The following is a 531,062-nucleotide window of genomic DNA, read 5'->3' as shown; positions in this document are numbered from 1 at the left end:
AAACACAGCAAGTGATGCGTGCGTGCAAGGGTTATCGCTACGGTCGAAGTGGAGAACAAGAGATGTTTCTGGTGATTGCAAGCATCTTTGGTCTGCATTAATAAATATCCACTGACCCCACACATGGAGATTTGCAAACCAAGTTTTCAAGAAAGTGTGACATTAGACTAATTTCATAGCTAAAATTCCTCAGCTTGAAAACTGAAATGTCATAATACCTTGATTGTGACAATCTGTCTCTGTCACTGACAAAATCCAGTCTGTTTTATTGACACCTATGTGTCTGCTGGCCTGTCTGCTAATGACAATATACAATACCCAACTTCAATCACTGACCACATGCAATTTGAACTTAACACCTATCAGGCTATACACCATAAACATTATACATTGACTAATTGCAAGTGCACCTGGGTTACGTTTCTGTAATATGCTATTACACAGACAGGTAGATAACATTCTATTACATCTGTTGGTTGCAAACAAACTACATCCATTTTGTTCAGGATGACTGTAGCGGACGGAAACCAGTGCAAACTCACATTGCAGTTTTAAGTTCTGCTTCGCACGTGGACGAACGACAGTTTCCAGTCAAGCAGTAGCTGCCCGTCTCAGTATTTGTTGATTGGATCAAACGGACATGCAGGCAGCGTGTATTTACAAAACCCAACATCTCTATTCATATTTTGTAAGGATAACAACTTCTTAAGCTGTTGTATATCATGCAACGTTTCGGTATGGATTCTCATACCGCTATCACTCTTGCTTGACAACGATATTTAAATCCATACTGAAACGTTGCATCATATACAATAAATAAGTTGTTATCCATAAAAAATCGGCAAATGAACCAAACAATGAAAAGTCTTCGTTACACTTCACTGCATAACCACCCGCTCTGACCTGGTTCGATCTCCCGGTGGTTCGTTTCGAGAAAGTTTACCCAAGTCCAAAATATTGCACTTTTGATCCGCCATTGTTCCAGTATAATTTTGTTTATTTGTTTTTTCTCAATCAGCAATGTATATTATATGTCATGAATAAGCAGTAATTGTGTTTTAATTATGTTTGTTTTTCTGGTTGCATGTGGCCTTAAACAGACCCAGAAATTTCTTATTACCGTAATAACTTCCCAGCAATTCCGTATCCGATTGGGTGGGCAGGTATTGCTGGCATCGGTATTGTTGTTTCGTTTACTTTGTATCTGTATGCTGTGTCTGGAGAATAAACATTGTGAATTCATACATTAAAACTGTTAAATATATATGGTACGGTTATATCGAACATTTCCAATGCAGACATATATGTAGATAAAGCACACAAATATTGGAATTACAGTAAAGGTATAGCAGCAGAATATTAACGTAATGTAAAAGTTAGAGTTCACTATCTTAAAGTGTCATTTTGGAAACTGCATTGCAAGTAGAGACAGATTTGATAGATTTCACCCCATTTTGCTTTCAGTGCGCCACCTGATATAGATGCCAATACTTTTGGTAGGACTTAGGTTTATGCTCGCTCTTCGATTATATTTGTTTCGATTTTGTACTATTGATAGTCATTGAAAAGTCCACCCAAGCTTGACTGTCGTCAGGACCAAAATCTATTTGGTGTAGGAGAGACGTACATCCATGAAAATTGTATGAAAATCAGTTACACCAGGTGTTCGCGACAAAGTTAAGCACATGTATGCTTCAGAACCGTCTTCTCTCCTATTCTCTTTTCTCTCACAAGCTTGATGTCATGGTTTTCTGTGATGCTTACCTATTGCAGGGTATCCTGGAGTGAGCGGGTCACCAACACCTCTGTAGATTGTCCCCCTTTGTGCTCCAGACGGAGGCAGCCACCAGGAGTCGGGGTAGACGTCACGGTCGTCACTTCCGGAAGCGTAGTCAGCTGGGTCTGAGAATATGATGACTCCAACTGCCCCCCTGTCTTCAGCATTCTTTACCTGTGAAACATGAAGGTACGACATAAACCAACAATGTTGGCGAGCCATTTAGGTGTTGCCATTGCCATTGCCCAATGCTGCTGTATTCTTTGAAAACGAAACCCGGTTTTTCATAGCTGTGTTATTCCTTGCAGCTATATATATATTTCGTCGCAGATATATATATACTATGGAGATCATAGAGAGCCTTCAAAAGCATAATGAGCATGATATAGCTACGCTCTTAGCAATATGAAAACAGAACAATGATTTCTGCGACGACTGAGCGATTAAACCACTAGACTACCCCTCCGTCCAGGTTTGATTTGGTTGCTGTTAAACTCCAGAACAGTGTGGGAATACATCGGACACGGTGTTTGTTTACACCGGACACGGCAATATTCTAGCTATATGTCAGCGGTTTGTAAATAATCGAGTCGGGACCAGATGTACTCAATTGGGATACGATGATATGTGTCAACCAACAGTATACATGTTTGGTATACATTACAACCAAGGTTCATGCCAGATGTATTCTTTGGCCGCTACATCGAGCATCGAGCTTTTCTATGTTGAAGCAGGATTTCCACAGTCTACCATTTAGATGTGAAAGATGACCTTTGTTTGACGACCTTCCTATTTGCTGATTTACTGAGTATGTGTGAAAGTAGGTAAAGTCCACAGTTATCAAGGAACATACATCAACGTACCAGACTCCCTCTGTATATTTTCCCATATCTTGCTATGACGATCTTTCCCTTCACGTTGATACCGGTGTTAGACTGCAGCCACTGGTAATCTTCCACGCGGCCATAGTTGAGGTACACGAGGTCCGCCTATAAAGTTCATTCACAGTGAGTGGAAACATGAAAACATAAATGTCTTTCTTGCTGGAAAAAAAAACAACATTACTCCGTACTACATGGAGGAATGAACCCTTAACTTGCGTACGAGTGAAAAAATACTGTTTGTTGTTTGTGTTTATTCAGTGCAAGTATGTACCTGTTATTAGTTAGTTTAGTGGCATGTTAGAAGTTGGGAAGTGCAATATAGAACTGTTACAGTTTTGGGATTTCACTTTCTTAGTAAAGTACAAATTCTAGTACTTTTTTCGGTTGAGTCCCATCCGGAATTCGAACCCGCACCCTCAGAGTCAGGCACCTAATCGCGAGCACACAGTTTTAATGAAGAGCAAGGTTTCGATACAGATTCTTGTACCTTTGTTATTCCTGGTTGACACCGGTACAAGAATCTTTCTCGAAACGTCGTACTCATGAATAAAAGAAGCTGTTATCCATAAAGCTTGTTCTATATTGCACTTGTTTTAGGAAATATAATTGACCTCCGAAACAGCAGATGTGAAAACCCATCCGAAAGCAAAGAGAGTCTTCAGCGACTTAATCCTGTCTGAGAAAGTACGAAGTTAAAAATGTTCACGCATCTAATTTCCATCCAATATCTTTGCACGCACTCACTTGTTTATGGTATTTCTGTCATATAAATGCTGTTTCAATGTCATATAATTGCAGTCGTAGGTGGCATTAAACACATCATCAACTACTGCTAAACACTTTAGTTTCATAATCTAATTTTAAATTGACAAATTCACTCCCACGTTATGTTATTCATAATTCTACCTTGACATTTCCTGGAGGGGAGTAAGCGTTATATGGGGGAAGGGCATCTGGATCACTCTCCCCAGCGAGATCTGCTTCCTTCAGTGGGGACTCGTACACAACTCCCCCGCTCTCGTCCAACAGACGCACCACATTGGGCACCTTGGGATCAGGGTAGGACAAAAGGACTTTGTATGGCGTCAGCTTGACGTCGTCGAAACCGGCGTTTTCCCAGAATTCCTTTAACATCAGAGACTGTTCCAAGTCCGCGGGGGTCCCTGCCACGTGTGGTCGTTTTGATAAAAGTCTGGAATGTCAACAAATTAGCTGTTCAAGAGTATACATCTGTAATGCATAGCTGGATCGCATACTCAAGGGCGTGATACTTTGATTTCATTAACGTCTCTTTCCGTCACCTAACAGGAGACGCATACCTGTATAGTACGTCGTTATTGCCAGTAAAATCGCGCGTACTAAAACGCATTTCAAAGCATGAAAATGGAGGCATTGTCGAACTTTGAAACGTCGCTAAGCTATGCAAAGCACACTATAAACATAAACTTTGAGCTAAAGGATCAGCAATTTTCAACACGGAAACATATTTACAAAGGGGATGAGTGTATTGTTGTTTTGGCCACGGGTCACCTGATATTCTGTGAGTAGCCATCTTTGGAAATGCGGAGTTTCCTTGGTATAGTACCAGACTATTTTCATCTCCATTCTGAAGACAAAAAAACATATCTCGGCTCCTTTTTATCATTTTTATAAAGCATAATTAACAAACCGGTTTTTTTTTCTTTAACATAGGTTAGGTTTTGTTTAGTTATTGTTTTGCGCCACTCTCAGCAATATTCCTGCTATATGGCTGGGATCTGTAAATAATCAAGTCTGGATCAGACAATCCAGTGATGAACACGAATATCGACAAACGCAACTGGGATACGAAAACATGTGTCAACAAAGTTAGCGAGCCTAACTGCCCGATCCCAAGTCTGTCTCACAGTCCCTGAAACGCATTATTTTGCCTATTGCCAAGCCTTCTCTGCAGTGCTAAAGCTTTAAAGCCATTCTAGATTTCCTCAGGTTCTGAATTTCTGGTCTCCCTGTGGCTCCTTTCCAATTAAACTGACTATGCATCAGTCTACCCGATCCGGTTACGAGAAGCATGGGCTGCTGAACACCACATCTAACCTCGGATTTTCACGTGTCGTAAAATGTGTTCATTTCAGAGACAAGATGCTGGTCTAAGGCAGTAACGGAGTCGTTGAAACAGTCAACCGTGAAGGTCACGATGTAGAATAGGTCCCGTTGAAACAGTCACCCGTGAAGGTCCCGATGTAGAATAGGCCTTCAGCAACCCATGCATGCCATGAAAGGCGACTATGCTTGTCATAAGAGGAGACTGACGGGTTCGGGTGGTCAGGTTCGATGACTTGGTTGACACATGTCATCGGTTCCCAATTGCGCAGATCGATGCTCATGTTGTTGATCACTGGATTGTCTGATCCTTACACGATTATTTACAGACCGCCGCCATATGGCTGGAATATTGTTGTACGCGGCGTAAAACTAATCTCACTCACTCACTTGATACACAATCATAACGGTTCGTATAATGCGGGACTGTGTTCTCCCCTGTGTGTCCCATCTCTCCCATTGCCTCCCGTCTCTGGGGTCTTCATCCATGTCTCTCTCCGCTCTCTGTCTGACATGTTTTACATCTATCATTTAACTCTGTCACTCACCCTCTCCCACAGAGCCCGAGGTAATTGCAGTTTCAAAAGTCATCCATCGTCCCTACTATCACTGTAGACATCCACTTTGTCAAAATAGCACCAATTGACAAATTCCACATGTCAAATTATACCTTTAATGATAACACCTCATAATAACTACATACGTGGCTTAATGGAACGGCTGTGATTCACCTACACCGACTTAAACGGCGACACACGATCTTTTATTTATAGTGCTAAAAGGACAACAGAGGTGTCCGAGGGCTATAAAGACAACAGTACAATGTACCGTTAAAACAAAATAAAAAAATGCTATACATTATGTAAATAACTACTTTTTATCTTTATAATTGACACTGGATTGATAGACACTGAATTTACATGTACACACTGACTGTGATCCTCATGCAAAAAACGAATTTTTACTCGACTTACCCGAGTCTTACCTTACTCTACGCATGCACGCACACACACAGACACACTCAAACACATACGGAAACTTCACCTACAGATGATCTTTATGTGAAACTGAACACACGGAAATCCGTCGAGTGAACTCAAATTACCAGAGCAAAATACACATTATTGTGCCCTACTTTCCGGACAGCGACCGCTTAACGATTTTGTTTTTTCAATTTGTCACAATTACACATTATCAAATCTATGACAGAACAATAATAACTCGATTTGTTGAAAGCCATGAAGTGCATGATATACCGAGGGAATAATCGTTCTCAGAATGATTTTAGCAATTGTGTCGGAGAAAAAGAAAATCTGATATTACACACACAGAGAGAGAGAGAGAGAGAGAGAGGAGAGAGAGAGAGAGAGAGAGAGAGAGAGACTTGACTGATAAAGTAACTTGCAACTGTGCGAACACGCCCCGTTGACAGTATGGGGTTGGGGGCACCATAAGTAGGCTCGACACACATGGGGAGTCGAACCCGGGTCTTCAGCGTACAGAGGTAAGGTGAAAGAAGCATAACGTCGTACTAAAGAATATTTCGCTCATGTATACATACGTGTGAATGTTTGGCTGCTTGTACTAGCCCAGACTCAAGCTGGTTTTATGGTACTAGTTCACTGAGATACCATGTAGCAGCTAAGCATGAATACCCGACTCAGATACATTTAATGACCCTGAGCCGACCAGCCTTTAATTACCCATTAATGCCGAGCGCCAGGCAGAGAACAACAAGAACCATTTTAACGTCTTTTGGTATGATTCGGCTAACATGGAAAGGTGTGGCAATACTTAAAAGACATTCTCACAGTTTGTTAAGACACTGTAGCTCACCTACTGGATACTTTAACAGGTGACGCCAAGACCTTGGGGTCTTGCTGATGGCTTTGTCATGTCTCTAACAAATATTCCCATTTTGCTTTTATACAGAGTGTATGTCATGATATTATTTTTAAGATTATAGACAAAGTATGTATGACTTAAAGTATTTAAATGTATAAAAGTGAAAAGGTGTGAAAAATACGAACAAGTTCCATTATCATATTGCATCACTTCCTGATAAGCCACATAGAGCACATTTCAGTTCTTTGATAAATGGTTAATCGTTATAATATCATTATACTTTAATAAAACATAGGTAAGTTAACAAGTAAACTGGAGGTTTCGACCTATTTAGCTGGTTTAGGTTGAGTTCACACCAAATACCCAACTGAAGGCACATCTGTTAACATTTATAACCGACCTAGCAGAGATTATGGGAAGGCATTTATTTTCAAACGGTCATGTTTTGGTTGCCGTAAATGCCAGTATGTCAACCGTCAAGCTCCTCGATTGAACAGTGGAGCTCTGCATGTTTATTGCAGTGCATTAACGAGCATGTAGAAAGTCGGACTTATATGTATTAGTATAATTAGGGCAGTGGACTTCTAAAGGTCAGACCAGACTCTCGTAGATACACACGATAAAAGATGGATATTTATAACATAGAGTAAAAGACTGAGCACAGCCAGTTGTCTAACGTAAAGTATCCTTCAAGGCTAAATCGCTAGCTGAAGTAAATGATTACATGTATTTTTAGAAACATTAAAACAGAATCTACTTTGAACAAACAACTTATTCTTGTTATTCTATAAGTTCTCGAACACCTGGCATTCGTTACTGATTCGCGCACACATGTTCATCATACAGTAAGGCTTTAAGCTTATGCTTACGAACTTGATTTTACGTCCGTTATTTCCTTCAAAAGGTTTGTATAGCATTATGAACTTGTGATTTCATAGACGTTTGCAACAAGTTTCAATCTTAGAAACTCTAAATATATAAATATAAGAACCTGTGAACGAAAATGACTCAGATTCGAAACTTCGCTGCATCACCTGTAATCTGTTATAGCGAACTCAAACCGACCACTAATTCAATAGACCTGGTCGAGACTAAAAGAATTGTTCGTTATATCGGTCAGTTCGGTGTAACCGTAGTTCGCTATATACATACAACACCTGGTCGGAGCTAAAACGATTGTTCGTTATATCTGTCAGTTCGCTATAGCCGTAGTGCGCAATACACATATTTACACCGCCTGGTCGAGACCAAAAGAATAGTTCGTTATCTCTGTTCGTTATAAAGAAACGGAGCTTATTATATTTTGCTCGGGCAATCTCAATATCGGCTAGCGATTGGAGGCAGGAAGATGACTGAAGGATGCCCAAGAGGTGGAGAGGTTCACAAATGTCAGGTTCGGGAAATACAGATGTGTCTAGATTGGTATTCCTGTCAACTAAGCCTGTTTTCTTGTTCAATTTCACATTCAATCATCGGGAAATTTCCCACTAGAGGCCCGCTTATTAGATGAAGCTTTGAAATACGTGTAGAATGTTGGCAACAATTCAGTGTCAGAAGGGGTCGTTCTCTGCAATCATCCCAGCTAAACGTGGTTTTTCATTCGTTTTACATTCAAATCATTTCCAGAAACATTTTCATTTCATGAACAAAATTAAGTTAAAATTCCACGATTCTTTTTTTATGAAACGTTAAGACTGCACAACGGTTTAGTTCATAAAGGATCGTCGAGATGAATGCATACCCTGTGCTTGAAGATAACGTCCAGGGATACGCAATTACACATAAATGTATATATGTACATGACAACAATCTTACACAAGACTTGATTGTATACCATGTAATCGTTGTGTGTAAACAAACGCAATAAATTCTGTTCACACTTGGTAGGTATCATTTCGTATTATGTAACCGCAGAGAGGTGATATGCAATTTTCATATGATACAATACACTTTATTGTACCTGTATTTTCGGTGTGTACACCCTAAACTGATTATATATTGCAACAGAAATGGCTGGATATTAAATTAACAGACAGAACCACAAATCTAAGATTTTGAAAATCAAAATATATCAATGTACTGACATAGCGTTACATCAAAGAAATAATTAGTACATACTAGTAAGTGGAATATAACAAGTGAATATTTAAACTATATTCTAAATTTCATACTCGCCATCTGTTAAATGTATTTGACTATCCACTTGTCTTCTCGAAATAAATATCTAGTTCTACGAAAAAATATGTAATCGTTAATTTACTTGAATTTCAAATTATTCGACAGAAACAGTGTGGTCAAAATACCGGTAAGAACGTTTTCACTGATACAGAGATGCCTTTCCAAACATTAGCAATTATGAGAGATTGCAACCTGGCGTGGAAACGATTGTGCATTATATCTGCTCGTTTATGTATCTGTACTACAGGTCAGATTGCCGAGATCGCAAGATATGTGAATCATGTACAATATTCACCTGATGATTAAACAGGTCTGCTTCATCACCGAATACAGTCACATACCTCAAATTATCCTCAATCTCTGTGTTACTTATAGAATCCATCAACCGTTGTCCAATATCTGGATCTCCGTCCTTATTAATAGTATCGGGCACTCCAAGTAGATACACCCCGTCTGGGGTGGCACACAGTCCATATCTCCCTACGACGATACCGACGATCAAAAACGTCAACGCGACCACTGCACACACAATATACTTTGCCTTTCCGCCCCCTTTCACGACCTTAGTGCCGTCAATGAGCGACATGTTGTTCCTCATGCTTGCAGCAGAGTCAGTCGGCGAGCCCATGACAGAGGAAGATGCGCTCCCGCCAGGGAGGGGGTGGAGGCAGGGTTAGTCAGCGAATGATGTCTGGTGGTACTCCGATAATGTTGATGGATGGCCGTGCTTGGAAGACTGTTGTTATGAGTGGTGCTTGGTTACATGTGTCCCACTTGGAGGAATTAGATCGTCGTGCTTCACCGCGTCATGCATGGAGATTCAGACGCTGTTGTAATGAGTTTGTCTGCTCGGGTCTGGGACAGTGCGGTGACAGTGTGGAGGTGCATAATGATGTAATAACATCGGGTCTGTGCAGATCGTGTTCAGGTTCTTGTACCTTTTCATACGTACCCATGAAAACATACATACATACATACATACATACATACATACATACATACATACATACATACATACATACATACATACATACATACATACATACATACATAAGAGTTATGCGCCTTCCATTCAGTGTTTTAACGAAACACGAACAAGGAATGAAAATATCTTACTGGAAAATTAACATAGAAGATGCTTACAGTCACCATTTTCTGTATGAGCCTTAATATTTTAGGAGGAATTGAAAGAAGTTTGATGACACTCAGACTCGGCAAAGTCGAAAGGCTAGGGTATGTTTGTAACGCTGTTATTAGTAATTTCAAAGACTGGCATATGAAAGGTTGTTTTTTCTATGAGAGGAAAAAACACGGAAGAATGACGAAAGGAATGATATGTCAATCGCCTGACCTTCAACAGAAATTGAAAGGGTGACCAAGCCTGTTATCCCTGATGATTTTTGCCACATGGTCTTCATTTATACTGATGAATACTAGTATATACTTTCGTCAAAATCGTACTCGGTTTCTCGTGGAAAAATAACCGTTTTGCTAATTTGATGAGTAGTACATATCTGTATTAAAAGGGTTCTGTATTCTATGGGTCCAGGTCAAGTTGAATAAGCAACTAGCCTTTGTCCTTTATGCGACCACCAGGTAACCCCCGCTCCACCTTGGTATGTACGAGTTTGGACTTCGACGTGACACACGGAAATTGCATAATGGTCAAATCTTTGGCTGTGGACATTGCATACAGGTACATCCTCTCTATCCAAACTGTTTCCTGTCACAAACGCAGGGGACTGTGACCTTTGGAGAATAGACTTGAAGCGATCAATCACCGTCCGGTGACAGCTGGGCGGATTAATTTTAAAATTAATTTGCAAACATACTGCAGTGACATACTAAATGAAAACCTTAATGTCTCCGTGTTAAGTGTTAGTCGTATATCTGAGTCTATTCTCTTCGTTTATATAGGAATCACGGTCATTTGACATTAAGCCAATCGAGCGACAGCTGCCGTCGCTATTCATTTGAATGTAGATCAACAATGTTATTGCTAAAATCTAATCAGCTTCGGAATATTAGGAACATTGCAAGATTTCCCCAAAGGCTAAGTGTCTACAGGGCAATCTGCGACAGTTTAAGCCTTCTTACCGTATTAACGTGCTACGTTGTGAAATAAATTCAATTATGTTCGAAACCTAATTATTTCCGACTCTTTAACGCAAATCAATATAATATACTAGTTTTTTTCTGATTTCAATTAGTGTGGATAATTTGTACAGCAATCGATAAGCCTGAACCAAAATATGATGTTCATCGAATGGCTTCAACAAAGTAGAATCTCCTTGTGATCAGAAAGCCAGGCTGCCTTCATTAGAGTAGGGACTAATTCGACAAAACCCTTTCCGTATTCGTTAGGAACCTCGGCAGAAAGCAAAGCTCACTGTGGGATTCAGCCTATAGTATGCGCATATCCTTTCGAGACACTATCATATAGTATAGTTTGTTCACAGAAACAGACTGTATCCTGCCCTACAGATGACATACGTCACAAACCCATGGAACGGCGAGTCAAATATCGACATGTACAAACAGGAAAGCATGTGTGAATTGTTTTTCAGGATTTGAAAGCTATGTTAAGATCCGGGTGGTAACTTGTCTTCGCCTGCCCTCGCCGATCCATGCATGTCGTATAAACAAAACGTCGACTTGACAAAAACGCCGATATTGTGTTCGCTACATTATGCGCTTCGATGCTCATGATATCGATCACTGGATTGTCTGATATCGAATCGAGTATTTGCATCCTGTTACGTTAAGCCTGGAATATTGCGAATGGGCACCCTTAGTTATTCGAAAAGAGTTCCTTCGCGAAACAATTCTCCGCTTCCGCGTACTTTCGAAACGAACCCATTCGACAGCTTTCATTTTTCTACGTATCCCACAAGGAGATTGTGCCGGATTATTCCGAGGTGGCCACGAAGTGAAACGATTTGTGTGTGTGTAGAAAAATGTAAGATACGCATAATGACAAAAAAGCTTTCGTTTTGCCATCGGGGTTAGCACGAGAAGTTCTACGTACATGGTGAAAATACAGGGTGCTTAATTACTTTCTTCGTGTATATACAGATTATGTTCATCTTGGAATGGAACCGTGTATATATATTGTTCATCGTAGCATGATACCACATAGAAACACTTATTGTAATGATTGTATATGGATAATATTCGCCTTTGAATGGTACCATATATATTATGTCCATCTTGGAGTGATACCATACAGATATTGTTTATCTTGGAATATATTAGGAATATTTCATATATTTAAAGTTCATCTTTGATTTATGTAATATGAATAATGTTCATTTTGGAATTATATAATATAATCTTGGAAATATACCATATATATACTGTCCATCTTGGAATGATGCCATATAAATACTGTCCATCTTGGAATGATGCCATATATATACTGTCCATCTTGGAATGATGCCATATAAATACTGTCCATCTTGGAATGATGCCATATATATACTGTCCATCTTGGAATGATGCCATATAAATACTGTCCATCTTGGAATGATGCCATATATATACTGTCCATCTTGGAATGATGCCATATAAATACTGTCCATCTTGGAATGATGCCATATATATACTGTCCATCTTGGAATGATGCCATATAAATACTGTCCGTCTTGGAACGATACTTGATACATAACATTCATCTTGGAATGATACCATGGATGTTGAGAAGGTCATCCGCTTTGAGAGCCGAGTGATTGTGTGATTGATTGAACGGGGAATGTGGTGATCTAATGTTTGGACATAAAGTTAGTGTTTGAAGTTATTTAAATCCTTGTCTTTGTTTATTTGCTTGTTCCTATTGGACGCTGCACAAAGGACTCTTCCAGCTCTATGACTGCGGTGTGTAAATGATCAAGTTTGGCCCAGACTATTCAACTGATCAACAGCATGAGCATCAAACAACGCATTTGGGATACGATGATATGTGTCAACCTAGTCAGCGAGCGGACGAATCGATCTCGTCAGTCGCCTCTATATGGGTTGTTGGAGTCCAGTTCTAATCTGGATCTTCATGGGTTGCTTTAGTGTTTAATGATCAAAAGTACTGGGTTTCTTTCCAGTAGAAATTGTGTTTGTTCATCTAGACATTTTTATTTAAAGAAAGAAGAAACGTTTTCATTATGGTGTAATATTTTATCAATGCAAACAGCAGTGACAAAAGCGTCGTAAAACTAATTAACCCACTCAATATACGTACTACAGCACCTTCACACATATGCACCTGGGTAACAGAATGATCAGTGCCACTATTCAACAAATACATGCCGGTACATGAACGAACAAATAACTGTGTATACCTCAACATGGGATCATAGCCATATGTTTACGCAGCACAGGACAAGAAAAGAAAATACACGAGTTACTTTTATTGACAGGGTCGTAGTTCGCGGGTCTCTACTTACAGACAGCTTTGTTGTAGCTCGACTGAATCGAGAATTTATACAAGGACTGTGGCAGAAATACATAGTACATAGCTTTGACAGTAACACTTTGAGGTAACTTTTTACTTTTTTTAACAAATTACGTATGTTAGAGTGTCTGACAAAGACACTGTATCCTTTGTTTCATTTATAAGTTTGTCTAACATGTATATGCAACTATTCTTCTGAGTTGTGTTGTAACATATATCAGCTACAATGAATATCCGTAGCTCGACGTGATTCTGCACTTTGTTACTGTCGCGCCAGGCATCAAATGCTTTAAGCTACTATTTATGCAAGCTGAGTGAATAGAGGTTCTTCTGGTGGTATGTCATTTTGAGTGTGTGTAATCACCTGCTGCTGTCGTAACTGATCTCCAGTGACAGTGATTCACTGGGGTGTAAGAATCCTCAATTTTACACACACACACACACACACACACACACACACACACACACACACACACACACACACACACACACACACACACACACACACACACACACACACACACACACACACACACACACACACACACACACACACACACACACATACATATATACATACATATATATATATATATATAGTCTGGTTCATAATTATTGAGAATTTTTCTTCTTACTTTGAGCTATCTTAACACCTCAACTGATTCACTGATACTTAAAACTAAGTAATGGTATAAGGGAGGTAACTCATCTTGGCCTACTGAGTATAGTACAATTAGAGTTACCTCCCCTGAATTTGTAGCAGACGTCATTTTCCTCAGCACTGTCAACAATGTCTGCTGAAGGTAAAAGAAGGTTGATTTTTGAGTTGTGTAATCAAGGAATTGATGATGTAAATACATTGGCAGAGAGAACAGGAACTCCTCTTTCTACTGTGTATAGGATTAGGAAGAATTTTAAAGAGGGAAAGGATTTGGGGCACCAGAAAGGAGCAGGGAGACCCAGAAAATTGGACTTCTCAGATCGCGTCCGGCTGGGAATTTTAGCGTCTAAAAAGCAAAGGGCAAGCATCTCCAACATCAGGTATGAAATGATAGAAAGGGGATCAACAGTTGTATCAAAATCTACAGTTAGAAGAAATTTGATTGATCTTGGATGGGAGAAAAAGACTGGAATTCCTTCTCCTCTCATGAAACAAGAACATAAAGACAGGCGTGTTGAGTGGTGTTTGGCACATGAAAACTTTGACTGGGAAAATGTGATTTTTACTGATGAAAGCTCAATATGGGTATATCCCAATAATGTGAAAATGTGTACAAAGTCTGCGTCAGCACCGTTGTATCGACGACCTAAATACAGCCCAAAGTTTCATGTATGGGGAGGGATATCCTTATTAGGAACGACCCCGCTGTGTGTGTTTGAGGGAAATCGGACAAGTCAACGCTACACTAACATATTAGATAATTTTCTCCTTCCAAGTGCACATGTGTTTTATGGAAATGACTGGATTTTGCAGCAAGATAATGATCCTAAACACACAGCAAAACATGCCAAGCAGTGGTTTCAGGAGAAAAATGTGACTGCTTTACCATTTCCTGCATATAGTCCTGACTTAAATCCCATTGAGAACATTTGGGGGATGATGAAGGAATGTGTGAATCAAAAGGGGTTGACAAAAATTGAAGACATGAAGAGAGAAGTGGTCCGATACTGGGACAGCATAACTCACGAGACACTAACCTCTCTGATAGGAAGTATGCCTACCCGTCTTAGACTGTGCCGTGAAGCTCAAGGAGACTTGATAAAATATTAAATTGTTACCTACACAACATGAAAAGGTCAGTTCACTTTCACAATACATTCAATTTTATCTGATTTGTTCTCGTTTAATAATATGAAATGCTTTAGCTATTCTCAATTTTGAACCATACTGTATATATATATATATATATATATATATATAGAGAGAGAGAGAGAGAGAGAGAGAGAGAGAGATAGACGGCAGACATTGATGTGAGCTGACCAGTTTGCAACCGATGCAAAGAGCCACGTTCAGTTATAGGAAAACACTAATATTTGAACATGTGGGCCACTCACAACAAAGCCTTCGTCCCTCGATTCATTTGGTATTTGTCATCAAACATGGCCACACTGACGTAGCAACATCTGTCTTCAAACATTCAGGACAGCTTATTAAAAATGAAATCCATGAAAAGGGGTTTGTCCATTTCAGATATATTATATATCAATAAAATGTAGATAAATGTAGAATGCACAAAGTCAAAGTAGTTGCTTGCAACTATACTGGACAAAAATAGTTAGGGATTTTATGTTAATTTTGATATATTTATTTATTGACACACATGTAAGATATCAATCATAACAATACCAATCCCCCTAACTTATTTTGTCCAGTATATATTACAATCACCACTGAATCATATTATAATGTTCCTTGTGTCTTTTTTAAAAGGGTTCGAGAGAAATAATAATGAAGCACTACAAGTCAGTCCACTAGCAACTCCGTCCGCTACTGTGAATAAACATCCGAAAGTACGTATTCGTGGGCAGAAGTATATGGTAAACAAATAGATATACTATAGCTGGTTTAAAACCGCACATGTTTCACTTACATGGCGTCCTCTATGTGATCTACTATACCAAGCAAACCAGTGATTGACCAGTCTTCTTTCGGTGCGGAGCGCGGTTTGAGTAGCTTTGTGGTTAAAGCGTTCGATCGCCACGCTGAAGACCGGGATTCGATTCCCCACATGGGTACAATGTGTGAAGCCAATATCTTGTGCTCCATGTCGTGATGTTATTGGAATATTGGTAAAGGCGGCATTAAACCAAACTCACTCATTCCATCCACAAACTCGATCGATTCTAATATTACGACAAGGTTGCTAGTAACCAGGGCAGTACAAATACATTCCACCAACACAGTGAAACAACACTTTTAGACATGGCATTCGGTGTCGACATTGCCGACGTGTATGCAAATCTGATATCTGACCACAAAGACAGCATCATTCAACGACTTGGAGCTACTACGGACACCATTGTTCGTAACTTTCCGCACAGAGATGAAATCAACGATGACGAGTTTACGTCCATCTCAGCAGAGACTGATAATGAAAGAAAGAGTGGGCTCTTCATCCGAATCCTGTTAAGTAAGAGAAGGGAGCACCTGTTGGAAGCATTCCTGCACTCGGTGACTGGTGGAGACTACAGTGACGTGTTGTGGATATACTTCAAGGAGAGACTGAACAAGTACCAGGAACTGCAAGGCAAGGTATCTATTCTTACGCATGCTTACTTCATCATTTAGCATCAGTCTATGTGTACGTGGAATGTGACTGATACCCATCAAGGTGAGTGAGTGAGTTTTGTTTTACGCCGCAGTCAGCAATATTCCACGGCTTGCTGAGGGCCTTTTCACTGGTCAGTGCCCATCAAGGGCCAGAAGCAATTGGTAACTCTGATGGACTGGGTCATCATACGGAAAGCTGGGGCGGTAGGGTAGCCTAATGGTAAAAGCGTTCCCTCGTCACGGCGAAGACACAGGTTCGGTTCTCCAAAAGTGTAAAGCCCATTTCTGCTGTACCCATCCGTGATATTGATGGAATATTGCTATGAGCTGCATAAAACTAAACTCAGTCACTCATATGAAAAATTCCATAAATATTACATGCTCTTATATATGATTTGATTGGGCTATTTCAATAGTACAGCGATTACAACAAAACGTATGGAGCATGGTAACACCAGTATATATGAACCAGTTATTGTTATCTGGCACCAAAGATTGTTAATACATAATAATTGTTATAAAGACATATTTACAGTGATTGTGAGTTGCAGTAAACAGTTGAAAGGTTGTAACAACGTAATGCTTTCTGCAATGACCAGACTGTACCAGGATGAGTGACTAGAGTTAACTATATATCTTAGTTACTGAAGACTATGAGAAGCTCGATCGTTCCATAAGTATCGGAACGGGACAGTTTCTAGGCGGATGGCCGTGATTTCGTTTTGTATAGTTCAAACGAGAGGACGGGATACCAATTTTTAAAAAAACTGAATTTCCAACGAGTCTTCAGGAACGAGGGGTCGATCTGTCCTATCTGTATGGCATTGAAAACAGGGGGATATGCTCTGTTTATATTTAAAACCTTGGCTAAATGGAACTTGTTGATTTTTCGTTGCACATTTACCGCTTTTACACTTTGGTTGCAGTATGTGCCCTTTTCCATGTTAAAATTTCCGTTTCAATTTGGAAATCTCCTCATTACAATATGACATATTTGATACACTAAAATTTAACATGGAACATGAAATTATGACTTAGAAGTCTTTTGTCCTTACAAACTCTTCTACAGTTCAGCACCCGTTAAAATAACTGAGCCGTATGTTAACTAAAGGACAAAATAAAGAAGACTATCGAAATGTTAAAAAGCTGGTGCTCCGTGGGTAGTCTTTGAATGAATTGATTTGTGTAAAGAAATTACTTTTTGACTCTTTCTAAATGAATTACGGTAAATACAAGACCAGCATTTACAATGAATTTCCGGTCAAATTAATGGAAAATTAACGTTTCATTAAGATAATTATCCTAAATCTCACATACGTCTTTGGTCTTCTACTTTTGGTAAAGTGAAGTCGGTGATAACTTTCCTTTGCCCGGTAGTGTGCGAGGTTGAAGATTTTCACAAACTGCCTTTCCTTCTCGAAAAATCAAATAAGTCAACTGAAGTAGGATTTAACTGTTCGGGTCTGTCTCTGCACTGAAGACACTTCATTAATAACTGTTTACAGACGGATTAGGCCTTGCGAGGGGAAGCCACAGATGATTGTTCTTTGACTACCGCCGTCGACTTTATCAACACTGACGATGACACAGCGACAGACTAGCCTGGAGACGGACACAGGCCTGGCAGTGACTCCACGGCAGTTAGATCACTATCTGGATGCGAAACAGACAGACTTCAGTCTGATAGTGATATAATGCTTCGCAAACTTCGCGAAGCGGAAGACAGATTACGCTCTTGGAAAGAAGGAACGGAAAGACGCGGTTAGGTTGCATGAAAACATGACGGAATAAAGCAGCGTAAATATTTTCAATGTGTTTTAATTGTAACTTACAGGTCACACCATTGTCAGTTAAATACAATACTTAGCATACTATGTTCTTGACTTGTGAATCACATATTTCTGAATATTTACATTGTTGTTTTAAGGAGTCCCAAAACACTACGTGATTACTGTCATGTGTACGTCTGTTTGTGGTACAGGCATGTGAATTCAGACTAACGGCTGTTTTTCAGTCAGAACAACTTTCTGAGGGCCTTGGGCAGGATAAGAGCCCGTGCTTAGTGTGTCAATGGACAACAACATTATTCACGAATATACTACATTTGATTATGAAACAACACATATACACGGCAGCCCAGTGTCTATGAAATGTGTGCTCACGTTATGTTGGCCTTAGAAATGTCCCATTATAATAGAAAGAACTTTGACCTCTCCCTGCGTTGTCTGCATCAACGGACATAATCTGAGATGAGCTTCCATTGTGTGAATACCCTGCTAACGAACAGATATCAGGGAACTCTGGCGAGATGCAGGAGAACAGGTAAAGAAGAATGTGATTGTAATCTCTAACGACTGACCGACTCTGTGGAGGGTAATCTCATTTCTGTCTCAGTTCGGTCATTGGTCTGTTGCATTTTTCATTGAATTGAAGGAGATATGGCGAAGTCGTATTTTCATCACGTTTCTACCATGACAGAAAATCCATCAGGTTCAACAGCCCTTGGTGCTGATCACGAAGTCGGCGAAGAGACAGTCGGACGTTTGCCGCATAATATAATTATGGATTTTATATATGCTATGATTAATATTTGCAGGAGGCCAAGATGCGTCCAAGCGAATGAAATGGTAGATGTGACCGACATTTTGTTTGCGAAACGCCAGTAGATATGATCATCGTGAACAGTTGTACATGTTTAATATGCGGTTATTTATTGTGAGGGTATTTTATGAATCTGGATGTCCCGTAAAATGGATTAATAAAACAAAAATGAAAACACAACAGGAATACATCAATTGTGTTCATACTAGGACTGACTGAATTTGGTTGTTTAGCAATACTCCACCAACATCACGGCGGGGGACACCAGAAATGGGCTTCGCACATTGTACCCATGTGGGGATTTGAACCCGGGTCTTCGGCGTGACGAGCCGACGCTTTAAGCACTACGCTACCCCATCAATCCCATTCAAACTTGGAAGCTATAGCAATTACAGCGACACGACAGTAGCTAATGCAAATAATTTACCAGTGCGCGTGTTCACAAAGGCATGTGATGACACAGTGTGAACATCAGAACTACCTACTGGTCATCTGGTTCCCAGTCCAGGCTACCTAGTCTCGAAATGTGCGTACCCCAACGAACTTCTTAAGCCCATTCTTAACACATTGGCTACGATCAAAGTTAAGAATCCAGTGACCAACAACATGAGCATCGATCTGCGCACTTGGGAACCGATGACAAGTGTCAACCAAGTCAGCGAGACTGACCACCTGATCCCGTTAGTCGCCTCTTACGACAAGCATAGTCACATTTTATGGCAAGCATGGGTTGCTGAAGGCCTATTCTACCCCGGGACTTTCACGGGTCTAAGGGCCCAGGACATCTGGAAGTCTGTCTCCGAATCTAACACAACCAATCACACTTTATGCATACTTAACCAGCTTCTTGAGACATTGCTCTATCCGTATCTCGACGTTGTGCCAAGATGGTAAATCAGTTTGTAAATTCATAAACAAACAGACACCCTTCTAGATCTACCACCCTTATATTTTAAGCAACACTGTCTCGAATAGCGAACACGTGATTTGCATTCAGCGTGCTGATGTGGGTTGGAGTAATGAATGTGAGTTGTATTTCACGTTGACTGTTCGCTCGTCTCTCTCTCTCTCTCTCTCTCTCTCTCTCTCTCTCTCTCTGTGTGTGTGTGTGTGTGTGTGCGTGTGTGTGTGTGTGTGTGTTTCTTAAATAGACGTGAATACGTTTGATCAAGTCATTCATATGTCGAAAAAATACCAGTTTAAGTCTAATTGGATCTTGGCAGTCATATAGGCTATTTAGATTATTTAAGGTGTCGAGACAAATCAAGCAATGCGCTATTGTGTGAGGAGACTGTATGGTCCCATCATTGTCTGGTGCAGCCATATGACCAAAACCATTCAGCTTTGAACTTTAGACATGATCGTAAACACGAGGACATGTCTATTTCTCTTCTTCACTGCATTTCAAAGCTACATAAACACATCCGTACAAAGAGAGATATATTGCCACAACATCCCTGTCTCAAAGAATTAACAATAACCCTTAAGAGTATCAAAGGACTTTCACGTTAACTCAGAGGGTTTGCTTACATTTATATAATCTCTGAAAGGGAATGAGCACATTAAAAGTGTATGTTATAAAGAATATTGAAGTATTTATTTTTTAACACTGTTCATCTGAAACCCAGGCATTTAACGAATAACTTCATCCCTTGATATACTTACATATGAATCTTCACAGGTCCAGGTCAATTGTGAAATATTGAACTTTCTCATCGTTAACATCTATGTAAATCCTATGGTAAAACATTTAGACAAGATGCACCCATGGGGCTCCATCTGTGTCAAGAAGTTTAATTCAAGCTTCATTCATATGAATGATCTAATATGGTTCAATAGCCATCAATATCCAATTCCCTTGAACTGCTTTACCCCAACGAACTTGATATACAAATTCAGATGTGATATTGCTGAATGTTGCAGTGACCATACAAAGCGACACATGCACATAACATGGTCGGAACTGTACGGTCGAATCATATACTTAATAAGGATGTTCAAAGGGTTTTGTCGTCTTTATTTATTATGAACGTGAACGTCTATTTCCTTATAAAATATTTGTCATTGTGAGCGTCAACAAAGTTACATACTGCTTTGAAGTGTGATTTAAGCGGTGTCGCGGCATAGGAAAGAAAAAGCCTAAAAGGGCATTGGTAGACAAAAAAAGCCTGTGATCTCTGATATTCAAGTCTCGAACCCACGTTTACGATATCATGGTACAACGGGAGATAATACAAACCGCAATCACAAGACGAGTTTTCCGACCTTGTCTTCTGTAGTGACAGACGATTTAGTTAAATACTTCATTGTGATATATCCTATTATTTGTCTACGTTCAGCCTTAAACGTCGAAATCTGTTGAGGAAAACACAACCTGATCGCTCAGTCTGGCTACGATACGTGGGAGGTGAATGGCTCACATTCACACAAAGATCTATAACGGTTCCAGCGTAGGGTCTTTGTGTGGCTTTTGTTGTGACGTTTTGTAAAGCCATAAAGATACCGGTAAGGGCAGCACAATGAATAAAATTAGAAGTGTCTCGTCGTACTGAATAGCGTGTTTAATGTAGCGTTTATGTGGCTGGCAGTTACCGGGACTGCGTTCAATAATGTGGAAGAATGTTTTCCAAGACGGTGTTGGCAAAATCAGCAGCGGTGTAGGTGAACTGAACGCCATGCTCCGAGACAGACTCAGCTTCTGTGGAGTGATATGATATAAAGGCCTCGGCATCATTCCATTATTACACATGGTACGTAATAACGAGATCCATTGTGGGGAATACCGGGTTATGAACGTCTGTAGATTTTAAGAGGTGTGTGTCATATTGTATATGTTAACTAAGGGGGTATGGCGATAGATATTTGATCATATTCAGCTTGTGTATGCTGTAGTTCTAATCTATAATATACCGCTGGGATTTTACACAATGATGATACTACCTTTTGAATCGCGTCGACCGAAATGCTCAAATTTGACTTGCGGAGTTATGTCCCTTAGGCCAGATGGAATACTGGTTTTTAGTGTTGAAAGAATATTACATCTGTTTTTGGCATATTGTGACAATGTTTATCTCCTGTGTTTTCTAGGGACCCACACATAACTGATCCAGCGTGTCACATCAGACGATGGCCTATGGCGAGGACAGAGCCGATGTCTTTGTTCACTTGATACGTGATCACAAGGAAGCCATTATCAGACAAATGGACATTGACACAATCTTGGATCAGTTTCCTTATAAAGAATGTATCAGTGAGTCAGAATTCAGAACTCTTACGACACAGACAGACAGTGTCGAGAAAAGCAAGCTTTTTGTGAACATCCTTCTGAACAAGAAGAAAGAGCGTGTGCTGGAAGCCTTCTTACAGTTAGTGAAACAGAGCAACCCTCGTGATGTTCTGTGGTTGTACCTGAGAGACCGTTTTTCACGATTTGAAGAGAAGAAAGAAGAGGTAGGTGTCATGTCTATATTGTTGTTTTATGCATGAATAGTCACCTGAATACATCTTTGATTAATTCGCCTTCTTAATCCTTGGCAAAATACTCAGAGTCACCTGGGAAATCGACCCCGGATCTTCATCGTGACAATCGAACGCTCCAACAAGCGCCCTTTAACTGCATGGGTTCCACAATGTAAATGATGTACAGTGTACCACGGTTTTGATGTAAATCAATACACTCACCGTCAAAAGAAACGAAATTCAACAATACCTACTGTGACTTAAATCCACAGTGTTTAATGAGTTTCTGATATGTAACTGATTCCGTTAATACTTTTTTCACGGCACAAGAAAAATGTTTACCACAAACGCAGCATACATGACGTCACACATCACTAAACTCTGAGCATAGTGGTTTTCATTTTTCATTCAGAGACAGGTTGTGAAGTTAGAATTGCATTCCTTGCATGATGGTCTTGCCCTTGCGATACTGCTTAAGGAACGGATACTGCTTAACGTCTGCGTTCTGAACATGCCACGTTTATGTACTAACGCCCGCCAGAGAGCATAAGGGAATATTAAGGCAGGTTTGAGGATCCAAAGCGTCGCCAGGCATATTATGGAACATATCAGTCTTCTTCAGACTGCTTGATCGCTATCACCAGACAAACACCGTCGCTGACCACCGTCGTAACGGACGTCCACATGTAACGTCATACCGGCAAGATCGCTATATTGTGACCTCTCATTTGGAAAATCGCTCCATACCAGCTCCCACAACGGCCAGTAACACCACAGGAAGTCACAACAGACCCTTCAGCGACAGTACTGCACGTCGCCATGTTACTCGAGGCTGTTTTACGTTGCCGTCGACCATACGCTGATTCACGTTTGACGCCTCCGCATAGACATGCTCGACTGAACTCGACTGCAGTTCATCGCAACAGGCGCAATGCAGAGTGGCAAAACATCGTCTTCTCAGAGTCGCTTTTGTGTCAATACCGCAGACAGCAGAGTGCGGAGGGAATGTGCAGCTGTTGCTGATGGCAATGGAGGTCACAACCGTTATTGACGTTTACGTTTGTTTCTATTTTGACGACAATATCATGCGTTATGTGGTTTCCATGTAGATTTACAGGAATTCATGTCGTATGCAGAATAAAACAGTAAGCGCTTTCTTTCGAGTTATCTTTTTCTCGATGTGAAAGTAAAGCTATCAGAGAGAATGTCATGATTTCACTAATTGTCAATATCTGTATTCATCATTTCACACTACTCTTCTTTGGGCGGTGAGTATAGAACAGGCCATATTGAAATAGGCCAAATAAGAGAAACGCTGTGGTTCCTATTACATCTCTTTGAAATTAAATTTAGGAGAGGCAAGTAAGATTTCTTTGTTAACTTTTTTCAGACGAAAAATACAAACTAATAACAAATTTATCAATGGTTTATTTATTCAAGCTAGCGGCCATCATGTCCAATTTTCAAAAAATATTTCGTATTTTCACAGAGCAACCCTGATGCCACCAGTGAACAATCTATCGCAAGTGCCTCAATCTACAATGAATCCAAGGTGTCGTCAGACAGTTGTCCAGTTAGAACAAAAGACGAACTGGAAGAAGAAATAAAAACAGCACGAACAGTTCTTAACCATCAGATTGAAGAGATTGAACGTCTGGAAGGCGTTAACAGTCGACTACAGGAGGAAGTCGGTCAGCTCAAAACTGAACGATATGAACTTCAAAGTGAGAATGCAGAACTGAGAAAGGATATGGACACACTGCAGAGACAAAACAACGACCTTGACCGTCAAAACTCTGAATTTAAGAATCATAATTCAGAACTCAAAGCACAGCTTGAACAAGCAAAGACTAAAATTGACGAATTTGAATGTGCCTTACATTCTAATACCGAGCAAATTGAAGATTTAAATATCAAGTTCAACACAGTGTATGATGAGCTAAAGCGACTGGAGCTTCTTAAGACACTGGTGCCGGTGCAGGAAACTAAAAGCAAAACCGCTCCATCTAAAACTAAATCCAAGATATGTTCACTTATGTAATTCTGGAAACATAACTGGTATAAGAGATCCAAGAATCCCAAGATGGACAAGGTTTTCTGGAAATCCCAGTATTCTAAATTATATTTAACATATTGACAAGATCTTAGAAAAAAAGACACCCAAAAGGTGAATGTTTAGAGCAAGGGCTATCTCAACCAACAGTGGCCATATGTAATTACTGTGTGTATCAGTATTATTATGTATTATTATGTATTATTATGGCAGGTCCCTCACACACACTGGTACGTTATTATACTCAAATGCTAGTCACACTAACCATTACACTCTCTTTATCTTGAATGCATTAAAGCATAAGGTAAAACTGTATCGTTACGAGTGTTATTTAGATAGGGTTAGCGTGGGTTATTTTCACAAATGGAGCAAAAGAGAAGAGAAACCTATTGTTTTGTTTAGAGTGACTTTACGCTCGATACTGGCACTTTTTCAAATTTGATTTTGCATATTTCGATTGATTGAATTTAAGGAAAACAACTGACTTTTTCACCATGGTTTCCAGAAGTTGTTGCATCAAAATTACAACATCCCATGGCTTAGAAAAAAAGTTTTATTTCAGACATGTATAGGAAGTGTCAAAGTTGACGCATTACTGGTAAACACATATAAGATAATACACGACCTGACAAATGACCCCAATTTGCATACTTGGGAACGCCCCACAGAACGATCCACTTGAAACAAGAGGGAGACGGGTTGTCTGATAAATATCGAAATCTGTTTAATAGCATTGAGACAGGTGTAAAACAGTAGCGAGACAGGTGTTACACAGTAGCGAGACGGATGTTAATCAGTAGCGGTGTTGATTTCATGTCACAGTTAGCATGTATTGCACGTGCATAATCGTCAAGCTACCTGTAGCAGCCAAGTGTACTCGCCCAATTCGTTGTACCGCCTCTCTTGTCACAAATGCTTTTAGTGCGCAGGATCATCTAATATGTGTCTAGCAGTAGTAATATAATGTCCAATGGATCGTCAGATGTTATCAAAGCATTACCAAATCTTCGTATTCAAACCGTACAAGTGCTCTTTCACTGAGGAAACCGAATGCATTCTTGTAATCAAATCGTTCCAAGGACTTCAGACACATAAATCTCTGCATGGGGGAACAACATAGATAAGATATAATCCGTGGCGCGGTTCACACATGAAATACACATATAGTTCCGAATAGTTTGTCAGACAGGAGAGATCGATTTGATTTATTAAACTTATGTTGACACTGGATAACGTACTTAGATTTGAATTTGATTATTACTGGTCTCACACATTGCGTTAAGTGGACTAGTTATTCCCGACGTCATTTTACGATGACTGTACACGTTTACTTGCATTCTGCGTTGTCAGTCTATCTGTGGACATATGGGTTACTGTTAACACTATGACACACCAAAATGCCAAGATTATCAGCGGTGGAGCAGATTTGGACTTCGAAGCCCATGAGGTCTGTTCGAGTTTTTTACTTCTCTCTCTCTCTCTCTCTCTCTCTCTCTATATATATATATATATATATATATATGTGTGTGTGTGTGTGTGTGTGTGTGTGTGTGTGTGTGTGTGTGTGTGTGTGTGTGTGTGTGTGTGTGTGTGTAAAATTGAGGATCCCTTACACCCCAGTGAATCAGTGGTCATTCAATTTACAACACTGTTAAAGATATAAATAGTGTATTATCCATGTGTTCATATGTCACATTCAAACCACTTTTCAAAATATTTTCCTTGGAAAATATTCGCCAATATATCAAATGTATACTTTCTATACTCAGCAAAAATAAAAACTTATTTTTCAAATATTGTTTTGAAACTTTTCTTGAAGGAAAGAGTTCTTGTGATTATGGTTAAATGCATTGTCCAGGGCATTATGTCACATTCATTCTACTGGTCTGGCCTACGTAGCACGTGCGAGAGCACTGCACGCTAAAATCACGTTTCCACATGCCACAAGTCACGTGACCTATTGATACACATGCAATTGATCTCACGGTAACAGAGTAAAGTGTCATCTCAGAAAAACACGGTTTTATGGTTTTTATTCGTTAATTTGCAATGCCACGACTGTCAAACATTCAGCGTGAACATGCCATTGGCATGCTGAATACGGGATGTTGAGAGGGTTATGGGGTGCAGTCGACAGACCATCCATAATCTCCAGACACGTGTCCTTCAAACTGGCACCACAGCTGACCGCCCCCGCCCTGGTCGACCACGTGTGGCGTCACACGCAGAAGACCGACAGATTCTCTTTCGTCATTTGCGTTATCGGTTTGTCATTGCCACATCCACTAGGAATGTATTGTTTGGAGGTCGAGTGACTGCCCAAACCATTCGAAATCGCTTGCACTCTGCTGGTCTTCATGCTCGGCGACCATATCGTGGACCACTTCTAACCCGTTTCCATCGACGCCAACGTCTTCTCTGGGCATGACGGCACCTGAGATGGACCCAGCGAGATTGGAATAGGGATGTGTTTAGTGATGAATCAAGGTTCACATTAACCTTTGCTGATGGAAGGGTTAGAGTTTGGAGAAGAACGCAATGCCCAGTGTTGCTTACAGGAAATGAATCGATTTGGGGGAGGTAGCGTTATGGTTTGGGGTGGTATCATGCCCGATCCCGACTCATTCTTATCCAGGGAAACCTTAATGCCGCAGCATACAGTGATCAGGTGCTCATTCCAGAGCTTTTGCCATTCATGACAGCTCATTGCCCAGGTCTGACTTTCCAACAGGATAACGCCAGACCTCATACGGCCAGTTTAACAACAAAATTCCTCAGGAACGCTGGCATCAATATCATGGAGTGGCCCTCAAGATCTCCCGGCCTCAACCCCATAGAGCATGTGTGGGATGTGTTAGGCAGGTGGCTCCGTCAAGTAAGAAACCCTCCACAGAACGTGCAGGAGCTTGCTGCCATGATGTTACAAATATGGCGGCGCATTCCCCAAGCTGTGTTCAGACGCATCATCCAATCCATGAGGAGACGTTGTATCGCAGTTGTGAACGAGGAGGATACGCCCATGGAGGACACGCCCGATGATTTCATTAAGTTGTGACTCACAGTTTTTGATCATAGACATTGTAGTCACATTTCCGGTGGAACCGATTCCATGACAAGCATGATCTGTATGCTATAGCATCTTTAATGACAAGAGAATTGAATGCAATCGTTATTTCAAACCCATTTTCCAAAGATTCAAATTACTGACCTTGAAACGAGTGTAAAGTTTTTATTTTTGTTATTTGCTGTCTTCTCTACTTCACTTTCTTAACTAGAAATTCATGTAGCTATCTCCAAAACATCACGAATAGGCACACATTTGTCAAATCGATAGATAGGAACTAGGTTTCTACTATTCAAATTGGGACACAAAAATGAAATGCAGCCTGTTTGTGATATTGGTTAATTTTGACCATGCCCATACAGTGTTTATTCACCGCACACTACACCCATAGAAACAGCGTACTGGAAGATCGAATAACACAGTGTGACCTGAGTAGATTATACTGCACACACAATACGCTCCAGTCAGAGCCATGTTTACCACAGCGGTTGAACGTAACAGTGTTGTGTCTGCTTTCGTGAACAGTGTCGTTGACGGAGGGTTTTAGGGAGTACGTTGAAAGTGTTAAAGGTAAGCACACATGGTATCAAACCATATCACATGCACCGACAATTCACGACTTTAGTGCTAATAGTATTACAACATGTGGGTCATAAGATCAAAATGTTCTGACGCACATTTGTGTTATTTTCAGATGGCTAGACCAAGAAAACCCAACCCTATGAGAAAGGCACACATTCACAGGCTAGAAGAAAACTGGCATTTGGTTGAGGGATTTCTGGATAAAGACGATATCCTGAGTATATTACATGACACAAGAGTTTTAAACCGAGACGACGTCATGCTCATTGAGAGAGACAGTTCGAAGCGAGGGTTCGAATACTTGTTCCGAGTTCTCACTGAATATGGAGGAGCAGATGGGCTTTATATTTTTGTTGAGGCTCTAAAATCAAAAGACAAAAAGTATGCGACAATCATAGCGGAGCTGTCGGAGGGGTTCAACGATAGAGAAACGAAAGTAAGTAATATCTCAAACAACCTTAACTGTTTGTACTTCAGGTGCATAGGCGTTGAGGAGATTAAACAAGTGCCCCGTGACGACACTTTGGCAATAACGTTCCTGACGACAACGATGGTGTTCACCCTACACGTATCACATTTGACTACCTCAAAACAGTAGCAGAATGCAATGGCTAGTAGTTACTCCTGGCCTTTCACATATTTACTGAGTATGGGACACAATCGGGAGATGTCAGTATCAAAAGCCACAATGATCATGACTTTAGCCGAACTTGGTTAGGCGCTGCAAGAGGAGTGGGCAAGACTGTCATTGCTAAATTGTTTGGGCAACATCGTACAAATGAATCAATCGAATAATCATGGGGTGTAACCCATTTTTGATTAAGTCATCTCAAACATTCATATGTTTTACTTCACGCCCTATCTTCTTGGCTTTCCATTTGATATTTCCTCTCATAGATCTGCCTAAAATGTAACCCGTCTGGTTCTCATGAATTAAACCTTTTGTTTTCAGATGCATTCTTAAGCAACTACTTCGTATTTTACGAAGAGTCTAGAATTTTCATCTTTAGAATGTTCTGCTATGAACCATGTTACGTTATGCTACCCACATACTATAATACATGTATTGTTATATTGTTGATCGCAAGCTTTCACTTTTATTTCACAGGAAGAGCTTGAAATGAAAAACTTGAAGATACTCCAACTGGAAGGTGAACTCGAAGAGGAGATGAAAAAGAACAAGGCTCTTGAAAAGAAACTAGAGAAATTAAAGCAAGAATCAGCTTCCAAGGACAAAGAAATTACCCGTTTAAAGACTGAACTGAGTAATGTCACAAATGCGAGTGAAGGACTCAAATACCGCCAAACACCCAGCAATAGAAGACAACCCACGGACGCGCTCAAACCTCTGCACAAACGAAGGCAGAGCGTGATCTGAAACGGTGAATAAGCGACTGAAATACGTACCCTCAATATGCAGAATCCGCGAAAAAACAATCTATCAGGATATTAACAAAATAAGTCAATTTGAACGAACTTATGAAAAACTGCGTGGAGTATCTGACAGGGTAGAGTATCATCTCCTTATCGTATAGTTACTGGACGATGCAAGTCCGTCCATTCAAAGTGATGCATACATTGAGCAACTTCACACATTCATACCAAAAGGAATATTTTTTTCTTGAGATTTTTGTATGAAGGTATTTGTTTGTATATGACATAATTATTGTGTTATATATCATTGTCCTTCATGGAATAGCAGGGTGGTGAAGTGTTTCTTTTTATAGAGATTATGGAACTCTATTCGATATTCGATTACACATGGAAACCTTTGCGTTATACCATTGCCAATCATAAAATATCAAGACAGTTGAGCCCAGTCTTCATTTAGCGTTTATGGAGATCTTAACAGTATTTGTAGGTATGACAGAGTTAGTGTTTCATATGTTCACAAAGTCGATCACTGGATCGCTCTTGATTATTTGCAAGTGTTGAAAATCACACCACAATGACACAGATATTTTTAAGTCAGTACTGTAACAGATTATAAATGTTCATGTGTGTACTTATTTCATTAAAAGTCTGATCACCATTAAATACTTTACTATACGTTGCCTACAATGTCCTTGTAGGCTTGGTCTTATCCACGTTCGTCTGAAACGTCCAACACATTCCCAGAGGCATGCAGCCGTTTCCGGTGTCGTCGAAGTGTTCTTCTGGATCATTACCGTATTTTGCATGTTGGTATTCAACATCGTGTTGATGAATCCAGTTAATGTTATTATTTCCTTAATCATGCACCTAAATGAGTGAGTGAGTTTAGTTTTACGCCGCTTTTTTAGCAATATTCCATCAATATCAGCGGGGGACACCAGAAAATGGGATTCACACATTGTACCCATGTGGGAAATCGAACCCGGGTTTTCGGCGTGACGAGCGAACGCTTTTAACCACTAGGCATGCGCCCCCATGCGCCTAAGTATTTCTGCGGGTTGAATGAAAGGATGTTTCGATGAGGAATGTTGCTTGATCTCCAAGGAAAAAGGCAACTTGATTTGGCTGCTTCTGTGACTAAAGGCGGCATCGTCCGAAAGAACTTTAAGTTCAAAGACTGATTTTACTATGACACAAATGAGTGTATACATGTTGTGTAAATCACTAAATTGCCATCAGTTATGTGACACCATTGTTAATCCTCCCCATAACTGCATTGTAAATTTATATAGACAAACCAGCAACGTCTCCAGCTAAGTCACTTCTCGGTATTCCCGTGAAGATCAAGGATACAATTAGCCTTGGTATTTCTATATGTATCTGTTGTTTATTGTTTATAGGATTTGTATTATACGTTTAAAGGCAGGGAAGTCGATGTTGTCCTTGATCCACGTCGACACTTCCAACCTCTGTAAAATTTTACATTATGCCTGCTGATAAATACAGATTATTGATTAAGCGAAAACACCCATCACGTTTTCAATTGTTGTAGATGGACATAACGTGTGTTATTTGAATGGGTTATTATCATGGCTGGGCACATTGCTGTAATAGTGGTATGGTGATATGGTGCATGATATCATGACTCTATAAACATTTTCGCAACTGAATATTAAAACGTCAACGCCAGAAAATATGCAAAAGCCGAAACCGATTCCATTGAGCATAGAAGACAATGCACTGAAATGCAGTGGTGACACAAAGTGTTTCCGGAAAAGTGATCACGTCTAGCCCTACCGGTAGTACCCGTTTCTGACCAAAACACTGCACAACGGTAGGCCCACTGTTACTACTGTTACTATACCATTTAAAAAGTAGGGGATGTTCAATTTTGCGAGCATACCTCTAGCCAGTGCCAGTGCACATGAGAAAAAGTAACATATGGTCATCACATTTTATCTTAATTACTAATTTCTCTCTATCATTTGTTTCCTCTTTGGCGTCATCATTTGCGATTTATCAATCTTGTAATCCAACTTCCCCTACTTTTGTTAATAGTATATGTACAACTCCTGCCATGTAAACGAGTCGGCACTATTGACAAATGAAACTGAATCTGTGATGAAACCTCCGTTAGATGCTACATCAAGTCAGTTTTAGAGTTTAGTCGACACCATATTGTAAAATACAGTTATTTCATACTTTCGACATACAACTTATAAATGGCCACAGAGAGTACTTAAAGCAAATTCTGTCTGAAGACACGGAGAGAGTTTGCGTGTCATGCTGACAATAAAAAGTGTTTGTCTGTTGCCTAACGACGCGACACGCAACGGCGGCTTGTCGGTGAATGTGGGTCTCTGGATCAGACACTAGTCTCTTCATTAGCCAAGCAAAATATTGCTGTTGAATTTCAATATGAGCGGTGATGCGACGAGAACTTTGCAAATCATAAGTGCCACCTGTTTTCGTTACATCACGAACTGCAAATGTCCATTTAAATAAAACATAACGGTTATATTATCATATGTAGTTACCCTGGCCTAGAGTTTCGAGCTCTGTAACCCCTATGATAGTCGTAAGTGCCAGACATAAGATTAACTTATGTTGTCTTCCAGAATCATGTCCAAATAGTATCGCCCCAAGCAGATACATTGACAAGTCTATATATACGACATTTGGAATGATGGAGATAGTTCATTGATTGGTTGATTGATTGGTTATTTCTTGGAATGATACGCCGGTCAATTCATCATGACAACAAGCTTCAAAGGACACTTAAGAAGAAAAGTAGCATCCTTGGAGAACAGATACTGTATGTATATAAACCTATAGAAAGAGATACTATTTCCTGATCTTAATAGTATTACGATAAAAATATTTCTGTAGTAAACTCATCCTAAATTTGAATCTTTTGCCAAGGGATTTTACATACTACACATTTATACATTTTATACATGTTTTATGTAATCAGTAATGGTACATTTTGTGGATTATCCTGGAAAATACTCTAAACAATCATATATTTGACAGTCTCACTAAATGAGTCAAGAGCTCAACCACTACTGATATAACTGTACAAGCTTATGTAAGAGATATGTCGATTTAAGAAGTATTAGAGGCAAGAGACCATGGTTCGAAGGATTCTCCAAGATATTAAAATGTATTTCCTCGGGATCGATTAACGATACATTATGTGACTCAGATATTTGAACATATTAGTAGTTAGGCAATTATATCAAAACGTCCAAATCCTTTCCTCTGTGTTCCTCGTTTGGTAATTTGTGTTAATATAAAATTCAAGAACCCAGTAGTCATCACATGAAAAACCTGATTGCAGCAATGTTTTAGGATTAAATTAAAATGACTGAATCAAGTGGTATGTGATTCCCAGTAAATACATGTTTAAAGTAAACATTGATGTGAACATTGAACTCGACATCGATATTGTTAAAATACATACGTCATGGCAAATTGCAAAATTTTCAGATCGCTATTTTTTAATCTTACGTTTCTTCTCATGAAGTAAACGCCCATTTCGTTTCTCCAGAATTTATAGTTTCAATGACAACAGACACTTCGCGTGGGGGGAAAGACTGCTGAACACGTGGGCATTTATGATATTACCTGTGGCACTATTCACCAAGCTACACACCATACAATTTGATGTTTTCTAGGCTCAAAGCTCACCAATGAGTAAGTGAAGATTTTCTGTTCACACAACCTGTCGTGATATAGTCCTTTAGATTCATGACTTCCATATAGGACATTCTTTAGAACCTGATAGAGACATTTGTTAAACAGAAAACGGTCTTTTTCTGGTTCAGACTCAATATAGAGTCCACGTCAATCCGCTGGAATACTTCTGAATGTGGTGTAAGCAAAATCAACACAGATTTTAAGCTTAATATAGTGGGGGAAAGTCTAACTTATCTGAATTAGTATTAATTTCGTTCCTGTATTATAATTATAGGGACAAAATACACATATATGTAGACTAAATATCAAGAGGGGTCTTGTTTTGACGTGGTTCCAACACATGAAATCTAGCCCTGTTCCAGTAACAGTCCTAGTGCGCAAGACACAGAAATACCCATGCTGACACAAAGCCACTCACCCCAAACCTTACCTATAGAAACTGTAAATACGACGATCCAATACCACAAGCGTCACACCTCTGATGCGTAGATTATACTGCACATATAAAACGCTTTAGAGCCACGTTTACTGTAGGGCTTGAACGTGTCAGTGTAAGTTATGTGACTAGAAGATAGGGGCACTGTGTTCTCGAGCGACGTTGGTTGTTCTACGTAAATGCTTTGAAATTGTTCTTTGGAGGTAAGCACTTTATACACTTTATTACAAACCTCCAATATCTCTTTACCCAGGAACAGCGTAGTTCTTTGTGTACAGTACTGTGATTTTATCATGACATCGATGTCGGGGGAAAGTGACAAATCCTGTTCAAAAACATATTTAATCACTTTTGAAATCCAGTCTGTGGTCAGCGTACTGTGGTATCGTCTATACATGCAATGGCGAATGAGCCTAAACAAATCCGAGAACCATTTACTCGGGACATTCTGTTTCGAAACAAAGTATGTCATATAAACGTGTTTGCACTGTGCATTATAAGCAAAATCACTTTCCATATCCATAAGACATTCCGACTGTAATACGCATGCATTTAGAGACAAACAGTAAAAATAGGGAATTGCAATGGTGAGTGAGTTTAGTTTTACGCCACATGCAGCAATATTCCAGCTGTACGACGGCGCTCCGTAAATACATGAGTCAATACACGCAACTGGGATACGATGCCATGTCTCAACCAGGTCAGTCTACACGAGTAGAATTGCAGTGGATGTCACTGTGGTCACTTAGAGGTTTGAACAATTCCTCCACATGTAAACAAACCTTTTGATAGGTTCTGCAGAGCAATGTCATATGTATGTAATATTGACCGGATTTGCAAACGTAGGAATTGTTTTTAAGTTAAGGAACATTCTGCGACAAAATCAGTTTTTAAAAAATGTGCAAAAATGTTTGAGATTTCAGGAAATACCAACAATTTCCTTTTCCTATACGAACACGGTTTCATCCACATTTCGCATGGCTGTCAGGTCTCATTGTTTTTCTACAACCTGTGAGAAAACGCATGTGACCCCTTCATTGTTGACAATACCATCCTTCGTCATGTGTTCAAATATGGCCAAATATCGCGAACTACTTCCTACCAGTTGGGATTACGCCTTTAAGATCATTTTGGATCATATGGAAGCTTCATCTGGCATAACTGACCCGAAGAACGTCTCTCTGTGTTGGTGAAGTCAGTGCGTGACATTGTCATTGGTAGAATGCAGACACTGAAAAAGAGGAAACAAAATTGTAATGTGCCCGTTCAGTTCCAGTCACACTACGCTTAATGAAACTTTTGTGGTTTTTGCCGGTTATAAGGCCTCAGGGAAAATGTCTATTATATGTGAACAACACTGCATAAATTGTTTTGATCAAAGATCTTGCTATAAGTGACGTTTCAAACAATACCACGTATAAGGCCAGTTTATTAACCGAGAATGAAATCTAAAGATCATGTGTCATTACTATGAGCTGTTGTTTTGACTATAACCTGGAGACAAGATCCTTGGGACACTTGTCAAGAAATACACAATTCCGTTCCTCTGATGTACCAGCCTGGGAGACAATATAGAACAAACTCTGTGTATAACAACTTCTTTTGTGCGACATTTAGGTACAGATTCTTGTGCCTTTGTCAAGAATAAACATTGAGAGGAGGGTAGATATATGTACTGAATGAAACAATGTAACAAAGAAAACAACATAATGGAACATGAAGAGGAGAGTAGATATAATGAAACAATGTAACGAAGAAAACAACATAATGGAACATGAAGAGATGGGTAGATATAATGAAACGATGTGACAAAGAAAACAACATAATGGAAAATGAAAAGTCATATATTCACCTAGTTTCTCGGGAACCTCACATCGTCCGACGACAAAAACATTATAAATGTCAACATATTTGGGTTAAAACAACATATCTAGGTGCCTCATGTCTTTATACCAGGAATTTATATTCAAATATAATCATACTCATCTTCACTTCGCTAAATACGCCCTAGCTCCTTCTTTAACTTCAACCTCAGTTACTATTCTCAGTCTCATCATTGATATGCACTGTTTCCTATCAAAAAAGAAAGGTGAGAATTTACTGGTATGTGATAAGGCTTTAAAAATATATATGGATAAACCAGGCTTTTTATAGTACTGCCCAAGAATGATGATACATATCTGTTGAAACTTGTTACATGGCATAATTTCACAATAGATACAGGTAAATTATAAAAATCTGTCAGCAAAGGACAGTAAACCAGCTAGTCACAGATTTCAATTTAAAACTAGGAATTAACCCAGTAAACATTTTAACTATACATGACAATAATATAAAAGTGGCTACTGATTGCCAACAACTGAAGGTAGATCACCATACGAAAGACCACGGAGACTTACAGTGGATTTACACGATTCCTTCAGTTGTTAGAAAATTAGACACATCTATTAAAAATACATTACATTAAAAATACACATATTCTAAGATTAGAAAAGTGGAAAGCTTAAATCTACTATGAATGTGTTTGGACTTTCCATTCAACAAATCATTCAACAAATCTAATTCTTCATAAAATGCTTAATGCTTAAATGACTACTGATATTACTTAAAAGATGGGTCACAGTTCGTGATTTAAAATAGTTATACCTTGTGATGGAATATTTAACACAGTGAAGCAAGACATGTCTGACTGTTATTCTGTCATCATACGGGGTGCAAAATGGAGGATCCTCACCTTTTAATAGGTATTCATTAGTATATCATGCGTGGCCAATACAACATCATCACATGATGACCTCATGCGATAGTAGGTATAACCGATATAAGATTTTATTGCATGTAATTTAGTCATACCTACTTCGGTGTTCCACTTCTGCATCAGATCACCGATATATGATGTAATGGTAGGTTGATAATCAGTCTGTCGACATCACAGATTTGTAAAGTGCTGCCTGAGCAGCAAGATCGGCTGGTCTGTTACCAGAAATGCCAGAACTTGTGGGATTGTTGGAAAAGGTGAGAGTCGTGTCTAAAGGCAGACATCATGTCTAAAGACATATCTTCTTGGTTTTCAGATGGCCGGAGAAAGAAATCCCAACCCCATGAAACAGGTACACATAGACAGACTAGAAGAAAACTGGAAGTTGGTTGCGAGATTTCTGGAATTCGAGGATATTATATATATACTAAAAGACAATGGAGTTTTAGACGAAAGAGACATCGAGTTGATTGAGGAGTACAGTAGAAAGCGAGCTTTCAAATACTTGTTTGTGGCGCTCACTGAATATGGAGGAGCAGATGCACTCTATGCTTTTGTTGAGGCTCTAAAAACAAAAGGCAAAAAGTATGCGACAATCATAGCAGAGCTGTCGGAGGGGTTCAACGACGGAGAAACGAACGTAAGTAGAAGCCGTAACCGTGTGTACCACAGGTGCATACACACTGCGGAGATTAAGCAAGTGCCCCAAGATGACACTTTGGCAATAACGTTCCTGACGACAACGGTGGTGTTCACCGTGCGTATATCAGATCTGATTACCTCAGAACACCAGCAGAAAGCAATGGCTAGTAGTAGGCCTTTCCCATATGTAGTAGGTAAGGGATATGATCGGGAGATGTCAATGGTAAAGTCCACCATGACCTTAGCCAAACGTGGTTAGGCGCTGACTGTTAATCCAAAACCCTATGTGTATGTATATGGTGCAATTCAAAAAGCGCAAATACAGCCAAACAGCATATATACTGAGGTGCAAAAATACTGACTGTATGTAGCTATCATCCATTCCTGAGACATTTTGTAAAGTGTTATGTGTGGTTGGTTAGTTTTGTACAAGAATACGTTAAAGCAATGACGACAGGAAGGTTGAATGAATTCGCAGCCACGTGTTTCTTTAGCCCTTCATGTTTGTAATACACTAAAACCTACCTTCTTTTTAAAAACAAAAGTGTTATGATTGGCTCATAATGTCTCATATATGCTTCATTTCTTCCCAATGATGAATAGGGAGAGTCTCAAATCCAATAATGTTGAAAATTTAGTTACTTTGTTATGTCTATCGTTGTAAGCGATCTTTTCCTCCTTTTTATTATTATAAATTACATGTTGTAAATGTACTTGTTCAGTCGTTCCACTCATGTGATTCAAAATCCCCCGAATGAAAGTCGAAAAACACTCTTCCTACTCCCTTAAATGATACGGAGGGCAACTGAGACGCTTACACTCAATAGCAACCGGTGCTCGTTGTAAGAAGCCATTAAAGGGATCGGGTGGTCAGGCTTGCTGACTTGACTGATCCCGTTCTAACCTGCTTACTTTGAGTAAATCACCTACGCTAGAATCACTTGTGTAATGACAGGATATATACACTTCATGCCGAAGGTATCATTTGTCGTGTTTGTACGTGTTGACTTAAGTGATTGTGACGTTAAGGCAACACAAGAGAAACTTGTGACCAAAATAGTAAATCGAAGCCGATAAGTAGTTTAGTTACAACAAACAAATGCCAATGTACCAAGGAGATAAAATATGTAAATATTGTTCGCTAAATACATTAAGGACAGATGGTTAAAGGTCACATGCAACGTAAAAACAACTTTGCAGATTCTGATACCTTTCGGTATGCACTTACCGAAACAAATCATACAAAATGCCAATTCAGCCTATAAAGTTGAAAAAAAACGCGATGAAAAAAAGCCCGCGAAATTGGAGTTCAAACGTTTCACTAAATTCCCCCCAGCGCTGGGGGGAAAACTGGTTTCAACAGCTGTGCTGCGCTGCGCCTATAACGCATGCGCAGTGAATAGGTTCGCGGCGCTTGAAACAGTATGCATGCCCAGCGTCTGAGGTCGTGAACAGTAGTCTAATCTTGGTTGTGTACACAAAGAAGTAAATAATCTACAAACTGTGGTAAGCAGTCTCTGCCACAGAGAAAGCTCAGTGTCTGGTTTATTCACACCTATATGTCTGTCTGCCTGTCTGCTAAAGACAACATGCAATACACAGCTTCAATCATTGACCACGTGCAATTTGAACTTAACACCTATCAGACAATACGACATAAAGAAAATAAGTTGATTTATGACTCGTGCACCCGAGTCCCGTCTCTGCCACATTATGTAATTAGGCACGTGTGATACACATGACGTTTTTGTGTCTGAGGGCTGCAAACAAACTACATTCATTTTTTTCGGATGACTGACGGAAACTGGTGCAAACTCTTGTCAGTTTAAAGTCCTGCTTGTACTTGGACGAATGACAGATTCCATCCACGCAGTAGTTTACCATCTCTACTGAGATGATTTGTGATTGGATCGAGCGCAAATTCAGAGAACATGTATTTTCCAAACCCAACATCTCTATATACATTTTTCATGGAAAACGACTTCTTTTAGTGTATATGATTCTGTTTGACAACAGTATATGAATCCATACTGAAACGACGCATCAAGTACACAAAAAGAAGTTGTTATCCATAAAGAATCTTACTTTCTTGTGACTGGCTATACTTCTAAAATTCCCATCAAACAGATCATCTTTCTGTACACACAATGAACCCTCAGCATATCAGCAAATGAAACAGCTAATCGGAAACCGTCGTTACACTTGAGTGCATATCCACCCGCTATGACTGGGTTCGGTCTCCCGGGGGGTTAGTTTCGGGGGAAGTAAGCCCAAGTACAAATTATTGCACTTTTGAATCGGGATTGTACGCTTATAATTTTGATTATTTGGTTTTTTTAAAGCAGCAATGTATATTATATGTCATGAATAAGTGATAAATGTGTTTTAATTATGTTTGATTTTTTGGTTGCATGTGACCTTTAACTTATTTATCCAGAGCCTTGCCTTACATTTCCCAGGTGGCGCCTGATGATAAAGATGAACATATATCTACATTACAAAGGCAGCTAAAAGAAGAGAGAAAAAAGAGAAAACGGCTTGAAGAGAAACTAAAGAAAATGAAAGCAGAATCAGCTTCGAAGGACAAAGAAATACACCGTTTGACAACTGAACTAAATGACGTATCACAACGGGTCAAGAGTTTAGAGAATACTATCCTTGAAATGGGTGCGTGGAAAGAAGAGTTGCAGGAACTTGTAGAGGGAATCAGACAGAGTGGAATACATTCACAAAGTAATACAGCGAGAAGAACAACACCCAGGTCTACTAGGTCATTATCGGGAACTGAGCAGGTGCAGAGGCAAAGGCAAAGGCAAACCAGTGCTCCGAGAGCTAGGTTCTTGCCTCATCTGCAGAGTCCAAGAAAATGAAACAGAAAATCATTCCAACAGTTTTTCCATATTACTTCGTAGGTATATGTGTACCACGGACTTGAGCAAAACACGGTGTGCGTGAACTGATGATAGATGTACGTCATTGTTATCGTACATCAATCTAACACATTTATGAGAAAACACGGGAAAAGTAACTTAAATGTGAATTAGAATTATGGCATATCGCAATATGCCTGGCCGACAGATAGTTTACACGTGGACCGCATGGGGCGGGGATGCCAGATTCGGCAGAACTGAATCTTTAGTTCAGTATGATCATGACGTATCACTTTGACGTGGAAGGAAATATCAAAGTTAAGAATATCGAGGACATGGATATACCTGATTAGAAACGTTTAAACATCTAACCAACAAAATCATTCTAAAACGCCCCAAAAGCAGATGAGTTGTGCCCCTTAGTCGAGTGAGGATGCGCTGGTCGCTTGCCATAAATCAACGGTTGTGGGCTGTAGACACTGAAACATCTTTATAAACAGAATTGGTGACTGAAGTCTCACATTGTATTACTGCATTCCGATGGCAACAAAACAAGAAATATCAGTGACGTGTCAGTTCTATAAAAAAAAAATTAAAACGTTTTCCCACACAAACGTGTCATGTATTTGTGTCATTTGGTGTAGACCCGTGTTCGATCCCCCATTTCGGCATAACGTTTGAAGCTGATTTCTGGTGTCCAATGAAGTGTTGTTTCTCAAATATTGCTGAAGGCGACGTAATACTCGATCGATCATTCATTCATTTATTCATTCATTCATTCAGATGTATATGTTTGTATATTCTGAGTTCAATACAATAGTCGTTTCAAATGTTCACTTTGGATCCCAGATGATTAGGGGAGATAACCATATATGTCTCCATCTGTCAGATTGAAAACTGAACGTTTACAGCATGAAGCATTAATTTTGCTTACATTAATTAATGCTACAAAATGTTATATTATAGGACAAAGTGACACATGTTCGACAATGATGTTTACTGCAAGTTGCTGTACCCTCAACTGGGTGTTTGCGCGTATTCGTGTGGCCACCATTTGGTCATATTTCGGATTCGGTCCGATTTGGTCGGATTCGTGGGTTTCTTTTAAGTGCACAAGGTTGTGCACTGCACACTAGAGGTTGTGAGGACACTGAAAGAGTCTGCCCACAAAGCTGACACCAAGGTTTCTTACACCCGGTCACAGGTGGGCTCGATCTCAAAGCTGTGATGATGGAAAACAAACACTGCGTATGTCAACCAGCTGTAATACACCAAAGGTGATTTCCAGACGACATGTGCTGTATATGGCTTGTATGTTGCATCTTTCTCTGCACCTTGAGCATGTAGGATCTTGCATGGTAGAAGTCGAGGGTCTGTGTTTGTCCGTTCTACTTCGTGAATGCGTACTCCAACAGTTTCCCCTTCAATGAAAGAAGTAGTTTTCAGCTTGGCATGATAATGAACTTGCTGCCTGTTGGCTGCCTTCACATAGGTATCTATTGCAGTTTTCCAAATCTTTCTGTGTGGTGTGTTAGGTTCTAGGGGAACTGCTGGGTGATATTCCAAACAATAAATAGGCCAACAGAAGCTGGTACTCCTGCCCAGAACCACTTTTAGTTGACTGAGATGTGGTATGGTTGATGTCTGCACAATTACTTGCAGTCTGATTTGTCAGTGGGCCGATGGGATCTTCAGCTTGTCTGTTCTCCAGCTTGTTAAAAAGATCTGTTAAATCGTCCTCATCTTGAATACCCTGCTCATCCAGTATTTCCAGCTCAGCACAGCCAGTTGGAGGAGGCTGGCCGTAAACGACTTCATTCGGTGAACTAGTGGAAGTGTTGATGGCATATATGACATGAATAAGATCCTGTGGATGGTTTTCCTCCATCCACTTGCCGAGTTTAAGCTGTATATCTCCATTCCCCCTCTCCACACAGCCCTGTGATTGTGGATGACGAGGACGTCAATGAAGAATGATCATACCTGTAAAAGTACCACATTAGTTTTATCAAAATGAAAAATATGGAACAATAAGAGTGGCATTATCCAATACCTGTAAACCACAAATGAAATCATTGACACTAGCCAGGCCAGTCCCTGCTGAGGTCATTGATGACAGCAGAGACAAATTCCCGCCGTTTGTTTGAATGGACAGCCAAACAATCAGGTCTGGACAAGCTTCTCTGCAACTTCAGCAGATGTCAAAGGATGGGTCCAGCTGAACCTGCTGAAGTGGTCACGCATATGTAAGATCCACTTGAAGTCACTATCTGGTCTCCTGGTCATATCGATCAAGTCGATCTGGACACGGGTCAGGAATCCAAGTGAGAGAATGTGCTTCCCCGTTGCAGGTTTCTTGGCAGATATGCGTGTGGAACATTCATGGCAAGTGCTGACGAAATGAGTAACCAAGTCATGTCTGATCCATGAGCAGTTGACCTTATTCTCATCAGCTGTTTTCGCACGTCTTGAGTGACCAACTTTTATGTGACAGCTGCAAAGACAAATCAGGATTTAATTTTCTGTTTCGTTCAAATCAACATTAAGAGGCAAATGTATAAATTGTTGATCAAATGATGGATAAATTATAATGAATACTGTGAATGTATAACATACCGTTCAACTTATGTAGTATGTATCTTCCTTGGTGATGATAAGACATGATGAGTTCTTGCAGTAGAGAATCCTCCTAGATCCTATCTTTTGGAACCTGAAGTGCTCAGCATACCACAACTTGAAATGGATGCCTGCTGAACACTTTACACCCTTATCCATCTGCAGAGCTTCCACAGCTTTGTAATATGTTTCTTGGGTGATGTATATTTGTGCTGTTTCTTCTTGTCAAGCTGTGTTGTGGTCATCCGGCAGTTTGCAAAATTCGGCCTTCTGTTCCTCCATTGTCGACTGGTGTGTGATGACAACTGGTTCATGCCCAAATCTATTCCTCTTATATACCCATAAACAATGCAACACCTCTGACATCTGACATACCTACAGCCCAGTATATCTACATTTAGTGAAAACAACAAAAGGAGTTCACCTACTTATAACAGAACAGTCCTAAAGACCAATTAATACATGAGAGTAAAGGAAGAACCAAGTAACGGTGAAAGCTGGATTACCTGGATGATCTCCTCAGCTGATAACTGGTTCATGCCCAAATCTATTCCTCTTATATACCCATAAACAATGCAACACCTCTGACATCTGACATACCTACAGCCCAGTATATCTACATTTAGTGAAAACAACAAAAGGAGTTCACCTAATTATAATAGAACAGTCCCCAATTAATACACGAGAGTAAAGGAAGAACCAAGTAACGGTGAAAGCTGGATTAACAGATGAAGATTGATTGGAGCTCAGCAAACAGTTATATTTATTAATCCAAGACTTTTTAAAACATATCATATTCCTAAAGAATTACCCACTTGGACGTTACCCACCTGAGAATATTATTGCGTGGTCATTTCCCCACATCTTTGGAAAGCAGTGGTTTTAAAACGATTACTGTTCATTAGGTGAGAATTACATCTGGATGAATTCGAGGGAGGTACGTAATTGTAGAATTGTAATCTCTATCCTGACATATTTGAGCTTCTACTGGTAGGGATTGTGATTGTATACTAGGTTATTTTATATAATCAGAGTCTCTGGTCGCTTGCAATCTCTACTAGTAGGATCGGAGATTCGCAGTCTCGACAGGTAGAGACTACAATCGCAATATCTACCGTCACATATGCATACGTGAGTAAATGCGTTCAAATGACACATTTAGATTGTAATGTAATGTTTGCTTGTTTAGTCATACGTACGTGTGCAACCAGGTGCAAGTTATATCTCCCTCTGAGTTAACAGATAAGGTATACGCAGGACGCGTGACACTACAGAGACGTGACACGAACAGTGAATGCAATCAGAAACGAGCTTCACACATTGTACCCATGTGGGCATCGAAGTTGGGTCTTCGTCGTGAGAAGCGAGCGCTTTAACCACTTGTCTATTCGTCAGGCCAACACGAACAGGGTTAGTATATCAGATAGTGTAAACACAATATGTAACATTTCATTGAACTTTGTGTTACAGACAATATTATTGAGTGTGGTTTTATGTCGCTTTTACCAATATTCCAGCAATATCAAGATGGAATCGAACCGTGGTCTTCGTCGTGGCAAACGAACGCTTTAACCACCAGACTACGCCCCAACACGAACAGGGTTAGGATATCAGATAGTGTGTAAACACAGTATGTAACATTTCATTGAACTTTGTGTTACAGACAATATTATTGAGTGTGGATTCATGTCGCTTTTACCAATATTCCAGCAATATCAAGATGGGGGAACACCACGCATTGTACCACTGTAGGGAATCGAACCCTAGTCGTCGTCGTGGCAAACAAACGCTGTAACCACTAGGCTACCCCACCGCCCCTATAGACAATATTTTTTTTTTTAAATAAATAAATAAACTTCTATTCTCAAACATGAGAAATTAACCTGATATTGAATAAAAGAGCACGTTATTATGATTTTGAGGTGCAATTGAAGTGAACTACAGTATCAGTGAAATGTATAACACACGTATATAGAGGATATAAGTGTATGAAGGTAATTGGATTTTCCAGCATGATAACGACCCTAAAACACACTGCGGACTGCACAGTGGATGTAGGAGGAGAATGTTCAAGTTTTAGACTAGCAAAACTACTGCCCAGATCTTAACCCTATTGAGAATGTGTGGGGCCAAAGGAAGGACAGAATAATTTATAGGACTCAGATTTATAGAGGATATGAAGAACGAAGTGGTCGGATATTGGAATACGCTGTAACACGATTCCCCACAGGCTTTCATCGGTAGTGTACCTAGGCGCATTCAGTCATGTATTGTAGGCAAGGAGGCCTCACAAAGTACTGAAAGGACACTTACATTTAAGCGAATCATATCTCATATTCAACAAAGCCGCTTGGTCCGAGTAAAAAATCAGTGTCTGGTATCAGTATCATGAGCATCGATAACAGCTTGGCAGAGGTGACCCACAGAAGAAGGGAGTTGCCGTATGCTTGCTGTCTTGAAGAATGATTTGATACCTTTTCTGAAGTGCTGTCTGGGGTTCTTTGGTGTCTGAGGTGGCGGATTGCGCTGGCGCAAGCGTCGATAAAAAACATCTCATAGATGTTTAATGAGGGACAAATCGTGTAATCTAGAAGGCCAGGTAAACACATGGACATTGCTTTGCTGGAAGAAGTCCCGTCAAGTTCCCGCATTCTACAAATACAGTCTAGTTTTTCTAACCCCATTACACAATTCAGCCTGACAGTATAGTTATCTGGTCACATGCTTTAAACTTTGAATCAGCACTAGTCCCGCTTTACCGACATGTATGTTTGCAGGAGATAACCCCAGGTCTTAGACGCTATATGGTTTGTGTGTGTCTCTATCAGCTGATCGATAATCAGTCATGCCACTAAAACATAGCAATAAACTACAATAAGCACATACAAGAGGCAACCTTCCTGGATAACAAGACGTTCACATTTGTTCTCTGTTTTCCTTCATTTCTGGTGAGTGTGCAACTGGTGTTAGTACATAACTTTATTCCAAATACTCTAACCTGAAAATAGTCATTTTTGTGCTCCATTGTCTGTCTATGTACTTTAGCGTCCGTCCGTCCGTCCGTCCGTCCGTGCGTATGTGGGTGCGTGTGTGCGTGTGCATGCATGTAGGTAAGTCAAAATCGACATCTTTGTGTGATTGTAAACAGCTGCAGCGCCAAAACGGGGCAATTGTAACTTTCAGGAATCGAAATGATGTGGGAAATTACGTGATGTGGGAAGTCAACCATAAATGGCTTTATGTCGAGAGACTACCTTCGGCGCAGTAGTTTGCGGTGATGTCGTGGGATCCAGAACTGGAACCTTAGGAACTGGCGGCGAATCTGCTTTATTGATGAATCACGATTTCTTCTTGCAAAGGCGAGATGGAAGACAGTGTGCTTACCGTCGGAAAAATGAAAGTTTTACCCCTAACTGCATTCGACAGGTTGGCAGATTTAGTAAAGAGATTGTCACTGTGCGGCGTGCGATATCCAGCACACAGACATCTGATTTAGTGGTGGTTCAGGAGAAGTTGACTTAAAATCGGTACATGTTGTCCTCGCACGTCAGATGCTTCCGATTAGGGACCGACCGACGGAGCATGTTCCGGCACACGCCACGGTTCGCTACATTGCCAACTCTAACGTCAATGGCTTACCATAGTCTTCGCGACCACCAGATCTAAACCCGTAGAACGCATATGAAATGAACTAGATCGACGTGTAGCGTCAACGTTAAAAACGCCTCAGACACAACAGGCCACCACACTGCAAGAATGGGGAAGAATTCCGCAAGAGTAACTTCGTCGGCTTATCCAACCTGTGTCGAGACGGTGCACTTATTTCCGCCAAAGGGTTTCTATACAAAGTATCATTCTGACACCATTTTGTGGACTGAAGTAAACAATAACACAACAATAAAGGCCGCTGGTGCGTTGGCAAACAAACGTTTTTACCATTGAAAATACAAGAAATAATTGCTCTTTAACTAACGCAATATATTCTTCTAAAATGGATCATGCGTTTTGTTTGCTTGGGTTTTCTAAGAGTGTAATATCCACAAAGAACGTTTATAAAGTTTAGTTAAGGTATTGAATTCACAGTTATTCACATATAACTTACCGCGTGACTGACTAAACAGGAATGGTAGAAGTTAAGAAATTGTGGAGAGGGGTGGTAGACGGACAAAAACAGTCTAACCCATATTTTCTTATTCCCAGATGGCTGGCGAAAGACATCCCAACCCCATGAAACAGGTACACATAGACAGACTACAAGAAAACTGGAAGTTGGTTGAGAAATGTCTGGAGTTGAAAGATATCATATATATACTAAAAGACAATGGAGTTTTAGACGAAAGAGACATCGAATTGATTGAGGAGTACAGTACAAAGCAAGCTTTCAAATACTTGTTCGGAGTTCTTACTGAATTTGGAGGAGCAGATGGACTTCATGCTTTTGTTGAGGCTCTGAAAACAAAAGGCCAAAAATATGCGTTAATCATAGCAGAGTTGTCGGAGAGGTTAACCGATGGAGAAACGAATGTAAGTAGACATTCAAGCAGCCATGTGTGTATATCTACGGTGTAATTCAGAAATGGCAAATGCGCTTGAACAGCACATATATACTGAGATACAAAATAACTATACCGAGCGTATTTAGCTATTTTGCTAAGTGTTATGTTTGGCTGGGTAGTTCTGTGCAAAAATACGTTAGTTAGTGGAACTGGCGACGGAAGTGTGAAATGAATTCGCAGTCACGTGCTTCTTTAGCCCTTCATACTTGTATTACAAGGTTATATTATTTCATATATGCTTCACTTCTCCTCATCTTCCCAGTGATGTTTAGGGCGAGTCTCAAAACCAATAATTTGGAAATTTTAATTACTTCATTGACGTCCTTCTTCAGGGTTTCATATTGTAGTAGAATTATATTTCGTAAATGTACCTGTTTAGTTGCCCGTATCCCAGCAGCACCAAGTCATCTTGTCACTGGGAATCGGCACACCCGATATTGAAACGGTTATATTGAAACGGTTAAACCGAATTCCGGATTGTCTAGCGCAACCCAGTTTCCTTGCAATATGGTTGTTGGAAGTACCCATTGTGTCATTCCTGTGGCCAGTTCTCGTTCTTCTTCATGCACTCTTCATGCATTTTCACGTGATATTTTTGTCTAGCTATTGTTCAGTCTTCATGACAAACCGGTCTTATACCCTCGGTACGAAAACTACTCGTGCATTGGACAATAGTCACAATTTTGCGAAAATTCGTGTAAAACAAGTACAAATATTTTTGGTTGCATTTTGGCAAATGGAACATTATGATTGCGTTCGAAACAATCAGTGTTCTTCAATCTTTTTTGCTGTTAGAACGCAAATTTGGAATTGCAGCAACAAATACACCTGTGTACTTTCTTTTGCCCGTCATTTTATTGGTCATTATTTAGCTCTTTGTCTTCAGTGTAAACTGTTTGGCCAAAACAAACTTCAAAATTGTTTTAAAAAATACAAGTAAGACACGTTTACACAAACAACCGCCAAGAAACATCGTTCAAACACATGAATAGAGTATCTCTGCGGGATGGCCTAATAGTTACAGCGTCCGCTCTTAACGCTTAAAACCCGGGTTCGACTCCCCACGTGTGATATTGCGGCGTAAATTCATAGCAACTACTTAAATGATACGGGCGGCTATTGGCGCTTACAAACAACACTATCCCGTGAAGATTAAGCGACCCAAGCGATTAAGGAATCGGATGGTAAAACTCGCTGATTTAGCTGCTCAAGTAATTTTGCTGTAACTAACCTTCTGACTGCTACGATTTACTCTGTATGCAACAGGTGTGTGCTGTTTTGCATTAACGTTGTCTTACATTTCACAGATTGAGTCTGATGCTAAGGATGTACAGATATTTACACTGGAAAGGCAACTAACAGAAGAGAGAAAAAAGAGAGAGAAACTTGAAAAGAAACTTATCAAAGTGAAAATGGAATCAGCTTCGAAGGACAAAGAAATACACCGTTTGACAACTGAACTGAATGAAGTGTCACAACGGGTCGAGAGTTTAGAGAATACTATCCTTGAAATGCGTATGTGGAAAGAAGAGTTGCAGGAACTTGTAGAGGGAATCAGACAGAGTGGAATACATTCACAAAGTAATACAGCGAGACGAACAACACCCAGGTCTACAAGGTCATTATCGGGAACTGAGCAGGTGCAGAGGCAAAGAAACAACAGATCTCTGAATACTAGGTTCTTGCCTCATCTGCAGAGTCCAAGAAAATGAATATCATTCAAAGAGATAATTACTTTGTATTTCCCATGCAAAAACACTTTCGCAAAAATAAGGCAGTTGCCTTTAGTTTTACAATGAACATGACTAGTCTTTAGTGGGTGGAGCTTATGCCACCACGTCACGTGCTTCCTACTTCCTGTTTTCACCTGGACACGGTAGTGTCTCAACTTCTGCTGAATCGTGCAAAGGTGAATAGCGTATGCGTGTACAATGAGAATGCTTTTTACTCTATGACATGACAGAAGTAGCATTCTCAATTTACCACCAATGAAATATACTGGGAAGTGCTCTTTAAATGCACCATCGTAAAATTTGGGCAGCTTTACAAATTTATGGCGGGTGGGGTGGTGGTGCGCGTGCGTGCTTTTGTGTATGCGCGCGTGCGTGAGTGAGAGAGAGAGAGAGAGAGAAAGAGAGGTAGGTGGATGCTCACCCTACACAATTCAGTGTACTACCACTACATTGATTATGATTAAATACATAGTGAGAGAGTGAGTTGAGCTTTACGACACTCTCATCAATATTCTAGCTACATGGCGGCGGTCTGTAAATAATCGAGTCTGCACCAAACAAGCCAGTGATCAACAACATGAGCATCGATCTGCACAATAGGGAACCGATGGTGTATGTCAACCAAGTCAGCGAACCTAACCACCTGATCCCGTTAATCGGCTCTTACGACAAGCACAGTCCCCTTTTATGGCTAGCACAGGTTGCTGAATGCCCCTTCTACCCCGGAACTTCACCAGTTGTTAAAGACATAAGTGTTAGTTGTGTATCATTGTATCAAAGATTTCGACAAGGGGAGGGAATGTTTTGTGTCACCCACAGTGTAGATGACTGTTCAGTCTATCAGGTCATAAATACACTTTAATCGACCCGTGAACAGAGTTAGAATTGATCTTCAGTAACCCATGCTTGTAAGAGGCGACTAACAGGATTGGGTGGCCAAGCTTCCTGACTTGGTTGAAACATGTCATCGTGTCAAAGTTGCGTAGGTCGATGCTCATGCTGTTGACCACTGGATCTCCTGGTCCAGACTCGATTATTTATACACCGCCACCATATAGCTGGAATATTTCTGAGTGCGGTGTAAAACTAAACTCACTCACGTTACTTTAATCAGTCAATGATTTCAGTAAAAATCAGTAAAACTGTACAAAAATGCAATACAACTTTGATAAAATACAATACAGACTCGACGTGGGAGGAAATCCCGAAGTAAAGAATATCGAAAACATAGTTACACATCTCACAAGCAAAAACATTCTGATACACTCCAAAAGCAGTTGAGTTGTGTTCCTTAGTCGTGTTAGGATGCGCTGGTCGTTTACTAAAATCAACGGTACTCGGCTGTAGATCTTTATAGTACAAACCGAATTTTAGACTGAATTTTCACATTATATGACTGTATTCCTTTTTCGATGACAAAATAATGATATGAATAACATTGACGTGTCAAATGATGTTCCGAAACATAAGATGTGTATGATTGTCTATATCTGTATATTCTGAGTTAATACAATACTCAGGTTAAGAAGAAAACCAACTTTACGTCTGAATTTGCATTAACATAATAAAAAGGATAATACAATGTTCTGCATGGACATACTAAGAGAACTGAGTAACCTTGGAGTGCAAATACAGTTAGTTTGATATTCCAGCCAGTTGCTACAAACTGTAATCCTTTACAAAATATTTATCTCCCACAGAGTTAACAGATAAAGCATACTCAAGTATGAGTGTGTGAGTGCATGAGTTATTGAGATCAGAAATGGATTTCACATATTGTACCCATGTGGAAATCGAAGCCGGGTCTTCGTCGTGGCCAGCGAATGCTTTAATCACCAGACTACGTCCTGACACGCACCGTGTTAGTATATCAGATATTGTAACCACATTATGTAACATTTCATAGAACGTTGCCTTACAGACAATATCAGTGAGAGAGTGAGTATGGTTTTATACCATACACTATAAATGGGAGTAACGTATTGTACCCATGTGTCGAATCGAACCAGGGTCCTCGGTGTGAGAAACCACTGGGCTACCCAACCGTCCCTATATACACTATTACAAAAGTTTCTTCACAAACAGAAGAATTTAACTGGCATTGACTGAAAGACATTATACTCTACTGTGTTATATGGAATAAACTACTGAAGCATCGGAATGCATTATAATATACTTAAAGTTTGTATTTCCACCTATATTTAATTCATGTTGGTTTTGGAATATATGTATTAATTGTATAAAATAGTTCAAAATGTTCTTTAAATCATAAATCGTAATGTCAGAAGTAGTTAAAACAGTGCCTAAATTTTCTTCTTCTTTTTCTTGTATGTTTCAGTAAGAACAGACGAGTGACGTCTTAATGCCAGTATTTATTACACTCAAGTGGCATGTACACAGTACAGCAATGAGTGTATCAATAGCAGATACTGAATCAAACTTGTTGAACTGATCCTCGGAGGTATGCTTTACCATGGTGCCGAATTCCTCTGTTGATTGGTACCCTCTGACCCTCCATACCATCATCAGTTGACCTCCGAGAATTTGTGCAGGAGATCCGGATTAGGGGCTGATTCATTGAAAGGGAATTAAACAGCTGTCGAGACGCCGACTGGTACAGGTATATCTATACTAACTGAGAATACATTATACATTAGCAAACCTATTCTTTCTAAACTAGTCCTTTAAAAGCGGTACACACGAAGATCGTGTGTAAGCACAGCTCACTTTCTGTACATAAACTTGTCATACATACATTTAACGTAATTGTTTAACACGACAGTGTGTTTACCAGTTCTTCATGTGAGATAGTTTGCGTGCGGGATTTGCTAATTCACTCATAGCGCGGTTTCACTGATGTTGTTGGGCCGAAATCGTAGCCTGAACTGCAACAAATGCACAAGTACTGGTTCTGTATGTTGATCACCGTCACTTTAGAGCAACCCAGATGCCAATATCGTTTATTCGTTTGCAAGTGCTGCAATCTACAAATACAATTTACACGGTGTCACTAACAATACGTAATTTAGCCTTTCTGAATAGTTATATGGTCATGTGCTTTTCACACTTTGAGCTTATCGACACAACTCCCACTTTATGCTCACGTGTATTTGCATTTGCTAATCCTAGGTCCATATAACTATAAACACTATTGGTTTGTGGGTGTCTCTATCTTATCAATAGTCAGTTTGCCATAAAACACGTAGCAATAAGCACATACAAGTAGCAATCTGCTTCCTGGACAACAAGACGTTCATATTTGTTCTCTGTCTTTTCATTCATTTCTGGTAAGTGTGCAGTTAGTGTTAGTACACAAAGTTACTCCCAGTACTCTAAACTGAAGGACTAAATCGTTAGATTGCGCATGATATTTACATATGTAAGTCTATCATTGAAGCGAGTAATATCATTTGGCCTCCGATATCATATAGTTTTTGTGAGTGTGCGTATGTATATGTGTATATGTACATTGTACATAATTGTATGTATGTATGTATGCGCAGATGATGTTTTATAATAATAAAATTACTATTTTTATGTAAGTGATCGATGATTACCTGTATGTATGTATGCGTGCGTGCGTGCGTGTGTGGAAAGATACCGCATTGATAGTTTGTTTCATGCGGATCTTATTCTGTGTTTTGGTGTTGACAGAATATATCAGTCTGGCATGTCTATCTCCTGTGTTTTCTAGACACCTACACATAACTGATTCAGCGTCTCACATCAGACGATGGCCTGTGGCGAGGACAGAGCCGATGTCTATGTTTACCTGATACGTGATCACAAGGAAGCCATTATCAGACAAATGGACATTGACACAATCTTGGATATCTTTCCTTATAAAGAATGTATCAGTGAGTCAGAATTCAGATCTCTTACGACACAGACAGACAGTATCGAGAAAAGCAAGCTTTTTGTGAACTTCCTTCTGAACAAGAAGGAAGAGAGTGTCCTGGAAGCCTTCTTACAGCTGCTGATACAGAGCAACTCTAATGATGGTCTGTGGTTCTGCCTGAGAGACCGTTTAGCACGATTTGAAGAGAAAAAAGAAGAGGTATGCGTCATGTCTGTTTTGTTGCTCTATACATGAATAGTCACCTGAATACATCTTTAAGTAATTCAGCTAATTAAACCCATCCATATTCCAATGGAAAATACTCAGATCAGACTAGGTACTTGTGAGAAAAATAAATTGTACATACAACGCTGACGTATGCCATCGTGTTACTTCCAACATTTATCGAAGATTAGGACAGTGTTGGTTTACGTGTGTAAGGATGATATAAGGTTCGAATCAATCCACTGCATGTGTGGGTGTGTGAGTGCGTTTAGTTTTACACTGCTTTTAGCAATATTCCAGCAATACCACGGCTGAGGTCTTGGTTGCCCAGTAGTGACTGAACGCCCGGAAGGCGTTAACAGTCGACTACGGTAGGACGTCATTGAGCTCAAAACTGAACGAGGTAAACTTCAAAGTGAGAATGAAGAACTGACAAAGGACATGGACACACAAAGAGACAAAACAAAGAATTTATGAATCATAATTAAAAACTGAAGAAAACAGCTTGAACATGCAAAAGTAAAAATTGACGAATTTGAAACTGCTTTAAAATCTAAAACTGGGCAAATAAAAGATTTGAAAATTAAGTTCAACAAAATGTATACTGAAACGACTGGAACATCCATCTGAAACTACATCCAAGATATGGTCACTTGTGTAATTCTTAAAACAAGTGTGCGTAGACTTGTCACTGAACCACAAAACAAACGTCATCCCCTTTTAGAAATTGGTAATCAGTTTAATTCAATCGCATGTAAGTAACATAATAAGTGTAGGAAAAATAAGTTTCAAAATTGACATGTTTGATCATCGATATTTGATGACGAATTCCAATCAATTACAAGTCAATATGACTACTGGTGGCGCGACAGTGTGGTCCGAAAGTCAGTAACGTGTATGGCTTCCTTGAGCGTTGACAACAGCGTTGCATCGTCTGTATATGGAGTGGATGAGACAGTTGACAAAGACCATATGAACTTGCCCCCAGGTTCGGTGATACGTCTTAGAGAGATCAGGTGCAGTTGTCGGACTTTGTCGCACGTCATTGAGCCTGCACTGAATCTCGTCCCACAAGTGTTCTGTCAGGTTTAAGTCTGGACTAAGGACAGGCCATTGAAGAGTTGTATGCCGTGTCGACAGAAAAAGTCTCTACCGGCAGTATGGACACGCGCGTTTTTCTGCTGGAAGACGTGGTTTCCATGACGACCAAACTATGGCACGACGTAGCGCTTGGCCAATGTAACAGACAGATGTTACACCATTTACTCTACCAGGACCAGTATTCTGGAACACCACGGGACCTAGTTTGTGATTGAGGGCAATAGCACCCCACACCACTATGCCATCAGCCGTCGAACCGGCAATGCAGTCTTTACTCGGAGAAGACTACAGCTCGCCACTCACGGTGTCGCGAATTCCGATAATGTGTGGCCCACTGGAGACGAGCTCGACGATGTCGAACAGTGAGGATCGGACCCCGGTAAGGTCTGTGACATCTGACGTTTCTCTGCCTCAGACGTCACGGCGCTGATTGGTGTCTGCTGATTGCTAATGCATGGTTGTCCGTACATGTTCAGTAGCCATAGCGAAACGATTTTGCAAGTAATGACGGACAATCTGCTGATTTTGCCTCAGCGTTGTCACAGGTGGTGGTCTTCTACTACAGCCGTGCTTCCTGTGGCTTAGACTCGTTACTGCGGGCAGTATATTGTTCGAAAAATGATTTGCAACATGTCGTGCAGTCCGGCCAGCATTCAGTCTTCTCAATACTTGGTCCCCCTGTTCCCTTGATAATCGTGGATATCGCTACTGTCGAACAATGAATGATTCGGCGCATGTTCAGTGGTTCTTGTTATAGGGATGACACCTAGTGATGCACGTGCATTGTCATTTTGAAGTAATACGCACAAAAACCCCGTCCCTTCATTACTGCCGTAACTGCGTTTTGACGACATGAGCTTTATATCAAATACAGAATCTGAACCAAAGTTGGCTACAAACCAGGTCTAGCTAACTTCTAAAAAGTGGGAAAAAATAATTAAAACTAAGATAAACATATCTAGCAAAATGTTTGGTAGGGTGATGTTTCTTTTGCGGTTCAGTATATATACTTTTAACGTAATTGTTTAACACGAAAGTGTGTCTACCAGTCCTTCATGTAAAGACAGTTTGCATTTCAACGAGTCGTTTCTGATTCATTCATAGCGTGGATTAACTGATGTTTTGGTACCGTAATTTGCATATGCTGAAATTGTAACTTGAAATAGTAACAAATTTACAAATGATGTTTCTTTATCTAGGCCTCTTGAGAACAACCAAGATGCCAGTATCGTTGATTCATTTGCAAGTGCCGCAATTTAAAAATACAATTTAGCGTTTACTTGTTATCACTAATCTCCAATATTGGATTCAGCCTTTCTAAGTAGTTATCTGGTTATAAGGTTTGCAAACTATGAACTTAACAGTCCTATTTTATCGGCCTGTGTATTTGTATTAGTTAATCGCAAGTCTCTGTAACTATAACCAGTCAACCAGTCAAAAGGAACAACTATTACTCCTTTATAAAGTCTGGCCATTTTAATAGGACTCTCTTCAATGTTTCTCAGCTGCAAAGTACAGACCCTCAAGGAACGAGGGTCTTTTATGCCTCACTGCTCGACGCAGGTTACAACAGATCATATGCACATAAAAGATGGGAAAGAATATTTCAGAAGCAGTATAACTCCGAACTGTCGGAACACACAGGTGTGCAAACAGTAGTGAGCTCATATGGTTACAAAATAATCTATGGAAAAATACCAGCTAGTGTATTCTCAAAAAAGATTGGAGGTAAGAATTTCTTCCTATATACTTCTTGTGGAAGGGAACCTTAAACTGTTATGCAGGAAAGGTGTTTTGGAGACGTCTGACTGCTTGACTGGAAATTGCTGCAGAAGGAGAAATTACATTTAATGCAGAAAAAATACTCTTAGGATTTCAAGGAAAACATAAAAACCCACTAATTGCTGTGTGCCTGATATTAAAACAAGTAATTTTAAACCATTGTATGAAAAATAAAAGTATACATTTTAACCACGCACAAAGAGAAATTGTAAAACATTAATTAAACGATATGCTCGAAAAAACCAATAGGAGCACATATGAATGTTTACGCGTCGTTGAAAATGGATCAAAATGACAATCTAACTGGTATGAAGTAATCTGCGAAAGAGCACTAGTTCGCAGTATAAACGCTTGTATTGCGTACGGTTCACATTAAGACATGTCAAGAGATTTAAGGAAGGCGCATATGGATGTTTAGGTATATTTTTTGTCGTTTATGTCGATGAGTGTTCTATCTATTACGTCTATTGGAAGTAGTACGGCGGGATTATTCAGAATAATAACCAAACCAGAACATGCTCACAGAGCAAGGTTCAAAATCTAACTGACCCGGATTGCCTCAAGTCATCTGCGAATGAACACTAATTCATAATGCAACGCTTGTTTTGCGCTTTGCTCTCGTTGCATCTATTTGATATAGAACGATTCAATTTGTATTTCTCAAAAGTAGTAACTGCAAAGCATACTCATCGAGTGTGGTAGAGGTAGTTCAAATGAAAGTCCATATGGAATAAATCACCAACTAGTTTAGAGAAAGAACATTCACCATAGCGCAACGCTTGCATTTCGTGTTGTTCTAGGTACGGCCACGTGTTACGAGCGCACGTGATTTTCATGTTCACTGTTGTCCTAATAGGATGAGCACTACTTGTATCTTTTCCACAAACATAATTTTAACAAAGCTTTTTGATACAAGGACTTAAACGATGTGCTCGGTAACTACAAAATTCGGCACGGCCTTAATGGCAGTATTTGTTATTTTGCATTTTAAGATTGGAAAGAAGAAATGATGTAACTAACGGACACTAACAGCGAATAGAACAAAATTCAGACAGACTCATTATCTGTGGTGGAGTATCAGTCACATCTTTACACTGAGAAGACTGAATATGCGGCTCCTTCGTCTCCAGTACCACCTCCACCCCCACGACTCTCACCCTCGTCCACACGTTCTGTTTTTCGCGTATTTCCGTCGCTTGTCTGTTCAGGATCGCTCGTCGCTTCTTTAACATTGGGGGTAGGTCTGTTTGTATGCTGTACCGTTCGGTCTGTTCTCGTAGTATTTTCCGTGCCCATAGTAGTTCATTCCGGTCTGTCATTTTCACGAAGGTAGCGATGATACTGGATTGTTCTGCCTCGTATTCGCTTTCTGGGAGTCAATGGGCATTTTGGATCAACATGTTGTCCACTCTGTCCTAGCTGAACTTGAGTTTCTCAATAAAGAACACTTTAAGCGTGTTTTCTATGTTTTCATTTGGCAAACCGTAGAAAAGAAGATTACTCTTCCTATCGTGTATATCTTTAAGAATGCACTGACGTTCAAGACTGCTGTGAGCTTGTTTAATGGCGGCCATTTCGGTACAAAGTTTGGTCAGTTCACCATTGTGCATCGAGACGTCGTGTTCAACACTGTCAACCCGTGTTTTCAAATCGTTTGTATCCTGCTTAATTGCTTTCATAGAGTCTTTGAGCTCGATTTTCACATCTAGGATGTGTTCACGTCGTCTTTTTTCTGATGACTTCACAATTTCCTCCATGTTCGCCGAGCTTGCTCTTATTGCCATTTTTGGAGATATTATTTTATGCGTATTTATTAAATAATGGTTTATAAATGTCTTTAATAGCTATTTGCAAATGTTGTTTTCATAGGGCCGTGTTTCACTGAGTCATTTGGCAGGATTACTTACGATAGCCTGTGGGGCGGCGGAGCGTAGCCTCTCTTTTCTCATGCACAACCGGAAGTGAATTATAAACGTATACATTTTAGCCACGCACAAAGAGAAATTATAAAACATTACCAAGCCAACAGGTATACGACTTTTTCCACTTTCTCTAATGGCAATATTTTCTTCTTTTCTTCATCTTTTCACAAATTATTTGAAACAAAATCAGATGATTATAATCTTCTACATATCACTCCGTAAGTGAACAATATTAAGTAATTAGATTTTCACGATTTTAAAACATCTATTTAATAAATATATGGTTAAGAAAGACATTATCATCATAAAGGTTCATCTGTATTTGTGTACCTAAATGATGACTATTGATTACCCATCTGAAACATATACCTCCCAACAGAAGGGGAAAACATGTACATCTTTATATGTACTTTATGACTGTATTTATTTATCTTCATACGTATGACTGTATTATGTATGTGCACGATTGACAAAACTTAACTTCTCTTCCTGCAGACATACCTTCCAAGCAAAAGGAAACACATGTACATTCTTATATACGAATGTTTACCTCAGTGTGCGATTAAATGAACTTACTACATATATCTGTAGCCCACCTTCCAATGGAGACTAAACATTTGTACACAATGTTACACGGGAATGCATTAGCCATGTGCCGAAATTGAGAATGCCTGTCTGTAGTGTAAATCGACCCACCTTTATCAGTTGAAGAGAAAAACTGTACATCTATCTACCTGTATATGTATGTGCATATATGTATGTATCGATGTATGTATATGAGTGAGTATGTGTATATAACTGTGCTATATATATACGTTGTAGAGTGGGAATAAAATTGGAAATAAAAAAATACCATAACCACATACAGGAGACATGAGACGACCTGCCTGTATGTGTACGAAAGTGATGGACCCCTGGAATACGATAAACATCTTTGACTTGACTTTGTGCGGTGGAGCATATTGATGTTTTATATGTGCGATTTCTCCATTCTTGATTGAGACACAGGCACACTGTAGCGCAAATGGGGTTGCGGGAAGCTAGCAGGTGTAATGGATGCGAAGAAGGATCTTAATACCACGCGTGGCGCATAAAATGCTGAAGAAAACATATTTCACGTGATTATTGTATGTGGGGTTGGAAATCTGAGGGCACAAGCAGTTGAGGAAGTGGGAGTGTACCTTTGATGGAGGCGATATTTTATTTTGACATGTGAAATATTTTTCGAACCGAAGCAAGTGCGTTGCCAACCTTTGCTTGCTTCGCTTTCAATTACGAAGACTGGTCATATACTCTATGTTCGCTACAAATTTGCTCTACAGATTGCCTGTGATTGAGACCCAGGTTGCGAGCACAGATTCTGCATTATTGTTCCCAACAGCATCACACTCCAGTTGTGGAAGCTTCTCAAAGCGTGTCATAGCTGACATACGAATGCTATTTCCACACATTCACGCTTCGCTGACCAAAATTGTTTCAGTTTCTAATTCTCATTTAATGTTTCATTTGACAGGGAGACATTAACTTTAATGCCTGTGCGTAGCCATCATAAGTCAGAAATATAAGACACACAATCATCTATTCCTGCCATATGTGTTGTGAAAAGGTCTTTAAGAATGTCCTTGGTGCAATCATTCAGTGGAAGTGAAAGGTTGCCTTATATATAACAGTGAGGAACCAATACTGCCTCACATACTCTGGAAACATAGGATCATAGATGAACCGAAGGAAGAGACCCAGTTTACGCAAAGTGTTGGCCGCCCCTTGATTCCAAGCGGATATTTTTAAATTTCTCGAGAAAAGATTACCAAAATATGATTCCAAAATTCGTAAAATGGACGAGTGTATGGAACTTGCATTCCAGAAGAAACTTCAGCTCGGGTTCAGAATGTTCTCTTAATTTTATGGAAAAAACATAATAGGAATCAGTGGAAATATGGAGTGGAAAGGAGGCATGGTTCTACTCATATGCTGAGAAACATTGCAAAGAGAAGAATTATATGAAAGAAAATTGAAACAACACAACCAATCCTACAGTGTCAATGAAAACCAACAAACCTGATGCTCAAAACCTAAGTTTGAGTTACGCAAAAGCATTAAATGGTGGCGTGAAGCAACTGATTTGCCAAGATCATTCAGAGGAAAGTGATCAATGCAACAAACGTAATGACGAAAACCAGAACGACTTGAATACAAGGCGACCCAGAAGTGGACGATACTTAACAATACCAGACACCTATATACAGAGGGAAAAGATTGATTATCATCATCGAGGGCAGGAATCGTATGGGAAGTTTAAGACCGTTTTGAAGAAAGCATATGGCCACAAAACAAGCAGGACAATTATCATCCCAACAATTATTATGACACCTACCTTAATTTAAACTATTACCGCCATCAAGGGTACCGAGATAGAGACAGTATCAACATCTTCAGGAAAGCCCGAGGATATACAAATTCAACCAGAAATACGCCCAGGATGTTGGTGACACCAAACGAATCTACTCGTCCCTTTGTGAGAAACAAAAGTACGACGTTTAATCTTAAGCGGAAACAAAGACAAACATCTGAATTGAAGCCAAATTGAATGATGTACTAAATAACGAAGAATTCTGTCTGGAAGATAGTGGATTATCTTATTCAGACTGGATTAAGACAGCAAACATATAGCTGGCATATAAAACAACAAACAAACCTGTTTCATGACTTGTTTCAGGCATGCCCAACTGATTCACGTATTTCACGGATGTATGTAAGAATATGATCCATAACGTGAGCAGAGCAGATGTGTATGTTCAGCTGATACGGGATTACTAGGATAGAATTATTGAAAGAAGTGACGTAAACATCCTCTTGGACAGGTTTTCAGAGTTTGGTGAAGAATGTCTCAGTCAGTCCAACAGTACATGCATTATGGCAGAAGATAGTAGTAACAAGAAAATCAAGCGTTTTCCAGAACCAAGAACGTGTTCCATATAACTTCTTACGAGTGGTGGACGATATCAACGAAAAGAATGGATTGTAAATACAACTTGAAAAACGTTTAAAACAGTTCTACGTGCATAATGAAAAGGTATGTGTAATACTGAGATGTTTCAACACCATTGCAACATCGGAAATATAAGTTTGTCCAGAGAGCTTTCTGAAGTGAGGATGGGGGATGATAATATATTAGTCAATACATCGTAAACACGTGGGCTAGTAATTTGTGTTGACGATCTGTTATTTCTAGGCTGTTATATAGAGTGAAACAATAGTATTGATATGAGTTACTGCTCATCTATTGCCATTAAAGTCCACAATTAGAGGAACTGACGTACGAATAATGTACGGAAGCACTTACACTCTTATTTGATTCATTTCACAAATGTGAAAGCTTGTGTGTACTGGCTTCTAACTGAAGTTTTCCTTGTGTTTTATGATACAGTCACAAGCATATCCAAAGGGAAACATGATAAATATACTACTGGAATAAATTAACTGTGCATTATTTTATGCTATGTCATTTTAATGCAAAAGGATAGTAAGATGATTTGTGGTGTTTTCCTTAATCACTGTTTAATTGCTGAAAGGATAATACCGAAATCGGTATGACTTGACCGTAGGCATCGTGACTTGTCCTTGAAGAGATGTGGTGTGAAAATTCAGTATCGTGTGCGTACACCAATGTTGTTCCATGTCTGAACAACGCTTGTCCCAATTCAGCTAATGTCAATGGCCTATTCTGGACTTGACGTAAACCTTTCATCCCAAGTGCGCTCAATAGATGACAGTTTCGTACAGATAGCTGGCCATGGGAATGTTCAGCAGCCGCAGAAAATCTTTCATGCACATGAGACCCACTGATCTGCGCATGAGATCTGTTACATTGCCTTTAAGAATGTCACGTCGTATCCATCCATGCTATGCGATGTCTCCCCGTACCTTAACGCGGCAGACATCAAACGTTGAACAACACACGCACACCTTTCATCTCACGTCTGTACACCCTTATCCTGCCACCTGAGCTGTCCAGATGAAATCTCGACTCGTCAGTCAACAAAACATTCCAAATTGTGTCTCGCAGATGATCAATAAAGCAGGTAAGGCGTGCCAGACGGTGATTTGGGGGCAAAACTGGACGGATTACAGATCGTGCAGGGGACGGATGTTGTGCTCCCTCCGTCGGTTCCGTAATGTCCTGGAACTGATTGGACGAAAGCCAGGAATGGTCCTAGCCGTCAAAGTGGCAGTCTAGAATGGATTCTTTAGATTCTTTAGATATCGAGTTTCAGTTGACGCCAAAATGTCTGGCTACTTCATTTGGGGCCACTCAAAGTCCCTTGTATACCCATGCTTTACTGTAGGAGCAGCATGACATACACGCAGCTCAGTTAAAAATTAAAGTGTTTTCCACAATTTTCAGAGGCTTTTCTTCAATTTTCAATATCAGGTGTGTGAACTTCTGGTGTCATAAAACATGCAAACCGTGACTAACACGGCATTCTGCACAAAATGCACGTGCCATGCACGATAAGTAACAATAAAATTCATGCAAATTCTTTGTAATATGTTTAGTTTGGGTTATCTTTATTAATGAAATGTGCTGTTATGCACAGTTGCTTTTTCCGATCGTATATGTTATAAATACCCATGTTTATGATTGATTGGTTATGAAATTGATTTGCTTTGCGTCACAAATATTTTCAAATTAGTGTCATTAATCATGGAAAACAACACTGCTTCTGTTTTTGTTTTTCAAGATTGCATGAGACCAACTAGTCTTTCTTCCAGTTATATGATACTATATTGGCATTTAGAGAAGTTTCGATTTACACATAACATTCCAATGATTTTCCAAGTGAAGTGTCATCAGTGTCAAAGAACAGTCACACAATGTATTTTCTCAGCAATAATGCACGCATGTTGCACCTGTCCCTTGTCCTTTGTCGTACACTGTGTAGTTTCACATACATAGTCAGCACCGCAATCTACTTTCATTCGAATCTTAATTTGACGATGAATGTACCAGTTCCCTTATTCTGCAGAACCAGCTGGACGTCAGCAGTGAAGCTTCAGTTGCAAGTGCCTCAATCTACAATGAATCGGAACACTCCTTAGACAATAGCCCATCCAGAACAGAAGACCAACTGAAGGACGAACTGGAAAAGGCAAAAGAAGATCTTGAAAATAAGAAAGAAGAGATTAGACGTCTGGAGGGTCGCATGGGTCGAGTAAAGAGGAAGTCAGTGAGCTCCAAACTGAACGAGATAAACTTCAAAGTGACATTACAGAACTGACGAAGGATAAGGACTCACTGCAGAGTCTAGTCATCAACCTTGATCATCAAATTGTTGAACTCAAAGCAGAGCTTAAGACAGCAAATGTGAAAATTGACAAACTTGAGCGTGTCTTACTTTCTAAAAGTGAGCAAATTCAAGGATTAGATGCCAAATACAAGAGAGTTGGCGAAGAGCAACAGCAACTGGAGCCTCTTAAAACACTGTTACCCATGCTACCAGAGATTATTAGCCAAACATCTTCAGCCAGGTCTAAATCTAAGATATGTTCAATTATGTAGCTTTTTTAACAATATATTTAAGTGTGTATAACCGGATCACAACGTGGCGAACCTTATCGGAACTAAACGAACTGAACTTCAAACGGCGATTTTTTGCAAAAAGAGTGAAGCCAATAACAGAATATTGCGGTACTCAAATCAAAACCCGAGAGTGCAGAGACGAAGCTGAAACTTCAGAACGCCTTAGATTCTTCTACTGCGTCAGTGAAAGATGTAGACAGTAATTTTAACACAGTCTGAAATCGTAGGCTGTCAGTTCTGAGGCTAAATCGAAGGCATGACACTTTATGGTGTTTTTCGTAGATACAAATATTTATGGATCATTATATTAAAAGACATTGGCAAAATCTTAACAAAAGAGAGACCAATGTGATGTGAAAATGTTTTCAAACTCAACCATGGGTGAATCATGGAAAATCGTAAATTATTTAAATGGTGGACAATGTTTATCAAACGAATGGTTTCAAATATGAAGACATAAGAATAGCATAACTATGATATAGTAAGGGTCAGTGTATGCTGTACTGTTAATATTCACATAATCACCGTGTATGTAATAATCCTGTCACATACAGATATATGGAAAGCAGATGATAGTAAGGGTCAGCGAATGAAGTATTGTTTATATTCACATAATCACCTTGTATATATACTACAAACAAAAAGAAAGGGAACACCCTAAAATTTGATAGTCGTATATACACTTAAAACGTGGTGTGGTTATTTATACCTTAAGATAAATAAACCGTTTTGTGTGCTTAATGGGCACTTTAAACGACATGTTGGAACATGCAATGAAGCAACTGTCTCAACACTGGGTAAAATTAAACACTGTCAAAAACAGCGAAAAACAATGGTGCTGAAACAACACAGCACCATGTTTGGCTCAAACGCCCAAACACAACAGACTAGCGCATGTGAAAGACTCGAGAAGCGTAAGCAGGTACTATTAATCCCCGTCACTCACAATTTGCATGAAAGGCCAACATTTATTACCTGTTTCCGTACGCTGTACTTAAACAATGAAACAGGGTGGAATGGGTGAAAACTCAGCACCCCTTTTTCTCAAAACGCTGCATCCGCCCCTTTCTATTGGACACTGAAACGATTCATTGATAACTTAATTTTGAATTACGTCAGCAAGTGAACAAGAACAGGGATTTTACTTCATATAAAGAGAAGAACGTAATAATTTTTTTTAATCTCTGGGGAGTTTTGTAATATCTCTCATACAGTTTAATTTCAGTTGGCTCGGCCTATTTGATATATACTACTAACATTATGATTTAATATTAGCCTGTATTCCTACTGTAGCAAAATAAATACATCGTGATAAGGTTCAGATCTTTTCTTGTTCCAGATACGTAATTCTGCTGATGATTGGTCCACTCTGACTTTTCATACAAGGAAGTACTCAATTCTAGGAAACAGTATAGGTATTCCGATTATAGAGTTGGTCCATTGCCAAAATTAATAACAGCCAATGACCCATCGACGGGTAACAGGAAGCTTCGCCTTCTAGGAATACCTTTGTGGTAATCTGGCAACACACAGACAAAACAGTGGGGTGTCGCAGTTAATACAAATCAGCAAACAACCATAGCACAAGATTGCTTTAAAGCATGACAAGCATCTGGTTTAATATGAAACAAACATTATGTCTGTGACACTCGTCTAGAACTAAGCTATGCAGAGTTGCGTCCCTTGGAATGCCATAACGCCATGTCCGTGTGTACGATTGCGATTGTTTGTTTTGTAAGCACCATATCGTTGCTTCTTAAGTTTGAATGAAAATGGTAAACAAGTTCCGTGCATATCACTTCAATATCGCTCCTGCTCTGAACTGGGGCGCCATTGCATAAATGGACTGTTAAAACGCATTGAACATGGTTGAATCATTCACTCAAACCCTTCTGTATTTTACCGTTGGTCATATGTCCACTCTTCAAGTCAAGGTCTTGACATGAGAGATGTGTAAAATCAAGGATACTCTAACGTGTTGCATATTTTCTCTCGTAAATTTAGATTATTTTACATCGTATTCAAACTCTGTTGTTATTAACTGCCAGACGAAGCCTCTGTCTGTCAGGATTTGTGGACTCCTCCAAAGATGACCATGTCAGAAGAGCCATAAGCCAACTTTGACTAACAAGTCGAAAGTATTATGTTCTTGAGCTAATCAGTTGTCAACTCTCTCTCGACTGAATGCGCCATCCACCTTGATTTGGAAATAACTATTTTGGGCATTAGGCAACAACGACAAAAACACAAATATGTTTCCCCTAATGTCCCTTGAGTAAGTACATAAGTCGGAGCACACAGACGATATAAAATATGGGTCTTGGTCAAAATGGCCACAAAACTTCCAACTCAAAATGGCCACAGAAAGGACAAAATGGCAACACCAAAAAGTCAAAATGGCCACACAAAAAAAGTCAAAATGGCCATGCATTATTTTATTATTTTTCAATACTCGTGACATTTGTTACACAGAGTGTAACAGTGAGAAAAGAAGTTATATCAGACAAAACCTGATGTTCATTACACATACACAAATCATTTTAAACAAATAACAAATATATGTGTGCGTTGTTTATTCGTGTACAAACACCTATTTACTGCATATTTATTCCTGTTTATCAGTTACTTCTAGTCAAATCTTGATCTTCTAATGGTCCAGTCAGCTGTTACGTCAAAAACTTGATCATTCCAATAGTCCTCCTGAAGATTGCCCATGGCTGCCTCCTTCACCTGAAAAGTATAAGAACAATAACAATAGACACTAGGATTAACAACTAATTGATCAATGGCGGCTAGTTAACGAGGCATTTCTAGATTCACATATTAATTAAGGGTACACAATGTATGTAATCATGTGTTGATAAGTATTTAACAAGCCAATTAGAGGATAAGTGGACATTACACTTTCTGACCTCTTGCAGACTAAAATGAAAATAAATTTAATAAATATAGTCTGGTTCATAATTATTGAGAATTTTTCTTCTTACTTTGAGCTATCCTAACACCTCAACTGATTCACTGATACTTAAAACTAAGTAATGGTATAAGGGAGGTAACTCATCTTGGCCTACTGAGTATAGTACAATTAGAGTTACCTCCCCTGAATTTGTACCAGACGTCATTTTCCTCAGCACTGTCAACAATGTCTGCTGAAGATAAAAGAAGGTTGATTTTTGAGTTGTGTAATCAAGGAATTGATGATGTAAATACATTGGCAGAGAGAACAGGAACCCCTCTTTCTACTGTGTATAGGATTAGGAAGAATTTTAAAGAGGGAAAGGATTTTGGGCACCAGAAAGGAGCAGGGAGACCCTGAAAACTGGACTTCTCAGATCGCGTCCGGCTGGGAATTTTAGCGTCTAAAAAGCAAAGGGCAAGCATCTCCAACATCAGGTATGAATTGATAGAAAGGGGATCAACAGTTGTATCAAAATCTACAGTTAGAAGAAATTTGATTGATCTTGGATGGGAGAAAAAGACTGGAATTCCTTCTCCTGTCATGAAACAAGAACATAAAGACAGGCGTGTTGAGTGGTATTTGGTACATGAAAACTTTGACTGGGAAAATGTGATTTTTACTGATGAAAGCTCAATATGGGTATATCCAAATAATGTGAAAATATGGACAAAGTCTGCGTCAGCACCGTTGTATCGACGACCTAAATACAGCCCAAAGTTTCATGTATGGGGAGGGATATCCTTATTAGGAACGACCCCGCTGTGTGTGTTTGAGGGAAATCTGACAAGTCAACGCTACACTAACATATTAGATAATTTTCTCGTTCCAAGTGCACATGTGTTTTATGGAAATGACTGGATTTTGCAGCAAGATAATAATCCTAAACACACCGCAAAACATGCCAAGCAGTGGTTTCAGGAGAAAAATGTGACTGCATTACCATTTCCTGCATATAGTCCTGACTTAAATCCCATTGAGAACATTTGGGGGATGATGAAGGAATGTGTGAATCAAAAGGGGTTGACAAAAATTGAAGACATGAAGAGAGAAGTGGTCCGATACTGGGACAGCATAACTCACGAGACACTAACCTCTCTGATAGGAAGTATGCCTACCCGTCTTAGACTGTGCCGTGAAGCTCAAGGAGACTTGATAAAATATTAAATTGTTACCTACACAACATGAAAAGGTCAGTTCACTTTCACAATACATTCAATTTTATCTGATTTGTTCTCGTTTAATAATATGAAATGCTTTAGCTATTCTCAATAATTTTGAACCATACTGTATAACATCACACATACAATGTTTGCATTATATTTACAACATTACATTGCAAAGTATATATACAGTAATATAGAACTACAATGATGTACGATTATTTACTAGGTGATATATATTATCATTTCATATATCTGAGAACAGGGGAAATACCTTTTGGACAAAGATTTATCCACTAGACTCCATCAGTAGAGGTTTCCCCTTCAGTGAGCTTGTCTCGAAAGGGTAAACTTCTCTTTCACCTCAGTCTCAAAGTATCAGTTAGGAAAGTACCTCAATAATAAACACCTAGTTTTGTGTGGCATAACCTCCTTTGTCAGTTTTACACTTTGATATCAAATAATACAAATGACATGAGTATTGAAAAATGATTTTTAAAAATGTATGGCCATTTCGACTTTTTTGTGTGGCCATTTTGACTTGGGTCAGTGTGGCCATTTTGACCTGTTCTGATAAAATATACACAAATATATATGAGAGAGTGAGTATGTTTCTCATAAATATCCCCCAATATCACGGCCGGGCACAAGAGAAATGAGCTTTACACATTGTACCTATATGTGTGGAATCGAACCCGGATGTTCGGCCTGACAAGCCAACGCTTTAACCAATAAGCTACCCCAATGGCCCTATCAATTATTTTCAAAACATCCCAATGGGATTTGCTTAACTTGATAATACAACCACACCAAAGATTTACGTGTTTATCTTGGTGATATCTTATCTTTCCTCTATAAGAGCGTTGATCAGCATGTTTGCCTTCTAAGGAAGAGTTTAAGAGTTAAATGTTTTTTGTTGTGGGCATTGCTGTGGTAGTGTGTTATATCCACAATCACTGGAGTCAATTTTTGTTTGGTTGGTTGGTTGGGTTTTGTTGTTGTTGTTGTTTGTTGTTGTTTTGTTGTTGTTTCGTTTTATGTAAAAATTGGACAAACACGGAGAAGGTGCATAAGGGGATGGTTATAGACGTTTACCTTTGGCAAGCAGAACACAGAAAATACTACCTCGCCAAGGAAGGACTGTCAAGTTAGCAACACCAGAAGTCATGGAAAGAATGCACGATATGCTAGGAAATGACCGTGTCATATTCTTTGTTCATCAGGGCGCACATTAATTTATCACATATCGATCGATGTGTTACGTGCATCTGAAATCTGATGTTAAAACTTTCACAACACGCACAGTAATTTTTTCTTGGTGTTGCTCTCAACATACCAATCGTATGTGTTTGTGGTGGGACCATCTGTGAGTCTGGACATTTTCATGTTTTTGAAAACACCATCACCACTCATTGAATACAAATACAGTGGAAGCTATCTAAACCAGCACTCACTGGGACTAAAGCAACAATCCGGTTTAAACAGTGAATTGGATTGTAGAGCTGATGATAAATGTAGAAGTCACGGATGGGACTGAGACTTTATGCCAGTGTTGACAGCTTTCTGGATTGGACAGATGCCGGTTTTGACTGCTTCCACTGTGCTTAAATATATACAGAAATATTACTTACTGCGTTAACATCCACCACAAAGTTTATCCCTCTCCTGTTAATGCATGATTTAATGAGTTGATGTACGCTCCTTTCAGCAATATTCCACCAATATCACCCAAGATGGGACATTGTACCCATGAAGGGAATCAAAGCCAGACTTATACTTTCAAAGTATAGTAGGTGATAATGAAATACAGACATCAATACCAAGTATGGGGACAAAGATCAGTGTTTGTGACTGTAAAATATAACATCCAAAAACTTACATTAGTTTGAAACATACTCACTAGGCAAAAGGTGACTTTCAAAGGAAGGCTGATTAATTTCTGCACACCAATGTCTTTGTCAGTTTGTATCTTGTTGGATTTTGTGGGGGATTACACTTGTGAAGTGCAAATTCTAATATGTGTTGGGGGTTGTTCCCGACCAGGATTCAAACCTACACTATGGCAGTAAGGAACCAAATCACCAGCACATGAAGTCAGGAAATTCACCCACTCCAACACGGTGGCTTCCAAATAAATGCAAATCCAGGAACTGGAAGTCTAGATGGCATATTTGTCTACCCCTCTGTTGTACACATCAGTGTGGGTCTATCTGTGAAGATTCCTTGTCACATCAGAAGCGTTGACTGCCATCTTATACTCACAAAACAAATACATGTGCATCATGAAATGAGTCCTCAGGGAACCAACCTGAGTCTAGACTACAATACATGTAATGATGTCCTGTGAACATAAATGAGTGAGTTGTTTTTTTAACTCCACCTTTATCATTATATTCCAGCAATATCATGGTGGGAACACCACAAATGGGCTTCATACAACGTATGGAGAATTGAGCGTGGGTCTTCCTCATGATGCTGTGAACACATTCTCTGTCTGGTCTAAGTCCTTCACTTTGAGCAAGTGCTTCCTGTATCATTTTGAGGGGTAAGAATAGTGTCATTTTTTAATGTTTTGTTTTGTTTTTTCGTTGTTATTGCTAAACAGTTAATATCATGCATGGCAGTATATATAAACTGTAAAAAAATGCCTTCTTTATTCCTGCTTTTGGAACATCTGCATCTAAAAACGTGTTTTCATGATATTAATACTTTACCTACATATTACAGCTGAATTTGTGTGTAAACTGCAAGACACAAAGAAAACAAACTGGACATTTTTCTTGCATATTTTTTAATCAAAATGTGACAAAATATCATAATCTCACATGGTATGTGAAAACAAAACACACCCAAATGCTTCATAAGCTACACACATCTATGTTCAATTTCACACAAATCCTTTGCTTTCAAGATGAGGGGAATATATTTTCAAGAGGACAACTTTGATACATATATTTGATTACATGCTGAATTTGATAATAATGCAACACTGCCAACTTCCAGCATCACACTTGCATATGATCCAAGCACTTTATCTATGGACATTATTACATACAAAAAATATCAAAATAGTTAATACACAACCTAGCACAGAATGTAACCATAGTAACTAATTATGAATACCAGTAGTTTTTTTCTCTTGTGGTCAATTATAATCTTAAACAATATGAATGCAAAACTAGCCACCATCCCCAATCTAAATACACATGGGGAGAGACTTCATCGGAGAATATATACTCAATACTTGCAAGCATCCTGCTATAACAAATCAACGTAACATCAACAATCCTAAAAATTAACAGCCTTGATCACCCTATCTATCTAAGCCTATGTATTATACATAGTGAAACACTGCTGTGTCAAAACTGAAAGTTTGACTTGTCTAAAAGTAAAAGTATGGTCCCTTAGTTTTGTCATCTGTACTAATCATTTTGTCATTTTGTTAAACCCTGGATAACTCACGGTACTTGCAGAGGTCCTGTCAACTCTATTTAGAAAACACTTACATCTATCATGTCCTCTTTGAATCCAGGCTGTCAACACTGATACATCATAGGGTCAAGCATACATTTGTGATTGCAACCACATCCAAAATCAAGCCTTCTTGTCATTAATGCACAAAGTCTTTTATGATACTTCTACATTTTTTTCTTGTCAAAGAATCCATGAAATCATGACAACACAAACATATAATCTCTGAGGGCTGTTTCCTATCAAAATGACATACAATTTCATTAACGATAGTTTGAGATTCCCCTGGTTTAACCTATCCAATGATCTACATGTTAATCCATTAAATAATTTCAAATACCCTGGCTTCAATCCAGTAGACGAGTTTCAGTCTACAATATTTTCTCAAATATCATAATTTTACACCAAAACAAAATTACCAGGGAAGAACAGTAGCTAATTTTGGACCAGTTCCAGATTTCTACTAGTCTTTGACTAAAGGATATGTAGCTCAGTGAACCACTAACACATACATCCAGAAGCATGCAAAACAGCAATAAATGACAGCGAACAAGATCATGGCATATCTCACCCTGTAGCCTCACTTCTGTGAACACAATGAAATGTCCCATCTATGTGTTGTAATGTCGGTAATTCATTGTCTTACATAAACACACGGTGATTATGGATTAACACTAGCAGCATATGGAATGTATTATCACTATAATGCTATTGTGATCTCCTTTGGGTAGCTTGGCACTATATGTGGACAATGAGAGTGTAGTATCTAGTATCCAGTCAAAGACTTTTCTTATAATGTGTCAATGTCATCATGTCTTGTTACATTCAGAATAAGTAATGAATCTAAACAACCGAATGCTCCAAGTACATCACACTACATCATTGGTCAATGAAAATTAAATCCATTAAATACCTGATTATTTAGACCATCCTTGTATAATGCACTAGGAACTATGTCATGGAGCCCTCATACACCACAACTGCTAAGAGTTCTAGTATTAAGATCACTATGTGAAACAGGTCTCTGTCCTTTGCGTTGAATACTGTTTGAAGTTTGAAACAAAATGGTGCCAGCAAACACAAGATCTAGTAAGGCTCTACAATTATCATGGTAGCCACTCACATACTCTAAAATACAAGCAGGCAATATAAGCGTATGTTGCATGAAATATACATATTTGCATATATAGTTTGTACAAGAGGTGACTTATAAAATGAAATTTACATTCATGAATCAAAAAAGGCATTAACATCTGATGAACGTAGAAATAATGAAACTTGTCTTGTTCCATGCTTCAGTTTATCACAATCAATAAAATAATATCTAAAATTAATATCTGTGAAACAGACTCATTGTAGAGGAGAATGACAAACAATCATAAATGAAAGACGAATAGTATGAACATGTAAATAATTGTAAGTAGGCAAATTACTTACATATGCTCCCTTTGCCATTTCCAACATTTTCGCTGAGAATTTAACATGAAAACAAATTAAAACAATGTTTCCCAAGTAACATTCTTTACAAATAAGTCCTTCTCTCAAAACCAACAAAACTATTCCATGTCAAAATAATTTCTAAACAAAACATTCTCAGTAACAATGAAAGGAATACTAAATTTTTCTCGCAAAAAAAACCCTGCACTGGGAAGAGAGGTTCTGTTTATGTCTTATGTTTCAGTAGGTAGTACTGTCAACTGTTGAGTAAATAAGGCGTAATGGGGTAGCCTAGTGGTTAAAGCGTTCATTCGCTGAAGACCCAGGTTCGAATCCACAGATGGGTACAATGTGTGAAGCCCATTTCTGGTGTCCCTTGCTGTGATATTGCTGTGATATTGCTGTAATATTGCTAAAGGTGGCATAAAACTAAACTAAACTGGTGAACGCAATACACAGATACCATATGGTTTCACAGTATTATTGAAGCAATGTCAGGTAGCTTATACCAAAGCTAATACACAATGTGTACCCATGTCAAGAATTGGACCTAGGTCTTCTGTGTGACTAACACCTTTACCTTGAAGCTACCCATTTTCCATTTTACCCAGACCACTCAAGTCCCATTCTTAGCCTTAGTGCTAACTTGAATACAGCCATACAATCATTGCGCAGCCAGTTGCTGCTACAAATAATGTCCCTTGTATGTTCCTCTTAATGGCCTGTTTGATTCAACTCTTTAAATAAAATGGCTGGGGCCCAGCATGACATGCTGTTTTCAAACCTGATTTTGATTTTGTGACACAGTTTTGATTGGGCGAGTAATCTGGAAGAATAAACTTGGTTGCTACAGGTAGACTGGTGATTAAGGACGTGCAATACACGCTGACCCTAGAGTGAAATCAATACCACTATTGTTTAACATGCGTCTCATAGAGCAATGTAGTTCAGCAAAACACCATCACAACATGATTTGCATGAGGAAATTTAACTTTTCGACATTTAGACAACCTGTTTTCCTCTTGGTTCAAATGGAATGTTCTGGAGGGTGTTCCCATATATGCAAATTGGGGGCATTTGTTAGGCCATGGCTCATCTAATACTTGTCAAACAGTAATGCTTAGTCCTTGAACATATATAATTCTGATAGAAACAAACAGACCCATTTAAATTGAAAAGTTGGCCCAGTGATCCTAGACTTGCTTTATTTAGAGCTTTTGAATTGCAAAGGGGGCTAGGCCGTGGGGAAAATAATGTGGTTCAGGGACATACCAGCTTAACACAATCAAAACCTATTTCCTATTCAGGTCCGTCATGTGATGAATTGATGAATGTAACCCAAAAGATTACCATATGTCAGATTTTCATACAATAAACAAGTCTAAGTTATGACCAACATGTCCCTACCTGACAACAATATTCATACATAAAATACCATAAATGGTTTGAGTGATGGTATGTTTAAAACACAATGCTTACAGACTCAAATCAATGATCGATTGCTGCTCTTATCCATTTAGGGCTTGCCATTTGATCAGGTGGAATGAATTTTTATTTTGATATACCTACTGCAGAAAACATAATAAACATGAGGTGAAACTACATATGCAATGTATGTTCACTTTGGTTCCTGTGTACGTTCTCAGCTGGCTGTACAGTTTGTGAAATTCCAGTGGCTGACTATAACACACAGCCTCATATATGCCGACATTTCACAGTAATACCTTAGTATTTGCTTCAACACTTACCAATCTTGGTAAAAAATCAAAGTACACCAATTACAAAAAATATAAAGTTAAAATTTTCATTTTACATTTCCTGACATAAAGGAATAAAAATCTTAAGATTATGGATCACCTCTGACAAAAGAGATCTAGGAAACTACACATACACACATATTACGGTCAGCTTTGAGACTATTTAGTAAATTATAAAAATAACATACAGAGATCATAACTTTGGATGTTTAAATAACTAATATTATGAGGATTAAGAGATTCCCAAGACTGATGCTCCTTGTGACATGGACATCTTCTGTCACTACAGATGCAGAGGCTTAAATATGGTCGAGATAAAAATAACTCTACCTAATTACTAGATAACTTGTGCCTTTCTGAACAAACTGTAATTAGGTAAATTAATTTTCTGCCATTTAAAAGAAGATTAAAGAACACAAAAATGTACTTTGCCAAATGCCTAATTCATGTATACAATAAGAAAACATTAAAAAGATGGTACATTCCTATTTCAAACACCCTAAAAATAACACATTAAAAGGCCAATTCCATGGATACAAAATAATACTGATTTCCATTATTAAAAGACAAATATCAATATGTCAAGCATGTAAAGAATATAGTCTTTATATGAAAGAAAATGTACAAAATCATTTGACTGAAGTAACAAAAATAAAGTTTTCATGGTGTGTGACTTGCACACCATCAACAACACTCACAGTCACATGTTTCATTCAAGATAACACTTTCTCAAAAGTACTAATTCTAGAATTCTTGTGGGTGGAATTCCATCCAGGAATCAAACCCTTAACCTCCACACCAATCTCCTAATCACCAGCTAACAAAATCAGGGATATATACATCCAACATGGATTTTGCCATAAAAAAACCCTGACAACAGGTCATATTCTAGGATGGGTTGAAATCTTGGTGGGGACAAAAGGAACAAAATACTAAAATTTGTACTTTACTAAGAAATTGTTATCCCACATATAACGTTGTTATATTGACCACTTTGTTGAAACAAATTGTGTATTTGAAGGTCTCAATAAATCAACCATGCATAATCTGCTTTTAAAAAAAATGTATCAAATGATAGCTTTAAGTCATTTGTTCACACTCAGTCAGGCACACTCAGGTTGTAAGAAGTGACAGATATAGTCACATGGTACATGTGTATTTCGTGAGCTTTACCATACATCGAAGACAGATTTGTGAATTTATACTCCATCTAACACTTCACATAAAACAATTTTATTTCATTGTTGTATCAGAATCTTTATCAGTATGTGATCGAAAACTCTATGTACAGAGAGTATTTTCAAAATCACACTGATTCTAAGTTTACAGGGTATCAATGTCATTAAGTCACCGAAACAGTTGCTATGAATATAAAATAATAAAGCTTACAAACAAACCAAAATCTCCAAAAGCTTACAATTCCCAGTAATCTTCCTACTCTCACTGATTTTAAAATATTTGAATAGATACAGTAGGAATTAACCCATGGCAGTGGAAGTAAAGCCAAATACATGCTACAAGTGACATACACAAACACATGAACCAATAAACACACATATGATAGCATTTACATACAGGATGCCACGATACATCCATACATCGATACCTGTTTTAAGATGAAACAATTACTGATACATTAAAAGTTGTACTGACTTACAGTTTAAGTATGTTTATGTATCATTTACATCTTGCAATTGTATCATGTTTTTTTATGTAATGAGAGTTTTAAATGATTATTTTTCATGCACAAAGATGCGAAATTAGAACTTTTAAATCTCTGAGAATAAAAAATGTTGACTTTTCATAAACAATTATAAAATATGAAACATTAAAGTTCAAAATGTAAGTACATTTATGCAATAACGCTGGGAAACTAGGTATTGTGATACAGATGGAATCACGCCAAGGGTCTCATGATACATATCAGTTCATGATACTTATGTATCTTGACATGCCTAGTTTACATATACCTCTGAAATTCACAGCATGATATCAGTTCAACTGATAATACCTCTACTATCCTGCCAACATTTACGAAAATATATTTGTGGTGTTCCTCGTAATAAGAACTCTCTCCCCGAATATGTATTTGTGTTCAACACAAACATATATTGCACTAATTACAATTTGTACTTCTCCATTGACTTCATAAAAACTATATACATAATCTTTCATATAAGAAACATGACTGCTATAGTGCATAGAATATTCAATATTATTTCTCTTGTTGATCACCTGGTATTCTGCAAGTAATGACATAGTGTTGATAATAGCAGAATGTAAAGGCACTTCTGAGCAAGGTTCTATTTGATTTCATAAGTCATGTTAAAATTGCAAACTAAAGACAATCAGGCTATATTTGGTTTGAGGTAATATGTGAAGCACATGCACTGCTATTTCTCAATATAGATCCGAGATCTTTAGACCAAGAACAGCCTTTTGTATATATTATATCTGTTTATAGAAAGCACCAATACTTAAGTACAGTGCACTGGTAAGGCAGTTGCACTAACTCAGCCAGTAGCGTGTGAAGGTGTAGATGTATATCAAAAGTAAATACTGTACCTAACAGCCAAGACAGTAAAGCAACTCCTATATTTTCACCTCCTTCTCACTTACAACCATCCAAATTCATATCATTTTATTCTCCCAATATACTGAAAAATGAAAAAATGTTTTTCAATGTCATTTCTCCACATTTAGTGTTCACAAAAGCTTTGACAAGAAGCACCTCTTATTTCACAGGTTTATAACATTTGGATGAAAGTGTAATGATTTATTCATTAAGTATAAATTCAAGCTTAACTTGTACAAACAACTGTCTTAATTTCATACATGATACACATATTAAAATCTCTGTACATGGCTGAATAAACAAACAGTAATAATGACTTTAAGCATATTCAAAACTCACAACCAGATAGCACTTTGAACACCAGTAACCACCATTATTGAACATTTCATAGTAACTACCCTGCAACAACATTGATCAGCCCTGTATAAATCCTGTCTTACTATGTAAGCACCTGGTAAGTTGAAGTGTGCAGGCAGGGTATAGAACACAATATGCTGATGCATGCACTGTCCCTATACTTCATGCTACACCGACACCTGTTGCTTGGACGGTCAAAGAACAAAACAGATCAGCATTCGCCTAGTCATAAAGAGAATGCAGGTTAATTTGGGGAATGAAATGTATGAATCTGTACTGAACCAAAGCTTCAGTTTCATCCTTGACACAGCAGCAGAGCACAGCAGCTTCAACTTTGCATACATTGGTTGACTTCTACATGGCATGAGGAACATAATGATGATTATACTACTTGATGGCTTGAGACAGGGAGGTGCTATTGTCTCATATCCCATGTCAGAGGGTAATACATAGACATATTACTAATTGCTGTAAGGAAAAAGGGGCTTGGAGCTCCTGACAGCATCATCAATCATAACCAAGCAGCTTTGAGCTGTGAGTGCTAGCATAAATGTTAACAGACTTACCATTTAAAATTAAGGGATGGGGGTTCTTGAGCTTTGTATGTTTGTTAGAGACATCTGTTAGGAGAGTTTCAAGATTTCACTACTTCAAGTAAACCAATTTTAAACATTATTCATATAGTTCATTAATGAGGCACACTACCTACTCACAGTGAACTTATTTCAGAAGATAATCCGAATCCCCATGCCCAGAATAGCAAATGGTCAGCGGTCATAGGTTGACTGACTTCATCAAGACACCAGGGACGTAAGTACAAGGTGACTTCTCAGGTATAACTTTCATATACTCCATGCACACTTGTGGTTCTATCTGTCTAAGGCCAGGCATGAATCAAGGCACTGTCTCTATGTTATAGCATTCCTCATCCCAAGCATCTCTCATCTCTCTGAGTCAGTATCATCCATGGCACAATAAGGGAGGCACACACACAGGACCCAATGGAAGTGATAAGTCCCCTTTGGATATAAGGCTTCACTGCTTCACTGTCTTTTCTGACAGTGTAAAATTGAAGCAACCAAACAAACAAAGACAATCCAAAGAAGTAACCAGGGATTCATGTCATATGATGTAAGTTTTGCACTAGAAACCAAATAATATGTTTCCATTAAGTCAGCAACAGATGTGAGAGTGCTGGAATTTCCCAATGTCACGACAATGGAAGGACACAGCCACTATGATTCTCTTGGACACAACAGTAGATGGATGTTGCAGATCCGGTCTCGGATGGTGGTCTGTCCAGAACATTTACACCTGTACTGTACCTTGTGGGGGGTGATGACGTTCGGTTCCAGGTGAGATGTCGTGCCACCCTCAACACTACACCAAGCAAACATCACAACCTTACTCTGAAAAGGTTATAACCAAAGATGTAAGCCACTTTCCTAAGAATGGTCTTGTAGCCAGTATAAAGACTGATCTACAGCATATACATAGCATGAAACTGAATGACATTTTACCACTGACACGGTGTTTACCACAGAAATATACCATTAATGTTTATAATATATGTTATTTATCCCCTGGTCCTTATGTACTATGTACCCTCATGAAAGCTTTTCCTCCTGTAATAACAATTTGCAACATAATTCCAAATATCTGACAACAGCTTTCTGATGCAAAATAATGAAACTTAAACAGCTTAAAAATGAAATAGTCCCAAATATCCAACATGTCGGAATATAGAATTAAACTTAGAAGTACAACAGACACCAGTTCACCACCAGACTGAGAGCTATCTATAGTTTGGCGAAGACATATTTAATGATTTTCATGTTCTGCTCCAAAAAAAGATGAATTTGCACTTTATAATACTGCAGGGCGTACTCCGAACTTGTTGTGAGGGATAACAAAAACCATCTCACCTCCAGCTGGTTCAAATCAGGTTGCAGGGAGGTCCTGGAGGGTGAGGAGGAGGAGACTGAAGTACTCGTCACATTTTGGTATTCACACGCTGACAGGTTCCCCACCCCTGCTGGACCCTGCATAGACAGTACGGCACTGTTCATTGATAGAAGTGAAAGCCTACTCCACATTACCTGGATTACCTCCCTTGGAGCAGCTGAGCACACTCAGACATTCCACTGACATACCAGTACAAATTAATCATTGGTCAGGAATAAAACCCCCAACTGAAAATCTTTCATCACAAGGTAAGTCAAAAAGGGCAGACATTTTCATAAATACTATCTGATCATTTTTAGAAAAGGATATACTCAATCTTATCAATTAGCAATTTTCCCCATGATGATGTCGTATAAGTTGTTTCAAAGGCATTTAGAAGTTGGTGGAATCAAACTAAAAATGCTTTATGGTTCAACTTCTTTGTTATACAAGGTCACAATGTTTCAAGACAGTTCCTAGTCTCTTCTTCAGGTGAAGTGAGGGTAAAACTAAAGGGATGTAGTATATATACACATAACAGTAGATAGATAACAATGGGTAACAAGATATACAGGTTTCTATTAATTGATGTGCAGGCTTCGACTGATTGATGTACAGGCTTAACTTATGTACAGGCTTCAGCTGACTGGCATGCAGGCTTGTATTGATTAGGTTAATGAGTTACAGGTAAAGATGTTTGGATAAAGGTTACTGAGGATAAGGTGGTTCCATGCATTGGGTAGGTAAACACCACCATCTCTGTTGATTGAGGGCTTGTTCCGCTTGATTGAAATGGCTTCCAGGAGCTTCCGTTTTTTGAAGTCATTGGCGTCCTTAACTAATGTCCTGGTGTTGTCCCAAATAATCTTGTGATTGGGGTTGTGCATGATGCAGACAGCAGACTTGATGTTTTGTGTTCTTTTAACCTGACAGCCAGTGGTCGACCAGTTTCTCCCAATATATGTCTCTTTACAACCACATTGGATCTGGTAGATGCATCCTGCTGGATTTTTGCATTTAGGTGTTGTTGGCCCACGTCCATTAGCTGATAGTAGTGTTTTCAGGTTGGTGTCGCTACGGAAGGTGACGTCTATTCCTGTTGTTTTCTTGATGAGACGGCTGATGCGATGACCTATCTGGTCATGGTATGTTAATTCTGACTGGGGAAGGTTCTGGTTTAGTTGACTTAGGAGTTTCTTTCAGGGTCTTGGTGATGGTGCTGCTGACTAGATGGGGTGGGTACTTGTCACCATCTTGGAAGGTTGATTTCAGGTGTTTCAATTCGCTGTGGAGGCTGTCAGGACTGCAGACCGCTTTTGCTCTTCGTGCCAGGGTAGCTACTATGCCTTTCTTGAACTGGGGGTGATGGTTGGACTGGTGATGCATATATTGATCCGTATGTGTTGGTTTACGGTAAACACTGGTGGCTATGGATTGCTGGCGTGGAGAAGAATGTCCAAGAAGGGAAGCTGTTGGTGTGTCTCTTCTTCCATTGTGAACTGAATTCTTGGGTGTTGGGAATTCAAGTGTTGCAGCAGGTCCTCTGGATCTTGGTTGTCGTCCAGAAGGGCTAGGACATCATCTGCTTTGCGGAACCAATGCTTTGGGGTGAATGGTGCATTTTTCAGGGCAGTTTCTTCAAAGGCAATCATGTATATTTCTGTCAGTAGTGGTGATAGAGGGGATCCCATTGGCAATCCATGGATCTGTTGGTAGAACTGGCCATTCCAGTTGAAATATGAAGTCTCGAAGCATTTACTTATGAGATCGACAATGCTTTGGGCTGTGAGTTTGGTGTCTAGGTGTGGTAGAGATCTTGTTACCCATTGTTATCTATCTACTGTTATGTGTTTATATATACTACATCCCTTTAGTTTTACCCTCACTTCACCTGAAGAAGAGACTAGGAACTGTCTCGAAACGTTGTGACCTTGTATAACAAAGAAGTTGAACCATAAAGCATTTTTAGTTAGCAATTTTCTCCTTTTGAGATGTAAAGTTAAGTTTCCAAACATCACTGTCAGCAATGAGTTGTCTTGTAGTGGTATGACAGTAAAAGCTACAGTGTGAGAAATATTCCTCATTTTTCTTGATTTCAATGGGCAACAAACACAATGAATGTGACATTTTCAGTCTGAAGTACATGTGAATATGATGCCACAACTTACAGATGATGACAATTTTCTCCAATCTATGATCAATATAAAATACTCCCTTTGCTTTCGAGTTTTTGATGATTTCAAAGTCAGTCGACTTTATGGTTGGTATCTGTGATTACACAATGCCATTTAGAAAGTGGCCAAATGCAACATATTTGGCCACATTTCGATTTCACTTTCATAGTATAGTACAAATTATAGTATAGTACTTATTTGGGTGAGTTCCATCCGATATTCGAACCTGCACCCTCAGTGTCAGGAACCTAAGCTCCAGCACACAAAGTCAGCCCCCTGGCCCGCTCATTGATGTGTTAATTGTCAAACTTTAATATACCATATTGTTCATCACAATTACACTGTAATACAATTTCACTGCATGTACAGCCTTAAAATAGGGCTATTACAAATTCTATATGTTCTCCACTCACCTGTGGTCCGGGCATCTTCTGGGTCTTCACAATACTTTCATTGAAGTAGGCCGACCAGTATTCCAACATCTGTGTAACATTCTCCTGGGTGAAGGCCATTTGTTGATCCAGGCTGTTGAGTTGCTCATTAAATGTCTGCACTGTCTGACTGGCATTAATCAGCTGAAAAGACAGTTTAGATGAGTGAAGGAATTAGGGTCCTAATCCAAAAAGCTTTCAATGCACCACATGACCCATGAAGGTCTGGGGTAGAATAGGCCTTCAGCAACCCATGCTTGCCATAAAAGGCGACTATGCTTGTTGTAAGAGGCGACTAATGGGATCAGGTGGTCAGGCTAGCTGACTTTCTTGACACGTCATCGGTTCCAAATTGTGCAGATTGATGCTCATGTTGTTGATCACTGAATTGTCTGGTCCTGACTTGATTATTTACAGACCGCCGCCATACAGGTGGAATATTGCTGATTGCGGCGTAAAAATCAACTCACTCACGCATGCACTCACTCAATGCCCCACGACATTCGTAAGGCTTTGGTGATAACATTACAGATGCTTTGTGTATCAGGACCCAGACTTTATAGTAATTTGAATCATTATTTCACCAGTATAACATTAAAGTGGATCCATCAACAAACAAGGATGTAAAGAATGAAGATAAAATGAAGAGTAAAGTTTCCCACTACTTCAAAACCTAATAAACAAAACAAACCTTTTCTTCACACTTATGTATCTCTACATTACTGTAAAGACAGCCATGACAGAAAATTCAACTTTCAACACAACGATCATTCATAAATTGTATTCATGACTTGCATTAAGTCATGTAGAAAGTTAGAGAACTAGTCAGCTTCTCAGAACTGATTACAAAGAAGACACGTGAAGGTCCTGGGGTAGAATAGGCCTCCAGCAACCCATGCTTAGCATAAAAGGCGACTATGTTTGTCATAAGAGGCGACTAACAGGATGTGGTCAGGCTAGCCTACTTGGCTGACACATGTCGTCGCTTCTCCACTGCACAGATCGATGCTCATGTTGTTGATCACTGGATTGTCTGGTCCAGACTCGATTATTAACAGACCGCTGCCACATAGCTGGAATATTGCTAAGTGCGGCGTAAAACTCAACTCACTCACTCACTCACTCACTCCAAAGAGACCTTATTCTGATGGCAACTAGAACATGAGAACAATAACATAACTTACAGTTTTAATAAGTGGTGATGAAGTCAAAGAAGTGTTGAAGCCAGCTGCTGTCACAATTACCATGAGTGCTTCATTCTGAGCACAAAACATTACGAACATGAATGAGACCTTCTACACATAAGAAATATTAGGAACATGATCTTCTATAGTTAGACCATATGATATACATAATGTGTAAATTTGTGTTTCTATTACAACCAATGTTCAGCTTTATTTATATCGTAACAAGTCACACAGCAACTAAACAATCAAGTGACAATTTTACTCATATACTTATACTGGTATGCTGTAACAAAGTCAGAAAAGAAATAGATAGTACATATATACACTGTTGGAAACATCTAGAGAAAAAACAAACAGTTTTCAAAAAAAATTCCCATCCATCCTATATACACATTAATTAGATGTTCACTTATCATTACTTTGAAAACTGTCAACCAGCATAAAATAGTCACTCATACTTAGTTCAACATGAATGAACAAACACATTGATGATGAAATTCTTCAAAGGCATCACCATGTTAGCATAGTAATACAAGACAAAGCTCATCGATAACAACTGATTGATTTATTTTTATGTTTCTAGAGGATGAAGAAGGGTGAAGAACTAACCCAGAAAGGTGAAAAGTAAATTCAGAACTTGTTATCCATAATATGCATGATAGCATTATAATGTGATGATATGGTATCTATTATCCTGTAACTAGATATAAGTATTGTGACACTTACTTCTTGTAATAGTTTCTTGTTAGTCTCTTCGAGGCTGCTGAGTCTGCTTAGAACATATTTGTTGTGATCCGTAACTAGAAAATGAAGTCAGAAAGTTGGAAAGCGCAAGCATAAAAGAAAATATAAATGACAATCAAGTTGGCACTGTTTACAATATGTTGAGAGCTGACACTTGTGTGACCCTTCAGTATTTCATTTGAACCCTTGGCATCATGCATAAATAAGTCAAAACATTAGAATAAATTACATCCTTTTGATTATGTCATCTGAAAGTTGGGGTGGATAGTGTCTCAAAAACAAGCTCTGTCAGTAAACATCATTGGTCACTTCAACAAGTGACTGTAGTTTCAAATTGCATTCTTATGCACTTTAATATCTATGTTTGATTCTAGAGAACTTCTGCTTATCTCAAACACACAAAATGTTTCTTTCAAATTTTGTTTCCTGAAGTTAGTAATACATTAATGGCTGATTTTGCATTTTTGGGGGGTAAAAAAATAAAAAGTTAAACAAAACGGGAATCGTGAGGCTGGAAGATGGCAAAAACAATTTGCTTGAGCTTGACAGATAATATGTAGAAAAATAAAACACAAACAGTTGCATTTTCATAATTGTCCAGTTGAAGCCCACCACTGAGAAAGATGGAGCTCGTACCTTGGAAGACAATTAGGTAGAGGCTGAGAGCCAGTGCTGCCAGGGCAACGATGCTGATGAGAACAAGGAAAGCACACTGGACTCGTACATGACGTTCCAGGTTGGCCTGCTGCTTTTGTTTCTTCTTGCGGGTGTATGATGTTGCTGACTCACCCCCGGGCTGGTACAGAGGGTTGTAACGCTTCCTGAACACACAGATAAAACTTATGGCATCTGTGCACGCAAGGTCATCACAGTAAATCTTGATATACAAGAATTAAGTATTCAAATATCATGCATTTGGTTATATGTTGTGGTTCATAGTTTCCTCTTAATCCAGACGATCACAGCATACCAATACCCACTAAGAAGTTCTCTTTAACAATATACCAGTACAACACAGATGTGTTAACAGCATGTGCGAAGAGACAACATTAATGGCTGAATGTACATATACATGTGTCGTTGATCTTATGTATGCTTAGTCTCTTGCTGTTACTCCCGAGAGAATTGTAAATCAGACCTGAATACCAAAACCATACCAGAACACATACAAGTACTGTCACACCAGATTTAGTGAATTATTAAGCATTTGTAACTTCATTAAACATGTCCCATATCTACATGGGATGAATGATCAAATGATGAAAATATAGAGGAAAGGTATTTCTATACATATTTCATTGATGTCATTTAACGTATGTTAGAGATATTCATCGAAGTCAAGGGAGATCTTCATTATACTTGAAGAGAAAATCCATCACTAGGATACTCACTTTTTGTCAGTCGCTGATCGGAAAATGGCAGCAGTATCGTCTGTATTCATTGTTACATCAGTCAAAGCAGACCGTGAATCTGACACAACTGACTGCCTTGTGTCATTGCCTCCATTTGGCATCTGTGAGACACTCCTGAAATCAGGCACCATGAATTTCAGTTATGTCACTGAGTTTGCTTGATGTGGATGAATGCCTAAAGTAATGTTTGCCAGAGACATTTACCACTCTACCACGTACAAGCTTTGGCAGGAGATGACAAAGTAAGAATTATTCCAAGAGGATAATGCAGAACCTCAATCATAGGTCTCTGCACTATTAAAGGACCAAACGGAATTGACAAGACTACCTTACTGGAAACAGCCACCACACGTCAGTTTGATTTAACAGTCAAGCAGGGTTCAAAATTTACATCAGTCGACTAGTTTTACACTATACTCAAATTCAGGAAGGACTCGTAATGTTTGCCTCAGCAGTATCTACCTAGAAAATGGTAACTCAGAAGACCCTTTTAGTAAAATACTGCTAAATGTCCATAGCTGTGATTACCTTGCCAGGGTCCCTCGAACATCCTCGTAGTGGGAGTCTGAGTCAATGTACTCATACATGGCCGAGGACTTCGGCCTTGAAGAGTCTGACAAACGATGCATCTCGAGGTCAGCTACACCTGGGAGAAAGTGAATGTAGAGTATAGTGTGTTTGCAGCGAAAATGTCATGATGCATTTCACTTTAAACAAAGTACATCGAATAAAGTGAAATTAAGACTGCGAATTCTCACTATTTTACATTGCCAAGTGAACATTTAAATCTCAGAATTTTATTCAACTTAGGGTAAAAGTTGTTTAACAAATGATCATAGTTTTAAATTGCTATTATTGTTTTCATAAGGGGGTATGCACATTACATGAAACACCAAGAACAAGTAGGGTTGGTCTAAGTTAACGCTCATCAAATGTGCATTTTTTCCAACTACTGCACTTACCCCCAATAATACTGATTTGAAACTATGATCGTTTGTTAAACAACTTTAATCCTAAATTAAATAAAATTCTGAGATATATATGTTCATTTGACATGTAGAATCATGAGGATTTGCATTCTAAATTTCACTATATTCGATGTACTTTTTTGTTTAAAGTGAAATTTTTTCATTGTTATGTTTTCACAGTAAACAGACTATTACTCAAAAAGCCAATAATATTTCAACTGACTACATACATATATGATCACATATGACCTGTAAACAGTGCATGATTGTCCTGTGTCTCCCTCTCTGTCAAAAATCTCTAAAAGATTTCAACAGATCTGTAATGTCACATGGAAATTTTCCTTTCTCATTAAGAATACATTAACCCTTAAATCTTACCAATGCTTACAAGACATATAAAAAGAACAGTGTCCACAACACACTTTACCAAACATTCATGTTTTGTAATACTTTTTAATTATGTGATCTATTTTCCAAGTAATGAGTGTGTTTGATGTGAAAGAATATATCCAAATTTAGTCCATCATCATCCAGTGGATATAACAACTGAAAACTGAATCAAAACCAGACAAACAAGTGATCAATAGTGTGAGCACGAAACAAAAGAGAACAATGACAAACAAGACAGTTGTGAAAAGTGTCAATTTCACACTCCCTTAAACACAATATTTTCCACCGCTCCAGCCCCATTGTAATGTTAAAGTCCTGAATAAATGTCAAAACTATATATTCACATTGACTTAACACTAGTCTAAGAATTATCTTACCAGAACTTAGATTATCTATCCACGGTCAATTTATACCTGGGTGATTTAAATACTTTATTTATTCAGCCTTGAAGAAAGGAAAAACACACACCCCAATATGAATATACATGTATCTGACATACTATACAGATATACCCAAAATGGAGTTCAACCAGAGGCAAAAAACGTTAAATCCACTAACATTACCTCACACTAAGAAGTCAACATGTGCGTGTGCATCCATGTGCAATCACTATCCACAAACTAACTACAACAGACTACCGAACATGCATTATGAACCAGTCTGCAGTTTATGAACTAAAACAGTCATATCCATGGCACCAGCTGTTGGTACAGGGATACAGTCCATCTTTGGCAGCTGTTAAAGATTTTTAAGTGTGGTTTGAACCACCATAAAAGACTTTATGTTTCAAAAAAACAACTAGCGTAAAATGAATCCTGGATAGCCGAGGGGAGGAAGGGAGACTGCAAAATACCAATCTGCATCAGTTGCACTTAAGTGAAACATTTTTTTCCTTCTAAGCCAAAGTTGGTGATATTGTTTTCACAAAGTAAGTTTTTTTCTTTAGAGACTTTTCTTAAATCAATCCTGGTTCGGGCAAATGTATGTTAAAATACCAAAAACAATAGAAGTAAATTAAAAGGGCTTTTTTATCATCAAAACAATTACCATGCAGAAAGCTTTTCTTAAGCAACAGTCAATGTGTCTCTTTGGCCTGTTCTTACTTAAGAAGGACAATTTTATTGTGTTTTAATAATTATCCAGCTCTCCTATGGCAATCTGAATCAACATCATATGCATGATGGGGAACAAAATTTGTTGTTATAATATTAAAACCTTTAATCTGTTTATACCTGCATGAAAAGAGTCTAAACATAATCTCTGAAAATGTAGAAATAATTCAGTTTTCATGGCTCTGTGTTCAGTATCCCGGTACATACACTGATCAGGTGAGAGAGAGTAAGTTATTTTATACTGATTCCAGCAATATTCTAGCATTAGTGACAGTAGGGCTTAACACATTGTGTACCCACTCATGCCAATGATACATGAGGTTTTAGTGTTGTGTACAGAGTTGTTGATAACTGCTGTATCTCACCTCCACTAATCAGTGTTCATCAATCAGATAAAGTGTATGAACATATCAAGTGTCAAACACTACCTGAGCACTGGGTATATAGGTAGATGTGCCAGAATCCCTGGAAATAACCAGCTATTGAGTTACGTGCAGCCACACATTTCTGGGAAATGACACTTGTAGTTGTCAGTGAGTGGGTGTTAGGTGAAGTCGCCAGTACTTGCTGTTATCTGGTCATGATAAACCATGGGACTATTCATTTATTCAGCTTGCTGGTAAGTCCACTCACTTCAATGACAAATCTTCGTCCTGGAATCTGTGAGAGCAACATTTCCTGCTAGACAATGGTACAAGAATCTGTTATGAAATGTCACACAATAAAAAGAAGTTGTTATCCATAGATTTGTCATTTTTGTACTTCCCACTTTCTACAATGCCATTCAAAAAAGTAAACTAATCACTTGCTTTAATGATGCTTTGAGGAAAGAAAAATGATGACAGCAGCTCCATTGTCTCTTATGAAGTAAACATTTGACCTGATCCAGTTATGTATGTTTTACTGAATTAGTTTATGATTTTTTTTCAAATTAGGACAAAAAATATATAACTTCCATTTTCTGTATATCTAAGCATTAAAGATGCTGTTCAGGAAAGCCATAGTTACAGATATTGATCTAATTGTTTGCTGTTTAACGCCACACTCAGCAATTTTCCAGCTATAAAACAGTGATCTGTAAACAATTGAGTTTGGACTGGACAATCCAGTGACTGACATCATGAACATCAATCTTCACAGATAGGATACACTGACATGCATCAACCAGCAGGCCTGACTACCTTCTGAAACAAACATGTGGTGGTAACGACCCATTAACGCCCAGATTTTCATGGGTTAATAGGAAGGTACCAGGGTTGGCAATGCAAATCTGTCATGGAAACTATTATGTCTAGTATGAGAATCAAGATCCCTTTCCCTGCTCTAATCAATAACTGCTTATAGATGCATAATAAATTCACTTCATTCAGCTCCACAAAAAAATGGGTGATAAGGTAGTCCAGTGGTTAAAGGACTCACGTGTCACACTGGAATATTGTATTATCACTGTTACTTCTGTGTTTAGTGCCATGACACAGCATTTAATTGAAGGTTAGAGATTGACTGAGTGAGTGAGTTTAGTTTTACGCTGCACTGAGCAATACTGCAGCTATATGGCAGTGGTAAGTAAATGTTTGATTCTGGACCAGACAACCCAGTGATCAGCAGCATGAGCATCCATCTACGCAATGGGATACGATGACACATTTCATCCGAGTCACTGAGCCTGACCCCCCGATCACATTAGTTGCCTCTTCCAAGCATGGGTTACTTTAGATCAATTCTACCGTGCATCTGCATGGGACGGTTAGTGGCTGAATATTAAGGGCATGATGAACTGACTTCTCATTTATTATTACAAATCATGTTCATAGTTTCATCTGTACATAGAATAAAATGACTGTCCCTGTGACTGAGGATATTTTCACTGTTTGTCATGTAACAGTTATTCATGTGAAATAAATCATTAACTCCTTTATCCTTGACCTGTGAAGGCCATGGACCCTTCAGCAACCCATGCTTGCCATAAAAGGCAACTAATTTTGTTGTAAGAGTCGACTAATGGGATTGGGTGGTCAGATTCGCTGACTTGGTTGACACATGTCATCAGTTCCCAATTGCGCAGATCGATGCTCCTGTTGTTGGCCACTGGATTGCCAGGTCCAGAATCGATTATTTACAGACCGCCGCCATATAGCTGGAATATTGCTGAATGCAGCGTAAAACTAAACTCACTCACTCACTCCGTTTATCCCTAAATGAGGTTGTTTCAAAGAGTAACAAATGACAACAGCATAGCTACAAACACAGTATTTCTTAAACCTGATTAAGCATGTTCTAACTTTAATTGAAGTGAAGTCTGAAAGGATATATACAGAATATTATTTCTATTACCCCTTTCAAAAATTGTTTATTTTCAATCAGGTTGTATGCATATCACATAAGCGCTTTCCCTTGACATCCATCACAACCGCACTGATGTCGACTTCCTGTAATAACACCACTGGCCTTTCAATCAGCATGAGCAATGTAGCTGCAAAGGCCAGGTTCTGACACAGTGACCGACATTATCCTGGTCTCAGACACAAACAATGGCCTGCGCAGTCACTTCCCTTGATTCAGTATAACCATGACACCATCAAACAATTTCCATTTCTCGTCTGCTACATGAAACAATAGAAACTCCAAATTAAATGCAAGGAAGACTTTCTATGACAAGATGGTGAAGATTTCCTAAATCATGTACGTCATTATCAACTTGGCAAATCCCAAACACTCAAGGAAGTAATTTGAAAGGTGAAATGTATTATGAGTAAATAGGTAATTCCACACTGCTATGTATAACAGCATTCTGAGTAATCACTACGTGTTGTCTTCAAATGGGCAGAAAGCTGAAGCATGTACTCAATATTTACCACTGTGGTGAAAAAAACTACCCAAAATAATTTCCTTGAAACAAAGTAAGAATACAGAAAATCTTAGATATTACTCACCCAAAACATGTTTTTCAAAGATCAATTCTATATCTGATGTTCTTCAAAGAGACTGCTCTGCAGCATGAAATTATCCTAGTGGGTACTTCAAACAATAAAATTCTCCATAAGTCTATCCAGCAAGAAAACCACTGGTCTTCCTTGGCTACAGCTGTGGCAATGTAAGTATGGTCTCAATGAACTACCACTTGTTTGTTGTCTGAAACGTGGTCCCTTCACAACAGATTAGTTAGTAACCTTTGTAACATGTAACATTCCACGTTTACAAGATCATTGTGGCTGGGGGCATCACTATAACAAAGTCATTGTATCGGGAGTGTAACATTACATGTACAGGACCAGACTCGGTTCATCCAGAAACCTACTTGTTCATAGAACTGATACTTGAAATGTCAACATATGTTACTCAAAGAACTACAGCACCAATTTTCGCTTTAATATGTGAGAATCAGGCTTACTTTGATCTCCTTTAAGTACATAGTACATATACTAAAGACACATGAAAAGTTTAAATGATTTGATAACCTGGCAATTCATTTCAATACACCACTGAAGAAAGAACTTTTTCTTTTCGTCTGTAGAAGCGTCACAAAGACATTTTTCAACTTCTACATGACACTCTAAAATGTGTTTAAAGTACACATACTTTGTAGTCTACTTGCAGGATCTTGTCTTTTGCAGGGTTAAAAATTGAAGGACCATCAAAATGGTATGAAACACCTGGACCAACATATCTCCATATGCATCTACAAATTAGAACACCTATCTTTTCTTGAAGATTTTTGGTGATAAACTGTTGGAGCCATTTCAAACCGTCAGAGTGCAAAAAATCAAACTTTTCTCTCAGCAACATTTCTGCAAACTTTGGTGTCTGAACTATAAAACAGACAAAAATATAATCAGACTTACACCAGACTGATTCAGACTATTATTAGCAAAGCTTACAAAACACAAATACAGTTTACTTGAAGTTTAAAGTGACTACATTTGTTATTGAACTTACAAACAGTAAAATATTTTACTGTGCCTGATTCAAACAAGTGACTACAGCAACATGTAAAGGAGGACCTGCTTAAAATCCTCAGCTTGTACAACATAACATGTAGGTGCAATACACTGAGGTCAACTTCAGTATGTAGATTAACTAAGTCACAGTAATGTGCAGTCGAAGTTTCCAATTATAATATCGTCACTCGCATGATAAAGTAGCACAAAAAGGATTTTACCTTTCCTCACACATAAATGTTGTTTTCTAACTGGCTGTGTGCTCTTCTATCATTTTCAGTGTACTGCGTTAACAAGCGAGCAGCATTTCTATGTACCCTACTGGGAATGCTGAACTCATTTGACACTGTGTGGCAGTAATTCTTTATTTCAAATAACATTGAAATTACTGATGTTTTGTGAATGCAAATTGACGAAAGGGAGGTTACTCTAAATCTGTTTTCTTGTCATCTGCAAAATGTAGCGATGGCTGCAAAAAGTTTTTTACCTGTGCTTCAAACAATTCAAAATTAACACTGAGGTGTTAGATAAGATAAATAGGTTCTTTACTAGTCCCTCAGGGCCAAAGTTCCTTGGGGATCAGGGTACATAAACAAACATTCAGGATACATCAATACATGTCCCCATCATGACCAGTGAACTACTTCTATTGGCTCTGAATGGCAGCAAAAACCTCATACTTACCTTTGTCACAAAATATTTCACAATCATTTTCATTGAATGATTTGAAATAGTCATTCCGCTTAAATGTTTTCATTGACTCCAATACAAAACACAACTTTCTATCTGTATATGCAAGGCAACAATCACTGTGACAACCCTAATTCCCTGTGTCCAAAATACATAAATGTTAGTCGACTCTGTATATTTCTTACAGTTCGCATTAACAGTATATCACTGCAAGCATCATCATTACTTTATGTTTTAATACTCGTCATTTCCCAGATGATCAGTAGTGCAGTTTTACGTTTCCCTTTCCCCAGAAATACCATGAAATTATGAAACAATAATTCCAACACACCCCTCACAACATAAAGCACATGAACTATGTAGCCTGTGACTCATCTGGTATACATTTAGGAGATAAACATCATGTGTTGGCCAATTTCCGGGTGTTATTGAGTATTTGAAGCACGGGAATGCATTTGGAACCGACGGCGTTTCAAATGAAATATTCCCGTGCTTCAAATACTCAATACACCTGGAAATTGGCCAACACATGATGTTTATCGACATTGTAAACACAAAAGTAAACCAAAGGGGTTTTATTGTCTGCACTCGTTTACATTGAATACGGACACAGCAGTGAAGTGTCATCAGCTGACCGTTTCAGCTGGTTCTCATGGTAGCATCTGGAGTTGCTAATTTGTGACGTCATTCTAACTTTACGTCACAATATGATTTGAATGACGTCACCACTGTTGATGACACAACAAAACAATTGTTTACGTGTCAATACGCGGAAGTCTTTCAGTTTCCGGGAATCTAATACCATTTAATCATGTTTTTCAACCAATCAGATTACAGTACACAGTAACTTTTGGTTTACAATACAGATTGACAGTCTTGTCAAATACGTACATTCCTCCTATAGTCTATAAGGCGGATATAAGCACAATAGTTGGAGCAGTGAAAAATATGCATGTGCGGTACATGATGAGCGTTAACTTAGACCAACACTAATTGTTCTTCATGTTTCATTTTATGTGAGTATCCCCTTGTAATACACACCAGTAACAGCAATTTGAAACGATGATGGTTTGATAAACAACTTTTATCCTAAGTTGAATAAAATTCTGAGAATTAAATGTGCAATTGGCAAGGTAAACTTATGAGGACCTTATTTTCACTGTATTCAAACTTACTTTTTGTTTAAAGTGAAATTCACTGATACGTTTTCACTGCAAACAGACTAAAGTTGGACAATTCAGATAGAATAAACATTCAAAATATTTTAGTGTTGAATGCATGACGAATCTGCAGGCTGCACAGACAGGCTTACAGTAAGGTGATAACGTGCAAGGTCATACCTGTGTTGATATGAGTGTTATAGGGGCTAGAGCACTGGATGAACCTGACAAACACTTCAACAAACATAGGTGTCAAAGTAACATCAGTTATAAAACACAACTCTACTTTCACTAAATCATTTCTCAACAATACACTCTAGCAACTACATAATAATACGCCATAAGAAACAACCATGCAAATATTAAAACATTTTTTAGCAAAACTTAAAATGCACAATAGTGGAAACAGTTCAGCATACACTACAACCAATATTATTCACATCTAATAACTAATATGTCCAACCCACCATACAGCTGGAAGGTTGCAGAAAATGGAGTTAAACAATAAACCTACCAACTGAACAATAAGTCCTGAGATGTTTGTAAGTATTCAACAAGTTATACCCATAAGATCATGTCTGCCACAATATCATGTTTAAATCACATTCTAACATCTAATTTAACAGCAGAATATGTGATACTCACTGAACAGCTACACAGTCCACAAGTCTGTTAACTGACGACACATCACTACTAGAAAACCTCCACTTGACACAACTGGCTCATTTCCCCTCCTCAACAAGCCTGGTCTTCCTCTCAAGCAGAGCCATCACATGAGTCGAAGTCCTCCCTCATTTGATGACCAAACCATCCAAATTCAGAAAATATATCTTCCAACAAGACACCAAGGACATTCCCCAAATGTTCGTTGTCTCCAACCCTCTAGTCTTCCGAGATCTCTGTGTTTACTTTTGCCCTCGCTTGTTAAATCAAGAAATGGTTTTTCAAATAATTTGTGGAGAACATTTTCTTAAATGCTGACTTTTTACTCTTAGACGCAAATTTTCAAACACAACCTAAATCAATCCAGTTTTAGGCCACCTCCTTGTTTACCTTTGCCTCAACCGGAAGAGCACACACTCAGTACCTTCCTAGAATGCACATTGAGCCACATGAAGTACCTGCCTTGAAAGCACATCGAGCCACACGACTGGGGGCGTCTAATAATGCGTGTTTACACATAGCCTGTCCTAACTTATCTGTGTAACCCTGCACGTTATCTCAGGTCAAATGCTCACCTCACACAGTAGTACAGCTTTACCCATGTGGATGTGGAGTAAATCCTAATCTCTTGATCTCTTCAGAAGAGATCTCAAGCTTCTTCAGAAGAATAGCTTAGATCTTTTATCAAAAGAATTAAACAATCCTATGAAGATTATCCATATTTCCCTGGTTACAGATCAAGCCGCAGGGTGAGAGTGAGTGAGTTGACATTTTTAGAATTATCATGGCAATATCCATTCAAGCTGGTAATATCATAAATAGGTTTTACTCATCCTATCAAAGTGGAAAATCAAAACTAGGATCTCAACATGAAAAGCAAACACTTTCAACACAAAGCTACCTCACTATCCATACAAAATATCTGAGGAGGATTTTATAAACCCTTCACAGCGTTTCACAGACTGATACTTGGCGAAAAGCCAATGTTCTGCAGGTCATAAATGTTTACCAAACAAGGGATTCTAACAGTTCAAATGAGAAGTATCTGAGATGGATTTGTAAGCAAAATCTTGCATCACTCTCAGTAAACACACAAAGTCAATAGAGCCACACACATCACACTTGTTTAAAGAATTGTAATCAAAGGGAACCCAATACCAGGCCTTCTTTATGTTAAATTTGGTGATGGAATATTGTACACTTTCCCTCCAGATGTGATCTGGAAACAAGAACTTCAGCCATAAGTAAGCTGAGGCTTGCTTTCTCAGAGAGGATCCGTCAAATGTTTGATATAGTAGTCATTGAATTGTTATTTCCATACAGATTGTTCCTTTGTTTAGGTTAATCCATTTCTTTAGAGATTAGCTGTGCACTCAACAGTGAATGTTGTTATAAACAGAAGTGTTATCGGGATGCAAGGGTTTTGGTAAGATACCATACTTACCCTTAAGTTACAGAAACAAAAGAGGCAATTTCCAAACAAATACACATATTCATGGAAAACTTCACGCAGGGGCTCTGGATGTAAGTGCAGATGTCAACATGATTCTTCCACAACAAATATTGTTCAAGACTACTGGATGATTTCGTCTGTTCTGTTGACCACAGCAAAGGAGAAAATATGTATGTGGTGACCCAGAAGTAGAGATTGTAATATACAAAATACAATAACGCCGTAATTACAACCATAAACTGTCATAAATACAGCAGTGACACTCAAGTTTTGAATACAAAATGTTATGGAGGACATGGTCAAATGTAACATTTGTTTTATTTGGGATTTCACTTTCTAAATGAAGATTCTAGTAACGATCAGAAGCCTGACTCAGGGTGTGGGTTCAAATTCCAGATGGGACTGAACCCAACGAAACAGCTAGAATCTGTAGTTTACCGAGAAAGTGTAATCCCAAATATAACATGTTACACTCAAGTTTTGGTCAATATTTGAATATATGATATGCTCCTGACAAGCTAACACAAGAAAAAAGATTTTGACTGAGAAAGATTCGCCAGAAACCTTTGTTTTCAAACTGAAGCCTGAAATTGTTTCCTGTACAAAGTTGCATAGTACTTACACATGATATGGTACACTGTGTAACTGATGCTTGGGGAGGCATATTCTGCATAGTACATCTATTGTGTTTCCTTCATGATACAGTCCATTTAACATGCAAAGTCATTTACCCATATCATATTTCCTTGAACAAGTTCGGGAAAATCAGCAACTGTCGTATCTGGTGTGAAATGTGGGCAGTATAGTTTATGCTGTTAGGTAACTACAAACCTTTCGAATGATACACACTTCCATCCACACAATTGTATGTTTGTTAAAATGTGAGCATTAAAGGCATGAAAATATGGTATACACTATTACCAAATGAGTATTTCTTTTTTCGAAATATTGAAAAATATACTTGTAACTACATCTTCTTCTGACAACAAACACAAGAATTACCAGAATCAAATCTTGGTTTTGGTTCCTGGTGTCCGTCCTGACGTAAATCAGGCTGTGACTGATCAGGCTGATGTTTCAGTCTAGTGTCAAGGTCATAGTCTGCAGGCCTGGGCTGGAGGTACCCATCTTCAGACATTTTGTTTTTCCTCCTGGTTCAGAACGAGTCTTTGCTTTTTACATCTACTACGAACCCATCAGTTGTTAAACCTACATCTGGAAAAGGAAAGAAACACTTTAGACTTGTTTCATTTATTAACTGACACGTTGAAATAATTAACATTCAATGAGAGGTCCTATTCTGTAATCTAATTAAATTGAATAAAAACACTGAGAGATGTAAATCAGTGCGTCCAGTGATGATTCAGGTTAGAACTGATCTATGTAGCAAGAGTGAGTGAGTTTTACACCACTAATGGCAATATTCCAGCAATAGCACCACTGGGAGACACCAGAAATGGGCTTTCACACATTGTACCCATGTGGGTGATCGAACCTGGGTCTTCAGCATGACGACCTGTCCCAAGAGGTGACAAATGTATCTTGAGGACAGACTATGATGACATTTATCTCAACTGCACTGAACACAACTGATGTCAGGCATGGGTATGTCTGGTCTAGACTACTGAAATATTGCTGAGTATGGCATTAACAAACAAACAATCTGTTAATGGCACTTTATAATGAACATCATTTGCAAAGCAGTTTGTCAGAAAATATGGTAGGGTCCAGAATGAAAGAGATATTTACTTCTTTCATGAAACATATTTACAAGCAAAGGACCTGAGTGAGGACACAGTTGGGAGTTTAGAGGACCAGAAATGGAGAAAAGGGATGCAACTCTGCAAAGCAACATTCATCACCATAAACAAATCCAGATTTGCTGTCCTTGAGGATGCTCTATGATATTAGTATAATATAGGAATGTCCAAGATTTGTCATATCTAAGGGTTTGGAAATCACTTCCATAAATAATTTCAAACTTCTGTTAGAACACTAGACCATCCATGCACGGTGTTGTCTTAATCACTGACTATCCCAGAATAAAAACATATAGTTTAGTTTCTTATCTATTATACTAACAATATATATACAACAAAACCAATCCCATATGTGAACAAATTCACTAATAGAAATCTATACCTGCGATTAAAAAGTAACATATGAGACTACACAGGACCTGATTGGCTTAGGTGTATCTTGCTTACATGTTTCGTACAACTTGTTCTCATCAAACGGAGATACTGAGGGCGTGCCTTTTTATAGAGAGAATCTTGGTGGCGGGCTATTTGTGACATCACAGGGATGTTCTCAGGGATATGATTAAATGTACAATGTTTGTTAACTGTTCTATACAATTAGAAATTTGAAATATGTAAATAAACATTAAAAGGCTTAAAATCTTCAAAATTATGATGGATATAGCGTTATAGTATGGTTAGTTCATCGACAACTTCTCGTCAGGGTCATATGCTGCACCTACTGTTTTTGAAACATATATCATATATAACATAGATATTCAGAAAATACAGCAGTATCCAATACCTATCTATATTTATATTGGCAAATAAATGAATACATGCACAAAAGCTTCATACCTATTTCAGATCTGGTTAAACTTGTGACAATTTTGTTAGGCTAAACATAGGTAAGAATGAAGATTTTTATGGATATCAACTTCTTTATATGAGAACACGACGTTTCGGAGTTAATGCTTACTCCTTCATCACCTGATGAAGGAGTAAGCAGTAACTCCGAAACGTTGTGTTCTCATATAAAGAAGTTGATATCCATAAAAATCTTCATTCTTATGTATTTCACTTCTAAATGCCCTTCAAAGACTTAAACATAGGTAGTTATATGCAAACTGGTGACCACCACTTTGTGTAAATGAAAGATTTTGTGATATTAACTTACCTTTCAAGACATTAAGTCTACCTTGCTAAAAGGAACAGGAGATACGAACATGCAATAATATATGCAAATTAATCAACAGAAACCAAGCAGGAACTTATGTTAAGTGACAAACAGATTAAACCTCTGTAAACAGGATCTAAAACTTACAAGTCATTGAATATATTATATAAATCTGCACCTAGTCACAGCTGTGTGTGAATTTTGATTTACATACTATTGGCGGACTAATTTAGATTTCTGTCAAGACCAGACTCACATTTATGATCCCTGATTTAACATGAATAACATTTCTTTCAACACTATGTTTATGTCCTATTACTTAATACCTGTTATTATCTCACCAATCTAGACCTCTGTCTAAACCAAACTACATTCCAGACCCAGATATCAGGTGTATGCCAAATGTATGTTATTTATATATGATGTATGGACTGCACAATATTTCACAGCATTTATGGCAATACATCTATCTCTGATTCAGTAATCCAAACATATTATCTTCTGCATTATTTTGCCTAAATACTATATGGAATCTGTTTCAAAGAATGGTGGTTATTCCTTAGCAGCGAATTAATGGATGCTCTTTTAGCATATTAGTTTCTACAGGCACTACAAACAGAGTTTATATTTGATATTTTATCCTCATATATGTCAATTTATTTCATTATTGCTTAGCAATGCCACACGAAGTCACAGTGTATTAAAGTTAAAGATGTAGTCCTGACATACTTTGTAAGTATCTGTAATAGCACACAACAATGCTGAACACTTCACCTGAGAACAGGACAAGAAACAGCTCTGAAATGTCTTTACAATGTTTTCATGCCATTCCAACAAAGATACAAAACTCTTTTCTCGTTTAACTTGTATCTTACACTGACATGAAACAAGTATTCTTCACATACAAATCATCTAGTCAAACCAAAAAAAATATTCCAGTGTCAAAAGTTTTTATTACTCACCCTAATCCTAATTTAGATCTAGACTTAAGAGCTAATCCACTATACCAACGTGATATTAAGATGATATTTGTAAAAGATGTGTCATCACACATTACCTATCAAACACTTTTCAACAAACATGGCAGCAGTCGTTCTGTCTAAAAATAAACTTCTAAAGAAGGCATAACAAAATCCCCCAAAGGGTAAACAGGAAAACAAAAGCCTTCTGTCCCACTTCCCACAATCAACACCACTGTAGACAGACCTGTGAGCCGTATGATGACCTGACCAACTTCCGATGTTAACACTGGCAAGGATAATGCCAGTTAGTCAAAGGGGAAAAGGTGTGGAGAGACACTATGGAATGCAATACAGGGGTCAATGTACTGACCTTTACATCTGACAGAAACATTTAACCTATGTCAGCAGGGTACACACAGCAGTCATATTGTCCTGCCACACTGTTACTCAATACTCGCTCACTGATAGCCCATTTTCAGCCACACTGGTTAAACTCTATATTCAAATGAAGCAATAATATGTACAATGATGACTTCTATGTCTCAGACCCAGTTTGAAACACCTAATAATGAGCTCTAGTAACACATGGCTTATCCTGGCACTGTGGTACGCTTCTGAAAAAGGAGTCATCTTGACTCTCTCAGTCATCATGGGAGTTATATGCCGACAATTAAGGGTCATTCCGTTAAAGCTGGTTTGCTTGCCATTGTGTTAAATTTTCTCAACAGAAAGGCATTTTCAACACAAACTATGCACAAAATACATGGGATATTTGTGTATATGAATATTTTGTTATTTTGATTTCAAGAGAGTGTATAATGGGTACTTACATAAGATTTGTAATGGTAAGTCATAATAAGCTCATAAAGGTTAAGGAATCGGGGAAGCTGAAATATACTGCAAAGGAATGCTGTTCTCAGAAAGAAACATATCAAATTACATCTATTTATATACTTGATATGTACAACAATTCATTACAGCATTACATTTGTATCATGATAGCAGGGTTTTGATAAATTGGGATTCCAAACAGTTAAAGTGCTCAAGTAAATGCTTTGCTTTGTGATTGGTGTTCTTTCATTCCTTGAGTATTCTCTTAAACCACCTGTGTGGTGTAGTGGACAGAGCATCTACCTGGATAGTGGATGGTTGCAGGTTCGATTCCCAACCAGGTCATACCAAAAGACGTTAAATATGGTACTTGTTGTTCCCTGTCTGGCATTCAGCATTAATGGGTACATCAAGGACTGGTTGGGTCAGAGTCAGTATAATGTGACTGAGTGAGGATTCCTACTTAACTGCCATACATTATGTCTCAGTGAGATAGCACTATAAAACCAGCTTGAGTCTGAATATTATAAGCAGCCACACATACACTCACATGCATGTCATCACATGAGCGAAATATTCTGAAGGATGACATTAAAACCCATATCACCTCACCTCACCTTAAGCACCTATGTTTCTATGTGCATACCTCCATATTTCATTTCAGTCCTCCAATGTCGCAGAGCTGAAACAGCTTTGTGTAAGTGAAGCCTAGCTGATTATGTGCCGTAACATTCAGAGTGCATGGGTTGTTGTTTATGTTTTTTAGCTACTGTTTTTCCTGAGGTAGTCTAAAGTATCAGCAGTCAACAGTGATAGAGCTGGAATGTCACTCACACAGGCCAATGATAACATGTACTCTCTCTTACAATAGCATATGTGTATCGCTGAGGTTATTTCCAAAACAAGAGTGTCTTTTCTTTGCCACTTTGCCAGATGCTTTAACATATACTGAAGGAAAAAGATAAAGGATCACATAAATATAAATGTGTTCCCTTATATTTTCCAGCTTTCTTCACAATTATGACATACTAAGTTTGTGAAGAAACCTGGGGAAAAAATAAAAAAGCAACACTTGTAAATATTTCATGTCAGGTCATCAGGAAATTCTGACAAAAGAAACAACAAGTTACAGTTTTGCTCCAGCTATTATATGTCGTTGCATGTCATTAACCTCTACTCTTAAGAGCCTACAGACCTGTGAAAGTTCCAGGGTAGAATGGGCCTTCAGCAACCCATGCTTGCCATAAAAGGTGACTATGCTTGTCGTAAGAGGCGACTAACAGGATCGGGTCGTCAGGCTAGCTGACTTGGTTGACATGTCATTGGTTTCCAATTGTGTAGATTGATCCTCATGTCACTGGATTGTCTGGTCCAGATTTACAGACTGCTGCCATATAGCTGAAATATTGCTGAGAGCGGCGTAAAACTTCACTCACTCACTCACGAGCCCACAAGGTCAGATACAAATCTACTGCTGATACAGTCTAAGTAAACTTCATCTCAGTGTATTTCGTTATACTCCACCACTGAGTCTAACAAAACCTAGTAGAAGGTCGCGTCAGGTAACCTTTTAGCAACCAATGACAGTCCAATCAAATGCAAGACGGTTAAATAGATTTAACCAATCAGACAACGGCTACTATTTAGGGATCGGAGGGACTTTCAAAATATTCAGGTCACCGACACAAATCTCTTCACAAACAAAAATCAGCATATAACACAGTTATTTGACCTGCAGTATATACGCTTTGGGGATTCTGATGACATGGTTACCATTAGCTAATATTTCCGCAAGATAATATCCTTGAATATTGTCAAACATACTATTTTCAGCGACTGTTCACTCAATGTTGTCATGGTTGCAACGTACGCCGTGTGCATCACCCGGAAGCGAGCGTACGCTAAATAGCATTCGGAATTCGGGCCATTCCAGACTATCAAACTATAAAGTCAAACTATGTTATCGCTTTCCTTGATACTGAGTGACATAGTCACACAGTGACATATCTACACCCTAATGGGGTTATGAATCAAGGATTATTTGTGTTCCTAGTTGGTTTCAGTTACAAATCAAAATTTTTGACTGAGATGTAAAGAAATGTTACTGAATTATTTTAGAAAGTTGACATCTGATTGGCTGAGCATCCCCTCATCCTCCACTTAAACTAGGCAGTCAAAGAGTGTTCAGGGTTTACCTGGCACTAGTCTGTTGTACAGACCATGAAACAAATACCTCATGCAGCACAAGCATGTCTAGAATATGTTGCAAGTCTAGGTATTCACGGTAAACAACTGAAAAAGGATCCTTTTTATCATATTTTATGAACAAGAAATTGCTTTTAACTCAGTAAAATATGTTCATTTCAAAGACAAGATGTTGGTCTAATCCAACATGATCTTCAATGGTGTCCTCAGATCTTAACACAGGGGAGTATATTGGAATTAAAGATGAGATATATTCATATTGGTACATTATCATTTTCTTCATGAGTGAGTGAGTAATGGATGTTAGCCTGATATAAGCAGTATTTTAGAAATGAACATCCTCAATATCTCCTGGATATACTTCCGATAAACATCCACTATACCCTGGATGCATCTACGACAGCCCGATGAATGTATTAACTCCCTTGGCTGGTTTCTATCCAGTCTGGTGCGTACGCTGGAAAGTTGAACATTCTAGTCACAACTCACTTTCACTTTTGAAATTCCTGGAGATATCAAGGATGAGAAATGAAGTGCTACGTACGTGACACAATTTCACAAAGTTACCATTGTGTTACAACTGCCGTACCTCCTATAGTGTAACATGGACTCACGACAGTCATAGCGTATGACAGCTTTGTGAAATGGGGTCCTGGTCTTTGACAAAACTATAACTTTACCACTTGGCCACACAACAGCTGACATCCTGAAGATATGTGGTTAAGTGACAGTACAAAGGTTACATAAGATTCCAATTCATGATTTCCTTTGAGAATTCACTTTAAATAGTAAGGGTCAAACATTTGATATAGACTTTTTCTCTATAACAGTCATAAATGATACAAATGAACCTGAAACTGGCCTGATTAGTAATAACACACTAGGTCCTGAAATTCTATTTGACCATGAACATCAGACAAATTAGCTTGTACCAATATTGTGTTTCTGACACTAACACTAAGTCACTGATTTACTGAAAGATAAACAACATAATGTATAAATCCATATTCAGAAATAAACAGGCATAGATTTAACAGGATCTATCATATCTTTTGGATCTAGCATGTCATTTGAGTGTTTAGACTAGTGAAGATATATGTCAGAATTAATCTTCAGTAACCAATGCTTGTCATAAGATGTGATTAACGGCATCAGATGGTCAGGCTCACTGACTTGGTTGACACGTCTCATCAGTTCCCAATTACATACATTGATGCTCATGCTGTTGATCTCTGGATTGTCCGGTCCAGACTCGATTATTTACAGGCCAACACCATATAACTGAAATACTGATGCTAAGTGAGGCGTTAAACTACACTTACTCACTCGCTCTGAATGGTCAAGGACACTATGACTTTCATTCTTTCTACCAAACCTTGAAATATTTCGATGATACAGCATCAGTATGCTATTCTCATGCAAGTTAGAGGTACACATATATGGTCAACTGAGGCACTGAAGTAAAAAATCATCAGTTGTGTAAAGAATGAGGAAACAATTCTGCATGTACATGCAGGACCTGGAAGTACAGAAAATATCATCAGCCTACAAATGGGGATACAGAAAAAAACCTAAAGCATGACAAATGCTGCAAGTATGTATTATCATAATCTAAACCTGTCTATTAATAGAAAGTATCAAAAAAGACACATGGTTAATGTGTAACTATACATGACATTAACAATAAGTGATTCTGTGGAATTTCACTCACCAACAAAGCAATGTTTTTACGCATAAATTAAATGTAAGCCATGCCTACTAGTGCACAAATGTTTCCTGGTATGCTGATAATTAAGCCTCTCAAAGAAACTGAGCTTTTGTTGGATTAGCGCTCCTTGTGTTTGTGATGAAATAAAAATTCTGAGAGGTTTTTTACTTTGTCAATTTTTATAAGAAAAAGACTTGAAAAAATTGATAGATTATTGGCAACATGGAGAAAAAGACATCTGACACTAATTGGCAAAATCACTGTAATTAAAACATTGGCTATTTTGAAATCGGTTCATATTTTTAGTTCATTACCTAATCCACCTGTTGAATTTATCACCTCCCTTGAGAGACTATTTTTCAGATTTATTTGTAATGACACAAATGACAAAATTAAACGGAGTACCTAAAAAAAAGATTTTACAGATTATGCAGACATTAAAACCGTTATTAATGCCATGAAAATATCTACTCTCAAAGCGTACTTGAGAAAAACAAATTTGTGTAATCCATGCAATTTCCCATTAAATGATATATTAAAATATGGAGTAGATCTTCAGAAAATTGTTGAAATTGATAATCCTTTCTGGAAAGATGTTTTACTTGCATGGAAGTTGTATTGTAGTAAAAACATCATTGAAGCAGACAACATTCAAGGAATTTTATCACAACCCTTAAGGTTAAATGATAATTTCAAAAACTCAAATTACCTTATTAGTCCTTGGGCTAAATCTGGAATATCAAAAAATAAGGATCTTTGTAATGAAGATGGTTTTATGTCTTTTGAAGATGTGAAGCTGAAATTCAATATTAGAGGTACATATATGGATCTCAGATATGTTTGGTATATCATACCTGATCCATGGAAAAGGACCATAAGACAATGTAGACCTATAAATAAAAATGATCTAGATATTAACTTTTTTCATAAAGAGCTTACGGATGCCAAAAAGGGTTCAAGATTATTTTATGATAAGCTCTTATCTGATGATACTAAAGCTCATATTTGCCATAAATGGGACAGTCTAAGTAAACTTATCCTCAGTAATTTTCGTTACACTCCACCACTGAGTCTAACAAAACCTTATGGGAGGTCGCATCAGGTAACCTTTGAGATTGACCAATCAGAACACAGCTTACCAAATCGTGAAAGTGCACATTCGCACATACCTTTTGAATTTTTTACCTCGAAAAGGTTCGTACCCGAACGATTCCGAACGCTATTTAGCGTACGCTCACTTCCGGGTGATGCACACAGTGTACTACAACCATGACAACGGTGAGTAAACAGTCGCTGAAAAAGGTGTTTTGGGCAATATTCAAGGATGTCAGCTTGCGGGAACATTAGCTAATGGTAACCATATCAACAGAAACCCCAAACCCTATATACTACAGATCAATTAACTGTGTTATATGCTGATTTTTGTTTATGGAGAGATCTGTGTCGGTGACCTGAATACTTTTGAAAGTTCCTCCGATCCCTAAATAGTAGCCGTTGTCTGTCTGGTTAAATCTATTTAACCGTCTCACATTTGATTGAACCGTCATTGGTTGCTCAACGGTTACCTGACGCAACCTCCTACTAGGTTTTGTTAGACTCAGTGGTGGAGTGTAACGAAATACACTGAGATGAAGTTTACTCAGACTGTAAATGGGAAGACTTATTTCATAATACTGATATGGATTGGTATATGATTTTTAAAACTTGCAGAAATAACTTGAAAGATGTCAAATGTTTAGATTTTCAATTCAAATTTTTGCACAGAATTATTCATAAAAAAAGAGCTTTTGACTATGTAACTTGTTGACAATACAATATGTAGCTTTTGTAGTATTGATAGTGAAACTTTATGTCATGTATATTGGGAATGTAATGTAACCCAAATCTTCTGGAAAGAACTTGAAAATTGATAATACAAAACATACAGAATTTTGAAATAACAAAGACTCTGGTTTGATTTGGAGTCTTTGGAAATAAACCATTGCTAAATCACATGATCTTTTCTGCAAAAAGACATACATACATTTGCACTTTACAGAAACTTATTCCAAAGGTTAATAATCTCTCAAAAGTATTGAAAGACATTTACATTGTTGAATACTTAGTTTCCAGAAGGAACAATTCTTTTGATAAATTTTCTGACAAATGGTTTCCTTTATCTTCAATTTTCAAGGTATGATGTAATCTGCAATGTAATAGGAATATATACTCCTCACAAAAAATTAAGCAACAAGTGTATTTTTGGTCAGTACATATGCCTTTACTCATGATCATTACAACTGAATCAAACATATCAAAGATAAAGCATATCCACACAATTTTCCAACAAAGAAATCAAAATGCATTGAACAATAACTGACTTGCAAGTCATCAAAAACAGTGTCACTGAAAAAGCCGTGCAAAATGTGTTGCATCAGGGTATGAAAATGTCTGAAAACACTTTTACTGTCAGTTTTGAGCACTGATCCAAAGTTTAATAACGTGTATGACCACCACTGACCTGAATACACGCTTCAAGACGTCTAGGCATTGACCAGATGAGTCTGTCTAGAGTGTTGTGGAATGTTCTGCCATTCTCTCCGCAATGCCTGTTCAAGCTGATCCAGTGTCTGAGGATACACACACCTTCCGAGGATGTCCCAAGCGTGTTCAATAGGATTCAGGTCAGGAGACCTTGCAGGCCAGTCCATATGGGTGATGTTGCTGGTCTGAAGAACATCAGTGAACTGCTCGATGTGGACGGGCATTGTCATCCATGAAGATGGAGTTAGGACCTGCTTGCTGAGCCCAAGGAATGATCACAGGTGTGACAATTTCGTCTCGGTACCTCACACCTGTCATGGTACCTCGTCTGATGACCACAAGATCAGTTCGTCGTCCAACTTGGATTCCAGCCCAGATCATCAAACTCCCACCTCCATACTGATCATGTTCACCAATTGTACAGTTGTCGTATCGTTCGTTACGGTTTCTCCACACACGAGCCCCACCATCATTGAAGTCCAGACAGAATCTTGACTCATCTGTGAAGAGAACTTTACGCCAGCGATTCACTCTCCAGTTACGTCGTTGGTTAGCCCAATTCAGTCTCTGTTGACGATGGTGTGCAGGCAGTGGGATACATTGCACTGGTTTTCGGGACCCCCAAACCTTCAGCATGGAGTCTATTCCTCACTGTCTGTGTGGAGATTCTGTTCCCAGCAACTCTCTGGGGGTCATATTGGAGAGATGTGGCTGTGGTGAACCTGTTCCGCCCGGCTAGGGTGGCCAAGTATCGGTCCTCTCTGGGAGTTGTCACCCTTGGATGACCTGAACGTGGTCTCTCAGTCATCAATCCGGTCTGTCGGTGATGAGTGATCGCTCTGGAGATGACGCTTCGATGAACATTGAAGTGGTTGGCAATAGCACTCTGGGTCTGACCCCCCTGCATAATTCCAACAATTTCAGCAACTTCAATTGGTGTCAAGTGACGCCTAGCCATATCTCAAATGTTACTGTCAACAATTTGTCCTTGCTGGCAGTTTTAACGCAATCAGAACGCATGTGCGACGTGTATGGCACATGTGTTCCATGCATTTTGCATGTGAGTTTTGAGGGTGGTTGTGTTCAGGCGGTGCTAACAATGTTCTCAGAAAAACAATATGGGAAATGCTTTAAGTTCATCAATCGTAAAGGGTTCTCCTGCATGGATTATATGCCAAGTAATAACTTCATATACCCATGAAGAAAATATGTGGAAAAAAATACTTGTTGCTTAACTTTTTGTGAGGAGTGTATATTGTTTGTTTTGATAATAATTGTTATTTAGGATACCAGCTGACGAACTTTGATCATGAATGTGTACACCTATGGCTTTCCTCTATATACTCAATCATGGGAACAAAAAAATATAAAATAAAATAACATAAAATTTTTATAAGAATTGACTTCAATATCTGGTTGATATATAATTGTAAACTACAGTGTGCACACCAATTTAAAACAATGTACATCAAAACCAACACCATCAGCTTCTGAAACTGGCAAAGTTCACAATAGTTGAGGCATATGTCAAACCTGTAGAGACTACTTACATAAGGAAGAATAATTTGTCATTAGGGTGACTGAAATTGGCCAGTTTCTAGCCTTGTAATTATTCATCTACATTTGTATACTCATATAAGCATGTCTGGTTTAGACAATGTTGGAATTACCGCGTAGGAGATCAGAGAAATATCTAAAACAATGTGACTCTTGGTTGACACATGTCATCGTATCCCTGTAATAATAAACAGCACAGGACAATGACGCTCATGACAATGATCACTGAATTGTCTGGTGTAGACTGGCTTATTTACAGACTGCTGCCATATGGCTGGAAATTGGAATATTGATGAGTGTGGCATAAAACTAAACTCACTCACTCTAAAACAATGTCTTACAATCACATAGAACAACAGTGAGTGAAAGTATATGATAATTATACTCACACAACATTAGAAATCACATTTCAACATACCAACACATAATTTGCTGACCTGTAATTCTTAAGACACTTATTTGATAATATGAGTTAATTATGATACTTTCTTTACATATCCAGATCAAAATGACTTCAAATAAAAATGTACATGACAATAGCAAAAATGTTGCAGTAATCTATTAATGTTCACAATTAAAACAAAAATTTATTTGATATGAACTTCTCTACTGTGTGTTTCTAGAACTGACTTATTAGATATTCTTGGACCTGTAGGATCAATGCAAAAACATCTCTATTTTAATGGTATTATAAATTATGTTGTCTGAAAACTTAACAGAAAACTTTGTGGCTACAATAACCGACCCATCTGGTCCCATTTCTGGTTTTACTTGTCAAAGGCGAGATTCTTCTTACCTACTTCCTGAAGACAACCATGTCTACCTGCTGCGAACACTATTCATCATTCACTGTGGAGATATACTTGGACAACTCGGGCGTGACAGCCTTGAGAGACGAGTTGATACTGATGACGCAATTCTACTAATCCCTGCACTGGTTACTTCCCTTGCGTACATTTGATAACACATTCTTTTCCCCGACCAATGAGATAACACAATATAGGCTAACTGGATTTAGTAGAACTGTCACTCGACTGTGGAAATATGATGTGGGTCACGATGCTCTCCAAACATTCTGGTTATGAATTTGCTTAAATGTTTACTGACACAGGTCACCGATACATATTATAAACTGTCTAGGCATATATTTACCTCTGGTCAATGTTGATGACAGTGGTCATCTTCGACACACGTTGACAAGCAAAGCACAACGTGAAGTACACACAGTAAGAACACTGCTTCGAGATTATATTACTCAAGGGAGACCTTATTATGTGAAATTTTATTTCACAATTTCATGGTGTAGGCCCTATTAATGATGTTGTAGGTGTGGAGTACTGACAATGATATGACCAAGAATTATGTATTTCATAGCCAGATTAATCAAATATTGTACTGTGTGGAAGTTATGTTGACAACCTCTTATCCCCTGACGGACAGTTTGCATCTCAGCGCGCACGAATTAAAACCTCCAAACAAAGTTTTAATTATGTTAAAAGCTAATATGTCACACTGATCTAGTGAAAAGAGTATAAGAATTCGGTTAGTTTGAGAATAATACATTGACACGGACACGCGTTTCCAGAAATCGGCATGTTCACACATTCTTTTCTATCCGTTCAATGAGAAGTGCATGACGTCAACAATGCTGTCGCGGAATGACGTAAACAAGAACACCGGTGCGCGAGATGCACTATGTACGCCAGTAGGGATACTTTTTGTGTGAAGTTTGTTATATATCTATCCAAGTGCGCCCGCCTGCCCCTCCCCCATAAAAAACAAAAACAAAAAAAAAAACTTTCCCTGAGTAGCAGAGAAGCATTTGTTCCTAATCTTTTGGCTTCATTATTTCTTTCTTGGACTATAACAAGGATATATTATGCTTATATTACGACCATTCTATTTGTGACCTATTTCCGACATTTTAATAAGATCATGTAATATTTCCCGGAGCGAGTGAGTTTATTTTTACAACGCAGTCAGTAATGTGCCAGCCGGAAATCTGTAAATAATCTTGTCAGTACCAGCCAATGAGGTGATCGACAATGTGAGCATAGATCTACACAATTGGGATACGATGACATTTGTCAACCAAGGCAGCCAGCCTGATCGCCCGTTAGTCTACTCTTACGACAAGGCTACTGAAGATAGATCAATTCTAACCTTGATCTTCAGGGGTTTCATCACTATAATTTCATTGTAATATGTCGTTAACAGATAAACATACTGTTACCGCGGATACATTGACGGGAGCGTGCGGCTTCGAAATAGGCAAACGTACAGGGTTCGAGTCAGCAGGTGTCGTAATCTCCAAACTGAAGAGCAGGCAATAATCGTGGATTCCCTGGTTAGATAACGGAATTCATGAGTACACCTGATTATGTGCTGAGTCCGATCGATGTTTTCAGCTGGTTGTATTGTCGAATTTATGTAAAAGTATCGGTTTTAATCTGCGTTATGTGTTTAGTGTGTTCAGTATCAGACAATCACCATGTGCATATCAGTTGAATCGGTCCTCCTCGAAGAACAATCATGCCTGACCATCCGATCCGGTTAGTCACCCCATACGACAACCATGGATTGCTGAAGACCAATTCCGACAATGGGCGTTCTAGTCCAGACTAGGTTTCTTCCACTGAGTGAGTGCGTTTAGTTTACGACGCACTCAGCAACCTTTCAGCTATATGACGACGATTTGGAAATAATCGAGTCTGGACCAGAAAATCCAGTGATCAACATCACAAGCATCGATCTTGACGATCATGTGTGTAAACCATGTCCGCGAGCCTGACAAACATCCCGTTTGTCGCCTCCTACGATAAGCATGGGTTACTGACGTCATAAAACGGGGACATTGTCAACTTCCAGTATTTTTATCCAAGAGATCTGGAAGCGAGCCGTTCACTTGACTACTGAGTTCCAAGTGACGCAAACATTCCAATGGAAAACCTGGAGAGTGAAATGGCGATATATTAGTGCACGAAATAAGCCCAAATCCCAGCCAGACATCAGGGCCCCGTTTCACGAAGCTCTCGTAAGCCTAAGATCTCGTAACTTTTCTCGTAGCATCCGAAACTCCTGTGTTACAGTATAGGAGGCACAATGGCTACGAGAAAGCTTACGAAATCTTACTATTTTACGAACGTTAGCCAACTAAAAACATGACCCGTGAAGGTCCGGATTAGAATATTGGCCTTCATTAACCCATCCTTGTTGTAAGAAGCGACTAACGGGTGGTCAGGCTGACTTGGTTGTCACGTCATTGCTTCCCGAGTGCGCAGATCGATGTTCATACTGTTGATCACTGGATGTCTATTTCATACACGATTATTTACAGACCGCCACCATATATAGTTGGATAATTGATGAGTGCGGCTTATATCTAAACTCATTCACACACTCACTAGAAACAGTATTGTGCACAGAGTGCCGAGACCTTATATATGAACGAGGAAATCGCTTGCGAGTTCGTAAGGACCGATAGAACAGGAACTTTTGCGAATGAAGGTGTCTTATAGTGGCCACATGCAACGACATTTGATAATCGGGATTAATTTCATGTCACAATTACTACATCTTAACAATGTATCTTCAAATTGTCATCGTATGTGTGGGTGTAGGTTTACGCCCTTTTCAGCAGTACACTAACAATATCACGTCGGGGACACTAGAAATGGTTTTCTTACAATGTACCCATGTGGGGAATCGATCCCGGGTCTTCGGCGCGACGAGCGAACACTTTAACCACTAAACTACCTCACCCCTCTCGAATTGCCTGTAATTATATGAAGTATAATTTTCCTCTTTCTTCGATACGTTCATAGTTACTATTAACATATATGTGTTTGCATAACTGCATAATTTGCTGAAAAGTTTATTTTTTTCTGTTTGTTTGTTACAGTTATTATTAAAGAAAGAGAGTATTGTGTTCTGGCTTTTGCCAGATCTTGTCCAGAAGCGGAGGATTGTGTAAGGTAAAATGTATCTCTCCAAACGCAAGAAATTTCGTGCAAGTCTTGCATTCAAAATGACGGCTCTCAACTCGACAGCTCGGTGTTGTGTTTGGTTTTGGGTAGAGGTACCAGATTTAGAAACAAAGGTGAACGAAAGCACCCGCGTTATGGCAAATCGACAAAGGAAATCGATCTATTGTGATTCCCCTGTGGGCAAATTTACCGATATCGACAAAAATAGGAGTTTAGGGTCTTTATGTACTTAAAACTATCCTTCGTGATATACCTTTTAAATGTTCAAAAGAGCTTCTCGTGTGCTTGGTTAAAGCAAGTTCCGCTGGCTTTGCAGCCTTCAGATAAATTGAACCGGCCATCTGTAACACATTCTGTGATGAACAGGTCCTGTGCAGTTAGTTGTTTATTGGTTAGTTTCCATTCGGCAATACGAAGGCGGTCTGTAAATAATCTAGTCTGGGCCAGACAATCCAGTGAACAGCATCATGAGCATCGATCTATGCTATGATAGGGTGACAGTTTATGTAGAGATGGCCCGAGGTTAAGTAACGTTTACGTGTGTGTATCAAACCTGAGGCTGCTTTAGTCTTAAATGTACCTGTGTGCGACGACAATCGATTGTGTGGACAGGTAATTATGGACTACATTCATCGGACATAGTATTCCCAGACTTAGAGAACGTGCCACGCATTCCTTTGACCTAACGTTTCTAGCTGAACATGGAGAACCTGTCACGCAATTCCTTTGACCTAACGTGTCTAGCTGGACTTGGAGAACCTGTCACGCATTCCTCAGGCTTAATGTTCCTAGGCTTGGAGAACCTGTCACGCAATTCCTCGGCCCCCAATGTTCCTAGCTGGACTTGGACAACCTGTCACGCATTCCTCAGACTTAATGTTCCTAGGCTTGGAGAACCTGTCACGCAATTCCTCGGCCCCCAATGTTCCTAGCTGGGCTTGGAGAACCTGTCACACATTCCTTTCACCTAACGTTTTTAGCTGGACTTGGACAACCTGTCACGCATTCCTCGGACCCAGTGTTCCTAGCTGGGCTTGGAGAACCTGTCACGCAATTCCTCGGACCCAGAGTTTCTCCCCGAGAAGCAGGGAAGCATTTGTTCCTAATCTTTGGGCTTCATTATTTCTTTCTGCGAGATGATTTAACTTCGTTACCGTCATGATTAATGGACTATAACAAGGATATATTATGCCTATATTACGACCATTCTATTTGTGACCTATTTCCGACATTTTAATAAGACATACTGTTACCACGGATACATTGACGGGAGCGTGCGGCTTCGGAATAGGCAAACGTACAGGGTTCGAGTCAGCAGGTGTAGTAATCTCCAAACTGAAGAGAAGGCAATAATCGTGGATTCCCTGGTTAGATAACGGAATTCATGAGTACACCTGATTATGTACTGAGCCCGATCGATGTTTTCAGCTGGTTGTATTGTCGAATTTATGTAAAAGTATCGGTTTTAATCTGCGTTATTTGTTTAGTGTGTTCAGTATCAGACAATAAAATCACCATGTGCATATCAGTTGAATCGGTCCTCCTCGAAGAATGTGAGCATAGATCTACACAACTGGGATACGATGACATGTGTCAACCAAGGCAGCCAGCCTGATCGCCCGTTAGTCTACTCTTATTTGGAGAACCTGTCACGCAATTCCTCGGCCCCAATGTTCCTAGCTGGGCTTGGAGAACCTGTCACACATTCCTTTGACCTAACGTTTCTAGCTGGACTTGGACAACCTATCACGCAATTCCTCCAACTTAACGTTTCTAGCTGGGCTTGGAGAACCTGTCACGCATTCCTCGGACCCAGTGTTCCTAGCTGGGCGTGGAGAACCTGTCACGCAATTCCTCGGACCCAGAGTTTCTAACTGGACTTGGGCAACCTGTCACGCATTCCTCAGACTTAATGTTCCTAGACTTGGAGAACCTGTCACGCAATTCCTCGGCCCCCAATGTTCCTAGCTGGACTTGGAGAACCTGTCACGCATTCCTCGGACCTAACGTTTCTAGCTGGGCTTGGACAACCTGTCACGCATTCCTTTGACCTAACGTTTCTAGCTGGGCTTGGAGAACCTGTCACGCATTCCTTTGACCTAACGTTTCTAGCTGGACTTGGAGAACCTGTCACGCAATTCCTCGGCCCCCAATGTTCCTAGCTGGGCTTGGACAACCTGTCACGCAATTCCTCGGACCCAGTGTTCCTAGCTGGACTTGGAGAACCTGTCACGCATTCCTCGGAACTAACGTTTCTAGCTGGGCTTGGAGAACCTGTCACGCATTCCTCGGACCCAGTGTTCCTAGCTGGGCTTGGACAACCTGTCACGCATTCCTCGGACCTAACGTTTCTAGCTGGGCTTGGAGAACCTGTCACGCATTCCTTGGACCTAATGTTCCTAGACTTGGAGAACCTGTCACGCAATACCACAGATCCAATTTTCCTATAGCTGGACTTGGAGAACCTGTCACGCATCCCTCGGTCACGTTATACGGGTAGGTTTAAATATGCAGAATAAAATATGCAGAGTGCAGAAACATCAAGAGCGCCTGTATTTGACCAGAGCTAAGCATAATTTTACTGTTAGAAAACCTAACAATCTGTATATCTTTTATTGTTATGGTAAATAAACATGGGTACCAAGACCACTATTTGTCCATGTTAGATTTATTCATGTCACCACACTGTTTGATGTGATTTTAAAAATGTTTAGTGGTATGCAGCCGATGTGTCCAGTTTGTACGAAATGCTGTGACCCCAGCCACGTCGGACGTAAAGTTCGCTAAATGAGACCTCCCTAACAATTCGGATATCCTCGAACCATCTGTTTGCGTTTTCACGGAATCCAATCACATGTTGTGATTTGGTCACGTGGCCAGTCAAGCGGGAGTTTGCAAAGCCCAGAAGCCAACGTTTTCAAAGTCATATTATTCCTGTGATTATAATGTCCAGTCTTGCAGAGTCCATTTTAGAAACTCAAAATAATTATGAACAAAGGTAATGTTACGTTTAATATCTTTCTTTTTATGCATTTGTTTGATCGTTTGCGCTGAATCTGCAGCCTCCAAAGTGGGGCGTCATGTTTACATCGACGATAACAATAGGCAGTGTGTTTTGATGTCTCGTATGCATACATGTCACTTCTGTCTAATTTGTCCACTTACCATTGTAAGAGTTGCATATCCGCGTACGTCCAGACACGTTCACCTATTTGAATACAAAATGGACCTAATGCATTAACTGTCATTCAATTTGAAGTTTCACTCCATCAGATTATGTCGACATATCTTCATGATCTTAGAATGCCCTTGTTGAGCGAGAGGGTCGGATGAAACCAACTATACCAAATGACGTATAGCCACAGTGTTCAAACCAGGGTAAGAGTTCCACCCGTAACCCCCACCCTAATCAAAAGCCAAAATTACAAACTGACATGCATACCTCACCCTTAATATACATTCAGTAAACTAAAACATAAGAAAAATACATCAGTGAACTTGTTTCAGTGTAGGAATATTACACCGGGGAAAGTGGAAATATTCTTTGTGAAAAGATGGGGGAACTCTTTCCGTTTACTGAATGTATATATAGGGCGAGGTATGCATGTCGGTTTTTAAGTTTGGTTTTTGATGGTGGCGGGTGTTGGCAGAACTCTTATCCCAATGCTGTCTGTACCTCAGTCACCGCATACAACAGAAGTGTAATCATTACTGACTACCAGCATATATTTGTAATAATGTTCAGTGTGGTGTTAGGCAGCAAGTGCCACTTCACTGACGATTTCATATTGAGGTAAAGGTTTCCAGAAAATATAGATTGGTTTAAATAGAAGGTTTAATTTTGAATGATTACATAATACTACCGCCAAATCCTACATATTGTCAAAATGAAACATTGTAAACCAAGTAGGGTTCGAGAAATCCCAACTGATTATAAGGATGGTATGTTTTTGTCAGTGATGAATTTGAAGGAGCAGTGCTTCAAGTACTTTAGTCAGGGACAGCTAATAATATGACCATGTTGAAGGTGTTCATGTTAACATGCATATTTCAGGTTCAACTGTGCTGTGTGTTTGTGTCCTAAGCTACACATGGTTTATGGGCACTGCCAACACAACTTCTGTGTTGACTGTCTCTATGATGCAGGAGGAAATATCAGAACAAGTATGATTAAATGTCCAACTTGTCAGATGGACAGAGCCTTCCCCAAAACCAGGTGAGTTTAAAATGTTTCTCAATACAAGGGGGTAGTGTGGTAGCCTACTTAATCAATGTTAATCAATTGGTTATGTCTTTTCTATTGGTTCAAAATGGCTACTAATCTTAAGGTGATAACTGAACTAACTAAAATCTTATGGGGAAAACAAGTTTGTTATTAGATAATCAGTTTGCAGAATGTTTGTATAATAAATATGTCTACTCTGCCAACAGTAATTTGACAGGGCATCCCATACCCAATTTTGATTCAAGTATTCAATGGATGAACTCGACAGTGCATAATATAGTGAATGAACATGACAGTATATGTAATGATGAGGGTGCTGTTATAATCTTGCAAATGTGATTTTAATGAAGTGCGAGGGCAAGTATGCTTTACACTGCTTTTAGCAATATTCCAGCAATATCACAGTGATGAACTTTAAAACAAAACTCAACATTATACTTTCCTTCATATTACAAGTTGTACCCTCAATGATCAATGATGGTTGTTTATGTTCCTTGACCTCAAAGGGTGAGGGACCAGTGAACAACATATGTATCTTAGTGAACACCTCAATGTCAATTTTGAACTGTTTTATTAGCATGGGTATTGGATCGTACACTTAGCAAACCTGTGTGAATAAAACAATTCAAATCTTCCATCTTGCTGTTTTAGTACAAGTATTGTCTTAGTTTTTACGATAAATGCCATTGTTAAACATAACTGTAATGTTTTGTGCCTTGCAGGCCAGATATTCCTGAGGACAACCTGGAGATGATGAGATGTCTAGGGGTACAGTCATGTGAGAACAAGGGTTGTGATGTTGAGCTGTGGCAGTGGGAGCTGGAGGACCATGTCAGGTAACTACACTGTCCTAAAAGATATGTCATGGTCTATGTCATTAACTGTTTGATTTGAATACCCGCTAACTTTTTAGTGTTTAATGTGAAACATTTATTACATGTAACTTTCCCAAGTTTTTAATGTGGTACACTGACTGACTGAGGTACCATACATGATAGTGAGTGAGTTTAGTTTTATGCCTAACTGTAGTAACTCAGCAATATTCCAGCCATTGGTGGCAGTCTGTAAATAATACACTCCAGACCTGACAGTCCAGTGATGAACGGCATCTCTCTCTCTCTCTCCTCTCCTCTCGCTCTCTCTCTCTCTCTCTCTCGCTCTCTCTCTCTCTCGCATGCACACACAGAGTCAGTCAGTCTGTTTCTCTGTGTGAAAGCTTTCTTATACCCTGCCACAGTACAGTGACATTCTTAACTAAGCTATGTTCCTGTTTTACTTGACTGCCTCTGTGGTGTGGTGATTAGACCATCCGAAATGTAATGTGTGGAATGGCATATATGTCTGTGTTAGGGATAAGGTCCCACTGTGTAATTGAAAAGAATATGAACAGTGAGTGGTACATAGATATTCTTGGGGGATTTTTACTTCCATCTGCTCATATGTTCTACAGAATTTTTTGGATTTTCCAGCAGGACAGTGACCCAAACATTGTTCAGAGCATTCACAGACTTCATTTCGGACTTGAATCTGGAATAATGTGCTAATATTCACATCAATACATGGGTAATGAGTGAAAAAAAATATGCAAAGTTACACTCTTTAAATTCTCAATAATTTATGGTCATACAACATATCTGTTTCTCATTTCAGGTCTTGTCCAAACAGAGCAACCACACCTAAGACACCATACAGCAGACCTCGCATAAAGCCAGAGAGCAGTAGTACAAAGAAGGCAAAGAAAGAATCAGTAGCATCTCCACCAACAACAAGACAGTCAGGAAATGTTGTGTTACGAAGACTGCGATCCTTCAGACGCTCTTCTTTGTTATGACATGGAGTGAGGAGTTGGCAGTGGACACTTAACTTATTCAGCATTATGTATATACAGATTTCCATCCAGTTTGCCTTGTGCAGTGTGACTTTGGTGTGTTGGCAAATAATTCACGGACCAGGACAATTCAGCAGTGCTATTGGATATGAAGAATTTTATATGCACATTATATTGTGTGTTTGAGAATATGCAAGAATAAAAAATAGAAAAAAAAGGTCATGGAAGATTAGGCGAAATCATATGATCATTTCATCTATTTCATGATGATCAAAAGAGCAAAAGTATTGATCGTGTTGGACGAAACAGATTGTCAACAAATGAAGACTGACTTATTACTTTCATGTGTGAAACGGATTATCATGATAATAAATGTTACAGTTCTGTGCTAACAAAGGTGTAACTAACAGTTTCCATATGTGTAAGGACAGTTAACATGGTAAGTGAAAATGATTGTGTGCCAGTGTACATACTAGTATACAGCGGGGTGAAGTTGTCTCCCTTTGTACAAGGATGATCCTTGTCTGTAAAGCATGATGATGGTCAAAACTTTCAGTTATCAAGTTTGATTATTGGATATGGAGACGTCCTTCAGGATATGAGGATACAACTGCTTAGTTGAACAAATCTGAACATGTGGAGAATGAAACTTGGAATATTCTGTGGCAATTTGTACTTAACAACAGTGTGTGACTCCCATGCCATGATAGCAATATTCCAGCTATATCCCAGCAGGGTACACCAAAATGGGATTCACACATTGTAGCCATGTGGGGAATCAAACTTGGGTCCTTGGCATGGTGAGTTGGTGCTTTAACCCCTGCCCTGCTAAGAAGAAAATTAATGAGATATTTATCCGCCAGTTGTTACTAATTACCTATTATTTTTTTATGTAAGTGCTTAACAAGAATCCTGAAGCATTTATTATTTTATATATTTGTAGGATTTTGAAAATCCTTTTGAATAAATATGAATAAATATTCTTGAACTACAAGCTGAGAAGTCAAAGAGTTTATCATGTATTTTTAAGTCTGCCAGTGTCAGTAGTTCAACTGGCATCAGATACCTTGGTCTATAAGAAATGATACGTTTCTTTTAAAAGACACTATTTACAATGTTGATTAGGTGTTATGATGCCTCATACAGTAAACTTAAGTTGAAAGTTTTAAGTTTGGGAGAAGATATTTTAAGCACCTTCATAGTAAGTGTACAGCTCTCAAAACTTGTATTACTCCACTTGTTGTGACGTGGATATCAAATAACCATAGTCTTCAATGACTACAGCAATGGCTGTCATTCCAAACCCATCCGCGATAATCTCCAGGGTATATGTTATTGTTTGTTAGCATTACTCTCCACTACACCCTGTATGCATCTAGGATGATGGTTTTATTACCTCCCTTTGGCTCCAGGTAGAATAGGCCTTCAGCAAGCCATGCTTGCCATAAAAGGCTACTATGAGTGTTGTAAGTGGTGACTATTGGGGTCGGGTGGTCAGGCTTGCTGACGTGTTTGACACGATGCATCCAGGGTACTTATGGAGATGTATCAGAACATATACCTGGAGATAATTAAACGCAATTCCTCACCCTGAATCTGTTTTCAATGCGGAAGTTCTGCTTTAAAATGGAACTGAATAAAACTGATTCTTGTCTTCTATATTGATAGTGAAAATGAATATATTAACATACCATAGCAATATCGAGGACTTGCTTTAGTTTTGTTAACACCTTGTCTATCGTGTCTTCACAATCTGTATAAAAGGCCACTGTGCTTGTCGTAAGCGTGACTAACGGGATTGAGTGGTCAGGCTCACTGACTTGGATGACACGTCACCGGTTCCCAATCGAGCAGATCAATGCACATGTTGTTGATCACTGGATTGTCTGGTCCAGACTCGATTGTTTACAGACCGCCGCCATATAGCTGGAATATTGCTGAGTGCAGCGTAAAACTAAACTCACTCACTCACTTCGCAAATTGTAAAATGGAAATAGAAAATGTTCATTTTTAAACATTGTAAAATTGTATTTTACAAAATGGTTAAAATGCTTCATTACTTCTTGGTCTTCTCACTTAAAGGAATTAGGATGAGGGTAAATGGTAAAGTTACAGGTGGACATGTGTAACAAAAGAGTGTCTTTGCCTATTATTTTTTAAATCACATTTAAATTTGGTCTTGTTTTTACTCTGATATGATACATCCCTGCATGAAGATCTGAGAACACCACCTCTAAAGGTGATTGGTAGAAGGTAGATGATACCTTCTGCTTTAGCCAGGAGCAATCTTGCTGATAGTAGTGATACCCAGTTTCCCATATTTAATGTTATGTTGATAGTTTTGCAGTCAACAATTTTGTTATAAGACCTGTGTATAGTAAAGCAACTAATTTTGTTGTGAGTTCACTCAATGTTAATACTTGAGTTTAAAACTTTGGTTTAAGTTACAGTGTTACATTTGGTCTGTTTATCTATTCTTTTGCTCACTTCTTACCTGTCATATAAAATGATCTGTTTGATAATTTGATGATTTAAGGCATTAATATATGTTGGCGATCGCATTTTGCATTATAACTGGTAACAAAATAATAAAAATAAGTACCAATGTGAAAGTTTTTGATGATGTAAATATGATGTAATATGTTTTGTGTGTCATATGTATATATTTGAAATACATCAACAAATACAACAAATAAATTCTGTGCAAAGCTGTAGAATTTACATTTCTCATTAGTGAGAAGCAGTTGAATATTGGAAGCAGACCAAGCATGCAGGAAAAACAACTGTAGACTGGATTACCAAAAAGAAGTTCAGTCCAAGAATTCATCCTCAGTCATTAAGTGCATGTGCTTTTGATAGATATTCACACTGTGTGAAATCAGGTCAGTAAATTTCCAGTCACTGGTCAGACTGGCTAGTCAATTTTCAAGGGATCATTTTGTAAATATATCACTCTTGCACCCCAGCGATGGCCAGGGAAATTTGGCGCTGTTTGGCGCTCTGGCTAATGATAATGGATTAGGCACCCTTATAGTCATCAACCATGCACCATGTGAAGTGATAGTTGCAAATCACTGATTTCAAGGAGTTCATGACTAGCTCCACTTATCTACGTGGCAGTGACTTTTAATGTGAATGAATTCTTTAGTGGCTGTTAGAAAAGAAAAATCATTTTGCAGAGTTCTATGTTTTATTGGTTGAATAAGTAATGAAGTACAGGTTTCTTGGAGAAAATGAAAAGGTATCTTGAGTAGAGCAACAATGACAACAGAGCCACTATTGGTTGATTGAAAAAGACATTATTATACAAGTTCTGGTACACATCACAGCTATAAGTAAGCTCGATGTTTTGTTTGGTGGATAAAATGCATTAGAATAAACATGATGTATTAATTGTATCAAATGTGTTCACAACCATTGGCATGTTCTTTGCATTGCTGCAGGTCAACAAGCATCTCCTGTTTCCCAACATTGCGACACTTGCTGACTGGCATAACAATTAAACACTGTTCTGACAAGAAGGCACCACATACAATTGATTGACTGCACAATAAGCAGGTGAAAGAAAAGGCACATTAATATTCATACTGAAACTAATGTGAACCTGAAAAGCTAAAACATTTCAAATTATATAAACATGTATGGTGAGGCCGAGTTGGAAGACAGCTAGAAACGTTATTGCCAACTTGTGTCACTTTTTAAAGAACACAATAACCAAATCAGCAGGTTCCATAAGTTACCTTTTACTGCACAACACATATGCAGACAAGTTGGTATCTGTTGAAGTTATCCACTTCTTCAAACATGTCTCCACTTCAACATAAAAATCTTCAGTAAAGCTGGAAGTGATGTAAACTGCATATGGTCTTTGATGGCATTTTTCCTGCATTGTTTCAAATGGCTTTAATAGTTGACTTTTTACCATCAGTTACTGGTATATTATCATCTTAATTTGAATGTTTCCATCAGACTTTCAAAATTGAAACATTACAAGACAGAGTTCATCAATTCTTGGAAGTGTTAAACAAACACATCCAGTAACTGAAATTATTATTCTGTATTTTTTCAAGGTAGATTTGCATAATTTCACTTTCTGATTACTGTCTGTTCAAGATCAAACAAAGAATAGTGTAAACTCTCCATGGGCATTCTGTCCCAAAAAAATGTCAAAGATTAAAATCAGTGTGTACAAAGATGAATTATACTATATAAGAAACAGGTACTGGCACATCATATCTTTATTGGTTTTTCTAGTGAGGTAAGATGGATTTTTGATAAAACATGATTAATGGATATTGCTAGACCATAATGTGATACATGAAGAAAAAAAATAACCCCTAATCAGCATTATGCACAAGGTGTAATTAAACAAAAGTGAAAAAAAATACGAAGGAAAAGGAAACATGTTCAGAAGATATTCATGTTTGAGTCAGTAAAGATTAGTTTGTGATAAGTAACGGTTGTGAGGATCAAAAGACATTTGCAAATACCATATTTATTAAGTAAAAACAAACTGGATTTAATATCAGTGATTTACGATTTAGTAAAACACTGATGTTTATTGGTTTTAATTGGTATTCCCGTGTAATGTAATGGTTTTCATTTGGATGTTAAATTAGCTTTGAAAAAATTTGAGAAATCAATAAAAAAAACATCTATGCATTGTAGACATTGATAGAAACAAACATAAATCTAGTTTTGGTACAAAAATGTTGAGTTATGACAAAATATAGGAAAAACAATCAAATGAAACAATTTGTTTTCAAATTAAAAAAACAAAACAAAAAAAAATACAGAAATAGACAAGTGTCAGACAGCGACTACAGTCAGTGTTATATGTTGTCAACATCCATCAGTTTATTAAATGTACAGCACAGACGTACATGGAATGTTCTGAAAAACAGCATTACCAGCCTTCCTAAAATATACATGTACATCCTCTAGGAACCAGTCTTCCTGTGTAATGTAATGGTGAATTATGCACAGAGGAATTAAGAGAACAAATGAGACATCAATACAAGCTTATAACAAACACATCATAACAAAATCCTATACTGAACTTAAGTGACATCATAGAACAAATGAACACACATCTACTTGAGACAATCAAATGGGATAAACAAGCAATGGGTTTAGCACTAGAGTGAGATATACTCAGGCAGTGATGTTATACGGTATGGTTATCACATACACCCGGTGTTACATTAATTAACCTGAGGGGTCAGGCATGAGGATGCAGACTCCCTCATTCAACCAGTCGCAGTATTCTAAACTGCCTTCAGCTCATTATGTTTACTAAAAATATTGATGTTCACTCAGTTGTGTCCTTTGATAATGGTTATTACAACTACTTAAGCTCAATGTATCACTAAGTAAAACATTGCTGAACAAACCATCAATAGAGAACAATCAAAGAGAACCTTTACCTTCAGCTACCAGCTGGGTTCAGTTATCATGTAAGCATCTGATGTCCCTTATAGTCTAGTGATGTCACAGCATACTGAGGTGATGTCATGTCTGAGTCACTACTGTGAGGGGTTTTATCAAAGGAGATTGCTCCTTTCATTAAGTACTTGATGAGCTGAAATTTTAAAACATTGGGAATGGCTGACTAAAGCTGTCTGTCCTAAGTAAAGTTACAATAACAACACTGTAAAAAGTATAATATGTTTTACCATGAAATTGGATGTCTAGTGTCAGAATCTCTCCTGTCAGACACAATACACTGTCTAATACTTGCCTGTAAGTAAACATTACACAAGTAATTGCTGGCAAAACAGAATGATTTGTCTAAAATATATACATATACAAAACTGTAACAATATAATACTACTTGATAAAACTGATTCTATCAAATCAACATCCAAAAACAGAGACTAGTTTGTGAATCAATCTTCAGACTTACTCATTTCTAAAGCTATGCAGTACAAAAAAAACAAAACAACACCCAACCCCACCCCCCCAAAAAAACAACAAAAAACAAAAAAACCCAGGCAATTATCCCATACAGAAAATCTCATCTAGATGAAATTCACAAATCTCTGGAGTATTTCATCACATGTTATTTCAGGAAATGATTTACTGGGAGATACACCTTATATTTGGGCTCTGTCTTCATTACAAGAGTATTGTATATAGATAGAAAATATTTATCTAAATATGAAATTTGTTTTATCTTTGCACAAGAAGGCAAAATATACCGCATGAAACACAAAACATTTACAGCTGCTGGTATATGATTATATAGCTCTAGTACCTTTCACCTCATCTATTCTAATAATCATTCTGAGACTTCCCAGCAACTGAAGTGACAAAGAACCATGTATTTTGTATAACTAAATCAGGTACAGATCTGATTGTCATACCTAGTACCAATATAAAAATTCTGCTTAACAAACACTATGACGATAACAAATAACTGGGTTATCATGGTTAGACACCTTCTCATGTGATATCCATGTATAGCCATCAACAAGGACCTAGCTAAGGCAACAATCTACCGAATATCACTTTCTATACACATCTAAAAAGACAACATGAAAAATATTAACTCTTTCTCTAAAAATGCTTTATGCTTTGTTAGCATCCCTGTCAAATGTAAAAGACTTGAACCCCAGATGATGAATGCCTCTAAACAAAAACCTAGTGTTCAGTACAGGCAAGCCAACATTGTTACCAGGGGGCCAGTCACACCACATATGGTTCATGATCTATATTCTAATATCACATCATTGTATTGTAAATTCATAAATACATCCTGTTCCAGGGACAGGTGATGAAGGATGTTGCCATGGCTGTTTCAGCAGGTGAATTAGATGTGAGCAAACTCACAAATTAACAATCTATGACTATAATACAAAATTGCTTCCTGACATTTTTGTCTCATAAAGAATTTGCAAGTAGTACAACACTGATGAATACTTTCTCTACAATTAACACAATTCTGACTATAAGCACCATGAAACATGAAAGGTGACCATATTCAGTTTCAAAATATCATAATCCTACCACCACCATTTTGATTTTTACAAATACATCTTGTATCTAGGATTTTTGAAGTATGCTAAAAGACACTGCTGTCTAATAAAATAATAACCTAGGATGTGGTTGTTTATGTTTTAAATCTTGCTGCCACTGTCACCACTGGCAGAGGGTTCCGGTCGGAACTCTTGTTTAATGTCCTCAGGGATTTTGTTGAGATACCACTCATGATTGGCTAATGTTGCTAGAACCCCCTCAGAGTTCTTCCTTGGAACATCCCGGTGGTACAAGATGGGATTTCCCAACATATCTGACAGGGTTCCTCCTATCGCATGAAGCACAGCTTCTGGGGCACATGTGTCCCACTTCTTACAGCCCTTGCTGGCGAACACATATGCATGAACTTTCCCTTCAATCAAAAGCAGCACCTGTAATCAAAAAATGTCAGTATATCACATAGTTATTCCAGAAGTTATGTTTTGATTCTTTTAGTGTGTAAAATCAACTCTTATTGGTCCTCTCATCTGACAAATACACCCTACCCCACATACTTGATCGACTCATGCTACGCCATGCCCCTCCTACTGGATCAAAACATGCTATGCCCTGCCCATTCTACTGGATCAACTCATGTTACGTTCTGCCCCTCCTACTGGATCAACTCATGCTATGGCCTGCCCCTTCTACTGGATCAACTCATGTTATGCTCTGCCCCTCCTACTGGATCAAGTCATGCTACACCCTGCCCCTCCTTCTGGATCAACTTATGCTATGCCATGCCCATCCTACTGGATCAACTCATGCTATGCCCTGTCCCTCCTACTGGATCAACAACTCTTGCTATACCCTGCCCCTCCTACTGGATCAACAACCCATGGTATGGCCTGACTTCCTACTGGATCAACTCATGCTATGCTCAGCCCCTCCTACAGGATCACCTCATGCTATGCCCAGCCCATCCTACTGGATCAACTTATGCTATGGCCTGCCCCTCCTACTGGATCAACTCATGTTATGCTATGCCCCTCCTACTGGATCAACTCATGCTATGCTCTGTCCCTCCTACTGGATCAACTCATGCTATGGCCTGCCCCTCCTACTGGATCAACTCATGTTATGCTCTGCCCCTCCTACTGGATCAACTCATGCTATGCTCTGTCCCTCCTACTGGATCAACTCATGCTATGCTCTGCCCCTCCTACTGGATCAACTTATGCTATACCCTGCCCCTTCTACTGGATCAACTCATTCTACGCCCTGCCCCTCCTACTGGATCAACTCATGCTATGCTTTGACCCTCCTACTGGATCAACAACATGCTACACCCTGCCCCTTCTACTGGATCAACAACTCATGCTACACCCTGCCCCTCCTACTGGATCAACTCATGCTATGCTCTGCCCCTCCTGCTGGATCAACTTATGATATGCTCTGCCCCTGCTAATGGATCAACAACTCATGTAATATCCTTCCCCTTCTACTGGATTAACTCATGCTACGTCCTGCCCCTCCAGCTGGATCAACAACTCATGCTACACCCTGCCCCTCCAACTGGATCAACTTATGCTACACCCTATTATTATGATAGTATAATATCACTAGCCAGGCACCTTAGCCAGTTCGCCCCACCCCTCACCATATCCCTCCTATCAACTCATGTTACTCCCTGCCCTGCCTACTTGATCAACTATTGTAATGCTCTGCCTTTCCAATTTGATAAACTCATCTTCTCCTTCCTGAGCAACTCACCTTATGCCCTGCCCCTCCTACTCGGACCACTTCTGTTGGCTCAACAGCTTCTACTGCCTCAGTCACAGTTCTAGTAGAGTGTGATCTAGTTGTAGTTATGATGTTTTGATCTTTTGGGGGCATCTGTTTTGCAAAGCCATAAGCTCCTGAAATATTTTTATTCCTGTATGATTAAAACAGTAAAAACAGAAAACAAGATTCAACAATTTTCAGTCTTCTTGTACCCCATACTTATTAAAAAGTGCATGCTTGTCAATCTGACACACACAATAAGGAAATATGAAGATATGTTGCAACATTATTTTGGAATGTTGTCTAATGCTAGTCAGTAATGCATATCCATCCTGCAATCTTTAAACCCGTAACTGATTATCAGAAACATCCTTAGGAGGGTTGGGGTACCCTTCGATCGCTCGTCATGTTGAAAACCTGGGTCCAATTCCCTACATGGGTACAATGTGTGAAGTCCATTTCTGGTGTCCTCTGCCGTAACATTGCTGGAATATTGCTAAAAGTGGCTAAAACTGAGCTCACTCACTCAATCGGCAACATCCTGTGCCATTAGATTATAACCGATGTTTAAGCAAGTTTCCAAAGACAAGCTGATTCATATTACCTGCCTCTTATCAATTCCAACCCAGGAGTGTGTTGCAGCCTATAAATAATTGTCTTGACCAGACAGTCCAGTAAGAACAACTCGCGCTACCTGGGTACATTTTGATATACCATCAACCAAGTCATCCAAATGGTCAGTCGTAGGATGCAAGGGTAACCAGATATCCTCCAATACAAGATTAGATTATAATACAGGTAGGCCTATAGTCACTCACCTAGACCAATGATTCCCCATATACACCGCCCCATGTTGTTCTCATCCCCCAGTTGGTAATTGTAATAGGGTTGAAATATAACTCCTCCAACAGCCTTGCCTTTCACTGCTACACCAATCAACACTGTCACATGATCCAGCAGACCTGCATGACAACACATGAAACAGAGCATGCTCAAATGGGGTAAAATGAATACATATTCAAAAATAATGAACACAGATCATTTCTTAACGTGTTATAGTACATTTGGAAGCAGTGTAGTTTATTTCATGTGACATCTGTACTGTATTCACCACATACAATTAGTTGTTGGTTAGCTAATACATGAGCATATGATTAGTTGTAAGGAAATTTCATCGAATCTTTAGCATGGTTATTCAACACAATTCAACATAATTTGGAGACAGAAAACTGCTTAGAAGACAAGTGAATTCAAGTGGTGCTTGATTGTCTATTAAAGGCAGATTAATGTCCAGAACCTGGAACTGTTAATTATCTCTATTTCAACTAGATTTTTGTGATGAACATAGAGCCAATGCTCCTATACTGCCTAGTCATAGTACGTTCCAAGCTGCTCATATTTCAACCCTAGTCTAGCTGTGTCCCCCTTGCTTTGGGACCTACATTTGTCATCAGCTGCAGGAAATCGTCAGCTGCAGTTATCAATGCTACAATATCAAACTAAAGTTGTCATCAGAGAAATTGGCATAGATAAACTGTTGTAAAATCTTGGTCAAAGTCTTGGTCTCAAAACAATTTTATCAACATCAGATGTTTCCTTCAGCACAATCCCTCTCCCTGCATGAATCGCTGATCACATCGCCACTGTCTTCCACTCAAAGTAACATCAGGTGAACCCGGACTGAACTTTGACTGCCAAATCTAAATGAAGGAGCTGTGGGACCTTTTACTAATAATACTCATCTTTATAAGATGGTTTGTCATCAATTCTTTTCCATCTTCTAAACGTCAACCACACAGAATGTAAATAATCCTTTCCTGTTACTTGCTTATGGGTTAAGACACAATTGTGTTCAGAAATTATGGGACATGTTAATTACTAATAACAATATGAAGCCTCAGAATTATTTACTGATGTTCAAAATTTCACCCAAGAGGAAACCTGGTAAACATTTGATTTGAGTGAGATTGGGCTGCAGAATTTCTGTGTTGATTTGAAGGATATCATTTTACAATGCAAATTTCCTCGAAAATTGTACAGTATTGCAGTTTGGTTGAGAACAATTATCATGATTACAAATGACAGTTTTAAATATACCACAAAAAATATCAAATATGGGTTTTCAACCTTGCCCAACAAGATCCATGGGTTCTGCAAAGGCTATCTGGCAATGATAGCAACTGTTCCTGCAACTGTCTGTAAAGCTTTTCAAATGGAAAATGTGTACATGTTTTGTCTAAAAAACAGTTAAAGTGATGTAATGCCTCATCCTGATGATTTGTATTTCACTCATACCATAAACAAAACTTAAGATTAACCTTTCATTAATATATTGAATGCAAGTTGCAATGCAATTTTGGAACAGATGTGAAAATAACATTAAAATTATGCCAGTTTTTAACACAATTTGCCATCACCAAGTACTGCCATTTGCACTTTGCAAGATATCTGAAAATGTTAACAGCATTAGCATGCTGTTACACACTTAATATCCACGGAAAACCACTGACAACAATAACAACAAAAAGAACAAACAGTAACCTTAACACAAAATCATGCGGAAGTTGGAATGATTTGTAACGTAAAAAACTCAAATTAGCTACAGCAGAGACTATATAATATTATATGGTCTCTGGCTACAGATAAAAACTAAGGGTTGGGTTGGTCAGGCATAAGAATAGTTGAGTGGAGCCTATCATTTGTGGGGTTAGACTTTGTAAGTGTTGGCAGAGGAATATGATGGGGCATATGAAATCTGGAGTGGGGCATTTGAACTATGCAGACAGGCATATCAGTAATCATCAATGACTGTTGAGTGGACATGTTGGACAACTGCAATGGTGGATTGGGCAAACGATCTGTGAGGGTGGGGAAATAAAGTATTCAAATCCTGACATTAATTAATGAAACCTTATCAGTTTCAATTCATTCCTACAAATCTTAAAACAACAAACAAAGAGTAGAAACAGGAGCTACAGATTGTAAAGATTTCAAAATGATTTCATAAATTTACAAGCTAGTTATACTGATTCACCAAATATACTAACAGTAATAAAACCATGTTCACACTACATTGTACTTCAACAAGCCATAAAAGATCATAAACACTTAAGCGTATTATCAACCACATGTCATCATGGTTTTACTGAGAAGTTTTTGACAGTATAATATGTATGACCCAAAGAGCACTTGTGTTTTTTAGTTTGTTTTGTTTCAGTGAAGAAATAGTTAATAGGTGGGTAAAATATACTAGAGAGATGTCAAAAAGTCTGAGTATCCTGTCCCTCATCAGCCCTTTTCAAGACAACACAGTCATAAATATTGTCAGAACATGAACATAATGTCAATGGTTCAAACAAACAAACAACAGGACAGGTCAAGTTCTGCCATTGTGATCCGAGATTTGTAGAGACTTTGTGAAAAGCAACTGTCATAAGCAACAGGGCTCCAGATAATTTTTCAAGCAACTGGATATCTACTACCATGTCTGTTTATGGACGAGTAATTGCATGTTTTGAGGAGTAACTAGCATTTTGTGTGCTCCCACTGGTTTAAAGAATTGAGTCTGTTAATGCAGAGTTTCTTATTGTTATTGGATAATTAACACTATTAAATACATAAATGAAAATGCTTCTCAATAGGCCTAAGTTTTTAGTAATTCTCATATTCCCAAATAGTTGGAAGCCATTTTCAAACACGCAATATGGAAGTCACGTGACTACTACAGTAAACTCCAGAGAGTGGCTACGGCCATAAGAGTATATGTATACATAATCATCACTTAACATTTGCTAACATTGTTGTAGAGGTTGGGCTCCACAACAAATTATCATGTGCAAACCAATTTAGTTAGTTGAGTAAAGTACGCAAAGTATTCTAGAGCTATTGGGTTTTGGGTGACCTTACAAGTTTTTTGTACTCCCGTATTTGCAAGTAATTGAGTAAATGTGATTTTTATTGAATAAAAATACGAAAATGCGTGCCTTATCTGGAGCTCTGCGTAATTAATAGCACCATAAGTCAACACCATGCATTCCATCTACTGGATAATGACTAGGGGAGGTAACTCATCCAACATACTTCCTGCGCTACTGAGATCCACTTGTGACCCAGGTCTCTGTGCTTTCATTTTAGATGCACCTGCATATTTAGGCATCTATTACAATTGTTGGAGAGCAGACTGATAACAGAAGTGGAAGTATAACTTATTACCAAAGCATTCATTTCCAAAGTAAAAGATACACTATCAAGTCAGATCAATTTTCATGTTTTACAGAAAAATCACTCTTCACTTTCTTTACTGATTGAATTCTGTAAAGGAAACAAGTGAAAATGTACAGAGTTTGTAAAAATTACCAAATCTGAATGAACATGTCATTTTTAAATGTATCTTAGTTTGTAAGAATACAAGAAAATATCCCCAAATCAAACCAGAAATCATGAGCTGTATTTGCACTGAAAATTCTGTAAAACAAGGATGGAAGTTGGTCTGACCAGATAGACCTGTTAAAATTAACTAAGTGTGGATACTTAAGGATGTCAACATAATAAAGGAGTGCTTACCTATTGTAAATTCTGATGTTCCATCCAATGGGTCTACCCATATGACAATCTGCGAACAGGATAATATAAAAAAATAATACTTTTGAGTATGAACCTAACAAAAATCAAATAAAATATTTAAAGAGATTTCAGTACCTTGAGGTTGACTTGTGTATGGTTGGAATCTGGATCCCTTAAATCTTTAACTTTTAACAAGGACGCATATAGACTTTCATGCTTTATTTCAATCATTTGGTACATGAATAAAATATAAAATGAATTTGTTAGGTTTAATCTCTCATAACAGACAACTCAATATTAATGCTGCTTTGCAGTCAAACTAGTAAGCTAGATACATGCTCCTAAGAACGACTGCAAGGATCACAGAGGCAAAGGCATTGCCACAAAAAGTACATATTCAACAGCAAAGTGAGTCATTTGCTCAACTGAGATGAAGAACACTTATTCAACAACTTACATCATCATCCTGGACACTGGACAGGTTTTCAGGACACGTCATCTTGAGGACCTCTTCATCCATGTCTGACTCAAGGAATTCATCTTCAATCTTCTCTGTTGGATCTAGTTGCTGGAAGAAACAGTTCATTAATAACCAGTCAGACCTAGTCTGCGGGGTAAACTTCAATCTTCAAAACATTACACAACAACGATACAAATTTGAGACATATGATTATCCCCAATAACCCAATGTCACATGTCAATCGAAAAAAGGCCTGTTACAGGCAATGCAATCACAAGGATCTAGAAAAAGTTCATATGGCTGTAGTTGGAGTGGGAATGTCACTTTTAAGCATACTTCTAGGACTTTCTATATCTACATGATAAATTAAATGAAAAATCTAGACAAATGGAACATCTACTTCCATTGGGATTTTGTGTTCAGCAACAGTAGAAACTCTTTTGGAGCGATATAGATGGGGAAATTGTTTGTTATCTCTATAATATGATGTATCTGATTGTATAGTGCAAGAGTTTTCATAATGCCCTACTATTTCAACATCTCTAAAAATATACAGCCAACAAAAGGATACAAAAACAAATGACATCATGTCCAGCAAGGCATTCAGACTGCTTTGACTGTGAGGGAAGGTTACTTATAGAAAATGCATGACGTGCATGAGAATGAAACAGTTCATGAAATAAACTGTCTTGTCAAAGATAGGCTAAATGATATTAACATACTGCTACTTTTACTGGATTTAATTTTTGGTCATGAGATACATTAGGCTATATGTGAGGTACATTAATATCTTTATTAGCCAGAAGTCTGTGACAATATTAGAGTGTCTACTAGGCCCTACATGAAGAAAAGTGGGCATTCATAGCAAAATTATTGGCGAGACAGGTTATTACATACACAGGTATTAACTGGTTGAGTGCAAGGGTTCCTTAAATAGTGTTGGGTATGGTCAGGTCCACCGTTCAAACTCTATCATTGCCAAATTTTCCAGCCCTAACTTCCTAGTCATGAAATCAACCATATCCTTAATCATGAAAGACTAATTTACATGCAATATCAGTCAAATTCAGATATCTAACGGTTATCTTTGAAGCAGAGTAAGAACAAAGAGGTCATATCACAGAAAGAGATAACAGAGACAGCTTGCCACTTGAATGCGTCCTGATAGAAGATAAGACTGTTTTCCTTCTCTTGAATATGAATATGAAGATATCTAAACAGTGACACTGATACAAACAGTGATGGGCATATTCAAGACAATCTATGCCCACCTTGCTGAAATAAGATTTCAACAGGTAACAGGACTTACTAGTCATTTGTTATTTAGTAGTGACAGACTATATTTATCGCCAGCCTTGGTTTTCATTCAGCAAGTTCAGAGATCATAGCCACTAGTCTGATGCCCATGACATCTGCTGGCTCTTGTAAACTCAGCTAATATTAGAACATGAAATAAGACTACAATCTATTGAAAATAAGTTTTGGCTTGTACGCTCAAAAGATTTGGGAACAGATTATTTCACGTATTTGTTACATGTATTTGTTACAAATAGAAATATACTATCCACAACATACACCTTTTGAAAAGGTCCTTCATTGTATATATGTTCTGTTCCCAGTTGTGTATCTTATCGTACTAGGCACACTTAAAATAATTACTCCAAATTCACACATACATGTATTTTATAGTGTGAGTATGGGTTTATGTAACTGTCAGCAATATTCCAGCAATAGCATGAGAGGGTATATACCAGAAATGGGCTTCACACATTGTATCCATGTGTGAATGGAACCCAAGTCTTCAGTGTGACGAGCGGATGCTTTAACCATCAGGCTACCCCACCACCCCACATACTTTAGAGACACATATGGAAGCATGTTGTATCTTATCTTGCACATTATCTAGGGAAGGGTGAAACACCTGAACCTCCTACACACCAAAGCCCAGGTGGCTGACCGCCTAATCAGTTTATAGTGGAAATCTTCCATAGTCAGCTGGCACTCTCCAGTATTCTTCCTTAGCTGAATTCACTTTGGAATTTTCATGAGCTACTCATATCAATGGTTAGGCTTCATTCCTTTCTAAGTCACACAGTTTTGCACTGATGCTACAAGACTGTTGGTTTCTTTTATTGTTCAACAAGAATGCTATTGACAAATTATTACACAAAGTCCTTATAAATAGAACAATAAGCATAACTCTACATTATCTAGAATACCTTCGTGATTGCTGTGATGATACGGTAGGTGTTAAACACACTGTTTGCTGTTTGCTTTACATATGACTCCACACAATACAGGTCCTAGACTTTTCCTATTTTCCACTCTAATTTAGGTAAGAGTTCACAGAACCGTGGCTGATGCAAGTCTATGTTAAAGTAAGGGGTTAAACTAATCTAGGGCTCAAGACACCACCCCACTGATATGGATTGTTTTGCATAAACTTTAGGACTTTCCAGTTTGCAAAGTTTGCAGTACTGTACATGTAAGTTTGACATTGCTTCATATGTCACCTTACCTCTTCTCCAAAGATAGCTACTTTAGGGAACTGTCTGTGCAGTGATGCAATGATACACCGCTGGGCGGACCTGTCTGCTTCAGTCTGCAGGTCATTTTTGCCCTGAAACAAAACAGGAAAACACTGATACAAACAAGAAACATTACATGATCCTTGATCTGTTACTGACATCAACATTAACATCATCTCTTGCTGAAAATAGAAATGTATAATACTTCATGGATAAAAACTTCTTCATTTCTCTGATGCGACATTTTCAAGCAAGAGTTAAACAAGAGTTAAACAATACAATATATATATATATAAAACAGGGATTAAGTAAGACAACATAAGGGAATGCATCAAAGGGATAAACAATAACAACAATGGGAAGGTAGTAATACAAAAACAATGGGAGGAGGCCAACTTTTCTATTATCCATCAACTTCTAAAATACCAATCAAACAGATCATCTCTTGTTACCACAGCTACCATATTTGTTGTAATAAGTGCCAAGGTCACTTAGTGCGCTGACAAGGGGCTGATTGTTAAACATGTTAAAACCACACAGAACTTTACCTCTTTCAGAGATCGAACAGAGAGGCCTAATTATTTTTTTCTATCCAGTGTATGATGTGTTTGTGTGCTTATTGAGGACAGGGCATTCAGTTAGGCAACTACAACAATCAAAGTTGCTTGTACTCTGGTTTTGGCTTATGTTATGGAGAAAGCGTCATAGGTCCACACACTTTCCACAGTATGTTCAAGTAGAGACTTGATACCTGGTCTTCAATGTTCGAAGTCATTGCATTAACAACTAGCCCACCCCTACATCCATATTTGTTCCAGTCTACTTCAAACCAACACATAGAGAATGAGTTAGAAAATATATTTGTTTTAGACCTTTTTCACTGTAAGTAGTTCCGTAAGTGAAAGTGCAATAGGAAAGTGCAGTAAGAAAGTGCAAATTCAATAGGAAGCATTCTAGTGTTTGATTAGACAGACAAACAGAGTAACTAAGGGAAACTGTTAAGCACTCACGCATAGACATATATAGTAAAGATTTCCCTGTTATTTTTTCTGTTATGGTAGGATGGTTAAATAATGTTTCCTAATTCTTATTCTGTCCAGACAGGGTGTAATGTTGTCAGTCTACAATGTCCTACTTTCTATCAACCATCATTTTGGCACCAGGTCTTTCATACTTTCCAGCCATGCATGAAAAGTAGAATATTATCAAACGATTAATCACTAACCTAATTAAAAATACTAGCATTGTAATATTACAGGTCCAAATGCACATAATTTCCTCTTTGTTATGTACTTTTGTGACTGTTTGCCTTGTCCTTCAGTGAAGACGACAGACAATTCAGCTTATCACGACTTGTGTGGTGCATGCATGACCACAGTTCACTTTGATATCCAACCTCATGATGAGGGAATGTCTCAAGGACATGTAAATCAATAAAACTGTCATCTTGCAAGGGTGCTATACTGTTAGTGTTATTCCTGTAGCGTGACCCACCGGGTCATCTTCTGCTCATAACCTAGTTTGTTCTCATGTCCATTTTGCTGAGTCACTAGAAAATGGGACACTGTGAATGAAGAGACATTTACCTATAGTACCTACAACGTTCTACATGCATTGTTGCATACTGTACAGTGGCACTGTAATTCACACAATAATGTGGATTTACTTTAGGTTACTTTTCTCTTCGGACTTAAGTAACATACTGAATGGTTAATTACAAGTCTCATCTGCATATATAAGTATTAATGTTGGGAATTGGAAACCATATTCACTATTGATTATCAGAGGACTTGTGGTGAATGATTATCATCTGTTATCAAAATATATACATTTTCAAGTTAATCATCAATTTTAAGGGTTATCTCCAATATTTTTCTAACTATTGGCTATTTTATAACTAATACTGTCACTCAATGAAATGGATGTATGCATGCAGGAAAGACACTGAATTGTAATTAAACAATAAAAGTGGTTAAAATTTTACAGTGTGCATAGCTTTACGATTTTGAGCTCATGTTTATGCGAGGATATTTGTCCAATTTAGTGGTTAGTTTACTTCACTGAAGTGTTACTATACTAAAACAACAAAATTCTGATAAATCAAAAATATGTTTTTCACAATCAATGATCATTTCTGATCCTTCTTTCAGTTATTTTCAATCATCTGAACACCACTTATAAGTGCACACACTCACATCTCCAAGTTAACACTTAACAACTGAATCACCAGATAACTAAACCACCAAATGGGCCCCAAACATATCAGTGTTTCAGTTTGCCTGACTGTAATACATATGGACTGGTCATGTTGACAGGATAACTAAACCACCAAATGGGCCCCAAACATATCAGTGTTTCAGTTTGCCTGACTGTAACACATGTGGACTGGTCATGTTGACAGGATAACTAAACCACCAAATGGGCCCCAAACATATCAGTGTTTCAGTTTGCCTGACTGTAACACATGTGGACTGGTCATGTTGACAGGATAACTAAACCACCAAATGGGCCCCAAACATATCAGTGTTTCAGTTTGCCTGACTGTAACACATGTGGACTGGTCATGTTGACAGGATAACTAAACCACTAAATGGGCCCCAAACATATCAGTGTTTCAGTTTGCCTGACTGTAACACATGTGGACTGGTCATGTTGACAGGATAACTAAACCACCAAATGGGCCCCAAACATATCAGTGTTTCAGTTTGCCTGACTGTAACACATATGGACTGGTCATGTTGACAGGATAAAATAATGTGGGTATTTGTTCAAAGTTTCAAGCTTCAGTGAGAGAGTGAGTTTATTTTTATGCCACTTTTTGCAATGTTCCAGCAATATCATGGTGAGGGACATACAATGCACCCATTTGGGCAATCGAACTCGGTTTCTCAACGTGACAAGTAAATGCTTACGCACTAGACTACCCCACTGCACCTTTCAAAGTGTTTTCATAAGAAGACATTATGGGTATATCCAGTAAGTCCACTGCTAATTTTGAGATCACAGTTTGCATAACCTAGATATGGTGAGAAGGAAGTCCCAGATTCTAACTAGGGATAAATAAGCAGGTCTATTTCAAAGCCCTGATCCTTAGTCTCTTAGGTTATCAGAAACAGTGATATTTGCATAGCCAGTCTGACAAAAACATTCTTATTACTTCAATAATGCCATGTCATCATGATTGTTAAATATGTCCACTAGTCTGCACTAAATTTTTTAAAATGATAATCATCTAGGTCACTGTCGATATGAACATGGGAGTTGCTGCACTTTCTGTTGTGCTTGGCACACTTATTAACAGAAAGCTCAGTATCATACTAAGAAACAGACGCATCTGAGGAAATGTTAACATGGTTAAGAAAAATGAGTTCAGTATGACTAAATTACTGAACTTTCGCTTTACATGTTAACCACTAATGCATAAACATTGATATAGACGATTGCTGGGAATTGTGGCAAGACTTCTGGTACAGAGTTAAAGGTCACATGCAACGTAAAACACAACTTTGCAGATTCTGGTACCTTTTGGTATGCAATTACCGAAACAAATCATAAAAAATGCCAATTCAATCTATAAAGTTGAAAAAAACGCGATGAAAAAAAAGCCCGCGAAATCGGAGTTCAAACGTTTCACTAAATTCCCCCCAACGCTGGGGGGAAAACTGGTTTCAACAGCTGTGCTGCGCTGCGTCCATAACGCATGCGCAGTGAATAGATTCGCGGAGCTTGAAACAGTATGCATACTGAGGTCGTGAGCAGTAGTCTAATCTTGGTTGTGTACACAAACAAGTAAATAATCTGCTCGTTAAAAAAAACATGTTGATTATGGTGAGCAGTCTGTCACAGAGAAAGCTCAGTGTCTGGTTTATTCACACCTATATGTCTGCCTGCCTGTCTGCTAAAGACAACATGCAATACACAGCTTCAATCATTGACCACATGCGATTTGAACTTAACACCTATCAGACTATACGACAAAAAGAAAATAAGCTGATTTATGACTCGTGCACCCGAGTCCCGTGTCTGCCACATTATGTAATTAGGCACGTGTGATACACATGACATGTTTTTTATGTCTGTGGGTTGCAAACAAACTACATCCATTTTTTTCGGATGACTGGATCTCACGGAAACTGGTGCAAACTCCTGTCAGTTTCAAGTCCTGCTTTGTACTTGGACGAATGACAGATTCCAGCCGCGCAGTACTTTACTATCTCTACTGACATGATTTTTTTATTGGATCGAGCGCAAATTCAGAGAATATGTATTTTCCAAACCCAACATCTCTATATACATTCTTCATGGATAACAACTTCTTTTAGTGTATATGATTTAGTTTGACAACAGTATATGAATCCATACTGAAACGACGGATCAAGTACACTAAAAGAAGTTGTTATCCATAAAGAATTTTACTTTCTGGTGACTGGCTATACTTCTAAAATGCCCATCAGACAGATCATCTTTCTGTACACACAATGAAACCTAGCATATCAGCAAATGAAACAGCCAATCGGAAGCCGTCGTTTCACTTGGGTGCATATCCACCCGCTATGGCTGGGTTCGGTCTCCCGAGGGCTTCGTTTCGGGGGAAGTAAGCCCAGGTACAAAATATTGCACTTTTGAATCGCGATTGTACGCTTATAATTGTGTTTATTTGTTTTTTTTAAAAGCAGCAGTGTATATCATATGTCATGAATAAGTGATAAACGTGTTTTAATTATGTTTGATTTTTTGGTTGCATGTGACCTTTAAGCATTAATCACTCATCTAACTGAATGAACCTAACAGATAAATATTACTACGTTTTCATGTGGGCCACAGTCATGTCTGTTAAATATCTGAGCACACAGAATCTAAGTGTGCCATATATATGAATCAGCTAGTTTTCCTTACTACTGAGAAAATACTATTTTAGATTATCAAATTATATTTTTGTTTGTTGCACTGTGTTTTCACTTAGTTCTCATGTATATGACTTCGTAAGATTACAGAGTGTCCTGCAGACACCAGTAGAACATCTAATAAATTAATGCAGACACTGATATCTGGCTCATCAAAAAGCATAATTTCTCCTACAATATGTCACAACTGAACACTATCTAAATGGCACTGTGTATTAATAGCATTCAGCCATGAGAGCTATGCCAATTTAGACTTGTCAGAGGAGCACACAAAGTATTTGATCAAGACTAACAGTTGTCCGACATCCATATTTTTGGAAGTTGTGGTAGCTGAGTGGGTTAGGTAGCTGACTTTGTGTGCTCATGATTAGGTGCCTGAGTCTGGATATACGAGTTTGAATCAAGGATGGAATTGTACTAGTACTAGAATCTGTATTTTACTGGAAATGTGTAATCCCAAACAAAAGATGTGGTAAGTAATAAATAGGCTGGTTACACTGACACCTTTGATTATGTGTCATTGCACTCTGATAAACTGGAACATTGACAATGCTATCAAACCCACACAGCTAGATATCTAACAGACTTTTGATGATATTAGACACTCAAGCAACACATCACAAATAATTTACAAACATTTCAACCATCATCATCATCATCATCATCATGCTAGTGCAACATTGTACTTTGACTTTTGACAGTTCTTAGGGCTTTCTGTCACACCTTCATGCACTTCTCAAATCTCAAAAATGTAAAGTCCCAAATAGCAAAGCTGACAACCACTGGCAGTATAACTTGCTTTGGTTGCTTAATTACCAGTATATTGAAGTTATATGTCTTTTCCTTACAGACTGTCCTGCAGAGAGTTAGCCATACAGTAATATTTTTGTTAAAAGCTGTATTATCAAACACCTGACTTTTACCCAATATAACTATGTAAAATAAAATAATACACAAAATTAACAGAATGGTTTGCATTAGTCCTGCCTATTCTTATTTCAACATAAGTTTATATTGTCTACAAACAAAATGAATCTCAATTATGAAATAAGCCTTCAACAACAGTGAGGTCTGTAAAGCAGAAACATACATTGCAAGTGAAAAGTGCTGAATACGCCAGATGTTGATGCTACTGTTTGCACACATTGCAAACAGTCAATGGACATGTTAACATAGTTTTGTTCATAAGAATACTTTTATCCTTAGTAAACATCTCATATGTTAATAGTTAATATACCACACCTGGTACATGCTTAGTTGCCTGATGAAAGTTTGTTAATTACATTGGGATTTAATTTTGACTTTTTAAGTGAATAACTTCACATGGAAAAGTAGAAAAAAATAGTAGAGGAATTTCCAGTTATACAAAAAGTTACTACATCTAGTACCCCTGTGTTACAGCAATCAATAAAGATATGAGCATACAAAATTTACTTACAACTAAGTAACCTAATCAACTAAACAACTGGCAAGCTAAATTAGAATTTCAGGATAATTTGATCACTAAATAGATATGTGAATCCTATTAAGTAAAAGGAACTTCAATCAATCAACGGCAGTCAATCTATACATCATTTCACGTGAAGAACGAACCTGACGCTTAGCTGAAAAAGCATTGCACTACTGTAATGTCAGCGACCATTGAGAACTTCGGACCTTCACGTAAATGCGACCTTGGTGACAGTTTAATTTATGAAGTAGTTTGATCATTTTACCTTCTCGACGATCCCCAAATCCCCTCTTCTGAGAACATTTCTAATAACTGTCCCTGCTCGCTTTGATACAGCGACTGAGGATGAAATTATCCGCATCAAAAGTGGAGCACTGGCAGCCATGATGTATCACGGGTAAACAGTCGGGTGTGAATGCTTTCAAAGTCGTGATCGACGTGGTCATGGGTCAACCCTCTATAAAGATAAGAAGTCCTCAGCTAGTGAAGGCGAATGACATTCTCAGACATCCTAGCATGATTTGTCAAAGATCACCTCAAGACATAGTTAGACGTATGACTAGTTTCTTTCTTACATATCATCACCATCTGTGTTATTCAAAACACTGGCATCTAATAAGTGCAGTCCATTTTTGTTCTTATTCTTTTTTTCAGTTTAACATCTTAGCTTCTTGAATGTTTCGAGTTTCTGTTTCATGTTGCACCGTTATAGTTTACATTTCAATCACATGAGAGTACATTTTGGCAACGTTTGCTTGACTTTTAATAAAAGCTTTGAGTGCTAAGATGCGAAACCAAATTGCGCAGTGCAGAGAAAGAACCAGTTGATAGATATTTTAGCGACATGTCGATTTCAGATGCAAAGGAAATCGAAGTCGGGCAGGTGCTCGTTTCCGCTTCCGGACACATGAGAGCTGACACGAAGTCTAAGTGATTACAAGTGAAAACACCTTTTCTGAGGGTTTAATGGGAGATTCGAGATGTGGTCCTTCTTCAGTAGGGACCCTACGAAGGACTTTAATTATGACATAGGTGAAAAAGTGCCAGGTTTAGAAGAAAAGTCTATATGGACTCTATACAGTGGAAAGAAGAGGGTGTGTAATTGTTGATGAATGGTCGATTTGACAGTTCTTTAATCTGATCATATATCCTGGATATATTGACGATGTACTCTATATGAACAAAAGAAGAATGCCTTTCTTACTCACATGCGATGTCGTCTAAATTTTCATGATAATTACGGAACATAATTGTTAGTTCTGCAAGTTGTTTTGATTTTCCATTTCAGTGAATAAATATGATGAATCAATGAATAATTTGTTTCAACACGTCAACAAACGTGGTCAGTTGTACAGATGGCTTATTTATCTTGACAAAATATGGCAATTCTTATTCAATTGCATGGGTTCAGCTTCTTTGTGACTACTGCACTTTACTGTGCACACTTTTATCAGATTAATTAGCACTTAGGATATGCCTCTCAAGCAAGTTAATTAGCACTCACTAAGATAGGAAAAAGAACCAGTCCCAACCCCAAACCCAAACCAAACCCCAAACCCTGTCCCTAAGGATCATAAAGGGTGCCTAACCCAAACCCTAACCTCTAAGGATCATAAAGGGTGGATGTGCCATAGTGAGATACTTGTTCTGTGGTGCTGGCAGGTGCTGTGCCCGGTAGACTGCATTCTAGCCTTTTATTTAGTGGCTCAGGTTCACTCTTGACACATCTCTGATGCTTCTTACTTATGATTTGTTGTGTTTGAGTATGTTACCCCTTATCTATCCTTAGGGACAGCTCCCCTTTCCTATGAAGCATGCCTTTATGGTTAGATATCCTTTTCCAATCAAATACCCCTTGACGATCCTTATTTTGGGCTATACAAATTGTACTTCAGGAGTATACCTGAGTTACTGAATTGAATAGCTATCTCGTTTTCTTCCTTTAATTCCATGTAACAGAGTATGGTATATAAATTCTACAAGTTTAAGTAAATAGAAACTTTTCTCAACCTGAGTACAACTGTCCTATATCCAGAAGAGAACAGTATTTTTGTAAATATCCCCAACACACGTCAAATTGTTGGCAAACAGATGCCTCTACTGATAATAATAAGTGACATTGTCCTGCACTGTACACTACCAAGAAATTAGGTGTAAACATCATCATGATCATGAAAGGAAAAAATGGGCCACACAATTAGGACTTTTTTTATTTAATTAATCAGAATATAACCACTACAAGAGTTCCATCTTTTTCACATGTAAATGTTTCCAAAAAAAATTACGATCATTTATGTAATTTAATTAGTTGAGGCTGTGTGAATAATTAGTCTGTATTTCAAAACTACAGTTTGTAGTTAGTATATTTATGAATGTTGTTGAAATGTCAAATGTTCCACCTGTGAGGTCACCCAACAAGTGATTTTTTTCATTAGAGCTTTAATATCCAAAAAGGCATCCATGTATCATATGTGTGCTTTTATCTTGTGTCAAATTCATCATATTGATATGGAAGACAAAAAACATTTTCCAAGCATTTCCAGCATCATTGTAGGAAATAAAGCCAGTAAGAAATACATCATCTGTCATTATATAGTAGCTGGAAGTTTTTCTTTATTGCAAGGACACATTTATATTGATTGATTTGCTATTATTATTCATGAGTGTTTTTCTGCAGACTCGCCAATTTATTTAACTTTGTATTTATGGAAATAATTAAGGCAGCAGTCGGGATGATTTGTGAGATATGTTTTGTTATTTTTTTCTTATATTAGAACTGGGTTAAAAAGGTCCTAACATCAGCAAGGTGTAAATACAGAAGAAACCAAGAATGTGCTTATTTATTTTCTAGGGAACTGGAGATCCTGTGTCAGTGTTTGCATTTGACGTCAAAAGTGCCAGTGAATCTCAGGTATGTTATCATTCATTGTCAACATCAGTGATTATCATGATTATGCAGTTTGTTACTGCAAGTGGATATTACTGTCTTTGTAAATATATAAGTATATCAGTTACTAAAGAATACTTGGCATCTAGTATGTTAAAACAGCAAAGTGCAAATAAACTTTTAACCAATAAACCAAAAATAACTTTTGATTTCACAGACTTCAACTGCTTTGTTGTTTCTGTGGAGCACATTTTAAGTGGATGCATGTGATTTTATTATGCAAAAATGTGGTATAAGAAAAACATAATCACTTGAAATCCATCTTAATTTTGTCTCCATTGTAAAACCCATATCACCGAATGGTTTTTGAATATTTTGAGCTTACAAAATTACCAGAGAAAGTGAGAAGAAAGAACAAATTTCGCATTGTATATCATGAAATATGTCCTGTCTGACCACTTGAGATGGGCTAGATTTCAGACGGACGGTCAAAATTTACAGCTAGCCAGCCCGATGGTCTGGTGCAAGTTTTAGATGTTCCATACATCTGAGTAAATTCACCATATGATATCTTGGTGCCTGGTCTGTTTAAATCCATTTTGTGCTGGTAACATTTTGAAGTTAACAGTCATACTCTGGTATCATTTGTGGCTAAACATGTCATTTTTGTCTTCTTGGCTCAAGCATGGTATCCAACTATTATTGTACGTCTGAAAACTTTATCTATCAAGCTTAGACGAAACAAAGAATTTTACCCTGACTTCATCTTGTAATACTGACAAACCATTGCTGAGTATGCTGTGGAGATCTCTATCTGAGTACATCTGTGTGAGGCATCCTAACTGTAGTTTTATTTCGCCAGGTTCAGGTTGCAAAGGGAGCATTCAAGAGGATAAAGACACTGCGGCATCCCAATTTCTTGACTTTTCTTGATGGAATTGAAGTAAGATTTGCCATTAGAACAAGTAAAGCAGAGAAAGCATAGAAAACTTGTGCTGTTTTTTTTATAGGGTTGTGCAGTTACCAGATGACTAAGATCACGATTTTAGCAAGGAGTGCTTATGATGTTAATTGGAGTTTGATGGGTTCAATATTTTTTCAGTCTCCCTGGTAAAGCTGAAATATTTTGACATTTTTGTTTCAGGATATTTACAGACAAATTTATTTGTGTACACAGTGAATATATTTTAGTTTATTATCCAGCAATGGTAAAATGAATTTGTTTAATGTAGAAAATACCAACATTTATGAAGTTTATCTCTTTACTATGTCTACTACTTGTTGGAAGTGGCCTTAGATTAGAGTGAGTGAGTTTAGATTTACGCTGCTGTCAGCAGTATTCTGTCTATATGACAGTGATCTGTAAGTAATCAAGTCTGGTCTAGACAATCCATTGATCAACATCATGAGCACCAGTTTAACCAACTGGGATATGGTGACGTGTCAACCAAGTCAGCGAGCCTGACCACTCAATCTCGTTAGTTATCTCTTATGACAAGCATGGGTTACTGAAGATCAATTCTAACTTGGATCTTCATGGGTCCCTGAGATTTCAGATAAATAATATAAGTGTTCTGCAATTAAGAAATAATCTCTTAGCTAATTATTTGTAGACTCACAAATATTTGACTGTCAAGTAAAACAGTGTGTCCGTGTAATGTCCACATGGTGAAGTCATGTCATACATACTGTTACATCTGTAATGATGCATCACACTCTCAATGAATTGCAATTGTTGAGTCTGCAATATCAATTTATTGAAGGTAGAAATGAAGAACTATCAATACATCAATAGTATATGTGACTATTGATTGTTTAGGTATTGACTTCATTTGATCAGTGCACAGCGCAATTTTTTTATTAAATATTTGGGTTCTTTTGCATTTTTTGTTGTTTTGGTGCATACTTGCAGTTTCATAGAGTTTGTTTTTATTCTATGCTTGATCAGGGTTTCAGTTTTCTTTCCGTTAGGAAAAGATACTGAAATTGCGTTAACTATATATTTCATAAACTATACATTCATTTGGGAAGTCACTTCAAGTGAGAAAATGTAGTGGAAAAAAAATACAGCAGTTGTATTGCAATAGTTAATCACAACAGACTGTCACTATTTCAATAGTTTCACCCTTTGTAGTCACCCCCACTGACAGTACAATTGTTTTTCCAGACAGATAAGGTGATATACTTTGCCACAGAGGCAGTGACCCCACTTGAGACCCATCTGAACAACAATGACGGAGATGCTAAGAATGAATTGGCCATATCATGGGGCCTACATCAGATCGTGGTGGGTAGTGGTGATAAACCTAGGCTCAAACTCTTTCTCCATAGCATTCCATAACACATGAAGTTTTAACACAGTCGAAGCCAATAAGTGCCGTAAGCTAACAATCGAGATACTATGCCCCATCATTTCATCTCTGTCTATATCTGTCTGCCATAATCTAATAATCGAGGTACTGTGCCCCATCATTCATCCCTGTCTATATCTATCTGCCATAATCTAATAATCGAGATACTGTGCCCATCATTTCATCTCTGTCTATATCTGTCTGCCATAATCTAATAATCGAGGTACTGTGCCCCATCATTTCATCTCTGTCTATATCTATCTACCATAATCTAATAATCGAGGTACTATGCCCCATCATTTCATCTCTGTCTATATCTGTCTGCCATAATCTAATAATCGAGGTACTGTGCCCCATCATTTCATCTCTGTCTATATCTGTCTACCATAATCTAATAATCGAGGTACTGTGCCCCATCATTTCATCTCTGTCTATATCTGTGTGCCATAATCTAATAATCGAGGTACTGTGCCCCATCATTTCATCCCTGTCTATATCTGTCAACCATAATCTAATAATCGAGGTACTGTGCCCCATCATTTCATCTCTGTCTATATCTATCTACCATAATCTAATAATCGAGGTACTATGCCCCATCATATCATCCCTGTCTATATCTATCTGCCATAATCTAATAATCGAGGTACTGTGCCCCATAATTTCATCCCTGTCTATATCTGTCTGCCATAATCTAATAATCGAGGTACTATGCCCCATAATTTCATCTCTGTCTATATCTATCTGCCATAATCTAATAATCGAGGTACTGTGCCCCATCATTTCATCCCTGTCTATATCTGTCTACCATAATCTAATAATCGAGGTACTGTGCCCCATCATTTCATCTCTGTCTATATCTATGTGCCATAATCTAATAATCGAGGTACTATGCCCCATAATTTCATCTCTGTCTATATCTATCTGCCATAATCTAATAATTGAGGTAGTATGCCCCATAATTTCATCCCTGTCTATATCTATCTGCCATAATCTAATAATCGATGTACTGTGCCCCATCATTTCATCTCTGTCTATATCTATCTGCCATAATCTAATAATCGAGGTACTGTGCCCCATCATTTCATCTCTGTCTATATCTGTCTGCCATAATCTAATAATCGAGGTACTATGCCCCATAATTTCATCTCTGTCTATATCTGTCTGCCATAATCTAATAATTGAGGTACTGTGCCCCATCATTTCATCTCTGTCTATATCTGTCTACCATAATCTAATAATCGAGGTACTGTGCCCCATCATTTCATCTCTGTCTATATCTGTCTACCATAATCTAATAATCGAGGTACTATGCCCCGTAATTTCATCTCTGTCTATATCTGTCTGCCATAATCTAATAATCGAGGTACTGTGCCCCATAATTTCATCCCTGTCTATATCTATCTGCCATAATCTAATAATCTAGGTACTGTGCCCCATCATTTCATCTCTGTCTATATCTATCTGCCATAATCTAATATTCGAGGTACTATGCCCCATCATTTCATCCCTGTCTATATCTATGTGCCATAATCTAATAATCGATGTACTATGCCCCATAATTTCATCTCTGTCTATATCTATCTGCCATAATCTAATAATCGAGGTACTGTGCCCCATCATTTCATCCCTGTCTATATCTATCTGCCATAATCTAATAATCGAGGTACTGTGCCCCATCATTTCATCCCTGTCTATATCTATCTGCCGTAATGTAATAATCGAGGTACTGTGCCCCATCATTTCATCCCTATCTATATCATATCCCTAACTTCATTGTTGTCCTTACCATAGATTCATCATTATTTTATGCAGTCTTGTCCATATATTCATCCAATTCTCTACCATGTCCATAGGCTCATCATTATCTTTATCATGGCAATAGATCCTTAAATCCACCATGTCCATAGGCTCCTCGTTTTCTTACATAATCATGTCCATGGATTCATCATTGTCCTCACTATGTCCTTATTTTTGTATTTATTTTGTAGTTGTCCTTATCATATCCATAGTTACATTGGTGTCAGGTTCATAGTTGTGAATGAATTAGATTTGATAACAATAAAGTGGAATGTAAATAATGTTTTAAACCATATATACGTTGCAAGTAGGTCATTCAAATTCTATGATTGTGGTCGAATACACATAATTTCTGCCTGTAGCTGTGCCATTTGCTACAGCCTTACAAACAGTATGAATAGTATGTCTGCATTGTCTTTGTTAACAGAAAGGGTTATCTTTCCTGGTGAATGACTGCAACCTGATCCACAACAATGTCTGCATGGCGTCGGTGTTCGTGGATCAGGCCGGGGAGTGGAAGCTTGGTGGAGTCGAGTACATGTACCCTGCTGTGGGGGCAGAGTCTATCCCTCCTGTCAAAATACTCCCCATCTTAGAGAAGTATGATCCTCCTGAGAAGGTTGAAATGAAGAGGGGAATCAGGGGAGATAAGTGGTGAGACTAGCACTTATACAGTGAGGCTTTCCAAACATAATTTGTCTCATGCCAGTGTGTGATGCTATGATTACTCTGTTTTAATAATCAACTTGTTTTAAGGGAATATCTGTAATGTGTTATTATTGAAGACAGCTGAAAAGGATGATGTCTGAAATCTTAACATTCTTAGCAAAATACATGTGAACAACCTCTTTGCTATGTAGAGGACTCACAAAAACATCCAACATTTCAGTGCCTCAGATATTATTGTAAAAAAATAAGGGAAAGGTACACACATGCTTCAGCGATCAACAGCACATAACATGTCCTCTTTTGAGAAATATTTTATACTATGTTGATAATTACACAACACTCAAGCCAGTGATATACATTATGGTTTCCATGTTGTCTCAGGTCATCTGACATGTGGGGACTGGGTTGTCTTATCTGGGAAGTCTTCAATGGAACACTACCAAGAACATCAGCACTTAAGTCACTTGGGAAGGTACTGTGTTTGCTCTGTTATTGGTTAATTACGAGACATTCTCGGGAGACTCTAACTGACTAGTCAAACAAAATGTTGGCAGCATTTATGGAAATGTTATCATTAAGAATGTCATTTAATTAATATGAATGTATGGAATATAATTGTGGATTTTTATGCATTGCAGGGAATGAGTTATGATTTATTAAATGTACTTTATGACCTAAACAGATATCCATACAATCCAGGGGCCCGTTTCACAAAACGCTCGTAGCCTAAGATCTCGTAAGTTTTCTCGTAGCCATTGTACCTCCTATACTGTAACACAGGAGCTATGGATGGTACGAGAAAAGTTACGAGATCTTAGGCTTACGAGAGTTTCGTGAAACGGGCTCCTGGGCATTACAAATGCAGGTACTGGAAAGGGTATTGCTGCAGGGGTTTGCATAGATGGTCTGCTGGAACATATTTTCATGTCATGTAAGAAGTAACTTGAAGTTATCGTTTCCTGATCATCTGGGTTCCAAAACTGTGACTTTGGAACACAGACATCATTTGGTGCCCTGTGTCATTAGCAGGCAATAGCTTCAGTATTTTGACTTCTGTAATCTGATTGAGCAAATTCTTTGAGTTAGGTAAACTTTGTTGAGTAATACAAAAAACTACTCTCATATTACTCAGAGGTCACTGCGTTTGTTCCCTTAAGATATAACGTCCATAAATCTTGTATGAATGAATGTTATATTTACAGATTCCGAAGAGCCTCGTACCGAACTACTGTGAACTTGTTGGGGCCAATCCCAAGTCAAGACCTAACCCTGCCAAGTTCATGGGAGCATGTCAGCGTAAAGATGGCTTCATGAACAACTCTTTTGTCAAGTCCATGCTGTTCTTAGAAGAATTTCAGGTAAAACCACAGGCTGTATATTTTTGCATTGATTTTATATGATTTGTGTAAAACATTGTATTACATCTTCTTTTTTTCTCTGAAATAAAAACACTTCATCTTGTTTCAGATAAAAGACCAGAATGAAAAGACAAAGTTTTTCACAGACCTCACTCCATCACTAGATTCATTTCCACCCCAGTTCTGTCGACATAAGATCTTACCACAACTCATGAATGCCTTCGAGTACGGCAATGCTGGGTCTTCGGTATTAGCACCTTTGTTTAAGGTACTGGATCATGTCTAATTGAAGAAACAGCTATTCATGTTCCATGAATCATTTAAGAAACATTTCAACAATGAGTGCATGTTTGATCTACACTTCAGTAGCTTAGTTGTAAACAAGATCAGCTGTGACATGGCAAGCAAGTGATGTCATATCAGACATGTCAAACAAGTGATGTCATATGAAACATGTCAAACATTACGTTGTCATAATGTTGTCTAGCTGATTTGTATGTTTGTTTGTTTTTAAAATTTGATTGACCAGGTAATCTGATTCTTTTAGTAGTAATGGGGATGTTGTTTATGGTTTGTCAAGTTCTGACATGTTTATATACAAGGACGTGTGGAGATATTTTCTAAGTATACGCATGTTAGAAATAATGAGATTGGTATGGTGTTTCTCTAGAAGAGTAAATGAAGCCTGTGCTCTAGACATAAATGTGGACATGTACATATTTTCTGATGTCATTGCATATTGTCAACTTTGCACAATCTACACATTTGTAATAATGTGAAAATCAATTTCTACTTTCAGCTTGGAAAACTGCTTGATGCTGATGAGTATCAAAAGAAAATAGTTCCCTGTGTTGTCAAACTGTTCTCCTCCCCAGATAGAGCAACCAGAGTCAAACTTCTGCAACAGGTATTTATGGGATTGATAATGGTGGTCATGGACAATAATGAGTGACTGAGTGAGTACGGTTTTACACTGCTTTTAGCAATCTTTTCCTGCAACATCACGGCATGGGACACCAGAAATGGGCTTCACACACATTACCCATGTGGAAAATCGAACCCAGGTCTTTGGTGTGAGGAATGGATGCTTAAATCACTAGGCTAACCAACTGCCAGATAATAGTGATGATACACATGGGGACAATGATGTATGATATGTTAACTGACAGTGATGTTGATGAGAATAGTTGGTTCAGGAAGATGGTGTCAGTATTGATGAATGAAAGCCATGAATGATCACAATGGTGATGATTAAGGTGATTTGGTTAATTAATTAACTTATGAGGAAAATGTTGGTGGTGATGGTAGTGACGATGCTGATGATGATTATGTTGATGATGGTTAGCAAAAAAAGATGGATGGATGATAATCATGGTGGTTAAGTGTATGATGGACAAGAAATTAGAGGATGGAGATGGCCTGCATAGTTGATAATAAAGTCAATAACAGATAACAAGCACGAACATGATGATAGGTACAGTAATGGAGATTGAATATTATGAAGGTGATAATATATCCCAAAGCGAGCTAAATTCGACGTTCTGGTGATTTCGACGATTGCATTGCTAGCGCTATATCGAGGAAGTATGTGTGCGAGCGGAGTGCACAAACAGTTTCATCGGTAGGGCGGATGTCCAGTTCCTGTCGAGAGACGTTTTATTGATAATTGAAATCATGAAATTAAGTTATGTAAAGAGCAAATAAACAACAATATTATTTACCCTCGATCGTTAATACCACTTCAGATGCAAAATCAAATGCCTGTATAACTAAAAATAGCGACCAAAATTCAACAGGATCAGTCGTCTGCTAGTGACATGTTATGTATGAAACAGGAAGCCACATGATCAAAACACTCTCTCGCAGTGCGGAGGGAAAAGTATGGCTCGCCGTCGCAAAAAACACATACAGAAATACCCAGATGTGACAAGCGACTGCAGTTTCACCGATACGATGTTTTAAACGCTATATTTGTTGGAAACACATGATACTGTTTTGTGAAATAGATGAATATACCTTTCTCAGTCAAGGTTAGCAAAATCAAAACTTAAAATGATATTAAAGATAAAAATTATGGTTTTGTCTTATACCGTCGACAACCCCTAACACTGGGATACAGTAATGACCCATGCTAATGTAAGTGATCTATGATGAGGTAGTTTGGAGTGAATGTTTCCAGGAGTCGGTGTATTTCATTCCATAATGAGACATCAGAAGCTGAATAAAACTTGTTGGGTCTCTTTGCTGGTTCAGTATCAAGTGTATATGTATTGATCTTTTCAGGTGGAGTATTTTGTGGAACACTTACAGTCAAACACAGTGAACGATCAGATCTTCCCCAACCTCATCAGTGGCTTCTCAGACACAAATCCAGTTGTCAGGGAGAGCACAATCAAGGTGAGTTCCAAAAGTAACATCAACTAAAATAATTAGATCAGGAAGTAGGGTCAAAGGAAACATTCTTCAGAGAGAGATTATGTTTCAGTTCTTCCTGGGGTTTTTGACATGATATGCTCAGTGCTGCAATACACACTATAATGTTACATTATCAAGATAAATGTGGCTCAGAAGAAGATCTGGAAGATGAAGGGGAAACAACTCCCTGTGAAGTTTGAGTGCCGATGGTTGTTTGAGTGCTTCCCCAGTCATGATCATTGTTCTAAAACTCAAAACAAAACTGTTCAAACCCCACATTTCTTAGCATGATTAGTCTAATTATAACTGACTCCAGTCTTTTATGAAAGAATGCTTTAATATTGTCAGATAATTTCTGCTTGAAATAAGACCTATCTTTTGATATTTGCTGATGTCCTTTTCTATAACTATATTGTGACCTCAAAGCTATGCCTATTTCCAATATGCACAGGTTGAAAAAAAAATGGTAATGTACCAGCTGATGTGATGTTGTCTTTTTGACAGGCTATGCTTCATTTAGCATCTAAACTCAACTATAAGAACTTGAATGAAGAACTCATGAAACATTTTGCTCGCCTGCAGGCAAAGGATGATCAGGTACTGTTTTACAATTGATTTGTAATGTATTTATATGAAAGAATTTCCTGTCTTTATTAAAGGTTTGAAGATTATTTATGTTATATATAGGTTATCACACGAGCATGTGTTTGGATGGTTAATATCCTGCATTAGGAATAAACATTGTATTTAACAAACACTATCCATTGTATGATAATTCATTTGCTCTTGCTGTGGTATGTGTGCTTAAAATCAGTAACAGCTTCCACTTCAACACTGAACACTGTTCTGATTCATGAAAATATAAATAATGGTTGACAAACACAGTGGGAAGTGACGTCACAAAAGACAGATATTTACATAATATCCTGTTTTCTAACAGGGTGGCATCAGAACAAACACCACGGTCTGTCTTGGGAAGATTGGACATTTTCTCAACCCAAGTGTAAGTATTTATGTGAAAATTGTTATGGTTCAGTAAACACTTTCTGCCATGTTTAATAAGATTGTGATTTTAAATTATTTTGGAGGTATTGACTTGATAATGTTAAAAGATGTTGATTTTGATAATTTTTCACATTATCCTTTATGATAATCCTTCAATCATTTTAAGAGTCAACACAGGAACCAAAGTCAGTTAGTATTTAATACTCCATATTGTATGATGATACCATTTACCCAAAGGTGCCAGGTGTAAGGCTAAGTAATCAAGAACCTGTCCCCTGTGTTATGAGTACCCACAGGTGCCAGGTGTAAGGATAAGTAATCACAGGTCTGTTCCTCTGTAGTATGAGTACCCACAGGTGCCAGGTATAAGTATTCATGGGTCTGTTCCTCTGTATTATGAATACTCACAGGTGCCGGGTGTAAGGCCGGTTAAGTAACCAAGGACCTGTTTCTGTCACAGATCAGGCAGAAGATTCTTTGTTCGGCATTTTTGCGAGCAACTAAGGACCCCTTCCCTCCAGCACGTCAAGCAGGAGTCCTGGGTCTGGCAGCTACGCAAAACTTGTACAGCCTGAAGGAAATCTCAGGTCGCCTTCTACCATCATTGTGTTGCATGACCATGGACCCTGAAAAGACTGTCCGAGACCAGGTAACTCATTATGTCTGCTTGTCTGGGACCTGAAGTTTCAAGGGAGAGATTCCCAGTTAGGGCATATAGGACAGATGTGCACATTGTTTCTATAATGTGTTTGTGAATTCCTCAGTGCTCAAGTTATTTTGCAGATATTTGAGGTGATGATGTAATATGAATGTTGATTCTGCAGGTATTCAAGGCCATTAAGGGTTTCTTAGGCAAACTGGAGAAGGTGTCCGAAGATCCAGAACTGGAGGAGCAGATAGGTTCGTTCTCTTCCCTTAATGTGTGACTTTGGCACACCACATACACCTCATATGCAATATCATTATATCATACATATATGCATCATGCATGCACTAAAAATGATACAAAGCTTTTGTCATTCGTATCAAATGCTATTCATGTTATATCTTCCCCATGCATTCTGTCAGTCAGACACTGGAAACTCCAAATATCAAAAAAGTTGATAAATAAGTTTTAGAAGTCACAGCTTCTTATTTACCATTGTAATTGTTGATTTCCACAACAGAGAGAGAGGTGATGACGGGCGGATCTGAAGCATCATCATCAGCAGGCTGGGCTGGCTGGGCTGTAACCGGGATGACATCAATCACGTCCAAGATCTACAACAAGGCCACTGCAAAGAAGAAGACTCCTTCCATGTCTGGTGGGTCAGGAATATCACTGGTCAAGTCTCCCACCTCACCAGACAAGGCAATACCATCATCCCAGCAGCAAACTGTTGCTGAAGAAGAAGAAGAGGAGGAAGAAGAAGAAGAGCAGGAGCAACAGACAGATGAAGGATGGGATACAGAAGACTGGGGGGACATGGACGTGAGTATCACATAGGGTGTTAATGAAAGCCAGATTTGTGTTTTCTGGTTTGACCAGTGCTAAAGAGGAGGAGTAAAGCATGGTGAAGTGAAATGGTGTTGCTCATTATATTCAAAATTTTGACATTTGTCAATGGAGGGAATAGTAATAAGTTTTGGGTTTGAAAACCATTTGAAAGGATGAACATGACTTCTTATGGCAATATGCATTACAGTATGACAACTTGTTTAACATGAATATGACATGAGGTTTTAGTTTAGGGTCTAATGTGTTTTCTGGACTAATGAAAAGTTAGCAAGGTGGTAGTTCTGGTTCAAAACTAATTGAAATGACGCAAGTGAAATTGAAAGAGCATTCATAGTCAGTGGATGGAGTTAATTTGTTGTCAATATTCAGAAATGCTTTCCATGCATACATCATCATGACTAGGGTACTTGTCCACAAAACACTTTGAGCGCCAAGCCCATCCTTACTTCCATAACATAACATTGATTATGACCGTCGCAGCCACAACTTGTTGTGTTTTCATGCCATTTCTTTCATATACAATCAGGTCCTGCTCAGCCAGTTGTTGGATTTTCCAAAATCTGTCTGTACTTTAAATATAGTCGTACACAATGTCATGAGTGATTGTAAACACTCCTAACAAATGGAAAAATGGAGAATCATGTTCTGGCTTAATCCATTTGTCCACAAGAACTTTTTGGTATGTGTACAGGAGATGGGAGTCAGTCTGGCTACAGCACCACACAGTAGCCAGCAGACCCAGGCAGTTTCGTCATCAGCGACTGATGGCTGGGACAATGATGATGATGATGACTGGGGTAGTCTGGAAGATATTGGCAAAAGTAAAACTAGTGCATTGGTAAGGACACAGGTTGACCCAAGGAAAGAGAGCAGTCAGAATGCATTATGTTTTCAAAACATAAAAATATGTGATTGTTTTTTTTTGTCACAAACCATTGCAGTGATTGAGCGGTAGTTTTCTGTGTTCATTTAGCAAGATGAAGACCAGGTTGGAATCAACTCGGTGTAACTTCTGTGCATGGCATTTTAGAAGTTACTATGAAGACTGAAGAATACATGATATGGTTTGACAATTCTTTATTGCAATGGATGCATGAGTTGATAAGTGTGATTGCCACGTCTCCATGCAGTAAACAAACCTGTGAAGATCCAATGTAGAATACGTCTTCATCAGCTATGCTTGCCATAAGAGGCAACAAATGGGATCGGGTGGTCAGGCTCACTGACTTGTGGTTGACACATGTCACCGGATCCCAGTTGGATTGTCAGGTCCAGACTCGATGATTTACAGACTGGCACCATGTAGCTGGAATATTGCTGAGTGTGGCTTAAAACTCACTCACTCATGCAGTAGAGAAGTTCATCCATGCAATGATGTTAGACTGATAACTTGTACTTGCCTTGTCTAATGTTTCTAATTTTATACAAGATGCTGCAACAGCATGGGGTAGCCCCATAGACCACATTTGTTCATGGGAGACCCAGATTTGCTTTCATGCATGGATTCAGTATGTGACTATCTGGTGTTGCCTACAGTGATTTTGCCTGAATAAAGCTGCATAAGAAAATACACTCTTAAGAGGTTACTTTCAGCTGTGATCTGTGAATGGTTAGGTATCTGTTTTCAAGGGATAAGTTGAGGACTTTGTAGATTCAGTGATAAATGGTTGACTGTTGACAGATTGGTAGTATGTGCAGATTAAGTGATGTGGGTGAATTTCTTTTGTCAGGGGGATATTTTAGGTAGATTCAGTGATGCATTGGGGAATATTTTTTGTCAGGGTGATGGTTCAGGCAGAGCCAGTGATTGATGGTTGACTATCTGTTGGCAGGATGGTAGTTAAGGCAGATCCAGTGATTCATAGCTGTCTGACTGTTGACAGGGTGGTAGTTCAAGTAGAGCCAGTGATAAGTGCTTGAGTGTCTGTTGACAGGATGGTAGTTGAGGCAGATCCAGTGATTCATGGTTGACTATCTGTTGACAGGATGGTAGTTGAGGCAGATCCAGTGATTCATAGCTAACTGACTGTTGACAGGGTGGTAGTTCAAGTAGATCCAGTGATAAGTGCTTGAGTTTCTGTTGACAGGATGGTAGTTAAGGCAGATCCAGTGATTCATAGCTGTCTGACTGTTGACAGGGTGGTAGTTCAAGTAGAGCCAGTGATAAGTGCTTGAGTGTCTGTTGACAGGATGGTAGTTGAGGCAGATCCAGTGATTCATGGTTGACTATCTGTTGACAGGATGGTAGTTGAGGCAGATCCAGTGATTCATAGCTAACTGACTGTTGACAGGGTGGTAGTTCAAGTAGATCCAGTGATAAGTGCTTGAGTGTCTGTTGACAGGATGGTAGTTAAGGCAGATCCAGTGATTCATAGCTGTCTGACTGTTGACAGGGTGGTAGTTCAAGTAGAGCCAGTGATAAGTGCTTGAGTGTCTGTTGACAGGATGGTAGTTGAGGCAGATCCAGTGATTGATGGTTGACTATCTGTTGACAGGATGGTAGTTGAGGCAGATCCAGTGATTCATAGCTAACTGACTGTTGACAGGGTGGTAGTTGAGGCAGATCCAGTGATTCATAGCTAACTGACTGTTGACAGGATGGTAGTTGAGGCAGATCCAGTGATTCATAGCTAACTGACTGTTGACAGGATGGTAGTTGAGGCAGATCCAGTGATTCATAGCTAACTGACTGTTGACAGGATGGTAGTTGAGGCAGATCCAGTGATTCATAGCTAACTGACTGTTGACAGGGTGGTAGTTCAAGTAGATCCAGTGATAAGTGCTTGAGTGTCTGTTGACAGGATGGTAGTTAAGGCAGATCCAGTGATTCATAGCTGTCTGACTGTTGACAGGGTGGTAGTTCAAGTAGAGCCAGTGATAAGTGCTTGAGTGTCTGTTGACAGGATGGTAGTTGAGGCAGATCCAGTGATTGATGGTTGACTATCTGTTGACAGGATGGTAGTTGAGGCAGATCCAGTGATTCATAGCTAACTGACTGTTGACAGGGTGGTAGTTGAGGCAGATCCAGTGATTCATAGCTAACTGACTGTTGACAGGATGGTAGTTGAGGCAGATCCAGTGATTCATAGCTAACTGACTGTTGACAGGATGGTAGTTGAGGCAGATCCAGTGATTCATAGCTAACTGACTGTTGACAGGATAGTAGTTGAGGCAGATCCAGTGATTCATAGCTAACTGACTGTTGACAGGATGGTAGTTGAGGCAGATCCAGTGATTCATGGTTGACTATCTGTTGACAGGATGGTAGTTGAGGCAGATCCAGTGATTCATAGCTAACTGACTGTTGACAGGGTGGTAGTTCAAGTAGATCCAGTGATAAGTGCTTGAGTTTCTGTTGACAGGATGGTAGTTGAGGCAGATCCAGTGATTCATGGTTGACTATCTGTTGACAGGATGGTAGTTGAGGCAGATCCAGTGATTCATAGCTAACTGACTGTTGACAGGGTGGTAGTTCAAGTAGATCCAGTGATAAGTGCTTGAGTTTCTGTTGACAGGATGGTAGTTGAGGCAGATCCAGTGATTCATGGTTGACTATCTGTTGACAGGATGGTAGTTGAGGCAGATCCAGTGATTCATAGCTAACTGACTGTTGACAGGGTGGTAGTTCAAGTAGATAAAATGTTTCATGGTTGAGTATCTGTTGACAGGATGGTAGTTGAGGTAGATCCATTGATTCGTGGTTCACTATCTGTTGACAGAGTGGTAGTTCCAATAGATCCAGTGATTCATGGTTGACAGGGTGGTAGTTCAGGTAGATCCAATGATTGACGGTTGACTATCTGTTGACAGGGTGGTAGTTCAGGTAGATCCAGTGTTGCCAAGACTGGAGCATCGGACTGGGGAAATGACTGGGGCCAGGATGACTTCACCTCCACTGCTGACAGTGGGATGATGTCCACCGGTGACTACAACTGGGGTGGCGATTCCACAAGTGATGACTTCTTTTCAACAAGCATGGGCTTAGGCAAGGTAATCATACACTCCTCAGTGAAAGTTAAGGTACACAATTTTTTGTCTCATTATATTTTCATTGATTGAAATTGCAAATCAGAGAATGATGAAATAGAAAGGTGAAGCCTGTGTACACATGATTAATAAAATGAAATGCAATATTATTGAACAATAGTTAAAAAAGAGCATTTTTGTCAATATTCAAGGGTTATCTAATGGTTACCATGTCATCAGAAAACCTTAATCGAATATACTGCAGGTCAGATGTCTGTGTTTTATGTCTATCTTTCATTTGTTGAATCAGTGTCAGTGAATTTTTAAAATCCTGCCTAATCCTAAACAGTTTCCACTGTCTCATTGGTTAAATCCATTCATCCATCTATCATTTGAATGGATGGTCATAGGTCACTCAAAGGTTAGCTGACGCGACGTTCTGCTAGGGTTTGTTAGACTCGGTGTAACAAATAATACTGAGCCTAAGTTAACTTAGTTTGCCTTTAAAGTTGCTGTTGTGGAATATTCTGCTGTTCTCTCTAAAATGCCTGCTCAAGGTCATTGAGGGTCTGGAGGTGAACATAAAGACCATAAACACGACTTCCAATAATACCCCAAGCATGTTCAGTGAAATTAAGATCAGGTGACCCTGCAGGTCAGTCCGTGTGTGTGATGTTGTTGGACTGAACAACATCATTTACAAGTCCTTCTAGGGCATTATCGTCCATTAAAATAAAGTTAGGACCCACTTGTTGTACCAGAGGAATTATTACAGGTAGGTTTATGCCGATCAGGGTGCATTTGTGAAGAGTGGAGCACATTCATGGCATACGTTTTACATGTTGTTTCCGAGATGGTTGTGTTCAGGTGATGTTTTCAATGTCATCAGATAAATCAACTTGGCAGTCACTAAAGCTTATGTATTCTTTGAATTGTTTTTCCTTCAGTAACATGAGGGCTAAAATCGCTATTGAGACTGATAAAGAAATTACACTGAAAATATGTTGCTTATTTTTTTTGTAAGGAGTATATATAATGTCAGGAATGCCATAAAATGTGTCCTTGACAAAGAAGCTTGGCAAAATTGAGTTTAGGTACGTGTAGTCATAAGTACCACTCCACTTTTATGGGGATGATTTGGTTTTATCTCTCTACACAGAGCTGCTTTTTAATGTGCCAAATGTATTTCTAAGTAGAATAACATACCTGATCAAATGATGTAAGTAATTGTTTTATTACCTATGAGGGTGAACATATTTTTCATACAATGCCCTAGGGCAAAATATCACTTTGTTATGGTAACATGACCAATACCATGACGTCACAGTTCTTCTGTGACGTTGTGTTTTACATGCGCCGGTGGCAGGTAGCCAGCCCACGTTTTAAAGTAGATTTAGGTTTATATTCCTCAATTTAACAACTTTAGTAATAAACAGAATATTATATTTGTGCCCATAACATACTATGTTTACTACACTCGTGCCTAAATATTTATATATCTCCCCTCTCGGAAAATACCAACATTTAGGCACTCGTGTCGTAAACATATATGACATGGGCACTCATATAATATCCTCTATATCACCTGGAATGAATATTTTCAGACAAATAAACCATCGCAGAGTTCAGCTAGGAGGAAAACACCGCCGAAGGAGACTCCAAAGTCTCCATCTCCAGCCCCAGCTCCAGGAGCAGCATCCACAAAAGTTACATCACCCTCCAGTAAACCTGAGGATGCTGCCTGGGCGGATTCAGGAGGAGACTGGGACAATGATGATGGGGGGTGGACAGATGACTCCTGGGGCTTAGGAGGTGGTATGTAACTTATAATGTACATTTGCATCTTGAACAGTGCCAATGATTATTATAATCTCCTTTTCTTTTAGTCATTGTAGGGTTAATTCAGGTCTGAATTCAAATCTCTTCCACATTATGATGGTGTAAACTGAAAGAAAAACAGGTAAGATGCAAAATGTGCTCTAGAAAGGAGATTGTAATAATGGTTACTTGCACTCCAGACTAGAATCATATTGGCAAAGATGGATCTTAACCTGGACCTAGATTTGCAGGGGCTCGCTTAGCGCTATGATTGTCATAAGTGCCATACATTAACATAAATTACAACTATCTTAGTGCTAAGAGAGCTAAAAATCTAGGCCCTGGTCCATATACTTGTCCATTTTGGGGTAATGTAGATATCCACAACTGGACCCACTGGATACCTAGCCTGGAATTCTAACTCTCTGAATACCTCATTAATTCTACTGACCCAGACAAATATACTGGTCTCAGGAATAAGGTTTAACAAGTTAAAGTGGTCAGTATTTGCATGATGCTAGGGCTAGAGAAGGTCAAGGTGACACTTGTGACCTGGCAGCTCTTCTCACTCAGTGGCTTCTTCATGATCAGAACAGATTCCTTTGTGATCTGGCTGCAATATTCCTAACAGTGCATAAGTTTACACATTCACCATTTTAATTGAGTGACAGGAGTATACACGATCAAAGGTTTTTCATCCAATATTTATATAGTAAACCTATTCATACTTCTAGTTTCTTTGTTTGTTAGGTATGTCTGAAGCTGAGCGCAAGAAACAAGAACGAGAGGAGAAGAAACTCCAGCGTCAGCGGGAACTCCAGGAGAAAAGAGAAGCTAGGAAAGGGGCAATGAAATTGGGTGCCAAGAGAATTGGCTAAGTCTTCTAAGGAACTCATTTTGTCTAAATGAACCCAGAACAGTAGTGTGAAGATCGTTATGATGGTGACATGATTCATATTGCTCCAGCTCATGAACATTCAAGTGGGACATGCTGTATGGTGGATGAACTTGTGCATACATATAACTGCATTGTTTTACATTGGATGATCCAAGTGTAGGTATAATTGCAAAAGTGCTGGATGTTGGAAGATCTGTGTTTGGAAGTGTTGTGGTGCCAGAACTCGACTGTACAGTATTGTGTGGACGATGAGACACCGTGTTGTATAGATATTATCACCACCCTCTGTGGATGCATGCTGTGATGGCCATATGTGATGTATAAATGAGACTTGCATTTGCTGATTAAAATCCACATAGTATGGATATTGCAAATGAAGAAACATGGAGTTGTTAAGGTTGGTTACTCATTAGTTGTTACGGAGATTTTGTTGACTTTCAGTGCTTGTGATTTTTTTCTGTGAATGTAGGGAAAGGCTATTGAATGATGTGCACCCATTGGTTCTTGAATTAATTCAGTTCTCATGGTTTTCTCAGACTGTTTCAACAGAAAGTCTTACTTCCAGGCATCATGTTTAGGCAGAAGTGTTCCTTTTATTGGTCTTTAGGATTGAGAGGCACCTTCAGTTTATTTGGATTGCAGAACAATTATCCTATTGTGAAACTTTCACTGATCGATGTGAAATAGCAAATTACATTTGAATGCTTTTGTTTCATCCATCTTTCCAGGGAGTACTCTGAGAATTGGTGGTCTCTCACCAATCCCTGCATGTATATGCTACTCTCCCACTACAAGCAACTGTCTGACATTGAGTGATATTTATTCCACCTTACATGAACATCAGCCACCTTTATGAAGTGTTTCTTATTCTTACATTTAAAGTGTATTTCCACACACACAGTATTCTGAAATAGATTCAGGCATGCATTTGCCTTTTCTCTCCAAGAAGTTTCAGTATATTGTTGAACTTGACAAATGTTCAGTGCTTTTCTTGTCAATAAGTCTGTGCCCAGATATCTTTGCCTGTTTTTGTTCACATTGATATGGGGTGATGGAGTATCCCAGTACTAAAGGCATTCACACGCCATACCGAAATACCTGGGTTTGATTCCTCACATGGGGAATACACTCACTCACAGTGGCATTTCATGAAACTTATTACTCATTCATGACTGTTTGAAGATTAGAGGAACCATTTCTGTTTAAACAGCTTCTTCTGTCAGGGTCAATACCACAAAACACACCATTTATCTGAATCATTGTTGATGATGTCATGGAACACTTCATTTTCTTTTCTACATGCAGTGCTTGACTATCAGTGAATAAAGATTATCTGTTACATCTCACCTAATGTTACACATTCTCTTGTTTATTCCATTGCTGACTTCAACATCTGAAACTGTTATCTTCATATTATTTGAAGAATAAATGATTTGGTTATGGCTCTAATATGTGCTCTGTTTTTGTGACAGATTTTCTGCTGCTGTCTGGACATTTTAAATGAAAACCTTTCACAAAATATGTGTAATGCCAGTCTCTGTGAAATATAGTCTTCCTTCATAAGCATAGAATATATTTTCTCATTTAATTTTCATTTAGGCTTATTTTGAACAACTCAAACCAAAGTCCTAACTTGTACTTAATGCTATGAACTACATCCAATGGTTTCAAAACCTGGTCACTTTTCCATAGTTACACAACTATAAACATCAGTGCTGGTCTTAAGGATTAGTTACATCAAATGGGCAAAAAGTAAAGTTACAATAAGCATGTGAAATGAGATGTGATTTAAACATGCTGAAACATGTTGTAAACTTCAAAATTATGTTGCATAATAGAAAATGAAATGATGCTTTATAGTGGTTATGTACAGGGTGATAAAGTGAGTCTGACATTGAGTTGTACTTGTCTTTCAATTAGTGATAGTTAATATACATTGTATCTGTGGGAGTAGTATTGGTATAGATCATTCTTACTGTGAATCTGTGCATTTAAGAACAATGAATGATGGAAGCAAGCGATAATGCTCTTTGCTCTACAATATTAGGGTACAATATTAGTTCTCCTGTTTTAGGAGAGATAGGACTGGTTTGGGGGAATGAACAAATGAAATTCCGGGTTATATTGTTTTGACCAAGTGTCTTGTACTAATTTGAGTAACAGTTTGACGGTCCCAGTAAGCAATAACACTACCAGATGGGTAGTACATATCAGCTATTTGTTAACTCAGCATAGACTCAGTTTTACAAGGGTTTTACTGTAGATCTAAGATGGAAGTTGGTCCCAGATATCTACTGACATCTTAAAGTATGTTATGCATATTACATAATGTCAGATGAACTACAATAATATATTTTTTTAATAGGGATATGATATTGAGTATAAGGTTTTTATATATGTTGTTTGGGATTACATGTTTTCAGTAAAGTACAGAGTCTAGTAATTTGGGGGATTCTGGGATTCGAACCCATTCTCTACAAGTGAGACGCACAGTGACCTAGCCTGTTTAGCCACCACAGCTTCCATAAAAAGGGAAGTCTGACAAAATGTAGATGAAAGGAATCTGTATATTACTGAGAAAGTGTAACACCAAACATAACATGTTACTTTTGACCACTTTCTGAAACACACTTTATTAACAGGATCAAGGTTTTGGGTCATGAAGAGATAGAAGAATGTCCCTATGAAAACTTGAGTAGTATATCATAACTGTACATCTCCATTGAGGCAGGTTTCATTGTAGAAAAATGAGCCTTTCTTGGTATTGTTTTCCCATCGCTACACATGATTCCATCCAGTTTCTGTCCCTGTGGTGGTGTTATGCAAGGGATATTGTTCATGTGTCACGATATTTATTGTAAATTATTAGAGGGGTATTGTCACCTTGCAAATAGTGAAAATGTACAAAGATATTTCTGTACTGCTATGAATGAATAAATGAATACCTGTGTACTTTGTTCCTCCCAGTATTTTACTGTTCACACCTCAGACTCAAATGGGTGTTGTCCAATGAGAATGCGATTTGTAACCTTATGATGTGTGTTTACATCAAGGTTTATGTACAACCTGATCTCTGTTGGTACAAGCAGTCTAAGTAAACTTATCCTCAGTACTTTTCGTTAAACTCCACTACTGAGTCTAACAAATCCTTATGGAAGGTCGCGTCAGGTAGCCTTTGAGATTCACCAATCAGAGCAGTGCTTACCAAATCGCGAACGTGCACATTCACACATACCTAGGGAACCTTATCTCGGAAAGGTTCATACCCGAACGATTCCAAATGCTATTTAGCGTATGATTGCTTCCGGGTGATGCACACAGAGTATGTAGAACCATGACAACGGTGAGGAAATAGTCGCTGAAAATAGTGTTTGGGGCAATATTCAGGGATGTTATCTTGAGGAAATATTAGCTAATGGTAACCCATGTCAACAGAAACCCCAAAGCATATATACTGAAGAACAAATAACCGTGTTATATGTGGATTTTTGTTTGTGGGGAGATCTGTGTCAGTGACCTGAATATTTTGAAAGTGCCTCCGATACCTAAATAGTAGCCGTTGTCTGATTGGTTAAATCCTTTTAACCGTCTCGCATTTGATAGGACAGTCATTGGTTGCTCAAAGGTTACCTGACGCGACCTTCTACTAGGTTTAGACTCAGTGGTGGAGTGTAACGAAATACACTGAGACTAAGTTTACATAGACTGCTGGTACAAGATGTCCTAAATGAATCAAATTAGAACCAGATATATGGTGTTGACAATGATTACACATTGATGAACAAACAACCTGGTAACTATAGAACTCTTCCAAAGGATAAAAATATGTTTTATGCAAACCTTTGGGAAGCATGTGTGGTTATATATTTCAGTTCTTATATTTGTGGAAACATTCAAAGGTGAATATCTCTTTAAGTCATTCTTAAAATAATTGATTTTTAGCAATACTGTTTCACTATTCAGTAACTTTAGAAAGAACAAAGCAATGTAGAGTGAAATGATTTCAATCTGTGTTAGTGTAAATGTACACTCACTTAACAGGTAAAATGTGTAAAAATTTATTGGCAATGTCAGTCAATAGTTTACTGAGAAAGCAACAACTGAACTGATGTATGCAGGGAAAAAATAGCTTTTGCTCGGTAAACACATTTTTCTGTATTGATAACACTGCCCATTATATGATAACAATCAAAACTTGTTTACAAATAAAGCTTTTAATTCATGATCTAAACATTTACATGACTTTATACACTGATCACATAAAAACATGTAAGCAGTAGGACTTGTTAAATTGAACAATAAACTAAATAACTGCTGGTTTACATTTGTTCAGAATCTGACATAAATGGACATACGAAAAATATCATAAATTTGGTTTAAGTATAACACTGGCTTCATTAAAGACAAATGTTTATAATATTGTTACCATTGTTAAAGTTCTGTAATAATGAAACATATAGATTCCAACTTACATACAACATGAAAAGTGACTAGTCTCATTCTTTTGAGCAATATTCACATTCACATTCTGGCATTAATCCTGCTCAAAACAAATCTATTTTGTGGTGAACAGGTCTAGTGTATTGATGAAATGGAGATCACTCTCAGCCCAAAAGTACTTCTGAGTGGCATGATTACATGATTACTTGATACTCAAGCAAGCTTCACAAAGACTTTTCTCACAACATTATAACTAAAGTACTTGCTACGATGGCAATCCAATAAGTTAACAGAGGCCTCTTATGGTGACAAAATAGAACATCTGCAAACGAATATGGGCACAAATTTCCATACATTCCTGAGACTTATCTTTGTAAAGTACTCAGCAGCCATTTTTTCTATGCACTAACAACCAAACTTGTGGCTCCACTTTCATATGATTTTTAATGCTGCATGTTTTTTGTGAGTTTACTATCCACAGAAACTTACACCACAACCACACAACATGTATATTACATTTTCTATGTTGGAATGATAAGAAAATGAAATACAATTCAAACAGGGAGGTATTATGTTGATGTTTGACATGGTATTTCTGGTGGGAAGTAAAACGTATCTTCACTTGAACCATTTACACAAATCACAAGACTTTTAAGCAAAATTCATGCATATTCGTGGATGTTTGTACAAAATTTCCACATATTCACAGACCAAATCAACTTTGGGGGCCAATGGGTGGGTTGGTCTAAATGCATGAAATTGCTAAAGGAGTCCTTTGTGCAGATCCTACTTGTTACATACAACTGACATTTCCCTTCCGTTAAGAAAAAAACACAACAGGTCAACTGGTCATGCTGAAATCACAACATAAGGAAGGCATTACAGCATATGCAATGATACAATTATTGAAAATAGCATCAAGTGTACCATGCCTTGGACCTCAAACCTGACTACTGTCTGGCAGTCCAGTGAAGTGAAAGGGAAGAGACAAAGGTACAAAGAAACTTATCTCAAACTCAGACAATCTGTAATTTCGCCTGCGTCCACATAGGTTCATGATCCTAGCAGAATTGTTTATTTGGTTTCTTATTCATCATTATTCAGTTCTTAAGCTTGTATGTTCTTTCAACTAATTTCTAAACATCTGTTGAAGGCATGTCTTGCTGCCATCTTCAATCAGAATATTTAGTATTAATTCACCACTGAGTTAAGAGTGCCATCTTTACGTGACATACATATCATGATTGAGTTCACAACCAACCATCTTGCTGACATTGCAGGGAAGTGCTATTGGACTGTTGGCTGAGGTAGAACAGCAATGTACTCCATTAATTTCATAAATGAACATTACTACATTGAACCCTTCCACTGATACATAAGTGACTTCAAAATAAATGTCACATTTTAATAACCCTCTACAGTTTATGTTCTTCTAAGGACTTCACTTCACAGGTTACATCGTGCATATCATATTGTGCACAATATTTAACTGAATAAATTTGACTGACCACTGGACGTAATGCTTGTCAACAAGCTGAGATTCACCTCCTGACTTAAACCCCAGAACCATGGCAGTCCCAGACAACATACAGGAATAATAATTGTGTTTGAGGCTAATTGCTGAGGGCCATCAATTTCCAATCTCAAAACCTCCCACATTCACCATCTTGATCCTGAGACTGCTCATGGAAAAGAACCATTTCTGTATCTTTTTTGAAGTAGCACTAGTGACAAAACAATATACCAATGTGGTATAGAAATACACAGCTACAAATAGTCCTGCGACTTAAGTAGGTAAATCATAGATGTGTATATGAGGGAAATCTCCTAAGTCTGTCCACAAATAAAAGGCTCGCAGACAACTTTTTCATTCTGTCATTTATATTATTATGGTGTGATGTTTCAGTATAAATTCTTAAACCATTATCTTCCATGAAAGTATCTTGCCATTACTTTACACACCAACATCTAAGTGCCAGTCAAACAGATCATTCTGCCTTAAGTATGTTGTTAAGTAGATTGCCAGTGCAAGTCTCATTTATCTGAAACACAGAGGAAAATATATTGTGTATATTGATACATACTGTATCACAACCTCTGTATCATAATGAATACATAAACCAGGTACAGTGTGAAACATGCAACTGAAGAAATGCTAACAGGGATGACTATACATGTAGTTTTAATTTGAAAAGTAGCTTGATTGCTCTTATGAATCAGTTGTTTAATTGAATTATAGTTCTACTAATTAAGTTTCATAAATGGTTTGTTTTGTCATTCAGTGTGGGACTATTTTGATTCAAGACAAAACAAAAACATGTTTCTCAAGTCAATTGCACAGAACTCTGGTGCTGTGCTTGCTTCAAAGTTTCTTCCAGCTCGGCAACTTCCATCTGCAGTGATGTTTTCTTCTGTTTTAATGCCAAGATAACCTCTGGAAACATAAAACATAACGTGAGTGAGTGAAAACAGGAGTGAGAAAGGAAGGAATGGGTTTGTATGTCATTTCTAGTAATGTTTCAAGGGACACCAAGAATGACCTTCTCAGGCTGTACCCCATCCTCGATATCTCCAGGGAATACGTTCTGACAAGTCTCTACCATACCCGGGACCCATCCACAGCTCAGCCCGATAAATTTATTACCTCCCTTGGTTGGCTTTTCATTCAATCAGGTGTCTACGCTGGGAAGTTGAGCGTACCATTCACAACTCACTTTCGCTTTTCAAATTATTTAACCGATTAAACTTGGCAAAGCAAACCATGCAGAGGTTCTCTAAAAGAGGTAGAGGGAGGTTTTGCATATACACATGTTTTTTTTTATTTTAAGTTTCGGACCTAAAAATATGTCTGTATGATCTACCCCAAATCTGAGTCGCACTGCGAGCAAACTTTCGCGACCGCTACCTTTCTTGACACTGGCAAGCTCGGTTACAACGACAGCATAGCTGACTGGCTATTGTGAAAATGCGAAGCCAGCAAAGGGAGGTAATAAAATTATTGGGCTGACCCGTAGATGTGTCCAGGGTATAGTGGAGACTTATTGGAACGTATACCCCAGAGATATCGAGGATGGCTGTAACCCAAAACTGTATCAAACTTGATCCTAGATAAAATCTGGCCCCCAGGAACTGACACATGTCTAAGCATGTGGCTTAGGCCACACTATTTGGCTCATTCACGCTGTTTTTTCTACCAATATTTTTCATAAAACTGGAAAAATGATGAGAACAGCATTAAACATGTCAATAACATATTTTGGCATAATCAATAATGATCATGACTACTAGGCTGCATATCCAGCCAATACTTCTTAATAGGTTTGTGAGTTTGAAATACTGTATGCCACACATGCAAAATGAACATCATGCAAATCTCAAAATATCATTTGGATCACGACAATATGACTGAAAAATGAATTTGATCAAACTTAAAACAAACTGATGCTCTTTGTGTTTTTGTATCCCCATTTAACGGACTATTCTGAGCTCTTACACTCATAATCACTTTAATTACTGTTAGTATTTTAAAACATATAATCACATGGAGGGTTATAGATTTTTTTGTTGTCGTTTAACACCACATGCAGCAATATTCCAACTATATGGCGGCGGCCTGTAAATAATAGAGTTTTGAGCAGACGGTCCAGTGATCAACATCATAAGCATCATTCTACATAATTGAGATACGATGTGTCAACCAAATCAGCGACCATCTGATTCTGTAGTCGCCTCCGACAACAAGTATGGATTGCTCAAGACCAAACCTAACCCTGATATTCACAGGTCCAAGGAGGGTTATAAAGTACTAAAGTACAATATAAACTGTATTGTTTACATCACAAATAAGTGTCACATGAAATATGTGAAAGAATACATTCAATTAATACCCTTGCCCTTGAAAAACAAGCATTCAGTACCATAGAATCTGTAACAATGGGAAATATGATAAGCTGTTACTAGTGTTAGTTTTCTACACTTGTTCACGGTTGAAATGGAGATGGCACAATCAAATATACTGACCATTTTCTGATTCAGGATTTTCTGCTGTTGACTGACTAATCCGCAGTGCTTCTTCTTGTGGGGTTGGTATTATTCTAATTCCACTCTCATTAAAGCACCACTTCTTTTCTAATTCTAACTTTTCAATTTCCTGTCAAAACAAAATACCAATTTTATCATCATGATACTTATTTAAAACACACATCTCGACCATACAGACCATAGAGCATTAACTTGATAAATAATTGACCAGTCAGAACTATTTCACAAGTACACTACAAACCTCAATCACCTGTGTATGTAAATGCTCAGTTCACTGAAGATACTTAAGGTGTAGTGACTAGACATTGTTGAATGTATATGACAAGGTACAGTATGAACAACAGGTGATAATAATCTCTCATTCCCTGGTACTGGGCAACCTATTGCATGATAACTAAATGATATACACAGAAACTGGTAAACCCAAACTTTTCAGTGAACATATGCTACTTAGTAATGCAACAATAGCAGATATCTGTTATTAGTTCAGCCAACGGAAAGAGTTCCACCCATATCCCCCTCTCTCTTTACATGGTGAATTTGATCCAGGAGAGCAATATTCCAACTCTACTAACACGACGAGAATAAACATGTTGATCGAAATCTGGACACCATTAATAAATGTTTACGAAAATGCAACGAATAATGTTTCACCCTAGTGAAAAGTTTGAAGAAATTAGCGTCTACCTGTTGTAGTTTGGTTACATCATCTTGAACTTTTGCAGTTATGTTCTGTATAGCATGCTGTTCATAAATTAGAGTTGATAGAGATGCAACGCTTCGTTTTATTGTTTGTGGGGAATCCATTTTTCAGAGTTATCTTTCCTTGGTTGTTCTCAATTGTGAAGATTTGTTATGAAAGACAGTTAGTCAATTAAACATACTTGCTTCATTCATATGAGCTGTTTATGTGCAAAAAATGTATATGTACATACTGATTTTATTTTACATTAATCCGAAACTACAAGTTGTTCATTTTGTTTTGGTATTTATTCTAACCTGTTACATTGTTCGTTTTGGAAATCTCATGCCACATTTATACATAACTGTTGCAGTCAGCGCACATGTTGTTTGTAAACACAAGAACTGAATGGTTTGTGTGTCTGAAACTGATATTGTTCGATGTACACGAGTTTCTGCCTTTTATTTTATGTAGTCTTCTATCTGGGAATCGTGTCTGCTCTCTGACTGTTTGTCTTAACTATTCTCATCGTAAGTCGAATGGTCGCCAATAACATGGTGGCAGTACTACGTCTGTCGTAAGTCAAGTATGAGAGTTACGGTGGCCCCGTTACGGCCACCTTGGTTCTGCGATCGTTCTCTGAAATGGGTCTTTGGAACATGTCAAAACAGGACCCTTGATTCCACCAGTCAAGACACAACTCTACACCATAACATAATTTTGGCTCGTGTCACCACAGGTAGTACAGAGAATTGCAGTGAATTCGTAGACCAGACTGGTTCGTAGATGTGGAAATCCGGTGGATTCGTAGACGTTAGTAAATGATCTTAGTAAATGTTAGTTTGGTATTATTATTAATTCTGACATTACTGCAAACGAAAAGTGTTCGAGTTTGGTGAAATAAAACAATATATTAGGTAATTATGATCGGTGTTTAAAAAAACATGATGAGAGATGTGCAAATAATGTAATAATATCTGAATTTTCTGAAATAAATACCAAACTACACAATAGGTAACTATGATCAACATTCAACAGCGGAAACAAGCTAACAAGTAGCAGTGGAGAAGACGGATAGAGTCACCAACAAATAATTAACAACACACTTGAATATACACACACTATTTCACAATCAAAACAACTCACTACTTCCTATTCCCACAGAACTGATCAACATTCAACGACACAGACACAAGCCCAGAAGTAGCACTTTAGAAGGTGGGTGGGTCACCACCAAAGTAATTAACAAAACGCAATCAAAACAACTCACTAGTTCCTAAACTGTTTAACTATTTCATTGTTTTCTTATTTGCGGAATGCAAAACAAAAAAATATTCACAGTATATAAGCCTAGTGGTTTATCAAAATTAATATGCTTGCAGAATAATATTATTCAATTATTTATACACGTCTACGAAATCACCATCTATGAAACAGTCTGGGTTATGAAATCATCGCGTCTACAAACTGGTTCAGTCTACGAAAACACCGTCTCCCACTACAGATATGTACCCCAGGAACATTTCTATATACAGATGTCTAGCCTAAACAAGAGCAAAATACAGAAGCATAGCTGGTATCCAAACGAATTCTGCAACCTAAAATCGAAACCATATGTTGTTGTTCCTGTTCAACTGATTGTTATTGTGTTTTGCAAAATATTCGTTACAATGTGTGCTTGTTCCTTAATTTCGTAACACAGTCAAATGAAGCTAATACAGTCCTGTACCCAAATCCTCAACGACCCTGCTTCAGCCTTACTTGGGCTATAATGAGGTGTTTTGCATCATCACACAGACATTGCAAAGTTTTTAATGACTTTTTTAGACTAAGGTCATTTTTTTTATCTTAATGTTTTACAATTGTTCATGTGACTAGAAAGATTACCACAAATGTTTCTCAAGTGTCCAAAACCCATAATATAATGTTACTGCAAATGAAGGCAGAAGCCGCTCAGCAGGCACTTCACTTTGTTTTGTGAAATGGATATTGGCAGTAGACATTTAAAGGTTACATGCAACTTTGAAGATTCTGATACCTTTCGGTATGCACTTACTGAAACAAAGCATAAAAAATGCCAGTTCAACCTATAAACTTGAAAAAATAATGCACTGAAAAAAAGCCTGCCAAATCAGAGTTCAAACTATTCACTAATTTTTCCCCAGTACTATGCTGCGTGCATAACGCATGGGCAGTGAGTTGGTTGGCGGCGCATGAAACAGTATGTCTGGTTTATTGACACCTATATGCCTTCCTGTCTGCCAATGGCAATATGCAGTGAACAGCTACAATTACTGACCATTTGCAATTTGAAATTAACACATATGGGGCTCATAAGCCATAAACAAAGAGCCAAATAAGCGTGTCAGCAAATGAGCCTGTGGCCAATGACAAGGCATCATTACACAAGAGTGCACACCCACCAGCCCTGACTGGGTTTGGTATCGCGGCTACTTCATTTCGAGGGAGGTGAACCCAAGTACAAAATATTGCACTTTTGATCTGCGATTACATGCTTATAATTTTGTTTCTTTGTTTTTTCACAATCACAAGTGAATTTTATGTATCACGAACAAGTGATATGTGGGTATGCTTTCATGAACAAGAAATGTGGGTATGCTTTCAAATGGTTTATTTACAGTCTGAAGATTGCTCAATCATCAAAGAGGAGCTTAGACTAGTTTTCATTACAGGACAAACAGGAGTGACTCTGAAGAACAATGTTGATATACAAAGTAGACAGAATCCGATGTTTACAGATGTTTGTATATGATAATTAAGTGCATTTCTGTCGGGACTGACACTTTGTGCCGTTGTAGACAGAATGCCTGTGTTTACAGGGGCTGATATTGCCAGAGTCCACTGTACATGTACAAGCTTTCTTTTTTTCTGAATCACATCTAGGTCATATGATAAGGCTACATGTGTTTGATAGGCCTGTTCTGTTCTGTTATAGATTGTCAACCATGAGTTCTACTGATGAGGAAATAGATGTGTTCAGACAAAATCTTTTAAGTACCAATCCCGCAAGGAGAGGAGCAGTAGAACCAGATTCAGACAGCGATGAATCAGATGAGTCTGACAGTGGTATGTCAGCTGACTTGCAATCAAGTTACTCACCACCAAAACAAAAACTAGGGAAACTGCCATCAGAATCTGAGAGTTCAGATGCAGACACTCAACAGTGTGAAAAGCCAAAGACAAAACCAGTTATATCTAAAGCTAAGGGCAAAAATAATATTAATGTTCATAAAGAAATTAAAGGAAGGAAACGGAAGTTGAAAATTAAAGAGGCTGCACCAGACCAATCAGAAGATGAACCTGAGGAAGTGTCCATGAATAAAATGGGAAAGATATCTCCAGAAGATGAAGAAGATTATGTGAGTTGAAGAATTATGAAGGAAGGACTGAGAAAGTAATAAGCTCTGGTCATCTGAAATGCTTGTATTGATGTTGTACTGAATTACCCAACCCATTTGGATCCAGGCAGGGCTTTGGGGTAGCCTAGTGGTTAAAGTGTTTGCTCATCACACTGAAGACCCGGGTTCAATTCCTCACATGGGTACAATGTGTGAAGCCCATTTCTGGTGTTAGTGCCATGATATTGCTGGAATATTGCTTGAAGAGATTTAAAACTATACTCACTCGGTCCAGTCTCTGCAACTTGTTGATTGTATGCATGGTTTGTTGCAAATTTATTACTTCGACTAATACACCTGTTCCAATATATTAGACTCTTCTATGATTCAGAAAAAGATGTATTGTCCAATACCACAATTACGTTTTCCAAACAAGACTTCTTATTAAGATAATTTAGAAATATGCATGCTATGTATTGTATGTTTAATGTTGAAGTGAATGTAATTCACTGAATGGAATTATTTTGTGAATGGTTAGAATAGTTTTTTATTATTTTTTGTTTGTTTCAGTCTGCAGTAAGAGAAGGTATGTTGATACTAATGTATGTTAGAATTCCATTGAAACTTTATGTTAAAGTATGGGAGTTTGTGACCACCATCGCACTACAATCCCTTTATCAAATGGGGCCCAGAACATCAAACATTTTGGAATAATCAGAATATCAATGATATATCCCATGAAAAGTGCTACTAAGTAAGCACTAGTCCTATATGATATACAGGTAGATAAAACTATGATCGTTCATGTCAATAATTCTTTTCCTCATATATACTGTCACAGACAATATATATATGAGTAACGGTTTTGCAATCTTTAGAAGTGATTTTAATATATACTAGTACCATAACTGTTGAAAAAGAAATTTTCCTAATTAATGATTCTGGATGATCAGTATTGACTAGTAAAATAAAATTCCTAGTATATTTACACTGTGTCTTTCAGTGAATATTCTCTAAGTTATTTTCATGATGTTAATTGACATGACATATCTTCTGGAAACGTTTTAGTCGCATCAGTACTTGAAACCATGTCCATAATCAGTTTATAGCATGTGTACTTCTTTCCAGAATTGTCACATATGTCATTTGAGGAACTTCAGAAGCTGAGAGATCGCTTGGGAGTAAAGGTGTAAGTATCTCATGTATTATACATCAAAACGTTTGTGAACATGTTGCCATGTCATGTTTGTGGCCAGTATTTGTGATACTTTAATTTGCTGGCTTTAAAATCTACAGGCCCTGAATGAAATCTGCAGGCCCATTTTGTCAAAGTCAAACCAATAAGAACAGATAGACTACACTGTACACAGTTTCACATTCTTTCTACAATAGCAATCGTCAAAACCTATGGGGCAGTGAAAAGGTTTCATTTGTTAAAGACTGGTGTTGACATTCCCTTGACTCACAAAGCCCTGAAATACCAGGACATGAATCTGTAAGTTATCATAGCATGATGGATCATGGATGATTCCCAAATGTTAAAAATGTAGGAAAAATTCCATTAAAAAAAGACAAATCTGATGGATAATTTCCTGACGGCCATGTGTGCAAATATGTAAAAACTGCTGGCCCGATACATTAACAACTGGCGCTGGGCCTCCAGGCCAGTGGTTATTTTGAACGCTGTTTGTGACTGATACAGAACATGTGGTACAGGAAAGAAATCATCAAAGATGTCACGACTTTGCAAAAAGTCGTGAATGTGATGGATGTATTTATTCAGTGTGTATATGAATGATCAAGGATTAACATACTGAAACCACTTTATTGATGATTTGAGAATGGGGCTAACTCTGCTCACCTGAATAAATAACCCAAATTGCAGCATGACCCCTTTTACCATTAAAATTGCCTACACTTTGGTTTTGCATGGGAGAAAGATGCTTACCACATTGGGGAAGTTTACATGCATGAATATGATACTGACACACCCAAAACTATAATTGTTAAACATTGCCTAAAGGCACAACAGCAAATTGGTTTTGCAACTCTGTTGTTTCACACCCTTAAAACTGATACACACCATAATCATTCTCCATATCCTTTTATCAAAGTAATTATATTTTTTGGGAATGTAATCATAGATATAATATTGTAATTATACATGTAAATTTTAATGTTCTAAATTTTATTTGATGGAAATAGGAAATATTTCTTTGTCTATTTCATTGTTTTACTTGTGGGATAAAATATTGTCGTGGATATATGTTTAGTGACCAACAGGTAAGGAGACTTGTTTTGAAGTTGTGTATATGCAAAGTATCTTGGCTTACATATGCCACTTTTTGTATTTTATTAAAATGAGTATTGCAATTTTACTTACCAGTGAAATTACACTTTCATGTCTGAGTGGATTTCCAGACAGTATCTCCCTTATGTCACTGTTATTTTGTATATTTTCCAGATACAAACAGGTAATGAAAGGCGAAGGAAAATCACATCATCTTTCCACGTCCAAGAAGAGTTTCACAAGAGAAAATAAAAATAGGTCAGTGCTGTTAAGATGCTGAACTTTGAACTGAAGCACTTTAAACATCAGTCTAAGTAAACTTTAGTCTCAGTATTATTCATTACACTCCCCTAACGAGCCTTACAAGCCTTAGTAGGAGTGACTGGAGAATTTTGTAAGTTCTTCCAAACCCTGTACAGTAGCCGTTGTCTGATTGGTTAAATCCATTTGGGGTTTGATAGGATGGTCATAGGTTGGTCAAAGGTTACGTAACGCAACCTCTTACTAGGGTTTGTTAGACTCAGTGTAGGAGTCTAACAAATAATACTGAGACTAAGTTTGCTTAGACTGTTTAAACATTGTTGTATTAATTATGAAATGACATGAGGCAGTGGAAACATCCCCATTTTTTCACATCTGATGATATATGTGTGTGCATTGCCTACTCTAATAAGAATGCATGAAGATCCAGGTTAGAATTGATCTTTGGTATCCATGCTTGGCTGACTTGGTTGACACATGTTGTTGTGTCCCAGTTGCATAGACTGATGTTCATGCTGTTGATCAATTTACTCTGATTATTTACAGACCACCGCCATATAGCTGGAATATTGCTGAATGTGGTATAAAATTCAACTTAACTCACTCACTGTCACAACAAGTAACATTAATCTGTTTTTTTAAGTAAAGGAGAATACACACCTCCAAGGTTTTGGTAGACAATGCAAAACCAGAGGGGGGGAACTGATGGTTTTGCATTGTATACCCAAACTGAGGAGAAGTGTTTTCTCTAACATATATACCGTTTGTGATGGGTAGTTACAATGTAGATAATCATTTAATGAAGCTACACAACAATAACGGAAGCGTGCGTAAAATCAACTGCAATTAGATAATTTAACCCTACCACCTTCATTGGACCATGATACTCACGTATCATTTGAATGTTGATGTTCATATAAAGTTAGAAAAAGTAAAAGCTGGGAGGGTGTCTTACTAGCAAAAAGTAAAACTTGGGAAGAGGTCTTTGTGGCGAAACGTAAAACCTGTCCCTCCAAAACAAAAACCTCAAATGCGGTTATTCTGGGAAAAGCAAGATATGACCTAATACATGTATATAGTGAGAAGCACGCTTCCGGTTTATGTGATGTTTTCAAAATCCAGGATCAATTCTTGTAGTTTATTGTATGTACTTTGTGCCCAGATTACATGATGCAGTCATCAAGATTTCATTAATTTGTGGGTCATGATGATTGTTTTCAGACGACGAGTATTGAATTTTGAAATGCATGGTTTTAATTTTGCAGACCAGCAGAAGCATCATCTAAGAAACCAGTGTCTATTTACAGAGAAGTAATTTCAGTCAAAAAGAAGGTACAAAGATATAATGTTCTTGTCTGTGTTATCTTGTGGTTTACCAGATGTTCCTGGCCACTCAAGTTCTATTTGCAGTGTTTTGCACTGTTGAAATTTAACCATTTCAGTTATGTTCCAAGGTTTGTTCAGCCGTATGACCATGAGTTTCATCAGAGCAGGAAGTCTTTAAGAACTAGTTAGACGGGGCCATCCTCCTATTGAGGCAGACATGCCATCATACAATTTCATAGACTCCAAATCTTAGAGGCAACTAATGTGATTGGATGGTCAGGCTCACTGACTTGGTTGAGACATGTTATTGTATCCCAGTTACTTAGATTGATGCTCATGCTATTTATCTCTGGATTATCTAGTCCAGACTTAATTCATTACAGACTTCCTCCATATAGTTGGAATAGCACTGACTCAAGTGTTAAAACAACAGACCAACCAACAAAATGTAGACCACTGGCAGAGGTCTGACAATAAACTAGATGTTCATCAGCCTTCCACCACTGTACAAGGCATAGCCCATTTCGTGTAGCCTGTAGGAAAAGGTCATTTGAACCATGAGCACACAGGAAATATCAGTTTAGGATCAGGACAATTCCCACCCGAACAAAAGCCACCCTGACAAATGCCACCTGGACAATTCCCATCTAGGGCAATTCCCACCTAGGACAATTCCCACCGAGGACAAATCCCCACCCTGTTATTTTCGCTATAATCCCCACCATACCACATGAAGTGTTTACTTTGTGCAATACTCACTTTGATAAAATATTAACTTGATGAAATTTTAAGATCAAATGTTTATAAAACCAGTTTATTTGAGCTTGGGTGCTACTTTAGTACAATATACATATTCTGAGATGGTGCCAAAAGAAGACCTGTTTATTAAAATAACATTGAGAAATGTGTATTGTGAGCAAGTGCATGGAAGATCAACTGTTTATAAAACCAGTTTATTTGAAACAATATCGTGACTGCCAGCAGCGCCTGCAGTCAAGCACCATAGACTACCCCAACAGACGGTGTCTAGACTTCTTACAAAGTGTTGCCCACAATATTAGAATGTAGAGAACTTGAGGTCATGCTACATGCAGACATGGCAATATCATGGCAAACATAATATCAGTTTGTCAAGAAGAAGGCAATAGTTCATGTTTGTTTGATATGGAATATTGTTATATGGTACATGTGTTAAAATAAATAAATGTTGAAACTGAACTATGTTCTTCATGCTACTTCTATTTTGGGATGGGAATTGTCTGGGTAGGAATTGTCCGGGTGGCAATTGGCTGGGTGGGAATTGTCCTAGAACCGCACAAGGCATAGCCCATTTCGTGTAGCCTGTAGGAAAAGGTCATTTAAACCATGAGCACACAGGAAATGTCAGCTTAGGATCACCTTTTAGATATTCTTAACAAATATTTAAACTCTATCATGGGGGTTGTCCATTGCTTTTAGATACACAAAGCTGTTGCTTTTAAGCATTGAAGAACTGTGATTTTCTGCAGGTTACAAGAGACCCACGGTTTGATGATTTATCAGGGAAATACAATGAAGCCATCTTCAAGAGTTCATATGCATTTCTTGATGATGTGAAGCAAAGGGAAAAGGAGGTCAGATTTATGTCAACTGCTTATTTCTACCATATCACATTAATATATCCATCTATAAGGCAATGATGATGTTGATGATGACGTCAATCTTCTATTAAAGTTTACCTGAGGAGTGGCATGTTTCATTTTATACTCTGAATCTATTTTTCTTAATAGCTCTTCATATGTGTATAAATTTTTTTCATTACTGATTTTATGTTTAAGCTGGTATTGACAACAAATGGTATATCTGATTAATCATATTCTATGCTGTGTGCATCTATACACCATTAGTTACAAATTTTATTGACAGAAACTGACAAAACAGCTTAAGAAGACAAAGAATGACCAAAAGAAAAAGGAATTAAAGTACTTGATAAACAGAATGGTATGTTTCCTGTATTGTTCCCTTCAACGGTTCCCCAAGGGAATCATCTGGTAAAGTTTGTAAACTAACTGAATTCCAGCTAGGTGTGGATCATATGAACAGGGTCTGCTGAATGAAAACAGCCATCACAAGAAGGCTAATTCTCACTGTGCATTGGTCAGATGTATAGAATTTCATATATGCCTATTGGTTCTGGATTGATTCAACCCGTGAAGGTCTGGGATAGAATAGGCCTTAAGCAACCCACGCTTGCCATAAACGGCGACTATGCTTGTTGTAAGAGGCAACTAATGGGATCAGGTGGTCAGGCTCACTGATGTGGTTGACACGTCATCGGTTCCCAATTGTGCAGATTGATGTTCATGCTGTTGATCACTGGATTGTCGAGACTTGATTATTTACAGACCACCACTATATAGCAAGGATATTGCTGGGTGCAGCGTAAAACTAAACCCACTCACTCACTCACTCTGGATTGATTCAGATTAAATTAGAGATTGGGTGGTCAGCATCAACAACATAAGTTTTGTTGACCAACAATTGATCACTCTTTCAGACTGACCATATCACTTTAAGTATGAATTTTGATTGGATTAACATTAATTTTTAGCATACAGTTCTCACTCGCATTACCTACCTGAGTAAGGCACTATTTGCTGATTCATTGTAGTAACAATATTTTCTTACTGGTGTTCCCTAGGTACCATTTCACCAAGCAGCATTAACTTTTCACTCACATTGTATTGTGTGCAGGAACAGCAGGCGTCTGCAGACAAGCAGAAGCAGAAGAGGAAAGAGCTGGAGAAGGACTGGAAGAAGAAAGAACTCAGTCGTGTGGTGGAGGGCAAGAATCCATACTTTCTTAAAAAAGGTGAGAGCATGATATGACGCTGATGTAACTCATAATGATTTCATGTTCAGTTAGGTATCTTTAATCAGGACTTCATTTTAAGTGGCAACTAACCCAATAATTCCCTAACTTATATATCATGAGTGATGGAAGTGAACACAATTTTTACATGTCTCGTTAATGCACATTTTATAAGAAATGTATGTATTCACTAAATAATGTACAGTGGAAGCTGTCTAAACCGGCACTCATCGGGACTGAATAGATAATCCAGTTTAGACAACATGCCAGATTGTAGAGCTGATGATAAATGTTTAAGCCACAGACGGGACTGAGATTTTATGCTGGTTTGCTAAGCAAAGATGGGATGATTTCAGTGGATGTTAAGAACTTTATCGTTAAGTCAGGCTTGTAAATTCTCTTTGAGTGATGAAAACATTAAGAAGGCATGTCTGATTTTTTTTTAATCTAAACTGGAACTCAGACAACCCATCATGGTTGTGAATAATGATATAACCTTGTCATATCTGAGGACCATCATGAAAACACCCAAAAACGATGTTTGTTCTTAGAAGGTTTTCTTTTCTTAAAATGGTGGTAAAAAATGGTGTTTTAGACAGCTGCCACAAGAAGCATCTTTCATTAGATCCTGTGGATAATGTTCAGGGTTCATCGCACATCTCTTCACATCATCACATAGAGAGGTAACTTATCAGTAACAGATTCAATATTTATGAGGTTGGATATTGACTTTCAGTCCATGTGACCTTCAAACTAAACCAGAATGAAAATGTGGAGAAGCATGTTATACAAGATATCACTGTTTACAGGTGACCTGCGAAAGCTGGAGTTGGCAGAGAGATTTAAGGAGTTGAAGAAAACTGGCAAACTTGACAAGTACATGGGGAAGAAAAGGAAGAAAAATGCCAGCAAGGAGAAGAAGAAACTGCCAGAATAGGCCATGGAGTTATTGCATTTCACCATGTGAAATATGTACCAGAGCTACACAACAATGTGTGGGGATAAGAAATTTGTTCTTATTCTGAAATAAAGATATGTCCTGTGATAGATGCCTGTAAATTACTTAGTCTGAACCAGACAAGTTAGTGATTGTTTTGAGCAGTTATCAACACAGTTTGGGGAGTTACACACCGTCAACTCACTTAGTCTGACCACCAGGTACCCATTTTTCATAAATATTCAACAATACTGCACAATCAAGTTCTTTTTCAAAAGAAGTCCTCCTTGTGGTATAAGAAAGCATTTTTAAAAACACCATATAAAATATGTACAAAACATGTCCTGTGTGACCACTCTTAAAGGGCCCCACCAGGGCCCCCTTCAGCCAAGATAAGGTAACTCTAGTCATCAACCTCGTACCTCACTTTTCCTGCTGTCGTTATACGAAATTGACGTGTGTGTGGTCCATTCAGAAGTTTACTTTGCCCTTTCCTACATTATGAGTGAGAAAGAGTCACAATCTGTATGTATGGTTGCTTTTTTACTGCATGGGTGCTTGATGGAATTTGTAGGTTGCTTTTTTCATTCAGTGGGAGGGGAGAGAAGACATAGGCAAATGTCCCACCCTCCCAAAAAAGCAAGTCAGTACTGGGGTAAACAGGCTAAGATGGTGAATAAAACCCCCTCTTCACCCTCCCCTCCTACTTCAGCAGTTCCCCTTACTTCTGCTCCATTAACTCTTTATGATATTTCTTTTATATTGCAGTAGCAGATCTCTTCCTCACAGTCTCTCATCTCGGACGGGATGTCCAACCTCCATTAGGAGATCGGTATCTGTCTGGGGGTTAGTGGTGGTTTTGGCTCTTCTTCTTGGGCATTAAGCTCTAGGTCAGGTATTGCCCCTTGGGGAGCGCTTAGCCTGAGCCTCGGCTCCAGTGATGGCCTCTGTGCTGGTGCAGCTGTGTCTGTCCCGGGCTTTGGCTCCAGCGCAGTCTTGCTTGCTGGCGCCAGCCCAGCTAGTGTTGCACCAGTGGCCACTGGCACCCATGCTGTGAGCGCTGGCACTGCCGGTTACCTTGCTGCTTCTTGGTGTGTTGGGGATCCCTGCTCAGGCAGGTAATTGCCTGGGATATCAGCAGTTTGACTCGACCTCGGACCTAGGGTTGGGTGGCCCCGGGAACCTAGACTCTTTTCGATCCCTTGTCCTTGTCGGTGGATACATCTGTCATTACCTTCCAAATTGACTCTTGACAACGAGATTTCTTTCTTGGAGGAGCAAGAGGAGGAGGCCATCGATGAGGTTGGGACCAGCAGGGGGAAGCTTCCAGGTTCTCACTGGGGTCATCCTTGCGGCAAGTGCGCAAAAGTATTGCCACAGTGCTGCTGCAGGGGACACCATCAGATTTTGCACAAGCCAGATGATGAGTGCAGTTGTGGGCCTCCGTCGGCTTTGGCTGTCAGTAGCCATGTACTGCCCAGCTACACAGCAGGCACTATTGTCTCTGCCCTTCTGGATGGGTTCAACAATTTTCCTGGTGGCTTTGACATCAGTTGGGAAGGCAGTTGGTTAATTCAAGGACTCTAAGCCCTTGCTTGAATAGCCCTCCACCTCTCACAACTGGCCTTCTGTCCTTGTGGCTGCATATCCTTCCCCAAAGTGGAAGTTGTTATGCCTAACTGGACTGCTCCACTCCAGGCAAGCAAAAGCAAGGGTAAAGGAAAGGGAAGGCTGCTCCTGTGCAGCAGCCTTTTCAGAGGAAGGAGAAGTCGGTCCCAATAAATCTTCCCTCGGAGCCCTTGGTGATCCTGGCACAAGCAGTTACCGGATTCACTGTCTCTTTTCCTGCAGGAGTGAGAGGCAGTCACCTCAAATCCCTGGGTCCTGTCCATGCTCAGGGATGGCCATATGTCGCAGTGGAAGCAAGATACTCCCCCTTTAAATGGGACTCATCACATTCCAGTGCTTAACTCTCAAGAAAAGGCATACTGGGCTGGGGTCCAGTCTTCAGTGGACAAGGCTGCCATCAAAATGGTTCCAGTGGGCCAGTGTTTTTTCTCCACTTATGTGGTTACCAAGAAGGATGGAGGGTTCAGACCCATAATAAATCTCTGAACAACTTGATCCGAGGTATCGTCATTTTAAGATGGAGACACTGAGTTCAGTGATTTCATCTACACAGACAGGGGATTATCAGTAGACCTCAAAGACATGTAGGTAGAGCCAGTCAAAGTATAGGCTTGATAGTATTGGTCCTCACCTTATTCACGCCCCCCTCCTTGATTGGCATCACCGGTCAGTGTCATTTCCTGTTTCCTTAAGGTTGTAGATTGTCACTTCGAATGTACTCTATGTCAGACAGTATAGCACTCCCAAATTTAGAATCTTTGGGAGTCTGTCTAATGCTTATATGTACCCCAAAGAGGGCTTCTTCTGAAAAAGAATGATACAGTCCTGTAGAGGTTATGAATTCTTTGAAGAAGTCCTCCTTGGGTATGGCCACCCGCCTCATTTCATTCTGTCTGTTTCATTCAGCATGAAAAGTGAGGACGTGATTGACAGCCAGAGTTACCTGCTCTTGGCTGTAGGAGGCCCAGGTGGGGCCCTCTAAGGGTGATCTCATAAGACTAAACAAAGTTCTGGTTTTGTCAATATTTTATTGCAAAATATGTTTAAAACTGTTGTGGTATTTATATGTACTCCAAGGAGGACTTCCTTAAAAAAAGTCAAGACTTGCTGACAGATCTTTTGATTATGCAATGCCATTTAGAAAGTGGAAGTTGTGGTGACTGGAGCTGGTTAGGCGGCTAACTTTGTGTTCCTGAGGGGCCTGACTCTAAGTGTGTGGGTTGACTTACTAAGACTACTAAGAAAGTGTAATCCCAAATGTAGCACATATCTCTGGATGTGTCATGAAGATGACACTGGCGAGAATTATGTAATGTGAACACTAAGTGAGTGAGATTAGCTTTACGCTGCTCTCAGCAAGATTCCAGCTAAATGGGGACAGTCTGTAAATACAAGTAACTGAGTCTGGACCAGACAATCCAGTGATCAACAATGAGTGCATCAATCTGCTTAACTGGGAACCGATGACATGCTAGGCGCCTCTTAAGAGTGAGTGAGTGAGTGAGTGTGAGAGAGTAAGTGAGTCGCACTTAGCAATATTCCAGCTATATGGCGACGGTCTGTAAATAATCGAGTCTGGACCAGACAATCCAGTGATCAACAACATGAGCATCGATCTGTGAAATTGGGAACCGATGACATGTGTCAACCAAGTCAGCTAGTCTGACCATCCGATCTCGTTACTTGCCTCTTACGACAAGCATAGTCAACGTTTATGGCAAGCATGGATTGCTGAAGGCCTATTCTACCCAGGGACCTTCACGGGTTTCCTCTTACGACAAACATGGATTACTGAAGGCCAGTACTGTAACCCAGATCTTCAGGATCATATTGTAAACACAGAATAAAAACAACTTTGTAGTATTTCATATTTATTGACACACATACTATTCTTTCACACAAATTTGAGTTATAATCACAAGCAGTCTGTATAGAATTCCTACCACATGTTTGCAAGACTTTCAATTTAACAATTTATTTATCATCATTATCAGTAAAAGAAAACACTTTCCCACTTGCGGGTAGTTTAATTACAATTGCAACTAATTATCATCTGTAAAAACTAAAGACAATTTAATTTTTTAAGACAAAGGATGGCATGCTATCAGGAAATGTTGAATAACAAAGAAATGATAGGTAAGAGCAACTGTTTTACCAAACCATTCTTAACAGAGGTGAATCTTTTCATAATATACTCTTCCAATAGGTAGGGGGATCTTCATTTTTCTTTTATTTATGATTAACATTATTCAGGAGATTTATCAGAGTCAATCAAGGTTGATTTGATATTATTGAATGTTTTGAGAGTGGATCATTGAATGTTTGGAAAGCATATCACCACTTGCACTTCCTTACAACCATAGTTATTTGGAATGTAGTCTCTATTGAAAGATGACAGGTTTGTGGCATGTAATTTGATGTGTACGACTTTAATTTTAATGAAAACGACTAGAAACAAACACTAACAAATGTGTGCTGCGTTTTGCACATGCATATCATGCGTTGTGTTCAGGGGTGGTAATAGAGGGAAATGGTGATGCGTTCATAAGATGTCTGGCCTTGAAATGTTTGTCAATGTTTACACTTCCTATCCAAATTGAAAGTTCATTATCCCCTACTTTATTTAAGAGTATAAAATAAAACCACATCTGTCATTCATGATTCAAGATTACATCTCATAACATCAGTTGACCAAAACTCCTTGCTCAGTATGTGCACACTATTTGACATTCTCACATACAAGAACTTAGTTCTGATGAAAACTTCTAAATGCATCTGAAAACATCCATTTCTGCAGTTTCCTTTGGAAAAAAATCAAAGAACACTAAAGACATCCTTTTCAACATGGCATAGATCCTTAACATATCTTGTTTATGAAAGGTGATATTTGTTGAAGCCAAATGAAACAAATTCTCCCTGTATCTCCAAGGAATTCAATGAAGCCAGTTTGTGGATCTGAACAGGTTAAATGGTTCCCATCTCTCACAGTCCTTGATGTCTGTTACAACCTGAGCATTTTGCTTTGCCTTGCTTCTTCCAGCTTTTGGTTCTGTTCCTCAACTTCTAATTTCCGCACTTCAAGGAACTGTGCGTAATCATCTGCTTCCAGCTTCTTCACCACCTCAATGCCCATACTGTGCGCCTGACCTATTACTGCTTTACATACTGTCTCCATATTCACATACTTAAAGGTAGGGTCCTGAGACTTGATCTGTGCAATTTCATAAACATGTTTCAAAGACACTTTCCCAGCTATTTCACGACCTGCAACAACAAAACAAATATTTATCAAGAGATGTCAACACTAACTGAATCTTTGGAGTAATTACATTAGAAAAAGAACACATGTAGATCGTAGAGACCAGTCCGCACCCCCGAGATCAACTCTACAGTGTGTATTAACATAACAATGTTTGGGTTATCTCGTCTCACAGAGTAGTGGATATACATGAATCAAAGCATAGCTCTCAGTAGTCACTAAAGAATGCTACATTTTGCCAAAGCATTAACAATTTGCTTGCAGTAATTATACATGTAAATTGTGAAACACTTGGGCAAAGACAGGCATAATAGCATAATATAAGGCTCAAAATCAGAATGGCTGGCACCTCTAAATTATGCATGATCATGATGACGATGTACACTTTTTTGACAATGCTTATGAATGAGCTTGTCATAGGCTCTACAAATCAGCAAGATTGCCTGTGTCCAAGAGTGTGGCTGTTTTTACCTAAACTTGATTATACTACACAGTGCAACATTAATATCAGTTCGGACTTTTGTCAGTGTTTCAAGGCATATGTTCTATGTCTGAATGATGTGCAACATGACCTGGGTATATGACTTACAAATGCAAGATAATATCTGGGATGTATTTGGCATTGAAACACCTGATTAGCAGATCCATGATGCAATACATTTATTGAAATCCATATCAGGGCTAACATTCTGTACTCTTGGAAGCATAACCGAAAATCCCATTACTTGGTTTCCTGGCTCCAATCTTCACCCCTGCTGCCTGCTTCAGGAAGTATGAGACTGGTGGCTGGTGGATTGTGATGTCAAATGATCTGTCAGGCTGAAAAGTGGGTTTAATTTGAAATTCATATCATATATAAGGAGTGTCCATGTGTGCACAGCTAAAAAGCATATAGTTCAACTAGTGGCAATGTTCCAAAGTGCAAACATCTTCAAAATGTTTAGTTCTTTATTAAATATTTTTCATAAAATTTTATTAAATACAGTTGTAAGAAGATCTTACATTAACTCTGACTCTAGTTGGCAGTGGTATACCAGGCCTTATATCCTTTGTTCTTTCATTAAATTCCTTGCAGAATGGCGCTATCTGGATGCCAACCTGAAATCAGAGAATACATGCTGTACAAAACAATAACAAAACAAAAAAAAGACATTTTTAGTGAATGTTGGAGGCAACCATTAAGCATGATTAGGAGTACTGCACTTTACTGGGCACACTTTTTCAGAATAAAAAGCACTCCCTAAAGATTGGAGAGGGTACCAAACACTAACCCCAAACCCTAAGGATCATAAAGAGTGCCTAACCCCAACCCCGAACCTTAACTCTAAGTATCATAAACATAAAAGGTGGAGACGCTATAGTGAGGTAATTGCTCTGTGGCTCGGTAAACTACTGCACTTAACTGGGCATACGCTTTCAGATTAACTAGCGCTTTAACCACTAGGCTACCCCACCGCCCCCTTCACCTTAGGAATCATAAAGGGTGCCTAACCCTAACCCTAATCCCAAACCATAACCCGAATGATAGTAAACGGTGAAATAATTGCTCCGTGGCATTGGCTGGTGCTGCACCTGGTAAACTGAATTTCAGCCCTGCAGTCTAGCCGAATGATTAACACGACCGAAGTGAATGGTTGAAATATTCCCATTATCATGAACATAACTCTTCCCAAAATGAACTCCTTAGTCAAAACACGGACAAGGCCCCTGTCGCGGCTAAATTCACATTAAGTTCATATTCATCCCCAAGTCACATTAAGTTCATATTCATCCCCAAGTCTTTAGTTTCACTTTGTCAGTGAGACGTTTCCAGTGAGACTATTCTGTAAAATATGTATTTACGGTTTTAATCAATCTTTACACCTGTAACTTACAGTGTAAGCTCAGTCACATTGGTTATAGCTTGATCATGTTACAATGACATAACGTAAATTGCAATTTACCTGACCAAGTTGGGGGCCTAAAGGTGGAGCAGCTGCAGCCTGACCTGCAGGGATGTCTGTTTTCAAAAATGGGGGGTGAATAACCTTTGGCCCTAATTTCTTGGCTGCTCTAGCAACCTTTCTTACTCCTTTCGAAGCCATGTGTGAGCGCTGAGTTATCTGCCCTTCACCTTGTACCCTGGTTGGAGTGACATTTTAGACTGGGCTTTTTCTAGCGTCATTTCGTAAAATCGTATGTATTTGGCGGCAGCGCTTCTGAGTAGAACAGGTCAGGATACCTCGAGATCGAGATTCTAATTAAGACTTTCATTATTTTTAACTTCCATATTATGATACAAAACGTTGTAGAATATTGTTGTTGTAATATATTGTTGTTGCAAAATATTAGATTAAAACATTTGGCCAAACATTTTACGACCACCATGAACTGAGGTAGACAAATGTAAAATGGCGTCGTAAGAAAAACGTGAAACGACTTATTGAAAAACACCTTGATTGGATATTGCAGATAAGGTTCTCATTCCTTGGTAGGTGTAATTTTTCGAAACACATTATTGCCAGATCAACGTATTAAGGTTACAGAGAATATGCTACATCAGCAATTTCATGGTCTTTAGTCGTGATTTCAGTCTCAGTTTTCGCGCACCTGCGGCATCGTGGAAGCGTATTGTTTATTTTTTATATGAGCACCAGCATCATTTATTGCCTCCTCAGTACCATGAGATTAACGCCATATTGATTGATTCAACGTGGAATTCTATTACAAATAACAAATGTTTATTTATTTAAAAAATCCTTACCACTGAGAACACTAACACTAACCCTAACCCTAAACAACATCCTTACCCTAAGACCCTAAAATCTCGAAATAATCCTAATATATCCGAAAGCGAGCTGAATTCGACGTTCTGGTGATTTCGACGATTGCATTGCTAGCGCTATATCGACGAAGTACGTGCGCGATCGGAGTGCACAATCAGTTTCATCGGTAGGGCGGATGACCGGTTCCTGTCGTGAGACGTTTTATTGACAGTTGAAATCAAGAAATTGAGTTATGAAAAGAGCAAATAAACAACAATATTATTTACCCTCGATTGTTAATACCACTTCAGATGCAAAATCAATTGTCTGTTTAACAAAAAATAGCGAGCAAAATACAACAAGGTCAGTCGTCTGCGAGTGACAGGTTATGTATGAGACTGGAAACCACGTGATCAAAACACTCTCGCGCAGTGCAGAGGGAAAAGTATGGCTCACCGTCGAAAACATACAAATATACCCGGATGTGACAAGCGACTGCAGTTTCGCTGATACGATGTTATAAAAGCTGTTTTTGTTGGAAACACACGATACTTTTTTGTGAAATAGATGAATATACCTTTCTCAGTCAAGGTTAGCAAAATCAAAACTTAAAATGATAATAAAGATAAAAATTACGGTTTCGTCTTATACCGTCGAAAACCCCTAACGATGGGATATAGGATACATTTCAAGTGGGGATAACGGGCGGAACTCTTAATCATCGCTTTTGAAAAAGTCATTTCATTGGAATTTTATGGCTAATTGTAAAAAGGTCTTGAATTATTCATCACTTCAGTAACTTCTGGAATATTTTGAAACTAGCATAACCCCTATACTGCCATTACATTTATCATGAATCAAAACTTACTTCCTCAAGAGTGATCCTGGAACAACTTGAAGGTCATTTGCATACTTTACATACTAAAAATGTAACAGGATGTGACGTATTATGCAACTTCACTCTGTGCACACCAGTAAATTGTATGGTACATTTTAACGCAGGTTATTATTACCCTGTATCGAAATAAATAGATGTTTCAGAGGTTTTTCTTTTGAAAACATAACGATAATATGAATGAAATTACTACATAATTTGTCATAATAAAACTTTAAATATAAGTTTTAATAATAGATTGGTTACTTATCTTAGAAGACATTTGACAGTGTCATTTGCTTGTATTGCCTGATATATTACGAAAATAGCAATACCATGATAATAAAGAGTTGCTTAAATTTCTGGGTCAAACAAAACAATCGAGATTGCCACGATCATGTTGAATGAGTTGTGATTATGTGGCACATTGTTTGTGACAGAAATGAAGATTAAACATCATTCAGCTGAAAAAATATATATATAATGACAAATGTCAATAGTCATTCATAATCCTGTTGGCGACAACATTAACTACCATGATAATAGAGGGTCTCATCATACCAGTTGAGTTCCACAGCAGGTTGGGGCTGTTCATTGGAGCAGAAGGAGTATTTTGCCACAGATACTCAAGATATCTGCCCTAAATAGATGTTCGTACACAAATCTATTGGTAACAATGGTTACTGAAGGTTTTATTTGAGACCAACTGGTAAGGGCCGCTAATGTGCAGCATTTAACTAGGAATTGTAATGAAATGTCATGAAATACATAGTACTGTACAAGCATACAGTATTAGAAGCTATCCTGCACACATAGATGTGCCCACCACCGTTTAGCTCTATTACGTATAAACACAAACATTTCAAAGATATTTATGAACAGTCTTATTTTTCAGCATTGAAAGTCATTGAAGAAGAATTACAAAACGAAATGGCGGTAAGTAGATTCTCTTTAACGGAACTTGATTTTTCTAGTATGGTGATGTGAAAGCTGTCAACACTTGTGTTTAAAACCACACTGAACATATTTGGATACATCCCAGTATGTGAACTTAATGTGAGATGAAAGCCTAAAGTGGTGCTGGTTTCGGATGCATTAATGTTTCATAAGGCCACATGAAAGTGAAGGGAGCTGAAAACCTAAGGTACATATTCAGAGCAAACCGACCTATCACAAGTTCCTAGCATGCCTCAAATCCTGCCAAAATTGTAAATTGCCTATGGTTGGTATTTCATGTAAATGTTCTATTCAGCACTGCATATGTTCATGATGTAACCATGATAATTAGTAAGACATAATTCTTATCACAAAGCACCCGTGAAGGTCCCGGGGTAGAATAGGCCTTCAGCAACCCATGCTTGCCATAAAAGGCGACTCAGCTTGTCGTAAGAGGCGACTAACGGGATCGGGAGGTCAGGCTCGCTGACTTGGTTGACACATGTCATCGGTTCCCAGTTACGCAGATTGATGCTTATGTTGTTGATCACTGGATTGTCTGGTTCAGACTCGATTATTTACAGACCGCCGCCATATAGCTGGAATATTGCAGAGTGCGGCGTAAAACTAAAACGCACTCACTCGCTCACTCTTATCACAAAGATCATCATTTCTAAGATTAGGTAAATTCTGATAATTAGTAAGACATAGTTCTTATCACAGATATCATCATATCTAAGGATACGAAAATGCATTAAATTTCCGCATAGAATAGAAGGTCTGGCCAACACTTTGTGTCTACATGGCATACTAGGTTGAATGTGATATGATTTTTTATTATCATGGTTACGAATACTAAGAATGATTCAGTGTATCCTTTCCACAGGGAATGGATGAAATGGATGATCTTCCAGAAGATGGTGAGTAAACATGCATCAGTTATCTGTAGACAAATACAGTCATCCCTCGCAATAACACGCTTCGTGATACCGTGGATTCGGTTAAACCGCGGGGTAATCTGTGGCTCCCATAAAAAAGTTGAACTGCGATCTCACCCCTTCGCGAAATAGAAAATAGCTCATCAACAAATCCACCATTGTGCTCTAGAAAATAACGTAAACTAGTGAAATTCAATGCGGATGGCAACTGACAGTGTTTATCGTACTTATCCATTGTTTTCAGATGCTTAAAACATACAGGGTTTTCTAATAATTATCATACCAACCGCAGAATATCATATTATATTTAACTTATAAAAGACAAGACATCCTGTCAGTCAAGTACTTGCAGTATTTGTTGTAATGAGCGCGAGTAAACACAGCCATCCAAGAACGTATGGTGTCAGAAAACACATTTTTTACATTAAATTCAAGCCCATTTTTATTCAGTAAAAGTGTTGACAGAAACAATGCAGACACCATGAGAGAATGGCATTACTTCATTCCATACACATAAAACTTCCACTTACCATGTTCGTGAGGGACCCCAAGACTCACGTTATGACGAGGGATGACTGTAATACTTTGTGAAATCATTGTGGAATTACGCTAATCTTTGGAAATCTAGGCATATCAGACTTTTCAAATGAAGGATTTCTTCAAATGCATCATAACTTTATTAGAACTTTTTAAATGCTTATCAGTTACGTAGAGTGCACTCTACAACATGTCATATTTGGGATTTCACTTTCTCAGTAAAGTACAAATTCTAGACTGAGTGGGCTAGGCGGCTGACTTTGTGTGCTGGCGATTAGGTGCCTGACTCTGAGGGTGCGGGCTCGAATCCCAGATGGGACTCAACCATAAAAAAACTAGAATTTGTACTTTACTTAGAAAGTGAAATCCTGGCATCATGTAATCAGAGTGCACTCTAGTTTGATAACTTTAAGCAAATTGTTTTCATATTTCTCTATCACCTAATTACAGTTGTAAGAGTCAAGGAGCTGTTATGTTCTTCAACAAAGCTGTGACTACTAGAAATTGTAACCATTTGTGTGCTCTGTGTATATTACACTTTGGCCTTCCATGCTGTAAGTGTGAACATGATTGATTTCAGAAATAGAGGATGAGATGAATGTGGGTCGGTTCGATGATGACCTGCAGAGAAAAGTAATGCTTCAGCAACAGATGCTTGAAGCAGAACGTCAGAAGGATGCTAGCATGATGGTGTTTGCCCCACCCCCAGGAGTCCCACAGCCCATGCAGCAGCCCATGCAGGCTGTCCCCCCAGGTATTCCCCAGGGTCTGCCGCCAGCCGGGCCTCCACCTGTACCCCAGCAGGTACAGGGAATCCCCCCACCGATGCCCCCACAGATGTCTCAAGGAGCCCCCCAAGGTCTTCCTCCAGTCCCCCAACCGATGGGTCAGAGTATTGGTCCCCCTGGGCCACCAGGAATGCCTCCACAGGTCCCACACAGTGTGCCACAAGGTGTGCCACAGTCAGTTCCTGGTGTCCCCCAGCAAGGTGTTCCACCTGGCGTTCCTCCACGTCCTCCTCAAGGAATGCCACAAGGCGTTCCTCCAAGTATCCCTAGAGCTTTACCTCCAGGTATGGAAGAAGGGATGAGTCCAGAACTGATGCATAAGGTGATGCAGCAACAGCAGATGTTGGAGATTGAGAAGATTAGAGAGCAGGTGGTAAGACTGCAAAATTATATTGCTTTTTTTACCATACGCATGAACTGAACTGATTCTCAACAGTGTAATATATTGTCAGCTCAAAATATCCATCACTGTTTTTTTTTTCTGGCCCAGTCTTAACAAAGAATTCTATGGAAGAATAAGTCTTCCTCACCTAAATTTATTGCCAAAAGAATTGTATTTTCAGTTATTGGGAAAGAGAACTTTGACAATGGGCCATTTTCAGGATTATAAGCCATTTTCTGAATTTAGAATGGGCCACTGCCCTCGTATCAATAGTAAACTTCCAAATTTTAATGGGCCATTTTTCATTCTGATGTGCAAAATGGCCCATAGCCCCTGCCTTTCCAAATCCATGGATAATTGGTGTTCATGAGTTATGTATTGATTCTATTCAGTGTTGAAAGGGAGGAAAAAGACGTATCTTTTTTGCAGGTTTAGTACATAATTATACACTATCTCAATTACAGATCCATTTTGACCGACCTCATCAGCCTATGGTGATGATGGAAAATCAACAATCAGGTGAGTGAAGAGTGTTGAATTATGTGACAATACAGATCCAAATATGCTGCAGCCTTCACTATGAATGTCAACAAAAGTAAAATGTTAGTATCTGGTATTAATTGTAATAATGACTGGCAATGCCGTAAAAGTTGACTATGCACTCATCACAGGCATATCTGGAAGACAGTTTATTACAGTTGAACAGGTAGACATGAACTATTACATGCCTATTTTTATTAAAATGGGCCCAAACTGCAATATGTTTATAAAATCCACAATGAGAAATCAGCAGTCGTCTGTAACTATATGTCTTACCAAGTTGGAATAAGTTAATGTTCCTGCTATCAACCTTTGGGTTGTCTATTTCATAGATGACTTTTTATATTGCTGATTGATTGACTGAGTGAGTGAGTTTAGTTTTATGTTGCTCTTAGCATTATTTCATCAATATCACTGCATGGGGCATCAGAAAAGAGCTTCACACATTGTATCCATGTGGGGAATTGAACCCAGGTTTGGTATGATGAGTGAATGAGTTAACCACTAGGCTACCCCACTGCCCTCCTGATCGAGGTTTCGTGAAACTATCCAGCATTATGTTGCCAGGACCCTCAGGACCTGGACCTAATCAAGGCATGCCCCATCCAAACCAGATGTCCCAGCCTGGCCCAACACCCATACAACCCCCTCCACCAGTCTCTCAACCAGGACCCCCTCCTCAGGGGCAGATGCCACCACGGCCAATGGCGATGCCTTCTTCATCTACAACTGGACCTCCAGGTGTCCCGCCCCAAGGCATTCCACCCCAGCCCAGTCAGCCTCACCCACCTCAAGGACCCCCACAGCAGATAGCGCGGCCACCACCATTGATGGGAGGCCCACCAGGAAGTCAGCAACCTCCTCCAAGACTGCCACCTCCTCAGTTGGATGACAAGCAAGCAATGACACCTGTGAGTTACAATGTTTTGTACCAGGGATATTTTATTACAAGCTTGGTTTTCGAACTCTGTCATCATAGCCTACTTAAATAGACATCTGACTTTTGTCAAAGTCAGATAATTCTCCATATGATGAATTACATTGGAGGGGGTAGATGTAGTACAATTATTCAATATCTTCAGGACTATCAACTATTCTTTTTGCCATCACAATTAGATTGTGAATTCCCATGAACAATACTTGTAATTTTTCCTTATCCTGACTCATGCTTATTTGCCTCTATGCGAAGATAGTGGATCACTTGAAATGCCTTGAAGTTCCTTTCTTTTGAAGCAAATGTACAATACACTCACCTACAGGAAGTCTCACTGTTTCCAACCACATCAGTCACATGACTAGCCTTGTTTGTCACTCTCTCCTCCATCACCCAATGAGACGGTTGTTGTCAACTTTAGTCCCTATACTGTATTTAACATCCTTTTTCATTTTGGTCCTTTGCACAAACTTTAGCAGTATACAGCTTTGGTCTGTGTTAATCATCATTACGACATGAAATTGTGGATAAATTTGCATATTTTTTATGTTGCTGAACATGTATTTCATCATGTAAGATTACGTTTTCACTGGTTATGGTTACGGCTTTCTGTGGGTGTTCCGTGTTATTATGTCCTACTTACACGATTATTTGTTGTCCCCAGCTGCAACTTGGAACGGGGGACTATGTATTCAGCATAGTCCTTACATCCGTCCTTCCGTCTGTACGTACGTTTGTCTAAATTCTTGTTAACATATCTCATGTACTATTCTACCCAGTGTCTTCAAATTTGCTGACAGCCTACACTAGGGGATTACACAGATACCAGTCAATTTGGGCAACCTTTATATTATTTTCAGGGTTACCACGACTCTTTGACCACTTTTCAAACTCTTGTTAACATGACATCTCATGAACTGTTGTACCCAAGGTCTCCAAATGTGGTGACAGCCTCCATTGGGAGATTACACAGACACCAGTTGATTTTGTGATCTTGATTTTGGACATCATCCACAGTATTTGCCAACCATTACGTACAAGACATCACCACTGAGGCCATCACTTGCATTCACAAGTTTGGTCCACTTGTTGCACAACAACAGTCGGTTCAACAAAAGTTCACTCACCTATTTTTATCAAGAGTGATGATGACCCTGTACTTCTGAGTGAGTTACGTGTACATGAAGAAGGGTCACAACTCTATGATGAGGACATCAAGAAGAAAAAATTGCAAAATTGCTATTGATAACTAGTTGGAGGAAGAAACTAGTCTATCTAAAATCTCTCTCTTTATCACGTGACTTGTTGAGACCAAGGTGCTCTGCAGAGTAAAATGGTTGAAAGTCCATGCACACATGTCAAGCAGACTAGCATTAGTGACTATGACCCGGTACTCATAATGAAGATACTTGTACTTGTGAAGGGTCGCAACTTGTCCTGATAGGAATCTGGACATACAGTTGCATTACACACTAGAAAATGCTAGCTGATCCATGTATCATGTTCCAGTCAGCGATTGCTTCAAAAGATGAGAAGTTCGACTGGATTTGATTCCCCCATTCCAGGGATGAATATTGGAAGAACAGGACCGAATTACTGCCGTTGCATTCCCCTAAGGGGGCAAAGTACTGGACGTGTTTATATGGCAGCCAACAGAATCCATCATGGTCTCCCCTACTGCCGATTCCGTCAGACTGTACGCAAGTAAGCATGAGTCAGGATAATAAGAAATATGTAATTTTCTGAATAAAATTGGTATTTTATACTTGTCCTGACTCATGACATCAAACCCTTCCTACCAACCCACTCAGACAAGTTGGATTCTCTGCAGTCCTTGTATCGGGCTTATTGAATTACGGAGAGAATGACTAATAGGACTGGTCATGTGACCAATGTGGCTGGAAATGGAGAGGCTTCCTGTGGGTGAGTGTGATTGTACGCCCGCTTCAAAAGAAGGGACATTCAAGGGACTTCGAGAGAGTCAGGATACATATAAAATACTGATTTTATTCAGAAAATTACATGATCTCACATTGTTACCAATACACATGTAAATGGTAGAAGTTGTGTTTTCTTCAGATGGAACCACGCCAACCCCAGCCACTGCCCAAAGAAATCCGCCTGCCCCAAGCCTTGGAGAAGGTTCTTGAGTTCAAGACAGTGAGAGCCCAGGAAGTTGGCGTCACCCCTGAGGAGCTAGAGCACCTTGACAAAGGAGATGGTGAGTTAGAGTGGATAGTGAGCAGATAAGGGCTGGAAGTGGAATTGAAATCATCATTAACCCATGCTGTAAGAGCTGATGGGATCAGGTGGTCAGGCTTCCTGACTGGGTTGACTGACACAAGTCATCGTATCCCAGTTGTGTAGATTGATACATATGCTGTTGAACCCTTGATTGTCTGTCCCAGGCTCGATTATTTACAGCCTAAATATAACTAAATTCATGCACTGTCTTGTACACCAAGTTGCTTTCATTGTGTCAGATGTTCTAGATGGTTACCTTCATTAAAAGACTAATGGTGTAATTATAGAAAGATTATGAGTGTGTTGAGACTGGCATGATGCAAATGTTCAGTGATGCTGAGGTCTGAATGTCATGACCATGCCTTGCATATGTTCTAGATGATGAGGATGACCAAGACTATGATGATGAAGAGGATGAGAGGCCGGATCTGGAGGGAGATGTTGATGAGGAAGAGGAGGAAGAGATCAAAGAAGCACCGGCCAAGCTTGCAAAGGAGGTATGATATTTTTACTCACTGTGTGTTGTTTGCTTATACATGGACATGACCCACAAGGTGTATCGTCTGATCACTACTATGGTTTAGCTGTGTGAAGATTTTACTCTCCTGAGATTTTTCATGACCTTGGAAACTTTCTGAGACCAGAAATTTGTGGAAGTTATTGATAATGCTTTTGTTTCGTATTTATTGTATCTTCTCCCTGCCAGTCCAAAAACAAGCGTCGAAAGAAGAAAAAGAAGAAAGCGAAGAGAAATCGCTTACAGGAGCAGAAACTGCAGAAGAAGATCGAGCAGGACTCCGAGAAGAAAGATGAAGAACATGTTCACATAGAGTAAGTGCAAACAAGAGTAAGGTGGGACCTGTTCACATAGTGTAATGAAGGATCTGTGTTCAAAACATAAGTGGGAGCTAGAGTAAGGAGTTAGCTAGACTTAAGTGTAATCTGTATATGGAGCTAGAATAAGGAATGGCCCATACACAGTATTTAAGGGTCTAGTATAGGGAAGGACCTGTACAAAGAGTAAGGAGGGAGTTAGGGTAGGGAGGTGCCTACTTCCATAGTAGACCACTAGAGTAAGGAAGGACCTGTACACAATGTGAGAGCTAGAGTAAGGAGAGCCTATACACAAAGTAATGCATGAACTATAGTAAGGAGGAATTTGTGTAAAAAGCTAGAAGAAGGAGGTGCCTATTCCCATAGTAGGGAAGTAAAGTGAGGAAGGGCCTGTGCACAAAGTAAGGGGGGAACTAGAGTAAGGAGTAAAATGCATGCAGAGTTAGGGTAAGAAGGAGCCTGTACACACAGTAAGTGGGAGCTAGGGCAATGACTAACCTGTATACAGAGCTTGTGTAAGTAGGAGCCTGTAGACACAGTAAGTAAGGCTGTAGAAGAAGGAAGGACCTGCTTGTATGTGTACCTCGTCTGTAACATGCTGTGTTCTGTGTAGGTATGTGCAGGAGCAGCTGGACCTGGACCCCATGGATCCCAACTACCACACCTTTGCCATGATATTTGATGCTTTCAAGGTGATCATTCTGACTTCCTTGTTTTTTAATGTAAAAACAGATTATAACTTAAGTAAAACTATGTTTATCACCTTCTCCTGATGATATTTTCTCATTATACTCTTCTTTGACTTTTAGTTTATGGATATCTGCTGTATCTCTGAATGTGAGATAATACTAGAAGACGGTATTAGATTACCACTGGAGGATAGAATGCCTTCATAGCTGACTCGGTCATTCACAGTAAATTTCTACATGAATAGGGACTGCATTTTTCAGATTTCTGAGCCAGAGAAGCCCAAGGAGCAGCCAAGAGCTGAGGAGAAAAAACCAGAACAGAAACTGGCTGAAAAGATGGCGCCGAAATTGGATGACAGTGACAGTGACAGTGATGATGAGGTGAGTAGATGCATGGTTCTCCCATACAAAGTTTGTTAGTGTTGGAGATGTTGCCACATTTGTCAGAAATGTCACCCTTGTAGATGTGAAATTTTGTGAACATGTTATTCAACTCATTTGTTTGTGTTCATTATCTCTGAAACTGTAGCAAAGTGACAGATGTTGGAAAATTTAAAATGACAATGTAATATTGAGAGGATTACCATGCATGGTTCTTTCATGTACCTAGTTCTTTAAAGTGTGATACTATACTGTTACACACTATTGTAAGATGACAATTTAGCTCCCAATGCCTTGAATTCAGTCTGAAAAACTCTAGTCCTTCTGAATATCACAGTTACTAGTTTAGATGACAATACAACTCATCCAAGTGACCATCTTACTCTCTGTTAGGAGCAGAATTACAAGCCCATATTTGCTCTTGATAGGTTCCAAACCCTTAGCTTATGGCCCTTTGTATATCTGTACCTAACCTATGCTCATATGACATGCTTTATTATAGAAACTATTCATAGCAGCATCCCTACTCACTAATTCTCTACTCACACAGGATGCGCCACCGGAGGAAGAAACACCAAAGTTGTCGAAGAAGAAGATGAAGAAACTAACAAGACTGAGTGTTGCACAGCTCAAACAGGTAAGTTCCATGTAGTGGTGAAGATCTGATACACTTTATCCTTCCTAGCTTTTGCCCTTCTTTATTAGCCAGGACTCCATTCCTCAAAGCATTTGTAGCGATAAGGTGATCGTAACTCTCATACTTTAACTTTGACTTACGACAATCGTAGTGCTACGATCACTTTGAGGAACTGTGCACAAAATATTGGTACATGTGTTACAGCTGGTGGCTTGTTCTGTGTCTCCCCAAGACTTGGTATAACTGTGCACAACATATTGGTACATGTGTGTTACAGCTGGTGGCTTGTTCTGTATCTCCCCAAGACTTGGTATAACTATGCACAACATATTGGTACATGTGTTACAGCTGGTGGCTTGTTCTGTATCTCCCCAAGACTTGGTATAACTATGCACAAAATATTGGTACATGTGTTACAGCTGGTGGCTTGTTCTGTATCTCCCCATGGCCTTGGTATAATTATCTACCAGAATGTATGTCATGTGTTACACATGCATACCTGTTGTTTTCTCCCATGAGCTTGGTATAACTTTGTGCAACAGTGTGTTACATGTGTTACAGCTGGTGACACGACCAGATGTAGTGGAGATGCAGGATGTTACAGCCAGAGATCCAAGACTCCTTGTCCATCTTAAGGTAAGTTGACGAAATTTATGTTGAGGCTCTCAAACACAGCTGAAAGAACATGGAAACACACAAAATGCATCCAGTTGAGAGAGATCCCTCAAAGCCCTCACAAAGTCACAGGAGATGGGTCATTTTAACACCCTCGCATACAATGTTATTAAAGGGGCACTGGGGTTGCCTAATATTAAAACTCGTGCTGACAGCACTGGTTCATTTCCCCATATGGGTACAATGCGTGAAACCTATTTCTGGTGTTCCCCACTGATATATTGCAGGAATGTTGCTAAAACCAGTATAAACTAAACTTGCTCAGCACTCAGTGTTAGTTAATACAGACATGTTACGATCTCATTCAAGAAAGGTTCTGATAAAGCCTTTACTCACTCAGTTAAGAAATATCTTGTTAATGCTCTTACCATACACCTATGCTCCTCTCTCTGCAGGCCACAAGGAACACAGTGCCAGTTCCACGCCACTGGTCTTATAAGAGGAAGTATCTACAGGGCAAAAGAGGTATTGAAAAGCCACCATTTGAACTGCCTGACTTTATCAAGGCCACCGGTATTCAAGAGATGAGAGCAGCTCTGGCAGAGAAGGTAAATCTGCTTGAGCTTTTTGAAACAATATACTAATATATATACTAAGTCTTTGGCCCTCACACTTGCTTCAGACAATCTGAGCTCTGTGGCTTGTTAGGGAATTACCTTAGTTGTTGTATTGAAGTGCTATGTATGAGCGGGACCTGGTCCTGAAGCAGTTGTGGTGTGACTTTCAACTCCATTATTCAACACTGAGTATTTTTAAAACATAAAATTCATGTACTTTGACAACCGGGCCATATTTGCCCACTGTTAGTTTACTTCCACAGGAAGCTCTGTCCCTACTAAACAATGCTAAACAAACCATATTCTGTTCTGAGTTATGTCCCTTATCCTCTGATGATGGGTTTTAGTCCCAGGTTTGGTTTGTCAGCCTGTTCTTTGGGTTTCACCAAAGTGGTAAATGTCTGAGGCCTTTGTCATTTCAGTCTTCCTCTCAGATTATTTTGAATGCTATAACTTATGTACTGTACAAAATGGCATTACACCAATCTCAGCCATTTTGTAAACACCCCATCACCTGTGTGAGACAATAGAGCTTATGTCAATGTTTTGTCCATCAGGAAGACCAAAAGACCCTAAAGGCCAAGATGCGAGAACGAGTCCGACCGAAGATGGGCAAGATTGACATTGACTACCAGAAGCTCCACGATGCCTTCTTCAGGTTCCAGACCAAACCCAAGATGACAATACATGGAGATCTGTACTATGAGGTGAGACAGCAAGTATAAAGTGCTTGTATGCTTTCCTGTCAGTGTCTTGATATTTGCTTCACTTGTTTGTAAAGTGTCCGGAGAAGGTTAGGGGTAGAAAGGCCTTCAGCAGCCCATGCTTGCCAAAAAGGGGATTATGCTTGTCGTAAGAGGCGACTAACGGGATCAGGTGCTCAGGCTCGCTGACTCATCGGTTCCCAACTGTGCAGATTGATGCTCATGCTGTTGATCACTGGATTGTCTGGTCCAGACTCAATTATTTACAGACTGCTGCCATATATCTGGAATGTTGCTGAGTGCAGCGTAAAACTAAACTCACTCACTATTTACAAACCAACCATTCACAAAGTGTGTTGTTTTTTTATATCCTGTTGTAAATCTTCAGCTTGTAAATATTCCTTTGTCTTGACTTTTCTTTTCAGTAATTAAACTCTTAAAAACAGGTTTAGAACTAGATTTTCAAAGACCCTGTACATATACACCCTTTGATAGTGGAGTTAAATGTTTTTCCAAGATTATTGATTTAGACTGCACAATGTTGGTCTTCTGTTGCAGGGCAAGGAGTTTGAGACCAGACTAAAGGAGAAGAAGCCAGGCAACCTGTCTGACGATTTAAAAGTGGCTCTTGGAATGCCAGTAGGGGCAGTAAGTATTGGAATGCACCTATGGAATCTATATTTGTGATGTGGCTGTAAATCATGCAAACTCATATCAAGCTCATCTACATCCTCCACAAGATAAATTTATGCCACAGGTTATATTTGCATGACTGTTTGTGAAGTGGATGCGTTGCAGCTCACTGATTAAGCATGTTCCGTGTAAATATCTGTAATATATGGTTTCTGTATGTTTTTTTTTTTATATGTGTTTTGTTTAGAACTCAGACAAAGTTCCCCCACCATGGCTGATTGCTATGCAGAGATATGGACCTCCTCCTTCCTACCCAAACCTTAAGATACCAGGACTCAATGCTCCTATTCCAGAGGTAGGTAAACTTCATGTTCACTCTTGGCTTGATAAACTCCAGGGTACGTACAGTGTACAGATTATTAGAGTATATGCAGTACCTATGAGAAGTATTGTGTAGACAAAAGAAACACCGACAGGGTATGCAGTGTTATTCCTCTCATTACAAAACCACCTAAATATTATTAACACAATCCAATATATGAAATAAGCCACGTCCGACTGCCCGAGACAGGTTAGATTTCTGACGGATGGTCTAATTTTATTTAGCCGGACTGATGGTCTGGTAAAACTTTCACTACATCTGAGAAAATTCACCATATCTAGGTGTCTGGTCTGGTTTAACTCCATTTTGAAGTTACCAGCCTTTATGTCTGGCTGGGTTTTGGGCTTATTTCACACACAGCATGAGGTCTTCAGCATAACTGTTTTCTTCTGGTCACTTGGTGAATATTTCACAGTCCTTTTGTCGGAATTCGACATTAAGTGTGTGATGTCATCCATCAGGGTACTCTGAACATGTGATATCTTTCACCATGCTGTTTTTACTATATGATGTTTATGCCCTGTTGCAGGGTTGTTCATTTGGATATCATGCAGGTGGCTGGGGCAAGCCCCCAGTAGATGAGAATGGAAAGCCGCTGTATGGAGATGTGTTTGGTACTCAGGGAGGAGAGTTCCCAGTAAGTCATTTACTGTCTGTCATCTTGCAATGCCTCTATTACATGCACTTTCATTTTAACCTTCTTTTTTCTTCCAAGAAGTACTGCAGTCTTTGTAAAATGTAACCTTGTTCCACCTTAACATAGATCGGAAGAGTTCCAAATGGACTTCACATTACGACCAGAACGAAAGGTTTGATGAATGTATGCTTTTAGATAAGCCAACCCCTTTCTACAAAATGTATCTTCTGGTTCTCAAAATTCAGCTTCTCCATGGTCATATGTATGTCAAAGACAACTTGAATCAGTTATTGTCTGTGTGAAAAAAATTATATGTTGTATAAGTGACCCCTCCTCCCCCCAAAAATAATGTATCTCGATGACAGTGTTTTGATTCCTGAAGTGTGATATCTACAGAGAATGTCTCCTTTGTCTTGTGGCTCATGTTACTGTTTGACAAGTATTAGATGAGACACGACAAATGCCCCCAATTTGCATGTATGGGAACAACCTCCAGAACATTCCATTTGAAACAAGAGGGAAACAAGTTGTCTAAATATTGAAATGTTTAATTTCCTCATGCGAATCATGTCGTGATGGTGTCTTGCTGAATTAAAAGGATCTACAAGACATGTGTTAAACAGTAGCAGTATTGATTTCATGCCATGGTCAGCATATATTGCACATGCTTAATCGCCAGTCAGCCTGTAGTAACCATATGTATTCGTCCAGATTATTTGCATGCTTGTCACTAACACGTTCACTGCGCTGGCTCATCTAATACTTGTCAAGCCGTAGTTTCTCAGCCTGACAACAATGTATTGGCTACCTGACCAGTGTATCTTTCATTAATGATCACTCATGAACATGATAGCACCCTTGTTGGACCTGTTCATCATGAATGGAGTTCTGTTTTAGGCACCTATAGAGGAGGAGGAGATAGACAAGAGTCACTGGGGAGAGCTAGAGTCGGAATCAGAGTCAGAAGAAGAGTCAGAGGAAGAATCTGACGAGGATGACCAGACTGGCCTTGTGACACCAGCTGAGGGGTACGTAGGGACATAATGACCAGGGCCCTTACTCTCGAAACGTTCAGTTGACTGACAGAATGTGATAAGAATGTGAATGTGATGAATAGGAAATATGTAAAAATATTGTGTAATACCATCTGTATTCTGCAGTCTGGTGACTCCAAGCGGGATGACGTCAGTACCTATTGGTGTGGAGACGCCGGAGATGATTGAGCTGAGAAAGCGGCGTATTGAGGATGCAATGGACCAGGGAGGTGACACACCTGCTCTCTACACTGTCCTGCCAGAGAAGAAGACAGCTGTGGGCGGTGCTATGATGGGCTCAGCACATGTCTATGATATGACAGGGGTGAGTTATCAGCACACGTTTAATTCAGTACCTTCTCTAGCCAACAAAGTTTCGGAGTCAAAATTGAAGCTACTCAGGCCCCATTCAACTCATATGCTGCTTACTGTTGCAAGTTAATGCCCATACTTCACAACTTCACAGAAATGGAAACTAAGTCTTCTGTGTATAAATCCTGACACAATACAACCTTAGTCTAAGATCCAATCTTGTGGCAGTTGCACGGCAAGAGATTGTGTTAGAAAACTGCACCCTTACGGGTTGTATCTTTGTCCAGGATCACCATGATTGCCAGTGTTGGAGATCAAGAATAAGTCAACAGTTCTGGCCATATTGTTTAAGGGGTCTCCCGAAGATTCAAATACCCTCCTTGCTCTACTTCTCTGTTTATATTTATGGCGTATCTGTTCTCAGGTAACGGCAAAGAAGGTGGGTGATAAGGTTCCTACTGAGGGTATTGAAGTGTCTTTGAACCCTGAGGAGCTTGACCTTGACACAGCGGCAATGCAGGCGAAGTATGACCAGACAGTGCGGGAACAGCAGTCACAGCTTGAGAAGGAGGACCTCAGTGACATGGTGGCAGAACATGCTGCCAAGCAGAAGGTGAGACAATCTGGAGAAGACAGGGTCTTAGTCCTTAGGAAAGTTTTGGAAAAGGGCTTTAAACTGGACGGTTAGTGGTTAGTTTGGAAGCATCCCATATTTGGATGCTTTTTCGTAAGGGGCTTGAATAAGATCTGTCTTACCTTGTACTTAGATATTTGTCATCCATAAATCTTTGCATTGAGATTAAATTAGGATATTGTTTTTGAAATGCATAATTTTTTTATGACTAAAATCTACTTTAAACTGCACTAAGACTTATGATTTGAAAGTACTAAAAACTGACAAAAGGTTGTCATGATATTTCTAAAAGAAAGTAACTTATTACTGTAAAATTGATTTGTTTCATGTACCTTCATAAAATAAGTTTCATTTCTTTCATGTTGCAGAAAAGGAAAAAGCAGCAGCAAGACAGTGGCAAATCAGCTAAAAAATACAAGGAATTCAAGTTTTGATACACCAGTTATATTTGTAAATGCTTTTCTGTGTATGTTTATGGGCTGCTCATGAATGATCATGTACCAACATTCATGTCCAAGCATTTCCATCTGTGGATCTTCTTCTTTTCGTGACCATGTATTTGAAATAGGAAGAAGTCATATGCATCAAGCTTGGACGTTTGTCAGAGTGTCCAGTTCAGTGTAGCCCATGATAGGGTGCTCCATTGTCATCTCTATGTCCAGTCACAGACTACAAAGTTGTCCATTCCCCTTTGCTTTTGTGAAGTTTCTTTGTTGAAAAATACATGTATTACTTTTACATTTACTTTCATATCTGATTGGTAAATATAAGAAATATAGACAATTCAGTTTTTTTCAAAAAGGAAAGAAAATTGTACCCAATTCATGCCCCTACTAGATCAAATTACTGTATGTGTTCTTTTTTATCATTTTAAGGATTGTATATATGAGGGTACCTCCAGCAGTGGAAAGCTTTTCACATGTTCTACTTGCTGAAAAGTACACAGTATATTTTTTATGATATACAGTACATGGTTTGAACATTTTGAAAAACCAACGCCTGATCATAAATGATTTCCAGTCCAAGTAAACTTATCCTTAGTATTTTTGGTTACACTCCACTACTGATTCTAACAAAACTTTATGGGATGTCAAGTCAGGTAAACTTTGACATTGAATAAACAGGACACAGCTTATGAAATCGCAAAAGTGCACATACCTTTTGAACTTTTTATCGAAAAGGTTCGTACCCGAACAATTCTGATTGCTATTTAGCGAATGCTCGCTTCCGGGTGATGCACACGGCATGCATACAACCATGACAACGGTGAGTAAACAGTCACTGAAAATAGTGTTTTGGGCAATATTCAAGGATGTTATCTTGCGGAAATATTATCTAATGGTAACCATGTCAACAGAAACCCCAAAGTGTATATACTGCAGGTCAAATAACTGTGTTATATGCAGCTTTTTGTTTGTGGAGAGGTCCGTGTCAGTGACCTGAATATTTTGAAAGTCCCTCCAATCCCTAAATAGTAGCCGTTGTCTGATCGTTAAATTTATTTGACACTCTTGCGTTTGATTGGACGCTCAAAGGTTACCTGATGCGACCTTCTACTAGGTTTTGTTAGACTCAGTGGTGGAGTGTAACGAAATACACTGAGACTAAGTTTACTTAAACGGAAATGATTTCCAAAAGAGTTCCAACCAGGACATACTGTACCCAATCATTTCTCTCTTATTTTTTGCAACTTTAAAATATGTACAGTGAACAGAATTTCAAAAATGTCATCAATTTTATTACAAAAAGTTTATTTTTTAAGATATCAAAAGCAAAAGGGAACTCTCCAGGTACTGAAGAATGTTTGTGCATGTCTCACATGTAAATATCAAGGTGAATAAATGCCTCTAAAAGGGAAAGAACGACTTGTGTCAGGATCTGTTGACGATGATTTCCATGAGTTGCTTGTAGGTTTAATTGGGTGGTCAGGCCGACTTGATTGATGCAGGTCATATCCCGAATGAGCCACTGTGTGTTCTCACAGCTCACATTAACAGCATTACTTCAATGAAACACTTCAAAAGGAAACAATAAAAATTATTTCATATTCTTTATATCAAGATTCAAACACAATGAAATCATGAGAAGTACTGTTTCTATGAATGAAGATACTTTCACTCCAATAAAATTACATAAAAAGAGACCAATCTATGAGAAGCCAATATACCTACAAAATCATCCTAGACACAGTGAGATTCTTGTATATGCTTTGAGTAATTCATTTTCACATAAAACCTTTTCGGAATGTTGTTCTGAATTTTACTAAATATTTTCATTGATATTGCAAAAGTTCCATTCAATGATATGAAGATATATTGCAAGATAAAAAAAATACATCATGTTTTTCTTGTATGTTTTATGCATCATGGTGAAAAACAAAGTGTTAAATGTATATTTTGGCAATATTAGTTCGACCACTATGCATCTAACTATGTATCTAATATTACCTGTACAACTAATGAACACCATCAGCTTCATTAAGGACAAATGTTGGTGCAACCATACCTCCTGTATTGAAAGAAATGTTGTAATACTTCTGGCAAATCAGCAGAACTTACTGTTCTAATTATGCATAAAGATAAAATAACCTCTTAATTTTTCACAAATTAATATTATGTCATATCTAACACTAATATAAGTAGTAATATCGCAAGAATTCATTTTACATGATAAAGAAACAATTCTTCTACAGCCTAAATATCCATGACTTCGGCATTGTGAATTTTGATAACAATGATCCATTTTAACTTGTGATTGTCATATTAAGTTTCCTGTTGAAAACATGGAAGGCATTCTCATCTAGTCATAATATACACAGGACATGCAGTTTGATTAAAATAAGGTATGGTTTGTGATTTCTTTTGCAGGATATATGAAGCAAAATATAGATTTAATGTTGAAACGCTATTTCATGTTTTAATAACAAGAAAATATAGTTAACAGGTTATGATTTAGCATCCTGAAAATATATATCATTTAAGGATACATTAACCTATTTTTGATTATTTTGCAACCTTTCTGATTGTGAATCCAGAAAATAACATATCCCAATATTAAACTATATTTCATCATAAAGTAAACAGTCAATAGATCTTATCTATAAAGGTGTTCTGAAAATATAATATTGTATATTCAATTAAAAGATTCTGTAACAAGATTAACAATGCTACTACCAATGAGCTACGAACATGCATCAAGAATTGTCCTGCTACAGGATAGAATATATAGTTTGATTACTCATTGTACAAAATTCATCAACTGAATATTAAGGCATGCATATTCCTGACAACAAAATATACATACAGAAATAAATGCAGAGTACCTTTTCTCTACAGACCTGGGACACTAAGGTCACAGAAAATGCACATCAATCATACTATAAATAGTGGTGCCCACTACTTAGCACTAGGGAAACAGACAGACAACTTGCAGGATCTTGCACACAGTGAATATGGAATACCAAATCTGATGTATTGAGTGCTGTCAAACATTATTTCAGAGTCCAGGTGAAGAGGGGTGAAGGTTGTATGGAGCAATATCTTGGCAATATCCTCCTAAAGACTAAATGTAACAGCTACCCAATGACTGATATGGAACCCATCGCCCCTTCCATCTAATGATGTAAAAGTTTGGACTTCCTTCCTAACGTCTATGCCCCTAAAGTAAGCTTAAGATGTCATTGATCATTTGCAGACCAGTCTGCTTCTACATTTCAGTTCTTTTAAGAGTAAGCTCTCCTTTACATTTTGAGCCTGGATGAATTTCAACACAATCAAAATCTAACAAAAACACTTCACCAATAGTAGACTTGTATCATATACAGTCTCTCACATGTGACAGCACAAAGCCAGACTACTGTGATAATTTTCAACCTGTCATAATTTCTTAGTAGCACCCTTTCTAAATCTCTCTATACAACTGTGATAAAAAACAGTCGAAGATGTATGGGTCAGAAACTTCACTATGGTATAAACCCTACCATGACACACTACACACAGACCTTGTGATAAATGATCACTTCCAAATATACCCCCAACCAGTGTAATGACTAACTACATCTTTGGAGTCAATCCAAGCAGTTATCGATTCCACATCCCCTTTAAAAACACTGTGATTGACATGTAAATAGGCCATTCAATTTTTATTTGAGCCCCCAACAAAATTGACAATGTGATATGAATCTACAGATGTATCTCACACAATTACTGCAAAAATCAGCACTTAATACATCACAATTGGTAAATGAATTTTCTTAAAAAAAAACAAAACTCGTAATTTGCAGATATATCTCATTGGGCCAGTACCTCCCTCCATGACAGTGAATAGTGGATGAAAGTTTTACATCATGACAAAACTGTATGAGGTTAAAATATGAATACACAACAATATACTATATATCTCTATATAAACTTTCAATAAATTTTTATGCAATGGGAGACCCTTGGCTAGGTCTATAAACAGCACAAACCGCTGACATAGACACATTGCAGTAGGTGGGCTATACATATATATCATTAGATTGTAGAACAGTACACATACTGGTGGTGACTCTATAGTGTCCACACCACACACAGCAGCAAGTCATTGGGCTTGTATATCGCTGTAAGCAATATTGCAACTCTATGACATGGCAATGATAGACTGAGGAGCGGTCTCCCTAAAACACTAGGTGGATAAGGCAGGCTTATGCTACACTCCTTGGAAATCCAAAAGTGTAGTGGGAACTTAATTTTTGTCAAATATACATCATAACCAATTCCATCTCAAAACATCTGATTGCTATTTGACAGTTAATCAGACTTTGGATAAGTATGAAAAAAATAAACTATCGATTCATGCAGACCTACACTTCATATCAGCAGTCTGATAAAACTATTCTTCCATATTTGTAATAAATCTTAATAAGCAGTATATGTGTGAAAATAAATTATGAATGGTCAGATTTTACTGGTAAATCATATGAAACAATCTTGACTTATCAGTCTCAGTCAGAATATAATATGACCCCCAACAAATTATATATAGTCATTTGTGGTCTGTTAGTGTTGGGAATACACCAAATAACACAAAGAAATTACCCTAGCATGATGAATCCAGGCATGCATGCATCTCACCCTAATATTGTTTCTTTGCAATAAAACTTGAGACAAAAATCCCACCAAATTACCACTCATAATGTATGTTCAAGGCATGAACAACTACATCTCAGTTGGCATATATTAGTAAAGGGTTTCCATTTGACCCCTACATGTTTGTGTCATGTCAAGACTCTGACATACCTAAAGCGTTGTTTGTATTATGACCCCTTCCCATCAATGGTGTTAACACATATCCTACCTAAAACAGCATCCCAAGCTGCAGTAACACCCTGCCAGACCACATCCCACCCTTCCATAAAACCACCAGGACTGATTTAAGAGATGTTAACCTACTTGCACCAGGTGCAACCTAAAATAAAAACCTAGTTCCACCATTCAAATTCCTGATGTACTGCTTCTATTGCAATGTGTAATGAAGGAAATATGCTTTTGAATTATTTAGATCTTTCATTCAAATGTTTACCCACTCAAAAACGTATTTGCACCTGGTACAAGTTAGAATAGTAACTGGGTTGCATTGTTTAATGTTGGATTGCACTAATGCAAGTAACGAAGCACTAAATCAAGCCCTGACCACCCAACCTTACTGCACTCTACCATAAAAATCCTCCAAACTTTACACAAAATCCCACCTTACCATAACACCACCCAACCTTATTGCACCCCTTCATAAAAATCCTCAAAGCAATCTTTCCAGAGCATCACACCCTTCTATAATACAACCCTACTGCAACACAACCCTTCACTACCACAGCCCACCCTGTCATAACAATCTGCCGGACCACAACACCCCACCTACTACAACACCACCCCATCTTATCACAGCAACCCTCAGGCCACAAAATCAGCATACCACAACACCCCACCCACCAACACCCCATACACAGTTTAATACCTGCTGTTTGTTACACTGACTTGTGTAGATATTCAGAATGTTTGGATCAATCTATCACTTCCTTCCCCACTACCTGGTACTGACACTAGACTGTGTAAATACATAGTATAAGGTGCATTTGTCAATATTTTTGGTTTCAGGGGAGCACAGATCTTGCTGAGACATGGACAATAGACATATAAAATGTGTAAACACTAAAAATCAACCATTTGTATAAAAATGTAACCAGGAACATTTCCTTGTTTCAATGTATCTAAAACATGGGTGGGATCGTTCAAATATCCATCTGATAAGGAATATGCGCTGCACACAGACTGTTCTCTACATTGGGAGCAAAGACACAGACTTAAATGATATCACAGATCTTACATTTTCACTTGCATTTCAGACTATGGACAATCTTTTGCCAAGTTAAGATGACTTTGTATCACAAGCTTCACAAAGAACAGTTTTATCATACGTAGATCTATTATTAGCGGTGTATGAAAAAAGGCCAATGTGACTGCCCTACACACGCTAGATATCTGATGGATGGTCTAAATTTACAGCTGACCTATTTGATGTACTGGTAAAATGTTGAGATGTTCCTTTCATCTGGGTAGATACACCAGATCTGGTCTAGTTAAATCCTTTTTGGGCTGGCAAGATTTTGAAGTTACCAGCACTCATGTCTGGCTGCATTTATGGCTTATTTCATATACTGTTATTAGAACATATATTCTGATAAATCTATTTGGATGCCCCCTTTTGTAAATTCATCTGCTGCCCGTGTAATGCTAATTTAGTCAAATACTGTGATGCTTAAGTACGTGAATACAAGACTGTTCTCACTGTGGTTAAAATATCAATAAATACAATTTAGTTGTAAAATGCTAAAAAAAATGTTAGTCTTAAATAAAATGGTTATTTACAAACCATTTGTGAAAGACACTGTCATGGCAAATAGCTATATCTTCTATATTTACTGAAGAAATAATAGCTGAAGTAGCATTGTGAACTTAGAATGTTGAATATAGAAACAAACTTTTCACAATGTGAATCCTTTCAGTAATATCTCACAAAAACAACTGATCAAGGTATCACTTTGAAGACATAAAAATCTTAACTGATAAAAAACTGATAAAACATATGATAAAATCATGTTATCAAATGTTTCAGTCTTTTGTGGTTAAAAAGAATAAATACAGACCAGAGACCCATTTTACAAAGCAATCATAGCTCAATGGATGTGGTAAGTCTATCAGGGATGGCAAAAGGTGAAAGTGATTTCAGCTGAAGTCATCTGGGGTCAGGGGGATCTAAGAAGATTGAGCTGCATTTAAGGTCACAGATTTCTGAAAATTGCCATCCAAGGTCAATGTTATGACACAGGAGTTGCGATAGTCCTACTACTACTAGACGAAATGGGCCCCAAGCCAAATCAAACATCATGGTTGAGTAACTGAAACTTTCACCGATTAAAAAAAATGAAAGTAACCTTTAAGGTGATAAAAATCTTGACATGTCCAGTACGTGTGATATTTCTATCCAACTGACAGTTATCGAACTCTCTTTAGCCAATGTCACAAAGCAGCCCCTATATGCTAGAAAGGGCATTCAAAGTCATGTCTTCAGCAATGAACAAGGCCCTAAACCATACAGCAATGCCAGCTCCAAGACAATCGCAGCTCTTGAACTTTGAACACAGACTTAGACAGCCGTATCGTTTCAGTCCCATTGTTTCAATCCCTTTGTGAAAGTGCCCAGGTACACTGAGGCTGAGTTTTTATTATGCAATCTTCTGGCAATATTTAGGACATATCACAGCATTGGTCAAGTTGCTATGTGCAACCGTGTGAGGAACTAAAACAGGCCTTTGACATGCTGAGCTAACACTCTACCCACCTGCTGAAACACTGACCACCAGTACAAAACTGTCTGGTTCATGTGCCACAAAATAAGCGTTCAAATCATTTGAACAGTTTTCTTACATCTCACTGACCATAAAGCAAAAAGAACTTAATGATCTGCATTAAAAAATCTTGACTAAAGTAATGAAACAGTTATCCAACTCTTGATCCTTCCTCATGCAAGAGTCAACAAAAGTCTACCGATTCTACCAGAATTTCGTGCAGACAATGATGATCAGATTATCACTAGATCAAGTTGCACTTGCATCTAATTGTCATGGATTGCTACAACATTTGGCAACAAGCCTTGGAATCATCCCTTATACATGTTTTATTCAAGATGATCCCTCCTCCACTACAGCTTAAATAGTTATCAGAAAATTTTTCCAATAGTCATATAATATGTCATTTCTACCAAAGTACAATATCAATCAAACATCACTATGTTATTTTCACTGTGGTATGAGTAATTTTCACTTAATTAAGTTTACCCATAAAATTAGATGCGCAGGCCAATATGTATATGTAAAATGACAGAACTGAGTAGAACAAAACTAGATGGACATAAACAAACCACAACATATACTTTTTCTGGGGAGGAAGCAAAAATCAAATATATACAAAAATCATAAAAATCAGGTGCTTTGAGGCTGTTTTTTCTTGAAAGAAAATTTGGATTGAAGCTGCATTTTTAACTTCTGTCTATTCTTAACTAATTCAGACTGGTCTTGTCTGTAAATCAAGACGACAATATGCATGGATTTACTCTGTGAGGAAAGTGCCACAGTTGTTTTGATATAAGAGCTGTGTCACCTCATAACCTCTCCCCTCTAAGATTTGAACACCCTTACAGTACAAGAATTCTTTAGTGGAACTATGTCCTAATTTCTGACCATTTAGGCAACTTCATCCCCAATGATTACAGTACTACAATCTCTTTTAGAAGTGAATGAGGACTATATACAATTGAGAAAAAGGTCAACCTTCAGGATCTGTACAACAATATATGGAAACATATAAGTGAACATCTCCACAAGCAGCTACACTTAACTCTCTGTCAAAATAAACTTGTTCATGTGATATGAGAACACTATGGGAAGCACCGGTACTGATTTTCCATTCCTGACAATCATCATTCTTATTAACAAGAAGTCTTTAACTGACAGTTCTCACCCATATGCAATATACACACAAACGTCAATATTTTTGTGCTCAATTCTGTTTGTGCGTGTTAATATTAAGTCCTCATTACCAATGGTTCTGCTTATTGTTATTTTTGGGTGATGTAGATTTACTGAAGTGCTTTTGTGGAAGCTTGTCTCGATGCTAGTGATACTGACTACAAATGCCCAGTTTCTGTGTCATGCCCGAGGACTCTTGACCATAGTTCTATGCTGCCAAGAAGAAAATATGGTTTAGGAGTATTCCAGGGTATGTGGCCACCAAAGATCAACAGACAGACAGACGACAGCAAGTTCGTAAAGTAGAGCAAGGCTTTGGTACAATGCAGGACTTCTGTGCATCTCAGATTTTACAATCATTCTCATGATATTGACACATACTTCAAAACATAAAAATGACTTCTAGCAGATCGTTGAACCAGATCCAATCCCCCACTTGTTCTGCATCTTTGCGCACTGCTCCCATCCTCCATCAAGGACACATTGTGAAGTCAAGGTCACAATGAGATGTCACAGTCACAATGAGATGTCAAGGTCACATAATAACAGTTTTCTTCTACACAAATAGATCTCAAGACTTGGGTTTGTCACGCAACTTGCTGAGGTTATATGTTTCATTCACACCTTTCTGTCCAACCTCATTCCAAAGTTTGAGATTCTTTTCTTTGCGGTACTGTTCCCATCTTTCATCATCTGACTCATGGGTGAGATAGCGCAAGCCCACTTTGGTCTCCAGAATACGCAGATCACACCAAGTTTGGTAATCCTGTAACAAATGAAGCAGTATTTCACACTGGATGTGAGTCAGGTTAAACAATGACTGTGTTTTGTGCTTACATTGGCTTTCAGTTGTGTTTGACACTTCATTTGAGTCGGGTGTAACATTACTTGGCCCATGAGCATCACATTAGATAATCATCTGTGAAATCTATACTCTTACCCGTGATCCCAGTGGGTGAGTTGTATTACTGACTCACAACATCAATGTGATGGTGAGGCCCATATACTAACCATGTGTCGGATATGTTTAATACAATACCTGAAGCCAGACGTGACAGAGAGACTTGTCAACGGTGAATCTCTTCCTCATTTTCACTTGCAGCAAGTTGCTGATGACATCGATAGCTGCGGAAGAATAAAAACGTGTTAGACATTTCACCCTCTGATGACGGATGCCACCATACGAGTAGTTGCATGAGACAGAAACAAGAATGACATTTCACACTGATGACAGAAGTCACCATACCGATAGCTGCATAAGACAGAAACAAGAATGACATCTCACACTCATGACGGGTGTCACCCTACGTGCAGAACAAGATGCTGTCTATAGATCTGAGGTGCTTCCCAGTTTGTGAGCTCTTTTTGTTTGGTTTTGAAGTTCTGATACTAAAAGGTAGAGTCACTTTACCAATGCAATCCACTTGCTGCATATATAACATGTATACAATTAGTAATGATGAGTTATCAGTCAGTTGATGACATTGAATTTTCATACACATTCAAATGACAATTTTCATCAGTACTGTTTTAAACAGTATCCATGACTATAGGTAATACAATTTCAGAAAAAATAAACAGTGATAAATCAAACATTACCATTTGTTATTTCAAAGCTTTGATACACTAATATCTCAGCACAATATTAAAATCTTTTCCAGCAAAAACATTTTGCACTCAAAATAGCTGTAATTACTAATCTAATCTATAAAGAAGTATTCGCTCAAAGGGCAGTGCCCATTCAATAATTGTGTCTGAACCAGACAATCCAGTGAAAGATATTCTGAAACAATCCACACCATTGGGGTATGGCAACAAGGTCAATGCCTGGTTGTTTGTTTGGTTGTTTAACACCACACTCAGCAATATTCCAGTTATATAATGACTGTCCAGACAATCCATTGATCAACATCCATGAGCATCGTTCTACTCAGTCGGGATACAATGACATGTGTCAACCAAGTCAGCGAGGCTGATTGCCCAATCCCTTTAGTAGCATCTAACAAAAAGCATGGGTTAGACCAATTCCAACCCAGATCTTCAGAGGTCACCAAAAGTTATTGCTTTCAAGACTAATATAGGATGCTGGGGACATTTTCTAACCTGGAATCTTCATAAGAGGAAAAAACTACTCACCTTCCTGAGATATTTCCTTCCAGGGACTGGGGGGATACATAAAGGCAGCATTTTGGATTTGGTCACTGATTTCTTCATCTTCATTGAATGGGAAGGTGCCACTTAAACTGAAAAACATCATTTTCATATATGATCCATATGAACAACTGACGTATAATACACTCACCCACCAGAAGCCTCCCTTTCCTGCCATTATGGTCACATGACCAGCCATGCTTGCCACTCTCTTCAAATCTCATAAGCCTGACACGAGAATTACTGGGAATTCAGTCTGAGAGGGGCATTTGGGAGGGCTTGACGTCACAAGTCTGAATAAGTATTAAATATCAATTCTATTCAGAAAATTACATAGTTTTCATTATGCTGACTCATGCTTATTATGCTTTAAGAATCCGATGGAAACAGGGATGGGTCATGCAACGCTGGATTCTGTTGACTGCCATATAAGTACATCCAGTACTTTCCCCTTTTGGGAACTATAAAGGTGATAGTTCAGCCCTGTTCTTCCAATATTCATCTGTGTTATGTGGGGATCAGATCCAGTCAAACTTGTCTTCTCTTGAAGCCTTCATTGACTGGAACATGATGATATATAGATCAGCTAGCATCCTGCTAGTGTCTAATGTGACTGTATGTCGAGATTTCCAAATGAAGACCACTCGCGAGCTTTCTTCATGTACAAGTATCTTTATTACATGTACAAGGTCAAAATTACTCATGCCAGCCTGTTCAAGATGTACACATGGACTCTCAACCATTATACTCCGCAGAGTGTCTTGGTCTCAACAAGTCATGTGATAAAAGAGTGAGTGCCATTATAGTTGTTAACGATCAGTTTCTGTGTAGAGTGTGTGTCTACACCAAGGCTTTCACTTTGGGTGGATTGGAGGCTTGCAGAGCTTTAAGTCCTACTTCTTTGTATGACCAGAGGACAGTGTTGCAGGATACTTCCATAGGTGTGTAGATAATGGGATGAATAGGCGCTTGAAATGTTGTCTCCTTTTCTTAATACAATGGAGACATATTTTCAACGCTCTAACTGGACATCATGATAAATCCTATGTATCGTGTGGCTCAAGGACTGTAGATAATGCCGAGATGTGGAATTATCTGTCCAGTTGTCCAGGCTGCTAATTTTTATGGATAAAATCTCATTTCATTCCTAGATGTACAGTCTGACAATGAATGGAGTCGAATTGCGTGTGATTGAAGTAAAGAGCATGTATTTCTGACATCAGTGCCACTGTTGCTAGGACGAACAGAAACAGCATTTTACAGTCCAGTGGCTCATAGACATCACTTGTGAGGTGTTGTAGTACGACATTCAAGTGCCAAGATGGACCCTTAAATCTGCATTGTTGGTCCTCTAGCTTGAACGAACATAGTTAGGTAAGTAGTTTTGGTAGTTTAGTCAGCTTGATCCCTGTTTTCATGGTGATAACACAGCTGAGTGCCACCAAGTATGTCGAGAATGTAAACCCTTTCAGTACTCTGAAAGTTGTCTCCTATTTTCTATCTTTCTGGCATATGTTTCAAACTGCAGCCATTTATTGTCATATAAGGTGTGGGTAAATCTAAATAGAGCTAGGATGACTGCCTTCGCTGCCCTAGCAGAATATCCTGAATGTTTCAAGTTGGCTTTGGTACGGTTCTTACGTGAAGATGGAACAATGTTGGACTGCCGTCTGCTTGTTTGGTGTGGGGATGGTCGAGTACGGTTCTTCCACTCTGGTAGTTGCAGTGTTGGTTGTCTTAGTTCCTCGATGAGTACTGGAAACCAAACTCTCGCTGTTGTATCAGCATCATCTATGTTATTTTCCTGATGACTTTCAGTAATAGTTCTGGAGGGGGCAATGGATAAGCATTCAGTTCTTCCAACAAGATGCAGAGAGCATCTGTTGCCCACACTAATATAGCAGATCCAGCACTGGAGATGCGAATGTTGGTATCTGCTTGTTGAACCTTGTGGCAAATAGGTCAATATGCAGCAATCAAAATGTCCAACAGATGAGTCGAAATGCCTCTCGATGTAGCATCCATTCCATTGGAGATGGCTGTAGAGGGTGTGACAGTGTGCCGGCCATAACATTGTGTGCACCTGGGATGTGAAAAGCCTTTATAATGGAGGTACAAGTCATCAACAATGTCGAAGAGTTGAAAGGCCAGCTGTAGCAGTCTGTGAGACCATGTTGATCCTTTGCTTGTTTGTGTAGTTTGTTCCTCAATGCTGTCAACCAATGCCGCACTGTGTTGATTATAGCTTTCACCTCCAGGTGGTTGATATACTAAATGCATTCACTGCTCGGCCAGATTCCTGCTGCCACCTCATTATTCAGGTGAGCACCCCAACCTTGTTGAGACACATCTGCGTAGAGATGGTTGTTGTAGACCGACACTAGCAAATATGTCCCTGTGCAAATATTCAATCAGTATATGGTCTTAAGTTGTCGGACACAGCTATCCGATTTAACGAGTTGAGGTGCTGAATCAGGAACTGTTGTAATGGGCGCAGTTGTATACATCCTCATATGGTCAATTTTTGTGCGGATGTGAGAAGAACGTATGTAGACATTGCCACTGTCGTAGTGGTAATGGAGGAAGTAGAGCTTGTTCATGGCTGGAATTCTGACCCACCAATTCTTTGGGACAACGATCCTGTTCAGTGGAGTGATGAATCAAATCCTGTGGAATTGAAGATCTTGCTGCGGCTCAAATTCTGACTTCAGTAGATTCACAAACCATCCGAGTTGAGTTAGCAGCCGTGCGAAATTGAAGTTCAAGCGATTCACTATTTTTCCCCCAGTGCTGGGGGAAAAACTGGTTTCAAAAGCTGCGCTGTGCCCATAACACATGCACAGTGATTAGGTTTGCAAGGGTTGGAGCGGGAAGGCGCTTAACAAAAACAAAGCAAGTGATGAGTGCAAGGATTATCGCTGCAGTCGAAGTTTGAGAACAAGAGATGTTTCTTGTGATTACAAGCATTTTGGGTCTGCAGTAATAAAAATACACTTGTCCCATACTTACAGATTTCAAGAAAGTGCAGCATTAGAAACACTAATGTCATTGGTAAAAATTGCTCAGTTTGAAAACTGAAATGTGTTAATACATGTCTTTGGAAACATACAAAATTATTTTGATTGTGACAAGCAGTCTCTGTCACAGACAAAACTCAATGTCTGTTTATTGACACCTATGTGCCTGCCTGTCTGCTAAAGATAATATGCAATACACAACTTCAATCACTGACCACATGCAATTTGAAGTTAACATGTATCAGGCTATATACCATAAACAAAATACATTGATTTATGGCTTGTTCACCAGAGTTCTGTTTCTGTCACATTATATAACTACACAGACAAGCAGGTAAACATGACATCTCATAATTATGTCTGTGGGTTGCAAACAAACAAATTATTTCCTTCGATGACTGGGTCGGACGGAAACCGGTGCAAACTCACATTGTCGGTTTCAAGTTCTGCTTTGTATTTGGACGAACAACAGTTTCCAGCCAGGCAGTACATGTAGTTCGCCATCTCAGTTATTGTTGATTGGATCGAACAGAAATGCAGAGAGCATGTACTTACAAAACCCAACTCTATGCATTCTTTATGGACAACAACTTCTTCTATTGTACATGATGCAACATTCCAGTATGAATTCTTATACCGATGTCACTCATGCCTGACAACTGTTTATAAATCCTCGCTGAAATGTCGCACCTTATACAATAAAAGAAGTTGTTATCCATATAAAGTCTTACTTTTTTATTACTCACCATACTTCTAAAATGCCAATCAAACATATCATCTCTGTATACATTGAAATACGCCCTCAGTGTATCGGCACAGGAATCAGCCAATGAAAGGACTTTGTTCCATTTGAGTGCACACCCACTCACTAGGACTGGGTTCGGTCTCCCATATGCTTCGTTTCGAGGGAAGTAAACCCAAGTACAAAATATTGATCCATTCTGATATGTGATTGGAAGCTTATAAGTTTGTGTATTTCCTTTTTCACGATCAACAATGTGTATTATATGTCATGAATAAGTGATAATTGTGTTTTCATTATGTTTGTTTTTGGGGGTGCATGTGACCTTTAAGCAAAAACTTATAGTGTTTTCGAGACCCAAAGTGTCTCCAACCGTCCTCATTGGGCGATGCAGGAGAGGGTGGCAAGCATCGCTGGTCATGTGACTGTAATGGCGGGAAAGGGAGGCTTCCGGTGGGTGAGTGTAGAGTACGTCCACTTCAATTAGAAGGACCTTCAAGGGATTTCAAGTGTTCCACTATCTTCGCATAGAGGGAGGAGACAAGCACAATAAGCATGAGTGAGTCAGGATAAGGAAAAAGGATGAGTCAGGATAAGGGAAAAGGATACTTCAATCTGAGGGAGAAAATATGATAATGGATCTAATGACCTACACAACATATGCCATGCCAGAGAATAGTGAATGAGATGGTTCTTTGCTGCTGTTAGCACTATTCCAGCAATATCATAGTGGGGAATACCAGAACAGGGCTTCACACATGGAACCTTTGTCACAGAATAGCATGAAATCAAGTAATTATGTCAGTAAGAATAAACCAAAAATCTGAAAGGTCACCTTTCCCGACATGGCTATGTCTCCTTCGACGACCTTAAGTCATAGTGATATATCTTGATTTCATGTGCATAAAGTAGGAGAGTCAATACTGAACCTATACCTAAGTCATTCTGGGCAGAAAGGAGACACATATAAAGGTGCAACAGACAGGATTTATGTTTTATTACTGTAATTTTCACAGGATGGTACCCAACATTCATTGAAAGGAAAATTTGTTTTCAGACACTGAACAAAAAGTAAAAGTCTCTTATGCGCTATGTATACTGTAGTATACATAAAGAAAAGGGCTGTCATGTCAATATTTGCACTCCCTACCTCTTAGACGTTAGAGAACAGTTTATAGGAGTTGAACTATTACCTGACATAGACGACCACACCCACTGACCACATGTCCAGTGACCGATTATAACCTTTCCTCTTCAACACCTCTGGGGCTGAAACAGTGCACACATAACATAAACCCAATGATTTAATTCTGTATCTCATGTATAAACATTATACAACACACAGTAAGCCTAAACATTCACCACTGCACATTGTATCTCATGTATAAACATTGTACAACACTGAGCAAGCCTGAGTCTGAAACAGACTGATCTACTGAAGCCCAGAGATTGTGCACCAAACTGTAAGCCTGAGAGTGAAACTTGGAAATACTTTATGGAGGCTAGGGGCTTTCAGATTGTACAATCTACTGTAAGGATAAGACCTAGGTACTGGGGCTCTCAATTTGTACAACATTCTACCACATAGCACAATATATCATGTTTAGACATTGAATAATATGGCATAAGCATGATGGTTGAACCACTGTCAACACAATGTAACCTAAACAGCTGAAATAATATTATATTGTCCAACAGAGAAAGGGGCAATGTGATGTGGAGTTAAAGGTCCCATTCGGCATTATTTCACAAGTACAGTGATTTGCAAGCCCAAGTCCTGTTTGCTGGGATACTAATCTATTCAACCCACTGATATACCGTTTTATGCAAAAAATACCCCTGGAATAGATATGGAATGGTAGGGAAACAAGAAGTACCATATTCAGCATGTTTTGGTAACATGTGGAGAGAAGGATTGGCCTGCTATCTGCACAGTGAAAACTAATGGATACAGTGACATGTGTTAACAAAGTCAGTGAATCTGACCACCCAATGTCGATAGTCACCTGTTACGACAAGTATGGCTTTGATGAAGACCACTCCCAACAAGGATCTTCATGGGTATAAACATTTTATTTTGTGTCGTGAAAATACATGTTTTCATGAAAGTATTTTCATTAGGTACAGTTTCGTGTTTAGTTTCAACAAGAAGACAAAGTCATCTGTATCCCCTGGCAATATGGAAGCAGAGTATTGAAAGGTTTATAAATTTTGCTCTAGAAAGGAGCACTAAAATGAAATTCAGTGAAAGCCAAACTTTGTTGGCATGGATACACAAAAAATGTTTATTCAGAAATCCAGAAGTATTGAGAGGCACAGTACATCACCATCTATGTAGAAAGTTTGATAAAGAAACATTGAGCGGTCTTAACATTCAGCTCCGGCAAAGAGCACTAGCATCAAATTCAGTTGAAGTCAAATGTGTTGCCATGGAAATGCCCCTTGATTTATTCAGAATTCCCACACTACCAAAGGCACCATTACACCATCAGACCTATCTATGTGCCAAGTTTGGTGAAGAAATAGTGAACAGTTTTAAAGTTCTGTTCCGGAAAAAACGAATGTGCACTGACTGACGGAGCACATTTTACACCCTCTGTAAAACGTGTTGCGAGGGATAATGATGCAGATGCAGGAGCCTTAGTTATGTGAGGAACTTGTAACAGATAGGACTCACCAAGATAGGCAGGGGTACCAACAACAGATCTACGGAAAGACTTTTCACCAATGATTCTTGCAAATCCAAAGTCACATAATTTGACCTGAAACATTAAAGCAAAACTACACTGAATGTGTAAGTTCCCCATGTTTATGCTGGCTCATATAACCATCCTGATAATGTCTGTCACTCAAACAAACAGTATCTTCCACTCAATGATATTTTAGTTAAGTAGTAAGTCTCTAAATAAAGGAAATGTGTTCTAAATTAGAATAACAGTGTAAACATCTAAAGCTATATTCTATAAGAATGTACATTTCTCTATACAGTAAACATAACATTCTTATGCATGTTATTTACACACAAATGTGTAAATTAAACGAGCCCTTATATATTATTGGAAAATAATGAGTTGTTTCAATAACGTAACTGCCATAAGAATAAGGTAATAAATTGTTGAAAATGAGGTAGTAAGCTTGCTTATTGGTATATCAGATTGGATCAATAGGTTACCAAATATAAGTTGTTACCTAATGGTCTATGAGATTACATAAATGGGTTACCTCCCTTATGTTATTGTTACCTGTGGGAATGCAGTCTCTGATGACAACAGTACATTTTCTGGCTTCAGATCACAGTGGACAATGCTCTTGTTATGTAGGTGTTTTAAGGCAACCAGGATCTGTGGAAAGTAGACACCCATTTAAAGGTCACATGCAACGTAAAACACAACTTTGCAGATTCTGGTACCTTTCGGTATGCACTTACCGAAACAAATCATCAAAAATGCCAATTCAGCCTATAAAGTTGAAAAAAACGCGATGAAAAAAAGCCCGCGAAATCGGGGTTCAAACGTTTTACTAAATTCCCCCCAGCGCTGGGGGGAAAACTGGTTTCAACAGCTGTGCTGCGCTGCGTCCATGACGCATGCGCAGTGAATAGGTTCGCGGAGCTTGAAACAGTATGCATGCCCAGCGTCTGAGTTCGTGAGCAGGAGTCTAATCATGGTTGTGTACACAAACAAGTAAATAATCTACTCGTTACGTAAAACAACTTGTTGATTGTGGTAAGCAGTCTCTGTCACAGAGAAAGCTCAGTGTCTGGTTTATTTACACCTATATGTCTGTCAGCCTGTCTGCTAAAGACAACATGCAATACACAGCTTCAATCATTGACCACGTGCAATTTAAACTTAACACCTATCAGACAATACGACATAAAGAAAATAAGTTGATTTATGACTCGTGCACCCGAGTCCCGGGTCTGCCACATTATGTAATTAGGCACGTGTGATACACATGACATGTTTTTATGTCTGTGGGTTGCAAACAAACTACATTCATTTTTTCGGATGACTGGATCTGACGGAAGCTGGTGCAAACTCTTGTCAGTTTCAAGTCCTGCTTTGTACTTGAACGAATGACAGATTCCAGCCACGCAGGATTTTTAATGGATCGAGCGCAAATTCAGAGAAAATGTATTTTCCGAACCCAACATCTCTATATACATTCTTCATGGATAACGACTTCTTTTCGTGTATATGATTTTGTTTGACAACAGTATATGAATCTATACTGAAACGACGCATCAAGTACATAAAAAGAAGTTGTTATCCATAAAGAATCTTACTTTCTTGTGACTGGCTATACTTCTAAAATGCCCATCAAAAAATCATCTTTCTGTACACACAATGAACCCTCAGCATATCAGCAAATGAAACAGCCAATCGGAAGCCGTCGTTACACTTGAGTGCATATCCACCCGCTATGACTGGGTTCGGTCTCCCGAGGGCTTCGTTTCGGGGGAAGTAAGCCCAAGTACAAAATATTGCACTTTTGAATCGCGATTATACGCTTATAATTGTGTTTATTTGCTTTTTTAAAAGCAGCAATGTATATTATATGTCATGAATAAGTGATAAATGTGTTTTAATTATGTTTGATTTTTTGGTTGCATGTGACCTTTAAGCAACTGGCAAGAAACAAAAACGATATAATAATCAATACCTAATATAATAACTGACAATAATTTTATTGACAGACTTGGGCAATTCATAAGCCTTCATAAGGTGCAGAAAAAGAAAATTATTCACTTTATTTTTCATTACAAATATGTCATTTATGGACCACTAAACTGTACTGTCTTTACCTTAGTGACCTACCACCAATCATCTTAGTGCTTTGTGAGGTCCAGTTGACAAACCGAAGAGTCACAATGAGGGTAAAATTGAGATTGAAACCTATATTATCTCTGGAACCTGACAAAAAGGGATGCAACTCTGCACACTTCCGACAATACTGCTTATTATGGAAGCATATTTTTTCACGTGACAGTTGACAGAAAAGCAAATTGACTCCAACCCAGGTCTGACCAAAAGTCATATTGATTTCAGTTACTTTTACGTCAAACTATGACGTCATTCTTTTGTATATATGTCACATCATTGTTGACATAATAAAATTACTTTTCTTGACTAAATGAACATGTTTTGGTTTTTAGGAGCATTTTTTTCGGTAACTACATACTCAAACAATTATACACTGATGAAATTCGATCAATACCTTTTTATGGGCCCGTGAAATATCTGTAATTGTATAACATATCTGGGTAAAATGTGCCAGAGATGTTATTCTTCAAATTGGACATCACATTTTTCTTACTTGTGATATGAGGTATTTGGTGACTCTTTCGCTGAGTCGACCCTTAGGGCTGGACAGTATCATCTCCAGCATATCCCCCTTCAGCTTCTCCATCACTACGAAGATCTGCAACACAAGGGAAGGACAACTGTGAAAGAAACTCTATCAAAACATCATGAAGAAGTTATCCACAAATGTGCATGTTTTCTTTTTCATTCATCATATGACAGTGTACACCACTAATATAATGTCCTTTACTGCCAGTAATCATATAGAGACTAACGCTTGGTCTCTAAATAAATATTAAGTGGAGCATTTCAAAATAGTTTTTTTAATACAAATTCAAACTGAAAATGAGCATCGGTCAGATGGGAAATTCTTATCATGGTGTATACCACTAATGCAATGTCATTTACTGCCAGTAACTATGTAGCTTAGTCTCTGAAAATATACAACTTTGAAAGTGACAAACATAACCATTTACATTGAAAACCTGAGGAAATATGGACTTCAATAAGGGATTTAGCATTGCAGGGAGGGCAAGGCAATAGGAAAAATAATGTGGTTTAGGGATTGTGAAACAGACTAGTAACTATGGTAACCCATTCATCAATGTGCTTACCCTCTCTGGTGTTTCAAACATCTGCTCCAAGTTGACAACACCCGGATGATGCAAGTTCTGTATCAAGATATACATGGCATAAATCAAACACTCGCATCAATATGTTACATCTCCAGTTTTCCTGTTTTATAACCTAAACAATATGCAAATGTCTAATCATGTCCCTCCTCCTTTGTGTTATCAATGCTTATATGCTGCTTAAATTTTCCAATTTATTATCTAAACTGTCATAATATGCATCTACTCTCTACATATTCCTGGGTGTTGCATGATGCACTACACACCCATGTATAGAATTGATGCAGGAAATAATATATAGATAAACTATCCCAAGATATTGTTCCAAACGTTTTTAGAGACATTTAAAGTAATAATGGTAATTCTTGAATTTCAGTAAACTACATCACATCATTATTTTGTAGGGCCATCATGTTTCTTGTATGGACCCTTGAAACTGCAGATCCTCTGGACCCATAGTTTTAAAGGCCAAGGTAAAACCCTGAACTACATTTGAGATCCGCCAGTCTACTTCAAGGAATTAACACGTCCACGTTTTTTGTGCCAGTTCAAGTATTTTGCAGTCTCAAGGGAGAAGTACAAGACTGCCACGGCCAATAATCAATTCTCACCTGCAGAATGGAAACTTCAGTCTTCAGCTGTGCCTCCTGCTTGGTGGGAAACCTCATCTTGTCTATGACTTTGATGGCGACATCCCGATATGTCTTCCGATGTCGCCCTGTACATTCACTTAATGTTTTATCTTGAACAACATACAACTGTCTTAATTACAACAAACTTAATAAGAGATGACAAAACTTGATCAACTTCTTTATTTTCACAATATTAACATTTTGATATAACTTCTTAAACATAGCATATGTTTGAAAATGTTATAAGAAGCGATACTGAAACATCACTATCATGAAAGCATAAAGTCTTGTCATCTCTATACCACTAACTTATACAATGCCACTCAAACAAACAAACAAAAATTAACACGTGCTAAAATTAATAACAAAATGTATCATCAGTTCATTGTTGAATTGTGAAGACTGCGGGTTCAATACCTCCATAAACTATTCCAAACTGTCCCGATCCAAGGACATCTTCTGGAAATATTTGGTACAGCTGGCTGACATCTGGCTGAAAAAGCAGATCAGCGATAAAATATGCGTAACATATTCACATGAACAGCAACATAACTAAAGCCTATAGAAATACACTTAAGCAATGTTCTTTTCAATGCATATTCTCAAAATCTAACGCTACTTCCTTGTGAACTTGCCTTTCTGAGGCTACAAAAGTGAATAAGGTGAGCAAAGTTTACAACTGGATACCTGACCTGCTCAGCAACATGAACATCATATGTCTGCATCTTAATTGCAGAAGTCTGCAATATCATCATAAACCAGACACACACTGGTCCACAATGAAAGCATTCCTCCTCTCCATCAGACAAGATGAGAAGTCAGTCATAGGGTCATCTATTTCTGATGCTTCTTATCTTAGGACAACTGCAACTCATCAATCATTACAACCACCCAATAACCAGTGAAGGAGTGAGAGAGTATTATTAGCAATATTCTCCCAATATCACTGTAGGGGACACCGGAAATGGGCTTCATACATTGTGCCCATTACAGGAATCGAAATCGTGAAGAGCATACTTCATTAACAACTTGGGTACCAATTCCAGTGAAGGATCTTATGAGTGAGTGACAGAGCTTAAAATAAGCACTGGTCTCTAAACACTGAAGTCAGGATCCGCTGACAAGATACTAACTGCATGTGCAACGATCAGCATCATTGATTAACACAGATATTCAATTAATTAACACAGATATTCAATCAACCTAGTCTCAAAGGCTGATTGCCCAGTACTCAATTACGATAACTTGTACCCATGTTTACATTCATAAAATAATCATAATTTCATTAATTAAACTTGTCAGAAATTTCTTCAGGAACTTTGCCTTAAGTACATTTTAATTAAATAGTTTCAGTATATACAATACCGGTTTCTGTGATGCGGTGCCATCAGTGCCATTGTTCTGGTTTTCACCTGGAAGACAATGGAACATTCACTTTCAAATTTGCATTTACATCCATTCCTCATAAGTCCGTTTCTTATAGTTTCTTTATTACTAGCTAAAAAACCCCATAACTACAATAATAACTTGAATCAGAATTATTTTCTTACTGCCTAGTTTGCAAATGTTTCCAGCTTTTACCTTTTCAGAAATGCATCATCTTACCAACAGAGTGACATGGTAATAATGTAAAACCTTAGCAGAAATATAAAGAAAAATAATACAATAAATTATTTACTCAACAACCAAGCAAGTTTGAAAACATGACCACTGATTTGGAATCTGGTTTTGATTGCCAAAAAAACCCACCAATTATCAAGATAAGATTTCTCATTCCTCTCTACATGTCATGATACGATAATTGGTAGTTGCCTTGTTTCCGGACTAAATGTCCCTCGGCTGTATATACACATTATTTTGTTGTAGAGAGTTTGTTACAGGTGTCTCTATAAATGTGTCTTGTGATACATAAGAAATATATTTTGGATTTTGCAACAGTTTGAGCTATCTCCTGTTCCTTTTTAATAGATATTTTTTGCTATATATGTTTGACTGTTTATCACACCAAGTCATCTTAATGTAAAACTAAAGCCCAAAGTAAAGCAGTTCTACGAGCGGCATCGGCGCACAATCCTTTAGTTATACAAGTGGAGAACTGGTCTTCAGCAGCCCATGCTTCTCATAAGAGGTGACAAACAGGTAGGGGTGGTTGAGACATCTGTAGATTGATGCTCATTAATCACTGGATTGTCTGGTCCAGACTTCATTACTTACAGATTGCTGCAATATTGCTGAGAGCAGTGTTAAACAACAAAGTAACTACTTTGGTTAAACCCACAATGCTGACAGACCTTGAAACATGATCAGGGTAAAACAGTTTTCTATCTCAAAGTCAAGCATTTCTGGCATGCCAAAGCAATTTAAACTCCACAATTTGATGTGCCTTTGACAATTGAGCTACTCAAGCCCCCACCATGGATGAGCCACTGGTGTTGGGTATAGTAATAAATCAGTTCTTAGTCCCATCTGAACCGATTAATCATCACTTAACAACAAATTATTGATCAATTTGTATTTCACACTTAATGACTGTCATACTAATAAAATTAGTCATTTAGAGTCTTTTGTTTCCTGTTGATCAATTTGTTTGTCATTCGTTTTGTGCCAAACTCAGCAAATTATTCCAGCTATATGGTAGGGGGCTGTAAATTGAGACTAGACAATCCAGTGATCACATCATGAACATAGACAATCCAGTGATCAACATCATGAACTTCAATCTATAGAAATGAGATATGATAACATGTGTCTACCAAATCAGTGAGCTTGACCATCCGATCCCATAGGTCAGCTCTTAAAATAAGAGTGGGGTGCTGATGATACACTGTATTACATTGATCAGGACACATGTGATACTTCCTCATGTATCCAAGAGGCTCACATATTATCTGCCCTTATCACAGTCAACCTTTGGTTTTGCGATAAAAAGAGAAACAATAGGTGACTTGTTAAAACAAGGTATCCAGCAACATACCCAAAGCTCTAAGTTTATCTTAAAAAACTAAAATAAAGCAGAAAAATTATACAATAGCAATATATACTATCCCTGTTAAAATAACTGCCCTTATCAAAGTCAACCTTTGGTTTCACGGTTAAAAGAGAAACAATGGCAGACTTGTTTAAACAAGGTATCCAGCAACATACCCAAAGCTCTAAGTTTATCTTAAAAAACTAAAATATAGCAGAAAAATTATACAATAGCAATATATACTATCCCTGTTAAAATAACTGCCCTTATCACAGTCAACCTTTGGTTTCACGATAAAAAGAGAAACAATGGCAGACTTGTTTAAACAAGGTATCCAGCAACATACCCAAAGCTCTAAGTTTATCTTAAAAAACTAAATAAAGCATAAAAATCATACAATAGCAATATATACTCTCCCTGTTAAAATAACGGCTTAAGATATAAACTCTTCTGATTATGGAATATAAATTCTTTGAAGTTATATTTTTTCATCATTTCACATGTATACACAGCTGATTGCTATTTCTGGCTTAGTTGAATAACAGGCAGCATAATATGAATGACAAGTGAATTATCATGTCTTGCAATGCAGTTTGATTCCAAGTTTACTATTTTATTTGCAAAGTTTGTCCACCTTCGACGATACAAGGTAATTTTGACAGGGCAGAATACACAAAATAGTTAGTCTGTGCACATGGAAAATACTCGGGGGGTCATCCATGGACCCCAAGACCCATATTATGATGAGGGATGACTGTATCTCAACTCCACCGGTTCCAGTATTAAAATGTATATCTCATGTCTCATTACATCTATATAAAAAACATATATCTCACCTCCGACCATTCCAATTTTAAAACATATGACTCATGTCCAACCATTCCTTAAACAAAACATTATATCTTACCTCCAACCATTCCAATATAAAAGCATATATCTCATGTCCCACCATTCCTTAACAAAACATATATCTTACCTCCAACCATTCCCGTATAAAAACATATATATCATGTCCCACCATTCCTATACAAAATATGTATCTTACCTCTATATACTATGTATACATCCATGCACAAAAATAAGCACCACTCTGTATTTTTACCTATTAATTTTGTCTTAAACGAAATTCTAAACTCTTTCAGAAAAAAAACCTTTATACTTTGATAGAGAAAGCAATTAACATTTCAAAAATGAAAACATCATTGAAATTACGAAGTACTTTAATCAGAATCATTGCCAATATTCAAAAGAGGTGTTTTCCTGTCCTAAAACAAATTACCTTATTTTGAAAAGTGAAAGTAATAACTATGTGGCCTATTAATTCATTATATATTGTGAATGGATGAAAGTTTGTAAACTAAGATTTAGGAAAATTGACAGTCAAACAAAAGAAATGTAAAACTTTAAAATGCAGTAACAGATGCTTTACACATAAATAAAATAGATTTTAGTTGTAATTATCAGTATTCAGCAAAGAAAAGTATTTATTCAAAACAATAAACTCAAAATCATTTCAGATTTTGTCACCTTTTCAGTTTTTGCCATTAGCAGTCTAAACAGTTGGAAAAACGTCTGAATCTTTGACATTGGGGTTCATCCTGATTTCAGCTATATGTTGAATAAATTGATGGCTGTACCCTAACGTTTCAGCAGAATCACATCTTAATTTCAAAATAGGGTGGTGTTTAATTAATACATGGGTGTGTATATTTCACCTCCAACCATACCTATATGGAAGATATCTCACCTCCCACCATGCTCATGACACTGGAGGTTGGAGTTACAGGCATCAAAGCTTGTCTGAGTGCCTGTTCCCAGTGTTTGGCCTGCTCCAGGCCGATACCACTCTCAGTCGATGATACAATGTTGTTCTCCTGATGTCCAAACGTTGGGTCTTCCCCAATGCAGTAGATAACATTCGATGTTCGGATCTCGAAGACATGTGGTGGTCGGGAAGGGTCAATATGTTTAGATTTAGCAGGTTCTACCCCTTCAATGCTGTTCAGTTGAATCTCCTGGTAATAAGATACACTCAGCATAACAGGGGTGAGCGAGTCATAATGTAGTGTTGTATATGACATCAGTGTTCAGATCTAAGTTGTAACTAATTGTGTAAGGCTAAATAAAAACAAGTGAAATGTTTCTTGGGCATCGGCGCTTCATTTTTATTTGTGCACATAACTTTTTTTTTAATTGCCATTTAAAAAAAATAATTTTGACTTTCCTGCATCCAGATCATCCATTTGTCCACTATAAGAATGAATGTCTGTAAGAACACATGTGACAGAATGTACAGAAACTCATTAATACATGCCAAACTTTCCAAGCTGTATACTGGCGTTTCCTATTCTCATGGTACTTACAGATATCAGCTGAAAGAATAATACAAACGGTTCCTATCATATGAATTATTGTTGTTTTTAAATGAACAGACTCCTTCTCTAACATCTGCATCAATCAATCGCTTGATCCATCAGCTGTATTACCACTCTTGAGCTCAATGAAAAAAGGTCGTCCACCGCTGACTTATCGTGGTGTCTCCCATTCTCGCGGCATAACGAGGATGAAATGTTATGGAGAGTAAAGAAGAGAAATCCTGTCGGAAAGTATGATAAGTATGATAAGGGTGGTTTTTGGCCCTGTCGGAAAGGGCGGGAAAAAGTTATGATTTGTCCAAGCTGGTAAAAATTCACCAATATTCATTACATTGCAAAGTTTTGATCATTCACAGACTTGGGCCACTTCCTAGTTACCGGTCAGTGATGTAAGCAACCGCTAAGTATCACACATCGGTGAGATCTCAGCAGAAAATGTGTTTACCGTGAGAATAGGAAACCCGCAAGAATAGGAGAAGGCCTTACATGTCTGAGAGAAAAAGATAAAAATGTGTTCCTCCCTCTTCACATTTTTTCTTATCAAAATGTTTTAAAAAAGTCCTGCCATCCTCGTCACTTCGGAAAAAAATGTGCCCGAGAAACATATAATTTTTTTATGCAGCCTAATGGGACTCCATATTCCAGTACACTAGAAGCTAGCATCATGCACTCCTTTAACTTAAAAATAGACTAACAGTTTTCTCTTAAGCTAAAACCAGAATCATGGGTATGGTGTTGAGAAACCAATGATCAAACTCATCAGGAATCCAAGTTTCACATTTATCAGTTCCTATAACCGCTTTAGGAAACAATGGGGAATTATAAAAGGCTTACACCACATGTTCTGTGAATAATCCTGTATTAATAAAAAAAAAGACACTTACCTTGAAGTACCTTGAAGTATTTTCATTCAGAAACATAGTGATAGCTTTTGTGTCAAGTCTCCAGTAATGTCGTTTTCTCTAAAAGAAAAAAGGTTGGGTTTCAAAACAATATTATAAAATTCCTCAATATCTCATAAAAACTTTCCATTTCAGTTAATATGAAAAATATAGGCATATCAATAGTAAAGTGAAATCCATGTTCAGTAACACTGATTTCCAAATACTAAATATCCTGGATACACTGATATCAGTATCATTATTGTAGGAAGAGGCATCAAGCCTGGGCAACAACTCTGATGTGAACCAACGTTATGAGGTGGTGTATTGTCTCTATATTTCAGTCTCCAGTTTCAGCTGCATAAAGAGCAAGCTGCATATTATTTGTTGTTGTTTAACACAGAATTCAGCAATATCCCAGCTACATGGTGGCAGTCTGTATTACTATTGTATTCATTTAAACTAGTCACTGCAAACTTTGTGGTCCTGATGAATTTTTACAAGTCACAAACCACAGGACCAGCGTAAAGGACATAGTACGATAAGGGTGGTTTTGGGCCCACTAACAGAATTGGATGAAAACATTATTATTCACAACATTCTTTGCAAATGTAATCCATGGGTCAATTTTTAGGTGTGCATTCTAATTTACTCTCTTCATATGTGGTGAAAAAATTGGGATGGGTCATGCTTTTGCTCACACTTTTTTATCACTCTGAAAATCAGAACATGTAGGTTTCTAGAAGATATTGTAAAAAATGTTAACTTTGAGGTCTTCAAGGAGCAAAAATAACAACACTAAAAACATAAAAAGCAATTGGAGGTAACTTCAACAATTAATTTAGCCCTTTTCATGCTAAAAATATCATGTTGTAAAATTTTTATAATCATAACATGTTGAGGGGCCAATAAGGGTCTCTGTCATACCTTGTCCTTTTGCCCACTGGGGCACCTGTTGGAGACTCTACTTTCTGTTGGAGATACTTGATGACAGCACAGGAGCAAATTCAGACTATTTTGTTCAACAGAATATACCTAGTCAGTTGCATGCTGAAGAAATGCTTCTTGCTCCTGATTGGTTCAAATGCAATATGTCAAGAATGGAAAGACATTCAGTCTGATAAAGGGGTACTATATACCAAAGATGGTTAGCCTCAGAACATTGCAGTCACCGCTAGTACTTACAACATGATCCCTGTTGGTGAAGTGTACCATCCACCCCTCCTTGATGATTTTGGACCCTGTCCGCTTGGTGTGTTTGACAGACTGTACCACTCTCATCAGGGGGATGTTGCTGCTCTGGGTGGGACTATACAACAGACAAACATTATGTGGCTATGATTTATCAGACACTCATATAAGAGTGAGAGTGTGAGTGAGGGAAGGTGCAATTACTAATGGTTTCATATCACTTTGATATTCCAGCAATATTAGGGCAGAGGATACCAGTACTAGAACTGACACTGTTTCCGTTTTGAGATTAAAAATGCATCTACTCCCAATAGACTACATACTTAATATTTCATTTCCTGTTGTTGGTATAACCATTCAAATACATAAGAATTCAGTTCTAATTCTTGGTCTATAAAATGACCTACCAAAAACCGCATGTGAGTGATATAACATGTTAAGAAACATGTTTCTCAATTTTTCTCAAAGTTTTCAGCGATGGAAAAATATATCATTTATGGAGCAATTACTTATCTTGTCTTTAAAATCATACAACCTTTATTTCAGAGACCACTTTAAAAACAAATGATATTTAAAGGCATAAATATTTTCATTTTTGTAATGTGGAGTTATCAGCAAGACAAGCAAAAATAAAACATATTTTTGCACACTCCAATCAATGTGATATGAGTTGACATATTCTGTTGATGAGTACCTGACACAAATGGGTTTTACAGGTAATTCAATCACCACGCATCATTCATGTAGTTCGTTTATTAACCTGCTGTCTCAGAGAGTTTTAAAAATGTCACAAATTACCTGCAATATAATATCCTTTCATAAACCCCACAACCACCTGCTGCTACAGACTTGTTACCTTGTGACAGATTGATAGACATGCTTTGAGAGTGTGGTCCTTAGTACATCATATAAAAAGGATACGATATTCCAAATGTATGGGATTAAGAGACAACATAATAATATCTGATCATATTTACATCTCATCTAAATATATATCAGTGCATTACTAATGGACAATGCAAAGAAAGCAAAACAGCACCACAAAATGCAAATCCAAACTTGACTCCAATAGCGACAGTAAAAAACTGCAAACTGTTGCATGATGGGAAAGCAAAGCAAACAAAGTTGTGCATGTCCTCAAGAGTGAAATAGTGAGTAAGTATTCATTTTAATCTACTTATCTATATTCCAGCTATATCATAGCACATCTGGCACATTGTCTAAATTGGATTATATCTTCAGTTCCGATTAGTGCCGGTTTAGACAGCTTCCACTGTATATCATAGCAGGGGATCACCAGAAACGGGTGACTTTTACCCATGTGAGAAATTGTACCCAGGGCCTCTTGTAGAGCAAAAGATAATACCTTTCCAGTTTGTTTAATGGTTGGGTTTATCATATCTGGCCATAATATATAAAGAAAACAACTGTTTGGCTATGCACGGGATTGAAACCGATTAGATGGCTTAAGTTTCCACCTTGAGAGTTACAATCTTTGGCCTTCCTTTAAGGTCACATGCAACAAAAAACAGATGCAGATGTAAAACTTCGCTGATTCTGATACCTTTTTGAAACAAATCATCAAAAATGCCAATTCAACCTATAAAAATGAAAAAAGAAACACGATGAAAAAAAGTCCACTAATTTTCTGCCAGTGGCTTCCACAGCTACACTGCATTGCGCTCATAATGCAGTATGAGTGAATAGGTTCGCAGAGCTTGAAAAAGTATGCCTGCCCGGAGTATGAGGTCATGAGCAGCAGTCTAATCCTGGTTGTGTACACAAACAAGTAAATAATCAGCTTGTTGCATAAAAATACATCATGACTGTGATAAGCAGACTATGTCACAGAGAAAACTCAAAGTTTGGTTTATTCACACCTATTTGTCTCCTAATGACAATATGCAATGCACAACTTCAATCAATGACTACACGTAATTTGAAATGAACACCTATCAGGTTATAGACCATAAACAAAATGCAATGACAAAATTGGGCTGATACACAGACAAAGAACCAGCTAAGCGTATTGGCAAATGAACCAGTGGCCAATGAAAAGGCTTCGTTATACTGTACTTGAGTGCACACCCACCGGCTTTGACTGGGTTCGTTATCGCGGCTGCTTCGCATTGAGGGAGGTAAACCCAAGTATAAAATATTGCACATATGATTTGCGATTATACGCTTATAATTCTGTTTATTTGTTTTTTCTTAAACAGCAATTCATTTTATATACCATGAATAAGTGATGACTGTGTGTTAAATTTATTCGGTTTTTTTTGTTGCATGTGACCTTTAAACTACATAAGAACTTGCTGCTACACATAGTTGTCTTCAAGAGGCAAAATATTCCACAAACTGAATTTTCAACTGAAATAAAAGTCACTTAACACCCACTACAACTATTCCTGTCCTGACATGACACGCAGTAACACCCTATCCATATTGGTTAAAATAGCAAGGGGATCTTATAATAACACAGACTCACCGACCATCTTGTGATGGATTGTTATACAAAGACATCAACAAGAATTAAGTAGGTTTGGTTATCTATGCAAAGGCACAGTGAGAAGTGCTGCAAACACCTCATTGATGCCTCTGAACAAACTGCTAACAAATTTGTTTTAGTGAACTAGATTTCAAGTGGGTCTGGTTACATGAGAAATTTTGAATGTTGTGACAGTATGGTTCAGGTAATTATTCAGGTAATTGGTTCAGGTAATTAATGTAGATCATGGGGTAGGTATACCTGACACTTTGGTAGACACACCTGATGCATTGGAGGACATACCTGACACATGGGTGGACATACCTGACACAATGGGTGCATATACCTCACACATAGGTCAGACATACCTGACACAATGGGTGAACATACCTCACACAAGAGGTACTTACACCTGACTTGATATAAAACACACATATAATGAGGTTGAGTGCACTATAGAATCTACCTCAGAGGGGGCTTCTGTTGTCCGTCTTCATTTTCCTCAAATTCTTGTTGGCAGTTTTCATCACCATGAGTTGAGAATTCATCTTGGTCACCTTCAGTAATGTCTGGCTCAATCAAGCTCTCAGTTTCTGATTGAAGCAAAGATAAAAATACACATAACAAATTAGTGGTTAATCTGTCTTCAAGTAGGAGAAACATTAAAGTATGTCTTCAACAAACAACATTAGTCGTATTCAACTTGCAACCTACTACTCCATATTAATATCTGAATACCGACTTTGTCCACTAATAAACATCTTTGATTAACGTTTGCCCTGAAAATGTAATTTGAATCTGTTAAGGTCATATGGTTCAACATAATTTCCTACTTCATATGAAGGAGATGGCTAATTTATAGTTTGTTCTGTATATAGATTGCATTCGCTTGAAAACGGGTCAAATAAAGCATCAATTATCTCAAAATGAATGTATAAAGTGGAAAAGAAACCAGTCCAGATCAGCAGTGACCAGAATCTGACTATTTCCTGAAAACTATTACTATCTCAATTCTGTCTTACCATTTCTATCTCAATATTTCAAATTATAAAGAATCTGAATTTTATTGAATTTGTATAGACATTTACACAACACAACTATTGAAAACACTGTTCAGAAGTGTGGAAATAATAATAAGGATTGATATAAGGAAAGATAACGAACAGAAGAGTAAAAAAAGGCCCATTATTTCTTTTAGTTGTTTAAGCCACACTCAGAAAACTACATGCTGGCAGTCCTTGAACAATGCAATCTGGAAAAATCCAATCCAGAAACTGACATCTCAAGCCCTGAACAAAACAACAGTGACATGATGACCCTCATGGAACAAGCCACTGAGTCTTGACTGCCATCTTGTTAGAGGCTTCTTTTGAAAAGCATGGCTTAATGAAGGACATTTCCGAGTTGTCATTCAAATCACACACCATAGAGAACAGTCCATAACAGCTGCAACACCAGGCTTTGCATAATGCAATGGACATATCCATCAACAGTACCTAACATGTAGAACATAAGTTGAATAAGATAATACTTTCCTAAAAACAAACATTATGACCCAAAATAAAATGATCTTACTCAAATTTACAAATTACGTAATTATAAACATGACAGAAGTAAGAGAAACTCATTTTAGCTTTAATATAAAAACACATTCTTCAAATAATGACAAAACTACACAGATAAAGCAGACTAGATAACAAGATTAACATAGCATATGCTGGCAATGCTAGCAGTGATCTGCACTATATGACGTGAGATACTAATGAGTTGGCAGGTAAGCTGGAGCAAGAGATGTTAGCTGGTAGTTAGTGCTTGACAAATTAGCAAAGGGTAGTGTTGAGAGTAAACAACATCGACTGCCGCATTGTGTTAATATTACCAACTGAAATATCTACTAGAAAGATGCTATGTATCAACATCATTTATTTATGAATGTAAAAGATATTTTAAAATGACTCAACAAAAGCTGGATATCTGTTAGATGCACTGTTGTTTCCTTCACTAATTAACATCATTACATCCTTTCCATATCCTGAAACATTCATAACATTCACACTGAAACCATTCATAGTATTAACATTCCCTTTACTTTCACCGCAACACGGTATATGTTTAAATCATCCTAGCACAGGGGCTTTTACTAGGAGTTGGGTCACTGCAATGTCTAATACTTTGCAATTTCCCTTCCTAAGCAGTACCAATATACACTTTACTTCCTCTGTTAGACACCCAAGTGAGACACAGTAACCTTGTGTCTATTACAGATTGTTATGCAGTTTGTATATACCTAGCTACCTCTCTACCTTACCAAATCCAAACTTTTAGTTTTACAAAGAATAGGTTGGTTGGTTTGTTGTTTAACGCCAACCTTAGTAGTACTCCACCTATGTGGCAGTGGTCTGTAAATAATGGAGTTTGGACCAGATAATCTAGTGATCAACAGCATGAGCATCAATCTATGTAATTGGGATACAATCAAGTCAGCCAGCCTGGCCAGCCTGGCTACCCAATCCCATTAGTCACCTCTTATAGCAAGCATCACCATGGTTGCTGAAGATCATTTATAACCCACATTTTTGTGGTTTTTCTTACAAATGGTATAGCTGCAGGAAATTAGGTGAAGGGAGCAATTATTACATGAGTTCGTGTCTTGTTTATTGTGAAGGCAATATGACCTAGCATCTATAAGGAACCAGCCAATAGCTTTTAATAAAGCAAACAAATGTCCTAACTATCATCCTTGATTCACTGGCATCAAACCTGTGTTCTGGGTTTTACCTGTTGCACCAAGGTATCAGAGAACCTGTGTCACTTGAGCTCCATCATCCTTTATTATGCTGACACAATGTGATACAAATGAGATCTGTTCAAAGGTGAGTAAACCCAAAATACTAGTGGAGGTGAAGTACCAATGAGGTATCCCTAAAACTCAGGTACAAGACTCTTAAACTGCAGAACGAGAAATACAGGCTATGGATTCAAGGTGATACCTGCAAACTATGTTCAAAACCTATATGCAACATACTCAGAGCAAAGGTTAAGCACCACTCCCTCCTTAATCATCATTTTTGCCAAACATCCTTTACTTTTAGGAAAGACATACATGGAAAGTGTTTTCCAGATGGTAAGGGTTGTGACTTCAGAAGCAAAGAAACTGATGTAACACCTGCACTTGTAGTCCAATGTAACACCAGCACTAGTAGTCCAATGACTGTTTCAATGGAAGAGTTTGATAGATAAGATACTTTGGTGTCTGTTGTTAAATATGAGTAAGTGGTACATGTAAAAAAATAAATGTTTTTTGAGGGAATATTGACAAGTGACAAGAAATTATATCTTATAAATCATTATTTGTTCTGTATACATGCCTTAATTTTAATCCATTAGGTATAAGAATGTTGAAATAAGTTTACTCAGGTTCCTTATATGAAAAGCATTTCACTGTCAATCAAGTAATTAAGGAAAATTTACATTATTTATGTTTGGCTTGTCATTAACCTCTGTATATTTGAAATTATCAATATATCTTGAGATGATAATATTCAATTTTCTATTGGCATTAATGTGTCAAATATTTTTTCACTTGTCCTTTACTTAATGGCAGACTGACTGTTCAAAATGACCAAAACAATGCATAATGCTGAAATTAATTCAGCTGGCTAAAGGTTAAGGTAACAGATTTGGAAAGATGGGAATAATATAAGAAATATAAAAAACAGTCATAAATATAGGAAGGTACTAACAGTTTTCAGAGCCTAAAAATGCAAACAGAAAATTTATAAGTATGAAATTTTATTCCTTGACCATCTGTTTGGTTGTATTTAATAGTCAGTGATGAACTATTGTTCATGTTATTTGGTTTAAAGTACTTGTGCAAAAGTAAATGTTGTTACAGGCCTGAGGTTAGAGTTTTTAAACGAAAATTTCTTCTTGGCAAATAATTCCTGATATAAACTTACTTTGCACTTAAATATGAGATCACAAGAAAAAGAAGGAAGTGAAGGAATATATAGAAGCCCTCAAGTCAACATGTGACATTCAAAGCTCTCCTCATTTTTTTAGGTTAGCTCTTCATTTCACAAAATAACAAACTAGTTGCTTGCATTCATTTTCTTTGTCTGTTAATGGTACCTACACATTAAGTCAATTAGGGGCAGTCTACTTTTTCATGTCATTTCAAGATAGCCTACTTCTAAGAGACAGTAGAAAATGATGTTCATTTATTGATTTTCAGATTTGATGAGAGTGAATGTGTCTACTATTTCAGGATGTATCTCTTGCTTAGTGTGTCAAGGAGACAACAAGGGTAGATACTATGTAATGTACATGGAACTACAAATCATCTGCCACTCAATGCTGACAGTGACATCTGTCATTTCCGTTGTTACGTGCAGCATAAGGAGTACTGGTGACCATTAGTTATAATTAGTCCCATCTAAGCAACGTGCTTCACATAAAGATGGAATAATCTAAGATTAAGGTTTGTATGATTTTGAAATTCAAATATACTAACTCTTATTGGAAGTTAATATTGAAACTGGGAGTGTTTGGGTTATTTTCTGGGTTTTTCATTGTTTTGATGCTTTGTTTCTTTTTTTGTGCAATCCAGCACTTTGCAAATAAAACAGTGTGGACCAGATAATCCAGAGCATGATATAATGAACAACTTTTCAGGTCAGGGTATGATGGCAAGGAATTAGCCTCACTACCCGACTAACTTGTCACATTGTATGACAAGCATAGCTTGTCCTGATAAATTGACTCTTGGTGCTATTTGAATCAGCTTGTGCTGGTCACCATGGTAACTTTTCAGGCTGGAAGATGAAGCTTTTGTGCTACTGCAAGTCAAACATCTAATCACCATTGAATCTATGCAATTGAATGTATGCAATGAATAGCATGAAAGAAATTCTACATATTACATACCAGTTTTGAGTTTTAATAACCGATTCATGTATTGTTGTTTTATGATTTAATATGAGGCATTTTAAAATATCTAATTCATTATCACTGATTACAGTAAAATAACAAATAAATGGGACTGAAATGTATTTAATTGCCATATTTTCTTGTCTAAAGAACTGTTTCCAACATAACACATCTGCCCAGGTGAGTGCATCATACATGCATTTAACTGTACCATCAAAACTGTTCCATTGGAGATAATACTTGTGTAAGAGCAAATGATATCTCCAAAGATATATCACTTTGATAGTAGATTTTGTGCAATACCCTGACATTATCATTTACAATACCAATGACATCTCATAATGCTATGACATGAAACAACTGATCACATCACAATGCTTTGATGTCTTAATATTGATGACATCACAATGCTATGATATCACTGCTCTGCATCTCTAATTATATACAACGGTGGAACTGTGTTCTGATATGTACATTTTCACTGAAATGTAATGAGCTATTTTATATGAAAAATAGAATCTCACCCTCCTTTCTTTTGATAACAATTATATCAACACAAGTTGATAAAGTTACAAATATCTGAGGCAAACTATTTGGTTAAGAAATTGTGCATTGTGTATTGTTACTTATTAAATTAATTCTATTCAAGATTCAAGTCAATATCATTTTAAAACCAAAAGTGAATTCTATTTCAAATCACACCATGTCACCTTTACTTACTTCGATGATCATTGCTGATGCCATGAAATGTAACGTCTCTCTTGTGCAGAATTCACAATTTCTTGTATTGGACATTTCTAACCTGATTGTCAGGAAATTCAGAAGGAAAATGTGTGTACAGCTATTTCCAATTTTCTGAGTTATTTCATAACACAAAAGCACTCCATATCCTTAGCCTCTGCTTATAGTCTATGGTAAATACATACAAGTGAAACTGTGCAGATGTTTCATTAAAAATTGAATATTTTCACTGACAACCTTTGCACATGTCAAGGCAAAACACGCAAACTACTGCCACATCCATAACATGACAAGAGAACAGGGAAAGTAACCATTTGTTATCCCGTCACTGCACCTTTCAGTGCACACTGATGTAATGCTAACATTTAATGCATATGGAAATGAAAAGCTTGCTATATGCTATGGCAATGCAGCATTGCCTCATAGAAAAGAGCCTCAAGCAGGGATGGAATGACGATTGGAGTTTTACTTTCCTAAACAAAAGTGTTAGGATAGAATTTGAAATCTTAAAGTTTGTTTTATTACAAATTTCTTACATTTATCTTTGTTGTGATTTATTTAAAATGAGCATGTAATTAATTCTTGAGATACGACTAAAACTACAATAAAAAAAAATTAAAATTGAATAATAATCTGTATTCAATAACCTGAGCCTAGAATGAGTGAATTGTGTGTAACTTCTTTGAACAGATAACAGTTAAACCACACAGTGTGAGATAAATGAAGAATTGATGTCTAACATGATAGAGGCCATGGCAACATTTTGGTGAAACCCACAGTCACAAATATGAAAGCAAAACCAAAGGTTATAACAGAGTCAAGTCTGTGATCCTTGCACTGCTATTGGACATAACTCTACCCAACATATTGCAATACCTTAACCACTTGGGTACCTGTAGTGTTTTATTGTGTGCAAAACTCATTTCCATAATTGTCATGAAACAAAACTGTGTAATGTAGTAGAACAGATTTAGACAGGTGTTAATCAGAAAACAATATTTTAATAGCATGACTACTAGAAGCATCTATGTTATTCTAACTACAAGTGATCAACCAACCTGGACTGCCAAATGTTTCAACATAGTCATCAATTCGGACTATTTGTTGTGTGTCTGCAGAGAAACAATGGCTATCACACCACAGGATTTTTTGCATAATTCATGTATATTCATGAACCAAAGCATCCTTCGAGACCAAATATATGCATATTCATGGACAAAACCCCTTTCAGTCTTGAAGGGTGTTCTAGCCCATGAATATGCATGAATTTTGGTAAAAAGTCCTGTGATCAAACATTCCATCAGTCAGTTGAGCACCTTCCATTTCAAGGTGTCATGTATTCATTCTGTACAATATCCCTGCATTACATCAGTGTCTATCAAAGCCCCAACCCCCTGTTTCAATGAAGATGCTTGCTTGTTCAACATTATGCTCCTGTACTCCAGTGATATGAAGGCAGCATGTAAGTTACCTACACCACTGGTTTGGTTTGAATGTTGTTAAACGCTGCACTGAACAACTCTACAGATATATGGGAGTGATCTATTAATAATCCTGTTTGGACCAGATAACATTTTCATCTATATCTGTTTATAAGCAATTCAAAATTCAATGATTTATAGAGATTTATTCAGCATTTGTATGCAAACTTATCTGGGGCTCTTATTATCCCAATATATGCATATTACCATGGAATGACCTATAGAGCTGGCAATGATATGAAGGTGACATGTTCAAAGCATACCACTCATGCAAATATCAATCAGTTTGCCACGTCACACAATGAAGTCGTCACATTGTTTGTAAGCTACACATTTCCATTCTCTCTAAATACTGAAGTAAATTATCTCTAAGTACTGAAGGTTTCATCATATTATTAACCAACACTTGTTAAAAATTTCAGAATTCTCTGACATACAGTTTTACAGAATGGTCACTAGCTATGAAATCTCTTTGTATGGTCAAGCTTTATCTAATATACAAAGTCTATAGTGAAAGTATTTGTTTTTCAGTTTCTGAAATATCTGCATTTTGGTTAATGTCAAACTTGAAATGTTTCAACTTGCTAACAAACACTGTTATCTACTGAACAGTTATTTCAAGCACTGTGGGTATCCTAATTCTAATTAAATCATATCACATTCTTGTAACCTGGGATTATATTGGTTCCTGAAATATTGTACCCACAATGACATTGATACCTTAATCATGTTTGAGTCATGAAAATGGTAACATGAGACTTGTAACAGTGATCAAATGAAAATCTTAATTCTGTATTATTGATCAAAATGGTAGAAGAAAACTTATCCAAAGAAAAAACTGTTAGCTCAAAACTAAACCAGTGATAAAGGTATCACATAAATCCTGAAAACCAAAACACTGATAAACTTATATTATAAAAAACATTGTTTTCGATACTTAAATCAATTAATTTCCCATGCACATGAAGCATTTAATATTGTAAGCAAGCATCTCATAACATGTACTATAACTCTCAAGCTGAAGTAAAATCAACAAACAAACAAACATAAATATATTGAAAATACAGTTTTGAACATTCAAGCATAAATAATGATGCAAAAGTTGAGGATTTGAAACAAAACATCTTAAAGATCAAGCAGTTTCATTTTGATAAACATTACCACAGTAAAATGATCACGTATGTAAAATACAAACATATGATTTCACTTTAATTTACTGCTTCTATTTATTTATTCTTAAACATTTAATTTTCTTTTTTCATTTTACACATTTTCCATATTTCACCATGAAACAGAATGAAACCCAGGACTTGTGAACACACAAACCACCAGGTCACCCAGTCACCCCAAACTACTGTTGCAAGTGCAGCTACCACTGTGTTGAGCTAGACTACAAGTTGTATGATAACATACATGTATATGGCTTCATGCAATCATGTTTCTATACAACAAGGTGATAATTCTCTTCATCCATTACTAAACCCAAGTCACAACTTCAAGTGCTGATACAACCTGTGATAAATGTGTAACAGTGATTCCTGCACAAAAGCAGCTTAGCACTACCTTAGCTCAGAAACAGTGTTAATATCTGGAGAATCGAACTTATGTGGCTGTGCTGAGGAAGTCCTGTTTGAACCCTGCTGTAAACCTGTCACTTCATTGTTAAAACCCTGTTATTACTAAAATCTACGTAAAATTCAGATTTACAGAATCTATTGAAATAACATATTCAGAAAATATGACCTCTAAGCAATGATTTTTTAAAATAAAAATACTGAGTGAAAAACCATTTTGGAGAACATGTTATTACAAAAGGGAAAAGAAAATATCCATCTGAAAAAATTCTTTCAGCAAATGTTGCACTATCAAGGAAAACAGTGTCCAACTAAATAATTTGTTCCACTTTGACTAGGGGGCTGTCATTGTTTCACAGTTCTGCTTTTACTTCCCAAATACTGAGCATTCCAAAGTGCTAGGACTATTATGTGGACAGCTGAGTAGGATTGTCATGGAAAACATGATACACTCCACACCTATCACTCTCACATATATCCATATTACAGCAGCACTTTCATGTATTCCGTAGACAGAGTTTTTGGTTCATTTTATCTACAAAGTATCCAGACAGAACAAAGGCAGTCTATGTGCACGTTTATTCTGTATCATTATTGTTTCATATGTTATTATTATACGAAAAAGGTCTCCCTTCTCAACAAATAGGTTTCAATTCAATACCAACAATAACTTTTAACATCGGAACATTTGTCGGTACAAAAAATTAGAGACCAACTTGTTTATTGTTAATGTACAATACATAACTAAAACATTACCGCTTATAACGAATACATAATCTTCAGTGAAACACAATTAATCTTCAATTTTCACAACCAATATATATAAATCCCAAGATTCTACTACAAAAATGTGCTACTACAATACATATATGATCTTACTGAAAATCTGTGTCATTACAAAGAAGTACAACATCAGCTTCAGTTTCTGGCAAGTATGATTCTCAATTCTTTCCTTATATCTTTACTCACTGCACATAACCAAGTAAAATATAAACATTAAGTCTTGAGAGAGTTTGAAAATTGAAATTACTTTATGTCTTTATATATTATCCACATTTAGCAGAAAACAGTCCATTAACAAACTTGAACTTTATGAATATATTGTATTTTGTATAGAATGAAGCAGGTCATTAGCAAGAAACAGAAAGGGGGCATGGTTCAGCTTACCATAGTCCATTTCTGTTTAAGATTTTAGGATAAAAAGAAAAATAAACAAATTGTGAGAAATATGTTGGTAGTTATGTTTTCATCCCCACACAAATTGCTCATGTAATGCTTCAGACTTGACAACCACTAGACAACAACATAGCATATATGCCAAATGATTGAAAAAAACATATAATAGCAAATAGATATTTCAACTGTTCGCATCTATCAACTACAAAAGTAAATGTGCATACAAAACTGAAAGAAATAACAAACAATACCCTGGAAGGTAGCACTAGCCTACATCATGTTAAAAAAACATGTTCAGACAAACACACTCAAACACAGGGATAGGTACAGAAGCTCACCTATATTACATAACCCATCATGGGTGTAGTGAGGTATTAAACTAGCTGTATTTACTTCAAACCTCAATGACATTATCATATTCTCTTGATCTTTGATTGTTTGGTTGGAATGTTTGGCCAATATTATATTTCTATGCAGCCACAGATTGTTCTTTACCAACACAAACTTTCCCCTTATGAATTGACTCCACATTATCATAAGAAAGCTGTACTACAATTTCCATGATACAATAAATACTCAACACCATATGTTTAAGGCATCCTACTGATCTGGGATAAAATTTTTTTTCATTGACAATAATCAATAAAAAGACACACTAAACATGTGTTTTCCACACATTATTGCTGTCACAACTGAAGATTTACACACATAATTCCTATTTTTGCAAATGAGGTAGCATAAACTTTGCAAACATCATCAATAATTTGTCCTGCTGACCATGACCTCCAGAAAAGTTTATTTCCCAGGAAGGCAGAGGCAATACATTAGGACTGCCTAGTAATGTGAATGTACAATCATAAGCTTACAATTGACAGGGTTCACAACCTGGAGGAGTATTTACTAACAACTGCCTTCAATACATCAATCAAATGTCACCAATTATCTTGTGCATCAAGTTAGGGTGTACAAAATGTCCCTATGTGTGTACTGTGCCTTGTATTAATATTGATTATGTTTGGGTTTATTTTGGCATGACAAGTGCATGCTTTAACACCTTAGCCACCCACTGCCCTGCCCTATTAACAACGATACAAATACAGTCGAACCCTGTTTACCCGGACCCCACATATCCGGCAACCCCGCCTTCCGGACGATTGTTATGTGAAATAATTGTACTCACTTAACCGGACCCTGCGCTTCCGGACCCGGACGGCAAATTTTCAAACCATTCCCATACATTTCTATTGAAAACTTATCCAGTTATGCGGATGGAGAGATCTGTGCAACATGCATGTGTTAGCGTCACGTCAATACGTTTACCGCACGAGTATGTGATTTCTTAATCTATCAGAAGGCATTTGGTGTGAATTGATTAATTAGCCATCAAAACACTAGTGACACGTGTCACTCGCATTGTTCATTAGGATTTGGCGCGTGTGAGAACATCACATCAGTAACGAAAACACATGTTAAGTAGGATTAAGGGAAACTACACGGTAATAGTACTGTATATAAAACTTATAAATCGAAACCTCCTATCTGTCGCGATGCAAGTTAAAAATAGTTTGCCACATGATCTAAGTCATGTGATCCTGTCCAGAAATTTACTTTCTGCAGACCGCATAAATTCGATACGATGTCGTATGTTTTTAGGGCATTTAAAATTAACGAAAGAATATGCAATTGGCAAAATAGAAACTTTGTGTCATCGATTTATGTTTTTCATCTAACTTACCATCTGAAGCTCCACACGCTACACGATTACGTCCGAGACAACTTGACAAATGGTAACCTACGTTTCACCTTCCATGTATTATCGGTACACTTATATGTTATGATGATTCACTGTTATTGCTACTGACTGTTGATTTATTGATATACGTCCATGAATATTTTTTGCTTTCACTTAATTTTCACATTTTGGATGTTTGATCCAGTTAACCGGAGTCTCGCTATCCGGACGTACATGAATATTTTTTGCTTCCATTTAATTTTCACGTTTTGGATGTTTGATCCAGTTAACTGGAGTCTCGCTATCCGGAAGATTTTCAAGTGAAACCAAAACGTCTGGTTAAACGGGGTTCGACTGTATCTGTGAAGCATAATTGTCAACCATATCTCCCGCTATTATTGTTTTGTAATTAGGTAATCATTTAGGGATAACAGTACCTGTCATATATATATGCTACCTGTTACTTCATGTGCCTGACAAGGGTTAAACACTGAAGGCTGTGGTTGGTGACATCCCTATTTAGCACATAGTTCATGGTATGAACTGAATCGTGATAAAAAGGAAAGCAATGTGTGGGTTATTAAGAGTGACTATCACATTTGGATTATTTCCTTTTTCATAGTACATTTCATGTTTCACAACATAATCAAGCTATATATTTGACTTGGATACCTGTCTACTGAAATACACTGTAAACAGCCAAATTTTCACGACCGTTTAATTTTCGTGAACTTCGTGTCAAACTTCATGACGCGAGATTATAAACATGCGATAATATAGATATATCATACACTCTATTCAGGTAAGTCAACAACACATTAACAATACAGGTGTCATTGCTCAATCACGTGTCATCACTGGGCTAATCTGGATTAACATGGCTCAATCATGTTTTTTTTTCATTTTTCTAACACCTAATTAAAAAGGAGTAATTCTGAAATCAATTACATTAATTTGTTGTTAGATCACTTCGCAAATCTGTTTATTTTATAACAGCTCAATGGTCACGCATCTGTGTGTCGTGTAAAAACATTCAGAGACGCCCCTGTAACAAGATCACCTCGCAAAAATAGGAAGGCTTAGTGACCATCACTCGCGAAAATTTAGAGGTGCGGAAATAAGACAGTTTACAGTATATAGCAAGCAGCACTACAAACAAATTACATTACATTACACTACACCATTGATCTCTCTCTCTTTTTTATGTAAGATTATGTGGGAGAATTTAGTCAAAATGCGAAAGCTGCTTTGATTCCTCCCTTCCTGACTACCCCTGAATGTTTTGGTTGTTGATTTTAGTATAATAACAGCAAAGCTGACCTTAATACTTTTGGTGTTTATGGTATATATATGTAAGCTGCTACACTGAGTAAATCCATACATCAATTAATTAGTCAGCAAAAACAACTTCACAGAATGCTTATTCAATCACTAACATAAAAATTGCTGATGATACAAGACACCAGTAAGTGACATTCATCAGCAAATAAATGAAAACATGCCCTGTTCACTCTGTTATCAGGAAAACAGATACGTTGGCTGGTTTGTTGTTTAATGCCGCACTCAGCAATATTATATCTGTAAATAATGAAGCCTGGACCAGACAATAGAGTGATCAACAGAATCGATCAATGCAACTGGCATACAGTGACATGTGTCAACCAAGTCAGCAAGTCTGACCACCTCATCTCGTTATTTTACCTCGTACGACAAGCATTGGTTAATGAAGATCAATTCTAACTCTAATCATAATGTGTCTAGAAAACAAAAGTCTGTTGTCTTTAAGGTTTGTGAAAATAAACATGCAACAGAAATATGCCATGGAATTACTTGATTTTCAATGTCTTTAGCGCACTCTTCCTGTTTCACAGCCTTCTTCACTAAAGCCACAAAGTTGCAAAAGCGATACCAAATGGATTCATAATGCTTTATTATCTAAAATAATAAAATCATACTCAACCGTAAATTTACCTAAAGAACAAAATACACATTCAACTAGAATTATTAATCCCACTGGAGTGTGTAGAAAGTGGACAACTGACAAATCTGGAAGATATAAGCTCAGATTGACAAGGTCAAATGAGCTAAGACAATTGTTCTGATTGTGGTATTGACAAAGGCAATGTATATAGACACAGTAACATCAGTGTTCTCACTGTAATACCCACCCATAGCTATCCTGTACGGCAGCTCACCAGCACAGTCATTTGGAACCAATGGCGCACATTTACGATGACAGTTGAACTTGCAATCTAAAATGAGAGACATTATATACAATCATTCAACAGGATAGAAACTGATATGATATTGCTCTTGTCCCATAAGTTTACAGGATGGTGAACTTTATAAGGCACTGAAAATCATATGACCTCCTAGGATTAAGTGGAGCCATGACATCGCTTTTTCTGAAAGTTTGATTTGCAGTGAAAATGGGATTCTAATACCGGAGACAACTACATTTTCCCTCCAATATACAAATATTGTTATTGTCTTCAAAATGGTTTTGTCTAAAAAAAAGCTGTACAAAACTGTGATTGGTATTAACACATTTTGTTGGCCTTAGGAAGATAAATTTAAAGATAAATTTACTCTTTTTAAGTTGAACACACAATATGTCTCTTGTAAGACTGGTGTTCTTAACTGTGTTTTCTTCTTTCTAGTAACTATCAGATGTTTGATCCTAAAAATTGATAAAACATGCCTTCAGAGTAATCATGAATCATGGAAACAAACAGAAAATGCTAGAAGTTCATCACTTCATGGCTAAAGCTTGCACTACATCAAAACACTGAAATATTAACTGAAACATACATCTTGAAATGGAGCATGTCCTGTCAAGATGCAGCTTCATAGTTTCAATTCGTTGGCCAAATAGTTTATACCAAAACCCATTGAAATAAATCAAGATGTCTGCCTGAAGATCAGCAGTATTCTATTACAAAATCATTAAGAGATGATGAGATTTAGGTTCCATTACCACCAAGAAATGGTTGCAAATTATTGATTTTTAAACACTGTCAAATTGAAAACACTTAAACAAAATGTTCACAGAAAAGCCTTGAGTAAATGTTCCATTAACTAACAATACTAATTTGTAGAAGCATTCATTCTGTAGTTAAATAATAAATGATAAAATGTTCTTCAGCAAGATGAAAAATAAAAAAGAGATGTAGACAAATGAGCACCCATTAAAAGTTACTTGAAACTATTGCAGTAAAATTTCTTTCAACCAGGATCTAGGATTAAAGTAATACATCATTCAGTGCAAACCAATCATACATGACTACTTTGACAAAAGTTAACACAATGGCAGCTTCCCTCTTCAGAATCATAAGAATGTCTGTTCTCTATGATCAATGAAGCCAAGTTCTAAATGTCAAGTTAGTTCAGTGCGACTATAACCTTTACATCAACAAAAATAGTGTGAAACAGGCAAGTGTGAGGAAAACAGGTTGGCAGAATTAAAGACTACCAGAGACAGGTCACTTGCTTTGTTGAAAATTAGAAGTTACATAATGCATTTCCATTTTCCTTCTTTGTCAACCTTATTCTAAAAAGACGGTACCCTAGTCACTTTGGTGCCAAATGTACTGAACTAATTATAAGCCTCTGTAATTGATGAGATAGGCTATCGACTTCCACCGCCACTGGCTTATGCTCTCGTCTGGGATTCAAAGATGCTATGTAAGAAGTATGTCTTGGAGAGAAATATCAGGAGAATCACATCTCTTTGTGGGTGAAATGTGTGAGGCAATTTGTTACATCTAATTGCAACTGATGTGTAAGCTAGAACCTGGTCTTCACAAACAATCTGAACACAAGGATTATACAGATAACTCTGAATGTGCTCTACTTCAAATACTACATGTATTATTCTAATCACTTCAGTACCTTCATTGAATTCAAGGATGTGGATGCTTAATGTTGCAAACAATAATCCAGCTGTATCATACCACCTTGGAAATACTAGAAATTCTAGAAAAATCCCTCTTTGCATGCATGCACGCTCACAAACGAGGGGTAGCCCAGTGGTTACAGCATTCACTCTCCCGCTGACACAGGTTCTATTCCATACATAGGTTTAGTGTGTGGAGATCATGGTGTCCCCCATCATGATATTGCTGGAATGTTGCTAATATCAGCATGAAAACCATAGTACAGTACACGCTTGTACTAGTCCTAACAGACTAATGTCTGCTTCGCAGTCCTAGCCCTATAAGATTTCTGCCATAGTTCAATATACAAATATATAACTCAGCAGACCAGTCCTTGTTTTATCACCTTTATGCCAAGGGCCAGGCAGGGTAACAATAAATGCCATCTCTTTACATCATTCGATGTAGAAAAATTAGCATCAGCCCTTAAGGTGACACCCAATGGTGGAAAGAAAGTAAAGTCATTAAAGTAACGAATTCTGACTATCCAGTCCATTTTAGACAACTAAATTAAACCCAGCGTGGAATTCTGGAAAGTTTGTCACTTGTCTCTCTAAAGGGCATCACACCATGTTTTCCATTATCCTGGACCCATTCACCACAAGAACTTCTTTCCAGTCACGTTTGACAACAGACATCGAATACAATGACACAATACTGGTTAAAGGAACTCTATATAGGGTAGTAACAATGTAGTAGACTGTTGGTATCATGCAACTAAAAATAGATGCCATAGATATAAAATACAACTCAAATTGTAGAGGCCAAAAGGCTTCCCACTGATCTCTACAAGAAAGCGTATCTCAAGATGTCCATTCTGCTTCATAGTCTCCTCCTCAATCTACAACACATCAGTGACTTTACTTAATGAGGGAACTATTTGTAATGTGAACCTATGCCAAACTCTCAATTTAGAACAGTAATTTGGCCGGTTGCTGTGTTCAAGCTAAACAGCAGCAGAAATTCTGTGCTTGGTTATCAAAACTGGAGAAGAAAATTGTGACATCACTTCTGCATCAAGCTTACATGAAGCATAGGTCAAGGAAAAGCTGATCCAAATGGCATCAAGACAGTATAACACGTGGATAATTGATGAGGAGACTGACCTGTACATGTATGTTTTTTTATCTTGTAACCTCATTTAAACCTTTTTATTTTATTGTCAGTATCAGTCTGCTCAGACATTTGTGCAATAAGGAGTCAATTACTATAGATGTTACAGTATTTGTTATATTGGATGGAAAGAGTTCCGCCAGTACCCCTCTCTTTTTACACAGAATATTTCAATACTGAAATAAAGTTAATTGATTGGGTTTTTTTTTATACCTGTTCTAGTCTATAGAATGTATATTTACGGTCAGGTATGCATGTCATTTTGTAATTTTGGCATTTTATTGGGGTGAGGTGTATGGGTGGAAGTCTTAGCTATTGGACTGTTAACCTTCATCTGGCATACTGTGGTGTCAGAATGTGCATGAGTAACTGATACAGTATTTTGAAGGTGCTGATTAATAAGGTCCCACTTTTTTCGGGTGGTGGATTATTCATAATGGACAGTTTACACAGGAGCTTTATCTGTTTAAAGTTTATGCAGGTACTGACGGTTGGAAGAATCAAGGTGTCAGTTAACAAGGTGATGGGAATATCATGGTTCCTGTATACTCAGGTAATGAGAATAACAAGGTGTAAGTTCCCAAATGCTTTGTATGTAGAAATGTTAGATTTATGAGCACTATGATGTCCCCAGTTGGAATAACAAGGTGTCATTATACAAATGTTCGGGCACTCTTAAGAGTAAGTTTATGCATGGGTAATATAATGTCAATCTGATGTGAGGAGGGAAGTTCCAGTTTACTTAGATGGTGGATTATTCAGGTGGGTCAGTTTACACTGATGTCAGTGTAAGTTGACACACATATTGGATTACTAATGTCAGGTTACTCAGCTGTAGATTACTGAGGTGTCAGTTTGCCAAGGCAATGGATAACTAAGGTGTCAGTCTACTTGCCAATAAGTGTTTTGGAGATTCAGGGACCCATTTCTTTAGGTGTAATGAATATTGAAGTGGTAGTATAGTCAGTAAAGACAAGCATTGGTAGTGTATAGGCGTCAGTATTTGAAGGTGTCAGTACACTCTGCTAGTGTAGACATAATCAAAGAGACTGTCAAGACAGGGGTTGGGAATATATAGATGTCATAATTTTGAAGGTGTCAGTATAGTCAGGTGTTGCGAATTTCAAGGCTTGAGGAATATGAAGGTGCTAGTGTACTCAATAGCTGCATCACTACGATATAGCTCACACTAGATGCCTTGTACATTCTTCAAACTATTTGAAGTTTACAGTATTACTCCATCCCATATGAAGGTGCTGATTAATAAAGTCCCACCTTTCTCAGATGGTGGATTATTCATAATGAACAGTTTACACAGGAGCTTTTTCTGTTTTAAGTTTATGCAGGTACTGATGGTTGGAAGAATCAAGGTGTCCGTTAACAGGGTGATGGGAATATCATGGTTCCAGTATACTCAGGTAATGAGACTATCAAGGCGTAAGTTTACAAATGCATTGTGTGTAGAAATGTCATAAAATGATGTGCTACACTGCAAAGTTGTCAGTTTACAAAGATTTATGAGCACTATGGTGTCCCCTGTTGATGCATCCTTAAATAATTAAATTTCAAGAACCACTCTGTTACTCATACAACAGCATTATGTCATCATATTCTGTTACTCATACAACAGCATTATGTCATCATACTCTGTTACTCATACAACAGCATTATGTCATCATACTCTGTTCCTCATACAACAGCATTATGTCATCATACTCTGTTACTCATGTTTCTATCAATATATTCAGAACATCCTAGCCCAACTGTGCCCACAGGCACCAACATGCATCACTCGAAAGAAGCATCTACGGAAACCCAACTTAATTATTTTGTCTGCTGTTTCCTGCTTTCTGTCATAACTTACATGTCACCTCCTACATCAGACACAACTTCCAGAAATGACAGCAAGCATGCATAGGATTGTTAGCTTCAGAGTGATTTCTGATGCACTGTTTGAGTAAAAAATGACATAATTCTGATTGTTTTCTAATCTCAGCTTCAGGCTGTGCCAGTCAAAAGACATCTAGCAAGGATGATGCATTAAACAGCAGGTTTGTTCAGATTAATTGAGGACACAGTCAGGTCAGCCTGACATATATTAAGTCAGTCATAGGAGGGAGGGGAGTATGTGTTGCCATTGGTTAATCTGAACACAAAGTCATTTACACCAGTGTCCTGGTGAGTTAAAACACACAGTGACAGTGAAAACACTGGCACATAATGACAAAAAAGCCGTATGTTGCCTTGATAGAAATTTACATCCATATAATTAACTCTGATCAAAATACACAGTGACTACTTGAATATTTTTTAATTAGGCTTTTCTGTCAATCTAACAAATAGGAATGTTTACATGACTATGATCGGTGTAGATATGTAAATCTAAGTAGTTAACACCGATAAAATTTCAATTCTTAAACTACAGTGGAAGCTGTCAAAAGCAGCATCTGTCCAATCCGGCAAGTTGTCAACACCAGCATGAAATCTCAGTCCCATCCATGACTTGAACATTTATTATCTGCTCTATGATCCAGCACATCGTCTAAACTGGATTATTGATTCAGTCCCAATGTGTGCTGCTTTAGACAGCTTCCTCTGTAACTTAATTTGCATTTGCATCAATCTAAAACACAGGAAAGTCTACATATCCTTGTACAAGATATATCAACATATCTGACTGAGATTAAAACTCATTGCCTCTTCTTGAAACAATTCAAATAATACTTTGAGTGAGTGAGTACTGTTCTTACATCTGTGGCTGAGAACATGAGAATTTGTGTTTGTCATGGTATCCTGTTTAGAGTATAAATCCAATGCTGCATTTGAGCTGCATTTGAGCTGAGATTCTGCATGAAAGGGACTTCACTACAAGATAATGTTTCGGGGCTATTTGTGGCCCCTTCATCAGCATTTTTCACATAAAGAGACAGTAAATTGTCACTGATTATTTGGTGGACCCACACATTTTCCCATATTCTGCAAGCCTCAGTGAGTGAGTGAGTGAGTGAGTGAGTGAGTGAGTCAGTCAGTCAGTCTTTTCTTACACTTGTGGCTCAGAACATGAGAAATTACATATGTTGTCAGGTTTTTGGTTTAAATTATGACCTGTACACTGTGAAACCCTCTGAAATGTCAGTCTACAGCAATGATGTAGATCAAGTTATAGACCATCCAGTCCTTACCTTTACACTGCATTCCTTGTCTGAAAAGGCCTTTGAGTAGTCGCTTGCACCACTGGCATACGGTGGGGCGAGTGTAGTTGTGGACAACGAATGTGTGAGGCACCTTGATGCGTTTGGCGAACTCCCTCTCCTGCCACATAGGGCGGCCGCTCCAGGACTTGGACCGACCACTCCCTGGGGATGGGGGAGCAGTAGGACTGGGCACATTCAGGAGGTTCTGTGAGATGTAAGAAGATGACGGAGACTTAAGTTAAAAGTCAAATACTGACTATCAGAGGTAGGACTTTCAGGTGAGGTAAGGTTAAATGGGGCTTAACGTCGCACTTAAGAATATTTTGCTCATATTATGATGTGCATGTGCATGTGTGTGCATGTGTGTGCATGTGTGGCTGCTTGTACTTGCCCCGACCAGGTGTTATAGTGCTTTATAGCTAAAATGCATAGAATTATCATTAAAACGACTGCATGTTATCAGAAATGAGCGGTCCACTGTAACTTGATAATGCCCGCAAAATGCTTGACAACGGGCTATTATCAAGCCCGTTGTTAGGTGACGTCATAAGTAGCTCAGCTGTTGAAGTTCAATCACCTATGGCTCGATTGGACTTGGGTTCATTATTGACCATATATCTGGCTTACATTCGTCACATGTGCCTGTGCCATTATTCACCTTCCTGCCTGTGCCAACCATAACAATTGTACCATAAATGACAACGTACAGCAATGAAAATATCGACTTGAAGTCTACCATTGATCACTGAAAACAATGGCGGCTGGTAGTATGGGCAAAGGTCAAGGTCAAATGTCGTCACTTTCAATAGTGACGTCATCTCTGTTGTTCTATGACGTGACTACATTTGTAAAATGTGTGTCAGTGACCTCCGTCGTTTTGTTGTTGGCTGTAAATGCTTCTAAACCAACGCCGCTGTTTTTATTCTTATTTTATTAAAAATTCTATTCATTTTAGCTATAATAACGGTACGCTATTTTTCAGGGCATTATCATTTGCAACCTCGGGATTCTGCAAATGATAATGCCCTGAAAAATAGCGTTACCCTTATAATACCCCACTCAGACAGATTATACTGACCCCAAGCCAACCAGTCCTTCTTGTACCCATTAATGCCAAGTACCAGGCAGGGACCAACAAGTACAACCAACACTTTAATATCTTTTTGGTATGACACTGCCAGGGATCAAACCCATGACGCTCCACTCTCTGGGCAGACACTCTAACTACTATACTACAGAGACAATCTAACACATTCAGGGATTTCCAGAGTTGACCATAATGAAACATCATTAGTGGAAACTACTTAGCACATACAGAAAGCTCTGTGACAAATGACATTGATGAGACCTCTACAGTTGAACACTAGGAAAAATAGATAATGGAAACTATTTAGCACATTCAGGGGGGTCAATGACTAAACACAGTAATTCAGTTCTTATCACCCAGGTCATTGACTTCAGACTTCACATCTCTTTTAACAGTATATAAGACATATTCCATCATTGCTGCAGCAGCATTCACAAGGAGATGGAAGTTACTAACAATAACTATTTGGCTGAAACCAAACAGCATCAGATGCATGCACACTGATCATGCCATGGATTCCAAAATGACAATCAGCACACAGCTCACATAAACAACTAAGGCTTTCTGATCCTGGTCTATCTACATATTCTAACATAAGTAGCAATCTGGGACACGTGGTCCCCACATGTTTATGTCTTACAACAAACACATGAAGCCATGTTCCTTTTTTTCCTGACCAAAGTTGCTGACTGGAGTGCTGAAATATGTTCTTGAGATCATTGAACAATTAAACAGGTTCTCATGCAAACTGATTTCAAGTTTTAGGAGATTTCCCTTACATCTTTGTCATTGAGGGCTGGCTCCGGTAAAGGCAAGGTGAAGGACACATTGGATGACACACTCCCCGAGGACTGGCGTCGATAGCGTTGATGATTGCAGTTGTTGGGTATCTTGTAGGCACAACGCTTATGGAAATTCTGTCCACAACCTAAAATACATTCAAATAAGGCCTTGTGAATTTTCACCAGCTACTCAGATTATCAATACAGACATCTTCGTTATAAATGTAAACATCAATAGCAAAATTGATCAACAAGGGTTTCATCTCTTGGAACTGTTCAATTCTTGATTGTCATGTTTGCATCTCTTAATCAATCCTATTTCAGACCTTATTTCACCATATGACCACGTTTAGACCAACCTTCAGATTCAGGCCTACAGGGATGCAGCCAGTTTTTACATAACTGGGCTAATTCATCTGCTGATTTTGGAAAGTGTGAAAATACCTATCTGAGCAAAGGACAACATGTTTTATGTCATTGCTTTTTCATGTTTAAGCTTACCATCTTTTTTGAGTTCCTGTTTGCCAATGTTTGGACCACTCTTCACACTTGCCCACATCTGTACCTATCTTCACACTTTCCCGATGTTTATAACCTATTTTCACAATTGCCCATATCTGTACCTATCTTCACACTTTCCCGATGTTTATAACCTATTTTTCCACTTGCCTACAGATTTCAGAAAGTAGGAAAACATATCCTTAAACATACCATCATTCTTGAGTTCCTGCTTGCGATTATGTTACTTGTCTTCACATCTGCCCATGTATTGACCTATCTTCACATTTGCCCATGTATTGACCTATCTTCACATTTGCCCACGTATCGACCAATCTTCACACTTGCCCACGTATTGACCTACCTTCACATTTGCCCATGTACTGACCTATTTTCACATTTGGCCATATATTGACCTATCTTCACATTTGCCCATGTATTGACCTATCTTCACATTTGCCCATGTGATTGACCTATCTTCACACTTGCCCATGTATTGACCTATCTTCACACTTGCCCATGTACTGACCTATTTTCACATTTGGCCATATATTGACCTATCTTCACATTTGCCCATGTATTGACCTATCTTCACACTTGCCCACATATTGACCTATCTTCACACTTGCCCATGTACTGACCTATCTTCACATTTGGCCATATATTGACCTATCTTCACACTTGGCCACGTATTGACCTATCTTCACACTTGCCCATGTATTGACCTACCTTCACATTTGCCCATGTACTGACCTATTTTCACATTTGGCCATATATTGACCTATCTTCACATTTGCCCATGCATTGACCTATCTTCACACTTGCCCACATATTGACCTATCTTCACACTTGCCCATGTACTGACCTATCTTCACATTTGGCCATATATTGACCTATCTTCACACTTGGCCACGTATTGACCTATCTTCACACTTGCCCATGTTTACACCCACCTTCACACTTGAGTCCCTGTTTTACAAGTCCAAACAGCATCTCCCCACAGAAGTCGCAGAAGTGAGGTGACTTGTAGGAATGGACAAACAGCAAGTGGGGTCGAATCTGAAGCTCCTCCATCGTGGCTTGGGCTGAAACATAAAAGACAGACATGAGTATAAGGCTTGTATCTCAAGAAATACAACACCTCAGCAATGACAAAGAAGAAAAAAAAAGAAAAACAAAAGGAAACGTTGACTTCTTTTCACCATAAAACTAGTGGCAACAACAGATTTGCTGCAAAAGAAACCATCTTCACAATATTGTAAAAAATTTTGCAGATGCTCAAGTTTCACTTAAGTGAGCATCTTGTGTAAAGAAACATGGTGGAAACACCTTTCCAAACTGGTTTGGATGAGATGGAACAATTTCCCAGGTGCTGTTTGAACACTCTTTCCTGCTACCGGTGGAACACAAATAAGAAAATAAGTTCCCTGACTTTTCAGAATAGTTAAGGAGAAAATGTCACATGTTTTGAATATAAAATGGTCACTGGTTCCCTATCCCTTCAGGATGTAGTTAAGGTGGAAACGTCTTCCTGGATACAAAATTGAAAACCAATTCCTCATCTTTTCAGGATAGAGCTGAGGTGCAAACAACTTCCAGCCTCTCCTTTTCACAGAAATGGTTGGCACTTGTGCTCTGTCTATATGGTAATACAGTACTTAATTCTCTTAGATGTTTGAGCTGATCTTATCAGAAAGTGACATCTTTGAGTTAACCAATGAGAATAACTGATCCTGAGTACTTGACAGTAGGTGCATTGAAATACCCCTCTGGTTTAAGCATTCACTCATGTCACCAAAGGCCCAGGTTCTATTTTTCACAATAGTACAAAGTTTGAAAGTCATTTCTCTGCATTGACAAAAGGACTTCAATTCATGAGAAGGTTGTTTATTTATGGTACATCAATTTGTTGTCATAGACAATACTGCCTAATACCAAGACGACAGAGGAGAATGATCAGAATGTCAACATATTAGAAACAGTCTCGATTATCTACCAGAATGGGTGAAACGTAGATTTGTCTCAGCATAAATTTCTTTTGAAGTTGTGTTGAAGTCTGATAAAATATACGGACAAAACAATTTCATAGTGCTTGTAACAACTTTCCTTCTGGATACAATGTATACTGACAACAGCACCATGATGCTCTCCAGCCTTTCCCCATGATGGTTCATTCATCACACTAATGTTTGAGATCCTGTTAATGTGTCAGTGATTAGCAACAATCAAGCATAAGCTTTGGTAACATTGTCACTTAATTGTTTCTTCTGACCAGACAAGAACCTGGATGGGACTGTGAATTAGACAATGCCTGACTGCTACCTACATCCCATATCACCATCCGTATATATAACTACTAACCAAAACACAAACATATTGTATTCTGAAATTCTGAAAACAACAACACAATTTCCAGTACTTTTTCAGTGAAATAAACAAGAAACATTACAAACAATGTTTATAAAGTACAACTAATAACAATGTTATAACATCATTTTTTTCCAAAATTTATTTTTCATATCCAAAGTACATAAACATGCTGGTAGTACAATATTGTTGCAACAGAAGTAAGCAGACATCAAAATAAGGGAGAATTTTTCTGGCACAAAATTCATAACAGGTATGAAGTCATAACCTTTGACAAATTGAAATGTTTGGTAAGAGAGAAAAGTAATGTATCTGTTGAACTAAATAACAAATAAGTGCAGAGTTGCATGGTTACGCTCAAGTCAGTCATATACCTTCTAGGCAGAAACACAACTGAAACGAGCTTAATTCTGGGTCTGTTATCTCTCTGTTTGACCTGGAGAGTGTTGTTTCTTTATTCAAGACAAATCTGTCCACAAATATTGAGCTAAACACTACCTGTAATAGGGCTGATAATGCTCCTCCACAGCAAGTGGGTGGTCAGGCCTGGCTCTTGATTACAAAGTAGAAGTAGTTTGTAGATGAACACAGTGTCAACCAACTGGGCCATGTAGAGGTTACTGAGTGACCTTGTCACATTCTGCTGAGCTCAGAGTAGCAATCCCACCTGGCTGTGACAGGCTAATTACCAGAAAGTGTGAAATCTAAAGCTGAAATATTTCTTCTCACTTGTTTCATAATCCTTTGCCGTGAACTAAAAATGCATCATGGCAACCTCTGAAAAATGTTTACTAACCATTTCAAGTTTGTTGTGTTACGTTGGATGAGTACCATTCACAAAATTGATTTACCTCATAAATCAAACGAAAAGGGTGAAACTGAATTATCTTTACAAAAATTGTTGAACTACATTCAATAAGTTAGTGGTAACTGCTACAGTAATCTTAAAATTCCTATTCTTTAAATTCCTTAGTAATTCTCCATACTGGCCAGATCCAGACGAACTTAAACACTATATTGTCAGCACATAATAGACTTACTGCAAAGGTACTGGCATATATTGGTGAACCTTAAATGAACATCCAAAAGTACTGATGAAATACATACTGACTGCAACAAAACTGGTAAGATAATAGATGCACTTAAACAGTATTGGTCAGTTCATAAATAGATGATACTAAACAACTTTCAGAACTTCTGTGTAATACCATTTTTATTAAACAAATCAATGATTTGGTATGAAAGGAGAGAAAGCAAGTTTGATACTAAATCTTTCACGAGTTTAATAAAAATGGCATCACACAAAAGCAAGTTTAGTAATCTGTTTATTACTCTCCAACATAAATTAATAGAAACTGCGGATTCACTGCCTACAGTGTGAGGACTCTCAGCTTTCCATGAGTCAAGCGAGGTCTAATACCTTTGCGAAAACAGCATTAGCACTGTGACGCCATAACTGTGAAGCATTATGACTTCATACTTCTAGGGTAATACACTAGTGTAATATTGCCATAGAAATATTACACTGCAGTATCTTCCATGGGTAAGTAATAATACACTTACTGTAATGGTCAGCACAGCAAATTTAATAACAGTATAATAAATTATACTTTATGAAATGTGTATCTGGTTAACCAAAGGCTACAGAATAACATTAAGTGAGTGAGTGAGTTTAGTTTTATTCTGCACTCAGCAATATTACAGCTATATGGCGGCGGTCTGTAAATAATCGAGTCTGGACCAGACAATCCAGTGATCAACATGAGCATCGATCTGGCATGACATATGCCAACCAAGTCAGCAAGTCTGACCACCTGATCCCGTTAGTCGCCTCTTACAACAAGCATAGTCGCCTTTTATGGCAAGCATGGGTTGCTGAAGGCCTATTCTACCCCGGGACCTTCACGGGTAGAATAACATTAAGATGTCTTTCTACAAATGCAACCTTGCATCACAGTCAAACTATGGACATATGTATAGACATCAGAAGCTTGTACTCTGTAGACACACTTTATAGGTCTCTACTATCAAGCACAATTGATTTTTCTCATTGTACCATCCATTTGTTTGAGTCAGTTGACCTGAATCACCATGTTTGTTGACAAATGAAAGATGCAATAAAATCTAAATTCATCAGGGCAAACAAAGACTGTGAGTGACTGTGAAGCTGCACGGGATAGCCCAACATCATGATGATTTTCTAGCAGCCATTGCAGTCTCTGTTCAGAACAGCAGTAACTCCTAATCAGTTCTCATGTTATCAAGTTTTGAAACATAAACTGAATATTAAATTAAGGAATATTTCAAGGCTTTTCAACAATTCCAACTGTTACTTTCAAGGCTTTCAAGTTGACTGTTAACCTTCCTCTGTCATTATTGTTTTTTTCAAACCAGACAACTAAATACATGTATCTGTTGTAAGACCAAAACCACTATATGATTATAACAGATTTTTCTGCAAGATACGTTTTGTCAACCAGACTAGTAAATAATATAAAATAAATCTGTCATGAGCTCAAATGGTTATATTAACAAGCACAGAAGTGAGCACAGCTCACATACCCCCACTTCCCACTTTGGGACATGGAAATGACTGATATTGATATACAGTTTGACAAGGATCAGCAGCTTAAAAAAAAATTATTCTTGACTCTAATAAACTTTATATACATGTTAGATAATAGTTTTGCCATGTACACCTTTATTTGCATATATGAAATGAAGAAATTAACTATTTAGAATCAATCAGAGCTATATTTGTACTTATGACATAAACAAAACAACCCATGTAGATACAGAAAATATATCAAAAGTTGATAACATCAAAGAAATAACTAACATAGATACAGAGAGTAAACCACATAGTGGTGCACAGGACACAAAGAAAGACCATGAAAGGAGACAAGTTAACATCACACTTTGAATAATCACATTTTGCAATTAACAGCACATGGCATATCTGTGGGTCATGACTAACTTGTGTTACTAAGTTTGGTGAACCAAGCATGTATAATTTCAGTGCTATGCTGTGGCCAGGCAACCATCAAACATATTTGGCACTAAGTCATGTTTCCATAAACAACCACAGAACAATTTTCGAAACAAAAAAATTTAAATAGCGAAAGGCACATCAATGGCTATTTGTTAACATGTGTTAAGTTTGGTGAACCTCACATGTAAATTTGGAGAGATATGCCACGAACAAAACCACCAAACACATTTGGCACGAAGTCGTGTTTCCATGGAAACAGCCAAAAACCAAAATTTTGAAAAAAAAAATTTTAAATAACAAGAAGCACATCTATGGGAAATTATTAACATGTATGTGAAGTTGGTGAACCTAGAATATAAACTCTAAGAGATATGCTCCAGAAAAAATACATCAAACACATTTGGCACAAAATCGTATTTCCATGGGAAGAGCTAAATACAAAATTTTGAAAAGCTACAAAATAGCAAAGGGCACATCTATGAGTAATAATTAACATGTGTGTGAAGTTTGGTGAACCTAGCATGTACACTGTAAGAGACATGCTGCGGACAAAACCATCAAATACGTAAACTTTAAGAGACATGCTCAAAGCACAGTTTCAGGATGGAAGGAGAGAAGGATGGACGGAATGAACGCTATACTTCGTAGCAGTGGTATAACAAGTATATGTTATTATACAAGCAATTTAAGTAATTTCAAGGCTTTACAAGGACAATTCATGGACAATTCAAGATTGCATGAAATCTGAATATGAAAGGGACATTGGTGTTCCTGTTTGTCATAGATGTTGTGATCCACTGTGCAGAGTGGTGTCCCTTGCAATATGAATCCTGATTTGACTGACTATTTATCATGCTGTATCAGAGCCAGTTCATTGGAATTTGTCCATTTTGGTCATAGCCACACACAGTGTACTTAATGAGTGACTGAGCTTAGTTTTACATCACTTCTAGCAATCACATCAAGGGACACCAGTAATGAGCTCCACACATTGTACCCATGTTGGGAATCAAACCTTCATCATTGGCATGACAAGCAAACACTTTAACCACAAGGCTTCCCCACTGCAATGTCCTTTATGAAAGCCTGGGTGACATAAATATTTGACAAATACAAATGCATACTGATATGTACAGTCACGACAAATGAAAGTGATGTAAGTCATTACGTCATTAAAAATTATCATGCGTGTGTTTGTATCAAATCTACTGCTGTTTTTTTGGTCTTGATTTCTTAAATAGGACAAATAATTAATCCATTTCTGCCCACATCATGTTTGTTAAACTCAGCCATGATATTCATTCTACCGGTAACCATGGCAATATATCATTTCTAAATAAGAAGGTTGCAGACTTAGTAATAGTTTGTCATTTGCATTGTGATATAATCAATTTGTTCTGATATATTGTACAGGTACTGTTTTCTTTTTAAGGTGATCTTATTGTTTTGAGCTAAGCTTTATTATTCATTAAAAATGTGAAATTCCAATATTGGACCTTAAATTAATTTTTACAAATGTTATGGCTCTAAAATATGACTTAAACACACAGTAAACATCCGCTGAATCAATATTTATACATGGATGAAAATGATTCAAACTTCAAGTATATTACTAGCCAGATTGTTTCATGTTTCATGATAAGTGATAAAATGTAGGCCCTATAGAACATAAGCATTGTCAAACAACAACAATGTACCCTAGAAATAGACATAAATTAACCCATCGAAATATTTGACTCTATGACCTATGACCTTCGTATGCACCAGGAACCTTATTCAGAAAGCAAAGGTTAACATGTTTATTTATAGTCCAGAGGATAAGGTTTTAAGATCTTTCTTTCATGAAGTTCACAAGTTAACAATGGAAGACAATCAAACTGTTCTGCAACAGCTTTAGACAAAGGTTTCCCATTTTCACATGGCAAACGTCTTTGCAAGGCACACGGAAGAATGACATGATGATGAAATGCTCTGAGGACACTTTGACCTTTATGTTATTCTGACACAGAAGTAGAAAAAATCTCATAAAGTATTGTGACAACAAGTTTGTCATCACATATTTCACCACTGTTGTTTGAAGGGTAATTGCCTAATGTCAAGTTGCTTCAGAATTCTATGAAGGACATACAAATTCAAAACGATCCTAAATTTTCACTAATCACATTTAGATATAGATTTACCTAGTCATTTAAGACAGCTAGCTAGGTCACTAAGTTCAGATCAAACATAATCAAGGTTTCTTAGTTTTAGAATGCTTTTTTCAGGTTTGAGATCAACACTTCCTTGTTTGAGATAAAACCTTAAACAGCAAGTATTCTTCTTGGTTAACATGGGTAATCCACAGTTTCCGCCACTCAAATCATTTCATCAGCCAACCAGACAAATGTCTCAAGTGCATGAATCTGTTCACCTGAATTTAACTCAGTGATAATTAACTTAAAAGAAGGACACACAAAAGAAATTCACTTCTTGAGCTAATCAAACAAACATAATTTAAAAGGATTGTCAGTTCCTCAGGCAAAATAAATGACAATTTGGCATGCAACTTAGCACACACATCAACCTCGCTCAGCATTCAACTTTAATTCACTGCATGAAACAATGCTAGCAATGTCAACATATGAAGAATTAATTGTCTTCCACATTAGCTGTTTGAGTCAACTCAACTATAACAAAGGGCTGGCTCCTATGTGAAATACACTCTCTTTCCAGCGGAAACTAGTCATTTCTAACAGGAACATATATGTAGTTTGTTTTCCATGCATGGAAAAACAACAAGGCAAAATAATCATACATAAGGCAGTTATTTTCTTTTTCATTTTTTTTTTAAAATTTAAATGTTTCTATTTTTCTGAAAGTCTCTGTTACATGACTGAGGGTCACTTCCCGAGTAAGTAAATGACTCTCATTTGTAAGGTATGAATTGTTACTGGTAGACCATCTGACATTTTCTAACAAATAAAGAAACTCCTTCACACTCAAGTTCATACTCATACTGTTGCAAGTTTAAAATGAACTCTTAGCTTTTACTATGTGTCTGCTTTCATGACTTACAATGTCCTTGCTTGAGCCTTGAAAAAAAAACGTATGAATTTGTGTAGTTCAGTATACTGAATATCATCTTTGCATGAAGTTGCTGGGGCTTTCAGATAGAAATAATACCATGGATAAGCACACCATGATTAACACGCTGCTAATAATGTTAGGGATGTCCTATACTGCCATAGTCAATCTGTCATGCCAAGACCTTTAGGAGGCAATCAGGCGGATTGGGATATTTTCATATTCACAAACTTGCCAGCCTTTATCTTAACCTAAGTTTTTTACTGAGAACTTATGAACACCTGGCCCCGATTTCTCGAAACAAACTTAAGTTTTTACTCAAATTTCAAACTGAGTTTGACAAAGTGAAACAGCTGAATTTTTAACTCAATAGCATTTTTTTAAATATAAAAGCCTGTACAAAATTAAGTAATCGATATGTCAAACTCAAATTGTCTACTGTATTTGAGTTTAATGTCGATTTGAGTTCATTCTAGGATATGCGTGTTCCTGTGTTTTCTCAAATTTGAGTAAAAGCTCTCACTGACGTCAAAACTCAGACTTAAGTTTGTTTCAAGAAATCGGGGCCTGATCTATAATATTCATTAGTATGCAATGTTATGACACTGGCAACAAACAATTATGATAGGCAACAAGCTTAATCTGGCAGATCCAAATGAAGTTAAACTGCATATCCTACTTGTCAGTTTTCTTTCATTAATGTGATTATTTAGGACAACCACATTTATAAATCATTTAATTATTTGTTTCAGAGACAATAATAAAACAATGACTTGTTTGATATTTTTCTGGTTACTGGAATGAGCTTATGATATGTGGCTTCATCACATTTCGGAGGTTAAGGTACATTCATAAATTCATGAAACAATGTCTACAATAATTCACTGGGCTTAAATACATACATTCACTATTTTGAGCTAAAAAATGTTCTTAAAATCAAAAATATGTTTTAATCATCTGGCTCTTAAAATGTATATGGGACAAAATAAGCTAGAGATATTGGTTTGTAAATGAATAAATACATCATCATTTCATAATTTGAATTGTTCATATAACCCTAACCATTTTTGTCCAGCATGCATTCCATATACACAGCTCTTCAATGTAGATGAAATGTTTTGATGGAAAAGGCTGTGTTGTTGCATCAGATGGAGAAAGAATGTAAGCAAGAGGAAGAGACAAACATAATAAACAAATGTCAATGTAACCTAGTGTTTAAGTGTGGCGGGTTATAAAAACAATTAATTTCAAAATAATGGCAATATTTCATGAGTTTTTGAAAGGGAGAGTAATTCGTTTTATTTATCAATTTATGAAAACACCTCATTTTAGATTTTACAAAGTTTTTAAAAGTAACAGGACATTCACTATTGGTTATTGATAAGAATGCATTACACCTAAAATATGTGTACTTGTTTACCTTTGAACATAGGTTGATTAGACATTTGTACAGTAAATTCTTACAAACTGAATCCTTAGTTCAGATGGGTAGAGGTTCAATGGTATGAGTGAGTGAGTCAGTGAGTCAGTGAGTGAGTGAGTGAGTGAGTTTAACGCCGCTTTTAGCAATATTCAGGCAATCATGCCAGGGGACACAAGGAATGGGTTTCACAAATTGTGCCCATGTGGGGAATTGAATTCAGGCTTAAGCATGACGAGTGAAAGCTTTCATCATTAGACCAACCCACCGCCCATTGCTGTGGTATGAGGTATTACATAAACAGCAGTATGAAAAGGTCGCACAGGAGACAACTGCAAAGCACTGTAGTGGCAAGAAGTGTCTCGTAAATTATAATGAGGCAAACGGTTTTGCGGACTACAGGAGTAGATTGTTAGAAAGTAGCGACTGTGGTGTCAATACACGATGGAGTTGATTTGAGCCTCTGATTCTATATCTCGTAAGTTCATACAGCCTTGATTGACTTGACACTGGAATGGCATACCAAGAATCTGAAGGGGGTCTGGTTTGTGCAGTTTCTTAATGAAGTTGCCCAGCTGCAACAGACAGGCAGTGGTAATCTGGGGAACAGTTCTGGAGTACCCAGCTTCAACATAACCATCCATTTAGACTTACACTTACTAAAAATACATAACTTTTGAAGTAACAAATAAACACACACAAATGGAAAAGAAGCCACAGTCAGTTGGGAGATTCAGCAAAATCCCCACTTGGTTCATTTAGGGCTTTAGCAATCAGGGAGGGCTAGGTAGTGGGAAAAATAATGTGATTCAGTGACTGTGAATCATCCATTCAACAAGTCACTTGCTGAACTGGTAATGTGTCTGTTGTATCATGTTCACTTACACTCACCCATAAGATTGAAAGGCATATGTTCACGCACAATATCAAACATACATGCCACTAAGCTCAAAAGGATACAATGGTGTATAATTTAAGTCTTCACTAGTAATCGCAGCACTAGGCAATATCTCTGCAATGTAATGGAAACCTGTGACTAAAAGACTTTATATTGACACCCAACTGACCAGGTGATCAAACACACCATCTGATCCATTAAGTCATTTGTATGACAAATCCTAAACCAGAGTTCTTGCAAGGTGATACTCAAAGTCATAATCCATCACTACTACTAAAGCAGGTGCCCCAAGCACTTTCCTAGCACTGGTCAAACAATGAAACAAGCACACTTTCCTAGTATAATAGATATACTATACCATCCTGGTGTCTCAATAATAGACATACCATCCTGGAGTCTCAATAATAGACACACCATCCTGGTGTCTCAATAGTGAATGGTGTCTCAATAATAGACACACCATCCTGGTGTCACCATAATAGACACACTATCCTGGTGTCTCAATAATGAATGGTTTCTCAATAATAGACACACCATCCTGGTGTCTCAAAACTAGACCCACTATCCTGATAGTCTCAATATCCTTGTATCTAATAGTAACAATATGCAAATGTCTAACGAACAATCCCCCTATCCCTATGTTTCGGCCACAGTATACCAGTGTCTAACCATGAGTCATCCTATCCTGTGTTGCTTTTTTATGTCAAACTTACTACCCATGTTCAACATCAAGTCTACCACTCTAGTCCAAGAAAGATGCTACTGACTGTACTTACTACAGTTTTTGTTGACCTTAATTTTAATATTCCTTTCTACTTTCTAATTTACTCCAATCAATTTTCTCTAAATTGTCTAGTCAACATCAGCGAGTGCCGAAACTTGACAAAGCTAATTAATCAAGTCAGTGAACCCACATGATACATCCTACGCAAATGCCGTTGTGATTACTAATGATGTGAATTTATTCCCCACACAAACATGGTACAGACAAGAAAATCCAGCTACACTTTACAGTACACAGGTCAGTAAGGGTGCTTCCACTGACAAAAACATTCCAAAAGGTCACAAGGAATGGTAGAGCTGGTCCTGAGGTCATGTTTGAATAACTTAGGGTAAATCTACCAAGACCTGACCCCCAGGGCATGAGGAGAAACTTCCTGCTTGACAACTGCTTCTCATATACATCCTGATGATGTGATGTTTTCAATTTAACATCCTTGCAGCTAAACAATTCCGTTGAAAAATATCTGTCAATATATCATTACAAGGAGACTTACAAATACCATAATTATCACTGATCCTTAAAAAAATTCTCCCGATCTGGGGGAATGATGCAAAAATAATTTCCAAATAATACAAAAACAGATTAATTTACAAAGAGCAGGTATCATGCAAACACTTCCAAACTGATACAAATAAATGCATTCCAGGAGCTGGAATGTCATCCCTTTCTCGTTTTACAATCATATCCATTATTGACTCTTTGACAAGTGCTTGGAATGATAGTTTGGATTGCCAGTGAGGTGGTTGTGAAACCGTTCTTGTGGTCAAATAATACCATTTACAATTATTGCTATCACAAGAGTTTATCAAGGACACTTCAGTGAAGACACCATGATTGGCCAGTTCTATTAGTGGTACCGACCTGCTCATCACAATGAAGTGCCCAAACCAAATATCGTTACTGAGGCTGAATACAGGCTGGGTAAAGATCAGGCAGTGAGGATGCAGTATGAATTTACCCTGTGGTAATATACTGTTATAAGGAAAGTAGCACTAACAGACAGTCGGTTTAGGCAGCTGCAAGAAGGGAACAGCTCTGTTGGCATGGCCTTCTCCTTAGCAATCAGTTTCACTAAAACAGTTAAGTAAAACTCTTCTTTCTGCACAGTTAGTTCTGAAGAGCGATTTAAAAAGGTTTTACAGAGCTTTTAGTGACAGTATGGCTCATGAATAACACTTACTTAGACATTGCATGTAAAAGAGGAACTAATCACAGCCCTCTGCAAATAGTGTTCAGAGCACAACCTGTATACCCTGGTGCCATGTTGTCCCACATAGCATAGACTTGTACCAAAATTGTTTAAAGCCCTACCATTGAGTACTCTATCAAATACTGTTTATAACACACTCTTGTAGACTTGCTGTCCACATTTTAACAACACTGTCACAGTAGATTAGCATCTCAAAGTGTCCCCAGCATTAGTATTGTTGATTTGTATCATTTTTAGTTAATAGCAATACTAATGCTGACCTGTCCGACCACCATAGCACTAACAGCAGAGTTCAGACTTATATCACACAGTGTTTCTAGCACTACTATTGGAGACTTGTACCACAGTGTTTTCACAGCAATTGTTGTTTTGTAGATTTGGTCCACAGTCTTGAAAGCACTAACAGTGTTTATTATGTTACTACGGTAGATAGCACTGCTTATGTACTGTGTACCATACCATGTTTATGTCACCACTGTTATAAATTATCATCAAAGTTGTTGAGAGTGCTACATCGCTAAGAAGGGTCATGCTAGACTGTGGCGATAAGTATTTTGTTCAGAATAGGTTTATGTCAAATAATAGAGGCAGCAGTTCTGAAGAGGTCATAAAATCTCAGTCCTTGGTGGTGGTGTTTGACAACCAGAATACAAATTGTCACCTGTACCTCATTCAAGTTTTTCAACAAATTGTGGCCATTTCTCAGTTCATCTGCACAAAACACCACCATTATTTATAGCTGCCATATATCTGACCCACTGTACTTACTTTTTCGACTGCAAACCTTATCTTATGAATTTCAATATGGCAGTTCTACCTGATTTTTTTACTTCTGTACAGATAATCGAACTTAAACAAACATTTGAAGATGGGAAACAACACTTAATTCATCACTTTACATCCTTGTAACATAATTTACTGGTAAAATTAAAATCTGGCAACATTATCTTCTGTCAATGTTATTCACCCACATCACTTACCGTGCAATGTGCTATTTTGTGAGACAATACAATCTCAGCTACTGACCAGTTGTAAGTTCCAATAGTTATTATAATTTAGCACCCCATGAAAGTTGGGGTAGAATAGGCCATCAGCAACCCATGCTTGCCATAAAAGGCGACTATGTTCGTTGTAAAAGGTGACTAATGGGATCGGGTATTCAGGCTCGCTGACTTGGTTGATACATCATCGGTTCCCCATAACGCAGATTGATGCTCATGCTGGTGATCACTGGATTGTCTGTTCCAGACTTCATATTTACAGACCGCCACCATGTAGCTGGAATATTGCTGAGTGTGACGTAAAAATAAACTCACTCACCATAATTTTCTAAGGTTACATCACTTATTGCAAAGGAATGTTTTCCTTGTTCGGCAATCGTCTTGATGGTGCATTTAATAGTATTTCAGTTATGCCGCTGCAAATCATCTTAATGTTCTAGGAAAAGACCAAATTAATGAAGGTTTCAGACATTTACAACTTTGAATTAGACCTCATATTTGTTTAGTCAGTTACTATGCATCACTATGATCAACAGCCCACTGAAGTAAGCACTGACACCTAGGAAAGCAGACAAGATGTGAAAAGGTTGGTGCTTACTGTGTCTTTTTAACTTTTCGTTTTGGAAAAATAAAATGTGGTATCAGTGGCATTTGTGATCTTGGGATATTTATCTCAATGCTGTAAAATTAGACTGTAGTATTTACTTGTAATGCGTGTGATGCACAGGTTTGGAACATTTATGTCAGCGAGGTGCGACACTGTGCATATCAAAAGTACCGCTTTGTGATGTCATAAGAGGCATAATTTACAAGATAGCATGATGATTATTGCAATCCATGAATCAAGGTTATCCATAAATTTAGGTTACAGTTCTGTAACCCTGAGAGATAACATAGTCACTTACTCCAAAATCACACCAATACACACGAAGTCTTTCTTGTTACTGACAAATCACTGAAAATCAGTTCTTTCCTGGATCAGCAGTCTGCATCACGGTCAGCGAGACATATTAATTTTGTCTCTGGTCAGTCATTGATGTACTACTATACCTCACACGAAGTCTTGATTTTACACAGGTTCTGAATCTCATATCTCACTGGGGCTGGAATTTTCATAAAGTAAGCATTAGTCTACTGTACTGATCAGTCATGGCATGTCATGCATATGCTTCATACAACTTAACAGATTAATATCAAACACAGCCGTTGTCTTCAAAGGGTTCATCACTCAGGTCAAATTTACTTCAAAATATCAAAGTTGAAATCTGAATGATTTTACAGATACTGGAACATCAATCATTTCACTTGCAGGTTGAGTGAGGCTTGTAAAGTGACCCTAAAATACAGTCAACAGTGCATTATATGTTCAATCTAAATAAATCTAAAGATCTTTACACATAGTGTCTATCGTCATTCCTTTAACTGCCAGTAATGAAGTAATCAGTCTTGTTCTGATAGAATGCCTCCCAGGTAAACTGTATAAACACTGCACATACATTTCATGACATTCATCAACCTGTGCCTTGCAACACTTGCCTGAAGCCCTGTTCAGGGAAGATCCCATCCAAACCGGTACAGTGATGCAACTAGAGTTCATGCTAGCATACAGACTAGTGATTGGGGAACGAGTTAGTGAAAAGGAGAGATATTGACAGTGAGCAGGTTCTGCTTAGAGGGGAAAGTTCTGGTCAGAGGGGAAAGTTTGTGGATAGTTCAAGGCTAACCCTGGTTAGTGGAAAAGAAAGTTAGAGCTTATTTAAGTATCTTCTTGTGTGTGGAGAGGAAGGTAATAGTAGTAGTAAGATAGTAGTAAGTGAATATTCCCGGTATATGGCGGTGGTCTGTAAATAATCGAGTCTGGACCAAACAATCCAGTGATCAATAACAGGAGCATTGATCTGCATGACTGGGAACCAATGGCATGCCAACCAAGTCAGCAAACCTGACCATCCAATCCCGTTATTCGCCTCTTAACTTGAGAGTAAGTGATCATCTCTGAACCAGACAATCCAGTGATCAACATCATGTGCATTGATCTCCACAATAGTATACAGTGACAAAATCGTTAATATATCTGATACATATTGATAATTATACTGCATTCTACAATCTTATTTCCCATTATGCAGACTCTGCATTAACAGACCAGAAAGTAGAGGTTGGTAAAAATTAATGACTCCCAAACAGCCATGCTCTGACCGACAACCAATCTTGATGAGTCTGAAATCTGAACTGAACAATTTTAATCCATAACCTACTTTATACAATAAAACAGTAAAATCATGTTGACAAACCTACCTATTGATTTACACCTCTTGGATAAACCCATTTTTAACTATATCATAACCTCGTGTGTGTGTATCTATCTGCCCACAAGGATACCATGCAACAGCTTGACATGGATGTCCCACACGGTACTTCAAGCTGACCACTGATTCTTTTAACCCCTAGAGGCAAAGCACCAGGCAGGGAAACAAGTATCTTCCAACATCTTTTACAATGCCTCAGCTAGGTATTGGTCAATTCACCATGTGTTCGTAAGGCAGAAGCACTATCCACTATCCCAATCTATCAGCCTGCAGTCATGACATAGTCTAATAACCATGGTAGGGTTTGAACTAAATCAGAGGCCAAAGGGAAAGTTGTTAGAACCTGCCAAGGATAGGGATGATTCGTTGCAAACTGGCTATTCAGGTGATTGATTGGGATAGGGGTGTTCATCACACTGATTAAGGTATCTATTGTTGCGAATGCTAATATTGAAACCACAAGATCAGCTTAGAAAGTTGATGCAGAGTGCATGGCCAGAGGTTTCATAAATAATTAGCAAGCTAAGATTAACAGCAGCCTTTCAAAGAACATATATGTCTGTGCTGCGAAAAGATCTCCGCAGAGCAAAAATACTCAAACGTCATATAATCAGGGTTATTAGCTCTTTAGCTGCCACCAGCCAGTCAGCCAGCCTCGGTGGTCTGTGTAAAGGAAGAAAATTGGTTCACAGAAAACTCTTGTAAAATTCAATTGACACAAATACCCAGACAGGCACACAAAGATATCAAGGACATATAGATACAATTTCAACGAACAGTTTCTGATATTACGCAATATCTGCTGAAACAAGAACTACATTCAGTAACATACACTGAGAGTATTCTGGACAAAATTAGATTGGTTTTTGTCTGCTTTTACAGTGACAGCACTGAGATTCACATAGAGTGCATTTGATACTGACAATAATTATAGTGTTGCTACTGAGAATGTAATAATATCAGAAGAATAGTTTGGGTTTGGTCTTCGCAGAACCAAGTAATATTATTCATTGTATCAACATGCCATTTACGTTTTGGGTGATATCTTGTCATTTTGTTTAAATCTAAGCTGAGAAAGTTTACAAATGCAGACAGGGAATGATTCAGAAACTTTCTGATAACTTTAGTCACTTACGGTGTAGGATTATATTACATATTTTCATATTTAATTATGCCATTTTGAATATCCAATACCATTTGAAGCATCAGGTGAAGCATAACTTCCAGGCACAGAATATTTAATATAACACATAAGGCTTACCTCCTGAACAGATGAATATGACAGGGGAAGCAACTCTGTAAGTTGAGGCTGTTGCCAGGTGACCACACATTCTATATGTGATGGAGCAATAATACAGCGGAGGACACCAGAAATAACTTGAGACATTGTACTCATGTTGGGAACTGAACCCTCATCTTCAGCATGACTAATGAATCCTCTGATCCCTAGGCTACCCCACCCCCTACTATATGATAAACATCATGGATCACTGACAACTGCAACACTGCTATACCAACTGATAACAGCCTAAACCATGTTCATATTCACAAAAAAGTCCCACATGCTTCTTAATGTGTAAAATAACAGGTACAAAAGAACTGAAGCAGAACATCAAAGGCTACTTTTAATACATCAATCACATAAGGATTCACATCATGAATTAAACACAGTACTTATAATATCAAGCACATGAATACACATCCCATGTTATACTATCCACAATACTTTGAAGAACTGTACACAGAGAGGCATGCTAACTCCTTGAATAATTCACACAATTTAAAGTAGTACTGCTTCATGCATTTAGTGATTCTGATAAACAGAGTAGGAAATGACAGGGATGCGTCAAGATAGTGACAGTTGACTAAACATTATTGTCCATTACTTTCATCCCTGGAGTATCTGCACATTCTTTCAAGCACTGATCTATTGTTTCCTAAAATTCTAAATTTGTTCCACTTTTTCCTTGTTGGTATTAGAAAGTTAATGCATAGCACATGAAGTTCAGTTGCAAAACTGTTAGCAAATATCACTGAATTTGTATACAAACATGTCCATCTTCTCTACTGGCTCACCAACCTACTGAATCCAGCATACCACCTATGTTATCAACATCTTCTACTGTGTAAACAAGTCATTTCCATGCAATCCCTCATCTACTGTCCAAACATCACATGGACATATACATATGACCCAAAATTTACTTCTCATGTATCACTTGCTTCACGACATTAGAATCCATGTCAAAACAACAATTATACAGAAAAAAGAAGTTGTATATCCACAGAAATATTCCTTATTCTCAATATCATGTAGTCATGTCTTCCTAAATTTAAAAAAATATTTCAAAGTGGTAAAATAGTATATGTATGATCATACCTGTTTTGCAATTATCTCAACAAAAACAAGGGTTATGCTGGCAATTAACTGGAACTTCAATGAATGTCTTTTACATACAAAATGACAAATTGATGATGCTCTTAATGTGGTTTACAATTTGCCAGATGATTGAAATGAAAATAGTATAAACTAATAATTATTGTGAAAAAAAAGGTGCAAGATATAAACAGAAATCGTCTGTTTAATACAACAGCAACTGCCTAGTAACACCAACTGACATATTCCCGAAGAATCAACAGTCAAATATTACACTGACAAGACATTTTCAGCAGCTTAATGCAAAATCAAAGGTCATTACCCAAATGAAACATAAATATTCAGAGAACATACTGCTTTATGACAACTACTTTTTAACATATCACACAAAATCCTCAACTACACAACCATTTCAAGCATATCAAACATATACCAAGACACCAGATGGGATTCAGTTTTAAACGTTAAAGGCAACAGCAATATCAATACTAAGATTACTGTTCAAGTGACCAAAGCATCTATAGCTCAATGCTACAGGCAAGCAATCATCTCGGCAACTCAATGGGCCTCCTTAGAGGGACTTCTAGGTAGTTTGCCTTGAAGCAGTTGTTAGAGAGTCCAACTGTCAAGGTGACACCATTTACTTAGGCAGGTATAGGCTGCTTCATGATGTAATGCATGACATGCAACTTCCTATGTTGTAATCTGGGGCCAGTATACAAATTCTGACAAATGTAACAGACATTCCTTAGAAGTTGACACATGACTAAGTAAAGAAACGTATGGATAACAACAACTTAAATTTGTTTTTAATATTTTTTTTAATCCTTCTGGCATAAGCTATCAACTATGAGTTAATTTAAGAGGGTTGTATAGAAAGTACTTTGTATTATTGTGAATTCTTGCATGACAATTAATAGTCATTATGTTGTCCATATGTGTACACCCTTTCCATATGGAGAATTTTGAATATTCCACCCATCAACATTCTGATGCTTAAGATATGACTGACTATGAATTCTGATCTATCCAAGTAGCCTCAAAACCTCTTTAGCATCTCACATCTCAACCCTCCTTTAGCATCTTAGTATGTCTTAAAAGAGCAAATACATTGCACTTCAAAAATATCTATATCACATACATGTGGTGCTAAAATTTCAAAAACTAAAACTCAAACATAAAATATACATGAAGCATTAAACATCCATGATACAATGTAAACACTGCTTTTTGCCTCTGACAGAAGTATTTTGGCAGCCCAAAATATACACTGATTCAGGTCAAAGGGGAATGGTAATAGCTAAAATAAGGCGAAACATCAGGCTGAAACACAAAATCATCATAAGGTGGCACTTACAATGAGATACAGAGGATCTAATTTTCCCTTAAAGCAGAAACAGTCCTCAGAGCCCCTTTGCCTGTCCAGAGAAGTGGTTAAATTGGGACCCTGGGAGTCTGTTCTGTTTGTAAGAGGTAACTAATGGATTGGACAGTCAGAGTGAGTTACTTCGTTTGATGGCATGTTTTGTTCCATATAATATGACTGACACACACCATAAGGGAGTCTGCCATAAGACTAGCTGTTAATCAATCTCTCCAATGACAGTTACAAACACAAGAACACAATAAGGAATAGGTTAATAAATAAGTGTCTTCCAAATGGAGTATTATTCAGAATGTACTGACCCTGTGACCCTGGTCATGGGACCTTGAGGACAATGAGCGAGTCATTAGGTTGTGTGTTCATATTGGTCTTCAGGGCAACGTTATCACCACAGCAATACTGACTTATGCCCACTCTTGGGTCTCTTCAATGTTCATAGAGATAGTGACACATCTGTTGTAATCAGTTGTGATCGAAACCAGAGCCAATCTGGACTTGTGCTTAAATGGGTACTTATTTTGTCACAATTTTTTAAAAATGATCATGCAAACATTTCAACACAATTGGCTTAGTGGTATCTGAGAAGAATCAGTTATTTTTCATCTTTTGATCTGATGCACAAGTTTTGATTTTGATTGATTTAACCCATCCAGAAAAGCTCTCCATACAAGATCTGCTTAGACAGAAATCCTCATTATAAGCTTTCCATACTCATAACTGTTCCCATGTGGTGGGGTAGCCCAGTGTTAAAGCATTTGCTCAGCAGAGGACAAGTTTTGATCCCCGTCATGGGTACAATGTATGAAGCCCATTTCTGGTGTCCGTTACAACAATGTTGCTGGGGTAGGCAAAAATGGTGTAGTATCCAACTCATTCATGTACAACTGCTCCCTACATAACTCTTGTCACAACACTTCCATACAAGCCGTGCTCACAAAAACAATGCTTCCATACAAGCCTTATGCACTCACAACTGCTCAGTACATGCTCTCTTCACTAAAGAGGAGCACAGGGGGTCCAGGGCAAAAGAAACATATGATGGGTCCACAACAGTTTCTATATGCCACCTTCATACAACACAGCACACGTACAACACCATGATACAAGCTCAGCTCACACAACCCTTTAATGATGGCTCTGCGTGAACACATACTTGCATGTACACACACTCACACACGCTGAACCTCTCTTCACAACTCCTCCATACCATCCTGCAGACATAACACGGACACAAAAAACATGCTTGAATATCACTTGTCGAGACTAAATTGTTTGTAAACATACATGCATATTTTCAAAAGCTATGTTGGAAGTCAACAGGATTTACACATAGCTTAGCATTATTATAAAGACATTTGAGGAGAAAAGAATAATTTGGTTTGATGAAGTTGACCATGGCAACGCGTTTGCTGGGTTCTGTCTTTACATGTAGCAAGTTGTCGCAGCGCACTTTGAGTCGGGAACCAGACCGCAAGCGACAAGTTGAACCGTCGGTTATATCATCTCATTTGTAAAGGAGAGTTATCTCCCCTCGCAACAAAAAGATCGCCCATTTGGTTTGAAGACAGTGCGCAAAGCCAAGACTGAGCAATGTCAATCTTGGCTCAGTGGTTTTCTAGCCTCTAAGATCACATTCAAAATGTCACTCTGTTCCCTACAGTCTGCACACTCAACTCTTACATATATTGATCTTAAAGTTGCATACTGGAGTACAAAAAGGTTGTAGGTGAGTGAATGCATCTAATACTGCATTAAACAGTGTGTCAGTTCCAATAGATTCAAGGAATGTGATGCAGGTCTCAGACTCGTACCACTGTGGTGAAACCCACAAGCAAAATGAATGTGAACATGGATCCAAACATTTAATGACAAAGCTTGTCAAGTTTATCACATGTACCTCAGCATAGGAAATCGCTTTGCTTAAAACTGCTGGCCAATGCCTATTGTATACAAGATTCTCCCAGAGTGTCACTGGAGATCTTATGTGGCTGTCACATGCCAACAAGTCTCATGAAAATAGATGTAAAACTTGACAGCACATTTCCTTTTTCAATGTTATCTTCACCTTGTTTCCTACAACATACTATAGCAATGTTACTGTAATGTTTCTTGTTGCAAACCCGGTTCGTGGTCATCTTCTTTTATTTTCAGTGAGTGAGTGAGTGAGTTTAGTTTTACGCCACACTCGGCAATATTACAGCTATATGGCGGCGGTCTGTAAATAATCGAGTCTGGACCAGACAATCCAGTGATCAACAACATGAGCATCGATCTGTGCAATTGGGAATCGGTGACATGTGTCAACCAAGTCAGCAAGCCTGACCACCCGATCCCCTTAGTCGCCTCTTACGACAAGCTGAGTCGCCTTTTATGGCAAGCATGGGTTGCTGAAGGCCTCCTCTACCCCGGGACCTTCACGGGTCCTTTTATTTTCAAGTCACAGTGAAATACATAAATATCACTGGCTGTCACATAACTGTCAACATTCACTCGTATACAGGCTTGTTAATATGGTTACTTATTTGCATGTTACAAAATAATGCAATTAAGACACAAGAAAGAATTTTTTAAATAAATAAGACGTTCACACATAAAAAGTGTTTTGAATAATCAGAATAAGACAAGGCTTATGGAAGTATACGGTTCCAATGAGGAACCATGATTTGGCCACTGTAATAAGTTTCTGTATTAATGAGGTTTCAACAGGTTTTAAGGATAATAACAACATTCCATAATATGAATTGTCTAAATTAAAGAGGTTTCAACAAAGAATGTAAAATCAGTACTTAATTTCAGTTTCATGGGTTACTGAGGTCTGAAGAATATAAAATCGTCTCATAATGAAGATTTCTGGACTAATGGGGTTCCAACACCAAAGGCACAAATCATTCCATAATATATGGAATTGCTGGATTAATGGGGTTTCAATAAAGAATGTAAAATCAGTCCTTAATTTTAATTTTCCAGATTACTGAGGTTCCAACAAAGAATATAAAATCATCTCATAATAATAATTCTTGGATGAATGGGGTTCCAACACCAAATGTAAAAATGATTCCATAAAATGAAATTTATAGATTAATGGGGTTCTAACAAAGAATGTAAACTCAGTCTATAACATAACAAATACAAGTTCCGAAATGCACACACAAGCCATGCTGCTCTAAATCTTTAGTATACCATGATTTCACAGTTAGAATCAATCATTAAGCAACTAGTGCTATACAATTTGATTGAGATTGAGAAAGTTCTCTTTTTCTGGCTCCAATAAATATTGCTTCCTTATCCAAACATTTACCTCTTCAGAAAGTAAATACTAGAGCTGTTATATCTCCTGTTATGTGATGCTACAAGTGTAATGGAAGTATTGCACAACTTTCCATACATTTCACTACACACGTACAAGATGTTTTTCCATCATCCTTAATTCATTCAATGTTCACAACAATTCAAATATCAACTCATTACCAAGAAAAGTTGAACGAAGAGCAAAGGGAATCCAATGACTACTGCACACACATTAAATTCATAATAGGAAGTCTTTATTTAGCTTTCCTTTAATTTGAGTACAATGTACTCTTGACTGAATTTATCGGGATGAAAATAGCTGCCTGTATTTAAGGGGTGAGCAAAATGCACAATGCATAAGGGAAATTCCAGTTACATACATATGTGAGCTGCACTTTCACTTGGTTGTAAGAGAGAGTTTAGGTACAGACTAGGAGTTTGGGAATTTTAGTTCTGTTGGGTATTTTAGTTCAGCCAAAGGTGAGATTAGTTGCAATTACCTACCATTACATATACATACTGACTGAAAACATGACTGAAAAAAATGACCAAAAAAAAAAAGGTCTGCCCAAACACAACTACTTCAACTAGCTCTATAAACATTACTGCTAAAATTGCAACACGTAGTTGGGGCAAAAACTTTCATCATATCTGTCAGTTCACTATAAGCATGTTCATAAGAGTTTAATGAATGGTCCATTCATACAAAATCCCAACACAAAAATTTCACACACTTCCAATCCCAGAATACAATCCGCAACCCCTCCTTAAAAGATCTGAGATTGATCAATAAATGAATGAATAAATTCACTGTCATTACAACTAACCGACAAACTGCATGACCAATAAATTTTCATCTCGTTCCCATAATATGGTCCGTGGGCCATCAACCCAATCAAAGTTCCTGTCAGTATTAAAGCTGAAACTAACTGCTTCATGTCAAAGCTGGTCTCTTCATAACCAAACCAAATAGAGACTTCACAGTAACAACACAACACCCACTTTATTTACTAATCACACCCATGAAAGAAATTCTAGGTTGCAATAAAAATAAATATTGCAGTTTTTGTAACACTTAACAGTCCATTGGGTGTGTGAGGATAGATTTTACCTGATATTTCCTGGTAAATACAGCCACCATCTGTCTAGACAAGTGAGGGAGGTATCCATGTATGATATGATCAGTCACAAGCCACAGTAACTCAGTTTGTGCCTACAGCAGGGAAAGGTCGCATGCTAATTTATTATTTACGGTTGACTACACCCGAGGTAACAAACCAACCATCACAATCTGATCCCTGAGGTGCTACTTGTCAATGATCAGTTTCATCAACAATGGTGCTCTTCAACTTTCAACCAGAGGAGTATGTGTGACCAGGAAATTCAGTTGACTTCACATTTCTCACTTCCTTGAAATTCTTCCCATGCTATTTTTTTACAAATGTACTGGGTATGGTCTGGATTATTTGCAGCATAAATGAAGACACTTTTAAACCAACAAAAACATATTTGATACACACTCTGGGTTATTATTGGTCTTCAGCAACCCATGTTTTGTGAGGGAGTCAATAACAAGGATCACAAGGTTAGACTTTCTCACTTGCTGATACATGTCATGATAGATAAATACCTACGCTGTCTATCAGGCTCATACTCAATTATTTACAGGCCATGATCAACAAAATTATTATGAAATATATGAGCTGTCAAAAAACATAGTGAATTCATTACCAATATGTTTAATCCAAGATTGGTTGCTCGGATACCATCTCAAGAAGATATGCCATCTGTGCTGAAGATCTGCACCACATGGCATGGAAGCCTATTTGATGGTATAAGCAAGGGAGGTAATTGCTGTCAAATCTCAACTCTGCTTCTGTTGAACTCTGTGATAATTGGAGTCAGGTAAAGTGACAGTGGAGACTCCTAACATCCAACTTCTCAACAACCTTGAACCTTGGATCTTACGGTCTGACCAAAACTGTCAGAGTACTAATGACATGTTCACAATTAGCACCATGTGAAAGGCACCAACACTGATGATTAATCAGTGATGTGTTACCTCTGACATAGCTGTCATATCAATTTCACCCTCGCAGTGACCATTGTTTTCTCCATCCAATTACTGCAGTTACTGACAATATTGTATACTTGAATTGTTCATGTTGTCTGACAACAAATCAATCATTACAATCACAGATAGAAGAAAAGAAGTTATCCTGTCTAGTGTTCCAAGTCCATCACAACCACTGGAGCAACTACATTATTACCGTAACATATACACCGCATTGCCAAATCACAGCAAGGGGGCAAAACCAGAGAGACTGGTTATTGGTTTGTCAGTGCTTTCCCTTAAAGTGTCAGTGCCACTGTCAAAATATTACACAAAGTGGAAACAAAACTGTTCTAAATGAGGTTGAGGTTTATGTTTGGATTTGTCTGCATATATTCTTTATATGCAATGTTTTGGAACAGATGAAGTTACCTTGTGTAGAACATGGTGATATTGCTAATGATTAAAATCTACATAAGGACTTTGTTCACCTTGTTTGTTGTTTTAGTTAATATTTGTGACCCTCATTTATATAGCCATATCCCCTGTGTCATAAATTAGATATGGCCGCGTTTAATATCAGTGAGTCAGTTTAGTTTTATGTTGCTTTCAGCAATATTCCAGGAATATCACAGCAGGGGACACCAGAAATGGGCTTGACAATGTACCCATGTGGGGGATCGAACCCAGGTTTTCAGGATGATGAGCAAACCAAGAGACAACCCCACCATCCTGTTTAACATCAGACAAAAACCCTGTAACAGAATTTTCAGACTCAAGACGGCTATGATCAGTCATACAATGTTTAGTTTGTCAGGCCTTGTAGGTTCAGAGCAGATGTTGAAAATGAGGTATGTTAAAGTTAAAGCTGTCAAAAAAACATGCTTATTGCACGTCAAACATAACAGAAATAACTGAGTCATGCCAAAAATCACAATCACTATGGCAACAGAGGCCACCATGTTTAAAATTTCTTAATTCATGTTAAGTTCCATTTCTATAATACTGACACTACTGACAAAAGGGCAATGCACCATTGGCTCCTTTTTTTTAAATTTGGGGTCATGGGGTACCCTGCTTGTTAAAGTGTTTTCTCGTCATGATGAAGACACAGGTTTGATCCCTCACATGGGTACAATATGTGAAGCCCATTTCTGGTGTTCCTCGCTGTGGTATTGCTGGAATATTGCAAAAAGTGGCAGAATGCATATTGTCATATGCATTTTCATCAGTGTGTTCATTTAACAAAGTAACATACTTATAATAAACTTTAAATATTTCATTTACAAACTAATCAAGTAAATAGGAAATATTTCTGCATAACCCTCAATTTACAAAACAATTTTCTACAAAAACATGCCAAACATTTTTCTATGTGTCAGAACCAAGAAAGAGAATTTAAGATGTGTCCCAAGAGTAAGACACATCAACAAGATCTAAATGCCAGCATGAATAAGATCCTTAAGATGATTGGTTGATCAAACAAAGTGTCAATTCAAACTCAGTGCAAGTCCGAAAGATGCTCATTAAGCCTGGTCTGCTTCTGAGTTGGGAATGCTGTACATGTCCACATTCAATGTTCACTGCCTACAAATGAGCACACCACGAGACACAAGCACTCACCACCTTGTCACATTCCTCTTGCCTTCAATGTTAAATCATTGTGCCAAGAAGTTAATGGTTCAGTTTAATCTCTTTCACCAGCTACGAAAAATCATTTTCGATCATCTGTAGTCTTTATGATTAGTAAACACTTAGGAATGGTGGCAGCTTTAATAAATATCACCTCAGCTAAGTGAGGATGTGTAAAGAAAGTAACAAGAAAGAGAGGAATACTGTTTGACGTGGCGTTCCCAACACTTATGATACTGACTGATACCATGGTTATTTTTCCACATTGGGTGGGCAAGTATGCTTATGAAATTTAGTTCAATCATTAGTCCTTCTCATATATATAATTAAAAACCAACAAGTTACAAAACTGATAAAAAGAATGTGATGAAGCCATTCTTTGGATATGTTTCATCTGTATGGCAAAATATTACTTTTTCTCATATCCACTGGCATTGACTAGTGGTATGCTCGTAAAATGGACTATCCCCTCCCTTTTCTCAAATAGTATATTTTACATATATATATATGTAAACTGTTCAGTGCTAATGCTATTGGTTAGAAACTGATTTTCCTGGCTTCACAGTCTCAATCAACCAATCAATCAATCAATTTCAAATAACAAATCTGAAAAAACATAAGGTTTTGATCCCAGACATGCCATAGTGGCACAGCAGATAAAAATGGGCTCTGTATATTAAATGTTTGATACATTGATTAATTTCGATATACTGACAGTTGCAAATATTCAATGTGATGTCTCATATGTGTACCATTATTTGAGTTGATAAGTATAGTTTGAAATTCAAACTTTTCTACTTATTGAAATCGTTGAAACAAATTGATAAAAAGAATACTAAACAGAAATAACACAGGAAGATTTTACATTATCAAATGACACATTTGTATATTGAATAACAGCAGAATGTTATTGTCCTATAAAGCTTCCTGTTATTCTGACAAACACAGCAATGACGATCAGTTCGTCTATATAAATATATATCAATCGCCCTAGATTCTAGCATATGCCACATTTCATGTCTTGCGGCCATCTAAAGGTCGAGATGTTATATGTACTATTGCTGACTGAATCACACTTTGTCGTCAAAAGATTCCTATTCTCATCAGCGGTCTGTGGACATGACATCTCTTGTTCATAACATGTCCTTCTACAAAGGTCAGGCAACTTACATTTTTAATTTGTTTTAGAAAAAATACCTAAAGAGAGGATTATCACTATTTTCAGTAAAAAAAACCTACCACATTCGTTTTGAAATCTTATGAAAATATACATTTATCTTTTACTAGGTAGATGCTAGGCTTCACAATAAAAGGAAGTGCTTCTGAAACATCCATGAGGTCAAATATATCCCACAAAATATTTATGATACCTAACATTTTTGTTCAATATATAAACTGCTTCAAATATTTCCCTTCTTTTCTTGCACCAACAATAACTGATTCTGTCTGTTATCCAGCTTTCATCGATCAGTGAAAACGCTTCTGGATATGATAACCTCTTTAGCTAATTAAATGTGAGAAGAATTGCCATGTAAATAGAGTTGGAGACCACAGGAGATATTAGCCTAATTATCACCAAATTATCACCAATAAGATTTAAGTACAGTTGAATGGAGTTTAAAATCCCATGCTCTGGAGACAAAGTCACATTTAGAAAGATCTGACACATCAATAGGATCAAAACCACACTAAAACACTGCCAGTTTTAACTGAACACCACAAGGCCAATATTGTTAGCAAGCCATGTTCAAAGATAATACTCTTCATGAACAGTACCATGTCTGCTTGTATTAAAATCTGCTTGAGTCATTTACCATCTGGTCATTCTACTGTTTCCTCAGCTGGGCTGATATACCATAAATATACCATTCACTCAAGTTACAATTCTGACATTCAGATATAAACTGCAACACTGTATGCCTTGTGTTTACGGCAATATTGTGAGCTCTTCTCATGGCATCAGATTCCATGTCATTATATCATGCATCATGACCAGAGTATTACCTCATGGAGAGGTCTGCAAAACCTACAACTTACAACACCACTAAACATTGCTTTCAGTTATTCTTTTCTTCACCAGTTTTTGTATTATAGTTTTTCTTGATAATAGGAAGCAACAAAACATCTTGGAAATCAGATTAAGGCACCAAGCAAACTCTTTCCAAGATGAGGTCTTCAAAAAAGCAAGCTACATTACGTATTCAGTGGAACACGCTACATGCCAAATTCATGACATGATGCCTTCTAGAGAATACTTTCATGAGACTTTCAGCACAACACAGATGACATCTTCAAAAGAAAATACTCCAAAACAAGAGATCTCCTGTTCAAATTACACCTTTGGGTGTAATAACACCTACATCTTACAGAATCAACACCTGCCAGAGAGCTACATAACCCCTTTCAAGAAGTCTTCAGAAGACCCTACAATATCACACCCTGCCAGACATCTCCATAACACCTTTCAAGAAGTCTTCAGAAGACCCTACAATATCACACCCTGCCAGACATCTCCATGACACCTTTCATGAAATCTTCAGAAGACCCTACAATATCACACCCTGCCAGACATCTCCATAACCCCTTTCATGAAGTCTTCAGAAGACCCTACAATATCACACCCTGCCAGACATCTCCGTAACACCTTTCATGAAGTCTTCAGAAGACCCTACAATATCACACCCTGCCAGACATCTCCATAACACCTTTCAAGAAGTCTTCAAAAGACCCTACAATATCACACCCTGCCAGACATCTCCATAACACCTTTCAAGAAGTCTTCAGAAGACCCTACAATATCACACCCTGCCAGACATCTCCGTAACACCTTTCATGAAGTCTTCAGAAGACCCTACAATATCACACCCTGCCAGACATCTCCATAAAACCTTTCAAGAAGTCTTCAGAAGACCCTACAATATCACACCCTGCCAGACATCTCCATAACACCTTTTATGAAGTCTTCAGAAGACCCTACAATATCACACCATGCCAGACATCTCCATAACACCTTTCATGAAGTCTTCAGAAGACCCTACAATATCACACCCTGCCAGACATCTCCATAACACCTTTCAAGAAGTCTTCAGAAGACCCTACAATATCACACTCTGCCAGACATCTCCATAACACCTTTCATGAAGTCTTCAGAAGACCCTACAATATCACACCCTGCCAGACATCTCCATAACACCTTTCATGAAGTCTTCAGAAGATCCTACAATATCACACTCTGCCAGACATCTCCATAACACCTTTCATGAAGTCTTCAGAAGACTCTACAATATCAAACCCTATAAAAATCTCCAGAACACATCATACACCTAGATATCTCCTGAGATCCAACAACACGAAGCCCCCTCGAGAACACCCTACAACATTATCCAGTAAATGGCAACTACAAGATGGACAACCCAACTGTATAACTATCAACAGCTTTAGAACACTGTACAATATGAAAACATCAGGCAATAGGTCGACAGTGCCTTCACTTCCAACATCTGCAGGTAATTGTTGATCAGATAGTCCCCTGTCATCAGCATTACAGCTGCCCTGCTTCAGATAGCCAGGGGCTGGTCGTTACCCTGCAGGAAACAAATTAACTCAACTTTGGCCCTATATAGCTGACACATCAGTGTCACCACTGGACACTTGACATATGTGCATCAATCAATCAGTATGTCTTTTTGATACGATAGTGAGAAAGTGAAGTTTTACTCTGATTTTAGCGATATTCCAGCAATATCACAGGAGGGGACACCAGAAATGGACTTCACGTATTGTCCCCATGTAGTGAATTGAATCCGAGCCTTTGGTGTGACGAGCAAACGCCTTTACCACTAGGCTATCCCACCGCCCCTGATATGATAGTGAGATAGTAAAGTGTTACGCCTCTTTAAGCAATATTCCAGCAATGTCATGGCAGAAGACACCAGAAATGAGCTTTACGCATTGTACCTGTGTTGGGAATCAAATTCGAATCTTAGACGTGACAAGCGAATGCTTTCACCTCTAATTGATATAATACAAGATGCCATGCATAATGATTCCTGCATGGACTGTGCAAAAAAAACCAGACAAGTCTTGCTTCATGCTGTTGTTTCCAACAAGTAACCTGAACCATGTTACAAAACACATTGTCCCTGTTAACGACAGGTGGATCCTGCAACAGTGACAGATGCATAAGTAGGAACAGTGCTTTATACATGAAACCTTATCATAGTGCTATGTATTTTCTACAGATCATATTCCATTACTCATTTCCATATAGGTCAAACCGGAAAAAATACTGTGGTTCTGATCACACTCAACTTGAAATTAGGGGAAGGACAACTTTTTTCTTCCATAAGGCCAAACCAATCTTATTTCCTGTTGATCATATTTTTTTCAAATATAAGAAGAAAAAAATTACCTCAAAAATTAAATCGTAATGCTAATTTGAAAGTGAAATACTCTCGAAACCAGAGTCAAACCTGACCTCTCACCCAACTCAATTTTACTTGAAATACACAAACTAAAAGGGATAAGTTGGAAACTCATATGGGGTTTTCTTTGACTGATTTGTTTATTTAAAACAAGAAGCAAGTCATCAATATCTATCACAATGACAAAATATTCTTCATGAATGCGTCTACTTATTATGGTGATGTCAAATGTTTTGGTGTGTATATGGCAAAGGAGAGTATTGAAAGATTTTTAAGTTCTGCTCCAGAAAGTAGCACTACCACCAAATCCAGTTGAAGTCAAACAAGTTACCGTGGAAACATAGAAATACATTTTATTCAGAATTCCAAAACTAACAAAAGGCACCAGTAGACTATTACACCTCTATGCACCAAGTTTGGTGACAAAAGGGTGAACAGTTTTTAAGTTCTGCTCCACCAAAAAGCACACCCACCAAATTCAGTCAAATTCAAATTTGTTCCATTGGAAACGCAGAAATATATTTTATTCAGAAATCCAAACTGCCAAAGGCAATAGTGCACCACCAGATCTATCTATGTGCCAAGTTTGTTGAAGAAATAGTGAATGGTTTTGAAGTTCTGGTCCTGAAAAGACACATAGATGGATGGACAGAGCGCATTTTAATGAAAAAATAATAATAAACTTCCCTCTTGCCTTAAGGTTTTCTGAGGGCAAAAATCTGTAAAACAAGAAATACAATTTGTCTGCCCTAATTATTTTCAAAATCCTTCAAACTGTGTAGAAAGTTCTGTATAGGTGATATATTTTCGTTTTCGCTTTGTCGTTAAAAGTAAATAATTCTTATCTGCCTCTTTACCTTGAATTATTGAGATATTCAGAACCACATCATGTTTACTACAATCCTGATGACTTCATATGATCCTCAATGTGTGAACTTGAGAAGCAAATGAAACCCTATATTGCAATGGAACAATACCTTCCACATACTTCCTGCCTTGTGAGTATAGTGATTGTGGGTATAGGAATATCATGACAGTCTCCTAGGCCACTGGCCTCCAGCAGCTGTCAGTATATGAGTGAGCTGAGTTTAATCTATCTTATCTGGGCAAGGAGGTAAATGGTTGTTGTTTTATGCCGCACTCAGTTGTATTCCAGTTACATGGCTGCAGTCTATAATCAAATCTGGAGCAGACAATCCAGTGATCAAAAACATGAGCAACAATCTATGCAACTGGGATACTATGACATGTGTCAACCAAGTGAGCTTGATCATCCAATCACGTGACCTGAATCTTGACCCGAGGCAAGTTTCCACCAAAGTTGAACAAGTCTGCTATTATGGAGTTATAGTTTGCCTGGACTACTCAGTCGATGCATAGTTCAATCCAAAATATACAGCAAAATTGACATACTGTTCATGGTGACTGCCATGCAGATTGCAGTCAGAGGCAGGAATTACAGAGCATGTCAGCTTGAAATGGGTGTTGACAAAAAACTTCCAAATCTTTTCATGTTTCTTATCAAGCATTTTTTGTGTAATTTTATGCATGCCATGACGTACCAAGCCTTTTACTTAAACTGATATCTTGATTATCGACCATTCACTCATCATTTGGAATCTGTTTCCCTTGAAGCAAATGCTAGCAATATGAGATATGGAATCTGATTGGTCAACAGGAGGGTCAATACAGGTGTGGGTGTGGGTGTGGGTGTGGGTGTGGGTGTGGGTGTGGGTGTGGGTGTGGGTGTGGGTGTGGGTGTGAGTATGTTGTGTGGGCATAGGCGTTGCCATGTTGTGGGAGTGTGAAACTCCAAAGACCAGCTGAGCTGGATGGCTTCTTCAAAATTCACTCTACCTGACAGCACAACTTCCACAAGACTGGCCTCTCCGATCGTGCTGGGGTCATCAATGAGTTGTAGGACATTGGCACAGTTCTGGCTATGTTGGAACAACAGAATCTTGTCCACAAGGTTGTAGAAGCCATGTTCAGGGAACTGGAACACAGAAGAGACATGCACTATTCAATATCACTGTACTGGATATTACACAAGAAGTATCTGGGGTAGGGAAACAGCCATATTTAAAGTAGCACCATAAGCCTGTGAAAAGGCATTACTGCCAAGACAGTTCTTGTTTCCAGCTGCAAGTCTTTTTTTTTTTTTTATGGAGGAGACATTGATTCATGTATGTGAATATTTACAATTGATGGTTACACAGATGGAGAAACACATGTCAAAACAAGAAAACAAGTACCTAATCAGACAGTTTATTTGAGCTCAAAGATAATTTAAACTTGCAAAAAAGTATTCTTTCCACTTTACTTAAATGCTACTCAAGCTATCACTAAGATTATTGTCCTTTAACATGTGAGAGGAATCTTTACATCATTTGACCTTAATAGTTTTAACACAATGACAATACAGCATCAGTCATTTGTTCACATGATAAAAACATATTTTAAATGAAATAATAAGAGAACATTAACACTATTACAACCTCTCCAACATATAAACAACTGACAATGCAAAAAAGTTTGGTGGCATTTCCACTGAACACCAACATTAAACTTGGTTCTAGTGTCAAGAAAAACTTGTAATGTCATTTTTAGGGCCAAAATACTAGCCATTGTTTACCCTTTGATCTCCCATCTTCAGAAATTTACTTGCCTAACAAAAGAAAACTCAAAACATACCTCAATTTCCCAGGTTGGTTATCATGGACAATATACATAAGGTTTTATTTGCACAGTATATCGACATTGCAATACCTTGCTACAATACTAAATGCCAATATGGCATTTGTCATAACTTTCGAATAATATATAACCTTTAAATCCTGAAGCAGACATGCATAATCTGTGTGACATGTAACAGCTGACATGGATTTGTGACATAAATTCCCTTTTGGGGCTTGTGACCATCAGTGTGAGGCCCCAAATCTGGATTCCACTTTACTGCCAACAGGGGAATTGAATGGCAATCAATCATAAAGTCTGATCTACTTGCCACACATGCTTTACAACATCTTTGAAAAAGTTTGCAATAAATTTTGAGTTTTCACTCTATTTCAAACCAAAATATAGATGTGATACACTTTTGAAAACCAAACATGCATGAAAGGTATTATTAGCATATATTTATCATGTTTGTTTAATCTTCTGTTAATTTTTAACCGACACTTCTGTCATAACATGCAACCTTCAAGGTCACTCAACCAGAAATTACAGGCTCTCAACACCAAACTCTCTTGTAGGCAAAAGTGAAAATGCAGTAACTCTGGATAATTTATGAATATGGGTAACTGTAAAACGATGCATGCTGACAAGACTGTTGCGACTCCACAATGAAGCCCATTGGTCTGTACTAATTAGCACCCATTAACACAAGTGTTAGGGACCAATGAATATGGCAATGATTCAATGAAAACATATCAGCCCATCTGACACTTTTTCCCTATCTGAGCAACTGACTGACTGATTTTCACCTTATTTAAACACGGGGCCAGAAGTAAACTGATTTAAAGATTAGCTGAAGATTAGCATATTTTCCTGGTTGAACAAAGTCTGTGGTGCACATATGATTCCCTTAATACAGAAGTACATAGTTCTGAGTACAGGCATGCTGCAGGGTTAGAGAAAGACATGCTGCTGAATACAATTACTAGCATGTGCATATTCCAATATACACGGAACCTGTGTACAGTGGAGTACAGTGGATATATAGTGCACATATCCATGTAACTGGTACCTGCTCAAGATGCTGGTATTTTTTCACTAATCTTTGGATGTCAATCTCAATGGCACCTTGTATTATCAATCTGAACTCCCTGGGATCATATCTACTGTCAAACACACGTGTCAAAGTTTGATGTCAAATTTGTTGTTTTATGCCTGATTTCTCTTACTTTGGTCATCATTCTGCTGTTATGTCCCACCGGTCATTACCTGAAATGTTTAGACAGTTCCCTAAATCGAAAAGATACAAGAAGGACATTTCATATCTGGAATTATGCTTTCTTCTCAGGGAACCCTTTATAATTATGGCAAGGGTCCCCTAAATAGTATCTACAGAGTAAGTGACACCTTCTGCACGTCATGTACAAAATCAATGACCAGCCCTTCCCTCTGCATATAATCTTTAAGCAAATTTTTAAAATAATTTATGTCCAATAGTGCTGACCCTCTACTTCCCTTGCACAAAATGGGTGACCCATCCTAAAAATCATAAAAAAATGTGAACGATCCCTAAAGTACAGATTCCAGTACATTTGTATTACATTTGTTTGTTGTTTAACAGAGAACTTAATGGTCGAAAATAGATCAACCAGCTAGGTGGAAAGCTGCAAGTAAAGTTGGAAAGTAATCTTGACATCTACTGCTTGAGGAACCTTCTACACTGTCAAGGTACACACAGATTACAGAATTAACCATGCCATCAAGCCTCATCATCTCATCAAATTTAGTCACCTCTTAGAAATAGCAATAAAGCACTGGCGGCACTTACCAACCCAAGTCCCAACAGGATTCAAACAACAAAACTTTTTATAAAGGTTGTTCACATTACAATTACCACTGCCAAAAGAAAATCATCCTTGAAAGGCATTCTTGTTCCTTCAGATAATTCACGATTATCAATAATGTTCATGTTGAGAATAACTGACTTTCATTCTCAGTGCCAAACTAGAATGTACATTTATAGATAATTACATTTTGTTACCAATACACTGAAGAAACAAAACAATATGATGATTATTTTTACTGACAAATATCAGGTTTTCATTTTGTTGTGTTCAAAGTTTTTACTTCTATTTCCTCTGAGCCATATTTTCGGAATGTGAACTGTGCAATAGAGGCAAATGAAAACCCTTAGTCAGCAAAATATACACTCTTAGCTGTTTGTATGCAGGAATGTATGTGCTTGTGACACTGAAGTTTATATATAAAAGCCAAAGCAATATGTCACAAGGATTTAATTTATCAGTAAATAAAAAATGAAAACAGTGTAGTTTGTTTACGATCTACTGAAGACTGCTGTATACTTACTCAAATATTCATAAGATTAGAAGCTTTTTTAAAACAAATAAAAAGTAGATTTTTCCATAAAAAGTTATTTAAGAAATACTAATGCCACTTACGATTGGAAATGTGCTGCAGTTCGAAGCTCATGAAGGCAATCACTAGATTCTCTGGTATCGAGTGAACTATTTACAGACAACAATAGGAAAAAGAACACAAAAAAACAGCAGTTTGAAAGGAAGGAGTGTAAACAAATTCCTTTTTGTCATAAGAATCTTGACTACTTTTTTTTTTTAAATTTATGCAAAAAATATAGAACTAAGAACAGGGACAATTTTTTTTCATCCCAGATCACAGAAACTGATTTTATACAGAAAGTGTGATTGGCTGGAGCAGATAGAAGGGCAGAGAATTGTTTCAAGCCTGATTATCTGTAATCCGCACATATGAATTTCCTTATATGCCAGTAGAATCTTTGATATTGGGACTTGTTATTATTGGTGCTGATGTATTTATTTTTCCCCACTAATTATAGCCTTGAGCAACCAATCAGAAGAAACTGTATACTCTTTACAATTTAATAAAAACATTGCACATCATCAAATGATGACAAAAGAGGTATCAACAAGTATAAAAGTATAACAGGATCATACATTACACCTATCTTGCAAAAACACCATTACAACAATAAGTGTATTATGAAACACTATCATTCTGCATTACATGACCAAATGTTAATTTGTCGTTTTTACATCAAGGTGACTATAAACAGATTAAAATGCTGATTCTTTAAAGATGGAAAGACAAGCATTAAAACTGAAAATGTTTGAAAATAATCACATATTATTAAACTTCAAATAGCTGAACAAAGTATGGACAAGTATCAGTGAAACAAAATGTCTGTATGGAAACATTTTAAGTTAAAATATTACATCAACATGCCACATGTTTTGATAGACTCATGACGTATGGGGTTTGACACTGCACACATCATTATTACAAGGTGCATGCATATGTGTGTGTGTCTGGCTGAGCTTTTAATGAAGACTTCAGTCAGCATCATTGGGTTTGCAGATTGAGATCATATGCAGTAGTTTAACTTGTAACACCATGCTCTGACATAGCACACTCACTCCGAAACATCATATACACCACCAGTGATGTAGACACATTGGAAAATTACTGATGAATACTGAAAAATCGCTAAGGCAGGTCCTTAAATCTGCCTTCTAGCATTTACATTAAGGTGAGTGGGTGATACAGTCAGCCAGTCAGTCAGTCAGTCAGTCAGTCAGTCAGTCAGTCAGTCCGTTTAGTTTTACACTGCACTAGCAATATTCCAAATATATGATGGCAGTCTGTAAATATTTGAACTAGGACCAGACAATTCACTGATCAACAGCATGTGTATGGATCTACGCAACTGGGATATGTGACATAAGATGATGATGATGATGATGATGATGATGATGATGATGAAGAAGAAGAAGAAGCTAACATGTGCATGCTTTAAGTGCACATACTATACTTGTAAAACAGAAGGGCTTCATCAGAGATTTGACCATGTCCAAAATTGTCCAGTAGGTTGACCAAACAAGGAGGCCTATCATCAAATTTACCAAAGTGGTAAGTGTCTACAAACTGAATTAGTCAGGGCAAGCCTCACACATTAACCTTGCCCAAAACAGTGTGCGAGCCAACTAACACTACTTCAGAGAGTCAGTACTGTGACCTCCATATCTGCTCATGAAGAAGTAAGCAGGTTTTCCGCAGCAATGAAAACTGTTTCCAATAAATGTGAAGGGATGCAGATTTTGGATGTTTACCACTTGAGTAGAAGCCATTAACCAAGAACTGGGGCATATCTGAGATCCAAACTCACCATCTAGCATGGGAATGTCAAAGGGTCTAGCGGGGTAGTCTCATAGTTAAAGAGTTCTCTCGTCATGTCAGAGACCAAGGTTAAAGAGTTCTCTCGTCATGTCGGAGACCAAGGTTAAAGAGTTCTCTCGTCATGTCAGAGACCAAGGTTAAAGAGTTCTCTCGTCATGTCAGAGACCAAGGTTAAAGAGTTCTCTCGTCATGTCAGAGACCTCCTGTGCATATATGGTTTCTCTTTCATGGTCTGGGGGCTGTAGGGTAGCCCAGTGGTTAAAGCGTTCGCTCGTCACATTGAAGACCCGGGTTTGATTCCACACACAGGTACAATTTGTAAAGCCCATATCTGGTGTTTCTCGCTGTGATATTGCACTCCTAAGAACACAAAACTATTTATAAGATGGTTTAAATGACTATTCAGAAAACCAGGAAATAAAATACACATTTACACAGAAGCATGCATATCTTGCTTCCCATAGTACAACATACATTAAAAATCAAAGTTATAACCATAAAGATCTCAAAGGAGAAATGAAAGAAAAGGAAAGGAAATACACTACACAGCAAACAATGAACAAGTGTAAAACATTTGCAAATATTTTGACAAAATTCCTTTCATGTCAAATAAATCAAGTTACTGCTTACTTCAACTTTGACTTCGTGCAACTGTATTGCAATAATGTTCACCCAAATAAGATAGCACAGAAGTCTCACTGCAGTCCACATCCGCCTAATCATTCTACACCGTATTTACCTTAATTAATACCCACTTCCCAAAAGGGCTTCAACAAATTGCAGTGGCTCCTTCCCACTAATAAATTGAACGTATATCATCTCCAAGAAAAATCCATAGCCAACCCTCATTAGTGACTCTGTCCTCAGCACTTGGGGATGAGACTTAACAGCCAGGGGCATATTGAACCCATACAACTTATACAGCCAGTAATCCCAGTAGATCATCTTGATGTCATCATATAATCATAGACACAAGGATAAGCCTGAGACTATTCTTCAGCAAAATGTGTCTGGTGCCAGCAGTGCCAGTTTACCTTACTGGTTCAAAATGGGCTTTGATTTTGGTCAGTGTTCTCAAACATTAAAGAGGCACTTCTTGTTTTTGAAGAAGATGAAACTGGTGAAACTGGTTTTGGAAATTACTGTTTGTTATCATGTGCCAGCATTGGTTATTTACCCTGTGGTGTGTAAGACATAGTGGTCACACATGAAACTCATTCACTAAAGTCACACTTCTCACATCTGAAGAAGACCATGTGGTAGCTAAAACCATAGTTTTTATGGAAATATGGTAATTCCTAATTCAGTTGTGGAAGGATTATTATGATTGACATACACATCTAAGCAAAAGTATATCACCACCCATTTTTATTTCACTAAACTGAAATTCAAAAAGTGATTAATTGAAAACATGCTTGTGTAACAACATGTTTACAGAAAGACAAGAGCGTTGCTGTGCTATTGCAAATGGCATTTTGAATATATTGATCAATATTCAAGGTTTTAATATTCTTCAATGAGTGTGTGTGGTGGGCAAGTTTTTAGTTTTTAGCAATATTCTAGTAACATCATAACAGGGACACCAGAGATGGGCTTCACTCATTGTACCTACATGGGGAACTGAAGCTGGATATTCTGTGTGATGAATGAATGCTTCAACCACTATGCTTCTCAAGTGCAACAACTTTAATGAAATCCAACACTTCTGAACGTAAACCCAGGCCGTAAGTAAGGGCATGGAAACAGCAAGATGTGTAAATCATGTCTCTGTCACAAAGAAAGAGGTAAACTTACATGGAAAGTTGAGTTATCAACCACTATCATCATGTGTGAACCAGGCATTCTGATGACGCTTTCAACTCTCCTGCCATCGAAACATACATACATACATAAGTGCCTAATCCAATTCCTGTATGGTTTGAACAGTAAATGTTCAGTGGATGTTCAGTGGATGGACAGTGGATGTCAGTTGGATTGACTTTTAGCAGGCCAGTTCAAAGTGTCAATAACATATTTGTGCAGATGGCTACTCAAAGCTGGACACAAGCACTGTCGTCCACAAAGACTGTATGAGAACATGGTGGGTGGTTGTAAAGGTGGGAAATTGCTGATGGTTAAAGGATATATGTCAGATACCATTCCCCGTTGAGATTATCTGAATTTTATCAGGTCCAGGTTACAATCACATGATCAACATCCACAAATGATGTTCCAAGTTGGATTTCATCTAGCAATTCATATCAGTAACTTCCTTCATTTGTTGATTTGCTGATTACCATATTGCTAACAAAGTCTCATCAAATGTCAGAAGATGACATATCAGTTCTATGCAAACCTATGATTTGCCACTTAATATTTTCTGACAACTGGTGCCTTGCCATATCAGAAGTATAAACGTTACACATGTAAGACTGAAACATGCTACTCAGAACAGACTGAGATAAATGCCACAATTGTGAATACACATGTAGGAAAGGAGAGCAAGTGGTACATGGACTGCACATGCAAATCATGAGTGAGTGAGTGAGTTAGTTAGTTGGGTTTAATCTGCTTTTAGCAATATCCCAGCATATCATGGTGGAAGACACCAGACATGGGCTTCACACATTGTACCCATGTGGGGAATCTAACCCAGGAAGTCCACATGACAAGCAAACACTTTAACCAGTAGACCACCTCACAGCCCCCTACATGAAAATAAGAGACAATTATTCTACCATGACTTCAGTAAATACTGGATTGTGATTGGTTAATCAAAGTCATTCAGAGGTATATAATCACGTTTTGCCCCATTCATTCATTCATTTTTGCCACATATACATTTCATAAATTGCCCAAAGTAAAATACTTTTAGTATTTAAAAGGAATATTACTTTGACTAGACATTTTTTCTTTCTCCCACCTCTCTTTACGTTTTCTAAGGAAATAAATACATAAAACCAGAAATACACGTTGTAAAATACTTTTAGTATTTGAAAGGAATATTACTTATGAGTTTTAATCTTCCCTCTACCACACCCCACCCCCACCCACCCACCTTCCGGCTTTATGTTTTATGAGGACATAAATACGTAAAACTTTATTTCAAGAGTTACCAGGCCTGAATCAAGTAAGTGAGGAACTGATGTCCGATAAATTATTCAGTAAAATCCCTATATCCTTGTTTAATGTTACTACATCGCTAGGTAGCCAAATTTGGGCAAGGCAACTTAGTGGGAGATACTACAACCATCAATCATATTGTCCGGGTATTGTCTAGGTTTACGATGACAATAAAAACAAAAATCTGTCAATTTAGCCTCATCGACTAGGAGGTTTGTACTGCTTTAACTTATTCAAGGCTGGCTAATGGTCAAATAATTTGGAACTCATGTTTAATCAAAGCAATAAAGTTTTTTCCAAAATCAAAAACTCTTACCAATGATATTTATATGTTTCCAAAAATATCATAAGCAAGTGATTATAAATCATTGTAACATAGTGATGTTACATGATGTTCTTAAGGTGAGATTATTTGGCTCAAGTAGTGGCTTCCATAACAACATGCAATACAATCTGCTAGGGCAGACAAAAAAAAAAGTTAATCCTAAACAGCAGAAAGTTAGAATAAAAAAATAAAACTGAAGTATAGAAATCATATGAAACTCCCCTTAATCTGGCACTAAAAGCAAATAAGAAGTAATATAACATAAAACATTTGGCTTTGTTAATGTGGCTGACAGCACTGGAATTGGATTTGCCCAAGAAATTAAACTGGGATACATTGCAACATGAGATGGCATATTGTGAAACATATTGCAATATACTTTGAAATGTGCAAAACTGTATGTCAACACCTGAAGAAATGGTTTTTTTTACAAATTATGTCTCTGACCTAGAGATGTAATTGTTCAGATAATAGGCAAAAATAAAAGAATGTGTTGAGAATAAAATGTTGCATTTTGGTGTTTTTTGTGCATCACATTTTGGTTGTCAGCAGTCAACACGTCATATTATTTATGCTTAACTCAAAGTCAAAAACCTGAAACAACACTGAAACAGCTACAGAATATATAATCCTTATCTTTTCAAAATGTCTTAGCATCTCAAAACATCTCCCTGTGTGGGTCCATGGGGAAAGGGGAAATGTGAAATTAATGGAAGATGAAAAATTTAGGTTGAACCACAATCAGAAACTAAAATATCATTGCACGTCACATACCAACATTATTTTGAAATATCTTAGGTTTGAAATGTTCAAAACACCTTCACATTTCTATGGCTTGTTTGAAGGAAAAAAAAGAAACTGGAAACATTTTTACCTAATAGCTTAAAAGTTGCATAAAAACTAAGCGTAGTGGCAGTCCAAAGTGCTTCACTTCTCTCTCTTAGAAGTGAAAGTGTTAAAATCACAGACACACAGTGTTGTCTCATGTGAGTCAGTTTGTTAATCCAACAAATTATCTCACAAGAACCAGAGCATAAAACATGTCACATATATTGTATCGTGAAATTTGTATGGTGATTTACCAGTTTACCAGTAATGTTGCAAACCCACTGACAGGATTAAGTTATATTTCTGACCATGTCCAATTGTACACAATTATAAACTATACATCTAAAGGGAAACTCATGAGTAGGTTTGGAATGACCACTGTAACTGCATTAACAGTTATCCTGAAAGATGTCAGATCAGGTTTAGTCTATGGCAATCTATGCTGATTGTATATAGAAAATTTTCTTGGTTTCATCTTCTTTCTGTTAGTTGGAAAAAAAAGAAAATTCTTTAGTATGTTCATCAAATAACATCTTCTAAAATGTCAATCAAGCATCTAATGCTATTTGTATGTTGCAACTGAACTGTCCTGTTGTTCCAAGAGGAATTGTTGCTCATTACATCAACCACTCAATTAGCTGGGCTTTTCGTGATTACTTACAACCTGTGAGTGAGTGAGTGAGTGCGTTTTATTTTACACCTCTTCAAGCAATATTTCAGTAAGGTCACAGAGAAGGACACCAGAAATGGGCTTGACACATTGGTTCTCCAACTCTTTTACCATGAGGCTACCACACAGCCCCCTATGGCTGATAATGCCAAGCATAACTATAAACAACAAACAAGCAACTATGATTAGATGAACTCATTGTCCTACCCGTCTGCTTGAATCTTTACTGAAAGGTAACCCTTTAAACATTGTATTTACATGTCTAATGTGTTAATCAAACTTCACTAAGAAATGAAAATATATGACAGTTGCATTTTTCATCAGAATAATCTTATGGACATGCTAATTTTCTTAATTCAGTCATTTCAAGATCTTTACTCTGCTGCATCCAATGAAGATTTCACTACTGTCAGTAATAAGATTTGTGTCCGTTCCTGATCTTTATGGGTATTCAATCTGATATTCTGCCTTATTATGGTATGGTCAAACACCTTTCACATATGGTTTACAGATTTCGTAAACAACCAACTCAGGTAACAATTAAAATTAATATGTGTACATGGTATAGCTTCACATTTTCATATTTAACCTGGCATCAATTCAAAGGTTCAGTAGGAAAGAAATATATGCTTATTCTGTTTAATGTACATAATGCTAAATATTTTCACTATAACATGTACTTGCACCGGAATATTTCTGGTTTAATGACCTAACTGAATTGAACTTTACACAGTATCTATAATCAATATTTCAGCAATACCAGCTTTAACTGTCGTAATTCGATGTTTTGGGGAAAATGTTTGGACAAATAATGACTTGGTGATGACTAGTACACTCTTTATGAAGAGACTAGACAAAGGTAATAGCACCTCTGCTGAAATGTAACACTTAAAAAATGTAGCTGAAGTCCATATCTCAATATTAGTGCTATGGCTTCTGAATGCCATGTAGATATGGTAGCTGTTCAGACATGATACTGTAAGCAAAAATGATCTGAAAGACAATCTCTAAATACTATGAACTACTCTTTGACTCTTTATCTCATCTTGTCATGGATTGAGTCAACCTTCTTCAACTGTTTAGACTACTTGACAGAAGATACAAGTTCACATTCCAACGAGGGTAAAGCTACAGTAACAATAATTTCAAATCATCTATTTAAGTGTTCGAACAACAGTTTTGTTTGTGCAATACTGCAAGGTCTGAGTGTTGTAGAAAAGTTCAATGTCCTCATAAGTTCAACTAACTCAGAAGAATGAAAATTGAAAAATGAAACTAGAAGACCAGGAACACTCACTTATAGGTTTTAATAAACAACAAAGCCAGCCTTTGACTAGTTTGAAACATACATTAATTCACTAGCCTGAATTGAGATGCATGGCGGTCTTCATGGACTCATAGCATTTCAGGGCTAAATGCTATAGTTCTAAATGATTCAGTTTTGGTTCAAATTGAGACTGCATGAACCTGACAACATGTACTGCTAACTCTGATGATTAGGAAAATACAGCTGGCATTATTCCTCTGGACTAGGGATACCATGGACTAAACAAGGACATGGGACACATGGGTCAGAAGAGGAGGGAATGTGTACTGAGATCCCTAACAGGGCATGGGGAACTGCATGGCAATGGTGTACAGGGGCTAAAATAGTGTATGCCAGAAAAGGGGTCAAAACAGGTCAAGGTCTACAGAAGGCAAATGAGAATGGTGTATAGGGGGCCAAAACAGGGTATGGTGTGCAGACGGCAAACACAGGACACGGTCTACAAAGGCCAAAGCAGGGAATGGTGTACAGGGAACCAGGGTGTGTCAAGGTGTACTAGGGACCAAGGCAGGTCATGGTGTACTAGGGACCAAGGCAAGGCATGGTATACAGAGGATCAAGAAAATGCAAATCACTGACAACCAAAATACAGAAAGCTTTTTACTGTACGTGTGATTTATTACAAATAGCAGAGAACTATGGCACACAATACCTCACATCTCCCAAACTCAGATCCTGTGGCTCTACAGGTTCAAATTGATTACCTGGTTTCTGTCTTACCCTGAGATGTCAAGATGGATATATAGGATGAAGCAGACGCACAGCATCACAGCTGGAAATGCAACAACATCTAAGATGGAAGACACTTGCAGTTATTTGTTGTTGGAAAATAGTAACAAAGAAAGTAACCGGTCACTCTACCACAGACATTAGAGAGCTATCCAGAAACCAGCATGCTTATTGAACTTGTCAGGTCCAATGAAGACAGTTTCAGGTGAACCCAGCTGAATTAAGCACCCAGAAATGGAACTTGCCATGGGCATGAGATACAGATACATGTTAAGCCCCCCCACATTCCCTTATAACAAGGCTGAAATCTGATAAACTAATCAAACTCTAAAAATAAGCTCAAAACCAAATTTAATCATCTTGCTTAAACTGCATGTTTTGAAATAACACACTTTTTGCACATATATAATCTTCTAAAAGTGATGCTGGCAAAATTATTGTAATTGCAATTGATATTTGTAACTGTTTCTTCATATAACTTACTCCCATAAATCACCCTGCATCAGCTGAGATACCAAAAGTGAGTGAGTCAGTATATATGATTACCAGTTGACACAACAATTGGATATAAGGTCAGATTAAGGAAGACTGCAAACATCATGACTGGGACTGGTCTTCAACACCAGTAGTATCCAGTAGTAATAATGGAGAAATCCCAAAGTAATAGAGGGCTGGGACATTTCACCACTTTGTTGAAACCCATGGCCAGAGATATGGTTCTGACAGATTTAAAAACAAAACAGGGAGAGCCAGGGCCTAGATTTTCAAAGCTCTCTTGGCACTAAGATAGTCATAAATTAATGTTAATGTATGGCACTTATGACTATCTTAGCACTAAGTTTCGAAAATCTCTTTCAAAAGTCAGGACTTGAAGCCAAGATTCTGAAGTACCCAATGGACACAACTCTGCACAGGCATTGCTGCACCTTAGATAACTGGGCCACACATGCACCATGTAAATGCCTAAAACTGTTATGACACATCCACTGAGTCATCAAATAACTTTTGGCTGACAATGTCAACTGAACCAATCACGCAGTCAAGTCACTGAAAAGTGTAAATATATCTGTCATGCAGGAATGTGAGGGACAGTGGGACGAACAGCAACTGATGCATCTTACCCTATAGTATGCCAGCACTGCACAAACATTATCACCATAGTTACTGATACTAAAAAGTTACAGCAAAGAAATGCAATTAACCCAATGGCAATGCATCTCTCTCTCTCTATATATATACAGCTGTACCTGTACTTTACCAATATTACACAGGTTTAGTGTCAGTCCAGCATAGTTCTGACACTGTACAAGTGCCAGCACAACACAACTGTCACTGCTGAACAGGTGTCATTTCTGCAGGTGTCTATCAGCACAGCAGATATTCATGCAGCACAGGTGGCAGCACTGCACAGGTATCAATGCAGCAATAAACAGTGTTGTCCAGCACTGCAGGTGTTAATATTGCACAGGTGTCAATGCTTAGGGGACAACACTGCAACAGAACTGAAATTACACAGGTAACACAGGTGTACTACTACAAATACATATTGAAGGGGCTGAAAGGGCATTGTTGGTGTGATACTCGCTCAACATTAAGGCTGCAACAAATCATCTCTAATGAAAATGATACATATCACAAACATTGGATTATGAATAAAAATATTAAGTATTGATTTGAATGCTCATGAGTAACGAACTGAATGCATGATGGTATAACTTTTGACTCAGCAAATATATGACTGAACAGTAACTGTCCTATTCAACACCTAATTCAACATTGTTCTACTTAAGTCGTATCAAGTCTGCTTTAACATGTTTAAGTAGGAGGAAAACAAAATGATGCAGTGACGCTTGTGTGTCAACCATGAGATAGAGGCACTTGCCAGATGGCATATCTGTGATGAAACTATTCTGTGATGGTATGGATAACACTGTTATCCATAAATATTCTGCATGTATTCATATTCACTATATTCTGTATGTATTCATACAATCTCGGTTTCATTTGGAAGGTTGGAAGGTATCAACCATGATACATTCTGTCTACACATTGGCCTTTATATTAATGGTTCATGGGTAGCCAAGTGGGTAAAATGTTTGCTGTAGGCCACGTTCAGTTTTCTACATGGGTGCAATGTCAGATCAGTGTTTGCCCTAGACATGAAAATTTCATCATGATTCCCTGGTATGACACAACATGGGGAGTCATGGACATGTTTTTGGGTGTCAGTTTTAATATGGAGCTTTCATCAAGACATCAACTGTAATTGTTTAATAATGACAAAAATAGGTCTGGTATTTAATCAACACTGAGCAGTTAACTGGCAAACAATAAACTAAGAAGTTTTAATTAACAGCAAATTACAAGCATAGATTATCTGAACTCGGGGCCCAGTAGCATCGCATGAACAAGATTTTATATTTACTGCATATTTGACTTTGAGATAATTTGTGCATCAAATCTTTTCAATACCTTTGTGGAAACATGCAAGCTTTAATTCAGGTTCACAGACACTCTACGTGAACTAACAGATTCTGGTGACAGCTCTAACATATACCTACTGATGTGGGTACATTGAATGTCTGGGACATCACTGATGGGGATGCATAGAGCATAGCGATATCATAGATATGGGTACATTGAGTGCTCATGATATCACTGATATGGATGTATAGTGTTAAGTGATACCACCGATGTGGATAAATTGAATGACTGTGATATCACTGATAAGGATGTTTGAAGTGTCTGGTGTTCATGATATTACAGTGGAAGCTGTCAAAACCGGCTTTTGTCTAATCCAGCAAATTGTCAACACCGGCATAAAATCTCAGTCCCTTACATGGCTTGTACTTTTATCTTCAGCTCTACAATGTGGCATGTTGTCTAAAGTGCCAGTTTAGATAGCTCCCACTGTACGGATAAGGGTACATTGAATATCTGTGATATCAGCGATGTGGATGCACTGAATGTCTGGTGATATCAGTGATATGCATACACTGAATGTCTGGTGATACCAGTGACATGGGTACTTCAAATGTCTGGTGATATCAGTTATATGCATACATTGAATGTCTGGTGATATCAGTAATATGCATACATTGAATGTCTGGTGATGCCAGTGATATGCATACACTGAATGTTTGGTGATATCAGTGATTTGCATAAATTGAATGTCTGGTGATACCAGTGATATGGGTATATTGAATCTCAGGTGATATCAGTGATATGGGCACATCAAATGTCAGGTGATATCAGTGATATGGTACATTGAATGTCTGGTGATATCAGGGATATGCATACATTGAATGTCTGGTGATACAAGTGATGTGCACACATTGAATGTCAGGTGATATCAGTGATATGCATACATTGAATGTCTGGTGATACAAGTGATGTGCACACATTGAATGTCAGGTGATATCAGTAATATTGTTATACTGAATGTTAGGTGATATCATTGATGTGCATATTCCTTTCCAATGGTACATTCAGTATATCCATCTGAAAGTTTCCAAACGTACATGAACTTTACACAGGAATATTTCAATTATTTTTCAATAATTCCCTTAGGTTTGCTTCAATCAAGTATCCCTTCAATGAGATTCACAATAAAACAATGGAACTGACTTGAGAACTACCAACTTCAAAGGATATTATGCCCCATATATAGGTTGTGCAGAATAGTACACACTAGTAAATACATTCGTCTTTAAATATTTTAGCCAGATATACTTCACTAACAATGCCTTCTTAATTGAGTAACAAAAACTGATTTTAATTAACTTTTGCCTGTGGACTCTGAAAGATCTGGGTTAGAACTGATCTTCAGAAAACCTGTGTGTGTCGTAACAGGAGATTAACAGGATCAGGTGCTCAGGCTCACTGACTTGACTGATACTCATCATCATATCCCAATTGCATAGATCAATGCTCATGATGTTGATCACTGGATTGTCTGTTCTACACTTATTTTCACTTTATACACTTTATACACTTTATTTTCAGACTGAAGTATGATTTAGCGGGAATATTGTTGAGTGCACTACTTTTGCCTTTCACCAATGTGGACAGTCTCTTTTCATTTGTGTCTATCGCCCCAAGATAGCATCAACTATCAATGTTATAGTACCGATTACCATTACAGCTATTGGTAGTATGATCTACACACTGAGGCATAATGTTGTCAAGAAAAGAGGAACAGTCAATGAATGTCTGTTTCATAAAGGTCACATGCGATGAAAAAATCAAATATAATTAAAACACAGTTATCACTTGTTCATGATATATAAAATGGATTGGTGATTGTGAAAATACAAATAAACAAAATTATAAGCGTATAATTGCAGATCAAAAGGGCAATATATTGCACTTGGGTTTACCTCCCTTGAAATGAAGCAGCCATAATACCGAACCCAGTCATGGCCAGTGGGTGTACACTCGTGTGCAACGACTCCTTGTCACTGGCCCCTGGTTCATTTGCCGATACGCTTAGCCAGCTCTTTGTTTATGGCTTATAAGCCCAATAGGTGTTAATTTCAAATAGCAAATGGTCAGTAATTGAAGTTGTGCACTGCATATTGTCAGAAGACAGGCAAGCTGACATATAGGTGTCAATAAACCAGACATTGAGTTCCCTCTGTGACAGAGTCTGCTTATCACAATCAACAGTGTTTTTGTTTAAGTAACGAGTAGCTTTTTTTCATCACGTTTTTTTTTCAACTTTACAGGTTGAATTGTCATTTTTGATGATTTGTTTCGATTAGGGCATACCGAAAGGTATCAGAATCTGAAAAGTTGTGTTTTGCGTTGCATGTGACCTGTAAGCTAGATACAATGTTTAGAAATATTTAGAGTGACAGAATCCTAACATCACTGCATGGACATATCTACATGTTCACTGACGATAACTATGGTCATACAAGTTTTGTTACAGATATGAACTGACTAAATTACAAGGCAATGAGAAACACAAATAAACACAAAACATTTCAGGGTTAGTCGGGTTCGAACAACAGTCTTTTTCAGGCATCATTAACTTTAAGCATTTTTGTGAACTACAATATCTGGTTTAAAATACATAGCGGGAACCTTGTATCATACACTCATGCTCAAGTTTCCATTCTACATTTTTCACTTTTCGAGAAGAATTGTTTGTAAAATCAGCGATTGCCGCCTGGGAGCCATATTGAATTTCAAAATTTGACGCATTGAACAAACTTGAACTACCTTATGAGCTATGAAAATAGCAGTGATTAGCATGGTTAGCCCTTTCTGTAAATCCTTACAACAATAAAACTGTGTGAGGCCCATTCTTGCTGTCTCCTAAACAAACTTTGCTGCAAAATTTCTTACACCAGCATACTACTGATGACATTTGAAGAACTGAAAAATTCATACCATCTACATTGAAGATGTTGTTTCAATATTCAGCTCTTTGTACTTTACATATCAGAAGATCATAACTTATACACCTGAAACTAAATCATTTCCTCAACAAATGAAAAGAATAATACTAGTATGCAACAAAGTCAGGGCTGTGATAATCTCAGCTGCATTCATTGTGACCTAAGTGGGTTGTAAAACTGCACACATTGAAGAGCTCCTTACACCAGTGTTGTTGTAGTTAACGCATTTACTACATCGCCAGGGATCACAAGCCCTGTCTGGAGCTGGAATGACAGTTCACTCAAGCTTGGCATTCGGTTTACTTTCTCTACTTTGCTAGAAATGAGTTAAATGTTTTCAATTTCACTTGACAAAAATGATATTTTCACACTGTTCTCCAAGCCAAGGATACGTTAACGCAGGAACCGGAAACATCGTTAAGTCTCCAACAATACTTTTTCCACTTCCATGATTGCTATCACATTTTCCTGTCCAGGACAAGTTAGCAGAGGCACAGTTCCTGTAACTGGTGTACAGCAATGACAATAGGCATAAAAATCAGCTGTGAACTTAAGCTTTACACAGGCTTTTCAAAAGAACGGATTCATGTGACTCAGGGGAACGTTATTTGGCAGACAAGTTTGTTTAACTTTAAGACAAAACCTAAAATTGCATCAAGGAAAATGGGTGACTTAACTTTTTCAAATGAATGATGTTATGGTTTCCATTACAGAACATTTATTGAAAATTACAATAACAAGTGGCTTTTCAAAAGAACGGATTCATTTGACTCAGGAGAACCTATTTGGCAGACATGTTTGATGGTTTACATTACAGCATATTTAGTTCCAATTACAATAACAAGAGTGGTTTGTATTTTTTACATGGTATTTTAACTGATGGCACAGCTCATTTTATGTTCAAATAGTCATGAGACAATGACAAGATGCCCATCCCTGACACTCAGAACCATGTCCCCAATATTAGTTGTGTCCCTCAAAAGACACTAATGATACTAGGCCTCTGATCATATTATGTTAATTTCTAGAATTGATAAGGAACATTATTTTTGCTTAACCTGCAAGATTGTGTTGGATCAACCAATTCTTAAAGTGCATTATCAATAAGGGGTGGTGGGGTTGCCAAGTGGCTTAAGCGTCAAAGACCCTGTTTTGACTCCATACATGGGTACGAGTGAAGCCCATTTCTGGTAATATTGCTGGAATACTGCTAAAAGTGGCATAAATCCATACTCACTCATTAATGAAAATTGCCTTGGTAAGTTATTCCAAAATATATTAAGATTCATCCAATCCTACATATCAAAGTACAAAAAGAAATACTTTCGAAGGTAAATGATTTATTCAATATGAACAATAATGAGTTATTGATCACCACAGGCTTAAACACCATCTGAATCAAGATCAGTGAAATGTTGGAAGAAAGCAAAACTTTACTCTTGTCAATGGCCATTACCTAGTGGTTGAAGCCTTCGCTCATCAATTAAAGACGCAGGTTTGAACCCCTACTGGCTAGTGACCAGCTATCGCTGCATACCAATTATTGCCAACACCTGGCTGTAGCACTTGCGAAGACATTTTTACTTGTACTTTCGTAGCATTTCACACATTGACACATCCAAAAAACAATAGGTTACAAGAGTAATGAGTATTTTACGTTGTAAGCATTACAAATATGAATCCCTTGGAAGGCGAGATCCAAACACGTCGGGGGGATGTCACGTGACCATTAGTGTGTTGACATGTAATTTCATAAACGATGAGAACTGAATGAAAATCCATCCAGGCTGTGTTATGAATCTATGACTTGACAATTCAGTACATAAAAAGTGCAGATTTTAATTTGTCTGAACATACCGCAGATGCAAACATTCAATCACTTAACTTTGAATCTACCCAATATTCCATCTCCATTTCATGGACTCTACAGATACCATGCAGATGATACCAACAAAATATAACTGTCAATTTTCACTTTCATTTTTCCCCTGAGAAAACAAACATTGCGAAAACTGCAAACTACTATTCGAAATCTCAGCTATCATAAGTTCAACCCCGCGGTGACATCTCCATTTTCCTATCAGCATATATCAGAACCCATCAACATTCACAGTGAGAGCGAGTTTTGTTCTTTTAAATTTCATTTTTTTTAAACAAATTCCAATTGTGAAATTTCTTCAATATGTCCAGGTTTGAAACGCAATAGTTTTATTACCAAGTTTATGTCAAATTAGGTGAATAGCATAAAAAATTCAGAAATGGCAATAACTGGTGTTGTTAGTTGTTGGGAAAGCACAAAATACACTACTGCCCTTCCTGTTGACCGCGTTTCGGAGAAACACGATCGGCAACTGGAAACAAGCAGAAAACATCAGTGAATACCTGATCTTTCATCAAGATAAATTTTACTTCATTCTGTTAAGTAATTATGGAGCAAATCATTAAAACCGTTTAAAAATGGCGATAAATGGTCGCTAGCCAGTACCTGGGGTTCAAAATTTTTTTAAAAGCCGCTTGCCACTGGGCACTTGACTTTAAGTTTAAGGAAGTAACTTGTCCTGACTAATTTTCCACTTGCCCTGATTCTTCAGCATGTGATTTGATGATAATGTTCACTGGACTATTTATCGACACACCTTGACTCCTATATCTAATGCAAATAGGTGATCAATTTTTCAGTATCATGAAATCACTGTCATTCCTTTATAATATGACAACTACATACAATCATATTTTCCACGTTTGCAAATGAACATTGCAACACGATGCTTTGATACAATTTTAACAACTACAAAGTGTATTTTCATCAGCAAATGGAAAAAAATCAAAGATGTACTTGTGAAAGTAAAGCCAATGACATCATATTGACTTAAAAAAACAGAAGTGATCCATATATAAACATGGCTGTCATTTCATCATCAATTCACACAAAATTGGAAACAAGACAGTTCAGTGAGACTATGAAATATGCCTACTAAGTCATACTACTAATGTTTAAGTCACAACTGGAACACCAAATAAGTGACAGCAACCTCCCTGTATACATCTTTGTTGTAAAGACTTAAACTTAATCGGATAAGGGATGTTCATTTACTTTTTTGATAGGACAGAGAGAAAATCGGGAACTAAGAAGGAAATTGTTTCACATATGAAAATACTTCATGATCTACAGTTGATATATGTTGTCTTTCGTAAAGATCACAGGATACAAGTTGCAAGGAAAATGTTTTGCGACTGAACACGTTTTAATGTTTTGACCTATGAATTCAGCAATTCCATGTTATCTAATGAAATACTGTGTTGTGTCGTGTGTTGAGAAGTGACACAGGGAGTTAGAATGAGCATCCACCTCACGGAACGTGTTTAGTTCTCACGAAATGATGACTATTGTTGTCAAAATATAGTAACGCACAGGGCGTGCCCAAGTGTAAACGAAAATGTCACAGAGTGACTTGACCTACCTTTCGGTCCACGAAGGAGCACGCTGCTTCCTTCAAGCCAGCCAAAGACAATTCACCTTCCACATTAATCTGTTCTCGAGTAAGTCCAATTTGCATCCAAAATGAAAACTTCTTAGGTAAATCATTTGAGAGCAACTCGGACATGATGCCATATGCGAGAGTGTCCCTCGTATCACCTGTTACAGAGAAATGGACCTGCTCAATGGCACAGCTAAGCTCCTCTACACCGCTTGCTCGAGAGCGGTGACGATTCGGTGTCACTGGCACTCTACGGCTTGTTCCTCTTGTAACATCCGTGAATTTAAATTAATTAAGTCCGGCGTGCCTCTGGTGTTGTCGAAGTTTGAAGAAGCAATGGTGAACTACTCCAGTCCGAGCCGACCTCGCTCAGGCGTAATATGGTCGAGACCAATACAAGTGACAGGTGATTTACTTTCCCTAACCTTACCACCAGACTGCCTTACGACGATGTTGTCAAAGTCCCCGCCCACGCTCCAGAACAGACGGCCAATAAAAAGTGTCTGTATATTTTCAACATGTGGCCATGGAGTACTCTTGGAAGTATAAGATCGTTACCAAATCGGCTGGGACGGCAACTCCCTTTTTACGACAAACAACAGAACCATTTTCGGTATAGTCATATGCCATTAGTAAGACAACTAGTTGCATTTGACCTTTTCGAAGGTGCCTTGTTGACGTTCGCCGGTGACTTCACTGGGCGAAAGTTTATGTCAACGCATAATGAGGGTGAGAAATGACTACACACGATTGAGCTTCAGGGCACTGTGGATAGATGACAGTAGTATTTTTCAATTAAAGTCGTCTTTAATTCTATTTAAAGACACATTGTGTAATTGTGCCATTACTGGTGACGTTTGAAATCCGTGTTTAGCATATGCGTTACTGAACTGGGGATTCTCTTCCGGATCAGATTAAGTACACAGCGACCAATGCAAGTCTTAATGAGTCAGTCAGTCGGGTAGTCGTCGTACTCCGACGGCGGGGATCGTTGTTTGTTATACCAATCACTGGTTTGTCGGGTGCAACCAGGAATAATTATAGGCAGTGTTCTTTAGCTCGATACCTGAATGCTCCGGTAAGCAACAGAGAAAACTAAACGTTCTGTACAGGAAACAGGAAATACGATGTTTTTCGATATTTTTGCGAGTAATCGCATGCTCTCTCTCTCTCTCTCTCTCTCTCTCTCTCTCTCTCTCTCTCTCTCTCTCTCTCTCTCTCTCTCTCTCTCTCTCTCTCTCTCTCTCTCTCTCTCTCTCTCTCTCTCTCTCTCTCTCTCTCTGCATCTAGTTCCAGGTTTTACCAGAGTGGGTGAGTGAGTTTACTTTTACGCCGCATTCAGCAATGTTCCAGCTATATGGCGGGGGTCTGTAAATAAAAGAGTCTGGACCAGACAATCTAGTGATCAACAGCATGAGCATCGATCTGCGAACTAGGAACCGATGACACGTGTCGCTTTTTATTGCAAGCATGGGTTGCTGAAGGCATATATTAACCCGGACCCTCATGGCTATTTACCAGAGACCTAATAATAATAATAATCTATTATATGGTCTTGGATTTACAAAAAAAAGTGTTAAACGTCAAAGACCCGCATCTCCTCGGAGTTTACCCTCACAAAAGTATTATAGAACTGGAATACTGATAAAAGCGGCGGCAGAATCAACTCGTTCAGTAAAGAAGATGATCTTATCAGTCACTGCTAAAAAGAAAGAAGTTTAAACGGAACAAGCCTACCAGTGCATGCATCAGTGAGTGAGATGTGTTGAACTAATGCATGACAATGATGACTTACACGCATATTTTCCGAGATTCAAAGCGCTTTTCACAAAGCGATGTGACAGCGATACATCGATCGGAGTCAATGCTAAAGGAAGGAGGGATCCTCTCTACAGAATAAACCGGACTTCATCTGTACTGCAAAGATCGACTTTTTCATAGACTTGCTTATTTTGCGTTTCCAGTGACTAAAAGACGCGTTTAGCAAAATTCCACGAACAGTCTGTAAGATTCAAACGAAAACAAAACACTTTTGAGTACCATCCCCTAGATACATTTAAAGTGTATGAGTGTGGGCTTTTCCATATTGAAATAATTTGCAATTATTAATCATGGGTGGATTCAAGAATTTTCAAGGGGGGTAGGTGTGAGGGTGGGGTAGGTGTGGTTGAAAACACACACACACACACACACACACACACACACACACATCACCTCCCACCTCCACCTTCCCACCCTTCCCCCAGGGCTCGACAAAGACAACAAAAATCTTCAAATTGGTCATAAGTCATTTTCAAAAGGAGGGGGAGTCGATCCCCCTGAACACCCCAACCCAGAACACTCTTGGATCCGCTGACGAATTTATTTATATTTCAAAGTTGCTTCCTCCGTAACATAATAAGGAATGAGATGTACTATACCATAGAGAATGTGTATACAATGACAATGATGATAACAACGCCATCGAATCAATGTATACAATACTATTTCGAACAGCATCAGTGTTTCAAGCCTTCGCCTTAATGTTTAAGACAAGAAGTAATGGCGTTCCCGGAAGAGTTAGTCCCCTTCGTCAGTCCCGACTCACTGACACTTCAATAATATGCATGTCTGTATCTGCGACATTCTGAACTTACAAACTCGATCGCAAAGCCAGTCGATGCCTAATCCAATAGAAGGAGACTAATATCCTAGGATTCACCTTGATTATGTTTAAAAGGTTATTTATCAGCACCATGTCGGTTAATTAGGTTAATTAAGGCTTTGGGAGGGACACGAACCCGTACTATCATTGTGTATACTACTCATCACTTCTGGCTGCATGTCGTCCCCATCCACCCCATATGCTGTGATGCAATTGTGGCAATAATTTACGCACTCCCATCTACTCACTCACTGAATCACTAAATCGTTAACTCAGTTTTGTACCCTAACATGAAGTGCGAACTGTTCCCGATATAGATAAAAAAAACTACAAGTTGTATTGTTTCGATTCTTCATTAACCTACTTAGATCCACTGTCAAAGGTTTGTGTTAGTTATAAATATGCACGTGAAGAATCTGCCTACATGTGCGCAGGAGATTTCAGACAGGCTAACTCCTGTAATGGTAGGCCATGTGAGTGAGCTAAGTTAACGCAGCTTTTAGCGGTATTCCAGAAATATCAAGGCGGGGGAGACCTGAAATGGGCTTCATACATTATATCCGTGCGGGGACTCAAACCCGGGTCTTCAACGTGGCGTGCGAACGCTTTAACCACTGGGCTACCCCACCGCCCCCAGGCCATGAAAGAGAAACCGTACATGCACAGGTCTCAAACACGTAAAATCCTAAAACGGCAGGCCATGAATGAGAAACCGTATATGCACAGGATATTCCAGACAGGTAAAATCCTACAGCGACCTGCCATTAAAGAGAAACCATATGTGAATACAATCCTACAAAATCTCCTTTGTTTTCATCCGAAACTAACAAGCAAGTAGACAGCACGGACAGGTAACTTTTCAGTGCATCTCAAAACTTTTCAGGATCAGCTATGTTGTTGATGTCCCGTTAACTGGTGCGTAACTGCTGCCATAATATTGACTTGTGTGTTTATACTACAGAGAAGAGGAACATATATTTTATTAAGATGTCACATAATGTATCGAATAACAGTATAACATGTTCAAACCACCTGTTATCCAATACTGAAATTGTACATACGGCATTGATCAAACAGGCTCCTTATCTGAAGGAACATTTGTGATAAGGTTTTACCACGTGGCATTATGTTATATGTATAATGAAGAATAAACATTACTGGGATGTTCTGTAGAAAGTTTGAGAAAACATTTCTTTTGATTGCGTGATGTTTAGTAGCAATGCTTTATCTGAGTCATTGGGTTTCATGAGGACGTCAGAAATATTTCTGTATTCAACAAAATGATGTTATGAGCACATGCCCTCATCGGTTAAATATAATGTGGTCCTCATACCCATACACATTTGTTTCTTTTCTTTCTTTCTTTCTTTATTTATGTATTTGTGTGTGTGTGAGAGAGAGAGAGATAGAGAGAGAGAGAATGTCATACTGAATGTATTAGGCTTGCAAATAGGCTGAAGGAAGATGCATATGTGTAGGGAGAAATGTTTTGGTTGAGTGTAGGGAGTATTTACCAAATTTAACGCCAAAAAGAATGTGGAATCCAGGAAATTAAAGGGAACCGAGGGTTATTTTATTCTACAAATTTAAGTGTTAATGGCTTAACAGTAAAAATAAACCATGTGTAATTCAGTATATAAGGAACAGGTAAATAAAAATAGAATCACTACTGCTCTTGATCGGAGTACCATTAACATAAAGAAGGCTTTACCCCTCTCAACGTTATATTATTAATCCTCTGTGACCCTTCCCCGTCCCCATTTGCACAAAGTGATCCTAGCAATAAGACAGCCAGACTCCTATATGCCCATGACATAGTATAAGACAGCTGTAATGCTAGCGGGGGTTTCCGAAAGAAAGACCAGGGCCTCTGTACTGAAAATACGGTGCATGACAAGTGAACTTTTACACCAGATAAAAGCCGGGGCTTACATTTAGAAACATGGGCATTTATTCGGAAAGTGACCATCATGAGGAATTAAAAAAAATCATAAGGCAATAAGTGAAGGAATTTTTAAAAATATTACTTCCACGAACATTGCAATTACTATGCAATGAAACGGAACGCATACAAAACCCTAATACATGTGTAAGTGTTGAAACTTTGAAATGTTTAAACATTGGTCATGAAAACTATGGGGTTCCATCGAGTCAATCTATTGCACAAAGGATCATCGCAGTCGACACCGCTCAACAGCGCCAACAGATATGTTCGTAATGCTAAATACATGTATAGGAAGAAATGACACGGACTATTTGTATTGTAGAAAGGGGATACATGTACCTTCTTATTTGACACACTTTGGAGTTAAACAGAAGCCCATGGGTTTCTATTTGGAAACATTTTCCGAACAGTAGTGCACGGGCTTATAAACCAGAGGGTTCGCTTTCGGAACACCCTGGTAAGGTCGCTTTGTGCAAAGGGTCATTTCCTGAAAGGTGACTATGATGTCATTTTAGTTGCTTTGAAACAAGATCAAAAGACCTCTTGTTTGCAAGCTGTAAAGGAGAAGAACATCTTATAACTGATTTGAAAAAAGACCCAAAAACATCAACAGTATGGGGACCACGTGCGACACTGAAATGGTTTAGTCCACAATTCTCCACAGGATTACTTCACCTAAGCATTATTTATTTCACTGGTCATCGGACAGCGATTCATGCTCTCTGGCAAAGTGAATCTGAAACGACATACCATAAGGCTAAATAATGGCGTGTCCGACTATCCACAGTTTGAACTTTGAACCACCGGCTTTTTGTGCTTGGTTTGAACGTCCATACATACTACTATACTTATGTGTTTTACATTTAGAAGGTCTTGACTCCATTCTTTCTTATTGGGTGTAAAGTCGAAAACTATTTGAAATTGCTCTCAGTTTAGTCAGAACAGGTATACCATTGAAAGAAATATCTCTTGCAACAAATGCCAACCAACATGCATTACAACTTGATGTTGTATTGTTAATTATTTAATGTAAATGTATCTACTTAATTAAGTATGTACATTGTTCCTGCTTATTTAAATCTATGTTTTAATATCGTGGTGTATGTGCGCGCACAAGCACGCACGCACGCTCGCATGCACCCAGGTGTCCTTCCGGTACTATCAGTCATGATGTTCCCCGTTGTGATATTGATGGAATATTGCTAGAAGCGGCAATATTGCTACCAGCGACAAAACTAAACTCACTCACGCAGTGTCAACCTTGTTAGTACAGTCAAGTCTCGTTAATCCGACCTCTGTATTTCCTTAAAATTATCCGTGACTCCTGTAGTACATGGTCAGGCACTATATTGGTGTACATATACATATGAATATGATATAACATCCAGATCAAATAGGTATCAACATTGTGGTTACTATATATAAAATGTTATTCTACCATGACTTCAGTAAATACTGGATCGTGATTGGTTAATCAAAGTCATCCAGACGTATATAATCACGTTATATACCTCTGATTTTCCAACACGTTAAGTATTTGTTTAAAATCTGAATAGCACGGTAATGGTAGAATGGAGATAAACGTACTGTGTTGGAAAATCAGCGGTATATAACAAAATTGTAGTAGCTCTAAATTTGATTTAAAACCGAACGCGATCCAGTATTTACTGAAGTCATGGTAGAATTAGGAGATAAACATACTGTGTTGGGAAATCAGAGGTATATAACAAAACTATAATAGCTCTAAATTTTGTATTTAAAACCTCACGCTACGCGTTCGGTTTTAAATCAAATTTAGAGCTATTATAAGTTCGTTATATACCTGTGATTTCCCAACACAGTATGTTTATCTCCTAAATAAACTCGAGTGGCATTGTGTATGCAATGTCGGCAGTAACCACGCACAGGTGCGGCTGTGATAATTGTGTATCTCTCTGGAGAATAAATAGGATACGATTCATCTACGATGCATATCCGCTGAATGGGATGTATAGATATTGCCACATCACAATTCACGAATACCTAAATTGTTTTCACATTTGAAATCGACAAAAGTATACAGATTGTTTTAAAAGCATAAACAATAATCTGTTGCTACATCTGATGTACAGATAAGCAAAAGATCACCCCGAAAATACCCCTTAGTTTTGAAAATCCAGGCCGCTATTCTGTCCTACAAAACAATTACTACCATATCGCTACTTTAAAGCACTGAAATATAAAACGAACAACGTACATTCAAATGTCTTAATTTTTGGTGCTCGTTTGTTCGTATGGTCCTGGTGGCTCAGATCCGTGACCATTTGTGTTTAAACTGTTGAATTATTCAAAACGTGTCATCCCATGCTATAAAACAAAACTACGGACGTGTCACAGCGTTTGGTGAAATCATCAGGACGAGACCTGCAGAGTCGTGACGTGCTAGATTCAACAGACGGTTTAAAAGTGCAGTTTGACTTAGGTTAGCTGTCGTTAGGAGAATACTACTTGTCAATGTCAAGTGCGTCATCCATTGCGATGGCCTCCAACTCGGATACTGTGTCTGATAGTCACACGAATAGTTTATCAAATAGATCTGAAAGTCAGCCTGACAATGACTTTACTCACAATGAACTCAAAGGCTGGCTTTTGAAGAGGGGTCGGTTGTCCCGCAAATGGAAAAAACAGTGGTTCCAGCTTAAAAACTGTGACCTATATTATGGCAACACATCCGAGGTAAAGTTCATTTTTGATTCGTTCTAGACTATAATATGTTTCGCAATATTTACCGGAGACTTTACATGGTATGTCGACAGAAATTGGTGAATCATGAGTGGTGAGACCAAGTTGTTGTTACGTAAGTTTGTAAAGGGTGAACGTTTTTGACAGTTTGACAGCAGAACTTAGCCAACCGTGAAGCTATGTCAACGTTGTCATGGTTGTCCATGAAACGCTGCTGGTTGGTTCTCGCGACTACACCGTAATCGGGTAAATCATATATTTTCACTTGATCGTAATATCTCTTACATACCGAAATGAGATGTTACTTTGGTTTGTGGTATTTAAAATCAATCACTGAAGATCGTAATAAAATTAATTGACTCGTTGCCACTGCCTACATGCATATTTGATATCATAACCGCTTGTTTGTCAACAGATGTTGTGTTTGTGTCAGACAACTCATCTTTTAAGAAAAAACACTCACAATAAAATGTAAACACAAAGCAAGAGGTAATTGTGTCAGTCTGTAGGATAGCATGTATCAGGTTCACTGTGTAAGTCAAAAATACACAGTTTAAACTGTTATTAAATGTCCCATGTAGAACTGAGTCAGAATTACTCTCCAGCAACCAATGCTTATCATAAGAAACAATTAACAAGAAAGGGTTTCAGACATACTCACAAGGTTAATGCCTGTCTTCATATCCCAGTTGGTGCTCACAATGAGTGTCACTGGTTTGTCTGGTCCAGATTTGATTAGACTGCCAACGTGAAGCTGGAACATGGCCGAATACAGAGTTAGATAACAAGCAAACAAATGATTCAACAGTTTGTAAGTCTCAAGTCATTACTGTTGTTCCATCAGATTTTCAGTTCAAACGCACCGAGTGATGTTATGGCTGAAATATTGTGATGTGATGCTAAATATTAACTCACTCATTCAAACCACTGTTACATGGTTTGGGAGGGAGGACCATTTAGTGTTAGGGGTCCTTACAAGTGATGTGAGGGAACTCAAAAGTAGTGACACGGTGCAGCTTACTGAATGGTTTGATAAGTACTCCAGAATATTGAATGAATCTGTAACCATGTGGACAAAGGCCATGACTGACTGTTTAAATGATAGACTCTTATTATATCTGATCTTGATCTGCTGTGTGTGCAGTGGATTTTATTGTCCATCAATACAGGTATTCTGTTTTGTCTACTCCCTTCATTTGTGAATACTGGATGCACATTTGTGTACTGCAGAAAACCTAGACAGCACAATTCAAGTAGCCACAGTTTTGTGTACAGTGTTTATATGGCTAACATTGACATCACAGATGTGAGGAATTTTCTCAAAATTGATAAATACAGTCAGATATAGGTGATTTGTCATAGTGATAGTTGATAATCTCTATAACAGCATTTCTGTTCTCAGGTACATAACTGAAAATCGTAAGTCATGTTTTTTGGGGGGCAGTAAATTGAAAGCCAGGTTGACACTATGTCCGGTAAATAATCATGGTTCAAAATAAAAAAAGTCATGGGTCAGCAAAATGACAATCTTGGCCATGTTGGCTGTGCTTTCATGGTTGCAAAAATTGTTATGTTTTGGAAATGCCCTGGCTAAAAATAACTTTTGAATGAAAGCTTATCCGACACCTGGTGATTAGTCAACGTAATCAGTCATTCAGAATTTTCAGTTCAATTGTTATTACCTCGAATTAAAACTTAGCAGGTAATGCACTGGAGAAAGCCGAATTATTTTCCGATTATCTAACCACATGTAAAAATGGCTTGAAGGCAGATGGCATTGTCTAATTTCTGATAGTCATCCCTTGTCATAACGCGGGTCTTGGAGTCCATGGATGACCAACTATATTATGGTAATTATTACATAATACAAAATCTGATTTTCCATGGTCATAACAGAACTGCTACTGTTTCGTGTTCTGTGCCCAGTCACAACTACATTGCATAGTAGCAATTGAAGAAACAAACTTTGTAAATGAAAATAGAAGTATGTATGGGAAATGTGCAATCAAGCATCACAATTGTTGTTCCTGTTATGCGTATTATTCAACTAGGCCGGAAATAGCAATCAGCTGTGTACCAATGTTTTGGTCCTGTATATGTACTGGTGATTCAATTAAATATGATTTGATAATATAACACAGAAGAATTTCCATTCAGTTATCAAAAAATTTATAGCTTATTTGGTTATTTTTAGTAATTTTACAGAGATATTATATATTGCTGTTGTTTAAGAAATATAGTTCATTCTACCACCATGTATAGTGTAATAAAGCCCACTTTCGCCCTGAACTATTATAGTTAAAGTTTAAGTTATAGTTTAACGATATAATAGTTCAGGGCGACTTTAACATTATAATAGTTCAGGACGAAAGTGTGCTTTATTGCACTATACATGGTGGTAGAACAAACCGTATTTCTTGTCTAAGATGCCGTATTTAATAATTTCTAAGCCTAATTTCGATTAATCTATGGCAGAAAACAAACAACGGTGTCTGTGACCTAAATTTAGAATCCTCGCGCAGGGCTAACTGACGCGTTGTTCTTTTGACGTGTCAGCCCCCTACGTTAAGACAAATGTTATTAGAAAAAACAAATGATGAACAGTTTGGTGAAGGTTTATGTTCAGGTTAAATATCTTCTCTAGATCATTTTAATTACATCTGTGATTCTCTTAAACCACACAAGGCAAAATCATTTCTCATTTCTACTACCAATGAAAGTTTAGATCAGTACATTCAGCTGAAGCTGACTAGTCATGCAACATTCCACGATTGCATTGTGGGAATGTAAACATTGCACACATTACCGTGTCTCTGTAAAATTTTGAGTCGAACTATGAGGCATTTTATCCTTCGGAAAACATAAACGTAATGTTTCCACCGGTGATGTTAGCTGTGTGATGCAACTGCAAACCAAGAAACAGGATTCGAGAAAGCAGTTTACTGTGGGAGGCTGTACGAGGCGATGGCAACTGACCACCATCATGACGTCGGTTACATTGTGACGTAATGCTAAAAATTTCGATTACAAGGGGGCAGACTGGTATGGCGCAGTGATGTCAGCACATTGTGACATAATGCAAAAAGTGCACATTATTGTCTGATAAAATATTGTCAGCGCCTTTGATCTTTCACCGAAGCGTCTTAGGAATTAGTACAATGCATGTTTTCTACTAACATATTTAACATGATAAATAACATACTAGGCTGCACACGTAATGTTACTTGGCTGGATACATTTTACATAGGAAAAATGTCTTATGAATTGACATGTTCTATGCAGTCAAGCCACAGTGTGTGTCATCCTGATAAACCATTAGTTTCATCTATAACAACAAGCTAAGTTACCAATGCCTAAGGCAGCCAATCAGATAGCAGTAATGGATACTGTCCTTGTAAAAGAAAACTTGTTGATTCAGATGAGGTTTGAGTAGATTTATGCCTATCTGAATATGTTACACAAAAAATCACCACCTGTATGTATATTATGGAACTTAGTGCACATATCGTGCTGGCTTATGACTAGTGACAAAAATGCTTCATGCATGTGTTTGAGCATTAAATATTGTGTCTGTGCTTCAAGCTCGAGACTACGAAAGGCGAGATGCCACTTGAATTATATTACATGATCGCTCAAAAAAGATGGGAATAGCAAGCTTACTTCTTTTACCAGCACTTCTATTGATTTATTCTTCAGGTGTCAATAGGATATACTCATTATGATTTGTCTGGTCCTGAAGATCCATAGTTTGATCTGTACATGAAAGATTACACTGTAAATGCCATTTGTCTTAAGAAATATCACAGTAAAACTTCAAACACCACTTACTGATCCACAATCATATTGTTAAATATGTGCTTCCTTTTTTTTCAGCAGTCCAGTTTGAAAAAGAAAATTCCTTTAACCAATGCTGACTTATCAGAAGCAAATGTGGATAAAAAGCAATATGCTTTTCGCATTAAAAGCAAGGAAAATGGACGCACATATTACATGCAAGCAGAAAATGAAAGTGAACAAAATGATTGGATGCAGGCAATATGCTTTGCTAAAGCTGCCGGTAGTCATGGATCGAACTCACAAGCATGTGTAATACAGTGACTCCTGTACAACTGATAAATGTTGAAACACTGGGATCAAGTTGGATGGGGACAATTCTGTTGAAAATGGCATAAAATGCTGCAAAAACATTTCAGAATGTCATTTATGGTGGTCAGCCAAGTATTCACTGCCCATGGACTAGATGGACACTGTTGAGAGCTGAAGTGAAGAAGAAGGTGGTGATTGTGGGATGATGTAAGGCAGTATTCACCACTAGGCCTAGATTCTCAATGGAAATATGGCTAAATGCTATTCCTCCTTCATGTCATGCCTGTTGTCCTGAGACTCATGGATGTGTGGTTCATTTTTCAAAAAACACAAATTGGTCATCTCCCCATTTGTTTCCATAAAACTTTAAGTGTGTGTTTCAAGAAAATACTTTTGTAAAACAGAATTATTCATTTGCTAGTGGTTGTTTTTTCACTTCTACATAAATCTGAAATATTGCCAAAATGGATCACCATATTTATATATCGGTGATTTTATTATTTTTAATTTGGACTTAGATTTAAAAAATGTCTTTTTGTCATGTTTGTTAGGATAATGTTTTGCATCTGATTGTTCATGATAAAAAGTAGTAAACAATCTAATTTTATTTCAGCACTGATCACAAAAGGACACAACTATTACAGATGACATTCTTATATTTGTTGTGTATTTTCATTTGATTTGATTATTGCACTGAGAGAGAGAATTAGAACTCGATGAAGACTATCAACATGATTTTATCTGTAGCATCTATTGCACTCTTGTTATATTGTTGTTTAGATAATCAATATTTTGCAGTGGCTGCAGAAGAGTAGGGATTTTGTGCAATTAGATGATTAAGTGTGGATTATGTTGTTTGACATTCAGTAACATGCTGGATGTCCTGTTATGTGCTTGTTGTGATTTTGTGATGACCTTATCTATACTGTTTACATTTGATATGGTCTCCCTACAGGTAAATATTTAGATATGTCAGATGATATTCTGTGTCAGTCTCTCATGTTATCTCTACTAACAACTGTCAACACAACTGAAAGTTCATTTGAAAAGGAGACAGGATTTGGCATGTCAACTCTGTCTCAGTGTATACTGCCTGTTGGAAAAACTACGAATTATTTAAAGAATAAGATTTTCAACTCTAATGGTAATATTTTTTTTCATCTATCACTGCTCTATCAATGTAAAATGTGTAAGCATGTGTAAGATTTGATTAACATCACACTGGTTTCAAATTATACAGGTGTAGATAAGGCCAGATCAGTATCGTTTTAGATTTTATTCTCACTGCTCAAGTAGATTTAGAAGTACTCAGTATTTGTATATGTGCTGTATTTGAAAGTAAGATCAATGGTGAGTTCTCCTTCAGAATCCAAGGACCCCACACAGGGCTCGATTTGGTGCTCTGTTACTTACACTGGTGCAACCCCATATTACAACGTGCAGCCAACTAGTTAGCCTAAGATCAGGTGCAAATTAATTTTTGAGTGGGTAAACTTCTTAATATAACATCTAAATAACTACATCTATACATTGCAATAAAAGAAGAGGAACTGGAATTTGACTGACACAACTATGTTTTTATCTTGGGTTGCACCTTGTGCAACTAAGTTAAAATCTAGCCCTGTCCTACATGTTTGTTTTTTTAACTTAAACTCCATCCATAATTTCAACCATTACACACACTGTTGGAAACTAAGAGTAGGTGTGGTGTTCTTGTTTAGTTTGAATCTACCCTAAATTATAACATTAAAGTTAGACAAAACCTTCCCGTTTGCTGTCTGGCTTCATTTCAAATGCATCATAGAATGTGGTTTGGTGTATAATCAGATAATCAAGATTTATTGATTTTGTCTACCCATGATGAGCTTGGCTTGAGAAATACAGCTGAACCATCTTTGCTGTGAATCTGTGTATTATGCTCTGGAACTGTCTACATGATCTAAATGAAACCTATCACATATTAACCAGATGGTTAAGCAGAGGTTATGGACATCAGTGATCTTCATATTTCATAAGATCATTTTACATAGGTTTTGTCATACAGACTCTGAAACATACTCTGAAACAAATATGTCCAGGAAAGCCCATGCAAGGCTATAGCCTGTAACAAGGTCAGATTGCCAGTTTCAGGTTTCTGAAAATGGAGAAAGCCATACTCTCCTTTTCATTATATTTTATGGTTATAAATTATTAATGTTTTATTTCTGTGAAATATGTTCATTTTAAGCCTAATTTTACATTGGCAGACCCATTGTTACTGAAATTAGGGTTGTGCTGAAGTAAGTAATTCTTTGCTTCATTTATTTTACAACTTGAAAGGTGAGGTTGAGCCCAACTTCAAAACCTTTAGAAGACACCTCTGTAAAATAACACACAACAACTAAATTGCCTCATGGTATCTTTGATGTTTAAATTTTTTTTGTGTGAAAAGTTTTCTATTGAAGCAAGATCAAATCAGCGTCTCAAGTTATGGCTAGGGGTCCATGAGATTTGCACTATTTGTTTTTGAATTTACCTTCTCCAGTTTTTGACATGAAGGCTTTGAGAAGGTATTCTTTGATTTTGATGATTAATTGTGAACAAAATCGAATATATTGGTTCTTGAGTGATTTCCAATATTGATAACATATATTCATATAGATACATTTTTTTCATTCAACTTGATTTGAAAAATTTTCAATATTTGTTTGCTGTTTTTCTATTCATCCATAGTGCATGTGAGACTATGCTTTTGTTCGTTACAGTATAATTACATGGCCATAAGAATGACATGGGATATGGAGAATTTGTTATATGTTATACTTGCAAACACATATTGCTTATGATATGTCATTCTGTGTGGGTCAGTTCTTCAGTATAGACCATCATCGTCAAATAGTAGAACCAGTAGAGAATGGAAAACTTACATTACATTTCATTGTTTTTTAAAGCTTTGTTATGAAAGTTTTCTCCTGATTACTACATCAGATTCTTTATATTATTGCCCTGTAGTAATACAGTTTGTGTACATGTTGGAGTCACTAATGTTTCAATGTTGCTAAAATGTGATGAAAGGAAATGCGTACTAGTAACCATAGTAACTGAAGTATGTGTTGGATGAGAAACATTGAATGTATTATGCCCAGGAAACATATAAGTGTATTCTGAATTATAACCAAGCAGGATCTGATATTCAACAGAGAAATCGGAGAGAAGCACACAGTGTATATATGTTTTATGTCAACAACTCCCACTGAACCAGATAGGATTTTGAGATAGTTCTTTGCTGCATGTTTAACATTTTACCATTTGAAGTTGTGGTTGTTTTGTTGTGGAAAGGAAATTGTTTCCTACTGCATGGACTGTTTGTGAAAAAACATTTTGGAGGGATGTGATTGGGTATGATTTGTTTGGAATGAATGTGTCTTTTCCCTGCATGAGTGCATATATTTCTGGATAGCCATCTAAAGTATTGTTTCGCAGGGTATCAGTGAAATGACAAAGGGTCTTCTAGTCATGCATGGATGTTGCTGAGGTACTGGAATCCAGAGCCCCATCAACTTTGGACTTTTACAGGGATTTATCTTGACTTGCTCAAAAGATGATATTTAGCCCTAAGTCTGCACTCAGAAGATGTTCTGAAATTTGTATTTCCCAGTTCATGTGTTTTTTGGGTTTTTTTTCAACTGATAACAGGACCAGGAAAGCGAGGAAAAGGCTGTAGTACTCGGTGTTACTTCGAAGGCAGTGTTAAAATGGCTCCTTTGCTCAGAAAATATGAATGGAAACAGGAATCAAACTGTTGAAAGACTGGCTGATAAGGGTTGATAGCTGTGAATAATTCACCCTGTAATCACCACTCACCAATGAAACCAAGACACATGAGCTTTGTTGTATTTAATATAGCTTACTTTTCAAGTAGATTGGTCACAAATAATAATTTTTAACATCTCAGAATTAACCCTGGTCATATTTGTTGGTTATCAGCACTGCTGCAAGTAGTAATGGTCAGATCCATGACCTTTCCTACCACATGAAGAGGACATGTGGTGATATGACTGACATGTTTTGAAAACTGTAAAACGAAACTCACTGACTCAAAATAATGAATATATGCAGCCAAGATTCATATAAGGTATGACATTTCACCCCTAGATCAGTGTCCTTGGTGACTTTCACCATTCCGTCCTTGCCATCGTCATGGCAGCAATACTAGCAATCTCATCAGCATCCCAGGGGAAGAGCTCCTGAGAGATAACGTTTATTTGATGAAGTAGTCAGGTGGGTCACAGGTAAAAGAACAGCTGAAGTGGCAGGACACTAAGCTTCTGTTACTTTCTCCATGTACCTTGGCTTTCCCTGTGGAATGTATCACCTGGGATGGCTGTGGTTTACATTTTATCACTTTACTGTTTTAAAGTGCTTAAGACATGGCCTATATAGTGGCATTAGAATGTAGTATTTAAGACTGTCTCATATGTACAAAATACATTAAAGACACATATGTGACATTAAGGAATTAGTTAAAGGAGCAGTTCATGCTTTGGGTGATAAAAGAATGAGGGAAAGTAATCACAAAATATCATACCTTGAAAGAAACATAAGACGGGAATGTTTTGGAAATTGTAGACACATGAGGGATAGTTTAACTCAGATGAGAATTCCAGTACAACTGATATGGCAGTAATCACATCTTTCGTTTCAGTTGCTCTAACTTTCTTAAAGTACCTATGATAATGGCATCAATCAGTTTTCCAAGCCTGAAGTAGAAATTGCTGCATGTCATAAATGACCATGGTATAGATCATTATGCTTTTGTCACTGGCTTCAGGAAAAAGTGAAACTGGATCTACTACAGGTTTTGGTGTTTTTTGGTGTTTTGGTGTTCAGTAGAGAGTGGTTTTGTTTTATAGCTACTGAATAATTTTAGAACACAATGGCTCTTTATTACACTGATGACTTATACTAGGGAGAAGGGGTTAAATATGGGTGTGTCGTTTCAGGAGTTTTAACTGTATCCATATTAAATAACCAGTTTCTCTTTCCTAGCATTTGCTGTTAGTGAAAGATGATGCTTGATTTGAACTCAGTGATAGGATTCTTTACTACATCTAACCAGGATATGGATAAACAATGCCAATTTGAAATTATGTCTGTTCAAGGCAGAAATGTTATTACCTCAAATACATTTGTTATGTGAGCATGTTCCTGTTGGTTATTTGGCCCAGTTACCTAAGGTACCAACTTAGTGGTGTGGAAGTTAGGCATGCCAGAAACCGATGAATGTAATCTTGAATCCTGATTTGTCTTGATCATGTTTCAAAGATGGTCAGCACCTTGCCCATGATTTTCAAGCGTCCCCAGTTTACCCAAAGTGGTGAAAGCCTGACACTAGGCTGTCCTCCAACACCACGCTATGATATTGCTAGAATACTGTAACAAATCACTCTCTCATTTATACTCAAGCTTTCAGATCAGTTGGCTAAAATGCAAACCAGGTAAGTTTATGTACAAGGATTAATTTTTGTTTGTACTATTTAGGTTTTTGTTGCTATGATCAGCAACCATGATATTATGTTTCTATTCTGGTATTCTGTGTCATAAATTTGAAATCAGCTACATAGTGAGGCAAGAAAGGAAACAAGGAAAGTCAAATATGTTGAAAACAAGGATATAAATTTCACCTATAACTAAATTGTCTGCAAGCTGGTTGTTATGACAACAGTTGCAAAGAATGTTGTATTATTAATTAAGTTCCATGTCATGGGACACACAGTAATGTCATTGTTGGGATAATACAAAGAAAAAACATATTTTGAAATTTACTTGTCATAATATGATTATTAAGATCTTATTTGTGAAAATTCTGACTTAATATAGATTTGATACTTGAAAGAGCATACATGATGGTTGAACAAAGTGTTTGTTATTTTATAGTTTGAATTAAATTTAAGAGGAGACATTCAAAATTATTAATCCTGGAAAACATTTAAGACATAAGCTCTAGTTTCCTTAAGGGTAATGCTTTTACAACATATGAATGGTGTAGGTTGACTTACTGGTAGATTACTGTAGTATATATTTTTTGGTTACAGGTGAGCACCACCAAAGTTACATGTATTTAGATAGACAATTTGTAAATGCTCTCTCCATACATATGGGAAAGATGTTTTGACGAGGGGAAGATAAGCCTAATGCAAGGTTTTTTACTTGTAACTGTGTTTAGATTAAGTTGTTACAAAATATTTGTGTGAGCTCAGAGTTCATTACAGCAGTCCACAATTCACAATTGTGTAATGGTGATATTTCAATACCCAGTTAGTGTTGCTAACCATGATTATATCAGTGGTATATGAGTATCATACATTGAGATAAAGTGATGCAAGCAAACATTTAATTTGCACTTTTGTTATCATACGTCTTCACTTTATGCTAGGAAATGCAACGAAATTCTGACATGTTAATTTCCTTTTGACTTCTTTTAACTTTTAATTTCGATGCTAGCTGAAACAGTAGCCAGACTGCTAAAGAAAACAAAAAACAATTTATAATTTGTTATGACAAGTAGGTTAAGGGAAGAAAAAAATGTATGAGCCTTACTTCAAAATCTGCAGTTGCTCAGATATTTTTGTTGTATTTTCTGCACATTGAGTGGTTTCATTATACACATCAAAGTGTGAAATTGGAAAAAAATCACTGACTTAAGTTCCCTTACAAGATTCTTCCGTTATCTTTTCTTTTGATTTTCCCATTAAAGATGTGACAGATAGATTTTGTCAACATGTAACTCATTCTCTTCCCACAGAGGTTAATTGTCATATCTTCCTACGAACCTCTGTTCTAATACGGCCATATTTCGCGGTTCTCATAAAACCCCATAACGGCAAAAAATGGCAGCAGATTATCTTCCTTTTCTTCTGTCCAATCAGTATAGGTGTTACATTGACTTAGATTCAACTTGACAAAGGCAAGGAATGTAGAGAAACAAAAATGACATGACTGAGTTCTGTCTAGAAGAAACATTTGAGTGTCGCACTCGGGAAGAGGTTCTAGTTTTCACGATGCATCCGGAAATTGCCGAGATCTTTCGAATGATCACTTTTGAAACAAGGTCGCTGATTGCACTACTAAATCTGATTGCCTCCAATCATGAGTCTTGAACACTCGCACCATGAAAGGGTCGTATTAGAACAGAGGTTACGTAGGAAGATGTGACAAGTAACCACTGTGGGAAGAGAATGCATGTAACTGTACTGGACACACAATCAACTCACAGTTTAAGCAGAAATGTTCCTATGGAAAATATTGACTCCAGTCACTGTACACCTTACACTTTACTCACAACTGTAGTTAGATCTGTAAATATATTGTGTGATGGTTCAATCTTATGGCTTTATGTGATATATCAGTGCATGTTGTAACAAGACACAAGATCATAATTTCTCAAGAGTACTGTGAGTTTTGTTTACGTACTTGCAGAATGTTGTAACTCTCGAAGATGTCATCTGGTCATTGTTCATCATTTCTGATCTCATTAAAGGCACATATGTTCTGCAGTCCCCAGCCTTGCCGAAAAGGTCAAAATGAGGATCTGTTGGTCACAATGTCTGCTATGTATGCATGGTAATAGGATGGTTGACGAGCATTTCTCTTTTGTTCATAAGGAGTTTTAGATCATCAGTTTATTATCCTTCCACATTCTGAAGAATGTAATTAACAGCATGTCTTTTTAGAGTGATTGAGTGTGTGAGTATTTAACGTCACATCGGCAATATTGCAGCCATATCGTGACGAGAACGATTAATTATAAAAATACAAATGAATTACTAGCATGTACATTGTAAAACCCTGTCAACGAAGGACAGTAAAACTGACTAGAATATCACAGAATAGAATAGAAAACTAGTGAATAGACCTAAAACAATGTGTCTGTAGAGGACAGTACAATATAAAAATGAGCTATAGGTTGCCAACAACTGAAGGTAGATCACCATACTAAAGACCATGGGGACCTACAGTACATTTGCTTCCTGCATGGACCCTAGCTCGATTTACATCATCCCTTCAGCTGTTAGCAATTTAGACAAATCTAGCCACAAAGTGAAAACACACCTATTCTACGATTAAAAAGCTGGAAAACTTAAATTTACTTCAAATGTTTTTGGACTTACGTACCCTCTCAGGAGGACAATGTCTTTTTAGAATGATTTACACATTTAGTGAAGCAGTACTCAAAATTCATCTCCACGAATGCTTTACCTCCAAGTCATACTTTTATCTGTTTACTCGTCACGATATGGCTGGGATATTGCCGATGTCACGTTATATATTAACTCACTCATTTATCTGTTTGCCCTCTGTTTCATTTTTTCATACAATATCAGGATGGACATAGACTTGATATATGTTCAGGTGCATTTCAGAAGTATTCAGTATTTATGAGAATGCTTCATTTGATCACTTTTGGTGCTGGTGCCAACAGTGTGAATTGTCATTTCCAGTCATTAAAGAGTTCCACTTTGTATCAACTTTGAACATGGAGGCTATGACTATTTCTTTACAAAATTATATGGAGCCAGATTGAAGTGGGTCCTACCTGAATTAAACTAAGCTTTGCAGGGTGACTGCGGTAGTATGTGTGAGAAGTTTAGTGAAATGACAGACTGTGTTATGTGTAAGGTTACAGTGTTAAACTCATTTTTTGAATGTATGTTTCATCATGCACTCTGGACAACCTGCCATCTTTGAAATAGTGAGTCACTGAATCACTGAACAGTATTACACTAAATGAATGAACATTGTTATACAAAGTCAAATGATAGAATAATTTACCTCAACCTAGTTCCAAAGAATGCACCCTGTTTATGTGGGCACAGACTTGTTGCTCTTGTTGAAATACCAAAGCCTTTGGGCAAAATTATCAGGAGTGTCGCAAACGCTAAAGCTCTGAGATCTCAGTGTTGTTAACCAACTAATAACCCTTATATTCCTTTCTGTTTTTTTTTTGTGTTTAAAATGAAAAATGAATGTTTACATTTAATTACTTTTGGTTGCATGGATGGCCCAGTTGTGAGGGGAACTTCCTCTCAATTTACAGGGTTGCTTCCCTCTGCACTTCCCGGATATTTATTGTGGCTCTTCATTTCTCAGCAAGACATAGGATGGGTAGTTTTCAACTGAGGCAAACTGAGGATTTTGTAAAATGGATGTGCACACACCAAACCCAAGTCACCATAGTGATGTGTCTGAAAAATGATGTGTGTGGGCACCCCTTAAATTTCAGGATACACAGTGATCAATGCTTCTCCACCACTGTCTGTTTTCCTTTCTCATTTACCTAGCTTGCTGCAGTGTACCTGAATTACAGTCCAATGCAGCAATAAATCTTGCTCACTCATTCCTTCAAACTAACCATACTGTAGGATGTTTTAGATTGTCAAGGAATTTTTATGTCTGTTATGCGAAAAATGTAAATATTATTACATGTATATATATCATAACTAACTCTGATTATATTGGTTGTTAAAATAAGCATCAAAAGCTGTAATGTTTTCTTTGTTTTTCTTGTATGTTTTAATGTTTGAGGTCTATCAGAATAACACTAACTTTAATATTTTAGGTTGCCTGACTAGAACATCTACAACAGAAACTGCCAAAGAATAGTTGACTGTAAACAAATTGAAAACAGTTCCTAACTGTGTTATTCACAAGATCAATAGCTATCATTCCAGTCTTTTCCAACACATGTAGGTCTGGGATGGCAGTATTGTGTTTACGATTGTTCTCTCTCCAGGGATTCAGTTCAGTCTGCCCAGTAAAGGTATGTCAGACAGACCATGGATACACCCTTGGTCATCTTGAACAAATGCTGAATGATGGTACTAAAGGTAAATGAAAGACTGGGATTTCACCAGAGGAAACTTGTTTGTGGGTGTTTACATGGTAAGTTGAAAGAAAATGGAGAAAATTGATTTTGGAATTGCTTAAAGATCAATGAGTAATGTAAGGTCTTTTATGGTTCTTGAAGGCTGCTTTGGTTGCACTTGGAAGGGTCATGGAGTGTTGCAACACCTTAGGGAATTGGTGAAAATCATTTGGGGAAAGAGGTTTTTAATGTGCTGCATAGATCTTTCTGGAATTGAAAACAGTGAGAAGTACAAAGGGAAAGAATAATTGTTGTAGCAACTGAATTTTATTTTCCATCAAGTTTTACATGTTATAATTGATTCTGTGTGGAAAGAAACTTTTGATATGTGTACCATATCAAATTGTTATCGTCATCCCCAGCCTAAATCTTTCAAAAATTATAAATTATTAATGTGATTTTTTTTGTTCTTTTTTATCAAACATACATTTGGGTGTTTTTTCTTGACTCAGTTAATTGAGCTGCTCTGGTCTCACATACCAGGATGGGCGACTGTACTGTACCTAGGACATATTCTCTAACATCTAGACATCCTGCAGTTGTGTTGGCAATCTTGATTGAAGCCACGAATCTGCTGTACCCTTGTATCCACTGCTGTTGCTATCATTGTTTCTCCCGTTTCTAAATACATTGAAACTTTCCTTGTATCTGTAATGTCTAGAGCAGGGATCTTAATTTTGCCATGTCAGTTACGTAACAACCATTATTACTTGTCCTTGGAAGATACTGTAGTGTAATATGTTTGCGGCAAACATATTACACTAGAGTAATACCGCTAGATGTATGACGTCATAAGGGTTCAGAGTTATGACGTCACAATGCTAATGATGATGTCGCGATTTTACTAGACCCTGCTTGTTTTGAAAGCTGAGAGTCCTCACACTGTAGGCAATTTCGCCGCAGTTTCTGTCAATTTATGTTGGCGAGTAATAAACAGAATACTAAACTCGCTTCCGTGAAATACCATTTTCATTAAACTTGTTAAAGATTTAGTATCAAACTCACTTTCGCTCGTCTGATACCAAATCATTAGCTCGTTTAATAAAAATGGTATTACACGAAAGGTCGTTTAGTATCCTCTATTTTTCTAGCAGGGCCACACCACTAAAGTTTGAAACATTTTTCAGTCACTTTGGTTTTTTTTCAAATGCTGAGAGATTTGTCATGATTTTATTTTTTCTGATATTTTCATGTACGTTTTGTTTCCCTGCCTATTGAGACTCACCTAATGGATTTGCCTTGTGTATTTGAGTAATGTTTTAGTGTAGTTGCATTTGTGCCTGCTTTTAGTTTCTAATAATCTGGCATATTTTTTACTTTTCACTCCCAAGGCTTAATAATGCATGTACTTCATTTTTTATCCAAACAGGAACTGTAGATACTAAGCAGTAGTTACGGTGTACATGATCTATCACAGAATGTATAAGATGAAGATAATCAAACCAAGACTGTAGAACATGTATATAAACAATTGTTGAAACTTAGCACCATGAACAAGAAAACATGGACTGTATGTTGTGTCCCCAAGACTGAGTCACTTTAACTCCATCAATGGTATTGGGTAATTTGTTTGGGTTCGTGTGATGTGTATGTTTTGTTTGACCTTGTCAGTGAAATCAACTCTATAGGATGTTGGTCATAGCTATCAAGGCATCCGTTACAAAGTCTGGTTCCTTTGTATTTAATGCTACATCAACACCTTTCACCAGCAATTATGATTGTGAGTGATAAGAAATTTTGTGTCTTGTTTTCAAATAATGTATAATTCTTCATTTAATGCTGGCATTTAAAACAAGACTTGTTTGGGGTATATATTTATATGGCTTAAGATAATGTATTAATTATAAATGTTGGTATCTACATGTGAGTATTTTTTTTCTTTTTTTGGCTGAATGAACAGGTTTGGTGGCAGGAATAAATGACAAGCCGAGGAAGGCATCTTTTCATTCCACTGAGTTAACAAGATCTGTCAGTTGGTATTAATAAAAACCATAGGCTGAAAATTATAATGGACCCAACACATAGTTTGGTGAAAATGAAAGGTTAGTGTGCAGATGTTTTCAGTCAGTGCTTCTCATCAACAAACTAGAAATACATCACTTCATGAAATGAAAGTATGTTATGCTACTCCAAAATAATATTCTGTGCATTTGCAACACTTTTCATGCTTCTTTCTCTATACATTCCCTTATTTATTGCCATCAGTATATTTATGTTGTAGAATTTTACTAACAGATTGACATTTTCAAAACCCAATTTATTTTCATGTACCTTAATAATTAACTATATGTATTTTTCAGTGCACTTTTCATGCAGAATGCATGTTCCCATTTGAGCCACTTTCAGATTCCTTTTCCATGAATATTTATGTTACAGTGTCTTTTAACTTTTCTTAACTAATGTTGTTATCATGAAACTTTGTAGTTTTCCTTGAGATAAACTTACACATTAGTGAGCAAATTAAAGTTTGACATCAGATTGAAAAAAAACCACTTACTGCCAGATATTTGGAATGAGGGGTGTGCATGTTTTCTAACAAAATTATCTTTTTAGGAGTTTGCAGTTAAGTAACGTTTTGTGTTGGAATATGCTCAAAAAGACGAACAGCAAAACCATAGTGGGTAAGATATACAAGACTACAAGAATGATCTTCCCAGTTCAGATATCTGTCACAGTTTGTTGATCTTGGTGTTTCGCTTTAACTTTTCCAGGGTATTTATGGCATGGATACATGTATTTGCTTTTCTGAAATTTACATTTGGCTGGTAAATCTTTTCACAATTATTTGTTTGCTTTTCATTGATTGGATTAGATCTTTTTTATCTGATGTTAAACATTTTAACTTTTCCCTAGTATTGGCATAGAGCTTGGGTAGAGATAGTAAATAGATGCTGTTTTGTCTCTGCGGTCTGGTCATACAAGTGAGACTAGAGCTAGTAATGGATTAGTTGACAGACAAACGCCTGTAACCGTTATGCTTTAACAATTGGCTTGAAGTATATGTAGTGAAAATCCGCTATGTTCCTCTAGACCCTGCTATGATGCATCTAGATTGTTGAATTTGATTTTATAAAATACAGTGTTATAGTAATGTATTATGGCATTGCTAGTGTTAGTTATTTATTGCTAGGGGCCAAATGTTAGGCTTCTTGTTGCTTGAATGTCCTGGAATCTTTGTATGTACATGGCAGTTGTTGCTCAGTGATGAGGCAGATGAATATCATGTGTAGTGGACAAAATGCTTCTGAGTGAAGTCTTGTGTATAAGCAAAATACAGTAGTCTTGTTGAAGAATTATTCTCTAAGGAGGCTGAAGGTCCCAATGTTTAGTGCCAGTTCCATCAAGAGTTGACATGATGTAAGATAGAATCAGAATTATACCCCTAGTGGTGAATATCAAATCTGTTACACCCAACAATACTCAATGCCAGACCTGTACTGTATTGTAGGTTGGACATAACAAGGGTGAATCCTCACTCCACCCCTGGTATCACACTTGTTTCAGAAGGATGGACTCAACACCAAATTGTCAGCTTAACTGGTAGTAAAGAAGTTGTGTACTAACATGTCCTTGTGCATCAGTTCAACTTGTAATGCCAGAAATAAAACAATTTAGTTAAGAAGACCTTCTTAGAGTGACTGAAATCAAACCTGCAGTGACAACCATTTCCCCTAGCCCTGCTTTAACTATAGCATCAAGCAGTCCTACATTTACCACCATCCCTCTATTACTCAGTATAGATGGGTTGATTATTAAAGCATCTGCTATCACTTTATATTTTGCTTTGCTGGTTTGCTGCAGTTATTTCAATTTGGGCAATTCATGTGTAGTCATAACCATATGTAATCATACATTTCGGTGACTGTTGCATTTCCAATGATTCTTCACACGATCACAGTCTGTGACTATTGTAATTCCTATGTTATTGATTGCAATATCCCTAGAGGGGTTTGGGAATAAGGCCTGGTCTGCAAATGTTCGAATAACCTTCAGCCCACCATTTCTGCAGATTGGTTCATTTCAAGCATTGCAAGAGCTGTAATAGATATGGGATGATGACCGTATGAAACTGGGATGCAGGGATTTGGCCATGAAACATTAACTGCTAACATACATTGTCTGGCATTCTGGTTATAATTTCTCAAAGGAGTTATGAGATGGCTGGCTGGAAATTTTATTTTTGTCATCATCTTCAATGCATGTATGACCTTAGTATATTTCTACATGCTAAGCATCTTTTTTTTATATTTACTTTTCTTTGATTGTGATGTACAAGATGTTTGTATATAATGGACCATTGTATTTAGCTGTGATTGTTGACACTACACTTGCATGTTTTATACAATTCCTTTCTGACATGTCAGTGGTACTCTGACAAACTTGAACGTGTCTGTGGTGCATTGTGGGGATTTTTAACATAGTGGCAATTCAGCTTTTAGAACTCTGTGCTATAGTACTGTTCTGTACTCCATTATGGATTCTGCCCCACAGGCTATAGTACCAGAGGTGCATATTCAGTGACTGCTGCTTGACGCCAAGGTGCTAGGTGCTGTGGGCTTACAGGTGGTGTAGTTGAACGTTCTGCAGTTCCCTCTGTAGAGGTTTGTCCCATAGGCATATCAGAATCGTGTGATTGAGGGTGTGAATCCAAGATTTGCGCTAATCATGTACTTGGTTTTTTAACGTTTGTTAAGACAGTACTGACCTTACATTGAGGAACTGGGTTCTTGTCTTGTATCCTGGAACGTTAAGTGGCACTAGTTGGCAGTGCTAAGGCCTCACTGTTGTACATGGTTTACAGTTTACTAACACATAAGGTTTGACCTGAATTTGGATTAAAAGACATGTATTCTCTTCTTTTTCTTGGGTTAGTTGGGGATGTGGTTCTTAGGGGTTTTTTTTATGTTAAATTTTGATTGTCATTGATTTCTTTGATGAAAGATTTTTAGAAGTGTTTGCAGTGACCAGATATTATATACATGTATTTATATATCTTAGATACATTTGAATGAACATCATTAATACAAATATTTTAAAATTTGGGTTATTGAAATTTTTGTACTTGCATCTTTCTTTAACTCAAGATAGGGTGTTTGGCAAATGAAACTAACTAGTTTCTGTAATTTATGCTTTGCCATTGTGGGTCTTTCTTCTGCAGGTCAAATCTGTAAACCACAAAATTGTTGTTTTACCATTACAGACGTTGATGAACTTTAACTACAGTGTTATGTCAGCCATAGGGCATCATATTTCTTTGTTTCCAGTCATAATGATGGCATCTACTACATTTGCACAGTCACAGGACAGATCTACAACACCTCAAACCATGCTAACTGGTGACCATGACCTTTTCTACCCTTTGTGAAGGAGTCTTCATTTAGCAATACCTGCTATTTAATCCAGCCAGAAGTGTCATTAGTTGTCACAGTAAAAAATATGTGCATATTGCAAGGACAATGTCTAGTCTGAGCTCAACATATTATATTTGGGATATTCATAGTCCGAGCTCAACTGGAATCAGCTTTTTATTACTCAGAAATAGTAAAATATCAAAATATTTTTATCATTTATCAGTGTTTTGGATTTCTACCGAATACTTTTAAAATATATTGTTTAGTACTATGTGTTGTAAGATTATATGCAAGACAGTAATATCATTGATTATAATAAACTGATCCAGCAGAGTCAAACACTGATTATTGTGTACTGCAGCACTAATGCAAATATGAGTGTGATGCAAGAGTCCAACAAAACAATGCACCTGCATTAGTTTAATGTGGGACACTTGAACCCTGTGATGTGGGGTCACCTGTCATTGGGCAGTTAATTAATGTAGTCTCTTTATTGACTTGTCCATACCAAGCAGTATCCATGGTAACTGCCACAGGAGAGGCATTGAGGTAGTGTGCTGAGGCTACTATTCTGATGTCATTAAAAGGCAATTGCATCATAAACTTTGGTGATAAACAATTGGGTGATTTTCAGTTTCTATCAGAAAAAAGACTCTTTAGACTAACTGAATTGTCTGTTGTAAAATACCATAGATATTTTAAAATATGAACAGAAATTATATTCTGTAATATATTTTTCGAGGTCCATATTATATGCATACAAAAAGTCTTTGTGAAAAGCAGAGTTCATGAAGAAACAGATTTGGCAGCCAAATGTCATATTTTTGAATATTTGTGGTATATACAAGGTGAGATACAATAGTGGGTCTAGATTATGTATATGAACACATGTCTTCAGTGTGAAAGCCTTATCAGTTACAGGGACAAAGCCTTTAAGTGCCATGAAATGTACACATTATTACCTGTCACCTGTACAGTATGTTGTGTATATATATATTTTACAGAAGGTAATTAACCTACTTATATTGCTGTGTATTTGTATACTCAGTATATGCACAGAGTCTTGAGCCACTGATATTTGCAGATGTACAAACTTGGCTTCTATTTAAATAAATCAAGATAATCTCTACTAAGATATTTTTGTTGATGTTTTGATGTTAGACATTAATTGACCATGAGCTGTATGCCATGTTAGGCTCATGGTGTCCTGTATAAGCAACGTGTGAGATACATGGTGTCCTGAGTGGGCAACAGGTTAGGCACACGGGTTTCCTGTGTGATTGACAGGTGAGGCACATGGTGTCCTGTGAGAGTGACATGTGAGGCATATGGTTTCTTGTGTGGGCGATGTGTGAGGCTTATAGTTTCCTGTGTGAGCCACATGTGAGGCACATGGTATCCTATGTGGATAACAGATGAGGTACACATTGTCCTATGTGGGCAACAGGTGAGGCAAATGGTGTCCTGTGTGGTACATGGTTTCTTGTGTGGGCGACATGTGAGGCACATGGTGTCCTGTGTATACGACAGGTGAGGCACTTGATGTCCTGTGTGGACAACAAGTAAGGCACTTGGTATCCTGTATGGGTGACAGGTTAGGCAAATGGTGTCCTGTGTGGGGGACAGGTGAGGGTGAGGTACATGGTTTCCTGTGTGGGCAACAGGTGAGACATATGGTGTCCTGTATGGGCGACAGGTGAGGCATATGGTGTCCTGTGTGGGCATCTCATGAAACACTTGTTCAGTGGGTGTCCCACTGATCACATGAGTTTCTGTTGGGGTGTTATCACATGGAACAAATGGTGATGGTGCTGCTGCTGCTCAAAACATATCTTCTTTGGCTACATTGTCAATACCATGGAAACAGAGAGTGAGTGTTGGTCTGTAACAGTTTAAAACTGATAAACTGATGACTGAGTACATGAGCATAATTTGCACCTCAGAAATAGGACAAAGCAATATGCCAAGTTAACGACCACCTCAGCCTCAAGCCAGGTGAAGGTCTCGGGGTAGAATAGGCCTTCGGCAACCCAATGCTTGCCATAAAAGGCGACTATGCTTGTTATAAGAGGCGACTAACGGGATCGGGTGGTCAGGCTTGCTGACTTGGTTGAATCATGTAATCGGTTCCCATTTGTGCAGATCGATGCTCATGTTTTTGATCACTGGATTGCCTGATCCAGACAGGATTATTTACAGACCGCCGCCATATAGCTGGAATATTGCTGAGTGCGGCGTAAAACTAAACTCTCTCAAGCCAGGTGTTTTGTGCGTTCAGGAATAGCCCTTTCTGATAATAATAAGCCAGGACAAGACAGTCCAGAGACATTGTGTGTAACCTCCTTTTTTGTCAGTGTATGAAGGTCATCAAATCTTACCCGCCTATCTGTCTCATTCGACCTTGGTAGGTTGCGGGAGACAGTATCAACCTGTCTCACATTTCACAAAGTTGTCTTGACGTCAAGATGATCATTACTCGCATTCGTTGATACAGGCTAACGACAGTTGTGGGACTGAGATCGCTGGAATCGCAACACGGCCAGGCTCAACAATACGCAGGAAATACTTAGCACACATTCTGAGCGAGAATCCATCCTGTATCAGCAGCAGTACTGAGATCACTTTGTGGAATATATCACACCAACAACCCGTGTGCGAAATAGTCACTGAACTGCTAGTTAAAAGCCCAACCAGTGACTGGAATGGCTGAATTTCATGGGCTCATTTTGTAAATATATCACTCCCTCAAACTTGATAAGTTTTGATACTCGTGTAACTCCTGCAAGATTATAGCCTGGAAAAACATTTACATCACATGGGCAGAGAAATGTTGAAACCGGTATCTGCATTAAATTTCGGACTTCTGATTAATCTTGTGGACTAGTCACTTTCAGGCATGGCTTGCCCCACTGACTAGCAAAATCTGGAAATTCTCTCGCATACAGCCAACAACCCATGAATATTTAGTATATCACTAACAGGAGATTAATCATCAAGTGTTCAGTTGATAATGATAAAGATACAACATTGTACATTTACTCGCACTGTACAATTTTAGTGTCAGTTTATAGAATGGAAAGGCATCCTCGTCGGAACTATCAAATAATCGATGACTGGGGAAAGATCGTGAAATGAATCCTTGGCTTCATATCATAAAGCTGTCCCGGGGCATAGTTCCAGACACGAGCCCTTTGCTCACCTTAGGGTAAACTTTACCATTGTGTGAACCTTGGGGAATGAACCGTACACAAACCTCGATATTAAATAACATTCTTTGGAGTCCTAGAAGTATGTCCTCATGGGAAATTTAATCTTGTTTGCACTCTTTTGATCAAACATGAGTTTAAAACACCTGCCGAGGTCACCTAGAATGTTGTCCTAGTAGCTGGAAAACATTTATATTTAAATGGTTGTTAAAACTGCTAGATCTGCTTTATAATGAGGGACCATCCAGACATCTGTTCAGCGAGATCGTTCTCAGACAGCAGCAAGCACCAAGCCTTGTGGACATAAAGTGGTTTACGACTACCAGTGATCAATCAGTGGCTGATATATTTCTCCTAATAACCTTCAACACTGAATAGTCCTTTTAAAATGTCCACTAGTAGCAAGTTGCTTTGAAAAGTGACCAGCACATGGTGTCCAGGGTGGGCATATGTCTATGGGTTCCACACTCCTTTGAATATTGGTCCGTATATATCCACGAGAGGGGAACCGGGTCAAGGAACACAAGGGACAAAACTGGAACCGTAGAGAGGAACACCTCCGTCTATGTGAGAGCGAAGTGGGATTATAAAACTACTTATGAATGATTGATCACACCTGAATGTATGAACATCACGATATCTACTATTATTCGTTGTATTAGTCCATATTGATACAAACATATGCCACTCTGACTTTCCTTTGACCCTTTCGAGTTATCATTGGTCCATTTGACTGTTCAGGTTTTGTTCTTTTTTGTCCTTTTGGCTATTTAGCCTACAACCTATGAGAAGCAGCATCGAATTACCCCCATTATACATATCTAGTTACCCATTATATTGCGCAGTGTCCACTATGCGCATGCACTCAACAGTGGCTAGTCTATATTCACTGGTAACAAGCAACAACGGATAGCAGATTGTATGTGTGAACCAGTATCAAGGAACAGTGTCTTTAGACTGCAGTGGGACTCGGCACCAACTGAGGCAGAAACGACAACAGTCATTTGTCGTCACTGAACTGGCTGAGTTATCGCGTATCTCTTGACCGAAATCCATCAATCGATGGTCTACCAGTTAGTGCGAAACCAATACAAAACAACGGTTCAATGTGCATCGTGACTATATGAACACGCACGAGACATTTTTAAGCACACCCAACTGTAATCGTTCGTTTTGAGGTTAAGGTGAGTGAGTGAATTCAGTTTTACACCACACTCAGCAATATTCCAGCTATATAGCGTCGGTCTGTAAATAATCGAGTCTGGATCAGACAATTCAGTGATCAACATGAGCATCGATCTGTGCAGTGGGAAAGCGATGACATGTGTCAACCATGTCAGCAAGCCTGGCCACCCGATCACGTTAGTCGCCCGATCCCTCTTATAACTAGCATAGTCGCCTTTTATGGCAAGCCTAGGTTGCTGAAGGCCTATTCTACCCCGGGACCGTCACGAGTCTTTGAGGTTAAAGGTTTTCGGTTTACGCTGCGAGTCCTGGCAATGTTGAAGTTTGTTTGGCTGGGCTTCTGCCAGGTAAACCAATTATTAACAATCTACTCAGTCGAGATACGATCATACAAAAAGAAGCAATTAAGCACTTTTGCAAAACAATTGTGGTGTTTACCTTTTATTTCTAGACAAGCACATTTAAGTAGTAAATGTATTTCTGGGTCTGAAGATGGTGTTGCAAAGAACGATGATAAAGCATAGTGAGATTATCTCTGTTACATAGTGATCATTCATCACTATTACTGAGGACGTTTCTCTAGGGACCATCATTCTGGGAAGGACAACGTCTCTGTATGCTCAGCATTACCGTAATATTACCGATCTCCTCTTGGAGAGTTCATCGACATGAAGCTACTTGGAACCCGATTTACAAGGCGTCCGAGCGATATGGATTGTCGCTAATCTATGCTGGGCGTATCCACAGACATAATCAAAGGTAACAGCTGAGGGATACCCTTTTCCACACCACTATAATCCATATCAGTTCTTTTTCGTAGCCTTTTGATCTGAAATGTGTTGTGGTGTTTTGTATAGAAAGCTTCTTTCAACCTTGTTCGTTGTGTGCCTCGTTCAATTTCTACTCATATTGGCCTTGAGAAGCCTTAAAAGACCAGACGTAGTTAGGGGGGTGTTTGGACATATATGACTGTATGTCCTTGATGCCTAGTAACGCCATTTCTTGGTATCAAGAGCCTGATTATTGTGTATGTATTGTTTGTCGTCTCCCTCTCAACAGGTCTTCAAGACAAGTTTACTGCCATTTTCATCACCAAAGAGAATGTCTAGTCAGTTTGTTGCTGTCTTGTGTATTTGCTTAAAACTCAGCCCCTAAACATAGAATGTTAGTTTGGTAAGGCAGTGCTGTTCATCCCTTAGATCAGTTAAATTTAAAAACCAAGCAGTATTTATTAACATAAAATTTGTATAGCTTCTAATATCACATTGCTCATCTCTAATACATTTTATTATGGTGCATACATACATGGATGAGTTTGTAATGGACCAGTTTATTACATTTCCACATGGTTACCCTGGATACCATGTTAGAATTATGGGAGCAGCGGTCAAGGACAGCACAGCTGGAATCGTCCATGGAACATTTCAACAGCATCAAGCTCTCTGATTTGTGGTATATTGAAAATGTGAACATTCACAGCAGAAGAATAGACCTGGCCTCGATTTCACGAAACAAACTTAAGTCTGAGTTTTTAGAAATCGGGCCCTGACCTGAATAGATTTACCTGACTGACAAACACGTGCCACGACATGCGAGTAGTAAAAAGAACTCCAAATTACCAACAATAGAATTAGGAGATAAACATACTGTGTTGGGAAATCAGAGGTATATAACGAAATTATAATAGCTCTAAATTTGATTTAAAACCGAACCGATTAACCAATCACAATCCAGTATTCACTGAAGTCATGGTAGAATTCTCAATTGATCCTCTTTTAGTGAGTGAGATTAGTTATACGCCACTTTTAGCAATATTCCAGCAATATCACGGCGAGGGATACCAAAAATGGACTTCACATTTTGTATCCATGTGGAAAGTCGAGCTCGGGGCTTTAACCAATAGGCTACCCAGCTGCCCTGGATAAGGGCAGTGTTATTGATATGATCTTGTCAATAATGAATCTTTTCGCGAGCATTACTACGGAAAGTATACACTTATTGTCAGGTATTAGTTGGAGAATATACACTTTCCACCCAAAAGAAGAGGTTATCCAAACATATATATGATTATAAAGTCTACTTTTTAACGCTGCACCCAGCAATAGTCCAGGTTTCTGGCCGTGTCTGAACCATTAACAGACGTTAGGACCGTCGATCTACGCATTTGGGATATCATGTCATACATTAACAAAGTCAGCGAGTCTGACCACCCGATCCCGTTAGTCACCTTTCACGAAGCAATGGACGTTGAAGAGCAATTTAAACTCAGATTATCACCAGTAGAAATACAAAGGTGTATCGAGTGATGGCATTGCACAGATGTGGACAAAAGCACAAGGTCTAACTCGGTTCGCCATTGCATTCTAGTGACAGTTGTATGTGGACTTTCTACGATACGTGCCTCTTGACACGTCCATAACTGTCCCGGAAGTCCAGAATGAGTCTGGTCTTTGAACAGATTACGCGACACATCGGCAGTTCTCCCAGTTTTACGCCCTAACCACCATTGGCATGATGCGGGAAAGTGGTCTCGAACACTGACGCTGACGATAATCGTCTTGTCGGCAACCTGACTTCTAGTTTGGTGAACATCGATTCGACTGACTGTTTAGGCATGAGAAATTACATATTCCCAACTGAGGCAAGGCTATTGGTTCATGCCAAAGCCTCGAGAAGCTGACGTTCTACAATTTGCACAGTGTGTGTGTAAGTAGTGAGTATATGTGGTTTAACGGCACTTTTGACAATATTCTAGTAATATTACAGGAGGGCACACCGGGGCCCCTATTCTCGAAAGGATCCTAGCCCTAAGATATCCTAACTTTGATCCTAGGGTCTAGGATAGGTGTCCTACCGTATTCTCAAAAAGTATCCTAGCGCTAGGATATCCCAACTTAGGACAAATACTACGATATGTTCTGACTAAATCCTAAATCCATCTCAGTGGTGTGGTACTTGTTTGTTCACCAATTTTGACGTGAAAACGTAATTACAGCTGAATTTACTACAGCACGCAGTTTTTTTTATGAGTTATGAAGATTTTTTGAGTTTATATCATCAATTTATCAGTTGTGAATAAGACTTACTTGTTGCAATATACATATTATTCATTAGATCTACAACCGATATGTATTCTTACCTATTCTATCCCTTTTTATTCACAACATCGCTCTTTTCTGTCACATTCCTCTGAAATGTCAATGTCAATGTCAACTCGATAAGGGAAATAGCTTCTGTTTACATTTCCTATGTAAATTTTCACTGTGTGAGATGACGCATAATGATAGTTCAAGTCATGTTAATCTTTAATTCAAATGAAACTATTTTTTTGCACGTCTTAATTCTCTTTTTGGCAGACTTTAAAAATCTGACGACAAATGTTTTATATCCTAGTTTAATAAATGAATTTCATGTGATAAAATATTGAATATGTTAACAATACGTATATCTGATAAAATAGTTTAGATCTATTCGAGTACATGTTCACTCTATTTTTCTGTATACATGGTATGAATTTTTATTATAAATATATTTAATTACAATTTCTTCTGATCAAGTAAGTCCACCAAAAGCTGAATTTCACCACTTTCAAACCTTTTACTTCGATTTCTAGTCTCACCATTTGTCTTGTAAACGAGATCGTAGCTGCCCTTACATATGTGTTTTTCATGCAATGAAGTATAGATAATATTTAGGTGAACTTGATGAAGGTTTTTTTCTATCTCACCTACTGTAGAGCTCGCTATCCTAGCTAGGATCTGTTACTCATCTTAGGACAAGGATAAGATCGTTTCGAGAATGGGTCTTATCTTAACAGTGGGATGTCATAACTCCTGTCCTAACTAGTCAGGATCTGTCTTAGCTGGGACACTTTCGGGAATAGGCACCCAGATATGGGCTTCACCTGTTGTATTCATGTGGAAAATAGAACCTGGGTCAAGTCACGATCGCGTCACGCGTCACGATCGATCTATAACCACTAGTCTATCCCACCGCCCTGTTTACCAATAGAAACGCAACACGCATAATACATAAGTAAAGGAGCACAGTTCCACTATAAGAATTTCGTAAATGTAACATTTATCAGGAGTACATATTTTTATAAAGTACACATTCTAGTACTGTGGAATGGCGCCCCCTCAGAGGTTTGAACCCACGATTACCTAGTTCAGTATACAATCGTTAACACACAACATCAGCAGCCTTACGTACTCAGGGACTGATCCACAAGTCCTGACAGCAGATGCTAGTCGTTAGGTGATATAGACCTTTATCGCCCAAAACAAGCACTAGTAGGCATTCAAGGTAAAAACAAGCCACCCAACCGTGTCCGATTACCCTAAGTTCACTTGTGAATGGAATTACCCTAGTGCCTGGCCATGCTTTGTGAATATATTGATTACTTGGTACATGGCTCCTACTATCAATCACTGGTTTGCCTGAACGAAACTGGGGCAGTGGGGTAGCTTAGTAATTAAAGCGTTCACTCGTCACGCCGAAAATCCAGGTTCGATTTCCCCACGCGGATATAGTGTGTGAAATCCAATTCGAGTGTCCACCGCCACATGTTCCGGGAAGATTGCGAGAAGCGGCGTGAAACCATACTCACTCAGTGTGGTCAAAACACAATTATTTACACGTGACCCTTATACTGAAATGTTAATATTTGTGGAGGGGATAGTCTCTACATCATTCAAAACACGGATAAATAACATGCACGTGCATTAGATTTATGACCTGTACGACCTGACAGTCTACTCTGCGTTATTCAGCTAATTCAGATCCGACAATAATACATCCAGCCAAATGTCACGCACGTTTTTCACCACCTACATATACTAACGCACGTACGTGAACATACTTAACAGAGATTGTATGATTCATGAGTGTGTGAATTTGTATTTTGTATCTACTGCTATAGCTAAAACACAGTCCCTTACCATGCACATTTGTTGTGTAATAGGCAAAAATAGATTTGACTAAAAAATTATAACAAATGTCATCAAAACGTTACTGTAACATATGATATATCTGATATTACACTTTCCCACTAAAGTACAGATTCTAGTACTTTTGTTGGGTTGAGTCCCATCCGGGATTCGAACCCACGCCCTCAAGCCGTCTGTTTAAGCCAAGGTGGCTGAGCGGGTTAGGTAGCAGACTTTGCGTACTGGCGATTATATAGGTGCCTGACTCAGGATGGGATTTCGAATCACGAAACACTCCAAACGTAGATCCCCCATATGTCATTTCAGTCACAATAAAAAACACTGCATGGAGTAATTTTCTTTTGCCCCGCAGTGTATTTTGTCACGAAGAATCAATCAAGTTGAACTGAGGAGGGTACGGACGACTATTGTGTGAGAAAGGTGATGTACAGGCCATCCCTTTAACGCCACACAGCGTGCACGGTAATGTCTGTTTCGCTGGAGCTGACTGATCTCGTCCAGCCATGATTGAAACAATGCAGCAAATATGTAATATGACAGATATTTGATGAGAAGCTCCACTTGAACTGTACTGTGGATTGTTTTCAGATGTGGGGTTTGGCGCCCAGATTAATTGTTTTCTGTTTAAAGAGTGCAGACAGCAGATGCACTCGTCGCAACTGTTGAACCAATCTCCACGGTATTGATAAGACTGAGTGAATACAATTTTACTCCTGTTTAAGCACCTTCCATCACCATGTTGCAACATCACATAAGGGAGTGAATACAATTTTACTCCTGTTTAAGCACCTTCCATCACCATGTTGCAACATCACATAAGTGAGTGAATACACTTTTACGCCTGTTTAAGCACCTTCCATCACCATGTTGCAACATCACATAAGTGAGTGAATACACTTTTACGCCTGTTTAAGCACCTTCCATCACCATGTTGCAACATCACATAAGTGAGTGAATACACTTTTACGCCCGTTTAAGCACCTTCCATCACCATGTTGCAACATCACATAAGTGAGTGAATACACTTTTACACCACATTAAACACTATCAGTCATCTTATTACATCAACATGACGTCAGAGGACACCCAAAACGGGCTTCACACATTGAGTTCGGGTGTGCAGTTTGAGAATCAAACCCCGGCTTTAGCCTGACAAATTACCACTTTAATCTTTTCTCCCCAATTTAAATGAGCATATAAAAATATATATGTAAAACGTTCATAGGATTTCTTCTCTCCTATACAGCTCATGAGAACCCGAGGGCAACATACCCATTAACAGCACCGACTAAAAGGCGGGAGTGCCTTTTATTATGAGGAACCATACAAAAATGAATATTGATTCAACACACACCCTTACATCCCCCTCCGTCTAAAACTCAAACAATTATACTAACACAATAACCATAAAAACACGCCAAAGACAGTTGTAACGCAAACAACACATTCTATTGCGTTCGTTACTTAAAAGAGTTTTTAAAGAAGTTGGCTTATATCTGAAAATATCTGCGAAAGCTAATTTTACACCAATATCCAAGATGGTCTCAGTAATTTAAAAAAGCTTCATTTTAGTTTCAAATTAAAAGCACAAATCAGTCGCTAATGTATACAAAACCTACTTCTGCTAATAACATAGACAAAATATTTTGAATAGAACTAGTAAAAATATATTGTAATGCGCTTGTCCTGTTCATTATCCGTAGAAGAGGTCTTTGTATTAAGTGCAGTGATTTACTTCACTTTGTGATCAAGATTCAGTGCCTGACTCGCTGAACTGAATAGTATAGACATGGTCACAAGAATCAGTCTTTGAGTAATCATGGCACACATTTCATACAAAGCAAGACTTCACTACAGGACCTGGAGGAAGTGTTGTGGTGAAACACAAAGTGTGGAACATACTGACTTGTGATGATGTCTGTCAGATGTTTGATTAAACGAGGACTTACAGAACCATGTAGCTGTCGTCTTTGCAGATCAGCATTAGGATGGCATTGCCATAACCAGGGATAATCTACGACAATCTCTATAAAGGCTCTCTGCCATAACAGTAACACTTGATGTGCGCTTTTCATCTAGCGTACATTTGCAAAATTTACGTCAACCGCATCTAAGAATGTGTCAGCCGTGGCCATTATTGGACGACACGTATACTTACTCCTGTTCCTTTCGGGCAAAACTGATGATCAAAAGCTTCTTTCGCGAAGCAATCGTTACTAGGGTTAACTCTAACACCTATCCTTTACATTGCACCAAGGTTACTTTAGTGATTCACGATCACCTTTGTGCTTTATATTTGTGAAAGGAGCCCAGAAAAGCAGAGTCGTAACTGTCTTCACAGGAATCTAAACATGTCGTCATAATACGCTTGTCAGCGGGTTCATATATGGTTGGTGTGTCGTCTGGGGATCGGCTCATGGATAGGATGAACATTACGCTGACGAAGGCAAATGAATACGTTGGTGAAGACGAGGGCATAGTTTAGTTGTTCAAACATCTTTAGTTAGTTTCACAAGACATGACAAACAAGTATACATGAATGAGGTGAGCGGACTTCCAGCTCAACCCCAGGGCCTTTCCTGCGAGCGGGCATAATCCTGCTCGCGGTTGTCCCTACAAAGACAGTCGGAATGCCGGTCTCCACACACACATCTCAAGTACAGTGTAGATGTGAGCATACATATATATAACAACAATAGACAGGCAAAGATTCAACAATGGACAGATAGAGAAACAATAGCACTTCCTTCTACAGCTGATGTGATGACAGACACAGCCAAGGGGGGGTGACCAACAGAGGCCATAAAAGTCATATACAATAATTAATGGAAGTGACAAAGAGGAACAAGGTAGCTGACAAAACAATGTACTCTGCCGTAGTGATAAAGATCAAGATTGCAGATTAAATAATAATAACTAAATATATAGCCTGGCTACATAGGTTTTGGTCTGTTGAAATATTTGGACATGGCTGTCCTGAAGTAGACACTATAACATGCTCAACAGATTATTTGCCCATGGTGATACTGCGACATTCGGCCCTTCCTGCAACCACCAAAAGAACATTTAGAATTCTCTCTGGTACGTCTGCATCAGTTAGCAGACCTGGGAAAGTTCCTCTGTCCACTGTCATTGTTTTTCGGATAATCCAAGCAGTATTTAATATTGTAGTACATATGACTAGCCCATCTCAGGTGGCGCCAACAATGGCCACTGTTCAGGCCATTCAACGACGTACGCGTATTCACCTCGGGACAGTCCGGTACCGCTTAAGTCAGTAGGAAAGATACCTAAGATACGAAAAAAGATAAGAAAATGTTAAAATGCAGGGGAGAAAACGGTTTGGTTTTCTGGACGACGTTGTCTCCAAGGTATGGTAACAGCGCCATTAACTGCCAGGCAGATGACGTTTACCTGGCAGGATCCCGCACCTGGGATGGCGTGTCCTTACCCGAACTACGGTATACCCCCGTACTTCGGTCATGACGAAAGGGGATGTGCGAGAGGTACAGTGTCAGTACCCGGGGGCCCTGGAGCTTTACCGTAGTTCCTCCAGCAACCACAAGACGATGATCTTCGTTTAATAGTTTATTAAGACTGTGTTGCTGATCAATCCACTCTATAAGACTTCAGCCGCAAAGCTTCCGTCTGAAGCCAAATACTTGTGCATTTTAAGATATTTTTTCAGACGATTCCCTGTGACCAAACACCAAGAGTGCGAGCGCACCAGACTCCCGACCCTGGGCCCTGCTACCGCTTAAATCTGGGTCCCTACGTCACAGCCAGCACCCTCTTCCTTTTGCCCATCGGTCAACAATCCCTACCTAACCTTTTCACACCCCCCCCCCCCCCTTCTATTTCGTACCCCTAATACCATATTTGTAAGAATGTGAGGTGAATTCCAAGAAACTCAAAGTTTCTATCTCCTAACCATATCTCGTGGAATACTACGAACTGCTACCGAGGTTCCCGGACAAGCTGCTCCATAGTACCGTCATTTTCCCTTTACCTAATCTATGAATCATCTCAACTTGCCTCCAACAAACACTAACGACCTACTTTTGTGCTCATTTCCTCTGCAACCGAATACTTACCTATTTATCATTTCCTACTTTAAATGTATCATTAAAACGCCTTAGCCACCTGTTATTAATAATATCATTCTTAGATCTAAATATTATCACAATAATTATAATTCTTCGGCCATGATAGCTATTATTATCACAATAATCATAATTCCATGCCTATGATAGTTGTGTCTAAGCTGATGCCGAACTCATATCCGTCCATTTCGGTTGTGGTATAGGACCAGTGGAAGTGTTTTCTTCAAACTGGCATGATGGGCAAGTAGTGCTTTGACCTGCAGATTTGCAGGATCTCACCATTATATAACTGTGTGGGGTGAAATGTAAATTTCATGCTGAAATGACGTCTAGGCCAAAGAGCAATCTTAATATAGGTGGTTTGCGGAGAATGTTCCACAAGCAGTTCCACAAGGCTCACATGCCAATCTGATAAAACTTTATGTATCTGAGATCAACGGCTGTTCTCACGGGTCAGGGTGGATATAGCCATTATTGAGTTTATACCATATTTGCTCAACCATTACCCAACGTTTGGGCCCCTAACGCTAATGTCAACTGAGGCAGTTTTAACCAGGAAAGAGTGTTTTCTACTTCATTCTAATATATTCGTTTCTATTTTCAAGATATCTTAATCTCGCGTTCAAAGTTTAACAAATAATAAAACAATGTCATAAAACATCAGTTTGATATTGTCGAAGCACATTTTGAAGTAAGGACTGGTCGCTTTGTGACATAATCAAACTCTCTGGCGACTGTTAAGTAAGAAACATCGACTTTCAGTTAATTAATTCACATAATTGTTTGGGCTGAAAAACAAACATGCATCTGGCTATTTCTTCTGTCGCTTATGTTAATAACTTTCATCACGTTACGTTTACAAATCCAAGCTTATAAAATGCCACCTTTATAGGTGAGAGAAATCCTTTGGAAAAAAAACCCCAAAACAAACAAACCAACCAAACAACAACTCATTTTTTGTAAGTTAAAATACTTACCCAACTAACACCCATACTGGCTCCTTTTTCATTAGTACTTTGTAAATGCTACATGTAATTTACGAAGAATTTCAGTCTGGACCCAAACTTAATATTCAGCCAGGTTCTCTGTTGAATATAGAAACACAATGTCTTGCTTTCATAAAACATCCACATGACTCGAGTACTATGCCTATCCCACCACCAATACATGTAGCTTTGCTCAGTGACTTGTAGAGTTTGATATTATATGTCAGCTTCATGGGGAAAAATCGTATTGGTTTCCTACATTTGAAAACTTTCATAACAGTTTACTTGAAAATGTACCACTGAAATAAATTATGCAGATCAAGTGGACCAAAGGCTCTTTTTCTGCATCTCATCTTTTCACGATTACGCATACTAAAGACATAAATATTGAACAAAAAGGTCTAAGAGAAATGAATGTAATACCTTCGTCATAGATATATATTTACGATAGTTTGGAGCAGTAAGTTATAGTTACGCTATTTGCTCTATATAGAACCCCCAGCATTCACTAACGTCAGACCAGTGAAGGTCCGGGGTAGAATATGCCCTCAGCAACCCATGCTTGCCATAAAAGGTGACTGCTTGTTGAAAGAGACGACTAACGGGACTGGATGGTCAGGCTCGTTGACTTGGTTGACACGTCATCGGTTCCCAGTTGCGCATATCGATGATCATGCTGTTGATCACTGGATTGTCTGGTCCAGACTCGATTATTTACAGACCGCCGTCATATAGCTGGAGTATTGCTGATTGCGGCGTAAAACTAAACTCACTCACACTAACGTCAGTTACCCATGAAGATCCGGTTAGAAATCAGCTACTAATATACTTGTCGTAAGAGGCAGGATCAGGTGGTCAAGCTCGGTGATTTGGCTGACAGACATGTAATCGTATTCCAACAGTGTAGACCATTCCTCATAATTTTTATCACGGAACTGTCTAGTCCCGACTGGATTACATACAGTTGAATACTCTTCACTGCCCTTGATGCGTATGTGTTTAAATACCGTATGTGACGAGTGATGCGATGAAGTTAATATAATAAGCTTGATGATATTTAAATGAACTGTTAAGAAATCGCGTACTCTAGGTCACTCGACTTTCATTAAAGGCCATCTACTATTTCAAAACCGTAACCTTCGACCCGCCCCACGTGGATGTCGTGCCCTCGCGGGTAGTCAGGGTGTTAAGACGTTCGCTTGTTCTGCGCTCGAAAAAATCCAATTCGATTTCCAATATCGGCTCAACATGTAAAACTCATTTCTACCTGTCGCAATATTAATGAAGTGCATAAAACTATACTCATTCACTTAGTAGAAATCGGTTTCTAAGAAGAGATGAGATCCAGGTTGTCTGAGAACATACATTTTAGTCAGTTTCCCTTCTGACTCTTTTCTTAATGTCAGACTTACTCGGTGAGTACATATTAAACGACTTTTTATGATATCGATTTCCCAGCTTCCTGGTTTCTCAGTAAGTAACTTGCACTGCAGTAACAAGCACGTGCCAGTAGACAATTGAAGAACTGAGCGAGTAGGGCGTATCTGCAGTTGAGGAGCCACGAATGAAACGAAATTAGAATGCCCCAAGGGCGAGGAGTTTGTCCTCCATAATTTAGGAATCTGTACCCGAAACAAAAAGCCGTACAAGTAACGGCTCCGATTTGACATCAAAGGCGTGAAGAATTTGCTGATCTCATTACATCGTGTTCTTTTCCTTGTATTGCTACCATAAGAGGACGCAGAAAATATGTCACGAAAGAATCAAGATGCCTATGACAAATGTTTGACTGAGAGTATAGGCTGACCACAATGACCAGACACCTTCTTCACAACAAGTTGAGTATCTTTCCATAAAGCATGGTTTACTGGGTGTTGTGGGATAACCATGTTGAAATACTATTTTATGACAATGATTATTCGTGTTCCCTTCCAAGATTTGCTTCCTCTGCTTCCTTATATGATATATGGACGATGGGGTAGCCTAGCGTTTGTTCGTCACGCTGTAAATACTGGTTTCGATTTTTTCCTTATTTTCTTCCTTATTTTCTTCCTGGTTGTGATATGACTGGAATATGGCTCAAAGCGGCGTAAATCCAAGCATTACTAGTCACTCACTCAAAGTTTTCCTTGACTAATGTGTTCAGAAACCTTATCATTCTCATCATATGAGCAAGACGTTTCGCGCCAGTATTCAAAAGTAATAGGCACTAGTTCCAAGGAGTGTTAGGGTAACTTTGCGACCGCGAAGTCCGCGCGTAGCTACGCAGGTGTCTTACGACACGTATATGCAGATAATTCATACAACCTACATGTGGAGTCAACGCGTAGCTACGATGGTATTTTACTACGAACTTGACCAAACATTCTTTCAAAACTATGCAGGTGTTCTTTCAAAACCAACCTCTTTCACATTGCCTTTCAATAGACTCAAAGGATTTTGCTGTCCTTGACCTTTTCCGATTTTGTCAAACGCCAGTGAACACCTATTGATGTATCCATTATTATCTAGTAAGTTATATCAAAACGTATGTGCTGTGTCGCTGCATGCGCAGCAAAGAAGTCTGAAAACATCCCCGCGTAGTTTCTGAAAAACACTTTGCTTGATAAGGGGCCGTTCATTATTTATGGCTTAAAGGGTGTGTGTGTGTGTGTGTGTGTGCGTGCGTGCGTGCGTGCGTGCGTGCGTGCGTGCGTGCGTGCGTGCGTGCGTGCGTGCGTGTTTTGTTCACCCATTTTGTTCTGGGGAGGTACGGGGGTTATCAGTTTTGTTTGTGTAATATGGGGGTCATGTAAAGGGGAGGTGGAAGGGTGATTGTTATAGTACATGGCATGCAGGGGGTGGGGTGGGGGGATGGGGAGGGCGGTCACTCACTTCGAGTCAGTTTGTTTAATCCGTATGTGTGGCCTCCTGCCCAAATACAGATGATACAGCAGGTTGTTATTTGTATGATACAAACTTTCATATCAAAGACGTTGTGCACAGTGAAAATAAAGTTGTAGTTTAGTATTAACGTTTGCATCATTAGGTACCATTAGATTGGTGAAAGTAGGTTTTATATTGCAGTACAGACAGTATTGGATGTACAGACAAACAGTAGATATTTAGACCTTTAGCCTTATTATACCGGACATACCATCACAAACTGAAATTCATCTACAATCATGTCTAGCTTAAACACTTTACACAGTCACAGTAATCTTACTTCGCTATAATAATATCATCCATACACAGCAGATCTCACTAACATTGTACATGCTTCTCCATAAAAGTCATTATCACCTCCACTAGCCATAAATTATGAACGGTCCCAAAAGTGAAAGAAGCTTGCGTTGTTCCGTATATTATGTAATATTATCTTGCAGCAGTTATTGGACATGTGCTGTGATATATTTCCTCTCTGTGAGTGTATTCATGTGAATAACGGTTTACCACTTTAATGACCCACAGCTGCAGGTTAATTCTGAAAACACACAAGCCTTAATAATCAGGACGAATCGTTAACTCGAACTCAACAATATGGTGATCAATAGTGGCATGTAAGAGGTTGGTTGGTCAGTTTGGATTTCATTCTCTACTTCCCGCCAATTCTGCTTTTGGAACGGTATGTGCAGTCTTATATAGCTTTGAATTGTATTCAGCGTCACGATATGGCTGAAATATTGCCGATGTGATGTGAAATATTATCTCACTCACTTGAATATTGTATTCAGAGGTTGCAACTAAAACATAGATGGAGTTTACGAGATCCTTAACATAAATCTCACCCTTCTGATCCGGGTCAGAATTGGTTTCAAACAATCCATTACGTGCTCTGCGGATAACAACATTTGAACGAGTAAGAATTAGATCTGAAAGGTCGTGATGAAGAATATTTAAAATAGTTGTTAAAGGGGCACTGATGCGGAGCATTTTCCGTGGACTGGTGTAAACTTTTGTTATTGTTTTTCTCCCGTGAGTACCCGGATGATATCCCAGAATTCGTGACTGGTTCGTGACCTCTGCTGCGCAGTCCGTAAGCGCAATTGATAGTTTAATTATAGACAGATCAACTGAGGTGAAGTCAATTGTACTTCATTACAAATGTATTATGAAAACAAATGAAACACTTTGAAGGTTAATCATCTGCCAGTGGTAGAAATGGTAAAAAACTATTAGGACGGAAAATAACGAAGCCAATGTACGTCTCTATATTTTGCCTCATAACCCTAATTAGTTTATTGTCATATTTGTATGATTCTGAAAATTAATAAAAGAACACACGATTTGCTTATACTCATAATAAATTTCTAACATAACAGCAACATTTATACATTGTATAGATTGCCAATGTGGATCCTATTTCACATACATACGCGATCTAGTGTGTGTTTTCTGTCATACAGATTCTGCTGAATGCTACAACAAATAAATTAAAACAAAATGCAAACAATGAACGTAAAACAGACTAATTTTATAGCAACAGTGTCAGGCTACTACCTTGTTCAGGAATGTATCCATCAATATCCACGTAAAAGAAATCGTATTCCATTCATCTGCAGCTGGTAAAATAATCCTGCTCTGTGTCGCGTGTCTTACAACTGTCTCATTTGCGAAAAAGTAACACATCGTTTCACGTCTTTCGTTGGTGAAAACTAGATAAACCTCTCATTGGTCTCCCAAGATAGCACACCTGGCAACTAATTGTATGATGTCCACTATTCTAAGTAATTTAGTTGACCAATATTGAGCAATCAATCAACGCAAGGGTGGTTAATTCTTTGAAGGGAGGATGTTGTTTTTGCACTCACACTTTACGACAGGGTGTAGTCATCTACACACACTGCCTTTTGACAAATCCGCTAGAAGAACAAAAGTAATTAATCAATCAGTGTGTTATCGGTTAATCCTTTGATCGATGTTTGTTTTTGTAACTCAGGTGATAAACCCTCTTGCATCACTTACATGCACATATTACATAACATACAATACATTTGCCTTTACAGACCTTAATTTATAATGTTGAGTATTTACTCCAGACAGGAGAAATGCCAAATGGGAACCTTTGTTGAGTAACCGAAGTGGTGTTGCTACTAATTATACCTGTTATAAATTCATGAATTGACCATCAAGAGAATGATGACAAATAACACGTGTAGGTTTACACCATCAAACGCGAGTTACAGCAAGGAAGATGTAATCTCTGTGTCGCATGCAGCCTGAAAACACTTATGGGCCGAAACTGTTTTGAGGATACCAACGGAATTTCGTTACATAAGGAATACACACAGACATTTGCTGTGTACTTTGGTAAATAAGTGAAATAAGTTTTTTTTACGTAAGACAATTTTCAGATTTCTCTACCAAAGCCAAGGTCATCGTTTTTTTTTTGTTTACGAATTCAAATAAATCAACTGTGTGTTTTATTATCATAAATAATAAACCATTGTAGCTACCATAGCTACCAAAATTTACGTATGCTATTTGCTATCACAGCTCAACCAACACTCAAAACTACCTAAATATAAAGCTTTGCAATCTTCCGTACTGAAACAAATGGGTTGCTACGTGCCTGTAGACATCATATTTTCATGTAACATGATTAAATATAGAGGTTAAAACACAGAAATAGGATCAAATTGGATCAGTAAGTATACCATCCAAGCATCCGAAAAGAACTACACTGCTGGGATATATGGTTACGATCAGACAAGGAATACATGGATATTTTTAAACAAATGGCATGTGATGGACATCCGGCCTCCTGACTATTTAAGTGAAGAAATTTTGCTAATATGGACAGGAGCCCAGTTCCTTTGTCCGTCACGGTCGAAGGAGTGGGCGCTGACCAATTTGCGGTCTGCTTTCGTAATTAGACCGTTGGCGAGAAGCATTATTCGCTCCGCATCAGTGCCCCTTTAACATGAAAACGTGTCATGCTTGTTCGATCGTCCAACTTCTAAATGCCTTTGAAGAAGTTCATGCAGGTAAATGTTCAAACCCTAGAGTGAAAGAGTAAATCACAATGATCATATTGAATCCGAGTCATCGTTCGCTGATTGCGGTTACATTACAGAGAACAATAACAGACCCCAAAATTATACTGCATGGTTTTCTAAACCAAATCAACCTTGTCCATAGGTCAAAGGGAGATAACCACAACCACCACTAGATGTCACAGTCTGCTTCCGTGTTCTAAATGCAGACGACATGACGTGTTTAAATTTCTTTGTTTTGAGTGGGTCACAAGTCAGCAAAGTTTAAGGAACGTGAAAGAATAACATTCCCTGCCCAAAGGAGAGTTCTTCTCTTGACGTCTGCTTCACAGAATGTTTATAATCTAGTCAGCTACAGTCAAACGGGGATTTCAGAACGTGCCGATTTTTCTTCAGGCGCACTTGCCAGTGTCTCATCGAGACGTGACTTGTCGTTTGACAGCACGGGGATTACGACAGATTACGTAAAGATGCGAGGATAATCAGTCCTTATCAAGTGACCTAGGCGTCTCCCAATGACAGATATATGAACGATTAAGGTTGTCACATATATCTGAGGTTTGGTTCTGAAACGTATTGATAGTGTTCATAATGACCACTCCAATCAGTCATCATTGACCACCGCCAGCCGGGCACGACATTCCGGACTGTTGAGTTGTGTTCATATCGGAAATGACTCCTCTGTAGCCTGGTGATATGGAAGGCCTCGGTAACTCAACCTTTCAAGGGAATAGCACAGACAAGTTGGAGCGGTGACGGTGTCTCAAGATATGTTAAAGAGGCTTTGCAATGGTGGTCGGAGTGTTGACACAGCGTCCATGTCCTGATCCGATACTGTGCTTGGATCTCTGTATCTGATCTTGTCTCGTGTCCAAATTTTGGCTCTCTTGCATAATGCACACATAGTACAGTGTTTGTAATGTAAACATTGGATTACTCAGCTCGGATATTTTTACTCACAAGCACTGCTTACAACAAAGATGGCAAAAAGATATGACCATTTATTACGTCTTCTCCTAGTGGGGGACACTGGAGTAGGGAAGACCTGCCTTATTTGCCAGTACACTAAACATGAGTACTGCAACACTCACATATCAACTATTGGTAAGATTCTACATTTGTTTTCACTAGCATTTCTGCAAATCTTCAGTTTACAGAAGATTCTGCTAAAATTGTTGACCTGACACTATGACATTTAACTTATTTAGCCCCAGGGCATCATAAAACTGAATTGTTGGGATGCTTTCCAGATGGAAAAAAACAAGTTGAGGATTTGTAAAAACAATTATGTCATGGCTGTGTATATATATCGTATATGCTCTTGTATAAGTTACAACTGAAAAAATAAGTACATACCTTATTTTCTCTGTTAAGTGACACTTTCTGTTAAGGCAGGGTCAGTGCCTCCTAATGAACTGATTGAACTTGAGTTACAGCCCATTTCTAGCCATTACATTTCAATATATGGGAAGACTGAACATGTAAGGTAATGTCCCAATGCTACATGAAATGGCAAGGACTTTTGCTTTAGTGGATGCACTTTGACTGTCTGGATCCTTCTGCACAAAGCAGTTTCAGAGCTATGACAGTTGTAACTCCAATGTTCTAACTTAGGTTAATTGTGTTAAGATCATTTTCAAAGTGGATCCTGCTGGTCTAAACTAAGGTCAAGTTAATGCGGCACTTTGATGTCTCACATCCCCATATTATACCATGTTTTATTGTCAATAACAGTTTTGCAGGGTAGCATGGTTATTATGCACACAATAAAGCTGTGAATTAATTAAACTCTATGAGTGAATTAATGTTTCGTTATGAAAGAGCTCTAGATACTCTGTTTTTGTATATATAAGTTAGATCAACATAAGCAAAATACTTTCTGATTACTTTAATACAAATACATATGAATGGATCAAAACATCAATAGTACTATGAAAAAAACAAATATCTGAAGCCTTGATATGTGATTGCTCCAAAGCTGGAGCTGAAATTCCTGCATTTAACAATATTCATTTCTCACTTTTAATCTTGCGAGGAAACAAAATCAATTACCTGTTACTGCATGTTTATAGTCAGATAAGATTGTATTTACATTTCTTGCTATAAATAGACTAGTGATTATGTGTGTCTCAGTAAAGTGTATTCAAAATGGTGTACAGTTAAGTCTTGTTAATCCGACATTTTTCAGCAGATTAACGAGGATGTTGGATTAAATAAATGAGACTAAGTTATGTTTATTGAATTTCTTACGAACAAAAGTGTTGGATTAAGCTGATTGTTGGATTAAAGGAATTAACGAGACTTGACATTATATTGGATCGTGTATATTGGATGTATGTTACGTGTCTTCAAGATGATATCATTGATAGTAATGTAACTGTAATACCTTTTAAATCTTTTGGAGGGTAACCTAGTATTCACATCAAAGACTCAGGTGTGATTCTCCACATGGATACAATGTGTGAATGCATTTCTGGTGTCCCCCACCATGATATTGCTGGAATATTGATTAAAGCGGTGCAAAACCATATTCACTCACTCACTAAATGTTATTGCCTCAAGTGTAAGCAATACATGAATCAATGTTCAGTAACGACTGTTTTTGTTCATGTTTATTAAATTTGTACCATATGTACAGAAGAGTTAAAGTGATATATGATGTCAGAAGTGAACGATATATTATTAGCATGTTGGTTTCAACATGTTTATTCTTTATCAGTGATCATTAATAGTAAAAATGTTTCAGGTATAAGTGACAAGATGGCACTCGTAAGAGTTCAGGTTTTATAGTGGTGGTGGGGTAGCCTTGTTGTTAAGGTGTTCACTCATCATGCCAAATCCCCAGGTTTGATTCCCCACATGAGTACAATGTCACAACCCCATTTCTGGTGTCCCCTATAGTTATATTGCTTTATGTTGCTAAAAGCAGTGTAAAACACAACAAACTCACATATATTGCTAGAATATTGCAATAAAACTAAACTCACTCATTCACTCAAGTTTCGTATGTAATTGTAATTTATTTTATTTGTATTCCAAATCATGCACCAAAATGCAATTCACTATGTATTACTTCAGCTGTGGGCATGACCTTATCCTCAATCCTTTGTGAAATATGTGAAATGAGAGGATGCAGTGTGAGTCATTGGCTGACAGGATGTGTTGACAATTACCTCTAATATACTGTCTCCTCAATATGATCTCTTACATTGAAACCATGAATACAAGATATGACACTTTAACTCTATGATGACATTAAATGAAGTATATGATTAGGCATTATGGGTGAAAATAAAGTATTAAGATGGAAGGGAGTGGCAAGATTTATGATATCAAGTCAGGGTTTGTATGAATTGTCCATGCTGGAAAAAGTCCCTATATTCAATTAGTAAGTGGGGTATCATACTATTGAGGCAAATAAAAGTACTATTTAACCATATCCAGGCAAATGTCACCAGGAATCTCATACTGACCCAAGTAGGGAATGGAACCCAAGCTGACATGATGCGAGAAAACATTAAACGGCTACTCAGTTGTCTCATTAGCTCAGGAACTTACAAAATGTCAGGTAGTGAGGTATTTGAATAGACTTTAGAAATGATACTCATGAAAAGACGAATTAATGGATTTCACAGTATGTAATATAAGAAACATGATGTTCCAGAGCATATTCTTACTATTATCCTAAACCTTCATCAGGTGAATGGAAGCTTGGAGGCAGATAGCTGATGACAGGACTTAGAGTATACTCTGAAACGTGTTCCTATTACAGGAGATGACATCCTTAAATTTCCAGCTCAGTTAATGGGTTTAGGAAGACAGGAATGTAACACCATTGGGGGATGTTGCAATCTATAGGACATGGTATCTGTTGTCTTTCTGATCAGAGAGATGGTGAGTGAGTGAGTCTTTAGATGTCCACTGCTTTTAGCAATATTCCAGTCTAAGTAAACTTATCCTCAGTACTTTTGGTTACACCCCACTACTGAGTCTAACAATACCTTATGGCTGGTCGCGTCAGGTAACCTTTGAGATTGACCAATCAGAACACAGCTTACCAAATTGCGGAAGTGCACATATGCACATACCTTTTGAACTTTTTATCTTGAAAAGGTTCGAAATACACTGAGACTAAGTTTACTTAGACTGAGCAATATTCCCACAATATTATGGTGGGGGTCACCAGAAATGGGAAATACAACTTGAGTCTTCAGCTTGGTAAGCATATGCCTTCACCACTGGGCTAGCCTAGCTCCCATATTAGGAGGTGGAGTTAACAATAATGGACTTATATAATGTGCCTGTATCCACACATTGGTGCATGCTCAAGACGAGTTGTCAGGTATGCCCACATGGTATCTTAGTGTGTTCAGCAATAAACTGTTAACTGGAGATCTTTGCAAGGTTAAATATTGAATTGTGTGCTTTGTTTGTTCTGTCATCTGTGACAGCCACTGTAAACAGTTCTGTGTTAGATCCAATTAAATGCAGGAAGGATTCAATTAATGATAATATTTACGCTTTGTTAATAAATACCTAGATGGAAGGTTGTGTTTATTGCTTTGCCAATAATAAAATAATCATAAAATGGCAGTATGGTAGACATAATGTTCAGTCAAACGTTTAGTATGTTCAGTAGTTTAATGTAATTTGTATTTGTTTGTTTTATCTTATTTTTTATGACTAATGTTCAGGCTGCTCTTTTCTTGCCAACCATGCTAACTGAAGTTTACTTGTACGTGCTACCGTTATAGGTCTGACAAGCAGGTTTATTGTGAGAATTCATAGGTAGGTGAGACATCTTTCATAGAAAACTTATCCTAAGTGTTAAACGTTTTGATAAACATCAGATTTGGGTGAAATTTTGAGTGGGTCCAAATTGATGAAAATAATGTTTCTGGACCCCCTCCAATGTTAAACAGATGGGCAGATGTGAAATAGAGGGGGTCCTCACTGAATTTGATGAGTCAAAACACTCCAAAACCCTCTCTTGAGCCAACACTGACATGATGAAGATAATGAAAAGCTGTTTGTCTACAGAACTACAAAATTTATATGATAATTTGTCATAATTATTGGAAGCAATTTGATGAAAATGTAACTGATAAAACCTACAACTATGTGGAATGTAAAATAGTTAAAAGAAATATATTATTTCAAGGTCTTATTCTGGGCTCACTTGCACAAAGCGATCTTAGCACTGCAACTATTGTAATTCTTTATCCTGGGCGTAAGATAGCTGTAGCGCTAAGATCGCTTTGTGCATGTGGGCCCTGATTGTCCTCTTTATGCAACTTAAGGGTATTTTCTGGTGTGTTTACAGGACATTTATATTATGTAATTCTGTTAACAGCTGTGGTCACATGCGTGACTGAAGAAAAGCAATAACAAACCAATATTCCTTAATGTGTTGAATCACATTTTGTTTTAATTATGTAACAACATTGTGTCTAATCCATATATGGGCAAGGGTTGCTGTCACATACAGTCTTGAAACATCATTTCAGGGTCTGTTGATTACACAATGATCAACTACTATCACCCTATGATATAAAAGTGGACTCTTCTAGTTGATGTAGCTGATGGACAAAAATGTCTCATTAAAAGAGAATGGGGATGCATTTTTTTATCGCAGTTAGCCTACATTGTAAGCAAATAGAGACTACCATGGGTGATGTTGTGAGCCTAGCTGAGAAGAATGCCAACAGCATAACCTTTCTAGAACAACCCAATGACAGAAACATCTATTGATGTGGTACCATGTATACAGCATGTTAATATATTTATGTAACGCCACACTGACTTTGTATGGCCAATATATGGATGTCTATTATCTAGAAATGAAGGAACCATAAATCAGATTACCATGGATGAATGAATGATGATTTGGACTATACTTGTTGATGTAGAGATAAGGAATTGGGATAACTTAAAGGGGTTCTTCGACATTTGCAGTATTATCTGTTTTTTTCCTCTTGTAGAATTCATCTACAACAACAGAGAATTGGTATCAGAGGACAGATGTTTCAATTGCATATCTGTGAAAATAACAGTCTGTGAATCATGTTCTTACACTTTTATGATTACAATGTATTGCAGTACAGTCATGCTGTCTTTCATGATATCCTTGTTTTACACATTGTATGAAAGTGAATATAAGTTAATGACAAGTGTGGGATGCTTGTGTGGCCTAGTGGTTAAAGTGTTCACTCATCACGCTGAACACCTAGGTTCAATTTCCCACATGGGTACATTGTGTGAAGCCCATTTCTGGTGGCCCCTGCTGTGATGTCATTATAAAGTGGTGTAAAACCCAACTAACTCTCTCACATAATGACAAGACCAGAATAGTTTACCTGTATGGCAATTGGTTGGTAATGAGGAAGACATGTCTTTGGAATTTGTTTTTAATGCATAGATGAGATTTTAATATAGCTCTATGTGGCAAATGACAAAAACTTCTGCTCCGTTTGTGTTAATATCAAAATCTTTTCAAGATCCAATAATAAGAAATGTCCTGCTTGTCAAATTTCAGAAAAGCAAAGCACTGGCATTCACAACTATTGATAAATGAAACGCGGTAGCCCATTGTTAGACCGGACAACAATGAATCTACTGGGAACATTGTATAATTAGCGTCAGTGTATCTTTGCTTCTGATCTGCTAACATTTATAACAAACAACTGAAAATGATAGTTCAGGTAAAATACCCATTTTTAGATAATAATGTAAAGGGTAAATATAAGGCTGCTTTAACTCAGACTTGACGTAGCCATTTCCTTATAAAACTCGATGGTTCTAGCAGACTGGATAAGTGTATTAACTGTAGCAAAACAGTGCCGCCTGTAGACATTTGTCACCGAGGGTACAGGTGAAGGTGATGTTTACACAAGGATGTTGTAGACCAGATTCTTGTCTTGGATAGCGCTGACAGGCAGTTTGACCTGAGTTATGCACCATGACACACAGGGATGACCTGACTTTGTCAAGGCTACTGGGTCAGGTGTGTTGGTTTGGGCAAATATGTCCTGTCCCAGGTGGAGCCCACAAATACCCCGGAGGCTAAACCCATGCCCTTAGGCACAGGGGAGTGACGGGCTGGGATGGATCTATTTACCTGACACAGCAGTAGCTTTGGTGCTTATATTTATATTGATCTTCTCAATAATTATGTTTGACAGCTGTATGGAAATAATTAACCATGAGTATGGATGTGATCACAAATAATTGTATACCAGGATCATTTTGTATGGGTAATGGATTTCCTGACCTGCAATGTGTTACAAAATGTATGTTTCTTTTTTTCTAATTCATGAGGGGTTATTGGCATGGAAGTAATTTTGGTGATGTATCATTTTCAGGAAAATCAACTGATTTAAATGTTATTTTGAGTTAACACCTCCCAAAATGTGTTATTTTGTTGTGATGTTTATTGATAGAAGACCATTAAATCCTGTTGGCTTACTATCCAGGTTGCACATGGAAATGTGTTCGGTGAAAAGTTAGATTAACAACAGGCCTCTGAAATGAACAAATTTTCAGAAAAAAAGTGCATAGTAAAAAAAAATTATAATGACAAGGAACCCTGATACTTTCTTCATTGTCAACTGCCAGAACAGGGGACCATGTATTATTCAGCAGTGTCTGTACATATGTATGTCTCAATTCTTGTTAACGTGATAACTCATGTACTGTTGCACCCAGTGTCTTCAAATCTGGTGACAGCATATGTTAAGGGATTACGCAGAACCCAGTCAATTTGAGTGACCTTGACCTTATTTTCAATGTCACCACGACACTTTGACCACTGTTCAAACTCTTGCTAACACAATACCTCATGGACCGTCGTACTCAATGTCTTCAAATTTGTTGACAGCCTACATGAGGAGATTACGCAGACACCAGCTGATTTTGGTGACCTTGACCTTATTTTCAAGGTTACCACGGCACTTTGACCACTTTTCAAGCTCTTGTTAACATGTGAATTGTTGTATCTTCAAATTTGGTGACAGCCTGTATTTGGGGATGACACAAGACCCCAGCTGATTTCGGTGACCCAAACCTTATCTTCCAGATCACCATGACACTTTGAATTCTTTTCAAACTTCTGTTAACATGATATCTCATGGATGGTTGTACCAAATGTCATCAAATTTGGTGACAGCTTACATTGGGGCATTACACAGACTCCAGTCAATTTTGGTGACCTTGACCTTACTTTCAGTGTCACCACTACACTTTGACCACTTTTCAAACCCTTGTTAACACAAGATCTCATGGATTGCATATTTTGGCAGCCTACTTTGGTTGATTATGCAGACAACAGTCATGTGACAAAAACGTAATAAATATATTATAAATATTGTGTTCTTCTTCAGTGGTAAGGGGCACTGCCATATTAATGGCAAACACTTCTTCACTGGAAATCTAGATGGTCCACATTTTCTAGACTTGCATGGGCGTTCATGGAGATATTTGCTTAACTAACTGTATGACAGACTACATTGATACGAGGCGTTTAGTATATGATGGTCCCAAACTCCTTGTGTTGGAGTGTCACTGGCAAAGTATATCACCTGTACATCCTTGTGAGTGTCCTTTGGCACTTTTGAAAAAAAGACCCAACAATATTAGCCTGCAGATAGACAAAATGACTTATTTTGAGAGTTGGGTAAGATGATGATTGTCACAATTATTGCTACCTGTCAGATATTATAGACAGTATTGCACTTCATAGTCCATGCTACAACATAATCTGTTTTTGAGGATTTGATCCATGTATTTTTAATGTGCTTATTCTCATAAAGTGTCATGTATATGTAAATGATGGATGTTTTTCAGATGTACTCCAGACACAGAAACTGATAAGTAATATTGCATTTTAGAAAATGCAGGTTGTAATTTACAACTGTAAACGTTTTAAAAGTGTACGTTCAAGATGAACAGTGTTCTTTAATTCCTATTAAAATTTGTTTTTGTAGAGGATTTGGAGACAGATATGTTATTCAGTTTTGACTTTGTTAGTGTTGTTTTCCCACCCATGTTTATGACAGTTTATGTTTTTTTTACAGGAGTTGACTTTAAAGTCAAAACCATAGAAGTGAATGGGCAAATGGTGAAGATGCAGATATGGTATGCTTTTCTTTGTCTTGGTTTTCTATTGAATGGCAAGAATTACTGTAAGAATATGAACAGCGAAAAGTAAAGTGTTGATTTGTATTTTTTTTACTTGGAATGATACAAAAGTACAAGGAAACTATAAGTATGATTTATGTGACCCATGTTCAGGCCCCCCTAAGTAATGGAAGGAATTACAGCAAATTTGAAGGAATTGCATCTCAAATGTAAGCAAATGCAGCCCACTTGCGAAACAATTGCAGCGATATCGATAGTTTAGCGGTAATAACATAAACACAACGCCCCTTTCGGAAACAATGTAAGTAATACTTGAAACAAGATCAGCCATCTTCAGAGATTTCTCGGCTCTGTTGTGTGATTTGTCGGTGGCGTCCTAAAACTCACACATCAAAACATGGCATCACTGGAAGGAGCACTCATCTCCGTGAGCTTTGTTTTTAGTTTCTACTGTTTTCATTTTCATAATTATCCATCTTTGACCACCGGTGTACAATGCGTTAAGGTATGCGGTGTTGTCGGAGCTATAAATTATTTTTTTAGGAAAAGATTGTCACTGCAAAAAAGCATCATAAGTCATGCCCATGGAAGTTGTTTATGTCTGAACATCGGAAGCATCCTGGGGGCATTTGCCGTAATTCCTTCCATTACTTAGGGGGACCTGGCGTTGAAGAGAACATTATGGGTTTCAGTAATGTTATGGTAGTCCTCACATACAAGTTGCATTCTTTCAGGGATACGGCTGGCCAGGAAAGATTTGAAGCCATCACCAAGCAGTTTTATAGGAGGGCTCAGGTGTAGTAAAAAACTGGATTTACTGTCGTCTTGTCATACAGACCCTGGAATGCATATACATAGTGGAGTAGTCATAGAAACCATCAAACATGTATATCCAGTGGAGTAGTCTGTTATGTAGACTGTCAAACATGTATATCCAGTGGAGTAATCTGTCATGTAGACTGTCAAACATGTATATCCAGTGGAGTAGTCTGTCATGTAGACTGTCAAACATGTATGTCCAGTGGAGTAGTCTGTCATGTAGACTGTCAAACACGTATACCCAGTGGAGTAGTCTGTCATAGAGACTGTCGAACACGTATATCCAGTGGAGTAATCTGCCATGTAGACTGTCAAACATGTATATCCAGTGGAGAAGTCTGTTATGTAGACTGTCAAACACGTATATCCAGTGGAGTAGTCTGTTATGTAGACTGTCAAACACGTATATCCAGTGGAGTAGTCTGTCATGTAGACTGTCAAACATGTATATCCAGTGGAGTAATCTGTCATGTAGACTGTCAAACATGTATACCCAGTGGAGTAGTCTGTCATAGAGACTGTCAAACATGTATATCCAGTGGAGTAATCTGCCATGTAGACTGTCAAACATGTATATCCAGTGGAGTAATCTGCCATGTAGACTGTCAAACATGTATATCCAGTGGAGTAGTCTGTTATGTAGACTGTCAAACATGTATATCCAGTGGAGTAGTCTGTTATGTAGACTGTCAAACACATATATCCAGTGGAGTAGTCTGTCATGTAGACTGTCAAACATGTATACCCAGTGGAGTAATCTGCCATGTAGACTGTCAAACATGTATATCCAGTGGAGTAGTCTGTTATGTAGACTGTCAAACACGTATACCCAAGTGGAGTAGTCTGTTATGTAGACTGTCAAACATGTATATCCAGTGGAGTAATCTGCCATGTAGACTGTCAAACATGTACTGTAAAATCATTTATTTTCGTGCGGCTTAATTTTCGCGGAAACAGAAAATTTGACTAATTCGTGCGGTTTAATTTTCGCGCATCATCAAAGTACAGAAATCACGAGAGTATAACACAGGTAACTGTAAACTGTAAAGAAAACACTGACCCTAGCTGTCGTCCTGTCACCTGCCTAATTAGCTGGGGAAACATGGGCCTTCCGCTACATTGAGACACGCAATGGAGCACTGAAGAATCCATGTTGAGATTTGCGTAAGAAATCATTGACCTATGTGACCTCGACCCGTGACGCGCTCGGCCAATCAGGTACTCAGAAAGCTCTGTGCACGTGTACCAGTATTGTCAAACCACTACATGCGCAATGGATTATCCAGACCTACGACAACATATCCAAGAGGAAGGATTTAATCCAAAGCGGATTTCGCCAAGGTGGACTTTCAGACTAATTCACTAGTAGCAGGTGACCTGACATTTTTAATTTAGTAAAGTCGTGTGTATCGTGTCAATCAGAGACACTGAAAATGACGTGTTGAATCAACTATTTAATTTGTTTTTATGTATCTTTTTGTTTCACTGAGTCATGAATGAATGACGTGTACTTGTAGTCAAATTACTAGCAATACAAAACTAAAACTCAAAGCTCTTTGTTTGTTTTTATTTCCACAATTTATCATAATTATTCGCGGAGGTTTTATTTTTGCGGATAATTTTTGTGTGCGAAAAGCGCGAAAATTAACCCCCCGCGAATAGTAATGATTTTACAGTATATCCAGTGGAGTAGTCTGTTATGTAGACTGTCAAACACGTATACCCAGTGGAGTAGTCTGTTATGTAGACAGTCAAACACGTATATCCAGTGGAGTAGTCTGTTATGTAGACTGTCAAACATGTATATCCAGTGGAGTAGTCTGTTATGTAGACTGTCAAACACGTATACCCTGTGGAGTAGTCTGTTATGTAGACTGTCAAACATGTATATCCAGTGGAGTAGTCTGTTATGTAGACAGTCAAACACGTATATCCAGTGGAGTAGTCTGTTATGTAGACTGTCAAACACGTATACCCTGTGGAGTAGTCTGTTATGTAGACTGTCAAACACGTATATCCAGTGGAGTAGTCTGTTATGTAGACAGTCAAACACGTATACCCTGTGGAGTAGTCTGTTATGTAGACTGTCAAACATGTATATCCAGTGGAGTAGTCTGTTATGTAGACAGTCAAACACGTATACCCTGTGGAGTAGTCTGTTATGTAGACTGTCAAACACGTATACCCAGTGGAGTAGTCTGTTATGTAGACAGTCAAACATGTATATCCAGTGGAGTAGTCTGTTATGTAGACTGTCAAACATGTATATCCAGTGGAGTAGTCTGTTATGTAGACTGTCAAACACGTATACCCAAGTGGAGTAGTCTGTTATGTAGACTGTCAAACACGTATATCCAGTGGAGTAGTCTGTTATGTAGACTGTCAAACATGTATATCCAGTGGAGTAGTCTGTTATGTAGACTGTCAAACACGTATACCCTGTGGAGTAGTCTGTTATGTAGACTGTCAAACATGTATATCCAGTGGAGTAGTCTGTTATGTAGACTGTCAAACATGTATATCCAGTGGAGTAGTTTGTTATGTAGACTGTCAAACACGTATACCCAGTTGAGTAGTCTGTTATGTAGACCGTCAAACACATATATCCAGTGGAGTAGTCTGTCATACAGACCGTCAAAGACATATATCCAGTGCAGGCAATGCAAGTCAAGAATGTGTGGCAAGTTTAGATTGCAACAGTTTCTGAAAATGAAGAAAGTCTTTGGGCTTCTTGTTATTATGTTCTATGGAAATAATATATGAAGTGCTTTTTTTTATATAAACTATGTTTGGTTCAGAGAATAGATGACTACCTTTATTGTGGCAGTTAACATTTCGTTGGTTATTTACCTGATTTACCATCCTATGCAGTATGTTTCCATAATAATATTTTCAGAATAACTGGTCAGGCTGCGTCACAGAGTGTTCATAAATACTGCTGATAATCTATAGCATTGACCAGTTCTCTTGAAGTGTTGGATGGTGAGGTGGCCTAGTGGTTAAAGCATTCACTCGTCATGCTGAAGGCTCGGGTTCAATTCCTCACATGGGTACAATGTGTTTTGAATGTGTTTAAACAGCGTAAAACCAAACTCACTCACTTGAAGTGTGGCTGATGTGTATACTGATATGATTTTTATCCCTTGTCTCTTCAGGGTGTGATGGTTGTGTATGATATATGCAGCCGGAGTTCCTACGAGTCACTACCAAAGTGGATTTCCTATGTCAGACAGGTCAGTAATATAGCTACCACTTCATACTGAGTTGTGTTTATGCAGCCCTGAACAAAAGTTATAGCATGATACATGAGCTTAATGTAAAACGAAAGCTCAAAGAGGCAGGTCATAAGCATGTACCAACCTTGAACCCTACCCACAATGCCTGCTTTTCTTCAGGATTCAACTTAACAAAAATACTTCAATCTGTACTTCAGTGAAAAAGTGTAATCCCCAATATAACATATGTTACTGTAGTTGCCAGATTGAAGTTAGGTAAGAATACATATATTCACATTGTAATGAGATTTTAAAACCTCATCCTTGGGATAAGACATATCCTTTGGATTCAGGTGTTAAAAAACTGATATGTTATATGGTTGAATACATAAAGATATGATATCATACATGTAAAATCTAACTAGTATCTGTATGTTAATTTACACAATGGGTATAAGGCTTGTTGGAATTCTTTTGCATATTCAGTGAATCGAACTATAACGTTTAATGAATATATTTGTCATTAATGATCACACAAATCAAATATTCATTAATTTCTTATGAAGGAGTGGGGTTATTTTTCTGAATTTGATTGTTATTTCTCCAAACCGAAAATAATAACTGTCAGTTCTTTGAAGTTATGGCCAAGCAGAAAGAAAATTTTGAATTTGTAAATGTTCTTAACTATAAAGAATCATTAGTTCCTTAAAAGTTGGGAGGTGGGATAGCCTGGTGGTTAAAGCATTGGCTCGTCATGCAGGAGACCAAGATTCGATTCCCCACAATGTGTGAAGTCCATATGTGGTCTGCCCCATCATGATATTGCTGGAATATTCCTTAAAGCAGCATTAAACCATACTCACTCGCTCATTCATGCACAGTAAATTTTCATATGAAGGTGGAAGATATCCAGGCCAGGCAGATAATCGCCAACAGTGTTTCATTTATATATTTAACTGGATAGCAGCATGATCAGTTGCCATGATTGTCAAGACGTGTCAAACCATGTATTTTGTAATTGTTTCACTGATATAATGAAAGACACATCAGTTGCTGACTTGTTATTGTATTTGCTACCAATAGCCAGTGGTATCCAATATTTGTTTCATTGCCGAATACCTGTATATGTGATATGTGTTGTATTTGCCTCATAGTGGATTTTTACTGCTACCAGTTAGAACTGGTCTATAATCTATCATACAACTTGTTGGGTAACAACTTCTTGTTTATTTGATAGAGTGACATTTCAGTGTACTCTCTTAAAGCAACCCAGGCCTGTTCATATAGGTTAACTAACAGTATCATGTGATCTGGCTCATTGACATTGTAGACACATGTCATTGTATCTCTGTGTAGATCGATGTTGATCACTAGATTGTCTGGTAAAGACTGAAATATTTTTCGACTGCTGCCAAATAGCAGAAGAATATTGTGTGGCATTATCTAACAAACAAACACAAAATTGCTTGATAAGCCATTCCAATTCCACAGAACTACTAATTTATTGACAAATTAAAAAATATGTTGGCATGTGTGATGAAGGATATTTGCTTGAAACTATTTTCCAGTTTGCAAAGGAAGACACCGTGATAATGGTGATGGGCAATAAAAAGGATGAAGAAGACTCTAGAAGAGTTGATACTGAAGAGGCAGAAACGGTTTGTGAAAATGAGACATACTGTATATAATCCCCTGCATCTTAGAGATGTTTTCTTGTCATTCAACAGCTTCATTATCACTCAAATATTTACATATAAATGTAGCTGAAATATTGCTGAATGCAGTGTCACTAATTCCATGAACTTTTGACAAGCCCTGGTTCCTTTCTATTTTGAAAGATCATATTTGGGTCATGGCTATTTTTTTTAGTGCAGTTCCTTAACAGTAGCATTAGCATTTCTACTGAGATAAGAACTGCTAAGGAAAGATTCACAAACACAGATTTCACAACAAAATACAACAATTATGGAAAATATTTATGGTTTGCTGTGATGATAAAACTTGTGGCAGATAACATCCTACATATATGCATGCTTTCCTCCATAAGGTGATGATTACTTGTATTTTGTTGCAGTTTGCCGAGAACAATAACTGTCAGTTCTTTGAAGTTAGCGCCAAACGGAGAGAAAATTTGGAAGTTGTAAGTTTTCTTTAAAAGTCATCATTGTCTTTTTCATCAGGGAATTCTATTTGGGGAAATATAGGGATAAAATATTGTAATGTGTTCTCATATATTTTACTGTCACTATAGATCTTGACTTTCAGTTGGAGAATTGTAACCAGAATGTGTTAGATGGATATAGAAGCCCAGTTTGCCCTGAAGTCATCCCTGTGTTGTCAAACAAATAACTTTGTTTTCAGTAGACACTCTGTATGCAATTCAGAGCAAGTATTCTTTATCAAAATATTGTGTGTTTCAGCCGTTCTATGAAATGTGCAGGCAGATATTAAGCACACAGGATCAGAAGAACTCCAGCTATTCAATCCATGAGGATGATAACTCAGCGATTGTGATAGACAAGTCCATGACTGGCCGGAACAACTCGGACACATCACAACTGATCACGTCAGAGGAGGATGACGATGATGAAGACAAGGTGGTACGACCAATCTACAGCAAGTGGGCATGTTGTAGTATATTGTAAACAGTCTACAGTGTTCTTGTTATACCATATAGTAAATAAAACAAAAAATGGCATACAGTAATAGGTATGGCTGGAAAATGAAAACAATGAAATAATGCCATGCCAGGTTGAATTTGAAAATTTTATCTTATTCCTCTACAGAAATTTTGCTTTGTGTTTTCTCTGTGACATTACGTACGTCCTCAATTATTCAGTGAATCCATTTTCCCCTGTACCTTGATAAATATAGGAATCTGCCAGCATGGTATACACATTTTGTATCTGGTTGACGTTACATGACACTATGGGACGAGGCTATTAGAAAAGAATAGAACAGTCTTGATAACTGAGGATTTGTTCCATCCAGGATGATGGTAGTAAAACAGTCTCATGTTTTCTCCATGTATCAAGGTATTAAAGGTATATTAAAGGTAAACCTCTGATGCACTATATGCTTAGCTGTGCATCTGAGTCACTTTACTTTAATGTCATGAAACCAAAAGCAAAATCTTATTGCATAATATTAGAACAAGCTGAAATTAACTAGTCATGACAGTTGAGTGTAAACTAGTTGATAAAAACAACTTTATCAGACAGAAAGACAGGCAGACTGACAGACTGTCTAACTTAGTGGTAGCAGTGCCTCAAAGAGCCTCTCTTAAAGACGCAAGTATTGATACTTCATACAGCAAAGCATGTGTGTTTTTGAACCCCAGAACCCTTGAAATCTTGAATCTGCTGGTGTTGATGCCATGTTCTGTCTTCTAGTCTCTAGTCTTGCAAAGGCTTACAGAATGATGTATTACTAACTAAAGTACTGTCGGAAATAGAAAAGTTTTTTGGCTGTTTTTCTGTATCCCACAAATTTGCACAACTGCAAATAGGATATGTTGAAATAACTCACTTCGGCCTAACTGGGCATTCAGAGGGATGCATAAGAGGATATCCAGAAAAGCATGTTTACATGTGAAATCAGGCAATACTTTGGAAAAATACGAAAAGCTGCTGAAAACAATAGATCAGGCTGTAGACAGTTAGATTGCTCAGCCAGGTATGATGACGGACTGTCGACTCACATGGTATGAAATGCATGCACTGCTGACTGGCGCAAGGGGTCATCTCAAAGATATTTTGTGCTGTTTCATGTGTTTTGAATATGTCTCATCTGTTGATTAACATTTTATATGTCTTTCTGTAATGAACTTTATGTTAAGAGATGTGAAAGAGTATGATACCTGATACCCATAGAAAAGCTTCATGGACTGGACTGGATATTTTTTGTACATTGTTATAATATGCCGTCTATTCCCCAGTTTAATTCCCCTGAAGGATTATCATATCATAGCTGATATCTCTATCCCCAAGCCCGGCCGAAATCATCGTCTGCGACACCTGTCCTGGTTTTGCTTTTGAGAGGAGCCCTCCTACCTGTTTCTTGTTATACATAGTGATCGTGAGACTCTGTGGTAGCTACACAGTTAATAGTTTCACCATGAAAGTTATTTTTTTTTTTATGACAGCTATTGTTCATAATAAGCTAAGTCTAATTTAAGAATGCACATTTAAACAGGGCCCTCCATAATACAATATCATCATACACTAATTTGCAAAAAAGCCATAGTCTGTTCCAAATAATTTGGACTTTGAAAATATTTGCATTGCTCGTTTCTGTGTTTTTCTATTTCCGACATTACTTTAGTTATTTCATAAGTGCACTAACACAAAGCCTGAGTGAACTGCCCTATGAAATAGTGCCAAATGATTTTCTGCCATGTTTGTTTGCATGAGCAGTCACATATGGAGAAACCACTGTCCGATTATTTGAAGAACCTGGTGTATGAGACATGCTTTAGGATACTGGATTGCAATACCAAGTTTATGCATTAGTAGAAACGTCCATTATATGATGAAATTATGTCTCTTCCAGTTACAGGTTGCTTCCAGTTGTGTCAGATATGTCTGAATCTTAACAAACTGAACTGTGAGACACTAAATGTGGTGTCTCATAACATGCTTGTGCAGGATGGTGTTTGCTGCATCCAAGTAGACATGATTGTAGTTAGTCATCTTGGGGGAAACTCTGCAGTTAGTGGACCACATATGTTTGTGGGAGATGATTAAAACATGACAGTCCTTGAGCATGTTGTTATGGTAAAATGAAAACAAGCGGTATAGGCTTGAACTGAGACTGAATTTGAGTCTGATTTGGTTTGGGTGTAAAGTGTCCCGATGTGCTGGTGATGAGTTAAGGTACACAAACTGTATTTCCCAATGTTTCTTGCAGCCATTATTTAGCTTCAGTCTATGTTGTAGAGCATATTCAAAACAAGGTTTATCTGAAACCAGGAAGAAAAGAATAGTGTTAGACAAATGAATTTATTGTATATATAAAATATTTCGTTAACTGGTGCTGAAATAATTATTATTATGAGTTTGTAAATTACACTGTAGAGATTATGTCTCTCTTTTCACTTCGGACTCTCAAGAACTGTTCACAGTTTGTAAGACTTACAGGGTTGGTCTTTACCAAAGGGTCACTAGTCTGAAAGTGGTAAAACAGTTGTATGAATGTCCAATTTCACGAGTAAAACATAAATTGAATGACAGGTTGTATTTTACTTTATCCCAGACAATATTCTCTGTAGACATGGTTAAAGGAGGCTTATGATATTAAAATGCATTGAAGTTTGATGTTCGATGAAGAAAGTTGGAGTATAATTTAATTAGGTACTGATCAGATACCAAACCTTGTGCTTTCCATTATTTACCGGTAATTGATTACAGAGATAAAACTGAAACATTGAACTTTTCGTGATCATGTGACCATCAGATTTAGCGTTTTTTTAGCTTTGGTTGTTAATATTGAATATGTGCCATAGCAATGTTTGAGCTGATGTCAACAAGAATGAATATGGTATGTTTGTATGGTGTATAATGTACCAGTAATGTGAATGTGATCACATATCAAGATATCTATTGTGTGTTGAAGATTTTGTATTCATGTTTTTAAATGGGACAGAACTAAGTGAGACTCTCATTCCATTCCACATATGAATATTGTCATACAGATGAAATATCAAGTAATGTTTTAACAGATTGTACAGACTAAACTCACCTGGCTCTTGGTGGAAGGCAGGGCTTGTAATGTGAAAGCTGTCAGCCTACCACCTCAATAGATATATTGTCATCTGTTTAGCTCATCTGAACTTTGCATGTCGTAGTATTGTGTCTAAACCATTTACAATTGTGGCATCTCATCTGAAACCACAAAGCCTTTGAACCTTTTAACTGTTCCAGAATGATCCCAGTGTAAGGTGATGCAGTCTTGCCAATTAGTAGACTTGATACTTTCCCACAGTAGTCACTATACTGCTTCATCCATTCTGTATGTTCATGGATGCATATTCCTGTGAAACCCTTGCACCTGTGTTTGAAAATAAGGTTGTTCTTTGAGTCTTTTAGATGTTGGTATCTGCATCTATAGACACATCACTTGCTCTAGGAAAAAAGGACCCCTTGACTTTCAAGCTTAATTTGTAACACTGAGGAGACATTGATGAAAAAGTGGTTAAGTGGTAAAGAGCAGATAGCAACTTCTGGAAGAAATCCTGGAACTGGTTATGGAAAATGAGCCAAGTTTTACATACATGTGTATGTTTGCACGACAGTGCAATCTGATGTTCACAGTTGTAGATATTTATTTTTGCATGGATACTTTACATCCATTATCTTGCTATGCAATTCTCAGTGTTTGCCTTGAAATGCTTGCCTTACTTTTCCTATGAATTTTAAAGTCTCTTTATTGGTCAGTTAGTGTAGACATTTAGTGCCTCCTTAAAGTCATTTCATGTTTACTTGAATGGCTGCTGCAGATATGAACAAATATATAGAGAAGTTAAACTGTGTGTCTTCTTTGTTAAGGAGAGTAACTCTTAGTGAAATAACTGTCTGTTATGATAATTCCCTAAACTCATATTTACTATTTTGGTCTTGGACCACCATGCTTTAAGCTGAGAGGCTTCACGTGACCATGAGTTTAAAGCTGCATCACATCGAAATGTATTTTGTGGCTCTAGCTTTGATTACAACCAATGGCCACTACTGTGTGAGAGAAATGAAGATTGATGCATCTGGTTTATCCAGTCTTGTCTTGGAATCTTACCCATGGTTTTAGCCAAAAGCACATTTAACCTTCCCATTGGCCTGTTTACATTTAGTATAATAATTGTCAGGTCTGTAGGTTCCAGTGAGGCTCTACTGCTGAGTGAACCTTCTGTTATTCATGCCCAACTACTGCACTGTTATCAGCCACATTGTTGCTGTACACAACAAACTTAGGATTCGTTCCCACCCATGGTTGCTCCTATTATTGAGTCTCAGGTCCATGGCTGTTTGATGTCGGTATTTTTAAATCTGCATTGAGTACTTCATAGTTACTCTTCAGACTCCAATATGTGACGACCAACTTTTCACTTCAATATCTGACCACCAGCCTTTGCATTCTAATACCTGACTTTCACTTTTACATGACAATACTTTGCACTCAGTTATACATTCCAGTGCTAGACACTCACTTTATACTTGATGCTTGACATTCAATTCAAACACTCCAATACCTGACACTCACTTTAATTATTCATTTCCACCTTTATCTTAATCAAAACCATATAACAAATCGTGTTATATGTCTATGTATCAAACTATTTTTACATTTTGAATATAACTATATGACAGCTTTATACTCACTAAATTTTGATTATGTTTTACTGTTTAAGAATTGATTAATAATAATTGGTTAATAATATTTCAGTTGTAAAGTTGATGGTCAGTCAGTTAATGACATATCTGTGTCCAAAGAAATCACAAAGTGATCATAAATATCAGTGGTAAGATGTAGACTCCTGAACTAGACTAAAACAATAGCTGTTGAGGACTGGCCATTATTGAAAACTGATCAAAAGTTGATCATTAGTTCTTCGCCTCTAAATAAACGCTTATCGAAATGATGATCATCAAGTGACTACCTCTGAATGAACACCGATCATGGTTTTTCAAATGATTCCAAACAAGTGTATTGACAAATGAACCAGTGGTCATTGACAAGGGACACAAGTTCACACCCACCTGCCCTGACTGGGTTTGTTATCGTGGCTGCTTCATTTTGAAGCAGGTAAACCCAAGTACAAAATACTGGACTTTTGATTTGTGATTGTATACTTATAATTTTGTTTATTTGTATTTTCACAATCACCAATGCATTTTATATATCATGCACAAGTGATAACTGTGTTTTAATTATGTTTGACTTTTTGGTTGCATATGACCTTTAAGCAAAACTATTCATATAAGAAGTTGAAATTCTTGAAATATACGAGTTAGCTGATTCACTAAATGGTACCATGGTCAAAATTAGAATTTGTATATCAGCTACCAGGATAGTGACTCATTTATTGAATTCACATCGTAGATCTAAGCTAGTTGGTCTGACTGCTGCTTGTTTAGTGTATATTATGTTCAGACACATTTCCACAGTCTATAGAGGAGGAAGTATTTTGACTATAACAAAGATCTTTTAGAGATCCATTGTTTCAGTAAGTAGTTAATGCAGTCTTTAATCCAGCATTGTAGGATGAATGTGTGAATGTTGGATGCAAAACTGAGCATTTATTTGTCAGATAAAAGTCAGTGTAGTATATTAAGACCAATCAGACTAACCTGACCTTATCAAAAAAATAGAAGCATTGTCACACAAAGGTTCATTATTACTTTATGTACATGTCTATTGTTTAGATTGTATTTATTTATGAATTTTTATATTTATACAAAATTCAGTCTTTTCCCCAGAACATGAATTCATTTTTGTCAGATGATTCTTTTTAATGTTTATTTATTAAGCCATTCAGACAATCTATTCATTATACTTTCAAATATTTTGTCCCATCAGAAGAGTCCTCATATATGTACATTTCACATTCCTTGTTTCCTGAATTCTGTATTCCACCAAAAAATTATAGTGTTAAAGTAATGATATAAATAATGTTACATAGCCGCTTTACTTTAATGATTGGAAGGAAGGTACATTGTACCTGCGAGAGAGAAAAATGGCAGTGTTAATATTTATATCTATAACGTTGGCATTTTAGCAGTTGGTGAGTAATAATAAAGACAACAGTCTGCCACTGGTTCTGTTATGATGCAACATTGATTTAAAAAGGTGACATCTGACACTTTTGCTTGACAGCAGTATGAGGATCTATACTGAAATGTGGCATCTAAGCAGAATATGAAAATTTGTCATGGATAAAGTATCTTGTCTTTGTTATTGTTATCAGGACTATTCATGGAAGTTAAGCAGTCATATGTTAACACAAATACATTCTCAGGTAACAAAACTATTTCAATATATGAACAAGACAGAAGATCCAGGACACCTATGATATATTTGGGCAGTATATTTATGTCTATATAGAGGCAAATGTCTTTTTTTCACTGGGATTGTAACTGAATTGTAACTGTGTATCGTCATGTTCTATCTACAATTTGTGTTCTGTAAAACATTTATTTCCTGGTAAAAACATTGATGTAACAGCTCAATGTGACTGTACTGGTAAAGGTACACAGTATGATATGTCACAAAAGCAGAACTTCACTATGTCTGATTTTATTCCTGAGCACTATTATATTCAATATTCAAAATGAAGTCAACATATATTCACAGTATACAGTGAAACCAACCTATGATCCTAGTCGTCCTCCCACCCTGCTCTCTGGAATAACCTCATAAGAATTTGATTTTAAAGTATTTCCATACTTCTTTAATACTTCTTTTTTGTTAGTCTGATGGTAACAGTAAGATGAGCCAGGTTTCACTGTATGTCTGCGTTTAAGTCCCGATGATGAATCTCTAGTGATATGTCCAGGATGCTGACACTATGTTATTCCCACACGAAGTCATGCTGTGTTGTCTCATTGCTTCATAAGGTGCTGCCAAAGATGTTTTATCCATGTATAATTGGTGGGTGTGTACTTTATTGAAAACACTTTTCAGTCACACAGATACAATCAAAATAAACTTTGTTTAAGGGATTGAGTTGTGTGGTTTATGATTCTTTGATTCTTTTACATTTAATGTTGTATTGCGTATGATTGCACAGAATATGACATTGTGTGAGTGAGGGTTATGCTGCACACAGCAATATTCCAGCTATATGGTGGTGATCTGTAAGTAATGAAGTGTGGACCATACAATCAAGTGATCAACAGCATGAGCATTGGTATACACTATTGGGATACAAAGTGATGTTGTTTGTATCCTTGTTGGGATTCTCATCAAGAATATGTCCCGCCCTGTCCTTGTATAGATAGCCATCTTTGCATGCTTAAAGAAAATAGTGAAGAAGAGCTTTATTGAATTAGAAACAATGTGAGGAGGACATGGAAGACAGACAGACCGGTTGTGGTACTACTCAGTGTTGATCTTAAGGTAATGAAGTGTGTTCTTGTTGTGTTACCCTGTGGTGATGACAGTTGTAGACAATGGGGATAAAATGAATGAATCGGAAACAGTGCATTGTCAGTTTGTTATCAGCCTGTTCTAAGCTAATTATAACTTTAAAACTGATTTAGACATCTATTCGCTTTTTTAGTTACAACAATGCCGTTTTTATGCACACAGTAAATTTTGCAAAATAAAATTTAAAAAATACGAAAAGATCCTTCACGTAGGTATTACTGTTGAAAGGTGAGTGAGGGCAGGATTTAATGGTTATATTATTAGTGTTTGTGTCTCCATGGCAACACGTAACGTCGTAAGATATATGTTAAAATAATGGTAGGTTTTCCCACCCAGCAACCAAAATATTACATTATCTTTGTACAACATTTTACAAAATCAACTTGAACCCCTTGCTATGCATACTTTGTTTTGATAATTTGCGTTTCTTTTCGGATATTTTCCACCTTAATTTCAATTTCACGTTGATCTGAGCAGGGATACCCTAACTCGGATGTAATTATCCCTGATCTGATAATAAGGCGGTGCTATAGAAATAACGTAAACTTACACTGTTCCCAAATATCGCCACTACTTGGCACAATGTGCTCATGGCACAGCAATTACAACCAGACTGTCTTCCTCAGCACAGGAACTTCCCTCCGCGGAGTGATGGTTGTCCAAAACTGAGAACACTGGATTAATGGTAACTTATATAGGTGGAAAGACTAACGGCTTTAGCGTGATCTTGGAGTGCATGTAATATCATATACACCTGGGCATTAATCACATACCTCACTTTTAATTTTAAAAAAGAAAACATTACATCTTGTATTTCCTTTGAAAACCAAGTTCCGCGTATTAAAAACAGTAACTGTAACGTGTTTTAATCAAAACAAAACTGAATTAAAATTTGGTCGTAATATACTTGTAATCTTTGGGGGAAGTCTCCTTCCCACACCGCCAATGCAGTGTCGAATTCTCAGCATCGGGATTATCTGTTCATGGAGTGAGTGAGTCAGTCTGTTCCTGCAGATTTCGAACATTTGTTTCTCTTGCCTCCTTGAGAGGCCCAAAGGTGTTTGATGTGGTACGTGACAGGGCTGTTTGCGGGTCGCGGTAATGTTTCGGTGGCGTTGCAAATGGGGGGTGTCGGCTGGAGAACGGCGAGGCATAGCGTTGTCATCCACGATTAACGGACGATTTCCTAGGGGGTCAAAATATGACACGGAGGTGATACCTGGTACTTACTGGTGATAACGTTGCCCAGTGAGTGTGCCAGGTACTGTAATGAAACCCACCTTGCAGTTTTACAAAACACAACCTCACACCATCACTGAGCCACCACCAAAGGATTCAGCTGCACGGTTCAGCGCCAGGTGATATGCCGCGTTACGACGACGACTGTAGGTAACGAGTAGAAGATAATAGCTTTCATCTGACCAATGCATCCAAACCCATGACCTCTCAAGTTTCGGTTTCTCTCGGAGCTTTAACCACACCATATATTCCTGCTAATGTCTGTCTGTGAGGAAGAGACCTCTTCTGGATGACGTCGCCTTCCGACCAGCAGCCCGCAGCTTCCTTCTGATGGCATTGTTGGAGAGACTTCATTGCCAGTCCTCACTGCCGGGGTTCCTGGTACTAAGTCATTTGATTACGTCGCACCAATCGAATCAGACTCAGTCATCACGGCCATTAGTCTTACTCAGTCATCCAGGTCTTGGGCAATCCTTTTCTTCAATGGTAATAACATGCGTCCTCACAAGTCGACAAACAACTGTGTGGTTAATGTTTACGTTAGCACCGAGGTTGTGACAGGGCATCCCTGCGTCATGCATGCTAATGCATTGTTATCGTGTGTTTTCAAAATTAGTATTTTAAAACAGTTCCAAAACATTCAAATCTCCAATTTATATGTCAATACGCTCGGCTCCCTTGCAGCACTTATCAGGCGACCCAGAAATTTTGAAACAATGTTTGACACACGTGCTTTACATGTGCATTCCGGTATAGTAGGATATGACCGCCTAACTGGACCCAACTTGAAAACTGCCCTCGGATACAGGTGGTGACCATTCCTTTGAATGATATTGATAATCAATACAACATCTACCACAAAAAGCCATCTGGCACTTCAGTCCGGCGTGTTTTGCTCCAAATGCAATTTAGACATGCAACTGGAGATTATTTGTTCGCTGGACGTCTTATGTTCGTGTACCTATACATACATTGTAACATTGTTCTCTAAAACAACGTTCTCTCAAGCGCAGCAGTAGAACCCTGAAAGTCGGAGACCAGGTTCCGGTATATACAGTCTCTTGCTGCCTGTGCTGTCCTGCCTCCCATAACCTGTCAGTCATAAAAGACCCGACTGAACTCCCATTTCTGTGATGACATACATATCACAGCTACATCTTCAAACCGTTTCTTTACTTTTTGTAAGATTAATATTTTATCTGATTATGTTATTGGTATAACCAGAGAGACTCTAATGGTCAAAGGCAGATAACCGTGTGTGTATCAGAGTTCACTCCCTTGTCTTAACTCCTCGCAGAGTCTCTCCGGAAACCTTCACACACAGCGTGTATCACCAAAGGGAAGTATTCTCTCAGAAAACTGAATTTACGCCCCTTGGTGCAAAGGGGAATAAGTCTTGAGCCATTTGGTAAATAAGGCATGGTTACTTCCCTTTTCCCATCGACGGCATTACTTGTCATAGCTGATAGACATGCCTGCTTGAACGTTCATATCGTTGTTCCATTAACAGAAAAGAGAAAGTGTAGATCTACTCAGAGACCATATACCGGTATATAGTCTCTGATGTACGTAGCGCCCACATATTCCCGCGAGCGATAATTTAGCATAATACCAGACCCCATTCTCCGATGTAGTAAGTTGGTAGCGTAATAACAATAATCATGAACCAGATACGTAGCTCATCGTCAGTTCTCATTAAAAAAAGGCAATGTCGTCAATGGTCAAATGGAAGTAACCATACCTGATTTACCAAAGATTTATTTCCCTTTGAACCAAGGGGCATAACTCCTGCTTTCTGAGAGATTACCTCCCTTTGATGGTACACCCTGTGTGAAGTTTTCAGGGAGACACTGTGAGGAGTTAAGACAAGGGAGTGAACCCTAAAACACATATGGTTATCTCCCTTTGACCACAAACGTCTCTGGTATTTTGTTCGGGAAAAAATATTGCGAAACAACTTAATAACTGCATATACAGACATTAACGTGTTTCGGAGTTTGTTGAATATACGCTGAGTTCGGTTACGGTTACATAGGCCGAACTTAAGTTGCTTCATGCTACATCAATGCGACTGGATGGATTTGCTCTGTCGTACAAATTTACTAAAGACTGATACGGCTGCTTGAAACTGTTAATTGGGTTGTCTCCCTTTGACCAAAAACCTTTTCGCACAACGCTGAAGAACACCTTGCCACTTTCCAAGACGGAAAAGCAAAACTGTCAAAGTGACTGACGCCTTTCGGGCATAAAACGTATTTTCAATGATTAACACGCTTATAATATCACGATCGACAAGGAAGTCGTAGTTTCGAACAAAATTGTTTAATATGCTTTCACTTGCAGAAAATCGGTGACGACATGGCTATACTTACTGTGTGGTTAATTATTCATCTAATCTACATTATCCTTGAAATGACACGTGTAATGCTTGAATAAGGGGAACGTAAGTACGGAGTCATTTGTCCTGAAAGGAGAAGCAGAGTATTGAGGTGATTTTACTATGTTGAAGTATGAAACGGAAAGTCTCGTCGTACAACATCGTAAATGTCTTTTCCCCGAAAATGTATATCTGTTTCGTTTTTTTTTTCAAGTTTTACTATTCTATTTTGAGCATGGATGGAACATACTCAATAAAATATTTACCTTACTTTCAGACAATATATACTTATAACACATTTAAATGTATACACCTGTGTATTAATTGTGTACGATTACCTTTTCTGACGACAAAGACACTAAAAGAAGGACTTTCTATAAGTCTGCACAAATAACAATAAAGACGCTACGTTGGTATATTACAAGGCGGGATTCCATAATTGGGCTTCACCCATTGTCCCTATGTAGGAACTCGAACCCGAGACTCTAAACAACGTGGTGTCCTCTTACCTGATCTTAAATGCACTAAGGTGGAAAGTATCATCAAGAAGCTTATGTTTCCACTGGCTGTTCTGTTTTTGTTTGTTTCTATGCTATTGATAGAATCTCGGGACCTTTAACAGTGCTGTATTATCATGGAAACCGTATGCAACTCTGATCCCAAAAATCATTCAGTGTTTTGTATTTGCAAAACACGTATTACACGTAAGAAACCAGGAAACGTAGAACCGGGAATCGAAATACTGTTTCACAACCATCGGCTTTTCATATAGATGATTTCGCATTTCGTGCCACTCCGTTATTCGCGATTACGCCGGAAAATACGGACTACTGACTATCGAGCGTCAACAATTGTTTGCCAAAATGAAATATAATTACTCCTGAAGACCGCTTCCGCGGTTATAGCGTCACCAGGAGATGGGAGGGTCGGGGATTTAATCCCAGACATACCAAAAGACATTAAAATATGGTACTTTTGCAGTCCAAGTTAACTTAGTCACAGTGTTATCTGTTACACTTCCTACACTCTACTTAAATTAACTGAGACTGATATTTTTTATCCCTGCATGGCGCTCGGCATCAGTGTGTACAATGACAATGAGTTAGCACTATAACACCAGCTTAAGTCCGGGTTAGTACAAGCACCCACACATACACACGCCGTCACGTGAGCCAAGTAAGACATCGTTTCACCTCACTTTACCTATCCCTTAACGCCTTCACTAACTTTATCAAACTATGTTTTACCCATACCTGGTGCCGGTCTTATTTTGCTCTCATTCTTATGTACATTGGAAGTCATATTGGATATACGATTTGTCCATGTTCACCGAGATCATTTATGTTATATCTTCTTTAAAAGTCGTCATATCTGAAAATGTCGGATAGAGGCCGCCCCTCCCTCCCAGGCAACGCTGAAAACACCAACTGTTAACAATACAATACAACCAGTGGCAGACAGAATCCTTGTTTAGTATTTCAACTATAAAAGCATACATACCCAGTTACCTACATGATGTCGTTCTGTTTGCAGTGAACATGGACCGATCAATTTCACTTAAAACAAATAGTAAATGAATTGAAGTGAAATGAACATTACGAATCATAATAATTCTACCTTGCGAATTCAACATCTAAATTTTAGAATTTTATTCCACTTAGGATAAAAGTTGTTTAACAAACGATCAAGTTTCAAATCGGTTTGTATTGCAAGGGGGTATTCACATTAAAAGAAACACCGTGAACAAGTAGGGTTGGTCGAAGTTAACGCTCAACACGTACCACACGTGCTTTTGTTTCACTGTTCCAAATACTGCGCGTACCCCTATGTAATACAATCCAAAAATAGCGATGTGAATCTATGCTCGTTTGTTAAAGACCTTTTATCCTATACTAAATACAATTATGAGGTTTAAATGTTCAGTTGGCAAGGTAAAACCATGAGGATCTGCAAATCTAAATTTCACTTTTTGTATGTACTTTTATGTTTAAAGTGAAAACCATCCCTACGTTTTCACTGCAGACTATAGAGTTGACAGAGTTGATCTTCACTAACCCATGCTTTTGGTGAGAGGCAACTAACAGGACACGCTGCCAGACCTGTTGACCTCGAGACTTTGAAAAAGCGACCTTTACTAAGGTTAAAATTAAGTCTCATTCTTTAACACTGCACTAAGCTTACCTTAGTGACTTACCATCACCTTGGTGCTTTGTGAAAGGAGACCTTGGTTCACTCATGGCATCAGAACCCAGTTGCGTAGATTGTTGCTCATGCTGTTGATCGCTGGATTGTCTGTTCTAGACTCGATTATTTACAGACGAGCACTACATACATGGAATGTTGTGAGATTCCACAAACACATTAAACTCATTTACCATCTGTGGACCAAAACGAGATTTTCAGCTGAAGAGTCTTGTATTTTCACCCAAATGCGACTCAGAATCCAGTGGTCTAATTTTGACTGGTGGTTCTCAGTATAGGTTAAGTGAAGATCTAATAAGGATAAACAGAATATACGAAATGATATCGTTGCAAGTATATACCAGGGACTGTCCTCTATCTTGCATGCAAATAATGTGTACTAGAATTATCATGCTGAGCATTCTAGTACCTAACTCAAATTATGGGAATGTGTAAATTAGTGTCTTACTAAAATATCTATAAATGTAAATGTCAGGGATGGCCACAGGAAAATCGTTTTTCAGCTGAATACTTAATACAGTGTCATTGAATAGGGGTTCAGATCATTCACAAAACTTATCAGTTTGAAATGAGTGAATGTTTTTAGTTTTATGCTGCACTCAGCAATATTTCAGCTATATGGCAGCGGTCGGTAAATAATGAAGTCTGGACCAGACAATCCTGTGATCAACAGCATGAGCATCCATCTGCGCAACTGGGAACTGTTAACGTGCCAATCAAGTCAGCGAGCCTGATCACCCGATCCCGATAGTTGCCTCTTACATTAAGCACAGTTGCCTTTCATAGCAAGCATGGGTTGCTGAAGGCCTATTCTACCCCAGGACCTTCACTGGTCCAGTTTGAAATAAACTTGAAATCTGAGGATCTGCAGAAAATTGCCATCCCTGATATGTTTGTGTTGCCAAGTGATAAAGCCATAACTGGCCATAGGTTTGAGCTGCAACTCAGAGCCAGTTTGGTTTTATGTTGCTTTTAGCAACACCACAAATGGGTTTCACACAATGTACACATGCAGGGAATCAAACCCGGGTCTTCATTTGTTATTTTTTAGTTAAATCACTTGGCTACCCTATCAGACTGGTAATCAGGCACCTAAAGTCACCTAGGGTTTGCATTTTTTCGCAAACTAAATATTCAGATACTCAACAATTGTTAACACATTATCTTTGAACTATATATACAAATGCCATTTTTGTGTCCAAAAAGGTAGAAAAATGTTCCCTAAAAGACCTCTCTTCATTGATGTTGGAAGGACAGACACCCTGATCATGGCAAGGGATATAATGTGTCATCATGAAAAGTAATCTCCATCCATGTAAACATTAAATAATAAAACAACTCATGTGCCCCTGTCACATTTATTTTTTTCTTTGTGGGAACAGAGACTTTCTATACACAGGAAATGTTCATGATCTAAGAGCGAGCATTGGGTCCCTTCTTCCTGCCAAAGGTGGCAACAACATTGACGAAACGTCGGTTGTACTGCATCCTCCTCTTGGCACGGCCTGTCTTGGACTTCTTCTTCTCCTGCTTCTCAACCTGGAACAAAGAAGGGCAAATCTTGAGTCAAGATGTAGTGAGTTGGGTTTTACATCTCTCTTGACAATATTCCAGCAATATCACACCAGGGGACACCAGAAATGGGTTTCACATGTTGCAGCTCTAAATGTCACAGTTAAGACTGTACAGCTGTATCATTCAGTTTCCAAACTGGCCTCACATTCTTGAAACTGACATGGTACTATCGCCACTTGGCACAGATCCTTCACCAGATGACTCTAAGATGGTAACCAGTCAACCATGCAATTCAGTAAAATGGAGCCTCAAAGATGTCAACTATACATTAAGATGAATGTCATGGCAAGCCAACCAGAGTGAGTGAGTATGGTTTTACGCCACTTTTAGCAACATAACAGTAATATCATGATGGGGGGCACACACAGAAATGGGCTTCACACGTAACCATATGAGGAGTTGGACCTGGGTCTTTCACGTGACAAGCTAACGCTTTAAGCACTAGGCTATTCCACCATCCCTCAAGCTAAACAGAATTCTCATAAGGAAGAAAAATGTAATCTTGTCCATTACTTCGAAGGTAAATTTAATAACAATAATAATTAGTTTGTATATAGCCTATTTTCCAACTTTGAGCTGCTCTGAAATGGCGTTAGACAAGGTATAGGATATAAATATCATATGCTTGTTGAACAAGAAAGATTCAAGACAGTTCAGGAAGGATTTGTGAGAACTTGCTCTTCTAAGTTCAAAAGGTAGGTTGTTCCACAAGGTGGGTGCAATTTGGGAGAAGGCACAATCAGCAAGTTTAGTGGATGTTGAGGGAAAGAGACTCTTCAGGTTCCATATAAAACATGTTAAGCTTGGGTGAAGTTGTCATCAAGAATTTACCTTAGGGGTCTGTCCACGGACTTTTCCAGCACGGGCCAGGGAACCGTGAACTTTACCTGAAGAAAAACAAGCACACTTAGCATTGATAGTATGTTAGGCACAAGAGTGAGCGAGTGAGTTTAGTTTTAAGCTGCTCTCAGAAACAGTCTAAGTAAACTTAGTCTCAGCGTATTCCGTTACACTCCACCACTGAGACTAACAAAACCTAGTGGAAGATCCCGTCAGTTAACCTTTGAGCGACAAATGTCCGTCCAATCAAACGCAAGACGGTTACATAGATTTAACCAATCAGACAACGGCTACTATTTAGGGATCGGAGGGACTTTCAAACTATTCAAGTCACTGACACAGATCTCTCCACAAACAAAAATCCGCATATAACACAGTTATTTGACCTGCAGTATATACGCTTTGGGGTTTCTGTTGACATGGTTACCATTAGCTAATATTTCTGCAAGATAACATCCTTGAATGTTGTCCCAAACACTATTTTCAGCGACTGTTTACTCTCCGTTGTCATGGTTGTACATCCGCCATGTGCATCACCCAGAAGCAAGCATACGCTAAATAGCATTCGGAATCATTCGGGTACGAACCTTTTCGAGACTAAAAGTTCAGAAGGTATGTGCGAATGTGCACTTTTGCGACTTGGTAAGCCGTGTTCTGATTGGTCAGTCTCAAAGGTTACGTGATGCGACCTCCCATAAGGTTTTGTTAGACTCAGAAGTGGAGTGTGACGAAAAGTACTGAGTATAAGTTTACTTAGACTGCTCTCAGCAATATTCCAGCTATATGGCGAGGGTCTGTAAACAATCGAGTCTGGACCACATTTCATTAGGCACAAGACAAATGGTAATGAGACACTCTTATCTTCCCAACTATTCATAAGGAAATAAACGAATTAGAAGCATGAATCAACATTCAAACGTACTTGACTAATGTAAATTGTAATATTTACACCGCAACTTGCCAGCGTAATATTTATACCTGTACAATGGCGACTATTGGAACTTTCCACCAAAATCAAATGGTGAGAAACACAGAGATGTACCGAAACACACTAGCAAATGATAACATTAATTATCATGTATCTGTATCAATAAAACTGATATATGTGGACTTTCATTTCAGTGCTGAATAAAATCTAGGTTGATCCATCTACTCTTGAAAAGTGGATTTAATGTCCTCTCTTTGTTCATGTTAAAGTTCTTGAAAACAATTGCAACTTTTTTGCCCACATAGTGAATCATAATCAGTTAAACACATCGGCTATTAATATGACTATTCTGATAGCCTAACACCATGAGATATAAATACTTTCCTACCTCCAAGCATGCGGACCTCCACATCAAGGGTGGACAGGTCGTTCAAGCCAGAGAGAAGCTCAGTATCCTCCATAGGACGACCAGCAGACAGCACTACAAGGTCACTGGCAGAGAAACCCTCCCTCTCGTTGATAACAGTCTGGAAACAAAACAATTATTTACATTTGATCAAACAAATCCATGTTACAGTGTGACTGATGCGAGTTAAATGCTTTGGACGTTTTCAGCAATGCAACAAGGTGTAACCATTAAATTATTAATGTGGTTTCTTAAAGGATGCAGACCATGACAAGTTGTGCAAGGAAAGAAAGTGAGTTTAGTTTTATGCTGCACTGAGCAACATTCCAGCTATATGGCGGCAGTCTGTAAATAATCCGAGTCTGGACCAAACAATCCTGTGATCAACAGCATGAGCAAAGATCTCCGCAACTAGGAAGCTATGAGCCTGACACGTGCCAACCAAGTCAGTGAGCGTGACCACCCGATCCCGTTAGTTGCCTCTCACGACAAGCTGAGTCACTTTTTAAGGCAAGCATGGGTTGCTGAAGGCCTATTCTACCCCGGGACCTTCACGGGTCTGGAAGATATGTGTATGCATGCGAACAAATTGGGGACTCATACCCAGAACCAACAGATCAAAGCACTACTTCAGCACTCAACAATGCAAAGTGAAAATGTACTTGCAGTATCTTGTATCAATATCACTGGACCATTTGAAACTCCTGACATATGTAAGTTTCTGATTCAAAATGCAGTGGAAGTAATTGAAACATACACAAAAGCAACATTGTTTTCTACCAACCTTGACATCATGAACAGTCTCAGTTCCTGACACCTCAATGGTGTGGGTCAATGAGCAACGTACAAAAATCTGCATCTTTAAGAATTTCTGAAATTAAAGAAATGGTGGAATTTTAAAATTTAACCACAAAGTGCTGAAAGTAAAGTAAACATACATTCAATAGCAAGAGCTTAGAAAATAAAAACACCTTGGGCACTTTTTGTCTTAAATGACCTCCATTCTGAGAGTTATTCAAGGATACTGACGACTTCTTGATACCTCTCACATAGCACAGATTGGCTTGGACTAGAACAGCGAGCCTTACCACCAGATTCCTCTTACAAGCATGGGTTCTGATGACCAATTCTACCCATGATATTCAGGGGTCAGTTGTCAGTTAGCTGTGAGATCTCAGGACAGACTATTTAACTGGCAACTTCACCAAATAACCTGACGCCTATGAAGCATCCGATTTAATAACATATTTACGAAACGTCAACATTTCATTGCAATCTTATCTGCTTCGAGTTGACATTCAAATTATCGATTTAACATGTACTCGGAGTAACTTCAGTCGGTTTTAGATGATCAGTATCTGCTAAACGAAAACCACGCAGTGCCAAGAAGCAGATATGAAGACTATTCGATAACATCACGGCGATAATGAGAAATGGACATTTCTTGTTGCGCATGCAATATTCTGTGAACACAACACAGCATCCCGCTCTTCAAATGCACAGACTAACAACATTCTGCGTTACCTGACTGAATTCGTGGGTACCAGTTTGAGCATCAAGCGTATCACAATAGCTCTGACTTATTGTTGGTCGGGTATACCCTAAATAACTATGATAACAGTCAATTTATAACGCTGATTATACTTACACGTGCTTATGAAATGCCAAGATGGCTGAAAAGACCGGAAGTTGCTCAAACAGTTGTAGCCTGGGATTAAGGAGCACATGATTTCGTGACGTATTAGGGTAGGAAATGCTTCGTTGAGAGGTTGCCAATATAGACCGGTTCCCAAGCTCCTCTGCATGATGTCGCTACTCTTTTTTCAGCCTTCGAAGGCAAACATTTGGCAGAAACGAACAGAAACCGTCATCAGTGTGTTCTCGTAATTTTACACACTTTTCGAAACAATGTTGGATGAACGCTTGTTATCGAGTGGTACAACTTTTCGTATCGCGCGTGTAATACTGACTGTTTTCAATCTCTGACTGTTCAGTTAATCTCGCTGTGCCTCGGGCAACTGGGCATTGAATGTCAAGTTATAAACTTACATTTAGTGTGTGTGTGTGCGTGCGTAGTCTGTGTCTCCCTCTGTCTGCCAGAGAGAGAAACACTTGCACGTGTTTGCTATTTCATTCTTTTTTTATGGGGTAAATTATTTAACAATTAACCTAAAAAATCCATAGCAACTACATATAAATATAGTGTTTTAATCCTCTATTCGTAAAACTTTTTTTCTGAAATTTTATCCCATTACAATCAATTCGGGACTGCCAACTCTGTCATGAAAAGATAAGGCGCAAGTCTTTCTCAACTAACTTGTTCGAAATTACTTTGTTAGAACTTCCCAATATCTTCTCTCTCATGCTGAGTCTATGTTACATCACAGGCAAACTGTAGCGCAAATGGGTTGCGCAGTATAGAAAATATGACAAGTGTTCTTATATGCGAGCGAAACGAGCAAAGGTTGGCAACGAACTTCCCTCGCTTCGGATCGTAAAAATTTTTCATGTCAAAATAAACTGTCGCCACCATCAAAAGTACACTCTTATTTCCTCACTTGTTTGTGCTCTCAGATTTCCTGTTTCACGTGAAATATGTTTTATTCAACATTTTAAGCACCACTCATGGTATTCAGATCGTTCTTCGCCTCCATTACCCCTGCCAGCTTCCATTACCCCTGCCTGCCCACGGAGTGACGAAACAAGAATAAACAAATACCACAATGCCTAATTTTGCCATGAACCTGTTGGATTTTATTTGTCTTATTTGTCGTCGCTATTGTTAGAATTTTCGTAACATCTATTGTACATAAAATCACTTCAGGCGTACGAACCTGGGGAGGTAACAAAATATTCCACATGGAATAATACTCTCCTGTTCCTTCACTCCGATGAACTGGAAGCTGGAAGGGGGAATGGAGGCGAAGAACGGCCTGACATGCCACGAATTGCGTTTAAAATGTTGAATTAAAAATATTTCACTTGAGTAATTGTTCAATATGGGGATGGAACAGTTCTGGAGAGCACAGTTCTTTCAACGGGGAGAAACCACCTTCAAATTTGCGACACTGCATAGATGAAATACTACCAATAGTGGAATAAATTCCACATTGACAGTTTCAATGAGTTTACTCTTAAGATATACATGAATTTATTGATGCCTTCAGAATTTAATTAATACATATAGCAGCTGGATACAACTGTCATTCAGTATCCTCTGATTATTGGTGCATTGAACATTCTAAGATCTTGAACACTCCCTGTCACATACACCCCGAACTGTTCATACCAGCACTTCCACCACCACCACCACCACCACCAGCCATCAGTGTTATATTTTATCACATTGGTTTTATTTACGGACTGACCAGGGAGACCCCAGAACACACGGCGATAACACGTTTATACCCTGTCAGTGTCAGGAAGCGTCGCATCAGGCGCCATATGACACTTTCGGCCTAGACTGGTTTATGGTCTTCACTCGACAACCGTCACCTGGGCCCAATTAGCAGTTTGTTCTCTTGTCATTGTTATTACAATGAAAGACTTCACTGGAATTCAGAATACATTTCCTAATTTACCTGTGCGTACTTTATTTTTCTCACACCATCACATGTCCGAATGTTCATATTCAAGTTTACTTTATACACTTTAATATCTACCAAGGAAACAGACAATATAATGATAACAGGTGTGCGAAAAAAGAAATTAGAAAAGTGCCAACTGCTCAGTAAGTTTCACTATCACTTTGTATGCTGTCTCTTAAGTCGATCATTCTCTCAGCGCCTAGGAAACGTCTGTTGTCTCAACACACGCACGCACACGCATGCACAGTTTTATCATCATGTTGCGAAGCGATGCCTTTCCTTGATGTAATATATGGTCTACAAAGATTTGGCTAGAAGTGAGTGTAAAAGAGAGATTCAAACAATTGAAACAACAGTAGGAAAGGCGACAGAGCACATGTTTGTTTTATAGATATATTTCACTTCATCCATACCTCGATGGGTCCTTTTCAGTTTATTTGAAGAGGTGTTCTTCTATATTAAAGTAATGCAAATTTCGTAGACTAGCGCTTTATTTCTGGATACACTGACCCTCGGTCTCATGAGCACACGCACGCACCCCCCCCCCCCCCACACACACACACACCACCCCCACCCCCACCACCCCACACACAAACACACATATACATTTTGGATCGATTTTGACAGACCTATCAGTATATTTTTCGATAGAAACAAGTAATTCCATTTGAATTAAGGTAGCCAAGTGAGATGAGAGGCAATCGTAGAAAATCTGGTTTGCTTCATGAGCTTAAAGGAGTCCGCATGGAACCCAAGCCCCCAAACTCTTGTTTCCAACTAAACGTAATGAAACGTGATAGCCCACAGGACATACTGCGATTCGTGTTCGGAGCCACACTATCACCCTTGGTATGACTCAATAAGGATGATATAAGCGAGACTGTGACGCGTTTATCCGGCGGGACAGTTCCATTTGAGACACATACGTTTTAACAAGGCTTATGTGTACAGTATATTTTGAGAATGGAACACAAGTAAGTCAGTCGAGCTAAAGAGTTCTGAAAGGTCGATGTATGAATAGTTTTGAACTTTATCGAATTTCACTGTTTCAGATCATAGGAATCATCAATGAATATACACATTTAGTTTTCTGCTTCCGTGATATTATGAATAAAACCTATTCAAATGAAGCATTAACATTTTTTTTCACTTTGGAATATATCCAGGAGTTTAAAAACTACGATTATGTTGTGCTTGTCAAAGAAACATTTTGTAAAGCTACAGAAGACTTCTTCAAGGACTAAAGGCATAAGCAGTTTAACCGTGACTGTGAGCATAGAAATATTCATTATGTCAGTTAGGTCAGTAAGTTTCACCGTTGGGAAACTATGTTTCTGAAATAATGTATGCAAAGAAGGCTTTTGGCATTTCTCATGTTTTAGGGGCAATGAGGTAGTTAAGTGTGTAAACAGTTCGCTCTTGACGCGTAAGACCCGATTCCTCATGTGGGTACAATATGCGAATCATTTCTGGCAGGTAAGAGAGGTCTTTCTTATTGATGTCAGCCCCTTTATCGCCAGGAACGCAACGATTCTGAGTATATCCTTACTCCATCTTCAGGTGAATGTTCTGATATTCTCCTCCGTGAAATTGTTGAAATATTTCTAATGAGTGGAGTAAAACCACTCTCATTCACTTCAAGCATGTAGATGCTCATGTTTAATTTCATATGTATGTCAACATAGAGTTTTAATAAAATGATCCTTTCCTCAATGCCCCCAAAGATATCCCGAAGGCATCAAATCGGCCGCGGTTCCTGACTTATCAACCTCTGATGCCAACAGGTGACTGCCTGTTTGTCAATGTATTGTCGCTGTTGTGGTATTGCAAGCACGCCAAGCCATGTACGGAAGAGAAAGTAATCCCTCTGTCTTTATAACTGAGCGCTTTTCATAACATGGGAAAAAGGCGGTAGTAATAACTTACACTGATGAGGTCTTTGTCGACAGAGGTACTAAAGATGTGTACAAAGTAAAAAAAGTGGAAACACATTTGAAGGATGGACGTTTAAAGGGACATTGTGTCATTAATCACTGAAATACATGGGAATAAAACAATGTTGTCGGGAAGGGTGTTTGATATTGTGAGAGATATAATAAGGTGGCCTAAAATACATGATTGTTGATCTCAAGTAGCTGGTAATATAGATTCGACGTTTAATCTAATCGTATCAATGCAAATTGATTTATGTTGTAAACATGTCGTTTCGCGTTGTTTTAAGGATAGGTGTTATTAGGTTACAAATAATTATTACAGTAAGAAGAACCCTATGCAGAACCGTCTGTCAGGAAAACACAAAACCTGTACTGTGGAGCCAGGATACGAATCAAAGAGATCCCGTATTTTCCATATGAAAAAGTGATATTGTGGACTAACGCCTGGGCGTTTGACGTGCTTATAAACTGGTTGATTCGGATAATTACACACACAAAGGTACATTTAGGCACACCTCATTAATTAATGGGAGATTTATTCGAAGCAGAAAGCATGACCTTAAGGATCATGATGAAAGTAGTCATGGCACCTGGTGTTCTGGTCTCTTGTATAGACCCTGAAGCAAATATAACCAAGAAAGCCCACGCACGTCTAGAAAATGTTGCGAGTCTACATCTCCACAGCTTCAGGGATGAAGAAAGTCTTTGGGCTTCTTTTCATTTCATTTTTGTTTCTTTCACTTTGATTTTTTTTCAGTACAGTATGTTCATTTCAGAGTGTAGTTGTTAGTCAGCAGGTGTTCGTGAAAGTGTTGTCTCATCTGTGTGATCCGTCGGAGAGGAAAATCATGAGAGAATATATTTCAAGCGATTGATTAATTGATTGTTGTTTAACGCCGCACTCAGGAATATCCCAGTTATATTGCTTCGGTGTATAAGTAATCGAGTTTGGACTAGACAATCCAGTGAACAACATCACAAGCATCGTTCTACACAATCTGGGATGTGATGACACGTGCCAACCAAGTCAGCGAGCCTGACCACCCGATCCCTCTTACAAGCACCGATTACCAAAATCCAATCTGACCCGGATTTTCACCTGGGGAACAGATCAAAATGGCAACACGAAGAAAAACTAAAACTAAATATGAGGTTTTCTGATAAATGGTAACTTAAATCGAATTTCAACGTTTCGAGTGCATTGTCTCCAAATTAGGTTTAAGTGACACAGAACACTCTGTTTTTCAGGCAACTATGTGCCTTGTTACTTGTTGAAAACAGGATTTGTTGATGAGTAATAAACATCAAGTTTTGTCTGATATAACTTCTTTGGTCGTTCTTACAACCTGATATCAAGTAATATAACATGGGAACATGTTATGAATATTTAAAATTAATAATAATGTATGGCCTTTTTCACAAGGGCTTTGTGGCCATTTTGACTTTTTGGTATGGCCAATTTGACAAGGGATTTGTGGCCATTTTGATTTTTTTGTGGCCACTGAATGAAGGACGTTTGTCTTATTTTTCTTAAGGTTTTTATTTTACACTGGCCAAGAAAGATGAAGGAAGGAAAAGGCGGAAACATATAGCTAATTCAAATAAAGCACTGTGTGAGGGAAGACTAACCGATCTCTTATAACGACGCTTTATTGTTTTCTTTCCGAGGCCCGAAGACCATTCATATCACACCACAGACAGTTTTAAGGTGGGGTGAAGTGTTATTTGGAAGTTATGAACCCATAATTAAAAACTGACAAGTTACTGACAGGAATGTGAAGAATCGAGAGACTATAGAGCTAAGAATCGAAATATCAGACAAAATCAAGATATCATTACTGAGTAATTCAATTGTTGCTTGTTATTGTGGTCTCTGGATTGAAATGAAAATCTTTGTGAAATACCAAAAACATCCCAAAGATCCAACTGCATGACCTGAAGCCACTATCAGAACTAAATGATATAATATAAAAACTTTAAAACACACCAAACAACGGTATGGCCAGAAAGCTTCAGAACAAAAGAGAAACAAACTTGATTCACTCCTGGATGACGTATCAGTGAAAATGTGAGACTAATGTCAAATTTATAGAAAGGTCTGGCCGAGCTTTGCAAAATTACTAAATTACCGTTGTTTTTGACATATACCACCACGCCACATCTGATAAACGAGATCACTCAGTTGATGATATTACGATGTTTTAAGTTTGAAAACCGATGCCATGTCACTGCATGAAGCGTCGTTAGCAGTGTGTGTGTGTGTTTCTTAACTAGCTGACTGGTTGACTTAAAACAGTTTTGTATTGTTATACGCGGATCGGACATTTGCTGTGAATTATCTCCCTTGATAGAGGCCGTAGTCGATAAAAGAACACAAGGGCGCTGTCTTTGTCAGCTGGGCACCGTCTCGCAGATCGAAAGTTAGCCCGCGCAAAGGGAGCCGGGAACCTGTCTCTGGGATTATAGAGCACATGATTTGATGACGTAGTATGGAAGGAAATGAATGTTCGGATAACTTGAGCGGGGTCGCTAAGTTGCATGTTGTTGCTTTTATGCAATCAGTCTACAAGCCTTGCTGATGATTAAAGTCTAGTTAACAATGGCACAACACTTCCCATGTTTAGTGAGACATGGAGACAACATTAAGAAATACAAATACTTGCTGTTAGAGAAAGACCAGGTATTTTTGCAAACGCTTTACCAGTTCTGATGTTTATATTCATCAATCTAAGACCTCAAACGTGTAAACTACTGCACATTGCATTCCTGATGTTTTTGAACGATTGTCATTCAATATGGCCCGGAATATATGAAATTACTAAGCAACAGGGACATATTTCGCAAACTAAAATAATTGACCAAGAGTACATTCAGCACTTGCAGTAAGTGGAGTAAGTTTCTCGTTATGTGTCAGTCATTGAGAATGGGTGTCTTCCCAGGGGTACAGACAATTTCCCCATCCCCATAGCAAGTGAAGACACATAATGCACAAAGTGGTTCATCCCACCTATTGTACTACAATTTTATTATGAGTTTGGAATTGCTTGTTTGGGCCAAAGAGTTGTGTTACATAGGTATTTCTCTCATACAAAACGGACACACTGGTACATAACTGAAAAACTGTTTCAGCATTGATTACCACCCCAACCACTCCCTCTGCCTTCTCCGGGGAAGTCACACTACATCATCTAAGACAAGAATAGATTCTTAGTTCACATAGGTTTTTCTGTGACTTAACTTACAGGTTGCCTTTAGTGACATGTTATAGACCCTCTATCAATGTAGATATCTATTATCTACTTTTTCATATGAAGCAACTGGTATCATTGTTTATGTTCCTAGGTTACTATTGGCCGTTCTCCTGAAGTGACACATTGTCTGTTGTCGGTAATGGTATCAAGATGTCATGCAGTGTTAAAGAAACTGGCTGACGGTTCATGGAGTATCACAGACAACAAGGTACAAAAGTTATATTATCATATGAGTAAGTGAGTTTATTTTTATGCCACACTCAGCAATATTCTAGCTATATAGTGGTGAATTGTAAATAATGAAGTCTGGATCAGACAGTCCAGTGATCAACAGCATGAGCATCAATCTGCACAATTGGAAACCAATAACATGTGAACCAAGTCAGCGAACCTGACCACCTGATCCTGTTAGTGGCCTCTTAAGACAAGCAAAGTCGCCTTTCTCTAAAGCCCTATTTTGTCCTGGATCTTTAGAGGTATATTATTGTATGAAGAGATACAAGTACTGGCACTGTGGAAAGACTGATAGGCTTGTGTTAAACTGTGTGATATTAGTGTTATTCTTGTGCATTGTGATGTGTTCTTATTGTAGAATTGTACATTAAGGTTGACAGTTAAGCCTATCATTTCATATCGTGATGAAACTAGGATATCTGTGCAATAATCTGAGATATATGTAAATTTCAACATTAGAGTTATGTCAAAGACTGACTTTCATCGTTGATTTTAACACTCCATCTGGTGTGAGCTCAGAAAAGTCATATTTATTCATATTCGTCCAACTTCTAAAGACCTTTCAAAAACTCTATGTTTACTTATGATAATGGTTTCCAGAGTTTGAATAGTGGTTACGTAAATGATAGGAAGTTGACTGGACATATTTGTCCAACTTCAAAATGCCTTTCAAAAACTCCATGTTACTTATGATAATGGTTTCCAGAGCCTGAATGGTGTGTACGTAAATGATAGGAAGTTGACGGCTCAAATCCCACACGTGTTGAAGGATGGGGACCGGGTACAGCTGGGTATCCCAGTGAAGTCAGGACAGCCAGCGGAGTTCATCTTCCAGTTTCATGCTTCATTAAAAGTCAAGAGAACCAGAAAAGATTCTGCAGACGACAATAATCCAGCCAAGAAGAGACTTAAGGTGCATGCAACAACCAATAAAGATGAAAACTGTCCACAAGACAATAGAGGTGAAAGAATATCCAACACACAAGGATGTATGCCAGGTTTGTCACTGATAAGTTAGAACATTTCATTGACTAAATGATCTTAGGGAAAGTTTTGCATTTTGAGTATTTTTGATAGAGATAAAAGAAAAAAAAATGTAGGCAGGATTGGACATGGGAATCCTCAGAAACCAAAATGCCTAAGTTTTGAAAGGGCCTGTCAAGATGATGTGTTTTTAGTCTCTCCTGAATATACTTATACAGTCTAGCAGACATATAGCACATATTTATGTTTTGTTGCAAGAGTATGCTATGCTTTATGGAGGCTGTTGGGTCTGAGTGAGTTAGATGGCTGACTTGTGTGTGGGCTGCAAATCCTGGATGGCACTCAACCAAGTGAAAGTACTGGAATTTTACTTTATTGGGAAAGAGGGATCTCAAAGATTACAGTGTAACTGAAAGAGTAATGATTTAGGTATCCATTTCCCTTGAGCTCTTCCTTTCTGTATTGTTTGTATTATGTATTTTTGTGTCCATTGTTTGTCCTTTTCAAAAGCTCATTAAAGTGAGTTATGTAACATCACGTTTGCAATGCTCATAACAAGATTACAGATCATGTTATGATTGATTTAAATATGTGGTGTATCAAACCATATCCTTCATGAATTCATTTAGATAATTAAATAATAATATTTTTTTTCAAAAGGAGTGTCTTTACTAAATTTTGAGTGGTATTTAACAAATGATGTAGGCAAAGTCAAATGTATCCTAGCTAGGCAGGAAAGTAAACAACATTCTAATGTATGTAATTTGGCCGTGATGTAGTCATTGGTCTTTGATGTGATAGATAAGCGCAGTAAGCATGGTCAAAAAGTGTCAAAGAATGTTTTGTTATTGTTTCATTAAATATCAAGAATGATACATCAACTGCTGGCTTGTTGTGTAATATTCATGACGTTACCCATTGCTCTTGATATGTATCATCTTCACCTCATAGTGGATCATTTTGACCTCAGGTTATGAGGTAGTTTCATTGCTTGTACAGTTCCAGGATCAGTGGGTCATCATTAGGGGTGAAACAGTATATTAAAGTATTAGTAGAAGTATGTTTATATCCCCTGCAACATGTTTTGCAGGGGATATTAAAATGCACTCTGTCCGTCCGTGCGTCGGTGCACATTTGTCTTTTCCGGACCAGAACTTTCAAGCCATCCACTATTTCTTCACCAAACCTGGCACATAGATGGATCTGGTTGTGTACTACCTTTTGTTGGTTTTGGAATTTAGAAAAAAAATGCTTTTTTACATTTCCATGGCAACAAGTTTGACTTTGACTGAATTTGGCGGGTGTGCTCTTTTCCTGAGGAAAACAACTTTAAAACTGTTCACTATATTATTATTATACCAGATATATCTGGTGGTGTACTGATGCCTTTTGGTAGTTTTGGAATTGTGAATAAAATATATTTCTGTGTTTCCATGGCAACAAGTTTGACTGCGACTGAATTTGGTGTTTGTGTTATTTTCCAAAAAAACCCCACCCTTTCAATATTTCTTCACCAAACCTGGCACATAGATTAGTCTGGTGGTGTACTGGTACATATTAATGAAGAGTATTTTGCCATTGTGGGGGATATTGATGACACTGTCTTCTTGTTAGCTTTTGGTTTGGCATGCTGTAATGCAAACCAAAAATTCGGGTTTTCTTACTTTCTAAAATGGCTACATATCAAATCATTTTGTCAAAATCCATGCATTTTATTGCTAGATAACCGATATGTTCTTGAAAGCAAGTTCTCAAATACTGAACCTAAACTTGTGGAACAGAAGGCCTTGTACTGTAATACATAACGTACCATAGTAAGAGCATACCGTTTCACCCCTAGTCATCTTCTGGTGGTGTTGACTACATGTGTTTGGTTGTCAGATTCTCCTTATAAGGCATACAGGATAAAGCTGGATGCTCACCAGAAGGAGAAGGATGCTGCTGTGGACATGTTCAAGGCGCAGCTGGAGGAGATGCAGCGGAAGCTGAAGGCCAAGGAACAAGAACAGGAACTCATGCGAGAACAGCTGGAACAGGAGAAGCAGGAACGTGTCTCTCAGGCAGCAGCCCTGGATCAGCTCAAGTTCAAGGAGGAGAAGATGAGGGAGGAACTACTCAGTAAACAAGTAGGTTGTGTTAGTTAAGTAGGGACTTGTCAGTAAACTGTACTAAACAACAGTATACATTGTGTTGAAATGACATAAGGAACTCAGTAAACTGAGGCTCAGTATCACACTGCTATACTGAATGTAACAAACCCAGGTAGAAGGTCGTGTTGGCTGACCTTTTGAATTGACCAATCAGAGCACAGCTTACCAAATTATGAAAGATGACATTCGAGCATTTGAACTTTTACCTCAAAAACGTTTGTACTCAAATGATTCTGAATGCTATTTTGTCTCATCTGAGTGATACACATGCAGAATGCCAGTGAGCAGACGGTCGCAGAAAATTGTACATTGTACAATATTCCAGAATGCCATCTTGCGGAAATATAAGCTAATAATAATGATGTCATCAGAAACTCCAAAGCGTAGATACTGCAGGTAAAAAATATCTGTGTCTTACGCTGTGAGTACGCTGTCAATTTCATCATCAGTCCTACCAAACCCTGAATGGTAGCCGTTGTCTGATTGGTTAAATCTGTTTGGCCATGTCCTGTTTGATTAGATGTTTATAGGTCACTCAAAGGTTAGCTGACATGACCTACAAAGGTTTGTTAGAAGTACTTTTTAAACAGCAGAACATATTCAGAATACCGTAAGGAAGCACTCATAAAATAGGTAGGAGAACACAAAGTGTTGGAATGATACAAGTATCTAACACATTGCGTGTTAGTGAAATAGGCACAACTCAGTAAACAATGGTATGCATCATGTCAGAATGACACAAGGAGCTACAGAGTAAACAGGAAGCTTAACACATCGTGTCAGTATGAACTTAAACATTATAAACCCAGTAAACAGGGACCTGAAAAACATGTTGAGTAAACAATTTGGATACTGTGCTGTAACTTGGTCAAGCTCATATATAAATGACACTCATTAAAGCCATGTTTAGTGCTGTATGTTGTGAAGCATATTGGTGTTTGGTGTAGGAAGCTTTGGAGAGAGAGAAGCAGGCGATTGAGAAGAAGATGAAGGCTGAGCTGGAGGCCCAGTTGAAGGAGCGAGAGGCACGGTTGACGGAGTACCTGACAAATCAGCGAAACGCTCTCCTTGAGGAGAAGGGGCGAGTTCAGGAAAAACTGCAGCTGGAGATGGATAAAGCTTTGGAGGAGAAGGATAAGCTTCTTGAGGAGCAACTCATCAAGCAGAAGGTACGAACTTTGTCCCTGGACATTAGCTAGATGGTTTGTAGGGCCCTGTACAATGTTGTGTGTTGTCTTCAATTGAACAGCTGAATGTGGTCGTGGCTCCTGTGATCAACAGCATAAGCGTCCATCTACACAACTTGGATTCAATGGCATGTGTCAACATGTCAGCGAGCCTGACCACCTGATCCTGTTAGGCACCCCTCTAACAACAAGCATGTGTTACGGAAGACCAATTCTGATCCGCATTTTCATGGAATTCAGTCATGGGCTCTGACTGATGAGTAGTGGTGAGTCAGTACAGTCATGGTTTCTGACTGTGTAGTGATGAGTGAATTCAGTCGTGGATTCTGACTGATGAGTAATGGTGAGTGAATTCAGTCATGGGCTCTAATTGATGAGTAGTGGTGAGTGAATTCAGTCATGGATTCTGACTGTGTAGTGATTAGTGAATTCAGTCACAGGCTCTGACTGATGAGTAGTTGTGAGTCAATACAGTCATGGATTCTGACTGTGTAGTGGTGAGTGAATTCAGTCACAGGCTCTGACTGATGAGTAGTTGTGAGTGAATTCAGTCATGGGCTCTGACTGATGAGTAGTGGTGAGTGAATACAGTCATGGGTTCTGACTGATGAGTAGTGGTGAGTGAATTCAGTCATGGGTTCTGACTGATGAGTGGTGGTGAGTGAATTCAGTCATGGGCTCTGACTGATGAGTAGTGGTGAGTGAATACAGTCATGGGCTCTGACTGATGAGTAGTGGTGAGTGAATACAGTCATGGGCTCTGACTGATGAGTAGTGGTGAGTGAATACAGTCATGGGCTCTGACTGATGAGTAGTGGTGAGTGAAATCAGTCATGGGCTCTGACTGATGAGTAGTGGTGAGTGAATACAGTCATGGGCTCTGACTGATGAGTAGTGGTGAGTGAATACAGTCATGGATTCTGACTGTGTAGTGATGAGTGAATTCAGTCGTGGATTCTGACTGATGAGTAATGGTGAGTGAATTCAGTCATGGGCTCTGATTGATGAGTAGTGGTGAGTGAATTCAGTCATGGATTCTGACTGTGTAGTGATTAGTGAATTCAGTCACAGGCTCTGACTGATGAGTAGTGGTGAGTGAATACAGTCATGGATTCTGACTGTGTAGTGATTAGTGAATTCAGTCACAGGCTCTGACTGATGAGTAGTTGTGAGTCAATACAGTCATGGGCTCTGACTGATGAGTAGTGGTGAGTGAATTCAGTCACAGGCTCTGACTGATGAGTAGTTGTGAGTCAATACAGTCATGGACTCTGACTGTGTAGTGATGAGTGAATTCAGTCATAGGCTCTGACTGATGAGTGGTGGTGAGTGAATTCAGTCATAGGCTCTGACTGATGAGTAGTGGTGAGTGAATTCAGTCATGGATTCTGACTGTGTAGTGGTGCGTGAATTCAGTTATTGGTCCTGTGTGATGTGTATTGATGCCATGTCCCCAGGAGCAGCTGGAGAGAGTCATTGAGGAAAAGGAGCTAAAGCAAAAGATGCTGGAGAGTCAGCTGAAGGATACAGTGGCAGAGAATGAAAAGCAGAAGGAGTCGACATACCAAACTAGGGAGGATATCCTTTCCAACCTCACTGACGTCATGGAGTCTGAGCTGCAGTGCAGCATCTGTAATGAGCTCTTTGTCCAGGTAATCCACAGTCGATCATGTCATACACAAGACCAGATTTTAATATTAGAATATCTGCAATCGTTTTTATTTTGTCATCATTATATTTTGAATGTTTTATGTTTTGCCTGTATTAGTTGTACTGAAGATATTACAGTGAATCAGTGTGAAAATTGGCAATGATTGGGATGTAATACCTCCTGGTGAATTCATAGTTATAGCTGGATGGTTGGGTAGTCCAGTGGTTAATGTGTTCACTCATCACACTGAAGACCCTGGTTCAATTCCCTACATGGTTACAATGTGTGAAGCCCATTTCTGGTGTCCCCTGCCATGATATTGATGGTAAGTGATGTAAAACCCAACTCACTCACCAACTCATAGTGTCAGTTTTCTGTTTTCTTAATAATATCTCCGTTTACTACACAAGGCAACATCTCTGAACTGTTCCCATGGATTCTGTGCACTGTGCATCAACCAGTGGATGGAGAGGAAAAAGGACTGTCCTGTGTGTCGAGCCCCTGTCACAGGACAACATCGATCCATTGTCCTGGACAGCTACATTGACAAGATGGTGGACCATCTCACTGATGAGCTGAAGGAGAGGAGGAAGGAGCTTGTGGAGACTCGCAAAGGTGGGTGAGCAGTAGCTGGTGATATCATCTTTAATTGACCTTTTAGACACTGTGTCAAGGAAGACAAAGTTGACTTACATTTTATCTTTTTTTTTCATTAAATGTCAATCTATTTTTGTAATGGTAGTAGAGTCTGTAATGAAACATTGCATGGACAAAATAATGAAATCATGGGCCAGCTCCCTGTTTTTAGTGACGTACATAGTAGGATCTGTCAGCTTGTATGAAACAGACCAGTCCTCGGGACCATTCTGGAGTTCGGAAAGGATGTTCAGTCACAGGGTTACACCTGTTTTAGGAATATTTGTTCAAGAAAGTTTTCAGTATGTCATTTCAAGTTAATGTCTGGTCATCTGTTCAGATATTCATGTTGGCTATCCTTGATATTCATGTTGATTGTCCCTGATATTCATGTTGGCTATCCTTGATATTCATGTTTACTGTCCTTGATATTCATGTTGGCTATCCTTGATATTCATGTTGGCTGACCCTGATATTCATGTTGGCTATCCTTGATATTCATGTTGATTGTCCTCGATATTCATGTTGGCTATCCTTGATATTCATGTTGGCTGACCCTGATATTCATGTTAGCTATCTTTGATATTTATGTTGATTGTCCATGATATTCATGTTGGCTATCCTTGATATTCATGTTGATTGACACTGATATTCATGTTGGCTATCCTTGATATTCATGTTGGCTGACCCTGATATTCATTTTGGCTATCCTTGATATTCATGTTGGCTGACCCTGATATTCATGTTGGCTATCGTTGATATTTATGTGGATTGACCCCCTGATATTCACGTTGGCTATCCTTGATATTCATGTTGATTGTCCCTGATATTCATGTTGGCTCTCCTTGATATTTATGTTGATTGACCCCCTGATATTCATGTTGGCTATCCTTGATATTTATGTTGATTGACCCTGATATTCATGTTGGCTATCCTTGATATTCATGTTGATTGTCCGTGATATTCATGTTGGCTATCCTTGATATTTATGTTCACTGAGCCTGATATTCACGTTGGTATTTCAGCTGAACAAGCCAAGTGGGATGCCGACCACCCGACTGACTCAGCTGGTCCATCAGGGGGACGGAAGAGAGCAAGACCAATAGTTATAGATAGTGACAGCTACAGTGACAGCTCTGCTGAGGAGTCCATTGATTCCAGTGAATCTGACGATGGATTGCCAGGAGCCTACTATGGGGGATATGGAAGATGTTACAACTGTGGTAAGTCTCACTCTGAGTGTTGGCAAGCTCCCCTCAGTGACATAACATCACCACAACAAGTTGACTTTTCTGTAGTTGATCAGAAGAGATTGGCATGAGAAGATTTCTGGTGGGTGCTTCAGGCGAATTAGTACACCTGTTATAGTGAGGTGTATGACAAGATATAATTATACACAAAGTGACAGCCTCTAGCTTTGCATAGGATTTTGATTGCAGCATGTGGAGCTATACTACCAATGTAAATACAGGATATGTTGGCTGATGAAAAATGAAGCAGTTGGAAAACATGTACAGTGTTTTAAATGGACTGAGTAAAATGTGGTGCATTGTCACATGATTGCTGTTTATGCCAGAGGAACTAGGCTGGCTACATGGAACACTTGCTTCATACTATCCCCACCACCAATTCCCCACTTTTCATGGATACAGTGTTTGAATCCCATTTCTAGTGTCTCCCCTGCAGTGATATTGCTGGAAGAGTGCCAAAAGCTGCATACAACTAAACTCACTCACACCCAGCTTTTCAAGGCAGTTTTCACTTGTCTGAACATGAAGTTACATTTATGCTTAGAAATATTTGATGACTGTCATGACGGCAGATCCTCAGCATTCTTTTCTTTGTCAGTTTCAAATTCTGTTTCATTTGGACCATCAAGTAATTAGCACAGAATGTCATGACAATTGTTGGGAAAGTTGGATGCTTTCCTAGAAATCTGCAGCTTGAAACCAATCTAATGTAAGTTATAAATTACTTAATGCAATAAATAAGAAGTTGTTATCCACAAAGTGGTATGGTATGATAATACTGAAGGGAAAACTTTAAACTAACTTACAGATTGCTTATTACAATGATATGTATAAATTTTCAAAATTTGAATTGGGGTGGTGGGGTAGCCTAGTGGTTAAAGCATTCACTCGTCACGCCAAAGACCCGGGTTCGATTCCCCACATGGGTTCAATGTGTGAGGTCCATTTTCTGGTGTCCCCAGCCCCGATATTGTTGGAATATTGCTAAAAGCGGCGTAAAACCAAACTCACTCACTCACTCAAAATTTGAATTAAAGCTGAAAAGGTAATCAATCAGTCTGTGTGTAACATATAAGATCATATTATACAAACTTGTAGAGTCTAGTGTAAGTCTTTTGAAGCTGAAAGTTGGAGAGTGAGTCAAAGCTTTGAATAAAGAAATTGTGTATAGTCAGACATATTTCATTGTTAGTAGATGTAGGATTATTTGTTGGCCAGTTCAGTTGACAGATATATTCTTCATTCACAGGAAGAAGAGGTCACTGGGCCAGTGGATGTCCAGAGGGCTAATATCCAGATCAATCAACTACAAGTACCCCAAACCATGAACTTCACTTCTCCAAGATGGACTACTGCTCCACCACAACATCCTTGTTTATTCAGCAGCCTTCACTGAAGTCACGAAAACATTCACCTGTGTGGACTCATTTCAAGGACATTGGTCTAAATTATTTTGAAATGGTTTCATAAAGATGGGCATGTATGGTCAAGAAAATACTTGATGAAAGTACTCTTGGTCTTGAGTTGATTCAGCTGAGGTGACATGTCATCTGGAATAAAGTGCTACTGACTGTATTCACTTCAAGAGAGGCATCTGGTTTAGATGACTCGCCCATTGAGAGGAACAGCTACCGATCTATCTAAGCTGAATGATACTCACTTCAAGACTGATGTTCAGTTCAGATGACTTGAATGGTAATACTGTGGCACTAGTTGTATTTACAGCATCGTCCATCCATTAAGTGGTGATCAGACTACAGTTTGTTTTGTGTTTGCCCTTGGATAAGTGATGTATTTACTTTGACAGTGTACTTACTGAAAATGCTGTGTGACCTAATGTTTGCATATATTTGCATATATTTGCATTGAAGCCGAATAAGAAATTGCACATAGACGTGTCTTAAGACATTTACTAACGGTACATATTGTTCTATCTGATCACATAGATATATTTTTGAGGGTTCAATTATTTGATTTGTCAAATCACATTCTGTGATTATGTAATTGTGTGGTATGCTACTCAGCTTTGATAGGGATAATCACTTTCATTTTTAAATTAAAATATACACTTGATATACTATGAAAATATGCTTTGCCTATTATTAAAACATAAATGTATACTAATGAAAAGTTGGGTATTATATTGCAATTAAAGATTACTTATGTTACAAGTTGGTATTTATTTTCTGATTAGTGTGTGTAGCTGTTTCATCGATTGTCTGAGAGTTAATATAACCAGATCTTAATTACATCATCCTTTCAACATTTCCAGATAGGTGTCCAAAAGTATGACTTCAGCTTTGATGTTATGCTTGTAAAAGTTTAGATTCAGCCATCTGTTATCTTTATGAATGGATGCTGGATGCCATGATTAAAGGATAAATTAAACACTCCTTACTGAACAGATCGAAAAGATCATTACATAATGAATAGCTTATCGCCAAGTTTAGGAAATGTAGGACAGTGAAGCATGATTGCAAGATATCTACACTTGGAAAGTAATCAGGGACTGGTAACTATATAGTTCCAAATAATACATTTGATGAAAATTGTATTCTATATTTATTTGCTGATGAAACTGGAATAAAATGACCTAGTATGACAATGTTTGTAACTACTCAGTGGCAGTAACTACCCTGTTGTATTGTTTACTCTACTTCCTTGCATCATCTGCAAAATGATACATTTTGTACACCAGAAACTTGACTATCCATTTGTACAGTTGTTATCCCAGGCATTTATCAGCATGAGGTGAATGCTACAAATTAAAGATATGAGGATGTTCAGGATGATAAGACTGTTGAGAAGAAATGAGTCCTTCATGTCAGACAAGTATTAAAGTGTCTTTCAAATGCATATTTTTGTATGCAGGTTTATTGCAGCTTAAGCAAGAACCATTAGTTGGAAAAGGTTCCCAAGCTTGAACTTTTGTTGTGCTAAAAGGCATTACTATCCTTAAATGCAGAATTGTCATTGCTAATGACATTTAGGTTTGTTTGACAGTGTTGAGGTGAAAGATGTTACTGATTGGGAAGTAATTTAGTTTGCAGAGTTGCATCCCTTTGTCATGCAGGGATATCGGTTCTAATCTACTATTTGGTGTGAATGTGGTAAATGCAGAACAGTTAATATGTCATGGATATTAATGTATTTACACTGAGTCCAATTGAGGGTTTGAGAGCAATTTAGAATGAGCTTGCAAGTACATGTGTGTGAATATTGTTCATCGACCCTGCAATTACTTCCATTTGATGCCATTGCATTAACTTATGTGTTCTTTGTACAGATGACATCAGGAATAGATTCTACCATTTATTATTTGTCTTAGAACAATATTTTCATAGAATTTATCGTTAGATTAGCTGATCTTTACTTTAAGTTTCTTATTGATAAGAAATAGTGAGTGATAATGATGATTTTGTTGACTTCAAAATGGGTTGTAATGATTACTGTTTTTTAGTGAACAACTGTTCCTTCAGTTTTTATGATTATAATATTTGTGTTTCTTTTCTTGTAAAAGTTAAAAAGCCAAATGGGTTTCTCAGAACTTTTTCTTTCATTTTTCCCTTTCTTTTGTAAGAAAAAAAATCCTATTTTAACATTGAGAACCAGTTGACATCTTGTTTACACTATTAGAGAATAAACAATTTTTATTTACAGATTTGTTGGTATTGGGAAGAATTTCATCACTTGAAAGTGTCAGGGTTTCAAGACAGGCATCATATATTAAGAATCTGAGAACCACAAGACTTTTAAAGGTTTTGTGTCACTCTAAATGTTATGAGTACTCTCCGTTCGTGTAAGGCATCACTGAAGAATCAGCTGAAGAGAATGTTCTCTGTCTGTAAATGTCTGTTGTGTTTTGGAGGATTCTCAGTGTATTATTTTAATATATGAAATCCCAGGTTTAATTGACCTGTCTTTATTGTCCAGTTAATATAGACATGGACAGTGGCAGGTCAGTGGCATAAATCGCCGTCCATGTCATACCAAAAGACATTAGAAGATGGTGCTAACAGCAACTCTATCATTTTCAGTTGATTTTAGTGCTGTGATATAGAAAATTCTTAGCAAATATTAGTTGACCAAACAGAATTTTTCTGGACTTTGTGAGGAGTGGCTAAAGTTATGGACTGCTTCTTGTTATCCTGCTTTGGGATAAAACATGGACTGGTCTGGGTCAGTGTAATTTGTCTGAGTGGAATATCTCAGTAGGTTAGCTCTTTTGCTTTAGTCTGGACTAGTACAAGTAATCACTCACTCAATGCGTAACTTTGCATTATATTAGTGCAACAATCTTCATTGAGATCTCATAACTCAATTTCAATCGAAGATTTTTGCACCTCTGCAGTCTAAGTAAACTTAGTCTCAGTGTATTTTGTTACACTCCACCACTGAGTCTCAGTAGTGGAGTGTAGCGAAAAGTACTGAGGATAAGTTTACTTAGACTGGCACCTCTGAAGATCTGGGTTAAAACTGATGTTCAGTAATCCATGCTTGTTGCAAGAGGGGACTAATGGATTGGTTGGTCAGACTCGTTGACTTGTGAGACAGGTGTCATTGTATCACATTTGCATATCGAAGCTCATGCTGTTGATCACTGGATTGTCTGGTCCAGAGTCAATTATTTACAAACTGCCACCATATTGTGCTGCATAAAACTAAACTCATTCACTTACCCAAGTTTTTTGACTGAGAAAAGGAAATTAGCAGGAAAAATACCATTATGTTCGTTCAGTATTAGCCAGACACTTGCATCACCATCCTCAATGTCCCCAGTGTATATGTTCCACCATGGTGGAGATTTATAGGAACGTATCCCCAGGAGATATTGAGGATGCTGCAGCACATAATTTGGTAATTGCTGCTGCATTTAGTCAGGTCGGGATCCGATTAGTTGCATTTTCTGCTTAGGTAATTATTGTATCTTTGCCTCAAACATGACGTACATATACATGCATTGCAATGTACAGATGGGTTTGTTTTTGTGTTTCACACAGTGTTACCCAGTTTCATTTAATAAAATCAACCACTGGGTACGTGTTTTGCATGAAAGTAAAGTTCTGCTCAGGAAAGATCCCTTTGGCACAGACCCTCGTGTCATTGCGAGGATTAATGATTTTTTTGTAAGAAAAACATAAACATTTTGAGATATATTGAAGCGTTTCAAGTCGGAGGTCATCTCAAAATGTTTACATTTAAAAAGAAAATCTTTGATCCTTGCAATGACAATATCACTACTGGGAACACCAGAAATAGGCTTCACATTGTATGTTGAGAACCGAACCAGTCATGATGTGATGAGTGCACACTTTGACCGTGAGCCTACCCCACTACCCCTCAATTTTCTGTGTGGGGTGGGTAGACATGCTGAAAAGCAGCAGTTATATCATTATAATCTAGTGTTTATGACACACACTCATGAGACACATTCAGAAACATCGTTGCAGAAGTGCATAAATCTTTAGCCCCATATTACACCTGATGTCATTAGCACTAAGCACTATATTAGCACTAAGATCATATATCTGACTCCTAGTGACACGTGAACTCTCTGACCACTATGCTCCACGGCAGGTAGCACTGTACTGCTTATACACATAAATTAGGACTTGAGGCAAAGGTATTGTCTCATGAACAGGCCTTCAGCAACCCATGCTTGCCATAAAAGGCGACTATGCTTGACGTAAGAGGCGACTAACGGGATCGGGTGTCAGGCACGCTGACTTGGTTGACACATGTCATCGGTTCCAAGTTGCGCAAATCGATGCTCATGCTGTTGATCACTGGATTGTCTGGTCCAGACTCGATTATTTACAGACCGCCGCCATATACCTGGAATATTGCTGAGTGCAGTGTAAAACTAAACTCACTCACACGACAGTGTCATCACACCCCAGTCTAAGTAAACTTACCCTCAGTACTTTTCGTTACACTCCACCACTGAGTCTAACAAAACCTTATGGGAGGTCGCGTCAGGTAACCTTTGAGATTGACCAATCAGAAAACATCTTACCAAATCGCGAAAGTGGACATTCGCACATACCTTTTGAACTTTTTTATCTCGAAAAGGTTCGTACCCGAATGATTCCGAATGCTATTTAGCGTACGCTCGCTTCCGGGTGATGCACACGGCGTACGTACAACCATGACAACGGTGAGTAAAACAGTCGTTGAAAATGTTGTTTTGGGCAATATTCAAGGATGTCATCTTGCAGAAATATTAGCTAATGGTAACCATGTCAACAGAAACCCCAAAGCGTATATACTGCAGGTCAAATAGTTGTGTTATATGTGGATATTTGTTTGTGGAGCGATCGGTGTCAGTGATATGAATATTTTGAAAGTCCCTCCGATCCCTAAATAGTAGCCGTTGTCTGATTGGTTAAACCTATTTAACCGTCTCGCGTTTGATTGGACTGTCATTGGTCGCTCAAAGGTTACCTGACGCGACCTTCTAGTAGGTTTTGTTAGACTCAGTGGTGGAGTGTAACGAAATACACTGAGACTAAGTTTACTTAGACTGCATCACACCCCGACAATGGGAGATATTGCTCACAATATCAATCTCAGGTTTGTCTGGTCCAGACTGAAATATTTACTAGCGGCCAGGGTGCAGCTGGATTATTGCTGATTTTGACTTTCGTTCATAAGCAGCAAGCACACATTAAATGAAATGCCGAGATCGAGTAGGGTTGGTCTAAATTAACGCTCATCACGTTCACACACGCATTTGTTTCACTGTTCCAACTACTGCGCTTACACCCTTGTAATACAAACCAATAATAGCGATTTGAATCTATGGTCGTCTGTTAACTTATATCCTAAGTTGAATAAAATTCCGCATCTTAGTTTTTTAATTGGCAACGTAAAATTATGAAGATTCGCAATCTTAATTTCACTTTATTTGGTTTACTTTGTTGAAACTAACATTCATCCGTAGTTTTTCACTGCATTGCTCTAGAATCCTGTTCTTTAATGACGTATCAGTGTCTAACGTAACTGTTTTAAGGGAGTGCACTATTTAACCTCTAGACCACCATCGACAAAGAAGCAAGTTTTGGGCGCTCATTCTATAATAATACAATATATAGGAAAGTGTTTCATGCCATATATCGCATAAACCAAGCCTTACCTATCTTGACTAACAGTTGCTTGGGAGATTGTTATCAGATAAGTCCTGGTTTACCCTTAAAAAATCGGAAAACTTATAAACAAAATTAGCAATGTACACGGTTGTATGAAACAGGCCATAACATGATCCGAGTCACAGAGATTTTCATGCATTACAAGGTAGTTGATCATTTTACGAAAATACCGAACGCCATGCACACACAAATAATTTTAGGAGATGATAGTCTGAGTGCATTGTGAACTGCAAGAGAGCGTTATACTGCTGACAATGTCCGTTATAGATTAGTGTAGCAGAGTCGAAATGTACTGTTTGTTTAGTTTTCAATTATGTATATTTCCATTGTTTTGTGTTGTGCTGGTATTTATTAAATTTACTTCTAGATTAATGACAGGAAAAGAACTGATGTGTTCACGTATCATAGTGTACTGGTCACAATACATTATGGCGACGACTTCAGGTGTCGTGTTGACTTGGAATGCTAGGTGTCATCATTGGCACTTGTGTCATCAGCTAAATCATCCAGATGGATAATGACGGGGGCAAGTTTGTTGTAATTAACACCGTCTGACCTGCGATAGTCCCTTTCGATTTTCAGCACGTGACCTGCAGCCTTTTACCACACGTCCGGGGTATTTCTAGCAAAGGGGGCATAGACCAGGTCTTTGACGTCAGATAGTTTGAACGTCGTGTTGTTTCTAGATATGAAGCCTTTGTAGTTAGCCCAGATGAGCTCGATTCGGTTGAACTCACAGTGCCTGACTGGTGAACGGAGGACAAAGTGACCATGTCGAAAAGCCAGGTCATCGGTGAGGCACTGGACTGTTTTTTTTTTCTTTTTGCTTCATCTTCTGTAACAACTGCGCCATGGTTTCCTATTGTTTGAAAGGAACAGGAAGTAAGATGTACCTGCATATGTGCTTTAAGGCTACTCATGGTGGAAGTAATGGTATCATTACCCCGTGAACCCCGTATGAACCCCGTATGTTATGGTAAGTGGCGTTATCCATAATAATATCGCTGGGTTTGTCTTGTCAGGGCAACTGTTGGTGTTCAAACCAGTCCAAGAATGCCTCACCATTCATTTCATGATAATCCACAAGATCACACCCCTCTATCAAACACTTGAGAGGTGCCTGCGTGAAGGATGACCAGATGCTTGCACTTTCCTGACGGCAGTGCTGGCGCGTTGGCGGTAGAACGGTAGAAACATACGATCATTTGAGTGTTTTTTTGTTTACTCACGTTTCCTCATGATAAACGCACTGAAAACCTTGGTTTCGATATTCCTTGATGGACCTGAGATACGACACAATGGAAAATGTTTCTCGGAAGATATGTCAATCATCCTTGCGTTTTGTATATTTGAACCCCATTTCTACTAGTTCAACGGCTAACCTTGGACGTGAAACGTTTATGATGTCTTTTATTTCCTCTTGTATTCTGGCACAGGTTGGTGGACAACTCGTCGTACGAAACTTTTATCAAAACTATCCAGCTCGTCCCGGAATAATACGAGTTGATCACCCCGTGGAGGAACGGAATTGACCGAGAGGAGCCGAATGTTCTAAGGAAAGGTAACTCCGAATTAACTTCAAGGGAGGTAATCCATTTGTTTACGTCTTGCGTTCGTTTCATCGTTTGACACAGGTGTTCATTCAGGGAGACCCGAACAGACGTCACACAATTATGGATGACCCGTGGGGCGATGATGACGACGACATACTGGCACAAGCAGTAGACCATGCAGAACAAGAGCTCTTTGCTGAGGACGACGATGATGACTGGCTATTGTCACAAAGTCTCGCTGATGCGGAAGAACAGCTTCAGCTCCATACATCACATTCGCAGAGCTCCCAGACTGACCACCAGCATAGCAACAAAGTATGTCATTTGTGCTGTTCAACATAATTCAGAATACCCCTGACTATGCAGTAATGTGTTGTGTAGTATAAAACAACTCTACATCTTCAGACGAGTCTCGGTGTAAATGAAAATAAATATGTGACTATAGCAGACATGATCAGAACGTACCGTCGCCGAGGTGAGGTCAATACTATCGAGTCACAGCTTATGCATACAAAATGGTGTCCTGACCAAACACAGAGTATAATGATAAATCCATCAGTATAAAAACTTACAGCTGTAAGTACACCACATATTAGAGAAGACAGTACTTCAGTCAGTTATTTTCAGTATTGGCTTAGAGTTTCAGGTGGACTGGAGTAAGAGGTGAGTCCGTATCCCCTACGCCAATAAAAAGCCAAAAATTGGCAAAATTAGAAACTGACATGCATACCTCACCCGCTATGCACCTGAAATGGCCACTGGAGATTTAACCCAAACCGTCCTGCACCCAAACGGGCCCCTGGGGTAATTAATGGCATGGATGGTTATGGTATTTTTTTTTAACAGATAAAGATTATAATTTATTTCTTTTTGTACAAAACAGACTCAACTGACAACACAGACATTTAACGGTTTCAGTTCATTTGTGATATATAAACATAGACATTTGGGGGCGGGTAAACATTTATTTTCCTTTGATGACAGATCAGTCTTAACAAGGTTGTTAAATATCGGTGTTAGATTTTATATTATGAGAATCGATTTGTTTCTTGATTATATTAGATACTGATGTTGGAATAGTGACTGATCCAATTTGATCCTATTTCTGTCTTTTTTACCTCAATATTTTATTATGTCATGTGAAAATAAGATGTCTAAAGGCACATAGCAAGCCATTTGTTTCATATAAGTCTGAAAGATTGCAAAGCTTTATATTTACATAGTTTTGCGGGTAGGCCCAGCTGTCATAGCAAAAATCGTACGTAAATTTTGGTATCTGTGGTAGCTACCCTGGTTTATTATCTATGATAATAAAAACACACTGTTGATTTATTTGAATTCGTAAACTGAACACAACAGCTTTGCCACTGGTAGAGAAATCTGAAAATTTTCTTACATTAAAACACCTGATTACACCTATTTACCCAAGTACACAGCAAATGCCTATATGTATTCCTTATGTAACAACAAAGTTGGTATCCTGAAAACAGTTTTGGCCCATAAGTGTTTTCAGGCTGTATGCGACACACAGATTTGATGGTATAAACCTACACGTTATTTGTCATCATTCACTTGATGGTCAGTTAATGAATTTATAACAGGTTAAATTAGTGGTGACAGCACTCAGATTACTCGACAAAGGTTCCCATTTGGCATTTCTCCTGTATGTTGTAAATACTCAATGTGGCCAATGTGGCAAATGTATTACATGTAATATGTGCACGTAAGGGGGTAGATGCAAGAACAAAATATTCGACACTCGCATCAGAGTTTATTACATTTGTATTCAGCTACAATTTATCCTTGAAAACATTCGTTGATGTTGACTGATAGATGGATATTTGAATAACACATCAGGATAGATGTTTCACGAATCAGGGGCATGAAGAAATCTCTTCAGCTCTGGTGAGGTTAAAAAACTACAATGTAAGCAAAAACAATTCTGTAATCTTTGCTCAATGCACTTATTTACTTTAGGCATTAACAAACTTTACACTGTGTATTGAAATTGTACAAAGACATTTGGTTGAATACACATTTGAACAACATTTCATTGAACTTATCAAAAATTGTTTACCAGTAATTATGTATAATTCATTATTGCTACAACTAAAGGAATGAAGGTAGAAGTAATTTGAGTTCAAAATAACTTACATTTGTTCCTTAACATGCAGTAATTAGCAGACAGTGAGGTGAGCTACTTTCCCCGCATGGTGGTCAGGCACAGACTGAAGTGCATGCTTTTTTAGACCATGTGCCACCTTAGGGATGTCATGTGATAAATAAGTGCTGGAAACAAGGCTAATTTAAATACATTATGAATGTTAACTAAATTAGTTACAAAAGGTTTGGCTGGTGCAAGTGGGGTCTGAACCTCTAAGTTTAGGATTAGAAATCCACAGCCATAACCATTAGACCAATGAGTTAGATAATTGAATCTGAAGTTTTAGTAAACTTCAGTTTAAGATTAAGTTTAAACTTTGAACAATGTTAACACATAAAATTTAATGGAATATTGAAACATGCAATCTTGCATTTACAAAGGGTTTATCAGCTGAGTTACGAAAACAAACATCAATCAAAGGATTAACCGATAACACACTGATTGATAAATTACTTTTATCTCCTACAGCGGATATGTCAAAAGGCAGTGTGTGTAGATGGACTAATCTATACTGACTATACCCTGTCATAAAGTGTGAATAAAACAAAACATCCTGCCTTCAAATAATTAACCACCATTGCGTTGATTGATTGATTGCTCATTATTGGTTACCTAAATTACTTAGAATGGAGGACATCATACAATTAGTTGCCAGGTGTGCTATCTTGGGTGACCAATGAGAAGTTTATCAGGTTTTCACCAATGTGAAAGACCTGAAACGATGTGTCACTTTTTCGCAAATTAGACTGTTGTAAGACACAGAGCAGGATTATTTACCAGCTGTAGATGAATGGAATATCGTTCTTTTATGTGGATATTGATAGATACATTCCTGAACAAGATAGTAGCCTGACGTTGTTGCTATAACATTAGTCTCTTTTAAATTCATTATTTGCATTTTGTTTTAATTTATTTGTTGCAGCATTCAGCAGAATCTATATGACAAAAAACGCACTAGATCGCGCATAGGGCGTGTGTGAAATAGGATCCACATTGGCAGTCTATACAATGTTTAAAATCATACAAATATGATGATAAACTTATTAGGGTTATGAGACAAAATATAAAGTTGGCTCCGTCCTAATAGTTTTTTTACCATTTCTACCACTGGCAGATGATTAACCTTCAGAGTGTTTCATTTGTTTTCATAATACATTTGTAATAAGGTAAAAATGACTTCACCTTAGTTGATCTGTCTATAATTAAACTGTCAGTTGCGCATATGGGCTGTGCAGCAGAGGTCATGAACCAGTCACGAATTCTGGGATATCATCCGGGTACTCACAGGAAAAAAACAATAACAAAAGGAACAACCAGTCCACGGAAATTGCTGCACATCAGTGCCCCTTTAAATCAGCAATCAGTGAACAGAATAGTTTTGATGTCATTAGAGTTTAACATAGTATAGTTTTGCAATCGATTGTTTAGATTCTTACAAGGATTACATAAAATGTCCTCTATTACATGTAAAGACATGTGAATAATATATATTTCAGTATTTATCTTAAAGGAACTTAGATATATATGTCAGTGTAGAAATGTTTACTTCTCGAGGCTGGTTTGGGTCAAATATCAGGGGCCAGTTCAGGTCAAACATCATGGGCCGGTTTGGCTTGGGCCGGTTCGCGGGGTAATGAAACCGGGCTTGTCTCAATATGTGAACAGACACGGTGGTGTTCGCAATATGGCCATTATTTATAATCATGTAGAAAAAACCTGAAACATCATTTAGATACAACGTAAGTATATGCTGATAGATAATATCAGTCATTAACATAATCTGTGTATATATATAAAACACGTCACAATTTAATTCTGGACTCACAAAAGTCCAGAAACTCTCAGCACTGTGGCCACTCTCTCACAAGGGATTTCGCAAAATTAAACATACAGCTGTTATGTATATGTGCTAAGGATGAAAAAATGAAAAAATTTTTTTTCGAAAACTCAAAATTTAAACTCGCCAACAGTTGCCAATGGGTAGGCCCATGGGCGAAAGTGTTTAATTTCATCCAGAATAAATGTTTTGGAGGTTGTAAATGAATGAAAAAATGTTGATAAGTATCATGACACAAATTTCAGCTTGTTGTGACTTGACTCTGCTAACTGACAGCGATTTTAAAAAATCTCGCCCATGGGTAAGAAACATATTGGCCCATGGACGAGAATAATTAATTTCATTGAAACTACATGTTTTTTTCCAGGCTTTGGAGCTTTTCAATGAATGAACGTGTATTTATTATTGTCTTGACACGAAATTAAGCTTATTTTGACTTAATTCGGCCAATTTGGAGTGATTTTTCAAAACGCCTTGCCCATGGGCGAAAACCATTTGGCCCATGGGTGAGAATATTTACTTTTACTCAAAATTCACCTTTTCCCATGTTTTGGAGGTTGTGAATGGATGAAAGTATGTTCATAAGTATCATGTCACAAAATTCAACCCATTTTGAATTAATTCCGTTAATTTAGAGCTATTTAACAAAATCTCACCCATGGGCGAAAAATATTTTGGCCCATGGGCGAGAATATTTCCTTTTACCCCCAAACCCATCTTTTCCAATATTTGGAGGATGTAAATGAATGAAAGTACATTTATGAGTATCATGACAGAAATTTCAATTCATGTTGACTTAATTCCTCTAAATGAGAGCAATTTTGAAAACTCTCGCCCATGGGAGAAAGACATTTTGGCCCATGGGCGAGAGTATTTGCCTTCACTCAAAATACATCTTTTCCTGTGGTTTGGAGGTTGTAAATGAATGAGGATATATTTATGAGTATCATGGCACAAAATCCAACTCATTAGGACTTAATTCTGCTAATTGAGACCGATTTTCAAAAACATCTCGCCCATGGGCGAAAAACATTGGGCCCATGAGCGAAAATATTTCCTTTTCACTCCAAATACATCTTTTCTAATGTTTTGGAGGATGTAAATGAATGAAAGTGCCATTATGAGTATCATGGCACAAAATTCAACTGATTTTGACTTACTTTTGCGAATTCAGGAAGATTTTTAAAAAATATGCCAGAATAATTACTTTTCCTCAAAATACATCTTTTCCTGTGTTTTGGAGGTTGTAAATGAATGACGATATATTTGTAAGTATCATGGCACAAAATTCAACTCATTTTGACTTAATTCTGCTAATTTGTAACAAGTACAAGAATCTGGACTTCCACTTAAATTTTCATAGCTTTTTTTATTGTCTTGGGAGTTGTAAATTTATGAATGAAAGTGTGTTTATAAGTATCACGACAAAAAAAATGAAATCATTCCGGTCTTAATTCGACTAATCTCGCTCGTGGACGAAAATATTTTCGTTTGCTTGTTTTCTTTATTTTGCAAACATATGGTTTAAAAATAGATGAAATTCGAATGAAAATTCAGTTTAATTTCGTGAGTTTAGTTTTATGTCGCACTCAGCAATATCCCAACAATATGGCGGCGGTTTGTAGATAATCGAGTTTGGATCAGACAATCCAGAGATCAACAGCATGAGCATCGACCTGCACAATTGGGAACTGATGACATGTGTCAGCAAACGTCAGCGAGTGTGACCACCCGATCCCGTTAGTCACCTCTTACGACAAGCATAGTCGCCTTTTATGGCAAGCATGGGTTGTTGAAGCCCTCTTCTACTCCAGATCTTCACGGGTCCCGAACACAGAGCTTTACTTCCAGCAGGGATACTCTATAACAGGGATTGGTCACTCGCTAGCTTTCCTTACCATTTGTACTAATTAACGTGTGCCTCGTCATGCCCCACTGCACACATCGACTTGGTTTGTTCTCAGCGCAAATCGGCTGCGCTTAACAGTATTTCAACCAGTTTACTGTCGGAAACTATCGGCATCTCCCGGAGTAATACTCGGTAAATTGGAGTAGGCTCCCCTGAATGTTGTCACAACAAGCTGGTTACACTTCCTGTCGCCGAATGATGCATGTGTGGATTAATGAGAGGACTTGAGAATGTGTTTACACATTGCCTTGTTCAAAGACTCTCTGTTTATGTGACAATTTTGATACAGCGTTCGAAACGATCGCCAGCCCAGAGGCCCAGCGTCGGTTGTTAATGTATCAGGCCAACAGTTTCAGTTATCTGCAGGCCCATGTGGTCTTCTGTCAATTAGATCTCATTTCTTTTCAACTAGCATCGTGCCCATAATTTGTATTAATGTTCAGGAATTATCCTTGATCCCTCATGTTGGGATAACTTCCAGTTTCACTTCATAGTATTATATATTCAGTGCCGCATAGGAATGTCAGCAGTCTATAACTAATTGTAAACTTCTCTGTGCTCCATACACTTCACTAATGGATTTTGTAGGGACTGTGAAACTCTCTACAATGAAAACTATTTTGTTTTTATTGGTTTGATTCCAACAAAATGGGTATGCAGACTTTAAAGACTGCAAGTGGCAGCAAGCCCTGATGGCCAAATGGCAAACTAAAGGTTATTATGTTATTATATGTATTTGAAATGACCTGTTACAGAATTAAAATGTCTCATTATGTTTCAGTGGTTTTCTGTTTGTGTGGAATGCTTAGGCTGCATAAAAATATGTTTCTCAGGCACATTCTTTTCAAAAGTGACGAGTAAGACTTTGATTTTTAATTTTTGATAGAAAAAATGTGACGAGGGAGGAACACATTTTTATTTCTTTTTCCTTCAGGAATACAGTTTGGAAAGTTAAGCACATGTTAATGAGTTGTAGATTCAGTCACTCTCATTCTTACAGACACTCAGTCTATAATGGACAAATGGACGGTCGTGGCAAAGTCGAAATTATTTTTTTTATGAGGGCAGTTAATGAAGATGACCAGATGTCTTCCTGCATGTGCGCAATTGCATGGATACTGACAGAATGTCAACTGACACAGTCACTCCCCCCTAAAAAAACAGAAAGTTTAAAACCATCACAAAGCGTTAAAAAGTCCTTTGCAGTTTTGTCAAATATCAACAATAGTTTCAGAACTAAAACATTCAAGCATCAAAGGCATCCATGGCAGATTAGAACAGATCAGATATGTCATACCTCACACTTTCACCAGATAGAATATTCCCCTCAATACTTAGAGGTGTATTTGAAAGAAGTGAATTTTAGGACGACTAAACACATTCAAACATTGGCTTGTAGTAATGAGTGATCAGATCAGATCAACGATATGTCATATTTTTCACACACATGAAATACTTGTGAATGTATACACCCTACCAATTATTTTTTTAATTCATAAAATCATCACTATTACTTCCAAACACCTCTCACCAGATGGAACTTTTTTCCCTAACAGAAATTAAAGGTGTGTGTGAAAGAAGTTTTTTGAGCAATAACTAGAAACACTCAAAAAATGCTGTGTAGTATTTCAGTGGCGGATCAGAACAGATCAGCGAGATTTCACACACCTCAAATAAATCCTAACAATATGTTTTGATTATCAAATTATAAATATTACCTGCAAACACCTTTCGGGTCATTTTATATTCCCCTCATAAATATTTAAGGTGCATGTGAAAGAGGTTTTGGAGCAATAACTAGAAACACTCAAAGTTATACTATTTCAATGGCGGATCAGAACAGATCCGCGAGATGGCACATTTTTCAACACCTCAAAAACACCCTACCGATTTTTTTTAAATTATAAAATTAGCACTATTACTTCCAAACACCTTTCACTAGATGGTATGTTCCCCTAATGGAAATTAAAGGTGTATGTGAATGAAGTTTTTGAAGCTGAAACAAAAGCACTCAAACAACGCCGTGCAATATTTCAATGGCAGATCGGATCAGGTCGGCGAGATGGCACATATTTCACACACCTCAAGTACGTCCTAACAATTTATTTTAGATTTTGAAACTATCACTATTACCAGCAAACACCTTTCGCCTGATGGTAAATTCCCCTCATAAAAATTAAAGGTGTATGTGAAAGACGGTGTTGAGCAATATCTAGACACACTTCAAACAACGGCGTGTAGTATTTCAATGGCGCATCAGATCAGATCGGCGATCTGCCACATTTTTCACACCCCCCAATTAAACCCCAACATGTTTTTAAGTCACAAAACTATCACTATTGCTTGCAGATACCTTTCAACTAAAGGTATAATTTCCTGCTAAAACATAAAGGAATGTGTGAAAGAAGCTTTTATTGACGAAACTCAGTCTGTCTTCGCTGTGTACCGATAATTGAAGCCAGAGAGTTACAAGATGCTGACTTGAAACTTTACTACAAACATATTTTCTTATACTGACACTAATTACAAATATGTGACTAGAACTGAAGTAACAGAACAGGTGACTTATGTTCTACGTGTAGGATCCGAGTTGTCACAACACTCAGCGAATGTAATCAGCTGTTGAAAATGAACCAAGCTCAATCTTTAATACTAAGCTGCCGCCATATTGTCTCCACTGGTCACGTGACAAAGCGAGACATACATTCAGCGGTTTTTCGAGGAGTTTCCACTCCCCTCTCTATATAGGCTCCCTGCTTCCAGCAACATATAACAGTACACTTAGAATGCTAATAGGTATTCTATAAATATAACAAAATTCAACCTATGTCTATGAAGTTGAAGTTATTTGTGAAAGCCCTAATCAAGAGTGACCAAACTGCAAAGACTATGCTGGGACACATTAATAAACGGTGTTGTGAGATCTTTAAACTGTATTAAAATATGTCTTGTCAATTCCACTGACATTCACCAAATGTACCCACCTAGTAGTTTTAAGTGTACCTACCCAGTTTAGCATGTTTCGTTTTAATAGTGTGGTCTCCATTTTTAGTAATTCCCGTTAGCCCGTCCCGGCATTTCTTCGTCCGAGGTTTTATGGGGTTTTCTCCTATTTGTCAGACCAGAAATAATCTACAACAGGGGTAGGTCACTCCCTTGTTTTCTTTACCATTTGTACTAATTAGTATGCGCCTCCTCATGCTCCAATGCACACAGTGACCTGATTCGTCTCCATCGCAACTTAGGCTGCGTTTAACAGTACTTCAAGCCAGTTTACTGTATCAGTCGAAATCTTACAATGAATGAATGAATGAATGAAGACCAAGAAGTATATGTGAATGAATGAAAGAAATGATAAAAGAAAGAAGTGCATATGTGAATGAATGAGAAAGATATAATAAAAGAAAGAAGTACATATGTGAATGAATGAAAGAATAAATGATACACCACGGTCATTCCTTCCAAAACATGCTAAAGAACGCAAAACTATCGTTAGATCACATGTGTTAACATCAGCTTGTTATTGTCTAACTGGTCAGACGTAACAATTGTCAGACAGGTTAAAACAACAAACTATCTGGTTGACTGCACAGCTGCCTGTTGACGTAGTCTACCCACATCACCTACTTTTCCTGCGTAACCTTCATCTACATCACCATCCTTAATATATTGAGCAGAGAGCACAGAAGGCCCTATAGCTGTAACCACTGAACCGTAGCGTCTCTCTGCTCCCAAGTTCCCAAGTGGGGGTGTCCTTTTCTACCTCTTCCATTAATCTTTAAAACATCTAACAAGCTCAACGCATGCATAAGAGTATTTTTTTATGTATTATTCAGTTGATAAATTATTATTTCATGATACATATATGTACAATATTTTGCTTCGATTCTGTAACTACCCACATTATGACATTGAGACCATTCTGATTTATCGAGTAAAATAAGATTGTATAGTTTTGAGTTTGAATCTTGACATATTTTACCGGTTTACCACTTTTGCACTCTACCTGTTTAAAGGGGGCGTGCATATTTTGGTGGTTTTTAGTATTCCATCTATTCATTTGGATTTATTAATTTATTTGTTTTTGTTTTGTTTTGTTTTTTACTGCTAGCGGGCCTGTTAGTCTGCTTTGATAACTGTAAATTTATTCTGACGTTTGACGAGCGGAACATGAAGTGTTGTTATCATGTGTGTTATGTAATTATGTTATTGGTATGGAGCTGCATTGATATGTATGTTTATGCTTGCCAATCCAGTCCCGATTACTTGAGGAGATTGGTTTAAACTATAGATTAACGTATCCATACTATTAATGTGTAATCATTATATCGGGCTATGAGGAATACATAATGTAATCAAGATTGAGTTTGCATTTACTTTTCTATTTTTTAAATAAATTTTCACTATTTTTGCTTCACTCGAAAAGATTTACTTTGGATTTCGTGATTGTGGTCTCTAAGTATTTTAGAAATTATGTTGTTGAGACAACTGGAACTGTTGGTCTGCAGTCTTTCAAAATTCCTTTTCACGAGATATATTCTCCCTTTTTACCAGTTCTCAAAATGAACATATAGCTGTTTACACAAAGGTATCTTCCCGTAAAATAAGTAGGACGAAATGTGAAGCATAGCAGCGCATTTGCCATAACTGAAGTTGTTAAAATGATCCTGAAAACTGTCATTTTCAACATTCACCTTGCAGGCAATTTTATCAAGAAACTAAATAACTCATTACTAATGGAAGGAGTGAACTGAAAGCCCATTTTATTAACTGAAGTCACTGATTGAACTCGCCAACATCGATTCACTTACATTCCTGTACACGTGTCTTATTTCGTTTCCTGAGGACACACATTTTACTTTTTAATAGAAAATCCGTATAATCCGTAATCTAATCCCATAAAACAACACCGTTGCCACTACACCAAACGATTTTGACCACGACCCAAAACAAAGGTTTAACTTACAGGACTACCTGTAAGATATCCCTTTCTTGATAACGAGTTTAACAGCTACGCCGAAATGCTGCTTACCTTATAAGAAGTTGTACATCCATAGAACTTCCGTGTTTTTTTCCAAATGATCATGACCTGAACAGATATTACTTTGTCAGAAACTTCATGAGTGATTTTCAAGTTCTAATCCACACACTGATTTCCACTTTTTCATCATTTTTACTTTTATCTCAGTTTGCTGAGTATCTCAGCATAACTCGCAAAGACAATGGAAACTGAGCGGAACGATGACACTTCTGTTTCTTCCGCGTTCACTTACGTAATTTCCTCAAAGCGCCTATGACAATTTGCGCCGAAAAAGTCATGTCTCGTCCGCTGGTCTTGTTTATTGGAGTAAAACAGCTGCCGCTTTCAAGTGTATTTCACTTGTCATATACAAAATTCATCCATGGATAACATTAGGTCATTAGGGGACACCAGCTTTGAAATGAACAGGTGTTCGTGAGTGTATATGGATGAAAAAGACTGATTGCGCAAGACGCGCAGCCAAATATCTCACATTCAAAGGAAATCTCGAACTGATTGTTTTATAAGACGTCAAGCTGACCAGTTGGTTTTGGTGTTGTGTATAAACCCCCTTTGCAAGAACTTTGTCAAGCATACCTGCTTTGTCCTTTTGCAAGACCTGCACATAGTAGTCTTTGAAAGACATTGACATTTATGTGCAGGTGCTCTGGAAAACCTTGTCCGGCACGATATTCCCTCCAATTTAGTTATTGTGTGCATGCTGCATTTCAATTTTGGAAATGTGCTTAAAACATATTTTGATTCTCAAAGAATGTGGTTCGTTTAGCAAGCAAAATATTGCTTTGATTAACACTTCACCAGTACCATACAATATTACAGAATACACAAAACCAGATACACAAAAACGACAAATTATAGCATTGTGATTAGGGGTATATGGAGTTATAGGAGTCCCTTTTTATCCACCGAGACAAGTCCTACACGCCCTGGTGGGGTGTGGATTCGGGGAGGGGGTAACGGAGGAGATGACCAAGACACACGTACTCCATACACTATCATGGTCTTCCTTACTGCTTGAAGATCGACCTTTTCTCACTGTGGTCTATGATGACTTCGGTGAACGGAAAAGAACTTATTCACTGTTAAAACCAGAAAATAGTTGAATCCGTCCACGATTTTATCATAAAACACAAAGCTTGATTTTTAATTTTTTAACAGGAAACAAATTAACTTGTTAAAAACTTTCTCACAAATGTTCAGTGTTTCTATAAAGAGCTAGTCAGACACAACAAACCATAACTCTATTTTTCATGTTTACCTATATGATTGTTGTATTTGATGTAATGATATGTATGCATATGTTATTATATGATAGTTCATATGGATGACGACACATGCTTCATTTATATTTTGTATTATATGCTGTATGGGTGAGGTACAGTAAAGCTTGTTCACCAGTCCCAATCAGAGTTACAAAACACACAAATATACAACAACATGGAGATGTGTGGAGAAAATAGAGACATATGGAGAACAGCAATGTCATAACCGAACAGATATCATTCCCTCTATTGGTGAAGGCCGTGTGGGATTAGTTAAACAAAGAAATCTAGTCGAGCATGCCTCCTAATCCTCTTACTCCTTAAACAAACGACTTGCCTGAGCTGTCTAAAATTGAATTGAAATTTTTGTAAATTCGATGTTTTGGGTATTACGTAAGGAGGTAATCAGGTGGCAACACTATGGCGTTCGACGCTCCGGACATGAAGGAAAACCAAATACGTTATAAAGTACAGTAATGTGGTCACTATGAGCGAGGCAGACAGTCTGATGAGCACAGCTCATTACGGAAATCTCTTGTCTTTGGAGCTGCTCGTTGAGACGCTGAAGCCTTCTGTCAAGTTCTTCTTTATTCTTTATTGTGGCCACTGTGTCACAATATGCAGTTTACATGCTCACAGACCCTCGATTCACGATGACGCCACCTTTCTCGACTACTGTTCGTGCGACGACTATCATTCAGGAATTGGTTCCACAGCTCATTATTTCACCGATGTCTTTGTGTATGTGTTTTAGCTCGTTAATTAGCGTAGAGACAGGTCCTGCTATTCTCGGGCACAAGTTCTCAAAGGTCGTCGACGCTCCGAGTGTCATTAGAACAGTGTTGAGCACTGTCACACTCCACTGCTTTTCGACAGTCCTGTTGTGTATTTGATAAAACAATCGACAATCCGGGTGTGAACCAAAAGAGGATACCACCATTCTCATCGGTGGATGAAATGGGATGAAGGAAACCCGCATACTCTTCATCACATTGCTACACCGTATTTACCATAACGGATGTTTAAATATCACTTTATGTAAATAGAGCATCAAAAGAAGCTGAAACCATGTATTATATTAACATGGTACTAACTATAGTCGATTCGAACCACTGCTTTACAGTTCACTGACTGCCGTGGATGCAGGCTTTTCCCACGTGGCGGGGTAAAACTTAATGATCTATTCTCCCTCGCAAGGCCACGTGAACCAATCAGAAATGGACATTCTTAAATGGGGTAGGAGAAATGTGCCCTGTAGTTCTTATGAACCTTGATCTTTCAGGTACATTTCATCAGTTGTGTACAAATACTGGTCTAGAATAATGTTTCAAACACTTTAACACGTATTGATGCAGGGGCTCCATATATGTTCTTGTTTACGTCCCGCTCGTCAAACGTCAGAATAAATTTACAGGTATCAAAGCAGACTCACTCGCTGGGCCACTAGCAATAAAAAAAACCAAACAAAGCAAAAACAGATAAATCAATTAATTTAAACAAATAGATGGAATACTAAAAACCACCTAAATATTAGTATGCACGCCCCATTTAAAAAGATAGAGCGCTAAAGTGGCAAGATTCAAACTCAAAACTATTCAATCGTATTTTACTCAATAAATCAAAATGGTCTCAATGTCACAATGTGGGTAGTTACAGAATCAAAGCAAAATATTTTACATGTTTATGTACGATTTATTTAGCAAAGCCAGAAAAATCCCTGACAAACACGGCCGCTTCTCCTCAATATGTGGGTTTTTGAGAGTGAGGGTACTCCCTACAAGGCTCACTCCCATTAGTTTATGTATTTTTTACTCGATAGGTACGGAAAATTAATTAGGCGATGTGGGTATGTCATGACTGGTTGATTTCTCAGGATAAGGTGAATTGCGTATGGCAGAGTCGATATACTATGATCATAGGGGATTTAGCAACCATGTTGGAGTGAAGGAATGACAAAACTCTGTGATAGATTAATGAGTGTCTTTTTTAAGCATTATGAAAATGGGAATGGTAAATTAACACAAAATGCCCTAGACCTGTCCAGCGTGTCATATATATATATATATATAATAAAATAATAATTTATCAACTGAATAATACATACAAATACTCTTATGATTATGTATAACATCACATTTTAATAAAAAGATGCATGCGTTGAGCTTTGCTAGATGTTTTAAGATTAATGGAAGAGGTAGAGAAGGACACACCCACTTGGGAACTTGGGAGCAGAGAGACGCCACGGTTCAGTGGTTACAGCTATAGGGCCTGCGCTCTCTGCTCAATATATTAAGGGTGGTGATGAATGAATGAATGAATGAATTTCTTTATTTCCTCCAGAATTTACATCCGAAGATTTACAGCATCTCTGATGTTACTCAGAGCAAACACATAATGTTAATATATAGAATATGAATGCTAGAATAGAAATATGAATGCTAACGTCATAAGCTGTGTAAATAACTATTCAATAACATACGTACACAGACTGCCGGTTATTGCTGCACAGAAAAGAGAGGACTGTCCAACACATTCTTGAGATGAAATACATATTTACAAAATAATAGTGACACATTGTCCCAAGTGGTCAAGCTAACAATTCCAGGTAATGTTTGAGCCGCTCCCCAGAATAATGCAAGCATTTCATTTTCATCCAAAAGTTCAATTTTAACATAACTGTCAACATCCAGTTGGTCAATGAGGGTGGAGAAGAATTCATTTCGTTCAGTTACATAGTACTCACAGTACAAAAGTACATGTCTGTCATAATGGAAGAGGTAGAGAAGGACACCCCCACTTGGGAACTTGGGAGCAGAGAGACGCCACGGTTCAGTGGTTACAGCTATAGGGCCTTCTGTGCTCTCTGCTCAGTATATTAAGGGTGGTGATGTAGATGAAGGTTACGCAGGAAAAGTAGGTGATGTGGGTAGACTACGTCAACAGGCAGCTGTGCAGTCAACCAGATAGTTTGTTGTTTTAACCTGTCTGACAATTGTTACGTCTGACTAGTTAGACAATAACAAGCTGATGTTAACACATGTGATCTAACGTTAGTTTTGCGTTTTTTAGCATGTTTTGGAAGGAATGGCCGTGGTGTATCATTTATTCTTTCATTCATTCACATATGTACTTCTTTCTTTTATCATTTCTTTCATTCATTCACATACTTCTTGCTCTTCATTCATTCATTCATTCATTCATTGTAAGATTTCGACTGATACAGTGTAAACTGGCTGAAGTACTGTTAAACGCAGCTTAAGTTGCGATGGAGACGAATCAGGTCACTGTGTGCATTGGAGCATGAGGAGGCGCATACTAATTAGTACAAATGGTAAAGAAAACAAGGGAGTGACCTACCCCTGTTGTAGATTATTTCTGGTCTGACAAATAGGAGAATACCCCATAAAACCTCGGACGAAGAAAAGCCGGGACGGGCTAACGGGAATTACTAAAAATGGAGACCACACTATTAAAACGAAACATGCTAAACTGGGTAGGTACACTTAAAACTACTAAGTAGATACATTTGAGGAATGTCAGTGGAATTGACAAGACATATTTCAATACAGTTTAAAGATCTCACAACACCGTTTATTAATGTATCCCAGCATAGTCTTTGCAGTTTGGTCACTCTTGATTAGGGCTTTCACAAATAACTTCAACTTCATAGACATAGGTTGAATTTTGTTATATTTATAGAATACCTAAATTCAAAAGAATCTCAAGGCTTAGCATTCTAAGTGTACTGTATATGTTGTTGGAAGTAAAGGGCTTCAACAACCCATGCTTGCCATAAAAGGTGACTATGCGTGTCGTAAGAGGCGACTAACGGGATCAGGTGGTCAGACTCGATTACTTGGTTGACACATGTCATCAGTTCCCAATTGTGCAGGTCGATGCTCATGCTGTTGATCACTGGATTGTCTGATCCAAACTCGATTATCTACAAACCGCCGCCATATTGCTGGGATATTACTGAGTGCGACATAAAACTAAACTCACGAAATTAAACTGAATTTTCATTCGAATTGCATCGCATTGAAAACAAGCAAACGAAAATATTTTCGTCCACGAGCGAGATTAGTCGAATTAAGACCGGAATGATTTCATTTTTTTGTCGTGATACTTATAAACACACTTCATTCATAAATTTACAACCCCCAAGACAATAAAAAAAGCTATGAAAATTTAAGTGGAAATCCAGATTCTTGTACTTGATACAAATTAGCAGAATTAAGTCAAAATGAAAAAGGAAAAGGAAAAGATGTATTATGAGGAAAAGTAGTTATTCTGGCATATTTTTAAAAATCTTCCTGAATTCGCAAAATTAAGTCAAAATCAGTTGAATTTTGTGCCATGATACTCATAATGGCACTTTCATTCATTTACATCCTCCAAAATATTAGAAAAGATGTATTTGGAGTGAAAAGGAAATATTTTCGCTCATGGGCCCAATGTTTTTCGCCCATGGGCGAAATGTTTTTGAAAATCGGTCTCAATTAGCAGAATTAAGTCCTAATGAGTTGGATTTTGTGCCATGATACTCATAAATATATCCTCATTCATTTACAACCTCCAAACCACAGGAAAAGATGTATTTTGAGTGAAGGCAAATACTCTCGCCCATGGGCCAAAATGTCTTTCTCCCATGGGCGAGAGTTTTCAAAATTGTTCTCATTTAGAGGAATTACGTCAACTTGAGTTGAAATTTCTGTCATGATACTCATAAATGAGCTTTCATTCATTTACATCCTCCAAATATTGGAAAAGATGGGTTTGGGGGTAAAAGGAAATATTCTCGCCCATGGGCCAAAATGTTTTTCGCCCATGGGTGAGATTTTGTTAAATAGCTCTAAATTAACGGAATTAATTCAAAATGAGTTGAATTTTGTGACATGATACTTGTGAACATACTTTCATCCATTCACAACCTCCAAAACATGGGAAAAGGTGAATTTTGAGTAAAAGTAAATATTCTCACCCATGGGCCAAATGGTTTTCGCCCATGGGCAAGACTTCTTGAAACATCACTCTAAATTAGCCGAATTAAGTCAAAATAATCTTAATTTCGTGTCAAGACAATATTCATTGAAAAGCTCATTCATTGAAAAGCTGCAAAGCCTGAAAAAAAAAACATGTAGTTTCAATGAAATTAATTATTCTCGTCCATGGGCCAATATGTTTTTTACCCATGGGCGAGATTTTTTAAAATCGCTGTCAGTTAGCAGAGTCAAGTCACAACAAGCTGAAATTTGTGTCATGATACCTATTAACATTTTTTCATTCATTTACAACCTCCAAAACATTTATTCTGGATGAAATTAAACACTTTCACCCATGGGCCTGCCCATGGGCCTACCCATTGGCCACTGTTCGCCCATGGGCGTGCCCATGGGCGAGCGAGTTTAAATTTTGAGTTTTCGAAAAAAATTTTTTTCATTTTTTCATCCTTAGCACACATGCATAACAGCTGCCTGTTTAATTTTGCGAAATCCCTTGTGAGAGAGTGGCCACAGTGCTGAGAGTTTCTGGACTTTTGTGAGTCCAGAATTAAATTGTGACGTGTTATAACCATTTACAGAATATTATCATTGCTAAGCCATTTCATACACATTGCCTCAACACTTAATTGATAGCAGATCCCATATACTAGTATACTTTAATTCATACATAGAACACAAATATGTATGTACACATCATATCACATGGAGAAACAAACACACATCATACATTTATTATCAAGTAATCATTAAATAATACATAAAATACAGTGAACCCATCAAGTGTGTGGAGCTGGGTCTGCTGACTTAAAGACACTGACAGCTGCACGAGTAATACAGCTACATCTGCACAAATAAATGAAACATTTATACACATTGTGCAGACTAATCGAACGGCAGCAACAACAATGCAAAAAAATGCATTTAGGAATTGTTCATCAAGGGGAAACACTTAAAATATATTTATTGGTAAAACCCTTCTTCATTCTTACATTCACACATTGTGCATTCATTCATTTATACATAACATACACACTCACGCATCATGCATTTACACATCACACATTTGTACAACAACTATACATTACGTACAGATTAAGTTTAAGACTGATATATAACTTACCGAATTATTTACCATTTGTAAACTTTACAGACAATTTAAAACTCATCATTCTGATAGTCAAACAATTCATGCTGCATGATCATATCATGGGGGAGTGTTTGACCACCATGCTCCCACACTGTTGCTGTTTTCCTTTTCCCCCACATTTCCAGAATTGTTACGTTAAAACATATTTTTTTATTCTACTGACACAATTCACTAATGCATGAAAAAAAACATGAACAATTAAAATAAAATAAAAGAAGCTAATGCATGAAAGGCGACAGACATAATTAACTTGGTATTCATTTTGTGAGTATACTAACAAAACTCCATGAGATATTTTGAGGTGTTCTACGTAAGCATTCCTCTTGTATATTTTATATATATAGAAAGTTGCATGTCTGATTGTGATCATGGATTCATTCCAGGTGCCGCAAACAAACTCAACTACACCAGCATGGTCAGAGAATCCTTTTTCAAAGGAATCTTTTCATATCAGTCCGAGGCATGAGAAAGGAACTTGGGGTGTAATGCATGGTCAGCAAGGATCATCTCATCAACACACAAACAAAGTGACTACACAAGTATCACCTTCAAGCACTATTACTTCATTGTCTAAAACTAGTACACCAAGCTCAAAACAACCATCTCCACCATCAACATCTGAGATGAGGACTAAATCAAGCAGTCCAAAAAATGTGCAGTGTAAACCAAGTTCGTTTCAAAGAAATGCATCAGGCAGCATAGAGCAACAACATAAGATGCAACAGAATGAAAAGACATCAGCTTCAGAGACATATACCAAAAAAAGTCAACAAAATTATGAAAAAGACATTTTTGACAAGAGCTGTGGTATACAAGGTGTAGGTTCAGGTATTACCAAAGAAGCAGACACATGTTCACAGTCTGGGGTTGGTGCAGACATTTCCGTGGATGTTGCAGGAGGTTCCGGGGTTATGTCTGGAACATCTGGGAACAGGAACTCTGACAAGGACATGGAGGCGGAGCTGCAGAAGCAAAAACAGTCCCTGGAGAGAGTGAAGAGTACCCTGGACAGTGAACTACAGTGCAGCATCTGTAATGAGCTCTTTGTACAGGTAACCAAGACAGAAAAATATGAAAATGTAAACAAGGGTCATTACTTCGATACTTGACAGATTTTATTGTCAGTGTCCAAACTGTGTCAAGGTTAAACATAAAACTGAAATAATAACACATGAGAGTATTTAATATATATAGTATTAATTATAGATTATTTATGGCTTACTTAATATTGCTTTTCATATCAAGAAATAGGGTTTATGATCTCAGTACATCTTTCAGGAACTGTTATTGCTGTTAGTATCAAAAGTTTTAGTTTCATTACATTTAAACTAATTTTGTTTTCTACTACTTGATTTTGTACAAGACATTGAACTTCTGAGTATGGTTTTGATGATCATCACCTTTTTGTCAAAATGATATGCTGCTGGAAAGTTTATTACTGCAATTACTCTAACTCTACAAGGTATGTTTTTTCTACATGGTCTGTTTTGCTTTTACTGTAGAGTTCTCGTTTTCAACAGACATATATTTGAACTGACACAATGCAACAAGGAGTTTAGAAAGTAATGTCATTGTTTTTCTGGGTAGGCAACATCTTTAAACTGTGCCCACGCCTTCTGTGCCCTCTGTATCAGTCAGTGGATGAAGACAAGCCAAAATTGCCCTATGTGTAGGACCAAGATCATATCCAAGAACAGGAGCTTAGTTCTGGATAGCTTCATTGATAAGATGTGTGAGCAGCTAGGGGAAGACATGAAGGAAGACAGGAAAGCTCTTCTAGAAGAGCGCAAAAGTAAGAATGTGCTTCTGTCTTCTCTTGAACTAGCTATTCTTATGTGATCAAATTAATATCTGATGATTAGCCCAGCCTAAGTAAACTTATCCTCAGTACTTTTTGTTACACTCCACCACTGAGTCTAACAAAACCTTATGGAAGGTCGCGTCATGTAACCTTTGAGATTGACCAATCAGAACCACAGCTTACCAAATCGCGAAAGTGCACTTTCCTTATGAACTTTTTATCTCGAAAAGGTTTGTACCCAAACGATTCCAAATGCTATTTAGCATACGCTCGCTTCTGGGTGATGCACATGGCGCATGTACTGCCATGACAACGGTGATTGAACAGTCGCTGAAAATAGTGTTTTTGACATTATTCAAGGATGTCATCTTGCGGAAATATTAGCTAATGGTAACCATGCCAGCAGAAACCCCAAAGCGTATATACTGCAGGTCAAATAACTGTGTTATATGCAGATTTTTGTTTGTGGAGAGATCTGTGTCTACACTGAGACGAAGTTTACTTAGGCTGATGATTGGCCAGTGTTGGCATGTCACTTTATCTGCATTGTACTAAAGGGATTAATAAGTGGTGTTTGATAAGGTTGGTTGGTTTAATGCAGCACTCAGCAATACTGCAGCTACATGGCCGTGGTCTCTCAATAATTAAATCTGGACCAGACAATCTAGTGATCAACAGCATGAACACAATTTATGCTATTGAGATATTATGACATGTGTCAACCAAATCAGCAAGTCTGACCAAACTGATCATGGTCTGTTAATAATTTAACGTTAATCAGACAATCCAGTGATCAACAGCATGAACATCAATTCGTTTATCACCTTTCATAACAAGCATGGGTTAGTAAAGACTGTTTAGATAGTACAGTTGAGAACCATACTATTTACTCTGTTGGTCAGTACTTGCTAGGTATGCATTACAGAGTGTGATTTTAGGCTTTGGTGCAAGGTGTGTTTGCATTAGAAAGTATATACTTCCTTGAATTATGGAGCATGGTGTCATTAGTTGTGATCACCATGTCATAATTATTTCAAAGAATAAGAAAATGTATCTTATATTCAGATGCACAAGCAAAATTTGATGAGGCAAATCGTCAACACAGCCGTACTTCACAGGGACAAACAAGAACTGCAAGTCCAACTCGTCCCCAACGTGATAATATTTCTCCTGTCTGGCAACTCAGTGATTATGCATCATCTTCCACCTCTTTCACAGATTCAGATTATTCTGATGAATATAGAACAAGAAATAGAAATTTTGAGAGAAGAGGGAGAGACAGTGATTCATTGTATTCAACAGACAGTTCAGCTACTGATTTCAGTGACCACAGTCCTCGCTCAAGGCAACGGCGTCGGGATATGAGGCATTGGGAAAGGAGGAGGAGACGTCAGCATCGTCGAGGCAGACACACTAATAGTGACAGCTCAATGAGTTCTGGGAGAAGAGAGGACTGGAGAAGGCGAAGGAGGAGTGAGGGGATGAGGATGAGGAGGAGAATGAGGTTTGAACAGGAGAGGAGAGAACAGACAACTGAACATAGTAATGAAGATAGTAGTGACTCACATGATGAAGAATCTTCACATGGGAGAGACAGAAGGCACAGGGGACAGAGAAGGAGAGCTAGAATAGAAAGTAGTAGTGAAGCTAGTGATTTTGAGGATAATAGACATGCTACAGAAAGACATACCAGAAGAAGGAATAGTCAAAGCCATCACAGGGATAGAAGCAGGAGTACAGAAAGGAGCAATATCAGAAGACAAAGTCATGACAGGAGGAGAAACATGACGTCAGATGATGAGGATGTGGACAATGGTTGGAGGGGATCCCGCCAACACAATGACCTTGATAGCAGTTTTCAGTCTACCAGTACAGGCTCTAGTCAGGGTTCCACATCATCTTCAGCATCAATCCCTGCAACAAGCAGGGCAAGACCAACCAGGAGTACAACCAGCTACGGTGTAGCCAGGTTTCCCAGAAGAACTCAACTGATCAACCCCCGTTCCCAAAGCAGACGCTCTTTCTATGGAGGGTATGGCAAATGCTTTAAGTGTGGTAAGTGTTTTAAGAACTGATATTGTGATCACCAATATCTGCGATAATGTGTGATATTAATGTTCAGTATTCATAAATGTTTCACAGCTATTGAAGAGGTAACTATTTGCTTTTTAAAATTAATGGCCTGGAGCATTTGGAGCTTTCAGATGCATCAGTTTGAAAGAACCAGTATCTACTTACCACCATAGTTAAAAATTCAGCTTTTGGCTTCTATCATATCCATGTTTCTTTAAGCTCTAATTATTGTTCAAAGGATTCACTTCACCCTGCACAAACAGAGGTGTATGTCAAGAATGATGTATGTATCAATGTAAATTGTAAAATATAAATTGAATTTTCTTTGTTAAGGGCTTTGAAACCATGGATATCTGGATAATGTTTGTTAGAATTTGGGGATTGTGTCTTATACAAATAATCATGTCAACAATATGTATTTGTAGGGAGATCCGGACACTGGGCGAACGGATGTACATACAGATAAGTGAGCAGAGTTGCAGCATCAAGTCTCCAAGTGAAGTCATGCATAAACAATTGTAAAGACGTTTGTGGTTGTTCATGACATGCTGTGTACTATCTCAATATCACTTCAGCAAAAGGTGTCTTATCCTTGTATAGCAATTTTTGTTCAGAATGTCAAGGAACAATCATGTCATGGAATGTACACTTTCAGAGAATAACAATTGCATGCAGTGCACTTTATCAAGGAGTAACTATGTCAGACAGTTAAGAATGGTGGCCAAATAACCATATTATACAGTGCACATGCCACAGGATAATTGTGGCATACAGTGGTCATATTGACAAAATAATCACATGATGTGGCGGTAATTGTGGCTGAATAATCATTTGCAGTGCACAGTTACTCAACATAATTGTGGTATGCAATCCCCATTGCGACACTATAATCAATCCGGTGCACGATGTCACAGAATAATAATGGCATTTAGAACCCATTGTGACAAGATCATCATATCCAGTGCACGATGTCACAGAATAATAATGGCATGTAGCACCCATTGTGACAGGATGATGATATCCAGTGCACGATGTCACAGAATAATAATAGCATGTAGCACCCGTTGTGACAAGATCATCATATGAAGTGTGTGTTGTCACAGTATAATTATGGCATGCATGTCCCATAGTAGTAAAATTAACATATCATGAAGTGGTGTCACTGTGACCATGTCTTGTTATATATGCAAGCATGTAGTGATCAGTATTCCAGCCCACTGCCATATACATTCTGTGATACATTAGATAAAGTGAAATCATTGTACATGCAGTTTGAAACTTTATTACTTTTTGATTACTGTATCTGAATCTAATCTTTTGAACCCGGTATTTACATGATCAGTGTCAACACTGTCAACATGTGACATCTGCATGACTAGGTGACAAGCCCTTCATTAAGGGCTTTATGGTAACACTGAGTAAAACATTTAAGGAAGCATGCATGATTGCTGTTCTCAAGAACGAATGTTAGTAGTAAGTTAAGAATGAACAATATTTAAGGCAATGCTTAATAATGTTGCTGTTGTTGTTGATATAGAGGACATACATTCAGTCAAGCTAATGTTTCTGTGCTGTGTTGGTTTCTTTCGATAAGATAAAAAAAATCTGATTTAAGAAGACGAAGAACCAAAACAATTGGATTTTTAAAGCTTGCACCTGATTGCTTCAAGAGTCCAGACCATTCTCATTTGGACAGGATGCTCAAAGTGTTTTTTGTCTTCACACAAAGAGGTATACCTACTGTGTAAATGAACATATTTTATGTGTACCTATTCATGATTCATCTTTTTTATACATAAATAATCTATTTAATACGAGCACATCGGCTAAATCAGCGGAAGCCAGGTTCTCCAATCATTGCGAAATTTCTGACATCTAAAGATAAGAGCGACATCTTCAAGGCAGCACGTGCGGACAGGACTGAGGGATCACAACACAAGCGTGTGACAGAGGACTTCCCCCAGAAAATACGAGAGGACAGACGAGCACTTTCACCTTGGTTTGTGAAGGCAAGGAATGCAGGAAACAACCCGAAGATGAGGCAAAATAAGCTTATTGTAAATGGTCAAGTGTTTGTGTATGATAGGAATTCCCAAAACATCGTGAAAGAGAAAGGATCGCACAAAGAACCGCCATACTCAAACAATAACACAACCACGTGGGCCAGTTTGTTTGGACCCGGAAATGAAATAGACAAGGAAGGTGAAGGACGGACCCAGTCGGAAGATAAACAAACCGACGAATGATGCGATGGCCATGGCCTTATTTTCAACATTCTGACGTGGAATATCGGCGGTCTACATAAACATGACAATGAATATTCCCAGGTGAAACCTTTGTGTCATAATTTCGATATAGTATGTTTTTGTGAATCATTTGTAAAGGCTCATAACGAATTTTCCGCCTTTTTGTCCGGTTTTCGAGCAGTCAACGCTGTGAGAGATAAAATGAAACAGTTAGGCCGCCACAGTGGCGGAGTCACCGTGTTGATAAAGGAGAAATGGCTACAGGATGATATAATTACAAGACTTTATGATCATTTTCAAAACACTGTTGTTTTACTTTTCTCAACTAAGTGCTTGCATTGGGATAAAGACACTCTGCTTATATTTACTTATATCTCGCCAGAGGGCTCTCCAGTGTATGATGCTAGTGACAGTGATGGAATTGCCATGCTTGAACATTACTTAAATATTATAGCTGCTGATCACCCGGACAAGCAACTATTTCTAGCTGGTGACCTAAATGCTAGGACTAAAGACTTTTTAGACTTCATTCCTAATGATAATATTGATTTTATTGTAAGAGATGTTGATGATTATCCCTCAGATGATTTTGAAATGTCCAGATCAAGTAAAGACAACATACATCATAACAACTTTGGTAAAAAACTGATGGAACTGTGCTGTGCATTTGGAATCCATATCATGAATGGTAGACTATATGAGGATAAACAAGGACAGTTTACTTGTGTTACACATAATGGTTCTAGTCTAGTAGACTACATGATTGCATCAACATCTGTGTTTCCTAGAGTTGCTAATTTTGGTGTTGGTACATGTGATGTGTCTGATCATTTTCCTATTTACTGTTCTCTGAATATCCAGCCACCCAACATTACTGGTGTGCTCGAGTCACCTGTAGCAACAGATCCTCCAACTAGCAATTGCATAGAGAGTAATTCAACAACAGTATGGACTAAATATGTGTGGAATGAAGAGCTCTGTGATATGTTTATCTCTAAGTTCCAAAGCCTGTATGGAAAACTACATAGAGAATTATATCACTATATAGACATTAATATTGAAGATTCATTAAATGTTTTTACTGAGCTGTACCAAAGAGCTGCAGAACACAATAGGAAGGTATTTTCAGGTTTCCATGACATTAATTCCAAACCTCAGCCCCCATGGTGGGACGAAGAACTTGAACAATTAAAACATTTGAAATATAAAGCACTGAGAGACCATAGAGATAATAACTTAGATATATTGATTTATAAAACCCTACGTAAATCATTCAAGAAGACTTTCAACTACAAACGAACAGCTTACTTTGATATTCAAAAAGAAAAACTTATGGCAGCGAGAAACAACCCAAGAGAATTCTGGAGAACACTAAAGCAATCAGGTTCAATATCAACACCTGACAAAACATACGATATAAGTTGTGAAAACTGGTACAATCACTTTTCAGGGCTTCTTACTGAGTGTTCTGGTAATGTGCATGACAGAGATATCAATTCAGAGGTCTACAAGGATGAAGAGCTTGTAACATTAAACTGTGACATTACCGAAAATGAAATCTTATTTCACATTGATAAACTGGCAAAAAACAAGTCCCCTGGACCAGATGGTATTGCAATTGACTTCATTAAAGCTTCTAAGACATTTATCAGTAATTACTTAACAGTGCTGTTTAATAAGATTTTCCAGGAAAGTATTTTTCCTGTGCACTGGGGCAGAAGCATTATTTGTCCTTTCTATAAATCTGGTGGCAAAAGTAACCCTAATAATTACAGAGGTATTTCTCTTATTGATTCAGTGTGTAAAATATTCACTTCCATTCTTAACAGTAGATTACAGGTTTGGTGTGAGGAGAAGAATATTATTCATGAAGCACAGGCAGGATTTAGGAGCAATTATTCTACCACTGACCACATTTTCTCACTTCAAGCTATGGTTCAGAAATACTCAGTTAAGAAAAAAGGAAGGTTCTACTGTCTGTTTATTGATTTCTCTAAGGCCTTTGATACAGTTAATCACAAAATTCTTCTGTCAAGTCTGAAAAGAGTTGGTGGTAAATTCTATAACATCTTGGTATCAATGTATGATAGGTTGTCAGCCTGTGTTAGAACATCTAAAGGTCTGTCAAGCTATTTTGATTGTAGTATAGGTACTAGGCAGGGCTGCATCCTCAGTCCCCAACTGTTTATTATCTTCATTAATCAGCTCATGCAAAGTATGGAGCAATTTGGCGGCCGTGGTGTATTTATTTCGCCTAACGTTAATAACCTATATGCTGTAATGTTTGCGGATGATGTTTCCTCAGTCTCAGATACAGCATTCCAGCTACAGAAGAAGATTCATGGCCTTGAGAATTTTTGTCGAGTCACTGGTATGAAGGTCAATATTGATAAGACTAAGGTTATTGTGTTCAGAAATAGTGGGCCCCTTAGACAGTATGAAAAGTGGTTTCTTTTAGGGCAAAAGCTGGAAGTTGTTTCATACTACAGGTATTTGGGTATCGTGTTTACTCCTAGGTTAGTGTGGACTAAAGCTCACACTACTCTTGCATCACAAGCCAATAAAGCCGTTATGGCTATCTTTAGATTCCAAAAACGTGTAGGTTTTCTGTCATGTGCAGATCTTTTTAGAATATTTGATGCTATGGTAAAACCGATTCTCTGCTACGGTTCAGAAATTTGGGGTGTTACCCACTGTAAAATCATCGAACAAATACAGATAAAAACATGTAAATATTTCTTAAAAGTTGGTAAAAATACTTGCAACAACATGGCACTAGGTGAATGTGGCAGATTCCCTCTTCAGCTTACTTATATGTCAAAGGCAGTTAAATATTGGTGTAGACTTTTAACTCTCCCAAGTTGTAGGTTGCCCCACCAGTGTTATTTAATGCTAAAGTCACTAGATGAATCTGGACGAACGACTTGGGCATCTCATATCAAGAATATATTATATAGACTTGGGTTTGGCTTTGTCTGGATTGCACAGGATATTGGTAATATTGATGTATTCATGTCTGTTTTTAAACAAAGACTATCTGATAATCTTTCACAAGACTGGTTCTCATCGCTACATAATACAACCAAGTGTTCTAATTATATACTCTTTAAGTCCACCTTGAATGTCGAATCTTATCTCTCTATAGATATTGCCCCATATTTGAGAAATTCTTTAACAAAATTTAGATGCGGCAAATATAAACTTTGTTCTGAGACTGGCAGATACAACAATATCCCTTATGATTCAAGATTCTGTCACTTTTGCTATCAAAAGAATTTGTATGTAATTGAAGATGAAATACATGTTTTACTTTATTGTAAAGCCTACCTAGACATAAGAAAAAAGTTTCTGGATAAATATTTGAAACACCCTATATCACAACACAGTTTTATAAACATTATGACCTCAAAAAATATAGATGTTATAAAAAACTTATGCCTATTTTTATATAATGTTGGGAAAATAAGAGATTCTGATGTATTTAGATAAACGCATGTAAATTCTAATTATACCTATGTTTGTATTTTGGGCCACTGGCCTATTACTGAATAAAATGTCTGTCTGTCTGTCTGTCTGTCTGTCTAATCTATTTTGGTAAACACTGTAACAAGTCTAAATGTTCCAGCCTGTCATTGTTATTCCTTAAACAACCTGTCTATTCCATGTTCACCTGATGTACCCTATATGGCATTATAATGACCACTACTTCACATACATTATGTATATGCACTAACTATTATCCATATTATATTTTGATCTATTGATCCTGTTATTGTTAATAATATATTATGTTGCTTTTACCTTTTTCCTAATAGTGACTAGAATTTTGTTCCATACAGTAGTGATACATTGACAAATGTGATAGGTTATGTTTGTATATGCATGGGTCAGATGGAGCATCAGATATGGCATAATGATTCTTTGTACAATGATATACTCCCCATCAAGAGTTTAGACTCACTAGTGTAAATGTAGCCGCTTACTTAAGTCAACTGTTCTAAACTAGTTTTTTACATATTTTCCATACTGTTTAAAAATAGTTTTCACTGATGTATTGTAAAACAAATTCATAACATCAAAAAGGTTATTGTCATGAGATCACAAATGATGAAACTTAGCGAAAGTTGGCAAATTCGTAACCAAATTTTACACCACAACACAGCTGTACACATGCACTATTTATTTACACATGCTATTCACTAATTCAGCAATTTGATGCATGATCCTCGTACAATTCATCTGTATAAACTTTACAGTTATTTCCCCAAAATTAGTGGAAAAATTCATCTTTGATGTAACCAAATATAGTGAATGTTTTAAGTGAGTCTTAAACTTTTGATGGGTAGTACATGTATATATGAACTACAATGTAGTTGTACACGTGTGGTATTTTCACACTGATAATGGTGGAGGGAAGTTGCAAGGTCTTATTTGAGTTGTTGTGGTTGATAAAAATCTAAGCATGAAATATTAAATGTTTGACGGGTAAACAAAATTGGAAGAAGACCATACTTAACAAAGCCATCATGTATCATGCCATTAGACCTTTAAGTAGGTCTCAGTGCTAAATAATATTTTCAGTATACAAATAATAACTAAATAAATTATCTTCTCACAAATTTGACATGCGTCTTGTTTATCTGTACTTTACTTACGACAAAAATGGAGGTTGAAGTGATATATCATGCACTGTAGTTCATTCTGAACAGTTGTGTGAGTTTGTGAAGCCAGAATTCTGTGTTTATGGTTTCTGGGTACAGAACTGCAGTGACCTGCATAGACTGTGCTCGTACACTGACCTGAACTTGCTTGCTCTACAAAACATTTTACAAGTATGCAATTCCTGTAGTCTGTTATACACACCCTGAAACAAATATGCCCGGGGCATAGACTGTGCTCGTACACTGACCTGAACTTGCTTGCTCTACAAAACATTTTACAAGTATGCAATTCCTGTAGTCTGTTATACACACCCTGAAACAAATATGCCCCAAAGTAGCCCATGCAGGTGTAGAATGTCTGCTTGCAAGTCTAGATTACCTCAGTTTGAGGAAAAGGAAGGGAGTAACAAGGTTCCTTTTTGTCATATTTTATTTCAATTTAAAACTTTTTTTTTCAGTAAAATATATTCATTTCAGAGACCAGTTGTTTGTCTACAGTTCCTGCTGCAGTAAATATAAATGATTTTCTTGTAAGTATTGAGGGGTGGGGTGGGGTGGGGTGGGGTGGGGTGGGATGTGTGTGTGTGTGTGTGTGTGTGTGTGCACATTATATATGTGTCTATATTGAAAGGGAGATAACTCTGATAGGTCTGTCACAATTCTCTTACATCTAATTCGGGTATTATTTAATTACCTTGCAATTTGTTGAAGCTTTTGTTGGTGCATATAAAACGCATGCAGTTAGACAAATACTAGCAATGCCACAATGCCCTGTATATAATTGAATCTGGGCTAAACCAATGAGGTGTTGGAAGAGGTGTAGTCAGTCATTTTTTAAAGTCCAGGTGATTCCTGTTTAAAAGACCTTCAGCAACGTTTCCTTGACAGAAGCTTCATGGGGCGATTAAACAGATTGGTTGATTAGACATGCTTACTTGTTGATCGCATGTCATCATCTCAGTTGCATTTCGCATGCTCATTCTGTCAATCATTGGATTGTCTGGGCGGGACTAAATGTTCCTCTTGATTACTGCTATGTACAAAATCTAACAAGCGAACCTATGGGGTACACTGACTTTTCTTTTCCTGAACCCCTACATGGTTTTAACAACTCGAAATTAATAATAAAAAAAGGCATTTTGAATACACATACACCACAATTTACAACACAGTGTGGGATTAAACATGGACCTTGTATAGTATCACTCTCGGTTTCGGTCATCAAAATCTGTTTGCAGAGAAAACGTACCGATGAATTTCACTTTAAACAAAGTTAAATCTAGTTAATTTTACCTTGCCAACACATTTACTGGTAAATATCAGATTTTTTGTTACAAGAGGGTATGTACATTAAATGAAATGCCGAGAACATGACTGCGCTTATCCCCTTGTAATGCAAACCAATAGCAGCTATTTGAATTTATGACCGTTTGTTAAACAGCCTTTATCCTAAAATGAATAAAATCCTGAGATTTAAACGCTCAACTGAGTGTGGATTTCACACTATTTAATTTGCTTTTCTTGTTTTAAGTGAAATTCATTGGTGCGTTTTAACTGAAAACAGACTGTTATATGGGTGCAACAGCCCGATATTGGGTTCGAATCCCAGAGAAGTCCTCATTTTGAATCACAGTTTGACAGTGCCATACCATTCATTGATTTCACAACACCGACTGTAAGTTAGCAAGTCCTTCACTTTGGTCTTCCCTTACATGACAGTTTGTTTTCTAACATCTAACATAATTTCTAACATAATTCCTAACATCCTATGAGCCCTGTTCCATATCAAAGACGATCGTTATTCCATCACTGGAACTTATAATAGACTTACATTGATAACAGAGTTGTGATCATATTGTGGAACGGGTCCACCACAACTGAAACTGAGATTGATATGGCCGGCTTTCCCCCAATTTATTTAGACAATTACTGCTCGCTACATGACAGGTTGAGCTCATGGAATCGTATTTCTATGTGTACACAAGAAAGTTAATCTAGATTAAAACCAGCAGGTTTTGTCTGGGACAGACCAATATACCTTGAAGTGAGATATACCATCACTGGCCCTGTGGCGTTCAATCCGCTTAAACAGTGCCACTCGGTGGTTTGAATTCATACTTACTGGGTATTAACTGCTGAATTTAACAGTTTCATGTAGTGTATTTAGCATTCCGACTCTGTAATAATGGATTCTGTGAACCCTATGACACGTAGTCCCGACATGGCTCTTTAACCACAAGGGTTGATCTCGTTTAGAATTAGGATTCAGTGTCCTGCCAGAAGACCAGGCACGATATAACAAAGGATATGTTTAGTATGCCATGAATATACAAAGAAGACGCAAGACGTAAACCTGAAACGTTGTTCAAGACATAAAACCAGTTCCAACCAGCTATCAACCTGGGATACATGTCGTAATTTTCTTTGTCAGGCTCTTTACATCGTGATTTCCAACTCAAACTGTGTCACGCAGCCTTACGTTGAATACTAGGCGGGCAGTATCTTTGTAGAGAAATCTGAAATGATCAAACTGTACACTATTCTGTTCTTTGCTCATAAGAGATACGTGTCCAAAGTTGTACGTTTATGTTCTTAAGGTGAATGTCTTAGCATGCATTTATCCTTTGAGTTCACTTTTTCATTCTTCCAGATTTACAACGTCATGTGCACAGAAAATAAAGCTACCAAACTTCGGTGGGAGAAAGATTAGTGGTGCCATTTGCTTGGCAAGAGAATAAGTGGATTTAGTTTTAAACCACATTCAGCAATATTCCAGCAATAAGACGGCGTACTGTAGATAATCGAATCTGGACCTGACAATCCAGTGATCAACGGCATTGGCATCAATCACCGCAATTTGGATATGATGACGCGTCAACCATGTTAGCGGCGAGTTTGACCATTCGATAGCATTAGTCGCCTCTTATACGACAAGCATGGGTTGCTGAATATCAATTCTAACCCGGATTTTCACAGATTGGAAAGGTTTGCACGGGAAGGGGAATTGTCTTCAAAGCACTGTGACTCAGTTTATTGTAGTGATATCCCCCAGTTCGATCTCAACCATTGCAAGCAAAAAAAGGCAGCTTGGGATAGTTAAACAACATTTGAACAGAAGCAAAATTTATTCGCATTTCAGCGTAATGGAGCAGAAAACACATGGTCAGTTTACTAAGACGTTCAGTGATTAATCAGTATATAAAGAGGTGATGAAGTGAATGTAATGAATGGGTATACACCGCTTGGTAATTCTTGTTTCATTGTGCATATACCATGGCGATAACTGTGAAAACAATAGGGTAATTAGTTTTATGTTGGCAACGTGCACACAGGTTTAAACCTTTAATGCTTCAGTTGTTATATAGCACCAGGGATACTCTACACTGTGACTCAGTTTATTGTAGTGATATGACCCAGTTCGATCTCAACCAACCAAAAAAGGACAGCTTAGGATAATAAAACAACATTTGAACAGAAACAAAATTTATTCGCATTTCTACGTAAAGAAGCAGCATAACACTCTACATAGGCTCCCCGATAGCACACATATTTTCTCCAAATAAATAAATACCAATACGTACAAATTCTGCGTAACAGAATTTTGAGAGGCATTTTAGGAGGATAAAGATGAAACAGTCTAAGTAAACTTATCCTCAGTACTTTTCGTTACACTCCACCACTGAGTCTAACAAAACCTTATGGGAGGTCGCTTCAGGTAACCTTTGAGATTGACCAATCAGAACACAGCTTACCAAATCGCGAAGGTGCACATTCGCATATCCCTTATGAACTTTTTATCTCGAAAAGGTTCGTACCCAAACGATTCCGAATGCTATTTAGCATATGCTCGCTTCCGGGTGATGCACACGCCGTACGTACAACCATGACAACGGAGAGTAAGCAGTCGCTGAAAAGAGTGTTTTGACAATATTCAAGGATGTTTTCTTGAGGAAATATTAGCTAATGGTAACCATGTCATCAGAAACCCCAAAGCGTATATACTGCAGGTCAAATAACTGTGTTGTATGCTGATTTTTGTTTGTGGAAGGATCTGTGTCGGTGACCTGAATATTTTGAAAGTCCCTCCGATCCCTATATAGTAGCCGTTGTCTGATTGGTTAAATCTATTTAACAGTCTCGCGTTTGATTGGACGGTCGTTGGTCGCTCAAAGGTTACATCAGCCTGGGGTTACATGACGTGACTCTCTACTAGGTTTTGTTAGACTCAGTGGTGGAGTGTAACGAAATACATTGAGACTAAGTTTACTTAGACTGAAGACGAAGGAAAACGAAGTTCTGCTGAGAGTAAAGCGTCTTTACTACATACATGTCACGTTTCGGTGAAAATACTAGAACCGTTATCAAGCATGTTCCACAAGAGCATATAAACCAGATTTCTCGTATCCGCTATCAACTATTCACGAACAGATGCGGCGTTAATACATACACAGTGAGGTGTATTTAAGTAGGAACACACACAAACACATACGCACGCACATACACATACATGCGCGTTGCTCATACACATCTACTATATTTTGATAACATATGTTCATAACTGAACATTTTTGTGTTGGGTTTCAGTCATGTGTGTTTGAATTGAGACTGAAACTGAGTTGCCCATTTATGAACATGGAATCAACAGATTAAACTTTGGGCACATTTATGTATTGTCCGTCTCACAGACCTCTGTATTCATTTCTGTAGCTCTTAATGAAGAAAGCTTTGAATTGAAGCTCATATTTCATTGGGACATCTTTTCAATAAAAGGTAGGTGCTTGCCTCTTTCAGCTGGACATATTTTCAGACTGTTTATCAGGCTAATATATAACTCGTACTTCCAACAACCGTACCGAACCCCAAGGCAAAGACAAACCAATACCCCCCCCCCCCCAAAAAAAAAACAACAACAAAAAAACCAAAAAAAACAAAACAAAAACAAAAAACAAACAAAAAACCCATAAAAACAAAAACAAACAAACAAACCCAAACAGACAAAAACAAACAAAAAACCTGGAAAAATCAACAACAACCCCCCACCCCCACCCCCAACACCAACAAAACCCACAAAAACAAAACAAAACAAAAAACAAAAACAAAATAAACAAAACAACCCCAAAAACCAACACGACCCATTCTAACTTTTTCTGCACCAGTGAAAAGGAAAATGACTATAACTTATCTAGGGTTTCCTATAACATTAGTGATATTGTCTCGTGCAAGGCACGAGCATATATGAACTAGTGTAAATCTTCAAGTTATAATTAGTCAACATGCTATCATTTATGTATGGTACTGATATCATCATCAAATTTTAATCTCAGTGCGGTTTTAATACATTCACTGAACCAACGGTACTTCTACCGTACATGATATCACAGAAGAGGCTCCGCCCCCTTTTACTTTCTTTGAGATACGTTGTTACGTAAGCACAACGGCCTGAACATTCCGGAAGTAAAGGGCCAAACATGAAGGAAGAAAACAATCTTTCAGGAAAGCTAATCAGGTGGAACCCCAATTAGTACATATAATGTGTAGTGATTCGTCTAACACCATGGTAAAACAATAGAGTCGGTATACACTGCAAGTGTGCGATAACTGCCTGCCATTCATGAAACTCGGTCGGTGGTATTGACCGTTACCAAGCACCAGAGAATGTAAACAACATGGCGTCGCACGCATGACCAGCCCACGCAGTTGCTTGACATTTGTTGATAGGATGCTGTAAAGTTAGGGGTGTGTTCAGTCTCCTGTTAATCGGGACAATACCTGTGCGTATTGTACATTTGAGCTCACTTGGTAAACTTGTGTGATTACGTAAACTCACGGAAAGGTGGTAAACATGCAATTTCACGATCTCTTCGACATGGACACACGTAGTTTGTCATACTGTTCAGTTTGAATATCGCTGGAGTGTATCCAGCATATTTGGAAAAAGATAGTACAATCTTTTGTTTCAAGGTAAGTGAAATCTACATGACTTTAAGATAGTTTTGTGCTGATGGTGTTGCTACGTTGTGTAGATTTTATAGTTTGAATCAATGCAACGCTAACCAGATCCATATTTATTTCCAAGGTTAAATATTAGCTAGCGCATGCATTGTTTATTTGCCTTGTAGTCATAGTTGAGTCAGTAACTCATCAAGTGACGTTAATTGTGTAAGGTTTTGTCATGGCCAGAAGTCATATTATGCACATGCATTTACATTGGTGTACAGGACTGCCATGACAGTGTTTTGTGACTTGTTTGACAAGTTATTTCACTTGTTACATACTGGCTTGTGACCAGTTATTGCCACGTACCAATTATTGCCAACACTTAGCTGTAGTGCTTGAACAGTCAGCCTGACTAGTTCTTCTGAAGTATTTCACTTATTGACACATCACAAAAGCGCTAAGTTATGAGACTTAAAATCACTGTAAGTAATTTACATTACAAATTCATTAAAATCATGAATCCCTTTGTAAGACTAGACCCAAACATGTCGGGGGGATGTCATGTGATCATAAGTGTGTTGACATGAAATTTCATAAATGATGAGAATTGAATGAAAATCATCTTGACTATGTTGTGAATCTATGACATTACAATTCAGTCCATAAAAAGTGCAGGTTTTAATTTGTCTAAACATACCCATATCGCCAACACTCAATCACTAAACTCTGAAATGGCAGACTCCGTTTTCTGGACTCAACAGATACCATGCAGGCGATACTGACAAAATATAACTGTCAGTTTTCACCTTTATCTTTATTTTTCCCCCAGAGAAAACAAACATTAGCAGAACTGCAAACAACTGCTCAAAAAATCAACTGTGAAAAGTTCAACAGCAGTGACATCTCCATATTCTCATCAGCTTATATCAGCGTCCATCAACATTCACATTTTTTAAAAACAAATTCCAATTATGAAAGCTCTTCAATATGTCAAGGTTTCAAACAAAATAGTTTTATTACCAATTTCATGTCACATTTGGTGAATAACATGTGAAAATGAGAAATGGCGATAACTGGTCTTGTTAGTTGTTGGGAAAGCACAATATACACTACCATGGTTCCTGTTCATTGTGTTTTGGAGAAACACAATCGGCAACTGTAAACAAGCAGGAAATGTGAATAGCTAATCTGTCATCAAGATAATTTCAAAATGAAAGACTGTATAAATATTCATCATTATTCAAGAAAACTTGGGTGTGGAGAATTAGCCTAGGAACTAGAAGCTTTTGAAATGCATGCTTGTCATGGTGACCAAGACTTATTTGTCTGAGGAAATTGAAAAATCCAGTGATGGTAGTTCTCTTTGGCCACATGCATTTGAGGGCTAAAATGTTTAACAAGTTCTCAAATTTGTTACAAAATGAAAACTGATCAATTCAGACCAAAGAAGTAAATTGTCAACATTATTGTATCTTTCAAGCAGGAAAAGCCTCTGAAGGTGGATGGAATAAAGTTTACAGTAGTCTTTAAAAAGCATGAATTTCATGGGCTGCCTTGTGTGTTTTGTGTAGGCTGCTTGTTATGTGTCGCACTTCACCTCACAGCTGGCTTTCTATTTTCACTTCAGTGTTCACGCCTTAGTGCAAGGACGTTGCACCCAAAATGAGCAGAGTTGCAGTTCATCCTAACTCCTCTTACAGAGACACATCTCCATCAAAACTACCTCACTACACACCAATAGGGATGAGTCGAAAACAGTTCAACAAACAACCTTCGAGACTAGAAATGCTACAAGCAGACTTCCAGTCAAAATTACTGCGTGAAAAAGAAGAGAAAATGATAAGGATGTATGAAGATCAACAGAGACGTGCATTGTCCAAAGTTGGTCAACGCCAGAATAGTGGAAATAGTTCCACAGGGGGTCCGTCTGCTCGTCAGTTCTTTCAGCAGAGACGTCAGATGGAACAACAGGGGTATAGCTCTCCTCCAATTGAGGAACACTACCGTATGATGAGGAGAGGGTACTCATCAGGGGGTTACAGCAGTGCTAGTAGTCATGCATCAAACTCCTCATCAAGACATGGCAAAAATAGTGCAGGAAAAGACAGAGCCAACCTGTTACAGCCGCTTAATGACAAGAAAACACCACCAGTGCCAACCAAAGCAAGAATTGCCAGACAAAGGCCTAATGCACACAATAATGCAAATACAGTGCAGACGCCTAATGGACAGTATGACGTGCGACAAGACAATAGCAGAACTAGTAGCAATGACAGTAGCCCACCTCCAAATTTACACACTTTGCGGAATTTTCAACGAAAACGATTAGGTGCGCCACCTCCAAAGAGGAACGAATCTGAAGGTACTCAAAAACTTACTGACTTTCAACGCTGGCAGATGGAGCAGAACAGGGCAAGAGAGCAGAGACTAGACAGATATAATCAGTCTGTGCAGGATGGGCGCAGTCCACAGGGTGGTCAGTGGGGGGAGGGAGACAGCACGGATGGAGACAAGGAGAACCAGGATGTGCAGGATGACCTGGAGGAAAAGCAGCGTGAGATCATGGAGGAGATTGAGAGACATAAACAAGAGCTGGAATCCATGAGGAGAGACAAGGAGAGGGAAGAAGAAGAGGTGAGTTCATCATTACTTGGTAAAAAATTCTTCCAACATCAGGGGAATGCAATGCTCCCGTCGTCCCAGATTTAACCTTTTGACTGTCACCATGAGTATACTCATGGTATCAATTTTGGTCCAGTTTGCCACTATGATTTATCTTTTAGTTATATCAGTGGGGTCTTTAAACCAAGTTTCACTTGTTGGCAAACAGGCACAAGAAGCAAACGTCTCCTGTTGGTAAGAAAGAACGCAAGGAGACGTTTCTTTCTTCTGCCTCTTTTGCCAACACGTGAAACTTGTTTTAAAATAACACTATGAGATAACTCAAAGTGGCATATATGATCAGAATTGATACTATGAGTATACTCATGAGAGGCAGTCAGCGTGTTTACATACATACTGAAAGTACATTTTTTATTTAATACTGAAATATTGCTTCCACCCTGAAAATACTCCACGACAATGGCAACTTAATTCCTGCAATAATTACCTTGTTTCGATGTGTTGAAATATTAAAGGCGCATGTTTTCTTATGGCCTCAGGAATAGAAATGTCTTTTTTGTATCTACACAAAGGCACCCTTTAAAGTTAAAGTGTGCCAGTAAGAATAATGATTTAATAATAGTAATTCAAACTTACTGGGAGGCCATGTGTCATAGGATATCATCAATTTTGATAGTTTACTTGAATCTTTTTACATTGAGAGATTCATAACAGGGTTCAGCAATTTTGTGCATAATATGCAATGGGGGTCACTTACTTTGTACATAAATTTTAGGGAAGCAGCCTGGGATTGGGAGGAGGGGGAGGGGAGAGGGTGGTGGGGGTGTTGGTGTGTGTGTGATGCACATTGTACATGCTTCTCCATGTAAATCATCATCACCTCATAGCCATAAATTATGATATATTAATTTTTTCTTTATGTACATTTTACTTTATGTACATTTTACTTTATCTACATTGAGGATACCATGTTCGCAAGGCAATAAATTAATCTGAGCTGAATATAAAGATTCTCAAATATTATGTGGAACCTGTTACATAGGTCAAGTGTAGAATGGGTTAATTTCCTGGACAGTATCTTGTAAAGTGACACTAGTCAGATATCCCGAGGGTTAGTGCTTGACCTGTCATGTTGGGTGTTGACATTTGGAAGCCTTTATCAGTCATTATTTCGAAGCAATTGGTGCCATATCAACATAGGCTGATATGGAGGCCCATTGAGGAGAGAAGGAGATTTTAGACAAATGTTACTTGTTGACATACTAAGTCATGCCATGGATTTTACATTTGTTTTATAGTTATACAACCCATCCTGTATCTGTCTGCATATATCCCACTATACATGGTATGTTAAATTGTAACACCAAATATTTGTATGTTTTGGGTTTAAGAATTCATTGTGAGATTTACTGGTCATAAGGTTTGAAAAGCAATAAAGAATCTTTTGAGATATGATTTCTTTTCATCAAATTCATCCTGAAGACCAGACTTTGATTCTCCACCAATGTGTAAGGCCCATTTCTGGTGTTCCCTACCATTATATTATGGGCATATTGCTAAAAGCAGAGTATAACTAAACTAACTCACTCACTCACTGTGAGTGCCAAAGCTTAAACACATTACCTCATATTTAAATGAATCATATTTATCTTTGTGACTATGATATCATATATGGAGACATAATTATCATTAACAGAGATAAAATGATCCTTTCCATAGTGAAAGTATCATCTATGTAAAATCAGGGCTCTAATGACTCCACTAAAAAGGCAGATATTATACATATCATAAGTATTGGGTCATGAATACAATAACAAGTCAGCAGTATTATTCATCTTATTCTGTGAAACAATAAGGAATATGTCCTTTGACGTAGCCATGCTGATCATGCTAATTTAGCATGACAAGGACCAGTGACCACGTTACTGTCAAATTAAGATACAATACATACACATATATATCCCAGTTTCATTATATCGTTTGATGCACCCAAATTCAAGTGAGAACATTCCATATGAAATAATCATGAATATTTGATTGTAGTGAATGCATATAACAAATTAAATTCTGAAAGGGATGATTTGCCAAATATGTGAATGAATAGCAAGAATTCTAGTAAGTAACTCCTCAACTGATGATTGCTTCATTACCAATGAACAGTCATAAAAAAAATTAGCATCATTTTTCAGATTTTCTTATCCACGTTATAATTACAGATGTGTATAACATGCTGCAACTTGCTACTTCAAAGCAATGACTAAATTACATCATTAGCATTTTTGAAGTCTTCAAGAAATATTCAATCATGACTTTTCAGTTAGTGAAGTGAACTTCCTTAAAATAAACACTCTTTCAGGCCCTGACAACTTTGAAGATATGTTTCATCATCAAGTGTTTCAAACACTAAAACAGGATTTCCAAAATCGTTTGTGTTTGACTCTGAGAAAATGTGATTGACTGCATGGTTGTTTGGTCACTGCTACCAATCTTCGATTATTTCAATTAATTGGAACACCATTAATGGTACAAAGGTTTTTCCATATTGGCACTACAGTGCCTCTGTAGGTGTCAGTTGCCTCTCACATGTAAAAAATGTCGCATGTTAGATGCACTAGAGCTACCTTTGTGTTGACAGAACTTGTGTCCTAGTTCCCACACCCAAAGACAGAACTGCTGATTTGCCAGCATTGTCTTGTAGGTGATGTGGGACACTTCATTTCTCAATGGTATAATGACGTTAATTGTTTTGCATCAGTGATTATGTACATAGAGCAGCTTAAGGGAATACTGTCATTTGTCAACATCTTGATAGTGTGCCAAATATAGATAAAAAACTGTTGTTTTTTTTGTTGTGATGTCATTGGCCTGAAAGGGTTGTAAATACTGACAGGGGCTAGAAGTGCCTTTGTCATCATGAGTATATTATTAATGAACTTCAATCACCTGATGACTTGAAGCTGGGGTCTTCAGGTATATTTGTAGGTAATGAGACTAGCTAGGTATATTTGTAGGTCATGAGACTAGCTAGGTGCATGCTTTAGCATCTTTGACAAGTCCCCAGGGAGTCCTCTAGTTAACCAAATTCAAGTTTTTTGTGGTTACCTTAGTTAGTGATTCTTAGCTTTGTATGTTTTCTTTTTGAAATGGGTAGTTGTTAGCATTCAAGATGTTGAAGATTCAGGAACATTCATTCAGTTAAACTTGACACTATTACTCTTACCTTTAGGTCAGAGGGGTTAGTTGGATAGCCTAGTGGTTACAGTGTTAGCTCTTAGTTTGACTCCCACATGGGTGCAATGTGTCATTTAAGTCCCATTTCCCAGTCAGTCAGTCAGTCACACAGGAGTCTGTGCAAGAAGTGCTGTGATAGTTTGGCTTGAATTGTTTTATGCAATGTTTCTACATACAATATAACATTTACAATGTGGTCAAATGTAACATAGCATTTTGTTGGGTTGAGTCCGGTTAACCCGATCAGCCACCTCAGCTTCCACAAAAATGGAAATCAGACAACTGATTGTCTAGACTCCAGCCTTTGTGTACCCCCGCTATTTTTGTGGAAGCCGAGGTGGCTGAGCTGGTTAGATGGTTGACTTTGTGTGCTGGTGGTTAGGTGCCTGACTCTATGGATGTAGGTTCGAAATCTCAGATGGGACTCAACCCAAATAAAGTACTACAATTAGTACTTTACTAAGAAAGTGCAATATGTTACAAATGTTTTTAAAGTATGTCAGTATGAATTTTAAAAACTGTAAAACATTCTGTTGTTCTCTATCGGTGATCTTATGGACTTTCTAATTTCATGATGAACAATTCTCAATTTAGGGCTGGGATGGGTCCATATTTTCTACCCAGGTACTCCAACCCCTATTACCCTACCCTATCCTACCCAACCCAGATACCCGTAATGTTAATACCTGACATCAAATTTGTAATAAATGACAATTTTTTTTTCAGGTCAGAAGCTAAAAGTACAAGATTTTCAATATTTTATAATACTCAAAAGAGGTGACTGTACATTATGTCTAAGTCATTCAAGGCAATAGAACCTTTCAATTGTGACAGCACCACATACTAAATTCATTAAGCTATTAGTCCCATGATCAGAAAGGGTCTCAGCACTACTCTGCTTCCTGTACATTTCCCAATGAAGTGTTCTACCTTTTTGGTTTGTTTTGTGGAACAAGTTATTTTAAGAACAAAATCTCTAATTCTCTAGTTTGTACCTGATTTAATATATGAAGTAAATATTCTGAAGTCCATGTCTTGTGAAAGTCTGTTTGGTTCAGAAAGCAAGGTTAGCTGGTAATATTGTCCTGAGGACTAACTGACAGAGTTTAGCTTTATGCCACTTTCAGCAATATTCCGGCAATATGACAACAAAGGAAATGGGCTTCAAACATTGTAGCCATGCGGGGATTCAAACCCGGATCTTAGGTGTGACAAGCTCTCCTGAGGAAATTGACTTAGTTCAAAGTATGCATCTGTTCACCTGACAGTAAAAGCTGTACCCAGAATGATGAAATGGTAATGTGACCTTCTACTGCCTGGCATGGCAGCTTGGGCTGTATGATCCCCAGGGAGCCGATAACTATGATCAAGTGCACACTAATCCTTTGACCTAGGTGGTAATGTCAGATCTTTGAGTATGTGCACAGACCTAGTCCATAGAAGTTAGTGCAACAGAGGGAATGACATTATTATTGATAACACTAATATCTACAGAAAATGATTCCAGAGGCCAAGTACAGTTTTGTATGCTAAAAAGGTTTTGACATAAGCTGATTACTTTATGCGAATTTTCATGCTTGTTAGTCAAAAGCACGGAAGAAACACATTTTTCAATTATATATTGCCAAGTGCTAGTTAGTCAGTGTTACTAAAGAGAAACATTCTGATGATAATTTTCCAAATGCAAGGTGCATCATTATATGCAGCAATTTTGCAGGTGCACAGTGCACGCAATTCCATGGGAACATTTCCTTTGTTTCTTATATCCATACAACACCATCAGTATTAATATTGTATATACAAGCTTAGGTATCAAAGCTTCAATCTAAGTCTATATTCACACCTTATATGATGAGAGTCTGCCGAATCAATTGGATGACATGTTTACCATATTAGTAGTCATGTGCTTGGCATTTCATGTAAACATAATGTGCGTATTGCCATGGGAACACACACACATTGATTCTCGTTGCTGTCCCCTATTCCCAGCCCAGCTTCATAATCTATAGACTCACGTAGTACAAGTAAACACCATTGTTAAGTTCCTCTTTGTCTGTTTCAAAGTGCTTCCACGCAATGCAGAGGGAAATGTGCCAACGCCCAAGCAGAATTGATTGGGGTTTTTGTTAAGAATTTTTGAAGCAATTTGTATTGAAACACATTAGACATAAGCTGTGTGAGAAGCTACAACAGCAAACCAGGTCTATGTGACCATGTGAAATGAAGATCCATATGTATGATTTACTGCAACCATTATCCAACACTCACAAATTAATGGCAATAAACTGTGAACAAACTGTCAAATTTTTGTTGATAAAGGTTTGAATTTCACAATTTTCTAATTACTGCAATGAGCTTTATAAATGAGACGGAATCAACATTCCACAATGTCTTTGAAGTCTATGTAACAGATGTGTATTTAACTTGCAAAAAGGGTGAAAAGGGTGAGTCACTTCAAGTCAACTCTGGTTAAACCTATGTACAGCCCCATTGTACTGACACAGAAAAACTGCTCATGGTTTTAAACGTATGGGCATAATATGTGCTTTATGAGTTCACAGCTGGCTGAATAGTTATTAGAGTGTGCAGCTTGTGACTATGTAACAACCTTGATCAGCTTCTGACCTTGCAATTGTGTCATTTATACATTATGGGAAATACTACCTGACATGTATTTTAAGAGAACATTAAACAATATTGAGTTCCTCTCATGTCTGTTCCTGTAAAGCTTGAGCTTGTGTTACATGTAAACCCGGCCATCATGCTTGGATTATGCATACATGTATATAAATTGAGGACAACAGTCAGGCTAACCTTTTTATTTTTTGTGTTCACCAGATTTCTGTTCCCAAACATTATGACATTTCAAATGAAACCATTCATTTGCAAAATTACATGTGAAAAACAATTGATTTTATACAGGAAGATTTCACTCTATGGTGAGATGACCTTTAAACATACACTGGAAAAAGTCCACATTTTCAAGCTTGGAAATGTCATGGAAAGGTGATGTTTGCAAGACATTTCCAAGTTTGGAAATATGGGATTTCCAAGATGGACGTTTTGGAAATCACCATTTTTTTCTTGTGATAGTTTTGGTATTTTTCAAGAAGAGGGTGTCTGGTTTACAACATGATTATCACTCATCAAATGTAGCTGCAGTAAATCAAATCATTTTTCTTACTGAACTCTCTTGATGTTTAATTTTGCAGATTGTTATTTATTGAAGGATTATGGAATCTTCTCAGATCTTTTCATCATGATCATACCAACCATTTCTTTTACCAACAGGCAAGGCGGGAAGCAGAACTGGAGAGGAAGAGGGAGGCAGAGAGAGAAAGGAGGCTCAAAAGGCAAATGGAAGAAGAGAAAAAGAAAAGAATGCAAGAAGAAGAAAGAGAAAGGAGGGAAGAAGAAAGACTTCAAAGAGAAGAAGAGAAAATGAGAAGAAATGCAGAGAACAGGCGTAGGCAACAACAACAACAGCAGCAGCGGGCTCCACAACCAAGACACCGCACACCATCACCTGAAGAAGATGACTACCGTGTTCCAGAGAGCAATGTAGACTTCTACATTCAGGCTGCCACTGAGAGTGAGGCACAAGGAGAACTGGGACAGCTTGTTCCATGTAAGATCTGTGGTAGGAAGTTCCTTGCTGACAGACTTGGTAAACATCAGACTGCTTGTAAGAATGCCAACAAGAAGAGGAAAACATTTGATCCCACAAAGATGCGTACAGAAGGAACTGAGATGGCCAAGTATGTTGGGAAGACCAAGACACCAAGGAAACAACCGGTAAGTTGTATCATGTGTGATTGCTTTGAAGATGCGTTTGAATCTGTGAAAGGTCCAGCCTGCCTTGACTTGACTTCTCCAGCCAACAGGTCCTGTAACTCTTTACTTACCTGAAACTTCAAGCTATGTAAGCACGTTATGAATATTTGTAATTGACTTGTTACTGTTCTGTGAAATGTGAGCGTTCTATAAGCATGGTCAACTAACTGCTGTGTACAGTTGCCCATCTCTGTGAGGCAAACAATGATTTACACAACTAGTGAGTGGGCATTCATATAAAATGTCTTTGCAGTTTGCTTTATTAGGACATTCCTCGGTATCTTTAGCAAAACGGTGGTGGTGTGTGGTCTTTTGCAAAGATCCCTGCTAAAATATCAGATGGAAATGGTCGTTGAGAGACCTTGTATCAGGACCTTAAATGTTTGGCAGCTTAACCCCTAAGAGTTCCTGGGACTAACGTCCTGGCTGTCAATGAAGCATGTGTAACACATGTGGTCTCGCCATAGGCAAGTGAGTCTGTGCCTCTGTTCACCCAGCAGTGAATGGGTACCTGGTGGGATACAGACCTTCTGTGCGGATGTTAGTGCATTATAAGTACTCTTTGTCTATTGTGAGACACATGAGTACGTAAGTCCTCAGTGATTTTAAGAATCAAATACTAGTATTGAAAAGATCAGTTAATTCCTACATTGTGTTCATTATTCTGTTGCATGCAATTGGTGTATGGCAGAAGTGTTTCATAACTGTTGAAAAAGGAATTCTTATGAATCATACATTGTCTTTTTAATTATTTACTTGTTAACTAACATAAACTCAGTTAGGTATACACAATATTGACTGTGACACATAAAAAAATTAAGATTACATGAACATCAACTGATGAACTTTATCAGACTATTTAAGAGAAAGGGCAGGCGTTTTTTCTCTCGAATCACAGATGTTGTTTATATGTTGTACAATTGTTGCTGAATAGAGTCAAGGCTACTTCTTTCTAGTCTAGTAGTTGAGGCGTTCACTTGTCATGCAGGGGGCCCAAGTAGATTCCCCACATGGATATGATGTGTGAAACCCATTTCTGGTGTTTCCCTGTTGTGATATGGCTGAAATATCGCTAAAAGCAGCGTAAAACCCAACTCACTCACTCACTCTTTCTCCAATGTCTTGTCTGGGCATGATTGCATTGGGATAGGAAATAGTCCTGAAATGTTATCAGGTGTGTAAGTGAACAGAGAACATCAGCAGGAATGAAGAGTGATAGACTCCTAAATGTTCAAAACTTCACTGGCCCTCAGGATATCTTTTCGTTAACACAGCTGGTATGGGCAAGCTGGTATGGGCAAGGTGTACATGATATTCATGTCTCATTTTAGTGGACTATGCTCAACCACTGGTCCTAGTAGAAAATAGGATAAAAGACTAGTGATCAAAGCATTCACTCATCATGCTGAAGACTTAGGTTCGATTACCCAAATGATTACAATGTGTGAAACCCATTTCTGGTGTCCCTCATTGTGATATTTTGGTGATATAGTAAAACTATACTCACACACACACTCTCTTATTTATAATACTATTCGTCTCGTCCCTCAGTCATGAATGTGAAAAGTTGTACAAGTAAAGTCCATACTGAAAATTATATTGCACATTAAGTCCTTGAATGTTTAACCACTTGTCTTTATGTCCAGGCATTATGACAAATACTCACATATAAAGCAAAATTCATAAAAATGCCAACATTAAGTATGTAGTTGTTTCCCCTCTTGCCCATCCAGTTTTATGACAGTCCTCCTCACAGAAGCGCTCGTCATTAAGCTGAATCATTGTCAACTTTAATTATGCCATAAACATGATGTTATCAAACTTATAACACATAAAGTGGATACTGGCTATATATAGGATTCCACCCTGAAAACCATTAAAAGATTGTTACGATCTTAAGTTGAAATATTGGACCACATGTTTGTATTGAAAAAGACTCTTTGTGTTGTGATAAAAGCATAAAAGTGTTGTGATAAAAGCATGAAATGAATATTCAAAACAAGACTAAAGATTATTTTGATCTCATGTATTGGGATATTGTTTGGTCGCCCAGTATTTGATCATCTGGGTTGTTACTATTTCAACCAGTCTGTTGTGACACCAGGTCGAAAATACACACTACCCTACAAAGGTTCCTGTTTCAAGATTGCTTGGCGATAAGAGACTTAGGGTCACCCCATACAAGGTCTTTAAGCCTGGTGGTTTGTGAGTGCCCCGCCACCTTTAAGAGTTGCCATGTTGCTTGTTAGTGAAAAGAAGTGTGTTGTGTATGGTATGCATATAAATAACATGAGTTCTTACACTGAAGACAAGCAAGGGGCTATTGCTGAGAATGGTAGCATACTGACTAAGGCCAGTGTGTCTAAACGTGTTGAATAACAAACAACAAGTGAGTGTAGTGGTATATATTTTGGGTTATCAGCTTACATTTTATCAAAGACCATGGTGTAATAAGCTTATTGATTTGTCACAGAAAGGAGTGCAGAGGTTATCAAGGATAAAATTAATTACCAAACACTAGGTTTATCATTAAACATGCACAATACTGGCAGTATTTTCCTCATGCATGTAATCTTCTTACATGTATAATAACTGGAAAAAGTATTTGAGAAATATTAATTTTGGGTTTTGAATAATATATATTTATGGCTGTTTTTTCTGTTAATTGATAGCTGTCAGATGTTTTGTTAAAGGTTTAGATGTTTTGACAATTATGACAGTTTTTATTAACTGACATGAATATATTAAGCTATACAGAGATAATACCCTTCCTTCTGAAACTAATGAAGAACTAGATATAGATGGACTAGGGTTCTCTGAAACTAGTTATTCCCACAGATTGAGTCTTTATTCATGCATGCTGAATCAAGGTCTGTGCATGTACAGGAACAGGAAAGTCTCTTAGTAATGTATTTCAGTCATGAATGCCTCTCTAGAATTTACTGTGACTCAGTATGTCAGCAACATTTATGACTCATTTCTTTATTTAAACATCAGTCCCATTATTAGTAGAACAACACTTTTTGTAGCAAGTGCACCTGTCACTTATTGTAATGAAGAAATTATTGACAATATCTCCAAAGAATACTAGAATTATATAAAAATATCAAATGGTACCGTATTTAAGCTAGTGTTATCAGGAACGCTGATATCCAGACAAGTATGCTTGTACAAAATATATTTTTTTTTATTACTCATGGTTTACAAGTTTTTCTTAAATGTTTACTTTTAAGCATATTGTATTTTGAACCTAATTATATGTTAAACATATTGATCAGAAGACATGAAATGAAATGAATGATATTAGATCATGTTGACTCATGATGGAATGTGAGAATATTTTGAATGGAAATATTTACATTCCATATTTTTTATTTCTACTGTGTATCCATGCACATCACAGGACTCATGCTGAAGGCTTTGCCAGAGTCAGTAACATACACTTCCCCTTGAGAGTTTTCATTCATTTAAGACACTCACCATATGTTATGTGTATACATATATGGTTACATCAAACATTGTTTACTCCAGTAACTTGGGGGAACCAACTGCAGGTGAATTGCACAAGGATCATGCATCAAATACCTGCAAAGCATGTGCTGATATTGTGCATGTGAACAGCTGCAGTTTGGTGTAAATTGTTTGGTAAAGAATTTGCCCATTTTCACAGATTTTTATCATTTATTGAACTCATGACAACCTTTTCATCATTGAGAATTTGTTTCTCAATACGTCAGTTCATATGTAAACAGTACCTTTAAACTGTATAGAATTTAGTTTAGAACAGTTGCCTGAAGGAAGTGGCTATATTTTCACTAGTTAGTCCAAACTTACAGTAGAGGGAAGGAAAGCATCCTTTGAATGAAACATGTGAATACTGAAATTGTAATGCTAGAAAGTCTCTTTAAGCTGATCACTGGACACTTGAAGTGATTATATTGTTTGAATATCTTTTTCTCTTTTCAGAAAAAGAAAGACTGGCGTGCTCAACATGAGAATTTCATTGAGACAATCCGCTATGCCAAGAAGCTCAGTGAAATGGAAGCGCAAGGTGTGAAGCCACAGAATCTGCCTCCACCCCCTAAAACTGTTAACCCAGACTATGTGCGTTGTCCGACGTGCAATCGCAACTTTAACCCCAATACAGCTGAGAGGCATATACCCAACTGCCGAGCAAGACCTCGTCGATAAGTCCATTCATTTTCTAATCAGCCACATGTGCAGGTGACTTTGTGTATATGTGACAGTAATGATTTCGGAGATATATGTTTATTTGCATATAGAGTGCCGATAATGTTGTTAGCTGAGTGCCAGTAATACATTCTGTGATAATGACGAGATTGTGTAAATTTGTACAAAGTAAATACCAGTATGTTTTTTATGCTTTGGATGTCATAAAACAGATCTTTCCTGGTTAATTCCCATAAGGGGAAGTACTTCTTTATCAAAACCCCAAGAAATCCACATTGAAAACTAATACACATAAAACTTCTATGAAGTTCTCGCAAATATTTTTTGTTGAAATGGTGATGATCTAGAACTGCTGTGATCCTTATACATATTCCAAACATCCATGCTTTATGAGGCTACCAGTACCAATACCACATTTAACCTTTGCAGTTTCATAGTCACTTTCATCATCCTATACAACCAAGACAGGGATGTTTGCATTTGTTTCAGTTAAATAGTTTGTGATACTACAGGGTGCTTTTAAGTAGGTATTTTCATGTCAGAGATGATGAAAGCATGCTGTTTGGCAATATGTTTACTATTTGCAATCTGTATTTAGGAGTGTGATTAATTAGGTAAAGGTTTATTGCAATGTATCTACCAAGATGTCTTGTTGTGAACAGTTAATACCATTTAGAATGTAGAAGGGTAAGATGCTGAATTGAATTACGCTTTCTTTGTAAATTATAGTAATTTGTTAGGTGGAGTCCCATGCAGGATTCAAAGCCAGACCGCTTGTACAACTTGTCTCATGAGACAATGTGTCTTTACACTGAAGTTTACAAACTACTGTTACCCCATCAGAAATAAGACTTCTTTTTCGTTTTAGGCCAGACCAGTTCTGTTTTTTGTCTTACAAATTTTTGTCCTCTGAAAACCTAAAGGCAGGCAAGAAAAAAAACAACAACAACAAAATTCCAATCAAAATAATATTCCTTCTAATTACACAAAGCATTTTACTTTGGACAATTTATGGAATGAATATGGGTAAAAAAACAGCAACAAAAAATATTTTCCTGTGAGTTTACATTTTTAGCCAATAAAAACATCAGGATTTAATTTTTTGACCGGGGGAAAATTCATTTTTATTTTTTTTCTTAGTCTTGAAAAAAATATGGCAGGCAGATCCGTAAAACAAGAAATATAACTGGTGTGGCCTTATAGAAAGAAATACAGAAATGTGTTTGCTTCATAATTATAAGTAACCATAAATATACTTTACTTTTAATTGAAACCTTTCTTTTCCTACCCTAAATATGTATGAAATTTTCGAGAAGTATAGCATCTAGTTTTGAAACATATTAGATTGAACATTATAATGTTAACTAAGGATACCGGACATTCATCATGAGTAGTGTTTGCCGGGTATGTAAAATAGTGACATATCTTTTAGTGGAGTTCCTTCTCCTTGTTTATTTGAACCTTGTGTTGTGGGACATATTGTCAGCTGTACATACATGATTGGGTATTTATTTATCACACAGGGTAAGGACAAATGTAAAACATTGTGATTATAAGGCAGAGCAATATATATTTATCTGTGTCTCAGGTAACCTCCCAAAACTTGTATGAAAACATTGCATGCATCTTTAAACTTTATCCCACTTGTACACTGCATATCATTTACTTCAGAGTACAAGCAGGGGACTCCAATTAGGGCTGTTCTTTTTCAACCATGGGTATTGTCTAAATTAATCACCTTCATTAGTGTCTCAGTTACAGCTGTCTCAGATGGTGGTCTAGGTTTCGGGAGATTCCGTTTTTCTTGTTTAACCTCAACCAGTGATGAGCGGATGGTTAAAAATTATTAGGGCTGTTCTTTTTCAACCATGGGTATTGTCTAAATTAATCCCCTTCATTAGTGTCTCAGTTACAGCTGTCTCAGATGGTGGTCTAGGTTTCGGGAGATTCTGTTTCTCTTGTTTAACCTCAACCAGTGATGAGCGGATGGTTAAAAATAATTAGGGCTGTTCTTTTTCAACCATGGGTATTGTCTAAATTAATAACCTTTATTAGTGTCTCAGTTACAGCTGTCTCAGATGGTGGTCTAGGTTTCGGGAGATTCCGTTTCTCTTGTTTAACCTCAACCAGTGATGAGCGGATGGTTAAAAATAATGTTTTTCACTAATTTTTACCATTTTTTATGACATGTTAAAATTCAAATCACCTGGTAATAGTCTTTGACTAAGTTTATTTATTTATGCAGGTGAAGTTGTTTTGCTTTAGAAAGCAGTATATTAAGGTATGAAAATGAAGACAGGTCAAACTGACCTGGCTTTTAATATGCATGGATGAAGGATAAAAGTATAACTTTATCACGTCAGGGCAAACTTTTAATTATTTCACGCTTAATGAAAAATGAAAAATATGGACAGCCTGACAAATGTACTAATGGAATGATGAATGATGTCTATTCTGAAAGATGGAATTACATTATATTAGTTTATCACTCAATGAAAGTCTGAAATATCATTTCATTAATCAGAAAGACATTTGATACCATGCAATTCTTCACCACAATCTGACAACAGTTTGTCAATGTATTGAGCTGATCTGTTGTATCAATGATAACCTTCCCTGTATGTATGTATGTGAATTGTTGGACTGTTGAACCCTTTTCCACCAGGAAAGCTGCAATAATAATATTTACCTTATCTAAATGAGATGAACTGAAAGAGTAATTTATAAGTTGCCTTATCTTCTATAATGACATGTAATATGGGACATGAAAGGTTTGATAGACAGTTCAATTTGTGGATGACACTATCTAACTAGTGTTGTCAGTCATATATGACATATATGCACACATTGTTGTTACTATTTACAAACTACTTTCCTTCAGCTGCTGTCCGTATCCACCTCTTGTGACTAGAATTTTACTTTACTGGTCACCACAGCAACCAGACTTATGTACCATCCATTCATGTATACAGTGGTCGTGTTTACAGTTTCTCCCAGATACAATGGCCCAGTTACTGCCCATCCTGTAGCAGTAGTTAGTGATGTTATTTCCTGGTTGAACTGCCAGTGACCAGGTGCACAATAACACAATCTATTATTTAGTATTGATGAGCAGGGGAATAACCTTGGTGATGTCTGTTGTTAATCAATGTATATGGGAAAGTCCTAATACTGCTGGATTTCTTTAACACGGCCAATTAACACCAATCTAAGCTGGTCAGCCAGAATTGGAATTGATTTGTTTATAGAACCAAGATGAAGATCTTAATATATTTTGGATATTTATGTATGTCTTTTTAAAAAATAAATATTCTGAAATCATCAGTTGCCAGTATTTTACAAGAGACTATATGGATTCATTGTCAGACATAATTGTTTCTTGGTGAATTTTCCTGTTTTTCGTGCAGTCTATTTGCATTTTGCCCAGGAAAATCAATAGACACAAGAAATTAAATGTCTGACTTAAAGATTGGTAGAAATATTCCTGTAGAAATATGTACTGCTGTTGAATGAAATAAAATATGCAGTGGTTGAACCTGTTGCTATATTTATCGTTATGTGAGACTGTCCGTCCAGACCTCATTTCAGATATATATTTGCAATAATATTTTGCTCAAATTGATTGCTTTGTTGATCGAGGTAGTCACTGAATGCATACAGGAGGAGTGTATTGACCATTGAAAGTACTTGTTGTTGGATCTACTGTATTACCTTTTTAAAGCATGCTTCTAGATAGGTATGCAAGTTTACTGTTTTACCTTTTCAGAATCCTCTGCCAAAATACTTGTTGTAGGTATTGTTTTAATGTATTGTTCACCATTGTTGTTGAAGAAGCTATTGTGATTGTTCGGGAAGGTTTGGTTGGCAGGATATGTTTCTTTTGTGTAATGTACATTTGTAAAATTGAAAGACATATATAACATGTGTCCTATTCAAGATTTGCATGTTTAAAATAGATGTTTGTTTTGAATTAGAAATTAAAAATGTTTTCATTTTTACATCAATGGATTTTGTTGAAACATTTTTACAACAAATTTACTTTGCTGAATCTGTCATCCAGTGTAATCAACCATCATTGCCTAAATCCTTCACTGCTGAAATCTTAGACTGATGTTTAATTCTGTTAGGCCATATTTCTGTCAATGTCCAAAATAGTTTTGGGGGTGAACAAAATTATAAGTAGAGAATGCTAAACTATGTCCTGTGTAATACCATATTTATGAAATGAGTGAATGGTTTGATATCTAACGAGGTACTAGCATTGGAATGTCATAACTGTAAAACACTTTGACATCATACGTAAAAATTATTAAATGATAATATCTTCAAAGGGTGAGTAATATATGAATGTCTTAGTTTACATCATAAAATGTTTCTATTAAGTTTCTATTACTTTGTGTCATTTTATGAACATTTTATTTTATATGTCCTGTGATGTTCCTTATTCATGAATTCAGTGGCCTTTTAAGCTAGTGGTCATGTGACAGGAAGTGTGAACCAAACGATATGCAGTCTGCTAGTTACTCCTATCTGTGATTCTTGTACTGACCCTGGTGTTGGATATGCCAGCTAGATTTGCTTATGCCAATTTTACTCTTTGTTGTGTTGAAATAAATCTATTGGAAGTTGACTGGTATTATCTCTATTGTTTATTATGCAACAAAATCTACCCAAATGTGTGCCATCAGTTCAGAGGGTTTTGTATTACTCTCTCATGGTTTCAATGGGTGGATTTTATACCTAACTACACTTGTTGGTCACTGGTGTACTTTGAATTGTTGGTCTCCAGCATACCTTGAGTTGTTGGTCACAGGGTACCTTGAATTGTTGGTCTCCAGCATACCTTGAACTGTTGGTCTCCAGAGTGCCTTGAATTGTTGGTCACTAGGGTACCATGAATTGTTGGTTACCAGGGTACCCTGAATGGTTGGTAACCAGAGTGCCTTGAATTGTTGGTCACTAGTATATTAGGAATTGTTGGTCACCAGGGTAACGTGAATTGTTCATCACCAGCATACTTGGAATTCTTGGTCTCTAGAGTACCTTGACTTGTAGGTCACAGGGGTACCTTGAATTGTTGGTCACCAGGATATATTGCATTGTTGATTACCTTTAAGTGGTGATCACCAGGGTACCTTGAAATGTTGGTCACCTGGATGTCTTGGAGTGCTTTGTTAATCATTCAGATACCTTCATTTTGGCTGTGAACCAAACTGTGGAAAAGCACCCATTTCTATATGCAGATACAGGGTCTATATTCTCTCCTATGTTTCAAATAGAATGCAAGCAACATTTTGCATTACCCACAGGTAAATTCATGTATCGTGTTAACCACAGAGATAATATTATGGCCCCTGTTAACCTGTATGAAATATAATGCCATACATAACAACAGGTTATAATTCACAACAGGAGAGTGGTTATAGTATTTCCAACGTCAGATATCCAAAACAAACGTGCCACATTCTATGGACCTTGCAATGGACAATGGGCTTGAGTACTCACACAGAATGCGGTACTTTCTCTGTTAGCTTTCACTAGTGCTCTCATAAAACGGCTATAAAAATGTAGGCATTATTCACTTTGGTGGTATATTTGCTTTCCACTTTGCTTCCAGTGAACCATGCAAAGAGGAGATAAACTTTATGGTTTGATCACAAGAAGATATGGTTTCACTTTGTCATACATATATGTTGGGATTCAAACGAACGTCGACAAAAATGATTTCGATTCTTCCGAAATTTCTGATCTGGTTTTTGTTTCATATATTTTTATATGACCTTTGTATTTCGGAAACATATATATTTACCTTCCTTGACAAAGGTAAACGTGGAAACGTCGAGCCCACATTCGATTATACAAGGAAATATATCTAATTTTCAGTATATCATTATAGAATGGAAAGAAAATACTAGGGCTCTGCAATATATCCAACCCAGACATGAAAACGATACGTATAGCGATACGCTAATCGAAAACCGGTATTTTGTAACACTCCTAAATCTTAGAATGTTTCTTCTGTTCACACACAGTCAAGTTAAGTTCGGTTTGCAGTTGTGTTTTTAATGTTTGCTCCAGCGTTTAGCAATGTTTTGAATCTGTCTGTTTCACACATTTACTCATAAATTATCAGTGATTTCTGTTATGTCCCGAATAAGTCAAATTTAAGCCACTGTAAAAAAAAATCCCTCGGCTTTTCTTTTGAGAGTGGAGAAACTAGTTCAAACCAGTATCTAATGTGTTGATGTTAAATTGTTCTTACCCTTGTATTATTTCTGCCAAATATCATTTACATCTTTATTTTGTCACGATTGGAGTTTTTTTAAAATCAAGTACAGTGATTTTGTTGTGTCTTTGTTTTATAAATCAAACACTAACCCTGTTTAGTGGTTTTTTGTTTAAAACATCTTGCAATGTATCGCAATACATATCGCGATACATGTATATGTTTTCGCATTGCATTTTATCGCAATATGAATATTCACAGCAATACCCTAGAAAATACCTGGGGCAATCCATGACGTTCTAGCCTCAGATTCAGCATAAAGAAGACCCCTTATCTGAAATCAGTAATATATATTCTTTGATAGTCCATTGCTGTGCATTTAGTTGCAACTAGTAAATATACTTCAGTCTTCAAACTTACGTTTTCAAAAACGTCACCACATATCACGCCTCAATTGTGAACCCACGGGAAGCACATGTGTGCAGTATTTTTTTTATCAGGTTCAGACAGGTATCTGAACACCTTGACGATCGAAAGTCGATGATAACGTAAAAGAGCTGCGACATTACTATAGGTGAAATAACTTTTAAGGACGATGCTCCGGGACGTATCAAACAGTCTACCTCTATCTTTTCATACTGAAGAACATGTACCGATATTGTTTGACGTAACTGCACTAATCTGAACCTCACTATTGTATTGTATTCGGAGTACATATGTACATATATAACTGATTTTTTTTTGTGTGTAGAAAAGGTTTTTGCGTCGTGCGTCTTATCGACCGTTACCTTTTTTGTTTTGACAATGTGTTTTGTGTTTATATTCATATTCCTTGCCTATTAGATGATGACACAGTAGTGCTACCAACACTTTGTAGATCGTGTCCAGTGGCTGAGGCATTTGCTCCAAACACCGTAGTCATGGTTCCTATTCTCACTGCTGATACAAGGAGTGAAGCCTGTAACCATCATTAATGGTAACCATTATTAATTTACTGACATGTTGTCAGCCTTTTGCAGAATTTATAACACGTGTCTGTATTTGACTTGGACAGTTGTTTTCAGGGTTCTTTATATGTGAGTGAAAATGGTTTTACGCCGTTTTATCAATATTCCAGCAATATCACGACGAGGAATATCAGAAGTGGGCTTCACACATTGTACCCATGTGGAGAATCGAACCCACATTTTCGGCGTGACTAGAGAACGCATTAGAATATCTAGGTAGTCAGAACGAAGCTATGACATTGTGGGCGATGGAATCTAGGCTATTATTATGACAGAGCGGAAATAATTTGTGACGAGAGAGGACGAATTTGTGACGGTGAGTAAAGGCTGAAGCTGAAGTCCATACGTTAATTTTGCAAAGTCATTTGAAGTTATTTTACGCTATTAGATTCTAGTAACAATTTAGAAATATCACAGCTGTTTCCGAAATTAATATGATTCACCTAACTTATATAAACAGAAACGGGGCGGTGGGATAGCCCAGTGGTTAAAGCGCGTGCTCGTCACGCTGAAGACCCGCGTTCGATTCCCCACATGGGTACTATGTGAGAAGCCCATTTAGGATGTCCCCCGCCGTGATGTTGCTAGAATATCGTTAAAAACGGCGTAAAACTAAACTCACTCACTCAGTCCAAATAGAAACACGAACCCGGACTTCGAACTTAAGCTTTACCCAGTGGACCACCAACGTAGACCGTTTACTAAACCTGTCAACACACAGACATCAACAGACCATTTATTATTCATCATATGTTCGTTGAAGGGGATAGTATTATAGTCGACCTTGATTTGATATACCATTATTCCAGGAGCGTGGTCATAGTGACCTTTAACGGTATCGGTAATGATGTTGATGTTTAGGGTGCCTGTGATGTAACTATGGATGCTGCAGGTGATTACAAACACCACTAGCGGGCGACATATTTGTTCGTTACAGAGAGCAACAGTAACAGCAAACTGTATAAGGGCGCATCCAATAGGAAGGGTTGATATTGTTCACTTCATAGCGTCTACCGTGATGTTTCTCTGATTCTGGCTTTGATTTGAAACATTTGACGTGATCATTCCTAGCAACACCACCGACTGCACTTGATGTCCTCTTCGGTTTGGTGGAAATGATTCATATAGAACTATTATAGTCTTTGTATAGCAACAGTTCATTGGTAAAATGTAGAGCATAGCCTTCGTGTGTCAGGGGATATTAGTTATATCAAAAGGAACTTACACATTACAAATTTTAAACTTTTTAAGATTATGTTTTGATATTGATGTACTATTTATTATGCAACATTATTCTTCTTATTTGTAAACAGACTAAATTGGGTTGTTTTTCACATTTTCTAGACTTCGAGTTAAATGATTTTATTTTATTATTTTGTTTTTGTTAATATCTTACAATTATTTTAATCTGTCGGACTTTATTGAATAGATTAATGCATGCGTGTACACACATTTCACATTAAAAATATATTTAACATTTAATAAGCAGTTTAATTTGCTTTCCTTAACTACAAAATTATTGGCGTTGGAAGGGGATTTAATCAAATAACTATTGCATAAATGGTCTCAAACGCCCTTAAAATCACATGGCAAATATAAGTAATTATATACAATGCGTCCGCCCACTCGCTGTTACTAGGCATACAAACAAAGTGTCAGCTGTGGGATGAATATCGGAAAGTACATAAGTAAGAAATCATGTTTACCTCGTTGGCACGTTTTAACATGTCATTCTACCAGAATCTCCGCTTACGCGTAGCTGTGCAGGTATATGTGTGTGCCCGAGGTCGGAGGAAAACTATGAAACATTTATTCTTTACATATCACTTATGTCTTCCTACATATTCAGAAAGCCATACTGCTTGGTAGTTTATGATCTCTTTACGCAATGGGAACACATCGTCTTGAAACGCTCGATAATGCAGAGACCTGCTAATGTCCATTATGTAGTCATGGATATATGAATAGGAGACAATAAGGATGTTAGCTGACGATGTATCGGCATCAAGGGTTTTAGCATAACAAGTACGTATTTCTAAGACTTTTGTTGCAGATACAATGATACAGAGTGTTTGTCAGAGACGTACTAATCGATAAACAATCACCTGTGACGTAATTATTGTAACAAACTCGACCATCGAAAATTTGTTATCATATAAATATTCAGCATGAACTATTAACAATACGTAGTGCGTTTCTGTTTCATAACCACCGTGCTACGATGGACTGTAGGCTGTGAATTATGCATGGCAAATTTTCATAACTGATTATACTTCCTCGTATGTTTAAATTATTTGAATTCCCTCCAGTGAGACGACACAGAAACACAACAACCGAGCCTGGATGTGGAGTTCTACGTGCAAGACATAAATATATAGTACAACTATCACTATCACTATCACGTCGGTATGAACGTTGTCGAGTCTGGACCACGTAGATCAATGTTTGATAGCAAGAACAGCGAAACACTCCATCGTCTTGTGCTGACAATCAGCCATCCACACCAGTCTCTGTGACCACACGACCCTCACACTGATTGGTGGTAACAAAGCCGATTTTACTGGAACTTCAGACATATCAAGTCCCAGAATCTCCACAAAGTTCGGCAGTTCTATGCTGGAGACGGTTAACTATAGGCTAATGAGCCTTGGGTGTGGAAACTGCGTACTAACAGTGCTTTGGAAATGTTGTGAGTCAGTGTGTGTGCCTATGCGTGAGCGCGTGTGTGCGTGTGTGCGTGTGTGCGTGTGTGTTAGGGACTAGGAAATATGCACCACATGTGGTGCCTAAAAATAAATAATTAAGATCTGAATTGTGATGGATTAAATACTGATATCATAACGCTTTGCAATGCGCCAGCAACGATTTGGTTACTTTCTACTTTCGCTTTGTAAAAGCCAGCTTTCATGTGATTATCATATACATTCGTCACCACTATATTATATGCACACCTTTTCAAGGTAGTTTCGGTCACTGCTGTAAAACAAATTCAAACACTTGTCTGCTGTGTAAGAGCAATATGAAATTTGTTGATAAAAACGTGGTATATCGTGACGTAGCTTCTACACGAAACTGTAGTTTTCGAGTATATAAAAAATACATTTGATTAAGGATTTCTTCGCTGCGCTTGTTCCACATCTAACGATTTTCGCAAGTTAAAAGTATATTTTACAGACGCTTTCTTCAGTATGTTTTTCTAAGACGACGCTTTGATCGCTGTTAGTAATGACATGGTCGAAGAAGCGTGCATGTTGTTGCTGTAGTATACACAGAAGTACGTGTAGTTCAGTTAAACAGGTTAACTTCGATGAAGGCTTGAAGCAAATGAGAATCATCACTAGAACTAATGTCATACGAAGCCTGTGTTGCATACACCTCTTGTGAGCTGAAAAATAAATTCACGTTTACAACTGATGCATTGACGGGTGCATGGTAAGTCTTAAGCCGCTTTATGATTCTTTATTGTAACATCTCAACGATTGTGTAGAGGGGCATAAGAGTAATCTTCCTGCCTCGAGTCTGTTCTTACCCTCATCTTAGTCAGAGGATGCTTGATTGCTGTATACATTCGCCACAACTTCAGTATTGTCAACTTCGTCACGCCCGAAAGAGTGATAAAGAAGGGATACCCAGGTGCATGTTCAGATAAGATTAGTATTTATCACAAAACAAACTTAGTCGTACCTGTACAAACTGTCTGTATTTGAGTCCCACGGTAAACTTTATACAAATAATTTTGACATCTATAGTGGACGGGGAAGAGTAAAAGGCAAAGTATTCTCCCACTGTATCTGTCACAATTTCTCACACCATGCCAAGCACTTGCCGTAATTGTCAAAATTGTTCAGGTTGCCCCTACAACCACTGTAGATGAATGTGTCACAAGATTTGGTGATCCAGTTGAAGAAATACCTCGGGATAGACTTCCTGCATGAACCTGGATCCTGGGGCAGTCGGCAGATGTGTTTCCTGTCTACAATAGCCAACAAGATAGAAACTATTATGCTTGCCTACGATTGTCAGCAAGTGAGTTATGCTTGCCTACAACAGTCAACAAGTGAGTCATGGTCATGTCTGCCTACAATAGCCAAAAAGTTGGGTATGCTTGTCTACATTATCCAACAAATGAGGTATGCTTGTCTACAACGGTAAGCAAGTGAGGCATGCTTGTCTGCAATATCCAACAAGTGAGGTATGCTTGCTTATAATAGCCAATAAGTGAGTGAGGTTTGTATTATGCCGCACTCAGCAACATTCGAGTCATATGGCGGCGGCCTGTACATAAGCGAGTCTGGACCAGACAATCCAGTGATCCACAGCATGAGCATCAATCTGCGCAATTGGGAACCGATGACATGTGTCAGCCAAGTCAGCCAGCCTGACCACCCGATCCCGTTAGTCGCCTCTTACGTAAAGCCTTGTCACCTCTTATGGCCAGCATGGGTTGCTGAAGGCCTTTTCTACCCCGGACCATTACGGCTCGCCAATAAGTGAGGTGTGCTTTTCTACAAATGCCAACAAGTGAGGTGCCCAACTGCAATAGCCAATAAGCCTATAAGTAAGGAAAGCCCACCTGCAATAGCCAACAAGTGAGGTGTACTTATCTACAATAGCCAGCAAGTGATGTATGCCTATCTACAATAGCCAGCAAGTGAGGTATGCCTATCTGCAATAACCAACAAGTGAGGTATGCCTATCTACAATGACCAACAAGTGAGGTATGCCTATCTACAATAGCCAACAAGTGATGTATGCCTATCTACAATAGCCAACAAGTGATGTATGCCTATCTGCAATAACCAACAAGTGAGGTATGCCTATATACAATAACCAACAGGTGAGGTATGCCTATCTACAATAACCAACAAGTGATGTATGCCTATCTGCAATAACCAACAAGTGAGATATGCCTATCTACAATAGCCAACAAGTGATGTATGCCTATCTGCAATAACCAACAAGTGAGGTGTGCCTATATACAATAGCCAACAAGTGATATATGCCTATATACAATAGCCAACAAGTGAGGTATGCCTATATACAATAGCCAACAAGTGAGGTGTGCCTATATACAATAGCCAACAAGTGATGTATGCCTATCTACAATAGCCAACAAGTGATGTATGCCTATCTGCAATAACCAACAAGTAAGGTATGCCTATATACAATAACCAACAGGTGAGGTATGCCTATCTACAATAACCAACAAGTGATGTATGCCTATCTACAATAACCAACAAGTGAGATATGCCTATCTACAATAGCCAACAAGTGATGTATGCCTATCTGCAATAACCAACAAGTGAGGTATGCCTATATACAATAGCCAACAAGTGAGGTATGCCTATATACAATAGCCAACAAGTGAGGTATGCCTATATACAATAGCCAACAAGTGATGTATGCCTATCTACAATAGCCAACAAGTGATGTATGCCTATATACAATAGCCAGGAAGTGAGGTATGCCTATATACAATAGCCAGCAAGTGATGTATGCCTATCTACAATAGCCGACAAGTGATGTATGCCTATCTACAATAGCCAGCACGTGAGGTGTGCCTATATACAATAGCCAACAAGTGATGTATGCCTATATACAATAGCCAACAAGTGATGTATGCCTATATACAATAGCCAACAAGTGAGGTATGCCTATATACAATAGCCAACAAGTGAGGTATGCCTATCTACAACAGCCAACAAGTGAGGTGTGCCTATATACAATAGCCAACAAGTGATGTATGCCTATCTACAATAGCCAACAAGTGATGTATGCCTATATACAATAGCCGACAAGTGATGTATGCCTATCTACAATAGCCAGCACGTGAGGTGTGCCTATCTACAATAGCCAACAAGTGATGTATGCCTATAAACAATAGCCAGCAAGTGATGTATGCCTATCTACAATAGCCAGCAAGTGAGGTATGCCTATCTGCAATAACCAACAAGTGAGGTATGCCTATCTACAATGACCAACAAGTGAGGTATGCCTATCTACAATAGCCAACAAGTGATGTATGCCTATCTGCAATAACCAACAGGTGAGGTATGCCTATATACAATAGTCAACAAGTGAGGTATACTTGCCATTACCAGTGAGCTGTTGCGTCATCTATATAATATGGTTTTAAAGCTGTTCCAGGATAACTATCACATTCATCAGTACAGCTATCCTTTAGTACTATAAAGTTGTTTCATACACGGCATGCACGCACACACGCACACACGCACACACGCACACACGCACACACGCATACACTTTATGCTAGGCTCCTCCTATTGTATCATGTCGGTATCGTATTATCATTATGGGCACAATGCTAATTAAAACTATTCTTATGGAATAGGTATGTGTTCAGTAATATAATTCTTACCTGATATATTTGGAATAAAAAACCCATGCGCGTGTTGTAGTAATACAAGAAAAAACACAAACATTCTTAAGAAGTCTGACATCTTTAGGTTGGTATTTCCACCTGCAAGATAAGAAAACTATATATATATATATGTATGTATGTATGTGTGTGTGTGTGTGTGTGTGTGTGTGTGTGTGTGTGTGTGTGTGTGTGTGTGTGTGTGTGTGTGTGTATCATGCAGATACAGAGATTTAAGGAGTCTCTTACTTCGTTGACAGCGTGGGAAAGGTTTTGTTATCGTTAAATAATCGTAAGAATATGTTGTTTCCATTAAAATTCTGTTTTAAGCCATAATTTTGAATAATATGCAATTAAATCCCTTGCAAGTCGAATTTGAGAAACGGTGTATTTTCCAAAGTAAATAAGCGCTGTAGCCTACCGTTTGTGTAGCCCACCCGTCTCATGGTGACTGCCTCCCTCACATTCTTCAAATGTCATGCACTCAAGGTTTGACCATAACAAAATACGAAGAAGTAACGGGAAAAAGTGACATGTTATGAAATATTTACAAAATACAAAATTACACGTGCTTTCTTTTCGGTTACCCATAAGGTCACATGTAATTTACCTATAACAGTCCGTGGCGATTGGTTTTCGTTGAATAATATTTAACAGAAAAATCACATTAAGCAATAAGACAGTGAGAGCATACTGTTGATGAGACAGTGAGGGCAAGATTGAAACCATTCCTTACGTCTAAACATAAGTAGGAATTTCATACACTCAAAGGTGTGGCCCAAATTACTGGTTCATGTTCATGTACATCACATCGACTCCAAACATCTGTCATCGTCTTATAACACAACGACCTTGTAATATGTACATATCACAAACACACACATCCTCATGATTTTCAAAACGGCAGCTCCTGTATATCATCATATTTCACATATGCATTGATCAATGATGTTGACAGTCAATTTGAAATATTATATGATCCTACCTTGGAGTATTGGAATTGTACATGTGTTACGAGGCAACGCATCTCAAAGAGGATCCACAGATTGTCAACATAATGTCTCCGATCATATACTGTCAAGGTGCTGGTGTTATTTGTGAATATTTGGATATGATGAAAGAAACTTGGTGGCGTGGCCACTTCCAGCCATGTTTGTATTTGACATGTCACAGATGTGTCGGTACGGCGATGTAGTGGCAGCATGTGTTCCTTTCGATTAACACTAAGGACAACGATCGAACCAATAAACTCCATTCTTGGAATGACCTCCATCTTCAAACAAAACAATAGGAAAAATCAAAGCTTGCTTCAGTTCGGGCGTTTGTACTATAGTAGAGGTTTGGAGGAGTGGACAATAATATAGGCCATCGGGCACTGCAGCATATAATATAGTCTGTTTTCGAAACTGTCGCCAACCTTGGCATTTAGGAAATGTTTTCTCTACCTGCGTTAGAGTGTAATACGGTATACTTTTCTTCTTATCTCAGGTAAAGCAGGAGGACGCTTTCGTCTCAGAGTGCACAAATTCCAGGCTAGTGATACATTTTTATTTGATGGTCGGGGACTATCCACAAACCGTTCGTAACAACATGTAAGCCTAACATAAAGTATAGAGTTGCGACAGGTCGTAACGTTATGAACGCTTTGTGGATCGGCACCCACGTGTGTACAAGGATATTAAATCACTGGTGTGACACACCAGGGCTGTCTATTTCCTCAGTGGATAATTGATAAGACAATATGATATTATTTCAGGTCGTAATTCCAAAAACGTGCAATCGTCGCCTCTGATTTTTTAGTGAAGCATGTGTGAATCACGCGCTAGAAATAAGGTGGTCCTCAGCTACACATGCTGGTCGTAAAAGTCAACTGACGGGATCGGGTGGTCAGGTTCGTTAACTTTGTTAATGCATGTAAATAGAGGCTCATGATGTCAACCACTAGATTGTTTTGTCCAGATTCAATTATTTACAGACAGCCGCTGAGAGCGGCGATAAAAAAGAAACATACAAAACATTCCTAAGTAACATTTTATCTGTGTTCTGGTGATGCCAGTGTTCTGGTGAGGTTGTTAATGCATGACAAAGTCTCACTGGTATTGTGATTCATATCTTATGTTAACAATTCCGAAAGAACAGCCGTTGTCGGAATATTGACAGTTTTTTTGCTGATAATCAGTTCTACCCAGTATTACTCAAGAGCTATGCAAGTCTATCTTTGAAAGCTGTTGCCCGATTCAGTTCTCATCTCATCTCATACTTCGGTCAGCAAAATGCGTATTTATTGGTGGACGTTTGTAAATGGAATCACAGTTTGCATGAACGATTCCACTTGACTAGATTATAGCATAAAATGCATTGTCAATCTGACAACCATTATTTACCATAACAGAAAATTTGCAAATTCAGCTGACATGTTGTACGAACTGTAAGCAACTGATCCATCTGTACATTCGAGTCGACTTCACTTATCCCTTAACCTAGGTATGCATAATGGGTGAATGTGTCTTCGGTTCACTGTAAACCGATCGATCTATTCGCCTAGAGATCGAACACAGCTGCTTTTGAACATGTGTCATACGTATTTATCAATAATTTATTGGATACTCTTTATTTACAGTTTATTGTAAATATTTGAGGTCGGCCAACCGGTAGTAGCATTTCAATGCTTTCTCAACTATTGACTTGCATTGGCATGCGTTTGTGACGTGTACCACGTGGTCCATTTAGTGTGACGTGATGATGATGATGTTGATGTTGTTGATGATGATGATACTGATTTATAAACCAACTTTTATAATATTGTGCAATAGTCTCTGCTTGTAGTAGAGCTTTCATAGTAACATCGGAATGTTTCTTGTCATTGATGAAGAATATTGTTTTGACCACTCGATGACAAAATACTTGAATTTTACAGTTTTACGTAAAATTTGGGCCATGTTACCAATAACGTCGAGTTAAAAATTAATGCACTCATATGGAGTAGTTCGGACTTACGCCTGTTCTACAGTGCTTGTCAGCTATGATATTATGCCTCAGTAGATACAGAGCACAACCCAAACATACACAGAAACTGAATTGGAGTCGAATATACAGCCATAATACCAAATGTCAGGTGCTTAACATCCGAGTGGTTTTACCTTTAGCTTTGGGGAGACTGTGTGCAATATGTTAAGTCCCACTAGTTAAGGATGTTCCAACTAAGACAGATAGTACCAATGAGCTTAAGTTTTTGTTGGCAAATTCCGTGAGCGAGTTCAGTATTACGCCGTTTTTAGCGGACATGAGAGACACATGAAACTTATCAGATAAATCATTTGCCTGTTGTTGAATTGCAAGGGTGAGGTGTGGATATTTCTGGGGGTTTTGGGTGATATGGATATACTCCATCACAGTCAAAATGTTTTGACTCAATATGTGAGAAACTGGTGTTCTCCGTTGTTTGATGAACATCTAGACTAGAGCATCCCATACCATATATGAAAATTAGCACACGCAAATAGTGACAAAGAGATCGCATTGCACGTTTGGGTGAAACGCAACCGAACCAACGGATGTTAACAATTCGCCTATCCCATTGCCCTTAACATCTGAGGAAGCAAGGTAAGGAAACGCATCTGGTCTGTTGAAAGGATAATAACAACAAGAATGTAAGATCACTGGTTATATACATTTATTTCGAATATAAATAAATGAGAATCACTCTTTCGGCATAGTAACCAAGGTATACCAACACAGGACAACGTTTAGAAGTGGTTTAGATTCCATCAAGGCATTCACTGAAGCGTTTAACGGGAGATGACATGTATGAGACCGACACATGCGGTCGAATGGCGATTATCTCCCTTGATCCCCGTACAATGACGATGTCTGCTACCACCGTGAGTTAGCCATGTCGACCATTACGTCCCCTAGTTCCGCTCCCACATGTCCGTCTGCACTGGATGAGGGTGGTGAAACGGTTGCTGTTACCGCCGCATCCACTGTAGGAGAAACTCTGACAGCTTCCAAGTTGCTCGTCGTAGTAGTAACGGGTGTACATGTTGCTTTGGCACTGACCAGGGTCCGGGTTCAGAGAGCAGACTGGAGACAGAGGTTGTTTAATACAGTTGTAACGTGTGGCATCAGCTACTTGCTTTTCACTAAACATACTTACTGAGTGTGCGGTGTGTGAAAGCGTGTGTGTTTAGTGAAACATCGTTTTGAACACTTTTTTTCAGGTATGCGATGACGAGTTTGTGTTGGAGAAAATTCCAACGTTATCCAAAGTAAAGCCACAAACGTGAAGATAGCAACAATGTTAAAGTTTCGTAAATATTTTGTGAATCTTTCCTCAGTATCTACAAATGTTTTTCACTGTACGCAAGTGAAGAGACGGGCCAAAGAAACTATTGACATTAACTTGGAAACCAAACAATAAAAAAAGCTGTGAAAGCAGTCGACGAAATATTGCGAGTTCAAAAGCACAAGTATGATTGTCAGACATATTAACCATTTATGATTGTTTCCCTACAGCCACCATCAAACGTGGGTGGTTAGATTCAAATATTAGATTACAGTTAAAAATAAATGCTTTCCAAAGAAACCAGTGTGGATCAAAACCACACAGTAACATTTCAAGCATTCTTCAAAATCTCTCTACTGCCCGTTACGATCAGGTTAGAATTGATCTTCGGTATACCATGCTGGTAACTGGGATCGGTTTGTGTGTCGCTGGCACATGTCATCGATACGCGTGATGTTGATCTTGATTATTTACGGTCCTCCATAAAGCTTGAATATTGCTGATCGTGGTGTTAAACAAACAAAATACAAACCTCTACTACGATGACAAAATTACCTACAATAAGTGAATAAGTGAGTGAGCTGCATTTTGCGCCAACAATGACTTACTTTGACTTTCAACGCCATTTCCGTTTATTCCAAACGAAGGGCTACCTCCACTCAATCCACCCGTACGACCTCCACCCAGTCCATGGACCTGTCCACCTGGTCCATGAACATGTCCATCATGTCCATTGATTCCTCTTACTCGTCCATTTAGTCCGTGAACGTGTCCACCTTGTCCATGAGCATGCCCACCTAATCCATCAACGTGTCCAGCCGGTCCATGGAGGTGTCCACTAGGGCCATGAATGTGCCCATCCATGTGTCCACCCAATCCATCAACATGACCACCCAGTCCATGGACGCGTCCATCTAGTCCACTATTTATTCCACCACCTAGCCGACCATCGATGATAGAACCACTGAGTCCGTCATGAATTCCACCATTGAAACCACCATTAATGCCACCACGAGGCACACAATAGGATGTCCATCGGTCCACATAGTCACACACAGTCTGACGGGGGCATTGCTGCAATAATATGGGTACGAAGTACAGAATTGTGATTTCCCTCTTATACTTTTGGTACTCTAACAAAAGGATGTATTTTAAAGGCATAAACTTTCTCAAACAAGTACCTGTCACGAATGACGATATATGAACATGCCCTGTTAACCAAAGTATGCAATATAATGGCATAGATACGACCGTTTTTACCAAAGCGTGTATCGGGAGAATAGCATCTTTGAGAATAATACAGTCTGTAGAATGGGAGTTATCTTTCTTGATCACCCTACAACGTCTACTGCCACCATGATTTAGTTCTTCCACAAATGACACAAGGGCCTCTCTTTTCCTGACAAGGTCTACCATTGACGCGAGTAATACCACAGATTTCGTCTTTTCATCATTTTCTGATTATTTGCAGATTTTGTATTTTTCAGCAGTTCACTTACCGTCTTTACTGGGACAGTATGAAAAGCGTCTTTGGTATGTATGTTATGTCTCCCAGATAGTGGAAAACGTGTACCATCGTCTTGTGCGGCTTACTTACCTTGTACAGGTATGATCGTGCGTGTCAAGTTTGTCATTATTACATTCATAACGGTTTTCATGTCATCAAACGACGACGTAATGGTGATTGATCATGGCACTGACGAAAGACATATCCTCGGGGTCACTGACGCATTATCTTTCTATTACATGTATTACAATTATTCTATGATGATTAATAGGATGTTCTATTGTTGAAAACAGCACCTAATATCCCGGAGGCATACGGTGGGAATCTAGGGCCAACTTCTTGAATTATTTTATCATATGTAACTCCAACGCTAGACGAACAACACCCTCGAGCATATGGTGAGTCCAGTAGGAGTTAAAAGTAAACCAGCTTGTAAAGTATATTGATCGAAAATTACAATCAATGATGATACAAGGTGCTCATAAAGTGTAATGATATGCCGCACTATCGGTACTACAGATGTGTACCGCTTACATAATTCGCATGAAAATTAGAGTTTGTATCTTGCCTAAAGCCACAAAGCAGTATGTATGGCGGCCTCTGAAGAAGTAGTGACTGACTCAATGAAGATTTAAGTCTGACTCTGGAAACAGGCAGCGACATTCCTCCTGTCCTGTATGTATTTGTCTATAGCTTGCTGTTTTTACGATGAAATGGAATATTGTATTCTAAATTATCCAAAGTATATTTCCCAAACGCGTATCAATGAAAATACTTTACTTTGCCGTAGCTCTTTGTTTAAAGGTGAAATGTAAAAAATATCCGTGAAGACATGCCAGATGATTGTTCCTAATATTTCAGTGTATACCTTCCATTTTCATTCATTTCCCAACATATATCCATGACTTATTCTATGATTAAAACAATATATAGTTTTATAACAAAAATATTTTTTCTACCGCAGAACACTAATCGCGAACTGTCTATAGCGTTTACAATAAAGATAAATACTTAATTGCTTCGGTTGCATGCTTACCCAGCAATTCCGAACTCGCGTTCTTCTGTTTGACACACCTCCCAACCCGAGGGCCGTCATAACACGCCTTACTGCAAGGGGGTTAAACTGCCCCAAGCGTCTAATCAATCTCATGAGAGTGCGTCTGATACCTCTCCTCCGTCCACTCCTGCCGCCGATGCGGTTAATGCCGCGGCTTCCACCAATGCCACCAGGGCCATATTCAGGTTCAGGAATCCCTATTCCAGTACGCAAAAAGTCATTGAAATTCATGCCATGGAAAGTGACTCAATCACGTATGTCCGAGGACATAAGACAACTCTGGCTATTTTTTACCCAAGAAAGCCAACACATGTGACAACTCTGGGACTTGAATATGATAGACGTCAAGAGAAAACAAATACTTATAAGTCTTGATATGTATCTGCCTAATAATCATTTCCTGTTTTTTCATTGTAGCCACTATCAAACATGAGGATGAATTGATATTTGCAAGTCAGTTAGTGAGTGAGTGAGTTACGTTTTACGTTACGTTACAATATTCCGTCTTGGGCAGTCGTTCTTTATCCAGCGTCAGCATTATACACATCCAAACCAAAGATGAGAAAAACTTACAGGATCCAATTCCAAGAACTGGCTTGTGAATAGCACATGTCGTGTTGACAGGGAAATAAGGAAATATATAAGAAAACTATTGAAAAATAAAATGCTTGCACGTTTTCGAGGTTCAAAATCCCCGTCTACTTATGTCATTATGGAATATACATTCAAATCTGTAATATTATTTTACCTGCCCCTATTCCTTGCTCGGGCTCAGGTACAGGCCTCACTCCAAGTTCCGGCTCCGGGAGTACACCTACAAACAAATACATCTATATCATGATTCCTGTATGTTCTCGATCACTGAAGTTCAGATATTCGGACTTGGCCATCCTGTCTGAAAATACAGGTTCTATTTTCAACGTATGATAATCAAGATATCTTTCTCTCCAAAGATATGTGAGGTCGATTATATTTTATATAAACGTAATAATATTTCCTTGCTGAAAGGTTTCTTAAAACCCGTATTTTTAAAACCATTATATCATTTATAAAATACATTTATCGTATTAATACGGAAGCCCGTCCTTTATGATTTGGAAAAACAATATATTCATTGTTATATGTAAAAACGTCTTTAAGAAAACAATCTTATCCTATGTAAGGCTTATCTCCGGAATCCAAATGGGAAAGTCTTATGAAACGATACAGAAACGAATTCAGGGGTCCCCTCGCCATAACCTTCGCAAAGGCACGTTTAGAGTAGGGGACAATGTAACCAAACTATGATTGTCTTGTTTCCAATTAACGAAAGTGGACGTTTTTAGGACTATCCTTTCTGAAATCCATGTTGGATATGAACACATGCAAAGTACGTAATTGATTTACCCAGTAAACGCCGAATGACCTTGACATAGTGACATATCGTGTCCACAACATATATGTAAATGACGAACAGTTTGAGCCACCCGGAAGAGACAATTGGTGAAGTATTGGACATTACACCGAGTAGGGGATAAACATAGCCACTGGACGTTGATTTAATTCCGCGTTTTTCTTATACTATTCATGTGCAGTGTTAATATTTTAATATATAATACATTAAGTTATTGCAATTTATCGAGACCCAACTGCAAACCACCTTTGCAAGCAAGAAAACTGCATTGTCAACAGTTTAAACAACAGGTACTCTATCAAATATTCAATACACAGATGAGAAAGAAACACTTACCTGCTACAAGTCCATGACCTGGCTCAGGAACGACACCTTAAACAAGATGATAGATGTGTAAGGAAATGAGGAATAAACCAGAACTGTTAAAAACAAACATGTTTAGCAAGTAGCAAATCAAACAGCCATTGTTTATGCCTGTGTTTTTTTCCTAAGTATAAAACTACTTTTGTTATCTTTCATGATACATAACACAAAATCCCAGTTTACTTATATCCTTATGGAATATAATGTATACAAGAAATGAAAACACATAATCTTACCTGCCCCTAGTCCTTGTTCGGGCTCAGGTAGAGGCCCTACTCCAAGTCCAGGCTCCGGGAGTACACCTATAAACAAATACACATATCATGATTCTTTTATGGTCTCGATCACCGAGATCCAAATATTGATATTTTCGAAAACATTGTCTTCACATTCAGTATACTCAAGATCTCTATTCCTCCAAATGCATGTGATGTCGACGGTATGTTGAAATATGCTTTGATACTGTCCCTGTCTTTTGACCGCAAGGGATTAATACATAGGAGACATTGGCATTTCATTTGTCCGAGATGACACAACTTTATAAGCTTGGAAAAGGTATAACAACCAATACCGAATCGTCGCCATTGTTAAAACATAGAAGCTGATCATCTATAAAATTGTATCACCTCTACACCAGCAACTTCTAAAACGCCACTCAAAGAAAGCAATTCATCTCCTGTTGGTAATATCCGAAACTGAATGTATTCAGCCTTGTAGTTGAAGAACCCGGTTGTTTTATCCTTTTGCATATTAATATAGTAAATAATCAGGCCAGTTTCATTACCTGGTCTTATTCCATGTGTGATGTGGACATCTGGAAACAAAATATGAACAAAAATGTACTACGTATACACAGAAATATATCATGTGCGTAGCATCTGGTATGTAAAAAAGCGAACAGTTTCAGGTACATGTAAAAGACACTGGGTGTATTCCACCTTGTATTTAAGTAAGGGATCAGTTTTAACCAAATCAGTTTGGCCTCTCTAACATATGAAAAAACACTAGCAGCAGTAAAATACAAACACGCACATTGTGTTTCATTAAACGATTTTTGGAACAATTCCTTATTTTCTAATATCCAAGATCTGACCGTATTTCCAAAGACAAAGTGCTACACTGTTATCATTTTCATAATGGATACTGCAGTTTCCCTTTGGAAAATCGACTTTAGGAAACAGGATTCATTTTCTCACAGTACCGGTTATACAATGAAACAGTTATGTTTGGAATATCCTTTTTTAACGCAGTCGACGATAATATGTTTTACACTACTGAAAAAGTATAGTAACTATGGTGATGCTTTGTATTGTAGTGTTCGGTTGATGTGTTTGTTAATAAATAAGTTAGTTCTTTAGTTTGCTTTTTAGCGCACCGCTGAGCAATGTACCAGCTAGTCCAGTGACTAAAGCATGGGTACAATGTGTCAAGCCGATTTCTGGTGTTCCCCGCCGTGATATTGCTGGAACTGATATTACTAAAACCTAATTCACGCACTCACTCGTAAAGTCAGTTAGTTTGCTGAACTATGGGGATTGGAAGAATTCAATTACAAGGTCAGTGAGTTCACTACAGTCACTACTGTCCTCCCGGAGCCGGGACTTGGAGAGGACCCATCAGTCGCATTATACCATGCATGGTTTGCTGTAGACCAATTCGAACCTGATCGAAACGGGAAATTGTTTTACGGAAATTAGTAAAATGCAACTTGATACTGTACCTGGTTCGGGCTCTGGAACGCCAAATCCAAAAACTGAAAGAGAACAATATTTCATTTTAAGAACCTTTAAATAAGAGAGCCTTCCATACAGTGACAATTATTTATTATTTGGTATTATTATTATGATGTCGTGTAAAGTCCAAGACAGCAATATTCCACAGCGTAGAGAGGGCAAACCGGAGATGTTATGAACAACGTCCCAAGACGAAGAAATATAAAGAAACACAATCAACAAGCTACTGAGCATAACCAACAATCTAAATAATGAGGTAGTGTTGTTAGCATATACCGCACAAAGATCAGGGAATGTTCTTTTGTAGTTCACACCAGAATGATCTGTTATCTGGCCGAACGCTTATCAAATGTAGAAAATGATATCCGAATCGCCAATCACGAAATGGTTAACACAAGGCATTCCGAACGGCATTTATGTGCTGTGCCACTGTTGGTGTCAGACTCATCGTTATCTGGTTCATTTAAAGCATCACATGGACGAAGAAACAGTGTCATAATTCCTTCCCTTCAAATGTTTAAATGGAAAATATTTGTCTGTCAAAATTTTCCGTAAAACTCGAGAATGACGCTTTCTGATATGCTAATGTCTCCGGTTAGCGTTTCATGAGTGTGTTGAAGTGGTTTGAAAAAAAGCATTTATGTCGTCTGTAAAAGGATGTCCTAAGATCTGTGAGTAAGGGTAGCGAGCACTAAAATCTTGTTAATAAGATTTATTTTTAATGACAGCAGGTGAATGTTCTTTGCTAAAAATATTTGGCAAATTCTAAATCGGAATTCCGGATTTATCAAACTCTCAATAAATAACGACTGAAATCATGAACATTTTTCCGACAAAGAGGAAATTAAGTGTGGAGAGAACAATACGTCCAGTTAGAAACACCGCTGTTCGATGAATTATATATTCTGAACAGCAAAAGACACGAAAGTTTGGCAAGAAATGAAATCTCATGAAAGTAAGCGTTCATTTATGTGTCTTCTGTTTAGAAACATGACAAAAAGAATTGCGTTTCTTTTGCTGTTAAGTGTAGTTTAAAACTAGAGAGGAATGTACGACGGTGGTAAAATAGAAACAGAATTATCAATGCATTTACTAACATTAATGAATGACTTTTCTAACATACATAACAAGTATTCATCGTTAAAAGAATGAGTAAATTAAAGACAGGGATACATTGTAGTATGAAACAATTTTGTTTGAGGAATATAGTTGAAACACAAATAAGAATATTCACCTGTGGTAAAAGAAAGAATCAGTACTGTAAATGTCCTCATGTCAACGGTCCAAGCTCAATGTTGAAGAGGGTGTATGAAGTAGCCCTATATAGAAGCTTGTATGTGGCGCTGGTGACACAGCAATATTGATGGCCATATAATGTCCCAGTCACTGTCGCCCTCCAGGCATTCACGTCTTTGTTATTGATGTCTCTGTGTACGTCAAATATGGTGTTACACAATGTAGTACTAAGTGGGTGTCCATTTTTGACACATTGCCATTTGTATTGTCTCAGATGAGACTATGAACGCTTCCGTCTGATCGGCCACGAAGTCAAGAGACCTCTTTTTTCGTATAAATTTGTCATCTTTGCATTCATCTCTTTGCTGCAGGAAAACGAGTTCTGGCTCTGAACGACGAACCGGTGGTCAGGCTGAAAGAACCATATATTTTTTAAGCATATGAGCTCGTTTACTCGGTGAGAAGATCTTTGATCTCTTCAGTAATATATTCTTATCATCCTTCTCAGTTGAGAACGTGTTTTTAACATAGCTGTTAACCCATCTAAACGGGTGTCAGTTTTCACACATTGCCCTCTGCATTGTTGTACCTGAACCCACGAGTGCGTCCTCGTGTCCAGGCTACAATGTCAACACATAAAACTAACTGTTCTTTTTGGCAAACAATTTGTCATCATTACATTTCCTGCAGACTAGATTTATCCCTGTGTTATCTGAGAGACCTGGTCTCGTACGATGTACTGCATGGACAGCACTCGTCGTCACTATATATGTTTCTATGCATTTGAACTCTCTTACTCATTGAGAAGTACTTGATTACATCTCTTCACCACTTTGTTATATCTCATCGCTCTACATTGAGCATCAGTTGTTTTCTATTTTGATTTCGACGTTTGTGTAGTTTGATCAATGTTAACTTATTAAAGCTTTTGTAAGACGATGCAATTCCCTATTTTGGTGTGTTCCGTCTGATCCCGCCATTGTTCATGTCAACACTTGACTTGCCTTTGCGTGCATTTGTGACATTACCACTATACTGGGGAGGATATGGTCAACTTTCTAAACGTATGCATATGATTTATTTATTTGTTATAATATTTGTATAACGCACATATCCACGCAACTGGTACATGCTGAAAGTAGCTGTGAATCTCAGTTGCACATCGTATTATCAATCTCAGTTGCACATCGTATTATCAATCTCAGTTGCACATCGTATTATCAGTCTCAGCTTACTGGGGATCATATAATTGTTGCAACCACTAGGGGCACCAAGTTAATGTGACTTTCTCATCGTTACGAGGATGGATCTAGTCGGAATCGTTCAATGGTTCTTTTGGTACTATTTTCATGATAATAATTATGGAATGGGTTTTGTTGGTTATATTGACCAATTCCAACACCTTTGAGAGTCCGGGTTAGTAGAGCAACTTGTACAAGACGTTATAGCCGATTATATTGACAAGGGCCGACGCGTGTCACCAAACCTAAAACCATATTATATACCCCATCCAGGCATATATATCCAATTATTGCTGGAGTATATCGGAATAAACGTTGTCGTTGTCTCCACGTAATTAAGCTAATCAATAACAGAGGGATGGATTCGAATTTCAAGTCGTCTGGCTTTGGTGTTTAGATTTACCTTCAACTATACACGCAGGCTTTGCTGAGATAAACATTATTCTTTTCGAAATAATCACTTAAGCTGAATTTGAAAGAGAAGGTTTTAATCTGCTTTCAACACTCTTCCAGTATTTAAAAAAACACCCGCAAGAACACCCCACCCACCCCGAAAAAGTTAACAAACAACGAAACAGACAAAAACAATCACAACAAAACAACAACAAAAAGAAAAACAAACCAAACGAAAATGCAACATAAAAGGTACTCTTCGGCTACAACTCATGGCTTCCTTCCACTTGGTCAAAAGTAATATATATTTAAAACCAGGGAGGTCAATCATTTTCACCGATAACGTAATTAAGGCAATATACACATCAGTTTCCACAGATTGCTATTACCTTGCCAGGTGTGACAGGTGCTAACTGAGGACTGTTGATGACGCGTTGTACCTTCAAATACCTCTTTACATCAAAGCCTTGAAACAGAACAGAAGACTACCAAGACAGTTGATATGGCGTGTAATAAATTATATTTGAGGCAGGGGCCTCGGGCAGACCAATTCTGCGAGACAATCATAATCATTTTTGAAACGGATCCTTCTGTCGTCAGTGCCTGTAATGATGCCTTGAATGCGCTCTGCTTTAGATAAATAAGGGAACTCAAAGTAAGGGTAGGTTTTTTATGGTAGACACTGACTTATCATTAGAAAATGACGTGGACAAACTGTTACAGGTACATTAATTGTCATGTGAAGGTTGCATTGTAAATCCTGGTGCCTGGAGCGGCTTGTGGCTTCACGCTCTAGTGGCTGACTTCAGTCTCTTCTGATGGTATGGTGCATGTGCCAAGGCTTTGTCTCACGGGTCAGATGTTCAAGTTTTCTTTGTGGTCTTGTCCTTGTGCACAACGTTTCTACTTGTCTGCAGCATGTGTTCAGTCACTGTCTTCCCCACATGGTGCATGTTTCCGGCTTGTGTCCTCACGATGTGCTGCAAGTGTCTAGTTTGTGTCGTTTGTACGAGCCAAAATATCTCCATGACATGGTGCATACGCCACATCTGTATTTGTTTGGTTGTACAGAGTTCTCGTTGATCATTGCATTGAATGTATTGTGTCATGACGCATATACGCAACAGTATGTTGGTGTGGGAGTCAATAGCGGGACGATATTAAGCGTGTGGTAAATCTAACAGGTTCTGCAAAATCGTAAACTCAGATAAATAACTACAAATAAACAGAAATGATATATACTGTGTTCACAACAATTCACAATCCGGTAAATGAGACCATGAAACATGCAAATCGAACATGTTTTCCGAATTTCCGCTGTGAGGTAAGGGTACTCTGAACTCTGAACCACTCAGTCATCAGCCCTGTTTAACGTACACGTGGGAATAGCGGAATTGACAATATTCAGATTCTGTTACAATTTGTGTATGAGTGACCCTAGAACCGGTGCATGGGGTAGAATAAGGCATTATAGGTTGGTGGTTATAAACTGTTGCCCATCTTACATGAGACACGTTAGGGGAACAAGATATCAAATGGTATGTAAAACTACCTCCTAAGGGTTAAACAATCTCTGAAAGGCCAGAAATATGTCACAAACATGTATGAAAGAAGCGAATGGTAACTGTAACTAGGTTGTCGCCTGATGTCATCCCCATCCAACAAGTTTGTAAATACTACACTGAAAGCAGTGACCAAAAGCACAAGGAGTGATCCAAGGCATTATTGGAATCCACCCTGAAAAAGAAAAACTCAACCCAACATGATCGGTCGATAGTTTTTGCTCGGGTTATAGCTTCGTGGTACTTCATGTCTTGTTTTGTTGGTCGGGGATCTTGATATGTTTTGTCAGGTGGACATTCCATTAATTTTGAAGGTATACATCACTTGCTGAAACACGCCACCAATTTGGGGGCTAGGGTGAATGAAGGTGCTTTCCGTATTGTATCAATTTTCAGAATCGAAACCGCTTGGTGGTTCCACATCGTCAAAATAGTAACAATGGCATTTATATTTCCTGCACGCCAGGAAGGTACGTTCTAAGCGCAACACACACTGTTACCCAGCCTCTGCTGGGCGCCAGAACGTTATAGTCATATGACTTTATCCCACGGGGTACGTATTTTCTGTTGGGAGAACAGGCAATTTTTGACAGACTCAACTCAAAAAATGAAGGAATGCACGATGCACTTATTTCTTAGGTCATGGTCAGATCATGAGGATCTAAAACTAGGACAATATGAAAATAAGGACATTGCTTTAATTTGAAAAGTGAATATTTCGAAAATATATCATAAATGAATATAGGAGGCACATCATCATGAGTCATTATTTATTCTCCATTACACTGCCTCGACTACTTCCCAATCACGTGACCGTGGTGGTTTCCATTTCCGGTGAGCGGTGGCGTCGGAGTAAGCTGAGGGGAGTGGCACAACTTCAAGCACTCTCCTTCTGTCTTGAAGTTGTTGGAGTTACCTTCGCATCCGCTGTATGGGAAGATGAGGCACTTGCCTTGGAACATGTCGAAGTAGTACCGGCTCTCGGCACCATGGCAGTGACCACTCACCGGTGGCAACAAACACACTGAAGAGTATCACAAGTTATTTTAACTGCCCGTACACACGATTTATTATTATTTCCAAAGGTTAGCGTGAATTCAGCGTGACTTTGTAAAGTTGAAAATGTAAAGTTTGTTCATTACCTTGAAACATCACATTGTATGAATGTAATGAGTGAGTAAGTAAGTTTGGATTTACTCTGCTTTCAGCAATATTCCAGCAATATCACGGTGGGGACATCAGAAATGGGTTTCACACATTGTACCCATGTAGGGAATGGAACTATGGTCTTCGGCGTGACGAGCGAACGGTTTCACCACTATGCTAGGCCCCCTGAATGTAAAGGATGAATGCCAATATTAACAGATCAACTGTCGGTACAGACCCGTGAAGGTTCCGGGTAGAATAGGCCTTCAGCAACCCATGCTTGCTATTAAAGGCGACTCAGCTTGTCGTAAGAGGCGACTAAAGGGATCGGGTGGTCAGGCTAGCTGACTTGGTTGACACATGTCATCGGTTCCCAAGTACGCAGATCGATGCTCATGTTGTTGATCACTGGATTGTCTGGTCCAGACTCGATTATTTACAGACCGCCGCCATATAGCTGGAATATTGCTGAGTGTGGCGTAAAACTAAAACTCACTCACTCACTCACTGTCGGTACAAGACTGACTGTTTTCAAACAGTAGTCCATAAGGTTAACAAAAGCGTTCATGCACGTTGGAAATAGATCCCGCCTGATATGAAGCGCGAAAGGCAGCGAGAATCATATGCATAGAAATTATTGGGAAACTGCCCTCTCAAAATTCATGGGCCTTTTCAGTGTTCAGGTGACACGTCTTTACAATACAGTTCACGACTTTTAAGAACCTAATAGCGCTAGGCAGATGAAGATACGAGTTACAGACAACAAGAAAATACAGATACATTTTCTGATCGCAGATACCTAACTACTCTGTGGAGCGAGATGGAGAACTGTCCTTGACAATTAGTTTGGCTGGTCTCTTATAGTTAGTGAAATGCCAAACAAAAACTTGTCTATGTTTCACGAAGCCACTCACTTAACTCAACTAAAATGCTAAACTGGTACAATAACTAGAAATATAAAACAAAAATGCAATTTGTTTGATATAAAATGATGTTTGATTAAAGACAGACAGACAGAATTTTATTTCAGTAATTCTGTCTGTCCGTTTCATTAAAACATATTAAAAATCCATTTCATAAAAATACTGTGTAGTGCTTCTGAACTTTACAAACAAGTATTGTTTATAAATAGACATTATCGAAAGACGAATCATACTGAAGAAGGTTCGATTCAAGTTGACTGATACCTTATATATTTCGTTCAATGCCCTATATTATGCGGTATTAATTATTTTGAGGAAATCGTGGATTTAACAGATCGGAAAGAGGCAGTTTGAATAAAACCCGTATCACAACATATTATTCTAGATGTTACAAGCGGATTTTACTTAGTCAAATAACTTCAGGAACCGTGGTAGCATTGTGTAATCATAATTGTTTACAGAACCATCCACTTAATGCAAACCACGTGCACCCGTATAGTTTCGTGGGTAGAACAACTTCCCAGCGATCAGAATATGCGCATCATGTGTGTCAACTTGTATAGAGCAAACGCTCCCATACATAGGATGGATATTCTTGGTCTAGATTCAGAAGTGCACCTGTCAATTCCCACAATGACTTACACTTAGAAAGGTGAAGGTTGTTTAACTGACGTCTTCAGTTAGAATGGCCATCTTACCTATATCTGAAGACAAAAACAAATAATAGGTTGTATTTACAGAATCATACATCGTGTAGACATTTTGATGCAAGGAACATTCTGAAAAAGACATTCATTTTGGCTTAACAGAACATAACATTTTTGATATGCCTCATTTCTGTTTCTACTCTAATGAAGAACCGAGGTTACAATGCAAAGTGGCAATTTAACACTTTCACCAAAACCATAGCGAGTAAAGATCTCATGTTTAAATACCTTGACATTTTTCTGTTACGGGTTCACGGAGATCAAAATGTTAGATGTTTAATTTCAAACTGCAAGACAAACGATTTTTTCACGTTACGAATGTCAGTTTTCAGTTTAAACACATCACGGAGCATATAAAATCTGACTCATTCAGGACCGTCAGTAGTACTTACCATAACTGTCGATTCGTGACACGCAACTGAGTATGACCAATAAGGCGACTGTTAACCCCCAGGCTCGGTTCATGATTGTTGTTGGTGTACGAGAATGGGACTGTACTCGAACAGTAGAATGCACTATTTGGCAGTCAAGTCTGGTGCGTAACAAGCAGTGTTGTGCTGCATGTCGTGATAAAGGCCAGATAAACTACAAGTTCGGCACATCCTGACATGGTGTGTCTGGCGAAGAGTGAAGAGATAACGAGCCATAGACAGACTTTGCTGAGAATGAAATAGCTGTTCTGTCCCACAATGTGCCCTGTCCCAGGACATGAATATCGTGGAACATCGTAGAATGTCATGAAAAAGTGACTTTCTATTGCGACTAACACTGTATTTCGTGTGTATCTTTTTGGCGGAATGAATCTCGAGGTATTTTTGTTGTATTGTGTGACTCCCAATATATCTAGTATTTATCCTGCACCTGGGAGTGAATCTCTTGAAACTGGGTATTTCTGTTGTATTGTGTGACTCTCAATACACTTGGTGTTTGTCCTGCAACATGGCGTGAATCTCGCGGATCTGGGTATTTCTCTTGTATCGCGTGACTCCCAATACACTTGGTGTTTGTCCTTCCCGGGGAGGTGAATCTCGCGGATCTGGGTATTTCTCTTGTATCGTGTGACTCTCAATATGCTTGTTGTTTTTCCTGCCCCAGGGTGTGAATGTCGTGGAAGCGGGTATTTTTCTTGTATTGTGTGACTCTCAATTCAACTGGTGTTTGTCCTGTCCCAAGGCGTAAATCTCGTGGAACTGGACATATCTCTTGTATTGTGCGAATCTCAGTATGCTTGGTGTTTGTCCTGCCCGAGAACATGAATCTCGCTGAAATGGGTATTTCTCTTGTATCAAATAAATCGCAATACACTTGGTGTTCGTCCTGCCCACGAACGTTAATCACGTGGAACTGGGTGTTTCTCTTGTATCAAATAAATCGCAATACACTTGGTGTTTGTCCTGCCCACGAACGTTAATCACGTGGAACTGGGTGTTTCTCTTGTATCAAATAAATCGCAATACACTTGGTGTTCGTCCTGCCCACGAACGTTAATCACGTGGAACTGGGTGTTTCTCTTGTATCAAATAAATCGCAATACACTTGGTGTTTGTCCTGCCCACGAACGTTAATCACGTGGAACTGGGTGTTTCTCTTGTATCAAATAAATCTCAATACACTGGGTGTTTGTTATGCCCGAGTGAGTGAGTGAGTTTAGTTTTACTTCGCAGCTATATGGCGGCGGTCTGTAAATAATCGAGTCTGGATCAGACAATCCAGTGATCAACAACCTGAACATCGATCTACGCAATTGGGAACCGGTGACATGTGTCAACCAAGTCAGCGAGCCTGACTACACTATCCAGTTAGTCGTCTTTTACGACAGGCATAGTCGCCTTTTATGGCAAACATGGGTTGCTGAAGGCCTATTCTACCCCGGTACCTTCACGGGTCACTGAGTCCGTGGAACTGGGTATTTTTCTTCTCGCAGAGTGATTATTATGGATTATTTCGATGCTCAGCATCACCTTTAGCATCTCCCACTTCAAAACAAACACCCATGGATGTATGGGACATTGCAAGGGAGAATTACAAAATTACCAGTCCACAGTATCCGCTTTAAATATTCTTCATCTCCATCTAAATGTAAATATTCTGAAAAAAGAAATAAGTGTTCTACAAAGCTTTTATGCGTTTAATTAGCCGTAAGAACATAAATTACATGCCCCCAACCCCCCTCAACCCCCCCCCCAAAAAAAACAAAACAAAACAAAACAAAAAAACAAAAACAAAACAAACCAAAACAAACAAACAAACCTAAAAACAACAAAGAAAACCACCAAATGCAACACACACACACACACACACACACACACACACACACACACACACACACACACACACACACACACACACACACACACACACACACACACCACCTCCCTGAAACATACATTAAGTAGATTTCTCACCGCCGTATTAAAACTATGAAGTAAACCCACTACTATAACTAACTGACCCTGTGCCTTATCCTACGTCTAGCGTGTATGTATTTCCAATAGGTTGTATTATGGGCTATTGGACTACATTACTGAAATAAAGTGTCTGTCTGCCTGTCTAAATATTCGCGATCACGATCATGATGTTTTATCCTGAATAAGACGGCATGTATTAGCTGAGTCTCGACTCTCACCGTGAGTTGCCTTACTTCAAGTCTTAAGGCCGATCAAGTATCAATTGACTTCTGTCAAGATCATGTAAGTACACATGAGCGCTATTGCACGTGTTCAAGTATTACTAGAGCTCCAATAATAAGAAACATGTGTTACCATGTGTGAAGTACCGGTCAATATTCATCGCCACTGCTGAAAGAGAAGACGTATGAACAATCAATACATCTGAACTGCTGAAACACCTGCACATGGTCAGAGCACCATTAGCTCAAGAACATTCTTTCAATGTTGATCCGGCATCATTTCACGTGTGTTTTAGTGGTCTCAGTGGTGATAATCTTCTACCTTGGTGTACAATGGACAGCGCGTAGTTATGTGAGACATAGCACCAAACGACACGGGGACATTCTTCAGTTTTCAAAGGAAGAGAAGGTTTTAACGCTGGATTTGAAACGCGAATCTAGGCGGTCATGTATTTACCCTGCTCATGCACCAAGTGATGTTCCGTGTCGGCAGAATGATCTTCGTGAGTCCTTTTTCTTATCCATAGAGGTATCTGCTTTACATCAGGTAGCGACAAGGTAGTGTAGTATTTAAGTAATATCAATACATCTCAGACTGATGTGAGATTTTTTACACCCATATCAAACTGACACAAATGTAGCAATTTTGAATGTGTTATTGAGCAGAACCTTTTTACTTCTCATGTCGAGACTATCATTAATCTCATATGTACCCGACTTCGTATCATTAAACTTGACATTCCCAGTAACCATGCATGTCAAGAGCATCCTTTGATAAATGTGATGCATGCTTCAGTACCAACATGTTGAAAACATAAATGTTATTATAAGTAGATCTGCCCATGATATTCGTCAAGACTAGCCCACACCTGAGACACTTACGGATAGGCGTAGGTGGTTGGGTTTGTTGAAGATGGGACACTTGCATGTCATATACAAAATCAATGACGATTTAGTACCTGTGTTAAAACTGTATGACCCCCATTCCCAGAATAAACTGGGCAACAACATATGCCCTCACCGTTCCACTTTCAAATAAATAAATAAATAAATAAATAAATAAATAAATAAATAAATAAATAAATAAATAAATAAATAAATAAATAAATAAATAAATAAATAAATAAATAAATAAATAAATTTTCAACCAGTTATGGACGGTCCCTAATAAGGATCCGATATAGGTGTTACTTCGTGTCCCTTGTGTGTTGACCTTGGTTTAGAAACGACGCCAAAACACATTTTAGATAAAAATATACTACAGTCAGAACGAACTTGATTGTACCATTTATCACACATACCGTAGATTGTTATGAGTATCGACTGAAATATATTAGTATCAATGACCCCAAACAGTTGTTAGTATTAGTATTAGTATTAGTATTAGATCTTTGTAAAGTAGTATTAGGTGGATAGCAATTTCTAAACGCGGTATATGTACTATATCATATTATGTAACACCAGAATATGCGTGGAAAAGGGTCATGATTTGTTGTAATTGTGGTTTAACACATAAATCAGTTGCATAAATCGGCAAACAAAGACATTTCTGTAATGTTTCCACAACTCGAAAATACAACAGAAATGTATACGATAATGAACCAAGGATTGTTCTGCATCATTGCGTTGGCACATATTTCTCCCCTTATTTGTTAATGATGTTTTTATGATTATGTAACCTTTTTGTTTTACGATTTGTATGCAAAGTACTGAAGTCATTTACTTAAACTAATCTTGCATAACGTGGTAATCAAGTGACAAATCTCTACATAAATGTTCAAGGTAGACTAAAGAAAACTTTTGAAAGACGGAATTTGTATTAGTACATCTTTGAAAATGTCATTGGCATTGTATATAGAAAATGTACATGTGATTTTCTTTAGTTGAGAAACGACGAATACTGAATGAAACGCTTAACTGGCTTGATCTTGAGAAGACCTTGAATGCGTCCAGGACGCTTGCTCCCGGGGGATACCACCGACCCGTTGGATGTGCCTCCCCACAGCGACTTGCCATAATAATTCCCTACAGAGACAGAGAGGCGAACCTGAAGATCCTCCTCAACAACCTCCACAGAGTTCTTCAGAAGCAACAGGCGGAGTATGCCATCTTTGTGGTGGAGCAGGTGTGTTGCCAGCAAAATTAAAGTATTAAGAGCTTTACGCCGTGATTGCATGTTCTCAAATCATTTCTTAAATAGGGGAATTGAGGTTACATTTCAGTCAGTGTGTTACTAGAATATATGCTTAAGTGTCTATTACTTATAAGTCGCAGAGGCAGGCCACTTTCTTTTTGTACGTGGGTAGTGAATTACGGTAGGTCGGAATAAGATTGTCGTTTTCGCCAACACATTGTGTCACGAAGAACTTTCCACTCTTATCCGCTCGAAGGATTGTATAATTTTCGATGAATGATTGAATTCTTTGGTTATGTAGCTTTGATGTAACTCGTGTGAAGGAACGTTGTACTTTGATTCGTTTATGAGCGGTGGGTTTGAGGACCTGAAAATATCACAGCATATCAACATCCTTCTTTACAAATATAAATTTTGTAGCATAGTTTTATCTCGTCGTACTTTGTTTCTGTCGGATGCCAATGTTTGGAAAGTATGGGATGACGTTTTTACCTCTAACCTGGTATTACCACTCTCTAAGGATGATGTATGATACAGACTTATGTTGCAAGAGGAAGTATGGAATTTCTTGTATCTTTCATTTATCTCCTATTTTCCCATAATGATTCACCAAAATTTGTTTAGCATCTATCGTGACTTCTGAAAACCATCTGACACATTAAGCACAAAACAAGATGGACCGTGCAAGTCGCCGTGCCAGTTTAGTTGTGAAGAAATAATGGAAAACGACACTTCCAAAACAATCCCCTCTGATCGGTAGCCTTAGCTTTCTCTGAACACTCCCCGTTCAGAGAAATGAGCCATGAAGGCGCTTGAAAGGGAGGTAACTCTGCAGTCAAGGTATTATGGTTATGGACGCTAGAGAGGACAGTTCCTCGGGACAGTTCTGTTCCGTTCATGAATGCCCTCAAGGAATATTCAGGGAATAATACAATACAATAATGCAATACATACTTCAAACCTTAGGGTGTCCGTAATCAATCAATGTCATTTGCACTTGTCATGATAAAGATGGTTGTTCACAAGATTTTTCACAACCGAAATGATTTGATAAAAAGAAAATTCATAATAAATTTACATACATTTCAGGAAAGCGGCACACCTTTCAACAGAGGATTGATTAAAAATATTGGTTTCATTGAAGCCAAGGCTCTGTGTCATTTTGACTGTTTCACCTTCCATGATGTGGACATGGTGACTGAGAGTGAGCGGAATACCTACTGGTGTGGGAAGGTGGCTGTGCATCACGCTAGACGACTCGACACGTGGAATTATAGGTAGACGCGACTCTCTACCAGCCTACCTTCAGATGATGGGGTAGCCTAGTGGTTAAAGCGTCGGTTGTCACACCGAGGACCTCGGTTCGAATTCCCACATGGGTACATTGTGTGAAGCCCCTTTCTGGTGTTTCCCGACGTGGTATTGCTGGAATATTGCTAAAAAGAGGCGTAAAACAATATACTCACTCACTACAAATCATGAAGGAAAGACTCACATACATTTGAGTGTGTAGAGGGCGGGAAAACCGTTTTGCAAGTGTATAAACACATGTGTGGTCAGAATGTTTTGTCAACCATAATTGCAATTAGTAAAAGCGACAAACATGGTTTGTAACGCATCTCAGCTAAAGGGATAGTAGGGGTAGCCTAGTGGTTAAAGAGTTCTCTCGTAACGCCTAAACCTGACGTGATATTGCTGAAATATTGATAAAAGCTTACTCACTCACTCACTCATCCCAGCTAAAATAGTCGATTGCACGATTCCGAGTGAACTGAACTTGAGAACTACTAACTCCTACCACGATGTTGAGCTACAGCATTAGTCACGGGTATAAGTCTAAAATCGTGTATATGTGAGAGAACAATTTAAGGGATGTCTGTGAAAGAGGGATCGATATATAAATTTAGATTTAAATGACAGACCTATTGTATAGGTTTGTATTGTAAATATTATTTGAAAAAGATATTTGCGTTTCAGGGTATTGTACACTTTCCTGTTTGGTGGAGTACTCACCTTCAACGAGACTTATTTCTCGATCCTCAATGGATACTCCAACTTGTACTTCATGTGGGGTGCGGAAGACGATGATCTTTTTAACAGGTGAGGCATTTCACTTGCATCGTTCCATTTCCTTCGGTCTTTTTTTAAAATGTTAACATTTTGTTCAGAAACAAAGACCAACAATGGTACCTTCGCATGAAACACTGTTTTAATGGTTGAGTGAGTGTTTCGTCATTAAAAGTGAACGAAAAATCATTCTCTTCAGTATTAGAACATGACACCTTTGTAACTTTCAAAATCCATGTGCTCTTTCGATCTTGAAATTAAAAAGTAAAATCACCTCAGAGGTTTTCTATTGCAAGGAAACACGTGACCTGGAACATCTTATTTCCTGGAGTCTTCATTTCGAGGTGATATGTTAATAAGGGCGGTGGGGTAGCCTAGTGGATAAAGCGTTCGCTCGTCATGCCGAAGACCCGGGTTCGATTCCCCACATGGGTCCAATGTGTGAAGCCCATTTCCTGGTGTTCCGAGCCGTGATGTTGCTGGAATAGTGCTAAAAGCGGCGTAAAACTAAACTCAATCACCCACTGTTAATAAAACTTGTCTATGATGCGTTAAAGTCTCTAGAAGCTCACGTAAAATATAGCTGTCCAGTAAGCTTGGATCAGCCATGATAACTTCGCTCTAATGGTTTGGAGTGAAACAACTTACATGGAAGGAGGATATCAGCTACTGCTCTTTATAATGAAAGAAATGCTGACATTCTTCTTTGTTACGTCCATTCTTCAAGTGCTACTCTATTTCGGTCTTAGCGGGAAAAAGTAAAACCTCTCAATGTTAAATATTGCGAGAGAAAAAGTTTGGTCCAAAGCAATGGCCAGTACCTGGGGTAGACTGAAACATGTTATTTACACGTATCATATAAACACGTTTTAAACGTAGTTCCGAAACTCACAGAAGCTTTGGATAGTTATAGCTTGCTATTTGTGCGTGACAAGGTTAGACACAACAAATACATGGGATCCAAAAAAACTGATACAACGACTGCTTGTAAGACTTGATGACACGATGTGCTCTCGAATCTGTTTGAACACGTCCCGGACCACAACCACATTAGCATGGATGTGACAAGACATGAAAAATTACGTGGGGGATTGTTTTGTTTTCCCGTCACTTCCTACGCAATAATATTAACAATAATGTTCTTCCATCGTACATATAGCATGTCTCACACGACGAAATGGCTGTCTTAACCATGTCTATGTTCCGCACATGGTGATGATAAGCTTCTTTTGAATATCTCATCATGCAGTTAGTGAAATAATAAATGTTAGTGATGTTTCGGTCTCAGAGCAAGGAGCTAGGGTACCTGAACTAACGATGCCAGTACGTCCAAACCTCACTCGGATGCATTATATTTTAACCTGGAAAACATAACAACCACAGTGATATTTAAAGACAAATGTTATTCTGTTTTATACTGAGGTGTAAGTAGTCACAGTGTGTACATATACTCTCGGGTACGCTGATGAAATATTTAAACGAGTGTACAACGCTGGCATGGTCGTTAAATATTGCTGAAAAATATAATATTCTGATAATTGTGCTCTTTCAAATCATACTTATGTCTGAATCAATGTGATGTCTACACTTTTCAGAATGCGGAAGAAACAACTGAAGTTTAAACCTAGCAGATATCCTCGTTACACAGCTCTGAAGCACGAACGAGAACCAAAGCATTACAAAGAAAAGTACGTTGAGTTGGAGCACACCACATCGTGATCATTATATATTTCCAGCCAGTTCATTCTTGAATACCCCTAAGGACATTGCTATGGCTGGAACGGGTCAAAATTTCCTATCCGGTACCCCCATCCCCTATTGCCCTACCCTACCCGGATACTTTGTTAATTTCTGACATCAATGGTGCAAGATGGCAATATGTTCTTCACATGGGAAGCTAAAATTTCGAATTTTACATTTTCTTAACCATGTATTATATTCAAAAAAAATGGCTGTAAATTATGCCTAAATCTTCAAAGACAATACAACCTTTTAAGAATAACATATTACAATGTTTAATCTATTAGTTGCATGATCACGCGTCCGGATATTGAGACGGGTACCTGGATCCATCTCATTACCCACTCGTCCCGGGTATCCGAGTTCCCTGTCCCAGCCCAAGATATTAATACAAGGTACACATATGTAATTGCACATATGTTCAGATTAAGATATCAATGCAAGGCACACATATGTGATTGCACATATGTTCAGATTTAAGATATTAATGCAAGGTACACATATGTAATTGCACATATGTTCCGATTTAAGATATTATAATACAAGGTACACACATGTAATTGCAGATATGTTCAGATTTAAGATATTAATGCAAGGTACACATATGTAATTGCACATATGTTCAGATTTAAGATATTATAATACAAGGTACACGTATGTAATTGCAGATAAGTTCAGATTTAAGATGTTAATACAAGGTACACATATGTAATTGCACATATGTTCAGATTTAAGATATTATAATGTAATTGCACATATGTTCAGATTTAAGATGTTAATACAAGGTACACATATGTAATTGCACATATGTTCAGATTTAAGATGTTAATACAAGGTACACATATGTAATTGCACATATGTTCAGATTTAAGATGTTAATACAAGGTACACGTATGTAATTGCACATATGTTCAGATTTAAGATATTATAATACAAGGTACACGTATGTAATTGCACATAAGTTCAGATTTAAGATATTAATTCAAGGTACACGTATGTAATTGCACATATGTTCAGATTTAAGATATTATAATACAAGGTACACATATGTAATTGCAGATATGTTCAGATTTAAGATATTAATGCAAGGTACACATATGTAATTGCACATATGTGCAGATTTAAGATATTATGATACAAGATACACATATGTAATTGCACATATGTTCAGATTTAAGATATTATAATACAAGGTACACGTATGTAATTGCACATATGTTCAGATTTAAGATATTATTATGTAATTGAACATATGTTCAGATTTCAGATATTATAACACAAGGTACACATATGTAATTGCACATATGTGCAGATTTAAGATATTATAATACAAGGTACACATATGTAATTGCACATATGTTCAGATTTAAGATATTATAATACAAGGTACACGTATGTAATTGCACATATGTTCAGATTTAAGATATTATTATGTAATTGAACATATGTTCAGATTTAAGATATTATAATACAAGGTACACATATGTAATTGCACATAAGTTCAAATTTAAGATATTAATGCAAGGTACACATATGTAATTGCGCATAAGTTCAGATTTAAGATATTATAATACAAGGTACACATGTGTAATTGCACATAAGTTCAGATTTTATTAAGATATTATAATACAAGGTACACATATGTAATTGCACATATGTTCAGATTTAAGATATTATAATACAAGGTACACGTATGTAATTGCAGATAAGTTCAGATTTAAGATGTTAATACAAGGTACACATATGTAATTGCACATATGTTCAGATTTAAGATATTATAATGTAATTGCACATATGTTCAGATTTAAGATGTTAATACAAGGTACACGTATGTAATTGCACATATGTTCAGATTTAAGATATTATAATACAAGGTACACGTATGTAATTGCACATAAGTTCAGATTTAAGATATTAATTCAAGGTACACATATGTAATTGCACATATGTTCAGATTTAAGATATTATAATACAAGGTACACATATGTAGTTGCAGATATGTTCAGATTTAAGATATTAATGCAAGGTACAGATTTAAGATATTATTATGTAATTGAACATATGTTCAGATTTAAGATATTATAACACAAGGTACACATATGTAATTGCAGATATGTTCAGATTTAAGATATTAATGCAAGGTTCAGATTTAAGATATTATTATGTAATTGAACATATGTTCAGATTTAAGATATTATAACACAAGGTACACATATGTAATTGCACATATGTGCAGATTTAAGATATTATAATACAAGGTACACATATGTAATTGCACATATGTTCAGATTTAAGATATTATAATACAAGGTACACATATGTACCTAATACAAGGTACACATATGTAATTGCACATATGTTCAGATTTAAGATATTATAATACAAGGTACACATATGTAATTGCACATATGTTCAGATTTAAGATATTATAATGTAATTGCACATATGTTCACATTTAAGATATTAATGCAAGGTACGCATATGTAATTGCACAAATGTTCAGACTTGATAAATATTTCATTAAAATAATTCCAGTATTTGTGAGGAATGCACAAACATCCTACTTAAGATATTTTCAAGTGCTGTGATTTCAAGTAGATGTGCACTGGTATTCCATGTAGATTCAACGAGAGGTCAATTAATGTAACACTAATTGACTGTATATACTGAAAACCATTAGAAACGCATCACACATTCTGATGATATACGTTTTACTGACGTGAATGGTTTGAACCCAAACTGTTGTGTAAATCAACTAACCATGTCACCTGAAAAGCATGCAAAATAAGAGCAGCATACATGCAGGTGCGGTAACGTGACACATGATAATCACATAACCACAAATGTCAAGTAGAGCATGGACAGATGACCCAAATGATCCGAAATTGAAGAAGGCTTAAAGGTTGACAAAATTCCTGTAAGAATCGCATGTTTTCGGCCTTTAGTTTGTAACGATGCCTCGATTATTAGCTGTTGAGGGAGAACGAGAGTGAGTTTGCATAATGCTGGATTATCCACCGGCACAGTGGCCGGACAGTTTAGTTGTCAGATGTTGACAACTGTAAGACACCCCGACAATCTTCAACAAACATGCATCACACGTGACTGTCAATGTCCGGGACAACCACGTGTCACAACCCCATATCAAGACCAAGACCGGTTTCGGCCAGCAGCGACGACACCTTCAGCAATTCGTGGGAGAAGGGGGAGAATCAGTTCCCGTCGACCTCATGTTGGTCCAGTTCTGACACGTAGACTTGGTCAGGCACGTTTTGCTTAGTGTAGAAATCATCGCAGGTGGACACTCAAAGAGTGGGCCCAGATCGTTTCCTTTAAATTCATTGGCCGTTTACTGACGAATCCGTGATGGACGTTTGCGTGTCTGGAGTTGACGTGGTGAGCGTTACGCCTGTTAATGTGTTTTGGAGATTAATCGCTGGGGCGGAGGGAGTTTGACGCTTTGGAACAGGATCGGTGTGTTTGACAGGACCCACTTGCAAATCTTTCGAGGCCATGTTGCCGCCCAAACGTACACGCAAGACGTTTTAAGGCCCACCGTTGTCCCTCACATTGATGACCCATCAACATCTGCACACCTTGCAACAAGATGACGCCAGACCCCAAACGGCAAGTTATAACATGGACTTCCTGCCACAGGACAACATCAATGTCATTCAATGCCCATCGATCGTCTCTGATTTGGCGCCCATCGAGCATGTCTGGAATCAGATGGAGAGGACAATTGCCAATATGGCGCCACCTCTCAACTTGCAGCCGCTGGAAGCGTCTTTCCGCAGGATATGGCAGCAGACCCTCTGGTTTTCTTCAAGAGTTTATTTGAAGGCATTTTAGAAGTTGTATAGATGAAGGAAAACCAAATTCTATGGATAGTTAAACTTCATTAATGGATTAGGTGCGACGTTTCGTTATCGAGCAAGTTCATAGAACTTGGTTTTCCTTTCTTCAAGAGGTTAATCTTTTCTCTCAGGAGGTGTGTGGCTGTTACTGACGCTGATGGTGGACACATGCGATACTGACGTTGTCTTCCTTCGTATTATTTACCAGTGTGACTGTTTGATTTAACCCCGTCTCTGTTTCACCCTTATTATACTTCATAACGCGCGCATTTCATTCTCTTCATAAATGGTTACTTTAATCAGTTCGTCCTATCAGTGATGCGTTTCCAGTGGTATATAGAATATGTATAACATATGCATTCACGTAAAACATATTCAGCTATTTAGAAGTAGTGCACTTTTACCTTCCAGGATGAAGATCTATGCAAACAATTCACAGAGGATGGACACGGATGGTCTCAACAGCATGGGAAGGCTGTACCAAGTTATATCCGTGGACTACAAGCCTCTGTTTACTCGAATATATGTTTCTGTTAATCAAACCGAAATATATACTCAGCTCAAACATTATGGGATATCACTGGTAAATCCAAAATAAAAGTGTTTCATTTGTTTGAAAATAAGTCACGTACTTTTTGATTCGGATCGATTCTTTGTTCATTGGCCTGTATGAGACACGGAAGAAACAGTCCAGTAGCATATCAAAGAAGACACTGTGTGCTTCTATCAAATCTCCTGATTTTGTCCATGTGGGCTATTCAAAAACGACATCGGCCACCTTTGTACCTCTGTACAATTAACCCCCAGATATTAAAGCGTTTGCTCGTAAACACAGGACTGGTAAAGTCAGCTCTCGTTAACCGGACACTCGTGATCCGACAATCATGTTAATCCGACAAACAATTACGGAACCGTTTAAGAACGGTAAGAACGATAAGAACTCTCGTTAAGCCGACATTATTCTTGCATTCCAAGTATAGAAACTGTCACATATTCAATATCCAGGCTATCAAATCAAGATAAGAATATTATTTTGTATAAAGTATAAAAGTATCGCTTAGCTGAAGAGAATCTTGATTTTGAGTTAAGAAACTTCTTTTCATGTGTGGTTTTGGAAATGTTTGGGTTGATTATTATATACAATTTAAGCAGAGGTGTACTGATATTGACGTGGGCTTCAGATCTTGATACATATACCAAATTAGATTTTTTTCAGACAAATAAAAATGACTGTCAGGAGAACGTTACATTAGTGCTGTAAATGTGAAGGTATTTTGTATTGACCTTTGTAGATTTCGCTGTACATAACATATGTTAATGACTGAACCTGGAAGACGTTTAAATCTTGCTTGTAACGAACGTTTGTGTCCTTGTGTGTTGTTCATGCGATCGAATTTGAATACCATTTTTGCATTCAATTACCGTTCTATGACGATCTGAGAGCATCTCTCATACCACGTTTTTTATGTATATCCTCCTGAAAAGAAGCTAGTTCTACTGTTTACTTCTCATAATAATACCGTTAAAAACAACCTTGCTAAATATAAATTTTGTACTTTGAAAAAGTATATGAAATATTTTGTATCCAGCTGATCTTGTGTTCACACCTCTGTACAATTATACCTCTGTCTTCATTCCGCCACTTGTATGGCCCTGCATGTCATGTCATGTCATGTCATTTCTTGAATCCATGTGACATGTGTGTATAAAGGGCCAGTGGCCCCCTTAACGAATAGACAAACATCACATCACATCCAGGTCATAATGACTGTTGATATGCTTTAAAAGCAAGGTGAGTTTTGTGCCTCTGTGGTTATGAAATATATAGATATGAGACTGAATGAAATATGTAGATATGAGACTGAATGATTATGTGATTATATATTATGTTATGTCATCTATGAATGTTAATAAATGATGACAAGGATGTACTGTTATTAGCTTTTATTACGATTACTATTTGTACATATGATGAAGATAACTAGATCTACCATTTCTGATATGCGCACACCAGTATGACGATCATTTAGTAAACACTGTAATAATGTTTTTTTCACACGAATGGATTAATCCGACATTCTCGTTAATCATATTTCTCTGCACCCACAAACGGTTTACCATTAACGTAAGAAATACCTATTGAGTTCACTTTACAAAGAAGACAGGATATGTCATAATCACGTGTCTTGGAATCAAATGATATTTTTTCCGAAAAGAAATAACCTAACCAAACGTCGAACTATTGTATAAATGTTGAATACAGAATTACAAACTGTCTGGTATTAGTATAAATTTAGTAATCTTGTATTTTCACTAAGCGTTCTGCCTGGTATGAATCCAGTCTGATTATCATGTAATAGAGGGTTTTTGGTAATGTTCAATCGGTTAGAGATACAGGCACTTACTATTTTGTACAGGGCATTTAATAATAATACTCACTTCAGATAGGGTTAAGTCGTGTAATCCTTGAAGAGATTACCAAAATCCACATTAGGAGAAAGGCGGCACTTAATATTTCTGTATGTCACGAAGAAAGAGTAACCATATTCCCACTTTTAGTTTCTACGAAAACAAAACATCGCCGCTGCGATTAAATCCCTACTGTTATTGGCTGGAGGCGCTATTGCCTCCAACTTTATGATCAGGCTGAATTTTTTCTCTCTCTGTATAAGAATATTGTATTATTTATAACCTTCCGATTTTGTTAATTTGTTTAAGGTCGAGAATTACAGGTAATTCGAGTTGGTAAAAATATATTTTAACAGGTTTAACGCTAATGAACATCTTTGGTGTCAGTGATGGTTAGAAGTCATATGTAAAGGTACATCTGTTGAGTGCCTGTTCTATGTCTAGCTTTTGTTATAAAGAGTTGGTCAGGAACGGCACAGGTGATCAAGCACGATCACTGAATAACTGGGTCTACTTCCTGGGTTATTTATAACCAATCCTGTTAGAACACCGAAATATCCATAAAACTGGCGGATGGTTTCAACAGCATGTCTGTCAGCCAGTCTGGCGATAATTCAGTCGAACACGTGTTTCTGTTTATAGTATGAACATTGGTGGGAATTGTTTCATGATAAATATTCCAACTATACTTTCCATCAAAAGTTTACATTCATTATATGCTATGTATATAATGTTACGTCGAAGGCAATTGCAAACCTTATACATGTGAATTGCACGAGGATCATGTATCACATTGCAGTAAAGCATGTGCAGATATAATGTGTGTGAACAGCTGCATTGTGGTGTAACGTTGTGTTAAGAATTTGCCACGTTTCACTGATTTTTATCATTTATTGACAAGAACATGACAATAGTCTAAGTATATGTAACGACCGTCTCTCTCTCTTCTCCAGCATTGTCAAGGGAATATGATCTGAGTTCAGTCAGTCTTGTCCCGGGCAATCAAAAACAACAGGAACCTCACGGATCCATCATTATATATGCATATTGTTACCAAACATTTTGCCTAATTGTTAAGCTATAGTTCATATACCATAGTACCGCACAACATCTATATCAAATACTAATATTTAATACTACTTTATGAAACATAATGTATCTTTTGGCTCTGTTGTCCAATGGAAAACAGTATCATGCTGTCATGTTACATTCATAAACTGAATTAAGCTTAACCTTCTGTTCAGAGCAGAAGTGAATAAATATCAAGATTTAGATATTTCATTTATTTTGTGCACGTTTCTTCTGCAGATATTATCACATAATGTTTATGTACGTATTTCATGCACAAATAAGTCTCTTCCCAACATGTACTCTGGCCGCAGCACAGTCCAGCACTTACTTCACCCCAGTATGAGTTGTTACCTCCCTTGTTAGTAATCCAACCAGCGAGGGTTTAAACCCAGCTTTATTACTAAATAAGTTTTGCAGATTTGTTAAGCTATGTTTCATATTCCATAGTACTATTTCCTGTTATATGACGACACAAAAAGCACATGTGGTACCGGGACCCCACGTTTCAGTGTGCTGGCAGGCTAGCAGCAGCCATAATGACAAGAGTCTCCTCTGACTATTAGATCTTCATGTAGCACACAAGAACACACGTGTGAGTCTTGCATCTTTATTATCTCACCCTTACTACTTTAGTTTGTGCAAATGTAATGCTTATTAGTCACCTTAGAAGTTTATGGCATCATAATGTTATTGTTACATGCCATATTGCAAGTGTTCAAATACTGTTCAAACGTTTTCAGTGTTGTTAAACATGATTTTAGACGATATTTTGTAAATGCTTCATAGTTTATAGTCAAATTTTATTACAGATTGTTAGTGTTACTGTAGTTTTCCAAATCATCCACACACCCACTCATCACATCCATGACAATGGCTAACGATCAACGAGGAACCCTAAAAACAAAGACAGCAACAAAAGTCTAGAAACGTTCAGAAGAGCAATTTGTGTCCCTCTGGAAATATTTCTAATCGAATGACAACTCTGTTTTAGTTCTGGTCAACTCCTACCGTAATGTACATTACTGAAGAAATCGGAAATTTTTATTTTGAACAAGGAAACTTTAAGCTGTTTTAAATCATAACAATGATGATGATTTGTTGAAAACAAATTCTAGCTTAATTTTTACCGGGATTGTTCACCACGTATTTTCAAATGCTTTTAACCAAAAATTCTTCTAACCATTATTGTTCCCATCATAACAAGGTTCAAGGATATTGAGACATGTAATAATATGTGAGTATAAAATGTTTAAACATTAAAGGTATATGTATATTGCACATTTAAGTTTAGCAGTTAACATTGGCTATTCTAACTCAAAAGTGGGAATAGAGGAGACCATTTTTATTGAGAATATTTTGAAACATTGTTTCTTTAGTAAATAAATTTTTCCATCATGAACACGTCAAGAATCTTTATTAAGTTTTCTAAGTTGGGTATTATTTTTGTCAGGATGCAAATACAGCTGTGTCTTTTAGCACAAAGTATCGTGTCATAAAGTAATGAGTACCAAACCAAACGTGAAATTTTGTCAGCTGTAGTTCCTGTATGGTTTGATTAATCCAAATTTGAAGTTCGTTCCAATAAATTTGGTTTCCTCACATTCCCAGTATATATAACAAATGCTTTCATCCGCTTATAGAAAGTACATTTACAATTGTCAACCAATTTCATCTTGAAAAGTTATCTTTTGGTTTAAATAATTCCATCCAAATGTTTATATTGAAAATCTAAAAGTTTAACATCTGTTTCATTTTTTCTACATAGATAAAAGATCAAGGGCCATTTAAAACCAATATCTTAGAATATATTTTCCCATTTATGGCACGTATGTGGTAAAACGCTATCAGATAGCAATTTATCATAAAACGTTCTTGTGCCTTTAGCTGAAGTCATAAGATCCCTTTGAAAAGAGTTTATATTGAGGTAATTTGTATACATATATCTGTAGCCTTTTAAGGTATTTTCCCGCAATTCAGGTAAAGTATATAGAATATATTCAAGATCTAAATATGTACCCCATACGCATTTCTCAGATCTTCATAAGAAACCGGAACTCGTTCATCCTACAAGTCCTTATTAGTTAAAATTCCTTTGTTGGCCAAGTATGTGATAAAGTGGTTTGGGTTTTTATAGTTATGATTGAGCCATATTGGTTGGGATAAGATTTCATTGATGTTATTATCTTCAATGGTGTTTTTAGTACAATAGCCATTCCATGCTTTCAGTACATCTCTCCAAAACATATTTTCGATTTCAACAATATTTTGAAAGGTAGGACAACATTTTAGTATATCTTTAAATGGAAAGTTGCATGGATTACTTACATTTGCTTTTCTGATATATAGTCGGAATTAGTAAAAGGTTTTGATATCATTCAAAATCAATTAGAATCAATAAACTGGTACATCTCGTTTCTTATGTTCGAGCATAATATCATATAAAATTAAGTAATCTTGTATTTTCCCTAAGCGTTCTGCCTGGTATGAATCCAGTCTGATTATCATGTAATAGAGAGTTTTAGGTAATGTTCAATCGGTTAGAGATACAGGCACTTACTATTTTGTACAGGGCATTTAATAAGGTAACTGGTCTCCAGTTCATTAATTGGTTTCTATTTTTTTATACGTTTTGGTATGCAGGTGAAACTCCTCTCTTCGTGGCAAGAAACATCTAATTTCTTATACAAACATGTTTAGTAAATCTATAAATCCAAACCTTAAGATCTTTCCAAAAGTATTTGAAGAAGTCTATCGGAATTCCATTGTGAATTTACAAAATAGTTTTGCTTTGGTGCAAAATCAAGACTGTTCAGTCTCTTGCATTGACGTTATAACCTAGGTCGCTAAAAAGACTTAATACTCACTTCAGATAGGATTAAGTCGTGTAACCCTTGAAGAGATTACCAAAATCAACATTAGCAAAAAGGCGGCAGTAAATATTTCTTTATGTCACGAAGAAAGAGTAACCATATTCTCACTTTTAGTTTCTACGAAAACAAAACATCGCCGCTGCGATTAAATCCCTACTAGTATTGCCTCCAACTTTATGATCAGGCTGAATAAAGTTTTAACTGAATAACGCATCGTCGTCTGTGCACACGTTCCACCAGCAAAACAACTCCAGCTACAACCACACCTACAAGAAGAGAGTAAAATGCAGACTGTACATCAACAAGGGTGACAGCGTGGCCTTTTGTCTTTGCAGGCTGTGAGCATGTGCTCTGTGGCCACCACGCCTGCCTGAGACGTTCAATGACACCCGCGTCGAGCAACCGCAGAATTCTGAAAATAAAACGATGAAGCTGTTTCTGAGTTGGGTATCAATGTACGTTTGTGGGATGGAATTTCAGTGTGTAAAACCACATTTCTGGGTCAGCAGCAACACATACTCGTGCTTTTAAAGTGCGAGTGATCTTGAAGGCGATTTTCAACTCCGTTTATTTACTTATTTAACCTCATTTCTCTTTCAGTGTGCCCAATGAATAATTACACTTACATGTCCGAGACAATCTTCTTGTATGGAGATCCATTTGGAAAAGCAAAGCTATATCCGACAGGGAAGAAATTATCTTTGAGCATGCGCAGCTGGCAGTAACGACTCCTCCAGTAGTTGGAGATCGGACGACCTGCTATGAAGGCATAGTCCTCTGTTAATAGTTTCTTCAGATGCACGTCTTGATTGGGACTTAGAATATCTGGATCTGATTGGCTGAATTTCTGTATACCTTCAAGAAGGAGCTTGTGAACGGTCACGTTGGACATCTAACAAAACAGACAGTATACATATTAGAGATACACACGTCCTTTTATCACCGTTTTGCGTACTCAGTGGTGACTAAAAATAAACTTAATCGAAATTTGTCACATTTTGAGAAAATAAGTTGTAAGTTAAAGAAATGCTGGTCATTCCGTATTTGAGTATAATACGTGATGATAATTGACTATATGTCTAATTATACTGTTCACTTGCATTTATTTTGTTAAAGAACAAATAGCAGCAATGTTTGCAATCTCTATGCCTCCATTGAAAGCGGCTGTAATCAAGTGTGGCTGACAGGCCAGTATTTGGCATTAAAAGCAAATACAAACAGCAAGCCTGACCACCCGATCCTTTGGGGTCGCTTGTATACATTGTACAATTGTTATTTAATCCGTTTTGTAGCTTCCCATCAACTGTTGCAGATTCGACACAGGACTGCAGGATTTTCTATTTTGGGACACAGTCACGTGTATTATGGTAACATGGAAACGGACAATGAACATTATAGATGTTTTGTCCTGTGCTACAGCCTACACAATCAGTAATCAGGTGTATTCATGTATTCCTAGAGGACTATGTACATATTATATATGTATTAGATATTATTATGCATGTACATGTGCTGAAGCCCTGTCCGTTGCACACCTTGAACTGAGTTAGAAAGCTGCCCCCACTGACGCATCCCCATTTGAAATTCGTCTGTGTCGCCATCTCCACTGCAGTCTCAAATGGTGGCGATTGTGTGTTGACGGTGAGGAAGGCGATGAGGTTACAACAGAAACAAGCCGTCACGAAGCATGTTAGTGCCCACCAGCAGCCAAGCAGTACCCGACTGCGCGCATGCCGAAACAACTCTTCATTGCCTGGAAGTACAAGCCTGGGCACATTCGCAAAAAGAATCAAGAGTTGCTGAAGTCTGAGATTGACTGTCATCCATTCTGCTTCAGAATTCCAGGTGTTTATCAGTTTAATGGGGCTATCACCCTAAGTACACTGAGACAATGTCTCATATTCAAGTGAGTCAGTAACCGCTAGGCTTAGATTTAGTGGGCATTGCATTTTAGAGCAATGACTTTCTAGATATATCCAATGTATTTTACAATATTCAATTACCCTGTGTTGAGGTGATTGATACGATAGAATAGAACAGCCACACACGTATGCACACGCACACACATAATGGTGCAGTTACATAAAGAAATATAAAGATTATGGCAATTCCGACCAAGTAGAGACACCAAATGTAATGATCGCCAGCCATTGTCAGCCAACATCGAAGAATAACTTGCATTAATCTCGCACTCACCTTGACGGAAAGGCACTCCAAACATGTACCAGAAAATATCAACTGTTTTTAACATCCTTGTTGATGCCACTGAATGCTTCCAGTCCGACAATTCCACAGCAATGACCATAAGAAATACGATGAAGAAGGCCAGCATTAAGCACACATACACCTCCCACTTAAAGGGAGATGTAAACGTCCAGATCTTCCTCGTGTCATCTGAAGACTCTCTCACTATGATGCTTGTTGTGTCCATCATGAACGGGAAAGCAAAATCTACAATTTTGTCTCGTTCGTACGTTATGCTAATGTCCGTAACTGACATCTCTACTGCCTGACAGAAAACAATCAAGAGACAAAAACATAAACTGGGAGGTAAAAGTACGTATACATTTGGAAAGTGGATTATTGACAATCTTACTAGGCTGGCAATGTAATGTTCGCACCCATGTATACATAGCTCTTCTTTGTGGATTTTTTTCCCACCACAAAACATTGATGTATACAAACCGTAATGTTTTGTTCGTGAACTCACTCCGGTTGTATTTGTTTGTTCCGATCTGAATATAATGACATAATTCAAGCTGTATCGATTGTGACAAGGAAGGATGACAAGTAAATAAACTGTCTGATACGTAAGACATAAACCTGTCCACATGTGATAGTCAAATCCACCATGAATTAAAAAAAAGTAATGCTGACAACGAACCTTATTTTGCAGCTGACCCACGAGTCCTGACCATATGCCATTGCCAATATGTGCTCCGTACTGTTTATCTTCCGGTTGAACGAATTCGTAACTACAATAATAGGGTGATACGATATGGACCCGGATCTCGTATTATGGTAAAGGTTTCACGTTCATGTTGACGTGTCCATCAGTAATTGTAGGAATTAATAACTATGCGTCAAAGTGTTTCACCGTTTGTTCCATCTAAAAAGCTTGTATTAACATTGGCACTAAGAAACATCGATCTTTGTTATTGATGACGCCTGCACCAAATATAGATCCTTCTGTTGTGTCAGTTTCCCAAATATTTGGTGTCTTTCAAATTACTTTATTCTATTGACGAGTATTATCATGTACTTACATAAAAATAACAAAACGCACACCTTTACGCCAGTAAACAGTCTGTGTGGACAATCCAATTAACGTTAAAAGGAAAATGCAAAATGAAAAGATTCTTGTCACTGTAAATCGCCATTTGCTTTAAAAGCAAACAGCGTGTGAATCAGTTTATGGTGTCTCGGTCGGTGCATTGCAGAGTAAAATCATAATCATACAAATCTAAGGCATACTCACGTAAAGTTCAATCTGTCCCTTACAATGTTGAGCAGATCCACACAGAAACCGGAATATGTTTGATTGCGATGAAAGACAAATGGAGGCCACTGAAACGAATAGATAAGCCGGGAAAGTAGATGTCGTCAGGATAACACACAGGATTTCATTGAAGTGGTCAAGTCTCATTTAAGTGGTTAAAATGGTTTGGGTTTCCTAATCTTGTTGTCGATTGCTGTATAACTTGCTTTATAACTTTGGTTCACCTCAAGAGTCCCCACAAGAAACTTCCGGCCATTGAAACCTCGTCGACTGTTTGGGTAAAGTTGCTCGTGTACGGATTTGTTTTGATTGGTAATTCTGTGAAAATGGCGTCCTTCCTTAGTCCACAGCAATGTGTAATAGGTAAGTCGTTCCTAGAATAAAGATAATAAATATATGCATGGGGTGAAACTGCTTGGTGATGTTATGTCTAGTGATTCTCACTGAGAATTGTTTGTTCAAGCCACACCAATGGCACAAAAAGAACTCAATGACAATCTACAATTTGAACTCTAGTGTCATCTGTCATAAATGATGAGCCAGCATAGTAAAGCATATAAAATGCAACCATCAGGCCTCAAGAGCCCGAGATGAGTCCTTAAAAAGAATATTACCTACCAGTAATTAAAATGCGTTTAAAATATGAAGATTGTTCTCTCTCTCTCTTTCTCTCTCTCGCTCTCTCTCTCTCTCTCACACACACACTAACACATACACTAACACACACTAACACACACACATTTGTCGTGTTCTGAGTTTGTTCCCATTTATTTGTTATGGTCATTGAACAAATCATTGAGCCACCGATCACAGTCTCACAGATTCAAGGGTTTTTTTTGTGGTAGTTGACTTCTGATTATATTTGAGCAAAACACATAAATATTTTCTTGTCCGGTCAGTTTTGTTTTGGGTTCTCTTATCGCAGGGTGAATTTTTTCTCACTGACAGTGTATGAAGAGGTGCAGTTGATGTATTCGGTTCAGCCGCCACTATTCTGTGATAATAGCGGATAACTTTAGTCTTTCTTTTCGAGTCCACCTTCTCCAGCCCAAATCATCTCTCAGGGCTACAGTAGATGTGTTTTTTAACTCCAAGGTAACATCTCCCTGATTATTCTATATTTGTCAAATTTCTTTTTATTCATTTAGTCCCCAGATACTGGCACTTGGTAAAAACATCAAGACTGAAGCCACCAAGAGAGTTGAATTTGGCCATAACAACATCCATTGCTCTATTAGCTGATTTACACGCTTCTCTTGCAGATTTCCTATAGCCACAGTGCCCAATGAGCCATAAGCGTAAATATTTATATTCAGAACAATAATCAATATTCATATCATCACATGTGAATGTGTGTAGTGATCTTGGGCTAAGGAATTTGCGGGATATTCTTTACATCAAAGACTTGGAATTTCGGTTTCCTAGAACTGTTTTCTGTATCAACATGGCTTGTGGACATGTTCAGTTTTAGATCACTCATCAAGGGGAATGGTCTGGTATGACTGTGGGTTGGGTCAGATTGATTGTCGATGAAAATTCAAGAATTCTGTACACACTGAAGAACATATTGCAGCTGTTCCATCTACAATGGACTTCCCTTGTCCGCTGACGCAAGTGAAGTCTTGTTTCCCAATTTTTCCATTTAACATGCACAACCCACTTCCTGATAAACAGTCAATGAGTGCTTCACCTTTGAGCTTTAGAACAGGACCCATTATTTCTCAGGGCTTAATATCCAGGCTTTATTTTATATTTTAGCCTTTTATTCCGTGAGTGCCGTTGTCAAGCAGCAATATACAGTGAACACGGGGGCATACATACTAGAAGTCACAAAGGCAACAGCACAGTGAAAATGATTAGGGAGTAAGCCGATAAAGCGTGTGAACAAAAGCCGGATGTGTAAAAATCAAATGGGTACTAAGAAAGGAGGTCACGTTTATGCAGTTGATTGGGCTTGGGAGAATGCACCATGGATGTAGATAAAATGAAGTACCCTTGATCAAGGGTGATGATGTTTTTTTTGCGTTTGATGTGAATGGATTCGGTGAGTTTCTGTTGGGTGAAGCCCTATTCTCATTGATTGAATGTTATTCACAAATGGCAATTGAAGTTCATATTTAAAATGATAAAACAAGAAGTTAAAACTCCATACATTTTCAAGATCTTTTGGTTATTGTACCTTCGCTATAAATCATCGCGTTTGCTACTGGCAGACAGCTGTCGATATCAACAATTGTCCTCACACTAGCGTAGGAAGAAATCAGTGACCCAACGATGAAATATGTCAGAGAATCGTCATTAAAGACAGAGAATGCCATACCTAGTTCTTACAGGTTCGACATTTCGTCACAGAACTAATGTTATTGATCAAACCAAACAATAAAGATGGAGAGATACACGTCACGGAAACAGAATACCAACACAAAGAATATAGGTATTGACCACGAGCGAACTTCTGATAATATTTCTGAAATTGTTCGTCTATGCCGCTTCCGTTATCTTTTGTCGTCTGCGATCAATAAGCGTCTTTGTTTGTCCGCAAATTCTGTTGTGCATTTAACTCCAGCAGTTAATGATTTGCCCCACGTGTACAAATGATTTGCCCCACGTGTACAAATGATTTGCCCCACGTGTACAATACTATCTCAGGTAAATGGAAATGGATGGCCTACGCTGAAGTAAACACATACTACATGGTCTGACATTGTCTTCAAATCTTGTATTGTATTGCCTCCCCATTTTCTTCTTACGACATTCTATTCAGCGAAAAGAAGAATGGTGTCCCTTAAGAAGGAGTCCACGTTGGCGTATATTCATCAGAACTACTTTATACAAGAACGGAAGGTCACTTTCTGTTTAAATACTGGGCATTACTGAAGCATGCGCCATAAACCTCTTTGATATATTATATGACACATAAACATAACACTTATTGAAATGTTTCTTGTTATTTATTCTCAGTTGTTCCTTTCTTTCCATATGTATATTCCCAGTCACGGTTTTAAAGCCACAAAGAAAGGTTGCAGTAGAAATGTGTCTTTAAAATTTCCCCAACATTAAAGAATGGGAATTGGGATTTTACTCATTTGTCAATACAAAATGAAATCTAAATGTTCACCGAGGGAAAATGAATTACCCACAAGAAATCATGATGGATGAGCACTCTGTCGTTAATTCAATAAATGCATTTTTCAGGCGTCTTTATTGATCATTGGCACACGTTAAGGATTTATGCAGATAAAGATCTATTTAGTTCAAACAGACAATAAACTGATAGGATAACATGTGAGCCGTTATGTAAACAAACGGACTTTTTGTACTAGGATGTTTTTATCAAAGTACCTCAATCCTTATGTGCAGTCTGCTTTGTTTATCGTATTTTTTTCAGATAACATTCATCGACCCGGGAACAACTATTCATGTACATTACGGAAAAGTCGGGTTTTGACGCATGTTCCGACACTGAAGAAGTCTTTACTTTCGTTCGTTTCGTTTACTTTACGTTCTGCAGGTTCAATTTATGGTCTTTTGTTCTCAGTAGTATGGGAATACACTCAGAGGAACAGGTGTCAAACTTCATCAGAAAGCGTACATGTCCTCGTGAGTGCATATACTGATCAAATAACATACCCATACATACTTGACGACATCTGAAAACCTGGCGATGACGACAAAGTAACTGTAAGGTAGCTTTTTACGAAACAGTAATATATGCCACGGACCTACAAAATAATTATTTTCAGAAGGTATATGAGGAAAGTTGGAGAAAATGATACATCATGAAAGTTATCATAATGTTAAGGACGGAAGTTGAAACAAATCTTCCTGAATTTTCTTCCTAAACAAAAACGATTCCACTGCGATCGAGTTTATCGATGGTTTGTTTGGTTTAAAGTAGTCGATCTTGTTGGACTGAAGCATAGTAAAGAACAACTTGCATCATGTGGGCTGGCGTTGTCCAACTGAAAAGTTCCTTTTCGAAGGTTAATGACGAGAAACAGGAGACGTCGAAGAATTTCTTTTAATACTTTGTGATACTGTCAAAATTCCTAGCATGTGGGTTCTACAGGTGTAAGGTATGGCCTCCCTCATCACGACAATCACTGTGAATCTTTTCACTTCAACAATGCATTTGTTGTTAAAACGATCAGATTTACTTCCTGTAGTCAAGGGTTGCCAAGAAGACTTGTCATATTCTCTATGCTGCGCAACCCCATTTGCGCTACAGTTTGCCTGTGATTCAAACATATGGGTGTATATAAATATGTAATAAATATGTAATATGGATAAATATGTGCGCGTGAATGCGCTATTGTGTATATGTGTGTACAGAATGTCATAGCGTAAAAGCGTAATAGCGTAAGCCTGTTACTGTGTGATTGCGTGTGTGAGTGCATGATTGTACGATGTGTGCGAATGCATGATTGTGTGAGTGTGTGTGTGTGTGTGTGTGTGTGTGTGTGTGCGTGCGCGCGTAATTGCGTGACTGCGTGTGAGTGTGAGTGCCTGCGCCAATATGGTTCATAGGTCTGGTTATGAGTGCATATTCAACATTTGTGTGAACAAAACATCGTATTAATATGTAATGATGTGTCTTATATGTAATCTTTTAATTTATTGTATTACTGTAATAATGCATGTGATTTTAATGTCTCGTAGGCCAAAATATGGCCTGGTGCTTTTCATGTTTAATGTGTGGTTGTCATGGACTGTATCTGTGGCAAAAGTATGTGACACTTAAATAAACAATGTCTCTCTGTATCGATCCGGATTTAAGAATTTGATGAAATTGTCCTGAGCTGCAAATTTGATAGTTGGTGTGATTAAAGATAATAGGCGATCTGTTTTATACCCATACAGTTTGTATTTGTCCCCAAAGACATGCAATTGTGCCGCAGAGCTTAAAATGGCGGCTAAGTCGTCCACTCGTGGCATGTCGTAAATTACATGCATTTCAGGTGACAGTAAACAAGTTTTCGAAAGACTACTAGCCACTCACACCACTCTCAGTTTCTCTCGATATTATCTTGCGTACATTTCGTGACAAGTTCGAAAAAGCAGTTTCAAAGGACAATAACTCACCGAACGGTTTATGTGACAGATGCAATCTAATGAGAAACCACTGTAAAGTAACACATCTGAAATAAGCAACTATAAAAACTGTTAAACTATCTATGCCTATTACATTTGATAAAGGAAATGACATTTGCGTTTCATTTTGGGCAGAGTACATTACACCTGAGTATAAAGCGCAATTCAATTTCTACACAGAATGATATATACCTGGAAAGTTGAATTTTGTGTAGGTGATGTGATGACAATTGCTGCAACGTTGTCGAGTACGACATCGAGGACGGGTAGAGATGTAGACCGACGTACGGTGAGAAGCCATCTTGACGAATGGCGCAGCATGGAGTCCACGTGATTTTCCTTGGCGTACTGACTTGCCTTGAGAAGAGTGTTTATAATCGGTAAATACTTATCTCAAAAGTATTCTTAATAACTTTAAAACCAAAAAATTAAAGATTACCGGTGATAGTTACTATTAGTGTGATGCGTAAAACAGTCTTTTCCATCTTTTGAAGTTACATTTTTCCATCTTGTATGAATTTCCATAGATCGAGTTTGCGTCAGAAGTTGTTATTATGCTACTGTTGTGAAAATACTAGCAACAGATACATACATACACATGTATAGATTATGTGTGATATATAAAAAACAGTTATATTTGATTCGGGATTAATGAAATGAGCAAATAAATGAGAAAGGATTGCGTGGTCTGTTGTAAGATCGCTCATTTCTAAAGTTACCAAGTGTTTATTTTCTGTATTTACTCGATTAGTAATAACAAAAACGTTTTCACCTGTGATATGATACGTGACAAACACCTGACCGAACACATGATCAAGATTGTGTCATCCCCCGAAAAGTTGTTGAAATCAATTGAAATGTTGCTTATGTAGGTATGAATACGCAACTGAATTCCTGTCGACGACAGTTTGTCTGCCATCCACGATGCCGACGCCTCTGCAAGTGAAAGCGACATTGTACGACTCGGGTAGGGTTTTGGGGTGGGTGTGGGGGTGGATGTGGTCCATGAATCAGTGTAATTGTATCCTGAAATTTTACAGCAAATACAAAGAATTTAATGTTTCAACAAAACCTTCATGAAAACTTGGGCGGTGTAGCCTAGTGTAAAGTATTCTCAAGTCACACCGAAGACCCGGCTTCTATTCCCCACGTGGGTTCAATGTGTGAAGCCCATTACTGGTGTCCCCGTCGTAATATTGCTGTCATACTTCTAAAAGCGGCGTAAACCTAAATTCACTCACTCATCTGGAGTAGTAAATAGGCTACGAAGTCGGTATCTAGTGGATAAATCCCATAAATGACATCTTACCTTCACTTGAGTCATGAATAATAGTTACAGTATTCCACCCAAGTGCTGCTACCAGTCTGAGAATACTACCTAGGGTCTTCATCGTGCACAGAGTGGTATGACCATCATTATATGTGTAATGACCAAACAGAACATCTCTTGCTTTGTTTTCCCCGACAGTCCTGTTTGTGTAGAGACTGTCATCAACAACACAAGGGTCAGCTGTACAGTAGATTGTTACATCACATCCACCGTTGATGTCGTTATCAAATTTACAAGGGTGGACTGTAAAACAAACAGTTCCATTATGGCCACCGTTGATGTCATCATCTGTACACCGTTGAACTGTAGAGTAGACTGTCCCATTATACCCACTGTTGATTTTGCCATCAACTGTACAAGGATGAGCTGTACAAGAGACACTTCCATTACAAAAGCCATTGTTGTTACCATCAACTATACAAGTATGAACTGTACAGCAGGTTACTCCCTTATACCCACCGTTGATTTTGCCATCAACTGTACAAGGTCGAACTGTACAAGAGACACTTCCATTATAAACGCCATTGGCATTCCCATCAACTATACAAGGATGAACTGTACAAGAGACACTTCCATTACAAACACAGTTGATGTTGATGATATTGTTATCAAGTATGCAAGGTCGAGCTGCACAGGAGACTCCTCTATCATACCCATCGTTGATGTTGTCATCAACTATACAGCAGACTGCTCCATCGTAACAACTGTCGACTTTATCATCAAATTCACAGTTTTTAACAATAAATCGATCCATGCCACCAACAAAAATGCCACTGGAAGAATAAAGTGACCACATCACAAGGAAATATTTTACAACTGATAACAGCGATGGGATATTTTGCGATACTGACATGTTCACTCTGATCCCAGGCAACGCTTTAGTGTCAGTCAGGATGTAACCTCCATAACAACTGCTGTCACATATATCGATGATTCGTTCGTCGTGCACTTGCTAAAGTTAATAGCATTGTAAACTACGTTATTGGATTACTTCCGTTATAAAAAGGTCGGTGGTAACCCTGAAAATGGGTTCGCCATTACACTCTGCATCTATCTATTGAGTATTTCGCGATGCATGTAGAGATAAAGCCAGAAATATGCTTTTGTCTCGTCACGCATAATCCAACTTCCCAATAACATTTCAGAAACCACTTTTCACGAACGTCTGGTATCATTATTAAATAAGGTAACTGAATCGTACAATGCACGACGTACTTTTGGTATTATATTTCTTAGGATTTGTTATTGCTTTTAGTTTTGTTTAAATGATGGAAAGGTGTCGGTCTCTATATGTCTAATTTCAAACGGAAGATAATTCCATATTTGAAATGGAAGTTCCGGAGCTGGTGTTTCGTGTGTTAAAGACTGTTTGACGATAATACTCTCAAAGGCATAGGCTTCACTGTTTGACGATATTACTCTCACAGGCATAGGCTTCACTGTTTGACGATAATACTCTCACAGGCATAGGCTTCACTGTTTGACGATAATACTCTCACGGGCATAGGCTTCACTGTTTGAAGATAAAACTCTCACGGGCATAGGCTTCACTGTTTGACGATAATACTCTCACGGGCATAGGCTTCACTTTTTGAAGATAAAACTCTCACGGGCATAGGCTTCACTGTTTGATGTATCATTGGTTTAATTTTAGGAATGACAGGGCGGTGGGGTAGCTTAATGGTTAAAGTGTTCGCTCGTCACGCCGAAGACCCGGGTTCGAACCCGGGTTCGATTAAATTGCCATTCCCGGTAACTATTGGATAATGCACTTAGTCATCATATTATGAGGAGATTTAATAGAATACACTAAAAGTAGGTCAGTTCAAATATACACTCCGTTTTTGTATTATTTTAGATTAAATTTCTGCATATGTTTTTCTGCTACATTTTCAACTTTGCTGTTGGCGAGTCTTCATTATTCATTCCAGTGTTTCAATTATTGTGATATTAGAACAACATATTATATTTATATCAAGGACTGGAACATCAAAACCGGATTGTTTTGAAAAACGAACATTAATGTATTTTCCACAAATATAAAGATGCTAAAAATCTGTAAATGACAACAAAGCCTCAAAAAGATATTTTCTTTGATTAATTTAATATGTTGTAATCATTATACTGCATTCTGTTAGGGGTTTTGGTTGTATATAACCGTTCCTCATCTTCAGGATTGCTTTACTGTCTAGTTCATGGTTGCTATTTTGCACGACAGACCTGTATAACACGTGTTTAAACCAATTCAATGTTATGTGAGCCCCTGATGTGTTGACACCTGTGGACATATGCTGAATAAAGCAAATAACGGAACACTACTTTGGTAAATGTGAATGGAAGACTTGGATGTTTCTGTGTTCCTTTGTTTCTCTCGGTATATGTGCGAAATAAAAATTTTGTACAAAATAAATATTAACTTCGTGTGTGGAATAATACTGGGATTATTAGGATACTCAGGGATAGCTAGCATCATTTGCTAAACGTTATCTATTCAATTCATGATATATGGTAAGTCGAAATCGTACAGTAAAGTCGGTTTCCGCCAGGTAGTTCAAAGTTGTATGCTTTATTTCTTTGCGATATAAGGCACCCAAGTTTTAAAGCTTATTCATTTAGCGTTAAACATACGTACAAATGACGGGAATGGGGATTTAGTGCAAGATATCTTTATACAGTCAACGCGAACACTTAAGAAGTTAAACGCCCATTACTCTGTGAATTGCCACTCTATTTTACGGGAAATCGAGTGTAGAGCAAACAATACTTTAACGTATAATGGCCATGTTTATACGGTTTTATCGACCGTAACTACTCCTGAGGGTTAATCCTCAGATAATCCGTGAAAATCGGTAAATTCAGACACTCACGCACCTCGGCACATTTGAAGCTTCATTGGGTGATTAATATCAGAGGAATCCTAAATAGGCTGCTATCACAACACCGGCGAGACAGCCAGTTACAATTTTACACCAAGCCAGTCAGGGTGTACAGCAAAGCACCGTCTTTGTACCTATCCCTTTCCCAGTTAGCTTACCCTGAGTATGTTTTTCTTTCAGTGAATAGATTTATCTCTGAAGCCTTTAACACCACTTCTACGTGAGCTTCTAATGCGAGTGGAAATGTAAACATGTTGATTCCACTATAAATACGGTCCTCTTTTCATTCTGGGTAACATTGAGAACCAGACATTGAAGGCAGAACATCCTAGGGATATCGCACAACGTTGCCAGTTGTACTAAATGGACATGAGACAATCCCGTAATATACGCAGTCGCCGAAGACTTGTTGTAAGTTATGCATAATATTCTCATATCAACTGTGGATCACAATAATTGTGAATTATTCGTATGATACATGCATGATTAACATGCTGTCGTACATACCTAGAATCTTGGCATTCTCGATATCTTGATGTTACGGGTGGTATGATATCAACAGATTCCAAAATTTTGGTGACACTTACCCCCTCCTCGTCTTTCTATTGCCATAAATCTAAACCTTATTCAATATCATTTTTGGCCAAATTACCCTTGCGTTGTTTTTTCTTTCGTTAAAACTCCAACCGGAGATACTGTGGAACTTTG

The 531,062-nt window shown here is 38.0% G+C and overlaps 21 protein-coding genes across 32 annotated transcripts in view; 13 read left to right on the top strand and 8 right to left on the bottom strand.

Moving 5' to 3' along the window:
• LOC137294200 (N-acetylated-alpha-linked acidic dipeptidase 2-like) overlaps positions 1-9,591 on the bottom strand; it is a 24,407-nt gene extending 14,816 nt beyond the window's left edge. The window contains exons 1-5 of the mRNA XM_067825200.1: positions 9,108-9,591; positions 3,568-3,853; positions 2,641-2,766; positions 1,765-1,951; positions 1,121-1,217 (exon numbers count right to left, since the gene is read on the bottom strand). Coding sequence (XP_067681301.1) covers positions 1,121-1,217; positions 1,765-1,951; positions 2,641-2,766; positions 3,568-3,853; positions 9,108-9,394 — 983 coding nt within the window. The 5' untranslated portion in view covers positions 9,395-9,591. The remainder of the gene's footprint in view (positions 1-1,120; positions 1,218-1,764; positions 1,952-2,640; positions 2,767-3,567; positions 3,854-9,107) is intronic.
• A 12,617-nt stretch (positions 9,592-22,208) lies between these two features.
• LOC137295201 (zygote defective protein 12-like) lies at positions 22,209-24,582 on the top strand. The gene is made up of 2 exons (XM_067826520.1): positions 22,209-22,532; positions 24,031-24,582. The coding sequence occupies exons 1-2, from the start codon at positions 22,209-22,211 to the stop codon at positions 24,580-24,582; spliced, it is 876 nt and encodes a 291-aa protein (XP_067682621.1).
• Positions 24,583-25,757: 1,175 nt separating this feature from the next.
• Positions 25,758-30,277, top strand: LOC137295364 (uncharacterized). Of its 2 annotated transcripts, none has more exons than XM_067826679.1 (3): positions 25,758-26,041; positions 28,353-28,676; positions 29,349-30,277. In XM_067826679.1, exons 1-3 carry the CDS (start codon positions 25,979-25,981, stop codon positions 29,616-29,618), a joined length of 657 nt encoding a protein of 218 aa, XP_067682780.1. In that variant the 5' UTR covers positions 25,758-25,978; the 3' UTR covers positions 29,619-30,277. The 2 variants fall into 2 exon arrangements, with proteins under 2 accessions (XP_067682780.1, XP_067682781.1); XM_067826680.1 differs by lacking the exon at positions 25,758-26,041 and adding an exon at positions 28,121-28,228.
• A 13,607-nt stretch (positions 30,278-43,884) lies between these two features.
• LOC137294732 (uncharacterized) lies at positions 43,885-64,694 on the top strand. Of its 4 annotated transcripts, none has more exons than XM_067825820.1 (6): positions 43,885-44,045; positions 46,836-47,159; positions 48,499-49,100; positions 51,263-51,544; positions 52,619-52,981; positions 62,820-64,694. In XM_067825820.1, the coding sequence occupies exons 5-6, from the start codon at positions 52,658-52,660 to the stop codon at positions 63,069-63,071; spliced, it is 576 nt and encodes a 191-aa protein (XP_067681921.1). In that variant the 5' UTR covers positions 43,885-44,045; positions 46,836-47,159; positions 48,499-49,100; positions 51,263-51,544; positions 52,619-52,657; the 3' UTR covers positions 63,072-64,694. The 4 variants fall into 4 exon arrangements, 3 of the variants coding, with proteins under 3 accessions (XP_067681921.1, XP_067681920.1, XP_067681922.1); XM_067825819.1 differs by lacking the exon at positions 43,885-44,045 and adding an exon at positions 45,518-45,583; XR_010957535.1 differs by lacking the exons at positions 46,836-47,159; positions 51,263-51,544; positions 52,619-52,981; positions 62,820-64,694 and adding an exon at positions 44,153-44,236 and having other exon boundaries at positions 48,499-50,512.
• A 5,572-nt stretch (positions 64,695-70,266) lies between these two features.
• Positions 70,267-109,305, bottom strand: LOC137294605 (uncharacterized). Of its 3 annotated transcripts, none has more exons than XM_067825660.1 (10): positions 109,210-109,305; positions 96,358-96,570; positions 85,510-85,627; positions 84,961-85,095; positions 84,206-84,390; positions 83,552-83,625; positions 82,823-82,897; positions 81,621-81,782; positions 79,015-79,131; positions 70,267-78,498 (listed from the first exon to the last, which is right to left on the bottom strand). In XM_067825660.1, the coding sequence occupies exons 2-10, from the start codon at positions 96,491-96,493 to the stop codon at positions 78,325-78,327; spliced, it is 1,176 nt and encodes a 391-aa protein (XP_067681761.1). In that variant the 5' UTR covers positions 96,494-96,570; positions 109,210-109,305; the 3' UTR covers positions 70,267-78,324. The 3 variants fall into 3 exon arrangements, with proteins under 3 accessions (XP_067681761.1, XP_067681762.1, XP_067681763.1); XM_067825661.1 differs by lacking the exon at positions 109,210-109,305 and adding an exon at positions 108,854-108,976; XM_067825662.1 differs by lacking the exons at positions 96,358-96,570; positions 109,210-109,305 and adding an exon at positions 93,885-94,348.
• Positions 109,306-114,876: 5,571 nt separating this feature from the next.
• LOC137294647 (uncharacterized) lies at positions 114,877-120,810 on the top strand. The gene is made up of 4 exons (XM_067825709.1): positions 114,877-115,041; positions 116,098-116,259; positions 116,991-117,104; positions 117,919-120,810. Exons 1-4 carry the CDS (start codon positions 114,989-114,991, stop codon positions 118,097-118,099), a joined length of 510 nt encoding a protein of 169 aa, XP_067681810.1. The 5' UTR covers positions 114,877-114,988; the 3' UTR covers positions 118,100-120,810.
• A 457-nt stretch (positions 120,811-121,267) lies between these two features.
• Positions 121,268-141,216, bottom strand: LOC137294877 (3'(2'),5'-bisphosphate nucleotidase 1-like). The gene is made up of 7 exons (XM_067826021.1): positions 141,009-141,216; positions 134,380-134,481; positions 131,859-131,969; positions 131,402-131,450; positions 127,657-127,800; positions 126,827-126,972; positions 121,268-125,505 (listed from the first exon to the last, which is right to left on the bottom strand). Exons 1-7 carry the CDS (start codon positions 141,126-141,128, stop codon positions 125,215-125,217), a joined length of 963 nt encoding a protein of 320 aa, XP_067682122.1. The 5' UTR covers positions 141,129-141,216; the 3' UTR covers positions 121,268-125,214.
• Positions 141,217-141,624: 408 nt separating this feature from the next.
• LOC137293934 (N-terminal kinase-like protein) lies at positions 141,625-164,355 on the top strand. Its single transcript, XM_067824798.1, has 19 exons — positions 141,625-141,837; positions 143,595-143,654; positions 144,493-144,573; positions 145,798-145,917; positions 148,206-148,432; positions 148,829-148,919; positions 149,650-149,805; positions 149,915-150,073; positions 150,605-150,712; positions 152,089-152,202; positions 152,725-152,817; positions 153,161-153,223; positions 153,686-153,874; positions 154,050-154,125; positions 154,392-154,696; positions 155,415-155,561; positions 158,534-158,713; positions 160,294-160,504; positions 161,258-164,355. Exons 1-19 carry the CDS (start codon positions 141,724-141,726, stop codon positions 161,383-161,385), a joined length of 2,622 nt encoding a protein of 873 aa, XP_067680899.1. The 5' UTR covers positions 141,625-141,723; the 3' UTR covers positions 161,386-164,355.
• Positions 164,356-165,603: 1,248 nt separating this feature from the next.
• Positions 165,604-170,710, bottom strand: LOC137294188 (uncharacterized). Its single transcript, XM_067825186.1, has 3 exons — positions 170,574-170,710; positions 169,866-169,995; positions 165,604-168,279 (listed from the first exon to the last, which is right to left on the bottom strand). Exons 1-3 carry the CDS (start codon positions 170,691-170,693, stop codon positions 168,170-168,172), a joined length of 360 nt encoding a protein of 119 aa, XP_067681287.1. The 5' UTR covers positions 170,694-170,710; the 3' UTR covers positions 165,604-168,169.
• Positions 170,711-170,928: 218 nt separating this feature from the next.
• Positions 170,929-181,685, top strand: LOC137294754 (ribosomal RNA processing protein 36 homolog). Its single transcript, XM_067825860.1, has 10 exons — positions 170,929-170,979; positions 173,525-173,948; positions 174,498-174,513; positions 175,056-175,116; positions 176,392-176,475; positions 177,744-177,810; positions 179,313-179,417; positions 179,710-179,784; positions 180,538-180,655; positions 181,465-181,685. Exons 2-10 carry the CDS (start codon positions 173,535-173,537, stop codon positions 181,590-181,592), a joined length of 1,068 nt encoding a protein of 355 aa, XP_067681961.1. The 5' UTR covers positions 170,929-170,979; positions 173,525-173,534; the 3' UTR covers positions 181,593-181,685.
• A 3,390-nt stretch (positions 181,686-185,075) lies between these two features.
• Positions 185,076-188,699, bottom strand: LOC137293518 (large ribosomal subunit protein uL11m-like). The gene is made up of 4 exons (XM_067824118.1): positions 188,424-188,699; positions 187,483-187,578; positions 187,206-187,299; positions 185,076-186,485 (listed from the first exon to the last, which is right to left on the bottom strand). Exons 1-4 carry the CDS (start codon positions 188,562-188,564, stop codon positions 186,223-186,225), a joined length of 594 nt encoding a protein of 197 aa, XP_067680219.1. The 5' UTR covers positions 188,565-188,699; the 3' UTR covers positions 185,076-186,222.
• Positions 188,700-188,841: 142 nt separating this feature from the next.
• Positions 188,842-207,369, top strand: LOC137293504 (splicing factor 3B subunit 2-like). Its single transcript, XM_067824081.1, has 22 exons — positions 188,842-188,950; positions 190,994-191,034; positions 191,921-191,954; positions 193,090-193,670; positions 194,144-194,198; positions 194,787-195,130; positions 197,233-197,374; positions 197,776-197,894; positions 198,104-198,228; positions 198,845-198,923; positions 199,182-199,301; positions 199,852-199,938; positions 200,500-200,574; positions 201,009-201,161; positions 201,728-201,877; positions 202,433-202,522; positions 202,755-202,862; positions 203,419-203,526; positions 204,424-204,554; positions 204,687-204,885; positions 205,297-205,485; positions 205,875-207,369. Exons 2-22 carry the CDS (start codon positions 191,029-191,031, stop codon positions 205,938-205,940), a joined length of 2,961 nt encoding a protein of 986 aa, XP_067680182.1. The 5' UTR covers positions 188,842-188,950; positions 190,994-191,028; the 3' UTR covers positions 205,941-207,369.
• Positions 207,370-207,544: 175 nt separating this feature from the next.
• Positions 207,545-313,632, bottom strand: LOC137293505 (serine/threonine-protein kinase D3-like). 4 transcript variants are annotated; one of them, XM_067824082.1, is made up of 22 exons: positions 313,154-313,632; positions 292,255-292,393; positions 260,149-260,280; positions 258,695-258,843; positions 256,817-257,033; positions 250,743-250,838; positions 243,682-243,735; positions 237,420-237,546; positions 234,460-234,583; positions 233,278-233,355; positions 231,766-232,033; positions 228,416-228,462; positions 227,468-227,543; positions 227,030-227,136; positions 226,401-226,457; positions 225,800-225,904; positions 223,723-223,821; positions 223,158-223,242; positions 221,674-221,749; positions 216,707-216,813; positions 215,610-215,695; positions 207,545-215,336 (listed from the first exon to the last, which is right to left on the bottom strand). In XM_067824082.1, the coding sequence occupies exons 1-22, from the start codon at positions 313,295-313,297 to the stop codon at positions 215,142-215,144; spliced, it is 2,568 nt and encodes an 855-aa protein (XP_067680183.1). In that variant the 5' UTR covers positions 313,298-313,632; the 3' UTR covers positions 207,545-215,141. The 4 variants fall into 4 exon arrangements, with proteins under 4 accessions (XP_067680183.1, XP_067680184.1, XP_067680185.1 ...); XM_067824083.1 differs by having other exon boundaries at positions 250,755-250,838; XM_067824084.1 differs by lacking the exon at positions 243,682-243,735 and having other exon boundaries at positions 250,755-250,838; positions 313,154-313,630.
• A 6,623-nt stretch (positions 313,633-320,255) lies between these two features.
• On the top strand, positions 320,256-324,659 carry LOC137294570 (interactor protein for cytohesin exchange factors 1-like). Its single transcript, XM_067825613.1, has 2 exons — positions 320,256-320,475; positions 324,355-324,659. The coding sequence occupies exons 1-2, from the start codon at positions 320,278-320,280 to the stop codon at positions 324,577-324,579; spliced, it is 423 nt and encodes a 140-aa protein (XP_067681714.1). The 5' UTR covers positions 320,256-320,277; the 3' UTR covers positions 324,580-324,659.
• A 35,750-nt stretch (positions 324,660-360,409) lies between these two features.
• On the top strand, positions 360,410-376,132 carry LOC137294540 (ras-related protein Rab-13-like). Its single transcript, XM_067825579.1, has 7 exons — positions 360,410-361,330; positions 369,298-369,358; positions 370,096-370,156; positions 373,336-373,413; positions 374,964-375,053; positions 375,470-375,535; positions 375,816-376,132. The coding sequence occupies exons 1-7, from the start codon at positions 361,207-361,209 to the stop codon at positions 376,038-376,040; spliced, it is 705 nt and encodes a 234-aa protein (XP_067681680.1). The 5' UTR covers positions 360,410-361,206; the 3' UTR covers positions 376,041-376,132.
• A 14,562-nt stretch (positions 376,133-390,694) lies between these two features.
• LOC137293613 (ubiquitin-like FUBI-ribosomal protein eS30 fusion protein) lies at positions 390,695-395,001 on the bottom strand. The gene is made up of 5 exons (XM_067824257.1): positions 394,748-395,001; positions 393,884-393,970; positions 393,082-393,220; positions 391,757-391,812; positions 390,695-390,889 (listed from the first exon to the last, which is right to left on the bottom strand). The coding sequence occupies exons 2-5, from the start codon at positions 393,956-393,958 to the stop codon at positions 390,764-390,766; spliced, it is 396 nt and encodes a 131-aa protein (XP_067680358.1). The 5' UTR covers positions 393,959-393,970; positions 394,748-395,001; the 3' UTR covers positions 390,695-390,763.
• A 6,090-nt stretch (positions 395,002-401,091) lies between these two features.
• On the top strand, positions 401,092-414,981 carry LOC137293513 (E3 ubiquitin-protein ligase RNF8-like). The gene is made up of 9 exons (XM_067824108.1): positions 401,092-401,300; positions 401,963-402,079; positions 402,812-403,103; positions 404,971-405,215; positions 406,187-406,408; positions 407,884-408,078; positions 408,488-408,692; positions 409,739-409,936; positions 411,213-414,981. The coding sequence occupies exons 1-9, from the start codon at positions 401,220-401,222 to the stop codon at positions 411,251-411,253; spliced, it is 1,596 nt and encodes a 531-aa protein (XP_067680209.1). The 5' UTR covers positions 401,092-401,219; the 3' UTR covers positions 411,254-414,981.
• Positions 414,982-418,706: 3,725 nt separating this feature from the next.
• LOC137293507 (serine/threonine-protein kinase fray2-like) lies at positions 418,707-443,071 on the top strand. Its single transcript, XM_067824102.1, has 5 exons — positions 418,707-418,979; positions 437,411-438,079; positions 438,615-438,819; positions 439,894-440,883; positions 441,327-443,071. Exons 1-5 carry the CDS (start codon positions 418,785-418,787, stop codon positions 441,365-441,367), a joined length of 2,100 nt encoding a protein of 699 aa, XP_067680203.1. The 5' UTR covers positions 418,707-418,784; the 3' UTR covers positions 441,368-443,071.
• A 10,232-nt stretch (positions 443,072-453,303) lies between these two features.
• On the top strand, positions 453,304-467,904 carry LOC137293510 (zinc finger C2HC domain-containing protein 1C-like). 3 transcript variants are annotated; one of them, XM_067824105.1, is made up of 4 exons: positions 453,304-453,329; positions 455,373-456,379; positions 462,890-463,393; positions 467,399-467,904. In XM_067824105.1, the coding sequence occupies exons 2-4, from the start codon at positions 455,408-455,410 to the stop codon at positions 467,621-467,623; spliced, it is 1,701 nt and encodes a 566-aa protein (XP_067680206.1). In that variant the 5' UTR covers positions 453,304-453,329; positions 455,373-455,407; the 3' UTR covers positions 467,624-467,904. The 3 variants fall into 3 exon arrangements, with proteins under 3 accessions (XP_067680206.1, XP_067680205.1, XP_067680207.1); XM_067824104.1 differs by lacking the exon at positions 453,304-453,329 and adding an exon at positions 453,456-453,769; XM_067824106.1 differs by lacking the exon at positions 453,304-453,329 and adding an exon at positions 453,495-453,769 and having other exon boundaries at positions 455,446-456,379.
• A 16,987-nt stretch (positions 467,905-484,891) lies between these two features.
• Positions 484,892-492,891, bottom strand: LOC137294546 (uncharacterized). Its single transcript, XM_067825584.1, has 9 exons — positions 492,808-492,891; positions 491,561-491,593; positions 490,625-490,654; positions 490,077-490,142; positions 489,814-489,849; positions 488,833-488,898; positions 488,064-488,281; positions 486,129-486,594; positions 484,892-485,318 (listed from the first exon to the last, which is right to left on the bottom strand). Exons 1-9 carry the CDS (start codon positions 492,845-492,847, stop codon positions 485,122-485,124), a joined length of 1,152 nt encoding a protein of 383 aa, XP_067681685.1. The 5' UTR covers positions 492,848-492,891; the 3' UTR covers positions 484,892-485,121.
• An 8,779-nt stretch (positions 492,892-501,670) lies between these two features.
• LOC137294919 (beta-1,4-N-acetylgalactosaminyltransferase bre-4-like) lies at positions 501,671-511,828 on the top strand. Its single transcript, XM_067826090.1, has 6 exons — positions 501,671-501,913; positions 503,294-503,535; positions 504,634-504,821; positions 505,522-505,644; positions 507,207-507,299; positions 511,620-511,828. Exons 1-6 carry the CDS (start codon positions 501,673-501,675, stop codon positions 511,804-511,806), a joined length of 1,074 nt encoding a protein of 357 aa, XP_067682191.1. The 5' UTR covers positions 501,671-501,672; the 3' UTR covers positions 511,807-511,828.
• Positions 511,829-531,062: the final 19,234 nt, after the last annotated feature.

This window comes from Haliotis asinina, chromosome 8 (genome assembly GCF_037392515.1).
Source record: "Haliotis asinina isolate JCU_RB_2024 chromosome 8, JCU_Hal_asi_v2, whole genome shotgun sequence".
NCBI classification, from domain to species: Eukaryota; Metazoa; Mollusca; class Gastropoda; order Lepetellida; family Haliotidae; genus Haliotis; species Haliotis asinina.
Note: the sequence above shows the minus strand (reverse complement) of the source record. Positions and strands in the feature narration are given on the sequence as shown.

What these genes read in the sequence shown, in the direction of transcription:
- LOC137294605 (XM_067825660.1), bottom strand. Translation starts at nt 96,493, where the DNA reads ATGTCTGAAGATGGGTACCTCCAGCCCAGGCCTGCAGACTATGACCTT. An exon ending in CTACCTAATTGTCTTCCAAG is followed by an intron (nt 83,626 to 84,205) that starts GTACGAGCTCCA and finishes TTCATTTTCTAG; the next exon opens with TTACGGATCACAACAAATAT. An exon ending in AGAAGATGCCCGGACCACAG is followed by an intron (nt 79,132 to 81,620) that starts GTGAGTGGAGAA and finishes CTGTCTATGCAG; the next exon opens with GGTCCAGCAGGGGTGGGGAA.
- LOC137293507 (XM_067824102.1), top strand. Translation starts at nt 418,785, where the DNA reads ATGGATGACCCGTGGGGCGATGATGACGACGACATACTGGCACAAGCA. An exon ending in ACCACCAGCATAGCAACAAA is followed by an intron (nt 418,980 to 437,410) that starts GTATGTCATTTG and finishes GATTCATTCCAG; the next exon opens with GTGCCGCAAACAAACTCAAC. An exon ending in GTAATGAGCTCTTTGTACAG is followed by an intron (nt 438,080 to 438,614) that starts GTAACCAAGACA and finishes TTTTCTGGGTAG; the next exon opens with GCAACATCTTTAAACTGTGC.
- LOC137294877 (XM_067826021.1), bottom strand. Translation starts at nt 141,128, where the DNA reads ATGGCTGCCAGTGCTCCACTTTTGATGCGGATAATTTCATCCTCAGTC. An exon ending in AACATCAGAATTTACAATAG is followed by an intron (nt 127,801 to 131,401) that starts GTAAGCACTCCT and finishes GTTGTCATGCAG; the next exon opens with GTCTGCTGGATCATGTGACA. An exon ending in TAGGAGGGGCAGGGCATAAG is followed by an intron (nt 125,506 to 126,826) that starts GTGAGTTGCTCA and finishes TTTTGATTACAG; the next exon opens with GTGCTGCTTTTGATTGAAGG.
- LOC137294188 (XM_067825186.1), bottom strand. Translation starts at nt 170,693, where the DNA reads ATGGATTCCCCACAAACAATAAAACGAAGCGTTGCATCTCTATCAACT. An exon ending in ATGTAACCAAACTACAACAG is followed by an intron (nt 169,996 to 170,573) that starts GTAGACGCTAAT and finishes TTGTTTTGACAG; the next exon opens with GAAATTGAAAAGTTAGAATT. An exon ending in AAATCCTGAATCAGAAAATG is followed by an intron (nt 168,280 to 169,865) that starts GTCAGTATATTT and finishes TTATGTTTCCAG; the next exon opens with AGGTTATCTTGGCATTAAAA.
- LOC137293518 (XM_067824118.1), bottom strand. Translation starts at nt 188,564, where the DNA reads ATGGCTTCGAAAGGAGTAAGAAAGGTTGCTAGAGCAGCCAAGAAATTA. An exon ending in TAGGCCCCCAACTTGGTCAG is followed by an intron (nt 187,579 to 188,423) that starts GTAAATTGCAAT and finishes CTCTGATTTCAG; the next exon opens with GTTGGCATCCAGATAGCGCC. An exon ending in GATTGGAGCCAGGAAACCAA is followed by an intron (nt 186,486 to 187,205) that starts GTAATGGGATTT and finishes TTGTTGTTGCAG; the next exon opens with GTCGTGAAATAGCTGGGAAA.
- LOC137293510 (XM_067824105.1), top strand. Translation starts at nt 455,408, where the DNA reads ATGAGCAGAGTTGCAGTTCATCCTAACTCCTCTTACAGAGACACATCT. An exon ending in AGGAGAGGGAAGAAGAAGAG is followed by an intron (nt 456,380 to 462,889) that starts GTGAGTTCATCA and finishes TTTTACCAACAG; the next exon opens with GCAAGGCGGGAAGCAGAACT. An exon ending in AGACACCAAGGAAACAACCG is followed by an intron (nt 463,394 to 467,398) that starts GTAAGTTGTATC and finishes TTCTCTTTTCAG; the next exon opens with AAAAAGAAAGACTGGCGTGC.
- LOC137294546 (XM_067825584.1), bottom strand. Translation starts at nt 492,847, where the DNA reads ATGAGGACATTTACAGTACTGATTCTTTCTTTTACCACAG. An exon ending in CACACATGGAATAAGACCAG is followed by an intron (nt 490,143 to 490,624) that starts GTAATGAAACTG and finishes ATTTGTTTATAG; the next exon opens with GTGTACTCCCGGAGCCTGGA. An exon ending in CGCGAGTTCGGAATTGCTGG is followed by an intron (nt 486,595 to 488,063) that starts GTAAGCATGCAA and finishes ATATTATTGCAG; the next exon opens with CAATGCCCCCGTCAGACTGT.
- LOC137294570 (XM_067825613.1), top strand. Translation starts at nt 320,278, where the DNA reads ATGGCCTCCAACTCGGATACTGTGTCTGATAGTCACACGAATAGTTTA. An exon ending in ATTATGGCAACACATCCGAG is followed by an intron (nt 320,476 to 324,354) that starts GTAAAGTTCATT and finishes CTTTTTTTTCAG; the next exon opens with CAGTCCAGTTTGAAAAAGAA.
- LOC137293934 (XM_067824798.1), top strand. Translation starts at nt 141,724, where the DNA reads ATGTGGTCCTTCTTCAGTAGGGACCCTACGAAGGACTTTAATTATGAC. An exon ending in AAAGTAAAACTAGTGCATTG is followed by an intron (nt 155,562 to 158,533) that starts GTAAGGACACAG and finishes ATCTGTTGACAG; the next exon opens with GGTGGTAGTTCAGGTAGATC. An exon ending in CAAGCATGGGCTTAGGCAAG is followed by an intron (nt 158,714 to 160,293) that starts GTAATCATACAC and finishes GAATATTTTCAG; the next exon opens with ACAAATAAACCATCGCAGAG.
- LOC137293613 (XM_067824257.1), bottom strand. Translation starts at nt 393,958, where the DNA reads ATGCAGATTTTTGTACGTTGCTCATTGACCCACACCATTGAGGTGTCA. An exon ending in AGACTGTTCATGATGTCAAG is followed by an intron (nt 393,221 to 393,883) that starts GTTGGTAGAAAA and finishes TTTTGTTTCCAG; the next exon opens with ACTGTTATCAACGAGAGGGA. An exon ending in TCCGTGGACAGACCCCTAAG is followed by an intron (nt 390,890 to 391,756) that starts GTAAATTCTTGA and finishes TCTTTGTTCCAG; the next exon opens with GTTGAGAAGCAGGAGAAGAA.
- LOC137295364 (XM_067826679.1), top strand. Translation starts at nt 25,979, where the DNA reads ATGACACACCAAAATGCCAAGATTATCAGCGGTGGAGCAGATTTGGAC. An exon ending in TGGACTTCGAAGCCCATGAG is followed by an intron (nt 26,042 to 28,352) that starts GTCTGTTCGAGT and finishes TGTTATTTTCAG; the next exon opens with ATGGCTAGACCAAGAAAACC. An exon ending in TCAACGATAGAGAAACGAAA is followed by an intron (nt 28,677 to 29,348) that starts GTAAGTAATATC and finishes TTTATTTCACAG; the next exon opens with GAAGAGCTTGAAATGAAAAA.
- LOC137293504 (XM_067824081.1), top strand. An exon ending in AGAAGATTAGAGAGCAGGTG is followed by an intron (nt 193,671 to 194,143) that starts GTAAGACTGCAA and finishes TCTCAATTACAG; the next exon opens with ATCCATTTTGACCGACCTCA. An exon ending in GATGGAAAATCAACAATCAG is followed by an intron (nt 194,199 to 194,786) that starts GTGAGTGAAGAG and finishes TTATGTTGCCAG; the next exon opens with GACCCTCAGGACCTGGACCT.
- LOC137293513 (XM_067824108.1), top strand. Translation starts at nt 401,220, where the DNA reads ATGGCACAACACTTCCCATGTTTAGTGAGACATGGAGACAACATTAAG. An exon ending in AGCAACTCATCAAGCAGAAG is followed by an intron (nt 406,409 to 407,883) that starts GTACGAACTTTG and finishes CCATGTCCCCAG; the next exon opens with GAGCAGCTGGAGAGAGTCAT. An exon ending in TGGAAGATGTTACAACTGTG is followed by an intron (nt 409,937 to 411,212) that starts GTAAGTCTCACT and finishes CTTCATTCACAG; the next exon opens with GAAGAAGAGGTCACTGGGCC.
- LOC137294754 (XM_067825860.1), top strand. Translation starts at nt 173,535, where the DNA reads ATGAGTTCTACTGATGAGGAAATAGATGTGTTCAGACAAAATCTTTTA. An exon ending in TAATTTCAGTCAAAAAGAAG is followed by an intron (nt 177,811 to 179,312) that starts GTACAAAGATAT and finishes GATTTTCTGCAG; the next exon opens with GTTACAAGAGACCCACGGTT. An exon ending in AGTACTTGATAAACAGAATG is followed by an intron (nt 179,785 to 180,537) that starts GTATGTTTCCTG and finishes TATTGTGTGCAG; the next exon opens with GAACAGCAGGCGTCTGCAGA.
- LOC137294919 (XM_067826090.1), top strand. Translation starts at nt 501,673, where the DNA reads ATGTTGATCCGGCATCATTTCACGTGTGTTTTAGTGGTCTCAGTGGTG. An exon ending in GTGTCGGCAGAATGATCTTC is followed by an intron (nt 501,914 to 503,293) that starts GTGAGTCCTTTT and finishes GATTTTCTTTAG; the next exon opens with TTGAGAAACGACGAATACTG. An exon ending in CCATCTTTGTGGTGGAGCAG is followed by an intron (nt 503,536 to 504,633) that starts GTGTGTTGCCAG and finishes CATACATTTCAG; the next exon opens with GAAAGCGGCACACCTTTCAA.
- LOC137294540 (XM_067825579.1), top strand. Translation starts at nt 361,207, where the DNA reads ATGGCAAAAAGATATGACCATTTATTACGTCTTCTCCTAGTGGGGGAC. An exon ending in ATACTGAAGAGGCAGAAACG is followed by an intron (nt 375,054 to 375,469) that starts GTTTGTGAAAAT and finishes ATTTTGTTGCAG; the next exon opens with TTTGCCGAGAACAATAACTG. An exon ending in GGAGAGAAAATTTGGAAGTT is followed by an intron (nt 375,536 to 375,815) that starts GTAAGTTTTCTT and finishes TGTGTGTTTCAG; the next exon opens with CCGTTCTATGAAATGTGCAG.
- LOC137293505 (XM_067824082.1), bottom strand. Translation starts at nt 313,297, where the DNA reads ATGTCCGAGTTGCTCTCAAATGATTTACCTAAGAAGTTTTCATTTTGG. An exon ending in TGAAACATTTGGCAGTCCAG is followed by an intron (nt 237,547 to 243,681) that starts GTTGGTTGATCA and finishes TGCTTCAATCAG; the next exon opens with AAACTGAGAGCTTGATTGAG. An exon ending in TGTCATGAGCATGGTGGGAG is followed by an intron (nt 228,463 to 231,765) that starts GTGAGATATCTT and finishes ATTGTCTTCCAG; the next exon opens with GTGAAAACCAGAACAATGGC.
- LOC137294647 (XM_067825709.1), top strand. Translation starts at nt 114,989, where the DNA reads ATGTCCAGTCTTGCAGAGTCCATTTTAGAAACTCAAAATAATTATGAA. An exon ending in CAAAATAATTATGAACAAAG is followed by an intron (nt 115,042 to 116,097) that starts GTAATGTTACGT and finishes TGCATATTTCAG; the next exon opens with GTTCAACTGTGCTGTGTGTT. An exon ending in AGAGCCTTCCCCAAAACCAG is followed by an intron (nt 116,260 to 116,990) that starts GTGAGTTTAAAA and finishes TGTGCCTTGCAG; the next exon opens with GCCAGATATTCCTGAGGACA.
- LOC137294732 (XM_067825820.1), top strand. Translation starts at nt 52,658, where the DNA reads ATGGCCTGTGGCGAGGACAGAGCCGATGTCTATGTTTACCTGATACGT. An exon ending in TTGAAGAGAAAAAAGAAGAG is followed by an intron (nt 52,982 to 62,819) that starts GTATGCGTCATG and finishes CTTATTCTGCAG; the next exon opens with AACCAGCTGGACGTCAGCAG.
- LOC137295201 (XM_067826520.1), top strand. Translation starts at nt 22,209, where the DNA reads ATGGCCTATGGCGAGGACAGAGCCGATGTCTTTGTTCACTTGATACGT. An exon ending in TTGAAGAGAAGAAAGAAGAG is followed by an intron (nt 22,533 to 24,030) that starts GTAGGTGTCATG and finishes GTATTTTCACAG; the next exon opens with AGCAACCCTGATGCCACCAG.